The sequence below is a fragment of the Schistocerca piceifrons genome, chromosome 4 (assembly GCF_021461385.2).
Source record: "Schistocerca piceifrons isolate TAMUIC-IGC-003096 chromosome 4, iqSchPice1.1, whole genome shotgun sequence".
Classification (NCBI taxonomy): domain Eukaryota; kingdom Metazoa; phylum Arthropoda; class Insecta; order Orthoptera; family Acrididae; genus Schistocerca; species Schistocerca piceifrons.
In genome coordinates, this window is record NC_060141.1 from 258,001,600 (window position 1) to 258,578,315 (window position 576,716).

Consider the following 576,716-nt stretch of genomic DNA (forward strand, 5'->3'; position numbering starts at 1 on the left):
GGGGGGGGGGGGGGGGAACGTACGCCGCTGGTGGTCATGGAAGTCGCCGTAACGGCTGTACGTTACATGAATACCATCCTCAGACCGATAATGCAACCATATCGGTAGCATATTGGCGAGGCTTTCGTCTTCATGGACGACAATTCGCGGCCCCGCCGTGCGTATCTTGTGAATGACTTTCTTCAGGACAACGACATCGCTCGACTAGAGTGGCCACCATGTTCTCCAGACATGAACCCTATCGAACATGCCTGGGATAGATTGAAAAGGACTGTTTATGGACGACCTGACCCACCAACCACTCTAAGGGATCTACGCCGAATCACTGTTGAGGAGTGGGACAATCTGGAGCAACAGTGCCTTGATGAACTTGTAGATAGTATGCCACGACGAATATAGACATGCATCAATGCAAAAGGACCTGCTAGTGGGTATTAGAGGTACTGGTGTGTACAGCAATCTGGATCACCACCTCTGAAGGTCTAGCTGTATTGTGGTATAACATGCAATGTGTGGTTTTAACGAGCTATAAAAAGGACGGAAATGTGTTTATATTGATCTGTATTCCAATTTTCTGTAGGGGTCACGGAACTCTCGGAACTGAGGTGACCCAAAACTTTTTTTGGTGTGTACTTCATACAATGGTGAAATCACGCCACATAGCTATGCACACCATATTTCATTATTGGTCTAAGTAAAGATGAAGGTTAGCATTGTTACTAGATAAATACTTTTTAAAATGAAAATTCATTCTTACTCTTTTAAACGTTCCCTATTTAAATTCCGCGTTGTGGTTAAAGCAGAAAACAACACAAACATGATTATGGAAGAAAATACATTGACGGAAAAAAAAATCGCAGCACCAAAAAGCAATTGTGCAACATGAACGAAAGTTGGTAGGAGTGTTTCTACATCTGAAAGATAACGTCTATGCAGATTTCGCGCCAGTTGCATAGGAGGGCGCTAGTAACGCCACTATGAGGATGCGAATCAGGTTTGCTTTAAATACACACTGTGTAGCATCCTACTGCGATGTTGCAGAAACCTTGGCAGGATTTTAACCACTAAACATGATTGTTTGCAGCCGTAGTCAGCCTGCCGCTGTGACGGAGCGGTTCTAGGCGCTTCAGTCTGGAACCGCGCGACCGCGACGGTCGCTGGTTCGAATCCTGCCTCGGTCATGGATGTGTGTGATGTCCTTAAGGTCGCTAGGTTTAAGTAGTTCTAAGTTCTAGGGGACTGATGACCTCAGATGTTAAGGGAACCACAACCCGCCATGTTAATTTAAGCAAGTATTTGACCCATTTCTGAAAAAAAACTATTTGATGCAGGACCTTAATATTTTTACTGTATATTACATGATGCTAATAGAGTCAACTGTACTAAAATCTACTTTATCCATTTTATAGTTTTTAAGAAATATTTTTTTAAATTTATTAACAAAAAATATTAAGTTTTTTTCTCCAGAAAATATTTTTTTCTGAACTTCCTAATGGGAGAATATTAATGAATGTAGTACCGGAGGTGGCTTTTTATGTTATGCAGAGTCTCTGAAAATTTCATTCATTTATTTATGATCGTTTCTGATATAATGGGGCATATATACTGAAAATTTTAGTTTGTGGGAAATTGACTTTAAAGAAAAACTTTTGAAATTTGTTACTTACAGTTAATTAAAACTGTTCTGCTGCGTATGATGGCCCTTCTTTGGCCTCTAGCAGGTCTTCCAGCTTCTTTTTCACCTTCCCGGATGTTTGTCTTTCTTTCTTGGCCATATTAGATGCACACCTGTCTGCATCGGCTATCCTCATTTTATCGCAGTGTTGCAGCCCATTCACCAGGATTAACTCCCAGCTTTTTCAGTACCCAACACTTTCCAATATTACCACAATTGAAAATAATAACAGCATCATGAACTCCTAGTTTCATTGTATGCATATCTACAAATACAGTTTTAGGATGGCGGTTCCAAATTATGCTGTTGAAACGTTCATTTGGGTTCTATGTCTGCCCATGCAGACATTTCCTTAGAAGGTCAGGATGAGCCAAGTCTTTGAAAATAGGTTTAATTGCTGTAATAACAGCAGCAGGAAGAGAATGGTGGTGAGAATCAGATTCTCCAGTTGCCTCAACCCTATTGTATTTGCACCACGAATCCATGACATGGCTTATAATCAGTAGAGGACTTACGGAAGAATATGGCATAAACATCTCTCTTCATTGCCTCCAGATTTTCTTTATTTCTCCTAATTGCGTGCCCTTAGTACACATGCAAATTTTCTATTTCAGTTTTAGTTAACCCTCCCTGTCTGGTCAACAATTTTCCATCTTCTAATTTTGTTCCTCTCATATAAACAGTTAGTTTACTCAGCCTTGTTCCCAAACGTTTTTGAACGTGATCTACACATTGTATTTTGCTAATAATGGGATCTCCATATGGCTTAGAGTTTACCACATTGTTGTATGTCTTACTGTCACCATCGCCCAAATATTTGGTGTACCGTACGCCTCTTGTCTCTAAGGAGCGATGAAATATTTGTTGTACTCCATGAAATTCCATACCACCGCTTGTTCCTCTAAAATTAGCCAAACAGTTGTGTTCTTTATATTCATTGACTTTACAACATTTGCAGTTGTCTACACTCGTGGCAGTCACTACTCCATTCAGAGAAGTATGTCCTCTTTTTTGCCGACTTCCACCAAGTGCATCTGCAATATCCGAACATCCATCCATCATTTTATTCCGCTGCTTTTCCAGCAGCCTGTTTCATGCTTTTCTCACTGACCTCACATAGAGCTTTCTCTGATATTGCAGTCAGTTTTTCAAATTTATTTGGTGGTTGATGTAAGTTCATCACTGAACAAAATGTTCTCCCTGCAGCCATGCCCTTGCCAATGGATCGTAAGGCATAAACCAATCTAGTATTGATTTCATAAGGGCCACTTGCATCTGGTTTTGAAGAACTCAAAAATGGTTCAAATGGCTCTGAGTACTATGGGACTTAACATCTGAGATCATCAGTCGCCTAGAACTTAGAACTGCTTAAACGTAACTAAACTAAGAACATCACATATATCCATGCCCAAAGCAGGATTCGAACCTGCGACTGTAGCAGTCATGTGGTTCTAGACTGAAGCGCCTAGAACCGCTCGGCCACTCCGGCCTGCGAAGAACTCATAAATGAAATCACAGCTGAGCATTTAGTGTAAATTAAATCCAAAGCAATTGCTAGGCCTTTTCTCCCACTGGTACTCTCACAAATTTTCACGCTCTGCGACTCATCACACTGTCTACATTGCACAATTCAAAATTACATATGATAATATTCTTAAGTTAATAATAATGATACTGCACCCCTTGTCACTTACAGTAAATTCTTTGTAACTCTCTTGAAATGGTGAGAGCTTCTTTGATGATGCACCTGTTGAAGAATTACAATTAGATACATCGTTGCCAGGCGACATAACGTCTTGTAGAGAAAACTTTCTAAACTTGTTTCCTCTAAATTGTCGTTTCTTGAAAATGCCTTTACGTTTCGTCATTTTCAATAAACACAAAAAAAGACACGTAAACAAGCACTGCAAACGTAAGTATAACAACTACTCCCAATCACACTTGAACAAAACTAACCGCGTGTTTGAAAGCGTGTTATTTACAAACAGCTGTAACAAAAGAATACCGACCCTTGCATTCCAAGGATAGCCAACACACTCGGGAGTAAAGAAAAAATCCCTAACGTGCAATGTAGGGGATATGAAGATCTAAAATACATGCAGAAAAGTGGGTGACAGAAAAGTGGGCGTGGCACATAAACACACGTGGTAGGAAAATGCTCTTTAAATGCTCGAAAAAAAATTGTTTTCAGCAAAATCCTTTTCAGAGAACTTAAATAAAACCTTAATATATCGAAATATGATGAAAACCAAAAATCGAGTTTTTTCGACCTGAACCACGGTGTGGTCCACTTAAGTCCCATAGTGCTCAGAGCCATTCAGAGCTAGCCGGAGTCACTGGAATGTACAGCCGCAAGACCAGGCTCTAGAAGGCTACCAACGGGAAAGACCATCGTGTTCGGCTTATGGCTCTGTTGCATCGTACTTCATCTGCAGCAGCAGTTGACCCCACTGTGACGTAATAAACATTTGCAAATTGGTTACGTCAAGAACAGCTCCGAACCAAACGCCCTGTAGCATGCATTCCACTGGTCCCGAACCAGCACCATTTGCGATTCCAGTGATAGTCAAGTAAGACCTCATTGAAGGGCAGCGTGGATGTTTTTTGTGTTTTCTGATGCAAGTTGGTTCTGCCTCGGTGCCAATGATGGTCGTGTGTTGATTAGAAGGAGGCCAGTTGAGGGCAACCGACCTGTAGGTATACTAGTCACACTGGACCAACACCAGGAGTTGTGGTCTGGGGTGAGATTTCGTGTGACAACAGGAGCACTCTCAAGGTTATCTCACACACCGTGACAGCAGATTTGTACGTTAATCTGGCGATTCTTCCTGTTGCGCTGCTATGCATAAACAGCATTTCTGGGAGTTTTACAACAGGTTATCGCTCGCCCACGTACCGCCGTTGTAACCCACCATGCTGCGTAGAGTGTTGACGTGTTACCAGATCAGTCTCCAGCGAACGCATATGGGACATCATCGAACGACTTCTCTGGCGTCATCCACAAACAGCATAACCGTCCGTCTTCTGACGCATCAAGTGCAACGGGCATGGAGATCCATACTAAAAAGTGACAGCCGGCACCTGCACAACACAATGCTTGCACGTTTGTATGCGTGCAGTCAACATTCAGGCGGTTACCCCGGTTATTAGGTTACTAACGTACCAGCATTACCTTAATCCGTGATCTTGCAATGTTAATCACTTAAATATGTTACCTGGGAAAATGTATTCCCGAAACTTCATTACTCTACATTAATTATTTTTTGGTGTTGCGGCTTTTTCCGTCAATGTAGAAGCATGGAACTGGACAATGGACAAGGCAAATTCACTAAGAAGTTCAAAGTTCACACATCTCAGAACACGATCTAGAATCGCGCTCTGAAAGCGATGGAAATGTTTATCCTGATAACATTTCATGTGAAGCTGATGCTGGACTAGATAGTCCTTTACTGATGTAGCTATTCAGTACTTCATATGAAGTAAATGATTCAATGGACGATACTTCACATGATCGAATGTTCAAGTGTATGATAAGCCAATGATCCAATTACACTATTGTTACAAAATTTTATATACTTCACATGAATCGAATATGCAAATGTGTTAAGCCAATGGTCCAATTACATTGTTGTTACAAACTTTTAAACCAGTGGAAAATAACATGCCGGCGCAATTACACAGAATATTGGGAAATTCCAGCTATAAACTTCTAGGACTTGTAGAAGGAAGTGAGCAGATAACATTTTGATCAGGAACCCATACACGGAAACGTTATCCAAGACGTTACATACCGTCAAAGTTACAGGCGCCGGAGCCTGTAAATGTATGTACATACAGGCTGGTTCCGTGATGATGTTACGAACTTTCAAGGGTAGTGGAGAAGGATAAGTACATCAATTTGGGATGCAGATCCCTAGTTCGAAATGTACGACTCGAAATTTGCAAGCGAAAATTATTCCGATACCTCTGACAGTGGAACACATGTACCGATGCATGGAGAGTATGCAGCTTTCAGAGATGGTAATATGGACAAAAACAAGAAAAAATGTCTAGAGGAGATGCGAGCGCATGTTCATCTGCTATGAGCACATGTTCATCTTTGCTTGTGTAATACACATCTCCTGTATTGAACATGTGCTCATAGCTCTTAAGGCATTCATTTTAAGACTCGCATTCACTAGTCACGGCATTACAATAGGAACTGTCTGTGGCTTGGGGCAGGATTCCAGGTATCACGTCATCTGTTAATAAAGTAGGTGATGGTCACGGCAATTCTTCTGCGTATCACGCGGTGTACGGTAACGGAACGAATACCGGTGATATATCACCAAGCTATATACCACACGAAATTGGGGTAATTACTACACTGTCTTCAGTACTGCTAGAAGAAAATTTGATTGGACACATACAGTTCAAGGCCTTTATGCCAGAATGGCGTACCCAAGTAGTAATGCAAGGTCCCAATCCAGACCGGCCGGACCGCTGTCACACTAACCACGTGACGTCATCTCTGACGTCACCCGGGCGTAGCATACGGTTATGCTAACCGATGCCCGCCAAACCGGAAGAAGAAAAATAGAAGAAAGTTCAGTAATCGGTATCATTCTGGATATCAATGTAATGGGAGCAAACAATTCTAAAGATTTAGCAACAATGGTTACTGGAATCCGTGCAAGCGAGTCAGGTCCAAACAAATACAAACATTACATAAAAAATAATCAGATGCCCTATGATCCAGCTTACTCTGGCCAACAGAATCAGCGCCGGTCGGTAAATATCATTGAAGTGACCAATGGGCAACAACCGACAGACCATAACGAAGCTTCGTCAAACTAATTCCGACCTCGTTAAGCACTCCAATGATGGTCGTTTCACAGAATGTGAGCAATCAAGGCAATCACGTTAAACTGTTAACATGTAATGCATGTGTCTGTATAAGAGATGAACTGAGTATAGATCAACACATTTGTTCTAATAAACCGCAGAGGTTAGTTGAAGCTTCAGTTGATGCCATAGTTCTGAAGAATTCCTACCTTAATTACTTTAGACACCGATGCGTCTGTTTCCTTTTTATAGTAGAAATGTTTTAATAAAATTAAAATGATAAACGTAGAGCTAACTTACCTTGTACCGAACTGCCATATAAATGGAGCTTTAGGTGTAAAGTCACAATCTGTCAAGTGGCAGGCAGAAGTAGATGTCGTAACTGAACTATAATTATGTCATGCCCGTTGTTAATTTTGAAGAGTCTCGTAGTTAAATGCTTGCTTGGCAAGGGGTTTTGCCTAGAAAAGGATGTAAATTAGACTTTCCCTCGGGTAAATGGTATTTGTGCACCAAAGGCAAGGATACTGTAGTTGGTTTATTCCAAACCCACGTAGCATATGGCAAATGTTACGAGGGTGTTGAGGTAAAATTCCTAAACACGAAGAGTGTATCTGTGAGTAATTCTTCAAGTCCTTATAGTAAGAATGAGGATAGCATAGTCAATGTCCATGACAAAGTATCGGAATCCATCTATCTCAGTTCGGAACAACAACAAAAATTAAGGAACATACTTACGAAGTATTTACATGTATTTGACGATAAACCAATTGTAATAGGGTGGTTTGATAAATCCGGTAAATTTCCATGAAAGAATGGATTTTTTTTTTTTTTTTTTGAGAATTCATGCTTGGTAAAATTATTATCACAAGGATCATTTAAAGAACTTCAAACACATAAAACATTCAGTTGATTGTTGATAGCCGTCTGAATTGTTCACTGTGTCGACTGCAGTTGAAAATGCAGAAAACAGAGTTTCGTGCTGTGCTTAAACATTTTCGTTTGAAGTGTTGAACTGCCGTATAGATCAAAACAGAACTGGATTAAGTTCACGCGGATTCTGCGCCATCACTGAAGACCGTTTAGTTTGGATTAATGAATTTAAGTGTGGTCGGAAAAGTATCGAAGACAAAACGCGCTCCTGTCGTCCGACTGAGGTCACCACAAAGTAAACCACCGACAAAATCCATGATATAGTAATGCAAGACTACCGAATAAAACTTACTGTGATTTCTGAGACAAGGCATCTCAACTGAGCAAATGCATAACTGCGGGATGGGTGCCGCAATTGCTAAGAGTCGACCAAACGCTCAACCCACACAACAATTTCAACGCAATGTCTGACGATGTTTAATTGCAAACCGCGAGACTTTTTGCAACGATTTGTGACTGTTGATGTAACCTGGATCCATCATGATACACTACAGTCAAAACGGTTGTCAAAACTATGAACAAAGGCTGATGAAATTGCACCGAAGAAGCGGAAGACCATTTTGCCAGCTGGTAAGGAAATGGTCGTTGATTTTTGAGGTTTCCAACGAATAATCCCCATAGATTACTGGACCCTCTTATGCTTCATAAATGTGTCGTTTGAATTTTGCACTGGCGGGAAAAGACCAATGTCGGCACTCAAAAATGTGCTCTTTCGCCAAGACCATGCCCCGTATCACACATCAGCGATAACAATGGCGGAAGTGCAACTGGGCTTTGAATTGGTTCCTCATCCAATCTATTCACAGACTTAGCCCCAACTGACTTCTTCCTGTTCTCTAAATTGAAATTTTGGCTTGCTGGGAAGAAATTTTCATCAAATGAGGAGTTTCCTAAAACCTATTTTCCGATGGGATGAAAAAACTGGAGGATCGATCGACCCTGTGTATATCTCTCAAAGGGAACCATAATGAAAAATAACAAGAAACAAACATGTTTTCTTGCCTTTTTGCCAGAGTTGTCAAACCCTCCTCATACATATGTGTACCATATGAACGTGATGCCACAAGACACATTTTGCGAAAATCCTAGTCCATCCCGTCGGTGAGACAGGCTGTTGCTGGAGAAATAAACTGAATGCTTTGTTGGAATGTCATTGAACCATTTCACCATCTGTACCATAATCCGCTATTAGCAGCAGATAAACAACCAGGCTTTTTATTAAGCTGCAAGTTACTTCATGATCGAACAGCAAGAGGGACAGCCTACTTTATGATTATAGTTCTGCGATAACATACATAAAAGTTAACGATAATGTAATAGTTGATGCCTTGTCATGCCTACCACAAGGTTTGACTGATCTTGCCGACTTATCTGAACGAATTACTTTCAATGAAAGGCACACATTACAGGCAATACTATTTAGACATGTGTATCAACATGGCCACATTACAAGGTGTAGATCCCCAATGGTACAAACTCAAGACATTGCTCACGTAAAATCCATCTGAAGCGCTTACACAACACTACAAAATGCAAAACAATAAGTTGTTTTACAGAAGTAACACTCAGAATAATAAATGGTTTTGTGTGTGTGTGTGTGTGTGTGTGTGTGTGTGTGTGTGTGTCTGAAACTTGCAGAAACACTTTAGTTTGGCATACGCACTATGTTTGGGGACATTGCGGTTCATCAGAATGTCTGATAATGATGAATCTTTATTGTTATTTTACTCATACGCAAAGATAGGTAAAGTAGTTGCTGAAAACTTGTCAAATCTGTCAGAGAACAAAATCCACATCAAAGTGCTGCTTCACAGAACCTCGCCCTATTTTACCAATGCTGCTTTGATTGAGATGCCGACGCACCTCACCAGAGCCCCCCAAAACCAGATACATAGCGCTGCCGAGGCAGCGAAGAATGCGCCCTTCGAGCCAACGCCGTGAACCTCGATAGTGACGATAGTAGACAACGTCGCCTGGATCAAAAGCAGGTGTCTGCCGCTGCACAGGAACCTGATGCGGCGGATGTAGCAAAGACATCAAGGTTCGATGATGACGACCGTGGAGCAACTCAGCCGGCGAGCGACCATCTCGGGGCTGAGAGCGATACGAGGACAAAAAGAGCAATAACGCGTCCTCCCGAGAATGCGACTCTTAACTTCAACATCTGTGACTTGAAATTCCTGACCAATCGTTCAGCGGCACCGTTTGACTGTGGCGAAAACGGCGCGGACGTCAGATGTTAAATACCATTGGCCTTGCAGAATGACTGAAATTCTGCGGACATGAATTGTGGGCCATTGTCGGAAACAATAGTCCGTGGAAGATCTTCAATGCAAAAGATAGCAGATAACGCTTGGATGGTGGCAGATGACGCCGTGGAAGACATCCGGACAACAAAAGGAAAATTACTGAATGAATCTACCACAACCAACCATCGAGCATTCCAGAATAGACCAGCAAAATCGATGTGTAAGCGTTGCCAAGGAGAAGTGGCTTTTGGCCATGCAAAGAATTTCTGCAGTGATGCTGATTGTTGTTCGGCACACACCATGCAAGAAGAGCACAGATTCGTAATCGCGGCATCGATTCCGAACCAAGTACAGTGCTGACGAGCAAGTTGTTTCGTTCTCACTATACCCCAATGTCCTTGGTGGAGAAGCTGTAAGACAGAGGACTGTAACGAACGTGGTACCACGACCCTGGACTGATCATTATCAGAACGCAACAGCAAAACACCACGTCGAACAAAAAGTCTCTCCTTGTGAGCAAAAAATCGGCGAACCAACGGATCTCATCCTCGTCGCCAATATTGTGGGTTGGCAGGAGAGCCAACACAGTGTTCATAGAGGAAGCCGAAAGGCACGCGTTTTAGCTCATGTAGGCTGGCGTGAGGTCTGGAACAGGACAAGGAAATTAGACTTTAGAAAAAACGGACGTAGCTGGTGGAATACTTAACTTTAACCCATTAATGGAGAGCGTCGCTCTTGACAGTACATTATTTACAATATCAATAGTAACTGGTAATGGCGTCTTGCTAGGTCGTAGCAAATGACGTAGCTGAAGGCTATGCTAACTATCGTCTCGGCAAATAACAGCGTATTTTGTCAGTGAACCATCGCTAGCAAAGTCGGTTGTACAACTGGGGCGAGTGCTAGGAAATCTCTTTAGACCTGGCGTGTGGCGGCGCTCGGTCTGCAATCACTGATAGCGGCGACACGCGGGTCCGACGTATACTAAAGGACCGCGGCCGATTTAAAGGCTACCACCTAGCAAGTGTGGTGTCTGGCAGTGACACCACACTTATGTGTGTATATTTTAGTCGTTAAGATGTTTTGTAACATGTCAGTGACTGAAACCAGTAGTTGAAGTTAATATGAACTCTGAAACAGGTCATAAAATATAAATATTTATGATATAATTAATGGTTTGGTATAGCAGTGCTGTTATCCAATGTTTTGTGTTTGTCAAATGAAACTTCATGAGCCTCAATTAGAAAAATTTCTAATTAATTAACTGTAAATAGATAAGTAATGTAGTGAAGCGATGGAGGAATATTTTAGCATGGAAGTTGTGCATGCAGTAAGGTATGATACTCCTGTGATCGAACACAACTTCAGAATTGAAATTGGATTTGCGAGTCTTCGCATACACGCTTGGTAATTATTCTGCTTTGAGCAGATGAGCCACGTTCGAGAATACGTAACGATGTGTTGTCCAAACTTTATGTCATTCTGAGTCCGTATCACGGTAAGTCTATAATCGGAATTGGCTCAGTCCAATGAGTAGTTCACCGCGAAAAAGGGCACTTTATGCAGTGTATATATTTGATAAATAACGAATGAAGAATGCAACGATAGATGTGACTAACACCCTCCATGTAAATGTAATGAAAAGATTTTTTTAGTTTCAATGAGTCTAACAAGATCTTTGGGGACTCATTTGAAGCATATTCATGTAAAATAAATGATAAAACGCTAAATTGAAAACCAGTTTCAAAGCTAAGCCACTGTTCAAAACGTTCGCAAACGTTTGTGACTGGAATAAAAGAGTATGAACTTACTGGTAAGATGTGAGTGAAATCCTGCGTCTCGCGTGTGTTGCATAATGCAGCCGGACAGTTTCGCTGATGCAGATTCTTCACAGGAGTGAAAACTTCACTTACCCGAGTTGAATCCCATGAATCGCTAGTTGCCTGTGGCTTGGCGTGCAGAAGAAGGACGTTCTTGAGCAAGGTAACGAGTAATCCTGTGCAAGAACGCACGCGAACACTGTATCCACTGCACTTTACTGCCTGCTGGCTGCGTGACCTAGCTGCTCTTGTAACTGGTGCCAATCCCACTGTTGCAAGAGAAATTTAATGAGGACGCATATTGTGCCTGTTATGAACCTTAATGAAATGTGAGACTGACTGACTGCACGTTGAGATGCGCATAAACAAGGAACTAGTTAATTCCATTATAAAAAAAAATTTCTTAAAAAGATTAACTCTAAAATGATGTCTCCATAGTAATAATAATAGCGTGCAGATCTCGTAATTATATGTGTATTTTAGTTTATTAACTACGTTTGACTTGTAAAGAAACATTTGTGTTCTTTGTAATAATAGCCTTTACTTCGAAACAACCATTACGAGTTGTGCAAAGGCATTTGTGATTCAAATATATGACTGTTTCATGAAACCTGATCCATGTTATGTCTGTACGACTGACCGCCGGGTTGATTCGCGAAGACGCATCTCAGTCCATCTGTGCAACTCGTCGCTTAGGTGCTATCCTTCTAATTGGCAGCATCTGACAACCATTGCCATCACCTATCACCTGTCCCTAGATCCATTCCGCCGAGAGTTGAAAAAGTTTTAACCAAATTATTTTATGTTCTTTGTAACTGACCAGAGACACCAATCCTTAGCCTTCATCAAGCGACAATCGAACGGTTGCTTACTTGTAACAATTACATAAATACTGCACTCGAAGTGAAAAGTTATGAAATTTATGAACTACGAAAGGAAACTTTTAATTATGTCATGCTAGTAGACAATGAAAAGCAATGAATTACCTACGTAAGGATGTGTGCAGAGTGATGATTTGCTGAATTGAGTCGTCAGGTCGACTAAAAAACAAATGTGGCAACGCCATACAAGGTGGTTATGTAATCCAGATTTATCAAAGAACTGGCCGAGCGGTTCTAGGCCCTTCAGTCTGGAACCGCGAGACCGCTACGATCGCAGGTTCGAATCCTACTCTGGGCATGGATGTGTGTGATGTCCTTAGGTTAGTTAGGTTTAAGTAGTTCTAAGTTCTAGGGGACTGATGACCTCAGATGTTAAGTCCCATAGTGCTCAGAGCCATTTTTAGCAAAGAAACTCCATAGCTTGCCGAGGTCTGAAATGAAGTAGAAATTACAACCCCTGTGAAATACGTTCGCTGTGTCAAAACAAGGGACAGCTCTCGCTGACTTTGTTTCTTACCACTTGCTTCCTGCCGTCACTCCTGTCTGCATGGAAAGCACAAGGTGAAACCATAATTCCATGTACAACTTAGACTAATTACATATAATACAAAGCTTACTTTAGTTTGTTTAATACTACTAACACTTCCAGTCCTAACCTTACTTTTGGGTATATTTTACAGGATTGTAATAGGGCAGCGAAAACGACGATGGCGTTACTAATACGGTGATAATGTTGATCGGCCGCCATTGCTGCAGCATTAAATACATACTGTATGATCAATGTAAAGAACCTATGTTTTTCTAAAATTTGGTTTTCGAAGTTCCATTCATTTAAAGTAACGCTGCTATTCAACGCAAACACTAGCGTTGAAATACTTATATTTCTTTCCACGGCCATGCTTCTTTCTATTAGTAGCGGACTAACAATCATTGATTGTGCCGAGTTTTATAAGTGTGCCAGTCATTAAGACAATCCCATTTCCTCTTCTTGCTAAGCAGATAAAAGAAATAACACTAAATGATTTACGAAAAAGAGGAGGAGCTATGACTGGTCCATGAGTCATTACACTTTTTCCACTAACGTCTCAATTGTGGTACCCCGATCAACGAGCAATAAGCAGCCCGCTTCTCTAGGATTTCCGATTCTTCATAGAAGCTACGGTCTGCCACCTCGTTCTTGATGATTCAGCCTTGTTCGATAACCAAGCAAGCGTCTGCGACACCCAACCAGTGTGTCATATCGCACCCCAGCAAGAAAAATGACGAAAGTCGAAAAACTACAAATCTTATATATGTGAAGTGCAGGAAAAATGTCACATCTCTATCTCAAAATTTGTTCACTCCAGGGTAGTTGTGTCGGTCATGACGTTGCCTATTTCATGATGCACCACGGCAAGAACAGTGTCACAGCAACGTTGCTACTGGCAGGTGTGTGTCGGTCATTCAAGAAGAGCTGCGCATTCAGAATTGGAAATTTTTCATGTGTATGTAATTTTTAATGTCATTGATTATTGGAATGTCTATGTTTGTACAGTGTCTCTATCTTACGAACGCACACTGAGCTGTCGTAAATATTACGAAATTTCGTGCGCTGCAGCGTACAACGAAAAGAAGTAGAAATTCTGTTATAAAGAAGGTTCATATTTAATGCCTTTTCTCGTCAAAAAGTGTTCCTACATAACATAAGCCTATTTACGATCCTATGATTTAGTAAATTGTGTTCCTTAAATCGTACCTAATTGATCTTCATTACTAAACTGTGTTAAGTTCCGTAAATTATAACTTTGCCTTTTGTATTTTTGTAATATAACAGTTTTAACCTTTTTAATTTTTTAACTTAAATACTAATACTGCCTGACAGAGGTTCGAATGTCATATTATACAGCGTGAACATTATTAGCAAAACCTACAAACTACAGGGACGGATTCCTGACTGAAAATGGAGGAAAAAAGGTCCTACGAACATGTGTGCCGTGTGTTCGTTGCGCATTGCAGGTGGTAGGTGATAGGGATAGTAGCAGTTGTCATGCGGGATACACGTAATCGCACTTTGGCTTACACCACGTTACCGGACCACTTGCCTGTAGCATACACTAAGGTGTCCGCCCCGATAGCTGAGTGATGCCGGCACGGTACCTCAGCGTGTTCGGTCAGAGGGTCAGCTGCCCTCTGTAATAAAATAAAAAAAACTGAGTGAATGGATCAATAACGAACTTCAACGGGCGTCAGGGGACGTCGGCCACGAACAATTGTAACGAACTATAAGGGAAAAAAATGAGATTAAAGAAAAGGAGGGGGGGGGGGGCAGCGTCACGGATTGCCGTCCTACGGGCCCGGGTTCGATTCCCGGCTGGGTCGAAGATTTTCTCCTCTCAGGGACTGGAAGTTGTGCTGTCTTCATCATCATTTCATCCCCATCCGGCGTGCAGGTCGCCCAATGTGGCGTCGAATGTAATAAGACCTGCACCAAGGCGGCCGGACCTGCCCCGCAAGGGGCCTCCCGGGGAATGACGCCAAACGCTAATATCCAATATACTAAGGATCTCCAAATCTGGTGTACGCAAAATCCGCCGTGTTCCTGCAACTTCTTCTGTTGGAAATGACCCATGATCACACAAATGCCCCAGAAGGGCTTGAAGTGTTGTGTGATGTGGCTGGTGTCTGTGAAGGTACTTGTTTTGGCAGATCAGTCTGCCTCTTGACCGCCTCCATCTGCTTGGCCGCATACAAACATCATTTCGGCTTGTCCCCGGTATGAATACCGAACCATGCTGGGCCTTACAGTACGTTGCGTCAGTCACGCAGCACATGGTCAGAGGAACCTTCATTCGTTAGGACTATCTACTGTGGCTACGTTTCGCTGCCAGACACTTGTTCATAGCACCTGAATTTCTCTGCTTACAGTCAGAAATTCGCTCCTGCAGTTTGTCAGCTTTGTAACTGTTCACCCTGTATAACAGTAACTAAACAAAAATGTTGTTTGGGGTGGAAAACTGACAAAATATTACATGAAGTGTCACAACAAAAGCAAAATATTCTTTAGAAAACCAAGAAAAGTGACAAAAGTCCAAGAATTAATTAATAATTACCTGATAAAACCGCACATTCGGCGAGAACAGAACCACATGTCCAAAGTACTGTTCTAAAGAGTGTAATGAAACTTACTGGCAAAATTATTTATTTGAAATCTAAAGGACGGTTGTACTATTTCCATGTAAGTTTTACAGAATTTTTAGCTTGATTTTTCTCAAGTACACATTTCTGAGTTGTGTCACTGTTCTCGCCGGGGTGCGATATGGTGGTGCACTTTTGCCGTACACTACCAGCACCACAGCAGGCATTGCCGCAACATTGCTCCTCTTGAAATGCAAAAAACGAATTAATGCACAGTACTCTCTCTTTATCTACAGGCTGCGCCATTTTGCTGTTTTATCGCTGTTTTTTCGTTCCTCTAGCGGCGTGCTAAAGTGCTGTGGCGTGAGGATATCAGCGTGTACCGGGACTGGAGACATGCATTTGCAAAGAAACAATTAATTACGTGCTTCATTCATTTTATTCGACGTGACAATTGAATCCTTATGACCACCTCTTGTCGGTACGTAGGGACTCTCTCACCTTTTTATTCCGCTTTCTCACAGGATATTAGTAATCCGGTTTCAGTTGCACTTTTGTGAAGTGTTTCTATTATTATACACTACTGGCCACTAAATTGCTACACCAAAAAGAAATACAGATGATAAACGGGTATTCATTGGACAAATAAATTATACTAGAACTGACATGTGGTTACATTTTCACGCAATTTGGGTGCATAGATTCTGAGACATCAGTACCCAGAACAGCCACTTCTGGCCGTAATAACGGCCTTGATACGCCTGGACATTGAGTCAAACAGAGCTTGGATGGCGTGTACAGGTACAGCTGCCCATGCAGCTTCAACACGATACCACACTTCATCAAGAGTAGTGACTGACGTATTGTGACGAGCCAGTTGCTCCGCCACCGTTGACCAGACGTTTTCAGTTGGTGAGAGGTCTGGAGAATGTGCTGGCCAGGGCAGCAGTCGAACATTTTCTGTATCCAGAAAGGCCCGTACAGGACCTGCAACATGCAGTCGTGCATTATCCTGCTGAAATGTAGGGTTTCGCAGGGATCGAATGAAGGGTAGAGCCCTGGGTCGTAATACATCTGAAATGTTCGAAGTGCCGTCAACGCGAACAAGAGGTGATCGAGACGTGTAACCAATGGCACCCCATACCGTCACGCCGGGTGATACGCCAGTATGGCGATGACGAATACACGCTTCCAATGTGCGTTCACCGCGATGCCGCCAAACACGGATGCGACCATCATGATGCTGCAAACAGAACCTGGATTCATCCGAAAAAATGACGTTTTGCCATTCGTGCACCCAGGTTCGTCGTTGAGTACACCATCGCAGGCGCTCCTGTCTGTGATGCAACGTCAGGGGTAACCGCAGCTATGGTCTCCGAGCTAATAGTCCATGCTGCTGCAAACGTCGTCGAACTGTTCGTGCAGATGGTTGTTGTCTTGCAAACGTCCCCATCTGTTGACTCAGGGATCGAGACGTGGCTGCATCATCCGTTACAGCCATGCCGATAAGATGCCTGTCATCTCGACTGCTAGTGATTCGAGGCCGTTGAGATCCAGCACGGCGTTCCTTATTATCCTCCTGAACCCACCGATTCCATATTCTGCTAACAGTCATTGCATCTCTACCAGCGCGAGGAGCAATGTCGCGATACGATAAACCGCAGTCGCGATGGGCTACATCCGACCTTTATCGAAGCCGGAGACGTGATGGTACGCATTTCTCCTCCTTACACAAGGTTCAAATGGTTCAAATGGCTCTGAGCACTATGGGACTCAACTGCTGAGGTCATTAGTCCCCTAGAACTTAGAACTAGTTATACCTAACTAACCTAAGGACATCACGAACATCCAAGCCCGAGGCAGGATTCGAACCTGCGACCGTAGCGGTCTTGCGGTTCCAGACTGCAGCGCCTTTAACCGCACGGCCACTTCGGCCGGCCCTTACACAAGGCATCACAACAACGTTTCAGCAGGAACGCCCAACTGCTGTTTGTGTATGAGAAATCGGTTGGAAACTTTCCTTATGTCAGCACGTTGTAGGTGTCGCCACCGGAGCCAACCTTGTGTGAATGCTCTGAAAAGCTAATCATTTGCATATCAAAGCATCTTCTTCCTGTCGGTTAAATTTCGCGTCTGTAACACGTCATCTTCGTGGTGTAGCAATTTTAATGGCCAATAGTGTATTTGTATCTGTTTTGTCCTTAGAAATAATTGCAATATCGTCAGCAAAAGCGAGACATTTCACCTCAAATCTTCCTCTTCCTTGTCCCAGATGTATTATTTCGATGCTTTTCTCTTGCAGATCTTTATCCCACTCTCTCATGAACTTGTCTTAGACCAGATTGAAGAGAGTCGAAGAGAGCCCATCGCCCTACCGAACACCTGTGTTAACTCTGATGGGTTCAGAAACTGCTTCGAAAAATTTAATTTTTGAAGTTGTGTCTGTGAGCGTCTGCTCAATCAATTGTTTGGTGGTTTTGTCGATACCTGCTTCTTCCTGTCTCAGGGATACTATCTGTCTGACTACAGAATCGTATGCTTCAGATATAATAAATAAATAAATATTTAAATGTAAAAAAGGGAGATGCAAGATTTAGTCGTGTGAACAGTAAGGCAATCGCCAGGGAAGCGTCGCAGGCTGCCAGATGGGTTGGTCGCAAGCTGCCTCGTGTGTGTTTGTGTGTGCGTGAGCCGCGCGTCAGTTATCAGCGGTGTGTCAACACGGGCCGCACCCAGTCAACACGCGGCCCGCGCCGTGACGCGGACCCTGGCAAACAGCAGAACCGGCTGCTGGCCGCCTGCCGCCTGCCCCTGCACCTGTACTGGCGTCTGCAGCTTTTTAAGATAAACGCCCAGCCGCCGGCGCACTTCTCCTGAGCAAGTTTTAGCGTACACGTAACCACTCGCTGTCGTCACCGAACAAAACGTTAACAGGCTTGTAATCAGTTTGAGTGCTACTTGCAAAGGACGCTAATGATGGCCATTACACATGTGGATTACAAACATCTAGAGCATACTAAGTGTTCGAGTTTTCGGGGCAGATACTTAGTTGTTTGCATGGGGCAGAGTAATTGTCTGTGCCTACGTTTTTCAGTTCCTTGTAAAACCATATTTATCAATCATTATGCTTTTATCAATAATTATTATTTTAGCCCCTAGACCAACATACACCTTGGCCATCACAACTGTAACAGGGACCGATGGCCTTTGTATTATGGTCCCTTCAACCGCCACAAACCAACCAACAACTGCAACATTCTTGAAGGTGAGAAGCAACAAATGTAAATTTGGCCTAAAGTGTATTTTCATTATGTAGGTGGGAGTAAGACTGTCAAAAGTCTACATACAATATGCAACATCCTATACAAAGTTTTACATGGACGTCCTCTTTTTTTTCGCACATCAAACCATGGCATCCCGATATTCCACTGGGGAACTGGGTTAAGGTCTTTCAGTCTCCAAGCATCGTACAAGAAAAATTCGAGGCCTGTACCGGACGGGATGCACCACCAAGCCTGACAATTGGTAGGATCTACGACAATTTTGTAAGGGCGGAATCCGTTCAAGACGACTGCAAGGGAAACAACGGTAGAAAGAGATGTGTCCGAACCGAACAGAATCCTCGTACAGGGAGCGATGGTAGCCAGGTCAACCAAGTCCTCGTGCAGACTTTCAGACTAACATTCCTCAAAGGTCAGTGGTTAGAACTGTCCACGAAGATTTACACTGAAGAGCCAAAAAAAAAAAAAAAACTGGTACACCTGGCTAATATCATGTAGGGCTCCCCGAGCATGTAGAAGTTCCGCAACACGACGTGGCAGCGACTCGACTAATGTCTGAAGTAGTGTAGAGGCAACTGACACCATGAATCCTCCAAGGCTATCCATCAATCAGTAAGAGTACGAGTGAGTGGAGATTTCTTCTGAACAGCACCTTGCAAGGCATCCCAGATATGCTCAATAATGTTCATGTCTGGGGGGGATTGGTGGCCTGTGGAAGTGTTTAACCTCAGAAGAGTGTTCCTGGAGCCACTCTGTAGCAATTCTGGGCGTGTGGGGTGTCGCATTGTCCTGCTGGAGTTGCCTAAGTCCGTCGGAATGCACAATGGACATGAGTGGAAGCATGTGATCAGACAGGATGCTTAAGCACGTGTAAACTGTCAGAGTCATTTCTAGACCTATCAGAAGTCCCATATCACTCCAGTTGCACACGTCCCACACCATTACAGAGCCTCCACCAGCTTTAACAGACCCCTGCTGACATCCAGGGTCCATGGATTCATGAGGTTGCTTCATACCCATATACGGTCATCCGCTCGATACAATATGAAACGAGACTCGTCCGACCAAGCAACACGTTTCTAGCTATCAACAGTCTGATGTTGGTGTTGACGGATACATCAAAGGTACATGAGTGGGCCTCGGCTCCGAAAGCCCATATCGATGATGCTTCGTTGAATGGTTCACACGCTGACAGTTGTTGATAGCCCAGCACTGAAATCTCGAGGAATTTGCGTAAGGGTTGCAGTTCTGTCACGTGGACTGATTCTCTTCAGTCGTCGTTGGTCCCGTTCTTGCAGGGTCTTTTCCCGGCCGCAGCTATGTCGGAGATTTGATATTTTACGTGTCCGGTAAACGATGGATTGGTAGAGGTGGTCCTGTCCCACGGTACACTTGTGAAATGGTCGTATGGGAAAATCCCCACCTCATCGCTACATCGGAGATGCTGTGTTCCATCGCTAGTGCGCCGACTATAATACCACGTTCAAACTCACACAGTTCTTGATAACCTGCCATTGTCACAGCAGTAACCGATCTAACAACTGCGCCAGACTGTTGTTGTCTTATATAGGTTTTGCTGAACGCAGCGCCCTATTCTGCCTGCTTACATATCGCTGCATCTGAATACGCATGCCTATACCAATTTCTTTGGTGCTTCAGTTTAAGATTGTAGCAACAGCACTTGCAGATTGCGCAGCAGCTCACAAATGCGGAGTGCTGCACGAATTATGTTCGAGATGGTGCATATGGAGCCTGACATTCTGTTCAAGTTTTCCGACGAAGCAATATTTCACATCAGCTGTCGAGTGAACAAACACAACTGTCATTTGGACGACGGAGCACCCCTGGAACTTCGAGAGCATATATGGGATTCCTCAAGTTGAGCGTTTGGTGTGGAGTGAGCAAATTTAGAGTGACTGGACCCTTATTTTTCTAAGAACAGACCATCAGCTGAGAAAATTACCTGCCCATGCACGACATGCCCATGGAGGAGAACGTGTCACTTGCCATCATCCAACGAAGCTACCTTCAGCAAGACGGCGTCCCTGCTCATTACAGTGAAATGGTTCGGGTTTAGCTGAACGACGTGTCCGATAAACGATGGATTGGTAGAGATGGTCCTGTCCCACGGCCAGCACGTCCAAGCAACTTCACGCCATGCGACTTTTGGCTGTGGGGCATGATGGAGGATCATGTCTAAGCCAGCAAACCTAGCAACATGGGCAACCTGAAGCACCACATCAGTAAGGTCATCGCTTCTATCTCTGTCGAAATGGCCCAGTAGGCCTTACAATCAACAACGGACAGACTTATAAGTGCACTGAGCTGAATGGGTGCAAAACTAAAACACTGTAACCAAATCCTTTCCCTGTAATTTCAAGTGATTAAAAGCCCATTTTGCCTTACCCCGTGTAAGGAAACATTACGCATCGGATTTGTTTAAGAAATCGCATTGGAATGTTGTTTGTTTTTCTCACTAAGTATTGTGTTTTTTTTTTACTAATTCTCTATTATACCTCGGGTAAGAAAGTAAAACATGTCGGAATTCGACAGCGGCAGGATCGTAGCCTGTTCAGGCTGTGGTCTATCGTTCCACGACATTGTTACCCACATTTTTCTGGATCTCACAGCTGTCATGTCAATATGGACGCAGTGGTTTTGAAAGGACCATATTCAGTGTTGGGAGGGGCCTCAACGTCCCATGCAACTAGTGCCCGAGAGGACGCCAAACTTGTTCGCTCGACTGAGCGGCATGGGACAGCCACATCACGTACTTTGACCCAGAAAACTGGCTGCTTTATAGCAAGACAATGCGAAGAAGTGAGGACCACCACGGACTGTCAGCAGAGCGACCGTTCTTGTGGATTTCCTCGACACGTCAGCAGACAGAGGCGTGTCGACTGTGATGCATCCAACGAAAGCGCTAAACATTGAAGAAGTGGCACGTGTCATCTTTTCAAATGAGTCCGATTCTGTATATAGCTTTACGACGGACGTATCCACGTGCTGAGGCTGTGAATGGAACTAACGTTGCCAAATTGCATTCGTCAACATCCGTTGGGTGCAATACCTGCCGTAATGGGGTGGGATGCTACTGGGTACACAACACTAGCACTTCTGTTTCCCATAGAAGGTAATTTGGACAGCAGCCATTAGATTTCTGAGATGCTAAGCCGGCGACTGTGCCCTATCTTCTCATTATATTTCAACAAGATTACGGAAGACGGCACATTGCCTATGCTTCACCGACTCACCTTGATACAGAGGTGTTCCCCTAGTGTTCCAATCACCACGTTCTCCAGTTCTGTCCCCAACTGACAACATGTGGTCATGGTTGCCGACAGAACGGCACGCCGTCATCTGCCAGCCCCTACGACTAATGAACTGTCATCGATGTTCGGTTCCACTGTTGTTCAAACGGGTTAGAGTCGTCCTTTCCGACACAGGTGGTAGCTCTGCGCTCTAAATTCACGCCAAGTATAACCCCAAGTTTCCTCCAAATTTAATCCCATAATCTTCCTTCTGTACTTCACACGCACAATAAGTAAAATTTCCTCATTTGTTACCATCCATAGTGTTGCACTTTGGTGGGAGGCAGTGCATATTGTGCTCATATCTAGCTATTTAATGCGATGTTCAGACTCGAACAGTGTCGCCCCTTGTCACCACGCAAAAGCCAGTTATTACGACATATGACTAAAAATTCCCTCTTTTGACTCAGCTTCTTTTCGGGGAGGGAGGAGGAGGTTCTTTGGCACAAAATTCGTCTCAGCCAGAGGTTGGCGATCTGTACTCATCCGCTCAAAACGGTGTCTGTAACGGCAAGAGCTAGCCATAATTAGAGAGCTACCTTTCGTCGTACGTATTAATGGAGCGGTTCTAACTCCCTTCTGTTATCACGGGTCGGATCGCTAGGTAACTCACTGACTCGCTACCTCTATTATATGAAAGTCCAATTCTCGATTTTCACTTTCATTGCTCCCATGTTGTCATTGTATATATCTTAAATTACTCGTCCAAAATCTTACCCAGTGCTTACTCGACGATATGTGATGCGCTTATTTTATTCTTCAGAAGTATAGGAAATACGTTGCCACTTTACTACAGTTTCATATTCAAATACGTAAGTCGAAAAAGTAACCGATTATTTCTGTACTTGATTTCCAAGTTGCTGGTTTTGCAGCTATTTTCCTTCCACAATACATCGGCAACTTCGAAAGTTGTCTTCCAAAATTTTTAACTGTGAATAGGACAGATGTTACAATATGAATAAACCTGTTAAGGCTTGATGAAGGGATTTGTCTCGTGACGTGTTCTTCATCATTTTAACGGTTTCTCATAGTCCTTTGGCTAGTTTTGAATTTGTATGAGACGATTTTATTCGTTGATGGCAAAGAGTCGCTAGGGCGACGTACAGCATGCCTCGAAGGATTCCAAAAACAACGAACTACGAAACATACACTCGACACATGACAAAGACAATTAGGGAATTCGTCGAAATATCGTGGAAGTAAAATGGCAACATTACCTTGGCTACACACTCAAAAACTCAGAAATCTTCAGCTTCGCTGAAAAAACCTAGGAGCTAGTATAATTCTGTTGTCACCCATGCAATGGACATCCTTGTCTGAATTTTGGTAAGCAAACCTATAAAGGTTGAAACCCGTACAGTAGCAGGTTCGAATCCTGCCTAGGGCATGGATGTGTGTGATGTCCTTAGGTTAGTTAGGTTTAATTAGTTCCAACTTCTAAGGGACTAATGACCTCAGCAGTTGAGTCCCATCGTGCTCAGAGCCATTTGAACCATTTTTTGTCATACTTAACGGCTCGGGTTCGATTCCCGGGTCGGTCGGAGATTTTCTCCGCTCAGTGACTGGGTGTTGTGTTGTTCTTCTTACCATCCTTTCATCCCCATCGACACGCAAGTCGCCGAAGTAGCGTCAATTTGCAGCAGGCGAACGGTCTACCCGCCGGGAGGTCCTATCCACACGGCATTTCCATTTCCAATGGATTCACTTACCTCCAACTGCGAACACTTCTGGTAACATATCACTTGTCTCGTTACCTTCACACAGTCAACAACCATGCCAAAAGAGACAACAGAAGAACTAGGATTAATGAAACACCTATGCAGTATTCCGTTATCGTTATCATCATCATTTTCAGCGTCATGATCGCCATCATCATCAACCATCTGATGTACTTGCTACCTATGTTCCAATGACATCCAATAGCCTTCCATTACGCTGTCGTAACGCTCTTTGCTTACTTTTTTGAATCCAGCATAGAACTTCCCGAGACCATCTACCATCCATTACGCTGGCTGCACGTCAAGCGATTCACGCTCACGCTGCGGAGGATGAGTCAGTCTTTGCATCCAGCCCATGCAAAGAAAGAACATGTTATAAATCAGGTCATCTAAAGTCCCATTACTGATTCCAGCATCTGATAAAACTGCGAATCGAGTAAGCGCAATCAGGGGCGATTATATGTAACTACTCCGACAACAGTCTTCGGATATCTTCTGGTAACATATCACTTGTCTCGTTACCTTCACACGTCGTGTCGGACGTTCTTTTGCCCGGCGCAGAGCAAAGCAAGTCTTTGGAAGTTCCCTGCAGAAATACTGAGCCATGTCGCCTCTATAGCTGTCCATAATGGGCGGAAGTGTTGGCGGTGCAGGATTTTGTGGTTGGACTGACCTGTCGATTGTGTCCCATAGATGGTCGATGTATGGCCAAATCATTCACTCGATCTATCCAGGATGTTCTTCAGTTCAGACCAATCGCAAACAACTGTTGACCAGTGGCATGGTGCACTCTCAAAAAAAAAAAAAAAAAGCCAATCATATTTGTGTGGAAACATGGATTCCTTGAATGGCAGCAAATTGTCCATAAGTAGCCGAACATAAACATTTCCAGTCAATGATCAATGATTGGTTCAGTTGGACCAGAGAACCCAATAAATCCCATGTAAACACATTGGACACGGTTGTGGAGCTACCACCAGCTTGCACAGTGCCTTGCTGTCAATTTAGGCTCATGGTTTCGTGGGGTCTGCGCCATACTCGAATCATACTATCAGCTCTTACCAACTGAAATCGGCACTCAGCTAACCAGGCCGCGGTTTTCTAATCATCTAGAGTCCAGTCGACATGGTCACGAGCCCATGAGAGGCGCGGCAGGCGATGAGGTATTGGTAGCAAAGGCACTCGCGTCAGTTGTCTGCTGCATAGCCCTTTAACGCCAGATTTTTCCGCACTGTCCTAACGTGTACGTTCGTTATGCGTGCCACATTGATATCTGCAGTTATTTCCCGCAGTGTTGGTTGTCTTCTTGCACTGACAACTCTACGCAAAGGCCGCTGCTTCCTGTCAAGAGAAGGCCGTCGGCCAAAGCGTTGTCCGTGGAGAGAGGTAATGCCTGAAATCTGATATTCTCGGCACACTCTTGACATCGTGTCGCTAACTGTTTCCGAAACGGAATATCCTGTGCTTCTAGCTTCGGCTACCATTCCGCTTTCAAGACTGTTAATTTGACATCGTACGGCCATAATCACGTCGGAAATCTCTTCACATGAACCACATGAGTACAAATGAGAGGTCCACCAATGCACTCTCCTTTTATACCTTGTGTACGCGATACTACCGCCATCTTTGTAAGCTCATATCGTTATTCCATGACTGTTATCACCACAGTGTATATTAAGCAAATACACAAAATTAACGATCAAATTTTACCAAGGAAATTAAATGTACGCGAAATTCTGAAACTATAAATATGTTGCGGAAGTCTAGGACTATAAGGCAATGAAGTCAGAATGATCATGTGATTACTAGAAGTCAGTTTTATTTGAAATCGCAGCATGGAGTTGGATATCTCTGTTCAAATTTTGTTCGTGATCCACACGATCGCAGAGGGGGACTTTGGTGTCGTCCCGTTGGCGCCACATGGAGAGGAAGGGCCTTAGATCTAAGAAAAATCTCCGCCTCCACCATACAGACTTAACATGGGTGGGCAGTGGAGCCTTTCTTCAGGGACGGCAGTGCCGACTTTACTTTTGGCCACAAAAGCAATAAAACCGCCAGAGTCCCGCGGTCCATCTCAATCATTGCTCATTCGTGTGTCATTCGTCTCTCATTCTTTTACTATGGCTTATTCGACCTCAGTTAATGAGAACATTGGTGGAACAGTCTGCTGCGATGCTAGCTAGCAGCATCCTCTGACCTCTGTTAACTCGAAGTCAGACTTGTACAGTACAGTCTTGCTAGTAATTCAGTCAGGTAACTGGGATATGCTACTGGCGAACGCCAAAGTTGAGGCTGCACATGTCTGGGGTCGACGATTCCAGTTGCCAACCATCTACTTGCTGTTGCTTAGCAGGTAAGCACTATTGTCCAGACCATCCATTGCAACCAATTTCTAGGCTATTTAATAGATCCCATTCTCTCTGTGTGTAGTTTTCGTCAAAGATAATTTGAAATTCGATCCATTTTCCTTGTTCCCCATGCAAGCATGATAGTTATTTTATCTGCTGCTATCCTTTCGTTCGGTTTCTACATACTATGGTTTGGAGTAAGTGAACGTCTTTACCTTTGTAGTACATATGCAGTTCAAGTATTTTCCCATGGCTAGCAAGCCTATTTCCATTCACAGTTCGGCCCTGTATCCTAATGACTACTATAATGGAAAGACTGCCTCGAAGTTCTTTTGCATTGAAGAATAAAGCCAAACCAGGTGACCCGTACAAAGCTTATAATCTTTTATAGTTTTAAATAATAACAGTATCTGGAGTCGTTGGGAAATGGTTAGTTGTGGGAATGAACAGAAAAAATCTTGTAAGTAGGCTGTTTAGGTTTTTATGTTGGTAACGCCACGTAGCGCTCTGTATGAAAATCACTGGCTGTGCTGTGTGCAGTCTGTGGCTGGTTGGCATTGTTGGAATATTCGCTATTGTAGTGTTGGGCAATTGGATGTGAACAGCGCGTAGCGTTGCGCAGTTCGAGGTGAGCCGCCAGCAGTGGTGGATGTGGGGAGAGAAATGGCAGAATTTTGAGAGCGGACGACCTGGACATGTGTCCATCAGAAAGAGTAAATTTGTAATATTGGATATCATGAACTGATATATATATGATGACTTTGGAACATTATTAAGGTAAACACATTGTTTGTTCTCTATCAAAATCTTTAATTTCCTGACTATGCCTATCAGTAGTTAGTGCCTTCAGTAGTTAGCATCTTTTATTTAGCTGGCAGTAGTGGCGCTCGCTGTATTGCAGTAGTTCGAGTAACGAAGATTTTTGTGAGGTAAGTGATTCATGAAAGGTATAGGTTATTGTTAGTCAGGGTCATCCTTTTGTAGGGATTTTTGAAAGTCAGATTGCGTTGCGCTAAATATATTGTGTGTCAGTTTAGTGTTGATCAGAATAGGTAAAGAGCGAAATGTCTGAGTACGTTCAGTTCTGCTCAGCTGTTTGAAAATCAAATAATGTAAGAGGTTTATCAACACAGTCATTCATAAATTTTTCTAAGGAGACGTTTCAATCTTTACAAATACAGCGAATGATGTGAAATAATAAACACGAATTTATGATACATCTTTGTATACATAGTGTATTAAGGAAGATCGTGGTTGGGTTAATCAGTAGAAAAATGTATCTGAAAACAAACTAAATGCATACATACGTCATATATAAACAAAAGAAAAAGAAAATTTCAATTAATAATACGTCCAGTCACCCGCAGCGTTGATAATTGCTTGGCATCTCCGAGGCTTGCTTGAAACCAGGTTTTCCGCGTATTCACGTGGAAGAGACCTCCAAATGCGTCGAATTTGCGTTGACAGCTGATCAGGGAGAGAAGATTTCAACTTCTTTGTCATGTAAGACATTACATTTTCAATAGAATTAGTGTCAGGCGTCTGTGATAACCTATCCAGTACCTGCACTCCTTTCTCCTTATTCCAGTTGTGGCAAAGCCTTCTGCGGTGCGTCGGGTCATTGTCCTCCTGCAGCATCCAGTCTTCATTTTTGTCGATGAACCAACGTTTGGCAGAAAGCATCAAACATCTTTGATTTATTTGTTGTTGTTGTCTTCAGTCCTGAGACTGGTTTGATGCAGCTCTCCATGCTACTCTATCCTGTGCAAGTTTCTTCATCTCCCAGTACTTACTGCAACCTACATCCTTCTGAATCTGCTTAGTGTAGTCATCTCTTGGTCTCCCTGTACAATTTTTACCCTCCACGCTGCCCTCCAATGCTAAATTTGTGATCCCTTGATGCCTCAGAACATGTCCTACCAACCGGTCCCTTCTTCTTGTCAAGTTGTGCCACAAACTCCTCTTCTCCCAATGCTATTCAATACCTCTTCATTAGTTATGTGATCTACCCATCTAATCTTCAGCATTCTTCTGTACCTCCACATTTCGAAAGCATCTATTCTCTACTTGTCCAAACTATTTATCGTCCATGTTTCACTTCTATACATGGCTAAACTCCACACAAATACTTTCAGAAACGACTTCCTGACACTTAAATCTATACTCGATGATAACAAATTTCTCTTCTTCAGAAACGCTTTCCTTGCCATTGTCAGTCTACATTTTATATCATCTCTATATCGACCATCATCAGTTATTTTGCTCCCCAAATAGCAAAACTCCTTTACTGCTTTAAGTGTTTCATTTCCTAATCTAATTCCCTCAGCATCACCCGACTTAATTAGACTACATTCCATTATCCTCGTTTTGCTTTTGTTGATGTTCATCTTATTTCCTCCTTTCAAGACACTGTCCATTCCGTTCAACTGCTCTTCCAGGTCCTTAGCTGCCTCTGACAGAATTACAATGTCATCGGCGAACCTCAAAGTTTTTATTTCTTCTCCATGGACTTTAATATCTACTCCGAATTTTTCTTTTGTTTCCTTTACTGCTTGCTCAATATACAGATTGAATAACATCGGGGACAGGCTACAACCCTGTCTCACTCCCTTCACAACCACTGCTTCCCTCTCATGCCCCTCGACTCTTATAACTGCCATCTGGTTTCTGTACAAATTGTAAGTAGCCTTTTGGTCCCTGTGTTTTACCCCTGCCACCTGTAGAATTTGAAAGAGAGTATTCCAGTCAACATTGTCAAAAGCTTTCTCTAAGTCTACAAATGCTAGAAATGTAGCTTTGCCTTTCCTTAATCTATTTTCTAACATAAGTCGTAGGGTCAGTATTGCCTCACGTGTTCCAAAATTTCTGCGGAATCCAAACTGGTCTTTGCCGAGGTCGGTTTCTACCAGTTTTTCCATTCGTCTGTAAAGAATTCGCATTAGTATTTTGCAGCTGTGACTTATTAAACTGATAGTTCGGTAATTTTCACATCTGTCAACACCTGCTTTCTTTGGGATTGGAATTATTATATTCTTCTTGAAGTCTGAGGGTATTTCGCCTGTCTCATACATCTTGCTCACCAGATGGTAGAGTTTTGTCAGGACTGGCTCTCCCAAGGCCGTCAGTAGTTCCAATGGAATGTTGTCTACTCCCGGGGCCTTGTTTCGACTCAATTGTTTCAGTGCTCTGTCAAACTCTTCACGCAGTATCGTATCCCCCATTTCATCTTCATCTACATCCTCTTCCATTTCCATAATATTGTCCTCAAGTACATCGCCCTTGTATAGACCCTCTATATACTCCTTCCACCTTTCTGCTTTCCTTTCTTTGCTTAGAAATGGGTTTCCATCATCGCTCTTGATATTCATGCAAATGGCTCTGTTTTCTCGAAAGGTCTCTTTGATTTTCCTGTAGGCAGTATCTATCTTACCCCTAGTGAGATAAGCCTCTACATCCTTACATTTGTCCTCTAGCCATCCTTGCTTAGCCATTTTGCACTTCCTGTCGATCTCATTTTTGAGACGGTTGTATTCCCTTTTGCCTGCTTCATTTACTGCGTTTTTATATTTTCTCCTTTCATCAATTAAATTCAATATTTCTTCTGCTACCCAAGGATTTCTAGTAGCCCTTGTCTTTTTACCTACTTGATCCTCTGCTGTCTTCACTTTTTCGTCCCTCAAAGCTACCCATTCTTCTTCTACTGTATTTCTTTCCCCCATTCCTGTCAATTGTTCCCTTATGCTCTCCCTGAAACTCTGTACAACCTCTGGTTTAATCAGTTTATCCAGGTCCCATCTCCTTAAATTCCCACGTTTTTGGAGTTTCTTCAGTTTTAATCTACAGTTCATAACCAATAGATTGTGGTCAGAGTCCACATCTGCCACTGGAAATGTCTTACAATTTAAGACCTGGTTCCTAAATCTCTGTCTTACCATTATGTAGTCTATCTGATACCTTCTAGTATCTCCAGGATTCTTCCATGTATACAACCTTCTTTTATGGTTCTTGAACCAAGTGTTAGCTATGATTAACTTGAAAAAAGAGACAGCATTGGTCGTATATTTTTTACTATTGCAAAATCGATTTTCTGTCACTGAGTGACCATCCTCAGTGCTATATTGTATAACTTAAATTGGGATGCACTGTTGTCACTAAGCTTACGGCAATCACATAGAGTCTATAGCACTGAGGATGGTCACTCAGTGACAGAAAATCGATTTTGCAATAGTAAAAAATATACGACCAATGCTGCCTCTTTTTTCAAGTGTACCTGTTATCTGGTCGTAGTGCACAAGACAACATGGAGTCGCCAATCAAGCTATGATTAAGTTATGCTCTGTGCAAAATTCTACCAGACTGCTTCCTCTTTCATTTCTCTCCCCTAATCCATATTTACCCACTATGTTTCTTTCTCTCCCATTTCCTACTCTCGAATTCCAGTCACCCATTACTATTAAATTTTCGTCTCCCTTCACTACCTGAATAATTTCTTTTATCTCATCATACATTTCATCAATTTCTTCCTTATCTGCAGAGCTAGTTGGCATATAATCTTGTACTACTGTAGTAGGCATGGGCTTCGTGTCTATCTTGGCCACAATAATGCGTTCACTATGCTGTTGGAAGTAGCTTACCCGCACTCCTGTTTTTTTATTCATTATTAAACCTACTCCTGCATTACCCCTATTTGATTTTGTATTTATAACCCTGTATTCACCTGACCAAAAGTCTTGTTCCTCCTGCCACCGAACTTCAGTAATTCCCACTATATCTAACTTTAACCTATCCATTTCCCTTTTTAAATTTTCTAGCCTACCTGCCCGATTAAGGGATCTGACATTCCACGCTCCGATCCGTAGAACGCCAGTTTTCTTTCTCCTGATAACGACGTCCTCTTGAATAGTCCCCGCCCGGAGATCCGAATGGAGGACTATTTTACCTCCGGAATATTTTACCCAAGAGGACGGCATCATCATTTAACCATACAGTAAAGCTGCATGCCCTCGGGAAAAATTACGGCTTTAGTTTCCCCTTGCTTTCAGCCGTTCGCAGTACCAGCACAGCAAGGTCGTTTTGGTTAGTGTTGCAAGGCCAGATCAGTCAATCATCCAGACTGTTGCCCCTGCAATTACTGAAAAGGCTGCTGCCCCTCTTCAGAAACCACACGTTTGTCTGGCCTCCCAACAGATATCCCTCCGTTGTGGTTGTACCTACGGTACGGCCATCTGTATCGCTGAGGCACTCAAGCCTCCACACCAACGGCAAGGTCCATGGTTCATGGGGTTGGGGATTAATTTGTAACATCATCTAAATTGTCGGTAAACTCGTGCAAATTGCTGAAACCCAATTTTGAGAAACACCCCAAATACGCCTTATGGACATTGCATGAAGGACAAATGTTCCCTCTATAGGGGTGTGAAGGAACTAAGGCAATAGCTTTTACCACCTGTGTGTAACGCAGACAACGCTCCTTCCTTTACCATATGTTTGTAATGCCGACCACGCTCTTACATAACAGACTGTACATTTCCAGGCACATAATTTTGAGCAAAATTCTTTGCAGAGCATTACAATACCTCGGTATAAACGATATTTGACGTAAGAATGTAATCTTCGTTTACTTTTTATTTTTCCTTCTTCTTAAGGGATACAAAAATGTTATTAGATTTAGTTACGCTTGAAAAGGCTGTATACAATTGTCCGTGAGTAAACACGGGATTTGGTAACCACTTTTGTCACTGCGACTTGTTTATAGCGGTCGCAAATTAATTTTAATAGACAACGGTCTTGTTAATTGAAAAGGCGTGCTTGGATCAAATGGTGTTAAGTTTATCTGTGGTATTATAACAATTTTCCCGATATCAATCAGCTGAACATTAACTGTAAACAGGGGACCCACGCGAAATTTTCTCATTTTTGCAGTTGTAAGTAACGATAGTATTTGGAATAAGAACAGTCTTTGCTGTATCGGTAGTTGTGGGAATGAAGAGAAAATAGTGAGCCGTGCATTGCTCGCTGTCCCGCAATTTGGTATTTTACACCCTGTTTTAACGTATTTCCAACGTGTAGTTGGACTCACCACCTGTCTCGCCTAAGTGAACGAGGGCAGACCGATCCGCTGGAGACTCCTGAGCGTCGTTCTCTTAATTATCCTTTTGGCAGTCTTAATGTTGTTGTAATTTAACTCTACTTAATATTTTTAATTTGGCAAGTTTAGTTGTAAGGTTAGTTGTGGGCCTTCAGCCCTGGAAACATGTTCTCAGAGTGTCCTTCAAGTCCAAACATTATCGCTTCTGCTTTTGAAAGCTTATTGTAATTTCCTCTGAAAGATTTTACAAGTTATTGAGGGCGTTCCACCGTTGGTGCTGCAAAAAGGAAATTTTAAACATAATGTATTGTTTTACCGATTGTTGCAGTATATATTTCCTTAATTTGCAGAATTTAACCTTGCGGCCTTCAGCCATCTTATTGCGTTTGTTTAACTCTTTCTATGCACCTTGTGGGCCATCAGCCCTGTTATCATCTTAAAACATTGTGGCCTTCTGCCTTCAGTAATCATCATAGTATGTTTGGAGTTTTGAAGATTTAATCCGACGGCCTTTAGCCGCTCCGCATGCTGATCTCATATATGTACACGATTTATCTTATTTGTAAATTTAACTGTGTGTCGCGTCTTTTCAAAATTGAACTTATTCTAAATCTTCTGTTTTGAGGCTTTCAGCCGCGAAGCAAATTTAATTCTTTCAAAAGTGTATTTGTGAACTAAATGATAATAAATTACAATTGTGAAATGAATCCGGCCGCAACTCCCTTGGCCCTTTCCACAATCCTAATTACCTGTTAGCCCTGCGTGATTTAGAGGGCGTTTCAAACAGCTTTAAAAATGTACCAAGAGACGTGAAATAATAATCATCAATTTATGATATATCCTTGTAGACACATTACCACGCACATAATTTTGAAAAAAAAAAAAAAAAGTTCAATTACAGTTAGCATTTTACGCCGTGGTAGCAATAGGTAAATCACAATTCAAGGTGACAATGACAAATTTGTTTGTCGTTTTTCTAAGTATATTCGTTTAGAAAAGTCAACTTTTATGACGGGCAGAAATATTGGACTACCACAGTACGGCCCGGTTATTATCTACGACAATGCTGTAATCAAATTATTCGGTTAAGAAGTACTTTAAAACAAACGAAATGGTATTTGTAATAAGATAATATAAAAAGGAGAGTCTCTTAATGCTGATTAATGAATTAGGTTCGTAAAATGTAGGTACGAAGCTGGGCATCCACTATGCTCTCTGGTCTATGATAGTTAAGTCTCTTTTAAGTTAAAATTTTCCACAAATAGCACGTTTTAGCGCAAAATCGGTATGTAATGTCAGAATCCGATTAAAAAACCTTTGTAAGGATACATCATGCACCCCTGTGTTATTAGTAAGTATTGAGAAAACGGAACGTTGAGTTGAGAAATAATATATATGATTACATTAAAATTCTCCTAATTGCTTCTTGTCTGTAACCGTCCCAGTTGTGCCAGCATATTCATACAACGAGAAACACCTGCAGTAGAATGAGAAATCCGACGCTGTGACCGACATGGTAACAGGAGAAAATAATTGAGGTAAGAAAACGCCAATCTGAGAGTACGGAATAAGGCGACAGTTAGGAAGACTAGTCGCAAGTGTTACAAACGTACACAGAAGCAGCGATTTTCGAGACCCACATCCCTCCAAGTTCTGCAATCATGGTGTAGAGAGCGTTTCAATATGACGAGGGAGGTGATTTCGTAATTATTGAAGGGGAACCAATGCTCCACGGTTGTTGTTGTTGTTGTGGTCTTCAGTCCTGAGACTGGTTTGATGCAGCTATCCATGCTACCCTATCCTGTGCAAGATTCTTCATCTCCCAGTACCTACTGCAACCCACATCCTTCTGAATCTGCTTAGTGTATTGATCTCTTGGTCTCCCTCTACGATTTTTACCCTCCACGCTGCCCTCCAATGCTAAATTTGTGATCCCTTGATGCCTCAAAACATGTCCTACCAACCGATCCCTTCTTCTAGTCAAGTTGTGCCACAAACATCTCTTCTCCCCAATCCTATTCAATACCTCCTCATTAGTTACGTGATCTACCCACCTTATCTTCAGCATTCTTCTGTAGCACCACATTTCAAAAGCTTCTATTCTCTTCTTGTCCATACTAGTTATTGTCCATGTTTCACTCCCATACATGGCTACACTCCATACAAATACTTTCAGAAACGACTTCCTGACACTTAAATCTATACTCGATGTTAACAAATTTCTCTTCCTCAGAAACGATTTCCTTGCCATTGCCAGTCTACATTTTATATCCTCTCTACTACGACCATCATCAGTTATTTTACTCCCTAAATAGCAAAACTCCTTTACTACTTTAAGTGTCTCATTTCCTAATCTAATTCCCTCAGCATCACCCGATTTAATTTGACTACATTCCATTATCCTCGTTTTGCTTTTGTTGATGTTTATCTTATATCCTCCTTTCAAGACACTGTCCATTCCGTTCAACTGCTCTTCGAAGTCCTTTGCTGTCTCTGGCAGAATTACAATGTCATCGGCGAACCTCAAAGTTTTTACTTCTTCTCCATTAATTTTAATACCTACTCCGAATTTTTCTTTTGTTTCCTTTACTGCTTGCTCAATATACAGATTGAATAACATCGGGGAGAGGCTACAACCCTGTCTCACTCCCTTCCCAACCACTGCTTCCCTTTCATGCCCCTCGACTCTTATAACTGCCATCTGGTTTCTGTACAAATTGTAAATAGCCTTTCGCTCCCTGTATTTTACCCCTGCCACCTTTAGAATGTGAAAGAGAGTATTCCAGTCAACATTGCCAAAAGCTTTCTCTAAGTTTACAAATGCTAGAAACGTAGGTTTGCCTTTTCTTAATCTTTCTTCTAAGATAAGTCGTAAGGTTAGTATTGCCTCACGTGTTCCAACATTTCTACGGAATCCAAACTGATCTTCCCCGAGGTCCGCTTCTACCAGTTTTTCCATTCGTCTGTAAAGAATTCGCGTTAGTATTTTGCAGTTGTGACTTATTAATCTGATAGTTCGGTAATTTTCACATCTGTCAACACCTGCTTTCCTTGGGATTGGAATTATTATATTCTTCCTGAAGTCTGAGGGTATTTCGCCTGTCTCATACATCTTGCTCACCAGATGGTAGAGTTTTGTCAGGACTGGCTCTCCCAAGGCCGTCAGTAGTTCTAATGGAATGTTGTCTACTCCCGGGGCCTTGTTTCGACTCAGGTCTTTCAGTGCTCTGTCAAACTCTTCACGCAGTATCGTATCTCCCATTTCATCTTCATCTACATCCTCATCCATTTCCATACTATTGTCCTCAAGTACATCGCCCTTGTATAAACCCTCTATATACTCCTTCCACCTTTCTGCCTTCCCTTCTTTGCTTAGAACTGGGTTGCCATCTGAGCTCTTGATATTCGTACAAGTGGTTCTCTTCTCTCCAAAGGTCTCTTTAATTTTCCTGTAGGCAGTATCTATCTTACCGCTAGTGAGACAAGCCTCTACATCCTTACATTTGCCCTCTAGCCATCCCTGCTTAGCCATTTTGCACTTCCTGTCGATGTCATTTTTGAGACGTTTGTATTCCTTTTTGCCTGCTTCATTTACTGCATTTTTATATTTTCTCCTTTCATCAATTAAATTCAATATTTCTTCTGTTACCCAAGGATTTCTATTAGCCCTCGTCTTTTTACCTACTTGATCGTCTGCTGCTTTCACTACTTCATCCCTCAGAGCTACCGATTCTTCTTCTACTGTATTTCTTTTCCCCATTCCTGTCAATTGTTCCCTTATGCTCTCCCTGAAACTCTCTACAACCTCTCGTTCTTTCAGTTTATCCAGGTCCCATCTCCTTAAATTCCCACCTTTTTGCAGTTTCCACGGTATGGTGCAGAAATAGTAAACACTACGTCATACTTCAAATGAACAAGATACCAAATGGCATTTTAGCAGAATAATACAATACCCTACACTGCAGTTCACACGGTAAACGCATTGGGGAATGTAGGTATTGTCGACTGGTCTGCCTGCTCCCGCGATTTCATACTCACAGAGCACGTATAGGATGTGATGTGAAGACGTATACTTTCATACCAGTCTCCAAATGGTTCAAATGGCTCTGAGCACCATGGGACTTAACATCTGAGGTCATCAGTCCCCTAGAACTTAGAACTACTTAAACCTAACTAACCTAAGGACATCACACACATCCATGCCCGAGGCAGGATTCGAACCTGCGACCGTAGTGGTCGCGCGGTTCCAAGCTGAAGTGCCTAAAACAGCTCTGCCACAGCGACCGGCTACCAGGCTCCTGCGAGTAATTTTCATGAACTGGCGTTAACAACTTAAGAAGCCGCAATGAAGGCACTAAAAGTAACATTTGCCATAGGATTCCCGAAGATTCTTCTGACAGTGACACACAATTTGTATGAAAGGAATTCAGAGATTTCTGTGGCAGGTATGGCGTAGAATAGCTATCTGACTACAGCTCCATTCCACCCTGTTTTCAAATGGCGAAACAAAAAGATTTGTTAGGGCTTTGTAGAAATGCATGAAGAAGGCCAACTGTGTAGGAATTTTTTATATCTGAATTTTTGTACATTTTAATACGATTTCTATGCATATGTGGAATCACCACGACTTTCAGTTTTCTATTTAGTTGTTGCTAATTTACTACGTTCGTGTAGTTACAATATAACTCTACCGAATTCTACTTTGTGGTTTGTCCTAAAATGCATGTATACTCTAAGGCAAAACAAAGTGATTACAACTTCAGAAAAATTGGATAATTTATTCAGGAGAAAGAGCTTCCCAAGTTAAGCAAAGACAGTAATGTGTTGATCCACCTATGGCTCTTATGCAAGCAATTATTCGGCTTGGCATTGACTGCTACAGTTGGTGGATGTCCTCCTAGGGGATATCGTGCCAACTTCTGTGCAATTGGTGCTTTAGATCGTCAAAACGCCGAGCTGGTTGGAGGGCCTGCCCATAATGCTCGATACATTCTCAACTGGGGAGAGATCTGGCGACTGGCCAAGGTAGGGTTTGGGAAGCATGAAGACAAACAGTAGAAACTCTCTCAGACGTTATGTTACCGAAATGTAATCCCAGGATGGCCCCCCATGTAAGGCAACAAGACGGAGCGTGGAATATCGTCGACGTACCGCTGTGCTGTACAGGTACAGCTGATGACAACCAAAGGGGTCCTGCTATGGAAACAAAAGGCACCATAGACCATCACTCCTGGATCTCGGGCAGTGTGGCGAGTGACACACAGGTTGGTATACCATCACTATCAGAGGCGTCTTCAGACACGTCTTCGCTGGTCATCAGGATTCATTTCGAAGCGGGACTCATCGCTGGAGATAATTCTACTCCAGTCAGTGACCGACAACGGGGTACCAAACTGACTGTCGCACACCATACAGCCAGATAATCTGCTTCTCTTAGCAGGACACCTCTGCTTCTCACGGTACCCTTGCAGCACAGCGGTACGACGACAATATTTTATGACCCGTTTTGTTGCTCTTCATTACTAGCCATCTTAGGTTTTCATTTCAGCAGCCTGCACGTGGCTTGTCTTCATACTTGCCAAACTCTACCTTGGTCAGCAAGGCCATCCGACCAGCTCGACATTTTCACAATCTAACTCACCAATTGGACAGAATTTGGTTCGATACCCCTTAAGAGGACATCTAACAAATCTATTAATCAATGCAATGTCGAATAACTCCTTGCATAAGGACTAGAGGTCGACCAACACGTTCTTGATTTGCGCAATTTGTGAAGCTCTTTCTCTTGAATAAATGATCCAGTTTTCCTGAAATGGTCATCATTTGTTTGTCTGTACATGTCACGTGACATCTATCGATTTCCATCCCATTCGTAAAAATGATCTTCGGAGGCTGTTTGTTTCCATGTTACAATAAATGCAGGAGTATATTAGTGACCATGGGGTCGCAACCTCATCCTTACGTTGAATGATGATGATGGACACCAGTTCCGAATGGAATAAAAGTTTAATTATTAATACGCATTGTCCTATGGACTTGTCCACAAGTGTCGTTTAATGTCGGGATGGTGCTTCATGGTGTAATGTTTTCCATATCCATCAGCGTAAATGAGCTGAAGAATGCCGCTGTCAGGTCATCGGGCCACAGGAGAGGAGGCGCTGGTGTGGAAGGCCGTGACGCGACGCCGCCGGTGCACCTCGACGGCCCCTCGCCGGCAATCCCCCTCCCCCCCCCCCCCCCCCACTCCACCACTTCGGCCGCCGCCGCCACCGCCGCTGGTGACCTCGACCTTGCCCTTGGCCTGCTGCTGGCATCTCGGCTGCTGCTGGGGTCTGCAGCCGGCCACACACTCCGCACCGAGCAACGACCTGCGTCAATAGGGGAGCCTGCAGGCGCATAGCTACAACTTGTACTGAAATGTCTCAATTGTCAAATGTTCGGGTATCGGTAGTGTGGTACGTTCAATTCGATAACATTTGTTTTGTATTCAAGGTGTCCCACGGCCTATATGGAGTTGATGACTAACATTAGAACATCGAGAAAAAGCAATTTTAATGTTTGAACAGTGATTACTCGAGTATATAACATACAACACTTTTTATTTCATAATCAAACATCATGTGATCGAATGTGGAAATAGGGTTAAAGACATCCGTTATGTTTCCAGAATTAAGCAATTACCCTAAATGCAGTCAGACGTTGCCCTGTAAGGGGGAAAAGACAGGCAAGCCAAATGAAATGGCTCTGAGCACTATGGGACTTAACATCTATGGTCATCAGTCCCCTAGAACTTAGAACTACTTAAACCTAACTAACCTAAGGACAGCACACAACACCCAGTCATCACGAGGCAGGCAAGCCAAATGAAGCAGACCCGATAATTCCATAATAATAACGACTAACTGAGTTTCTGGTTGGGATATTCAGCAATAGTACTCACACCACGTACATTTAGCTATGGGGCAATTGACTGAAGAGCTTCACAGCACCAGAACGGAGAAACTTCATCAAACTTTGCAGATCCTTATATTTTAGCCAGGAAATTCGAAGGACGTCTAGAATAAAGTTATTGATCACTAGACAAGTAAGGAATTCTGAAGTTCAACGTACCATTACAAGAAGGTATGGGCGGTTCAAACAACTCATCCAATGGTTGGTACTATCAAGGAGTTCTTAAGTTGCCAGTTTGCATTCCTCCGTTGTATGACGGTATGACATCCACGCAGTCATTGGAAAGCTACAATCTGAGTGAACAGTACGCCATCGAGAACAGATACCGTGAGCTGTTAGTGCGACTGTTTTATGTGAGCGGTAGCAATTACAGTGCTACATTGAGAAAGTGTCACTGACTGGAAGGTCTGAGGTGAGGCCCAATGCCATTAAATGATTTAAAGAAGATGATAATGAAATTCGAAAACATGGGTGAGTTGGTGTGGCACCTGGGAGAGGAAGGCCTCTTAACCCAATGGAAGTTCAGAACGAGGGTGGTGCTGCTGTGACTGACCATGCAGCACTTGCCCCGCGTAATGCTAGTGCTCGTGCAGTGTCACCAGACTTGTCCATCCCATGGACAACAGTATGGAACGTTTTGGTATCCGTACAAGTTTCAAACGGTGCAGCAACGTTCTTAACTTCATCTTTGGTTTCTGGTACGGACGAAGTTGACGATATATGGTCGGGCAATATTCTGTGGAGTGACGAGGAGTGGAGTGACCTTTGATCTCCGTTTGTCTCTGAACTGTGCTGCACTTAAAATATCTGGTCAACAGTGCAAATATAGACGGTATGTTTTATTGAAAACAAACTTGTGCACTCACTTGTGGGACTTTCTGTTGACAACAGTAATGCCCATTTCACTCTTTGCCCTCCAGCTTGCATTCACTGCTGCTAGGTTCAGTAATGTGTCTCTTTTTACGGCAGTTGCACATTAACAGCGATACACAGCAGTATGGATATTTTCTTGAGAGTGTAAGACAATCGATGATGCGTCGGTATACACTCTGCCGTGATCATGGTGGTCTACATTTCGAACAATACCTATAAGGGAACAGTTCTGCTTCTGTTCACTGACAGAACAGATTGTAGATACTGTGATACAAGAGTGCGAGGGTTGCTGCTGTAGTGTACCACATTGTACACAACGGTGAGGCGAGGTGGGCTACAAAGGGGTGCAGCAGCTGTTGTCGTAGGCAGCTTGACAGGAGCAGAAATGATTAGCGAACAGTAAACTGAAGTTTTACTTAACTTGTAGCTTTCTTAAAGTGTTGCGAAGAAATTCTACAAAAGAACAAACAGCAGTAAAGTCCAGCCATTACAAGAAGAAAATTGAATAACTTCGTGCAGTGTGAGGCTCCCGGTAGTAATGTATGAGCGAACTGTCGAAGGCTAACCAACACCGAAGGCTGTCGAAGACTGCGACCGAGACTGGCCGTGTAGCTGCCACCGGCCATCCTGTATCGCAGCAGCAGAGTGCACTCGCAGTGGAGCTGCACAAGACTTGGCTCAGCGGGCACACATCATTGGATCCGCCGCTATCGGTGTCTGTCAGAAACGTGCGTTTCTGTTGCCAGCTGTGAAACGCTGGTTGGGGTGGTAGTGATCTGTGATACCACAGATGCATTATCTCTGTTTTGTGTTGCGCATTTTGATGATAAGTATATTACAGTCTTTTTCGTTGTTGTGAAGTTATTTTCACAGAAAGAACGAGAATTCAGACAAGAAACTAATTAAATAATGGCTACATTGTTATTCTGTAATCTGCTTGGATAGCCGCGCGCATTAGCGCGCCGCTTCTGGGGTTTAGAAAGGAGCACTGGCCCCGGATTGAATCTACCCATCAGATTAACAATGAGGGTCAGTTGGTGTGCACACTGGATGTGGTTTTTAGGTGGGTTCTCACAAACGACTAGGTGAATACCGGGCTGGTACCCACGTCTTGCCTCAGTTATGCGATTCGAAAACGTTCTCACACTTTCACATGGATAACGCTAGGCGCAAAAAAGTGCCGGGATGGACTAGCGGTAGGGGAGAGGGAGAGGACGGGATGCTGGCAGGTAGGGTATCCAGACACATTCTATCACTAGCATTGCAAAATACACAATTAAAATGCTGACGCGGTGCAGATACAGGATTAAGGGCAGGAAAAATAAGAAGAAAGACTACGTAATAAGCCATTGGACACTGCGGATTGGTAGTATCAAAATACTCAGAAAAGTCTGTGAGAAAACTACGAAATTATTTCTGTGGTGTTCACTTTATACAACTTCTTAGAGAACTGATGGAGTGGCAACAACATCGTAAGAGCTATATCTGTAACTCTCCCTGCTGCTGCTACGGTCGCAGGTTCTAATCCTGCCCCGGGCATGGATGTGTGTGTTGTCCTTAGGTTAGTTAGGTTTAAGTAGTTCTAAGTCTAGGGGACTGATGACCTCAGATGTTAAGTGCCATAGTGCTTAGAGTCATTTGAATTTTGTAACTTTCCGGCGCGATGTGCGCTGGATAGATTTGCAATGAAACTTCATACATCAGTTTTCATTGTTCCATGTCCATATCAGTTAGACTGACAAGGAATAGCCTGCTGTCTCTCAGAAGATGGTTTCCACCTGAAGTAAACAGGAACAAAGAGAAGCCCAAACTGTGGGATGACCGAGCGCATAGGCACTCCCTTCTACCCAACACAAATCCATTACTTGCCTTCATCTTGATGCAAAGTAACAAACCTTCAGCCTTGTTGCAGTTTATGTAAAGGATTTTTCTACCGCCGACGAAGATTACACACGTCAAGGTTCCGTCGAAATACCTAAAGGAACTTTCTCGGCATTTCAGTTTCTAAGCGTGTCACTTGTAGATTGTTGTGCAAACGGAAGTCTTCTGAAGGTAAACAAGAGAACGTTAGCACGTGAAGTGGCAAACGCATCGAGCGGACGGCCGCTGCGGCTGACGGCTCTAATTAAATTTGCAGCCCGTTGTGCCTGCAAACACAAACACAAACAGCGGCGCTAAGCCGGTGTCAACAGCGCTGCACTGGCCCGGCGTTCCGCGCGCGTCACCTCCCTAGCGGCCCACTCACCTTCTTCCAGGTCGTCACCTATTACAGAACTGCACAGCCTACCACACACCGAGCCGGCAACAGGAAAATATAGCGTAGGCTTGAAAAACACTTAGAAAGGTACGTGAATGGTGACAGGTAGCTCAGTCTTCTACAAACCTACAATCGTCTGAAACTGCACGATATTCACGTGCTATTGCCTTGCAGCGGACGAATATTCACTGCACATGTAGCCATTATCTCTTCCTCTCCTTCCTTACAGAAATCGACTATCGCTGCATGTATACAAGATGATTCAGTTGCCCTTACGAACTAGTTTTAGGCAACCCAAAACGCCTTCAAAAACCACGTGTAAGATTCTCAGTTCTATCCCTCACTACGCGCACCAAGCGAGGTGGCGCAGTGGTTAGCACACTGGACTCGCATTCGGGAGGACGACGGTTCAATCCCGTCTCCAGCCATCCTGATTTAGGTTTTCCGTGATTTCCCTAAATCGTTTCAGGCAAATGCCGGGATGGTTCCTTTGAAAGGGCACGGCCGATTTCCTTCCCAATTCATCCCTAACCCGAGCTTGCGCTCCGTCTCTAATGACCTCGTTGTCGACGGGACGTTAAACACTAACCACCACCACCACTACGCGCAAAGTATTCATCCTACAGAAAAAAGGAATTTGTAGGAATTTTAATGTAGATAAATTTTATTTAGGGATACGTTTTTCCCGTGAGGCTGTAGTTTTCGCGTTACTGAAGAAAACTGTACAAAAGTGACCTTCTTGAATAACTGGAAAACAATACGACTAATAGTGTGCGCATAGCGAACCGAGACAATATGAAACTCTCATGTGTGGTTTTCACAAGTGCTGTGGGTTGGTCGGCCGGGGTGGCCGAACGGTTATAGGCGCTACAGTCTGGAACCGCGCTACCACTACGGTCGCAGGTTCGAATCCTGCCTCGTGCATGGATGTGTGTAATGTCCTTAGGTTGGTTAGGTTTAAGTAGTTCTAAGTTCTAGGGGACTGATCACCTTAGAAGTTATGTCCCATAGTGCTCAGAGCCATTTGAACCATTTTTTGCTGTGGGTTGCATAAAGTCCTTAGGTAGGAGCAGCTTAATCGTGCTGTGCATGAGATGTTAAAACAGCATTTCATATTTTGAGAGGTGATAGTATGGATAAAATAAAGATAATATGTCCGATAACCACGGGCCACGGGTTCTGTTACGGCGTCAAGTCAAGCGCCAGTACGACAGTCCGAAACTAGAGAGCAGAGAGGGCTGTGAAGAAGAGGTCAACCAGCTGCACGCTGACCGACCCCTCTCCAGGACGACAACGCGACGGCAGCACCCCATAAGCGGAGAGGACATAAGCGTAGCGCCGACTGGTCGCTGCCAACTTCTACAGCAGCATCAAGATAAGGCACTTCAAGACCAGAGACTCAGGAATTGTATTGTGGTGTGCGTACTGTAAGACCTTCAGTACACACACCATCAGATTATTTGACTTTTTCGCTCTAACAAAGTAGGCAAGTGTCAGCAATATGTCTCGTGGTCTTATCGTGGCGTGTTTATTTTCTGCCGTTAGGTCAGACGATAGAAATGCACTTGCACGCTTAGAGTATCTGATTGACGGTGACCAACTTTAAACAGAACTTGATTGATTTTCACAAACATTTATTAAAATAATATAGAACATAGACGTTACGTAACTTGATTCTGGATGCTGTTTACAACTGACAATCTGAAGTTCCTTTGGTCTTCGTACGTTAATCTTATTCTCACATATCTCTGATACTTGACAAAGTGTCTATACATTTATCTTCATGGCTATGTACAGGAATATGATAATCTTATTAGGCGCAGACTGAACCTTGACTATAGACTGGTACAGACTAATGCAGACTGGTAATCGGAGGTCTGTACACTCGTTATAATACCTCGCGCGTTCAGGTATCACTGTGCGAGTGCGATCCACGGGGAGGAAAGGTTCTACGTTAGCAGCAATCTCATTGGCTGCGTTACATATTAATACGGGGATCGGCGGAAGCAGAATTTGGTCCGTCTCTAAGACAGCGCCATCTCGTAGTGCGGAGACGGACGAGCGCTGCGCCTGCGCTGTTGTGCTTAGTGGGGCATACTCTAGTGGGAAAGTTGCGTACGCGCCGACTACGAGGAACTATGCACACAACACGTATATACTGAAGATATTTCTTATTTGTATGTCGCCTTTTGCTTGCGAAACTTCTGTGTTCTTGTCGAAGTATTGTCATTGATTCTTTTCATAATAAAACTCTATAATACGATTTGCTTGAATTGTTGTCTAGTGATCCGAGAAGCAGGTTTCCTGGACACCCCATCTTTGACAACTAGGCAGGACCCATCAGGTTCTATAATACATACGTTTAAGAGTTATGAGCAACTGCTCATGTTTGCTGCTGTGGAAAACTTCTCTTCTACCGCAAGCTCTTTGCTTTTAGGAAATAACTGAATGCAGTAAATAAGTGATGAGACATTCCTCTGTCATTTTCCGTGGATACATCATGTAGTAAACATTTGTTAGCGTTGTTACTGAGACGACCGTTGCTTCCATTCGTCAGACCACGACAGAATTTCCCGTGGAACAATACGCACCCATGATGCTGGTAAGTGCAAAGATAAAACTGGAGTGTAAAAGCATTTCAGAGCTCTATCAAACACAGACTGGTTTCGCTAGTACTATGTCCCACACTTGCTCAGAATTACGAATACAGTTTATGTAGCATCAGTAGCAGATGTTTACTGCACGCTGTATCCAAGGAACCACTCCGGCTTGCACCATGAACGATTTAGGGAAATCGCAGAAAACCTTATCAACTTCACCCTGTTCCACAATGAACTACAGTTGTTAACCTTGAGGTTTGGAAACCAACTGGCATAGTTCACAACACTGCCACCAGAGTGCACTGTCAGTCCTACCCAACTCCTCTCCCATGACGTAAATCAGGATGGCGGTCCAGAAAAAAGATGGTAACCAATATTAGACTTGGATCCGGTCACATGATAGGCCGGTCAATAGAATGGCAGCATCTGGTGACATCATCTGAAGGGATATATGGCAGGCTCAGCAGCTCTGTGGCCTCCATCTCACTCAGCCAGCAGCAGCAGCAGCAGCAGCAGAGGAAGAAGAGCAAGAACCATGAAGTGTCAGCAGCAATTGAGATCCAGCACAGCCCTGTAAAACAGGAAGAAACGGAAAAGTAAGTATCCCATATTACATCCTTGTCTGTAGTTAGCTTTATTGTTACTATTATTATCATTATTGGTTGTTCTTGTGTCTTGGTCTGTATGTAAGGCTTCCTCCTCCTGCTTGTCCAGCAGTAGCCTTCCACATGTCGAAGCCTGCAGGGGCGAGCGCGAACATGTCGACCTCTGCCGCGTCCGGGCATGCAGCAACTTCAGCCACTATCTTGTTGAAACCTGTACCGGTTTCTGGACCTGCAGCAGAAAGAACCTCCAGCGTGTCTGAACCTGTAGCGACCACATGGGATCCTCCAACGCACATAGCCCACTTGATGGAACAGGACAAGAAGCTGTTATTGTTTGTCCCACTCATCGATTTGCGCAATGCGGACGCCTGGTCTGTTCCTAACTCTCTGAATGCTGCTGGTGGTGGTCCTAAACAACAGCAAGATGGAGGACAGTACTGGTCACCGACATACGACCCATTGCAGCAGAACATCTCTATCCTAGTGCAGGGACAGAGGGCAGATGCTGTGGATAAGAAGGTATCAAGTGTGCCCATGCTTCTCGATTCTACATACAATTTAACTCCTAGTGGAATGAAACGTGTAAAAGTGGGTATAGAAGGAGGTCATGACTGGAGCTTGCACGTGAGAATATAAACTGAAAATGCATTGAAGGATGTTAAAATGCCTATTTCTGAGTTCGACTGGGACGAAATACGTCGTGCAGAGCGCTACATCAATCAGCAGATGACCACAGAGTATTATCCAACTCATAACCCCCTACTAGTATGACACTATCTATTACAATAATGTATGATGACTCAGCACTATGTGTGAAATCGGGTGACAAGAATGTTTGTCTATGGCATGCCTCAGTTACGAACTCATACGATCTGGATACTGCACTACGCCTTGCATTGGAGAGAGTGAGTGATTGGTTGCGGAGCGTAGACTCCGCATACATTGATATTGCAAACCTTCTACGTGTGCGTAGTGTAGATGTTGATGGTTTGGAACAGTACCTTTGTATGGGCATGAACGCAGAGCCAAAAGAGAAACAGGTTAAATGTGTATGTGAAAAAGTATAGTATTGTGAGGTATCCAACAGTTTGAAGGAGATACACACAGAATTTATTGCATATCAAAAAGCTTTGTTTGGAAAATACTGTACATTTGCGAAGTAGAAGATAAAGAAAGAGTCTGATGATTTTTTTTAAAATTCTGCGTCCGATGTACGATATTTACATAAATAGTATATATATATAATCTCAAACTGTGTTTGTGTTTTATTTCATACCTTTCTCATTACAGTCTAAATATTACACTTATTTATTTAATATCATTATTTTCAATGCTGCACCTATAACCATGCTGCAGCAGAAAAGTGCCTCAAACACCTCCTCACCAGTCATTGTGAAAATGAATGATGAAATTACTCTTCAAGACTAAATATATAGCAGAATTCTCAGTGTAGCCAATATAGCCGGCCGGGGTGGCCGAGCGGTTCTAGGCGCTACAGTCTGGAACCGCGCGACTGCTACGGTCGCAGGTTCGAATCCTGCCTCGGGCATGGATGTGTGTGACGTCCTCAGGTTAGTTAGGTTTAAGTAGTTCTAAGTTCTAGGGGACTGATGCCCTTTAGAAGTTACGTCCCATAGTGCTCAGGGCCATTTGAACCGTTAGCCAATATAGTTCAGTTGATCAAGTGATGGAGCTATAGTAGTTACACATACTATTACCATCCTTACAAGTGTACCTTATCCGACTACTTTTCAGTAACTGACGTAGTCAGTGTTATGACAGGTTGAGTGAACCATCCTAGTCAATATTATGGCAGGTTGGTGAACCATCCTCGTCAAAAGGACTTTGTTGTTGGTGACTCGTCCTGTGAAGGTGTTAAAGAAGACATGGAGAAGAAGAAGAGTGGAATACTCATTCCTGATAATATATGAGCAATTGTTGTAGGCCCATCCAATGATGGTAAGACTAATGTCCTCACGACGCTGCTAACACACATAGATGGAGTCCAATTTGAACATGTTTGTGTATTTTCAAAAACACTGTTTCCGCTCAAGTATCAGCTATTACGGGAGATATTGCGTGGTGTGAAGGAAGTTACATACACGACATTCAGTAAAACTGGTGATATAACCGCTCTGAAAAAGTAAAGCCAAATATTGTGATTAGACAATGTTTCTGTGGAAAACCAACACTAAATTCGAAAATATATGTTTCGGTCATCATATGAGCACTGGTGTATTTTATCTAAGACAAACATATTTCAGTGAGCACTGATGACCACGCTGTTTAGCGCTCGTAAAACTCAAACACACACACACACACACACACAACGTATTTCAGAATCCCGAAACGGTTTGTTAGGTATAATGCACACCTCATTATAGCCTTCAAACAAGACAATCTGAATTTCAAATACCTTTACAAGGACATGTTGGAACTGACATGTCGTTCAATGATTTTGTAAAGATGTGTGCCGATTGCTGGAATCATTCACAATATGGATTTCTCGTTTTTGATAAAACAAGAAAACTGAGCGATGGTAGGTACAGCCGAAACTTCTAAGACTTTTTGTGTATATAGCCCGGTGAGTACATCAATATACGCTGAACCACGGACAAATTCGCGCGCATGTGTAACTCTCAACCCGAGAGAACGGGTGTACACAGAAAGAACATTCGCTTGTACTAGGATGCGAAAATTCAGGCTATCGTGCGTAAAACTGCAGGTATGTGCAGGGAGATAGAGACATATTACCAGACTCTTCCGAGAATGATCAATGCATTAAATGAGTTAATTAGTGAAACCGGTAAAAAAGTAACTGATGTAACTGAAAAGGGCGAGGCTACTGAGGGGAAAATAGATGCAGAGGCCCTTGTTGTTGAGAAGGGAAGCAAGCACATCGTGAGAGGAAGAAGCGCGGATGCATAAAGCCTCACGCTGCAGAGACGTCTGATTAGTGTACACCGAGATGTCAACGAAGCAGAAAGTCATTCAGGCGCGGAAAGCCGTTCGAGAGAAATCACGATTCCTAAGGTTAGGACATATGGATCGACAGAAAACATTAAGAGAGACCTTTAAGCCGGTTACTGAATTTCTCAGGAAGCTCTTAGCAAAAATAAAACCACACGGTAACAATTGTGTTGCCATTGACGAATTTATTATCCGTCACGCCCCTGGGCAGACAGGACATTCGACGTCAGCAAGGGAAGACCATACATGCTGGATACGTAGCATATAAATCTAACTGATGACACAACACACATTGGTTTGAGAGAATACCTGGCTTAATGAATGTTATTTTTCTAAGACCCACGAAAAACCCCATAAATTATTCAGTTAATCATAGGAAAATTTACGGCGAATTACTGCATTTGACTGATGTGCTTAAGACTGCTAAAAGCCTGAGCAACAAGAAATATAAAACCACTATAAGAACAATACTTGATAGTGAAAACAACAACAACAGCAGCAGCAGCAGCGATGGTATTGACATTGAGCATAAAGCACTGAATAATCGAATCCCGCAGTATATGTGGTATTACGACCCCAGCGAGCTAATAAGTCGACTACATCTGCTTATGGCATCAGTTGCTGCAGGTAATACAACTCATTCGAATGAGGCTGTTCCAGTAATCTCTGAGCGTAGAGAGAGAGGTATCATTGAATAAGTATGGAGACATTAGTTCGAGAACTGCACAAACTAGCACGCAAAACATACTCTCGTAGGCATGTTATGATTAAAGCTTTGAATTACTTACGGCAGGTTGATCTTGTAGATATGAGGGAATATTCGCATGAGAATAATCATTTCATATACAGGGAGAGTCACAAACTATTGCCACCTAGAATAACTCCGAAAGTATGCTAGGAGCTGAAATGTTAGCGGGACAAATTTTGCACGGGACAACAGGGGCCATAATATGATGTTGGTTTTTGGTAGTTAGGTGGGGTCGCGTCAGAGATATGAAGGTCAACTTTGTTTTTTTTAAGGAGATGCTATAGTTTGCTGCTTATTTTCTGATAACGCCTATCCAGACGAATCCTTATTTGTGTAACAGTAAGGTCTTTGAAGGTCAACGAAAGTCAAAAAGGTGGCATGAACGTCCATCTACAGAAGGTGTCCGAAGTGATGACCATTGGTAACAGTGCACTGCTGTAACCTTCTTATCATGGATTGAGTGGTATTCCTTATCATTTCGTTAATTATCGAAGCACGTGCTCTGACAATTCTCTCTCGCATAGCTTCAGGTGTAGTTGGAACGTCTTTATAAATAATGTCTTTTACGAATCCCCACAAGAAAAATTCCAGAGGCGTCAATTCTGGCGAATGAGCCAGAACTTCGTTCCTGGTGGTCCATTGTTATTATTCCTTCCTGGCTCTTGTACATATTGCATATTACCCGTCTCTCCCTACAGCTCACCCCAATTTTACTAAGAATTTCGAACAATTAACACAATTTTACATTGTCGAACGCTTTTTAAGGTATAAAAATCCTATGAATGTGTCTTTATTTTTCTTTAGTCTCGCTTCCAATATCAACTTCAATGTCAGAATTGCCTCTTTGGTGCCTTTACCTTCCCTAAAGCCAAACTAATATTCATCTAACACATCCTCAGTTTTATTTTTATTCTTCTTTATGTTATTCTTGTCAGGAACTCGGATGCACGAGCCGTAAAGTTCATTGTGGGATAACTCCCGGACTTGTCGCTCTTGCAGTCTTCGCAGTCGTGTGGATGATATCTTTTCGAAAGTCATATGGTATGTCTACAGACTCATACATTCTACATACCAACTTGAATAGTCGTTTTGTTGCCACCTTCTCCAATGATGTTAGAAATTCTGACGGAATGTTGTATGCACGGAGCCACATGACAGAATGTTATCTATCCGTTCTGCCTTATTTGATCTTAAATCCTCCAAAGCTCTCTTAAAGTCTGATCCTAATACTGGATCCCCCATCTCTTCTAAATCGATTCCCGTTTCTTCTTCTAGTGGTATTCCCACTACACTCTTAATGTTCCCACCCTTGTTTTTAATTTCATCGAAAGTCGTTTTTGACTTTCCCATATGCTGAGTCAGTCCTTCCAACAATAACTCCTTTTTCGATTTCTTCGCATTTCTCATGCATCCAGTTCGTCTTAGCTTCCCCACACCTCCCGTTTATTTCATTCGTCAGCGAGTTGTATTTCTGTATTCCTGAATTTCCCTGAATATTTTTGTATTTCTTTCTTTCGTCGATCAACTGAAGTATTTCTACTCTTACCTGCGGTTTCTTCACAGTTACCTTCTTTGTCAAATGTTTTGTTCGTTCCAGTCTTTGATAACAATATGAAGTCCTTCGACGATGATCGGTTTCAGTCAGTAATGACCATCTTCAGATATACAATAAAGAAAACATATACCTACTGGGCAGTCTATCTTTCAAAACAATACAGCATTTCATATCACGATAGACTCTCATACAAACTGGGAAATGTAGAGGTAATTTGTACCTACGTTTTTCTTTCCAACTTTTGTGATTGCTCTTTTTACATACGTCCATTCCTGTCAACTGTACTACCTACTCAGCAGTTCCCTAGTATAGCCTGAGAGAACTTAGAGCGTATCTCGTCATTCCTTAACAGGCCTACTTCCGTATCCCACTTCTTTTCGTATTGATTCTTCTTGATTAATCTCTTAAATTTCAGCCTACTCTTCATCACTATTAAACTGTGATTGAGTCTATACCTGCTTCTGGGTAAGCCTTACAATCTAGTATCTGATTTCGGAATTTCTGTCTCACCATGATGTAATCTACTGAAATCTTTCCGTATCACCCGGCCTTATCCAAGTATACCTCCTTCTCTTGTGATTTTTGAACAGAGTACTCGCTGTTACCAGCTGAAATTTATTACAGAACTCAATTAGTCTTTCTCCTCTCTCATTCCTTGTCCCAAACTCATGTTTTCCTGTAACCTTTTCTTCCACTTCTTTCCCTATAGCTGCATTCCAGTCCTCTTCACTTCACTGACTCCTGCTGTATCTAGCTTGAGCCTTTGCGTTTTTATTTTCAGATTTTTTATCTTCCCTAGTATGTTCAAGCTTTTGAAATTATGCACCCCGACTCGTAGAGTGTTATACTTTTGTTGGTTATTGAATCTTTCTCTCATGGTCACCTCACCCCAGGAGATCCGAATGGGGGACTATTCCGGAATCTTTTGCCAATGGAGAGATCATTATGACACTTTTTCAATTACAGGCCACATGTCCTGTGGATACACATTACATGTCTTTAATGCAGTAGTTTCCATTGCTTGTTGCATCCTCATGCCGTTGATCTATGCTGATTCTTCCGCTTTTAGGGGCAGTTTCCCACCCCTAGGACAAGAGAGTGTCCTGAACCTCTGTCCGCTCCCCCACCCTCTTTGCAAGGCCGTTGGCAGAAGGAGGGTGACTTCTTATGCCGGAAGTCTTCGGGCGCCAATGCTGATTATTAATCAAACTGTGAGCTACGGCGGGTTTCGAACCCAGGAGCGATAACGTCTTGATGACTAATCAAAGACGCTACCCCAGACCAACGGGCGCATCAGCACTGCTAGATTACCGGAATTACACCCCCTGGATTTTTAGCGCTGGGGACATCTGAAAATCATTGTGAATGCTGAACCAGTTCCTGAGGTGCAGACCCTTCAACAGCATGTTACACGGAGAAAGCCCGAAACGGGCGAAAGGGTGCGGCAATCCATGATGCGTCGTGTGAACGCGTGCATTACATCCCATAGAAGTCCCTTTGTACGTCTGTTGTGACGTGGATGCGATGCAGCTCTGTACTTTATTCCGGGACGATTAGTTGCCATTGCGCAGCCACCGTCCATTTCTAGACGCATGTTCATAGAACCTTTTTTGCTCCATTTCTAGTCAGGAATTCGTCCCTGCAGTTTGTCGGTTTTTATTCATGTTCACCGAACCTTAGGGAAGCACAGTGACAGCCTTCAATATATACTGCTTCCCTAAGGCAGTTGTGCATTCGTGCAGCCATTGATAAGTATGCCATACATTTTATCGATGCAACTCCAACTATAGCAAGAGCAGGTAAGCGCAGGAACTGTCACACAGTCTGTTTAACTATTCCTGTATGCAAGCTGCTGGCAAGAATAATATGGAGAAAAACATAATGTTTTCCTCCATAATGTAAACAGGACTTAGCAAAAAAAAGCCTTGCAGGATTTGTCGACTTACAAACAGCTTGCGACAACGTAAAATTTTGCAAGGTGTTCTAAATTCTGCGAAAAGTAGGAGTAAGCTATACGCAAAGCGGATAGTAAACAATATGTAGAAGAACCCAGAAGAAACAATACGAATTGGAAAAAATTAAGTTCTCGGATTAAAAACGGTGTAAGACATGGATGGAGTCTTTCGCCCCTATTGTTCAATCTATACATCGAAGAAGCAATGACGGAAGTAAAACAAACATTCAAAGATGGGATTGAAACTCGGGGGGAAACGATAACGATTATGAGATTCGCTGATGACATTGCTCTCCAGAGTGAAAGTGAAGGAGGAAGACGTTTTGAAGGGAATGCTATTCGTATAAAGAGTGCAGAATATAGTGTGTCAGTACACCGAAGAATGATGGAAGTAATGAGGAGTAGCAAAGCTGGAAAAGTGACAAACTAAACATTAAAATTGTCGACCACAAATTAGACGACGTTAGGTACTTTGCTGTCCTGGAAGAAAATGGCTCTGAGCACTATGGGACTTAACATCTGTGGTCATCAGTCCTCTAGAACTTAGAACTACTTTAACCTAACTAACCTAAGGACATCACACACATCCATGCTTGAGACAGGATTCGAACCTGCGACCGTAGCGGCCACGCGGCTCCAGACTGAAGCGCCTAGAACCCCACGGCCACCCCGGCCGGCCCTGGAAGAAGAATAGCACATTACGGACGAAGCAAAGAGTGCATTCCCAGCCAAGAGACGATTGCTATGTAGTATCACTCATCGACCATAACTTGAAAACACTTCTGCTAATATCCGTTTGGAGCATAACATCGTGTGCTCATTACCCTGTCTCAAAGTTTTGGATATTGAATTAATAAATGAGACAGTAAAGGCTGCTTGCATTCTATACCTCGCCTGAAGAGCTCAGCGATAAGATGAAAGAAATTAGGCTACTTTTTGATTCGTATGGACATTTTGACACAAGCAGCCACCAAATGCAAAAGGAACAGGGTAAGTGAGAATGCTGCGGTGTACGTTGTATCATATTGTGAATAATGACTAACAGATGTACGTCAGTGCTGAGCATGTAAATGTTTTTAAGAAAAATATATGTCCCACTTTTCGGTTAACCGCAAGAGGGGAAGATGTTCAAATGTGTGTGAATTTCAAAGGGACCAAATTTCTCAGGTCATCGGTCCCTAGACTTACACACTACTTAAAGTAACTTAAACTAACTTATGCTAAGAACAACACACACACACCCACGCCCGAGGGAGGACTCGAACCTCCGGCGGGAGGGGCCACGCAGTCCGCGACATGGCGCCTCAAACCGCGCGGCCACACCTCGCGGCAGGAGGGAAAAAACATTATAAAACTAGAAAGCATAACAGTGTCGTGTCCTAACATAGGCTAGAGGAAGCGTATGAGATCTTACATGAGCTTCCAGTTTCGAGTGGAAAGCACAACAGTGTCGTGTCCTGACCTAGGATGGAGGAAGCATGCAAGATCTTTAAAAAAAAACTGGTTCAAATGGCTCTAAGCACTATGGGACTTAACATCTGAGGTCATCAGTCCTCTAGACTTAGAACTACTTAAACCTAACTAGCCTAAGGACATCACACACATCCATGCCCGAGGCATGATTCGAATCTGCGACCGTAGCAGCAGAGTGGTTCCGGACTGAAGCGCCTAGAACCGCTCGGTCACAGCGGCCGGCTGTAAGAACTTACAGAGGCTTCCGATAACGAGTGGACAGCACAAGACTGTCGCATCCTTCCAGAAAAGAGGAAAGGTTTAAGACCTTACAACGGTTTCTAGTTCCGAGTAGAAAGCATAACAGTATAGTGACCTGGCCTACAATAGAGGAAGCGTTTAAGACCTTACAGCGGCTTCTGGTTCCGAGTGAGTGGAGAGCACAATAGAATCACCTCCTCACCTAGGTAATTGGAAGTACGTAAGATCTTAGAGGGGTTTCCAGATCCGAAAAAAGGACAACAATGTAGCATCCTGGCCAAGGAAACAGGAAGTGTATAATGCTTTACAGGGGCATCCGATTCCCAGTCGAAAACACAACTGTGTCTCGTACTGGCCTAGGATAGAGGAAGAGTCCAAGAACTTATAGGGGCTTCGGGTTCCGAGTGGAAATGGCAACAGTGTTGAGCCCTATCCTAATTACAGGAAGCGTATAAGACCTTACAGATGATTTATATTCTGGATGCAACAGTGTCACGTCCTGGCCTTGGATAGAGGGAGCGTGTTCCGCCGTAAGGTCAAGCGCCGGCGTGACAGGCCAGAACGTTAGAGCAGAGAGTGCCGTGAGACGACGTCAGCCAATAGCAAGCTGACCAACCGCTCTCTAGGACGACAACGAGAAAGAAGTGCCATTTACACGAAGAGGACATAAGCGCCGCGGCCCAGTTGAAGTCCAGCCGCTCTACGAACGCTGCAGCAGCGACTTAGGAAATGCGTACACTGAAGATACTTCTTATTTGACTGTCGCCATGTGCTTACGACCCATCACTGTAAATGCTCAAAGTTAAGTACTGTCATTTATTTTTTATAATAAACTTCATTAATACGATTTGCTTGAATTGTCGCCTAGCGATCCGAGAAAGCAGGTTTCCTAGGCAACCGATATTGGACGAGTGGGCAGGACACAACAAAGCGAGTAAGACCTTATCGGCACTTTCAGTTCTGAGTGGAAAGCACTACAGCTTCGAGTCCTTCCTTAGGATGGAGGAAGTTTAGAGAACCTTACAGAGTCTTCCGGATCCCAGTAGAAACCACAACAGTGTCGTGTCTGGCTTAGTATAGGCCTTCTGGTTCCGAGTGGAAAGCACATCAGTTCGCGTCTGGAATAGGTTAGAGCAAGCGTATAAAACCTTACAATGCATAGAGGCTTTTGGTTTCTAGTGTAAGGCAGAACAATGTCGATTCCTGACGTAGGTGGAAGAAGCATTTAAAACCTTACAGCGGCTCTCAGGCTCCGAATGAAAGTACAGCAGTGTGGAGTCCTGACCTAGGGTAAAGGAAGCAGTAAGACATTATAGGCGAATCTGGTTCCGAGTGAAAAGCACAAAAGTGGTTCTTCCTGGCCTATGGTACAGGAAGCGTGGAAGATATTACAAGGGATTCCAGTTCCAAGTGGAAAGGACTTAACTGTCGCGTCCGTGTCTAGGATAGGGGAAGCATGTAAGATGCTGCAAGGCCTTTCAGTTCCGAGTGGAAATCACTAGAGTGCCGTGTCATGACCGAGGGTAGAGGAAGTGTGTAATTTACAGGCTCTTTTAATCCCGAGTGGAATGCACAACAGTGTCGCGGCATGGCCTAGGATAGAAGAAGCGTAAAGAACTTACGGGGGCTTTCGGTTCCGAATGGAAAGTACAGCAGTGTCACGTCATGGTCTATAATAGGGGAAGTGTGTAAGATCATACAAGTTCTGCCAGATCCTAGTGTCCTAGTCAAGGATAGAGGAAGCGTATAAGACCTTACAGGGGCTTCTAGTTCCAGGTCAAAAGCACAACAGTGTTGTGTCGTGGCCTAGGATAATGGATGCCTGTAAGACCTTACAGCAGGATCTCTCATTTCCGAGTGGAAAGCACGAAAGTGTCGTGTTCCAACCAAGCATAGAGGAAGCATGTAAGATCTTACAGGGGCTCCTGGTTCTGAGTGGACAACTTACAGCCTTTCGTCCTCGCCTAGGCTAGGGGAATCATATAAGACCTTTCAGGGGCTTCCGAGTGGAAAGCACAACATGTCGCATCCTGTCCTACTGTAGAGGAAGCGTATAACACCTTCCAAGGTTCCGGTTTCGAGTGGATAGTGCAACACTGTCATGTTCTGGTCTAGGATAGAGGAAGCATATAAGACTTCACAGGGGTTTCCGGTTCCGAGTAGAAAGTACAACAGTGCCGCATCGTCACCTAGAATGGAGGAAGAGTATAAGAACTTACAGAGGCTTCTAGTTCTGAGTGAAAACAGTGTAGCACTGGAAGAAGCGTATAAGACCTTACAGTGGCTTCCGAATCCGAGTAGCAAAGCACAACAGTATAGTGTTCTGGCGTAGGATAGAGTAAGTGTAGAAGACCTTACAGCGGCTTCCGATTACGAGTGGAAAGCACGACAGTGTTCTGGCCTTGGATAGAAGAAGCGAATAAGATCATAGAGAGGTTTTCGTTTTCCAGTGGGAAGCACAATAGTGTCGCCTAGGATAGAGAAAGTTTACGAGGCCTTACAGGGGCTTTTTGTTCCCAGTGGAAAGGAAAACAGTGTCGCGTTCTGGCCTTAGTTAGAGGAAGTGCATAAAAACTTACAGGGACTTCCCGTTCCTAGAAAAAGCACACAAGTTCGCATCCTTGCCTAAGATAAAGGAAGTGCAGAGGAACTTCCAGTGCGTCCGTTTCCGAGCAATCAGCAGAAAGGCAAGTCGTTTGCTTGGCTCAGCGCTAAACACTGTTACAGAGCTCTCACGAGAGGTGTGGGTTTTGAGAGTCGATAGGAATACTTGTAGGAGAATCAAGGAATTCAGCGTTCTGAATAACACAAGTTATTACATCCAGGCTAAGCCACTACAATTACACCTATTTCTTGGCTTTGGAAAAAGCAATGGATTCGACTACTGGCACAACAGGAGTCAATGTCCGAGTCTGAGGGGCGAGAGATAACAGAAGTAGCTAGCACTAGCTGCATCATAAAGTACAAATATTTGAACAGTACTCTGAGTGAGCAAACAGACTTCCATCAGAGCTCAAATGAGACTGGTGTCGAGCAACATGGAGACTGCATCCAAATGTTTGACTTAGATCTGAATAAGAAAATCCAGGGTTTTTAAAGGATTGTGTTTGCGCAGTGTTTTTCCCTATTTGGAGACGGCCACCCAATCCACTGGCACTTTACAGGCATCGACACTTCCATTCTGCCTGTGGCCAACCACTTTCAGATCCTTCCTTCTCTCCCATTCTATAAGTGATGGCAGCTTCTCCAAGCTAAACATCATTGCCCTTTCTAGTTTGTCTAGCAACACAGCGCTACACTTTACTTTACTCCTACCTAAGGATAGAGACTTCTCCCTTTGGAGAGAGGAATACTATTTTAGCAGTTTTACTCATTTCACTCTAACCTGTTTGAATCCACAGATGTTGCTCTTCTCAGAAGCAACGATAATGCTAGAGCATATGTCGAGACCTGTCTGTTTGCCACAAACGTCTACTGAGGCACCTTAACAACAGTGCACTGATGGTGTATGGTTCATATGGCTCTGAGCACTTTGGGACTTAACTTCTGAGGTCATCAGTCCCCTAGAACTTAGAACTACTTAAACGTAATTAACTTAAGGACATCACACACATCCATGCCCGAGGCAGGATTCGAACCTGCGACCGTAGCGGTCACGCGGTTCCAAACTGAAGCGCTTAGAACCGCACGGCCACAACGGCCGGCTACAGATGGTATATGAGGTTAATTCCTTGAACTTAAACTTGTATCTCGGGACAGCTGCCCAGATAGTTTGCAATTAGCGGACTATTCCCGCTACTGTTTGCCTCGTGTAATCTAAATGCTACAGTCTACGCCTGCCATCTGCCTTACACCTTTGGTTTCCGGTCATGGACTGCTCTAGCTGCCTTCCAACAGTTTCAGGCTTCAGCCGTGAGGAAGCCTACCATTCTCACAGGGAAAAATATCTACGTGATCAAATCATCAAAACCAAAAACTAAACGGTCTTACTAGCCAGCAAAAAGCGGCCGGAGGTGGATAGGAGAGCTTCACCGATTCATCGACGAAATGAAACGCCATGAATGAATACTAAGATGTAGTAGGCATTCCACAGAGAAAATTTTGTTGTTGTTGTTGTTACTGTGGTCTCCAGCCCGAAGACTAGTTTGATGCAGCTCTCCATGCTATTCTGTCCTGCGTGACCCTCTTCATCTCTGAATAACCACTGCAACTATATCTTTCTGAACCTGTTTACTGTATTCATCTCCTGGCTACAATTTTTACCCCCACATTTCCCTCCAGTACTAAACTGGTGATCCCTTGATGTATCAGAAAGTGTCCTATCAGCCGATCCCTTCTTTTGGTCACGTTGTGCCACAAATTTCTTGTCTCTCCAATTCTATTCAGTACCTCCTCATTATTTACGAGGTTGGCCTGCCTAATCCTCAGCATTCTTTTGTAGCACTACACTTTGGAAGTTTCTATTCTCTTTTTATCTAAGCTGTTTATCGTTCATGTTCCAGTTCCATGCGTGGCTACACTCCAAACATATATCTTCAGAGAAGGCTTCCTAACACTTAAATCTATATTCGATGATAACAAATTTCTCTTCTTCAGCAATGCTTGCTGGCCTACAATTTACATCCTCTCTGCTTCGGCCATTATAAGTTATTTTGCTGCCTACACAGCAAAACTCATCTACTACTTTAAGTGTCTCGTTTCCTAATCTGATTCCCTTAGCCTTTAATTCAACTACATTCCATTATTCTTGTTTTCCTTTTGTTGATGTCCATCTTACATCCTCCTTTGATAACACTGTCCATTCCGTTCAACTGCTCTTTCAAGTCCTTTGCTGTCTCTGACAAAATTACAGTGTCATCGGCAAACCTCAAAGTTTTTATTTATTCTCCCTGAACTTGAATTCCCACTCCAAATTGTTCTTTAGTTTCCTTTACTGCTTGTTCAGAGTACAGATTGAATAACGTCGGGGATAGGCTGCAAACTTGTCTTACTCCCTTGGCAATCACTGCTTCCCTTTCGTGCTCCACGACTCTTATTACTGCCGTCTGGTTCCTGCGGAATTTGTAAATAGCCTTTCGCTCCCTGTATTTTACTCCTGCTAATTCCAGAATTTCAAAGAGAGTATTCCAGTCAAAATTGTCAAAATCTTTCTCTAAGTCTACAAATGTAGGTCTGCATTTTCTTAACCTGTCTTCTAAGATAAGCCGTAGGGTCAGTATTTACTCGGGTGTTCCTACATTTCTCCGGAATCCCCGAGATCTGCTTCTATCAATTATTCCATTCTTCTGGAAATAATTTGTGTTAGTATATTGCAACCATGACTTATATACTGACAATTCGGTAATTTTCATATCTGTCAGCAACTTCTCTCTTTGAAATTGGAATTACCACATTCTTTGGGAAGTCTGAGGGTATTTCGCCTATCTCACACATCTTGCGCACGAGATGAAGAGTTTTGTCACAGCTGGCTCTCCCAAGCCTATCAGTAATTCTGACCAATGTCGTCTACTGCCGTGGCCTTGTTTCGACTTAGCTCTTTCACAGCTTTGTCAAATTCTTCTCGCAGTATGATATCTCCCATCTCATCTTCATCTATGTCCCCTTTCTATAACATCGCTTTTACGTTCATCTCCCTTGTTCGGACCCTCTGTATACTCCTTCCACCTTTCAGCCTTCCCTTCCTTGCTTAGGAGTGGTTTATCACCTGAGCTCTTGATATTCATACAGCTGCTTCTCTTTTCCCCAAAGGCCTCTTTAATTTTCCTGTAGGTGGTATTTATATTTCCCCTAGTGAAATGTGCTTCTAAATCCTTATGTTTGTCCTATAGCCATTCCTCCTTAGCAACTTTGCATTTTCATGTCAGTCTTATTTTTTAGACGTTCCCTTTCGCCTACTTCATTTGGTGGATTTTTAAATTTTCCCATTTCTTCAGTTAAAATTAATATGTCGTGTATTACCCAAGGATTCCTACTAGACCTTGTCATTTTTACCTATTTGATCCTCTTCTACCTTCACTATTTCATCTCTTAAAGCTACCCATTCGCCTTCTATCTACGGTAAGGCTATCTGTACAGCTAAGGCAAACCACCCCACAGACAGCAAGGCCCATGGTTCATGGGGGGGGGGGGGGGAGGACATAAATGTTTAAAAAAGGTATCCGACTTTAGCAACTCTAGTTCGGAACACGAGGAGGTTGAAGGATGGAACAGTTGTATTACCTCGGAAGCTTCACACACACATGATTCACGCACTGATGTAATATCTCGTAGCTTGAATCAGAACGGATCATCAGAAGCAAAACCAGCCCATATCGTGAATGTACTTGCACGCTGTGCACTTATGTCGGATTGACCTTGTGATTCGTTGACCTTTGGACCCTTCTTGGAGTGTTACAACAGACACACGGCCAAGGGACTGACTCATATGTTACCAGGAATGGATATTCATTTTTCTTTCAAAGTGACTACTATTCTTAGAAAATTGCTAGCGAAACCGGCAATACTTAGAAATTGCTAAATATATTTGGGAGTTGGATATATGTTCTAACCTCCTTCTCACGCTCTCTCATTATCCCTCTCGCTCCCTCCTTTTGTCCCTCTCTTCCTCCTCCCCCTGTCTCTGTCTATCTCCTAGCCCACTCTCTCTATCCATCTCTTCTTCCATCATCTCTCTTCCCACGTCCTTCTTCCACTTCTTTATATCCATTTCTTCCCCACCTATGCTGTTCATCTCCTCGTTCCCCCTTTTATGACATTATTTATTGTTATTACAAACGAAGCCGTGATTCGGAATAGAAGTCAAAATGAAGGTAAATCGGTTGGAATCATTAGTACACAGGGTGTAACTGAGACCTTTTCTGCTGTTGGATCCGTGAGGATAGTAGCTTTAACGGCTGTATTTCGCGTCGTTTTAATCTGCGAACGGGTAGTTAGTCATAAGCACAACTTTCCTGTTTTCCGTTAAAAATGACTGCGAGAAGGAAAAGAAAACCGTGCTTTTTCAAAGCACATCTAGTATGTTCTTTCTCGCAGCTGGTTTGACAGAAAGTGTTTACTGTATAACAAGTCTGGACTCCGTGCCATCGTTACTTCCACGCGTCATGGGCAGTATTTTGAGCAACGAAATAAGACAACGAAGTGAAGGTAAGTGAATGTCTGCAACTCACCGTATTTCCGCGAACTGACTTCATGTGAATCTTTGCTACATACCACAGACATGATCAACACCGATAACTCAGTGAACTGTTGCATTCAGTTGAATTCTTTTGTCGCCAAATATCAGTATTCAATGCGGGATTCGTTGTTATTACGAAAACATGCTGAGCATAACTCTCAAAGCGACGGTCACCTTTCTTTCCCTGACATTTTCATACAAAAATACCAGTCAAATTTACCACTTTTCTGGTGGCTTCTCCGAAAAATTTCGTTCACGCAAACCTTGTCCACACAATTACAAATACAAAAAAAAGAAAACATCAGCGAAATCAGTCGAGCCGTTCTCGAGTGATGATCCTTCATACATGCACGAATTGATTTTTATTTATACAGGAGGAACATTAATAAAACCGACACAGTGCAGGGACAGATTCCTGACTGGAAGTGAAGGAAAAAAGGTCCTCTGAACATGTGTCTGGAAATGCATCGTTGCCACGGTAGATGGCGCTGACGAATGAAAGTTCCTCTGAACACCTGCCGAGTATTCCTTGTGTGTTACAGGCTGCGTGAACGACACAGCGGACTGTAAGCAGCGGAATGGTCCGGTATTCATGTCGGGAACAACCCGAGATGGTGTTTGTGTATGGTCAAGAACATGGGAACTGTCGAAAGGCTGAACCCGATTCTCCAAGTCTGGTGTAAGCACAGTTTGCCGCCTTCCTGCAGTTTCATCTGTTTGAAAGGACGCATGATCACACAAACGCCCAAAATGAGCCTGAAATGTGTGATGTGGTTCGTGTCTATGAGGGTGCTTGTTTTGGTATAGCCGTGCTGCCTCTCGACTGTTTCCATCTGCTTGGTCGTACACAAACAACATCTCGGCCTGTTCCCGATATGAATACCGCACCATTCTGCTGCTCACAGTACACTGCGTCAATCACACGGCCTAAAGCCGTCGGCACACGGACCGTGCATCCGAACGTTGAGCGTTGAGCGTGCCGAGTTTCTGACGTCATAGCGTGGAATAGCACGTTCGGGAGCCTTTCCGAACGTGCAGAGCAATACCTAGCATGTCAAATATTCTGAGCGTGGACCAATTAGATGTCACAACGCCACCTACGTCACACGCACGCCGTGTCCCTTCAGTACAGAGTTATGAGGCGCCATATTGGCATTCATTTCAAGCCTATATGTATACAGGGTGAGTCACCTAACGTTACCGCTGGATATATTTCGTAAACCACATCAAAAACTGACGAACCGATTCCACAGACCGAACGTGAGGAGATGGGCTAGTGTAATTTTTTAATACAAACCATGCAAAAATGCACGGAAGTATGTTTTTTAACACAAACCTACGTTTTTTTAAATGGAGCCACGTTAGCTTTGTTAGCACATCTGAACATATAAACAAATACGTAATCAGTGCCGTTTGTTGCATTGTAAAATGTTAATTTCATCCGGAGATATTGTAACCTAAAGTTGACACTTGAAACCTCCGACGTTCAGTTGCGGGCCACGGTCGGCGAGCAGCATCTGCAGGGACATGTTTAAGATGACGACCGTGTTTACGAGTGTGGCTGTAGTGCACTGTTGTGGTTTGGTCTAGCTGTCGCAGTGTCCGCATGTAGCGCTAGCTGCTATTGTTATTCTGCATTCGTCTCCGCACACAGACCAACTGTAGCACACCGTGTTACCAGACGTCTGTGATAGTGTAGTGTTGTAGGAACTGTGACCATGGTGTATTCGAACTCTGAAAAGGCGGAGATAATACTCATCTATGGCGAGTGTCGACGAAATGCAGCTGAAGCCTGCAGGGTGCATGCAGAACGATACCCGGACAGAGAGCATCCAACGTGCCACACACTGCAAAACATCTACCGTCAACTGTATGAACAGGTATGGTCGTAGCACGCAAACGGGTCCGTAACAGGCCCGTCACAGGAGAAGCGGGTGCAGTTGGTGTGTTAGCTGCTGTTGCCATGAACCCACACATGAGTACACGGGACATTGCGAGAGCCGGTGGACTGAGTCAAAGTAGTGTCATGCGCATACTGCATCGTCACCGCTTTCACCCGTTTCATGTGTCGCTACATCAGCAATTACATGGCGATGACTTTAATCATCGAATGCAATTCTGTCAATGGGCATTAACAGAGAATGCGTTGCAGTTCTACCTGTTTACCGATGAAGCGGGTTTCACAAACCACCGGGCAGTGAATCTACGGAACATGCATTACTGGTCCGTGGACAATCCTCGCTGACTCAGACAGGTAGAACGAAAGCGACCGTGTACTGTAAATGTATGGTGCGGAATCATTGGCGACCACCTCATTGGTCGTCACTTCATTTCAGGGGCCGAAACAGGTGCAACATACATCGCGTTTCTACAGAATGATCTGCCAACGTTGCTCGAAAATGTCCCACTGGAAACGCGTCGACGTACGTGGTATCAGCATGATGGTGCACCTGCGCATTCCGCAATTAACACTAGACTGACCCTTGACAGAATGTTCGACGGGCGTTTCATAGGACGTGGAGGACGCATAAATTGGCCAGCCCGTTCTCCTGATCTTACACCTCTGGACTTCTTTCTGTGGGGATTACGTTAAAGGAGAATGTGTACCGTGATGTGCCTACAACCCCAGAGGATATGAAACAACGTATTGTGGCAGCCTGCGGCGACATTACACCAGATATACTGCGGCGTGTACGACATTCATTACGCCAGAGATTGCAATTGTGTGCAGCAAATGATGGCCACCACATTGAACATCTATTGGCCTGAGATGTCGGGACACACTCTATTCCACTCCGTAATTGTAAACTGAAACCACGTGTGTACGTGTACCTCACCCCTCATGGTAATGTACATGTGCGTCATTGAGAAAGACCAATAAAAAGTTGTTAGCATGTGGACGTAACGTGCTGTTCCACTCTCTTCTGTACCTAAGGTCCATCACCGTTCCCTTTGGATCCCTACGTAATTCGGTGCTCTCCGATACACACGATCGAACAGCGGAGGAGTGGTACTCAAGCGTCAACTTTAGGTTACAATATCTCTGGATGTAATTAACATTTTACAATGCAACAAACGGCACTGATTACGTATTTCTTTATATGTTCAGATGTGCTAACAAAACTAACGGGGTTCCATTTAAAAAAACGTAGGTTTGTATTAAAAAACCTACTTCCGTGCATTTTTGTATGGTTTGTATTAACCAATTACACTAGCCTCTCTCCTCACGTTCGGTCTGTGGAATCGGTTCGTCAGTATTTGATTTGGTTTACGAAATATATCCAGCGGTAATGTTAGGTGACTCACCCTGTATATTCCGTTCATGAGCACCATCAAATTGAGAATCACTGGAAAACCCGTTGTTAACTGTGTAATTCGTTCCAAAAAAATAATGAGAAACATCTCATTCGTGGCAAAAGAATTATTGTAACTTGCGTATTATGAGAGTAGGCTATTTGAAGGCAGCGACACACTGAAGATCCACCCAAAACGCATTGTTCTTGGTGCAATTTGTGACAGTTAAATTTCAATTAATAACATAATTATCTAATTATCTACGATTAACCTTTTTAGCAAGGGTTAATATAATATGTCTACATATATAGCGCGTATAGTTGGATTAGCGCAGGGCTTCCCAACGTGTGGTCCGCGGACCCTTTAGGGGTCCGCCGGCTCTTTCTAGGGGGTCCGCGGCCACCTTTCACCAAACAGGGTAAAATAATGAGTAAAATTATTGAAAAAAATGTGAAAATCAAATTCATCACTATTTTTTTCCTGTGAGAAACATGTGTATAGCACTCGAAAGTTAGCAATAACATTCGAACTTTGGCAATAATATTTCACAGTCGGCAACACAAACCAAAACATAGGTGCGGCTCCCGCTGTCGGAGGTTCGAGTCCTCCCTCGGGCGTGTGTGTGTGGGCGAGTGTGTGTGTGTGTGTGTGTGTGTGTGTGTGTGTGTGTGTGTGTGTTGTCCTTAGCGCAAGTTAAACTTAGACTAGGGACTGATGACCTCAGCAGTTAAGTCCCATAGACTTCACATACATTTGAACATTTTTCTTCGGATTTCACAAAAACCACACACACACACACACACACACACACACACACACACACACACACACACGACTGTTACGAAATATGCATGCTCCTTACACAACAGTTGCCAAACAGTGGAAGTGAACAGACCACAGGCGGCAGCTTGTCAACAGTGAACAGTTTGGAGGTGACGTTGATCGCTCTTGGAGGAAGGCAGCTCCAAGGTTTGAAATGTCAATTACCAAGTAATACTATTCAGGCTATAGTGTGTTGAACAAAGGGAGTAAATCCACTAGTAAGTGTCTGGATACAGTGGGAATTCAAACTGGATCGTTAATTTCAAGTTGTTTTCTTTCACCTCTAAACCAGACTATTGACGCTTCGTGGGGGGGGGGGGGGGGGGGGGAGGAAGGGTCATTGGGAACATGGCACTTGCATTAAGAAGCTTTCAGTTCCCATGGGTTTTGCTCTGAAATTCGAAGTTACTGTGCTCTTGACTGACTAGGGGTCCGCCATGAATTTTCGACTGAAGAAGGGGTTCGCCAGCTGAAAAGGTTGGGAGGCCCTGGATTAGCGTAATGTGTAGCGTCACTGTTCACTACTCACTTCGTCCTTGGGCGGAAATTCGCGTCCAAACACTGCCAATTTTTTTTTCCTAACATTCGCGTTTTTATTAGGTTCTCATACTTTCTTATTAGTGTAATATAAGTGCATGCTATAATATTTGATGTTATGTAAATATAAGTTCACCTTTTTTGAGGGTGACTTTGTTTGATTGGCTTAATTTACAGGACAGCTTGCGCTACTTGTATAAAGATATTTTGCTCCTTTTTCTTTTACGCTTCGTAATTCACATGTTGCAAAGATTCTGCTACTGGGTGGGAACAGTGATAAAGTAAGACTGACCTTGGGGTTTTACTAAAATGTCGGAATGATGAAATAATGTTTATCTTATGAGGAGAAGTATTCCAAATTTGTACCGCACTGTTTGTAATGGAACTTTTATAAGCCTGTGTCCTTATTGATTGGACATGGTACTTTCCTTTTCGTGAAAGATGGAGGAAATGTGCGTTTTAATAGAGCTAACGTTAGAATTTTACACGTTCCCGTTGAGTAAACAGTGTGATTTACAAACTAAAACCATCCCTCAACTGCCGTTGGAGTGCGTTGCGATCGCGTATACCACGTTGGGGTCCACGTACCGTATGCACGAGTCGCATCGTACCTGAGCGTTCAGCAGCACGTCGAACTTGGCACGCTCAACGATTAACGTTCGACAGCACGGTCCGTGTGCCGACGGCTTAAGGAACACCCGGCACGCGGTCAGAGGGACTGTCATTCGTTAGCGCCGGCAAGCATACAAACGGTGTATTTCCACACACATGTTCATAGGACCTGCAGTTTGTCGGTTTCATTAATGTTCACCCTTCATAGATTTAATCAAACGTTGCGTTGGTTGAAGAAACTGTAACGCCTGTCAACGAGCAGCTCAACACTGAATGGCCGCCAAAGATTTAAAGGTTAAAACTTGACGAATAGTGGGGAACAGAAGATATTGTGATGGAAATTTTTAGATAAGAACAGTATTACATTCACAGGCACGCCGACCTTCGGGTAGTGAGGTTGAAGACCGCGTCGCACTCCGGGTAATCGCAGTAGATTGCCTGGTGCTATTTATTCCGTGATGCGCTCCTATTCCGGGAGCGGCAAGGATGACGCACTCGGCGCGGCCTGAATGCAGGCACACACACACACACACACACACACACACACACATAAGAGCGTAGCCGCGTGATGAAAGCAAGCGTTATTGGCGGTGCCGGTCGCGACCTCTCGTTTATTTTCCTCATAAATCTCGAGTCGGTAGTCGACACGCAAAGTCTGGAGGTAGTTTCACGCCTGCGCTAACTGTCCCCCACAGTTCGGACAGCCTAGCCGGCGGTTTCTTTCTGTGGAGACAGATAGTGCCGCCTAAAGCGTATCGATTACATAATGCTTCTGTTTACGACAGCAACCCGACGTCTTTATTGTGAGGGGGAACTTGGTTTCGTAGTAGACGTTACAATCTACAAAATACTGAAGTGTTTATATCCTCCGCTATTTGCGTTGTGGGAGAAAGCGCAGTAAGGTTTCAGAACCAAGAAGAATGAGTCCCTATAAACAAAGTCGACCAGGGAGGGGGAGGATAATGGTTATCCGACGGCATCGAAGGATCGATAGTTCTTCAGAAACGTGCTATGCTCTGGTGCAGAGGCGTTCAAAATGGTTGAAATGGCTCTGAGCACTATGGAACTTTACATCCGAGGTTATCAGTCCCCTAGACTTAGAACTACGTAAACCTAACTAACCTAAGGACATCACACATATCCATGCCCGAGGCAGGATTCGAACCTGCGACCGCAGCAGCTGCGCGGCTCCGCACTGAAGCGCCTAGAACCGCTCGGCCACAGCCGCAGAGAGGAGAAAGATCAGACAGCGACAGAAAGAAACCCTAGGAATATTCCGTTTTACCACGGCAGACATCGAGGTTCTGAACGAGCAACAATTTTGTGTAGGTAATGCACAGGAGCTAAGACAAAATTTATTAATTTGACCAAACCACGCCTGTTGTTGCATGAATGCAGTCTGTTACGTAAGATCGTGGTTATGTTAATTAGTGAGAAAACGTATTTGACAAGAACTAAAATATATACTTACATCATATATGAACAAAAGAAAAACATGCCCAGTCACCTGCACCGTCGATAATTGCTTGGCATCTCCGACACGTGTTTGAAACCTAGTTTCTCGCGTATCCACGTGGAAGAGACCTCCAAATGCGTTGAATTCACGTTGACAATTATTTCAAAGTGAATATTAAGAATGGGTTTCCCTAAAAACGGTTAATAATCATTTTTTGCACTTTTCGAGTCACTTTATCGACTGAGTCGAGTTCTTCAAAGTCATCCACGTTTTTAACCAATTTACAGCACATATCCAGCACATTTCCCCATATATTTAGACGCCACTTCATGACTCATTTTCGTACCTTTGGTGTGGCTACAGAGAAACACGACCTCAAAGCGCGACGTGTAAGCTGCACTCCTGTTTCTTCATGTGTATCTCAGTCAAGAATTCAAAGTAAACTAATGGGTTATGGACATTACTGTATTGGGCTAAGAAAAAACTAAGGCGATATCTTTTATTCTTTGTGTGTAATACCTACCACGCTCTTACAGATTGTATCTTTCTCACCACAAGCGAAGCAACTATTTCACACAGTAGATGTTTCATTGTGTTGGATCACCAAGTCTCGAGGTATACAGTATAGCAGAGCATTCGAGACTTGTGTACTGGTGCATTTACAAAACGAGATTTGTTGTGATAAGTACTGGCTGAATACTTGTGAACGATCGAAAACGGTCGTGATGGCTAATGTGTTTATCCGTCTGTGATTTACTCAAAGTAATAATAACGATTGTGAACTCTCTGTGCCCTATACCTGAGAAAATAATAAAAATCATCGACGCAAACAGCCGGTGAGTCTACTGCCGAACTGAGAACTACGAGGATATTTTTTATTCCTTTGCTTAACAGTCAACTTACGCTGCTGGAACTAGAGAGCCAGTGCCCTGAAAGGAACTATTGGTATCACAACTACTCAACAACGGAGTAAAACAAAGAATAAAAAAGAGCAAAGAGTAAAAATTCGCACGCCATACAGGAATCGCGCTACTTTATTTTGGTGTGCTTTGTTGGTTTTTACAATATACGAAATCTGAAAAAAATTCTGAGAATAACAACGCACAGACAAATATTAAGTTGTACGTGACTACAGCAGCATAAAATTTTATTTCTGGATGTGCTGACTACGTATTCACCGAAAACAAACAAATAAGAAGTCGGAAGTATCACGGATGTGGTTTTATGGGATTTGTTTTGAAGAAGCCGGAGTCGATGGTGGTATTTATGAAACCAATAACGAAGAATAACGGCAGTCTGTAAAATAATCATGTTATTTATTGATATAAAATACTTCTACCTTATGTGATTAACGGTTACAAGATATAATGGAAATTCATGTACTGAAAATACAAACAAATAAAGCCTAGTTAACTGTTAACTTGGAGTAACAAACAACATTAAGCATTGAAACCCGAGGGGACGAAATTAAACGAGAAGTCTTATAGAGCAATAATAGGATAAGACAACTTGTCACTCTTTTTTTTTTTTTTTTTTTGCTATAAGCTTCTACGTATCCCATTTTCGATTTTTTGTCTATAATTTTTCTGAGTTGCCTGTTGCTTGGTTTATTGTAGTGTGACTGACAAGGAGGATGTAACATTCTTCATATTTAGAAACGTGCGACTGTTTTAAATGTCGGCTGAGCGGTTCTAGGCGCTTCAGTCCGGAACCGCACTGCTACTACTGTCGCAAAAAAATGGCTCTGAGCACTATGGGACTCAACTTCTGAGGTCATTAGTCCCATAAAACTTAGAACTAGTTAAACCTAACTAACCTAAGGACATCACACACATCCATGCCCGAGGCAGGATTCGAACCTGCGACCGTAGCGGTCTCGCGGTTCCAGACTGCAGCGCCTAGAACCGCACGGCCACTTCGGCCGGCACTACTGTCGCAGTTTCGAATCCTTTCTCGAGCATGGATGTGTGTGGCAATTGTGCCAGCGAGGTACTGTGCAAGCTGATGGTGTTCCACAATGGTGTGGGCTGTGGTTACTTGAAATAGACTGTGTTCTCTGGTCCAACTGAACCGATCATTGTCTGGAAATGGTTATATTCGGCTACTTGGAGACCATTTGCAGCCATTCATGTACTACACGTTCTCAAACTACAATGTCATGTCACCAGGCTACGACTGTTAGCGATTCGTTTGAATACCATTCTGGATAATTCGAGTGAATGGTTTGGCAATCCAGATCGCCCGACTTCAGTCCCATCCATAGTTTCATGGAGTCTGCGCCACACTCGAACCCTACCATCAGATCCTGCCAACTTACAACGGGACTTACACGACCAGGCCACCGTTTCTGAGTCGCCTAAGGTCCAATCGATATGGTCACGAGCCCAGGAGAGGAGCTGCAGGCGATGTTGTACTGTTAGCAAAGGCACGCGCGTCAGTCGTCTGTTGTCATAGCCTATTACGGCCAGATTTTGCCGTACTGTCGTAAGGGATACGTCCGTCGTACGTCCCACACTGATTTCTGCAGTTCTTTCTCGCAGTGTTGCTTGTCTGTTAACATTTAAAACTCTAAGCAAAGGTCACTGCTCTTGATCGTTAAGTGAAGGCCGTCGATCACTGCGTTGACCGTGGTGAGAGTTAAAGCCTGAAATATAGTATTTCGGCACGCTCTTGAGACTGTGGATCTCGGAATACTGCATTCCAGAACTATTTCCGAAATGCATTGTCCCATGCGTCCAGCTCCAGCTACCATTCCGCGTTCAAAGTCTTTTAATTCCAGCCGTACGGCCATAATGACGTCAGAAACCTTTTCACATGGATCACCTGTGTACAAATGACAGCTCCGCCTGTGTACTGCCTTTAATGCCTTGTGTACGGAATACTTTCGCTATCTGTACATGTGCATATCGCTATCCCATGACTTTCACCTCAGTGTACACAGTGCACAGACATGCTCGGGGGAGGGGGTGTTTATTTGCTACAAAGTGCATTAATACTTCATTGATTACAGATATGAGTTATTAATAATATTAGGCGTAAGATACGCTTATGGACACAATCGGCGTAAATCTCTGTGCACGGTTGTACACTGCTAAAGTAGAAATTAATTCTTAGCCATCATTCACGGCAGCTGCAGCGTTCTACCGGGAAAGGGAATTTCCTCTACCACGAGCGTTGCTCACTTTTCATTTCACAGGCAGTTATACCTCCCCAGCATTGCCTGTCCAGTTCTCTTAAGTGAAAAGACAAAATAACTTCACTGAGGTCGTGTTTATATAGTGGAATTATTCTAAAAAAAATGGCTCTGAGCACTATGGGACTTAACTTCTGAGGTCATCAGTCCCCTAGAACTTAGAACTACTTAAACCTAACTAACCTAAGGACATCACACACATCCATGCCCAAGGCAGGATTCGAACCTGCGACCGTAGTGGTCGCGTGGTTCCAGACTGTACCGCCTAGAACCACTCGGCCACCTCGGCCGGCAATTATTCTCATTTGTTAAATGAATATCGTGGTTGTTAAGTAACTTTTTATGTAAAATACGTTCCTATGCCATGTCCAATTACTGAGAAGTGAATAATTTGGAAGTGTGATGCTGTTAGTGAGCTTTTGTACTGCTGGTGCGCGCAAGGGAAGGTAGATCGACAGATTGTAGTCACACAGTTCCCTCATTCATAGGTCTGAAAACTGAAGAGCGAGCAGGTGATTCCCCAAATGTCGCACATTGCTACTTTCTATCGTTGACAGCGTAATGTAAAGCCGTGCATACGTGTTGTAATCACTTGCTGGTGAATTGACGCATAACCAGAAAGTTACTGCACTTCTCGCAGCATTAATTGTTTTGCTGGTAGACTTTATAAATCTCTTCCATTCAGGAGTTGCTGACACTTGCTTGCCGGCCGGTGTGGCCGAGCGGTTCTAGGCGCTTCAGTCCGGAACCGCGCGACCGCCACGGTCGCAGGTTCGAATCCTGCCTCGGGCATGGCTGTGTGAGATGTCCTTAGGTTAGTTAGGTTTAAGTAGTTCTAAGTTCTAGGGGAGCGATGATCTCAGATGTTAAATCCCATTGTGCTCAGAGCCATTTGAACCATTTCGCTGGCACTTGTAGACTGGGCTGCACCGAGTGGAGCCGCTTATCACACATCCACATTATACCTTCCAAGGTGGGGTGAAAGTGTCTCCCTCCTGCCGGGGGTTCGAGTCCTCCCTCGAGCATGGGTGTGTGTGTTGTTCTTAGCATAAGTTAGTTTAGGTAGTGTGTAAGCCCGATGACCTCAGCAGTTTGGTCCCTTAGGAATTCACACACATTTGAACGTGTATGATGGAACGGATGATCACGTCGAATTCATATTTTGACATAAAGTCACACTTTGGACAGGATCTTGAGTGTGGTAGACAGCTGACTGCTCCAGTCGTTGAACATTTTCACATAGCAGTTCACTTAACAACTGCAAATAAGTACTCATTCAATAAAACTCCACTACGTAAACAGGAGATTACTGAAGCCTCCTCACATAAGAGAACTGGACAGGAAATGCTGGGGAAGTATAGTCTGTTTCAAAAACGAAAATCGAGCTGAGGTCGTGATGGAGGAAGTTTCCTTTCTCGGAAGAATGCTACAGCTACCATGTTGAATAAAATTATTTGTCAATAAACTAAAAAGCGTACAAGACAAGCAGGCAATGGTGAACATGTACCTAAATCGTAATAAGATCTGAGGGAAATAGTGCAGAGGTTCAGACACTGTATTCCCATGAGGTAGTAGCAAAGTACAAGTTCCCTCGGCCATCAAGACGTAGCTTTCTCGTGGTTCCAGTATAAAGCTTCAGGCGAATGTTGGGACGATTCCTTGGTCAAGAAGACGGACAAATTCCTCATCACTCTTGCACAAGTAAGTTTTTACGCCATCACTAATTACTCCTTTGTCGACTAGATGTGAAACTGAAGTTCTATTTTCAGAAGAGTATCTTATGTAGTGACCAAGAAACACACCTACCGTGTCTTTGCATTTGTGCACGGACATGAAGAAAATGTTGTTGTAGCTTGATGTAGTGTTACAAAACTCGCATTTTCTTCTGATAATGATGTGATGTACTACAAGGAAAATATAAATTTTGAAAGGGTACAGTACAGCCCGACATTCAAAATAGGTACAACATACTTCATTATTCTTGTCAGACCAACATATTTTTTATAAAAATAACTCAATTTCAATTAATACAGTGCAGCCGGATACCAGTGTGGGAAAGAATAACAATTTATTTAATTAACTGATCACATGTGCACTCCCACAAAATAAATCCCTACATCCAGTTTGGTGAGATCTGTGAAATGAATGAATGTATGGTCGTCTGCTAACCGCAGATAGTGAATGTGAATATATGATCATCTTTGAGACGATCCTTTGGCCACCTTTGGTGGAACCAAAGACATGGAATTTACCGGAGCTTTGAGCGTCTGAAATGTGGCTGACCAATACAGTAGCAAGGTGCTCCCCCACTTCGGCAGAGGTGCGAGAGGACCTGAAGAACGGCCATGTTTCGGCACTCTGCCGCTGGATCTAGTGTTGGTAAGACCTGTCTTAGGTGTGCTCCATAAAGACAAAAGAGTGGAGACATGGTATGCATGTGAAATACTTAAGAGTAGCTTGGAATAATAATTTCTCTATTTCAGGAACTTTTGTGGGGAGAATTAAATGTCAGGCAGATAATATTAAGGGGATCGTAGTAATCTTCGGAAGTGACCAACGGTCACAATGAAACCACATGTAGCAATAAGTTGAAATACTTCCGAGTGCTTAAGTTAAGCTGAATTACTAGCGTGTGTACTATAAGTTGGAAATATTTAAGAAATGGCGTGTGCAGGACTTGAAATTAGAGATGAGTACTTCCACGTGGTGAGTACGGTGTGAGTCTCAATCTGTGTATGAGACAAAGGATAAAGAGAAGTACTCGTCCATGGTATCAGTTGAGGACTCGCGTGTGTGATGAATATGTTCTTAATATTACTTTGGGTGTTATGTTTCCGTGTGACGCTTGATTCAAACTATAATACTCTGAGAGAGAAGCAAGGTGAGTCAGCCGTCTATCCAGCAATGCCACTTGGCTTGCATTGCACAGGAAGACGTGCATATATCCTCCGGAGTTCGTAGTAGGAGAGAAAAGTTACGAAGTGGGGCAGTGTCGTGTGAAACAGGGATGAATACTAGTTGAAGTGGGAAAGCTGAAAGTGATGTGATTATAATGTGACTATTCCTTGTGTCGTATTCCATGTTGCAGTGTGGTGTATGTCATGTAATTTAAGTAAGTATGGTTTGCATGGGAGAGTAGCAAGGTAGTTTCAGAGGTAGTGGGTTATGCATGTTCCTTTTGTACCGCTCGGTCTGGAAGAAAGTTTCGTGATGATGGTTGTGAGAGTCGAAGTATGATATATATAGAAAAAAAAAAGATCCACCATCCTATCCAGAAAGTGCAGTGTAGCGTTAAATAATTACGAGACCATAATATAGAGAATCACCTATGTAAAGCCATACCCACTGGGCGGAATTTCTCATGTGTTATTGTTGTAGGTTATAGAATTTGTGTGTTAGGTTATAGAATTTATTGGAATGAATAAGATAGTGAAAAGAAAAAGATTGGTGGCCTTTTCCTTCGAATAGTATGTTGTCATGATACCCAGAATTTATAATGTGTGCGCCATTCATATTCAGGGCGATGGCCACGTGTTGATCAAACCCGTTAAATGAGAAAGAAAATGTGGTATTGCCAGTGCGTAGTGAACAGTCAGAGTTGTGTAATTACTAACAGTAAGATGTGCGTTATCCGTTGCGTAATATTCGAACGGGAGAATAATTTGTAACTTAATTGTGAGTACCAGAGCTCAGGCTACTAGATAAATAAGAATGAATCCACTCGCTTGGCAGACCACTCATCTTGCAGGCCTGACTGCTTGATGCCACAGTATGAGCAAGGCATGTGGGTGCCTCTCAATTTTTGTACGTACCATAATTAGTCTCGACTTAGTCGGAAATTAGCAAATATGAATTTGATTCGTGAAGACACAGTGTACGTCAATAAATGGACACTGAAGAAACGGTTTAACTTGGAGGAACTCAGATTCTGTATTGTGACCTGTGTATTCCGTTTCTAAACAGAATTCGCAGTGAAATTCACAGAGATGGCGAGCTGCTTCTCGACTCACTTTGAGATACCCAGCAAAATCCAGAACCTTTAGTGAGAAGAGTCGCAGGGCACTACATCAATGAGCAGTGAGTGAAAAAAACGATAAGTTGACGAGAGATATAATGTCATTTAAATAAAACGAAGTCTCGTACAGAACTTGTTATATGTTGGTTGTATTTTTCAGATTATTTTTTTGGTAGCTTGAAAATGGTTCAAATGGCTGTGAGCACTATGGGACTTACCTTCTATGGTCATCAGTCCCCTAGAACTTAGAACTACTTAAACCTAACTAACCTAAGGACATCACACACATCCATGCCCTAGGCAAGATTCGAACCAGCGAGCGTAGTGGTATCGCGGTTCCAGACTGTAGCGCCTAAAACCGCTCGGCTACCCCCGCCGGCAATGGTAGCTCAGTTAGTAGATCACTTGCCCGTGAAAGGCAAAGGTCCCGAGTTCGAGTCTCGGTCCGGCACACAGTTTTAATCTGCCAGGAAGTTTTATATCAGCGGACACTCCGCTGCAGAGTGAAAATCTCATTCTGGAAACATCCCCCAGGCTGTGGCTAAGCCATGTTTCCGCAATACGCTTTCTTTCAGGAGTGCTAATTCTGCAGGGATCGCAGGAGAGCTTCTGTACAGTTTGGAAGGTAGGAGACGAGATACTGGCAGAAATAAAGCTGTGAGGACTGGGCGTGAGCCGTGCTTGGGTAGCTCAGTTGGTAGAGCACATGCCCGCGAGAAGCAAAGGTTCCGTGTTCGAGTCTCGGTCCGGCACACAGTTTTAATCTGCCAGGAAGTTTCATGGAAATGTAACCAGTGAGGCTGAAGTGAATGCGAGCAAAACAGTGTAATGCTGTCTTCACGCGCTTCACTAACATTAAATGTGATTTCTTTTCAAGACATTACATGTTTTAAATTGGTCGATCGTATGATAAGCAGTTTATTTTATGTACGGGGTCGAGTCGGAAAGTGCACGTATAAAGAAGTAATTGTAAGGAAACGTGGAACTGATGCTACGTGGGTCACATGAGAATCGCAAGGAGAACTGGATTTCGATGCAGTATTGTACGGGAGAAGTTATCCGTCCGCAAACGAGGAATTGCTGTCAAGCTGTTGCGGCACTGTGAGCGATGTTCACTGGTTCTGGCGGCGAAAGGACTCTGACGAGTGTGACGTACACATTGCATCGGCGACATGTTTCACAGACTGTGAGGTCAGGGGATAAACTGCAGCTGCCAAAGCTCACAAAAGAGTCGAACAGTCTTGGTGGCGTGTCAGCGGTTTCCTCATTCGAAAGGAGAATCATCCTCTTGAAGATGGAGCGTTAGCTCGGCTGGAAAAGTAGAGAAAGGGAATGACAACAGCCTTTATGAAGAAATTGCTCTAACATTCGCGTGGAGTGATAAGGAAATCTAACCACGCAGCTCTCAACACAGCTTGTTGAGAGCTGCGTGGTTAGTTTTCCTTATCACACCACATGTACAGATAGCAAAAGTATTGCTCTCAACAAGCTGTGTTAATCACAGCACTACCCTGCCAAGGACTGTGATTAGACTAGTTCTGCTGGCTTCCTAATGCCTTCATGGTGGTACGGAAATGTTCAGTTCATATTTCACATGATTTTTTAATTCCTACTGGTTCGCAGTGTGCACTGACGGAAAAAATCGCAACAAAAAAATGATTAGAGTAATATAACTTCGGGAATACATTTGTCTAGCTAACGTGTTTAAGTGAGTAACGTTGCAAGATCGCAGGTTAGTACAAGAGCGAGATAACCAGGCAAATGTGAAATGTTGGTACATTAATACCCGATGTAGCCGCGATAACGTTGACTAAAAGCAGCCAAATGTGCATACATTGTGGCATACAGGTGCTGGACGTCAGTTTGTAGGTGGGATGGATTTCCACGCCTGTTGCATTTGGTCGGTCAGTAGAAGGATGGTTAATGTTGGTTATGGATGACGCTGGAGTTGTCGTCCGATGATGTCCCATATGTGCTCCATAGGTGACAGATCTGGTGATAAGGCATGCCAAAGCAACATGTCGACACTCTGCAGAGCATATTAGGGTACATCAACGGTATGTGGGCGAGCGTTGTTGTTGTTGTTGTGGTCTTCAGTCCTGAGACTGGTTTGATGCAGCTCTCCATGCTACTCTATCCTGTGCAAGCTTCTTCATCTCCCAGTACTTACTGCAACCTACATCCTTCTGAATCTGCTTAGTGTATCCATCTCTTAACCTCTCTCTACGAGTTTTACCCTCCACACTGCCCTCCAATGCTAAACTTGTGATCCCTTGATGCCTCAGAACATGTCCTACCAACGGGTCCCTTCTTCTTGTCAAGTCGTGCCACGAACTCCTTCCCAATTCTATTCAATATCTCCTCATTAGTTATGTGATCTACCCATCTAATCTTCAGCATTCTTCTGTAGCACCACATTTCGAAAGCTTCTATTCTCTTCTTGTCCAAACTATTTATCGTCCAAGTTTCATTTCCATACATGGCTACACTCCATACAAATACTTTCAGAAATGACTTCCTGACACTTAAATCTATACTCGATGTTAACAAATTCCTCTTCTTCAGAAACGCTTTCCTTGCCATTGCCAGTCTACATTTTATATCCTCTCTACTTCGACCATCATTAGTTATTTTGCTCCCCAAATAGCAAAACTCCTTTACTACTTTAAGTGTCTCATTTCCTAATCTAATTCCCTCAGCATCGCCCGACTTAATTCGACTACATTCCATTATCCTCGTTTTGCTTTTGTTGATGTTCATCTTATATTATCCTTTCAAGGCACTGTCCATTCCGTTCAACTGCTCTTCCAAGTCCTTCGCTGTCTCTGACAGAATTACAATGTCATCAGCGAACCTCAACGTTTTTATTTCTTCTCCATGGATTTTAATACCTACTCCGAATTTTTCTTTTGTTTCCTTTACTGCTTGCTCAGTATACAGATTGAATAACATCGGTGAGAGGCTACAACCCTGTCTCACTCCCTTCCCAACCACTGCTTCCCTTTCATGCCCCTCGACTCTTATAACTGCCATCTGGTTTCTGTACAAATTGCAAATACCCTTTCGCTGCCTGTATTTTACCCCTGCCACCTGTAGAATTTGAAAGAGAGTATTCCAGTCAACACTGTCAACCGCTTTCTCAAAGTCTACAAATGTGTTATCTTGTTGGAAAACATCTTCTGGAATGCTGATCATGAATGGTAGCTCAGTATGTCGAGTCGCCATACTGACGTACAAATACTCAGTCAGGGTGCGTGGAGTAACCACGAGAGTGCTCCTGCTGTCATACGAAACCGCACCCCAGACCGAAGCTGCAAGTGTAGGTCCAGTGTGTCCAGCATGCAGACATGCTGGATACAGGCTCTCAACTGGCCTGCTACTAACCAACATACGACCATCTCTGCCAGTGAGGCAGACCCTGCTTTCGTCATAAAACACAACAGATCTTCACCCTGCCCTCCCGTGAGCTCTCGCTTGATCACTGAAGTCCCAAATGACGGTGGCTTGAGGCCGGTGGAACGCACGCTACAATGCGTCTGGATCGTAGCCGTCCTTGAAGTAACCGATTTGTAACAGTTCGTCGTGTCACTGTGGTGCCAACGGTTGCTCAGATTGCTGATGCAGATGCAGTAGGACGCGCCAGAGCCGTACGCCGTACATGGTAGTTATCCCTGTCGGTAATGCTACGTGGCCGTCCGGAGACCGGTCATCTTGTAACCGTACATTCTCGTGATGACCACTGACAGAAATCATGTACGGTAACTGCATTCCTGGCAAATCTTCCTGCAATATCGCCGAAGGCATATCCAGCTTCTCGTAGTCCTGTTACACGACCTCATTCAAACTCAGCGAGGTGTTGATAATGACGTCTTTGTCGCCTTAAAGGCATTCTAGACTAACACAACTCGCTAGATCCAACCTCAAAGGTAACTAACGCTCACGACCGTTACAGCGCGTATTTAAAGCAAACCTAACTTGCATGTTCACAATGGCAGTACTACCACTACCTTATGCGACTGGCGCGAATTTCAATGTACATCATTTTCCAGATGTAGAAACACGTCTACCAGCTTTCGTTTGTTTCGCACAACTTCTTCTTGGTGTCGCTTTTTTTTGCGTCAGTGTATTTTGAAGAAAGTATGAGGGTTAAAAAATCTGTTTTCTATACATTTTTGGGGATCAGGGATTTTCTCTGCCTCGTGATGACTGGGTGTTGTGTGATGTCCTTAGGTTAGTTAGGTTTAAGTAGTTCTAAGTTCTAGGGGACTGATGACCATAGATGTAAGTCCCATAGTGCTCAAAGTCATTTTTTTCTATACATTTTTGGGTAATATTTCAGTTTCTTAATAGACTTACATTGTTATAAATGGTGACGAGCATTGTGAAATGATGCAATTCGTGAAGCACGTGCTCTTGAGATACATAATACGTTACATCAGAAAAGTTTCGGTACTTGACGGTAATCGTTTGCTACCAACCATTACCGCGAGTGAAATACAGCTAAGAGTTCAAAAACGTTTTTGAATTGGGTGTGACACGGATATGTCTTCTTTCAAAAGTAAGATGCAGTGATCGCAAGCCGAGGGGTTGGGCGAAGTGCTAAGCACTGAAATACGGAAGAAAGACTTACTGTCTATCGATGCAGCCGGCCCGTTAAACCATTGTGTGGTTTTTAATTATAATCGAACAGAAACTTTATTATATATATATACGGCAGACATACGGCAGACATAAAACGTGAAATGTACTTTGTATTTAATAGTAACACCTGGACAAGAATTAAATGGCTGCTTTTTATAAAGTAAAATATGAGTTACCCTAACATCATACTTTATAAAAAGCAGCCATTTAATTCTTGTCCAGGTGTTACTATTAAATACAAAGTACATTTCACGTTTTATGTCTGCCGTATCTCCAATTCTAAAGATCTGTGCATTGCTTTTGGCAATAAAAGTTGTTTCCAGAACTCAGCCAGAGTTAAGTGAAACTTCATTTCAAACTTGATCTCATTATAAGAAGTTATTAATATTCTTCAGTGTAACTAAAGTGTTACCATTTCCACTTCAGTATTTCGACTAGAATATAAGAAAATGTCTCTTTAGTTTCCTACTGCTACAAACAAATGAAAATAAATGGTCTAAGGGAAGACATTGCATCAACAAGACTGTTAAAAAGATTTCGATTAATGATCGAGTAGTAATGAAATGTCAACCGTACACTAGCATCATTATTCCGAGTTGGTCTCTCGATGGTATTATTGATGGTGAAAGTAGTTTATATGCCCTTATGAGAAGCACTCCAGTTCACTTATCAACGCCTACTATCTCACGATTTAAGGAAAATACTATAGAAATGCTTGTAAAAATGAAAATACTATAGAAATTCTTGTAAAAATGCGCTCGCCAGTACATAAACTGCTGTGCAAATTTGTTCCATAACTAAGAGCACGGAGCCTACATACAGCAATGTCGTTTTCGCTCTTAAACTGCATGTATTGAATCTAAAGTGGACATGAAGTAGCGCAGCAAGACTCGCTGCATTTCCAGATACAAATAAAATATCGTAGAATCCGTATTCGGTGCCTTAAAAACATTTTGAAACAGCACCACACATACTGCACAATCCGTAGTCAACACAGGACTGACCACAAACATGGCTCCCTGAGCTCTCGGCCAATCAGAGGCGCTGTTGTCATTGGCTATTCGTTGTCTATATAAGCTCTCTGCTTGCGTCAAGTCAGAACTGCCGACTTCGTTGTGGTTGGCTAATTCGCAAACAGCTCTACGTTTACAAGTTTCGGCCATAAACACTCCTCGGCAGTAGCATCATAGCTGTTGTACTCTTGCTCCGGAAACAGCTCTGTGTTGAGGTCTTCAGTTGCCAGCAGGAATACGAAAACCTTCACTTCTCGCTCCCACTGAATATCTACGGTTATTCCATATACTCTGCAAACTTCTGCGTGTCCTCCCAAACTTCCAAACCTAGTCCGCTATCGTGCCTCTTCAGACTCGCATCTCATCTCCGTTAGTTCCTTCTTTTCCCGTTCATTTACCAACTAACGATCTGCCTGGACGCAGCACCTAGTGAAATTTATTTTTCAAATAAATATTGGTAACTTCTCGACAGACTTTACTGATTGTGATGTTTTTCTTGTTGTTGTCAATAAAAATCTACATAGATGTTGCGTGGTTTGCCATATTATATTACATGAAAATAACCACTAACTAACTTTTATGTGAACGTCATAGACGAATCGTGTTACTTGATTTTTTGTGTGCTCACACTGAAGCTTTATATGTAGCCCCATGGTTAGTTATTGCAATACGAAACCCGAAAAAGATTCTGGGAATAACAATGCACAGACAAATATTAAACAGTAGTTGGCTACAGCAGTATAAACTTTATTTCTGGATGTGATGGATAAGTATTCAACGAAAACAAACAAATAAGAAGACACAATTAGAGATATCACAGATGTGGTTTTATCGGGTTTGTTTTCCATAAGCCAGAGTCGTTAGCTCTAGTTACGAAACCAATTGCGGAGAATCCCAGCAATCTGTAAAATAATCACGTTATTTATTTAAGTAAAAATAATCCTAATTCTTATGTGATTAACGGTTACAAAATCTAATGGAAATTGATGTTCTTCAGTGTACAAATAAATAGTCACTTTACCTGTTAGATTGACGTAACAAACCGCATTAAGCACTGAAACCCGAGGCTGCGAAATTAAACGAGAGGTCTTGTAGAGCAATCATAGTAAAACTCAACTCGTCAATTTATTTTGCGTTGTTGTTGTTGTGGTCTTCAGTCCTGAGACTGGTTTGATGCAGCTCTCCATGCTACTCTATTCTATGCAAGCTTCTTCATCTCCCAGTACCTACTGCAACCTACATCCTTCTGAATCTGCTTAGTGTATTCATCTCTTGGTCTCCCCCTATGATTTTTACCCTCCACGTTGCCCTCAAATACTAAATTGGTGATCCCTTGATGCCTCAGAACATGTCCTACCAACCGATCCCTTCTTCTGGTCAAGTTGTGCCACAAACTTCTCTTCTCCCCAATCCTATTCAATACTTCCTCATTAGTTATGTGATCTACCGTTCTAATCTTCACCATTCTTCTGTAGCACCACATTTCAAAAGCTTCTATTCTCTTCTTGTCCAAACTATTTACCGTCCATGTTTCACTTCCATACATGGATACACTCCATACAAATACTTTCAGAAGTAACTTCCTGACACTTAAATCTATACTCGATGTTAACAAATTTCTCTTCTTCAGAAACGCTTTCCTTGCCATTGCCAGTCTACATTTTATATCCTCTCTACTTCGTCCATCATCAGTTATTTTGCTCCCCAAATAGCAAAACTCCTTTACTACTTTAAGTGTCTCATTTCCTAATCTAATACCCTCAGCATCACCCGACTTAACTCGACTACATTCCATTATCCTCGTTTTGCTTTTGTTGATGTTCATCTTATATCCTCCCTTCAAGACACCATCCATTCCGTTCAACTGCTCTTCCAAGTCCTTCGCTGTCTCTGACAGAATTACAATGTCATCGGCGAACCTCAAAGTTTTTATTTCTTCTCCATGGATTTTAATACCTACTCCAAATTTTTCTTTTGTTTCCTTTACTGCTTGCTCAATATAGAGATTGAATAACATCGGGGAGAGGCTACAACCCTGTCTTACTCCCTTCCCAACCACTGCTTCCCTTTCATGTCCCTCAACTCTTATAACTGCCATCTGGTTTCTGTACAAGTTGTAAATAGCCTTTCGCTCCCTGTATTTTACCCCTGCCACCTTTAGAATTTGAAAGAGAGTATTCCAGTCAACATTGTCAAAAGCTTTCTCTAAGTCTACAAATGCTAGAAACGTAAGTTTGCCTTTCCTTAATCTTTCTTCTAAGATAAGTCGTAAGGTCAGTATTGCCTCACGTGTTCCAGTATTTCTACGGAATCCAAACTGATCTTCCCCGAGGTCAGCTTCTACTAGTTTTTCCATTCGTCTGTAAAGAATTCGTGTTAGTACTTTGCAGCTGTGGTTTATTAAACTGATTGTTCGGTAATTTTCACATCTGTCAACACCTGCTTTCTTTGGGATTGGAATTATTATATTCTTCTTGAAGTCTGAGGGTATTTCGCCTGTTTCATACATCTTGCTCACCAGATGGTAGAGTTTTGTTAGGACTGGCTCTCCTAAGGCCGTCAGTAGTTCCAATGGAATGTTGTCTACTCCGGGGGCCTTGTTTCGACTCAGGTCCTTCAGTGCTCTGTCAAACTCTTCACGCAGTATCGTATCTCCCATTTCATCTTCATCTACATCCTCTTCCATTTCCATAATATTGTCCTCAAGTGCATCGCCCTTGTATAGACCCTCTATATACTCCTTCCACCTTTCTGCTTTCCCTTCTTTGCTTAGAACTGGGTTTCTATCTGAGCTCTTGATGTTCATACATGTGGTTCTCTTATCTCCAAAGGTCTCTTTAATTTTCCTGCAGGCAGTATCTATCTTACCCCTAGTGAGAGAAGCCTCTACATCCTTACATTTGTCCTCTAGCCATCCCTGCTTAGCCGTTTTGCACTTCCTGTCGATCTCATTTTTGAGACGTTTGTATTCCTTTTTGCCTGCTTCATTTACTGCATTTTTATATTTTCTCCTTTCATCAATTAAATTCAATATTTCTTCTGTTACCCAAGGATTTCTACTAACCCTCTTCTTTTTACCTACTTGATCGTCTGCTGCCTTCACTACTTCATCCCTCAGAGCTACCCATTCTTCTTCTACTGTATTTCTTTCCCCCATTCCTTTCAATTGTTCCCTTATGCGTTAAGCTTCTACATATCTCATTTTCGATATCTTGTTTATAATTTTTCTGTTATGTGTTGCTTGGTTTCTTGTAGTGCGGCTCACGAGTAGGATTTAACATTCTTCATATTCAGCGACATGTGAGTATTTCAAATGTCTTTTTAAGAAGTAGCTGTACCTCTTTCTCCTCAATACCTCCTGAGAGAAATTTTGCAATGCACGCTATTTGCTTTCATTTCACTAGAGGGAGGGCAGCGGACATCCTGATCCGAAAATCGCAGACATTAGCATTAGCATTCCCGGTATTGATCACATCAACTTCAGCATTGCCGGTATTCCCTCCCGTCCCACATTTCCTGGAATTCCCTTCCTCCTCCTCCCCCTCCCTCTCCCCCTGTGATCAAGTGTGTGTGTGTGTGTGTGTGTGTGTGTGTGTGTGTGTGTGTGTCCTACGAAACTATTTTCATTTGCAACCCCGTTCACCAGAAACAACATACACAACTGCAGTTAATAAAGTGTTTCCAACAGAGTTTTGTTGCTGCCATCTGTATCACATTTTAAATTGATAGCTATCTGGTGGGTCTGGTTGCACTACTGGCAAATTGGTAAGATACCAAATCTGGAATTGGTAAAATTGGCTGTAAAGATGGCAGTTTGGTAGGATGCCAAATCTGGAATTTGGTAAACTGGCTGTGTAATTGGTAAATTGTGGGGATGTCAGATCTGAAAATTGGTAAAATTGACTATAAGTTTGGTAGTTTGGTAGGACACCAAATTGGACATTGATAAAATTAGTTGTAAAATTAGCAGTCTGGTAGGATGCCATTCCAGAAATTTATAAATTGGCTGCACAACTGGTAAATTGGTACGAAAGCAGTTTGGTAGGATGCCAGTCCAGAAATTTGTAAATTGGCTGTACGACTGGTAAATTGGTACGATGCCAAATCTGGATATTGGTAGGATATAAAATTGGTAATTGGTACAACTGGATATAAAATTGGCGATTTGGTAGGATGACAAACCGAAAACTGGTACAATAAATCACAATGAAGATGCACCAGCCAAAAAAGAGTATATACATTCTTGTAGGCGTGCATTTACATTGAAAAATATTTTAGTGCTGTGTGTTAATGGTTGCGGAACCGCTTCAATCAATATGCACAGTAGTGAGAGATAAAGTTAATAAAAATGACAAGGTGAGCTACTTTGACACTGCAGTGAGTATTATATCAGAGCTTATTCTGCAAAGTGGTGGTAAATATTAACAAATGATACTCAAACAATATTGTGCATGTAAGAATTCTACAAAGAAAATGTTAGTCCTCTGAACCTAAAAATTGGTAGTCAATATTAGCATAACTAATACCTTGTGTATCTAGTAACAAAGTATTGAACATTTCCTGTAATTGTTCCACAAATATCGACGCTGTGTAACGCATTTAGATTAAATATTCAGGTGCTTTAGTGTGTGTTAGCGTGTATGTATGTCAGAGTATTTCTTCAACGTTATGTCTCTGTTAGGTATGGGCGCTGATAACCTCGCTTTTGAATGCCCTAAACATGCCACCACCACTATCTATTAAGCAACTTGCATTTTTGCTGCCCTAAACCCATGTATATTATAGACTAAGTAGTTTTGTAAGCCCCAGCTTGTCAGGACAAACATTCTGTCTACTGCTGTGTGCAAACCAGCGCCTATTCGACCTTGCCAGTGTTATATTAAAGCAGCAGGAGAAACATATTTTTCTATGTTAGTCTGCAGGTTTTTCACCGCAATACCATCACACAAGTCTTAAGAAAAAATTACCATTGTGTCGAATGCACACGATCACTTACCTGTCTATAGTTTTAATTTTTAATGAGGAAATCGAGACGTTGTGGTATACGAGGTGCTATGTACATGAGTGAACTTAGTAACACGATTCACCAAAGAAGATACAGGAGCACTGTGCTGGCTCTGAATGACGTAAAAGTGGCACGTGATAAATTAATATTACGCTGTTGTTTCAGAAGACTGGAATAACCTGTGTCGTACATCCATGTATGTGACAACACAACACCATACCGCTTATCCACAAATTAACAGAGAGCGATTGCACAGCACGAGGGTGTCAACACAGCCGCTCAGCTCTGTAGCGAATGCATTTTGCGAGGTGCTGTATTTCGTTCATGGTAATGAAACACGCCGGCTTGGCTAATGTGCGTTCTCCAGAGTACCCTGCAAGTGGGAATCAATAAACAGTGAGTTTCTGTTAACCATATGTCTGTATAAATAGCAAACTGACGGCCGTTGCTCATTCAAATCAAAGACTAAGGCCTCACAGCTCTGTGGACAGACACAACATACGCATGCTGCCCAGTCAAATTCCTAATGCAAAATACAGAATACTAGTTTCAAGTATGCTATGGAGGTGGGGCTGCATCAAAATTCACATAAAACACGTAGAATATGTGATATGTGTACAGAATTAACTAGTGTTTCAGTCTGATAGTTGTTCATACCTACGAGTATGTGTATGTAAACAATGAACTGTTCTACAATCTCCACAGTAAAAATAGCCTTCCATCATATTTTCCCATGATAATTATAGCCCACATCTATTAATTCACACTGGCACATGTCCCACGCTAGTAAGCAAATCCTCTGTTTCGCACATAAAATAGCTTGGAAACCTGAAATGTGTTATGCAGGTGATAAATAAGTATATGCTGGAACATGACAGATATTTTATGACTGCATATTGATATGTAATGTGGTGTAACTGCAATACATTTAATCATATAATGTTATCTGTTGTAGCTTTAGAGCACTAACCTGACAGATCGAAAAGCGATGTCATGGTCTTGTTTATTCTTAACACTAGCAAAGAAAATCGTTGGGCAGGTGTTGCTTTTGTCGGGCTAGTAACCACAAATAATTTACAAGTAACATAATTGGTATTGACTCTTTAGCAATATCCAATCCCAGTAATGTAGCTATCGAATCAGTTTCCAGGTACACAAACTTAAAGTTCTATACGAAAATTCCACAACAGATAACCAGACATCAACTCACTCCAGTATTTAAAAGAAATGTTCTGATAAGAAGTAACAGTCTTGTACACAATATACATCCCGTACTTATTTGTTTGTGACAAACAGCCATCCAACAAAACATCATCACATTCAACCAGAGGAATGTCTACAATATAGTACAAAATTTGGAAGTTTATGTAAGCGACAGCTACGTTAAAATAATCAAAACAACAGACATACAGAGCATAGCCTTATAACCAATCATTGGTCCTGATTGCCTCGAATGTATCTGCTTCTATACAAGTCAACTCTCGAGTTGTACGTATTTAATTCTCAGGAGTTGAAAATACATGTACTTCTACACATATCAACCGTCGCCCTCACGTCATATGTATTTAATTCAGAGGAAAGTGTAGCTTTAGAGCCCACATCCATCCATCACAGTATTTTCGTATGTGTAAAACAAATACAGGAAGGCGTTTTAGTGTAGGAATATAATCAGAATGTCAAACATCTTTTTGCTGAAGATGCTTATTTGAATTGGTAGTCAAAACACCTGGGTATAGACCAAGATGGTAATGCCTCTGGTACCAAGCCTTCTAAATGTGGATGTACTTGCAACCTGAGTCCTCTGTTTTGTGTTTGTGTGTGTGTGTGTGTGTGTGTGTGTGTGTGTGTGTGTGTGTGTGTGTGTGTGTGTGTTTGTGTGTGCTCCTGTGTGATATGTGCTGGAAAATAGATGCAAGCCACCTAGGGCCACTCATTCTTCTTACGGTAGCAGTCCACTCTACATTCCATCCAAATGCAAATTACTTGCAGCTTGTATATACTGGAGGTGAATTCACAGCATACGGAATCCAAATAAAGAGTATCTTACAAATGACACTGCACTAATAATAAAACAACTCGAAGTAAGAGGACACAGAGCATGTCATTGAGTTTGTTTCCGCTTGTGTATTCCTTTACATAGAAGTAGCAGTTTAGAAAATGAATGGCCACGTACCAATTTACTCAAAAATAGAATCTTATAGCCGGGAACAGAATGGATTGTGTGTATGACTCTGCACAAAGACCAACAAACAGTATTTACAATGTGCTTTACTGTACTCTGTGTGAGTCACTTCTATGTAGTATCAATTAACGAATAACTTACGGAACAGCTGTTTCATTGTGCTTAACAGTATTCTGCAGTTTGTCTAGTGGTGCAATAAGCCGCTAAGCACAGTTAATGTGTTCTGTATACGAAAAAGAAACCTGGAAATGGATTGCATCGAAGTCAAGAAACGAAAAACTGGATTATATGACGTAGACAGCTGCTGTAAAAGAAGAATATAAACTGTAATTGGAAAAGCAGAAGCTATTGCAAATTTGCAACCAAGGCTTACATATCGCGTTAAACATAGGGTATGGAGAAATCTGGCTACAACTGGGGAACGTAAGATATTAGTATTTACTGTAAACAGCAAGGGTAAAAGAATATTTTACAAGGGAACACTCAACATGAACACTCTACTGAAACCAGTTAAATTGAAACAACTGATAAACACAATTGATACATTCAGCATCAAAATTCTGGTAATAAAGGAAACAGAATTCTCGGATGAGAACCACTTTGGTTCGAAAAACTGCGGAATACACAAGGGGAAAACAGCCATAACCATTCCAGGATGAGAACTCAAATTCTTTGGAACAGAATTTGTAGTAAACAAATCGACACTCGACTTTATGATAGATTTCACTTCAAAATCAGAAGAAATATCAACATTTACGATAAGATCTGGAAACAAAGCGTATACACTAATTAATGTACATGCCCCCACAGATAACTACAGGATGTTTCGAAAAGGACTTTACAACTTTGAAAATTCATATAAATTAATTCATAGTACCTACAGAGATGATTGTAGCGTCTATTTGTAGGAAAATATATCAAGTTTTGTCTCGCGTAGTTCGCTAATGCTGAATCGTACCGTAAGGAACGCTAGCGGCAGTTGCGTTAAAGATGGGTGCCTTCACTGGAACCGAGCGTGCTAGTTGTGTGTTTTGGTTTGAAGAATCGAGGTCGGCGACAACAGCACAGCGTAATTTCCGTACCAAGTACGCTAATGATCCTCCTAGTAGGCCTACAATTTACGACTGGCATATATGTTTTGCAGAAACAGGGTGCTCGGTAAGACACTGGAAATCATGTCGTCAAAGCACATCTGACGACGTCGTTGAGCGAGTTAGACAACGTTTTGTCAACAGCCCTACGAAAATGACCCGGCGTGCAACTCCCGAACTTCAAATTCTACGTATGACTGTTTGGCATGTGTTGAGAAACGGTTTGGATTTGAAACCGCACAGATTGACGACTGTGCAAGCAATGAAAGACACTGATAAAGTTGTTCGCAAGACCTTCTGTGAGGATACGTTAAATCGATTACATAAGGATGAACGTTTCTCGAACAAAATCATATTTTCTGACGAGTCGACTTTTCACTTAAGTGGCAAGGTTAACACACTTAATTGGAGGATTTGGGGCAGTGAAAATCCACATCAAACATTACAACTTGTTCGTGATAGCCCTAAACTGAACGCCTCTTTTTCCCCGTGACAGAACCATCAATGGGATTGGGTACCTGCATACTTTGCAAGACGCTTTGATACCACAAATCGATGAGAATGAACAACAACGAAATGCATTCAAGATGGTGCACTATCCCACTACCTGGCTGACGTCCGGGACTTTCTCAGTGACAGCTTTCCTAGTCAGTGGATGGGCTGTGATGCGTCAACTGCATGGCCTCCACGTTCCTCAGACCCGACACCACTCAGTGATTCATGAAGGATATCGTGTTTGTACCTCCTATACCGGCTTCGCTACCTGAACTTACAGCAAGAATTTACACCGCCACTGAGGAAGTTACACCTGCAACGCTACAGCGAGTTTGGGAAGAAATTGACTCCCGATGGGACATGTGCAGGATAACCAACGAAAGTCACAAATAACATCTTTAATTTAAGGTAAAAAAACTTGATGTGTTTCCCAGCTCTATATCTTCTTTCAATAAATTTACATGAATTTTTAAAGTTGTCCTTTTTGAAACACTCTGTACAACAAGAAAAACCCACAGATGATAGATTTCTGGGAAGATCTGGAAGAAACCAACAACAAAACACACACGAAGCACCTGAAAACGTAATTAGGCAGGGAAAGTGTAGATTTAATGCTCAGTTACGCAGGGAAAGAGGACACACGGTTCTCAAGAGCACAAACAAGAATGGAGAGAATCTGATAAACTTCTCAAGAATTTCGACTTCAAAGTCATTTCACTGCAGTATCAGAAACCATCCATCTTGTAAACTCCCGAGAACGGCCTAGGAAATTTTCAGATAGACCACATCGCGATATCCACGAAAAAGACATATGAATGTAAAAACAAGGAAAAGATTTTTCGGATCCGATCATCACCTACTCCAAATCATCTTACAGAACATTCAGAGAAAATATGACAGGACCGAAATCACCGAGCTTATGGTTCAAAAGACAAGACGGAACGCTGGAGACAAGCCCGAAAAAGAGCTGTGAAATATTTACTCAGTATTTCGGCAAATTACTGAACTGTGACAAACCGATGCAGTCTACAGTTCAGGAAGCCAGAAACTAACCTCGATTGCAGACACCTAACACATGAGGAGATCATGAAAGTGATAAAATCATTGAAAAATAACAGAGCACCTGGAGAAGATGGACTGTTTACGGAAAGCTAGAAATTAGACCACGAAAACGTTAACCCAAAATTCACATCCGGGAAACAGAAAAGATAGCAGAAGAATGACAATTAGCCCTAATGCACCCGCTCCACAAGAACGGCCACAAAACAAACCCGAATAGTTACAGAGGAACTTCACTACTGCCTGCTATCCACAGTCCTGTTAAAACGGCTACAGCCTTAGATACATCCACAGATAGGAGAATATCAAGGATGGTTCAGAAAGGGAATATCATGGAGTGAACAGAGCTGGTGTCTGAGAACAATATTGACACCAAGCGAGTTCAGGAACACCGCAAAAGCATTCGCCGACTTCAAGAAGGCCTACGACTCCATAATTAGAGCAACACTCTTTAACACACTAAAAGAAGTGCAGGTGGATAGCAATACGAGAAAGCTAATCCAGGAAACGTTAACAAATATAACCCAAAGTGAAGTTTATGAGAGAGATCTTGGAACCATTCGAGATGAAGACAGTATTGAGACAGTGAGATGGTTTATCACCCATTCCATTTAAGTGGATTTTGGGGGAAGCAATCAGCATATGGGATAAAAGGCGTCAGCAGGGTAAAGACAAAGAGACGCAAGGATAGAACCGTCGACATAAAACGCCTGGTCTTTGCTGATGATACAGCCACCGTAACAAGTAACAGAATAGAAGCCAAAGAAGCTCTATACGAAATCTCATCCGAAATACAACTACAAATCTCATACGGAAAATCGTAGTTCTTGGACACAAATTCCACAGAGAGACGCTCATGGATAACGAAGTGTTGGAATATAACACAAGTAGAAAGTTTCAAATACATGGGAGAGATTATACGGAAAACAGCACTGAATTCGACATGCAACAAAGAAAGGATCACGAAACTGCAAAATGCATACAGACTTACATGGAACTGTTACAACAAAAGAAGTATTTACATCATCAGGGGTTTATTAGTGATTAGGAGCTCCAATGTTAGGCTGGTGATGGAGCCCCTTAGGGAAATAGCGCCAAGGTCGGGGAAGAAGGCCACTCTGTCTGCTTGCCGGGGGGTCTCATCCGAGATGTGGAGGAGGCCCTGCCGGCGGCGATAGAGAGCACTGGGTGCAGCGGACTGCAAATTATTGCTCATGTCGGCACCAATGACTCCTGTCGTCAGAGGTCATCCTCAGTTCATACAGGTGGTTGGCGGAGCTGGTGAAAGCGGAGAGCCTCGTTCGTGAGGTGGAATCTGAGCTAACTATTTGTAGTGACGTTCCCAGAACCGATCGCGGTCCTCTGGTTTGGAGGCAGAGGCTCAGACGATTTTGCGGAGATCTGGGGTGCAAATTTCTCGACATCCGCTATCGGATGGAGAAATGTAGGGTCCCCCTGAAAAGGTCAGGCGTGCACTACAGGCAGGTTGCGGCTACAAGGGTAGCGGAGTACGTCTGGAGTGCACATGTGGGTCTTTTGGGTTACAGAATTCCCTCCCTAGGCCCGACAAGACGCCTCCTGAGACGCGACAAGGTAGTAGTAGGCAAAACGCAACAGGGAATAACAATATTAATGTGGTAATAGTAAACTGCGGAAGCGTCTATAGAAAGGTCCCAGAACTGCTCTCATTAATAAACGGTCACAATGAACACATAGTACTTGGGACAGAAAGCTGGCTGAAACCAGATGTAAACAGTAATGAAATTCTAAACTCAGATTGGAATGTATACCTCTGGCTGGACAGTGAAGGGGGAGGCTTGTTTATAGCGATAAAAAGTGCAATAGTATGGAAGGAAATTGACGGAGATCCGAAATGTGAAATAATTTGGGTGAAGGTCACGGTTAAAGCGGGCTCAAACATGGTAATTGGATGTCTCTATAGGACCCTGGCTCAGCAGCTGTTGTGGCAGAGCACCTGAAGGAAAATTTGGAAAATATTTCGAGTAGATATCCCGACCATGTTATAGTTCTGGGTGGAGATTTTAATTTGCCAGATGTAGACTGGGAGACTCAAACGTTTATAACGGGTGACAGGGACAAAGAATGCAGTGAAATTTTTTTAATTGCATTATCTGAAAACTACCTTGAGCAGTTAAACAGAGAACCAACTCGTGGCGATAACATATTAGACCTTCTGGTGACAAACAGACTCGAACTATTTGAAACAGTTAATGCAGAACAGGGAATCAGCGATCATAAAGCGGTTACTGTATCGATAATTTCAGCCGTAAATAGAAATAATAAAAAAGGTAGGAAGATTTTTCTGTTTAGAAAAAGTGACAAAAAGCAGGTTTCAGAGTACTTGACGGCTCAACACAAAAGAGAAAATTTATCTCAAGTACAGATAGTGTTGAGGATCAGTGGACAAAGTTCAAAACCATCGTACAATATGCATTACATGAGTATGTGCCAAACAAGGTCGTAAGAGTTGGAAAAGAGCCACCGTGGTACAACAACCGAGTTAGAAAACTGCGTTGGAACCAAAGGGAACTCCACAGCAAACATAAACATAGCCAAAGCCTTGTAGACAAACAAAAATTACACGTAGCAAACTGTAGTGTGAGCAGGGCCATGCGAGAGGCGTTCAATGAATTCGAAAGTAAAGTTCTATGTACTGACTTGGCAGAAAATCCTAAGAAATTCTGGTCTTATGTCAAAGCGGTAGGTGGATCAAAACAAAATGTCCAGAGACTCTGTGACCAAAATAGCACTGAAACAGAGGATGACAGACTAAAGGCCGAAATACTAAATGTCTTTTTCCAAAGCTGTTTCACAGAGGAAGACTTCACTGTAGTTCCTTCTCTAGATCGTCGCACAGATGACAAAATAGTAGATACCGAAATAGATGACAGAGGGATAGAAAAACAATTAAAATCGCTCAAAAGAGGAAAGGCCGCTGGACCTGATCGGATACCAGTTGGATTTTACACAGAGTACGCGAAGGAACTTGCCCCCCTTCTTGCAGCGCTCTAGAAGAGCGTAGCGTTCCAAAGGATTGGAAAAGGACACAGCTCATCCTCGTTTTCAAGAAGGGACATCGATCAGTTGTAAAATTTTGGAACACGTATTATGTTCGAGTATAATGACTTTTCTGGAGATAGAAATCTAGTCTGTAGGAATCAGCATCGGTTTCGAAAAAGACGATAGTGTGAACCCCCGCTTGCGCTATTCGTCCACGAGACTCAGAGGTCTATAGACACGGGTTCCCAGGTAGATGCCGTGTTTCTCGACTTCCGCAAGGCGTTTGATACAGTTCCGATCAAAGTAAGAGCATAAGGACTATCAGACCAATTGTGTGATTGGATTGAAGAGTTCCTAGATAACAGAACACAGCATGTCATTCTCAATGGAGAGAAGTCTTTCCAAGTAAAAGTGATTTCAGGTGTGCCGCAGGGGAGTGTCGTAGGACCGTTGCTAATCACAATATACATAAATGACCTTGTGGATAACATCGGAAGTTCACTGAGGCTTTTTGCGGATGATGCTGTAGTATATCGAGAGGTTGTAACAATGGAAAATTGTACTGAAATGCAGGAGGATCTGCAACGAATTGACGCATGGTGCAGGGAATGGCAACTGAATCTCAATGTAGACAAGTGTAATGTGCTGCGAATACATAGAAATAAAGATAATTTATCATTTAGCTACAATATAGCAGGTCAGCAATTGGAAGAGTTAATTCCATAAAATATCTGGGAGCAGGCATTAGGAGTGATTTAAAATGGAATGACTATATAAAATTAATCTTCGGTAAAGCAGATGCCAGACTGAGATTCATTGGAAGAATCCTAAGGAAATGCAATCCGTAAACAAAGGAAGTATGTTACAGTACACTAGTTCGCCCACTGCTTGAATACCGCTCACCGATGTGGGATCCGTACCAGATAGGGTTGATAGAAGAGATAGAGAAGATCCAACGGAGAGCAGCGCGCTTCGTTACAGGATCAATTAGTAATCGCGAAAGCGTTACGGAGATGATAGATAAACTCCAGTGTAAGTCTCTGCAGGAGAGACGCTCAGTAGCTCGGTACGGGCATTTGTTGAAGTTTCGAGGACATACCTTCACCGAAGAGTCAAGCAGTATATTGCTCCCTCCTATGTATATCTAGCGAAGAGACCATGAGGATAAAATCAGAGAGATTAGAGCCCACACAGAGGCATACCGACCATGTTTTTTTTCCACGAACAGTACGTGACTGGAATAGAAGGGAGAACCGATAGAGGTACTCAAAGTACCCTCCGCCACACACCGTCAAGTATGGATGTAGATGTAGATGTAGAATGCCAAGTTAAGACGCTATAGTACAGTGATCTTATCTGAAGCATTGTATGTTTTAGAAGGAACAGTAATCAAGGAAAGAAATAAAATGAAGGAGATGGAAAATTAAGAGAGGAAAATACTGAGAAATATCTATGGGCCATTTCAGAAAGAGGAGATGTGGATAAAGAGACCGACAAAACAGTAGGACGGGCAGAGGCAATTACAAACAAAGTCAAGAAAACAATGGCAAAGTTGAAACTTCCTGGCAGATTAAAACTGCGTGTCGAATCGAGACTCGAACTCGGGACGATAGAGCACTTGCCCGCGAAAAGCAAAGGACCCGACTTCGAGTCTCAGTCCGGCAAACAGCTTTAATCTGTCAGGAAGTTTCATATCAGCGCACACTCCACTGTAGAGTGAAAATTTCATTCTAGAAACAACCCCCAGGCTGTGGTTAAGCCATGTCTCCGCAATATCCTTTCTTCCAGGAGCGCTAGTTCTGCAAGGTTCGCAGGAGTGCTTCTGCGAAGTTTGGAAGGTAGGAGACGAGGTACTGGCGGATTTAAAGCTGTGAGGACGGGACGTGAGTCGTGCTTGGGCAGCTCGGTTAGATCACTTGCCCGTGAGAGGTAAAAGTCCCGAGCTCGAGTCTCGGTTCGGCACACAGGTTTAATCTGCCAGGAAGTTTCATATCAGCGCACACTCCGCTGTAGAGTGAAAATTTCATTCTAAAGGCAAAGTTCTTCGGGCACATACATAGGATGAAAGAAAACGAGGAAACCTGAGAAGACCAAAATGAACTGAACACCTCCACAGAAGACATGACAGACAGGGAAAATACGGGGAAAACACTCAAGAAACAGAAGTTTCAGCAAACCCCAAAGACAGGAAAACAGGAAAGAAATGGTCTGAAGAGAGGAAGAAGAAACATGGTGAAATATGAGAGGTTTCAGGAAAAAAAAGAAAGGGACAGAAAAAAATGCCATGGGAATGATTGTGTTTTAGCGCTCTCTTTAAGGTGGAATTAACGATAACAATGATAATAAATCGTAAGTAGTGATATGGAGTACTGGTCTAAAATGTCGGAATCACAACCATTTACTGCATTAAGGGACACACGAAATAAAATGTCTTTATAAAGCTTCATTGCATTTACAACTGACGGACCAGATGTTGCACACCGACCAACATAACAGCTGTTTGAACATTTTAAAACGATGGAATAACAGCTCATAATAGTAATTTATTTGTAAAAATTATGTACTACGAAATACCAGCGTACTGCCATACGTATTGCTCTCAACGGTGTGCATACGCGTAAATTTAGGTATTCTAATCTTGCTGTAGTATTCGTACTATTGAGATTTCGCATGTGCGTTCCCACAGAATACGCAGCATTGTACAGAATTGGGCCTGGGATTAGTCGACCATAGGCGTTCGTGACCTCCCCTTCTCTCTTCGCTTTCTTTAACTGATCTTTCCTCTTCTTTCATCCTTCTTCGTACCGCGGCTGTATCCCAGGGTTTTCAATGCAGAAATGTAGTGAGAAGAGGGCACATGTGTGTGGTGGTTCACGATATCGTAGCGCTGTGAGGGAGCGTCACTCACGCCTCTGATTTGAGAAGACTGACGACTGAAGTACGAACATTTCTCAAAGGAAGAGACAGGTATGTGCACTCTTTTCTTTTAAAACTATAAATAGTAGCATAGCTAGTACTATCTATCGTTCTACTAAACTAAATGAGTGCGACACCATTGATGAAGTTTCAACCTCGGAGGAAGTTTATTAATACCAATTAGCTGAAATAAAAAACTCATCCAATCCAGAAGTCACTCACAGTTAGAGCAATTAGTTTATGATGTGTGTGTAGCGGTCATTAATACTTAAAAGATCGTTTCAATAATTCTATCACTGTCCGTTTATGAGTAGCTAAGCAACGAATCAACAAGCTGGCTAAGCAATGGTTAATATTTGTCGTATCCCGATAGCAAATCGCTTCTCGCTTGCTTTAAGCATCAAGACGATTACTACGCCGCTCATATAAGTCGTTGATAGTTATTATCAAGCTAATGTTCGTAAATTACGGTTAATGTTAGTGAATCATACACGCGACGATAACGCCCGATATCCAGTCGCGTATCTTGAACTCCGCGCCGATATTTGAGAATTGGCGAGCGATTTGTTTACACCAAAGTCGGGCCGTGGTTCCCTAAAATAATTTTTAAATCAACTGCGCGTTGTAAATTAACAATTCTATGCCCATTCATGAAAGTTACAACAGATCCGCACTCGACTGCTACTTGATCGCGCATTCGAGCAACACGGAAGGTTTTGTTCTTACAAAGAGAAAACATATCATGCATAACGCAACAAGTTTATTTGCTATGTCGAAACATATTTATATCTATCTCATTAAAACTCATTAGCTATTAAATTCTTTACTTTGTAAATAATCAACAAAATTCAGAAATGAATGATATGTACAAAAAAAAAAAAATCTCAAGTTGATATGACGTCATGGGTCACTACTGGTTTTGACTCCCCTACACTCACGTGACGCAAAGAACAGCCAACTACATAAGACATACTCATGTAATGTTACACGTTCACCCTAAACACATCGCGCGCCGTCGAGCCTGTAAGCACGGAGCAGGGGGCGAGAAAAAGAGTACAATTTCCAGGTGAGATGTGTTCATCAGTTCACATATTAAATGATTGGCATTTTTCCACATACAGTGAGGCCCGCACTGGAATATGGCAGCAGCCTGCTACGGACTGCTATCACTTCCAGTGTCGTACAGCCATGTAAAACTTCGAGTTTGTAAGGCGTCAGGCAAATCCAACACGTTCTATGAAAACCCTGACATGACAGCAAATCCGGCAGTATGTCACATAGCTCCGAATAAATCCTGACATTAAATTAACCAAAGTAATACGATCAACGAGTAAGCAAATGGAATACCACAGACTAACACAACAACGCCTGAATGTATGTCATATTTCCCACCGTGAAACAGACGCAGTTCCGAGGGGAGAAACGAAAACAGAAGCCGAGAGCAGAGTCGTGTAAGCTCGAAGGCCCTACGATAAGGGACGGACACCCACATCGCCGGCCAAACCCCAAGAGCAGCCCCCAGCCCATGTTAAAAGATACAGCCCTCCAGAAGAACAGTATAGATCTAACGATAACACTAAAAGGGCCACACCAGCTGCAAGTTCTAGCGCGAGACTATACGCGTCTCTGTTGCGTTGCAAACAGTAAAAACATTGCCCCACCACAAAAAGTATAACGTTTCTCATTGGATGGACAGAATTTTTGTAGGCGGAGCTTAAGGTTAACATTGAGACCCTGATTGGTCAGTTGAAAACACAGCAAGATACCTTTTTCTTAAACCAACTTCGGTAAATTGTAGTAAAGAGAAATTCGTAAGAGTTGCTTCCGAGATGGCGAGGTGCGTGGAGCTGCGCCGCCCGCCGCCCTCTGACGCTGACTAACCACCGACAAGGTAATGAATATACGTAATGCCGCATAAGAGCGCATAAGGCTTCACTCAGAATTGCAGAAATCTCATCTCTTACATCCCCTTTTTGCGTAGTACTAGTGTCGATCGTCAATTAAAGCTCATGGTATTCACATTTGCTACTTGAAGTTAAAATCTGAAACGCGATGATTTTTCTGTTATGTAATTATTGAGAAGGCACATCAGCCACTGTAATTTACGACAAGTTAAATAAATAATTAAAGATAATTGAGGGTCACTGTAGACCATTTTGATAGTTTTCTCTTTTATGAAAATTAAACCTAGATTATAGATGTGATATGGCATAGGTCATCCGTCTATCCATTGTAGAACTTGGAAACCCATTCAGCGAATATTCGTTCACATTTTTGTTGAACGCAGTTGGTTTTTATCATCCTGTATTAAAATATTTCCTTTTTTTAATAGTGCAATTTATAAACAATGTTTTGTGAGTAGAATAAAAATTCCAATGGCAAACTTAACTGCTTTTTCAACGTTATTTTACCAGCTAACTAAAAATAGGAAAGCCTTGAACCCCTTCCACTAAATTTAGTTAGTATTAAGATTCTTTTACAGGGAGTACAGTGGAGCTGATGCTGAAATCATTAAGTATTTGATTATATCATCGCTAGTCTCACTGAACTCTTCTGAACTCTATATGTCATGTGTGGTCTGGCGTCTCCTTACCAGCAACAGGTCCCAGGTTCAAACTAGTCAATTCCCTAAAAAACACGCTCAGAGCGTCGTTGTGTGAAAGTGGTAGGGAGACACAACTTAGAGCAAACAGACACCACGCAGCATGTGAGAGAATGGCGACCCTGCCAGGATGGTAAAATACCATGATTGAAGGTCGACCACATGCCTAACTAGATCAGAAAAATATCCTGTTGAAAAATTTTCGTAAGGAAAAATTTTTTCTGAAGGGTATAAATAGTCGAAAACGGTAGCTGCAGCGATAGATAGTAAGAAAGTATTCAATAGAAAGCGAGACATTCTAGCAGAGACAATAGCATAATTAAGTTATGGCTACTTATCACTGTTGTTTACATTAAATGCTAGTGTCTTACGTTCCCCAATTGTAGCTAAATTTCTCCAAACAATATGTACACATTGCGTGAACTGTTGCAATAGCTTCTTCTTTTTTCAATTGCAATTTATATTCTCCCTTTAGGGCAGTTGTCTTAGACATACACTCCAGTTCTTCGTTTCCTGCTGTCGACGTCCATTGCCAGTTTCCTTTTTCTTATACATAACACATTAACCGTACTTAGGGGTTTATTACCTTTTTTTTAAAAAAATTCAACACCCAAGATCGCATAAAATACTTTTTTATTTAAGGCAACTGCTTTCAACAGACTGTGTTTTCATCTTAAAATCTTAAAATCTTTTGTTGTAAGACACACACAAGATGTCAAGTGGAGAATAATAGCACATTATAAAAAGTTGACATTCCCTTGAAATATGCTATTTTTATCTACTTGACATCTTGTGCATGAGATCAGTGTAAAATGAACTTATTTTACAGAAAAGATTTTAAGACCTGAAGATGGCAACACAGTTTGATGAAACACGTTGCCGTAAATTTAAAAAAAAAATATTTGATGCGGTCTTGGCTGTTCAATGGTTTTTCGTAATTGAACAAAAATGAGAAAATTCAAGCTTATTACCCCAGTAGACAAACTACAGAACACTGTTGTGCACTGCACTGCAGCTGGGTTGCGAGTTATTCGTCAACTGATACTACGTGGAATTGATTGGCACGTTTTACAATGGAGCCCGTTGTAAATACTGTTTATAGATATTTGCCCAGAATCAAACACGCAATCCATTCTGTTCCCATGTATAAGATTCTATTTTGGCGCAAATTGGTAGGCATCGTCCATTCGTTTACTAAACTGCTACCTTTATGCACAAGAATATGTAGGGAGAAAAAAATCTTGATGATGTTTTCTTACGTCAAGTTGTTTTATCGCTATTAGTTTATATGGATACCAAATGCTGTGGTATCCGCTTCCAATACATACGAGCTGCAAGTAATGTGTATTTGGAATCGTAAAATGTTTGGATACCGTCTAAAGTGGAAAGAGTCTGATACGTCCATTTAACAAAGAATAGTAGTACAAGTATACTAATGTGAATTGAAACAAACGCACAATAAGTCATTTCTTGAAATATAACAATAATACTTCTGGTGGATGAAGGCCTGTTAGTTTGTCACTGAATTCATTAAACTCACACTTTGTGAAAGCCTTGTAGGACATTCAGTGTTAAAGTACAAACTGAACAATGAACTAAGTTTTAGCCCAGCGGGAGCAAAATTGACTAAGGCTGGCATGTAGCCATTTGAAAGTTAAATAGAAATAAATTTACAAGTCCACAAGTCTGCTATTTCGACAGAGTCCCCATCTTCTTCAGCGAGAAGGCCACAAAGACACTAAATCCACGGCTGGCAGCACCCAGGGTTGCGAAGTCAAACATGAATGAGAGCGGCTTCGTGGAATTGGCTCTCAAGTGAGAATCTGGATTAATGGAGTCGTTATAGAATCAGCACCTGGCCCAGGAAAACTCACTCAGAGTACACAGGTCTGGTCTGGCCCTAAGTACAACTTGGCACTTGGATACAGTTGGGCCTATTTTAGATCACATGTCTAGCGGAACAGAATAAGTTCATGTGGTCCACAGCCTCTTGCAGCTCTTCAGTTACCTGCTGTTACACAGTCAGAGCACGGCCGTCTGTCCTCTGGAAGATTGCTACCTGTTTGTTAGGTATCTTCAAAGCACTGATGCCATGTTTACTGCTGGCACTGCAGGCGTTAAGACTCGGTACAACATCCACCCTCCCCACCCCACCCCCACCCCCTACTCCCCTCCCCCGCAGAATGGAAAAGATGGCTATGCTCACCTTGACATTCCTGGGGGAGGCTGCTTCCATGTTGGCGACTGTGGAAGTTGGGGGAATTACATCCACATCCACTGGTGTTGGTCCTGATGCGGTGTGTGGAGTAGTTGTAAGCCCCTCCAGTAAGCTAGCTACCAGCAGTAGTTGACATAGTTCAGCATGTGTCCACAGTAGAGACAGCTGGTGGTTCCATCTCTGGAACAAAAGATAGTGGCATCTTCTCAGTGTCGGAAAACGGACCATGTTGAGGTTATACTAGGTTGCTGTGTTGTCCTGAAGTGGTACTTCACCTAGGGCCCTGCCTAGTAATTTGGAAATTACTGCTGCAAACCAGTTTTAGCATCTCCTAGTAAAAACAAGGGCCCAGAGTGGGTCTTCAAGTCAAAAACGATGAGTGGGTCTTTAAGAGAAAAATTGTGGCAGTTAGATCACCAAGTAGAAGGTGTTAACTGAAGGGCGAAAAACAGAAAGTTCGGACCAATGAGATTGACCATGAAGTTTCTTGGTGGGATATTACGTGTCATCCAGAGTTGACCTGTGGGATGCCAGAGAAAGGATGAGAGACTCGTCCAGATATTTGTGTATTAAAAGTGTGGAGGAAGTGTGGAAGTTATGTGAACTAGGGTGATGCCATTTTTCTCGCAGGAAGTGGACAACTCTCCAGGTGAAAATTGGGGACTTTTGTTCCTGACAATGGTTCAGGAAGTCTTTCAATGGAAACAATGAAACACAAGGTTTGAATAGTGTGATAGTTGATGTGGCAGACATCTGTGAACACACTGACCACATCTATTGTAATGAGCCAAGTGTGACCTAGAAAAGATCCCATGAAATCCAAATCAAGCCTGAGCCAAGGATTGCAAGGGCCTAGCGAAGGGAAGAAATGGCATAGAGGGGCAATCTGCTTTCTCTGGAAGGTAGTGCAGTAGGATACTATCTGAGTAACAGCAGTGTCCAAGCCACACCAATAGACATAGTGGTGCACCAGACGTTCAGTGAGCACCATGCCCCAGGCCTGATGTGGAGAAGCAACAAAAGATGCTGCTGGAGAGATGTAGGGATGACTGCTCCTTGGAGGAGCAGCACATCATTCAGTGGTCAGAAATGGTTCTGACAGTGCCAGTTCTGTTTGCGGTGTGGCAGCCAAGTGCACCATACCATACAGAGGATTCCACAGTATGGTGCATGGTGAGTATGGCGTCCAGTGGTAGGTTGGCCATGGCTTCTTTTGCAGAGATGTCCAGTTGGAACACACATCAGGATCTTCATGGAACAGTGGGTCCTAATTCGGGGTAAGCAGGAAAGGAGATCAACATTTGCATGTTATGTGGTAGAGTGATACTGAATATCATAATTATAACTCGACATGAACAGGGTCCATCACAATGCAGTGAGCAGTAATGGTGGGAATTTCACTGAGCAGTTGTGAGGGTTTTGGACACAAAGCCATTGGACGTTACACCCAATCAATCACGTTGAAGAAGTCTGCCCACACACCATAGTCTTACTCATCCGCTGCCAGGATAAGAGGCCTGGTGGGGTCGTAGGCTGTGAGGCACAAAAGCCGAGAAGGCCTGGTTTTAAGTCTCTGAAATCTTTGTCACACATTGGGTCCACGCCAACAAGCATTTCTCCACAGTAGCTGATCTAGTGGTTCAGCAGTGGGGACTACATAGGGAATGAATTTTCAGTAGTAGTTTAATTGCCCTAATACTGATTTCAACAGGCTGGTATTTTTAGGACCTGGAAGATTTTGTACATACACGGAGGTGTGGGGCAGATGCTGAAAGCACTGAAAATGTGTGCGAGATTTTCGACTTGATGACCAAAGAAACAACACTTGTCCTTGTTATATTTCAAGTGACTTGTTGGAAGACCTTGAATAGAACATCCAAGTTGTTGGCCAGGTCCTTGGGATCTTCGCCTGTGATGAGTGTCGTCTAAGTAATTTTGTATCCCTGGAACATTGCGAGTGAGATGCTCCGGTATCGATGAAATCTCGCTGGGGCGCTGGCTATACCAAAGGTGTAGTACTGGAACAACCTGGAGGGAGTGTTTACGATTATGGTACATGGGGATTCTTCGTCCAGCCGCAGATACGTGTCTCTGAGATCGATTTTTGCAAACACTTTTCTGCCCGTCAGATGTGCCGTGTTGTCCTCTGCCTTAGGTGTTGGGTGCGCATTCATGACTGATTGGACGTTTATGGTCGTCTCGAAATTGCCACAAACGGATAAGGCATTTTTTTTTCAAAATGACAACGCGTATGGCCCCATTGGCTGTTTGGACGCAAGTGCGGATGCACTTATCTTTTAGGCGTTGTAATTACTCCTGAAGCTTATCCCTGAGCGCAAAAGTATCATTTCTAGCCTTTAAAATCTTGGGCATTGCCATTGGAAGGGGGACCACGCGCTTCAAAGTCTTTAATACCCAAAGAGGGTATGAAAATATGGAGCTTGATCTTTAAAAAGTGTTATAGTTATTAGCCGAGCGGTCTAAGGCGCTGCAGTCGTGGACTGTGCGGCTGGTCCCGGCGGAGGTTAGAGTCCTCCCTCGGGCATGGATGTGTGTGTTTGTACTTAGGATAATTTAGGTTAAATAGTGTGTAAGCTTAGGGACTGATGACCTTAGCAGTTAAGTCCCATAAAATTTCACACACATTTGAACGTTTTTTTGTTATAGTTATGTTATTGTACTCAGGGAGTTCTCTGTGGAGCCAGAGTTGTGAATACATAGCGCTGGTGCATTAAAAAGGTCCATGCCTAATAGACAAACAGCTGTCAGGGCATCCATCACCGAAATCCTGACCATCACGTTGTGTGTCCGATACTGCACTTGGACTGTGAATTATCCATCTTCTTTTTATAAGATTGTTGCTATAGCTTTGCAGTGGAGTATAAAATTGTTGGGGTGGAGGAGATCCAATGCTGTAATATAATTCCCAAATGCTCTGATTCTGACACATAATGAGTTACTTTCTGTAGAGCATGGGAACACTGACTGAATATATGTTATACCTGGGTACAGTTAATCCATGTTATCTGCCTCAATGTCTGAGAGACCTGTAGGAATGCTGTCCACTGGAGTTTCAAAGCTGATTCATACACTTTGGACTTATGGCTGGATTTCCCACAAGAGGTGCTCTTTGCTCGCTGTTAATGGCTTGGTGTCGCTGGTGACTGATGTAACACTGAAACACTGACTGCAGCAAGGAAGGTGTTGGAGACAGCGCCAGGGTGCCATATTTTTTTAAGTCCGTCAGAGCAGGTGTCCATAATTGGGTTTCAGAATGGCGCGTTGTCTCACTTGTGGTTACATGTGAGGCGTCTCATAGAGTAGCCGAGGTCTAAAGATATGGTTTGAATGCCCTGATGATTAGGAACACAAGTTTATAGAGATGAGTCTGTGAGATTCAAGTGAGCAGTTCTAAGACCATGCTCCAGGGCATGAACTGAAATCATATCTCTAACCAAGGAAGCAGTATTTGGTTGCTTGCACTTGGGGTTACGACAATGAAAACGACTGTCCTTGGAGTTTATCACAACTAAAAACTTGTGGTGGACTGCCCCATGTCTATTTGAGAGCAAAATGTTCAAGCATACCGGTCTTCAGCTTGCCATAGAAAAGGGCACTGGGTTCTGCTTCCAGATTTAGTTTTTTGTAATTGTTGATAAATGTCCAGGTCTGCGTATGCCAAAATAACCCGCGCAGCTGGTCGTCAAATGAGATGCCACGAGGCAGGAAATTCTGTTCCATGCAGCAACGTAATTTGCTCATGGTTCAATCTTCCTGTCGAATGGATGGAACGCTGGTGGCGCTGACCAGAAACACCTGATCATGAAGCCGATCTCAGAGAGATGGGAGGAGATTTCCAGAGATGAGGACACTCTATCAGGATGTTTGCCCTAAATACCACTCAGCTCTAGGATACAGAAAAGCCTATTTTCGTTCATGTGCTTTGTCTCTAACGGTGCTTGGGTCGCCTTCTGGTGTGCAGTCGGAGGATGGCCGTCTGTCTCCTGGAAAACTGCCCCCTCTTTATTACATACTCTTATTTTCAAATTACTTATGTAATGTTTGTTGACGACAGTTCAGGTGTTAAGCCTTTGTACAACAAATTAAAAAAAAAAACAATTGCTGCACAGGGGTGCGGGGAGGGGTGGATCTACTTTTCAGCACATATGCACACGCACACACACACACACACACACACACATACACACACAAAGAGAGAGAGAGAGAGAGAGAGAGAGAGAGAGGTAGAGAGAGAGAGAGGTAGAGAGAGGGAGAGAACAGTTTAATTGTATTGCAAGTACAAGCTCATTTAGAAAGCATCACAGGAAGAACATGTGACGAGAAGTGTTACCATGTCCACCTACTACTGTATGTTTCTGCTTCTGGTTCAAATAATCATCACCGAAATAAAAAAAAAAAAAAATAGCCATTGTGATTATACTGTTCTAGTAAAACTCCTTCCTGTGTTTTGTCCTACACATATACAAATACGATAGCAAACAGATGTGGGATATAAAACTCCACTTTTCTGAGCATTAAATAAGTACGACTTTTGGGTTGTCTTGTGTAGAAGCACATACATTCCACGTAATCAGCGCCAATGATTGGTTATGATGTTAAGTTCCTTATGGCTGCAGTAAGCAGCTGCTTACATAAACCACTAAAAAACTTCGATACAGACAGTTGCACTGTAGACAGTCTCTTGATACAATTCCATGTTGTTCCGGTGAGTGAATGTCTATTCATTGTAAGCAAACTACAATTGAAGGTAAGCGTCGGATGAGTTGATGACTGGCTATTCATTGTGGAACTTCTGTGTAGAAATTTAAGTCCGTCCACGCGGAAATCGATTCGCTAGCTAATTACTGGGGTCGAAAACTTGCTACAGAGTCAAAACTGGGTAAGATGACAGTACTGGAAAACTTGTTTATATCTGCGTTTACTAAGTCTAGCAAAAGCACCACCTCACCACCGTTTTTCTTAGTAAGTCTTAAGAATAAGGACGAAATCTAGTAAGAGTTATTGTCTCCAAGAAAGTAATTATGGGAATGCAAGGAATAGTTATACAACTTTGCTAACAAAGGAGAGACCCTGATTGTCTTACAGACAAAGACAGAGATACCTAGATGAGTCAGTGTGTGGAGCAGACTTTACGCTTTACCTGTTAAGAGGTTATAAGCTAGTCACAAGACCATGATATCGTTTTTCGATGTGTTAGCCTAATTCTGCAATACTACAAAAAATGGTTCACATGGCTCTCGGCACTATGGCACTTAACTTCTAAGGTAGTCAGTCCCCTAGAACTTAGAGCTAATTAAATCTAACTAACATAACCAAAGGACATCACACACATCCATGCCCGAGGCAGGATTCGAACCTGCGACCGTAGCGATCGCGCGGTTCCAGACTGTAGCACCTAGAACCGCTCGGCCACCCCGGCCGGCTGTAATACTACAACAAGTAACTTTGCATGAGGTTATGCTGAAATGTACCCGCGAATTTTTCATGTGAAAGCTCTCAACGGGTTTTAACTTTAAAAAACTTTATTGGTATTCTACAGCCTTTGTCTTCATGTCTACATACTTGCAGTCCTCTGCCGCTAGAGGGCTCCGAGCTGTCGCGTGTAATATGGCAGTGTGTAACGTAACTATGTCGGTACACGAGAAACAGAGTGCCGTAATCGAGTTTCGAGTTCAAAGAGTTCTTCCACACATAGAGCACCCTCTCCTGCTGAATAACAACACCAGATCACTCACGAGCTCTGTGACACGCACAACAATCCAAAGGCAAATGTTCTACAGTGAAGGTATTAACAAACTAGTCTCTCACTGGGAAGAATGTATTCGCTGCCAGGATGAGTATGTTGAGAAATAAATATGTAGACATGAAGAATAAAGCTGTAGAATGTTAATAACGTTCGTTTCATTAAAAAAAACGCTACAAGAGTTTTCATATAAAAAATTGACAGCCATAACTTTTCAGCACGCCCTCATATGTTCATATCTGCTACAGGTCCACCACGCTACGCTGATGTCATCATGCAGTCGTACAATCCAACGATTACAAGTCATGTCCGATCCTATCTATAATTATTTATCACCTACATAGCACGTTTCGTATTTTCATTGTATGTTTGTGCAAAATACTGAATTTGTTTTTTAGCCCGAGATATTTAGCGGTTGAATTGATAGATGTTTTTTTTTTTTTTTTTTTTTTTTCGTTTTAGTCTTCAGTCTTCCGACTGATTTGATGTGGTGCGTCACGAGTTCCTCACCTGTGCCAACCTTTTCATTTCAGGGTAGCACTTGCTACCTAAATTCTCAATTATTTACTGGATTATTCCAGTCTTAGTCTTTCTCTACAGTTTCTGCCTTCTGCATCTCTCTCTAGTACCATGGAAGTTATTCATTGATGTCTTAACAGAAACGCTTCCATCCTGTCCCTTCTCCTTGTTAATGTTTTCCATACATTCCCTTCCTCGCCGATGGTCCGGAAAACCTCTTCATTCCTCACCTTATTAGTCCACCTAATTTTCAACATTCTTCTGTTGCACCACTTCTGAGCTACTTCTATTCTCCTCTTTTCCGATTTTTCCACAGTTCATTTTTCACTACCATATAAAATTACCACGAGAAAATGTGTTGGTGGTGGTGGTTAGTGTTTAACGTCCCGTCGACAAGGAGGTCATTAGAGACGGAGCGCAAGCTCGGGTTAGGGAAGGATTGGGAAGGAAATCGGCCGTGCCCTTTCAAAGGAACCATCTCGGCATTCGCCTGAAACGATTTAGGGAAATCACGGAAAACCTAAATCAGGATGGCCGGAGACGGGATTGAACCGTCGTCCTCCCGAATGCGAGTCCAGTGTGCTAACCACTGCGCCACCTCGCTCGGTAAATGTGTTGGAAACCTGTTTTTACTGAGGAGGTGGTAAACCAGTGCAGTGTTCAGATATGCTTATGTCCGAACAACTATCACTAAAACACAAACTAATTCTGTACACATGTCGTAGAGTTTCCGAGTATCATGTGGATTTTGATGCGGCATTATCACAACAGCATACTACGAAATACTATTCTACACTTCGTGTTAGGCAGTTGAATAGACAGTAGGCGCGCGACGTCTCTGTGCATGGGGCTGTGATGCCTTGAAATTTGCAACACCAAACTAAATTTCAGACATAAATACAAACCGTTAGAACACAAAGGTTTACATTAACGTCGTAATGAAATGTACACACGGATGCTTCGGTTCTTAATTGTGAAAATAGGCGCACTTCTTACCACGAATGGGAAACAATAGTATGAGTAAGTCCTACGTATTTCTTGGCTTAGAATGCGAATATGCAATTAATCTGTGGATTCCTATTAAATAATACAAAGTTTTAATCTGGGGATTCCTATTAAAGAATACAAAGTTCACTGCGCCCACGCACGAGGGTTGGATAGGTGGTGGGTAGTTGTAGCGAAGACAGGCGTCCGGTTAACTAATATTAACTTTTCACCTAGAACATATTTTTCATACGATGCGCCGTTTCCTAGGTATTTAGTTGCCTCAAAAAAATTCAAATGGCTCTGAGCACTATGGGACTTAACATCTATGGTCATCAGTCCCCTAGAACTCAGAACTACTTAAACCTAACTAACCTAAGGACATCACACAACACCCAGTCATCACGAGGCAGAGAAGATCCCTGACCTTGCCGGGAATCGAAGCCGGGAACCCGGGCGCGGGAAGCGAGAACGCTACCGCACGACCACGAGCTGCGGATTTAGTTTTCTCAAGGTAAAATAAAAACGCTGTATGTGTGGGGATCTGTTCCTTTGGACACGTTGAGAATGTACATAACTTGAGAATTTATATCACGAGGAAAGTGCTTTTAGATTAATTATCACATCTGAAGTAGGCAATAAACTGCCGAAACCGGGTCGTTCAGCTACCTGAAATTGCTGAGATGGTGATGCATTGTTCACATCTGACGGAATGATACATTCTGGCTTGCCTTCATTGCGTTCACTCTAATGATTATACGGCTGTAACTACACCTTCTGTGAGAGAATAGCGCTGGAGCTCTTGACCAATGATGAAAAGAGAGATTTTATTAGAAGACGAAGCCATAGTCGCTGGCTTGCGAGCAAGGGAGTGAGTGCAGTTGGGTAGAGAAAGGCCACGTCAGAGTAACCGGACAAGTTGACTACAGCACAAACAGTCTGTCCCTCTGCACAAATACCAAACATTTGCTCGCCGCTGAGCCCCGGTGCTTTCAGGCTTGCCTCACTGGCGTCGTATTTGCCCAGAGCTGAGAGTGGTCGCTCGTTCCCGCGTTTCTTGTCAGTTATGAAAATGCCTGACGTCACGGTCAATGTTTCTCGAGTTCTGCTCACCTCGACCCGGACGCTCGTTCCTCCATTTTGGGGCAAACTCGTGCCGCCCACGCCACTAACACCTCTTACAGATGGGCCGAAGCACGCAGCTGGGAAAGGCGGCAACCACGTGTGGCGGCAATAGAACCGAGAAGTCCGAGAAGCGGCCCCGGCAGAGACGTCTTGCGTGGGAATCGCCGACAGCGCAGCGCCGACTGCCTACTCCAGCTCATTTGTGTTTTGACTCTCCGCTCTTCAGTCAGCATTTGCTACCTCCGCCGCCCCGCGCGGTCACTTGCCGTTCGGGACAGCCCTGCATCGGGCCTGCTGACTGAGTGCCTTTCATTACATCGTGAGAAAGGAAGCTTGGTCGTTCAATGCGAACCGACAGAGGTCTGTCCACTCTTTGCAGTTCGCTCACGGTACTACGTCCATTAGAAGCGGTAATATTCGAAAGTAACGTCATAGCGAAGTGCTGAACGAGTTTAACAAATTTCCAAATACGAGCGTCGCTTATTAAACGGATCAGAGAAACTTCTCGATGCCACCATACACTCGTCTGTTGTAAAAGTTCCCGTCACGCATTTGATTTGAAGTGTTATCTTCCCTTATTTTTCCTGACATGTTCTGAGGCATCAAGTGGTCACCAATTTAATACTGGAGGGTAGCGTGGAGGGTAAAAATCGTAGAGGGAGACCAAGAGATGAATACACTAAGCAGATTCAGAATCATGTAGGCTGCAGTAGGTACTGGGAGATGAAGAAGCTTGCACAGGATAGCGTAGCATGGAGAGCTGCATCAAACCAGTCTCAGGACTGAAGACCACAACAACAACAACAACAAGAGTATAGAAGCTTTCGAAATGTGGTGCTACAGAAGAATGCCGAAGAGTAGATTGGTAGAGCTTGTAACTAATGAGGAGGTATTGAACAGAATTGGGGAGAAGAGGAGCTTGTGGCACAACTTGACTAGAAGAAGGGATCGGTTGGTAGGACATGTTCTGAGGCATCAAGGGATCACTAATTTAGTATTGGAGGGCAGTGTGGAAGGTAAAAATCGTAGAGCGAGACCAAGATGGCTAATAGTTCAAATGGTTCTGAGCACTATGGGACTTAACATCTGTGGTCATCAGTCCCCTAGAACTTAGAACTACTTAAACCTAACTAACCTAAGGACATCACACACATCCATGCCCGAGGCAGGATTCGAACCTGCGACCGTAGCAGTCGCGCGGCTCCGGACTGAGCGCCTAGAACCGCTAGACCACCGCGGCCGGCCGAGACCAAGAGATGAATACACTAAGCAGATTCAGAAGGATGTAGGCTGCAGTAGGTACTGGGAGAGGAAGAAGAATGCACAGGATAGAGTAGCATGGAGAGCTGCATCAAACCAGTCTCAGGACTGAAGACCACAACGACAACAACAGAAGGATGTAGGCTGCAGTAGGTACTGGGAGATGAAGAAGAATGCACAGGATAGAGTAGCATGGAGAGCTGCATCAAACCAGTCTCGGGACTGAAGACCACAACGACAACATCAACATTTATTTATTTATTTTACTTTATTTACGATTACAAAGGAGAATTCTTACAAAACACTCGTACTTCTTTGAGTATTCTCAAGCTTATGGGACTCATACCAAGAAGTACTAACCAAACCTTATATCCACCTTATGCAGGTTAATACGGGCTCCGTGCTCTGTCGCAGCTTGGAGTTTTTCGCAATAAAAAACCGTTTGCAAAGGTGAAAGAAGCAATAAATGGAAAAAGACCATAGCAAAAATGTGAAATTGAACCCCAGACCTTCACAGCTACCGGATTCTGCAAACACATAGTGTAAGTGGCAGTCAAATGTAAACTGCAGACCTTCAGAGATACCGGATTCTGTAGACACATTGTGTAAGTGGCAGTCAAATGTAAACCGAACGCTCGTCACAACGGGACCATGGAATGGCTTCACTCAAAAGGAATCATCACACACCTTATGGCATTTATCCCACTGGGAGACGAGACGATCAATATTTCTGTTTCGTAGAACGCAGTCAGCCACTGACGCACCCCGCTTTTTCACTGCCTCTTCCGACTGAAACGACGTCCACGCGTGTCTTCCTTGAGGTCGCTAAAGATGTGAAAATCACACACTGAAAGACCACGGATGTACGGAGGATGCTGCAGTGTTTCTGGACAAAATCTGTGAAGCGTAGCATTCGCCCGATTGGCAGTGTGGGGGCGGGCGTTATGGTACAACAGGATGATTCTGTCCGACGGTATTCTCACAGCCCAAAGGCAAACGGCAAAGCCAACAGCGGAAACATTCCACAACTCTCCAGGCAAGGAAATTGAAAGCTGTTCACACAAGTTCCGGTAAGGTCATGATGATCTCCGACTGTGGGGGGTCCTCTGCTGGTCGAGTTGCTCGAGCGAGGAATCACAATCAATGAGTAGCGCTGTGAAGACACTTTGCAGTAACTGCGACATGCCATAAAGTCGAAACTCCCAGGGATGCTGTCGGACGGAATCATCCTTTTGTATCACTACACCCTCCCCCAAACTGCCAGTAAGAGGAAGACTATGCTTCAGTGATTTGGTTGACAACACTGCACAATCCTCTGTACAGCATGGATGATTCTCCGCGTGATTTGACCTGAAGGAAGACATGCAGGAGTTGGTTTCAGTCAGACGAGGAAGTGCAAGAGTGGGTGCGGTTGTGGACCCTTTAGTGATGGTTCAAATGGCTCTAATCACTATGGGACTTAACATCTGAGGTCATCAGTCCCCTAGACTTGCAACTACTTAAACCTAACTAACGTAAGGACATCACACACATCCATGTCCGAGGCAGGATTCGAACCTGCGACCGTAGCAGCAGCGCGGTTCCGGACTAAAGCGCCTAGAACTGCTCGGCCACAGCGGCCGGCCTAGCGATGTTTCATCGTACGTGGTGATTAATTTTGAATGGAACCATTCCACAGTCCTGTTGTGGAGGGGAGTCGGGTTTCATTTCACTGTAGCTCATAATTTATTAATGAGGGTTCCTAAATCTTTGTGTAAAACTTACGTAAATCGCGAGAATGAAGTTGGCAGGTTATCAGTTACGAAGCAAGAAAAGCTACCGGAATTTCAGTAAAAGTTCCACTTGAAGATGCAACATGTTGCTGCTTTTCTTAGTCTGCTAGAATAGTTACTACCATTTAGGATCACCATGCACTGACCGTAGGTTCGTGCACGACCAAAACGCCTTTCTAACGACGCCATGAATGTTAACCATTCAGCAGCTCGGACGCCAGTGTGCCCCAAAGTGCATCCCATGCAGTCATGAGGACGCAGTGTACATCATGTTTTGCACATAAGAGAGACATCTTGCAGGCTCGCTCGTCAGAAAAGCTGCTACTGGAAGAAGTTTTTCTGCACTCACAGGCTCTTTGCTGGATTTACGTTTCATTGGCAGAGTCACGGTCGAGTGCAATAGCACAAAAAGCAGCAGATCCAGCAAGCTGAGAGTGAGTCCATACGACTTAGCTGGAGACTGAAACTGAATCAGACCTGAAGTAACAATTCTACATATTTTCACGATTTTTTTCCAGCGGGAGGCATGTTCGCATACAGAAATGGGGTATAGTAATGCTGCGAAATAAATGGTAAACAATTTGTACAGCATCATAAACTTGTATGAATGATCATAGACAATTTTATTATATTGACGTACGTTTAGATGTACTGTCTTTCTAACTTAGTTAATAGTATACTTACTGACAAGTTATCACAATCAAGAATAGCTGTAATTAACAAACACATTAACATAACATAGCTGGACAGCATACTCATTTCGCTGAGCGGAATAGATATAAAAGCTGTTAAATAACGTGGTCCAGCCACATTAATGTGAATACCACTTACGTCCGACCTCAGCATGCAGTAACCACTCACAGGTGGCAGGAAGCAGCACTGGCAGTTGTAATGTCACTTCCTCGGACGAGAAATGAAAAAAAAAAAAAAAATTAGCTCTAAAATTCCCAAAGATTTCCCCAAAACAAGTTCCAAATTCCATGAAAAATGAACAAGCAAACAAATTTCCAGTTAACAGTATTATTTGGATATTAACCAAAAACTGAATCAGGAATCTAATACTTAGTAATTTATTAACATACGAAAGAAAGATAGGATTCCAGTAAAATCAAACTCAAAATTCAATATCATAGTAAATCGTAAAATCATTATAATTAAAATTCGCAAAGTAGAACCAACGTTCCCAAAGAATACTCCGTGTGAGTACTCTTTGACAATCGTGAGTAATGGCTAAGGCTAATTCAATCCATTTTCACTACGTTACGAGAGTTAGCCGAAGCAGGTCATAATTTTGAATGATCGTATATGTAGGCGCAATTAGATGGTTTTTTCAAAAATGGCTCTGAGCACTGTGGGACTTAACATCTATGGTCATCAGTCCCCTAGAACTTAGAACTACTTAAACCTAACTAACCTAAGGACATTACACAACACCCAGTCATCACGAGGCAGAGAAAATCCCTGACCCCGCCGGGAATCGAACCCGGGAACCCGGGCGGGAGAAGCGAGAACGCTACCGCACAACCACGAGCTGCGGACATATGGGTTTTTCAGAATTGATTATTGCGATCTACTATGGCGCAGTGAATCGATACTTTGACTTCAAATATTACGTTATTTAGAATTCAGATAGAGGACTTCCATGTATTAGACAGAAGTGACTTTTAATTAGATAACCTGAAGTTAACACTATTTAGGAAGTGAACATAGATAGACAATTTCATTCGTAATAAATAATGGACTATGTAACTTGGCGATGGTTACGAAGCATATAATTTAAAATTCCCCCCAACACCTGGGAAAGCTTCTTCCTCACGGCTCTGTTAGGAAGTGACTAATATTGTGTAATAAACCAGCATATCGTGTCAATTCACACATTTATCATTCAAGTTTTGCAATATTATTTATAGAGATAACGTGCTGCGATATTATTTGACTGAAGCGCTCGGCGCTTATATAGAAACTCTTTGACGTTATGAATTAGTAACACTGTTACGACTGATTATAGATTTGAGATTACAACCAGTCTCTAGGGAATTTGGTGTCGCTGGAACTAATTTGAACTTATCATTAATATTCAAATAGCAACTCATAAACCATCGATTATAAACGCTTTAATTACGACATTTGGTGAAGTAAATATCTCGCACAAGTCGCGAGTTCAGTTCATCAATGTTCTTTTTGTAACGTCGATACCGATACATAAGAAATAACAATCTCATTGCTCTGCCGCTGAGTGTTAGCCAAGACCGAAGATCCGAAGGACGTTACACAGTGGAGGGATTACGAAGTGTGTCGGGAGGACGCGGATAACAGTGTAGTCACTGTCGCAATGCGGATACGTAGCGACTTATCTGCCGTCCAGAAAGGCATGATCATTCGCTTTCGGGCCATGGGTGGAAGCATTTCCGAAACGGGTAAGTTTGTAAAATTGTCGCTCGTTGCCGTGGTGACAGTACACGCATGGCAAAATGGCGCTATACAAAACCAGCACCAAGCAACTGCACTGCACGAAGGGCCACAGATGATAGGGGTGAACGACGGCTGCAGAGGTGTGTACGGGCGAATAGACGTGGAGCTGTTGAGCAGCTGACAGCCCAGATGAACCAAGGGGCCACTCAATGACCGTTCAACAAACATAGCTGCGTATGGGCCTTCGTAGCAGGCGCTTGGTTCATGTACCCTTGCTGACTACTGTTCGTCGGTGACGAAGGGTGGAATATGCACCCCAATACCGCAATTAGATGTCTACTGGGTGGCCTGTTCAGACGAATCACGTTTTGTGCTCCATTGGACAGATGGCCGTTGGCGTGTATGGCGTGAGACGTCTGAAAGCAAACGCCATGCATGTTTAATGGTTGGGGAGTGTTTTCGTAACATTTCCTCCATTATCTCATCATTCTGGAAGGCACAATGGGTCAACACAAATATGCGTCTATCCTTGGTAACCGTGGCCACCCCTGCATGCAGTTTGTTTTTCCTCGGAGCGATGGCGTCTACCATCAGGGCGGTACAACATCTCACACAGCTCGCTGTGTGCACCCGTGGTTCAAAGAGCACCAAAATTTTACTGTACTCCCCTGGTCAGCAAATTCCCCGGATTTAAACCCACTCGAGGATCTCCAGGAACACGTCTAAGCCACGGTGTAAGCTTATTTGTCCGTCGCTGACATAGAAGATCGCAAACCTTCTTTCCTTCCCGTCTGGGCAAGCTGTGTAGTCACTAGGGTACATGTAAAGCTTGCTGGGACAAGTTAAATGTTAGCTACAATGAAGTCGACAATTCGATTGTATTACCAGCATTTAATTTTGATGTTTCCCATAATTGACAGAAATTACAAAAATGTGAATTTTCTTTGACCACCCACACACTCCTGAGAATGGCACACAGACTAATTTTCAATTAGCGCCCCAATTACCGGCAGCTAAGTTGATGAATACTCGGCACCTCGCAAGGATAACTACAAGATAAAAAATACTATACAAGTTGTTGGAAGTGGTTAAGCGACGGTGAAAATCTCGCTACTGAGCGCACAAAGAGCTCCAAGCGCAGAAGTCTGCATGGAACGCTCGTTGGTGCAGTGCTGCCATACAGACCGTGTATCTCCCTTCGAAGACGATGGCGTAGGCGCCGTCTCCAAGTCCGTACCGTTCGATGGCTGAAGGCGAAGTCCTCTCTTTCCAAAATTCTCCCGTCTTTCATGCGTACGAAATTGCGGCGGAAGAATACTCAGTTTCGACCAATGTCGAACGCTGTAATATCGCCGAAATCCTACCAACGCCTTTCCTGAGATTCTACCCTATGATCGAGTAGGTCATATCACCCCTAGGCAAACGAAATTCCCGTGTTCGCGACGTGTTGCCCAGCACAGGTGGCTCCGGATGCCGGGCTATCCCCGAAAGCGCCGTATTGTCCCGAGTTTCCGGTGACCTGTATCTGCCGGCCACGGCGGCACGGCGGCCTACGGCCAGTTGCAGACTTCATATTCCACAATTCTCAACTTCGGACACTTTTCACCAACGCTTGAAGTTAGTGACTTAATCATGCAGACATGCAGGGAATACTACTCGAGGGTGCCTCATATTCACTATTATTAATACTAATGTTGGTAAGCTAGCGTGTAAGTGCCCAAATCCTGACACCTTACAACGGTACTCAAGTCGACATGGCTCCACATTCCTGTCGCTGTCTTTTAGAACCTGATTCATGCTCCTTCTGCACGTCTCGCAGCGATCCGCGCTGTAAATGTGCTTAATCTGGCTTTTGACAGGTGTTCACACTAATGTGACTAGACAGTGTATGTGAAATGATAGCTGTAACACGACCTGCTATAGTACCTAGGTAGCGCATCAAAATTCAAGTGTAGCATATAAATAAATAATATCCTAAGTGATCTAATGCGGGTTAGAATGAACCACCCGGCTCGTCCTTAAGGTGCGATTCCTATTGTGCGGCTAGCGGCTGCGGCAGATGATTCTACGCGCCTATTAATTTTTCAGAAGTATCGCACTGCCCGCCGAAAAACTGAGAGGAGGCTTGGTTAAAGAAGTGAAAATGATGCCGTCTCTGATAGTTATCTATCTGCAAAATTGAACAAAATTCTTCAGAATTTTCAGTCAGTATCTTCAGCATATCTAGCTTAATAATGACACAAATTTTTCACGACCAGTTGTGAATTTTGCAAACAACCATGTGACTGATTGCGCATATCATGACAGGGTAATAAACTTCAGTTCGTTGTAAATAGTTTTCATTGTTCCACACAAAACAAATGTTTAATAAGACAATGTAGTCGACAAAGTATTTTAACTTTTCTTACCTTAGTGTTCGGCTAATTTTTCGTCAGGTGCTATTGGATATAAATATGTATTTTATAAGCCCTATTTGAGACATTCTTTGGCCAGATCTAGGACCAGTTAAACTGGACGATATTTCACTTGAATAACCCACGGAAATTTTGGTCATCGTGTAATAAATGACGATTTATAAGTTCACGATAAAGGATGACAGCCAAAAACAGTTGCAGGATAAAAATTTATTGAAATTCTTGACCAAGGTTTCGGTACATATAAATATACCTTCATCAGAAGTAAAAAATCTAAAATTACATCATGCAATAGAGATTAATAAAACAATTGTGCCAAAGCCGTCGTCAATAATTAAGACATCTTTTCCATTTGTACAGCATGACTATGGGCACAGGGTCAAAGCGAACAGTTTAGCACCATTACTTCGCCTTTATCGTGAAGAATTTCAACAGTTGCTGTTGCAGCCATGTTTAAAATCTCGATTTATAAGTATTATAATTTCAAGCCTTGTCCTGAAGATGTATTTTCGCATTTCCATCATCTAAGTATTGTCGTAGAATGTCGTCTTCTTCAACATTCTCTTCCAACAATAAGCATAACAATAAACGGCGATCATCATTCTGAGAAATGTAGTCTACTTCCACTAACTGCTCACGACTGAAGTAGAGAACAACACTTGGCTCCGGGCTACTTGCACGTGGTGCGCTCAAGCAGTGCGCTAGGCTTTAAGAAATCATTTAACTTCTATTTTCTCTATGCTGATCTTAGATATGACTTTCGTTCCAGCTTCAAAAACAGTTTTGCTATGCTACCTACATTTCACACCCGGCAATGTATCACCTAAACTGAACCAAACGTAAAGTAGCCCGTGACCACATTGCTTAATTTCCGAGTATGACAGTAGCCGTGACCAATAGCGGAAAAATAGCTATTTCATCATCAAGCTGTGATGTGAAACTATTATATGCTTACTAAGAAATCAGTTATGTGTGAAAATTAGTTTCCTAAAAATAGAATGAAAAGTATTATACAGGGTGTTTGGAAATTCCCGTTGCAAATTTGTGGGACTTGTAGAGGGAAGTGAGTACATAATATTTTGAATAGGAACCCATGTCCGATGTTCCATACCTCATTACACTCAACCTAACGGCCCAGCATACTTGCTCTTCCTATAAAACGTTTTGGGCCCGTTCGTAGAAGGTATACCACAGCATGTACGGCAGGAAGTGTGATTTCAGGATGATGGTGCACCTCACTTCTCGCGTGTGGCTCGGAGACATCTCAATAGACGATATGGTGAAAGGTCGATAGGCTGAGGTGGTCCAACAGCGTGCCCACCACGATCGCCGCAATTAACTCGGATGGACTCCTAGATGTGCTGGCACGAGTTCTGGCCGCTGCACTAGAAATTGAAGAGACACCAAGTGGGGTGAGGAGTGTGTACCAGAACACGTTTCGTAGGTACAGTGTCTCTAACAACTTTGGTGGCCGCCACATCGAGCCGCTCTTGTAATGCATCAGAGTTGTTCTGTGCGTACTGTGTGCTGGATTCTTTATTGTTTCGGGATAATGTAAATATTTAATGTTTAAGTGTCAATAAAAAATGTGCTTAAGTGATAAATTGACGTTATGTTTCCTTTGGAAGTGTTACCTAATAATTGTACTGCGTCACGCCTAATTCAATTCCTCAAGCAGAAGTGGGTGAGTTCACATCTCAACTGAAACTGTATAACGCCGGAAATGCATATCCTCCTATTTCCATCTATTGTACTATGAATTAAATTTTTGTCCTTATTTTGTTACCTGAAGATATGACATTTCTGTGTCTTTATATATTGTAATTGTTTTACTATTTGTGTATATATATATTGTTCAGAATCATTTAATTCAAGTTCAAAGTTAAATCTCTTATTTCTAAATTGCGTAGATTCAAATAGCTTTTGAAATGATTGTTGAGGTAGCCCAAGACTAACCTTATTTTATTGAATTTAGTAGCGCTTCAGAAACAAAGTTCACTATTAATTTCAGTTACTAAATTAACTTTCAATTTTCAGGTTTACTAATTCTTTTGCTAAATTAAGTCAGAGTGTAGCGAAATTTATTACTTCTGACAAGCATTCAGTTTTCACACAACACGTCTCAACCTTCAGTTGCCATGCTTTTAGTGTTAATTATGTGTGCAATAACCTTTCTTTTTCAGTTATTATAGTAGTTGTCCATAGGACTGGCGACCGTAATTAACACAAATCTCAAATATCTAACTAAAACCAGTTAATTGTTAACGTAACGACCGCTCATTTACATTCTTTATTAACTTTACCATTTTTCAAAATTAATTTCCACCAGTTTCATTTGCATTTTTCCTTTTATTTAGATGTAAGCCTTCCTCCCTCTTTACCGACAGATTAACTTCGGTGACGATTGCTTTTCCCAAACTTCCATTAGGTACACGTGGTTTAATTTTTCACTGTCATTAAGGTCGATTAGTGAGGGGGAGGTTACAACTGTCGTAAAACGAAAACGGTATTTTTCCGGATATGGGTTCGTGTTCAAAATATTGTATACTAAGCCCCCTCTACAAGTTCTAGAAGTTTGTAATGGGAATTTCTGAGCAACCTGAAGAGTGAAGAAAATGTACGAATCCGAAACAAGTGTTTTTCAATCATTATTAAAAAAGGAGAACCCCTTCCGCAAAAATAAATCTAGGAATTGATGTAGTTTTGTGTCATTTATGTACAGTATTTCTTGCAGCGAGGAAATGAGAAAACTGATTTTTCTCGTGGGTTGTTCGTCAGCCGCAAGCCACAGTCGCTTCGTGGCAACCGCTGGTTATGAGCCTGCCACAAGTATCACTCACAGTGCGATGACCGCAACAGCCAGCCGCTCCACAGGAATCGCCACACGTTTATACAGTCAGCGCAACAGTTTCTTATCACTTACCGGTCGGAGTCAGCTCCATTTCTTGTTTGTGGCCTGGCTATATGTGAAACCACACAGATGGCTTTTGCGAGGAGTGTGTACAGTGCGGCTGATCTTGAGGATATTACGTTTACGCGGCACAACATTATCTGAGAGCGTCCATAAAATGTTCAAACGATAGCAGAAACATCACGCATATAAAAACTTAACTTTCCAAATTACAAAAAATTCAGAAATATTGTGAAAACTGACATAGGCATATATCCACGCACTTAGCGTTGCACCTGGCCTTACACTTTACTGGCGGACAAAGCGCAAACCGACATGCACTTGCTAGGAACATCATGTCTGAGCAGTGACTATTAGCCGCTTTTCATCTACATCTACATGGATACTCTGCAAATCACATTTAAGTGCCTGGCGGAGGGTTCATCGAACCACCTTTACAGTTCTCTAACATTCCAATCCCGCATAGCGCGCGGAAAGAATGAACACCTGTATCTTTCCGTACGAGCTCTGATCTCCCTTATTTTATCGTGGTGATCGTTCCTCCCTATGTAGGTCGGTGTCAACAAAATATTTTCGCATTCGGAGGAGAAAGTTGGTGATTGGAATTTCGTGAGAAGGTTCCGTCCCAACGAAAAACGCCTTTCTTTAAATGATGTCCAGTCCAAATCCTGTATCGTTTCTGTGTCACTCTCTCCCATATTTCGCGATAATACAAAACGTGCTGCCCTTCTTTGAATTTTTTCGATGTACTCCGTCAGTCATATCTGATAAGGATCCCACACCGCGCAGCAGTATTCTAAAAGAGGACGGACAAGAGTAGTGTAGGCAGTCTCCTTAGTAGGTCTGTTACATTTTCTAAGTGTCCTGCCAATAAAACACAGTCTTTGGTTAGCCTCCCCACAACATTATCTGTGTGTTCCTTCCAATTAAAGTTGTTCGTCATTGTAGTAACTGGGTATTTAGCTTAATTTACGGCTTTTAGATTAGACTGATTTATCGTGTAACCGAAGTTTAACGAGTTCCTTATAGAACTCATGTGGATGACCTCACACTTTTCGTTATTTATGGTCAACTGCCACTTTTCTCACCATTCAGATATCTTTTCTAAGTCGTTTTGCAGTTTGTTTTGATCTTCTGATGACTTTATTAGTCGATAAACGACAGCGTCATCTGCAAACAACCGAAGACGGCTGCTCAGATTGTCTCCCAAATCGTTTATATAGATAAGAAACAGCAAAAGGCTTATTACACTACTTTGGGGAACGCCAGAAATAACTTCTGTTTTACTCGATGACATTCCGTCACTTACTACGAACTGTGACCTTTCTGACAGGAAATCAGAAATCCAGTCACATAACTGAGACAATATTCCATAAGCACGCAATTTCACTAAAGCCGCTTGTGTGGTACAGTGTCAAAAGCCTTCCGGAAATCCAGAAATACGGAATCGATCTGAAATTCCTTGTCAATAGCACTCAACACTTCATGCGAATAAAGGGCTTTGTGTTTCGCAGGAACGATGTTTTCTAAACCCTGTGCGTTTTCCAAACTTTGAATAATAGTGCATCTACCTAGGAATATGATCCGAAATGACAGTATGTCACTAAAAGCATCGCTGTAAAGATGTCAATCGTTGTGAAATAATATTGGCATATCACTGTGGCGTAATTAATAAAAACATAGAGTTTCCATGACACCTCTGAATATCACTATATAATCATCGGTTTCGTCAACGGTTATCACGAAGTACTGGCGGTTTGGCACCAACATCTGCACCCCTTTCCTGCAGTAGCAGTGTCAGTCGACGATGGTTCAAATGGTTCAAATGGCTCTGAGCACTATGCGACTTAACTTCTGGGATCATCAGTCGCCTAGAACTTGGAACTAATTAAACCTACCTAACCTAAGGATATCACAGACATCCATGCCCGAGGCAGGATACGAACATGCGACCGTAGCGGTCGCTCGGTTCCAGACTGCACCGCCTAGAACCGCACTGCCACTCCGGCCGGCAGTCGACGGTGGTCCTCACGTTTTAAACGACACATCACGTTAGTGCCCGCTTACAGTTAGTCACCCGTCACTCCTTCTAAAGAATAGTCGCACTCGCATTCTTTAATAAAACTTCACCTATTGCGACCAAGCCGCCTTTTTACCAGCTCTGTTAAAATGACCCATAAAATAAAATCGCGAAAAGATTTACGCTTTGTGTGGATGATGTCAGAACCTCTCTACTAGTTTGCTATCTTTAACTGAACTCGCATTTGCTGCGCAATGAGTTGCGTTTGTCTTTTCTTGAGGCAATATCATTGGTGAGCTCTTAACAGGATTACGTTACTACGCTAATGCGTCGATAGCGGAGTCAGTTCTGTAATCTTCCACCTGCTAATGTCCTCTCTGTCCTTTTTATAACCTCTCGAGATTTTCCGTCTCACGGTTACATGATGAATGATTAGCTGTGCCGTTTTTCTACAGGACGTCCATTCTAGTATTACTTATGTCCATTGTAATACTTATGACCTTTCTGACTTGTTCCACACCCACGAGAATCATCTCAACTTTGGGTCAATGGAATGAAAACTGAATCTAATACACTCCTGGAAATGGAAAAAAGAACACATTGACACCGGTGTGTCAGACCCACCATACTTGCTCCGGACACTGCGAGAGGGCTGTACAAGCAATGATCACACGCACGGCACAGCGGACACACCAGGAACCGCGGTGTTGGCCGTCGAATGGCGCTAGCTGCGCAGCATTTGTGCACCGCCGCCGTCAGTGTCAGCCAGTTTGCCGTGGCATACGGAGCTCCATCGCAGTCTTTAACACTGGTAGCATGCCGCGACAGCGTGGACGTGAACCGTATGTGCAGTTGACGGACTTTGAGCGAGGGCGTATAGTGGGCATGCGGGAGGCCGGGTGGACGTACCGCCGAATTGCTCAACACGTGGGGCGTGAGGTCTCCACAGTACATCGATGTTGTCGCCAGTGGTCGGCGGAAGGTGCACGTGCCCGTCGACCTGGGACCGGACCGCAGCGACGCACGGATGCACGCCAAGACCGTAGGATCCTACGCAGTGCCGTAGGGGACCGCACCGCCACTTCCCAGCAAATTAGGGACACTGTTGCTCCTGGGGTATCGGCGAGGACCATTCGCAACCGTCTCCATGAAGCTGGGCTACGGTCCCGCACACCGTTAGGCCGTCTTCCGCTCACGCCCCAACATCGTGCAGCCCGCCTCCAGTGGTGTCGCGACAGGCGTGAATGGAGGGACGAATGGAGACGTGTCGTCTTCAGCGATGAGAGTCGCTTCTGCCTTGGTGCCAATGATGGTCGTATGCGTGTTTGGCGCCGTGCAGGTGAGCGCCACAATCAGGACTGCATACGACCGAGGCACACAGGGCCAACACCCGGCATCATGGTGTGGGGAGCGATCTCCTACACTGGCCGTACACCACTGGTGATCGTCGAGGGGACACTGAATAGTGCACGGTACATCCAAACCGTCATCGAACCCATCGTTCTACCATTCCTAGACCGGCAAGGGAACTTGCTGTTCCAACAGGACAATGCACGTCCGCATGTATCCCGTACCACCCAACGTGCTCTAGAAGGTGTAAGTCAACTACCCTGGCCAGCAAGATCTCCGGATCTGTCCCCCATTGAGCATGTTTGGGACTGGATGAAGCGTCGTCTCACGCGGTCTGCACGTCCAGCACGAACGCTGGTCCAACTGAGGCGCCAGGTGGAAATGGCATGACAAGTCGTTCCACAGGACTACATCCAGCATCTCTACGATCGTCTCCATGGGAGAATAGCAGCCTGCATTGCTGCGAAAGGTGGATATACACTGTACTAGTGCCGACATTGTGCATGCTCTGTTGCCTGTGTCTATGTGCCTGTGGTTCTGTCAGTGTGATCATGTGATGTATCTGACCCCAGGAATGTGTCAATAAAGTTTCCCCTTCCTGGGACAATGAATTCATGGTGTTCTTGTTTCAATTTCCAGGAGTGTATAATCCAGCTCAAGCGACTGAATTAAATTAATTTCTCCGTGATGTAATATAAATAAAAAAAATCACAAAACCTGAATTTCGAAATGTCTTGAGGAAAATAATCAAATGGTTCAAATGGCTCTGAGCATTATGGGACTCAACTGCTGTGGTCATCAGTCCCCTAGAACTTAGAACTACTTAAACCTAACTAACCTAAGGACATCAAACGCACCCATGCCCGAGGCAGGATTCGAACCTGCGACCGTAGCAGCAGCGCGGCTCCGGACTGGAGCGTCTAGAACCGCACGGCCACCACGGCCGGCGGAAAATAATAATCTGCAATGCAAATTTATTACGCGATTAGCCCTAACTGGTAACATAAGCTAACATGACTACAAATTAATTGTTACATCAATGAGACATACACTGTGAGCTTGGCAAATGATAGTTCTCTCGTGAACTTGATATACAAAATGTGGCACCCATGCCCATAATCTACATACACACAGTATAATTTCTAAAACAGACGTAACCGAAAGGAATGTAGTAGTGAAAACATCATGGTCAGGCACATTCAGAGGAGACGAGGTTCTAACACTCGACCTACAATCAAACTACAGAAAAAGCACCCCATCATCAAAATCCAGAATCCTGAAGGAAGGCTTGTGGCTCGGAAATCAGTCCACTTGGGGAAGAATTAGAACAAAAATAGTATACAATAATCATAAAAAATCTCAATATTCCATGTCACTGTCTGAAAAGATATTTGTATGGTTATTCAATGAGTGGGGATTAGTGTTACTGAACACGCTAAAGTAATATCCATTCGATTTTTGGTGCGGTAGAAACATGTGCTTGCAGTTTAAGTGCACGCAAGCAGTTAGATTCAAGACTATCTTCCTATGATACACCAGAATAGGAACAAAGTGGCTACATGCATGTGAAGCGTGCTAACTGGAAATTTCAAATATTCACAGAGAACTACGACAGGAAAATGAATAAGTAAGTGGACTTCATTCACTAATTGCACGGTACTTGAAGTAGCCTGCTCAGCTGTTTAGTATCGAAATATTAACGCGTAGTACTGCAAAATATGTACCGAAACAATGAAATAGGGAAACAGAATCCTGAAATGAAAATTGTTACACAGCAAGCCAGAGTAAATACACTCCTGGAAATTGAAATAAGAACACCGTGAATTCATCGTCCCAGGAAGGGGAAGCTTTATTGACACATTCCTGGGGTCAGATACATCACATGATCACACTGACAGAACCACAGGCACATAGACACAGGCAACAGAGCATGCACAATGTCGGCACTAGTACAGTGTATATCCACCTTTCGCAGCAATGCAGGCTGCTATTCTCCCATGGAGACGATCGTAGAGATGCTGGATGTAGTCCTGTGGAACGGCTTGCCATGCCATTTCCACCTGGCGCCTCAGTTGGACCAGCGTTCGTGCTGGACGTGCAGACCGCGTGAGACGACGCTTCATCCAGTCCCAAACATGCTCAATGGGGGACAGATCCGGAGATCTTGCTGGCCAGGGTAGTTGACTTACACCTTCTAGAGCACGTTGGGGGGCACGGGATACATGCGGACGTGCATTGTCCTGTTGGAACAGCAAGTTCCCTTGCCGGTCTAGGAATGGTAGAACGATGGGTTCGATGACGGTTTGGATGTACCGTGCACTATTCAGTGTCCCCTCGACGATCACCAGTGGTGTACGGCCAGTGTAGGAGATCGCTCCCCACACCATGATGCCGGGTGTTGGCCCTGTGTGCCTCGGTCGTATGCAGTCCTGATTGTGGCGCTCACCTGCACGGCGCCAAACACGCATACGACCATCATTGGCACCAAGGCAGAAGCGACTCTCATCGCTGATGACGACACGTCTCCATTCGTCCCTCCATTCACGCCTGTCGCGACACCACTGGAGGCGGGCTGCACGATGTTGGGGCGTGAGCGGAAGACGGCCTAACGGTGTGCGGGACCGTAGCCCAGCTTCATGGAGATGGTTGCGAATGGTCCTCGCCGATACCCCAGGAGCAACAGTGTCCCTAATTTGCTGGGAAGTGGCGGTGCGGTCCCCTACGACACTGCGTAGGATCCTACGGTCTTGGCGTGCATCCGTGCGTCGCTGCGGTCCGGTCCCAGGTCGACGGGCACGTGCACCTTCCGCCGACCACTGGCGACAACATCGATGTACTGTGGAGACCTCACGCCCCACGTGTTGAGCAATTCGGCGGTACGTCCACCCGGCCTCCCGCATGCCCACTATACGCCCTCGCTCAAAGTCCGTCAACTGCACATACGGTTCACGTCCACGCTGTCGCGGCATGCTACCAGTGTTAAATACTGCGATGGAGCTCCGTATGCCACGGCAAACTGGCTGACACTGACGGCGGCGGTGCACAAATGCTGCGCAGCTAGCGCCATTCGACGGCCAACACCGCGGTTCCTGGTGTGTCCGCTGTGCCGTGCGTGTGATCATTGCTTGTACAGCCCTCTCGCAGTGTCCGGAGCAAGTATGGTGGGTCTGACACACCGGTGTCAATGTGTTCTTTTTTCCATTTCCAGGAGTGTATTTTAAAGCCTGATGCTTAAGACTTATTGAGGGAGAAGTTCTGACCTCAGAGAATGCATGCGATTGCAGTCTTTCTCTGCGTATTCCACTGATGAATTCTTCTCGGGTTATCAGCGGAGTGGTGGCGTCGTCTCGTCGCAACCTTTCAGTGTGTTTCGTACCCATCATCTTCTGGCGAAGTCAGAACATGATGGGTACAGACAAGTGACTGGGCGGAAAGATTAGGTATCTTACGCCACAGGGAGGAAAAATTTGCTTTCTGAGCCCTACTCGCTAGTGGCTAGCCTTGGCAATACTCTACCTCAAAGTTGGTAATATATTCTTAAGAGAATTGCTGCCTCTCGAGCTACGGGAAACAGACTACAACAAGAAACAAACTAGTAAATAAAAGTGGTGAAACAACATACTGCTGTGTTTCACTATTTGAAAACTCTCCGACGTTTGCACAAGGCAAGTGCACCACCACGGCGGCTTTTCCGTACATAAATACATGTGGGTTAGCAAGGTTGCAGCTGTTATTTTGATAAAACGGGATATCAAGTCGTTTACAAAACACATTTCTTTTGAACAGGCCCTCGCAGGTTTATAAACAGTATATCGTTGATTAAACGAGACTACAGCCACATTACCATTGTCTTTTAGTATTCTCTTCCTTTTCTCTTTTGTTCTTCCTAGCATAATCACCAAGTGATGCAGTCGCTGTGTCACTGGCATCTCAAACGCTTTTCGCCGTTGATGCTGGTTATATCAAACAATACGAGTTTACTGCTTTCCCCCATTGCCTTCTAAATCAGGATGAAATTGATTCAGGAATAATAGTACAGAAGTTTGATTTGCTAATTAATTTAACCTACGTACAGAATGTCCTCAGCAGCTGTAAAGTAGCAACTCGACGCAGCATGGACTCAACAAGTCGTTGTAGAAATTTTCAGCCATGCTGTCACTGAAGCTGTCCATAACTGCCAAAATGTTCCGGTGCTGGAGTTTCTGCACGAACTGACCTCATGATTATGTCCTATAAATGTTGGATGGGTGGGCATATCATTGGCTCGAACTGTCCAGAATGTTCTTGAACCAGCCGTGCGGTCTTAGGCGCCTTGTCGCGGTTTGCGCAGCTCCCCTCGTCGGAGGTTCGAGTCCTCCCTCGGGCATGGGTGTGCGTGTTGCCCTTAGCGTAAGTTACTTCAGTTTAGGTTAAGCAGTGCATAAGCCTAGGGACCGATGGCCTAAGCAGTTTGATCCCATAGTCCTTACCACAAATTTCCAAAAAAAATTTTCTTCAACCCAGTCGCAAGCAATTGTGGCCTGGTGACACGGCACTTTGTCATCCATAAAAATTCCATCATTGTTTGCGAACATCAACTGCAAATGGTCTCCAAGTAGCCGAACATAGCCATTTCCAGTCAATGATCGGTTCAGTTGGACCAGAGAACCCAGTAGATTCCATGCAAACACAGTGGCCACCATTATGGAGCCACCATCAGCTTGTACTGTGCCTTGTTGGCAAGTTGGGTCCATGAATTCGTGGGGTTTGCGCCACACTCGAACCCTACCGCCAGCTCCTACTAACTGAAAGCGGGACTCATCTGACCAGGTCATAGTTTTCCAGTCGTGTTGGGTCCAACCAAAAAATGGTTCAAATGGCTCTGAGCACTATGGGACTTAATATCTGAGGTCATCAGTCCCCTAGAACTTAGAACTACTTAAACCTAACTAACCTAAGGACATCACACACATCCACGCCCGAGGCAGGATTCGAACCTGCGACCGTAGCGGTCGCGCGGTACCAGACTGAAGCGCCTAGAATCGCTCGGCCACGTCGGCCGGCCAGGGTCCAACCGATACGGTCACGAGCCCAGGAATGGTACTACAGGCAATGTAGTACTGTTAACAAAGGCACTCGCGTCAGTCGTCTGCTGCCATAGCCCATTAAGGCCAAATTTCGCCACACTGTCCTAATGTAAACGTTCGTTATAGGTCCCACACTGACTTCTATTTTTATTTTCCGCAGTGGTGGTTGTCGTTTAGCACTGACAACTCTACGTAAAGGCCGTCGGCCTCAGTGTTCTCCGTGGTGAGAGGTAATGCCTCAGACATGGTATTCTCAGCACGCTCTTGTCATTGCGTCTCGGAATATTAAATTCGTTAACGTTTTTCGAAACGGAATGTCCTATGCTTCTAGCTCCATCTACCATCTCACGTTCAAAGTCTGTTAATTCCGATCGTAAGATCATAATCATGTCGGACACTTTTTCACATTTAACAAAATTTTCTCGGGCTTTCAGACGCGTCAGGTGGTTAAAATCCCACGAGCTTCCGACCGAGCTCTCCTCAGTCATTGTCAAGTGGTAAGAATGACTGCTGTGTCACGGTGGCCGCGTCGTTATATAGCCGCACTACTGGCCGTGACGTCACTAGTGCTCTCTTCCTCCCCATATATGGCAATGTTTTCATCCCGCATCCGTCGCGCCCGTTTTAACCTTGCGATGTCGAGGTCCCAGGCTGTGCTGAGTTGCAAACCGCCGTCCTTGTTGATGGTGTTTTCAGAAGTTTTTATGTCAATAGCTTCTTTTACGACGCTATCCCAAAATCCCTTCGTCCTCATAACAACAGATGTTTCGTCGAACAGAATTTGGTGCGCATTTTCTAAGGCGTGTTTTGCCACGGCTGATTTTTCTGGCTCGTGTAGGCGTAAGCACCTCTCGTGTTCCGTCCGGCGTTGCTCCACAGTGCTTACTGTCTGGCCGACGCAGTAACAGCCACACTGACATGGTATCTTGTGCACTCCAGGCTTTCTTCAGGTCGTCCTTCACAGGCCTCATGAGCTGTCGAATTTTTGCTGGGGGCCTGAACACCGATTAAATGTTAGATCTCTTCAGCACCCGGCTAATCTTTCCCGACACTGTACCACAGAAAGGCAAAAACACAAGTTTCTTGTTTCTTCTTCGGCGGTGTTCTCTTCTCTGTTGGTGTGTTTCTTGCGTGTCACACCTTTTCACATTTATCACTGGAGTACAAATGACAGCTTTCATACCTTGTGTACGCGATACTACCCCCATCTGTGCATGTGCATCTCGTTACCCCATGACATTTATCACCTCAGTGTATATTAAGCAAGTACATAAAATTAAGGTGCAAATTTTACCAAGAAAATTAAATGCACGCGAATTTCTAAAACTATCAATGTATTGTGAAAGTATAAGACTAACGTGCTGTTAACAATAGCACTAGCGTCGACAGCCTGCTGCCACAGCCCATTAACCCCAGATTTCTCCACCCTGTCCTAATGGATGCGTTTTTCGTACGTCCCACATTGATTTCTGCGGTCATTTCACGCAGCTTCTCAGCACTGGCAACTCTACGCAAACTCCGCTTCTCTCGGTCGTTAATTGAAGGCCGTCGGCCACTGCGTTTTCCATAGTGAGAAACTTGGTATTCTCCGCACACTATTGACACTGTGGATCTCGGAAACTGAATGCCCCAACGGTTTCCGTAACGGCGTGTCCTATGAGTCTAGCTTCAACTATGATTCCTCGTTCAGAGTATGCTAATTCCCGTCGCGCGGCCAAAATCACGTCGGAAACTCTTCGACCTGCATACAAATGACTGCTCCGTCAATGCACTGCCCTTTCATACATTGTGTACGTAATACTACCGCCATCCGTATACGTGCATATCCCTATCCCATGAGTTTTGTCACCTCAGTGTGTATTATCCCATTTTGCAGAAGCTACAAAGAACGGTCACTTCCTCAGTGTGGACAATGGTCGATTTTGCTAACTCTCCTCTCTTTCCGAGCTAAATAGTTCGTTTATGTTCATTGTACATAGCTTTTACGTGGTGGAGGACAAGAGGACAAACGGCTCTATTTGATAAAACTTCCGATCGATAAAAGTCAGTATACAACGCATGTCCAGTTTATTTCTATACGCCAAAGGCAATAAGAGAAAAAAGCATATTGAGAAGTGGACTGAATTTCGAGTTCGTTGCAGGGCGGTACAGTTGGCTGCGCAGAGGAAACCGTGGCGAATGTTCATTAGCGCAGAGCAAGCAGCCGCTAAACGAACGTGGCTCGAGAGGAATGTAAAGAGACACGTTTCGTAAATATTTAGCGGCGCTGCGCTACACCTGGTATGAGATACGCACACGCCTTCGAGCGACGCAGCGGGTGGCAGGCGGCACTCTGCTCTTTAACAAATGCGTGATCGTTCCATCTTTACAATAGAGCTCAGTCGCAGGTGGTGTTTAATGGCTGATGTACGAGGGTCGTACAGAAAGTGGACAATGTGTTGGCAGTATTTAATAAAAAGAGAAGATATCAACACAAAACTTTATTAACACAGTTACAGTACTTTACTCATTTTTCAATGTAGTCGCCAGAGCTGTCTAGGCACGTGGGACCAATTCTTCAGGTTCCATGTTTTACTCTTCTACTGCCAAAAACCTGAGCCAGGATGTCACTGCTTGTTTGAGGTCTTCATATATTGCAACTTGTTCTTCAACGTAAAAATTCCTTTAGTTTCGGGAATAAACCTTGAAGTTCTTTCTGTGTACGTGCTGATGCCGTAATGAACGACGGCTTCCCAAACTGAAATTCGTCGTGTACACTGGTTTTCTTTGTTTGAACACGTTACACCATTTCCTCACTGAAGACCTCTTCCTTGCACTATCATCACAAACGTTCTTTATTTTCCTATAAATTTTTATACACTACTGGCCATTAAAATTGCTACACCAAGAAGAAATGCAGATGATAAACGGGTATTCATTGGACAAATATATTATACTAGAACTGACATGTGTTACATTTTCACGCAAATATTGGTGCACAGATCCTGAGAAATCAGTACCCAGAACAACTCCCTTCTGGCCGTAATAACGGCCTTGATACGCCTGGGCATTGAGTCAAGCAGAGCGTGGATGGCGTGTACGGTTACAGCTGCCCATGCTGCTTCAACACGATACCACACTTCATCAATAGTAGTGACTGGTGTATTGTGACGAGTCATTTGCCCGGCCACCATTGACGAGACGTTTGCAATTGGTGAGAGATCTGAAGAATGTATTGGCCAGGGCAGCAGTCGATCATTTTCTGTATCCAGAAAGGCCCTTACAGGACCTGCAACATGCGGTCGTGCATTATCCTGCTGAAATGTAGGGTTTCGTAGTGACCGAATGAAGGGTAGAGCCACGAGTCGTAACACATCTGAAATGTAAAGTCCACTGTTGAAAGTACCGACAATGTGAACAAGAGGTGACCGAGACGTGTAACCAATGACACCCCATACCATCACGCCGTGTGATACGCCAGTATGGCGATGACGAATACACGCTTCCAATGTGCGTTCACCGCGATGTCGCCAAACACGGATGCGACCATCATGATGCTGTAAACAGAACCTGGATTCATCCGAAAAAATGACATTTTGCCATTCGTGCACCCAGCTTCGTCGTTGAGTACACCATCGCAGGCGCTCCTGTCTGTGATGCAGCGTCAAGGGTAACTGCAGCCATGTTCTCTGAGCTGATAGTTCATGCTGCTGCAAATGTCGTCGAACTGTTCGTGCAGATGGTTGTTGTCTTGCAAACGTCCCCATCTGTTGACTCAGGGATTGAGACGTGGCTACACGATCCGTTACAGCCATGCGGATAAGATGCCTGTCATCTCGACTGCTAGTGATACGATTCCGTTGGGATCCAGCACAGCGTTCCGTATTACCCTCCTGAACCCACCGATTCCATATTCTGCTAACAGTCATTGGATCTCGACCAACGCTAGCAGCGATGTGACGTACGATGAACCGCAATCGCGATAGGCTACAATCCGACCTTTATCAAAGTCGGAAACGCGATGGTACGCACTTCTCCTCCTTACACGAGGCATCACAACAACGTTTCACCAGGCAATGTCGGTCAACTGTTGTTTGTGTTGAGAAATCGGTTGAAAACTTTCCTCATGTCAGCACGTTGTAGGTGTCGCCACCGGCACAAACCTTGTGTGAATGCTCTGAAAAGCTAATCATTTGCATATCACAGCATCTTCTTCCTGTCGGTTAGATTTCGCGTCTGCAGCACGTCATCTTCGTGGTGTAGCAATTTTAATGGCCAGTAGTGTAGGTCGAACATTTTGTGCACTCAGAAAAGAATGACATTACACACTTTGCGAATTTTCGATGAGTGCCGCCGTTTTGGAAGGTTACAAAACAAAGTGGCGTGATGGCCGGAAACAAGACTCGGCTCATACTGAGACGGGGGAAGGAGCTAACTGCCACGCTTTCGATCATGGTGGTGGGGGATCGACGCCGGACGTGGGGCGCAATCCATCTTTACTTTCTGGACGAACCTCGTAGTTCTAAGAAACGTTGACCATGTGAAATCCACATATCGCTGTCGACATGCACGAAGAATAAATCACGTGGAAAATAGTACCATACCGTTCTCCTCTGGTAGCATCAAAGATACGTCATTGGATAGCTTCGTTAGACAGAAGTAGAATCGTGTGAGATCCAAATGGGTATGATGTATTATTTTATCTTTATGTCACCAATTACTTGCAGTACATAGCACTTACTTCGTAGAAGGAGGCTTAGATTTAAGGGAACTAAGAAATGAAAGAATAAATGTATATCTTTGCACATCTAGGAAAATGAAATTCTGCTCCTAGATAATATTCAGCACCGAGTTGCTTCACCTTGTACGCTATTATAATGCTTGTATCCTCCTTACACACAAGACTGTTACTGGGCTGTTCAATGGACTCCCAAACAGCCGTTGAACAAGGTGTCTTACTTGTCTCACTGTTGGGTGTTTGAATGAAGTCTACGTCGCGCCTTTCTGTAATTTCTTCAAAGTGAGAGTACTACTCTCTGCAAGTACCTGGTTACATAAAGATAAAAGATCCCTCCACGTTAATCTCTCGAACAGTCAAATCAATGTGCAATATTCTCTAATACTGTACATTGATTTCATTGTTCAAGAAATTAATACATGCATAGATGGATACAAAGATTCGTTTTATCTTTGTTCCATTCGAGAATCGAAAGGGAAAAATCTTATACAATAATGTACCTTCCAACGTACGATGTACATGTACATGTGTGTGTGTGTGTGTGTGTGTGTGTGTGTGTCGGCGCAACTAACCTTTAGTGTTGTCGTCTTAGATAAAAGTGACGAAACGTGCTTTGTAAATAAGAGGCCACTATTCAATTTTTTTAGCCTTTGCTACTGTCTTTAAGTTCTTTTTCACATTGCGATATACCGCGTAAGCTAAGTTCCCTTCCTCCGCTAAAGATTCGGCTGACATGAGTCCAAACAAATACATCATCACTTCCGCAATCAGGCCCGGCTGTCTATCGAGCCCGTCGCCGACGCCACGTTAAATCTCATGTAAGAGACATGCAAGCTGGTTTTTCAATGCAATGTGTCCATTTTTATGAAAAGAAACAAGAATATGTTAGTTTTCAGAACAGATGTCATACCTGCTGTTAGTTTTCTTTAGTAAATTAAACCTGCACCTTTTGTAGATGGTTCTGAAAATATTCGGAACTGCGTTATGAAAGTCCTTCTCAGTAATATACTTACTCTTTCTGAACTTAAAAATTGATAATCCCTACAAAATATACAATATTTAACCGCAAATGAACGGAGATATAAAGAGTTTCTTTATTTCAACTTTAATTTTCGTCAATGACCAGAGCTAATGTTTGCATTTTGCAGAGTCTATTATGTTCGCGTATAAAGTTTTCCAGTCAGTAACCCCTATAAGAAGTGAAGTACATCTGCCAGTCAAAACTAAAAACAAGTCACTAAATGTAAACGAGTTCTTTTTTGTGAAAAGAGGAACCTTCAGGAGATAAGTTATTCATCAAATAAAACTCTACTCCACCAATTCCACGTTCATAAAGGCTGTGGCTCTGACTACTCTAACATTAGTGAACCTTTTTAATCAAGAAAATCTCTCAGAATTAAAAAAAGGAAAATTAGTGCTACATCGTGACAAATGTGTTGATTATGATGAATGTGGAGAAGGACTATACTACTATACTATGAGTAACACAGATTTGCTCCGTAATATATAGTAGCCTACCCAATTAAATGCCATTGGCCCAAGGAGGATTGTCAGCGCCTTTTTATGCATATATTTTGTCTTTGTTTTTAATGAAATCGATTCTTGTAAGTTTTGCTTACTCAACAGAGACATCACTTGGTTGTTTTATAAGGAGGGTTCAATACAAAATACTTTAATGCTTAATTATGTAAGTATTTATTTTTCTTGTCAGGTTCAACTTTCAAAATCGTTAAATATAAAATATGGAATTGAATTATTCGCATTATATTTGTCAAACGTGCCTGTTTGAAACGAGTGGTTAATTAGTTACTTTGATTAGATATTGTTTAATGCTTCATTGCACTGAGTGGTGTATTTAAATGATTTGGAGTACAGCTGCTTGCACAGTCATGTCTGAGGTGTCATTACCGGATTGCAATGGTTACTAACACAATGTGCAATGAGTCATGTACGGAATATGCATTGCAATGTAGTCTGGATGTGTTGCTACACTTCTGTGAGGGAAGGCATTTCTTTCTTGTCAGTTCGCTGTTATCGGAGTAATGTGATTTATATCCGTCGTGTGATCTCACTGCGTAGCTTCTCAGCGACCTATGGATTAATTATTTGTAGCTATTGCGTTTCATTTCGTGACAAAATGTTTTTTATGTGTTTCTAAATTAATCCACGCATATTTTGGAGAGGAATTATTTCATGATTCATTGTATAGTTACGTAATCTTATCCCTACCCAACAGTCAGATAATCTTGGCAGTAATTTGCCCGATTGCCGTTAAAACTCAATCACAAGCCTAGTTAGTGCTGAGATTAACCTCAGAGTGTGACTCTGCCTAGTAAAATTTATTTTGTATGCGTGCTAGTAGCCAGGACGGCTGGTTGTAGGCCAAACTCAAGTGAGTTTTTCGAGTTTAAGGATCATGTATTACGATCTGAAGGCATTCCGTACTTCTTCTTCTTCTTCTTCGCGGATGGATCACTTAGGACCACGCGTAATCAACATTTGTTGCCCTTCCTTTTCGCCCAGTATTCCTTCATAAACAACGAATGGGCTAGCTTTCGTTGCGTAGACCATGTATGTCGGTTAGTTTTTTTCTCTTCTTCCTCAAAACCCCGTGTGTTTGTGATTTTTCTGATTTCATTTCTATCATGTAGATTTGGAGACCCTAATTCTCTCAGGTCTTTTTCCGTCTGTTTGTACCAGTTCGGTCTTGTAGTTTTGTTTTTTAAAAATGTATGGATTTGTGCGTTAACCTGTTTGAGTCCATTCTTTCTAAGTACCCCATGAATTGGATTCTTCTCATGCGCATTGTGTCTGTTATTTTGGAGATATTTTTATGTATTTCTGCATTGGGTTTTTGATAATGTACCCCATCTTTAGTTCTTGGTCCTAGGATTTTCCTCATTATCTTACGTTCTTTCACTTCTAATTTCTCTTTAGTGTTCTGTGTTGAAGGTTTATTGTCTCAGATGCGTAGAGAGCTTCGGGTCTAATTACTGTTGTGTAGTGTCGTATTTTGCAGTTCCACGAGAGACTCTTTTTGTTGTAAATGTTTTTTGTTAACTGAAACGCCGTCTCCATTTTCTGGACTCTTGATCTGACAGATTTCTTTTCATTACAATTTTCTGCAATCCATTCACCTAAATATTTAAATTATTTTACTCGAGAGATGTAGTTATTACCAATTTTGAGATCAGAAGGTGCATCTTTGACGTCAGTCATAAATTTGGTTTTTTCAAATGAAATTTTTAATCCTATTTTAGCTGCCTGTTCTTGTAATAATTCTAGCTGTTTCTGTGCATCAGTAATGTCTTGTGCGATCAGTGCCATGTCATCAGCAAATGCTAAACAGTGTAATTCTAAGCCCTTATGTCTTGGTCCCAGTCTGTGTGCTGGTGCACCTGCTTTTTTCCATTCTCTAACAACTTTTTCAAGAGCACAATTGAAGAGCACTGGGGACAGTACATCCCCTTGTCGTACTCCTGTGTCTATTTCAAATTCTGTGCTCAATTCTCCCATAAATTTTACTTTGGATTTGGTCTTCGTGAGTGTTTCTTTTATGATGTTTGTTGTCTTTTGATCTAGTCCAGATTCTGCTAATACTTCAAAAAGGAATTCTCGGTCTATACTGTCATATGCTTTTTTAAAGTCGACAAACGTGATGACATAACTTTTGTTTGAAGTACTATGTAAATATTTCACTGAGTTTTTCAAGTTAAGGATTTGTTCTACGCAAGATCGACCTTTTCTGAACCCACCTTGGTATTCGTCTAGTTTTGAATCCAGCTGAGGTTCTGCGCGGTTTAGTAGGGCTCTAGACAGAATTTTGTATGTTATTGACAATAAAGAGATTCCACGATAGTTGTTGGGGTCTGTTTTACTTCCTTTTTTGTACACAAGATGTATGATTGCAGTCTTCCAATCTGTGGGGATTTTTTCAGTTTTCCAGATTTCATGTATAATTTCTTTCAGTTTTGCAATAAGATTTTCTCCTGCATTTTTCCATAATTCTACGATGATTTGGTCTTCTCCTGATGCTTTGTTATTTTTCAGTGACTGAATTATCTCTTTAATCTCTTGTAAACTTGGTGGCTTTGAGTCTGGGTTTCGATGTGTACGATGGAACTCAAATTTTTATGCAGGCTTTTCACAATTCAGTAATTTAGAAAAGTATTTTGCAAGAATTTCACAGTTTTCGGTGTTGGTATGAGCAATTTCCCCATGGTCATTTTTGAACTGGAGTGATGGAGGAGAGTACTTTGTTAATTTTTGTTTGAATACTCTGTAGAAATTTCGGGAATTGTTTTTCTTGAAATCATTTTCTATGCCTTGCAATTTTTTGTCTTCATGTTGTTTACGGACTGTTCGTATTGCTTTTGTGACTGTTTTCCTGGTATCTTTGAGATCTTCCAGGGTCTTTTGATTTTTGTTGCACAACCAATTTTGCCATGCCTGTTGTCTGAGATTTATCAGTTGGTCACACTCATCTGTCCACCATGGGTGTTTACGTGTTCTTGTTTGCGGTGCTACAGTTTCAGCTGCATTTAAAAGTCCTGCTTGCAGTTTTTGCCAATTTTGTGGTTTTAAATTTTGCGTTTCTTCTGTAAATTGTTCATTGCCATTTATCTTTTGTACATCATATTTACGGTGTGGAGATTTCTTAGTGAATTTTCTTTTTTCTGGAATGACATCTAGGGAGAATTTTTGTTGGGTAATGGTCGGAATCTAGGTCTAGTCCATTAAGGACTTTAAGTTTCATGATTTCTACTGTATTTACGCGGGAGATCATTACATGATCCAACTGATATTCACCTAGTAATGGATTAGGTGAGAGCCAAGTTTTCGTTTTCGAGGCTCTTTTCTTGAAAAATGTTGATTTGAAAAATAGGTCATGGTTTTTGCAGATTTCAATGAGTCGCATGCCATTCCGGTTGGTCTGTGTATGCCCTGACCATTTACCTACCCAATATCGATATTTCTTTTCTTTACCGATTTGTGCATTGAATGTATTAACTATGCATAAATTTACATAATCGTTTCGCTACAACCGTAGCTTTTCTAGAAAAAGATTTGATTTTGACTTGGACTTTGATTAGCATGGCCGGCCGGAGTGGCCGAGCGATTCTAGACGCCACAGTCTGGAGCCGCGCGACCGCTACGGTAGCAGGTTCGAATCCTGCCTCGGGCATGGATGTGTGTGATGTCCTTAGGTTAGTTAGGATTAAGTAGTTCTAAGTTCTAGGGGACTGATGACATCAGAAGTTAATCCCATAGTGCTCAGAGCCATTTGAACCATTTTTTTGATTAGCATAATACGTTGTTTAGCGCAACAAGGCTACCGTATAATAGCTACGTTTCTTCAGATATCGCTATCGAAATGCTTCTTTTGCACAATGAAAAGAAAAAGGGAGTCATTATTGTTAGGCATCATCGATTGCTTTCCGGGTTCGTAAGCAATCTACTCAAGCAGTTTCCTCACTTTTCGAGGGAGATGTCGGCGTCGGGAAAGTGTGAAATGGTTTTTTCTTATACTTAATACATGACAATTGAGTCAAACTAGAATTGTGTATGCAGTGTGCTGTTCACCATGATGGCCAATGCAGCCCATGCGGTTCATTTACGAGAGCCATATTGGGGTCCTGCCTTAATGAACCGCTGGAGCGTACCTTCAGGTCCAACTGCTCCGTTGCGCCAAACTGCTTCTGCTGTCCTGTGGCCAGGTAGTGCTCTCGCAGAAACAGTGAGCGCGTTAGAATAAACCTGACATTTTATTAACGCACGATGACATGGCATACTATACACCTTTCTTTACTCACGTGTAGAATTATTTTACATACACACGAGGCAGTAAGCTGTAGCATCTGGAGATATTGGTTTTAGATCATTCAGAAATCGATATCAATACGTCTTATGAATATAGTAGTATTAAATTCTAGTTACCACTAGACATGCAAAATTATTATAATACATACATATTATAAAAATGTATTATGTATGTGTGTGTATTTTATCTCTCCTTCTAAACCACTGGATCGATTTCAACCCAAAGTGGTACACATTTCTCTTATATATATATATATATATATTGGCTGACTGCTTAGCACGCTGACGCGTGGTGAAAGGGTTCCGAACGCCATCCATCCCGTTTGATCGAGGCTTCCCAAGATTTTCATAGATCGATTAAAGTGAATACCAGGATGGTATCTTTGGACTGGCCACAGTCGATATCTTACCGCATCCTTCCACCAGGTGAACTCATGCTCCCTTTTTAATTACATCATTTTCGGTAGCACAGTAAGCCATGGTTTTCGTCCATAAAAGAATGTGTTGTCATTTTGACATTTCCTCCATATTTATCTGGTTGTTAGGTTTTCGGTTCGTATTTAATGGGTCTATCATGACTTTTTAGCATTTGTGACTGGTCAAAAGGCGATGTTTTCATTTTGTTGTCGCCACGGTAGTTTTGTCGTCTTAACCTAATGGTGTAGTAGCGGAAATTTACGATGAATATTCATCGTTACTTATTCTAATGTTACTTATATGTGTGTCTGTGTTCGGTATGTGGTAGAGTACCAGTGCAGAAGCAAAAAACTGTATCCACACTTCGAGCGGCAAAGAACACAGTTACATCCGCGGGGAAGGCAGCATCAGTTCGAGCGGTAAAGACTCTGCGACAGCAGTAACCGGGCCAGAGATGAAGAGTCGACCGCCATCTGAAATAATGGCTTAATTGTTGGAAGTAATATACGTTTGTTTGGGTAAATGATTCCTAAATAGTTTACCATAGATCTTAAGGGCAGCTGTAAAGAACAAGTTGTAACGAGCAATTGTCCAGAGGCAGTTGCCCTGAGGAATGGTGCAGCGTCAGTTGTCGTTGAAGTTGCCGGAAGAAGTTGAACGGGACAGTTAAGTTCACACGGGGCATTCTCAGCGTCGTTGGCGTGCTGACCTTCGCAATTAGCTGTGGTACGGATAGTCTCCAACATGTAGCCGAATTTGCCGTGGTAAGATTTTGATGGTTTAACTAATTAAAGGTCTGAGTAATTTCCGCTTCGACATAATTGACTATGCGAATTTACACCAGTGAAATACTTGTTGGTGTTTTCGCACTGTGAATCGTCGAAAGTCTAGTTAGGGGATCAGGCTATACAATGGCAAATAGTGGCTTCGTTAGTTTATTGCATGATTCAAGAATTTCCTAGTGAGAAATGTACTGAGAACTAGTGTTACTTTTTATATGTGACTGGACTTATGACCAGATGCTGATCTGGAGCATTCTCTACTTTGAAGCTCGTGTTCCTGTTCAACAGCTCAGAGGTGACTCAATATTGTTGTAATTTTGGTTGTATGGTTAGCGCAATCTGAGAGAGTCGAATGTTACACTGACGGAAAAAAAAATCGCAACACGTGTTAGCATGTGGCGTGGCCTATTAGATGGTTCTTACAGTGTGCAAGAGTCGCCCCACATGATCTACTTCCCAAACTGGTGGGCGCGCCCCCCTGGGGATGCGTGATGATGTTGCAAGGGGGGCGCGGGTGGAGTTAGCGGTATAAACCTAATATTTCTTTTTAATATCGATATTTTAATAAAAATGAATGTGCAGGTATTAATGATAGATTATGGTGCTAAATACAATCGTTTGGCGTCCCACTTCCCGCAATCCTATCTCAATAACCTATCCTAGAACATGTCACGTTAGGATGTCACACACAGAAACTCTCAAAATCACGAAGGCGATATGCGTTAATTCTAATATATCAGATTTGTAAACAACTTGCTTCTGACAACTGAAAAACGGAAAAGTCAGGTATTAACTATTCCGTGCATTTGTACACATGAACTGAACTTAATCATGTTATAACTTTTAACCGTAGTAGGCTATGTTCATCAGAGTAATAATCACTTATACAGCGTAACTGAAAAAATGCCGTTTTATTACCCATTCAACATAGGGACATGTGATGCGATTACAGTGACTTTAACAGACTGTATACGCTTAAAATGAACTGGCGGGATCGTAATTTGTACGCCAGGGTTATGCCCTTTATCACCAGAAAAATGTGCACGACGTGAATGCGAAACTAGTACAAGTGTTCGTTCTGAGCAGAGTACTTCGCGCCGTTCTGGAAACATTGTCGTGACTGCTAACAATGAAACATAGCCCAGCTAGGTAGACAATGAAGTCCATTAGTGAGGCTATTTTTTTCGAACGGTCAGTACTACAGCTCTTTCATTCGGATTACTTATCTGACGAAACAGTTATTTTTCTTCTGCCTTTTTGAAATACGGCACAATTTCGTTTGAAATTAGTGTACGTTCTTTGCTGCGACAATGGCTTCTTTTGGTACGAGTACAGAGATAACTGCTTGGCACTGTGCACAGATTCCAGCGATGTGTGAGGTGTATCCATGACCTTACTTAATTACTGTGAAATTTGAGAACCAATTCATTGACGTTATCTCAAAACTTATAACGTTTCGTTTACAAGTAACGAAAGATAGGGGCACGAAAACGATTTTCTCATAAAACTCCAGCCTGCACTGCTCAGAACAGCACCGCAGAACAGGTAGCAAATTCTTAGGGTGCCTGTGGGCTGTTCCCGCCCTAATCCGGCAAAAGCCCGTTTCTCCCAGCAACAGCCCTGCTCGTCCACCAGGTCGCAGACAGACAGTGCACTGACTACCTGCGCTGCGGCTGGGCTTCCCCGTTCTTCGCCCCACTCCTCACAGGCAGTCATCTGAGGTGCTGACAGAGGACAGACAGTAGCTTTCCTTTATTTCAGTTGGTTGCTTGCAGTTGTTGACACATCTGATGTATTGGGTTTTGCTGAAATTGCGTTGAATCTTTCACAGTTGTGCCTCAGTAAAATCAATGTTAGTGCGAAATTATACTGTTAACTTCTTGTTTTCTTTTTACTTCACCATGAGTGTCGTGAAAAAACGTAACTATAATGATGATTATATCAAATACGGTTTTGCTTCCATACAAAAAAAATGGTGTTGACCAGCCGCAATGTGTTATTTGCTATGAGGTATTAAGCAATGATTCCATGAGACCTTCTTTCTGGAACGCTATTTGTGGGCAAAGCATGGTGCATTGAAAGAGAAGCCGAATGAATTTTTTGCTGCAAAATGTGGTAATTTGAAACGGATAAAGTTGGACACTGCTCGATCCTTCGCTCAGACATCAGAAAAGGTACTGGAAGCCTCGTATGAGTTATCGCTACTTATTTCAAGGACCAATAAAAGTCATATTATCGGAGAGACACTAGTCAAACCCTGTTTGTTGAAAGCTGCCGATATTGTTCTTGGGTCAGAAAGTAAACAAAAACTTTCACAAGTACCTCTTTCTGGCAATACTGTGAAACGTCGGATTGATGATATGGCCGAAGACATACAAAATCAATTACTTACGGCCATCAAACAATCGCAGTTTTTCGCAATACAGTTAGACGAGAGTACCGACGTTGCGAATTGTTGCCAACTGCTAGCTTTCGTTCGCTATATAGAAAATGAAGCAATTAAAGAAGAGTTGCTGTTTTCTAGAGAACTAAAGACAACTTCAAAAGCAATTCATATAAAGGCAGCCGTCTCTGAATTCTTTTGTAAAAATGAGTTATCATGGCAGAAACTGATAGGCGTATGCACAGACGGCGCCCCATCAATGCTTGGATGTCCCTCAGGATTCGTCCAGGTGGTCAGAGATAAAAACCCTAGTTTTACTGCTATCCACTGTGTAATACACCGTCAAGCATTGGCAGCTAAGACACTTCCAAAGGAACTCAATGATGTCTCGAAATTGTGCATCAAAATCGTGAATCATATTAAGAAGAGTGCGTTAAATTCCAGGTTATTTACGGCTCTTTGTGAAGACTTGGGAGCAGAGTATAAAACACTTTTATTTCATACAGAAGTACGCTGGCTCTCTAAAGGAAATATGCTAGGAAGATTACTTGAACTTCGAGACGAAGTGATGCAGTTTTTGGAAATTACAAACAAACTGAAGTGTATGTGGAATTTAGAAAGCCCGGTGTTCATGTTGCATTGGCTTATCTGTCAGATATTTTCGTATCTTTAAATACATTGAATTTGAAATTACAAGCTGGAGAGTCAAACATAATTTTTCATTGGGATGCCATCAAAACGTAAAACGTAAAATTTTAGCCTGCAATTATTCCTGCTCTCCCAGATTGTTTGGAATCCTGGAAGAAGCCCGATTTCACAACGATTTTAAGGATACTGATACTAAGAGTAAAATATCGAACCATTTGCAGCACCTCATTGATGAATTCGAACGATTCTTCCCTAGCAGTTGTGATGATAAAATTTATTATAGGTTAGCGACAGATCCATTTCACGTTGACGTGGATGTGTTGCCAGACAGACAACAAGAGGAAGTCTTAGAAATAAAAAATGATTCTGCAGCGAAGTATGACTTTGAGAAGATGGATAAGCCTTTATTTTGGGGTGAAATATCTCACTGTGTATCCCAGCACAGCAGAAGAACACTGAAACTGTATTTACCATTTTCAAGCACTTATTTGTGCGAAAGAGCATTTTCAGCGGTAGTGGTGATAAAAAAAAGCTTAGAAGCAAACTCAGTATTGCCAATTATTTACGTTGCGCAGTTTCTACTATTCAGCCAAGAATTCAAAATCTTGTTAAAAAAATATGCAAGATCATCCTTCACATTGATTTATTTTTTTGTTTCTTGCGATATGTGTGTGGAAATAATATTTTTATAATAAATACGTCACATTATAAGAGAACTTGTTATTTTTCTCCTAACTATCCTTACATGTAGGTAATACCGTAAAATTATAAAAAAACTATTTCTAAGAAATAATATAAAATAAACATAGTGAATCTGATTTAAATATAAATCCTGCATTTGATCCCTATGGATTCTGATGTTACGTGTGGTATGTTATTTCAACTAATAATAGTATTTCTTCTGGATGAAGGCACAGCGAAAGTTTATCCTAGATATATATACTGGTGAAGAAATGGTGTGCAGCAAGGGAATGTAATCAAGGTAAGGAAGTTGTTTTACTCATATTTTTTAAAGTTCTGTGTAGTCCGCAAAATTATTTAGTAAAACTTATTTTGTATTTTTTGTCTGGTTCTGAGAACTGAGCGTTTGTCGGCGTTCGATAACTGTCATCGTTGACATAAATGCCAACATATGCGCAATGACAATGGGGAGCGCTATACGCGTACAAATCAGGGATGTTCGTTAACACCGTGACTGAGTGACTATTTTTGACAATGAGTGAAAGTAATAAGCTAAACTCAACTTAAAATAATGACCCGCATCCACTAATCTGCAAAGGTCGCAAATATTTTTCCTTGTTTACCAAGGACTTTCTTTACTTTAGGAGTGGCTTATAATCACTAGACTAGACTGATGACGTAATGACTGCGACTCGATGCATTAACAGCCCACCATGTTACATGACGTCACCATCACAAATTTTTCAATAGTTTCTTGATAATTAATAAAAATCTCTATTTTTTTAGAGGGGTGGGGCACGGAAGTTTTCTTTTCGGCAGAAGGGGGGCGTGACAAACAAAAGTTTGGGAACCTCTGATCTACGTGGTAGTTTTTCATTGTCGTCGTCGGACATCAGTTGTGTTACAGAATGGCACCATCGCTAGTCTGGAAGTATTTTATGAAGTGTAGTATCAGTGAAGTATAACGCTCAATTTGCTTTAAAAGAATAAAAACGGGAGCAGCCACAACAAACTTGTGAGTTAATATAACGAGAAAACTTTAAACTTAACAGTTTATGCACAGTTAGAAAAAAATAGAATGCATTTTATCTGCTACCTGCATCTACATAACACGCCTCAGCTTGTAACCCTTGGAAACAGACAAATTAACACGAAAAATAGTTCTCGAACCTCAGTTTTACCCTTTAGTACTTACTATCCGTAACGTCCTGACAGTGGTATTATTCCAGATTACAACATCATTTTTCAGCAGAGATTAAAAAAATTAGAATCAGCAGGAGGATACTTGTGATTTTTTGTAGTAGTCAGCCACCTTATCACTTTTCGTGAAAAGCAGCGAATCGTGGACCGACTTAGCTTTCCTTTACTTGCCTATTTAATTTAATATTTTAATTCTGCACATTTTGAAAGTGAGAGAGTCAAAATTTTTCAGTCTTTATTCGATTTCTGCGTTTACTACAAGAAGTGACAGGAATAAAAAACTGAAAATCAGTTATTTCAGAAACTGGTTATTTTGAGCGCTTTTAACAGTCCTTAAACTGGGGTTGAAAAAGAAAAAAGAATGATAATACCCAAAGCTGACCGTTTCAGCGATAGCCGCCATCCCTAGCCTGCAACGAACCTATCTGCGTGCTAGACACATTGAATCTATGCCTGGAGTTATAGCCTGAAATGCGATTTCGTATGTCAGCAAGAACACTGTCGTGGTTATTCCGCGCACCATGACTGCAAATTTGTTCGTCAGTCGCGTGATTCGATCTGTTGTGCTGCCATTCATGAGCAGCATTCGAGGGGATGTCTTTCAACAGGATAACGCTCACCCACATACGGCTATTGTAACCCAACTTGCTCTACTGAGTGTCGACAAGTTGCTTTGGGCTGCTCGATCACCAGATCTGTCCCCAACCGAGTACATACGGCACATAATCGGACACCAGCGTTATCCACAGACAGCAATAACAGCCCCTGTATTGACCGACCAAGGGCAACAGGCACGGAACTGCAGCCCACAAAGCCGGCCGAAGTGGCCGAGCGGTTCTAGGCGCTGCAGTCTGGAACCGCGCGACTGCTACGGTCGCAGGTTCGAATCCTGCCTAGGGCATGGCTGTGTGTGATGTCCTTAGGTTAGTTGGGTTTAAGTAGTTCTCAGTTCTAGGGGACTGATGACGCCAGATGTTAAGTCCTATAGTGCTCAGAGCCCTTGAACCATTTTTTTCCGTCCCACAAACTGACATCCAACACCTGTACAACACAGTGCATGCGCGTTTGCGTGCTTGCTTTCGACAGTCTGGCGGCTACACCGCTTATTAATGTGACTGCATTTCACATTTGCAATGGCTTAGCTCCCGCTTCTATTAACCCGATTACCCACTTAAATATTGTACCTAGGCAAATGTATTCCCAAAATTTCATCCCCGTACATTAATTTTTTGTGTTGCAATTTTTTCTCCGTGAGTGTATTTGGTGTTTTGTGCACAGTGAAAGGATTGCGTGTTGCGCTATTGATGTGGTAAATGGATTTTTAGTTGCACTGAACGACTGCGACTCAATTGGCACGAGGCACGAGGGCATTTCGGAACGAAGCTGAATGTTGGTCGTACCGTGTTAATCACCCATAACTTGCCAAGATCTTTCCCTCGACTATAAAAATAGCAATACTGGAACCATCCCTGCAAGCTTGTGACAGATTTGAAGCTGCGAGTGACGAATTAGGTAAAAATTAGTGGGCTGCTATTTGTTAACACGTCAAGAAGCTTAAATGTTAGAATTGCATAATTCCAGGGCCCAAAGTAGTGGTAGCACGTGAGATTTGTGTCTGCATTTTTTGTGAATCTTCTGTCGCTATACTCGGGAATAGAGAATTGTTGGTTCTCGTTCACTACCGTCGACTTCTGATGTACTGGATAAGTTAAAATAAAGCCTCCGTATGTAAAAATAAAAAATGGTTCCTGAATGTTATTTACAGAAAACTAAAGTTTCCCCCACACAATTTGAGTTCTTTAATGAAAAGTTTATTGAAATTAATTTAAAGAGGCGAGACTTTAAGAAGTTTGTATAAAAAGGTATTTTAAATGCAGAGATATCATTTATTTGTTAGTTGCTAGCATGGAGTATAATAAGGGGTCTTGGCACTACAGACTTAGGCTGTGCGTTGTTTTAAAGCCGGAACCGCCGTATTAAATGCATGAGAACATTTGCAGACTACTGTTTAAGATTGCTTATTGTTCTTAATTTCTATCATATCCACACAATAGTGCAAACCATCGCTTGCTTTAATCATAAATGCATGTCCGAGTGATGCTAAATGTTATTATCTTTACGTAAAGAAAAGTACTATCTTCTCAATAACCTTCAAATTGTGAGCTACACCCTTAATTTTTATATACGAAATTAGTGAGTTTACCCATGGCGCTTTTGTTGCCTATGTCTGCGATCACTTGCAGAAGTTGAATTAATATTTTGGGAAAAAATTTTGTCTATGGAGTGTGTGATTGATTACTTTGCAAAAATTTTTTTGTTTATTTATAGGCGCAATCACATGTTTATGACACAGTCGTAACCGGTTTCGGCCATACAATGACCATCTTCAGTTTTTAATGTTGTAACAGTTTCCCTCATTAAACCTTCAAGGTTGCCAGAAAGAAAGAAAAAAGTTTAGAGATGCACCAACTTAACTTTACACTGACTTGATGACAATATTTCGCACCTAAGTGAAAACAGCTAGAGAAGGGAAGGTTATCATTATCGATGGCTGATATCTAATGAAATACTTCAGAGGAAACCTTAAGAAAAAAAAAAGACATTGAAGAGGAAATAAAATATTTATTTTACACTGAAACGAAACAGATATGAACAGTGTCGATTAGAACTGTGTCGCTCACTTTGTAGTTAGTTATCTCTCTGGTTCATAATTGTCGATATACGCACAATTTTATGAGCAACATGGTGTTTAAATTAATTAACTGTGGGTAGTGGGTAGGTATAGGATTTGAAATTAATTAACATACGTTTGTGACGCGTAAGGCAACGATTTTCTGAAGGATAAACTGCACATATAGACGCACGTTCTTACAATTTGGACTCATAAGATCAATACTAAAAAGTAACTTATCAGTTAATTTATTGAGATAACTCAATGCTGATAGGCAAGCACAGATATTATTCATGAGAAATAAGGTCAACTAATAGTCTGCACTGATGCATAGACAACAGAGCATTCTTCATCGTATTACAAATATACAGAGTACTTGACACCAGTTATTTCTATATAGAATATGGACTGAAAGGCATAATAGTGCTTGATTCAAATTTCAACATTTACTTGCAACTCATTTACGATACCTATCATTCATGGTTATTAGGCAGGTCAAATACGCTTGTGCAAACTGTAACCTCCCCACAAAATTCTTTCTCATTTAGTGTAACCTCAAAACAGAAAAATTCTTTAACCTCTCAACGGTAAAAATTATAATTATGTCGTTTACATTCAGTGTAACGTCCCAACAAAAAATAAATTCAGTAACCTGGTAATAATACAATGTAACTGACCTCTCAATTAAATTGTCGCTCACTTATAACTTTTCGATAATTGACTGTGAATTTAACCTGGTAAATTTTGGATGTCAGCAGTGCTGTGTCATGGCTCTGAAAGATCATTCTGAATAAAAAAAGAACAATTCTTACCTCAACGAAGTCGCCGGATAACGCATATATATCCGCTCTTACAATAAATTTTTCTGGCACAGCCCTGTGCAATGCTGGCCGATAGATTTGTCATTTATGAAAGGAAACAGCTGATTTTTCTTTTGCAGTAATCGGGATGATAATGGTGGGAGAAATTAGTAAATTCTTTAAATTGAAATGAATGGTTGCTAAAAGTTACTTTTTATGAGAAAGATTATTATTAGGACATTTTTAAAACATTTACATGGGACTTGAGATAACAATACTACTTATGCGCGAGGCTGCTTTTTTACCTTATACAATAATGCTCAGGCTCTGGCACGATACACCAGACCAGACCAGACTGCTAGCAACTTACTGCTACTGCTACACAGTTCCTACTGCAGTCAACACTGCTCTCTTGTCTGAGATTCTCTTATACCTTGCATATCGCAGGCAGCGTGTGAGCAATACATCGAAATTACATCTGCTCGGACCTCTTACATAACCCTCCACTGTAGGGGGGGGGGGGGGGGGCAAAAATTTGGCAGCGATGGTGAGTCAATTGAACTTGCCATGAGCAACAAATTTTTCTAAAATCTATTTAGTTAACTAAGTCTACAGTCACAGAGTATATGCATTATTGATAAGTGCAGAACATATGAAGTAATGAAATAGAGTGCACACGCAGTGAGTACAGAATATATCAAAAAATGACAAAAAGTATACGAAATGAGTACAAAAGACATTAACAAATGACAAAGTGCACACGCACTGTATAAGTCCTTAGGATTTTTACATAACATATCATGAAGTGAAATAAAGTGCACACGCACTGCATACAAAATATATTAACAAATGACATAAAGTGCACGCGCACTGTATAAGTCTTTAGTATTTTTAGGACAACTGATCTTATTAACAAATGAAATAAAGTGCACACACACTGTAAAAATCTTTAGCATATTTCAAGAACTAGGAAAGGAATGGGAAGGATTGCATCATGGTTGTAGCACAGTAGGTTGCATGTAGTTGCACCGAAAGTCCATATCTTTCTACGGAAGCACAACACCAAGTGAGACAATCTGAAGTTCTCTTCCCTGAAGTATTTATCAGTGTACCCAAGACACTGAAATGTTGTATTAATATTGTATGTTATCATTTTGGTTGTACATTAGGTACACCAAACAGTTGGACCATAATAACATCTCCATCGTTCAGGGTGGTAGACAGCTTGATGTGTGAACACCACATTCTTGCAGAATCCATACTCTTACAGCAACATAGAATTAGTGCAAAAACCAAATATAGTGCTCCATGATCATGAGGATGGACAGGACAAACGGATATTGCAGTAATTTCTGGTAATTAGGTCAGAAGATGAAGGACATTAAGTCTTATGCTAGTCATCATTGAGCATTACACTAGTCTATCAACCGATTTGAGTAATTGTTGGCACTCATTGCCTAGTTACTAAACATTTCTGTACTATGTATGGAGTATTACAGAACATTATTCATAAGTCATCTGATTATAGTAAATATTGGCACTCATTGGCCAGTTACAAAGCATTGTTTTATGCATTATTCAGAAGTCATCATTCAAAATGAGTTAATTATTGGCATAGCATTTATAGAGTATAATAAAAATATTATTTATAGAAATTATTGGCATAGCATTTATGCATTATTACAAAACGTTATTCAGTATTACTCAGAACTCATCATCCAAGTGACATAGGACATATTTAAAATGTAACACACTGTAACTATTACTCAAGGTCTGTGGTCGACTAATACATAGATATAATGGATTCAATACATCTGAGAAATTTGCATTATATTTAGAACTAGAAATATATCTTAAACTGGTAGCATTATTTGGTTGTATTCTGGTAATAGTTGGGACTGGTAATAATTTTTTTTTTGCTAACAATGCATTGCATTGGGATCGATAATTAATTGCTGGGGCATGAATATATTTGCTTTTGACTTATTGCTGGAAATAAGGATTAATAACGTCATTCGTCATGAGTCAGCTGTAGCAAGGTTATGAAACAAGTAGAGTATATGTGATCACATTCATGAATGATACACACAAATGGGTAAAAAAAATGCAAGTACTAGAACAGGTTTAATGACTAACTGCTTATAGCACATTAATTTCATGAATAGCTTCTCCTGGAAAAAATACAAAATGGATTATTGACCTGAAAGAAGAAATGCATATTATGCTGAAAAGTGGTGAACTTAGAATTAACGTATACTCAATATGTATGTACTCTAGCCGTCCTTTCCAAAACATTCAGTCATTATACCATGCGACATAAAACATACTGTCAAAAAGGAACTGCAACAAATACTTAAATAACTACATAGCATCTTTTAACTAATAGTAAATATATAAACTTCATCATTATTCTCATATGCAAAGAAAAACTTCATTGTTCATATTACCATAACTTCATCACTACCATCACCTGCAAAGAAAAACCTCATTATTCATATTAGCATATTCTTCACATAATTATTCATCATCATTTATTATCATCTGCAAAAAAGGACACTTCATTATTCATTATTCATATTACCATTTACTTCATACAACTATTCATACTATAGAGTTTCTTATTTCTAGCATATTTCATCACTAAAATTAACATGTGTAGTTCTGTCTGACAGTTTGCTCAATCCTTCGTATTCTGAAAGAAAAATAATTAGTCAAGACTGCTATCATACGATGTGTATAGCATATTCTGGTTAATACTTGTTAATTCTGATCCATTTACTCTTCATGACAAGATATTGCATTTTCTTTCGTTCATTCCGAAGGTAAAATTTCCATTTCATAGTAAACCACTGTAGTTTGTTTAATTTATTTCTTGAACACGTTATTGCTTTCTGAAAATGATGAATAAGGATTAATATCTTGCATTTAAATCATATACCAATTAAATAAATGTAATTAAGCATACAGCATAGCATGACAGAAAACGTATTAGGTCAAAAACATAGACAGTTTTCAAGTGCAAAAGATGTACACAGAGTATCATAATGTAGTGGCAAAAAGTGTAGAATAGTCAAGATATTGAGATATCATAAGACAAAATGTCAAAGTCAACTGGTGTTTGTTATATCTTAAAGATTACATAGTGCATACAGACAAAAATTCTACTTTCGATAGGAAAACAATCATACATACACAAAAAATGGAAAATGTGCACGGTCTGATATATAACGACAAGAAAAGTGACCTGCTAACCTTACCTTGTCGGGCACTTGCCAAGAAAAAAATATGATAATCGTCAGTAAGTAGTCACATAGATAGAATTGCATAAGTGGTCATAAAATATGTAAGTTTATCTGGAAAAATGTGCACGGTCTGGTGTGTAACGACAAGAAAAGCGATCTGCTAACCTTACCTTGCCAGGCACTTGCCAAGAAAAAATATGATAATCATCAGTAAGTGTTCATATAAATATAATTGCATTATAATTGCATAAGTGGTCATATAAAATTCAGGAAATGTGTACGCCTAAAGCGGTGTTAGAACTGTCGGTGGCAATGGAAAAATTTCTAGTAAGATCTGGGTGTGATAAAAGAGGTGCATTCAACAAGGCATGTTTCAAATTAACAAATTCAGAATGTGCTTGGCTATCCCATGACCAAATAGCGTTTTTACCCGTCAATTGGCATAATCTAGGGTGTCTAAAGCAGAGTAATGAATAAATTACTCTAATTAATCCCAAAGAGCTGCGTAATTGTTTCTTCGTCGTCGGTACAGTAATGTCACGTAAAGCTTGAAGTTTTTCCGGGTCAGGCGCAATACCTTCTGCTGAAATTACATGTCCAAGAAATTTTATAGAGGTTTTGCCAAAGTGTGATTTGCTAAGATTAACTGTGAGTCCTTGTGCACGAAAAGTTTGCAACAGTTGTTCCAGAATCAGATTATGTTCAGACCAGTTAGCTTCTGCAATAAGAATGTCGTCTACATACGTTGTGATTCGATCTTTAAGTTCTGTCGGAAGTATACTATTCAAACCGCAAATAAATGCTGCTGAAGAAATAGTTAAACCGAACGGTAATTTGCAGAATCGATAACAGTCACCAAAACAGAGAAAAGCTGTGTACTTTCTGCAGTTCGGATGGTGCTGAATTTGCCAAAGTCCCGATTAAAAATCTAATGTGGAATAAACAGCAGTACCAAGAAATTTCTGTAGTTCTTCTAGTGTCTGTGAGCGATCTGTTTCATTAATAATAATGTCATTGATGTGACGCGAATCAAGTACGAGGCGAAGTGAACCATCCTTTTTCTTAACAATATGGAGTGGGTTTGTGTACGAACTAACTGCCGGTTCAATAATTCCTTGGTCAAGCATAGCTTGCAATTCTTTCTTAACTTGTTCTCTGTGAATGTAAGGAATGGGATAATGTTTGGCTTTAAATGTGTCGTTCTGTTTAACTTGAAATTCATACATAAAACCGGACATAGTACCAGGGTGTTGTCTAAAACTGGAGCTTGCTGTAAAAGAATATTGCGTAGTTGAGTACGTTCGTCGTCTGTAATTGCACTGCTCTGTTTAACTTTATCAGAAATCATTTGCATAATGTCATAGTCAGCTTCGTCTGGTGTATTACAGTTGCGTACGTACGTATCTGTGAACAATGTCAAATGACAGTCTATGTAACGCGATGTAGAAATGACCTCTGTTCGATTAATTGTTTGTTCTTCTGCAGATAAAGAGTGCTGAAATTCTAATGCCAATTGTACATTTTCATCCTTTAACATTAAATAGGAATTTTGAAAGTCAATAATTGCGTCATGTTGTACCAGAAAATTCGTACCTAAAATAACGTCTGTTGTCGATAAGGGAACAATCCAAAAATTTGAGTGAAACGTATGACCTGCAATACAAAATGATAAGTGTGTAACTTTACTTCTACTCCTTTACCAGATACTGCTCCTTTTACTTTAGTTTTGCCTAATGGTAACGTAGGATAGGTATTCTCTTTGTTACATTCGTTGAAGGTTTCTTCTTTTATAACTGACATGGGTGATCCAGAATCGATTACTGCTGAAAATTTGGATGATTCAATCTTTACTTCAATGATAGGGTGGGAAATGGTTTTTTGAATAACAGGTTTTTCATGCAAAAGAGTGTCTCGGATGTCGTCAAAAGTAATAACATTTTCGTTAACATGATTCTCTGTGTCAAAAGTATTGCTTGTGTTGTTGGAAGATGCTCATTACTTTTACGTCTGTCATGATAATCATTGCTATACGGCTTGTTGCGATAGGAATTGAAATGATGGGTTTTCTGTACATACTGATTTCCTTGTTGCTGTGGATTACTATTTGGTGGAGCCGACGCTATACGTCTAGGCAGCGAAACATTAAAGCTTGGTTGACCTTGCTGACTACATTGTTGGTTAGGTATGTTAACCGGCTGGTTTTGATGCTGTTGTGGGGAAAAGCCTCTATTGTTGCCAAAATGCGTCTGCGATAGCTGAAAATTTTGTACATACTGATGATTACACTTCTGTCTTTCATTAAAATTATGCTGGTAGTTCTGAAGTGTCTAATGAAAATTGTCACTTTCGGTAAAACTTGTCACATCAGGTTTTCTTCACTTATTCTTAATCCTAGATAGACCGAAAGTTGAAGAGCTGTTTTGATAGATATAAAGGATAGTAAAAGAGAAGGCAGCAGTGCAGAAAACTAAAGATGAAATAGCACTACTACGGCTCGGGGCCCTGTGCACACTGCGGCACATATTCATCGAAGTGTAATGAATCCCCTGAGGTTCCTTACGCGCTGCAAATAAATTTTAGTTTCTGCGTTACAGGCAATGCCGGTGAAAATTCAAAAACAAATTGTGGTATCCAGTCCAATTCTAGTTTCTGCATTACAGGCCAAGCTAATGAAAATACAAAAGCAAATTGTCGTATCCAGTCCAAAGGATGTATTTGTGTTCTGTCATTTTTAAATACCTTAGATTTTTTTAAGGATAAAAATTGCTTATAATCAACGTTATCGTCTCTGATTGTGTGAACTGGTTCAGGATTGTATGATAATCTGTTTATCTGCGACTGTTAGGAATCTAACTCACGTACTCTCTGTAAATTACCTAAATTATACTGGCTGTGTGAGTCTGACAAATGTTCGGAAAGTGGCGTATGCTGTGATGTGTTAAAGGCTGAAATATTTTTCATCTCCGTCAATTCGTGCAGTAAAGATGACAATTTTCTACGTAATGTATTATTGGACGAACCTATCTCACTGATCGTCTGCTGTAAATTTTGGAATTCGGGTGTTTGGTTAAGCGAAACTGGTGACGTATCGTCTGATTTGGTGTCAATTTTATTTTCAATAACATCAATACGACTGGCCAATTCATCATATTTTTCAGTCAGTGCTTTTACCTGATCATCGTTTTTAGTATCACAAGCGTTAATTTGTTTTTGTATTTTACGTGTGGTTTTGTTCAATTTTTTAACGTCTCCTTTGATGGCATCGGGATCCTGTATTACTTCCAACTTTTCAAGTCTGTTGGTCGTTGTCTGAAAGTCTAATGTGTGTGTGTCTGTTTTTGTTTTAAGATCGGAGATTTCATCATGCAATTCGGTGTTCAACTGTTTGATTTCGTCTGATACTGTAGCAATATTGTTTTCTACGTATGTTTTTGCTTTCGTAAACAATTTACGCTTATCTTCCTGTCTCTGTGCAGTAATTGTTTCCATGACTTGTTGCTTTGCTTTATTCTGTTTCTGTATAAACTTACGGTAACGCGTTTCACTGTTTTGTAGGTGGTGATTAAAACGTTCGTCAATTTGGCTCTTTTGTTGTTCAAATTTCGTATCTACTTTCGCATCCAGTGTGCGTGAAAGTTCTGATGACATTAATTTAAACTCGTCGCGTAACTGTGTTGCGTTTTCAGAGCATTGTTTAGCGACTACACTAATTTCATCTCTAAGTAATTTCGTTGTGGCTGCATATGTATTACTTAATTCTTGTGCAACAGATCTAATTTCTTCACTACTGTTCCTAGCACAAGCCTTAATTTCCTCACGTAATTGTTCTTTAGTATCATGACATTGCACGGCAACGGCTGTAATCTGTTCACTAAGTTGTTTGAAATTGTTGTCTTGTTTATCATTCGATTGTTTGGAATTGCTGTCTAGTTTTTCATTAAGTTGTTGTTTGAGATTTTCATTATTTTCATTAATTTGTAGCAATAATGCCATAACTTGATCCAAGCCAAAATTAGCGACTCTATTCTCTGTACTGTGTGATGGTGTATCTGCATTAGTCACGTTTTGTGTAACCATTTGGTCATTCTCTGATTCACAAAAAGGTTTGCCAATCGGATGTGCACTGCTGGTCGCTACATCGGAATCAAATAAATCTGACATATTTTGACTACACTGTTCATTTTCGTTAGAAACATTTATCTGTTCGTTACGTAAATTTTGCAAATCGGGTGTGTCAAGCTGGGCAGCGTTCGTTCTAATGGAATGTGCCTCGTCATCATTTGCCATTAAATTAAGTGTGGACATAAATGAATTTGTTTGCTCATCATCTGGAATAAAATCATTACTAGTGATCGGCACGCACTGATTGTCTGTAAATGGAGGACTATCATTAAGACACTGAGTGTCGCTGGTATTATCGGTCAAATTATTCGAGTCGGCTTTTTCACTCATTGCACATCGCGATGTACTGTTAACAGTTTTTCGCGGCATTTTTCACAAATCAAAATTAAGCACAAAATGAAACAAAGATGAAGCAAAAATGGAACAAACACAATTACAACAAAGAGCAAAATTGCCGATGATCTGTGAAAGAAAGAGTGACAAATTAGTAAATGCGTTGCGCCAGACGCAAACTACATTTAAGTAAATAAGAGCAGATATATAACTGACTACTACTCATAAATTCACAAAAATACGAAGCTGGACGGTTGTCGACAAGTGTAACCTCCCTACAAAATTCATTCACATTTAGTGTAACCTTAAAACAGAAAAATTCCTAAACTTCTCAACAGTAAAAATTATAATTACGTCGTTCACATTCAGTATAACGTCCCAACAAAAAAATAAATTCAGTAACCTGGTGATAATACAATGTAACTAATCTCTCAATTAAATTGTCGCTCACTTATAACTTTTCAATAATTGACTGTGAATTTAACCTGGCAAATTTTGGTCGTCAGCAGTGCTGCGTCATGGCCCTGAAAGATCATTCTGAATAAAAGAAGAACAATTATTACCTCAATGAAGTCGCCGGATAACGCATATATACCTGCTCTTACAATAAATTTTTGTGGCACAGCCCTGTGCAATGCTGGCCGATAGTTTTGTCATTCATGAAAGGAAACAACTGATTTTTTTTTGCAATAATTGGGATGATCATGGATTGGAGAAATTAGTAAATTCTTTAAATTGAAATGAATGGTTGTTAAAAGTTATTTTTTTATGAGAAAGATTATTATTAGGACATTTTTAAAACATTTACATGGGACTTGAGATAACAATATTACTTAATGCGCGAGGCTGCTTTTTACCTTATAGAATAATGCTCAGGCTCCGGCATCGCTGCACCACGACCGGCCCAGCCAACACGATACACCAGACCAGACCAGACTGCTCGCTAGCAACCACTTACTGCTACAGCTACACAGTTCCTACTGCAGTCAACACTGCTCTCTGGTTTGAGATTCTCTTATACATTACATATCGCAGGCAGCGCATGAGCAATACATCGAAATTACATCTGCTCGGACCTCTTACAAAACATTTGCTTATACGAAGTCTCAAACTGAAATAAAAATAGACGTGTGAACGGCGAAGTATCAATACATAAACAGGGTGCGACAAAGCAGGTTTGGCCCCAATCATCCTACTTTCTCTTTAAATCGGGCGTTGGGGTGGGGGGTCATGAGTTGGTGTTGATGGAAGCTCCCCTTCCGTTACCTCAGCTCAGCTGCAAGGCAGGACTTGGTTGTAAAATGCACAATGGCTGGTACCTCCCACAGCTGGCCTAGCTGGCCTAGCTGGCCTGGCATACCGATTTTCGTGGAGACAACACCAGTGACTCCTCACCTGCCGGTCTTTTTTTTTTTTTTTTTGCATTCTCTCCCATGCCTGTACCAAATCCAGCATGCTTCTCATTTTCGCACACTCACAGAAAGCACAGATAAAACAAGGAGGACCTACACCATGTTAAATGTAATGATATGAACTCAGTAATCCAATTTATTTTTAGAAGATATTGCTATCGTATTCAGTACCATTATTACCCTTTTAGTACTGATTCATCTTCAGATTAAATGAGAAAGGGCATTTGAAATGACTTAGCATTTTTCATCGCACCCCATAGGCCATAAAAATTTTGTGTAGGAGATGACCTGAAGATGTGTAGTGGACAGCAATAGGCAAAATCTTGCTACACACAATCTGCCCGATTTTCATGAGAACGTCTGGTTTTCCCAAGTGACAGCCAGCATTAGTAACTGAGAACAGCGTAGAAGACGCAACCGTGCCAACCACAATATGTAAATAACAACCAAACCACACACAGATACAACTGCTTACTCCCTCCATGAAACCATACGCCAGCCACCTCTTCCTACCGCAGCCAAACTGCCAGTAACGCAGGTAGCTAACGCTGGATTGCTACCTGCTGCGCTCCGACCAGCCTGCGGTTTTCGCGGGCTTTCCGACGGGTTTCCGACAGTCGCTGACTCGGAAATTCTGCCGTTTGCTGACGAGCCAACTGCCCAGAGACCAGATCAGCCATACCTCCCTCCTCAGTCATCATAACAAGACGTGTGTGCACAGCGGCCTCCATCTTTAAAGTCTTAGCATTTCGTCACATTTTGCTATTACTTGACAAACCGCATTAGAATCGTGAACACAATCTTATAGAAAATGATTAAGAAACAGATGAATTTGGGATGGGGTATATGATACTGTCAGAAGAGCTTGATAGAACACAGAAAGATCGCAGTTTAAATAAGACCACTACAGTAGACACCTTTCACTCTGAGTTATTACTGTCCTTGGAAGAACATACCAAATACTATTATTCTGTCTGGTATGAAATATATATGAGACAGGCGAAAACCCTCATACTTCAAGAAAACTGTAATATTTCAGTTCCAAAGAAGACAGGTTCTGTCAGATGTGAATGATGCCGAACCATCAGTTTAATAAGTCATGGATGCAAAATACTGACCCAAGTTGTCTACAGAAGAACGAGATAACTGGTAAAAGAAGAGCTGGGTTCTGGAGAAAAACGCGAGGCAGTACTGGCCTTACGTCTTGCCTTTGAAAACATACCGATGAAAGATAAACGCACGTGTATAACATTTGTAAATTTAGAGAAAGCTTTTGAAAATGGTGACCGGAATGCACTCTTTGAGAATATAAAGGCAGCAGGGATAAAATACAGAGAGCGCAAGGTTGTCTGAAAATTGTAAAGAAACCACAGTGAAGTTATAAGAGCCAAAGGATCTGAAAGTGAAACGCTAGTTGCGAAGGGAGTGAGACAGGGTTGTTGCCTGTTCCTGATGTTACTCAGCCTGTACACCGAGTAAGCTGCGAATAAAAGGAGGAAGAGTTTGTAACTACGATGATATATGCGACAGTAAAAGTAGTAGATGAGCTTTTTATTTGGACAGCAAAATAAGATACGACGGCAGAAATCATTTCTGAAAAAGAGAAGTTTGTTAGTATCGAACTGATTTGTACGCTAGGAAGTCTTGTACAGGAGTGAAACGCGCTCTGTAAATAGGTCACACAAGAACAGAATAGAAGGTTTTGAAATATGATGGCAAAGAAAATTGCATAATGAAAAAGTACTGATTCTAAATAGGGTTGAAAGAAATTTTGGAGCGCAATTTGACAAAAAGAAAAGCTCGGTTGACTGGACACGCCCTTGAGCATCAACGCAATGTTGGTTTTGTATGGAGGGATGTACATCATGGGCGGGGGGGGGGGGGGGGGGGGGGAGTGAAGTGGTTGGTAAAAGTTGTAGTGGAGGTAGACTAAACTTGATCAGCACTTGTAATGAAATGGGTGTATGATAGTTATACAGGTTAGACTACTATGGAGAGCTGCACCAAACCAGTCTTAGTCCTCAAGCTGAAGATCACGACAACAACATACAACATGTCTTGTTTGGTGGACAGGTATGTGGGTACCTCTAATGAACTTCTGAGTATGAATAACACAGAATTACACTGTAGTTACACTAACATAAAATTAAAAGCAACTGATGTAAAAGGTGAATGACACAAATACTTGGCACTGACCAGTGACACTGAAGTTGACATAATGAATTGTACATCAAGATTTCTCCTATTGTTCGCTACCAAGATTAACGAAATTAATAAGCGTGGTCAAAGGAATGCTGTCTCATTGAATAACAATTGTCATTCAAGATAACGACATATTTATTTCCGAAAGATATGCATAATATGGGACACATCTATTACATTTGTGCTTCTGTTTAATAAAATGAAGCATGTATTGACGCACTGTTGACGAAGTTGGAAAGAAGGTGAAAAATTGACTCTAATTCCGATTTTAATCATGGAAAATGCAATATGACTGTCACTAATTCATCTGGCAGTAATTGTGAACTGCTATTCAGGAAGCTCGCACAATATGCTTAAATTGGATAGTGACTACTGCTGTTGTAAAACCACCCAGCACTTTGGGAAATTCGCCTTAAAGATTCCTAATGCCGATGCTGTGACATGCTCACGACATGAATGTAGATGTCTAGAATGTGGTGGTCTGTGCAACTCTGCTTTCTTTCGTCTGGATCCATATTTGTGCTCAAGAGTCTAAATCTATCTCCTTGTCACGTCCACTGCCCGAATTTATCTCTGATATACTTCTCTCTTGCACGGCCACCACGCAAATTCAGCTTCTTCCCACCCCACTCAAATCCGTAAAACATTCCACTTGGATATACGCACCAGAAAGCTAAAGATCACCAGCAGAAAATAGCAGCACTCTCATGTGCCAATAGCACATCTCTCCGCATACCTACAGCCTTCCCCCGAGCAAAATCCGTTCCTCCAATCCTAATAGTTGGCGTCGCAATCAAAATAATTTTATTTTGCGCTCACAGGAAGAAGCATGGCTTGGGTGCCTACGTGACCCCAAAAAAAGCAACAGCGATCCTGGCGGCATGGTATTGGGCATCCTGCAGTGCCGGTTCATTTCATCTACTGAGACGAAATATTTTCACAAACCTTACAGATACTGATCTCGCTGGAAGGTACACGGGACACATCGTAAGTGAAACTGCAGAATCAGAGGAATGCTCTGTCCTCAGTTGAGAACGTTTCCTCGGTGCGTCACAAGTTGGTGAAAGCAGTCGTAAAATGTTCTGCCACTGGCCCCTGAGACAATGCACCATAGCTTGCTTCGAGCTCTCCTCTGCCTGTGGTTATTAGACCCCCTGCAGCTACAGCCATGTCCTACACCGTGCCTTCTGTTGCGTGAAAGTGTTTACCAAAGCCTCCAGTGGCTCAGCTGATATACCTCCTCCAGCACCCGTCCTGGTTCTCCGAACTGGCACCACTAATGCGCATCAGCAGCAGCTGTGACTGTCTGACAAAACATGCATTCGGTTCCACCACCTCTACTTCCTTCATGCAAGTAACTGTCATTAAATTCAGGGTGTCAGCCACTGTCACCCAATATAAACTGTTTCACATGATGTTTATAACTATGGAATCGTTAATAATCAGGAGAACTGCTCGTTACAAAAGATGCTAGAAATATCCACCACTTCAATAACCAGTGTGCATACCGAAACGGTTCTGCCTGAAGTTTGGTAGCAAGAGCGTTTTCATTGTTTTGTTGTAGCACTTTCAGTCTGTAAGGATTATTTATGAGTATCTAACCAATTAATTTGCCCTGTAGCTAAACATCATAGGAGGAAAGTGCATGTGATCTTGAAGGAGAAAATGTTTTACTGTTTTAACTGAAAATTCTGTCCTCATTGAACAATTGATGAAATTGTTGCAGTGTGTATCTGTGTTACTGACCCTTATTGGTGTAAATAGCCACATTGCGTAGACTTTCCTCAATCCCCAGTTATTGTAGTCACCCCTTATTTCCTTCCAAGATACTCATTCAGTGACTTGTTACCAAAATGCATGTCAGCACAACAAATTTAGAAACTTCTTCAGAAATAAGAGTGGATGAGACAATGACTTATATAGCAACACCAACATAAACTCATTACTTAAGACCAGAAACTCAAGAATTTCACAGATGAATTAAATAAACTAAAATTTTAGTAGTGGGGATCCAAAAAATGAGAAACACAATGGAGTGCCCATTCGAATCACAAGGATATAGAATTTATTATGGGAGACCATGACAGAGGGTTATGAAACAATGTCACCAGTTTGCAAGAGGACTTATAATGAACATAAAAATAATACATGCAGTAACTGATTTTCAAACAACATCAACATCAACTAGCTCTGACATTAAACAATGAACAAAATGTATGCAATTATACATGCTCATACCCCTACAAATGAAAACAATTTTCTAAGGAAAACAGAGGAAGAGGTAAATAAATTTTGGGACCTTATTAAACAAATTGTGAACAGGATAAATGAAACACATGTAAAAAACTTCTTGTGAGAGATCAACGCCCATCTGGGAAAAGAAAGGAAATATAAAGATACAACTGGAAAATGGAGTCCACATAACTTTGCAAACAAGGATGGTCAAAGACTGGTAGAACTCTGCAGAGAACACAACCTTATATCTAAATCAACATACTTCAAGAGGAAGCCAAATCAGTTTAAAACATGGAAGCACCCAGACTGGAGGAAGGGAGAGTGGCAGCTAGACTATATCTGTATAGACAAAAATTTTTGTAAGGAGACATAGAATTTTAAAGTATTGAGAGGAGCAGACACAAGCTTAGACCACTATTTAATTAAAATTAAAATCAAATTCACTCCTTTAAAGCAAAATAATGAAAAATTAATCAAACACGGAGATACTATCTATACCATCTACTTAAAAGTGACGAATACCAACAAATAAAAAACCATCAAAGCAACAGATAGTCTAGAAGAACTGGTGCCAACTCTCAGGAAACAAGCTGAGAATCTAGCTCCCTTGAACCCACAAAGGAAACATGAGTGGTGGACTCTGTAATGTGACAAATTCAATGAAGAAAGACATTAAGAATGGCTAAAGTTTCAAACACATAAAACATATGAAAATACTATCAACCTCAAAAATGAAAGGAAAAAATTCACAAAACATTAGGAGAATTAAGAGAGGATTCAATAAAGATGTAATAAACTCTATTCCAGGAACTACCATAAAATCTGTGGGAAATAACTAAAACAGTATGAGCCCCTAACACTAACACTGAAAGTTTAAGAAGAAAGAAATGCACACAATAGCAAAGAAAATGCTGAAGTCGTGACAAAACCATTTAATAAACTTTTGAATTGTGAAGAACCTGAAGAACTCTTAAGACATCTATGTAAATACTCTAATTAAAGCCAAACCTAACAAATTAGACTCCTCTGCTTTCCAAGAAGTAGAAAGAGTCCTCAAAGGACAAAAAATAAATAAAAGGCATGTGGAGAAGATCAGGTTTTAGTTGAAATGTGGAAATATTCAAGTGACACGGTTAAGACCTCCTTACACAAAGTGCTAACAAAACTTTGGATAACAGAACAATTTCCTGAACATTGGATACAGCTGCCATACACCCACTACACAAAGAGAGGGATAAGAGCAATCCACACAACTACAGAGGAATCTTTCTCCTAGACTGGACATACATGATTTTATCCTAGATCCTATTTGGAAGAATCAAGAACAACTAGAACAGGAGTTAGGGGATGTCAAGAAGGTTTCAGACCATGCTGAAGCTGTGCAGAGCAGATCATTAGTTTAAAATTGACCATGGCATACTACATAAAACAGAACAAACACCTACCAATAACATTTTTAGATTTTAAGAAAGCATTTGACTGCTTCCACAGACCTTCAGTACGAAACTAATTAAATTAACAGGACTTACTCTAACCAACACAAAATCGAAGGTTAAGTTTAGAGGAGTAATTTCTGAACCATTGCTTATAAAAACACGTTTAAGACAAGGAGAGAATGGTACAAGGAGAACCCAAGGAACATAAGAACTGGAGTGCTAATATTTATGTAAGTTTTATTTGCGTCGGATCTGCTGATGATCTTGCTTCCCTAGCCAACAGCATTCAAGAAACCAGGCAACAAGTTAAATCACTACAAGAAACAGCACAGAAAATTGCCTTCAGAATATCATTTGAAGAAAGATTGTGCTAACTGACCCACTACCTGCAAACAAAATTACAACAGTAGAACAAGAAATCAAAACTGTTGTTACCTTTAAATATTTAAGTGAAATCTTATCAAACTATGTGAATGAGGAAGCATCATGGCAAAACAGAATTAAAAAACTGAACAAAGCAAATTAAATTACCCAAACCACATACAGTAAAAAAGGCCTATCTGCAGATGCAAAATTAAAACATTATAAAAAAAAAACAGAAATACCTTACTCTGTTGAAACCATCTTCAAAACAATTAATACAGCAGAAATTGACAAAATACTAAAGATAGAAAGAAGAATAACTAGGACATACATAAACAAACAACAGCTTCAAATGAAATAATGTACAAGAAGATAGAAACAATAACGATTACGATCAGGAAGAAGCTTATCTCATTCTTTGGACATCTGATGAGGACACCAAAAATTAGAATTAGTAAGGGAATAATAGAATACAAGTGGAATAGTAAGAGTAACATTAAATGGATCACAGAAATAAAGGATTATAAAAGAGAACTCCATATTACAGTAGACGACTTAAAAAAACAGAGAGAAGTAGAATACTGTAAGACACACAAACCAAGTTACGTACGAAGATCAATAAAAGGGCTACAGGAAGAGCGATTTCAGAAGAAGAAAGAAAATAGATGAAAGGATGAAGATGCATTGGGCAGAACAGAAGAGCAAAAGACCCTTCATATAATAATAAATTATAAACTCCTCTTATAAATACTGCACTACTCAATTTCTTATTGAATTATTGTTGAACTGTATTATACCACTGAATAACAACAACCTGTATAAACCTTTGTATAACTGATAAGAGTGATGGAATGAAGGCCATAAAATAAAAACAAATAAACAAACAGCAGCGTCTTCACATTTTGTGTTTCCATTCGTTGTGGTTTATGAAAATCTAACTGTTCCTCTTGTTTTCACTTTTAGTTTGTGCACCAAAGGCGAAAAATGTCCTGTGATATAATGTTGAGAGAATGCAATGCAAGCGCCAGGACGAAGCTGAACCAGTCGTCTCCCTTTCTGTGAGAAGGCAGCACACCTTTGTCACATCAAATCTGCTCTCAAAACTTCGATCGTCGCACCCTCGAAAAACACACTCCATGGAGGAAAGTAATCCCATCTTTTACCACAGTGACCCACGAGAATCTCCCAAAACTCGTATAAATGCAGGGGAACCCTACCGAAATTTCTCATCCATAGCTTACAGTATCAACTTAGCAAGCAAAGGTCGGCACTGGTTGATAGCAGAGCTCCATTCACCGATCGTGTCCTCCCTGCCACAGTGCAGAGGCGAACCAACTTACTTGATTGTATGATAAACCTCGAATGCTAGACATCGAATTCTCTCTCGGTGTGTGGCAAAGCTGCGGCGGTGCGCTCTTACCTCTGCCTGTAGGAAGGTGGCTTTAGTGATGCTCAATGAATGTCTGGGGACCCGCGGTAGCTTAGCAAATGCTGCAAAGGCGAACGCCGTCTGCGTCGACAAAAGCATACGCCTGGCCTGGCCTCGCCAACTTCTGCAAACCGCAGTCCCTAGGGAAGCTGTTTCCCATTCACAAAGAGCATTACAACCTACTACCAAAAGCAGAAACACACACCTGGATATGCTCTCTTTGTTGTAACTGCGCTTTTATTTTGGTACAAAAGTAGAAATACCGATTCTGAATTATCATCGCGTGTCATGAAAGTGTCTTTAATAAGTCTTTATAAAATTAATATTGAACTAAGAAGTGTCAAAAAGACTAACAATGACAATGTCTAAAGAACATGAAGATGTCACTTGTGTACAATTTTTTAGTATATATACTGATGTAGACATTGTTTCAGCCCTTCTTGCTTCTTGTCCCTTGTCTGTGGTGTCTTCTATTTTGTGTTTATGTATCTGGTGTCTCGTCTGAGTTTGAAAAAGAAAATACAACACTTTTGAAATCAAGTGACTTCAAGATGTGAAAGGCAAAGATATCAGGTATTTCAGTATAATAATAAAGGGGAAAGAATTCTTAAGTCCAATGAGATTTTCCTAACTAGATAAACGGAGCACAGTCTTTTAAATGCGATTCACTATGAATTGTCTTAATATTGTGGGATGAAAAGTATTTGAAAGACCTTGTAGCGGCATGTTTCTCAACTGTCAGAGCTAACTCCTTCCACAAATAATAACTGATACCTTTGGATTTCATTTGTAAGCCAGTCAGCAATTATTAAGATAAAACTTCAGATTACGCTATTTCATTTAAATGAAAGAAATTTTCATGTATATGGAAATAACCATTGTAGCCAAAATATGTAAACTAAAAGAAAAAACATTCAAAGATAGTGTTAGATGGTTGTGAACCTTCTGTCCATTGAACTGTTCTGCGTTACACCATGAAGTCATGCAGGTTATGGGACTTTGTCATCCTTCTATAGCTTTATTTTGAGAGATTATTTGTAGAAGACTGTACCTTCTTGTACCATTCTCCTTTTTACCTAACAATGTGCGACTATTAAGAAAACAATAAAAAAATAGTCAAAAAGAATTGGCGTCACAGCTTCACCCATACATGAAGAAAAGGATACAGTACACCATCAAGACAATAAGAAGCATTATTCATGAGCTAAGGAGCCGTGTACTCTCATCCAGCTTAGTTGAAAAATAAATAAATGGAAAATAATAAATCAGTGCATAGCAAGACTTACCATCACGGTGTGGTAAAAGTCGGAAATTTCTTATTATATGCATAGATTTCTAACTTTTACCACATTCGTAAATCTTGGGATGTACCCATACCCACTGATAAAACCCTATTCATTAAAAAAATCAGCTTAGCAATTTATTGAAATAGTTTGTATTTTTGTAAGTTTATGTATTTCGAATATTCTTGCATTTCAATGTGATAATAATGAGCAGTATTCCATATTAGTGAAAAATGTTACCTTGTGAATAATATGGAAGACGATTTACTCCAGCATTTTTTAGTTGAGCTCTTTTTTAAGTAACTGCACTTTTTTTAACCCTTTTCCTCCAACAAAAGATTGTTTGGTAACCACTTCCCGTAGACTAACTTCTTCTCTTGCTGCTTCTACAACGTTGATAAAATTTTCCTTGCACAATGTAAATTGGTTCCTAGTGTTCAATGACTTCAGTTTAACAGCTTTGGTAAGAAGTTGGTAAAATTCGTCATCCTGAATATTTATCACTATTGCTATTATACATTTTGCATCAATTTTTGCCCTGTCTACAGCCGGTGCTTTAATTCTCACATTCTGTCCAACTGAAGGTTTTAGAAGTTTGTTAAATGAGGCTGCTTTCATTTTCTTTGCTGCAATTAAAGACCTTCTTTCGCAACTTCTCGCATCTGTTTCACTTTATTAACACTATTGGAAGTTGTCAGCACCTCGTCACAATTATCATCTGATGCTGGTGTCTCGTTGTTAACTGTCATCAGATCTTGTGTCTCTGGTGCTTCCTCACCTGTTCCATCCGCACTTTCTACCTCTATTCTTTCTGTTCCAGTACTTGATTCACTGGCGTCTATTCCTTGGCTGTCATTTTCAATTTCCTGTGAGTTATTAGAAGAGGTGTTTAACATTGTTTCCAAGTCTCCTTCAGAATTTATATTTTTTATTCAGTCACATAGAGCAACTGAGGCCACAATGCCCATTTCCGTTGGAACCCCAAACATGGTTTCATATGGTGAACATATTATCCTTTCATGATGAGCCCTATTTTTCTTTGCTTGCACAAACCTCAGCCCTTCAGACCATTTTGAAGATTCATTTGTTTCCATCCAAGTTGGTAACATATTTTCGATATCTTGATTTGCTCTTTCGACTGATCCCTGAGACTGACTGTGCCTTGGCTTCCTGTGGACTATCTTTATATCACTACGATTTGTTGTCTGGGTTTGCCTGCATGTCGATTAAGTCAATTTGGAATCTTGAATTCATTTCAATGTGTATGATAGGTTTCACTACAACACCCCTTCCTAATGTTTTTTTTCCTTTTTTTGACATGATTCACATAAACTCAAATAAGTAACGAATGAGTCAACAGTCACATTCTTATAAATATGATTCTGTTCCACAGTCATCTGTGTTCGTCTGCTATGTCCTATAGCAATGTGGGTCTCACAGAAGACAGTTTGTCAAAATGAATGTAATAACTAATTTCTTCTTTTCCAGTGGACACCAGTGCTATGAGTTTCTCTTCATCTCTAATGCTGAGAACTTCATACCGCTTCAAATGTCTGTAGTGAACAGATTTTAGGATATGTCACTTCACTTAACACAATATTATATTGCCTAGCAGTTGCATAAAAATTATTGTCCTTTTACTTTTTATTTATTCACTTAAAAGTTCGTAAAAACTCATGCATAACATCACTCATTCTGATGACGACTTGCAGAAGAAATATCACTAAAACATGTCACAAAGATGAGCGTAGTTCCGGCCATTGTCTTTCAAATGGATTCACAGTATAAAAGAGTTGTGAAATTAGTCTTTTGTTTAGTCATTTCACTCTCTAGAGTAATGAAGAAGATGTATGACATGCTACTATTTGAAGCTAAGGGTAATTCCAACAATATCTGTATGGAGTTCAACAAACAGTGCCTCAAGCTACAAGTAACCCTAAAATTTGTTTATGTTATATTAAACTGGTAGCACCTGTAGTTAACGAAGTGAAATTATGTGGATGAAATACGATATTGGAGACACATTGAATACAAGAAATAACTCAACTCCTAATCATATCAACACACATTCAGCTAGCTAAAACTTGTCCCCAGTGCAATGTGACTTAATAACCAGATTAGTTACATTCATGCACATGTTGTGAATAAGAAAGATAGAGAAAAGCATATAAAGAAAAATTTCGTAATTGACAATCAAACGAAAAGAACTCACAAAGACCACATACTAATCAATAACTTCAAATTTTTCAAACACATAGAAAATACGTCAGATAAACAGTTCACAAAAACAGAGCAGTATCCCTTGAATAACAGATTAAAATTTAATCCATATTCCTAGCTACAGAGTAATATGACTAAAAATCTTACAATTAACTCAAAAACAGCACCAAGCATGTTGAATCTCCCACTGTAGATCAAAACACAGTAATTTCTGAAATTTTCAAAATAATTTCAGAACAAATGAAGTATGACAATGGCAACTAGGAACTAATACATATAACTATGAAGTATTAAGTTTAAATGATACAATTGGTATATACTATGACAATGGCAACATGTTAGTTATAATTCAATTTGATTTAAATAAAATTTTTGATATTTTGGAAAGATTAATACAGTTAAACTACAACATAACCCTATGATCAAATCAGGGAAGCCCTGTGTTACATTTACAAGCAAACCTCCATACTGACTTAATGTTAATAGTATTGACAGCCCCTCATGTATTTTCTGCAAAAAAGTCAATTAGTTACTCAACAACGTCTATACATTCGAGCAGAAACACACAATAAGGAACACACAAGAGTCAATTGACCAGTTCAAAAATACTAGCACTCCTAAAACAGTAAACTGTTTTCTTTCGATGCTACTAATCTTTATAAAAATATTACCATTAAAGAAATCACAGAGACAATTAAAAAGGTAAGTGCAAGAACTAATGTGTCTGTGAAATCTGTAAGCTTATTCAACTGTTGCAATTTATTCTTTCTTATAACTAAGAATGACATATACTCACAGCCAGACAATTTTCCATGGGGAATTGTATGCAGGAACTGTGCCTGACATATTCATTAACCACAATGACAGAATATTTTTTTGAGAAATTTAGTTAGGTAGTTCATAAAATTATCTATTACACAGACTAAGTCGATGTCACCTTAGTCCTATTGGATGGTACATATGAAGATATTGCTAGTACTCATTCATAACTCAACAATATGCACAATAAGATCAAAGTCACCAGTGAAGTCAAAGTTACAACAAAGAATGCAAAAAGTGAGTATTTCTAAGAAACCAACAACTACATACACATTACTCAGAATTGGATCATGTCACCCAGAAATCCATAAGAAAGCTTACCTTCATGCAGTGTTAAGGAGAATTACATATCTTCAACTTGATTAAGGTGAGTTGAACAAAGAAATACCAGTCACTGAAAATTTAGGCAAAGTGAACGATTTTGACCCCCACATGATTAGAGGAATGCACAAATAAAAATTGAAAATTAAGTAGACGTCAGCCACTAACCACATTACTTTAGAGAGAGAAATGACTAAACAAAAGACTGAATTTACACTTCACCCATACAAGGTAACATTTCAACAATAGACCTAAATCTTTAATACATTAAAAAACGGATTTCACGAAAAATACAATTTGATCTATTAGGAGGCAGACCACTGATAGAACAGAACCATTAAATAGATCAAAAATACTGACATATAAAATTGAATGAACTGACTGTGACATGATGTACATTAGGAAAACTGGAAGGAATTTTCAGATTCGACTGGAAGAACAAACAAAATCCGTCAAAAGTAATCCAAGTATGTTCTTGAGACATTGTGTACGAAACAAACACATGTTCTGAAACATTTATGATAATCTCTAAATCCTATATTGTCTAAATGAAAAGAAGGAAATTGGTAATTTAGAAATATCGAAATTATTGTCACTTTAAAAATCAATTAGAAATATTCATCAATGAATAACTTGAAATAGAAAACAAAAGGTATCTAAACAGTTTTACTGGTATTTTCTTACAGCTAATAAAATCCAAAATGTCAGTTCCATTCATAGTGTCCACACTAACAGATGGAATCAATCATTCACAGTTTTCACACAAATAGATAAGATTGTTAACTCTAAGTTAAATTATAAATGTTCTACCAGCCTCTTTTCTTTGTGTAAACACACCTTTCCCAGTTTACATGCACAGACTAATTGTCAAAACATCTGGGACAGTTAAATTTGTGTAAACCATAATGAATGGAAACAAAATATGAAGATGCTACAATTTTCAGATGTATAACAATTTTTTTTCTTTATCTCTCTATTAACTTACTTTCATACCACTGTGTTTCCTATCTTGTAGACATAACATAGTGTGCTTTCTGTGCAGATAATCACTGGAAAACAGGTTAAAAGGCTGAAAACGGTTGTGAAATGGAAGAAAAGTTCAAATAAATAACGGACTCAGTTGGAAAAAAAATCCTCATTTATACAATTGTTTCCTTGCATCACATTCTAATATGCTTGTCCCTGTCTCCTTGTTTTCTCAATGTATGTTTTTGCAGCTATTGGACTCAAGTTTGATTGCTGTACTGGGAGAACAGACAATGTAATGAAATAAATGTGACAATATGAACACTTGTCTCTTATACTTCTCGAACATTAAAACCATTCAGCTGAAAACGAAAATGGCACATTCAAATAATAACAGTGCAAGTCACATTACTTTGTTTTTTATTATTGTGTTTAGCACATAAAACATTTAACTATATTCATACTGAAGTAATAACTGCGTTTTCGTATTTATTAAACAAGTAATAACTGATAATGGAAGCGTTTTCACATATGTTCTACTATCAACATGTTCCTCCACGAAAGCTACTATTTAACAGATGCATTACTGCTACAACCACAAATCTCATAACTAATCCTGGTCTCCTTTGTGCAGAATAACTAAATCACTCTACACTTTTCCCCTATGAAATGACGTAACACTTTCAACTCTCAAATATAGTTTCTATAAAATGTTACACACTACTCATCCACGATATGGCTGCATGCGACTACTCCATGATAAAGCTCAACAATGACTCCCAAACACACCAAGATGATTCATGACCAGTACTGTTAGAGCGTTGTTGAAGTTATACAGCAAGACAAAGCTCCCTTCAGAGAAAAGGCACATTTTGCTTAGAAAATTCCAGAAGCTGACAATAACATAGGAGTACAATATCGTTGCATCATAATATATCAAAGATAGCAGCACTCCTTACACCCCTCCAGTAGAATCCTTTCAAATATCACGAAAAAAAAGTTTTTTCGAAAACACAAAAAAGAAAACAGAAACTCCTCAGAAATTATGACCCAGCAACAAGACCCTCCAAAAGCAAATAACAGTGAACAATCCAGTACCGATTTCCTCCAGGTTATACTGTAATACATTGAAAATATCAGCTACACTTCACACTCTCTCGTCCCTAATCAATAATTTACGACTGGTTACATTTTGATAATATATGTGACAAGTGGACAACTAACACACATAGAAGTGAAATTGATTGATCAAAAAAATAATAGAATTCCTTTGTGCATTAATTAATTCTCTATGGCATACAGCTCATTGTAGTCATTAATTTTTCTCATCAATAAAATCATAAAATAACTGTGATAATGGCACATTCACAAAGATCTGTAGAAGTTTTGTGCACAGATTGTTCGAAAAACAGTGATATTACGATATCATTAATTATCAAACAATTTAAAACATTGTCTACTTTTCTTTTTCTCTGGCTCAGCGTCACTGAAAATATTTTTTGACTGTAATCATGTATGTCTTTTCACTTCCTTCAGTCATATTTCAATAAACGAGCACTTATGGTACCTCAACTTTCCCTTGTTTACAAATATTGATCAGCCTACGCAAAAGGAATATTATTATGTATATAAATGCTGATAGGTACATAGAAGAAGTCATGAAGATCGAACCTAATTAGTTACGAACTAGTTACCTAATGTGGTACAGGATCTTATAATTCTACATCAAACGGAGCATCATTCTCATGTGGCATTCAACAATATGACCTCAAGTTGAGGCATATTAACTAACATCAAGTAAAGAATTAGATAAACACAAAGAAATACAAGTTTATGGATACTCAGCTGAAAAAAAAATCACTTGCAAACACATACATAATCGACGTTTTACTTTTCTGCACAGAATTCTAGCGGATAGACACAGTAGCTGATTTTGATACTTAATCTCTTATTGAGGAGAGCAGTTCGTAGGTTGTGTTCCAAAAGTGAACAGCATAGAGACAGAAATGATGATACTTTCTGCAGGACCTGACCATCTTTTTGCAGGAGATCGCTCAAGCACGTACAGTGCAAGCTGTTACTGGTTTGTTTGACTGAAGGGGCTGCTAAGTGATACATCACCTACTGTACTCCCCTGACTTAAACCCTCGTGAGTTCAACTCGATTTCTAAACTGAAGGAAACACTTTACGGCATTCGCTTCAGAACTGCTACAAATTCGTCGGGCAATAGACCGCGCCGCTCGAACTGTCAACGCAACTGCCAATGCTAAGAGTATCCTACGACTTCCACATCACTGGCAACGGGTTATACACAGTGTTGGTGACTACTTTAAAGGCCAGTAAAACTTTGAAACACGCATCTATTTTGTACTAGCTGTAAATAAGTAGTTGCCACTATTAAAGTTCCAACCCTCGTATGAGGCGTGCCAATCAAATTTAAACTCTCATCTCCAGTGTTTTTACACCGGTGTCTTTCTGGGAACATCTTCACAACCTCTTCATGTGACAAGTTTCCTTGTTTTTGCTTCAAAGTTTCTTCTCACGATCTAAATCTTGTTTTCGTTTTGTACGTCTGGTTCAGCTTCTCTGTAATGATAATCTTTGCATTGAATTCTCTTCTGCTTTTACTGCTGATTGGATAATGGTTTTGAGTTTTTGAATTGGAAATGTTTTCTGACTTTCAACTGTAAAGAATAAGTGGAAGTTTTACGGCCGGCTGCTGAACGGACGCCATTAAACAAATCTGAAATAAACTTTCTAGGAAATTTTCTTTTCAGTTGGAAACTGTGCCTCTTCTTTCTGCTGCGATGGTCGTCTTGAATGCTGCCGTAGAAGTTGCTAACTGTTGACCGTGTCGCCTAATAAAAGAAACTCATATTTCGATGTGGTGAGATGAACTGTTTGTCAAATATGTAGACAGGCATTGTATTTCACTTGACGTTATTTATACTAACCCAAAATCCGATATTGTTAACAAAAGTGTTGCAATAGGAGGAGCGATAAAATTTAGCGTCCTGTCTTCATCAAGACACACCACAGACTCTTCTCATTCTGCCGACGTAAAAAAAATGTGACAGTCACATTTTTCACACCTAACAGCATGTCTGCTGCAGCGCACTGCTTTCTTTTTTATCTTACATATACCTCTTTGAAAACATCTAGCAAGCGCCATTATAACTTCCTCTGCTTGAACCTTCCGTTTCAGTCCAGATTCATCATCCAATGATACTAAATCTGAGTCCGTACCACGAATGTGTGCATCCGGTTCAGTACTTTCACTGTCAGGGAATTTTTCACACTTTTCATCATCTGAGATCGCATTAAGACGCTTTCTGCTTGATATGTTAAGTTCGGAACAACATATCTGAATTAACACGGTTGCGTCTGATGTTACTTCCAGTTCTGGCTCCAATATCGAACATTTTGGACGAAGAGTAGGTGTGTTTTGTATTCCTTTGCATACATCTGTGTGTTTCTCTTCGTGTCTCTTTTCAAATTTCTTCACGATCTTCTCTCGACACTTCATAAATATCTTCGACCTTTCCGCATCATTCTCTATAAACACAGATTTTATTGCTTTAATCAGCACAATAGTTACGTCATCAGAACCAGATTCTTTGAATCCTGCTCTTTCGCCTTCTTCCTCTTTGATTGAATCGAGCTTCCACTACACTGTCTACTGGGATTTCCTCTTTTACAAACGACATTACTACACTTAAAAGTCAAAACTACGAAGCACAAACCTAACTAACTACCTACACCCAAAATTTGTCATACACCTAACGATTCAAAAGTTTCGCCTATTAGCAGCAATTCCAAACCGCGCGTAATTGACATTATTGCAACACTCTAGTTTGTTACGGCGACTGTTAATTGTTCTGTTGTGGTGTGGTGCTGCAAACTGGGCTACTCCCTTCTGTCACTGAGGTGGTCGTCTCACATCTCTGCCATCCAAGATGTTGAAGATTCTTTTTGTCTTGAATCAGTGCTATCCAAGATGCTGTACGTTTCCGTTTCGCGGTAAGAGTTTGTCGGCTATGACGCACTATTATTAGACTCTCCACACACTGACTTGTCACTCTGTTGTTCAATACTCATTATCGCATAACACCTTCCTGTTCTTCAGCGAAAAGGCAATCGTCCGCGCCAGTACGCTGAGGGTAATATTACTCCTGTGTTAATACAGTTATGAAATGTAAACCGTGTCCTGTAGCGGAGACAAGTGTAATATACCCAACCCTGTCTCTTCAGTTTGTTAACGTATGTTTTTACGGCTATTTACTGAGAGGACGGGCTTCGTTACGAAATGAAACTGGCTATGTGCCTAATACGAACACGGGTCTCTTATATTTTTGTAGTATTAGAATTTTTCAGTTGGAAACCGGAAAATATCACTTTGAAATAATAAATGAACATGTCAAATTACTTATTGGGCCGTTTGGCTCGGCACACACTTCCCTTACAATGCGTAAATTTAGCCAGTCTTGTGTTAAGGGCTAAGCTCGTTTCACGTTCATGCTGCAGTAACCTTTGCTACGTTGCCTTTTCACATCAATTAAACAGGTAATCACTGATCACGGAAGCCTTTTCATTTACTTTCTACTACCAACAGATTCCTCCACAAATGTTACTAATTAACAAACACAGTATACCTTCAGCCATGAATCTCAAAACTAATCTCGTGCGGCTTTACGTGAGATAACTGAATTACTCAGTACTCAAATATAACTCAATACTACTCAATAATACTCAATGTAACTCTCACTTATACTTACCAGAAAATGTTTAGTACTATTTATACGCCGACGCTACTGTGCGAGAGCGCTCCTCATTGGAGCCAAAGAACGGAAACAACGGATCCTACGCACAATGCCGATCCTCCACAAAATGCGCCGTCACCTTTGAAAATTCCGGAAAACAACGAGTAGAATATCGATACGTCATAGCCTCAAATATAGGTGCACTCCTTACAACAACATGCGCTTTGTGCTTGTAACACGTTGAATATTTCCTCAAGATACGAATTATCTTACAAGATTATGTTCTGTTTTTAGTTTTTTATCGTAATTTATACAGATTCTGAAATATTTTGAATCAAGACTCAGTGTCCTGCTTTTAAGTTTCTTCTCAACAGGCCATACTTGTCACTAAGGATATCCGGTATTTTTGATGGAATGTGATGAAATATGTACGTTTAATACGCCTCATGCAGTGTGTACATTTTTGATGTAAGTAGGGAGTAATCCACTGAATTACAGATCCATTTCACTGTAGTCGATTTGCAATAGAATTTTGAACATATACTGCGTTCTAATATTATGGGTCAACACGGAGAAAACGATTTACTGACAAACAACCAACACGAATACAGAAAATATTGTTCTTGTGTAAATCACCTAGCTCTTTATTCTCACGAAGTAAAGAGAGGTATCGACTGCGGATGTCAAATTGATTCCATATTTTTAGATTTCCAGAAGGCTTTTGCCACTGTTCCTCACGAGCAACTTATAATGAAATTGCGCGCCTATGGTGTATCTTCTCAGTTGTACGAACGGCTTCGTGATTTCCCGTCACAAATGTCGAGTTCTTAGTAACTGACGGAAGGCCATCATTGAAAACAGAATTAATATATGGTGTTCCCCAATCAAGAGTTTTAAGCACTCTGCTGTTCCTGATCTACATAAACGATTTAGAAGTGAACCTAGGCAGCTTGAAGGTGGTTGGATAAACCCTCTGCTAGGCATTTAATTGTGAATCGCTGAGTAATCATGCAGATATAGATGTACATGTACTGTATGATTACACAATATTTTTTACCGCTTTGGATTACGTTCTGTGTGATGTCAGTTACGGATTTAGTTCTGTATTCTTCTTTCATGTCAATGAAGATGGGTGTAATGTTCAATACTAATTAGCCAAGACTAAATAAATATCCACATTATGCTTCGGATGTATTATTACGTCAAAAATGAACTCCATTCAATATATTCAAGCTGCTCTACACAATTGTACATAAATACGTTAAAAATTATGTGGTCAAAGTATGTTATGAAACTGCACTGAAGAACAAGACGAGGCGAGAAGTTTACAAAAAGTTGCTAAGAGATGAAGTAACCGGTTAGCAAGACATTTGTTACGATGTCCAGAAAATAGTTAATTCGACGTTTAAAGGAGAAGTAGAGGAGCAAACTTTTAGAGGCAGAAAGAGACAGGAATTTGCAAAACATGATACAGAGAATGTTCGTTGTAACTGTTACACAGAGGTGAAAAGATCAGTGTCAAACAGATGACTCAGATAAGGCAAATACTCTTACGAATTAGAGAAGTGTTATACTAAGTACTGAGTGATATCTACCAAATTCACCGAAGTTGTCACTACGCAGTCTGACACAATTACTGTGTTTTTATTTATCTAGAATAACGCGTAAGTCAGCATTATGAAATTAATGAATATGCTTTCACAACCTCAAAAGGCAACACACTCCCGTCCATCAGCAGGTGTAGCCGAAATGTGGTGTAATATGCGTGTTTGTAATAAACCCATTAATATGCAAATTTCCACATTTTAATTAGGAATTCCGCTGTTTCCACCCAGAAGCAACTCAAAGGTTCATTAATGAAACGTAAACAAATCTGTAGTCTGACCCGCGGGCGCAATCCTTTATTGGATTTTACTAAATGAAAACACATCAGGGACACCTGTAGCGCGAACTGTAAGCGCACCTGGCCTGGGAAACGCAACGAACACTACCCTCCCTGCTGATGATCTGTACGACGCGGTCCCTCACTGAATCTCCGAAGATGAATCACTGCGTCACAGCAACTATCACATAAATGGAGAATCACGTGGAAGTCCAAAGAAAGACCCATTTTCTGCTAACAATGATGTATTTATTGTTTTACATAACCAAGCAGTGTAATCGACGAACGATTACTATGTAGCTTTTTACAGCGCTTTCAACTAATCCAAAGCGCAAAATAAAAATATATCCATTAACCGACATTATGAGTCTTCCATAGGAGTGGTGATTCTCCTCATCGGGGAAGTTGGCTGGTATAGATAAATGTCTCTTTTCCGTGTTAAAATCCTTCTCTCTGGGACCTTTCATAGTTGATTGCAGACACCCAGCTTCATTGTGAACTTTACCAGTGCTAATCGGCCCGTACTCCACTAGTGCTCCTTTTTTACTTATTGTATGTACTGTCAAGTAGCATCAGCGTCGTTTGGAAAGATCTCCTTCAAGCAAAAGGCGGCAGACAGACACTGTGAGGTCTAAATCGATAATCAGAATGTTACTTTGACCCTAATATAAATATTTCACATTTCTTCGTTGTCAGCAGAGACAGAAACAAAGAATATTCAAATAATAGTTCCATAGTTCATCACGGGCTTGTATGGTTGTACATGAACCTCGCAGAAAGGCTCAAGAAACTCCCAACTACGACAATGTTGTCCACCACGAAAGGCCCCATTTTCTAGATTCAGAGAGGCCAGCTTCCAATACATTTCTCTTATAAAAGACATGAGGAGAAAATTACGGAAACTCAAGGTGGCGCCGTAAACTTTCTTCCTGTGTGCCGTTCATGCTTGCATTAGGACAGCGATTTCAGGTTAGGTTTTTCGGCAAAAATTTTAGGGAATTGGAAACTTCGGGGAAATTATTGAATGAAAAAATTTCAGTACTAAGGAAGTTGGAGAAGTAGTTTACCTGCCTAGCCTTACTTTTAATTCTGTCTCTAATATTTTATCTCACACAACACATACTTAGTTTTCTAGGCATACACTAGATGTCACTCTCTCTTCATATCAATCGATACACCTTTCCTTTTGTGGCAGACGTTAGGCTCGCTGCAGTGATAGCTGTCCGTGTCGTCACTATGATGTGTACATGCACAGTTTGGGCCGTTTGGGATATCTGTTGACTTTCGTGATCGTATCGAATTTTGAGGAGACGACATGTTTGATTTCGTCGTTTTAGCTGAGGCTTATACTTTATGGATTTTATATTCTAAAGTATGTCCTATGAATATACAGGGTGGTCCATTGATAGTGACCGGGCTAAATATCTCACGAAATAAGCATCAAACGAAAAAACTACAAACAACGAAACTCGTGTGGCTTCAAGGGGGAAACCAGATGGCGCTATGGTTTGCCCGACAGATGGTGCTGCCATAGGTCAAACGGATATCAACTGCGTTTTTTTTAAACAGGAACCCCCATTTTTTTATTACACATTCGTGTAGTGCGTAAGGAAATATTAATGTTTTAGTTGGAACATATTTTTCGCTTTGTGACAGATGGCGCTATGATAGTCACAAACATATAAGTAGATTAGATTAGATTAGATTAGATTAGATTAATACTTGTTCCATAGATCATGAATACGACACTTAGTAATGATGTGGAACGTGTCAGGTTAATAAAAGATGTCTGTACAAGATACTACATTACACAAAATATTGCATGACACTAATGTTTAAGTTGTTTTTTTTTTATTTTTTTATTTTTCTCTCCTTAATTTATATCTAAAAATTCAGCCAATGAGTAGAAGGAGTTGTCATCTAGAAATTCTTTTAATTTATTTTTAAATGTTAGTTAGCTATCTGTCAGGCTTTTGATGCTGTTTGGTAGGTGACCAAAGACTTTTGTGGCAGCGTAATTTACCCCTTTCTGTGTCAAAGTCAGATTTAACCCTGCATAGTGAAAATCGTCCTTTCTCCTGGTGTTATAGCTATGCACACTGCTATTACTTTTGAACTGGGTTGGAAAATGGTTCAAATGGCTCTGAGCACTATGGGACTTAACATCTAAGGTCATCAGTCCCCTAGAACTTAGAACTACTTAAATCTAACTAACCTAAGGACATCACACACATCCATGCCCGAGGCAGGATTCGAACCTGCGGCCATAGTAGTCGCGGGGTTCCGGACTGACGCGCCTAGAACCGCACGGCCACCGCGGCCGGCACTGGGTTGGATTATTAACAACAAATTTCATAAGTGAATATATATATTGTGAGGTTACTGTGAGGATCCCTAGATCCTTTAATAGATGTCTGCAGGATCACCGTGGGTGGGCTCCAGCAATTATTCTGATTACACGTTTTTGAGCAATGAATATTTTTCTACTCAACGATGAATTACCCCAGAATATGATGCCATACGAAAGCAGTGAATGAAAGTAGGCATAGTAAGCTAATTTACTGAGATTCTTATCACCAAAATTTGCAATAACCCTAATAGCATACGTAGCCGAACTCAGACGTTTCAGCAGACCATCAATGTGTTGCTTCCAGTTTAACCTCTCATCAATGGACACACCTAAAAATTTTGAAAGTACGTGGTATTACGCAACATTCCACCAGTGCGGACGGTAATTGCTTCGTGATACATTTCCCGTGTTAAAATGGACCGTTTACCAATTGCGGAAAAGGTCGATATCGTGGTCATGTATGGTTATTGTGATCAAAATGCCAAACGGGCGTGTGCTATGTACGCTGTTCGGTATCCTGGACGACATCATTCAAGTGCCCGGACCGTTCGCCGGATAGTTAGTTATTTAAGGAAACAGGAAGTGTTCAGCCACGTGGAAAATGTCAACCACGACCTGCAACAAATGATGATGCCCAAGTAGGTGTTTTAGCTGCTGTCGCGGCTAATCCGCACATCAGTAACAGACAAATTGCGCGAGAATCGGGAATCACAAAAACGTCGGTGTTGAGAATGCTACATTAACATCGATTGCACCCGTACCATATTTCTATGCACCAGGAATTGCATGGCGACGACTTTCAACGTCGTGTACAGTTCTGCCACTGGGCACAAGAGACATTACGGGACGATGACAGATTTTTTTGCACGCGTTCTATTTAGCGACGAAGCGTCATTCACCATCTGCGGTAACGTAAACCGGCATAATATGCACTATTGGGCAACGGAAAATCCACGATTTCTGCGATAAGTGGAACATCAGCGACCTTGGCGGGTTAATGTATGGTGCGGCATTGTGGGAGGAAGGATAATTGACCCCCATTTTATCAATGGCAATCTAAATGGTGCAATGTATGTTGATTTCCTACGTAATGTTCTACTGATGTTACTACAAGATCTTTCACTGCATGGCAAAATGGGGATGTACTTCCAACATGATGGATGTCCGGCACATAGCTCGCGCACGGTTGAAGCGGTATTGAATAGCATATTTCATGACAGGTGGATTGGTCGTCGAAGCACCATACCATGGCCCTCGTGTTCACCGGATCTGACGTCCCCGGATTTCTTTCTGTGGGGAAAGTTGAAGAATATTTGCTATCGTGATCCACCGACAACGCCTGACAACATGCGTCAGCGCATTGTCAATGCATGTGCGAACATTACGGAAGGCGAACTACTCGCTGTTGAGAGGAATGTCGTTACACGTATTGCCAAATGCATTGAGGTTCACGGACATTATTTTGAGCATTTATTGCATTAATGTGATATTTACAGGTAATCACGCTGTAACAGCATTCGTTCTCAGAAATGATACGTTCACAAATGTACATGTATCACATTGAAACAACCAAAATAAAATGTTCAAACGTACCTCCGTTCTGTAGTTTAATTTAAAAAATCTACCTGTTACCAACTGTTCGTGTAAAATTGTGAGCCATATGTTTGTGACTATTACAGCGCCATCCATCACAAAGCGAAAAATGTGGTCCAACTGAAACATTATGTTTCTTTACGTACTACACGAATATGTAATAAAAAATGGGGGTGCCTATTTAAAAAAAAAAAAGCTGTTGATATCCGTTTGACCTATGGCAGCGCCATCTGGCGGGCCAACCATAGCGCCATGTGGTTTCCCTCTTCAAGCTAGACAAGTTTCGTTCTTTGTAGTTTTTTCGTTTGACGCTTATTTCGTGAGATATTTGGCCCGGTCACGATCAATGGACCACCCTGTATGCTACTTCCAAGTCCCTTGATAATGCTTCGGTATTGGAATGATTTGTTGCAATTAAATGTGAGGTAATGACAGATCGGTGGTTAAGAGACTTGAGGAGAAGTAAGGAAAAAAACACGACCACGGATTTTATGTGTTGACGGTATCGTAGTGGATAGAGATCTCGAGTTGCGAAATGAGATATAGACGGTCCGCTAATTGTAAATCAGTAGAGCAATTTAAAAAAGCGCGAAGAGAGTAAATGTGGCGCCCCTAGAACATATTTTTGTTTTTCTGGTCAAGTTGTTATCTTTATTTACAAATTAAAAGATTTAGTTTATGTACTATAATTTTTTGATACGCACGGGAATTTTCCGGCCCTGAACACGTAATTCCACCTCTTCAAGCTGCCAACACAGAAAACAAATGAGAGTTTAGAGAGGTTTAAGATATTTAAAGAAAAGTTGCCGAAATGATATCATTTGAGGAAATTTTTGTGTCCTGCGGGGTAATTTTGAAAACTCAGTCTGGAACCGCTGTCTGGAAGAGCGCAGAAAATGATTCTGGTACACTACGACGTGCAGTGATAAAATTTTAATTGTCGTCTTGAAAAAAGTAAGTTAGATAATTAATTAATTTTTGTTTGTCTGCACTTACATGTCTGCAGTCATGGTACACACTGAAATGCCTATGTTACAGTGCCTTAGCACATCGCTTGGCACAGCCCATTGATGAAGTGGTGTATCGTGTGACAATTCGTTTTCTACATTTGAAATGGAACAAAACTGCAACAGTCCATGTTGCGGAGGCGCGTCCAGCGCGGTCAGATTTGTGTGACGAGGGCTGATCACCTACCCATGATGAACTGGGAATCGAAACATAAGTGGATGCGCTGATGAGCGAAGACCGGCGTATCACGACAGAAACGAAAATAGGAAAATCAGTCATTAGTTTTCTAAATCTTGCATGACATTTTGAAAATGACGTTGCCATCCATTGGGTTCGTGAATGCTCACACACAGAACTACAATGTGGTGGCCTATAGCCTTTTGATTACAAGAATAGTAATCGTAAATAAATGGAATATATTAATTTTACATAAGTCGACTGAACTGTTTAAAAATATTTAAATTTTATAATTAACAGTTTAACATCGCGAGGAATAAAATAAAAAAGAGCTGGTAACAGAGAGAACTGAGCCACAGTTGACGAACTGCTTGGCCATACGTTACACGACCTGGCTACGACGCCGTTACGATAACGGCTTCTCAAAAATTCCTCATACTCTACACGTAAATCTTTGGAGAGCGTTTTACATTTTCCTATAGCCTATTGAGGCCAAATATTCTAGGAACTCTAAAGAAGCATCAACCTGCTTATACTCACATAGTTTTATTTTATTTATAGTTTCTTTCAGCGGAATCAGTGGCCTTTAGGAAATTTGAATTCAGTAACTGTGGCAAATGATTGATTTCAGATTACATATTTGTTCAGAGCTTGATCTGCCCTTCCAAAAACCAACTAAATTACCCTCCAGTGTTCTTTCTGCTCTAGTTAGTATAATATTGGAAAATATGTTATATGCAGCTGGTTGCAAGGAAATTCCTCTACACTTGTTATCATTTTATTTGTTGCCTTCTTCTGTAGACGATGTATCAAGGCCGCCTTCCTCTCTCCTGGGAGTTTTTCTATTTTTTAGGCTTTCTCAGAGATTAATTTTAGCTCTTTTTTTTAATTTTCTGTAGATACCACTGCAAAAACTGCTTTAATAAATTCTTTACCACTAACTCGATAAGTTTTTAATCACTCCTTCAATGTCTTACATAGATGGGGTAAATCTTCTTCTAGATTTCCATGGACGTTGGAGTATGCAAGTCAATGGATTGCTTTTGGACAACTAAGAAGCTCATCAAAATATTTTGCAAGTATTTCGAAATTTTCAGTATTAGCCAAATCTGTGTGCCTCGTCCCACGCTCCTCTGTTGTTAGATTTACGTTTGAAATACATCCACCTACTTATTTAAATCTCACTTTCGCCTCCAAAGATCCACTGAAAAAGGGCCTCTTTAGCAGATCACCTGCATATAATTTGCAGAAACCACTTTTAAACCAAATTTCCTCATATACTCGCTTTAGACACTACCATGTAACCTCTAGTCTTTGACTTACAAGGGTAGTAATCATCTAATCATCACTAAATTTTATATATATATATATATATATATATATATATATATATATATATATATATATTTAAAAATTATATTAAATTTTATATCCAACAGTTTTACATTTGAAGGGATAAAATAAAATGAAAAAGCAGTTCCGAACAGCAGGTGCCAGACTCGAGTCGACAAACTGCCAGTTAACTAGACCACTCACAAGGGAATGGTCCAATCCGACATGTCGAAACAAGCCCTGAAATTTTGTTACACTGGAAGAACTTACCAAAAGTCATTCTCAGCATGTCCCGTCGTTGTCAGGCCTGTATTGCTGCCAGAGGCGGTCACACCCCATACTGAGCACATTAACCAGTTGTCAGAGTGTGAGTGCAGATCTGTTAAGTTGGAAAATACCTATCAAAATCTGAAAAAAACAGGAAACAATAATTTTTTTATCATTTCATTCGAAACTGATTCTATCCAGTTACAAAAATTAATTCATTGCTTTTGTTAGACTCTTGGCCTAGACATAACGGTACCCCTGTCTTTCATGAGTTCGACGAAAAGGCGTTGCACTTGGAAGAGCCAGTGTGACTCCCAATAAAGATTTTTTTCGACTGTGGAAAGTATTTTTAAGGAAATTGTCGAACGATGTAATTTACGATAGCTCTGTGTCACTTCAAGTTTATTAGGAGAACAGTATTCTTAAATTTCATTCATTCGTGTATTATCAGTTTGCATCAGCACAGTTTACCATTTCTTACACCACAGCAGTTCTTTCTGCATGAAATAAGCAATAACTATGACGTGCCTGAAATCAATTTTTCTTTGTCAGGTGTACTTGTTGTAAGGAAAATGTTTATTTTCGTCGTTCAAATGATACTTCGCTTTACCGTGACAATTATGGGAAATAAACAAGAAATTGTTTCATATTGTTCTAAAGTTAACATAATAATTGTGCTAAGAAATTATTATAAAATGATGTATTTGCAAGAAGTATTACATTTCAACAAATTAAAGTTGTCGAGAAAGTAAGAATGTTGCAACCGTGTACGAAATACAGAGGGCATCACACGTTAACCGCGTGATGATCCACGCACAAGACACAGGCCAGGATCATCATATCTTGTAGCAGTAGCGTTGAGTGCAAACGAAGCCAAATGAATATTACCCTCCAGTACTACTGGGGAGCCTCGGCTAAAGTGGAATTCATATTGAGCTTAGAGAATGTCAAGGTAGGACATCGTAGTTAGAGACTTGTATATAGAGAGACATGCCACAGGTACTTCCATGTAATGGAATCACATCAGTAATTTTCCACTTCTGCCCTTCTCCTTGAGCAGAAATATGGAGTTTCAGTCAAAGCTTGCTTTTCAGCTGAGGTCTGCGAATCAGCAGGTGACCCACCACCAGTTAACCTCAGCGAATTCCACTACACAAGGTAAGCTCTTCTGTTGGACTTACAGCAGTTATACGACAGCGGCCAGGCGTGGGGCGTACTTTCTTGAGTGATGAAATAGGAGACTCTGAGAACAGGAATAGGTAGTGGGAGTAGGGATTTCAGTAGAATTCAGCCCTGATCCAAGTCTGAATGCACAACTTGATGAATAGAGGGTATCTCAATGCACTGCAGCCTCTGTAAGCGTGAGAATAACCGCCCCAGAATGTGTTGCACCAAATCGCAACCGCCATGAGCGCAAGGTTCACCGTCCCGGAAGGTACTTTACTGCACCGTCGCTGCCGTGAGTGCGAGGCTCACCGTCCCAGAAGGCGTTGCACCGCACAGCAGCTGCTGTGAGCACAGAGCTCACCGTCCCGGAGGACGTAGCACCGCAATGCAGCCGCCATGGGCGCGAGGCTCACCATATCCGAGGACGCCACAATGCGCTGCCTCTGCCGTAAGCACAAGGCTCATCGTAACAGAGGGTGTAGAGGGTAATGCAACGCACACCGCACCCATGGGTATGAGGCTCATTACACCTAAGGACGTCACAATGCACCACTGCTGCTCTGAGCACAAAGCCACCACAAAGGACATCGCACCCCCCCCCCCCCAGCCCCCGGGGCCCGGGCGGGGGGGGGGGGGGGGGGCGCAAAACTCATCTCAGCTGCTGCACATCTAAAGGCTCGCAAAGTCAGCAAGATCAGTACACGTGGGGTCCGATGCTGAGTCATGCAATGCGCCAACTTCAGGCGGAAATAGGGAGTACCCTAGCTACGTTTTTAATCTGTTTTACGTAAACGATCCACAAACTAAAGTTTTATAAATTGAATCATTATAAAGAGCTAAAAATTTATATTCAGTCATTTTCAGAATAGATCATTTATCTCAGTCAGTATCGTATTATTTTTCATTGAACCCAGTAACCATAAGATTTAACTATTGTTGAGTTTTTTCAATTTTTTTTAATAGTGACATTGAATTTTGCATCAGTAACTTCAATAAAAAACAACAAATGAATAACAACCCAAATAATTATCGACAATAGATCAGAGTGAGTGTAAGTAGGCTGTTTATGTTTTCTTATTGGCAACGTTACGTAGCGCTCAATATGAAAATCACTGGCTGTGCTGTGGGCAGTCTGTGTCTGCTTTGCATTGTTGTAATACTCGCCATTGTAGTGTTGGGCAGCGGCAGCTGGCTGTGAACAGCGCGTAGCGTTGCGCAGTTGGAGGTGAGCCGCCAGCAGTGGTGGATGTGGGGAGAGAGATGGCGGAGTTTTGAAATTTGTCATGAACTGCTATATTTATATATAATGATATCAAGGTAAATACATTGTTTGTTCTCTATTAATATCTTTCATTTGCTAACTATCCCTATCAGTAGTTAGTGCCTTCCGTAGTTTGAATCTTTTATTTAGCTGGCAGTAGTGGCACTCGCTGTATTGCAGTAGCTTGAGCAGCGAAGATTTTTGTGAGGTAAGTGATTTGTGAAAGGTATAATTTAATGTTAGTCAGGGCCATTCTTTTGCAGGGAATTTTGAAAGTCAGATTGCGTTGCGCTAACAAAATATTGTGTGTCAGGTTAAGCACAGTCATGCATAAATTGTTCAAAAGGGAAGTTTCATATGTCGACCCTTAGCCTAGGATACCTCACTGGAATCTTCTGATTTTTTCTTGTAGTTTGTGTATTTAGTGTAGCTTTTGTTTATTGCTAGCGCGTAATTGTAGAGAGAATCTCCTTTGTAGTTGCAATCTTTCATTGTTGTACTGTAAAACAGTTGTAGCATGCATGCAGTTTTACACCAAGTATTTCTCAGCAGTGCGTGCAATTAACTAGATATTTTTTCAGTGTTATGTTAATGTGTTCTCTTATTTTTGCTCTTCAAATTGTGCTTTTCTGTGTTGTCGTGTGAAATATTGTGACAATAATGGCGTGTGAAAAACGTAATACTAGGCTCCAAAGTAAACTGAGAAATGACAGTGAAGATGAAAGCAGTGTGTTAGCGCCGCAGAGTAATGAATTAACAGACATTCAAAGTAGTAATTTGGTAATTGTGCATAGGGAAATGGAGCGGGCGGCAAACAATGGCGTGGACAGTGAAACAATTAGTGAAGAGGGAAGCATTATCGATCGATCGGTCGGCAACAGCTCGCCTCAGGAATCCGAAATGACAGGACACAATTTCGCAAATACTGTAGATTCAGGTTTTGGTTCCTCACCGTTTTCTCAAATAAGTCAAGACACATTTTCTGCTTGTCAAAATGTGAATGTTGCCGGTGCAAATTCACTGCCGAAAAGCACTGAGGAACATGTTCCAGACACCAGTGCATTGTTATTACAATTAATACAGCAAATGGGACAAACACAGCAAAAGCTTCAAAAGTTAGACACAATGGAACAAAATCTTCGAAAGTTAGACACAGTGGAACAAAATCTCAAAAAGTTAGACACAGTGGAACAAAATCTTAAAAAGTTAGACTCATTGGAACAAACTGTTGAACAAACACGTGAAGACTTAACTACTGAGTTACATAACATTGAATCGAAATGTCAAAAAGTCTGTAATGACGTAAAAACACAAATTTGTGAGCATTTTCAACCTATTTTTTCGTGGCATGAAAATGCATTACAGAATCACGAAGCAGCCATAAAAGAACTGCAAATTATTGTTCATGAAAATCATGAGACCTTGCAAGCTAAATTTGACTCAGTTGCATCTACCGATTCGGTTACGCAACTTGCAAAAACTCAGGATAACTTAAAGGACACAGTAGATTCGATTTCAACACAAATGGACACTCTGAAACTTGGTTCAGAAAAACACACTGAGGAAATGTGTTCATTATCAGAGAAAGTAGTTCAACTTTCGGATCAGCTAAATAATTTATCTACGAAGGTAGATGATAATCTGAATGACGCAAAACCGGTAGTCTTTAATGACACAGAACAGAGCGAACAAATTAGGAAACTGAAACAAAATCTGAATCAAATTGATACGCAACACCAAAGAGAAATCCGGGAAGTACAAGATCAGCTGACACAGGTAATACAAGAATTACGTATTTCAGAAGACACTCGCGCTCCAACACGGGAAGAGGAACTTAGAAATACGCAAAAGCCACAAAATAATAACACAGGGCATTTCGGTAATTATGAAAGAAATTGGCAAGGTACACCGAATTTTGAGATGGAACCGCCGACACGACGTAACTATGACCGAGATGCTACTCGCAGACACGATGATTTTGACTATAAGCTGTTCATTACTACACGTAAATTCAAAACGTTTAAGAATTCTGCCAACGACATTCATCCACAAGCGTGGCTCCATCAATTCTCTCATTGTTTCCCTCCCAACTGGTCATTGGAGCACAGGTTAGAATTTATGTGTGGCTACTTAGAGAATGAACCAGCTGTAAGAATGCGATCGGTCATTCACGATTGTCACAGTGAAGGAGATTTTTATCATGCCTTCCTCTCAGCGTATTGGTCTCAAGCTACACAAGACCGTGTAAAACATAGCATCATGATGATGAAACACTTTGAACAATCTGAATTTTCCAGTCTTGTCAAATATTTTGAAGACATGTTGCATAAGAATCAATATCTATCAAACCCATACAGCCCCTCAGAACTCATCCGTATTTGCTTACTCAAATTGCCTGAACATTTACGACATATTATTTTAGCAGGACGCTGCAAAGATGACATTGAAGCATTTCAGGGTCTGTTACAAGAACTGGAAATTGACACTGACAATCGGGGAACGCGGAAACAGGAGCACAACAATTACAGGTCACATCTGTCACAATTCCACGATGAAAGAAATAATAACTGGACACGACAAGGCTATTCTCACAACACATATCGTGACCAAAACAGACACCACCCGTATGACAACCGTTGGCAGAGTAGTAATAATTACAGGGAAAGATCACCTCTCCGCAGTAATGACTATCACAGAGACAATCAGAGAAACAGACAATATGGGAACCAAAATAATTATTATCAAGGGAGACAGAATAACTTCAGACGCAACGGTCCAGCGCGCAGTTACGATTCAGGGAGAAATTCTCCACCACGTGACCGACAAGAAAGATACTATCAAATCTACCGACATGACGACAGACGATATGATCGTAACGACAGACCTGAATTGCATCAGAACTGGCGGGATTTAAACAGGGCAGGGCCCTCTCGAGGAGGTGAATTTGTAGAAGTTAGGTCTCCAAATCCCAATAACGACGCGCGCCAACAAAGAGACAATAGGCAATGACTCACACCGCTGGCAGCCACAAAACATACTTATGAAACTGACGACGCAGCTGCCGTAGCTAGTAATTACGTAAAAATGGAAGACATTAGGGACATCTTACTCCAGGAACACGACATAAAACATAACAACATTGCATATCCTGTGATTCACATTACAGTAAACGACATAAAATTTACGGCAGTACTTGACTCTGGCAGTCCCATTTCAGTAATCAGTGAAACAGCCTTTAGCAAATGCAACAAATCGAACGATTGCCCCACACTTCCGTTACGTAAGATTAAATTACAAGGTGCAATCTATGGAAAAAGTGTAGATGTACGCCAACAAACCAACTTAGAATTCTTTTGTCAAAGCCACAGCTTCTCTATGAACTTTCTTATTGTTCCATTATTGTCGACGGAAATTATACTGGGAGTAGACTTTTTAAATGAATACAAAGCAATCTTAAGCTTTCACGATGCTGAAATAAGTTTAGAAAAAGAAGGTAAGTCAGTAGCTTTGAAATTTGAAGACTGGCTCTCAAGCCATGACGAGGAAATTAATCGGCTTTACCTTCTGTTAGACAACAGTTCGGAATTTTCGACGGAACTTGACACTAACAATAACTCTGCAAGTACTGACAGGGATGACATCGACGGCATATTTGAAATTAATGAGTTAATTCAGAATAAAATTCAAGCAATTGAGAATTGTAATGACACTGATAGGCAGGACCTTTTTGAAATTTTACAATCACATTCCACAGTTTTTACTCACAAAACAGGAACAATCAAGGGATTTCAATACCAATTTCGTGTTCGTGAGCATACTAAATTTTGTGTTAGACCATACGTAATTCCAGCACATTATAGGGACCGTGTTAGAACAGAAATACAATCTATGCTTGACGAGGGCATTATTGAGCCTGCAGTAAGCTCATACAACAATCCGTTACATGTTGTTGAGAAGAAAAATGGATCGATCAGACTTGTCTTAGATTCGAGACAAATCAATACTATCATTATTCCTGAAACAGACAGGCCGCAGACGATGGAAGAACTTCTTCAAAATTTTAATGGTGTAAAAGTGTTGTCTTCCATTGATCTCAGATCCAGCTTTTATCAGATCGAACTTCATCCAGAATGCAGAAAATACACAGCTTTCCTTTGTTTCGGCGTTTGTTATCAGTTTCGGAAACTTCCCTTTGGTTTGAACATTTCTTCGGCAGCATTCATTCGTGGGTTAAATTCCATATTACCTGAGTTCTTAAAACGTCACATCACCTTATATGTGGACGATATTCTGATAGCAGAAGCTTCATGGGAACAACATAATCGCATTCTCAACAGTTTGTTACATATTTTTGGAGAATCTGGAATTACAGTTAACTTGGAAAAGTCTGAATTCGGTAGGACAAAAGTGAAGTTTTTGGGACATATTATTTCTTCTGAAGGCATTCAGCCGGATCCTGAAAAGTTAGAAGGAATCAGAGTCATTCCAGTTCCATCTACAAAAAGACAAGTCCGCAGTTTTCTAGGTCTCGTAAATTTTTACCGTCGTTTTCTGAATATGCAAATTCTTGTTACACCAAAACTTTGTTCTCTCACTGGAAAAAATACTATTTGGAACTGGGACGAACAAGCACAATTGGAATTCAATTCTTTGAAAGAAGCGTTACTTCACGCGCCAATCTTAGCTCATCCAGATCTGTCACAAGATTTCTGCCTTAGCACGGATTCTTCTAAAGTCGGTCTTGGTGCCCATTTATTTCAAGAAGCCATAGAAAATGACACTACCGTTCAGAAAACCATTGCTTTTGCTAGCCGAGTGCTAACAAAATCTGAAAAAAATTATTCCGTTACTGAATTAGAAGCTTTAGCTATCGTTTGGGCATTTAACAAATTCCGTTTCTTTCTTTCTGGTAAGCACGTAAAAGTATACAGTGATCATCGTGCATTACAATTTCTTATGTCCTCAAAATTAAATCATGACAGGTTAAAACGTTGGGCATTGTTTCTGCAAGAATTCCGCTTCACAATAGTCTACATTCCCGGCAAGGAGAACATTGTTGCGGACGCACTGTCACGCGCACCGGCTGGGCTTGAGAAAAGTAACACAGAAGGCAACCTCGAGAAAAATTTCAGTATTCTTTACATTCAGAAAGTCGCCTTTGAAAACTTCATCACCACATCTTTAAAGGACATTGCTCATGAACAAGATAAAGATCCGATTTGGAAAGACATCAAGAGCAAATGGCATGAAAAGACACACACACAGATTCGGCATTATTATCTGGTTAGAAACAACATACTGTTCAAACGCTGCACTGTTGATGACAAGCTATGGGTACTTTGCATTCCTGACGATTTTGTTAATAAGCTCATTTGGTACATTCATTTCAGCTACGCACATTTTGGTCCACGAAAATGTTATCATATTCTTCGAACGACTTGTTATTTTAACAATATGGAAAAAAGAATTCGAAGAGTCTTGTCTATTTGTAAACTTTGTCAAAAGGCGAAACCATCTACTGTCTCACATCGTGCTCCGTTGTTTCCTATCATTCCTTCTAAATTAAAAGAATTTGCTGCTGTTGATCTCTTGGGACCGCTTGTCAGAACATCTAATGGATTTTCGTACGTTCTAGTCGCTGTTGAACTTACTTCAAAATTTGTTTCTTTCACACCGTTACGTAAAGCCACTGGACGGTCTGTATCCAACGCCTTTGTTAAAAATTTCTTACGTGAAGTTGGACACGTTAGTAAAGTCATTTCAGATAACGGACCGCAATTCAGATCTGCTGTTTGGTCACGCATGCTTCGCAACCATAAAATCAAACCTGTTTTTATTTCATTGTACTCACCACATTGTAACCCGTCTGAACGGATTATGAAAGAAATCAATAAGCTTTGCAGACTTTATTGTCACAGAAAGCATCAGCATTGGGACAGATATTTACACTTATTTCAAAACGTGCTGAATGAAATGCCTCACGACTCCACTGCTTTACCACCTACTCTTGTACTGAAGAATGAAGAACCACCGAACAGAATCAGAGAGCTTGTACCTTTCCCGAATACACGTAAACTTCGACACAAAGACATAATTGATTTGGCTCTTAAAAATATAAAATCTGCAGCAGACAAAAGGAGAAAACTACACGGTAAAGCAAATACAAAGAAATTGTATATTGGTCAGAAAGTTCTCATTAAAGCTCATTCATTGTCACATAAGAAGAAACACTTGAGTCACAAATTCTTTCTAGTTTACAATGGACCTTACAGAATCCGACGTATACCACATGATAATTGTGTTGAAGTTGAAACTCTGCGTACTAGGAAGAGTAAAGGTTTACACCACATTTCACATGTAAAACCATTTATTGACAGATAATCTGCCTTTTAACTTTGTCTTTGCCATAAAACGTTTCACTTCACGTTACTAGTATGCTTTAGAAACTGTTACCATGCAACAATGTTTGAAGTTAAATATCCCGCCAAGAACCAAGAGAAATTATTTAAACAGAAATTACGAATGCATTGTTATTGCGAACAGACGACACAGTGTAATTGTGTGTGTACATTCTTGCTTGTTAGTTGCACGATTATGGAACGACTATAAGGCTTACATACTTAGAACATTTACCAGTACTGCTAATGAGATTTTAATGCAACATTTTGGTTTACTTGAAAATATATTCTGGATTTAAAGTACTTTCAGTGAGCCCTGTCCTTTCCTATTGGTGTTATCCCACTATGTGTTTGTGTACCCTTGAGTATTTGTTTTCTTCCTGTCTCTGTGTACTGTTTCATAGAATTTTTTTTCTTCTAATACTAAGCTATATTCACTATGAGGAGGAATACTGTTATCCTCAAATATAAGTTGCATTAATAATATGTTATTTTCTTTGTAAAGTTGTTTACAATTCTGTTCTGTTTCAATGTTCATGTGTGAAATTAATGTTTCGAAAACTATTCTCATTATTTTATGTATGTACTTATGTCACTATTTTTGTAACACTGATGTATATGTTTATTTCTATTCTTTTGTAAAGCCTGTACTACAAATGTTATCTGTATTATTATGTTTTTAATGATGTATTTTGTACCTTTGTAATTGTATTCTTATGTTATAAAATTGTAATTGTCACCAGTTCATGACATTATTAACTTGTTAGTTACATTTCACTGCACACGTTTCTGTTGGTCATAGTATGTGGACAATATGTGAGAAGTAGGGACTGTTAGTGTTTGCACGTGTGTTAATAACTCAGCAAGGGACTGGATAACAGCATTGCTGGTTCTAAGGACAATTTCAAAAACTTTGTGAGTGCACAAGTGGTGGTTTATGGACTTGCTATATTATCCGCAAGACTCTTCAATGGTGATTGTGCACCTGCACAGTCACAACAGATGGCTGCTGGCCATCTCTTCAAGGACTACAGTGGGTCTACATCTTTGATGATCCATCAATACCATTATTTCTACAAGGACTGCAGTGGGTCTGCACCTCTGGTGGCCCACCAATACCGTAATCTCTACCAGGACTACAGTGGGTCTGCTCTGTGATGACTTACCTACCAATACTCTTCAAAACTTCGAATGACTCTGCTGTGGGTTTGCTCCATTGTGGCCCATTACCTGTCAGCATGTCAAGAGCCAGCACTGTCTTTCCGTTGGAAGGACAACACTACTTCTTCAAGACTGCGTGGAAATCCACTACTTCTGTGTGCAATTTCTTTTACTAATGAGACTTTGTGAAAAAAAACCTGTGATTACCGTAATGAATGATCAGGACTGTCTTTATAAACTGTGAGAAAATTTTAGCTTTTGACCAACATTGTATCAATAAGTGTGTGCATTTGATTTCTTTGTTATTGTAATTATGAAAAATTTTATCAAATCATTATTGGCCACTGCCCAAAAAAAATTTTGTAAAATTTTTTGTGAGGAGCATGGGGGCTATGTAAGTAGGCTGTTTATGTTTTCTTATTGGCAACGTTACGTAGCGCTCAATATGAAAATCACTGGCTGTGCTGTGGGCAGTCTGTGTCTGCTTTGCATTGTTGTAATACTCGCCATTGTAGTGTTGGGCAGCGGCAGCTGGCTGTGAACAGCGCGTAGCGTTGCGCAGTTGGAGGTGAGCCGCCAGCAGTGGTGGATGTGGGGAGAGAGATGGCGGAGTTTTGAAATTTGTCATGAACTGCTATATTTATATATAATGATATCAAGGTAAATACATTGTTTGTTCTCTATTAATATCTTTCATTTGCTAACTATCCCTATCAGTAGTTAGTGCCTTCCGTAGTTTGAATCTTTTATTTAGCTGGCAGTAGTGGCACTCGCTGTATTGCAGTAGCTTGAGCAGCGAAGATTTTTGTGAGGTAAGTGATTTGTGAAAGGTATAATTTAATGTTAGTCAGGGCCATTCTTTTGCAGGGAATTTTGAAAGTCAGATTGCGTTGCGCTAACAAAATATTGTGTGTCAGGTTAAGCACAGTCATGCATAAATTGTTCAAAGGGGAAGTTTCATGAGTATATTCAGACATGCAGTCAGATGACGTTTTCCAGAGGCGACCCAGTAAAATAAAAGGTAAGGAAAATATATATGTATGTTGTCAGGTTCACTGCATAGAAAACCAGTATTAAGGACCACGCTTATGTCTTGACGTCGAAATAATCTTCTTTTGATCAGTCACAGTAATTTTTACTATTAAAAACAGTTACTGTTTTTAATAGTAAATATTTATAAGACATTGATCACTGATTTTCCCGTAATGCATTCAAAAGTCACAGTAATATTGTTACCAATAAAGGCAAAAGGCGTACAAAATTGTGTACGCTAAAGACTAAAAGCAAGTCCAGACGGGATAGCTGCAACGCACAATAAGTTCAATTTTCTTTCTTTCTTTCATTAGACGGAAAGTAAGTTAAATTATTTAAATTATTTTTTTCGACTGGAAGGTTTCAAGTTGGAGATCATACTGAAACCTGGTCTGCCATAAGATCAGTTCTATTAGAGAATCATGAGAACTAGCGGTGTCTTGATTCTTACGCTTGTTCTATGTTCGGAAGTCGGCAAGGAGAGGAAGAAAATGCGGTTCAGTGGGACTCTCACGTAGACACTATGCGGTATTACTTTGAAGAGAGCACGAGGGGAGTCATGGACGAAGACGCAATTTTCGCTAGTAACGCGTTAATAGATAAGTTAGTAAGAGCTGTGTTTATTCAGGGATTATACGATGAACGCATCAAGACGAGCTCAGGTTAAGAAATTAACACTGTCAGAGGTAATTGATTTAGCCACGACCGAAGAATGTTCATTTACGTCTGAGAAAGAGAAGTACGCGGTGGTGACTGTGCCCCGACAAGGATGAACACTGATTCCAAATGCTTAATTGTAACGGGGGCCATTTAACGCGAGAGTGTAGACGGAAGTATACCGTCTGCAAAGCCGGCCGCGGTGGCCGAGCGGTTCTATGCGCTTCAGTCCGGAACTGTGCAACTGCTACGGTCGCAGGTTCGAATCCTGCCTCGGGCATGGATGTGTGTGACGTTCTTAGGTTAGTTAGGTTTAAGTAGTTCTAAGTTCTAGGGGACTGATGACCTCAGATGTTAAGTCCCATAGTGCTCAAAACCATTTGAGCCATAGCGTCTGCAAAGACGAGACTGTCAACGCAATTGCACCTAAACGCGAACGTACACGACTGCCTATCGAGGAAGCAGATGTTCAAGAATTTCGGGGAAATGCTTCACTGTCCCAACGTTCTGCACCCGTAAGATGCACGCAGTGCAATTTGACAGGACGCACTCCTCTATGCACTAAGGCGAAACCCGCCACTTCCTTCACGTGTAAGTATCCCGGGAGTGCCAAGAGGGTAGATGGGCCAACATATGCAAGAAAAACGCAGCGGGATACGATCGACAGGCGTAATGCCGCAGTCCCATAATGCTGTGTTAGGTATTATAAGGGTCGCCTACTGTAGCGGAACGAATGGTTACGTATTGTTACGGAGTATAAATGTAGAAGAAATAGAGATCAAGTTGTTAATTGATAGCGACTCTCACGTTAGTTTAATTAAGGCCACAGTACTGGAGAATCCGGAGACGTAGGATACCAGAAAGGCAGTGACGATCAAACGCATAGCTAATGAAGAGATACGGACAGTCGGACAGATAGTAGTACGGTTGGAACCAAGAGACGGCTCCGACTGGGTTACTAAATTGCATGTCGTGGATGCCTGTATTGACTTACCCTTTGGCGGATTGCTGAGCAGAGTGTCCCTTAAGTACAGGGTGATTCAAAAAGAATACCACAACTTTAGGAATTTAAAACTCTGTAACGACAAAAGGCAGAGCTAAGCACTATCTGTCGGCGAATTAAGGGAGCTATAAAGTTTCATTTAATTGTACATTTGTTCGCTTGAGGCGCTGTTGACTAGGCGTCAGCGTCAGTTGATGCTAAGATGGCGACCGCTCAACAGAAAGCTTTTTGTGTTATTGAGTACGGCAGAAGTGAATCGACGACAGTTGTTCAGCGTGCATTTCGAACGAAGTATGGTGTTAAACCTCCTGATAGGTGGTGTATTAAACGTTGGTATAAACAGTTTACAGAGAATGGGTGTTTGTGCAAAGGGAAAAGTTCTGGACAGCCGAGAACGAGTGATGAAAATGTAGCACGCATCCAGCAAGCATTTGTTCACAGCCCAGGAAAATCGACTCGCAGAGCTAGCAGAGAGCTGCAAATTCCACAATTAACTGTGTGGAGAGTCCTACGAAAAAGGTTAGTTATGAAACCTGAACGTCAACTACCCGAGGCGATGGATCGGCCGCCAGGCAGCCTGTGACAGAGCACTTCATTACTGGCCTCCAAGAAGCCCTGATCTTACCCCCTGCGATTTTTTCTTATGGGGGTATGTTAAGGATATGGCGTTTCGGCCACTTCTCCCAGCCACCATTGATGATTTGAAACGAGAAATAACAGCAGCTATCCAAACTGTTACGCCTGATATGCTACAGAGAGTGTGGAACGAGTTGGAGTATCGGGTTGATATTGCTCGAGTGTCTGGAGGGGGCCATATTGAACATCTCCGAACTTGTTTTTGAGTGAAAAAAAAAACCTTTTTAAATACTCTTTGTAATGATGTATAACAGAAGGTTAAATTATGTTTCTTTCATTAAATACACATTTTTAAAGTTGTGGTATTCTTTTTGAATCACCCTGTATAATAAAATCATTCTGAATTACGAACGCAGAGGACTGTGGATAAGGGGTGAGTGGTTTAAATTACAGGACGCACGAGAGGATGTGGACATAGCATAGCGAGTGGTTAGAAGTAATAAACAACAGAAGGCTAAGCAAGCTAGTTACGCTTTCGAGAAGTACAGCAGCACTCGGAGTACAGTATCCAGTAGGTCGAGCGTTGCCCAACTCGAAGGACAAATAGGCTGGTAGGTTACAGCAGCCCAAGGGCTCGACAATGACGACTCGCCCCGAGAGTTATATAAGGGTACGCAAGCTGTGGCAGTAACCGGCCGGACACCGCAAGTGCCGTCACAGGCCTGTTTAGCCAGTCCCAGAACAGATATGCAAAAGGGAGAAAAACAGCCGAATGGAGCCGATAAACCGAAGGGATGGAGATTTTCTTCCACAAGAACACCCGGTAACAGAGCAGAAGCAGCGACTGGCCCACGGGAAGTACGAATTTTAAAAGTTGGAGTGACGCGCACGCTATGAACTGAAATGTTTATTCCGAAGCACAAAGTTAGACAAGGGTGTGTATGCCGAAAGCAATTATGACTGTATGATACGGAGAATGTATCACGAGCATACTGAATACTAGGAACCAGGACGTCAAATTCCCAACACCGGGGGTATTTGCGGAGGAGATACCCCCTCCTACTAGTTAGAGAGTCAGACATGGCCCTACGGGAAGACAGTAACAGAAGAGTGGCGTCAGAGAACATTAAAAGAAAATATGTAGACGATTTATTTGAACCGAGAAGAGAAAGCAGCAATTGAGGAGCTATGCTTCGCATAAAATGATGCATTCCTTTTACCAGGGTACATGCTCTCTCATACTACACTGGCAATGCATCAAATTTCGCTGGTACCAAAGACCGTAATAGACCGCAACTAGAAGCTTTACAAGCTGAAGTAGACGGGATACTAGCCGATGGCATAATTTCATCAAGTACCAGCCCCTGGAATGTTCTCCTCCTCAAGTTCCCAAAGGAATTAGATGCCACGGTGAGGCAAAAATGGCGAGCAGTAGCAGAGTGCTGTAAATTGAATGAAGTGTCTTTACATGTGGAGTAGCCTTCGTCCAAGACTGATGAGACAGTCTGGGGATGGCGAAGTATTTCTCCACACTGCACCTTGCTAAAGGTTACTATCAAGTTCTGATTGCTGAGAAGGACCGCGAAAAGATGGATTTAAATACCAACAGGCCACTATGGCTATAATAAAATGGCGATGGGTCTACAAACTTGTCCATCTACTTTCCAGCTGTGCTAACCAGGATACAGGGGGACAAAGTCTTTGCATATTTGGACGATACTGTTCTAGCAGGTACCTTGATGGATGAGCACAATGCACGTCTAGAAGAAGTATTCAATCGGCTGCGTCGAGGGAACTTGAAGTTGTAAGTAGGAAGACACATATTGACCTATTTGGGATTAAAACCCAACCCTTCTGAGTTCGAAGCCACAGAGAAATACACACAGTCAAGAAATACCGCAGAATTAAACCGTTTCTGTGGTTTGTTGGATACAATCGGTGATTCTAGAGCAATTTCAGTAAAATTGTGAACCCGCTGCATGGCCTGATGAGAAAGTAGGTTCTCTATGAGTGGGCGCATCGCAGGAGGAAACCTTCCGGCAGCTGAAAAAACAGCTGATCAGTCCTCCCATATCACAGTATCCGGACATCACTAAGGAATTTTTAGATGCGAACAATCATGCGATCGCGGCATGCTTAAGCTAAGGGCAGATGGGGAAAGACCTGCCAGTCGCATACATTTCGATGACCCTTAACAAAGCCAGACAGAACTACAACACGGTAGAACGTGAAATCTTAGCCATACCGTGGGCTGTGAAAAAATTCCGGTAGTACGCGTTCGGTAGAAAGTTTAAGATTATCATGGACCAAAAATCCCTGGCGTGGATAGGTAGCATTTCTGATCCGTGTACTAGGTTCACAAAGTTCCGATTAAAACTGGAAGAATGCGATTATCAAATACTTTACAAGGAAGGCAACCAAAATCACGAGGACGAAGCGTTGTCGCGTATTAGATGTATACACGGTGCAGATACAGTGCCCGAACACAGTGTGAATGAGCCAGTCGAGGGCGCGAGTGTTTGTGGTGATAAGGCGGTCGAGGCCGGGACGTTGGACACACGTGCGGAGGCTGGCGAAACGATAGCAACAATCGCTGAGCCAGCAGAGCAGTCAGCTGGCGACGAGCAGGCTGAGACACCGTCGCTAAGCGTAGAGACCGCATAAGTCCAGGAGCCAAGCTGGCTACATTATCTCAAGTGCACGTATCCCCTCCCTACACGTGGACGTCAAGGGATGGGGGGAACTTATGAGCGGATAAAACAGTATTGTATGAAGGTTGAAATAGAGAAGGTTGAAATAGAGAAATTGATTAAGACTTGTGACAGCCAAAAAAAAATCAAGTAAAATAACGATGACAAAGACGAAGCAACCATAAGAATTGGCACCTACGCCAGAATTCGTGTTTGAAAGGTGCAATATTGACATCGTAGGACCGTTACGTGTACGCATTATTGTGGCCAAGACAGACACAAAGCCCACGCCTACTACAGCAGTACAAGTTAATATGCCAACTAGCTCTGCAGATAATGAAGAAATTGATGAAATGTATGATGAGATAAAAGAAATTATTCAGGTAGTGAAGGGAGACGAAAATTTAATAGTCATGGGTGACTGGAATTCGGTAGTAGGAAAAGGGAGAGAAGGAAACATAGTAGGTGAATATGGACTGGGGGTAAGAAATGAAAGAGGAAGCCGCCTGGTAGAATTTTGCACAGAGCATAACTTAATCATAGCTAACATTTGGTTCAAGAATCATGAAAGAAGGTTGTATACATGGAAGAAGCCTGGAGATACTAGAAGGTATCAGATAGATCATATAATGGTAAGACAGTGATTCAGAAACCAGTTTTAAATTGTAAGACAATTCCAGGGGCAGATGTGGTCTCTGACCACACTCTATTGCTTATGAACTGTAGATCAAAACTGAAGAAACTGCAAAAAGATGGGAATTTAAGGAGATGGGACCTGGATAAACTGACAGAACCAGAGGTTATAGAGAGTTTCAGGGAGAGCATAAGGGAACAATTGACAGGAATGGGGGAAAGAAATACAGTAGAAGAAGAGTGGGTAGCTTTGAGGGATGAAATAGTGAAAGCAGCAGAGGATCAAGTAGGTAAAAAGACGAGAGTTAGTAGAAACCCTTGGGTAACAGAAGAAATATTGAGTTTAAATGATGAAAGAAGAAAATATAAAAATGCAGTAAATGAAGCAGGCAAAAAAGAATACGAACATCTCAAAAATGAGATCGACAGAAGTGTAAAATGGCTAAGCAGGGATGGCTAGAGGACAAATGTAAGGATGTAGAGGCTTAATTCATTAGGGGTAAGATAGATACTGCCTACAGGAAAATTAAAGAGACTTTTAGAGAAAAGAGAGCCACTTGTATGAATATCAAGAGCTCAGATGGAAACCCAGTTCTAAGCAAAGAAGGGAAAGCAGAAAGGTGGAATGCGTATATAGAGGGTCTATACAAGGGCGATGTACTTGAGGACAATATTATGAAAATGGAAGAGGATGTAGATGAAGATGAAATGGGGGTTATGATACTGCGTAAAGAGTTTGACAGAGCACTGAAAGACTTAAGTCGAAACAAAGCCCTAGAAGTAGACAACATTCCATTAGAACTACTGACAGCCTTGGGAGAGCCAGCCCTGACAAAACTCTACCATCTGGTGAGCAAGATGTATGAGACAGGCGACATACGTTCAGACTTCAAGAAGAATATAACAATTCCAATTTCAAAGAAAGCAGGTGTTGACAGATGTGAAAATTACCGAATTATCAGTTTAATAAATCACGGCTGCGAAAATACTAACGCGAATTCTTTACAGATGAATCAGTTTGGATTCCGTAGAAATATTGGAACAAGTGAGGCAATATTGATCCTACGATTTATCTTAGAAGATAGAGTAAGGAAAGAGAAACCTACGTTTCTAGCATTTGTAGACTTAGAGAAAGCTTTTGAAAATATTGACTGGAATACTCTCTTTCAAATTCTGAAGGTGACAGGGGTAAAATACAGGGAGTAAAAGACTATTTACAATTTGTACAGAAACCAAATGGCAGTTATAAGAGTCGAGGGGCATGCAAGGGAAGCAGTGGTTGGGAAGGGAGTGAGACAGAGTTGTAGCCTATCCCCGATGTCATTCAATCTGTATACTGAGCAAGCAGTAAAGGAAACAAAAGAAAAATTCTGAGTAGGTATTAAAATCCATGGACAAGAAATAATGACATTGTAATTCTGTCAGAGACAGCAAAGGACTTGGAAGAGCAGTTTAACGGAATGGACAGTGTCTTGAAAGGATAATATAAGATGAACATCAACAAAAGCAAAACGAGGATAATTGAATGTAGTCGAATTAAGTCGGGTGATGCTGAGGGAATTAGATTAGGAAATGAGACACTTAAAGTAGTAAAGGAGTTTTGCTATTTGGGGAGCAAAATAACTGATAATGGTCGAAGTAGAGATGATATAAAATGTAGACTGGCAATGGCAAGGAACGCGTTTGAAGAGAAATTTGTTAACATCGGGTATAGATTTAAGTGTCAGGAAGTCGTTTCTGAAAGTATTTGTATGGAGTGTAGCCATGTATGGAAGTGAAACATGGACGATAAATAGTTTGGACAAGAAGAGAATAGAAGCTTTCGAAATGTGGTGCTACAGAAGAATGCTAAAGGTTATATGGGTAGATCACATAACTAATGAGGAGGTATTGAATAGAATTGGGGAGAAGAGAAATTTGTGGCACAACTTGACTAGAAGAAGGGATCGGTTGGTAGGACATGTTCTGAGGCATCAAGGGATCACTGATTTAGTGTTGGAGAGCAGCGTGGAGGGTAAAAATCGTAGAGGGAGACCAAGAGATGAACACACTAAGGAGATTCAGAAGGTTGCACAAGGTACTGGGAGATGAAGAAGCTTGCACAGGATAGAGTAGCATGGAGAGCTGCATCAAACCAGTCCATGGACTGAAGACCACAACAACAACAACAGGACGGTTACCGCAAACACATGCTAGTAACCATTACATTCTGACATTTCACGACTCACGGCCGGCCGGAGTGGCCGAGCGGTTAAAGGCGCTACAGTCTGGAACCGCACGACCGCTAAGGTCGCAGGTTCGAATCCTGCCTCGGGCGTGGATGTGTGTGATGTCCTTAGGTTAGTTAGGTTTAAGTAGTTCTAAGTTCTAGGGGACTTATGACCACAGCAGTTGAGTCCCATAGTGCTCAGAGCCATTTGAACCATTTGAATCACGACTCACTAACCACATTTATTTTAGCCTAATCAGTTGATCGACAAGACGCTGACACGGATACGTGAAAACTAGTTGAGAATGCAACTCCAAAGTTTGGGATACCAGCGTCACTATTGAGTGTCCTGGGTAGTAATTTTATGAGTGATACCATGAGGTGGGTATGTGAGCTGTTTAAAGATAGAAAACGTGCAGTCCACGAGCTACCATTCGCAGACCAATGCAGCCCTGGTATGCAACCATCGCATGCAAATGGAGATGTGTCTACACTATAGTAGACGTGATCAATCAGATTGCGACCATTAGGTAGTGTGTGCCATGTTTGCATATAACACAACATCTCAGAGTACCACGGGGTACACATCTTATTAATTACTTTTCGGTAGGAAATGCAACCTGCCAGGTTGGCTCCAAAAGAATCTGGCATATGTGACTTATTATCACGATGACTATGCGACCGAAATACGGCAAAGGATGCAAATGCTGGATAGGGATCCTCAAGTAGCGACAAAAGAGCACAAAGGAAAGAATAAGTTAAATTATGACAAAACGCAGAATCCGGAAGTGTTCCAGAAGCTTGAAAGCGTATTGCCTTATGATGAAACTGGATGAATAGGGCGCAGTAAGAAATTAGGTAGTCAGTGGCGAGGGCCGTATGCCGTAGTGGATGTGAAAGAGCCAGATATGATTATTGGAATACGGGGTACGAAACGTATAAAAGTGCATACAAATCGATTAAAAGAATTTTTCTGAGATGAGAGTACGACGAGCGGGCAGTCTGTTACAGATTCCAGGGAGACAGGCACTCTGGATAGAGCACTTAAGGAAACCATGTCGGCTACCTGCATCGCGGAAAGAGAGATGAAGTCACAAGATGTAAGGATACAACAGCTACAGCCGGCACTGGGAATATATTATAATAATGGTATGGTCAGTCCGTTCAATACAACTTAGAATTGTTAGCTATTTCGACGAGAAGTTTGAGGAAACACAGCGAATGTCCAACCGAGATGTAACGCAATGCCTTACGCACTTGCAGCGAGTTAAGGTAAGCACAGGAGAGTGCGAAAGCTCACAGCAGACAATTACAAGGCATGTGGAAAAATTACGGAAGCAAAAGAGTTAATTGGGCAGTTAGATAGGCACAAGAACAAAAGAGTTAATTGGACAGTTAGATAGACACAGGAACACCAGGGTAAAACGAGGAATACTAAATGTTATTGGCGATACTAGTAAGATATTGTTTGGTACATCACGTGAAGACAAGGCATCCTCCATTAAGGCGAAAATTGATGTGTTAGAAGAACAATAGGGAGAGCTGTTGCGACTATGTAAAGAGCAAGTGGCTATAGTGAGAGCATCACTAACAGGAATAAATCGAACGATAAAAGCGGTGGCCAATAATGACCAGGTTATTAATGCAGGGATCAGAGAGCAGAGTGCACATGTAGAAGAATAAAGAACAGTACAATTTATAAGGTACGATATCCCATGATCCCAGTAACATAACAGACCAACTAGTGCAACTTACGGCCATGTTTAATGAATTGGAACGGAAATGTGATGACCCGTGGCGGTTCCAATTCATTTTATCTTTGTCTTCCCGGTGCCTTCTTTGACTGGTGCCCCGATAGGAAGCGTGAATTTAACTCGCTGCTTTGGTAGATGATCGCTGTCTCAGAGAGCTTGAAATAGTCCGTCCGGTAGTGGGTTGTTCGGTGAAAAGAGGAAGGAAGGGCGTGGCGTAAGGGTATTTTCGCGCGCAACGGTTCCTTCGGCCGATGGTTATGTTTGTGCCGAGATTGACCTGTCATTCCTTTGAATAGCGGCAATCACGCTGCTGTATTGACACTGTCCTCCCACAGGCATCAGTGGATTTGCGCTTGCCTATTTGTCCATGTTGTGCGGACCTGAACGCCTGCAGTTTGCCTTCGTCGTTTGCGCGTATGCAACGACCATTAATGGAAAGTTTTGCAGTCAGTATTGCTCGCGCTGTGAAATCTGTGCCTCTTCTGTTGGTGCCTCATGGATCATTGGAATATTTTAATTTATTTTGATTAATCTTGGCCGCTACCTTGGTGTACTTTTACATTTATTTCATTAGTGAAGTTCTGGGTGTAAATTAATGACTGCCTCTGTTTCGGCGATGAAGTGTACCACTAAGACCTTTACTTACTGTGGATTACCAAGGCCATAAGTCATGCAGCACTTTCAGATTCAGTGGTTCACTAATGAAACTTGACTTTCGCCTCGGATGTCTGGCAGTTTGCTGTCTCAGCTTTAGTGTTTGACGGAGTTATTTACTCAGTTTTATTAACTTGGTTACGACCGTGAGGCGTAATTCCCGTTCACTGAGTTCGAGATTTTTTTACGTTTTGTAACGTTTGTAATTTTACCTTTTAATTATGTGGCCCATCGGGACCATCCGACCGCCGTGTCATCCCCAGAGGAGGATGCGGATAGGAGGGGCGGGGGCTCAGCACACCGCTCTCCCGGTCGTAATGATGGTATTCTCGACCGAAGCCGCTACTATTCGGTCGAGTAGCTCCTCAATTGGCATCACGAGGCTGAGTGCACCCCGAAAAATGGAAACAGTGGATAGTCACCCACCCAAGTGGCGACCACGCCCGACAGCGCTTAACTTCAATGATTTCACGGGAACCGGTGTATCCACTGCTGCAAGGCCGTTGCCCATACCTTTTAATTATACTAAGGGGAATTCCCTGTATTAATATGTGTGTGTTGAAACTAGGTTCTAGATGGCTGTCAAGGGTGAGGACTGATTCAGCGAGCCGGTCGCTGTGGCCAAGCGGTTCTAGGCGCTTCAGTCCGGAACCGCGCTGCTGCTACGGTCGCGGGTTCTAATCCTGCCTCGGGCATGGAAGTGTGTGGTATCCTTAGGTTAGTTAGGTTTCAGTAGTTTTATGTCTAGGGGACTGATGACCTCAGATCTTAAGTCCGATAGTGCTTAGAGCCATTTGAACCATTTTTGATTCAGGGAGACACTATTTCTACTGCCTAGTCACTAAGTATTCTCTTGGAGGGGTAGGCTTAATCATTTATTTGTTCTTTCTGTTTGCTTCAAGTAGGTACCTGGTACTGCAATTTTGATGTTAAGTTTACCAAAATTATTCGGGGAGATGTTGAAAGGTCGCTGTTGGATTCCTTTCATGTTAATTTCTTAAATCTGTTGTCATTTACGGCATAAATTCCTCTTCTAAATTTACTGTGGTGTTTCTGACTATCTGGGAGGAGACCGAGCAGTGGAACGTGTTACTTTTACATATAAACAAGAACGATCTGTCACACTACTACACTTTAAAACACAGTTTATATGTAATTCATGTCACACAGTCTCATACAGAACCTACATCCGTTTTCTTTTATATACTGTATATGATAAGATACTGTCATCCCCCTTCCCTTCTGTGTGAGAGGACGAATGAGCAAATATATTTTTAGTTGCAAGCTTGATGGTAGCAGACAAGCCTGTCTGCTAGAGAACAGTAGGACCAACGTCGGAACAGGTAGCTACGCTTTCTAGAAGCAAAGAGGTTTCTATTCTTAGTATGGTCCTGTCCGTCCCTTGTCATGTTGGTATAGGGAGCTGCCTCTCTGGTCACTTTCGTTTGTATTTATGAAGCACGCTCGGTAGGAGCCCAGGTCAGTCTGTCCGTGGCGAGCGTCTGAAGTGGTAAGATCTCTGGCTAAGCGCGTCTCTGCTAAGTCCGTAGGACAATGGATTTCTTAAGTTCAGCCTAACTGAAAATTTAATCAACTTTATTTCAAGTTTGGATCTAAAATATCTAATGTGTATTTCGAGTGTGAAGTTCAGAATATCTTCCGGTAGTTGCTTTGTCACTACTCTGTGAGTAAAGTGGAACCACGTGTTGATCAGTAACTCTAAGATCATCAATCTTAAATGCGAATGTGCGTGAGATTATAACGTCTCGTCTTGACAATATTTTTCAATATAGCAACTTTTCTTTATGTTCAACCCACGTGGGGTGTCCTTTGTGAGACCAGTACCACATGCTTATACAATTGTTGACCCATCAGGTTAATAGTAAGACGATAGTAAATTGCTTTTCGATCTAATTTGTTTTAATTATCAAAATTACTGTGGAGTTACACTCTTTGTGTAAATCGAGTTGACCACGTGAAGCATGTGGTGTAATCATCAAAGTAGCCCTCGGCTATTCTTTTCGGGAAAATTTCACAGAGAGTTAGTATGAATTTAGTATACCAGTGTGTGGTAATTACATGACGGACAGGATTCCGCTACGAACGTAACTTCTTTGGGTGAAAATTGAATCGGTTGGTTGTGGTTAATTTCCTCTTGCATATGTTTCAACGTTCTTCGTGTGTTATTTTATGAATGCAATGTTGTATGCAGTCTCCCAATCTTGGCTCCATATTTGATGTGTTCCGTAAGATTACAAACTCACATTTTCACAATCCTAAATAAGGCACCAGTTTAGTTATGAATCAAATTTGATGCTGAAATTTTAACGGAACAACGATCAATGTTAAAATAAATGTCCAAATATAAACTGATTTATTTCTTTTTATTTAAATTGTCTTATCACCGGTTATCGTAAGATGAGTGCTAAAAGATCAAAATTAATGTTTGTCTGGTTGGGAATTTGGTAAGCTAGACTGGATACCTGGTGAAACAGTTGCGCAGTAATGCAAGGTTAACTTCCTCAGATAGCTCACAGCTTTTAACCCACTTTTATGGTCTTGAATATCAGCACCGCTTACACCACAAATTAATGCAAAAATATTACAATGTTAATTAATACATATTTGTATTATATTATGTATTATATTATATTTATATTAATACATATTTGTACTCCATTGCCAGAGATTTAAGATCTATTTCCTTTAAGCAGTTTTTTTTAGTATTTTATGATGGATTTTTGGGCTTACAGCATTGTTCTCTTAAGAAGGTGGCGATTATTTACATAGTTGATATTTATGTAGCCTATATTCCACCTATGTGGTGTTTATTAGCAGCGCCTCTTAGCCTTCTGAAGCGCGAGCCCCACATTTCGGCGACTGCCGGCCGCGAGGGCTGTCGCTGTTGTGACCCAGCACTTGCCTTCCGCCTGCTTTTGAGACGGGTCCCCTGTTCTATAGTGCAGTGGTTCCCAATCTCGGGGTAATTCTGCCTGCTTGATCTGCTTGGGAAGGTTCTGGAGAGACTGCTGGCTGACAGACTGGCTGCGCACCGAGTGCTGTGCGGGATGAGCAGCAGACAATTCGGCTTCAGGCCTGGGCGATCAGCATCTGATGCAATCGCCCTGGCGGCTGAGGTCTGTGGCTCTACCCCGTACAAGTACGTTGTTGGCATCATGGTGGACATAAGTGGCGCCTTCGACAACCTGTGGTGGCCTTCGCTCTTCTCCTGTTTACGGGAGAAGGAGTGTCCAGGGCTGCTATATGGGTGTCTGAGGAGCTATTGTGAGGATCAGGAGGTCTGGCTATCATCCCCTAGCACAAGGGTAACAAAAATAATAACCAAGGGATGTCCCCAGGGCTCCGTACTAGGTCCCCTGTTTTGGGACATCCACATGGAACCTCTATTAGACACACTACAGCAAAGTGATGACGTGCTAGAGGTGATAGCCTACGCCGATGACCTCCTCCTACTGGTTGGCGGCCGAAGCCGAGAAGACATAGAACCTAAAATAGAACGTGCAATAGGAACACTACAACTTTGGTGCCGAAAAACTAAGATGACAATTTCACCAACTAAGTCAACATATCTCCTTCTAAAGGGACAGCTAGTCAGGAATCCAACAGTTAGGATAGAGGGCTCACCAGTTCTCAGGCGACGTGAGACTCGATACCTGGGCATCATCATTGATGAGAGGTGGTCATTTGGCAGACACATTGAAACCGTAACACAAAGAGCCTTACAAGTACTCAATAACCTCATCTCCATTGGACATAAACGTTTCCACCTCCCACCACATCTTATCAAACTATATCATAACAGCATACTCACCTCCATAGTGGGTTACGGTTCTGGAGTCTGGGCACATAGGCTCACGAGGGTGGTGCCCGCCATGACAGTGAGAAGAATACAAAGAAACATGATTATGAGATCAACGGGGGCTTACAGGACCACACTGGGAGGGGCCCTATTAGTCATAATGGGACTCTGCCCCTTAGATATCAAAATTCGAGAGCAGGCTGCTTGGTACTGGGCAAAAAAGGGGAACGTGGATAAAATAGAAGAAATTTTAGGGAGTAGGACTGAAAATAAAGTTGAGATCAGGTTAAGAGGGGATCAGCTGTGGCAACATTCATGGGAAAACGAAGAAACAGGGCGAAGAACCTTCAACTTCTTACCAGACGTCAGGGAAAGAATGGAAATGAAGTATTTCGAACCAACTAGGGGACTGATTCACCTTCTCACTGGCCATGGACCCTATCCGACATACTTATGTCGATTTGGAAGAAAGGCGACACCCGCGTGTGACTGTGGTGTTCTGGAGGGTACTCCTGACCATGTAGTCTACGAGTGCCCCCTTTTCAATGATGTGGCCTCTGTGTTACGAGACCAACTACCCCACAATGACACATTCAGACTGTTGAGACAACGTGACACTTTTCAGACTATCAACGAACTGGCAAACGCGGTATCACAGAAAGTCTTAAGGGACTATCTGCGAGAACCGAACTAGCACCTTACTAAGACACCTTAAATACCGATGAAGTCTAGTACCCTATTCCCAAACCGCCTGAGCGCGGAAAGGCCGACTTCTTCAGTCGAGAATCCGCTGCGCTCGGGATTAGGGGGAGTGGGGTGCACTTATAAACTGAATTAGACAACGCACCCAAACTTGACCCTAGGATAAGTTTAGTTGTAGAACCTAGTTTATAGACTTTAATTATAGGAACCTGCAGCGACTAACACCATGGCCTGCCCAGTGTCAGGGGCACGCTCATTGGGGTTAGCTCAATGAGCAAGGCCTTATAGTAGGTTTATATTTCCAGCTGACACATTTGTAACGCTGCAGGCTATAGTGACTAGTCCATAGTTAGTAGGATACCACTTAGTACTTAAGATCATATTACTATGCCCATTGTAGTTTTCATATAGAGCACAACTAACTAGTTACTATGTTATATGTAGAATAGCTGCAATAAGATGAATAAATGTACATGTATTACGGCCCACTAATCACATAAGGTAGTGGGCTACATTGTATGATTAATATGTATTTGGAAATAAAGAATTTTTCTTTTTTAAAAAAAAAAAAATCTCGGGGTAATTACACCCTGAGGGGTAAAATGAAAATTTCTGAGAGATAAAAACTAAACGATTTGATTCTTTTTCAGTCACAAAACTAAATTATTTTCAAAAGATCATTACTATTATCACAATTTTGTAAGACTTTAATGCTGATTTTATTAAGTTATCAATAATTACTTTTTCTCAGTTAGTAGCATAAGTGTCGTGAAGGTTACAGCTTCCTCACATAGTCCACCCACTACCACGTATGTTGTGCTTTGTCCCGTACTTTGCTGCTGATATAAGTAAGACACATACATAACAAATGCGAAATATGTGAAACACATGTTTTCTCCAATTTGAAGATAGTACCTTCAGTCGCCCAAAAATTGTTTCATTACTCGCGTCGAAATAGGTAAATAAATTAATTGACAGGATAACACAGCAGTAACTACATAAGGCTGTACACATTATTATTATTATTGTCATTATTATTAGACTGGTTAGTCAAAAAGCATTAAAACCTGAAGTATTATTTTTGCGAGTTCAGAAGTAAGCAGTCCAACAATCATGTGATTCACAAACAGTAAGTACATTGATTTTAATGGGGTTGCAGTGTGCAGGTGAAGCAGTTGCCGCAATGGACAGTAGTAATGCAGGGGAAGTATGATTTGTTGCAAGTTAGCTTTCTTATCCGAGAAGAAGTTGTTGGTAGTATTTGCTACGCACCACGAATTCCTTCGTCATTCATTCCAACAGCCCGCCCTCCCCAACACACACACACACACACATCACACACACACACACACACACACACACACAGAGAGAGAGAGAGAGAGAGAGAGAGAGAGAGAGAGAGATAGACGGACTCAAAAAACTAAATATCATTAATTTTTCATCATTTTAAAAATAAAAGTGTTCCAAGAAAAGTCTTTCATTCTATAGTTTATTTAGATGCTAAAGCTTGTTATAACGTGAGGGAGGGTAACAGATGGCAGGGAGGGGGAGGGGGAGGAGGGAGGGTACTATCTAATGTCTGGTTTCAGTCAGGGGTAATGGTCTAAGAAAGGTTGAGGACCAGGGCTGTAGTGGACCCGTTCACCTTGGCAGTTTGCCTTCTTGAGTTGACTTTCGCCTTTCCCTTCTTAAGGCTCTGTTGTACCTGCTTTAACTTCTAAATATTCTGCCTAAAGAACTATATGCGAGCGATGTTGTTCAAATATTTACGTATATACTTCGTTGCTGTGAAAAATTTTAATGTAATTTACGTTCTGACTGACATGTTTTTAGATTTCTATTTTTAATTATAGCTCACTATTTTTCGCTTGAGCTTAATTTGTCATTGTATCCGTTCTATGGATGTAAGAAAATTTGTCATGACTGCCGTGCTTGTGTGTTTATTCTAAATTACCAGTTCTTAACTTAATAACTGTGACTGTATAAGAAGATTGTGTAAGAGTTATCTTTCACTTACTTGTTGTTTAAGAGAGGTTTTTCATGATTTATTTATTTGTTGCTGGCACTAATTGCTTGGGGTAGCAAGAACTGAAAGTTTTTGGTTAAAATTAAAAAGGCATATTTTCGTTGAACAACCTCTTACGTTCAGAGATGTTTTGTGATTAATGTATTTTATTTGCTGATGACATGTGCATTGCAAATAAATGTGATCATTCAAAGGACAAATGATGCAAGAATTGTGGACCCACACTTCCACGCGATTCTTTTCCTGTCCCAACTTGTATCTTGATGTTTCATATGACTTACCGATTTCTGCTCTAGTGAATGGACAAAAGGATCTACTTTAGCCACTCTTGATAAATCCCACAGAGGTAGTCAAGTACCTTGAGCTGATTTGAGGAGGATTTGAAAGGCAAGGGATTTTCTTTTGAACTCACAGAATGCCATGGGTATCAGTTGCTGCGTGTAATAGATTCAGACGCATTTTTAGCAGGTACTACGTTATAGGTTGAATGTACCCTTAGTCGACAGCCTTGTATATATTCTATATAAGGTTAGGACTTCATCTGCTAAATTTGGTAATACGAAGCAATTATTCACTTATAACGCACCCAAAAACGAATTCCCGGTCACAGACGAAGTCAAACAACAGCATGCGCAGCTGTCCAGTGACCCAACTCCTAAGCAAAACACCCTAAAAAGTCAGATATGTAAGTAGCATTTCGTGCTGATGTCCTCGTACGATCACGAACGGTGCGAAGCTTGTATGCTTCAGCTCGTAAGAGAAATGCCAAAAAATTGCAGTCTTAAATACACGGTTTTAAGCGACAGTATCTGGAGGCAGATACAGGACAACGAATGGTTGTATGTCGCCTCAAAGGACAGAGGTTTGACTATACTGTGTAACGACCTATTTCCTACTGACTTCATCGTGCGAGGCATGGGCGGAGATAAGCTTTCAAACGGTTCAAATGACTCTGAGCACTATGGGACTCAACATCTGAGGTCTAGGAACTTAGAATTACTTAAACCTAACAAATCTAAGGACATCCCACCCATCCATGACCGAGGCAGGATTCGAACCTGCGACCGTAGCGGTCGCGTGGTTCCAGACTGAAGCGCCTATAACCGCTTGGTCACAGCGGCCGGCAGATAAACTTTCTAAGAACATATAAGGACTATGATGCACAGATAATGTTAAATGTAGATACAGCTTGTGTCCCAGATTCCTATAATACTACCATCAGAGCAGGTAGTTAAGCATTTAGACGGCCTTAAGGTCGCTGGAAATAGATCTAAAAAATGAAATCGACGACCAACATCGCATGACGTCCCCCATGTGAGGGTACGCTGGTTCGATATTACTCTGTTTCTTAGTTATGACTTGTTGCCTGTGTATCTATTGTAAGTGCTGGCGGGGAGTGGACGACAATTTTGCAACTTTGGAGGAAGATGTACTAAGGTGTGTGTAACTAATACAGTAGTGACCCGTAACACTCCTAAGGACGTAGTAACGTAAACACATTCTCCCCAAATGGCACGCTTTGATGAAGAGGAGGACTTAGTCGAATGCGACGCTAGAGCAATCCAGCGTACTGTCCTGCATGATCGAGTATTGTAATGATCGAGTATTGTAACGATCGAGCCGGCCGGAGTGGCCGTGCGGTTAAAGGCGCTGCAGTCTGGAACCGCAAGACCGCTACGGTCGCAGGTTCGAATCCTGCCTCGGGCATGGATGTTTGTGATGTCCTTAGGTTAGTTAGGTTTAACTAGTTCTAAGTTCTAGGGGACTAATGACCTCAGCAGTTGAGTCCCATAGTGCTCAGAGCCATTTTTTTGTAATGATCGAGTATTGTAATGATGTGTAATGGTGTAGTGTAAGGTTTACACTCATCAAAAAAATAGAATTCTGTTGTTGTATGAGACTATATTGTGAGAAAACGTATCGTATACACCGAAGCGGCAAAGAAATTGGTATAGGCAGGCGTATTCAGATACAGAGATATGTAAACAGGCAGAATACGGCGTTGCAGTCGAAAACCCCTATATAAGACAAGTGTCCGGCGCAGTTTTTAGATCGATTACTGCTGCTACAATGGCAGGTTGTCAAAATTTAAGTGATTTTGCTATAGTCGGCGCACGAGCGATGCGACAGAGCATCTTCGAGGTGCCGGTTAAGTGGGGATTTTCCCGTACGACGATTTGACGGGTGTGTCGTGAATATCAGGCATCCGGTAAAATATTAAATCTCCGACATCGCTGCGGCCGGAAGAAGATCCTGCAAGAACTGGACCAACGACGACTGAAGAGAAGCGTTCATCGATATGGGCTTTCAGAGAAGGCCCACTCGTGTACCCTTCATGACTGCACGGCACAAGACTTTACGCGTAGCGTTCCAAAAGATTGAAAAAGGACACAGGTCATTCCCGTCATCATAAATGACCTTGTGGATGACATCGGAAGTTCACTGAGGCTTTTTGCGGATGATGCTGTGGTATATTGAGAGGTTGTAACAATGGAAAATTGTACTGAAATGCAGGAGGATCTGCAGCGAATTGACGCATTGAATCTCAATGTAGACAAGTGTAATGTGCTGCGAATACATAGAAAGAAAGATCCCTTATCATTTAGCTACAATATAGCAGGTCAGCAACTGGAAGCAGTTAATTTCATAAATTATCTGGGAGTACGCATTAGGAGTGATTTAAAATGGAATGATCATATAAAGTTGATCGTCGGTAAAGCAGATGCCAGACTGAGATTCATTGGAAGAATCCTAAGGAAATGCAATCCGAAAACGAAGGAAGTAGGTTACAGTATGCTTGAATACTGCTCAGCAGTGTGGGTTCCGTACCAGATAGGGTTGATAGAAGAGATAGAGAAGATCCAACGGATAGCAGCGCGCTTCGTTACAGGATCATTTAGTAATCGCGAAAGATGATAGATAAACACCAGTGGAAGACTCTGCAGGAGAGACGCCCAGTAGCTCAGTACGGGCTTTTGTTGAAGTTTCGAGAACATACCTTCACCGAGGAGTCAAGCAGTATATTTCTCCCTCCTACGTATATCTCGCGAAGAGACCATGAGGATAAAATCAGAGAGATTAGAGCCGACACAGAGGCATACCGACAATCTTTCCACGAACAATACGAGACTGGAATAGAAGGGAGAACCGATAGAGGTACTCAAGGTACCCTCCGCCACACACCGTCAGGTGGCTTGCGGAGCATGGATGTAAATGTAGATGTAGATGTAGAACCTCTGCACCGTTTGGCTCCGGTGGTGTCGTCATCGTCGGTGCCGACTCTCCGATTGAGCTTGCAGCGGCTGCAGGTGGTATCAGGTTTTATCATCCGTCACATCATGTCGTGCCACCTCCACATACGTTAGTGGGAGAGAGGCCGTCGCGGATCGTTGGGGAAGTTTATTGCGGAGCACCTGAACGAGGCGGCGCTGCAGCGACTCAGTTCTAACATGGCCCTCCTGGCCGCAGCCCAAGCAGGTCCTCGGTTGACCATCATATATAACAATTGCGCAGCGGCCGCCAACGAAAACATGCTTCTTCCGTTCTATGCGCACTTGTCATACCCCGTTAAGGACAGGGTACGTTTTGAATATATTCCATTTCTGCTCTGTGTGGCTCAGAACTGTGCCATATGGGCGCAACACATCAATGACAAGGGTGGCGGGAACTTCGAATGGTAGTTCAAAGATACGCATGATATGCACCCCCATAACAGCACGGTCAACTGCTACCACATTCACATTACTGTCTGTGTGGCAGAAGTGAAAGTTGTTTGCAGATCGTTGGAGGAGTCTGTCGCAAACCGCTTCCTCAATCAGTTTGAGGTACACTGTGCAAGATACAATAGACAAATGAATGTCTTTCAATTCTTACGGTTCTATGTGGATGATGTCTCGAAGAAACTGTTCAATTTCATGGTCATTCGGTCTCATGTACGATGCGCTGAACGTTAGTTTGATTGTTGCTTGTCGATATGAGAACGCCATGACAGGTCGGTATTGGTACAATAAGGCAATACAACGATGCAACCGCGCGCTAGTGGGTTAACAAACAACGCCTGCGGAGCGCTGCTCGGCGCGCCTTGCCCGTCCGCACGGTATCACGGCTGAAAGCCGACTGTCACAAACTGGATAGTGCCGGGGACCATGACGCCTTCTCGCTCGGAAAGCAGTGCGTTAGACCGCACGGGGACCATTTGAGCTACGCAAGCACGACTTAGGCCCCCTCCTCACAGCTTTAATTCCGCCAGTACCTCACCTCTTTCACAGAAGCTCTCCCGTGAACCTTGCAGAACTAGCACTCCTGGAAGAAATGATATTGCGGAGACATGAGTTGCCACAGCCTGGTGATGTTTCCAAATTGAAATTTTCACTGTGCAGGTGAGTGTGCGCTGATATGAAACTTCCTGGCAAATTAAAACTGTATGCCGGAGCAACACTCGAACTCAGGAGCTTTGCCTTTTGTGGGCAAGTGCTCTACCATCTGAGCTACCCACGCGTAACTTACGCCCCATCCTCACAGCTTTAATTCTGCCAGTACCTCGTCTCCTACCTTCCTAACTTCACAGAAGCTCTCCTGCGAACCGTGCAGGACTGAGTCGTGCTTGGGTAGCTCAGATGGTAAAGCACTTGCCAGCGAAAGGCCAAGGTTTCGAGTTCGAGTCAAAGTCCGGCACACAGTTTTAATCTGCCAGGAAGTTTCAACAATGGACAGGTTTTCTTTTAAAAGTGACTCTGCGGGAAAGAAAATACTGTGTTACATTATGCTGTGAAAATATGCAGTGTCGTTTCCTTTTTCGAAGTCGGTTTTTAACTATGATAGCAGGGCGTTTACCTTTAGACAAATTGTTTCTGTCTTGTATGTTGTTTCTCAGTATATACATTTTTAAACACAAAATAAATTTATATTTGTGGCATAGCTGCATATGATTAGAGAACTACTGTGCAATCTGCATCATTCGAAATTTGGCACTACTGGCCGCTTGTTGATTAAAATTTGCGAAATAGCTTTATTTAAACAACTGTCCCTACCGATTCACTCAATTTAACCTGTCGTCAGTAAAACTGACGGAGACAAAGAAAGCGAAACCGCAAATTTTCACAGCACGGCACACCATTTTCTGTCTCGCAGTTGATTTTAACCAAAAACATGTACATTGTTTCCAAAAATATATTGCCTTTATCTATGTAGACGTTTATTAGAGGGCATCCTATGAAAATTTGAATTAAATCGGTCAAGAACTTTTCGTTTCCTCTTTTATATTAGAATAGATTGCTATAAATGTATTTTTAGCCATCTCCTTGTTGCGTGTCAGTTATAAGCACAAGGGGACAGCCAACAAACGCGCTTTTGCAGGGTGGCTCCGTGTTTATGTAACAAACTTTCAGGCTTGTTGGCGATAAGGGATCCTGGTCCAGAAACGGACGAGTCGAAAGTCATATGCGAAATTCGTACAGAAATCTCAAACAGTGGAACACATACACCAGTACTGTTGTTGCAAAGATGTAGGGTAGGCAATATCCAGAGGTGATAATAAGAACCATAACAAGAAAAAAAATGCCTAATAAACATGGCCTCTAAAATGCAAGTAAGGTAGCAAGGATAGTTGAAGTTCAGATAACAATCTTATCTCAGGGCACTGATAAGGACTTCTGGTACCAGGTTATGCGTTTGGAAGACTTATATTCATATTCAACCCTTCATCGCTTCCCCTGGGGATCCACCGGGTATTGGTCAGTATCTCCCAGGGGAACACCCATCACCTTCCTCCCCATCTCTCCAGCCCCATCCATCCCTTCCTCTTGGATCAATGAGAAGGAAGTGTATCATCCCATCCTCATCTTTTAGAACTGAGGGAGTGTTTGCCTAGGCTATGGCTATTTGTTAATAACAATTGAATATTAATTTATTTGAGTCACCAGCATTGGCCACCCCTAGGCAGATATGTAACTATTTCTTCTACGATGGAGCAAATGTTTCAACCTTTTTTTGTATTCGTCCACATTTTTCTGCATTTTCCACACTTGTACATATTTCTCCATACTTTTCTTATCTTTCCAAAATTTTACGTACTTTTCTGAATGACATGAGCTTCACCCCACTGCACTTGACGTCATGTCAACATAGTGTCAATATAATGGTGCTCCCAGCCAATGACAATGCTGCATAGGTCCGAATTATTTAACATTGCTAAGTCACCACTTCATTACTAGCATGTGTGATGTCGTATTGTTTATATTTGAAATGAACACTTAGGAAGGAATAATGGCATTACATCCTTAATAATGTCACAGCAAATTCCTAAAGCGCCGCTGTTTTATCAGTTTCCAACCAAAGGTACTATATAAATAAGAAATACCACTCTTTGACATACAAACCACCTGTTGAAACACTAGCACATTATTCAGTTGTTATGATGTCATAGCAAATTTCTGAGTGTTACCGATTTCCAAGCAAAGATACTGTATGTTTAGAACAGTGCTACAAAATACGGATGTATAGATAGAACTGTGCAGTATCTAGTAGCCATCCCAACGAAAAGTATGTTCCCTATTGGGACAGACATTGCTCCAACTCAGCAATGGTCGAGAAAGTTGCATTATTATAGGTGCAATCCTCTCCAATGTGGTTCCTGGCACAAAAGGCCCTATTGCTAAATTTGTTCTGGCTCAGAAACCTCCAACCCATGGCAATAATTACAAACAGATCCCAACATATGGGTGGAAATATCAAAGACTACTACAAATACACACCTAGATCACGCGTAACTCCCCTCTAGATTCGCCAGATGAAGCAGGTCAAGCAAAACAAGTGCAATGCCGATAGAGTATGGAAATTCTCAAGCGACAAAAACCGCCACTGAATCCCTAGCCGTCGATGAAAGAACTCCACATGTCATCTGAACACTATACCAGACCATCTCCAAGGAATGGTAGAGATATTCCAACAACTTGTATATGCCTCTGATGTGACCAAACTGGTGGTGACACAAAATGCATTACTACGAAATCTAACATTCAGGGAGGGTGCATCCCACCACAGCAAACCAGTTGGCCACTTGCCGTCCACTTGTTCACCAGTGCCAATCTGCAGATGCCTTTGGTCATAAGCTTTGCTAACAAGTGCTAAGCACCCATCTCCTCTGCCTCTTCTCTCTCTGTGGATCAGTCAGTATGACACTAGCGATTATGGATGAGTGATGTCAGTCCCAGTCGGCCAGAGCTCCCAAGTGGAATTAAGACATCTGACACAACGTAAAACATTTCATAATTATTACAGAGTTTGTGACATTGCTAGAAGACACACAAAAAATTCGAATAGGAGGACCACTAATCATTCTGTGACAGTCCCACTGCTAAGATTAGTCTAGAGTTTCCTTCAAATGTGGACAGGAACGATGCAGCTGCTATAGTCCATACCTAATAACATCCATGAACATAGCACATTGTCTATCCACCATTAGCAGTGTACCACACCTAACACAGGGGAGTCAACCTCTGGTTGCAACTCCGAACCCACCTTGGACGTTGCCACCACTGCCAACCACCTCTAACCCACTGGCCCACCTCCACCCATGCCCCCATTTCTGCCTCTCTGGCTTTGTTCGGGGGGGGGGGGGGGGGAGGGGAGGGAGAGAGGGAGGGATTCGAGAGTACCTGTGTGTGTTTACAACAGAACAATGTCAACACTCTAACCCCACAGCAATCCATGTATGTTTGTATATGTTTTAGCATTTCCTTTGGCACTTAGTGTTCAGATTTTGAAGAGGGAGTATGACCTGTAGATTCCGTAGTTGGGTTGGGACTCTCAATCACAATGGGATGGTAAAATAGTAGCAAGCCACACATGGTGGCGTAAGCAATGAGAGCGTATATACTCTTGAGCATTTACTCCTACATAGGGCATTCAGGACAATATGGAAAATATGGAAAAATATCGAAAAACACGGAAAAAAGGTTAAAAAATTCAAAAATTCGGATACGGCATGGTCATACAGGATATTTGTATTTATAGGTAGTAAGCGGCCCAAATTTTTTATGACATAAGTACATAAGACCAAAGTATATCGAGATCTCTTGGACACTGTCCTAGAAAACTACACAGAAGAGAGAACCATTAGAGTCACAGTACCATCCGTTGTCAAACTGACTGAGTGATTTGCTCTAAAGGTAGAGAGCTCACTCGCAGGTCCCTTGGAAACAAATATATGGATTTTGTTATTTACACAGAGGGAGGGAGAGACGTGACATTACACATACACTTAGAAATTTAAAAAAAAATATACAGATAGGTTAATCGGTAGAGAGGGGATGTAATGAGAAGATATGACAGAGGGTATGACACCAATTCTGCTTGAATAGTGAAAAGACGATGCGTTCGCGAGTGAGAAAGAGACAAAGAGAGAGAGAGAGAGGGAGAGAGAGAAAGAGAGAGAGAGAAAGAGAGAGAGAAGAGGTGGAAGAGACATGGCGGCACAAGACGACATTGTCATACTCCCACTAATTCTCTGTGCATGAGGAAACGGCAATGTTATTTTATTAAGAATTTTGTGGTATTCTCCCCACAATGCTTGTGAATTAAAAGTCATATGTCTTTGTAATAGTAAAAATATTTCTATGCAGTGCAATGCTATACTTGTGAATCGTATATTGAGTTTACTAGAGATGAAATCTCGGAAGTTTGATGGCAGAAGATAGAAGGGTCTTTGTGCACAATATGGAAAACAGAATTTTATCCACGTGACTTAGATTAGCACCTAATACTATTGCTCCTCGTTCGTTTCATTTTTAAAACCATTAATCTTACATATCACCGTTTTTCGGTTGTTCTACCTGGCAGTATCAGTTGTGGGAAATTTACTGCTTTCAACTTATATAAAACTGAGTGTTTTGGAGGAGAGTGAATGCTTGTTGGTGAGGGAGATACGGTCGAAGAATCAGTAAGCGCAGATTTTCGTATCTGACAGGCACGTTGTCGTAGGTTACCTCTCTCATGCAGCTGAATCGCCCAGTGTCGTCGATATCCCTATCGGCCAGCCAATCACCTACTGTCTCCATCCTTTAACATTTTACAGTCATACGCTATTATTTAAATAAGCAATTACCCTCTTGCTGTTAAGTGGCCTGGATTTTATTAAAGTGAATTTCCTCCATTAGTATGCATTTTGGGAAAAGCCATACATACAGAAGAAAGTCATAGCCATCCTACCCCTGGCCTTAGGATATCCACGCCGCAGCACACACGTAAGAGAGTGTAATTACATCTACACTCAAAGGGTATGACCAAAAGTGCTGCCATCTTGAGTGCATGTTGCTTGTCGTTGCTAGACTCGTGCACCACCCCAAACGGCCTTGGGGCGTCCACTTGCAGCACACTCAAAAAATAGTGTAACTGGATTGCGACTACAACCACATTTAGAAGGTGTGACAGAAGATGGCTTGAGTGGTAGTATCGTCATCATGACCTTTGGCTCAAACGGCTCTAAGCACTATGGGACTCAACATCTGAGGTCATCAATCCCCTAGACTCAGAAGTACTTAAAACTAACTAACCTAAGGACAGCACACACATCCATGCCCGAGGCAGGATTCGAACCTGCTACCGTAGCAGCAGCGCGGTTTCGGAATGAGGCGCCTAGAACCGCTCGGCCACAGCGGCCGGCATCATCATGACTTTGCCTGAGGGTTTTTTTGCCACTAGTACGAATTTTCATCATTAGAAAACAAGCATCTGCTCTTTTTGGTCATTCTAATCATTTTGTCACACTAAAGCACACAAGTGTGGCAGTTTGTGGTAACTTCCTATGGGACCAAACTGCTGAGGTTATCGGTCCCTAGGCTTACACACTACTTAATCTAACTTAAACTAACTTACACTAAGGACAACACACACACACACCCATGCCCGAGGGAGGACTCGAACCTCCGACGGGGGGCGCCGGGCGAACCGTGGCAAGGCGCCCTAAACCACGCGGCTACCCCGCGCGGCTAAGGCGCACATTTACCAATACTAAGGTAAACTAACATGGTTTGTAAACCACCATCTTTCGGAGAATTATACTAAATACTGTCGACTTACGAAAATTTTCATACATTACAGGTAATCAGGACCGATAATTGGTTATAAAACTATGCTTTGTACATCTATAGTTTTAATTTTTCTAACCTGGAAATCAAGTACATGAACTGCGAAACAGCGATGCTGGCAGGTCTGCTGTGGACTGTCTCTAGATGAATGGCTGTCTATTCGTCGTAAGAAGATCAGTATGAGACACAATACCTACCCAGAGACTTTTTTTTCTGCTTGTCTTGAGAACGTGGAAAATGCAAGCGACAGTAAATCTGAGAATGCAAAAAACACTTTTACATCTCTTAGAGGGCCTGACTGTCTTGCTAGCACAGATAAAAAATAAATTGTAACTTCGGGATACACAATGGAGGCAATGTGTGGCGAGCACACTCAGACCATTACCTATTGAAATTCCAGTATATGCAGTCCTAAGGCCGTGCTGCAGTTTTGTCTATTGGGACGCAATACTAACTTACCACACTTGTTGATCGCGTAATCTTGCCGTCTTTTCTCTTCATGACCCCTAAAATTTGAAGGTGTAGATGTTATATTTTCTGCTGCAAGTGTACACGTTGTGGAAGACTATGATTTTAAAGGATTCTTCGATGATGGCAGAACACAATACCATACCTCGATACACTCGTGTACTTAAAAAAAAAGACAGTCAGGACCTGTAACGGTTTACGAAACTGTGCTCTGTATGCCTATAGATATAACGTGAAAATTAATTGCACAATACAGCGATACTGGCATCTGTTTTGTAGATGACCTACTGATGGAATTCAAAGTTACTTTGCAGAGGACTGAATTCATTTCTTCTGCCCCGTTACTTTCAATAGAACCAAGACTGGGAAACACGCTTTATTATGCATTTACAGCCATGTATGCAAAAACAGCATCCCCAGATGTGTTACGGATCCGCCATGCACCACCAATGTCATGTTGGGTCAGTAGATGTGGGCTCTTATTATTATGAGAAGCCTATATTACTGTCACTCCACTGTTTATACACTATGTGATCAAAACTATCCGGACACCTGGCTGATAATGACTTACCTGTTCGTGGCACTCTCTATCCGTAATGCTGGAATTCAATATGGTGTTGGCCACCCTTAGTCTTGATGACAGCTTCCACTCTCACAGACATGCGTTCAATCAGGTGCTGGAAGGTTTCTTCGGGAATGACAGGCAATTCTTCACGGAGTGCTGCACTGAGGAGAGGTATCGATGTCGGTCGGTGAGGCCTGGCTCGAAGTCGGCGTTCCAAAACATCCCATAGGTGTTGTATAGGATTCAGGTCAGGACTCAGTGCAGGCCAGTCCATTACAGGGATATTACTGTCGTGTAACCGCTCCGCCACAGGCCGTACTTTATGAACAGGTGCTCGATGGCGCTGAAAGATGCAATCGCCTTCCGCGACTTGCTCTTAAGCAGTGGGAAGCAAGAAGGCCCTTAAAACATCAATGTAGGCCCGCGCTGTGATTACGCCACGCGAAACAACAAGGGGTGCAAGCCCCCTCAATGAAAAACACGACCGCGCCATAACGCCACCGCCTCCGAATTTTACTGTTGGCACTACACACGCTGGCAGATGATGTTCACCGGGAATTCGCTGTACCCAATCCCTGCCATCGGATCGCCACATTGTGTACCGTGATTTGTCACTCCACGCATCGTTTTTCCACTGGTCACTCGTCCAATGTTTAAGCTCCTTACACCAAGCGAGGCGTCGTTTGGGCATTTACTGGCGTCATGTGTGACTTATGAGCAGCCCCTCGACCATGAAATCCAAGTTTTTTCAACTCCTACCTAACTGTCATAGTACTTGCAGTGGATCCTAAAGCAGGTTGGAATTCCTATGTGATGTTCTGGATAGATGTCTGCCTATTACACATTACGATCACCTGCCGGCGGTCTCTGTCAGTCAACAGACGAGGTCGGCCTGTACGCTTTTGTGCTCTATGTGTCCCTTCACGTTTACACTTCACTATCACATCGGAAACAGTGGACCTAGGGATGTTGAGGAGTGTGGAAAATTCGCGTACAGACGTACGACACAAGTGACACCCAATCACCTGACCACGTTCGAAGTCCGTGAGTTCCGCGGAGCACCTCATTCTACATCTACATCTACATCTATACTCCGCGAGCCACCTTACGGTGTGTGGCGGAGGGTACTTATTGTACCACTATCTGATCCACCCTTCCCTGTTCCATTCACGAATTGTGCGTGGGAAGAACGACTGCTTGTAAGTCTCCGTATTTGCTCTAATTTCTCGGATCTTTTCGTTGTGATCATTACGCGAGATATATGTGGGCGGTAGTAATATGTTGCCCATCTCTTCCCGGAATGTGCTCTCTCGTAATTTCGATAATAGACCTCTCCGTATTGCGTAACGCCTTTCTTGAAGTGTCCGCCACTGGAGCTTGTTCAGCATCTCCGTAACGCTCTCGCGCTGACTAAATGTCCCCATGACGAATCGCGCTGCTTTTCGCTGGATCATGTCTATCTCTTCTATTAATCCAACCTGGTAAGGGTCCCATACTGATGAGCAATACTCAAGAATCGGACGAACAAGCGTTTTGTAAGCTACTTCTTTCGTCGATGAGTCACATTTTCTTAGAATTCTTCCTATGAATCTCAACCTGGCGCCTGCTTTTCCCACTATTTGTTTTATGTGATCATTCCACTTCAGATCGCTCCGGATAGTAACTCCTAAGTATTTTACGGTCGTTACCGCTTCCAATGATTTACCACCTATGGCATAATCGTACTGGAATGGATTTCTGCCCCTATGTATGCGCATTATATTACATTTATCTACGTTTAGGGAAAGCTGCCAGCTGTCGCACCATGCATTAATCCTCTGCAGGTCTTCCTGGAGTACGTACGAGTCTTCTGATGTTGCTACTTTCTTGTAGACAACCGTGTCATCTGCAAATAGCCTCACGGAGCTACCGATGTTGTCAACTAAGTCATTTATGTATATTGTAAACAATAAAGGTCCTATCACGCTTCCTTGCGGTACTCCCGAAATTACCTCTACATCTGCAAATTTTGAACCGTTAAGAATGACATGTTGTGTTCTTTCTTCTAGGAAATCCTGAATCCAATCACAAACCTGGTCCGATATTCCGTAAGCTCGTATTTTTTTCACTAAACGTAAGTGCGGAACCGTATCAAATGTCTTCCTGAAGTCCAGGAATACGGCATCAATCTGCTCGCCAGTGTCTACGGCACTGTGAATTTCTTGGGCAAATAGGGCGAGCTGAGTTTCACATGATCTCTGTTTGCGGAATCCATGTTGGTTATGATGAAGGAGATTTGTATTATCTAAGAACGTCATAATACGAGAACACAAAACATGTTCCATTATTCTACAACAGATTGACGTAAGCGAAATAGGCCTATAATTATTCGCATCTGATTTATGACCCTTCTTGAAAATGGGAACGACCTGCGCTTTCTTCCAGTCGCTAGGTACTTTACGTTCTTCCAGCGATCTACGATAAATTGCTGATAGAAAGGGGGCAAGTTCTTTAGCATAATCACTGTAGAATCTTAAGGGTATCTCGTCTGGTCCGGATGCTTTTCCGCTACTAAGTGATAGCAGTTGTTTTTCAATTCCGATATCGTTTATTTCAATATTTTCCATTTTGGCGTCCGTGCGACGGCTGAAGTCAGGGACCGTGTTACGATTTTCCGCAGTGAAACAGTTTCGGAACACTGAATTCAGTATTTCTGCCTTTCTTCGGTCGTCCTCTGTTTCGGTGCCATCGTGGTCAACGAGTGACTGAATAGGGGATTTAGATCCGCTTACCGATTTTACATATGACCAAAACTTTTTAGGGTTCTTGTTTAGATTGTTTGCCAATGTTTTATGTTCGAATTCGTTGAATGCTTCTCTCATTGTTCTCTTTACGCTCTTTTTCGCTTCGTTCAGCTTTTCCTTATCAGCTATGATTCGACTACTCTTAAACCTATGATGAAGCTTTCTTTGTTTCCGTAGTACCTTTCGTACATGATTGTTATACCACGGTGGATCTTTCCCCTCGCTTTGGACCTTAGTCGGTACGAACTTATCTAAGGCGTACTGGACGATGTTTCTGAATTTTTTCCATTTTTGTTCCACATCCTCTTCCTCAGAAATGAACGTTTGATGGTGGTCACTCAGATATTCTGCGATTTGTGCCCTATCACTCTTGTTAAGCAAATATATTTTCCTTCCTTTCTTGGCATTTCTTATTACACTTGTAGTCATTGATGCAACCACTGACTTATGATCACTGATACCCTCTTCTACATTCACGGAGTCGAAAAGTTCCGGTCTATTTGTTGCTATGAGGTCTAAAACGTTAGCTTCACGAGTTGGTTCTCTAACTATCTGCTCAAAGTAATTCTCGGACAAGGCAGTCAGGATAATGTCACAAGAGTCTCTGTCCCTGTCTCCAGTTCTGATTGTGTGACTATCCCATTCTATACCTGGTAGATTGAAGTCTCCCCCTATTACAATAGTATGATCACGAAACTTCTTCACGACGTTCTGCAGGTTCTCTCTGAGGCGCTCAACTACTACGGTTGCTGATGCAGGTGGTCTATAGAAGCATCCGACTATCATATCTGACCCACCTTTGATACTTAACTTAACCCAGATTATTTCACATTCGCATTCGCTAATAACTTCACTGGATATTATTGAATTCTTTACTGCTATAAATACTCCTCCACCATTGGCGTTTACCCTATCCTTGCGGTATATATTCCATTCTGTGTCTAGGATTTCGTTACTGTTCACTTCCGGTTTTAACCAACTTTCCGTTCCTAATACTATATGCGCACTATTTCCTTCAATAAGAGATACTAATTCAGGAACCTTGCCCTGGATACTCCTGCAGTTTACCAATATTACGTTGACTTTTCCTGTTTTTGGTCTCTGAGGACGGACGTTCTTTATCAACGATGATAATGTCCTCTCTGGTAAGCCGTCAGGTATTTTATCGTTTCGCCCAAGGGGGGGTCCCTCTAACCTAAAAACCCCCGTGTGCACGCCACACGTACTCTGCTACCCTAGTATCTGCTTCCGGTGTGTAGTGCACGCCTGACCTGTCTAGGGGGGCCCTACAGTTCTCCACCCAATAACGGAGGTCGATGAATTTGCAACCATTATAGTCGCAGAGTCGTCTGAGCCTCTGGTTTAGACCCTCCACACGGCTCCAAACCAGAGGACCGCGATCGACTCTGGGCACTATGCTGCAGATATTAAGCTCAGCTTGCACTCCGCGTGCGATGCTGGTTGTCTTCACCAAATCAGCCAGCCGCCGGAAGGAACCAAGGATGGCCTCAGAACCCAAGCGGCAGGCGTCATTCGTTCCGACATGTGCTACTATCTGCAGCCGGTCACACCCAGTGCGTTCAATAGCTGCCGGAAGGGCCTCCTCCACATTACGGACGAGACCCCCCGGCAAGCACACCGAGTGCACACTGGCATTCTTCCCCGACCTACCCGCTATTTTCATAAGGGGCTCCATAACCCGCCTAACGTTGGAGCTCCCTATAACTAATAGGCCCGCCCTCTGTGACTGTCGGGACCTTGCCGGAGAATCGGCCACTGGCCCAACAGGCGAGGCATCCTGTGGTGGCTCGGAAACGATGTCATCACCACTAGGAAGCACCCCGTACCTGTTGGAAAGGGGTAAGGCAGCTGCCACGCGGCCAGATCTCTCGCGATGTCTAATGACTACTGAGGTCGCTGATATGGAGTACGTGGCAGTAGGTGGCAGCAAAACGCACCTAATACGAAAAACGTATGTTTTTGGGGGTGTCCGGATACTTTTTATCACCTAGTGTATATGTATATTTCCGAACAAATATCAGACATGCGCTTGTGCACCGATTCAGAGTGTTTTTTTTTCAATGCTTGCCTGACCTCTAGGTCACTTATTGCGTATACAACCATCAGGCGAACATGATGTCTCTTCCTAATTTTTTTTAGAATACACACAAAAATGTTCCATATACTACCTTGTGCTACGCACAAGACCGGATCTAGAGAGGAAGCGTCTACCTGTACGAGTCATAATTTCTCTACGTTACATTGGCTGCGAATGTCAGTTGTCAACAGAGTTTCCAAGAAAAGAGGGTGTTGAGAATCTACAGGTAATAAGTCGAGCATTATGCTATTGGTATTGAGAGAAGTCTTCTACTCACTAAGGGGTGTGTTACAGCATATCCGCAAGCAACCAAAGATTCACTTCTACGATCTCTTCGTAGAAAACAATGTGTGGGCCTGTCTTCTGATACACTGATCGTTGCCACTGTCTGTCCGTGGGTACTGCTCCGCTTCTGTTTGATTTACCGATCGTCGAACGACCTCGCCGTTTGCCCTATGCGTTGTGATCGCTGGCAGGGAAAGGCTCTTCTTGACCGCTAACGGTAGCGACACACACACAGAGTCGGGATTCTCTGACGCATAGGATGATTTCCCGTCGTTACCTGGAGCCAATAAGATGGTGGTGCCCCCCCCCCCCCCCTCTGGAGTAGCGGCCGCATATATGCAATATGCAAAGGTGTTGGTAGGTCGCGGTTGGCCAGTATTCCCAGAGCTGGCTATGCTGGAGTAGCCTGCTCGCGGCCCACGGGGTTTACTGCTGTGGCGGGGGTGTCGCGGAAGCTCTTGAAGAGAGACGCGCAGCGCCTCGTCCAAAATATACTCGAAACCTTATCGATAGACAGCATGCGAATGCTACAGCTGCAGCAGAATTTTATCGTATAGCGGCAGAAATGTCACGACCTCTTTGAGTCGACTACTTGGTAAATGGAAACAGTTTATCTTTTGCTGCACTCTGACCATTGCTCAGTCTCATTTGGATATGGAGGTCAGGGAGCATATACTCCGTATCTATTTGTGAATTTTATAGTGACGCAGCACACAAATACTGCGAGAGTTACATGCCTTTTTATTCTGCCCGAGTCCTGGCTGGTCTCCCACAGTCGCTGATTTTTTCCTAATATTCTCAGTGTGACTCTCTTGTATAGGTGGAGAATATAGGAGTTGCACCAGTCTTCCCATATCTGAAGGGAATCCCAGACTAACCTCACCAATGGGATGCTCACAAAAGGACTGGTGGCTCTCCTACTCGAATTTTGTACATGTTTTATAGCAATTCAGACATCCTCTAATACTTATACAATAGTTTATACCGTGTTACGTGTCTTCACCTCACCTGGGAGCTCTGCATAACTGCCACTGACACAGCCCATATATAATTGCTAGTTTACAAAGTTTCATTCCTGTTGATCCAACGAGGAGGGGGAGGGGGGAGGGGCAGGGCAACGCTTATCACCAAAGGCGTCCACAGATTTACACTGGTGAACTCAGAGGCGTTACGATTGGTTTGCTGTGTTGGGATGCTCCATCCCTGAATACGAGATTTCATTGCTGAGACTTTCTTGGCAGCCACCAGGTCGATCGCATTGGACACGGTTACACAAACAAATTGCTTACACAACGCAAATTTCTCTACCATTCTTGGGGAGATGGTCTGTCATAGTGTTGGGCAGAAATGTTGTTCTTTCGTTCGTGGCCGGGCATTCGGAGGCAGACGCGGTCGCTTGAGGAGTTCCATACCCCACAGGTATCTCACTTGACTGGTTCGATTTGCATTATCCGGCCAATTCATGGGAGGAGGGACTTACTCGTAATCTTGGTGTGTATTTTTAGTAGTCTCTGACATTTCCACCTAAATGTTGTATCTGTTTGCCATTATTACCATGGGTGAAAGGTATCTCAAGCAGAGCTGATATAGCAGCATTGTCTTTTATGCCAGTAACTAGGTCGGAGAAGATTGCACCTACAATACAGTAATTAATTTACTCGACCATTGCTGGGTTGGAGCAGTGTCGCTGGGGAAGTGGCAGATACTGGTCAGCTATCTCTCCCTAGCTGCGTATTTTTTGTAGCACTATGATACATACACAATATCTTTGGTTGGAAACATCAGAATTTTGCTATGATGTCACATAATGTAGTAAGGTGGTGGTTGCTTAGCAGGGGGGTTTATCTATTGTGTTCTGATATTTCTTATAGATACAGTATCTTTGGCTGGAAATCAATAAAGCTGAAGCGCTTATAGAATTTGCTATGACGTCATTAATAGGATACGATGTCATTATTCCTACCAACGTGTTCCTTTCCAACACATGCAACATTACATCACATGCGGTAGTAATGACGTGTGGCCTTAGTAAAGATAAATAATTCGGACCATGCTGCACTGTGGTTGGCTTAGAGCATCATGACGTCTTTGCGATGTTGATGTGATGTCCAGTGCAGTGAGATGAAACTCATGTAAATTGATAACATATTTACAATTTTGGAAGAATGCAAAAAATGTGGAGAAATATGTTAAACTGGGGAAAATACGGAAAATATGGAAAAATACTTAAAAAATAGGTGAAACATTCCTATAACAATAAATATATGAGTGAAGATAAATGCCATTATCTTTACATAAAGAAAAATAATATTTATCTTGACAATAAGACTCACATGAGCCTTCAATATGAATTAGTGAATTTACTCATGGCACGTTTGTTGCTCTATGCATATAATCACTTTCAGAAGCCAAGTTAATAATCAAATTAACTAATTTAATAATGCTGAACGTTAAATTGCTGGTGTATCCATGTACCACCGCAATAAAATAAAAACAGTGAATAGAAGAGGGAGTATGGATGAGAACAGTGACAGTTTCCTACTGTATTTAGAAAATAATGATAAGTTTTATGAAATCTTCAGTAATACAACTTTCTACTGCTGAATCTTACACAAATATGACAAACACTAATCCTTTAAAGAATGTTGTTTGATAGGCAAAGCGTACATTGGGGTGTAAACCATACAGATTCTCCCATAAATTAATGCCTTTAACAACGCAATCCGACTTTGTTTACACGAATCCACTGTGAGGCCCGATTCTGTTCAAGTGAAATCCACTATGACCAAGTACATCACGAACTATGGTTCGCCGGAGAACAGGGAGCTCTGAATATCATTTAACAAGCTTACGCCGGTGCAGTAATACTTTACCCTTTCACCGTGATGCGGGTGACAGCAGACGACGGGGCACTGTGGCTCAGGAGCAGCGCACTGCGGCAGCTGGAATGTTCTGACGCGTCTACGAAAATTTGGAAACTACGCGAACTGGCGTCTTGATTATTAGAACGTGGGAAACTTCCCTATCAGAGCCCTGAAATCCCGGGAGATTTCACTGTTAGATGCATCCGTTTGCTGGTCTGGCAAGACCAATTTGACTCACAGGCACAACGGACGCGTGCTGGAATTGTCAGATGGCCGACTCATGACGAATAAGTTAACCCTCGTGACACACGATATGTCCGAGATGATATGCAGTTCCACTGTCGGTACAGTTGGAAACTGCCACTGGCTCCTAGTCCACCGCAAGAAACAGATCACAAGACTCACCCACTAGAGAAAGACCTCAACTTCTGCACCAGGAGAGGACTAGACGGCGAACTCCCCCAGAAGAATCGCAACCACTTTCCATCAAGTCTCGATACAGGAGCCAAATTAGCAAAACGAAACCCCCTCCACATTGCACAAACAAATCGAACTTTGCTCTGCCCAGTGAATTTCCCCTGTTGACTGTCCTGTTGGCCTAGTACCCAATCCAGACAAAGCATCGGGTTTCGTACACTGGGAGGCAAGCCTCTCCTTTTTGTATACTGAGAGGAGCCAATCAGCCCTTCCAAATCTCTCTCGTATGAAAAAAGAAGACTTTAGAGTAGAGAAGCGTCGTTCTCACAGTAAGCACGACCAGCTGAAACATAGCTGTTAAGTTCCCAGACAGTCTTGCACATGAAATATAAGTTTCTGCCGCTCACTAAAAGAACCTGGCGACTTCCTGGAGTCAGGGGGGGTTACAGTCCTACCTCCACTACACACGTACGCCAGCATCTGTGTCTTTATTGTCCCAGCTTCTAACGTGAAAACGACCGGAGATTTATGATCTCACCACCATTTGCACTAAACCTCGGGTTACAGCTGTCTCTCTTAAATGGCTTCCTCCAACCACTTTCAGCCATCAGGCCATCTTCTGTGATGGACTGCCGGCCGCGGTGGTTCTAGGCGCTCATTCCGGAGCCGCGCGACTGCTACGGTCGCAGGTTCGAATCCTGCCTCGGGCATGGATGTGTGTGATGTCCTTAGGTTAGTTAGGCTTAAGTAGTTCTAAGTTCTAGGGGACTGATGACCATAGATGTTAAGTCCCATAGTGCTCAGAGCCATTTCAACCATTTTCTGTGATGGACTAACGCATGTATCAGGTAAAATGTTTTGCAAACTGGCGTCCTTCCGTCTGATCTTAAGCAGGAGGAGAGAAACTTCAGCCAGAAGTCTTTCTTCTGGTAAGAAACACTGAACACTGTTTCCCGGAATCACTCGCATGACTAGGTCACTGTGCCCAGAATTTATGGCTCCCAATTCATCTCGTTGCCTGTTCTTGGTCGCCTCCACTACAGCCTCCCGTGTACAAGCTCTCTACAGGTTAACACATGCAGTTACAAGAACATTCTGCCAAAAATTTTCTCATGTAGAAAAAAGCAAATGTAGTACTGTGGAACACCGGATTCATGGCCTAAAATATGGATGTTAATCTGACTGACAATATTGTTCAAGTGAGAGAGTGGTATGCCACTTCTAAGCATGCATAAAATTATGGATGAATGAGAGTACTTACATATAGGTCTGGGGGTGGCCTCTGCTGGTGCCTCAAATATGAAATTGCTATTAACAAAAAGTTCTGCATCCTCATATCATTGATCATTGCTGATTCTTCCACCTTTTAGGGGTAGATTCCCACCTCAAGGGCAAGAGAGGATCCTGAACCTCTGTCCGCTCCTCCCCTGCCTTTGACAAGGTCGTTGTCGGAATGAAGGTGGTTTCTTACATCGGAAGTCTTTGGCCGCTATTGCTAATGATTTTTATTCGTAATTTCAGCTAGCTTCGAACACGGGACCCAGGAGGTTTGGTCACTAGTAGAAGACGTTACCCTTAGGACACACGCGCTGGTGTGGTAATACTACCCTAAACTCTTAGGAACAACAGTACTAGTATGTGTATTCCACAGTCTCAGGAATCAGAACTATTTTTGCTTAAAACTTACGACTCGGTCGTTTCTGACCAGGGCCCATACTTGCAAGTGATGTACTTACCATTCTCCCTCATCCCTCAAAGTTTGTAACATCATCACTGAACCACCCTGTATACTCACCCAACCGATTTTGCCATCAAAACAGTGGTGTTTTATAAACTTCTGAATCAATTAGTGCCTCCTAACGATGGCTTAAGAGCTATAACTGGGTAAATTTCACTGCTTTTTTCTTTCAATAACAACTTCAATAAAAAATTCTGGCTAAAACTATTGAGTCTACAGCTTACATGTACAACACCTTTGGTGATTGTTAGACGTTGTGAGTAGTGCAGGCAAACAGAGCCTGAGGTGAAAGTGCGCGGTGTCATTTGAAACAAAACTGTGTATATTGTATTTAAATAACGAAGTGAATAGTGCTCCCAGACGCACAAGTGAACCTCTGAACAACCCATTAAATCGTCTCAAAGTGTTTATCCATCTTATTTATGCAACTTTCATTCTTTTTGCGCTCTTTCCACCAGTAGGGGAGGCCAGGAAACGTTAACCCATCGGGCACGTTTACGCAAAGCACTTTCTCAGGAACCATTCTTGCTATAGTACTACCGATAAAAGAAGATTAGTACTCCCATCTACTGAGGGTTCTCACAGACTTCACGGTACCAGCTGAATGAACGCCTTAGCACGCGAACATATTTGCGTTTCTGAGCACGGAGGGAATTTTGTTACTTAAATTTCGAAGCCCCTAGGAGCATACCTTTTAGAACAGAGACTAGATAAACACGTGTGTGTTTACAGAAGAGTATTCTGCATTGTAAGTTATATCCGTATAATTCGAAAGCCTGAAAGTTACTACTAAGATTTCGACATTAATTCAAACATGGCGATGGGGCTCGTTTACTTATTTCTAGGATACGTTTACGCACTGTTTTGCAATGCCATCCTAACTGATATCCCAGTCAATGAAACTTTAAGACACAGCAGTTGGAAACCCAGTCTAAAAGAAACCAAGATATACGACAATAAAGGTACAAATTGCTAAAAAAGATATTTGAACACAAGGAATCTCAAACAGAAAGAATTAATTTTGTGATAGCAAGGACGTTTGAGGGTACGATATTGCTAAAAGCAACAATAAGGGTAGGCCTACTGCTTATCTCATCGTTAGTGTTCCGTCAAAAGGCAGGTCTTCACATGGTTACTCTCAATGCTCTCCTGTCTTCTGTCATCCTGTTCAGGTCCTCATATTTTCGCTTTCCTTTACGTCGTCTATCATCTTTTTATCTCCTCCTTCTTCTCAATCTCCTCTCACAAAAGTAAGCCTTCCGAAGCGTCTGTTAGCATTCGTCTAACATCTTGTATATCATCTTGTATCTCCTCCTTCCTCTCAATCTCCTCTCACAAATTAATCCTTCCAAAGCGTCTGTTAGCATTTGCTTTCGTCTCAACGAATGTCCCATCCAGTTTTTCTTCATTGCCCTTACAGCTTGCAGCAGTCTAGTAAAGAGGACAAAATTTACCTTTGTATTTACTGCTTTAAACGATACAACCAATGAAAAATAAAACAAGATGGTAATAGTGGCTTACATGTAAAAGGTAGGCTCACTACGGTTGTGCCACAGGAAACACATTTTTTTTTTTTGTGTGTGTGCAGAAATTGCAACTTCGACAGCGGTGATGAACTGACCACTAATTAACATTCAAACTTCTATATAGGCCATATTATGTTAACAGGTGGAACTTCGCCAAAAAATTGTTTTCTCCCAGTAAAATTGTTGTGTTTTACTATGTTAATTGGTGTAAGTAAGACTGTAATTTTGTTTACTGGCAACAAATCATATTTTAAAAAGTTAAGTACTGTGTTCTACTCATTATTGTGTTCCATGATACGCATAAACATGCCGCCACAACTGCGTAAACCTGCCCCGTACCCGAGGCACTCCATCTCAGCCTATGTAAAATTATTTTGCACTCTTGGAAGAAATGTTGAGTTAGAAGTGTATACACCAAGTTATACTTTAATAACCATGTTATAGGACTAAACAATTTTTGACATGATAAATCCTACAAAGAAATTAAGAAGTTCCGAAAAGGAATCAGCGTACATGTGCTCCGCTCGTTGAATGGGATGACAATATGGACTATTTTTTGTGAGTGATGTGGAGCAAATCCTACAGGGACGTGCTGCTGAGCACCACACGTGCAGATTACAGATGTGTGTGAGCACTACCTGGAGAACGAGACAAAATGTCAGTAATGGTGGATTATAATTAACGTCGGTAGTTGCCGTCAAAAAGAGGAGACATTACAATTTCACCGGCTGTAGCCATTAGTCTGTTTACACGTTGCGTCGTAGTGTATTGAGTTACATAACGGCAGTAATGCATTAATCAGTAAAACGTTCGATTCGCTGTAGCTATCAGGCAGCATTTGTCAGATCGACCTCATTAATATGCAATTGGCGGACTCGCAGCAGAATACAGATAAATCGGCGTTGTAAGGTTATCCCTTGATCGTCCTCTTCTGTAAACGATGTTACATTAATGCGACGTGTGTCATAGAGCTGCAGTGGACGCACACCGCAGTAGGTTTACTAGTGCACTCTACTCCTTGTGACTGCAATATTTTTCTACAATCGCAAAGGATTGCGGTAGCAATTAATCGGTTCCGCAGGTGAATCACTGCGTTCTCTACAATTTCTTGAAGTGCGTAACTTGTGGTCACCAGTACACAACGTTTCTGAAATGTTCGTAAGTGGTTAGAGTAGAAATTTGTTTTGTTTCGTTGTAGACGACTCATTCAGATATGAATCTGCGTTAGCATAATATGGCCGGCCGCTGCGACCGAGCGGTTCTAGGCGCTTCAGTCTGGAACCGCGCGACAGCTACGGTCGCAGGTTCGAATCCTGCCTCGGGCATGGGTGTGTGTGATGTCCTTAGATTAGCTATGTTTAAGTAGTTCTAAGTTCTAGGGGACTGATGACCTCAGATGTTAAGTCCCATAGCGCTCAGAGCCATTTGAACCGTAATATGGATACTGTCGCTCATTACGTATCTCAGGAAAGTAACACGAGTTCTTCAGCGAGAATACTGTTTGCTGCTGTCATTTTCAGCCTAATTAGTCATTACGTCTTAGGGGATATTACTAGTCGTACTTTTCATGTACCACGTGCAGGCTCTTTCCACGTTTTTTTCATTCCATTCTTTTTCATAGTTCCACAAGAAGTTGTTTAATCTCTTTTGGGTTGCTAGTTCTACTTGTAAAGTAACATCATTACTCTCACCTGTACTGATCCACATGGGATTTGCAGTTTCTATAGACACTGTTTTTCTCTCAAATCTGATGTAATTCGTACATCAGGTAAATCATAAATCGCAAACATACAGTAAACTTACGAAAAACTCTGAAAATGTTCATATATTTTTAACCTGGACGTTAAATTGTCCAGGTAATAGTCCTGTACCTTCGTAAGCTCATTACCGTCTATTCGAGTACCTATCACTGTAAAACTTGTTGTATAGGAGAAATGCTATTACACCATATTTGCTTTCTGGCTTGGACAAGATACGTTGCACAGAGTAACAGATTCCGACCAACCCCTCACTGTCTGAAAAATGCACCATGCCTCAGTGGTAAGGCTTGTGTGCCTCAATTATACACATGGTCATACCATAGGTGCAATCACATCAAAGGGGTATCTGTAGATAAATCAGATTAACATACAGTTCTAAAGAGGGGCAGCAAACTTCAGGTACAAAATAATGGATATTCCTCTGAAATGGTCTTGTAACACTAGTCAACCAGGCCTTGCTATGTTGGTACTCCAAACGCTTGCAAGTAAGGAGAACTATAGTCATTGTATTTCTCGAAATGAAGATCTGCTCACATAGTTTAGTGATGATACTAGTAGTGGGGCATGTGGGGTATCACCTCACATTGTGGGTTACATACATTCAGGGGCAGGAATAAATTCAGGGGCGAACCTATTGTTCTTCTTTGATTGGTAAGTTCTTCTTAACCTGTTGTTCTGCTAAGTGGATTATGACCCCCTGGGGATAACCTATTCCTCTGAGAAATCCCCCTTCCTCTCCCTCTCCTTCTCACCCTCCACTTTCCCCACCTCTCTGGGAACTCCCCTCGCTCATACTACCACACTTTTGATATCAATTTGATTGACAACTTAATTAAGCCGATCGATTAATTAACCACTTTGCCTCTGGGAACCAGAGGAGTCTGGTCTGGTTACACTTGTCTCTGAACACTCGAACAAAGAAGACATCACGTGATTCTCTGACGTTACGGAACTTTCTCTAGATACATTGCTCTGTGTCCATCTTGTTCGAACCGGTCTGTAGAGACTCCTATAAACCCCGCCCCCCCCCCCCACCAACACCACAAAGGATGTCTTGTGATTCTGTGACGTCATCGAACTTCCTGAGAACGGAGCAATCCTCCCCTCCCCCTACAAATTGGCGGGAAAAACTCAGTTGATTGGCCACTTTGCGGGAAATCGATTGCAGTGTATGGAATATAGTTTAAACAGACACTAGTAGAAAAAGAAATATGTGGAATATTGTTTGCCGGCCGCGGTGGTCTAGCGGTTCTAGGCGCGCAGTCCGACACCGCGCGATTGCTACGGCCGCAGGTTCGAATCCTGCCTCGGGCATGGATGTGTGTGATGTCCTTAGGTTAGTTAGGTTTAAGTAGTTCTAAGTTCTAGAGGACTGATGACCACAGATGTTAAGTCCCATAGTGCTCAGAGCCATTTGAACCATTTTGAATATTGTTTATTTAAACAATTTATTTGATACAAGGCAGTTTATAGAATATCATTTATTTATTTATTTACAGAATTTGGCGGGAAATCGATTGCATTGTATGGAATATTGTTTAAAGAATTTCTGGTAGACAAGACAATGTGTGGAATATTGTTTATTTAAATAGTTTATGGGATAGAAGGTGGTGTTTGCAATATTGGTTGCTTATTTATTTAAAGAATTTGTCGGGAAATTCACTGCAGTGTATGAAATACTGATTATTTAAGCGCTTTGTGGGTGACAAGGCATATGGAATATTTAAACAATTCCGAAGCATTTTATTTCTATTGCGCATGGAAACGATTAGTGGCCTTAGTTTATGTTTGCCGCCGCAGTCAGGGATGCTAAGGCTAATATTTTTTTAAATATTTTTCCCCACTTTCGAAGCACATTGGTGTCCAAGCATAGACAGGAAAATCAGAACAATTACGTATCTAAAAGTTCATGATATATTTCCAATCCCACAACAGATCGTGAGAAAAGAAAACACATACAGAATTCGAAGCACTGTCCTATAGAAGAGAAAAATGGCTGGAATTTTTGGTGAATTTTCGATATCGTACGAATGCCGGAATGAAGATGCTCTAAAGCCACAGTGGTGGTTGGAGGTACAGTATTTCAGCTGTCCGAACCAGAGGAGGCTGGTCTGCTTGGATTTTTCTCCGAACACTCGAACAAAGAAGACATCATGTGATTCTCTGGTGTCACGGAACTTCCTGTAGATACATTGCTCTGTCTCCATCTTGTTCGAACGGGTCTGTGGAGACTCCTATAACCTCCCGCTCCCCTACCCCCGTCCCCACCACCACCACCAGCGCCACCACAAAGGTGAATGGAGAATTCTGATTAGTTCTTACTGAATTTACCCGCCAAGTTGCTGCTCCTCGTGTGGGAGCACTGTCCGCCACTTTTGCAGACGCACAAATAACGAGAATTTCAGCAGCAAACTATTTAGTATAGATCGAGAAACATAGAGCAGTCATATTCCACTGACAGTTAACCTCTGCAAAAATGGTCTGCAGATCATAAATGGAATCAAGTGCGGTAAATTAGCCAGCTTTTGGGGTCTCTGACACGTGTGGTATTGTCAGGGCGACGCCACGAAAGTCAAAACCATGCAATGTCCTAATTATAGACCACGTTGCTAATTGCCACCGACCACGGACTAGATATCAGCCACCTTTGATCTCGTAGCCTCCAAACAAAGCATCAATCGGCGGCATTCTGTTGATTAGAAAGTTCACCAAACTCGCTCCCTGCCTCTGTCTCTCTAAAGAGGACACTCCTCTGTGTGTCTGTGTGGACCAACGTCTCGAAACACGCAGACGGAGGTTTTCGTCTCTCTGTTCCTATTGGCTAATGCTGGAGACAAATGGAGGGCTGACGCAATTTAGATATCGAAAATACAGAGAAATAATCTATTTGCACTACCCTATCAAATTAATTGAAACAATTAAAGGAGTCAAGTTGATCGCTTAAAACACTCACCTCCTCCTTATGATGTCTCTTCTTCGCAATAAAACATATTTTCAGCGTTTGAGTATCACATGCAAAAGCTATGTAAATCAATTTCCGCCAAAAACAGATCGTAGCGCTAAATATATCTGAGGTCTTGCATGCACTCACGTTTCAGAACAAAATACCCTCCTCCCACGCAACGTTTCCACTAAACATACCAGGTGAAAAAGTCCAACCGATCGCATAAAGTTGCGATCGCGTAGTCCGCCGACTGCCAGGAACCGCACTCGTGCCATCCATCGCCAGCAGGGACATCGCAGCGTCTCGCGAGCGCTGGTGAGAAGAGAGCTGCAACACATATCGGGTACGCCGGCAGCTGCAATCCCATCACCCTGCTCCCATACACCCACTGCACCGAATGCTCAGAGGTGAGACGGAGACTGTCACCAAGCAGTCAACCGATCAATAAGCATAGGTGGAATAATAGTCCAGAGCAAACAGCCATCATTTGGAATCTTATCACGCCACTCACTCGTCAGCTTCTACACTCCTGGAAATTGAAATAAGAACACCGTGAATTCATTGTCCCAGGAAGGGGAAACTTTATTGACACATTCCTGGGGTCAGATACATCACATGATCACACTGACAGAACCACAGGCACATAGACACAGGCAACAGAGCATGCCCAATGTCGGCACTAGTACAGTGTATATCCACCTTTCGCAGCAATGCAGGCTGCTATTCTCCCATGGAGACGATCGTAGAGATGCTGGATGTAGTCCTGTGGAACGGCTTGCCATGCCATTTCCACCTGGCGCCTCAGTTGGACCAGCGTTCGTGCTGGACGTGCAGACCGCGTGAGACGACGCTTCATCCAGTCCCAAACATGCTCAATGGGGGACAGATCCGGAGATCTTGCTGGCCAGGGTAGTTGACTTACACCTTCTAGAGCACGTTGGGTGGCACGGGATACATGCGGACGTGCATTGTCCTGTTCGAACAGCAAGTTCCCTTGCCGGTCTAGGAATGGTAGAACGATGGGTTCGATGACGGTTTGGATGTACCGTGCACTATTCTGTGTCCCCTCGACGATCACCAGTGGTGTACGGCCAGTGTAGGAGATCGCTCCCCACACCATGATGCCGGGTGTTGGCCCTGTGTGCCTCGGTCGTATGCAGTCCTGATTGTGGTGCTCACCTGCACGGCGCCAAACACGCATACGACCATCACTGGCACCAAGGCAGACGCGACTCTCATCGCTGAAGACGACACGTCTCCATTCGTCCCTCCATTCACGCCTGTCGCGACACCACTGGAGGCGGGCTACACGATGTTGGGGCGTGAGCGGAAGACGGCCTAACGGTGTGCGGGACCGTAGCCCAGCTTCATGGAGACGGTTGCGAATGGTCCTCGCCGATACCCCAGGAGCAACAGTGTCCCTAATTTGCTGGGAAGTGGCGGTGCGGTCCCCTACGGCACTGCGTAGGATCCTACGGTCTTGGCGTGCATCCGTGCGTCGCTGCGGTCCGGTCCCATGTCGACGGGCACGTGCACCTTCCGCCGACCACTGGCGACAACATCGATGTACTGTGGAGACCTCACGCCCCACGTGTTGAGCAATTCGGCGGTACGTCCACCCGGCCTCCCGCATGCCCACTATACGCCCTCGCTCAAAGTCCGTCAACTGCACATACGGTTCACGTCCACGCTGTCGCGGCATGCTACCAGTGTTAAAGACTGCGATGGAGCTCCGTATGCCACGGCAAACTGGCTGACACTGACGGCGGCGGTGCACAAATGCTGCGCAGCTAGCGCCATTCGACGGCCAACACCGCGGTTCCTGGTGTGTCCGCTGTGCCGTGCGTGTGATCATTGCTTGTACAGCCCTCTCGCAGTGTCCGGAGCAAGTATGGTGGGTCTGACACACCGGTGTCAATGTGTTCTTTTTTACATTTCCAGGAGTGTATTTTCTCTCACCCAGCAGGCAAGAGCAGACAGGTCGGGGCATTCTTTGTACCTAATCACCCGTTACGGGCTGACCTAATCCATTACTTTTAGTCGCCGAATCCTCGTGACCACGCCAGCCGCGGTGCACTGCGAAACAAATAACTGTGGGTTGGTGTGCATTTTCAACTTCTCGCGGCGTAATGAATAATCCACTAAATTTCGGGCATGCGGCCGCGCAAATAAAATTTCCCCGGCCATCTTCAGAGCGAGTCACAAACTCGCTCTGAAGATGGCCGGACGATACGGGGCCGAAATATCAGTAGAGGAAATTTTATTTGCGCGGCTGCATGCCCGAAATTTAGTGGATTAACTGTGGCTTGGATTTATATAGTACTTCTAATCAGTTTCATCCCAACATAAACTCCCCAATTAAAAAAAAAAAAAAAACTTTACCCAATTTTCGAAGACAGATGACATCGGGGCATACACGTGTTTCCACATTGCTAAAGCGTCGCTACTTGTTGTGAAAACACTGTAACAGTATCGCATAAGCTACATTTTCTCTAAGTATTCTTTCACCAGGTAGAAAAAAATCTGTTCTAATCAGCTTAATTTCTGTTACGTCATTGTATGGCTTTGTATTGTATTGTATGTTAACCGCGGACCTAGAAACGACGGAGAGGCTCCGTCCCTGGCGCAGCCGCAGTGGTCCACAACCCCACGACGACTACCGCAGTCCACTTCACCCCTCCGCCACCCCACACGGAACCCAGGGTTACTGTGCGTCTGTGCGGTTCGACCCCCGGTGGACACCTCAAGGAACGTCTCACACCAGACGAGTGTAACCCCTATGTTGGCATTGTAGAGTAATGGTGGTGTACGTGTACGTGAAGAACTCGTTTGCACAGCAATCGCCGACACAGTGTAGCTGAGGCGGAATAAGGGGAACCAGCCCGCATTCGCCGAGACAGATGGAAAACCACCTAAAAACCATCCACAGACTGGCCGGTTCACCGTACCTCGACACAAATTTCCCACGAAATGGCGAATCAACTGAGTTTTTTCCTGTCAGTTTCTAGGTGGGGGAGGAGAGGTGCGGGGGAGGGCGTGGGTTTTCCAGAGGGGGAGGAGTTAAGTATTTGATCGATTTAATTAATTAGTCAATGAAATTGATATCAAAAGTGTACGTGTATCGGTAAGTGGTGTTCCCAGAGGGGTGGGGAGGGGTAGGGGTAGGGGGGGTTTCTCGGAAAGAAGGATATCCCCAGGGAGTCATACTCCACTTAGTATAACAAAGGGAACAATAGGTTTGTCCCTGTATGTATGCTTGACTCTGAATGTATGCAAACCACAATGTGCGGCGATACCCCTCTTTTCCCTGGTACTAACATCCCCCTCGGTGAAATATTCGGTAGATTTCTGCAGAGAGCACAGTTCAATAATTGCTCACTGCTGATTGTATACGTGGAAGATACATGGAGACACCTGAAAGTTTCGGATATATCGTACAAATAATGATAAGACAGAGCTTTTGAAATAATATTCTAAGCTGCAATACATTTTCAGGATTAGAAGGTACTTTGCCAATAATTAATTGGTTATGAATTGCAGATTAAAACTGAAGAATGTGCGGAATGGTAGCTACTAAAGGTAGGATATATAATTATTTACTGAAGCACGGGGGAAAACATAATAGAATCTTTGAGAAATCGCGTAGTGAAGGAACCAGATAATAATGATGAGCTTATGGGATTGGTGGCCGCTAGATCCCTCGCGGGGTGGTTCGGCCGCCGCTCCACAGGTTCTTTAACGCCATTATGGCGACTTGCGAGTGAATGAGGATGAAATGATGATGTAATACACACAACACCCCGTCATCTCGAGGCAGAGGAAATCCCTGACCCCGCCGGGAATCGAACCCGGGACCCCATGCGCAGGAAGCGAGAACGCTACCGCAAGACCACGAGCCGCGGACAAGGAAGCAGATAAAAACACCTAACAAGTAGACAATTCCTGGTAGAAATTCTTGGATAGGACAAGAAAATTTATGAAAGGAAAAAGTAAAAACACAGAGCAAGTGAAGCAGGGAAAAGGAAATGTAGACGTATAAAAACGAAGGTGCAAGAGATTCAAAACGGCAAGGCAAAGATGACTATACCTGAAGCATAAAGATGTAGAGGCATGCATGATTATAGGAAAGACAGAAACAGGGTATTGCTAAATTGATGCGTTTTTGGGAGGAAAAGGAAACGGTTTTATGAATATCATAAGCTGAGATTGCATGCCAATACTTAACAAAGAAGGAATGGCATAAAAGTGGGGTGTTAAGAAACGCAATCAAAAGGAAAAGGACTTCAAGACAATATTACCGAAAGAGAACAGGAGGTAGATGAAGATAAGAAGGGAGATGTATACTGTGAGAAGAACTTAACAAAGCACAGAAAAATCTAATTCATAATTAGGCACTTGGAGTAAAGGACTTTCCCGCAGAATTATTGAAATTCTTTGGGGAACATAAAGTGACAGAACAGTTCTACCCGATATTACAAATATAAAACAGGCGACATAACTTAAGACTTCAAGAATAATGCAGTGACTATAACTCTAAAGGGGACAAGTCCTGACAGGTGTGAATAAGCCATCAGTTTAATAAGTTATGGTTGCAAAATATTGACACTAATTATTTATAGAAGAAGGGAAAGAAGAAGAAAAGTTGGCATAAGGAACACGATAGACAATATTTACTCTGCGCCATACCTTATAAGATAAACTTAAGGAAGGCAAAACTTACGTTAATAACATTTGCAGGTTTAGAGAAAACCCTTGAAACAGTGGGCTGGACTATAATCATTGAAATTTCGAAAGAAGCAGGCAACCCAAGAAAAGAAAACAAGAAAGAAAGAAAGAAAAAAGAGACGGAAAGATTTCAGCCAGAAGTTTCGAAGGACATGAAAAAGAAGCAAGAGTTGAGAAGGGAAGGGGACAGAGTTGTAGATTATATTTCATGTTATTCATTGAGCAAGCATTAAACGCAAATAAGAAGAAATTTGGAGTGGCAATCAAGGTTCAGGGAGCAGAAATTAAAACTTTGAAATTTGTCGATGACACTGGAATTGAATCAGAGATGGCAAAGATCAGCGGAACGAAATAAATAGTGTCTTGAAAAAAGGCTATAAGATGATTGTCAATAAATGTAAAACAATGGTAGTGAAATACAATTTAACCAAAAAAGGTGATTGTGATGGAATTGGGTCAGGAAATGAGATACTAAAAGTAGCAGATGCATCTTGGTATTTTGGTAGCACATAACTCATCGGAGTAAAGAGAACATAAAAGGTGGACTAGCAATATCAACAAAAGAGTTTCGAGAGAGAAATTTTTGAACATTGAATATAAATTTGTCAGGATGTCTTGTTTGAGGAAACTTGTCTGGAGTGCAGGCTTGAGCAAAAGTGAAACATAGGCGTTAAACTGTATGGATAAGAGTCGAATATTTTTTGTAACATGGTTCCACAGAAGAATGCCGAAGATTTCATGGCTAAGCTGGATTATAAAGTTGCTGAATCAAATAAGGAAAGAAATTTATGGCATATCTTTAGTTAAAGACGGAAACAGTTGATAAGACACATCAGGAGGTCCCAAAGAATAGTCGATTAGGTAATGGAAATATGTCTGTGGATGGGGGGTGGGGGGGGGGGAGATAAAAATTCTAGAGGGAGACCAAAGGTTGAATACAGTAAGCAGTTTCAAGTGGATGTTGAGTGCAGTAGTGATGCAGAGGCTTGCACAGGAAAGATTAGCATGGTGTGATGCATTTAAGCAGTTTTTAAACATAAGGTGAGAACATCTACAACTGCAAATACAACAAAAACACTAAACACTACTTTATTATTTCAGACAACACTCGACCAACCCAATCGATAACCATCTGAAAAAAAATCTAGTGCATTAATAACGAGACACTAGGCTAATTTCTTTACGTCGAGTGCAGTGCGAGGGGGGTCCACGGAAAGGAATGAGACATCATAAGCTCACAGTTGTGTCTGATCAAATAGGTTAATAGGTAGCTGCTCTGAATGGCTGCTGTAAAAAACACAGTGACGGTTTGTATGACCACTGGGCTTATCCCGAGGCTGACTTTCAACTCCAAGCATTGGCTAGGTGTCGCAGGGGACTTTCCTCCTCCCGCAACGGGTTTCCTTTCTGGGCTGACGTCGGTTCCCTCCGCTCCGGGCCTCCCTGACAAAGGAGCGTGCTGATTGGATTAAGTGCCGCGGCGGTGTAATTCGGGAAGAGGCACGGTATATAGGGGTTTGACGGGAGGGGTTGGAGGTGGGGACTAATAGAATAGCCCGGCTGCAGGGCGGTGCCCGTGCGATAAGGAGCGCCCCAGGACGGCTGCCTGCGGCGCTGGCTGTGCTGTTAAGGCGGCCAGGCCAGCTGGGTGCGCCTCCCCAGGGGAACCTGTCCCAGCGTGGAAGCGATGTGTGTCTGTCTGAAACCCGTGCACATCAGTTCTTGCAGTCTGCTAAGCTGCTACGATGTACATCTACATCTACATTTATACTCCGCAAGCCACCCAACGGTGTGTGGCGGAGGGCACTTTACGTGCCACTGTCATTACTTCCCTTTCCCGTTCCAGTCGCGTATGCTTCACGGGAAGAACGACTGCCGGAAAGCCTCCGTGCGAGCTCGAATCTCTATAATTTTACATTCGTGATCTCCTCGGGAGGTATAAGTAGGTTGTTTGTTGTTGTTGTTTGTTGTGGTCTTCAGTCCTGAGACTGGTTTGATGCAGCTCTCCATGCTACTCTATCCTGTGCAAGCTTTTTCATCTCCCAGTACCTACTGCAACCTACATCCTTCTGAATCTGCTTAGTGTATTCATCTCTTGGTCTCCCTCTACGATTTTTACCCTCCACGTTGCCCTCCAATACTAAATTGGTGATCCCTTGATGCCTCAGAACATGTCCTACCAACCGATCCCTTCTTCTGGTCAAGTTGTGCCACAAACTTCTCTTCTCCCCAATCCTATTCAATACTTCCTCATTAGTTATGTGATCTACCCATCTAATCTTCAGCATTCTTCTGTAGCATCACATTTCGAAAGCTTCTATTCTCTTCTTGTCCAAACTATTTATCGTCCTTGTTTCACTTCCATACATGGCTACACTCCATACGAATACTTTCAGAAATGACTTCCTGACACTTAAATCAATACTGGATGTTAACAAATTTCTCTTCTTCAGAAACGCTTTCCTTGCCATTGCCAGCCTACATTTTATATCCTCTCTACTTCGACCATCATCAGTTATTTTGCTCCCCAAATAGCAAAACTCCTTTACTACTTTAAGTGCCTCATTTCCTAATCTAATTCCCTCAGCATCACCCGACTTAATTAGACTACATTCCATTATCCTTGTTTTGCTTTTGTTGATGTTCATCTTATATCCTCCTTTCAAGACACTGTCCATTCCATTCAACTGCTCTTCCAAGTCCTTTGCTGTCTCTGACAGAATTACAATGTCATCGACGAACCTCAAAGTTTTTATTTCTTCTCCATGAATTTTAATACCTACTCCGAATTTTTCTTTTGTTTCCTTTACTGCTTGCTCAATATACAGATTGAACAACATCGGGGACAGGCTACAACCCTGTCTTACTCCCTTCCCAACCACTGCTTCCCTTTCATGCCCCTCGACTCTTATAACTGCCATCTGGTTTCTGTACAAATTGTAAATAGCCTTTCGCTCCCTGTATTTTACCCCTGCCACCTATAGAATTTGAAAGAGAGTATTCCAGTCAACATTGTCAAAAGCTTTCTCTAAGTCTACAAATGCTAGAAACGTAGGTTTGCCTTTCCTTAATCTTTCTTCTAAGATAAGTCGTAAGGTCAGTATTGCCTCACGTGTTCCAGTGTTTCTACGGAATCCAAACTGATCTTCCCCGAGGTTGGCTTCTACTAGTTTTTCCATTCGTCTGTAAAGAATTCGTGTTAGTATTTTGCAGCTGTGACTTATTAAGCTGATAGTTCGGTAATTTTCACATCTGTCAACACCTGCTTTCTTTGGGATTGGAATTATTATATTCTTCTTGAAGTCTGAGGGTATTTCGCCTGTTTCATACATCTTGCTCACCAGATGGTAGAGTTTTGTCAGGACTGGCTCTCCCACGGCCGTCAGTAGTTCCAATGGAATATTGTCTACTCCGGGGGCCTTGTTTCGACTCAGGTCTTTCAGTGCTCTGTCAAACTCTTCACGCAGTATCATATCTCCCATTTCATCTTCATCTACATCCTCTTCCATTTCCATAATATTGTCCTCAAGTACATCGCCCTTGTACAGACCCTCTATATACTCCTTCCACCTTTCTGCTTTCCCTTCTTTGCTTAGAACTGGGTTTCCATCTGAGCTCTTGATATTCATACAAGTCGTTCTCTTATCTCCAAAGGTCTCTTTAATTTTCCTGTAGGCGGTATCTATCTTACCCCTAGTGAGATAGGCCTCTACATCCTTACATTTGTCCTCTAGCCATCCCTGCTTAGCCATTTTGCACTTCCTGTCGATCTCATTTTTGAGACGTTTGTATTCCTTTTTGCCTGTACACTTACTGCATTTTTATATTTTCTCTATAAGTAGGTGGAAGCAATATATTCGATACCCCATCCAGAAACACACTCTCTCGAAACCTGGACAGCAAGATACACGATGCAGAGCGCCTCTCTTGCAGAGTCTGCCACTTGAGTTTGCTAAACATCTCCGTAACGCTATCACGCTTACCAAATAACTCTGTGACGAAACGCCCCGCTCTTCGTTGGCTCTTCTCCATTTCCTCTGTCAACCCGATCTGGTACGGATTCCCACACTGATGAGCAATACTCAAGTATAGGTCGAACGAGTGTTTTGTAAGCCACCTCCTTTGTTGATGGACTACATTTTCTAAGGACTCTCCCAATGAATCTGAACCTGGCACTCGCCTTACCAACAAGTAATTTTATATGATCATTTCACTTCAAATCGTTCCGTACGCATACTCCCAGATACTTTACAGAAGTAACTGCTACCAGTGTTTGTTCCGCTATCCTATAATCATACAATAAAGGATCCTTCTTTCTATGTATTCACAGTACATTACATTTGTCTATGTTAAGGGTCAGTTGCCACTCCCTGCACCAAGTGCCTATCCGCTGCAGATCTTCCTACATTTCGCTGCAATTTTCAAATGCTGCAACTCTTCTTTATACTACAGCATCATCCGCGAAAAGCCGCATGGAACTTCCGACACTATCTACTACGTCATTTGTATATATTGTGAAAAGCAATGGTCCCATAACACTCCCCTGTGGCACGCCAGAGGTTATTATAACGTCTGTAGACGTCTCTCCATTGAGAACAATATCCTGTGTTCTGTTTGCTAAAAACTGGGAGATAAGTTCAGCTGAGTTAACAAAACTTGGATGCTAGAAATGGAATACGTTTCTTCTCCAGAATTCAGTGCGAACATTGGTTTGCAGTAGATTTTCTTCTCCGTTACTGCGTCATTCTTTTCAGTTCTGTGTAACACAAACATCGTAGTTCTCCATCAAGCGCATTTTATACGAACGAGTTTCTGGTCAAGGTTGGCTCTGATACTCACTGCTTGCGCGTAAGTCACAGTGAGTGGATCAATTATGTCAATGATCCCTCACTGTGTCGAATATGAGGCTCTAAACTCATACGTATCCTGCACAAAAATAGAGAGATTTTGGTTTTGTCTGCTGGAGTTTGTGTCTTTTTAATTTTTTACTTTATTTCGTGATGCATTGCGAGTTTGACTAGAACTGCACGAAGAAAAAGCCTACACTATGCGTAAGTTTGAAAGTAAATGTGAAACGCGGGAAGCATTTTTTATGCCACTTTCAACAAAAAATCAGAATCTATTTATCATTCTGACAATAGGAATGATTGGTATTAAAATGTTATTGATATCACAAACGACGCCGACTGGCATTGGGGTGTGCTGTGTAATTAGTATGTCTCGGTTTATTAGCTCGGTGAGAGTTTTTAATGGAGTAGGAATGTTTCTGGGGCATGTGCGAATGTGCATGGATTGGACGCTTTGAGCAAGCAGATCGGTGACTGGTGGATGGGGCTGCGGCCTGGGTGGCGGAAGATTCTTGAAAGTGAGTTAGGCCCAGGACGCACAGGGACAGCCAAGCATTGTCCTCCCGCATGGCTGCATGTAGCTTATGTCGAGCTGGAGATCAGTACCGAGCCGTTGCATGGGAATAAGGGGCGCTTTTCCATGTTTTCTGACTTCTTTTGAAGGTATTTTTATTAAAAATGAAACTCCTCCAGGTGTACTTAAGATTTCATATTTATTTGGCTACTAGTTAAGACGTTGCGTCAACGCCATCTTCAGGCCTGTACACTTTGATGATATCAATTGCGTCTGGCAGAGTACTAGAAGTCCGCGATGAGACCAATACATGCTCCACATGGGTCAAGGTAGATGAAGTTAAGAAATTCTGCTATCAAGACAACAAAATAATCCACGATAGACGAAACAAGGAAAACGTGAAAATCATACTAGCAACGGCAAAAAGGGCAGTCTAGGCAAGAGGAGTCTACTGGTATCAAACATATGTCTTAATTTGGGAAAGAAATTTCTGAGATATGTTTGGAGCACAGCATTATATGATAGTGAGACATGGACTGTGAGAAACCCGGAACAGAAGAGAATCTAAGAATCTGAAAAGACATATAGTTAAATTAGGTGGCCTGATAAATCCTGAAAACAAGAAGGAACAGGATGGTAGGACATCTATTAAGACGTCACGGAATAACGTCCACTGTATTAGAGGGAGCTGTAGAGGGCAAAACCTGAAGAGGAAGACAGAGATTGGAATACATCCAGCAAATAATTGAGGACATAGGTGGCAACTGCTACTCTGAGATGAATTTTATTTATTTATCTGATGGCAATACATGTATAAAGATTACAGAACTACTACACGTCAACATTTAAGCACAGCTCTCCAGCATAAAATAACGCAAATAACAACAGCTGTATCAAGGTCTTCTGTATATTTTGTAACATCATTCGTCGTTACGAGGAAATCTTCGAAAGGGTCCTTGTAGGCACGTGCGGGACATGTCGATACAACATGAGCAACTGTCTGTTCTTCCACACCACAGTCACATGATGGTGAAGAAGATCTGCCCCACTTGTAGAGAGTGTCTGTACATCGTCTATGACACAATTCGGATGCGGTTCAAGATAGTCCAAATTGCCCGAGGCTAATCGAATCCAGGGGTTTCTTCTGCATGCAAGGCAGCTTTAGGGATTGTGGGGAACAGTTTTGTGGCCAGCAGCGTTTCCATTCATCGATGGTATTGAATTCAGTTTCCATGAGAGCCCTGGCTGTGATGAAAGTTCGATGTCTTGATCTTAGTCTTTTTCGCCCCGCAGGTATTGCGTTGTCCATTATTGGTGTTTTTAGGAATCATCTGGTATTCAAGCAGTTGCGCGCACTTCCGTCTGATATCAGGAGGTGCACTGTGGCTCAAGGTAGTTAGACAGTATGTGTGAGTAGATCGTAATGAGCCACTAACAATGCGCATGGCCTCATTAAGTTGTTCATCTATGTCTTTTACGTGTGGACTGTTATGCCAGACAGGCGCACAGTACTCTGCTGCTGACTATACCAAACAGAGTGCTGATACCCGGAGAGTGTCTGATGATTATCCCCAATGATAGCCGCAGAGTTTACGGAGAATGTTGTTTCTGGCTTTGGGCTTAGCAGATGTTCGTGTCACGTGCTCCTTAAAAGAAAGTGTCCTATCTAACGTGATTCCAAGGTATTTTGCATGCATATTAAGACGAAATTTGTCTCCTGCAAAATAGACATCGAGAGCTAGCTCTGTGTGGCAGTCTACTGGACAGATGAAAGAATGACATTTCTGTTTCATTGGACTCTGGTTGTAACCTAGATTTGCAGCAATAGTGGCTACCTGTAGATCAGAAGTTAGGATTTCTTCAGTTCTTTCAAAACTTTTGTGTTCGGTAGCTGTTGTCCAGACGCCGGCATAGCCAAACTTTCTGGACTGTGTTGGAGGGATATCATACATACTGTATATAAATAAAACAAGAAAGGAGCAAGGCGGATCCGTGTGGTGAGCCATTATTCATTACTTTAGGGCAGCTAGTGTCTTTTTCTGTAGTTACAGTAAATAAAAAAAGAAATTATTCAGGTAGTGAAGGGAGACGAAAATTTAATAGTCATGGGTGACTGGAATTCGAGAGTAGGAAAAGGGAGAGAAGGAAACATAGTGGGTGAATATGGATTGGGGGAGAGAAATGAAAGAGGAAGCCGTCTGGTAGAATTTTGCACAGAGCATAACTTAATCATAGCTAACACTTGGTTCAAAAATCATAAAAGAAGACTGTATACATGGAAGAATCCTGGAGATACTAGAAGGTATCAGATAGATTATATAATGGTAAGACAGAGATTTAGGAACCAGATTTTAAATTGTAAGACATTTCCAGGGGCATATGTGGACTCTGACCACAATCTATTGGTTATGAACTGTAGATTAAAACTGAAGAAACTGCAAAAAGTGGGAATTTAAGGAGATGGGATCTGGATAAACTGACTAAACCAGAGGTTGTACAGAGTTTCAGGGAGAGCATAAGGGAACAATTGACAGGAATGGGGGAAAGAAGTATAGTAGAGGAAGAATGGGTAGCTCTGAGGGATGAAGTAGTGAAGGCAGCAGAGGATCAAGTATGTAAAAAGACGAGGGCTAGCAGAAATCCTTGGGTAACAGAAGAAATATTGAATTTAATTGATGAAAGGAGAAAATATAAATGTGCAGTAAATGAAGCAGGGAAAAAGGAATACAAACGTCTCAAAAATGAGATCGACAGGAAGTGCAAAATGGCTAAGCAGGGATGGCTAGAGGACACATGTAGGGACGTAGAGGCTTATCTCACTAGGGGTAAGATAGATACTGCCTACAGGAAAATTAAAGAGACCTTTGGAGAAAAGAGAACCGCTTGTATGAATATCAAGAGCTCAGATGGAAACCCAGTTCTAAGCAGAAAGGTGGAAGGAGTATATAGAGAGTCTATACGAAGGCGATGTACTTGAGGACAATATTATGGAAATGGAAGAGGATGTAGTTGAAGATGGTATGGGAGATACGATACTGCGTGAAGAGTTTGACAGAGCACTGAAACACCTGAGTCGAAACAAGGCCCCGGGAGTAGACAACATTCCATTGGAACTACTGACGGCCTTGGGAGAGCCAGTCCTGACAAAACTCTACCATCTGGTGAGCAAGATGTATGAGACAGGCGAAATATCCTCAGACTTCAAGAAGAATATAATAATTCCAATCCCAAAGAAAGCAGGTGTTGACAGATGTGAAAATTACCGAACTATCAGTTTAATAAGTCACAGCTGCAAAATACTAACGCGAATTCTTTACAGACGAATGGAAAAACTGGTAGAAGCCGACGTCGGGGAAGATCAGTTTGGATTCCGCAGAAATATTGGAACACGTGGGGCAATACTGACCCTACGACTTATCTTAGAAAATAGATTAAGGAAAGGCAAACCTACATTTCTAGCATTTGTAGACTAAGAGAAAGCTTTTGACAATGTTGACTGGAATACACTCTTTCAAATTCTAAAGGTGGCAGAGGTAAAATACAGGGAGCGAAAGGCTGTTTACAATTTGTACAGAAACCAGATGGCAGTTATAAGAGTCGAGGGGCATGAGAGGGAAGCAGTGGTTGGGAAGGGAGTGAGACAGGGTTGTAGCCTCTCCCCGATGTTATTCAATCTGTATATTGAGCAAGCAGTAAAGGAAACAAAAGAAAAATTCGGAGTAGGTATTAAAGTCCATGGAGAAGAAATAAAAACATTGAGGTTCGCCGATGACATTTTAATTCTGTCAGAGACAGCAAAGGATTTGGAAGAGGAGTTGAACGGAATGGACAGTGTCTTGAAAGGAGGATATAAGATGAACATCAACAAAAGCAATACGAGGATAATTGAATATAGTCGAATTAAGTCTGGTGATGCTGAGGGAATTAGATTAGGAAGTGAGACACTTAAAGTAGTAAAGGTGTTTTGCTATTTGGGGACCAAAATAACTGATGATGGTCGAAGTAGAGAGGATATAAAATGTAGAATGGCAATGGCAAGGCAAGCGTTTCTGAAGAAGAGAAATTTGTTAACATCAAGTATAGATTTAAGTGTCAGGAAGTCGTTTCTGAAAGTATTTGTATGGAGTGTAGCCATGTATGGAAGTGAAACATGGACGATAAATAGTTTGGACAAGAAGAGAATAGAAGCTTTCGAAATGTGGTGCTACAGAAGAATGCTGAAGATTAGATGGGTAGATCACATAACTAATGAGGAGGTATTGAATAGAATTAGGCAGAAGAGAAGTTTGTGGCACAACTTGACAAGAAGAAGGGATCGGTTGGTAGGACATGTTCTGAGGCATCAAGGGATCACAAATTTAGCATTGGAGGGCAGTGTGGAGGGTAAAAATCGTAGAGGGAGACCAAGAGATGAATACACTAAGCAGATTCAGAACGATGTAGGTTGCAGTAAGTACTGGGAGATGAAGAAGCTTGCACAGGATAGAGTAGCATGGAGAGCTGCATCAAACCAGTCTCAGAACTGAAGTCAACAACAACAACAACAACAGTAAATGTCTTTCCAGTTAACATATGTCAATTGGTTCCATTGCCCGTTCGTATGGGACAAGCTGCAGTAATTAATAATGCAGTCCATGCTTCCAAACTGTGTCATATACTGGATCAACGAGAGAAACTGATGTTTTCTGCTTCATCTGGTATCCTGCTTAAATGTTTTTAAAGATGAGGCTTGATCAGCGCAGTTACGTTCTGGTCGGTATGCAGCTTGCTCAATAGGAAGGTTCTGAAAGAATACTTCTTCAAGGAACTTATAAATAATGCTCAGCAGTGCGATTGGGCGATGTTCCTAGGCTGGTCTGGTGCCTTGCTTGGCTTGAATATTGCTATGATTTTTGATTGCTTGATTTCTTGTGGAGCTAAACCAGACATCACAATGTCAAAGAAGAAATCCGCCAGCCATCTTTTTGCGTAGTTCCCACTATACAGAAGAAAGTATGGGTGGACTTCATCACTTCCCGGGGCCTTTCCGGGCTTTTGAGTTTTAAGAGAAACAGAAACTTCATGTATAGAAAAAGTTATTGAGAAGTCAGATTGTTCATTCGTGTTCTTTTTGAGCAATGTAAGTTTGCATCTGATGTATCTGATGAGTTTTATACCTCGATGCTCTTGATGCGGACAATAAGTGTAACATAATCCTATTAGCTGGTATATGAGTGTTGCTCCTTACTTTAACTTTGTTTCCATCAACCTTCCTCAGTAATGACCATGTTTTTCTATTTGGCGTTTGAAAACTGAGTGACTCAACTGTCTCTGTCCACCTAATTCGTACGGCTGTATTGGTATTATGATATGGGTTATCCGCTATTTCCGCGTCCCCGCTTTTTAGAAATTCATCAGTAGTTTCATTGCAAGCTGCAATATACTGCTTCCGGTAGCCCTTATGGATTGCTTTCTTTGCAGCACTGTTTTTGCTTTTTTAGGAATCCAACCAAGACATTTGTCCAGGTTTTTGGCGTATACATCCCACTTTCCATTTCTGAAGTTCCATCTGGGTCACGGAAAGGATGAAATGAGTGCGATATTTGTCCCTATTTCAACTAAGATTGGACGGTTATGGCTGTGTGAGAGGTACTGTAATATGAACTGCGAACTTTGGAGAGGTAATTTATTTTCATTAGTTGTTACAAAGCATAGATCGGGATTATACTCCTGTCTCCAACCTGCTGATACGAACGTTCCTTTATCCTTTGCATCAAACACCAACTAAAAGCTATTGTCTTCTACCCAATTTACGACAGCTTCACCTTTTCCATCACTTTTCTTATACTTCCAATGAGTATGGTGGCTGTTAAAATTTTCGAAGTATAAGGCGGGCTGTTGTGATACCCGTACAACTTGAGGAGGCCGACAGATAGCTGGGGGTTTATGTACATTTATTAACTTCAGTTCTCCTATTTTGTACAGTAACTTTGTGGATGTCATTGAAATCAGATGCAGGGAATAGCTGTGCATTCTTGATTGACCATCGCACTTATGTTACCACTCTTACGCACAGTGGTACGTTGCTCCTAGTAACTCAAAACCAAGAATTTCTCCTCTGGTTCATTTGCTATCCATTTTCAGTATGCGTTTCCTGAACAACAACAACATCGATGTTATATTTTGATAAAATCTTCTGTAAGACTTGGTATTTTGATTTACTTTTGCCTCAAATGTTGATGTGACGTATCTTGACGACAGATTCAAAGTTTACAGCAGGACAGTCCTGGGGAAAACCCTGTGACTCCGTGTCTTGTGACAAATTCATTTTAACCAGGAGATCTTTGAGATTATCTGGCTGTCTCTGCTTCTTGGCTTTAGATATTTGCTTTGAAGTGACTGTTCTTTACCACCAACTAGAGGACACGCGTGGCTTACGGTATTCACGGACGCGAACAGTCGCTGTCCCCCTCTGAGAAGGAAAGGTTGGCAGCGGAGAGAAATTCGTAGCGGGCCACACCAAACCAGTCAGAAGACTCAAAAAAAGAAAAAAAGAACTGAAGGTAAGCATCTGCCCCCAACGGGGAAAATTCGGCCACTGTGGTGCATGTATTTTGAGTTGACGCCACGTTCCCTGATCTGCGAGGAGATGGTGATGAAATGATGATGAGGACAACACAGCACCCAGATCAGTAGTGAGAAAATCGCCGACTAGATCGGGAATCGAACCCGGGCCCACTGCATGGTAGATAGATGCGGTGCTCACTTTTCTTTTTTATCTCTTTGTTCGTTAAAGGTCGTTGCATGTGTTCGAGGCGGACGTCGCATGACACCTGTTCATCGTTGATCCAGTTACTCAGTGTTTTTATTACAGAGGGCAGTTAGCCCTCTGGCTGAGCACGGTGAGCCACCGTACCGGCGAACCACTCAGAAAAGATGGCGAACGGTGGCTCCAGAAAGCAAGGGACACAGGAAACAAGCTCTAGTCTCGTCGCGGTCCTGTAAATGTTTTGAACCCAGTTGGGAGGCTATGGTCATTGGCAGGAGAACTTGCAGTTGGCATAAACATGTTTGGCGTAAAATCGCAGCGCTGGTAGTAGAGAAGAGTTTAACGTTGTTATTGGAGGCTGAAAAAGACGCGCTAGTTTTGGCAGGACTTCCGGTCGGAGGGAATTTGTTTTGGAGGATTCAGGGAAAGTCTACACTGTGGGGTTTCGCAAATGGAGATTCATTTTTAATCAAAACTGTTTCAGCGTTGAAAAGGTCAGATCTGTTTAATTCCCTATTTTCTATCTTCTAAATATTGTTTGATTTATCTGTAACTACATATTTTCTGGAACATATAAAACAGATGTTTCTCTATTCATTTTCTTTTCGATAATGTAGACAATTTACCGTACGACCTTTGTCAAGAACTTAAAGTTTTAAACATGGCTGCGTACTCAGCGACCGTTTACAAATTAAAGTTAAAGCAATTACAGCCCTCGGTGACAAAATTTATGTCTTTTGACCTGGTTTCGACACTTCTATGAGTCCAGAAATTAAATATTCAAATTGGCCTATAACGTAAGTACAAAATTATGGGAAAATTTTTATATGAAAGTGTAAGTACTGACTAATAGTACAAGAAAGAAACAGTACTTACACGTCACGTAGAAGACAAATATCAAGCGTTAAAGCTTTAGTCACAAAAATTTAAAAAAAGAATACATGGAAGTCGAGCCACTATGGGCTGCTCATACATCTAGAGCCACAGGTAGCAACAGACTGAGGCGCCCGTGTTAGCAACTGCGGGCAGGTGAACATTACACCAGGAGTACCATCTAGTAGCCGTAAATATAAGTAGGCTACTTAACATTTAAAATATAGACAGATGAATGTTAAGATTCATGTTCATGCATCCATGTTACTGATAAAAAGTTATGTGCAGAATAAAGAAAAGGAAAGCAGAGGATCTGTTCGCTGTCGATCAGAGTGGCTTCAGGAAAGATGAAGGCTCCGGAGAGTCAATTCCGACGTTTGAGTTGATAAAGAAAGCAAGATTAAAAAACAATTAAGAACGTTCATACGATCTGTCGATCGAGAGAAAGCATTCGACAATGTTAAATGGGGCAAAAATTCGAAATTCTAAGAAAAATAGGGGTAAGCTGTAGGCAAAGACGGCTAATATACAAAATGTACAAGAACCAAGAGGAAATAATAAGACTGGAAGACGAAAAACGAAGTGCTCGGATTAAAAAGGGAGAAAGACAGGGACGTAGTCTTTTGCCCCTACTGTTAAATCTGTACATCGAAAAAGCAATGACGGAAATAAAAGAAAAGTTCAAGAGTGATATTAAAATTCAAGGTGAAAGGATATAAGTGATACCATTCGCTGGTGACGTGGCTATCCTGACTGAGAGTGAAGAGGAATTATACGTTCTGCTGAATGGAATGAACAGTCTAACAGAATACGGTTTTCGAGTAAATCGAAAAAAGACGAAAGTAATGAGAAGCAGCAGAAATTAGAACAGCGAGAAACTTAACGTTAGAATTGGGGATCACGGAAGAAGTTCATGAATTCTGCTACCTAGGCAGCAAAATAATCCACGACGGACGGAGCAAGAACAACGTAAAAATCATAACAGCATTGAATAAAGGGCATTCTAGGTGAAAAATAGTCTACTGCTATTAAACATAGGCCTTTCGTCCTTGTTGTGATTTAGCAGAGGACGTTTTTCTTCTATCTCTGTACGCGGTATAAAACTTCGATACGTTGTCTCTTGAAAACCCTAACACTTCAGATAACTTGGTTAAGAAATCACCCACCATACGAGCACCAACAATTTGCCTACTTTCGACTTCCCTTAGCTCCGACGTAATGCACTCACAACTGCATAAAACACTGTTCTGACAATGACTGGTACTTTCAACGCATAGAAGACATTTCACAGGTGTCCTTCATGGTAAAATACAGCTGCCCGACCTGCGGGCTTGCACAGGAATCTACATTTCTGGTCGTGTTCTCACATTTTTTTTTTCTTTTTTTTTCCAATGTCTATAACTGACCTAGAGGACAGTGTCGGAAGATCCACGAAGCTGACCACCTATGATGCTGTCGTCTTAGAGAAGCCATAACGCTAGAAAATGCCAGCAAGATTTACAGAGCATCAACACTTGATGCAGGGATTGGTAGTTAACTCTTGGCATGTACAACTGTAACGCATTGCTTAAAAGTAGGTGGAAATACTCATTATTGTATGAATACAATAAAACAGTCACATTCATGAAATATCTTGTAGTATGAGCTCGGAACGATTTAGAGTCGAACTACCACGTTAAACTAATGGTAGGAAAGGCATATACCGAATAAAACACATTAGAAGAAGGTTTGAGGAATGCGGTCCACCCACGAAGGAGGTAGCTGACGCCGGTCGGGATGGCCGAGAGGTTCTAGGAGCTACAGTCTGGAACCGCGCGACTGCTACGGTCGCAGGTTCGAATCCTGCCTCGGGCATGGATGTGTGTGATGTCCTTAGGTTAGTGAGGTTTAAGTAGTTCTAAGTTTTAGGGGACTGATGACCTCAGAAGTTAAGTCCCATAGTGCTCTGTGCCATTTTTGAGGTAGCTGACAGAACCCTCGCCCGACAGAAAGGTGACTACTTAGTCCAAGATCCTTAACAGGTTAGATTCGTAGAGAGAGAATAGAAGAGATCCGATGAAAAACAGGACACTTTGTCACTGGCGTACTTACTAAGCTCATAAGTGTCACTGGAATGTTATGCTAATTACAATGGTACACAGCCGTTGTGCATCACGAAGAATCAACCAACATATTGCTCTCCCTACATGTTTCTGGACAAAAGACCATGAATGAAAATTTAGTTCAAAAATGGTTCAAATGGCTCTGAGCACTATGGGACTTAACTGCTGAGGTCATCAGTCCCCTAGAACTTAGAACTACTTAAACCTAACTAACCTAAGGACATCACACACATCCATGCCCGAGGCAGGATTCGAACCTGCGACCGTAGCGGTAGCGCGGTTCCAGACTGTAGCGACTAGAACCTCTTGGCCACCCCGGCCGGCGAAAATTTAGTAATTTGAGCTTATACGATGGCTTGCTAGCAATCATTCTGCCCGCGCACCATTTGCGACTGGAAAGGATTAGGTAAGTGGCACTTGTACACCAGGTACCCTTCATTACACATTGTAATGTTACCTGTATATTGAGGTGAGAGAAGTCGTGGGATACCTCCTAATATCGCGCCGGGCCTTTTTTTTTTTTTTGCCGGCGTAGTGCAGCAATTCGACGGTACATGGACGCAAAGAGTCGTTGGAAGTCCCCATCAGAAATATTGAGCCATGCTGTCTCTATAGCCGTAAACACAGCCCACATCATTATGGAGCCACCACCAGCTTGTATCGTGCCTTGTTGACAACTTGCGCCAAACTTAGTTCTGTCTGCGCTATACTCGAACCCTACCAACTGAAGTCGGGACTCATCTTACCAGGCCATGGTGCTCCAGTAGTCTAGGATCCAACCGATATGATCACGAGACCAAGAGAGACGCTACAGGCGATGTCGTGCTGTTAGCAAAGGCAGTCGCATCGGTCCACTGCTGCCTTAGCCCATTAAAGCAAAATTTCGTCATACTGTCCTAACGAATATGTTCGTCTTGCGTCCAACACTGATTTCAGAGGTTATTTCACTCCATTGGCCACGGTGTAGTCCGTGGTGAGAGGCAACGCCTGAAATTCGGTATTCTCGGCACATTCTTGACACTGTGGATCGCGAAATAGTTAATTCCCTAACCAAATAGAATGTCCCATTCGTCTATTTCCAACTACCATTCCGCGTTCAAATCTATTAATTCCCGTCGTGCGGCCATAATCACGCCAGAAGCCTTTTCACGTGAATCACGTGGGTACAAATGACAACTTCGCCAATGCAACTGCCCTTTTATATCTTGTGTACGCATTACTACCGCCCTCTGTGTATATGTGCATATCGCTATTCTATGACTTTTGTCACCTCAGAGTATATGTAATGAATGCCCAGATGTATGTAAAGCTTGATAGTAATTTTCTTTTGCCGAGAACGGAGTGCATTTCAGTCAACCATTACGTTACCGGAAACTGCTTTACTCCAAACTTCCTGGAAGATTAAAACTATGTGCCGGACCGAGACTCGGACTCGGGTAAAACTGTGAGGACGGGGCGTGAGTCGTGCTTGGGTAGCTCAGTTGGTAGAGCACTTGCCCGCGAAAGGCAAAGGTCCCGAGTTCGAGTCTCGGTCCGGCACAGAGTTTTAATCTGCCAGGAAGTTTCGTATCAGCGCACACTCCGCTGCAGAGTGAAAATCTCACTCTACTTTACTCGGTTGGTCGTCCGCAGCAACGTAATTACGCAGTCATCCGTGTCGTCCTCACTATTGCTGCTGACTAGTTCATCGGCCTTTCCTTCGACACGGGTCGGCAGTCCATCAGGGAGCAGCGCTGCTCTGCGTTTCCATTAAAAATAAATAAATAAATTTAAAAAAAAAACTGCCGCATCCTGCGTCCTCGCCTTCGGCTTATTGCCGCCTCGTCGTCCTGTGAACAGAGACGTGCCCTGACACATCGTCTTCGTTATGCTGAAATTACAGCTTATACGCTCTAACAACGTGCACATTACGTGACCTTCTGCAAAAGCATTTCGATTTTCTTGTCCCGCTTTCGTGCAAATGATGTCCGACTCTTTCGAGCTGTCCAGAGCATAATAGATTACAGCCTTGTGCGAGATGTCCTTCAGCAGGTGTCTCTTCTTCGGCTTACTCTGCGCAGAATCCTTATTCAGCAGCTTACGTACATGGACCTTGCACGCCACTTTCAAAAAGCTATTGTACAGCCGTCTCCTCTGCTGTTGCCTACTTTGAATATTTCTTGAATTTCTATGTTTGTTATAATTTCCAAGAAACCGCTTGAAGTTTTTACTTTCTCTTTTGTGTTCACGTCTGAATCATGATTATGTAATTTTATTACGAAATACTTTGATAGTTGTATCAAATCTCGGAAATCGCCGACTGACTGATAGCGGTAAAGTCTTTTTAATCTGTAGGAAAGTCCCAAGACTAACCTGACGTATTTATAATGAAGAAGCTGAGAGAGAAAAAGCCTCTTGTTAAGACCAACATGATACCACATCTTGATGAGAGAACCTACATTCCAAAATTTGAATGGGTGTTTGTGTTGTCCTCATCATTTCATCATCATTCATGAAAGTGGCGCGTTAGGACTGAGCAAAGGTTGGGAATTTGTTCTGGCGCTGATAACCGCGCAGTTGAGCGCCCCACAAACCAAACATCACCATCACCAACATCCAAAATTTGAAAGTGTTTTCTTTCCACTGTTGTTTGACAGTGACGTTCAAGGGCAATGCAAGCAGCTGAATATGGACTTTCCCAGTTTAATCCGAAGAAGAAACACCGGATGAAGTACATCTCGTACAAGGCTCTAATCTATTCCACTTTGTGCGACGAATTGAGTATTGGGAAAGCTGCCTGGAGAGATACAAGGCCTAAGCAGTAAATACAGCACTGGAATTCCGATACCGAAATCGTTTTGTGCTTACTGTTCAGTATAAGAACTCATGTCCGGAAATGTACTACTTTTCCGCTAAACCAAAATACCACAACACACCTTGTCGTCTGATTTCACTTAAAAGTAGGGCCCAATGTGACGACCACCAACGTCAACACACATACGGTACCTTTTCTACATTCTGGTACACACGGTCACCAATCTCTGGTCCTCCAGCATCCACTTCAGCCGTAAAACCCTCCAGTATGTCCTCCTAGGGTGCCACAGGAGTCTCGTAAATCGAGGAGTTCATGTGACCCCACACTTAGTAGTTCAGCGGCTTCAAGTAAGGAGAACATGCAGGCCAAGCAATCGGACCACCACGACCTATCCACTGTTGGCCATATCGGTAGTCCAGATGATCTGGAACAGCAGGTGAAAAATGAAGTAATGCGCCATCGTGCTAAACCACACGTTTTTATGCACATACAGTGGCACATATTCCAAGAGCCCATGCACTGCGAAGACAAGAAATCTCAAGTATGTGGCACTCTTTATATAGGCTGAAAGAAGGTATGGCCAGTCACAGGATCCATGCAGAAACCCTGCCAAAATATTTAGACCTATTCCTGGAGGCGAGCAGCATGCGATTTTTCATCAGCCCACACATGACAGTTGTGCGAACTGAGAACCTCTTCCCTGGTGAACTACGCTCCATCCCGTAAAGGATGCTGTGGGAAATCCGGCTCTTCCACACAGTGGTGAAAGAACCACCTGCAGAATTCGTCTCGTGACGCTAAATATTATACTGCATTCCCCGTACCTTCTGGGGGAAGTACGCGTGTAGCTGCTGCCCAAGGAGAACAAGCCACACAATTTGGTGATCCACAGTCAGTCTACTTGCTATGTTTCTGGTACTGGCCGTCGCGTCCTCTTCCACTGTATGGAGCACAGACTCTTCAAATTCCGGTGTGCGATGCAGCCTTGTAGCACCGCATCCTGCCCCTCTGGTCGAGGGTGTACCCGTCTCCGAGACCTGCTGGTACACCGTAGCAAAGAGGGAGTGCGGAGGTGTCTGGCGCTGTGGAAAATGCTCTGCATACAACTCAAAAGCAGCCCTCTCATTGCACAGAGCTTCACCGAGCAATAAAATCATGTCGGCATATTCCGCAAAACTGTGTCATGACCAACAGCAAAACACAAAAACTGAAATGTACGTAAAGCTTACATACTGTACTGTAGTGAGTTGGGTTGTTTTGGGGGAGGAGACCAGACAGCGAGGTCATCGGTCTCATTGGATTAGGGAAGAATGGGGAGAGAAGTCGGCTGTGCCCTTTCAAAGGAATCATCCCGGCATTTGCCTGGAGCGATTTAGGGAAATCACGGAAAACCTAAATCAGGATAGCCGGACGCGGGATTGAACCGTCGCCCTCCCGAATGCGAGTCCAGTGTGCGTGTACTGTAGTGAATGACTATTACTGCACAGTACTACAGTACGAAAAGACAAATACCACAACAGCACGTAGAAACCTCTCTGAGCAAATCACTAACTCAACTGATTGGAATGTAAACAAACCGACAGTGAGCACGAGACATCAGGTGATCGTTGAATGTCGTACGTCGTACCCTAGTCAGTGGCGGACGAAATGCTGGAGATTTGAACGTCTGTTTTGGTATTTTGAGTCTAGCGGGAAAATGGTACGTTTCCAAACATGAGCTCCTACACTAAACTTAATCGTTTTAACCCCTAATACAAGTCCTCAACGTCTGTAAACGGAATTTAGTTACAGTCTGTATACAAATGACGCATAAATTAACTGTCACGAGCATTACAGCTAAGGCTGACCACTACCTTCGTCACCAGAATGAGATTTTCACTCTGCAGCGGAGTGTGCGCTGATATGAAACTTCCTGGCAGATTAAAACTGTGTACCGGACCGAGACTCGAACTCGGGACGTTTGCCTTTCGCGGGCAAGTGCTCTACCCGTGAAAGGCAAAGGTCCCGAGATCGATCCTCGGTCCGGTACACAGTTTTAATCTGCCAGTAAGTTACCTTCGTCATCATCGCCACCACTCAACGATTGAATTTGCCTGCAATGCGGTCTGGTGAGCAGCGTATTCGTATATGTTAAAGCACTCCAGTGCCTACCAAGTTCTCATAACCAGCACTCTCCGTCAACGAATGACACACTTGGAATAATATTGCTTCTGATTGTAGATATGTTCCAAATTTAAAGTGAGACATAATGTCAATCGCCCCTCGAAAAGGTTACCTAGTTTTGCACTGACTGTAAGGTGACCTCTAATGCAGTACTTTCAATTTTATCTATTTGCTAGCTGCCCGGTAATCATTTTGCCAATTTTCTGTAAGAAACGAAAAAAATAAAACGTTTTTGTAGTTTAATATCGGAAAAATTTCATTTCCATGTATTCTTGAATAGACCTATGAAATTATGAAAAGCCGTACAAAGAAGTACGCGTAATGTAGAAATGTTTAAGTACTGCTGCTTCGCCTATCTACAATGCGATTTTGAAAACGTGTCTGTGGCAACGTCTCTTCATAGCTCTATAGACGGTTATTGTTTTAGCCGACAGCCGTTTGCAGTTGAATGCTATCAACAGCGCTGCCGGGTCTCAACGATTTCCTTATGATGATCCGATTGTAGAAGTGTCTCAGCAGTAAAGAATAAATTTATCAAAATTCCACGCTTGTTGCGCCTTTCTTTCAGGCATGTCAGTGTTTATGTCGTTATATCTCACGAACTATGTGTCGTACAATGATGTATTTATGTAGATACATCCAGCGGCATATGTGGATACTGTCCGCGAAGTGTGTTGCGAGTAGCGTTAGTAGGAAAGAAGTAATAAACTTCAGCCTCATGCATGGTTGAAATGGCTCTAAGCACTATGGCACTTAACATCTGCGGTAATCAGTCTCCTAGACATAGAACTACTTAAACCTAACTAATCTAAGGACATCACACACACCCGTGCCCGAGGCAGGATTCGAACCTGCGACCGTAGCAGCAGCACGGTTCCGAACTGAAGCGCCTAGAACCGCTCGGTTACAGAGCCGGCTCAGCCTCATGTATGATACGGCAGTTTTTCACACATCTCATTGTTTATGACGTCCTACCTCCTGAACTATGATTATTAGGTGGTTCTTACTCCCATTGCGACTGTTACATGACAGTAAGGGATAAGTGTAACAATTTTGGTTGAAATTGTTTCAGTGGCTTAGGAGGAGATGTGAAGCGTACATACACACACACACACACACACACACACACACACACACACACAACACACACACACACACACACATACATACATACATTTTTATAATATGTATGCATTCATGAGGAATGCCAAAGAATCTTCATTTGACTTTGTCACATTAACCGTCCCTTTTTCCCTTTTCTTGTTTCTTAGGCTCGTAGACCTGTTTCCGTGTCACACAATATTTAATCAGCTCCTGTAGCAGAGTCACTTTCTTTTGTAACAAGAAGATATGAATGTCCACCGAGCATGCAATAGTAATAATATACCATTAGGTCTCTGAAAATGGTTGAAAATGTGCCAGGGGCGAAAGAGAAATAGAACCAACAGCTGTCTGGCAGTGGCGAGGACCGAGGCCTCCGCGGAGACTGCCGCCAGCTCTTCACGAACAGGGATACAGGCCAGCCGCGTAGCGGTGTAGTCGCCTGCTCTTTTCAGCTGATACGCTGGCACTCACGCGAGGCCGGTCTCTGTTTCTACTCCGCCGATGATGGCTGGCGAGGTACCACGGTGGCGGCGAGGCGTCTCCAGATACCGTTAGTGGGCTGTGGTGGCGTAGCGAACTGCCAGTGTGGCGTTTACTCACATACATTATAAACTACTACGACGTCTCCACCCCGATAGTACAACTATTATAATCAAACTGTTTGTTGTCGAATTGCAGCAAGCGGTCTATTTTGGAAAATATATTTTTATTGACAAGTAGAATTAAAGATAAAAGATAGGCTTGACAAAAGTCATTGGATATCTTCTAATATCTTGCCGGACCTCCTTTTTTCCAGGCGTGGTGAAACAACTCGACGTGCCGTGGACTCAACAAGTCTTTGGAAGTCTCGAGCCATGCAGCCTCTATAACCGTCCGTATATGTGAAAGTGTTGCCGGTGAAGGATTTTGTGCAAGAACTGACTTCTCGATTATATCCCATAAATATTGGGTGGGATTCATGTCAGGCGACCTGGGTGGCCTCGCACTGTCCAGACTGTTCTTCAAACCAATCGCGAACAGTTGTGGCCCGGTAAAAGTAGCCACTGTCGTCCATAAAGATTCAACTGTTGTTCGGGAACATGAAGTCGATGAATGAGTCCAAATGGTCTCCAACTAGCTGAATATAACCATTTCCAGTCAATGATAGGTTCAGTTGGACCAGAGGACCCAGTCCATACATGCAAACAAAGCCCACACCGTTAAGTAGCTAGCAGCAGGTTGCACAGTGCCTTATTGACAACTTGGTTCCAGGGATTTCTGGGGTCTACACCACAGTTGAACCCTACCATCAGTTGTTACCACCTGAAATCAGGACTCTTCTGACCACGCCACGGTTTTCCAGTCGCCTAGGGTCCAATAGAAATGTTCGCGAACCCAGGAGAGGAAATGCATGGGACGTGCTGTTAGCAAAGGCACTCGCATCGGTTGTCTGCTGCCATAGGCCATCAATGCCAAATTTCGCCGCACTATCCTAACAGATACATTCGTCGAACGTCCCACATTGATTTCTTCTGTTATCTCACGCAGTGTTGCATGTCTGTTAGCACTGGCAACTCGCAGCAGACGCCGCTGCTCTCGGTCGCTAAATGAAGCCCGTTGGCCACAGCGTGGACCGCCGTGGGAGATAATGCCTGAAATTTGGTATTGTCGACACATTCTTCACGCTGTGGATCACGGAATAATCAATTACGAAAAGATTTCCGAAATGGACTGTTCCATCCGTCTAGCCCCAGCTACCATCCGTGCCGAAAGTCTGTTAATTCCCTTCGTGCTGCCATAGTCACGTCGGACACCTTTTTTCACACGGATCACCTGAGTACAAATGACAGCTCCACCAGTGCACCGCCCTTTTATACATTGTGTACGCGACAGTACCGCCATCTCTACATGTCCATATCGCTATCGCCTGACTTTTGTAACCTCTGTGTAAATACTTTGCCCGTTAAAAAAGGTAAGGCGCCCAGAAGGGGAAGAGGAAACGAAATGTAACTTCACGTATCAAGAGGGTATGTAATGTTATATCAGTGTTAGACTATTGAGTCAAATTTACAAAAGAACTTAGCAGCATGAGCCCACTTTTTAGTACGACGTTGCACCTCCTCTAGGGCAGGCTGTTCCAACCGAGCCCCAGGGAGCCGGAGCGCTCCGGAGCGCTCACTGTGTCAGCTCGGAGCCAGCGTGGAGGGGGAAAACGAACTCACTGCCCCCTGGCCGCATGCAGCCGCAACTGACGCAATAATCCGTATTCAATGACAGCTATGACTAGCCGCCGGAGCCCTGTACCTCTATTGGAGGATACCTCTCTATTCATTGAGAGGGATGGCCGTCCGCAGTGTCTTGTATGTCATAAAGTATTTAATTCTGCGAAGAGGTACAATATACAACGACATTATACATGTCTTCACGCAGTGCACTACTATCACGTAGAAGGCGTTGCACGCAGAGAACTGGTGGCCAGGCTTAAGAACGACATACCAGGAGACGTCCGCAACAGGACGTGACATTTTTGAAGCTGTTTGTGATTCAGTGGATAAGCTCCATTCTGTATCGACAGACGGTGCACCACAAATGATCGGGCGTCACCAAGGTTTTGCTTCTCGTTTGAAAAATAAACTCAGGGACGAATTCGGGAAAGGCATTTTGACTCTTCATTGTTTTATTCACCAAGAGGCACTGTGTGCTGAAACAGTAGAGCTGGGTGGCGTAATGAAAGATGTCGTGAAGTGAGTGAATTTTGTGCGGCGTCACGGTATGAATCATCGCCAATTCAAAGGATTCCTGAAAGATATGGAAGCGGAGTATGGGGATATACCTTACCACAGTACAGTTCGTTGGCTGAGTCGGGGAAAAGTTCTTGATGTTTTCTTTGCCATTCATGAGGAAATATCCCTTTCTCTCGAAATGAAAGGGGAAGAAATGCGTTGTAAGGAACGATCGTTTCTTCAGGATGCAACAATGAATGCCATCTCCGCTGCGAACACTTTGACGCCTGATATCTCCGATCTTGTAATGAAAAGAAAGTGTCAAGCTACAGAGGCCCAATAAATTTAGTATGCAATTTCTTGTAAAACAATTGATTCTTATTTGTTTCCTGAACTTGGTATTTCCTGGTGTAGCATGTCACCACATCTTAGCAGCTAAGAGTGTGAGGTTGTCGATCTTGTAAGACGCAGCTGGCACATCAAAACGCTTGCCTTGCCGCCTGCCTCAGCCAGCCGTGTCACCTGCGGGCGAGCCGGCCCACTTGAATGGTCACAGCGAGCGACGCGGCTCCATGGAGCAGGGAGAGCTCCACGGCTCACAACGGAGCCGACGAGCTGCAACAGCCTGCTCTAGGGGAGGAATGCACTAATTGGGCTGTTTTATTCTCACCTCAGGCAAGGTGGCCCACATCTATTCTAACGGACTTTGACATTCTGGATATTGGTACTGAGAGAAAGTTGCCATCCGATGTGGTCCCATACATATTCTATCAAGGATAGATCTGGGGTGTTCGCTGGTCACGGAAGTACCTCAACAGTCCACAGACTCTTCACAGAGATACGTGCTATTTGTGCACGAGCATTATCACGCGGAAAAAATGTACGACGGTAATGTCGCATGAGAGGTAACACATGTGGATTCATCGGCGAATACAATGTACGTGTTTCTCGATCATGGCAAAGCTTCAAACGCAGTCACTTGCGGTGTGGTGTCAAGGGCATCATGGTACGGTAATTTCTTAGTCTGGTCGCTGCTAGTCACTGAACAATAGTGCGGGATGACACGGGATGTCGCAGGGAGATGACTACCTGTTCTCGGATGGCAGGTGCACATGCGAAGGCGTTGCGATTGTGCCGTTTCCTGGCGTATTTTTCTTCCTGTGAATGTACTTGAAAGAATGACTTAGTATTTTTCTGAAATACGAGAAAAACATTGACGTTTTTTCATGTGAAGTGCATCGAGTAAAAGCCCATATTAAGAGTTTTGTAATATGTGTAATAATTGTTAATTTACCTAAATCGTTCTTCAGAATACAAACTGTTGTTTGTTACTATTGAAACCATCTTTCATTTATATAAGAATTTGTAGTTTCCTGCAGTTATGAAAAGCTTTATTAGTTCGATCTTATCCTATTGTTGCCCGCCATCACGGTCGGTACAACTAATTTTGGTAATTATGGTTCTTCTAGTCCACATATTATTAAGATAATTTATTCAGATGATGCATATACGGAAGTATTAAAGTACCTCAGTCGTTATATTTATTTTATGATGCAAATTTTGCCGCACTGGACCACAAATGTCCAGTACGTTATTTTTCACTTACGCGCCATTACAAAGAAATTCGTAACTAAATATAGTTCGTGCAATTAAAATTAACAAACTAGTGTGCTACTAATAAATATGCTTATATACGAACCCTAAACTTTCAACCCCTGAGGCCAAAGAGATCATATGTTGTTTTTGCTTTGGTGGGTGATAACGTATCTGCAGGATCACGTAACTTCACTCAAAAATAAAGCACTCCGTCTTCAGGCCACGAGTGACCTACCGGGACCATCCGACCGCCGTGTCCTCCTCAGTGGAGGATGCGGATAGGAGGGGCGTGGGGTCAGCACACCGCTCTCCCGGTCGTTATGATGGTATTCTTGACCGAAACCGCTACTATTCGGTCGAGTAGGTCCTCAATTGGCATCTTGAGGCTGAGTGAACACCGAAAAATGGCAACAGCGCATGGCGGGCTGGATGATCACCCATCCAAGTGCCGACCATGCCCGTCAGCGCTTAACTTTGATGATCTCACGGCAACCGGTGTATCCACTGCGGCAAGGCCGTTGCCCTAACGTAACTTCAACAAAAGGAAATCATTATAATCAATTATTTAGCACACTGAACGGGGTGACCGAGCGGTTCCAGGCGCTACAGTCTGGAACCGTGTGACCGCTTCGGTCGCCGGTTCGAATCCTGTCTAGGGCATGGATGTATGTGAAGTCCTTAGGTTAGTTATGTTTAAGTAGTTCTAAGTTCTGGGGGACTGATGACCTCAGAAGTTAAGTCCCATAGTGCTCAGAGCCATTTGAACCATTTTTTGAGCCACACCGAACTGTTGGGTGTAACAAATCTGTGTTAACATTCTTACAGTTTAAAAGATTGTAAGGAAGTCTGTGATAAAAAGTAATTGACAATTACCTGTTTAAAAGAAGATTTCATTCACATTTATTGGTCACAATATGGCGATCCTCACTTGCGATCGGCCGTATCTTGATGTCGAGCATGCCTGCCCTCAGGTTTCCATGCAGTTCTACGTCGAGCCATTGTCAGATCCGGTTTTTTATTAGTTTTTCTCCTTTCTTCTCTTCGCCAGGAATGCCCTTTTCGCCAGTGCTAATCTCCACATCCGTATGTCCCACATATCTGGCTAGTGCACGATTCGACCAGTAGGCCATATGGAGAGCGACAATGAGAACCCTTTCAAACTCTGTCAGATGCTGATAATGCTGTCTCACATCTTCATGTATTTCGCAGTGATCACTCTGCATCTGACTAGGTTCGCGCCCCTTATACACTATGTGATCAAACGTATCCGGACACCTGGCTGAAAATGACTTACAAGTTCGTGGCGCCCTCCATCGGTAATGCTGGAATTCAGTATGGTATTGACCCACCACATAGCCTTGATGAAAGCTTCCACTCTCGTAGGCATACGTTCAGTCAGGTGCTGGAAGGTTTCTTGGGGAATGGCAACCGGTTCTTCACGGAGTGCTGCACTGAGGGGAGGTATCGATGTCGGTCGGTGAGGCCTGGCACGAAGTCGGCTTTCCAAAACATCCCAAATGTGTTCTATAGGATTCAGGTCAGGACTCTGTACAGACCATTCTATTACAGGGCTGTTATCGTCGTGTAACCACTCCGCCACAGGCCGTGCATTACGAACAGGTGCACGATCGTATTGAGAGATGCAATCGCCATCCCTGAATTATTCTTCAACTTTGAGAAGTAAGAAGGTGCTTAAATTATCAATGTAGACCCTTGCTGTGGTAGTCTCACGCAAAACAACAAGGGGTGCAACTCCCCCTCCATGAAAAACCCGACCACAGAGTAACACCACAGCCGTCACTATATATGAAGATACCATCTCTAAATATAGTTAAGGCTAACCGGCCATTGACCTTCTTCTGCTGAGCGGATGCACTCTTACGGGACTCGGTCAGATTGTCTGCCGCGACTAATGAGGGTAATGGGCAGGGGCACTACGAATGTAGTGTGTGGACATTACGTTGGGAATGTGGGTCTCACGGGGAGCGTGCAAGGGATAAATCCCTGCAGTCGCACTATCCTCTGTGCCTTCGCTGGCTCGGATTGGTAGAGCGTCCTCCATGTAAGCAGGAGATCCTGGGTTCGAGTTCCGGTCGGGGCACACATTTTCAACTGTCCCCGTTGTTGTATATTAATACCTGTCGACAGCTTAGGGTCTTGATTTCATTATCATTTCATTCTAGATAGCTGCATGGTCACATGTCCGAAAGAACAGATACCATCTGCATATATAGACAAAATTGTTTTCCGGTGTGCTAATAAAATTAACATTAGTGTTAATTTAGTATCCAAGAATTCAAACTCACGTATGTTTCACCGTTCCTTTTTTAAAGGAGATAGCCGGCCGGAGTGGCCGAGTGGTTCTAGGCGCTATAGTCTGGAACCGCGCGACCGCTACGGTCGCAGGTTCGAATCCTGCCTTGGGCATGGATGTGTGTGGTGTCCTTAGGTTAGTTAGTTTTAAGTAGTTCTAAGTTATAGGGGACTGATGACCTCAGAAGTTGAGTCCCATAGTGCTCAGAGCCATTTGAACCATTTTTAAAGGAGATAAATAAATATCAACCAATGACGGCGCAGCTGTGATAAAACGTGACTGGGCAAGAAAAAACCTACACTTTTATTAGAATCAAATTTGTCTGCGAGTACAGCAACAATCCAGTATGACTGCAGCAGCACGAACTTCCTCCTCATCTCAGAGGCAAGAATAACTGAAGTAAGCCGCGAAGGGTAGCTGCGCGATCTGAGACGTCTTGTAGCGGTCCGGGCGGCTCCCCACGTCGGAGGGTCGAATCCTCCCTCGGGCATGGGTCTGTGCGTTGTCCTTAGCGTAAGTTAGTTTAAGTTAGATTAAGTTGTGCGTAAGCTTAGGGACCGATGACCTCAGCAGTTTGGTCCCATAAGACCTTCCCACAAACTTTCAATTTTCCAACTGAAGTAAGCTTACACTGCTCCACTGCAGAGTCTTCTATAAACCACCACCTGGGTCACTAAGACTCGTTTCACTACAGTTGGTTGAAATCCTTGCATCACGAGGTTCTTCATGTCGTCTTAGCTGTCTCTGGTGCCATCGTTTCTTGAAGAACTCCTATTGTGTTTCTGGCTATTAGCTTCTGCAGAGCAGTGTCGAAATTATCCAAAGTGTTTTGTTTACTAGCCCAGGGCAATCCGAGGCCGAAGCTGGAATTTGTACCCACGTGTGACCGGTGGCAGGTGGCAGGAAAGGGAACTTGACTGGTGGCGTGAGGAGACCAGAGGCAGCTTACTTGCAACGCTTGCTAGCTGTTCCTCCCATTGAAGTCTGAATCGTCTTTGTGTCGTTTCGCCAGTAGCTGAGTTCTAAATGTCTTGATATGAAGGCTGTTTTCAATGGTAAGAACTCTCATCGTGTAGCGGAACAAGTTTCGTGGACGATTCTCTTGGTTGCTAGGCATACCTCGTCTAGTGACTTGGCAAGTGGGAGAACTTGCTACGTGATTTTTTTGCACGTCAGACAAGGCGGAGTAGTATTTTGTGGTTTTGCTAAAACGCATTTACTACAATTCTGACCTAACAGTGAATAGCATGGGGTTTTACATTTATAGTATTTTTACGGTTCGTTTATGGCGAAGTCATGTAAGCTGCAACACTACCAGTCAGGCTATTCACATCGTATTTTCATCCTAACCACAACCTCATGAGTCACATGCTCCCACAGAACATGGTCTTACGATCCCAACTGCTACCATAGAGAGTTGTTCTTGGAGTTTCAATTACTTCCCTGTTCCGTTAATATATCAGCGGGAAAGGAATCCCTGAATAATATGAAGACTATTAATTTCACTCACGCGCTTGACTACCGAATTAAAGTTCAGACATACCTGAGCAGTCAGAAATAGAGCCAAGATCATATTTTATGACACTGAAATCTTTGTTGAAGCTTCATTATCTCCAGTGGATTTCTCCTCTGCTTTTCCTTTATTGATGACACTTCAGCAGGAGAAGTTGACGAGTGGTTCGAAATTGAAAGACATTTAGCTATCGAAGACGAGCCCACTGATGATGAGATGTTACAAAGTGTTTTCAACCCACAAGAGGCACCAGAAACTGAGAGAGACAAGGCAGGAGCGCCTACAGCTCCCATCTCTTGGGCTGAGGCTTGAGAAGCCAAAAACACTTTCGCGAAATTCGCTTAGTGTAACGAACAGTTATGAATCTGCACGTCATAAAAATAATTTTAGTCACAAAAGACCTCAATCCAAGAAACGAGTTAGCATTCTGCAATGTTCCACAGGGCTCAGAACTAAATTTCAGCTAAACCATCAATGTTAGATACCAATACGACATATTTCACGCCCTCGACAATGTTTAATATCTGTGCTATTCCTAAAAACGGTGATTCCAATTGCACTGCACCAGATTCTTGGTAACACTCTTTATTAATTAGTTGTTTCTTGATCTTTTCAAGGCAATGGTGCTTATTTTATTTCGCAACTGAGCTATAAAAATTATTCATATATAATGAGCTTTTCTAAAACTTTGAGAGTTTCAACTTATTTAGTAGTGCAGTTCAGTATTCGAAGTAATTAAATTTTGCTTTTGCAGAATAGTAACAAATATTTTTAAATTTTTATATTGTAATCTCGCCTGCTATGTTCCATAAATGGGAGTTAGTTGTTTTTGTACGTCAAAACTATGGGTTTTAATTATATCCGTTTTTCTTAAACCCGGTTTTTAAAAATGACGCTATTGATCCGGCAAATCTGATAATCCGGTATTGACAGATCCCCGTGCTTGCCGGATTATCGAGGTTCCGCTGTATTTAGGTAAGACCCAGCGGTAACATGTTTCTTTTACAGCCTTATGGAAAACATTTGTTTTTGCTTGACAGAAGACTAATGCTTCATAAATACAAATACTGTCAATTAGTGTGCAGTTGTATAAGTCGCCGCTTTCAGTAACTGTAAGAACGGTAACAACAACGACGTCGTAAGAATTACAATCTGAGGAACGACTGAAGTCATTTGAGAGACTACCTTATCACTGACTTTTTTCATTAATTCTAGCACCTTCTCAGTTTGTTTGGCAAGAGTGAATGACTAATCCAGAATGAAGCAACCGAGGAATGACCAAAAGGCCTCTTAGTATTTTAATGGAGGTCCCTTTCATTTTTATCTGTACACTACAGTCTAAATACAATGGGTCCCAACCTTTCTGAGACCATTATCCATGTGTGTAATCTGATATTAGCTAGTACCCCCTTCCTTCCACCCATAAGCACCAACATTAACATTTAACTAAACTTCGTTTTTTGCGCTCTAAAACAAAACAAAACAAACAAAACTAAACTTTAGAAAGAACGAAGTTTCCTTGAACACCTCTATTTTAAAATGTCGAAAGATGAATGATATTTAGTTTTTGTAGGTGTTTTGTTAAACCACGAAATAATGAATCAATGGGTCAGTTGGTACTGCTTATTTTTAACAACCTTTTTTTTTATAAAATTATGAATCAATTCTAAGTGCATCACGCGTGCTGCACACAATTCCTCAGAAAAGAACACTGATTATTGACACTGAGAGTAACTCTTCTCTCAAAACACGCCTCCTCTGCAACACTACTCTCCCTAGCGACACTTGCTTCACCCACACTCCTTTCAAATCAACCAAAGTAAAATTTGTGGATTATACTTAGGCAGAATGTTTGTAAATCATTTGATTGCTGAACTCATTACTTCGGAAGTGGCAGAAATTGGAGTTCAGCCTGCCAGTGCTTTGTCTCACCATTGTCACTAACAACAACAATAATAATATCAGCAATACTATGTAGACCCTGCAGCAGTGTTGCAGTCATTTCGCAGTTACTATTGTGGCGTGCTGTCATTTGGTTAGTATATTTTTGTGAAGTAAATAACGAAGTAATTTCAGGTCTATTGCGGAACTCCTTACAACTTGGAGAAGGGTTTCTCATGAGATATTTAAGTATAGGTGAAGCGTATGTCTCGCTTTTCCTGTCATAAGTAAATGGTACAAAGTATGTGTATAGCGCATGGACCATGTGAGGAACATGCCGTTCAAACATTCATTTTACAAGCTGTGGCTTCCGCCATGTCGTGTGACGCACTAGGCTGACAGGTTATTAAAAAAAATGTTTTCGTAACTTACGTAATAAGTGTTACGCTCTCACAAAATATTGGTAGATTATAGTGAATTTTTAAATGTAATTTTGTTTTGTAGCCGAACTACAGCTGAACTCTTTCGTTTCTAACAATCAGGCGGTAATTTCTGTACCCCCCAAGTTGGGAACGACGGCTCTTGCCTATTCTTCTATACGTCTGTAATGAGCAGTTGCAACCAAGTTTCCTGTTCTTGCATCTTCTCAGAATTGCGTCAGTTCTGTGTAGTCCTTTGCTTAATTATTCCCTGCACGAAATACTTCTTCAGTTGTCATCAACTCTGTCTATTTGTACTCTTCGGAACCTGTTAACGGTGCCTCTTCTTATATATAGTCACAATCGTACACCCCCCCCCCCCCATCAGCAACCACATTGTGGTACGGTAAGCCTCTGTTAATTGCTGGAGGATTCCCTCCTGCACTCTAAGAACGAACCTCACTGGCTTCTCTTGACTTGGATAGCACGGAATGAAATTACTGCTCCCAAGTTCGCCCAGTGAAACAGTCGTACTTGTCGAAAGGTAGATACATACAGATGTGTCGGTGCTGGTGATCTAAGACATAGGACAAGCATCACAGTCAACCGTTTATCAAGGTGGACATTTGAATACGAAAAACTTGGTTAAAATATTTCGGTTTCTGAAGGGCCAAGCCGTTTAGTCGAACTGAAACAGTTCCTTTTTTTCCCGTTTGTTACGTTTGATCACGTTAGCACTTATCACTGAAGTGCACTTGGTGAACCAAAGTGGTAGCCTTGTTAAAATTTGTTCTTACAACTCTTTTATCTAGAACGTGCTGTGATAAAACAGTTGTAAGAGGGATTTATTTAGGTTTAAATTTTCCGTTTACTGCAGTACCGCTGGGTATCCATCGTCGCTTTACAAAGGAACTCAAGAAACAGAACTCTAATTTGCGTCTCAGATTACATCATCAAATCTCTTTTCAGTTCTTGACTGGATACCTCCATTTCACCATTTCACAGTGCCGTGGCTTATCGCCGCAGCGTATTTTCCACCTGACCGTCGTACTCCATCGCAAATTGAATAATAAACGATCGTCTTACTGTTTCTAAGAAGGAGAAGTTTCAGACTAATTCCCATTGCTGCAGCGTGTTACATCGCATGAATCGTTACATGATCCATGAATCCCGAGGCATGGGGTCTTTCGCATGCGTAAAAAAATGAAGGATGCACAATCTTGTTTCAGTGTAATACAAAGACGTAATATAATTTCATGAAGTTAAGTATCAATACAGTACTAGTAGAAGAGCTTTCCTAAAAGCAAGTTCTGTAACTCAGTCTTTAATCCCCGTTACCTCTGGCTCAGGCAGGTCGTTGAATACCTTGTGTCTGACTTCTTTCTAATTAATTTAAATTCCTGAAATCTTTGTAGATGTTGTTTTTCGTCCTAACGTTATATTCATGCTTTATACTACTTTTGAGAAAGACGAGTCTTGAGAAAGACATAGGACATTAATGAACATATATATATATATATTAGAAAACAGTTGTTAAAAAATCAAAACTAATAAGCAAGCCTTTTGAAGAGGTCCCAGTATGATATTCTAGAACTCAAACCGTCGACGCGGTTATGTGTTCTGAAATCCCTGTAAATTTAGTTTCCCAAAAAGCGATTCCTTTACTCATTAGTGAATGAAAATATGATGTTGTTGTTGTGGTCTTCAGTCCAGAGACTGGTTTGATGCAGCTCTCCGTGGTACTTTATCCTATGCAAGGCTTTTCATCTCGAGCAAGTACTGCAACGTACATCCTTCTGAATCTGCTTACTGTATTCATCTCCTGGTCCCTCACTGCGGTTTTTACCCTCCACACTTTCCTCCAATGCTAAATTAGTGAACCCTTGATGCCTCAGAACATGTCCTGCTAACCGATCCCTTCTTCTAGTCGAGCTGTGCCACAAATTCTTCTTCTCTCCAATTCTGTTCAGTAACTCCTCATTGGTTACGTGATCTACCCATCCAATCTTCAGCCTTCTTCTGTAGCACATTTCGAAGCTTCTATTCTCCTTTTCTAAAAATATGTATATCTGAAAACATGTAAAAGAGACAAATTTCTTTATTTTAAATCATATGTAGGTGCAAGTATACGCCCTGCAGTTGTACCTGAATTTCACGTGCTTCATTGATTCTAAGATGTGGGTTTTCCAGTTAAGGTCATGATCTATCTGTAGCCTCAAAAACAGACCAATGTCTCCTTCTTCTGTTCCTAGTGAATAGGCTATTTTGATACCTTGTGAAGTTCTACGAGAAGTCGGTAAGGAGGAGTCTTGTCGAGGTATAATTAATCTGTTTGCCTTGAACCACAGTCCCTACTTCGCTCCATCCGATTTTCGTCTGTTTCTAAAACTTCAAGAATATCTTCTAGGACTTCATTTTGAAAGTGATGAAGTGGTTCAAGCAGAGATGTGGTTCTGGCTCTGTCAAAAGTGTCAACATTCTACACTGGAGCTATGAACAAAATGGTCTGTCGGTGAAAGAAATGTGTTCGTTGCCAGGTTGACTATGTTGAGAAATAAAAGTATAGACATGAAGAATAAATATGCAGAATGTTAATAAAGTTTTACTTAAAGAAACTTTAGGAGTTTTCGCAAAAAAATTAGGAGGCATTCCTTTTCAGCACGCCCTCGTATTTGTATCTTCTAACAATGTAAAAGGAAGATTATTTATGTTTATCAGCAACATCAGAATACCCAAAATAGCACCTCGTGCTACACACACGTGTAAGCTTGAGATTCCGAGAGCCTACTACTAAGCAATTCGATAAGTCATTGTTTTCTGTCATTCAGGTAGAGTAAAACACATGTGCCTGTTATGTACCACGGATGAAGCTGTCGAGAGAGTTCCGTGCTACGAACATGCACCAATCGAGGTTGCGGCGATATGGCGCGATCGGGTGAGGCAATATCAGGTGCGGTGAATCACTGCCTACAGGCCGTTAGAGGTTCTTACATCTACATCTACATTTATACTCCACAAGCCACTCAACGGTGTGTGGCGGAGGGCACTTTACGTGTCATTGCATTACCTCCCTTTCCTGTTGAAGTCGCGCATGGTTCGCGGGAAGAACGACTGCCGGAAAGCTTCCGTGCGCGCTCGAATCTCTCTAATTTTCATTCGTGATCTCCTCGGGAGGTATAAGTAGGGGGAAGCAATATATTCGATACCTCATCCAGAAACACACCCTCTCGAAACCTGGACAGCAAGCTACACCGCGATCCAGAGCGCCTCTCTTGCAGAGTCTGCCACTTGAGTTTGCTAAACATCTCCGTATCGCTATCACGCTTACCAAATAACCCTGTGACGAAACGCGCCGCTCTTCTTTGGATCTTCTCTATCTCCTCTGTCAACCCGACCTGGTACCTGATGAGCAATACTCAAGTATACGTCGAACGAGTGTTTTGTAAGCCACCTTATTTGTTGATGGACTACATTTTCTAAGGGCTCTCACAATGAATCTCAACCCGGCACCAGCCTTACTAACAATTAATTTGCAACTGCAGCTGCAAGCCTTCTCACTGGGTGTTCATCGAGCTCTCCATCTGCCACACTCTCATACTCGTCTCTGAGATGTTGACATGCGTTCCTAGACCACATACGGACCGTATACCTGAGGCCACATATCGATTTATGAGAGGCGTTCACTATGTAATGCAACGCATTTTCCTAGAAGCAGGCTGGTTTTGTTCAGGATTTCAGTACACCATATTATTCCCCACTCTTCTGACTACAACAACCCTGTTTCTCAACATAATCTCAGTCCAATGCGACGGCCTTAACCTCCTTACTAGGAGGGCCTGTATGTCCACCCTACTGGTCGACGTCCGAACCAGCGCCTTGTTGCATCAAGAACTTACCCATCAACCAGATACTGTTTTCCTTGGAGTGCATCCTTCATTGGGCCAAACAGATGGAAATTGGAAGTGAGAGTGGGATTCGAGCTGTAGCTTGGATGAGTTTCGTGAGCTCCTCTAGGGTGCCAAACTTGTGTGAGACTTTAGCACTCTCCTGGAGATGGAGTTCTTTTTTTTTTCGGACGACCACGGTGGAGTCGTTTCTTCAGTTTCCTGAGGATAGCACAGTACCCTTCATAGTTGAGCGTTGCACCGTGAGGAAGGATATCAAACTCAATAACCCCCTCATAATCCCATTTCCATGACTTTTCCGGCTGAAGGTGAGGCTTTGAACTTTTTCTTCGGAGGAGATGTGGTGTGGCGTCATTCCATGCACGAGGGTCGGAACTTAAATAGTGGCAACTACACTACTGGCCATTAAAATTGCTACACCAAGTAGAAATGCAGATGATAAACGGGTATTCATTGGAAAAACATATTACACTAGAACTGACATGTGATTACATTTTCACGCAATTTGGTTGCATAGATCCTGAGAAATCAGTACCCAGAACAACCACCTCTGGCCGTAATAACGGCCTTGATACGCCTGGGCATTGAGTCAAACAGAGCTTGGATGGCGTGTACAGGTACAGCTGCCCATGCAGCTTCAACACGATACCACAGTTCATCAAGAGTAATGACTGGCGTATTGTGACGAGCTAGTTGCTCGGCCACCATTGACCAGACGTTTTCAATTGGTGAGAGATCTGGAGAATGTACTGGCCATGGCAGCAGTCGAACATTTTCTGTATCCAGAAAGGGCCGTACAGGACCTGCAACGCACAGTAGTGCATTATCCTACTGAAATGTAGGGTTTCGCAGGGATCGAATGAAGGGTAGAGCCACGGGTCGTAGCACATCTGAAATGTAACGTCCACTGTTCAAAGTGCCGTCAATGCGAACAAGAGGTGACCGAGACGTGTAACCAAATGCACCCCATACAATCACGCCGGGTGAACGCCAGTATGGCGATGACTAATACACGCTTCCAATTTGCGTTCACCGCGATGTCGCCAAACACGGATGCGACCATCCTAATGCTGTAAACAGAAACTAGATTCATCCGAAAAAATTGCCGTTTTCCCATTCGTGCACCCAGGTTCGTCGTTGAGTACACCATCGCAGGCGCTCCTGTCTGTGATGCAACGCCAAGGGTAACCGCAGCCATGGTCTCCGAGTTGATAGTCCATGCTGCTGCAAACGTCGTCGAACTGTTCGTGCAGATGGTTGTTGTCTTGCAGACGTCCCCATCTGTTTACTCAGGGATCGAGACGTGGCTGCGCGATCCGTTACAGCCATGCGGGTAAGATGCCTGTCATCTCGACTGCTAGTGATACGAGGTCGTTGGGATCCAGCACGGCGTTCCGTATTACCCTCCTGAACCCACCAATTCCATATTCTGCTAACAGCCATTGTATCTCGACCACCGCGAGCAGCAATGTCGCAATACGATAAACCAAAATGGCGATAGGCTACAATCAGACCTTTATCAAAGTCGGAAGCGTGATGGTACGCATCTCTGCTCCTTACACGAGGCATCACAACAAAGTTTCACAGGCAACGCCGGTCAACTGCTGTTTGTGTATGAGAAATCGGTTGTCTTTAATGTCAGCATGATGTAGGTGTCGCCACCGGCGCCAGACTTGTGTGTATGCTCTGAAAAGCTAATCATTTGCATATCACAGCATCTTCTTCCCGTCGGTTAAATTTCGCGTCTGTAGCACATCATCTTAGTAGTGTAGCAATTTTAACGGCCAGGAGTGTAAATAAGTAAATCAATGCGAAAGATGTTTACGCATAGCAGAAATAGCGACGATGATGGAAACGTCAGAACTGATCCCTAGCACAGTGGGTATATTTCGTAGTAGCCATAAGGTGCTTCGGAAGACATGCCGAGGCACCGACGCACGGTTATGCTCATTGTTGGCGCCTCCTGAGATCGGCGACCTCCGCCGCTCGCGGAGTATTACGTGTTCAATTAACGACACCACGTTTATCTCGCAGGACGCTTTACGACTTGTCTGCTACCGAGCATATGTCGCTCCTTGGAGTAGAGCCAGTACCTGCCTGCTGAAAATACATACCACTTTATGCGGCGTGCCACATTTTTATGGCGCTTTCCTATTTACATACTCACTGGTCTGCCCAAGCCGGAATCATACCAGTCGCGTATTTGCAAGTCAATTTACTTTATTTGTAAGTACGTACTGTGCACACTAGACTCTGCATTGCAGCGCTGCTGTAATAGCTGCTGAGAAACAAAACGGTTGCGCAAGTGCAGAGATAGCGAGACGATTTATAAATACGCGCCGTCAAATCTATCGTGTGAGACTGTAGCAGTCAAGCAAGTTCTGTTTCTGTTGCCGAACCGACCTGATCTTACATACGGTATTCTACTGCGTCTAGCCGAAACCGGTAAGTCACTAATTTCAAATTTGAGTGGCACCACTGCCCTTAGAGATTCGAGTTCAGACTTCTTGGAGAAAAGGCCTTGTAATCTCGAAGTATGATGGACGGGTTAGGAGTCATCCGTCGGTGCCTCACCTTCCCCAAATCCCAGTTGACGCTGCTTCACTCATTTAGCTATTTTTTCCGTCCCGATCAGTAGCTGATCGATAGTGCGTCTGACCTATTTTTCAGCAGTCTTCTGTAGTATCACAACTCAGTCGCTTCTATTCACTACCATGCAATGCTGTGGACCAAACGTATATTCCCACAAATTTCTCCCTCAAATTGATGTCTGTGTTTGGTACTAGTAGACTTTCTACGACTACGTTAATCTGCTTTATATGTCCTCCCTGCTTCGTCCATCAGTGTTATTTTCCTTCGAAGGAAGAAGAATTCCTTCATTTTGTCTACTTCGTACTCACCAATTTCGACATTAAGTTTATCGATAATCTTCTTTCTGCTGCTCTTCGTTACTTTCGTCTTTCTTCGGTTTACTCTCAATCCATATTTTGTACTCATTATACCGCTTCTTCGAAGTAGAGATTGAACAGCAGAGGCGAAAAACTTCATCCCTGTCTCATTCCATTTTTAGTCCGAGTATTTAGTCCTCGGTCACCAATTCTTATTGTTCCCTCTTGGTTCTTGCACATATTGTATGAGGACTATTCGGACAGCAAGGAACGATTTATCGCGAAATGGAAACCACAGGGAAAATCAAAACTGGTTTATTTGCAGCAGTCAGCTACAACTTCTCTACATAGTCGCGCTCCGACTTAGACATCTGTCGTAGAGCTGTACCAACTTTCCAGTACCCTCGTCATAGAAGGCAGCCTCCTGTGCTCTCCGACAACTTTCTGCGCTGAACTGCATATCGTTGTCACTGTCAAAATGCATGCTGTCTTCATAGCAAGCGGTTCATCTGAAATGCGATGAAAAACAGAGAGCCAATCCCGGGCTGTATGATGAGTGATCAAACACTTACCATCGAAAATGCTTCATGGGTATCCTCATTGCCTCATTGCCCCTGCTGTGTGCGGCCGAGAACTGTCACGATGAAGAAAATGCATGATAGATAGGTTATGTGGGGTTGCATGAAATCAGGCGAAATCTCTCGCAAGTGCCCATACTTGGCGGGAGACACTATTTTCTAGGCATCTTCATGCGCTCACTGTGCGCACAGAACTCACCAGAACGACGTGACGCTATCTACGTGCGTACGAGTACTAGAGACGCTGCCCAACACTTCTGTGCTAAGCTTCGTCGGATTTTGGCTGTGGTCTCCATTTCGCGACAGATCGTTCCTTACTTTCCGAACGGCCGTCGTACATTACCAGTCTTTTATAGCTTACAACCATTTTTCTGAGAATTTCGAACGTCTTGTACTATTTTACAATACAGAACCTATTCCTAGGTCGACAGACCTTTTAATGTCGCTAGATATTTGTTGAGTCCTGCTTTCATAATAAAAAAAGTGTCAGAATTGCTTCTCTCGTGTCTTTATCTTTCCTAAAACCCAAACTAATCGCCATCTAACAGATCCCCAATTATCTTTTCCATTTATGTTGCATATTATTTATGTCATTAACTTGAAAGCATGAGCTTTTAAAGCTTATTCTACCATACTTCTCGCATTTAAGTGCCCTTGCTGCCTTCTAAATTGTGTAGATGGTACACACATCAAAAAAAGTTTTGCATTACCTTGGTTCCGAGAGTTCCGGAACCTGCTCAGAAAATTGGAATAGATATCAACATAAATATCATTTCCGCCCTTTTTATTGCTCATGAAAACCACACATTGCATCTTGTACCACCAAACAGCGAGACCTTCAGAGATGGTGGTCCAGATTGCTGTACACATCGGTACCTCTTGCACTGATGCATGCCTGTATTCGTTGTGGCATACTATCCACAAGTTCATCAAGCCACTGCTGGTCCAGATTGTCCCACTCCTCAACGACCATTCGGTATAGTTCCCTCAGAGTGGTTGGTGGGTCACGTCGTCCATATACAGCCTTCTTCAATCTTTCCCAGGCATGTTCGATAGGGTTCACATCTGAAGAACATGCTGGCAACTCTAGTCGAGCGATGTCGTTATCCTGAAGGAAGTCATTCACAAGACGTGCACGATGGAGGCGCGAATTGTCGTCCATCAAGACGAATGCCACGCCAATATGCTGCTGATATGGTTGCACTGTTCGTCGGAGGATGGCATTCATTTATTGTACAGCTGTTACGTCGCCTTCCATTATCACCAACGCCGTACGTCGGTCACACATAATGCCACCCCAAAAACAGCAGGGAACCACCACCTTGCTGCACTAGCCAGACAGTGTGTCTAAGGCGTTCAGCCTGACCGGGTTGCCTCCAAACACGTCTCCAACGATTATCTGATTGAAGGCATATGCCACACTTATCGACAAACAGAAAGTGATACCAAACCTGAGGGGTCCATTTGGCATGTTCTTGGGCCCATCTGCACAGCGGTGCATGGTGTTGTGGTTGCAATGATGCACTTCAATATGGACGTCGTGAGTGAAGTTGCGCGTCATGCAGCCCATTGCGCAGAGTTTGAGTCGTAACACGACGTCCTGTGGCTGCACGAAAAGCATTATTCAACATTGTGGCATTGTTGTCAATGTTCCTCCGAGCCATAATACGTAGGTAGGCGGCCATCCACTGCAGTAGTAGCCCTTGGGAGGCCTGAGCGAGGCATGCCATTGACAGTTCCTGTCTCTGTGTATCTCCTCCATGTCCGAACAACATCACCTTGGTCCACTCCGAGATGCATGGACTCTTACCTTGTTGAGAGTAGTTTCTGGCACAAAGTAGCAATGCGGACGCGATCTAACAGCGGTATTGACCGTCTAGACATGGTTGAACTACAGACATCGTGAGTCGTGTACCTCCCTCCTGGTGGGATGACTGTAACTAAATGGTTCAAATAGCTCTGAGCACTATGGGACTTAACATTTGAGGTCATCAGTCCCCTAGAATTTAGAACTACTTAAACCTAACTAACCTAAGGACATCACACACATCCATTCCTGAGGCAGGACTCGAACGCGCGACCGCAGCAGTCGCGCGGCTCCGGACTGAAGCGCCCAGAACCGCTCGGTCACCACGGCTGGCTGACTGTAACTGATAGGCGCTGCTCACGCATGGTTTTTTACATCTTTAGGCGGGTTTAGTGACATCTCTGAACAGTCACAGGGACTGTGTTGTCAGTAGGCTGTTTAGGTTTTCTTATTGGTAACGCCTCGTATGTCTGTATGAAAATCACTGGCTGTGCTGTGTGCAGTCTGTGGCTGGTTTGCATTGTTGTTGGCCATTGTAGTGTTGGGCAGTTGGCTGTTAACAGCGCGTAGCGTTGTGCAGTTGGAGGTGAGCCGCCAGAAGTGATGGATTTGGGGAGAGAAATGGCGGAGTTTTGAAATTTGTAAGACTGGATGTCATGAACTGCTATAAATATTATGACTTTTGAACACTATTAAGGTAAATACATTGTTTGTTCTCCATCAAAATCTCTCATTTGCTAACTATGCCTATCAGTAGTTAGTGCCTTCAGTAGTCTGAATCTTTTATTTAGCTGGCAGTAGTGGTGCTCGCTGTATTGCAGTAGTTCGAGTAACGAAGATTTTGGTGAGGTAAGTGATTTGTGAAAGGTATAGGTTAATGATAGTCAGAGCCATTCTTTTGTAGGGATTTTTGAAAGTCAGATTGCGTTGCGCTAAAAATATTGTGTGTCAGTTAAGTGTTGATCAGAATGTTTTACATCTGCACAGTTTTTCTGTATTATTCTGGAAAGTAAAACATGTTTTAGTAGTAACTTTTGTGGTATAGCTACAATGAGACGGCCTTTTTCGTAGCATAACAATACGTTACATTGTAGTACTTTCTTGATCACGGTAAGGTACGTAATAACTAAGATATCTATACGCAAAGCATTTCACTTTTGTTTATCATGAGGTAAGTACATTGACTTCTGCAGAACTTAGCTTACAGAGGACGATAACTACGACACTTCCACAGAATTATCTTACAGCAAGACGCACATTTAGCGCTACAGGACATGCATTTGAGTGATTAATTTTGTACTTAAACCATTTATTTTTGAAGATTTTTGAATTACAAAGAAAGTTTTCCGTGATACATTTCATTCCATTGCTGTAATCTGTAACACCTGAGGGTATAATTACATTAATCCTCTGGGGGGTACACGCTTACTTTGTGTACCATGTGTGTGGCAAGCACAAGAAGCCCTAGCTAATATGGTATTTGCTTATACAACTTTACACATCGGTACCATATTTCTCTAACACAGAATTACACAGCTATTTGATTATTTAACTGAGAGAGACAAACATTTATTTTACTACATCTGTGACAGATGTTTACATAATTACGCAGTTGGATAACTTCACACTTATGAAATTGTATTTTGTCTGTACTTTGTGAACTCTTCGTATTTTTTCAGAATCATATGATACTATGAGAGCTTTGAATGATGTATTTGGTATGGGATCATGATTTTTAAAGTACGTCTGAGGTAGATGACACTATTGAAATGAGCAGAGAATTTTTTTTTAGGTTTTCAAATTATTGGAGGAAGCTACGATGATTTTGAGATTTGATGTTATTATTACAACAACGATGTGTATTATGCTGTTGAGGTATGTTTATGATCAATAAGCTGATGCTATATGAGGAATCTGATTGTACTACGTATTTATTATGATGAAATATTGAAGTGTCGATGCAAGATTGACGTGTAGACAAATATGTATATGTGTAATAAGGTAAGGACTAATGACTCTGATTTGTGAAAAAGGATCTTGGAAACCAAGAATTGTACTTTAAGAGTTATGAAATGTGTGTATATGAGTATTGTATCACAATGCCGACGAAAATGTTTTGGACACTGTTATATTTATTAGATTTTGTTTCTACACATTTCTAACGCAAATTCTCAACCTGTGAAATTTTTTTATATGAGACTGCCACTGTAGCGGAAATTGCTGTCATAAATACTTCGGTAAGAAAGGTAAGTGACCTTGATGTAATGCGTTTTGGGCGCCCAGCTGAGAGTAAGTCGTCTGACAAAAGAGAGCCATTAGGTGGAGAAAAAAAGAGGCCATTATCCTCGCTATTGACATTCCTTTGTAGAAAGCAACGCAAATACGACACGCTCAAACTTGAAAACATATGCTTACACTGTGGAGCTCTTAATTTATGGTATTTACTAAAATGCCTAATGAAATGATTAGAAACATTTTACATCTATTGTCTTTCTAGTTGAGGGATTACTCATTTTGTTTAATATCTAGTTTCTAGCTGCACTGCAGCATTGGTTAAAATAAAATTTAATAGATGTACTAATATATATTTTTCATGCCTACAGATCCAGTAAATAACCATTTTATGATCTACTTCCAAAAAACGAGGGAGCACAAGAAGACATTTCCCTTCACAGGAATTGCATACATAATTTTTATCAATGACTGGGTAACTTGTTTCGTAGATAAATCAAGGTGATGCATCACTCTAGTGTTAAGATGTGACATAGGTATTAAACATAGCCTTTTTACTGTAATATTTTTTCTGCTTGAGCATTGTCATGTTTAGATATAAGTTATTGCATTTGCTGCTGCTGCTTGCCAGGCATAGTGCTATTAAATTTCACTTTGTATTACTCTGTTAAGCCAGTTTTACTACTGATTTATTTTTCTTGTTGCTGTACATTGGCTCATTTTAGTTGTAATGTTGCATTTGCTCTGCTAATTTAGATTTGCTGCTGCTTGCTTTGACAATTTCCATTTTTTTCATTGCTGTTTGTATTAATTGTTTTGTGCTGCTGCATTGCCTCGTTCCTTAGTTTAGCATTTGAGCTCAGTAGATTGAAGTTAGCTTAAGAGGGGGTAGATTATAAAGAGAATGAGTTGCGATGAACTGGAAGAAATGCATTGAGAAGTTATACGAAAAAAGTACAGAAAGCTAGTATAGATAGGACTTTTTGGAAATAATGAAGAACGAAGGGAGATCTCCGAGAAGTAAAGAAAGTTTTGTTTGCAAAAGACTGCAGTACCAAATGTTACACTGAAAACAAACCCTGCCCTTTCCTCTTGTGATTTTCTGCTATGTGTTTGTGTACCCTTGTGTATTTGTGTTTTCCTGTCTTTATGTGTTTAGCTGATGAGAGTTATGTTGTAGAATTTTTCTAATACTATGTTATCTACTTTGCAAAGATGTTTAGACATTATTTATCTGTTCTGTTTTGTTGTTCATATGTGAAGTTGATGTTTCAAAAGTTATTCTGATCTTTATGCATGTACTTATGTCATAATTCTTGTAACACTGATGTGCATGTTTATTTCTATTCTTTTGTAAAGCCTGATTTACTACAAATGTTATCTGTATTGTTATGTTCTTTAATGTTGTATTTTGTACCTTTGTTATTGTATTCTTATGTTATAAAATTGTAATTGGCACCAGTTCATCAGATTAAGTAACTTGTAAGTTACATATCACTGCACTCATTTCTGTTGGTCATAATATATGCACAGTATGTGAGAAGTTGGGACTTTTAGGCTTGCACGTGTGTTGATAATTCAGCAAGGGACTGATTAACAGCATTGCTGGTTCTAAGGACTTTTGAAAAAAATTTTTTTGAGTGCACAAGTCGTGGTTTATGGACTTGCTATATTGCCTGCAAGACTCTTCAATGGTGATTGTGCACCTGCACAGTCGCAACAGATGGTTGCTGGCCATCTCTACAGGGATTACAGTGGTCTGCATCTTTGATGGCCACCAATACCATTATTTCTACAAGGACTGCAGTGGGTCTGCACCTCTCATGGCCCACCAATACCATAATCTCTACTATGACTGCAGTGGGTCTGCTCTGTGATGACCTACCTACCAATATTCTTCAAAACTTCGACTGACTCTGCCGTGGGTTTGCTCTGTTGTGGCCCATTACATGCCTGCATGTCAAGAGTCAGCACTGTCTTTCCGTTAGAAGGAACACACTACTTCTTCAAGACTGCATGGAAATCCACTACTACCGTGTGCATTTTCTTTTACTGCTCAGACTCTGAGAAAAACACTGCTATTTTACTGTTATGAACGATCAGGACTGTCTTTATGGACTGTGAGAAAATTTTAGCTTTTGACCAACATTGTATCAATAAGTGTGTGCATTTGATTTCTTTGTTATTGTAATTGTGAAAAAAATTTAACAAATATGTATTGACCAGTGCCCAAAACAATTTGTAAATTTTTTTGTGGGGAGCATGGGGGCTATGTAAGTAGGCTGTTTAGGTTTTCTTATTGGTAACGCCACGTATGTCTGTATGAAAATCACTGGCTGTGCTGTGTGCAGTCTGTGGCTGGTTTACATTGTTGTTGGCCATTGTAGTGTTGGGCAGTTGGCTGTTAACAGCGCGTAGAGTTGTGCAGTTGGAGGTGAGCCGCCAGAAGTGATGGATTTGGGGAGAGAAATGGCGGAGTTTTGAAATTTGTAAGACTGGATGTCATGAACTGCTATATATATTACGACTTTTGAACACTATTAAGGAGCCGGCCACTGTGGTCTCGCGGTTAAGGCGCTCAGTCCGGAACCGCGCAACTGCTACGGTCGCAGGTTCGAATCCTGCCTCGGGCATGGATGTGTGTGATGTCCTTAGGTTAGTTAGGTTTAAGTAGTTCTAAGTTCTAGGGGACTGATGACCACAGAAGTTAAGTCCCATAGTGCTCAGAGCCATTTGAACCATTTGAACACTATTAAGGTAAATACATTGTTTATTCTCTATCAAAATCTTTCATTTGCTAACTATGCCTATCAGTAGTTAGTGCCTTCAGTAGTTTGAATCTTTTATTTAGCTGGCAGTAGTGGCGCTCGCTGTATTGCAGTACTTCGAGTAACGAGGATTTTGGTGAGGTAAGTGATTTGTGAAAGGTATAGGTTAATGTTAGTCAGGCCCATTCTTTTGTAGGGATTTTTGAAAGCCAGATTGCGTTGCACTAAAAATATTGTGTGTCAGTTTAGTGTTGATCAGAATAGGTAAAGAGCGAAATGTCTGAGTGTGTTCAGTTCTGCTCAGCTGTTTGAAAATCAAATATTGTAAGAGGTTTATCAGCACAGGAATTAATTAATTTTTCTAAGGGGACGTTTGAGTGTCTGTGATACAATATCCACAGTCAACGTCTATATTCAGTTCTGGGAACTGGGATAATGGAAAACCTTTTTTGATGTGTGTATTTCCTGAAGATCTGATTGTATGACACAAGTGTCTTACATTCTACACATCAACCTGAAAAATCTTTTTGTTGCCACTGTCATAATTATTTTAGAAAATCAAAAGAATCTTATCTATACCTCCTCTCTTATTTGTTAGTGTCGTAGCGGCGCCTTATCAGTTAGGGGGCCCGCACAACAGACAAGCAAAGTGGGCTGCAAATTTCCCTTCATGAGCTCAGATTGAAACATCGCCCGTGGATGTAAACAATAACAGGCTTTCCACTTAAACACGGAACTACTTCGCGAATAGCCATGTGACAGTGATCCACCAATTGGAACTTATGTGACTACATGTAACACTTCGCCGAATAGGCGTTATAAGCACGCCGGGAGCGTCAGACCAGAAGTCTGCACCTACAGATAGCATAGCACTGGCTTTAGCGTAGTAGACACCCGCCGTAGCATTCAGTAGAACGTTGTATCTTTGTAATTAGTAGAGTAGTATTTTGTTCATTATTTTCTTTTCATTGTCTTGTACTCTTATCTGGTTTTGCCACCACAGGAATTGTTGTGTTTTTTGTTATTCTTGCATTTGGAAATTAGTGCTTGCCAAGAAGGCATTTTTTTATTATAATAAAGTGTGTTCAAACTTGATTGTTAGTTGTTTCCTGCTGACCGCAGGTTGAAACGTCCCCTTAGAAAATTTATGAATGACTGTGCTGATAAACCCCTTACGTTATTTGATTTTTAAACAGCTGAGCAGAACTGAACGTACTCAGACATTTCGCTCTTTACTTATTCTAATCAAGACTAAACTGACACACAATTTCTTTAGCGCAACGCGATCTGACTTTGAATAATCCCTACAAAAGAATGGCCCTGACTAACAATAACCTATACCTTTCATGAATCACTTACCTCACAAAAATCTTCGTTACTCGAACTACTGCAAAACAGCGAGCGCCAATACTGCCAGCGAAATAAAAGATTCAAACTACTGAAGGCACTAACTACTGATAGGCATACTAAGCAAATGAAAGATTTTGATGGGGAACAAACAATGTATTTACCTTAATAGTGTTCAAAAGTCATAACATATATATTCCAGTTCGTGATATCCGGTATTACAAATTTACTCCTTCTGGCGGACACACGTCCAGATCGTCCGCTCTTCAAATTGTAAGATCTCTCTCCCCACATCCACCACTGCTGGCGGCTCACCTCCAACTGCGCAACGCTACGCGCTGTTCACATCCAACTGCCCAACACTACAATAGAGAATATTTCAACAATGCCAACCAGCCACAAACTGCACACAGCACAGCCAGTGATTTTCATACTGAGCGCTACGTGGCGTTACCAACATAAAAACCTAAACAGCCTACTTACAAGGTCACTACTGTTACTGGCGACGAGGATGGGATTTTAATTTTCGAACGAAATGGCCTCCTCAGAGGACCTTCTTCAGTCCTTGGTGGAAACTCTACAGCAGATTCAGGCAGCGCTCACAAGGTCAGAACTTCGCCCTCACCCACCAGCGTTGCAAGACGTAGCTCACAGAGTTCATTCCATCGCGGGTAAATTGAACATTTTGCACTTGGCTCCATCGACGTTTCCTGCTTTTGATAGGTCTGTCGAACCATGTTCAAATTATATTGAAAGTTCGAAACAACATTTACTGGCACATGGGATCCACGACGAAAATCAAAGTCGGGCTTTTTTTCTTTTTTTAGCAACAGTCATTCCACAGGTGTATCGTTTAATTCAACAACTGAACCCTGAGCAGTCCCCTCGCGATCTCTCATTTACCCATATTAAGGGCTGCCTGTTTGAGTACCTTGACACACAAATACGCGTCACCTATGCCTGTCAGACTTTCTTTTGTCGTCAAAAGTCCGCAGGTCAGACATATCGGGAATGGATTACGACACTCCAGGGTCTCTCCCGCGATTGCAAATTCCGGTGCGCCAACGTTGCCTATAAGCAGTCTTATGCCCCTCTGTTGATTCGCGGTACGGTGATGTTTCCGCACCAGACGAGGCTGATAGTTTGAAGTTACAGGACCCGTCCCTCGACACCTGTCTGCCGATCATTCGTGCATTAGAACAGTCTCACCGGCTACAAACGCCGTGTCTTGATCCGTCTGTTTTCGCGGCTCGAAAGTTGCCTAGCACCGAGCGGGAGTCTCGTCGATCCGTTGGTCCATCCCGTGACAGGAAGTCTTTCGACTGTTTTCCATCCTGTCCGGACTATTTCTGGACTCACCAACGCTCAGAGTGCCCACGCCAGTGAGCAAGGTGCACGGATTACATCCGAGTGGGCCGTATCGCCGCGGTGTGGCAGGCTTCGCAGAAACATCACATAGACGCCACGATTCCTGCCGAGGCACAGGCACGTCACGAATCGTCACCTCAGGACCTTGAAGCCTCGCATTCTATTGACGAACAAGTATTCAGCATCATTCCCCAGTCGGGAGACCGTTTTCTCCTTACCTTGGAGGTCGCGCATATTCTGGTGGTCTTCCAAATTGAAACGGCATCATTTGTTTCTATTATGGATGACGTCACATATCTTTGCCGCAGTGGATACACCAGTTCCCGTGAGATCACCGAAGTTAAGCAATGTCGGGCGTGGTCGGCGCTTGGATGGGTGACCATCCAGGCCGCCACACGCCGTTGGCATTTTTCGGGGTGCACTCAGCCTCGTGATGCCAATTGAGGAGCTACTCGACCGAATAGTAGCGGCTTCGGTCAAGAATACCATCATACCATCATTACGACCGGGAGAGCGGTGTGCTGATCTCACGCAACTCTTATCCGCATCCTCCACTGAGGATGACACGGCGGTCGGATGGTCCCGGTAGGCCAATCGTGGCCTGACCACGGAGTGCCACATACCAACGCCGGGGTCGCCAGCTTTCTCGCCATACACTCGCTCCTTGCGCAGTTTCAGTAATCATTCTACATCAGTGGACGGCGTTTTTTCCACACAAATCTCCTAAAACGGTCGTTCCTTCATCGCTCAGTTTTTGGCTGTCGGCTCTCTCGGCGCTACTAACCTTCTGGGTGTGGTAATTTTGGACGTCTGGGTTTGTCAATGCAGGACGAGGTACAGGCAGTTTCGATCCCCTTAAAATGGCTCTGAGCACTATGGGACTTAACATCTGAGGTCATCAGTCCCCTAGAACTTAGAACTACTTAAACCTAACTAACCTAAGGACATCACACACATCCATGCCCGAGGCAGGATTCGAACCTGCGACCGTAGCGGTCGTGCGGTTCCAGACTGTAGCGCCTAGAACCGCTCTGCCACACCGGCCGGTTTCGATCCCCTCTCGGATTCCTTCCTCGCCCCATTGCTCAGCAAATACGAAACGTTGTTCTCATCCTCCACACCAGGGGTGAAGGGTTTCACCGCGCATGTTCAGCTTCTTCCCTCTGTTGTCCTTCGTTTTTTTTAAGGCCCGCACGGTTCCCTCTGCTTTTCGAGACAGGCTCCAGCTGGAACTTCGCCGCTTACAAGACGAAGACAGCCTTTCTCCCGCCGCACGCAGTCGCTGGGCGACGCCTATCCTGATAGTCGAGAAGCCGAATGGTGCTTTACGGATCTGTGGCGATTTTAAGGCCACGATAAATTCTCAGTCCGTCATCCATGCATATCCTGTCCCATCGGTTCATGACATAGTCACACGTCTTGCGGGCTCAACCGTTTTCGCCAAAATTGATTTGCGTGATGCTTATTTGTAACTGCCGTTGGACGAGGAATCGCAGCAGATCCTAGTCATCAATACCCCGTGTGGCCTTTTCCGGTACAACCGCCTTCCGTTTCGCATTGCCAGCGGCCCCGCCATTTTGGAACGCCTCACAAGAAAGGAGCCCGGCGCGGCCAATTATGTGGACGATGTCATTGTCGGTGGTACGTCCGCGGTGGATTGGTTGGTTGGTTGGTTGGTTTGAGGAAGGAGACCAGACAGCGTGGTCATCGGTCTCATCGGATTAGGGAAGGATGGGGAAGGATGGCGGCCGTGCCCTTTCAGAGGAACCATCCCGGCATTTGCCTGGAGTGATTTAGGGAAATCACGGAAAACCTAAATCAGGACGGCCGGACGCGGGATTGAACCGTCGTCCTCCCGAATGCGAGTCCAGTGTCTAACCACTGCGCCACCACGCTCGGTCCGCGGTGGACCCGCCGTTTCACGTTTTTTTTTTCTGAGGCTAATCTGCACTCTCGGAAAGAAAAGCGTGACTTTTTTGCTCTAGAGGTCAGTTACCTCGGGTTCACGCTTGATGCCCGCGGCCTACACGCCTCTAAGGAGTCTCTCAAGGTGATTCACAACCTACCTCCTCCTACCAACGTGAAGCACCTGCAATGCGCCCTCGGGCAAATCAACTATTACCGGCGCTTTAGACCCCACGCCACCGAGATTTCGCTGCTCCTGACCGGGTTATTGCGCAATGGTGCGCGTTGGGCTTGGGAAACAGCGTGTGAGCAGGCTTTCGCACGTCTGAAGTCAGCTCTCCACCGCCCTTCTTATCTAACCGCTTACGGTCCTTCCCTGCCCCTCATCGTCACCACTGATACCTCGGACTATGACCTGGGTGCGGTCCTCTCGCAAGTGGTCGACGGTGTTGAGAGGTCGGTGGCTTTTCCATCCAAAAAATTGACCGACGCTCAAACAAAATATAGTCAGATTGAAAAGAAAGCTCTGGCTCTGATTCTCGCTCTGTCGAAATTATACGATTTTTTGTATGGTCGTCATACTCTGCAGACCGACCAAAAACCTTTGGTTTCTTTCTTTCACCCGGATACCGCAGTGCCCACCCGGAAACGCGCCGCCTCCAGCGTTGGGCGCTCTACCTGGCGACGTTCGACTTTGATATTGTCTATCGCACCTCTGAATAGCACGCAAACGCTGATTTTCTATCCCTGCTGCCTACCAGGTCGGACCATGAGTTTGAAGCCTCCCCATTGGTTTGTTTCCATGCGAAAATGGACGTGAACGCAGCTCTGGACGAGCTCCCGTTGGATGCCAATGCGGTCCGGCAGGCCACCGCTCAGGATCAGACAATTCAAGCTCTCCACCGCCAAATCTTTATGGTTGGCCGACTAGCCAGCGTAGCGTCCGCAATGCAGAGGTCCAGCATTTTTGGGATCATCAGCACAGTCTCTTCTTCTGCAGTGGCGTCATCCTTTTGCATAGTGATTCAGACGTTCCCCAGGTGTGCACACAGCATGCATTGAGCCGCCGTGTCCTCGACCTCCTCCACACTGGCCATTGGAGCATCGTCCCCACCAAGCAGCTGGCCCGCCGACTCCTTCATTGGCGCGGTTTGGATGAAGACATTTCCTCCCTCGTGTCAGCCTGTAGCATGTACCAAAGACGTCAGGCAGCAACCCCACTCCAGTATTTTTCGTGGTCAGATGCAGCTGCTCCATGAGAACGTCTCCATATGGATTTTGCAGGGCCGTTTCATGGTTTCCAGTGGCTCAAACTGATAGACTCCGGGTGGCGATACCCTTATGTCTATCACATGATGAACGCCACTTCTCCTGAGACTATCAAAATTCTCCAGCGCCTCTTTGCTGTCGAAGGACTCCCCAAAACTTTCGTTACGCATAACGGTTCACAGTTTACTTCGACCAAGTTTAAGCAATTACGTTCTGCCAACGGAATTTCCCTCATCCATACTGCCCCATTTCATCCTACGTCAAACGGCCGGGCAGAACGTTTTGGGTGAACATCCAAGACCCAGCTCGATAAACTGCTGCCATCACCCGCTGGAGGAGGCTGTGCATTTTTTTTATTTATTTATTTTTTTTTATTTTATTTTTTTTTTTTTTTTGCTACATACCACGCCAATCTCCGACGCCGGTAAAAGTCTAGCGGAAATACTTCCCGGTCGACCATTCTGCTCTCCCTTATCTGTACTTATTCCTGAGGCTTCTCACCCTCCCGCCCGCACTCCGGTGCACTCCTTCCACGTCAGGCAGGAGGTCTAGGCTCGGATCTTCTCTCATCCACGGGCGCGCTGGCTTCCTGCAGTCATCACCAAACTCTGCGGCCGGGCGATGGCGTCTCTCCGGTGGGCCGATGGTTCCGCCGCCCTCAGGCACCTCGACTAGCTCCACCCCCGTCTGGTGGACCACGACGCCCCGGAGGAGTTGCCAGTGCCTATCGCCGGCCACACTGTGAAGGAAACTCCGCTTCCGGCTCCTTCTCAGCCGCTGTCTCCACCGCCAGCTGCCCCTGCGTCGCTGCCTCCCGCTCCTGCCAGCCCCGAATCCTGCCGACCTCCCTTCAGATCGAAACATCGCCAATGTTTGAAACAACAACATGCTTTCCGTATAAACACCGAACTACTTCGCGAAAAGCCATGTGGCAGTGATCCACCAAAAAACGGCTCTGAGCACTATGGGACTTAACATCTGAGGTCATAAGTCACCTAGACTTAGAACTACTTCTATCTAACTTAAGGACATCATATACATCCATGCCCGAGGCAGGATTCGAACCTGCGACCGTAGCAGCAGCGCGGTTCCGGATTGAAATGCCTAGAACCGCTCGGCCACAACGGCTGGCAGTGATCCACCAATTGGAACTCATGTGACTATGTCTAGCACTCCGCCGAATCGGCGTTATAAGCACGCCATGAGAGTCAGATCGGCAGTGTGTACCTACAGATACGACAGCTCCAGTCAATACTTACGCCAGCTCTAGCATAGTAGACATTCGCCATAGCATTTAGTATCTTTGCAATTCGTAGAGTAGTATTTTGATCTTTATGCTCCTTTCATTGTCTTGTACTCTCATCTGGTTTTGCTACCACAAGAATTGTTGCGTTTCTTGCTGTTCTTGCGTTTGGAAATTAGTGCATGCCAAGGAGGCGTTTTTTTTATTATAATAAAGTGTGTTCAAACTTAATTGTTAGTTCTTTCCTGCCGACCGCAGGACACTACAGGTAGCAAGCCTTCCAATGAAGGCCTACTGTAAGAACGATAAGCGGCAAGGATGGTCAGAGTACCAAGCGATATATTCCACGATAATAATGCTAGGCCCCCCACTATAGTTCACACCACATACGCCTTGCGAAATGTATGGACCCTTGACTGGCCTTCTGCGTCCTCTGATCTCTCACTTATAGAGTACATCTGGGATGCGATGGGGAGATGTACACTTCCATACCGGCCGACAGTCAGCAGTCTTCTTGGTCTGACACAGTATATGCTTCAGGCATGTCCAGAAATTCTTCAACATGACATTGGCCGGTTGTTTGCTTCCAACGAACACAAGCGAGCCTCTCTTGACCGTGACCGCACGTCCATGGATTATCACTAGCATAGCCTGCCCTTTCTACTGACCTACTTTCACGCAGACGTCACTCCATATTCTTCCTAAACGTAACGGCTTTCAACTACCTGTGTCTGTGCAGGGGGGGAGGGGGGGGGACGGGGGGGAGGTCACACCTCATACTGATGATGACAAGTTCCGACTTTAATGAAGGTTTAATCATTTCGTACCCATAATGTGACGAAAATGTCTACGAAGCTTGATAACTATCAGACTTCCCATTTCAGTTTGTGTGTAAATCGGCGGCCACGCGAACACAGAAATACAAAAGGTGTTAAGGAGAACGTTAACAAATTTTGCATCAATTGATCGAATGTTCGTCGTTCTGTGTTTCGTCTTTCTTTTCTTTTGCTAACTACCGTTTTTCTCTAAACGATGACTACGTATTAAATTTTATAAAAGTCTATTTCTGTTCACAAAATAAGTGGCGTACTTGAGGAGGACAAAAAAATATCACACGCCTTGGATCTCTCTGTTAACAATTTATAGTACAACTACTCTTGCTCATCATATTTTCTGGTATACCTATTATTTAAGATTCAGAGCGATGACAAAAATACTCTCTATAACAATTACAGATCTTCGCAATATTCTTGCAACAGGTGAAATATTACAAAGAATAAATAGTATACAATCAAAGCGAGTATCAGTTTACATGGAGTGCTTGATTTTATATACATAAAGTAAATTCCAGTAATGTGTTTTATGTAATAAAAATGAAAAAGAAATATACAGGGTGACTCTGTGATGATGTTACAGTCTTTCCTGGATGATGACGGAGAATAACTGTATCACCTTGAGGTAAGGGACATTGGTCCGGAAAAGACCGAGTCGAAAGTTATAAGCGAAAATCGTTCTGGTAGTGCACCTCTTCTACTGTAAGTTCTTTAACCTTCATATTTTGTGAGGAGGTAGTCTGTACCAAAACAAGAAAAGAGTCCAGTAAATGTGGGCTCTAGAACGTGTACCTTAAGTGCTTCTTCAGTAGAAGAGATATGTTTCTTAGTAGCAAAAAGATGAACAACCGCTAATAACTATTAAGGTATGCACCATAGAGCCCATGTTTACTGGGCATTTTTTTCCTACCTCCCAAAATACTGAAGGCAAAGAGCTTGCAGTAGAAGGTGGCCCCTGTCAAGGTATGAGAATGATTTTCGCTTATAAATTGCGACTCAGTCGTTGCCAGACAAGGGTCCCTTACCTCAGACTGATGCATTTATGCTTCTACATGATCCCTGGAAGTTTGTAACATCAACACGGAATCACTTTAAATATGAGTACAAAAGCTACAGGCAGAGGCGCCACGCGTCCAAATGTCCAGCTTCGCAATATTTCAACTGGAGTCGCAATCGGGAGAACGCCGGTTCAGAACGACGTCCGGCCATTTGGACTTTGCTTTACCGTCGTTTTCCTGGATCAATTAAGGCAATCTACTCTTCTTTCTATTTTCAAAAAGTTTTGATAACTTTTCAACAAGCTTCGAGGTACCTTTACGGTACCCAGTACATACAGCTCTTCTAGTCGTCGAACGAAATACAAACGAAGTGGAAAGCTTTATACGCCCGGTTAAATTCATCTCTACATAAAGTACACCTGGGGTTTCAATATCTACCAATATTTCTCACGCAGAGCATGGCGGACATAATGCAGACAAGGACTGCATTGTTTCCATAATCGCCAGCTAGAAAATCTCACACAGGCGATGAATCGTAACTTTTTCATTTGGTAATAACTGTTGGTGGCGGCTTAATTCCATTCATACTGTTCAATAATGAAGCTATTTACATGCACAACAGCAACATAAACATCCGTAGCTTCTATCAATGGAGCGACGACAGCCTACGTACTATAATATACGCAGACTTTCAACGTCGGAAATATGTGGTGTACTTTGATCGACAATCTACTAATTGGGCTTGTAGTCTTACCAATACATCTTCACATTCAAACATTTTTAGCTCTGCAGCTACTGAAAATCGAACTCTCATCGTGAAATATTTACCGTATTTTCTCTAACACCTTAGAACGCCTTAATGGTAGTGGCAACACCTACGATGCTGTTATCGCAGCTATCGCTGACGTCACAGAAGAGTCGAGCGTCATCGGTGCCCACTACTCTGTGACGGCCGCCACTGGTCCAATTTGTTAATGGCTCGTGATTACCATCCTGTACTGTCCGGGGAAATTAAACGTTTCCGCATCACCCCTATCAGATGCATTTCGTGATCGTTTCCGGAAACCGTTCCAGATATTACCTCTGCGTTCCGCATGTACATACGTATGTCACGCTTCTATCCATATCTGATGGAAGATAAAGCCCTTGGGACGTGTCATTTCTTGTTGGTCCGGAAAGTTAACAAGCAAGACTAACGGACAGTTCTGGTTGCAGGTATATCTTCGTGGGGCCGAGTCAATTACGACGTGCTCTTTTGTCGTCCTTCCCGCGGAACAACGTCCGTAATAGCTCATTTGCATTCTTAGCAGCTTTGTGACTCTCCTGTTCCTACAAAGGGAGTGGGGGAGAGGGAGAGATGTCCGGTTCTTACGAGGGGGGATGGTGGGGAGAGGGGGTGGGTGATATGGAAAACAGGCATTGCGCCTCAGTGGTCTCACCATACTTCTACGTACTTGTGGGGGGTGTCGGAAGTAGCTCGTATTCGTAAGCGAATATACAGGCTACCACGTTTTCGTTAACGAAAAAATAGAGGACAAGACCGCATATAAATAGTTTCTGAGAAATCTAAGTACTAGTGATTTCGCTCTACAGTGAAGATACCGTGTCTGGAGAAATACATCGTCTTTAAGCGTCGGAAGCGAAGTATAATTATAGGTTCTGCTGAATGGAACGGTCTGATGAGTACAGAATATAAATTGAGAGAAAATCTAAGGAATGAGAAGTAACAGAAATGAGAACAGCGAGAAGCTTAACATCAGAATTGGTGACCACGAAGTAGAAGAAGTCAAGGAATTCTGCTAAGCAGCAAAATAACCCAGGACGGACGGAGCAAGGACATGAAAAGCAGACTGGCACTGGCAAAAAGGGCATTCCTGGCCAAGAGAATTCTCTTACTATCAAAGGTAGGCCTTGACCTGAGGAAGAAGTCCTGAGAATGTACTTTTGGAGCACAGCCCTGTATGGCAGTGAAACTTGGATTGTGGGAAAACTGGAGCAGAAGAGAATCGAAGCATTTGAGATGTGGTTGCTACAGAACAATGTTGAAAATTAGGTGGCCTGGTAAGGTAAGGAATGAGGAGGTTTTGTGCAGGAACGGCGAGGAAAGGAATAGCACCGGAAAGAAGAACGGACAGGATGATTGACACCTGTTAAGACTTCAGAGAATAACTTCCGTATTAGAGGAGGAGTAGAGGGTAGAAACTGTAGAGGAAGACAGAGATTGGACTACATGGAGCAAATAATTGAGGACGTACTTTAAATTGCTACTCTGAGATGAAATGGTTATCGCAGGAGAGGAATACGTGGCGGGCCGCACCACACCAGCCAGAACATTGATGATGACATTTAAAAAAAAAAAAAAAAAAAAAGTGGACGCTGGTACAATAGTCACCTTAGAGTTCTGTGAGCACATTGTATGAGTTTTGCTTGTTTCACAATAATGTTGCAAGAAGTAAGCCGCCTCAGATATGTAAAAACGTGGGTATTATATGAACAAAACACAGCAGATTAACAACTACCATTTACAAATTGTACCTCGGAACCCTAGAGATAATACATATATTATACTACCAGATTCATAACTATTCGTGATTCCACGTTTATAGACGAAAACAGCCAGCCAACTGGAACGATGAGTTTTACCCCCGGCCAACAGTGAAATATTTCTTTCTGTCGGAAAATGAATAACATTATTAAGAAGTTGCAGAACTGTCACACACTTCTTGAAACACAGCGAGAACTGCATCATCGAACTATCTCCATAAATGTTCATAAGTCTGAATATAATCTGTTGTATGCCCCAGCATTTCATGTAATTTAATCCTCTGCGTGCTACGTGTCGATATTAACTGCGGAAGGAAATGGCTTCATGAACGTCAACTAAGTTTGCTTCATAATGAAATTTGTACAAGAAACTTACACTTGCAGTAATGTGGCATTTATTAAATATTGTGAAGAGAAGTTCTCTGGTTTCTTCTCATCTACGATAGATACCATTCAGCCTAATGTGAAAGCGAACCACGATAAGAAGGAAATACGAGTAAGTGAATCTGTGAGAAACAGAAAGAGAGAGACAGATACGAGAACTAGTGCTGCATCTTTTGATCGCTTTTTTAATGTTTCCTGATAGAACAACGCACTTTAATGAGAAAGAGAAGAAGGGAAGCCACGCACATACACACACACACACACACACACACACACACATACATACATACATACATACAAACACACACACGAGGATCTACAGACCGGACCGACAATAAAAATGATTGTCAATATAAACTCTTGGCGGGAATGATAATCATGGACGCTTAGATTTCTCGGAACTAGCTTGCGTAAGTAAAATTTATTTTTGAATATTCTGTCATTTCCGCTTGATTCGAAATAGTTTCTCGGGTATGAAGTCGAACCTCGATTTTTTCGAACACGAAAGAGTAATAACCTAAACTGTTTCAGCCGAGTGACTTTGTAGTTATCCTTTCTAATAAGTTGAAGCTCGCTGAAATCAGTAGAAAGCAGTGTCAGGCCCCCTGTCCTAAGTCGATTTCATCTTTCGTTTTGCACTTTCTACTGAAGAGTTCATCAGATTCCACGTACAATTTTTGTGTTTATTTTGAATTCTTTAGATATTGTGTGCTCTTTTTACTTTTTTGTTTGTCATTCCTGCTGTTTCCATTAATCCGCTGCACTGATTAGGGTAATTTTTTGTCGGGAGATACTGAAGTTTTTTCAAAGGTTTCCGTATACGACTTATATTTCACGCTCATTAACCACAGTCCTTAGACGACCTTCCTTCGTCCGTCTTGCTAGTGGGTTCTGTACCCTCTTCCCTCTTTGACACTGAGCTCTCTGTAGAAAGGATCCCATTCCTTGTTTACCACTGTTAGTTAGTCCGAGCCTATGTGTTGTTGTCTACAGAAATGACATTTCTCTCTTTATGGCGACAAACGAATCTGTATCGAAGAGACAGATGTGACTGATACCTGAGCACCTGTGTTGTTACGATGAGTATGAAATTAAATGAAGAGAGAAATTGAAACTTAGTGCCCACATACAGCATGATTATTACGAATTAGAAAAACGGGGCCGCTAGATTAAGATACGTCGTCCTTGTGATAGCTCGTGTGATTTATTGCTCTTTTCGGCGATATTTTACTCTGATGATCTGTTATTTTAGCTCAGGTGCTAGTGACAGCGTTGTCGTGATCCCCAAATCAAAACAACAAGGACAACGATTACGGAACCCACCACGCAACTTACGTAGTAGATGCATTTCTTTTTCAAGCTTAATACCCTCCTGCTATGTTGATACTTCCAGATATATCTGTGATGACCAAGCGACGGTTCTTTCTTATTGAATTAACGATGTTATATTTCGTTACGTTCAATTTCGTTACGTTCACTGGAAGATGCCAGGCTGCCCAGTAATGTAAAATGTTGCTGGGGTTAAACCGGGTACGGTTGCAATTTTCTTCGGATAAGTCAAGTTACTATTCAAGTGACTCATTTCCGAATCGTTCGCTGCGAATTCATTAATAGGTTTCACATCAAGATTGCGCTGAAGAAGCTTTTACTCGAATTCTTAACCAATCAGTATTAGCCGCGTAAGAAGGAACGAGTGATAGTACATGGAGACTATTTTCTTCCGAAAAATTCTCCGATAAGTTATAGTTACGCTGGAGGTAGTTCAGCTGTTTACAGTTTAAGGCGACGGCACCGCGTCTAATTGACTTGCAGACTTGTTGCCGGTTAGGCTGGTTCTGAGAGCTATTATTATCATATCTACAACGTTCATGTCTGGAGTGGTACAGCAGTTAATAATGGCAGTACATCGCTGGTTTCTTGTAAAAAGGAACATGTAGACAGTTATTTCGTTGTTGTCTGTTTCAGTTGCTCTGTCATCAGAGACTGTCTCGGCCCTAATTTCTGACCATTACACTCTTAACACACTCCTCGTACATTAAAAAAAAATGGTTCAAATGGCTCTGAGCACTATGCGACTTAACTTCTGAGGTCATCAGTCGCCTAGAACTTAGAACTAATTAAACCTAACTAACCTAAGGACATCACACACATCCATGCCCGAGGCAGGATTCGAACCTGCTCGGCTCCAGACTGTAGTGCCTGGAACCGCACAGCCACTCCGGCCGGCCCTCTTACATCACGCTTTGCTTACATCAGCACACGTTTTGTGGAAGCGACAGCAAGAGGCAAACCGTAAACCACATATTGAACAAGTTAAAGTGGCGGCAACGTTATCTTAAAAAAACTGGTGTCTACTTTTATTCAAATCTGTGGCTAGCTTTGACATGTGACTCGCCTCCGTCACGATCTACGTCTCAATGCTGCTTACGTGTCTCGTTTCCTTCCCTTGCTGTTCGCTTCTCTCTCATTTCTTGTTAGATGTGGCAGCTTGTACCATCTGGTCTTTAGATGTTGCTTCACCAGTTCTGCTCCACTCGTATTGTCCCTTTTGGCCTGTTCCTTTTTATTGCCCCCTACCAGCATGCGACACTCGTTGTAGTCGCTCCATAGCGTGACTCATTTTACCTGCTGCTCGACAGGATGTTGCCCTTCGTAACCGCCTCGTATGGCCACACCACTCCCGTCTTGCCTCTCCTGTCGTCAAGTTGTCTGTTACGTCCACGTAACAATACCTCCGCTCGTGGTTTCTTTTTTTCTTAAAAAATCCCTTAATACGATTTACCAAACTCACGTGTAGCTACAGGACGATTTTTGGCGCTATGACAGATGTAATTAGGATGCACGCTGCTCTTTAGAAAATAAATTAAAATCTATTGAACTATAGAATGTTAAATTATTACCGACGAGACCGTATTATAATTTTACAAGGCTTCAGTAATACAAAAAATTCTTATGAAAGGTGTGATGTCCAAAGTTTTTAAAATCAAAATTACGCTAATGGAAGAGTATCCGAAACCGAGTGCCTAGATGTGAGGAACAAAGGATCGCACACTAGCGTTACTTTTCATTTACTTACGCCTTACAACAAGAGCTCAAGTTCCCAGCCACTGTTGAAGATGACGGCTACTAGTCTCAAAGCATGCATCACGACGGGGCTTAAAATTTAGCTGTACTGCCTTAAATATGTCTGTTACATGTTATTCAATTTGTAGCAAGGTGTGAAGGAAACGAAGAAGAAATTTGGTAAAAGGAATTAATTTTCAGGGAGAAGAAATTAAAACTTCGAGGTCTGCCGATGGCATTATGCATCCGTCGGCTACGAAAAACAATTCGGAAGAGTAGTTAAAAAATACCAACAACTTCTTGAGAGAAGGTGATTAGACCAACATCAACGAACGTAACACAAAGGTTGTTGTTGTTGTCTTCAGTCCGAAGACTGGTTTGATGCAGCTCTTCATACTACTCTATCCTGTGCAAGCTTCTTCATCTCCCAGTACCCACTGCAACCTACATCCTTCTGAATCTGCTTGGTGTATTCATCTCTTGGTCTCCCTCTACGATTTTTACCCTCCACGCTGCCCTCCAATGCTAAATTGGTGATCCCTTGATGCCTCAGAACATGTCCTATCAATCTATCCCTTCTTCTAGTCAAGTTGTGCCACAAACTTCTCTTCTCCCCAATCCTATTCAATATCTCCTCATTAGTTATGTGATCCACCCATCTAATCTTCAGCATTCTTCTGTAGCACCACATTTCGAAAGCTTCTATTCTCTTCTTGTCCAAACTATTTATCGTCCATGTTTCACTTCCATACATGGCTACACTCCATACACATACTTTCAGAAATGACTTCCTGACACTTAAATCTATACTCGATGTTAACAAATTTCTCTTCTTCAGAAACTCTTTCCTTTCCATTGCCAGTCTAAATTTTATATCTTCTCTACTTCGACCATCATCAGTTATTTTGCCCCCCAAATAGCAAAACTCCTTTACTACTTTAAGTGTGTCATTTCCTAATCTAATACCCTCAGCATCTCCCGACTTAATTCGACTACATTCCATTATCCTCGTTTTGCTTTTGTTGATGTTCATCTTATATCCTCCTTTCAAGTCGCTATCCATTCCGCTCACCTGCTCTTCCGAGTCCTTTGCTGTCTCTGACAGAATTACAATGTCATTGGCGAACCTCAAGGTTTTTATTTCTTCTCCATGGATTTTAATACCTACTCCGAATTTTTCTTTTGTTTCATTCACTGCTTGCTCAATATACAGATTGAATAACATCGGGGAGAGGCTACAACCCTGTCTCACTCCCGTCCCAACCACTGCTTCCCTTTCATGCCCCTCAACTCTTATAACTGCCATTTGGTTTCTGTACAAATTGTAAATAGCCTTTCGTTCCCTGTATTTTGCCCCTGCCACCTTCAGAATCTGAAAGGGAATAGAATGTAATTGAATTAAATCTGGCAGTACTGGGGAAACCGGATTAGGAAATGAAACACTAGAGCAGTAGATGATTTTTACTATTTGGAAGCAAAAGAGGTGACGATGGCTGGAGTAGAGAGGATTTAAAATGAAGACTGACAATAGCAAAAAGGATTTTCTGAAGGCCGGCCGCTGTGGCCGAGCGGTTCTAGGCACTTCAGTCCGGAACCGCGCTGCTGCTACGGTCGCAGGTTCGAATCCTGCCTCCGGCATGGATGTGTGTTATGTCCTTAGGTTAGTTAGGTTTAAGTAGTTCTTAGTCTAGGGGGACTGATGACCTCAGATGTTAAGTCGCATAGTGCTTAGAGCCGCCGATGAGTGTTGCATACGCCTCTGACCAGACAATCGTCGGAGACGTGTTTGGAGGCAATCCGTCCAGGCTGAACGTCTTAGGCACACAGTCCAGCGAGTGCAGCATGGTGCAAGTTCCCTGTTGTTTTGGGGTGGCATTATGTGCGGCCGATGTAAGTTGGTGCTGGTCATGGAAGGCGCCGTAACGGCTGTACGATACGTGAATACCATCCTCCGACCGACAGTGCAACCATGTCAGGAGAATATTGGCGAGGCATTCGTCTTCATGGACGACAATTCACGCCCCCATTGTGCACATCTTGTCAATGACTTCCTTCAGGGTAACGACATCTCTCGACTAGAGTGGCCAGCATGTTCTCCAGACACGAAGCCTATCGAACATGCCTGGAATAGACTGAAGAGGGCTGTTTATGGACGACGTGACCCACCAACCACTCTGAGAGATCCACGGCGAATCGCCTTTGAGAAGTAGGGCAATCTGGACCAACAGTGCCTTGATGATACGACGAATATAAGCATGCATCATCGCAAGAGGTACCAGTATGTACAGCAAACTGGACCTCCACCTCTTAAGGTCTCGCTGTTTGGTGGTATAACATGCAATGTGTGGTTTTCATGAGCTATAAAAAGGGCGCAAATGATATTTATGTTCCGATTTTCTGTATAGGTTCCAGACCTCTAGGAACCCAAGTGATGCAAAATTTTTTTTGATGTGTTTAAATTGCTCACACTGCAGAGGATAGGGTCTAGACTAGCCCTTTTTTCCCCTTTTATTGCTTGTCTTACTTTGTACCCCGGCGTAAAAGATAGGTGGGCCGTGAAAAACGCGAAGTTCTAATAATGACTGTTGAATTTCAAACAGTTTTACGAAGAAGGTTCGTTTTTTCCGATAAATCCTTTGTCCTATATCGGATTTCGAGAGAAACTGTTAACCGAAACATTCCTTAGTGATCGTATTTACGGATTAATGCGAGGAAGGCACTATGGCAAGTTGGTATAACTTTCAGTTAACACTGGGATTTTCCGAGACGGAGTACAATCGAAGAAAAATGCAGAAGGAAGTCATGTTGTAGGACCTATCCAGAATTTGCTAGAAACCCAGACACAGCATCATGTTAAGTACAACATTAGACGGCTACGTCAACGAAGATGCAGAACGTGGCGTCATCTTGTCACACGAGTATTTACTTTTACGACTCGCTGTCTGAGTCTTCCATATTCTCCGTCCCTGACTCCGCGGTCTGTTTATTCATCGCTCACGACCCGTAGCTGACTTAGACACGACCTCAGAGTCTTCTAGGCTGTTCAGCATTGCCTCAGCGCCGTCGCTAGAGCTAACGGGACGCGGAACTCAATGTCCCCAAACGACCGTCAGTGAAAATGCATATTTTACGGTTCTTAAGTTTAATATCTTTGGAACGAAAGATATTCTGTCCCTAGCCGGCTTAAAGCTCTTTCTGGCTGCTATCTGATCGCGACAGAAGGGACTTGTCTCTGAGCTACTTCTAACTCCTGAATAAAGTCGTAAATCATGACATTCCACTATTGTCACTGGGGCACGAGGTACATTACGTCGCTCCAGATCGGCGCACTTATCTCGGAAGGGCCTAAATTTCAATGTTTTCATGGATACGGAGCACAGTGAAATGTCCTGTGCACACGGCTTCTGAGTGACAAAATAATAGTCCGAGTAGGATGCATTTTACATGCAATGGTAGACTTCTAACTAGAAGTGAACAGTGATTCCAGTAGCATCCGACAACAGTTAGCCTCAAGTTAAAATTATAACAACCAGTCTTATGGAAGAGGTGAAAAAGATTGTTAGAACAAAAAGTTTTTTAAAGCACAGATCATTCCCGTTTTCAAGAGGGATCGTTGAAAAGTTGCACATATAGTTCTATATCGCTGTAACCAGTCTGTTGTAGAATTACGGAACACTGTGTTCAAGTATTATGGCGTGTATGGAGAACGAAAACTTCCTGTTTCGAAACCAACATGGATTCCGTAACCAGAGACATTGCGAAACACAGCTCCCTGTGTTCGTCCATGGAGTCCAGAGTGCCGTAGACAAAGATGTTGCTTGGGTTGTAACACCATAGCTCTAATGTTGTACTGATTTATTTCGCCTTTGTTTCATTTAATGTTACATCTCTGAGCTTCTGTAGATGTGTGTGATTGAATCAATAACATAAAACTGTATATTTCTTTCTTTGCACAAACTTTGATGTCATGGTTTGGTTCTATGCAGTCGTTTAAATGCTTTGTCCCATTTGGAGGGAACAAAACTTACTGTATATAATTGTAATTTTGTGTGAATAATTTTTTGTAGAAATGTCTATATGTGCAAATGTTCTGTTTGTTTAAAATGATTGTTTACTGTTACGTAAACTGCTGATCCTCACTTAGGGTTCCTAGTTAGTTTGTATGTAAAAGGTGTAGTGGTTCCCCTCGGGAACGGAACTGTGTAGCGCGCGCAAATTGTGGTTGGCCTAGGTGGAAAAGGTGGAACTGATAGTCAGTCGGGGACGAGCCAGCAATCGGAGACGAGCTACGAGTCTGTGCACTGCCATGTAAAAGATGCATATTGTTCTGCTTCCGAAAGGGCTTTTTCTGCTACTTTCCAATGCCTCGGATGGATGGATAAATAGCTGGAACGATTCTGGATTTGGTATTCATCATCGCCACCAAGAAGGGCCACAGTCCAGCAATTCTGTCTGCGAATCCACCTACCAACATGCAGTTGCCACCACGTTGCGCAATCGCTGTAACGTAATACTATAATGATGTACAGCGAAGGATCAGCTTAATGGATGTGCTAATGTGCTGAAATATAAGGTAATTTATATCTGAATTTATGTACCTACCTTGATTTTTCTCCTCATCATAAAACCTCTCAGGGTCCTCTCTGTTTGAACTAAAGTGATTACCGAGTGCCCTTACTGAAAGTACATTAAAACCCAGTTTTCTAATTAATGCCCCTTGAACATAGTAAAGAGAAAGTTAAAGTTAATGTGGCAAGAGGGTGAGTTAAAGTTAATGATGCTTACTGAAATAATTTTCCTAGTAAAACTGCTTATTAATGTATTGTTGCCAACTTCAAATTAAAATTTCTTAAGACTGAGACTTATAAAGCATATGATCACATAGTTGTCTGTAGTAAATTATAAAAGGTGAGGCAGTTTCTTGCAATTTTGTCAACATTGTGTTTCGATGTAGTAAAAGTGAGAAAGCTGCAGTTGTGAAACGTTATATACTCGTGTTTACTAAGTGTTTGTCTCTCTGGTGTATTAGAAGTGCATATTAATAGTAATGTTATAAAGACCATTCACTTTGTGTAAGCCCTGAAAGTAATAGTGTGTTTCGGTAGCTGTTATAATTTTGCAAATTGTTTCTGCTGCTCTGTTAGTTCCAATCTTACCGTAAACATATGTATGTGTAATAGTTCACTGCACTCGCGTGTGACAAAGTATAGGTTGTGTGGATCCGTTATAGCTACTGATAACTATTTTCTTAAACGAGAATGTTAATCATTCTCTTGCCTAGTTAGGACGGCGACCGTTTTCTTTCTCAGTTGAACAGTACAGATAGACGAAATTTTGTTCGTACTGTTCAAATATTTACGTAATTCTGACTTTCATTTTCGATAAGCCATTCCCGTTAGGTACAGCACGGTCAACCTACCAAAATTCCTCTCAGAGGGTAACACTGCTCTGTTGCTATATACCATAATTGCTTTAACAAAATAGTTTTATTTCATAAGCTGTTTCCAGTTTTAAGGTTATGGTACAGTAGTAGCAGACAAGAGTGTTATAGGGTCACAACCATACTTTAACAAATTATCCCCCATATCAAGAGAAATAATTACTAAATGACAGCTTCTAGTATGCTGAAGTGAAACAATATTTAATTTTATTACTTAAAACATCTATGTAAGGCAGCGATGCTGAACCATGTAATTAGTACTGAGATAAAAACTGCACAAAGTTAACACTGTTGGAACATTGTACAAGTGCATTACAAGTGTGAAAACTTATCTTGTTCTTTAGCTCTCTGTTGCGCTTTTGTTCTATTACGATTGGGTCTAGCTGGGGATTAGGTCCTCGTTCACCGCTGTGGCTAAGCTGTATTACTAAATGTGAGTTGTGTTTATGTGTGTAGACTGAATGCTCTTAAAGCATAAAAAATAAACTGCTTATTACTACTATGTTATTTGAAGAGCCTCTTTCATTTTGAATAAAAAGAAAAAAACTGATTTCATTCATACAAAGTGAGGAAATTAAATGCGGAAGCTTTTCGTTCGGTTCGCGGTTACTTCAAAAACAATTTTTTAAATTATTATTTGTATATTACATTCTTTATGACCTGCAGTCATTTATTTTTCTCGAAGTCCGATAATTTCTCCGTGTGCGATTATTACGAAAGTAAACTTCATTTCTTTTCACGGTCAGTAAAATGCCAATCAGATTGTTTCCAAGCTCTGCGTCATAGCTATTTCGAAGTTTTAAAGTAAGTGAAAGTTAACAGTATTATTATAATTCATGATTTTCACGATCATGAGTGAGATTAAACCAAAGATAAAAATAGGCCCCAGTTTTCTTACAACTTTACAACCAAAGACAAGTTCCGATAAATAACTTCACGAAATATTAAATACTCTAGATTGCCAGATTCAGAATATAAAGTAAATTTCACGTAACTACAAGCGGTGATGTTATAAAGGCGCCCACGTTGATACCGCTTTTCTTGACTTCTGGAAGAGTTCAAAACATTCTAATAAATAGAACTCAGTACATTATTCTTGTCGGATGATATAAACAGATGTAAAGGTAATTTATGGGGGACCCTAAAGGACTGTTGTATATATAGGGTGTAACAAAACTGTAGGCACACATTGCTACATTCCTCACACATAGATGAAGAAATTATGTTACGTGGACATGTGCCTGGAAACGCTTTGATTTCATGCTACAACTCATTTTCTCCGACTCATTCATTAATCATGGCAAACACACAAGAACAGAACGGTAGAAGCATGGGAGCTTGCACTGTTAGTGACTTACGGTTACGTCGTGCACTGCCAGTGTTTTGTTTTAAATGTCCCTGTTACCACGCGACATACGTCATTATTCGTTTACTGGTAAAATCAACTGTTCCAGCGATCAGTACGACCGTTGCAAGCACACAGGTTACATCGTAGGGTTAGTCACAGATTTGGCTTGTGCAATGGCAGTGTACCCAAATGCAGAGGTGGCAGATGGCCACTTGATGAATGGGTTAGCTGACGACAATGGCGTTCACGCTCAGCGTTTCTACCGGCAGAGATTTCCAGGACGAAGGTGCCCTGACAGGAAAACATTTGAAGAAATTGATTGTCACCTTAGGGAACATGGGGCATTCAAGCCTGATACTCGCGACTGCGGGAAGCTTAGAAGGACGAGGATATCGCAACGGGAGGAATTAATTCTTCATGCAATTGATGAGAGGAGCAGGACAAGGGCAGCACCACCCCAGGTTGTGTTGTTGCCAGATTTATTCAAGATGGCAATGACATCATGGAGGGAAGTTCAAATTTTGGAGGGAAGATACGTCAATTGGACTACCTCCACTAACCCTACCTCCTCCCCACCCCTCCCATCCCCTCCCCTCAGCCCCCCTCCACACCCTCAGAAAATAGCGGGTAGTTCAAATGTTGGCAGAAAAAAGGTCAATTCTGCGACCTCCACTAACTCAAGAAACGGTGTGAAAATAGGTCACTTGGGCTACCTACACTAACCTAACTCATCCGAAAACCACCTCATCCTTGGACTTTGAGGTAAAATGACTCATCATGTGTCCAGTTGCTCGAGAGGATGGATTTAAGTCTTTATTTTGCAGGCAGTCTATATTTAAACAATTTGAAGCAGTAGCTCCGTCCAGTGTGTTCACCATGAGTTCTGGAGTCCAACATACAGCACTACCACCAGAGGGAGATGTCGTCCCATGGCAGCCTGGGGTAAAAATGGCAGGAAAAGGACTGAGTTGTGTCGAGCTAATTCAGAGAGGAAGGAGTGTACTTTATTTATTTTGGAACAATTTATTTAGGGAGAGATTTCACATACTTTATTTATACACTGATACAAAACACTCACATTGGCATGCTTGGGGTCACTCTACATAGCCTACAGACCTGCAAACTACTCGTAAATTATTGAAATAATGCAGTACACTGATGTACAGACATGCAAACGACTCGTGAACTGCCAAATAATGCATGTAAAATGCTCTGCAAACACACTTGCTAATTGTCAGCTGTCCAAATTTTGCATTGCACAGCCTGCACACCTATTCACAAAATAATGCAACTGACATGAAAACAACTCGTAAATTGTCAAAAAATAATGCGTGTGTAATGCTATGCAAACATGGTCACAACACTTAAACAGCCAAAAGTAATGCAGTGTACAAACTCTCATTGCATGGAAAAAACAATTACAAATATCATCATCTGCAACGTATCAGTGTCCTCTTCCCTATAAAGGCCCCAGGACATGCACGCTGGAAAGTGTACTCACACCGGTCCCATACGCGTGCACATGTGTTTACCGTTGCTGGTGCAATGCCTCTCTACCTGCGGTCCAGCGAAGACCTAACTGCCGAGCAACTCACCATTCTAGGTGCAGATAAAAGGTTGTCAGTGTTATACTGTCATCACTGGTATATGTAAATAACAGCCAAGTCTCTCTCTCTCTCTCTCAAAAAATGCTATAGAAATCTGTTGCAATGCATCCCAGAATAGCACAGGGTGCATTGTTCTTAGCGATCCTAACAGAACATGTGAGATACATCTAGCCATGCACATCTTTACCTGCCCAGCATGGCTGATGCATCACTGTGAAATGTTTGCGTAGTGACTCACCATCGTAGGCGCAGCTAAAAGGTTCTAAGTGTTCTGCTGATGTCACATGGCTGTGTGAATATGAGCAAAGTCGACCTCTAGGAAATCATGAAGTGCCCCAGAAAAAGTTAACAGTCGTTTTTCTAGGAGCTTTCTAAATGTCTCAGCTTGTCTGAATCGAAATGTATGTCCTAACAGAACCTGTTTGCAAAAATAGCACAGAATAACACCAAACCCATTCCTCCTGATGGTCCTAACGTGGCACCTCATCCATCATGTGTTACCCTTACTCGAAATGGTTAAGTCCTGCTTTCAACAAGCATCTCTGAAACGTTCACACCACTGTGTGTAGAGACTCCTATGTCCCAGCACAAAGGATTTCTTGCGAATGAAAGGAGCATTCTTATCAGCTCTTACTGAATTTACCCTCCAAATTACAGGTACTTCCGGGGTGGAAGCACTGTCCGCCCTTTTCTATTCGCAGACAAGCTTTTCAGCAGCAAAACTACTTTGCACAAGATCGCCATATTGCACTAACAGTTAAACCCTGCAAAGGTGGCCTACAGATCGTCAAATATATTGAGAGGCACCCACATGCCTTGCTCATACTGTGGCATCAAGCAGTCAGGCCTGCAAGATGAGTGGTCTGCCAAGCGCGTGGATTCATTCTTATTTATCGAGTAACATGAACTCTCTTACTCACAACTAAGTTACAAATTATCCTCCTATATGAATAATACGCAACGGAAACACGCATCTGACTATCAGCAATTTACAGAACTCTGACTGTTCACTACGCACTGGCAATACCACATTTTTTTTTTTTATTTAACGGCTTTATCAACACGTGGCCATCGCACTGAATATGAGTAGCGCACACATTATAATTTCTGGATATTTTGACAACATACAATTCGAAGGAAAAGGTCACCAATCTTTTTCTTTTCACTATCTTATTTATTCCGATAAATTCTATAACCTAAACACACAAATTCTATAACCTACAACAATAACACATGAGAAATTCCGCCCAGTGGGCATGGCTTTACATTGGTGAATCTCTATCTTATGGTCTTGTAATTATTTAACGCTACAGTGCACTTTCTGGATAGGATGGTGGATCTTTTATTATTTCTCGCACTTCGACTCTCACAATCATCATCACGAAACTTTTCTCCAGACCGAGCAGTACAAAAGGAATACGCGTAACCCACTACCTCTGAAACTACCTTGCTACTCTCCCATGCAAACCACACATACTTAAATTACATGACATACACCACACGACAACATGAAATACTACACAGGGAATAGTCACAACATTATCACTTTCAGCTTTCCCACTTCAATTAATATTTATCCCAGTTTCACATGACACTGCCCCACTTCGTAATTCAACTTTCCTACTATGAACTCTGGAGATATATGCACGTCTTCCTGTGCAATGCAAGCCAAGTGGCGTTGCTGGATAGACGGCTGACTCACCTTGTTTCTCTCTCAGAGTGTTATAGTTTGAATCAAGCGTCACACGGAAACATATCTCGCAAAGTAATATTAAGAACATATTCATCACACACACGAGTCCTCAACTGATACCATGGACGAGTACTTCTCTTTATCCTTTGTCTCATACACAGATTGAGACTCACACAGTACTCACCACGTGGAAGTACTCGCCTCTAATTTCAAGTCCTGCAGACGCCATTTCTTAAATATTTCAACTTATAGTACACACGGTAGTAATTCAGCTTAACTTAAGCACACAGAAGTAATTCAACTTATTGCTACACGTGGTTTCATTGTGACCGTTGGTCACTTCAGAAGATTACTATGGTCCCATTAATATTACCTGCCTGACATTTAATTCTCCCCACAAAAGTTATTGAAATAGAGAAATTATTATTTCAAACTACTCTTAAATATTCTACATGCATACCATGTCTCCACTCTTTTGTCTTTACGGAGCACAACTAAGACAGGTCTTAACAGCACAAGATCCAGCGGCAGAGTGCTGAAACATGGACGTTCTTCAGGTCATCTCGCACCTCTGTCGAGGTGGGGGAAGACCATGCTACCATATTGGTCAGCCACATTTCAGGCACTCAAAGCTCCGGTAAATTTTATCTCTTTGGTTCTACCAAAGGCGACCAAAGGGTCGTCTCAAAGGTGATCATACATTCACATTCACTATCTGCGGTTAGCAGACGACCATACATTCATTCATTTCACAGATCTCACCAAACTGGATGTAGGGATTTATTTTGTGGGAGTGCACATGTGATCAATTAAATAAATAAATTGTCATTCTTTCCCACACTGGTATCCGGCTTTGCTGTATTAATTGAAATTGAGTTATTTTTACAAAAAATGTGTTTTTCTGACAAGAATAATGAAGTATGTTGTACCTATTTTCAATGTCGGGCGGTACTGTACCCTCTCAATATAAAGATTCTTGCTCGATTACACTGCTCTGCAACAGAGTATGGAAGCTTGAATATTTCGACTTATACCAGTCTCCATGTACCATATCGATGTAGTAAACACACAATTTGTATCCTGCGCCATACAAAATCGCCCTTTTGCATCATGCATATAGATATCGACCGCCAAGCACTCTTACATATACTCCAAAGACAGATAGCATAAGCACATCCATTCTATATACTCCTTGCAGCACCAGATATTTCCCTCGAGGTCAGGCAGTCATCCACCACAGCCGAAGATCACAAGTCATCCGCTCCCCGACACGTAACCAGAGCGCCCTCAGCGGACTGAGGTCACTATCTGAACTGTTGTACAAAGTCGGGCTTGATTCCCCATGGCACAAAGGCGTTACAGTTCCTGGCCCCGACCTGCATGCTTGCTTCCTTTCTAGACCCATCTCCAGACTCTGGGATTACAAGAACATAAGCATTTTCACATGGTTTGCCAGAATGTGGTACCATTTACGTGATACTTCTCGATATCAGGCACACAGCAATATTGCTTGCATAGCACTATCGCTCGCACAGTATAAATCTGAAGTTGTAGACTGGAAATTATTTCTCTAGAAAGACTTAACTTTAGCGAGGTGGAGCGTGCTGTAAAAAACTAAGTAACTTAAGACTTATCCCATCTGCGAAAACTTTTACGTGAAAACTCAGAGATCCAGAACCGATTGTGATAGTAATATAATCGTGTTTTTGACGTCTGGCGGATTGTAAGGCGATTAGTCATCTCTTTCTGTGACACAGTGGTTCCACTCTCAGTATAAAGTTACGAGAAATCTCCACCCATGGCTGATTTTTGGTCATTATTTTTCGTATCGTAGGCAATCAGTTATTGGCGAAGTATTATACTTAGTAGTAGGGGATGTGTGATAGGTTCGCTTTTAACACAGGCTAAAGTATGGGTTTGTGTACTGACATGTGTGAAGGAAATGACTATGTCAAGTCGTAAGGAACTTACGGATTTGACATGGTATACTGTGATAGTAAAGTCATAGGAATGGTACAGAAATTTCTACTTACAGAGCCACAGCCGTTAGTAGGGTGCTTTTCCGATAATTTCTTCATTGTTTTTTAATGTCGTTCGATTGAGACAACAATCGTAACATTTAATTGTAAGTACAGCAATCAGATATGTGTGTGGCCACTTTCCTAGCACGATTCTGTCTAGGGGTGTGTGGCGTGCCAGTGGTAGCCTGTGGCAATAATGATTCACGTTTCCTATTAACAGCAGGAGCCGTCCAAATGAAGTGGCCTGTTATGATGTAGGAATGTAGCTGACTTAACAGTGTCGTCATCTAGATGGCCAAATAGCGAACTGATACTTAGTGGGTGCTGGATAGCTTTCGTGATCGCTTGGAAATTTGAGAAGATTCAATATGGATGTGTGTTTGTGCTGGACCACTATTCCCACCCACATGTAAATTGTCTGCTTGACTGCTTCTGCACACTTCACGCCTTTGTTTAGTTGAGGGGACACCGATTGTGGTGTGTGCATCTAGTAGGTGAAAGAAGGGTGGAAGACACCTTTGGTGGTTCTCTAGTGATGGGAAACATTTTAATTGACTTTGTAAATTATAAGAATGATTTGAAATCTGTTACATTGATATTTGCGAGTGGAAATATCAGTTTGCTCTATTTTGTTTGAGTTTTCACGTAAAAGTTTTCGCAAGATGGGATAAGTTTCTAGTTACTTAGTTTTTTACAGCACGCTCCACCTCGCTAAAGTTTATTCTTTCTAGAGAAATAATTTCCAGTCTACAACTTCAGAATTACACTGTGCGAGCGATAGTGCTATGCAAGCAATATTGCTGTGTGCCTGATATCGAGAAGTATCACGTAAATGGTACCACATTCTGGCAAACCATGTGAAAATGCTTATGTTCTTGTAATCCCAGAGTCTGGAGATGGGTCTAGAAAGGAAGCAAGCATGCAGGTCGGGGCCAGGAACTGTAACGCCTTTGTGCCATGGGGAATCAAGTCCGACTTTGTACAACAGATAGTGACCTCAGTCCGCTGAGGGCGCTCTGGTTACGTGTCGGGAGCGGATGACTTGTGATCTTCGGCTGTGGTGGATGACTGCCTGACCTCGAGGGAAATATCTGGTGCTGCGAGGAGTATATACAGTGAATATGCTTATGCTGTCTGTCTTCGGGATATATGTACGAGTGCTTGGCAGTCGATAGCTATATGCATGATGCAAAAGGGGCGATTTTTTATATCGCAGGTTACGAACTGTGCGTTTCCTAAATCGATATGGTACATTCAGAGTGGTATAAGTTGAAATATTCAAGCTTCCATACTCAGTTGCAGAGCAGTGTAATTGAACAAGGGTCTTTCCGTTTTTGGCAATCTGTAGGCCACTTTCGCAGGATTTAAATTGCAGTGCAATATGGCATTCTGTACAAAATTTGGAAGACTAGTCCGCAGAAAGGAAAGCGCGAACAGTGCTACCACACTGTCAGCATCAGTAATTTGAGGGGTAAATTCAGTAAGAATCGATCAGAATGCTACATTCATTTGCAAGACATCCTTCGTGCTCGGGCATAGGAGCCTCTACAGAGCGGTGATTCCATTCATGTTTCGGAGACGTTTTTTGAAAGCAGGACGTAGCGATTTCGAGTTGGTAACGTGATGGATGGGGTGCTAGGTTAGGACCATCAGGAGGAATGCATTCGCCGTTATTCTGGGCTATTTTCGTTAACAGGTTCTGTCAGGGCAAGAATTTTCAAGCAGACAAGCTCCTAAAAAAGCGACTGTTAACTATTTTTGCGGCACTTTACCATTTCCAAGAGGTAGACTTGGCTCTTATTTACATAGCCATGTGACGTCAGTGGAATATTGAGAACCTTTTAGCTGCACCTGCGATGGTGAGTCACTACACGAACATTTCATGGCAATACATCAGCCATCTGGGTAGGTAAACATGTGCATGTTCCATTGGGATCGCTGGGAACAATGTAGCGTGTGCTATTCTGGGAAGCATTGCAACGGATTTCTCTAGCGCGTTCAGAGAGAGAGAGACTTGGCTATTATTTACATAGACCAGTGACGTCAGTATAACACTCACAACCTTTTATCTGTGCCTACGATGGCGAGTCTCTCGGCAGTTAGGTCTTTGCTGGACGCAGGTAGAGAGGCATTGCACCAGCAACGGTAAACATATGTGCACGGCCCAGAGGTGTCTCTCGTATGGGACCAGCGTGAGTGCACAGTCCAGTCTGCGGGCCTTGGGACCTTTGTAGGCAAGAGTTCTCTGATACGTTGGTGATGATGATAGCTTTTAAGCGTTTTTTTCGTGCAGTGAGTGTTTGTGGACGGCATTATTTTCAGCTGTTTAAGCGTTGCGAGCGTGTTTGCATACCATTACACATGGATTTTCTTTTGACAATTTACGAGTTGTTTTCGTGTCTGTTGCATTGTTTTGTGAGTCGGTGTGCAGGCTGTGCACTGCATAATTTCGACTGTTGACAATTATCAAACGTATTTGCAGAGCCTTTTACTTGCTGTATTTTGACAATTTACAAGTTGTTTGCTTGTCTGCACATCAGTGTACTGCAGTATTTCGGTGATTTACGAGTAGTTTACAGGTCTGTAGCCTATTTATTGTGACCCAAGCACGCCAGGGTGTGAGTTTTGTATCACTGTAATAAATAAACTATGTGAAAAACCATCCCTAAACAAATTGCATGCATTACTTTGATACTATACAAATAGTGAGCGTGCCTACAATAGCGTTTTACACGCAGTACTTTGGCAATTTATGGGTACATCAGGGTGTGTCTCCTTACTAGAATAGTCATTCTTCGCGAAAGTCGACCATAGATGTTCAATCTCATATTTTAAATAAACAGGTTCACAAATTTTCGTACACCCTGTCTACCACGGTTTTTATTACACCTTTTTTGTCTAGGGTGGTGGTTTGAAACTTTATGCAAATAACGATCAGTATGTGTGTCCGTTCTATACACCTTTTGGCCTAACGTTCCGTCCAGGCGTTTAAAAACAGACACATCCAGGGAATTCAATAGTCTACATCTCCATAGTAAATTGGATTTTCGGATTAATGGTGTTTAGATGTATCAGGAAGGCATACAACTCCTCTGCTCCGTGTTTCCATGCTACGAAAGTGTCATCGACATAGCGATACCATCTGGCTGGCTCTGCAACTCCCGTTGTTCAAAGGTCTCCGTAAATAAGTTAGCCACAGCAGGACTAAGAGGACTGCCCATAGCCACCTCGTCAATCTGTTCGTAAAAGTCACTATTGTATTGAAAGTAGGTTGTGGTGAGGCAGTGTCGGAATAATGCCACAATATCAGTAGGAAAAATATCCGCTATGCATGAGATAGCTTCGTTTACCGGAATCATGGTAAATAACGACACAATATGAAAATTGACTGCAATATCATCTGAGTCCATGCTCTTTTCCTTTAATTTGTCAATGAAATGAGCTGAATTTTTAATATGACTGTCAGTCCTATCAACAGACGGTTGCAGCAGTGAGGCAAGGTGCCTAGCCAACCCTGGGTGAGACCGCCTATAGCGCTGACAATTGGACTCAACGGAACCTCAGGTTTATGCACTTTGGGTAATACATGAAGTCTAGGTGGGTACGCTTCTGTTTTACAAAGCAGCTTGTTATCGTCGGAGGAGAATGAAGACGCTTTTACCACTCGATTGGTCATTTTCAAAATCTTCATAGTCGGATCGTTCTGGAGGTTTTTGGAATTGGAGAGAACGAAAATATCATTGATCTTTCCATGATAGTCCTCACTCTTCAACGTGCTGTTCAGAAGAGATCTCCACACCCTCGTACGAATTTATCGAGAGCTCTGCAGGATTCATGGTGCCAATGCTCTCCTACTCTACTTCATACATTAGTTAAGCCGATGCCATGACGTGCTGTGGTACTTCTTCGTGCTCGCGAGGGTCCTACACGATATTAGCAGGTGTACCAGTTTCTTTGGCTCCTCAGTGTATTTGTCCAACATCAGACATACAACCACCCAGCAAGTTTCCTACCCCAATCACTGTAGTGAAAAACTTTAAAATGATAAAACTACTTCCTTCTACACTATTCTGGTGTCCTAGGATTGAATCGTCAGTGTATAACCACCACTCAAGCAACTTGTAAACCAACTAGAATGAAGTCCAGAGACTGCTGTTCCACCCCTTAGGAAATGGATTTTATACATATTTTTAAGTCGGAAACGTACATAGCCTGTCAGACTTCCCGCATCAGACATGCTTATAAATAGTAGTAGTATCAGTTTTGATGAATGCGGCTATGTCTCACTAGGAAATACAGCGAAGAAAAACTGACACGAATATTTTCGGTAGCTGATATATTGAGGTACCACCCACACCGCGCTGCACGAAAATGCACAGGAGGAAGCAGTACGATCAGTAGCCAGAGGAGATGCAACAGTCTTATTGCTGTTTACAGTAGCATCACCACAGCTCTGGTAGCATTCCCCTTGCACAAAGAAGTCTTGGTCTGATGTTAGGTAGTTTTGCTCATGTGTAGGATTATATAGCAACTTCGTCCTAACACCATATTCCCCGAGTACACCCCCGCCCCCCCTAACACTGTTAAAGGTGATACATGTGGCAGCAGTCCACTCTCCTACAGAACACTCCAGATAATGGCTTACGTCTGATAAACGCATTGATTCTCTTCCTTAATACTCAAGGAATAACAATGTTTGTGAGAGCCATCCGTAATTCGGTAATACCTATATTTGACTGCATGTGTGAGAACACAGTTATGGATTGGGAAAAATATGTTTTGCCTGATTTAATATTGGCGCCTCTGTGTAATATTCATGTCTTCTTTGTTGAAGCATGTGTTACGAAACCAACGTAGTTTACAGGGGGAGGGGAAGGGGGAGGGTTAAGACTGAATGCAGCTAGAGCATAATTTTTAAGCTTTTCTCGGTACTGAGTGTCTGGGTACTCTTAACCCACTTCAGTTCCCCCCCCCCCCCCCCCCCATATTTGGTGATACGTCTTCTCTTATTTTATGTATACTCAGTCAATTTACGTAATTTTACAAGTTTTTTCGAGCTTTCATATATTTCATCTTATGTCCCTCAAGTTTACGTATTTTCCATCATTGTCGTAATTATACCAGGTTTTCCTCGATCTCTATCGATTTTATGTCATTTTTCATATTCTTTTGATATTTTTCTGTATCTATATGGCCATACTGCTGGCATAACTATGCGTTGTTTGATTTTATACGAGGATATTTGCATGTCCTTTACACCAGCCTACTAAGAAATTCTAAGAATTCCCCTCTTCCTGATGATCAACATGCTACATGCATAGGGAGATGATGAAAAGTATAGTAACACTCTCCTCATACCTAGATGAGGCTCAACGGGTGGTGCAGACTGGAAACTCGTTGTCTATAAACATAGCCGTGTACTGCTATGGCACAACAAAGAGTTTGTCTGCAGATTCCTGTAACAATGCACTTGATGCAAACTCAAAGTCTGGCACAGTTCTACACGTTCATATGACTTCCACTCTGCCATGTAGAGATCTGAAACAGGGAGTTAACAAGTGTACAGAATTGATTTCTGCTGCTGCTCTGATATTTTTTCCGATAAATACATGCTCTTATTGCTTACCAGATGAGCTTCGCTACTTTTGTTTATGCTTTCCAACTCTGATACGCCCCCACAACCATGTCAGGACATCTATAAACTGTAGATTTCGGGTAATTTTTTAATCTTAATAATAAGATATTCGTTAGTTAACAGTGTGTCGACAGCATTTAGCATCCTGGAAGGTGAGAGTTTCCCTTCCCCGTACCCACAGAACGCACAGCCCAGGATAGGTAAGCTATAGATGAACGGTTAGCAAGTTGTGCATTAGAACTGCAACCATCCGCCACTGACAGCTCTACACACGCATGCATAGTACCAATCGTGGAGTCTCGATTTCAACCATTTATACGCTATTTTCACAGTGCTACAGACCCGTAAAGGGCAAAAAACTCGTTATAAGACGGTTCTATATCGGATGTAAGCACATTTAAATTCATCCTGCTAAAGAGCATAACATCTTCGATGCAAATGATATACCAATACTTCCAAACAATACTGTCTGGATTCTCCAGTAACAACAACAAACCATGACATCATACTGTGCTTGTCACACCTCCTTTTATACTCTGAAATATCCACGATTATGGGACATCATCATCCCAATTAATCTCTTTTGTATGATAGATGTCATCGGAAGGATGGAGACAGTCCTTCGTGAGAATTATTCTTATGCACGGTACACAACAACACGTTCTCCAGAATTTAGTTGTTCCAGAGGCGACCAGTCTCCCAGAGAAATACGTTTAACAGATTGCAAGAGGCGTTCTCTTCTTGCCTTTTCTCTATCTGTGGCTGATTTCCACAGACTCGAGACAGTATATCAATGCCACCAGAAGGATCTCTTTGTGGACCACAAGCGGGAAGACAGAAGAGGCCTCTATCCCTATGGTGAGGAGAGAGAGGAAGGGGTGAGGGTTGGAATGGGGGGGGGGGAAGAGTATCTCCAGATTGGTTAATTCATGAGCGCCCATCGAGGAGGACACAGATGCAACTGCTCTCCCTTTGCAATCTTCTGGAGTCGGTTTTCGTGGTTGTTGTGTTATTACGATGATTTTTTCCCACTCCCCAGTAGATGTGTTGCATTATGACCCATTCGTTACGAGTGCAGTATTTTACATGACAATTTCGATGTGTAATTAGAACAGTGATACATTTTCCATCTGTTGCGGTAGTGTGTACGGGCTTTGATTACTTGGGCTGCGCCGGCCTTTGTGGCCGAGCGGTTCTAGGCGCTACAGTCCGGCACCGCGCCGCTGCTACGGTCGCAGGTTCGAATCCTGCTTCGGGCGTGTATGTGTGTGATGTCCTTAGATTAGTTAGGTTTAGGCAGTTCTAAGTCAAAGGGACTGATGGCCTCAGATGTTAAGTCCCATAGTGCTCAGAGCCATCTGAACCATTTGAACCTGGGCTGCAAGGTGATTGTCAATCAAAAAATGGTTCAAATGGCTCTGAGCACTATGGGACTCAACTGCTGTGGTCATAAGTCCCCTAGAACTTAGAACTACTTAAACCTAACTAACCTAAGGACAGCACACAACACCCAGCCATCACGAGGCAGAGAAAATCCCTGACCCGATTGTCAATCAGGCGTCTGTAGCGAACTCTGGAGTCAAACAGCAACAGATACAGTCCTCAGCTATATGCTTACAGGTCATATGCCAAAAAAAGAAAAAGATACTACCTTACACCCCAGTCTTTTTCTTGCCAGCTTGCAGATTATGGGTAGAGCTTGAGTGCGTCTGCCACTAGTTTCGAGTGGTACTGTGAAATTTTTTCCCGTCAGGATAACACCAGTGTATGGCATTGTCAATTTTTGAGCTGCATTGCGATTTTAGGTAGTCCTTGTGTAGCGCTATGCGTGTAATTATGTAATTAGGCCTGATCTTTATGACTTATTACGTAATTAAGAACGATATTTTCTACACTTTCCCAACCAAATCGAATAAGGTACACTAACCTACCTTCCTCTCCCGCATCTGGGCTGTTTCCATGTGTTAGGGTGTGGACTTGGGCTTTCCATCGAGAAGAACCAGGGTTCAAGTCCTGGAACGAGCACAGCCGTTTTTAATTTCCCTCCAATTCCAAGCACCTCTGTTGGTATAATTGTGTTAGGGGGAAGCACTTGGGCCTTCTGTTTAGGGGGACTAGGGTTCGAGTCCCGGAAAAGGCATTTTTAATTTTTCGCATTTCCCGGATGGGGGATCGAGTGGGAAGTCAGCACAGCCCTGGGACAAAGAAATTACTGCCCAAATTCGAAATTCCCTCCAAAATTCTAAATTCCTGCCAACATTCGAATTTCACGCTAAAACTCGAAATTCCCATCGATAGGGTAGGTGGGGGAGGAGATGGGTGGGGAATGAGGACGGGGCTGGAACCAACATGCAGTCTGAGAAAAACACTTGGCGTCATTCGGAGGTGTGGGTGGATTAGGTTGCGGGAGGGAGTAATTAATTGATGAATTTAATTAATTTGCACGTCAATTTGGTAGGAAAATTGGGTTAATGCCGCCAGTACCCTGCTACTTCCTCGCATGTAGACGAAGAAATTATCTCAAACTGCAGGGACTGGCAGCTGAGCCTGAGAGTAAATAAATCTAACCTACTGCGCGTAAACGGACGAAATTCATTTCTGTTCGATTACATTGTTGGAGACAATTCTCTGGAAACAGTAACTACCAAAAATTATCTAAGAGGAACCATCCGTAACGACCTAAAATGGAATGACCACTTGAAACTAAGTGTAGGGAAAGTAAATGATAGGCAAACATCCATTAGAAGAATCTTGCCGAAGTGTAATTCATCCACGAAAGACGAGGCTTACAAAACATATGTTCGACCGATTCCTGAGTACTGTTTATCAGTCTAGGATCTTTAGCAAAAAGAAATAAGAGAAGAGATAGATAAGATCCAACGAGAGCGGCACGCTCGTCACGATATCGTTTAATAAGAAAGAGAGCGTTACAGGGACTCTCAAGAAACTTCACAGACAGACGCTACAAGCGAAGCGTTGTGTATCAGGAATATGTTACTGTGGAAATTGCGTTAAGAGTTGAGCAACATATTCCTTCCTGCCACGCGTGCCTCGAGAAATTAGCACGACGAAAAAAGCAGATAAATTAGAGCTCATACAAAAGTTTATCGACGTTTGTGCTTCCCACGCACCACTAGCGAATGGAACAGAGAAGGTGGAAAATGATAAATGAGACCAGCCATACTTCCCGCCCAACACATCTACATCTACATACATACTCCGCAAACCACCGTACGTTGCATGGAGGAGAGTGCCCTATACTACAACTAGTCATTCCTTTTCCTGTTCCACTCGCAGACAGAGCGAGGGAAAAACGACTATCCTTATGAGCGGTAATTTCTCCTTGGTCCCTAGGTAAAATGTATGCTGGCGGCAGTAGGATCGTTCTTCAGTCGACTTAAAATAACGGTTCGCCAAACTTTCTCGGTAGTGTTCTTCGAAATGAACGTCTTCATCCCTCCAGGGATTCCCTTGAGCTCCCAAAGCATATCAGTAACATCTGCTTGCTGAACGAACCTACCAATAACAAGTCTAGCAGCTTGCCTCTCAGTTGCTTTGACGTCTTCTTTCAACCCGACATGGTGCGGATCCCAGCCATTCGAGCAGTACTCAAGAGTAGGTCGCACTAGCGTCCTGTATGCGGTCTCCTTTACATGTGAACCACACTTTCCTAAAATTCTACCAATAAACCGAAGTCGACCATTCGTCTTCTCCACCACAATCCTCACTCGCTCGTTCCGATTCACATCGCTTTGCAACGTTACGCCCAGATATTTAAACGACGTGACTGCGTCAAGCAGGAAACTACGAGCCTCAGAGTTTGTTTTTACTATTCATTCGCATTAACTTACATTTTTCTACATTAAGAGCCAGCTGCCATTTATCACACCAACTAGAAATTTTGTCTAGGTCATCTTGTATCGACCTGCAGTCACTTATCTTCGACGTCTTCCTGTACACCACAATATCATCAGCGCACAATCGCTGATTGCTGCCCACACTGTCAGCCAGATCATTTATGTATATAGAAACTAGCAACAGTCCAATCACCCTTCCCTGGGGCACTGCTGATGTTATCCCTGTCTCCGATGAACACTCGCCGTCGGGGACAACATACTGGCTTCTGTTACTTAAGAACTCTTCGAGCCAGTCACATATCTGGGAGCCTATTCCGTATCCATATACCTTCCGCCACACACTTTCTGAGTATGCAGGGCGTAACAAAAACGGATGGCCAAACTTTCAGGAAACGCCCCTCACACATAGAGGAATAAAATGTTTTACACAGACATGAATCCGAAACGCTTTATCTCCATGTAAGAGTTCATTTTCCACTTCTCTTCGTAATCACATCAATCATGGGAAACACATAGAAACAAACCAGACATGCATTACACGAAATGTGTTCCTTACATTTGGTTAGAATGTACAGTATATTGTAATTCTTAGCTCCTCTGCCAGGGTTCATTGTTCAAATGGAAAAAGGTAATCTTCAACGCTGTAGGGTGGGCAGCTACGATGGATGTTGTGGGTGATTTGGTGATGCCTTCAGCTGCCACTCTTTTCATTTGATGTACGATTTTACTGTTTCGGCGTTAGGCTATTTTCAAATATTCTATGGACGATTTCTTAATAGTACATTATGCCATATATTTCCTTGCTCCTATGAGGTAATGTGCTCCTAAAGTAGCGAGAAACTGTTATTATTGGTTTTGAGTCTTGAGATTTCTGCAATTTAATTTCTCTTTCATTTATAAAGCATCTTCCGTGGCTATTGGAGTTTCTTTACGTATTCTCCAAACCACTGCTTCTTCCCTCCTTGCTAGCAGCTCATTGAAAGACGTCGTTTCATGTATGCACTTGGCAGTTTTTGCCACTTTCAGTAATTCTTGCGCTTCATTTGGGTTATCTACACCTCAAATTACAGTATTACAGACATAAACATTGTAATACTCTGCAGGATTATAAACATACACAAATTCAGTTCAATTTACAAAGATGAAGTGTAGATAACTCACATTCAGCGCAAGAAATACTGCAGAATGGCAAAAACTGCCAAGTTCATATGTGAAAGAAAGTTTTTCGACGTCAGACGCTGCTATCAAGGAGAGAAGAAGCAGTGGTTTGGAGAACATGCAAAGAAACAGCAATAACCACGGAAGATGCTTCATAAATAAAAGCGAAACGCTTCTGGTGTGCATCTCTTTAATTAAACTGCACTAAGCTCAAGACCGAACACAATAACAACGGATTTTAGCAACTGCTGCGGAAGATGCTCATGTAAACAAACTTAATAGCGAAAAACTGTTTCTAATTGATTTTGTAATTGTTACAGGCAGTGACAGGAGCAACGACGCACTTGGTATACTATACTATTAAGGAATAGTCCATAAAATACTTGAAAATGGCCTAAGGCCGAACCTGTATAATTGTAAATCAAATAAAGAGAATGGTAATGTTAGCATGCGACTCACTTCATTGGCTATGTTGACGTGGTCTGACTTTGACTTCGTAGCTCTGCTAGCATCAGGCACGTGGCATCAACTGTTCATCAAGGACTTGGTAGTGGTGGCAAGGCTTTATGGGACCAAACTGCTGAGGTCCCTAAGTTTGCACACTACCTAATCTAACTTACGCTAAGGACAACACACACAGTCATGCCCAAAGGAGGACTCGAACCTCTGACTGGGGGGGGGGGGGGGGGAGGGAGCCGGGAGCCGCGCGATCCGTACAAGGCGCCTAAGACCGCACGGCTACCCCGCGCAGCTCACGGACTTGGCTTCCGGCACAGCAGAGGTACTGAAATGCGGAGTTGGTAGATGCCCATTTCCTGTACGGATTTGCAATAATGACCGTAGCGCTCAACGTTTGTATCCATAAAGACAGTGCCCGACAAGAGAACATTGCGTCAGGGTAAGACAATTAGCTGCAACAAGTAATGTTGAGAACATGACTGTCTGGAGAGTACTGTGTGAGAACCCATTGTATCCGTACCACGTACAGTGCGTGCAGGCCATATCAGCAGCTTATTTACGTGCACGGATACGTTTCTGTGAATGGCTCATTCAACAATGTGTCAACCCTCACATTACTGCAAATGTCTTGTTTGCGGATGAGTTTTCGTTTCAGTATGGTCAGATTGTAAATCTCCGCAATCATCACGTATGTGCTGTCGAGAGTTTTCACGAAATCGAGCCAACACGTCATCAACAATGATTTTCTATTAGCTTTTGTGTCGGCATTGTGGTTGACTGCTCGTTAAGTATCTCACGGTCTTCCACCCAGGCTCAGCAGAGAACCTTGTCATGCTTAGAGAATATCCTACTTGTTCCACTATAATCTGTGTCTTTATGAGTACGACAAAATGGCTCAAATGGTTCAAACGGCTCTGAGCACTATGGGACTTAACTTCTGAGGTCATCAGTCTCCTAGAACTTAGAACTACTTAATCCTAACTAACGTAAGGACATCACACACATGCAGACTGTAGCGTTAATGTTTGTAGGTTTCTAAATATACACTCCTGGAAATGGAAAAAAGAACACATTGACACCGGTGTGTCAGACCCACCATACTTGCTCCGGACACTGCGAGAGGGCTGTACAAGCAATGATCACACGCACGGCACAGCGGACACACCAGGAACCGCGGTGTTGGCCGTCGAATGGCGCTAGCTGCACAGCATTTGTGCACCGCTGCCGTCAGTGTCAGCCAGTTTGCCGTGGCATACGGAGCTCCATCGCAGTCTTTAACACTGGTAGCATGCCGCGACAGCGTGGACGTGAACCGTATGTGCAGTTGACGGACTTTGAGCGAGGGCGTATAGTGCGCATGCGGGAGGCCGGGTGGACGTACCGCCGAATTGCGCAACACGTGGGGCGTGAGGTCTCCACAGTACATCGATGTTGTCGCCAGTGGTCGGCGGAAGGTGCACGTGCCCGTCGACCTGGGACCGGACCGCAGCGACGCACGGATGCACGCCAAGACCGTAGGATCCTACGCAGTGCCGTAGGGGACCGCACCGCCACTTCCCAGCAAATTAGGGACACTGTTGCTCCTGGGGTATCGGCGAGGACCATTCGCAACCGTCTCCATGAAGCTGGGCTACGGTCCCGCACACCGTTAGGCCGTCTTCCGCTCACACCCCAACATCGTGCAGCCCGCCTCCAGTGGTGTCGCGACAGGCGTGAATGGAGGGACGAATGGAGACGTGTCGTCTTCAGCGATGAGAGTCGCTTCTGCCTTGGTGCCAATGATGGTCGTATGCGTGTTTGGCGCCGTGCAGGTGAGCGCCACAATCAGGACTGCATACGACCGAGGCACACAGGGCCAACACCCGGCATCATGGTGTGGAGAGCGATCTCCTACACTGGCCGTACACCACTGGTGATCGTCGAGGGGACACTGAATAGTGCACGGTACATCCAAACCGTCATCGAACCCATCGTTCTACCATTCCTAGACCGGCAAGGGAACTTGCTGTTCCAACAGGACAATGCACGTCCGCATGTATCCCGTGCCACCCAACGTGCTCTAGAAGGTGTAAGTCAACTACCCTGGCCAGCAAGATCTCCGGATCTGTCCCCCACTGAGCATGTTTGGGAGTGGATGAAGCGTCGTCTCACGCGGTCTGCACGTCCAGCACGAACGCTGGTCCAACTGAGGCGCCAGGTGGAAATGGCATGGCAAGCCGTTCCACAGAACTACATCCAGCATCTCTACGATCGTCTCCATGGGAGAATAGCAGCCTGCATTGCTGCGAAAGGTGGATATACACTGTACTAGTGCCGACATTGTGCATGCTCTGTTGCCTGTGTCTATGTGCCTGTGGTTCTGTCAGTGTGATCATGTGATGTATCTGACCCCAGGAATGTGTCAATAAAGTTTCCCCTTCCTGGGACAATGAATTCATGGTGTTCTTATTTCAATTTCCAGGAGTGTAGTAACAGAGATGGATGGTTGGAGCTGGACAAATTCCTTGGCCTCAACGGTATCCAGGCCTAAGCCTACCAGGATTTTATTTATGGGAACATTTGAAAGCTCATGTGCATGGAACCGCAGTACAAGACGTATAGGGTCTTCGTGTCCGTTTTGTGCAAAACTGTGACACAACACTACGCTGTTCTCCAGGAATACATCTGTGCATCCGGGAATCAATGTGATGACTGGTTGAATGCTTTATCCTTGCTATCAGAGAGCATTTTGAAAATTTCATTTGGTGAAAAGTTTGGTACTGTGCTGATGCCATCTTTTTCTGTGTGCTCTTCATGACTAATGTCTTATAGAGCTGTAGAAATTCGACTCTAAAATGGAAAAAAAAGATTCCGGATCCATTCCATATGACATATTTTCTTCCTCTACATGTAAGGAATGTTTCCTGAAAGTACGGCCATACCTATTTGTTACACCCTACAGACATGTGAATATCTACAACAAATGTTTTATTAGCTGTCAGTTTAAGTGGTGTGAACTGTGTGATGCTAACGAGAGAAGAGCTAGAGATTGGTTAGCGTGAGGGGGGTGGGGGAGGGGGGGGGCAGCCGACGTAGACTCTGCAAAAGTCATTGCCGTGATTGTGTGTGTGGGTGGGTTTTTGTTTGTGTCCGCGGGTGCATGTTGACTGTGCAGCGTGAGTGTTGCGGAGTGGTACGTGTACACAGCGCTTTAGCCACCGGCTCTCAGCACGAGCACTGGCCTGGAACGTAAAGCCGCTACGTGACTGCGTCGACACAACTGAAGGCTGCCCCTCTCTCCCAGAATTTCGCCCTGCAAACAGACGTTACGCCGTGCCACACACCGTTAAGTGCAGCGTCCGTTACAGAGGACACGACCTGTGTCGCACTGCATCATGGAGCTCCAAGTTATGAGGGCCTAGTAACGGTCTGAGAGCATGTAAGCACACTTGCAGTTTCTGCAGGTACGAACTAATGGGTACCCGAGGAGGTACGTTCAAGGCGGCGTAAGAAGTACCCTGACAGCTCGCAGTACTATTGCCAGCTTTCAGCTATGAAGTGCTAACAGCTACAGGTGGACCGAGTGGGGTAGCGCAATGATTAGCAGACTAGATTCTCATTTGAGAGGACGACGGTTCAGACCCGCGTCCGGCCATACTGATCAGGTTCTCCGTGATTTCCCTAAATCGCTTAAGGCAAATGCCGCGATGGTTCCTCCGATGGGGCACGACCGCCGTCATTCTCCATCCTTCCCTAACCCGAGTTTGTGCTTTCTGTGATGATTTCGTTGTCAAAAAAATGGCTCTGGGCACTATGGGACTTAACTTCTAAGGTCATCAGTCCCCTAGAACTTAGAACTACTTAAACCTAACCAACCTAAGGACAGCACACACATCCATGCCCGAGGCAGGATTCGAACCTGCGACCGCTGCGGTCGCCAACTTCCTTGTCGAACGGACGTTAAACACTAATCTCTTCCTCCCTTCCTCCCACTATTTCCCCAAAGTATGACATTATGAGAGCTGCAGGGGAAAACGGTAGCTGTATACAGAGCTGTGACAACACTGAGGCCTTGCCATAGACACGTTTACAAAACAGCTGTTGGTTACTTAGGCCCGCGAAGCTGCCGCGCCTAGCCCACTGAAACTGTCAGGGATCAGCTTAGGCCGACACAACTACGTATAGCCAGTCGAGAAAGTAATTATACACTGCTTGACAGTTGCTAAGGAACATAGGCATTGTTGGACAGGAACAATCGCAGGCAAAGATGAACGACTTGAAACACACAGTACGTATGTTATATAGGTTGGGTGGTACATTAATAACGAAAAATTGTGCAGATTTCATCACATGGAAAGGCAGGGTAACAGACAGAAATAATGTTCATGTTTGACACAGGTCAGACCGCAAACATAATGGACGATATCGGGTCTCTCAGAAAGGAATATGTCCTTCTGCGGCAGTAATGCTAGTTTGCACCTGTTATATATGCTGGCTACCACACTGTGGAAGAGTCCTTTGGGGTTATTGCCCCATTCCTCTTTCAGGGAGGTTTGGAGTTCTTACATGGTTCGGAAAGGTGTTTTTCGCTGAGAGACTCGTCTGCAAAGAGCATCCGAGGCATCCTGTGTGGGGAATAGGTCCGGCGAATACCCAGGCCACCACATACGTTCAGTATCTTCACTTTCCAGAGTGTCGACATCTCAGCGATCCTGTGTGAGCGGGCGTTCTCGTCTATAAACAGAAAGTCGAGACCTACTTCACCCCTAAAGAAAAGAACATGATCCAGAATTATCTCCCTGCAATACCACTGCGGTGTAACTGCGTTCGGCCATTGTGCATAATGTCTCCCCACACTATGCCGATGACGTTCATAAACATTCTGTGGTGTCTAACGAGTTCCTCTCTCTCCCTCCACACAAACTGGTCGCCAGGATCACTTGCCACAGAGAAGCCGGACTCGTCGAATAACATCAATTTGGACGTTTGTTGCTGGCCGCGACCAACGTGCTCCCTACATCAACGAACCCTTCCGCGAAAATGGCGTGGTTGAACTGGGATGCATTTAACAGCCTACTGAGCATGCAAACTAGCCTGATTTGATCGCCGCGAAATGGTTAGCCAGAGGCAGATGTACCGGCAGCGATTGCAAAACCCGTTGTATCCTCTCCCTGCAACGTCTCCAGAGTTCCGCCTAGCAGTAAGACATCTGTTCCTTTTCGGCACTAGGGCTACGTGTAGATCCTCTTGCGGTGTGGTGGCCTGTCTAAGACACCGTCATGCTTCGCATAGCATTTTTACGTTCAGCCGCTTTTTTGATCGCCAGATGACTCGTTTGGACACACCCACCACTGTTGTCACAGCAGTGACATGTTGACCACTTCGAGCCGTCCAGCTGCTCGTTCACGAACGAAAGCATTCAAATGATGTCTTGTAGATGTTTTCCCGTACAGTATGGAATGTTTTGAAAACCCTCGTCGCCAGTTTGTAAACCCTGGTTCCCAGTTTCGTAAAGACCTCGTCGCCACTGCTGTGGAGGCCGAGTTCCCACTGTCGTTATGGTAGGCCGAGTTTGTGAGTTCGTGGAACGGCTTCTGGCGGAGTACACCGCTAAGACAATTTCTCCCCGCCACTATTACACATTTACACCCCAGAGTCAGATAACGGGATAAGAGAATGAAGATTCTGCAACATTCCAAAAAGTTACTAACAAAGTCAAAGAAATGAGCTACAATGTTTACTTATCTTTGTGACTGTGTAACACTGCATGTAATGGAACGCAAAAAAGGCCCTCAATGGCCAAGTGCAAATAATCGTAGGTAAACCTCACAGTAGATAGCAAGCGAAATTTACAACAGCTGTCTGTTTACTGAACAACGTTCCCTGTGTAAGTCAGCCCTGGACGATGATCTGTATCCAAGTGGGCCAGAGCTGCTCTTCTGTCTTCCGAATAGGCTTCTGTCCATTGGCGTCCGATCATTGGCGGACAACACTCATCCGAAAATTGGCCGAGGCGAGGTCGATATTTTCATCCTCAGCGCCGCCCGTGGAGATGGAAAAACTCGCGCAAGTGGCGAGTGTCTAAGGCACTGGCACCAGCTCACATCCTGGCGCCTGTGGTGCTTTTGCCCTGGCTGTGTCTTGTTCGGACGACACAGTAGAATGTCGTGGTAATCGGTTCCACAGCAACTTTCGTCGCACACTGTACTGCAAGCACTGTCGAATGTATGCAGAGCATTCGTGCACAGGTTTTGGTGGAGTTAACACGCCCACGTTTCCTTTTACTATCACTGGTCGGACGTTCCGCAGCAGTTGTCGGCTGTTCCGTAGCAACTGAAAGTGTTCTTTAGTGTCAGCTGTTCCTTAGCAACTGTCAAGAAGGATATTAGCCAAGAACTCTTCTGATAGAAGCCCCCACATTACCACATTAGTTCCTTTGATGTTTGATTGTTGCCGGGCCGGAAACGAAGTGGAAGAACTGTGCTGAATGTGGGCCATAAATATTCCAATAATTTTAAAATGATTTACTAAACATTGAAATCCATACACGATATGTTTTCATTATGCAACGCTGCCTTATTTATCCAAGTAAAGAAAACAGCATTTAAACAAATCAAAATGCATAACCAAGACACCGTACCCCTTACAAGGTAACGAACAACGACACTAAAAACACTGTAAACACAAAAGTGACTTGGCAGAATATAAAATACAAAGTATAAAATAATGACGCTGGCTTATTAAAAAACACTTGCCTTTCGTGACAACAAAGAACCTTAACACAAGGTCACCTACACTGAAGAGCCAAAGAAACTGGTACACCTGACTAATATCGTGTAGGGCCCCCGCGAACACGGAGAAGTGCCGCAATACGACGTGGCATGGACTCGACTAATGTCTGAAGTAGTGCTGGAGGGAAATGACACCATGAATCCTGCAGGGGTGTCCATAAATCCGTAAGAGTTCGACGGGATGGAGATCTCTTCTAAACAGCACGTCGAAAGGCATCCCAAACATGTTCAATAAAATTCATGTCTGGGGAGTTTAGTGGCCAGCCGAAGTGTTTAAACTCAGAAGAGTGCTCCTGGAGTTACTCTGTAGCAATTCTAGACGTGAGGGATGTCACATTGTCCTGCTGGAATCGCCCAAGTCCGTCGGAATTCACAATGGACATGAATGGATGCAGATGGTTCAAATGGCTCTGAGCACTATGGGACTTAACTTCTGAGGTCATCAGCCCCCTAAAACTTAGAACTACTTACACCTACCTAACCTAAGGACAGCACACACATCCATGCCCGAAGCAGGATTCGAACCTGCGACCGTAGCGGTCTCGCGGCTCCAGAGTGTAGCGCCTAGAACCGCTCGGCCACGCCGGCCGGCTGGATGCAGATGATCAGACAGGATGTAACACCTGTCAGTGTCGTATCTAGATGTATCAGGGGTCACATGTCACTCTAACTGCACACGCCCCAACCATTACGGAGGTCAATGGATTCAAGAAATTGTCTCCATGTCCGTACACCTCCATCCACTCGATACAATTTGAAATGACACTCGTCCGACCAGGCAAAAAAAGTCAAAAGTCCAACATAGGTGTTGACGGGCCCAGGCGGGGCGTAAAAGCCGGTCGTTGTGACCGAGCGGTTCTAGGCTCTTCATTCCGCAACAGCACTGCTGCTACGGCAGCAGTTTCGAATCCTGCCTCGGGCATAGATGTGTGTGATATCCTTAGGTTAGTTAGGTTTAAGTAGTTCTACGTTCTAGGGGACTGATGACCTCAGATGTCAAGTCCCATAGTGCTTAGAGCCATTTCAACCATTCCGGGGCGTAAAGCTTTGTGTCGCGCAGCCGTCAAGGGTACACGAGTGGGCCTTCGGCTCCGAAAGTCCATATCGATGACGTTTCGTTGAATAATTCGCAAGCTGACACTTGTTGACGGCCCAGCATTGAAACCTGCACCAATTTGCGGAAGGGTTGCACTTCTGTCACGTTGAAAGATTCTCTTCAGTCGTCGTTGGTCCCGTTCTTGCAGGATCTTTCTCCGGCCACAGCGATGTAGTAGATTTAATGTTTTACCTGATTCTTGATATTCACGGAACACACGTGAAATGGTGGTACGGGTAAATCCCCGCTACCTCGGAGATGCTGTGTCCCATCGCTCGGGCGGTGACTATAATCCTACGTTCAAACTCACTTAAATCTTGATAACCTGCCTTTGTAGCAGCAGTAACCGATCTAACAACTCCTCCAAACACTTCTTGTCTTATATAGGTGTTGCCGACCGCAGTGTCTTATTCTGCCCTTTTGCTTATCTCTGTATTTGAATACGCATGCCGTTACCTGTTTCTTTGGTGCTTCAGTGTAGGAGAACAGCTTAATTACAGATGTTATAAAAAATATCGGCAAGAACATGAAAAAGACTCCACCAATAGAGTATTATAGCAAGGAGCAACTACTTATGGCTGCACTGTAATTGACGGCAAAGACTCACCGTGGTATAACGACGTATTTCGGAAAATGTCGAGGAAGCAAAAGCTGTTCCGGTCTCTGTTCAAAAGAGATCGCGCAAATGACAACAGGCAAAAATTAGTAGAGATACATGCGTCTGTGAAAAGATCTATGCGCGAAGCTTCCAACAACTGTCACCGTCATACCATAGCAAAAAGGTGGCCGAAAACCCGAGAAAATTCTGGTCCTATCTAAAACCGCTAAGCGGATCGAAGACTTCCATCCAGTCACTCATTGAACAGTCTGGCGTCCCAATTCAAGATAGCAAAACAAAAGGCGAGGTTTTAAATTCCGATTTAAGAAATTGTTCACGCAGGAGAATCGAACAAATTTACCGTCGTTTGACCATCGCAAAGAGTCCCGTATGGAGGACATAGAACTAAGTATCCCTGGCGTAGAGAAGAAACTGAGAGAGTTGAAAACAAATAAGTCGCCAGGTCCAGATGGAATCTCAGTTCGGTTTTACAAGGAGTACTTTACGGCACTGACTTGTATTTAACGCCAATCTCTCGCCCATTCCATGTCCCGAATGACGAAAACAGTGCAGGAGACTCCAGTATATAATATGGGTAAAAGAACGGTTTCGCAAAATTATAGAACAGTACCTCTAACAGCGGTTTGCTGCAGAATCCTTGAACATATACTCAGTTAGGATATAATAAATTTCCTAGAGACCGAAAAGCTTATATTCACGAATGAGCACCGTGTTAGAAAGCATCGCTATTGTGAAACTCAGCTCGCTCTTTTCTCACATGATATAATGCGAACTATGGATGAAGGGCAACGGGCAGCTACCGTATTCCTCCATTTCCGTAAAGCATTTGACGCGATACCCCTTTTCTGGCTTCTAACGAAGTTACAAGCATACGGTATAGGTTCGCGGATATGTGAGTGGCTCGAAGACTTCTTAAGTTGTACAGCCCAGTATGTTGTCCTCGATGGTGTGTGTTCATAAGAGACAAGGGTATCGTCAAGAGCGCACCAAGAAAATGTGATGGGACCACTATTTTACAATACAGGTAATTCACTTGGTGGACAGCGTGAGCAACAATCTTCAGTTGTTTGCTGATGATTTTGTGGTGCAGGGTAGGCATCGCAGATCAGTAACTGTAGGGTGATACAAGATGACTTAGATAAAATTTTAGTTGGTGTGTTGAATGGGAGCTAGTTCCGAATGCAGAAAAATGTAAGTTAAAGCGGATGAGTAAGAAAAACGAACATGTAATGTTCGGATACAGCATTAGTACTGTCCTACAGTCACGGCGTTTAAATATCTGGGCGTAGCGTTGCAAAGCGATATAAAATGAAGTTAAAATCTTCTGGGTTATTAGGCCGCGTCATGTTTCTTCTAAAATGTTCGACGTTTAGACCCCTCTGCTGGGATCTTTTGGTGTCCACTACTGATAGAACACAGAGACCAGTGTCGCGTCCACTTATAAAGGGGGAGTTTCCTGGCGCTCGTGCTGGAGAAGTGATAGTATTGGTTAAAGTTCATATGGCTACTATTGGTGGGCCATAGTCACAGGCTAATATTCCCGCTCTGATGCAGAAGAAGGGGAGTTGGTAGCTCATCTCCTCTGGATACCATTGGCGGGCCATCGTCATTGGATAGAAAGGCACTATTCCACACTTATGCTGGAGAAGGGTTATTGGTTGAAATGCCTGCTACCGCTATTGGTTGGTCGTCATCAGTCGCTAGATTCGAAACGGACAGAGCAAGAGAGGGGGAAGTTTACCCAAAATATTTTTGTCCGCCGAGGTGACTTGCAGCGCGTTTTTTATGCCGCTCACACACCGCGGCCTCGTATTTGTTTCCTTGATGGCGGGGAGCCACGATGCCGGAAGCCTATTGAAATCAGATGCTTTCTTAGAAATTTCAACCGCTTCTCGGACCTTTCTTCTATAAATGTTTGTTTCTTTAGCCAGTACACGCACGTTATTAAAGCCGATATCAGAGCCACAGTTCTCGTGATGTTCCGCTACTGCCGATTTTGCACTTTCTTTTAGCCGCATGTGCCGTTCGTGTTCCTTAATGCGTTCTTTAACAGTTCTTCCCGTTTCACCGATATACACTTTGCCGCAGCCACATGACGCTTGATAGATGCCTGCATTGTGGAGGAAATCAGGTGCATCCGTTTTCCGTCGGAAAAAGTCTTTTATTTTGTTTTGACTAAAGAAAGAAGTCTGAACACCATTTTTCTTAAAATTCTGCTTATGCGGTCAGTGACCCCATAAACGAACGGTAACCTGACGGAGTGAGAAGGCGGTTCCTCGTCATTCTTATTAGCGGTATAAATATTCCGCCTAAAAGCCTTGTCGACTGAGTAACCATCATACCCATTTGCCTTTAATGTCCTCTGTAAAAAATTCAACTCTGATTCCAAGTTGTCGTCAACACTGATACGATATAAAGTGAAACGAGCATTTGAGGATTGTAACACGGAAGCCGAATGTTCGATTTCGTTTTACTGGTAGATTTTGAGGAAAGTAAAGGAGACCGCATATAGGAAGCCAGTGCGACCTGTTCTTGAATGCTGCTCGAGTGTTTGGGATCCGCGTCAGGTCGGATTAAAGGAAGACGTCGAAGAAATTCAGGGGCAGACTGCTAGATTTATTACCTCTAGGTTCGAGCAACACGCAAGTGTTATGGAGATGAATCGGGAAGTTAAATTCTGATCCCTGGGGAGAAGGCGACGTTCTTTTTGCCGAACGCTATTGAGAACATTTAGAGATCCAGCGTTTGAAGCTGACTGCACAATGATCCCACTGCCGCCAACATACATTTCGCATAAGGACCACGAATATAAAATATGAGAATTTAGTGCTCATATGGAGGCATACAGGTAGTCGTTTTTTCCCTCGTTCTGTCTGCGAGTGGAACAGGAACGAGTAGAAGTGGTACACAGTACCCTCTGCCACACACCGTACAGTGCTTGCGGCAAATGTATGTAGATGTAGTGAAAGGTATGTGCTAATGTCTGATCACGGTAGATCCAGAAAATAAAGTCGATAGTTGCCAACAGCAAGGTGGAATGAGTATAGTATCTTTGAGTATGAGAATCTTTGATGGTTAAGAGAGCTGGGCGCGCGCAATAAAAGAACAGAGTAGTCGCAGCTAGGCGTCCGAAGGAAGCAGACGTGTAGTGCCAGCCTTAAGGTGGGATTCGCGCTACACAGTTTATCTGCACTGAGTAAACTTTAGCGCGTTAATGGAAGAAGCTATACAATGATTTCAAAATGGTTTTTGTTAGATAATGTTCAGAGTTAGGATTGGTAAGCCTAAGCGTTTTGTAAAATTTTTTGTAAGAGTGACTCGTGCTACAAAAATGTTGGAAATGGTAGTTCTTGTGTATGACATAAAATTTTAACAATATATATATATATATATATATATATATATATGTATGTATATCAATACTGTGTTTGAATCTAACCCCCTGAATCATAATTCACATCCTTTGCTTGTATTGAATATGACAATGAGTAGTAAAGTAAAGTTACCCACCAATTAAAGAACGTAATGAAAATCAGGCCTCTATGCAATATATATGTGCAGTTCATGGTTTGAAATCGAGTTTGGTATAACTAAAGTTATCAGAGCAAAGTTATTTCAAATAACTAATTTTATGCCATTGCACAACTGGCATTATTCGAGTCAAGATATAATTTCATTAAGTAAACATCAGGGGCGAAAGTAAATTTTTCAGTACCATCTTAATGCCGTTGTACAGACGGCATTATTCTCTTAAACTTGATTGCAGAGTCAAATACATTTTTCATTACTGGCAAAATGGAGGAGTGCATGAAACAAGTTCACAGACGCAGTCAGATGCAGGTTTGTTCAGTAATTAATTTGGAACAAAGTTATATTTGATACTTTCACTAATTAAATAGGAAACAGTTTTGGGTTAGATACTATCGCTTCTAAAGACAATTTTATCAATGACACTTTCAGTAGATATAGATGTAGAATTGTTTTGACGCAACGGAAGTGACTCAGTCAATCAAATGGTTTCTAACAACAACCAAATCAGAATGCATGAAACTGTCACAGGAGGATACCATCGTCAACACATCAAAGTCCACAGCTCCAACTCGGTGAGTGCTCGTCGCACCCTGCGTGGACGCACCGGCCTACTGGTTGCTGTCTAGTCGAACTCCCACCGATGGCTCTCCGCAGGTGGCGCCTGTCAGTCTACCTCGACAAGGCGACGACAACAGCGCCCTCTGTATCGCCCAGTGGCCGCAGGGAGAGCCAAGTTGAATTCAACGGCGCCGTACACATCACAGCGTACAAACATTATATCCATATCAAGAACGTTTCTTGTCCCTTTTAACGGGATGGCAATGAAGCCATCCAATAGCCGAAAATTTTCTCAGTTTGTGACTTTCGATAGGAAAAATGAAAAAGGAATAGCTTAATTTACATTATTACTGAGGTTACCAAAAACACAGACCTCTTCAAATGATATTGAAATCCTTTTCTGAAGAGTAATAAAAATTGAAAGGCTACACCCTATCGCCAGAAGCAACCACAATAAAGATCTGCTGCAACAGCTCTAATTATTGCGCTACACATTCCAAAAATCACAGCCGTAACTGCAGTCTTTTTGCAGCTATTTCACAATATTTCAGCGTAGAAGATAAAGTACAGTTAAAAAACAAAGCTGATGGGATAGGCCAGACTAAGAACTCGACGCGATAAAAAGACACCTGGTATGGTTTTCGGCTAGGTTTAGAACATGCAAATGGTTGTAGAGCCATTTCTACCGTTTACATTTTCTGAGATAAAAATACAGTCTTCGTTGCGAAGGTTTTTATTTTCAAATTTCAATGACGCGTTTCGCTTGTGGTAGGCATCTTGAGATTATAGAAACTGGCTACGGTGCATGCCGTCCATAAAAATGATTACACGGTGCGAATACAAAGGGAAAATGTGATTAGGATATCAAAAGGCATTTTGCCGATGTATTCGCATCGTGCAGGAATTTTTATAGACGGCGTCTGCCGTACCAGTTTCCATAATCTGAAGATGTCTACCTCAGGCGAAATGCCTCACTGAAATTTGAAAATACAAACCCCCGCCACCAACCCGTGTTTCTATCTCAAATCTTACATCCGCAACAACTGACTCGAAGAAAGTTCACCTCTTCCTTGTTCTACCCGTTCAACAGCTGAATGAAGAGTTTGGGGTTCTCCGAACCACAATATCCATATCAGTCCAAATTTATGAAGAGTATTCTGAGCGGTCGCTTGCAGTATTTTTTCTGTCTTCCCGTACAGTTTTTATCCTCTACAGCTCCCTTTAGCACCACGAAAGCGATTCCCTGATGTCTTAACAGGTGTCCTATCATCCTGTCCCTCCTACTTTCCGATGTTTTGCATATTTATTTCTTTGCCGATTCTGCGGAGAAACTCTCATTCCTTACCTTATCAGTCCACTTAACTTTACATTCTTCTGTAGCAACCATATCTCTAATGCTTCCGTTCTCTTTTGTTCAAATTTTCCCACAGTCCATGTACCATACAATACTGTGCTCCTGTTCGCCATTTCTAGTCTGATTTTATGTTCTCCCTGCTACGTCATGAGTTATTTTGCCGCCCAGATACCAGAATTCCTTGACTTCTTCTGCTTCGTGGTCCCCAGTTCTGATGTTAAGCTTCACGCTGTTCTCATTTCTGCTACTTATCATTACTTCCATCTTTCTTCTATTTAGGCCGGCCGCGGTGATCTATCGGTTCTAGGCGCGCAGTCCGGAACCGCGCGACTGCTACGGTCGCAGGTTCGAATCCTGCCTCGGGCATGGATGTGTGTGATGTCCTTAGGTTAGTTGGGTTTAAGTAGTTCTAAGTTCTAGGGGACTGATGACCAAAGTAGTTAAGTCCCATAGTGCTCAGAGCCATTTCTTCTATTTACTTTCAATCTATATTTTGTACTCATTACATTCAACAGATTCTGTAGTTCTTTTCCATTCTTCTGCATATTATTCTTGTCAGAAACTTGCTCGCATGAACTGTTAAACTGATTGTGCGACAATTCTCGCACTTCTCAGCTGTTGCAAAGTTCGATATTGTGTGGATGACGTTTTTCCGAGAGTCTGATGGTACATACCCAGTCTCATACATTCTACACGCCATCGTTAATAGTCGTTTTGTTGTCACTGCCCCCAATATTTTTAGAAATTTTGATGGAATGTTATCTATCCCTTCTTCCTTATTTGATTTTAGTTCTTCCAGAGCCCTTCTAAATTCTGATTCTAATACTTGATCTTCTATAGATTCCTGTTTCTTCTTCTATTCCGTCATCAGAAAAGCCTTCCCCATCATTGAGGCCCCTAATGTCCTCTTTCCACCAATAAGTTCTCTCCTCTGTATTTAACAGTGGAATTCCATTGCACTCTTAATGTTACCGCCCTTGTTTTTAATGTCACAAGATTATTTTGACTTTCCTGGATACTGATTCAGTCCTTTCAACAATCATTTCTTTTCCATTTTCTTCACATTTTTAATTCAACTATTTCGCCTTAGCTCTCCCGCACTTTCTATTTATTTCATTCATGGTTTCTTTGCAGTTACCTTCCTTGTACCTATGTTTTCCTTTCCAGCTTCTGTGATTACGATTTTTAGAGAAGTCCATTCCTCTTCAACTGAACTTTCTGCTGAGCAATTCATTATCGCAGAATCTTTAGTCTCAGAGAATTTCAAGCTTACCTCTTCGTTCCTTAGTATTTCTGTCTCCCACGTCATTCCACATTGTTTCTTCCTGACTACTCTCTTCAACTTCAGCTAACTCATCATCACTTTTAAATTGTCATCTGAGTCTATACCTGACCTGGGTTCACCTTACAATCCAATATCCGATTTCGGAATCTCCGTCTGACCTATTGTAATCCAACTGGAATCTTTCTGTATCTCTTGGCCTTTTACAAGTATACCGCCTCCTCCTGTGGTTCTTGATCTGAGTATTCGCTATTAGTAGCTGAAACTGAGTGGAGAACTCAATTCGTCTATCTCCTCACTCATTCCTACTACCAAGCCCATATTCTCAGTAAACATTTCTTCTGCTCCTTTCCTTACAACCGCATTCCAATCCCCCACGACTATTATGTTTTCATCTCCCTTTACGTACTGAACTACCCTTTCAATATCCTCATATATTTTGTCTATCTCTTCATCTTCTGCTTCCGACTTCGGCATGTCTACCTGAACTACTGCCGGCCGGAGTGGCCGAGCGGTTCGAGGCGCTACAGTCTGGAACCGCGCGACCGCTACGCCCGCAGGTTCGAATCCTGCCTCGACCATGGATGTGTGTGATGTCCTTAGGTTAGTTAGGTTTAAGTAGTTCTAAGTTCTAGGGGACTGATGACCTCAGAAGTTAAGTCCCATAGTGCTCAGAGCCATTTGAACCATTTGAACATCAACTATTATTGTCGGCGTTGGTTTGCTGTCGATTCTGATGAGAACAACGCTATCACTGAACTGTTCACAGTAGCTCACTCTCTGCCGTATCTTTCTATTCATAACAAATCCTACTCCCGTTATACTATTTTCTGCTTCTGTTGATATTATGCTATATTCATCTGAACAGAAATTCTTGTTTTCTTTCAATTTCACTTCTACCACATTCAAACTTCTGACATTCCACGTCCCGACCCCTAGAACGTTATCCTTTCTTTGGCTTCTTTTTCCCACGACCACCTTCCCCTTCTAGCCCCCTGCCGGATATCCAAATGGGAGACTATTTCGGAATTTTTTGCCAATGGAGGGATCATTATGACACATCATGAGGCATTATGTGACTTTAATGCGGTGGTTTCCATTGTCTTCTGCATCCCACGCGGCTGATAACTGCTGATTCTTCCTCCTTTTTAGGCGCATATTCCCACCCCAAGGACAAGAGAGTGCCCTGAACCTCTGTCCGCTCCTCCGCCCTCGTTGACAGGGCCGTTGGCAGAATGAAGAGGACATCTTATGCTAGAAGTCTTTGGCAGCCACTGCTGACCAGGTATGCTGGTAAGAGATCGCTAGTGGTGCGTCGGCGGCAAACAGGAGTACTGAACGAGACAAGCACGCCTCTGTCACAGTCGTGAGCGATTTGACTGAGAACTTAGTTCTGTAGACGTGTAATCGGCTACTTGTCCCATAGATGACAAGAACAGTCAAATTTTGTTGCCATGTCCAAAGATAAAGTGCTAATTCATCAGGTTTCATTCCTTGAACACAAAAACTGCTACAGTTTCACGAAGTTTCGATAGATAGTGGCGCTATTTAGCTTTCAAAGTGGCATCTGTAACGCAGGTGCGTTTCATGCAGAGAGCTGTCCGAATTTCATTTGGCGGAAAACCAGAGATCTGTAGGTATGCATAGGAGCTTGCAGAATGTCTACGGAGACCTGGCAGTCAACAAAAGCACGGTGAGTCGTTAGGCGAGGCGACTGTCTTCATCGCAAGAAGGTCGCACAAACGTCTTCGATCTCCCGCGTGTCGATGAGCCTGTAGCTGAAGAATGCTGTAATGACATGATGGCTGTTGGATATGTCCAATGTAACTGGAACTTCTCAGTAGGAAGTCACGACACAGCATGCCCAAAGACGTGCACGTGCAGTACATAACCATCTTTGGAACTATGAAAACGGCCTGATTACTGGTATGAGGACGTGGGACTACACTAGGATAGATCTCACGAACAGTTGACTGTAGTGCAATAGCACTGAACCGTGAATTTATTTTCAAAGAATATTCTTAAGAATTTATTTTATTTACTAGCAATTCATCAAGAACATTAACACATTTAACCATACTATGTAAGCGTGGAAGTAGTTGCCAGGGAGTAACTGATGAAATCATAATAAAATTCCTTTTTAACCAATGGTAATTTATCACTTTAATAGTGCCTAAAGCATTTTTTAAAAGAAACAATTTAAAATTATGATCAGAAAGCACCCTCTAAATATCAAGTTACAATTTATTCAGAGGCCGAAAGAAACAAATTTTTGACTGTATGAGCTTTCGGGCTGAGAACCTTGCCGCTCCCTTTTGACATGGCCGTAGTTAAGACCGCTCACAACAGCCTCTGAAAGACTACACTGGTGCAAATCTGCAACACACCAGATTACTTTAAACTAAAACTTATAACAATTCACACAAGCACACAAACTATGCACCCCGTAGGAGGGATGGAAATGGTACGAAACACTAAAATTAAAATATAACTTTGCGACCGAAGGTGCAACTTGATTTTAACTTCGAAGAAAAGTCTTACGGTGGAAGAGTGGCAACTTTATACACTAAAACGACCATTTAAATAAAAGCCCATGGAATGCAATCTTATATAAAATTATATAAAGTTGGCCAAACAAGTTAACATACTCTACAGTACACAGATACCGCCTCTCGAGATGATAGGCAAGATCAAAATATATTTCAGGAATTAGGCAGTTACACTCCAAGCAATAAATTCGTTAACACACCGAATCCGACGAACATGACAGAGGCAGCTACTAACGACAGACAGACACTAAATGCCTAACAAATGCGGACGAGAGACACACGAGCAAGCTGGGGACGAGAGACTGACCAAGAAAACAAGTAGAATTTAACAAGAGTAAACCACACAACATATCACCAATCACTTAACTTCTAATAACTGCGACTTCTCGAGAAGACCTGGCGCAGCACCCCCAAATCGCTCTCCCGAACCGTCCGCTGCCAGCCGCTTCAACGGACGCAGGAAGGCGCGCCGATCTCCCGTCTTTCCTGGTCCGCACCAACCGACCGATGCCCGCTGCTCCGTCCGCGACTGCTGCTCCGTCGCGACTGCACTGCTGGTGCGTCTCCCACTCACTTCCAGACACACGACGGCGGAAATACTGGCTCGGACCCAACCATGCAGAGGAAACACGCCCACTGGCAAAACGACATCCCTGCGCCGAGCCAAGCTCCACAAGATGGTAACTGAAGGGGCCCAGAAGCTCTCGGAGAACCAGTTACACCACGGCGTCGCAGCTCGCACCGGCCAGACTAATGTCGTGGGTTGATTCCTGTTGCTCTCCTGTCGACCGCGGAGTCACTACCCCTAGCTGTATGGCGCAGCCCACTGGACTCCCGTGGCGACCTCACATGCGTCGACGATCAAGACGGACAATTCATCTTGTGTCTCAGTGCGCGATCGACCAATCGATCGATCCAACAGCCAATGACCATTGCCTAAACAAACTCGAGCAGACTGGCGGGCTAACGCGCAGACTCAGGTGCAAGAACTAAGCCCCGACCGGGCGACCACTCGCTGAGTTCTCTTACTGGCGGAATGGAAAGACTCTCATTCTGCCGGCTTTAAAGGTTGATCCGAACGACAGACATACTGGCACTCCGAACGGCAGACAGACACTAACTGCCTCACAAATTCGGACGAGAGACAGACTAGCAAGCTGACGCAGACTGACCCCAGACTGACCCCAGACTGACTCTACACTCACCCCGACTGACCCACTGGCGAGCTCATAGCTCCCCTTAAAGGCACGTGAACAGACAACCTTTCCCCTTTCCCACCAGAGGGAGACACCAAAGCTGCGATTGCCACAGCGGCGCCACCGCCAAAAACGGAGGGCGACTACTTCACACTACGCGCTGCGGCGCGCTCTTCAAAACAGGACAGCAGCGTAGAAAGGAGGATTGCAGCACGATAAGATAGTATGATTGTTTGACTGGGTCTCACTGACAGTCGGATGACAACTTTTGAAATCCGGACAGAGGTTACCGGCGGAGGATCACGACGAATCGTCGGTACCAGATTACTGGAATCTGGGTTTAGGTCTCGAGTTGCCATGCATCGCTTACTACTGACACTACACCTCAAACAACAGACATCTATGGTGAAACGCCGGCCGCTGTGACCGAGCGGTTCTAGGCGCTTCAGTCCGGAACCGCGCGACGCTATGGTCGCAGGTTCGAATCCTGCCTCGGGCATGGATGTGTGCAATGTCCTTAGGTTAGTTAGGTTTAAGTAGTTCTATGTTCTAGGAGACTTATGACCTCAGATGGTAAGTCCCATAGTGCTCAGAGCCATTTGAACCATATGGTGAAACCAGGGTCAACTGGGATTTTGAGTGGTGTTCCGTGGTGTTCTTAAATGAGTCTCCTTTCAGGCGGTCTGTCAATATTAGGTGTGCACGTACGTTCTGTTGAAAGATGCAAGAATCGGCGATTCTCAACTCATAATTCTCCAACTCCTGTAAAAAGGTGTGGATATGACAACAGGACTGATATTGTGATTGCTGAAGGGAGGTTGAATGCTGGTCAGTATGTGGCAAATAAGGGCAGTGCACGTTGTCACATTCTACATGATCAGGCTGCCAAATAGCATATTTCAGCAGAATAATGCAAGACTCCACGAAGACTACAACTGCGAGACAGCTCAGTCATAACAAGCACCGAATACCGGGTAGTACCAGTGCTCACGGTTACCTGTCGGTAAGAAACCGGCATGCGAAGGGATATGACTTTTAAGTCCTTGCTGCAAAGTGAGTTCTGCCGGAGAAGGCTCTGTCGCAGAGGATTCTCATAGCTTTCCTGCCGACTGGACTGGCCTTGAACCAAGTCACCTGCACGAATCCTAATGGCAGTTTCTGCATATACGAGGGCTATTCGGAAAGTAAGTTTCGACAGGTCGCGAAGTGGAAACGACAATGAAAATCCGATGATGCTTTGCAGAGATGTGTTGTGCAGTGTCTCCAGTATGCCTGCCGGTCGCTTCACGTCGTTCTTTCAATTCTGAGCACATAATGAGCACCTAAAGATGCCTAGAACAATAATGTCTCCGCCAAATACGGGTGCCCGCTGCGATGTTTAACCTGATATCATGCAACTCCACATAACGTACCTATCATGCACTTCCTTCTTCATGACAGTTCTCGGCCGCACACTGCAGGGGTAATGACGGAGCGGCGATGATGTAGAGAAGTAGTTGAAAGGTGTGGCTGTTGCGAAGAAAACAACCTTACTTTCCGAAAAGTACTCGTACATCTACACTCCGCAAACCTTCTTGTTGTGTTTGGCGGAAAATACTTTGTGTACCACTGTCACTTCGCGGTTCCTGTTCCAATAGCGCCGGCCGGTGTGGCCGAACGGTTCTAGGCGCTTCAGTCTGAAACCGCGCGACCGCTACGGTCGCAGGTTCAAATCCTGCCTCGAGCATGGATGTGTGTGATGTCCTTAGGTTAGTTAGCTTTAAGTAGTTCTAAGTTCTAGGGGACTGATGACCTCAGATGTTAAGTCCCATAGTGCTCAGAGCCATTTTCGCGTATGGTCTGAGCGAGAACGATTGTTGGTAAGCCCTCATAAAAGCTCCAATCTCTCTAGTTTTACCTAAACTGAAGCGCCTAGAACCACACGGCCACACCGGCCGGCACAGCCATTGTGGCTTGGTTCAAATGGCTCTGAGCACTATGGGACTCAACTGCTGTGGTCATAAGTCCCCTAGAACTTAGAACTACTTAAACCTAACTAACCTAAGGACAGCACACAACACCCAGCCATCACGAGGCAGAGAAAATCCCTGACCCCGCCGGGAATCGAATCCGGGAACCCGGGCGTGGGAAGCGAGAACGCTACCGCACGACCACGAGATGCGGGCGAAGAGCCATTGTGGGTCGATTACACTTCCTGAGGATACTTGCAATGAATCTGTCTGGCATATGCCTTACCTAAGACCATTTTTATGTTGTTTCAGTTTGAACTGTCCCGCACGCGTATTCCTGGACACTTAATGGACGTGACTGCTTCCTGTGACTGTTGGACTACAGTGTAGTTATACAATAACGGGTTTTTCTAGGTATTCATCGCTATTCGTTACATTTTTGTTTGTTGAGGATCAACTGCCAATCCCTGCTCCAAGTGTCGATCTTCTTCGTAGTGATTGGCAAAAGCCGCAAGTCGCTTGACTACTGCTTAAGAGTGCGCATCAGGCACTTACTGGCAGTTTCGTAGCTGTAACTCTTCTCCTCTTCTGGCGAGATGGACACATTTACTGCTGCAGACTATCGCACATTTAGTAGAACAGGGCAGTAATAACTGTGCAGAACGCTTTCCTCCATCAAGTGTCCATTCATACATCAGACATCTGGGAAACAATCTACCAGTTTTCCGTCAATATAGATGGCAGCAAACATGACTTCTACTAACTCTTTTTTTTTTTATTTACAAGGTACAAATAAATTCAGTGGTATACGGCATCAACTGGATTTACACAGTAATACGAAATTCATATATTAAACAATTAGTCTGTGAAAGTCTACAATTTTTTGGGCATAACTAACTGAACCCGGTAATTGCGCCGAAGTCGGCGCCAGCAAATGCTACTAAGTGGATAGATGGACCCTGGGTATTTTCAAACATCATTCATCATTAAAAGGCGCAACACCTATATTTCACACTCTGAACTTAAAATCAGTGACAATAACCATTTTAGACTTTAACAAAGTTAAAAAATTTATTTTTTCTTTGCTGTCCAAGAAAACTGTCAATGGACCTACATTTTAGCAGGTTGAAACGACATGAACGATCTTTTAACTGTCCAAGTGAGCAGTTGATGGCCTCAAGTTAATAAGAATTCGAAATTACATAAAACAATATCTGCGCCAAAGATAAAGCCGCAATAAAATAAATTAACACTATCACACAAACAAAACACTATTCCACGGGGAAAAACAGTCTTTAAGATACAAACAAATGAAAGAACCACAGAAACAGTCATAAAAATGCAAGAGTTTTAAAATTCGAAAAACGCTCAACTCCTTCTTTGGTCGCGACAACAGAGCAGTCCAAAAAATACGAGTCTGTAGAATACACGCAACCCAAGCTGCCTGGAATGTTGGCTGAGCCTTCTAATACATTTACTACCTCCACCCGAACTTTAAGGTACTGGTATAAACTTGTCGATAGCATGGAACACCACCGGCCGTGACTCCGGGACGCAATCCAGTGCTGAGATAGGCCAAAACACAACATCACAATTTTTATGAAGCCTCTAAATAGCAAATGTATCCCCAGGCGCACTTGTAGTACAGACAAAAGACTATTAATTAAAATACACTGAAACGCCTTAAGCTAGTATAGGTATGTTTATTGCAATACAGAGATATGTAGCCGGCCGCGGTGGTCTCGTGGTTCTAGGCGCGCAGTCCGGAACCGCGCGTCTGCTACGGTCGCAGGTTCGAATCCTGCCTCGGGCATGGATGTGTGTGATGTCCTTAGGTTAGTTAGGTTTAAGTAGTTCTAAGTTCTAGGGGACTGATGACCACAGCTGTTAAGTCCCATAGTGCTCAGAGCCATTTGAACCATTTTTGAACAGAGATATGTAAACATGCAGAATACGGCGCTGCCGTCGGCGACGCCTGTGTAAGACAACAAATGTCTGACGCAGTTGTTAGATCGGTTACTGCTGCTACAATGGCAGGTTATCAAGACTTAAGTGAGTTTGAACGTGTTATTATAGACGGCGCAACTGCGATGGGACACAGCATCTCCGAGGTGGCGATGAAGTCGGGATTTTCCCGTACGACCATTTCACGAGTGTACCGTGAATATCAGGAATCCGGTAAAACGTCAAATCTTCGACATCGCTGCGGCCGGAAAAAATTCCTACATGAACGGGACCAACGACGAGTGAAGAGAATCTTTCAACGTGACAGAAGTGCAACCCTTCCGCGAATTGCTTCAGATTTCAATGCTGGGCCATCAATAAGTGTCAGCGTCTGAACCACCAACGAAACATCTTGGATATGGGCTTTCGAAGCCGAAGGTCCACTCGTGTACAATTAATGACTGCACGACAGAAAGCTTTAGGCCTCGCCTGGGCCCGTTATTGCCGGCACGGGACTGTTGATGACTGGAAAAATATTGCCTGGACGGACGAGTCTGACTTCAAATTTCATCGAGCGGATGGACGTGTACGACTATGGAGACAACCTCATGAATCCATGGACCCTGCATGTCAGCAGGGGACTGTTCAGACTGGTGGAGGCTCTCTAATGGTGTGGGGCGTGCGCAGTTGTAGTTACATGGGATCCCTCATACGTCTAGATACGACTCTGACAGGTGGCACGTACATAAGCATCTTGTCTGATCACCTGCATCCATTCATGTCCATTGTACATTCCGATGGATTTGGGCAATTCCAGCAGGACAATGTGACACCCCACACTTCCATAATTGCTACAGAGTGACTCCAGGAACACTCTTCTGAATTTAAACACTTACGCTGCCCACCAAACTCCCCAGACATGAACGTTTTTGAGCATATCTGGTATGGTTTGCAGCGTGTTGTTCAGAAGAGATCTCCTCCCCGTGGTACTCTTACGGTTTATGGATCGCCAGGCAGGATTCATGGTGTTAGTTCCCTCCAGCACTACTTCAGACATTAGTCGAGTCCATACCACGTCGTGTTGCGGCACTTCTGCGTGTTCGAGGGGGTTCCACACGATATTAGGAAGGTGTACCTGTTTCTTTCGCTCTTCAGCGTATAATAACTAATCAGTACCAGACTCGATAAGAAATAGACAGATTTCAAGAATGTCAATTAAAGCAGTCTACAAATAATGGAAATATAGCAACTTAAAAATTTACTCCCTAGCTTCGATCACCTTTATAGTCGAATGAAGAGAAAATGTGTCAATTAGGGTTGGCCTAAGTAAAAACGGGACCCTGAATCAGCTATTAATTACACTTATCAGCAGATAATGTACATAACAGTAGTTCACTTTAAAAATTTGCTGCTTTAGCGACATAATGAACCATTGAGAGCGATTTCATATAATAGAAAATTATGCACCCTGAGACAGCTTGCTAATCAAAAAGCAGGTACTAGAAACAAACACCCCAAAAATATTAGCGCTAGAATTAACATTAGCCTCCAGAGGAGCTCAAATATCGAAACTGAAATAAGCGAATTTAAATTGACAAAAGCACATAGAGGCGCGCTACTTTAAATACCAAAATTGCTTACAATTTTCAACTTGCTTTCCTTCACCCAGTACACGGGCGGGTACAAACAAACACAGCCCAAAGCGGCAGACAGTGCAACCTGATTGTGCTTCAGTACGCAACGACTCTTAGTGGCGCTCCAAGGAAACCGACTAAAACGCATTATAGTTTTGATGTTAGCAAAAAAGGAAAATAGTAGCACGCAGTTTACTCTCAGTGTCATAGAAAGGGCTCTTTTCTTATTAAGCTTATGCCACGTCAACAGGCAGCTTAAATAACATTCACAAGAAAATCAGGTGGATTTTTTTTCCTGTCTCTCTTTTTTAAGGAAAAGGACGTAACACACAATACACCAGTCTCGAATTTCGTATAACAGTTTAAAAGGCATTACGGTATCACACAATGAACATCGTCCAAAGTACAAGTAGAAGCAACTTCAAAATATAGAATGAGAGATTGTTGTTGTTGTTGTGGGCTTCAGTCTGGCGTCTGGTTTGATGCATCTTTCCACGCTACACTATCCTGTGCGAGCTTGTTCATCTCTGAATAACTACAGAAACCTACGTTGTTCTGAATCTGTTCACTGTATTCATCTCTTGGTCTTCCACGATAATTTTTACCCCCACACTTCCCTCCAATACTAAACTGGTGATTCCTCGATGTCTCAGAATGTGTCCTGTCAACCTATTCCTTCCTTTGCTCAAGTTGTGCCCCAGATTTGTCTCCCCAATTCTGTTCAGGACCTCCTCATTAGTTACGTGATCTACCCATCTAATCTTCAACATTCATCTGTAGCCCCACATTTCTAAAGATTCAATTCTCTTTTTGTCTAAACTGTTTATCGTTCATGTTTCACTTCCATACATGGCTACACTCCCGACTTTCAGAAAAGACTTCCTAACTCTTAAATCTATATTCGATGTTAACAATTTTCTCTTCTTCAGAAAAGTTATTCTTGACAATGCCAGTCTACATTTTATGTCGTCTCTGCTTCGGCCATCATCAGTTATTTTGCTGCTCGTCTAGCAAAAATCATCTACTACTTCAAGTGCCTCGTTCCTTAATTTGATTTCTTTAACATCACTTGACTTAATTCGTATACAGTCCATTATCCTCATTTTGCTTTTATAGATGTTCATCTTACATCCTCCTTTCAAGACAATGTCCATTCCGCTCAAATGTTCTTCCAAGTTCTTTGCTGTCTCTAACAGAATTACAATGTCATCGGCAAATCTCGATGTTTCTATTTCGTTTCCCTGAACTTTATTTCCTACTCCTGATTTTTCTTTAGTTTCCTTTACTCCTTGCTCAGTGTACAGATTTAATAACATCGGAATAGGCTACAACCCCGTCTATCTTCTCAACCACTGCTTCTTTTCATACCCCTCGACTCCATTTGGTTTCTGTATGAGCTGTAAATAGCCTTTCGATCCATGCATTTACCCATGCCACCTTGAGAATTTCAAAGAGAGTATTCCAGTCAACATTGCCAAAAGCGTTCTGTAAACCTACAAATCAAATAAACGAAGGTTTGCCTTTCCTTAACTTATCTTCTAATATAAGTCATAAGGTTAGTACTGTTGCTGCGTAAAGTTAGCGCCGGAACGCCAGTGGCGGACGAGAGAGAGCAGACAGGTCTGTGAAGAAGACGCCAGCCAATCGCACACTGAACGACCCCTCTCCAGGACGACAACGGGACAGCAACGGACTCTATGCGAAGAGGACATAAGCGCCGCGCCGACAGCAGCATCAAGATTAGGCACTTCAAGTGCAGTGACTTAGGGATTGTATATACTGAAGAACATTGTTTATTTTGTATGTCATTCTTTGCTTGCGACACATCTGTTTAACACCAAGTTAAGTATTGTCATGTAATTTCGTAATAAAACTCATTAACATGATGTGCTTGAGTAGTTGTCTAGCGATTCGAGAAGCAGGTTCCCTAGACACCCCATCTTTGACACCTAGGTAGGATTCAACAAGTATTGCCTCTCGTGTTCTTTCATTTCTCCGGAATCCAAAATGATCTTCCCCGAGATCGATTCCTATCAGTGTTTCCGTTCTTCTGTATAGTACATGTGTTAGTATTTTGCAACTATGATAGTTGGGTAATTTTCACACCTGTCAGCAACTTCTTTCTGTGGAACTGGAATTATTACGTTCTTCTTGAAGTCTGAGGGTATTCCGCCTGTCTCGTACATCTTGCACATCAGGTGGTAGATTTTTGACAAGGCTGCCTTTCCCAATGCCATCAGTAGTTCTGACAAAATATCGTCTACTCCCAGGGCCTTGATTCGACTTAGATCTTTCAGAGTTTTGTCAGATTCTTCTCGCAGTATCATATCTTCCATCTCAGCTTCATCTACGTCCACTTCCCTTTGTATTAAATTGCTTTCAATGTTATCTCCCTTGTGTAGAAGCTCTGTGTACCCCTTCCACCTCTCAGCTTTCCTTTCTTTGCTTAGGACTGGATTACTATCTGAGCTCTTGATATTCATACAGTTGTTTCTCTTTTCCCCAAAGGCATCTTCAATTTTCCTGTAGGTGGCCTATCTTCCTCCTAGTGAAACATGCTCCTCAATCCTTACATGTGTCCTCCAGCCATTCCTGCTTCGCACTTCCTGTCATTCTCATTTTTTAAATGTTTGTATTCCCTTTCGCCTCTTTCATATGCTGCATTTCTATATTTTCCTCTTTTTATCAATTAAATTCAGTACCTCTTGTGTTAGCCAGGGATTACTGCTGGGCATTTTCTTTTTACCTGTTTTAGCCTCTGCTTCCTTTACTGTTTCGTCTCTGAAAGCTACCCATTCGTTTTCTACTGTGTTCTTGTCCTCTGTTCTAGTCAACCGTTGCCTAATGCTCCCTCTGAAACTCCCAGCAACCTCTAGTTCTTTCAGTTTATCGAGGTCCCATCTCCTCAATTTTCTACCTTCTTCGAATTTCTTCAGTTTAAATCAACAGTTCATCAGCGGTAAGTTGTGGTCAGAGTCCACTTCTGCCCCTGGAACTGTTTTACGATTTAAAACCTGATTCCTAAATCCCTGTCTTACCTTTATATAGTCAATCTGAAACCTTCCGGTGTCTCCAGATCTCTTCCACGTATACAACCTGCTTTTATGATACTTAAACCAAGTCTCATCGATGATTAAATTAAGCTCTGTGCGAAACCACCAGGCGGCTTTCTCTTTCATCCCTTTCCCCAAGTCCATATTCATCTACTACTGTTCCTTCTCTTCCTTTTCGTAGTAAAGAATTCCAGTCCCATATCGCTATTAAGTTTTTGTCTATCTGAATAATTTCTTGTATCTCGTCATATGTTTCTTCAACTTTCTCATCATCTGTGGAGCTAACTGGCATATAAACTTGTACTACTGTGGTGGGTGAGGGCTTCGTATCCGTCTTGGCTACAATAATGCGTTCACTAAGCTGTTCCTAAATCCGCATTCCTATTTTCTTTTTTTTTTTTGTCATCAGTCTACTGACTGGTTTGATGAGGCCCGCCACGAATTCCTTTCCTGTGCTAACCTCTTCATCTCAGAGCAGCACTTGCAACCTACGTCCTCAATTATTTGCTTGACGTATTCCAATCTCTGTCTTCCTCTACAGTTTTTGCCCTCTACCGCTCCCTCTAGTACCGTGGAAGTCATTCCCTCATGTCTTGGCAGATGACCTATCATCCTGTCCCTTCTCCTTATCAGTGTTTTCCACATATTCCTTCCCTCTCCGATTCTGCGTAGAACCTCCTCATTCCTTACCTTATCAGTCCACCTAATTTTCAACATTCGTCTATAGCACCACATCTCAAATGCTTCGATTCTCTTCTGTTCCGGTTTTCCCACAGTCCATGTTTCACTACCATACAATGCTGTACTCCAGACGTACATCCTCAAAAATTTCTTCCTCAAATTAAGGCCGATATTTGATATTAGTAGACTTCTCTTGGCCAGAAATGCCTTTTTTGCCATAGTGAGTCTGCTTTTGATGTCCTCCTTGCTCCGTCCGTCATTGGTTATTTTACTGCCTAGGTAGCAGAATTCCTTAACTTAATTGACTTCGTGACCATCAATCCTAATGTTACGTTTCTCGCTGTTCTCATTTCTACTACTTCTCATTACCTTCGTCTTTCTCCGATTTACTCTCAAACCATACTGTGTACTCATTAGACTGTTCATTCCGTTCAGCAGATCATTTAATTCTTCTTCACTTTCACTCAGGATAGCAATGTCATCAGCGAATTGTATCATTGATATCCTTTCACCTTGTATTTTAATTCCACTCCTGAACCTTTCTTTTATTTCCATCATTGCTTCCTCGATGTACAGATTGAAGAGTAGGGGCGAAAGGCTACAGCCTTGTCTTACACCCTTCTTAATACGAGCACTTCGTTCTTCATCGTCCACTCTTATTATTCCCTCTTGGTTGTTGTACATATTGTATATGACCCGTCTCTCCCTATAGCTTGCTCCTACTTTTTTCAGAATCTCGAACAGCTTGCACCATTTTATATTGTCGAACGCTTTTTCCAGGTCGACAAATCCTATGAAAGTGTCTTGATTTTTCTTTAGCCTTGCTTCCATCATTAGCCGTAACGTCAGAATTGCCTCTCTCGTCCCTTTACTTTTCCTAAAGCCAAACTGATCGTCACCTAGCGCATTCTCAATTTTCTTTTCCATTCTTCTGTATATTATTCTTGTAAGCAGCTTCGATGCATGAGCTGTTAAGCTGATTGTGCGATAATTCTCGCACTTGTCAGCTCTTGCCGTCTTCGGAATTGTGTGGATGATGCTTTTTCTAAAGTCAGATGGTATATCGCCAGACTCATATATTCTACACACCAACGTGAATAGTCGTTTTGTTGCCACTTCCCCCAATGATTTTAGAAATTCTGATGGAATGTTATCTATCCCTTCTGCCTTATTTGACCGTAAGTCCTCCAAAGCTCTTTTAAATTCCGATTCTAATACTGGATCCCCCATCTCTTCTAAATCGACTCCTGTTTCTTCTTCTATCACATCAGACAAATCTTCACCCTCATAGAGGCTTTCAATGTATTCTTTCCACCTATCTGCTCTCTCCTCTGCATTTAACAGTGGAATTCACGTTGCACTCTTAATGTTACCACCGTTGCTTTTAATGTCACCAAAGGTTGTTTTGACTTTCCTGTATGCTGAGTCTGTCCTTCCGACAATCATATCTTTTTCGATGTCTTCACATTTTTCCTGCAGCCATTTCGTCTTATCTTCCCTGCACTTCCTATTTATTTCATTCCTCAGCGACTTGTATTTCTGTATTCCTGATTTTCCCGGAATATGTTTGTACTTCCTCCTTTCATCAATCAACTGAAGTATTTCTTCTGTTACCCATGGTTTCTTCGCAGCTACCTTCTTTGTACCTATGTTTTCCTTCCCAACTTCTGTGATGGCCCTTTTTTAGAGGTGTCGATTCGTCTTCAACTCTATTGCCTGCTGCGCTATTCCTTATTGCTGTATCTATAGCGTTAGAGAACTTCAAACGTATCTCGTCATTCCTTAGTACTTCCGTATCCCACTTCTTTGCGTATTGATTCTTCCTGACTAATGTCTTGAACTTCAGCCTACTCTTCATCACTACTATATTGTGATCTGAGTCTATATCTGCTCGTGGGTACGGCTTACAATCCAGTATCTGATTTCGGAATCTCTGTCTGACCATGATGTAATCTAATTGAAATCTTCCCGTGTCTCCCGGCCTTTTCCAAGTATACCTCCTCCTCTTGTGATTCTTGAATAGGGTAATCGCTATTACTAGCTGAAACTTGTTACAGAACTCAATTAGTCTTTCTCCTCTTTCATTCCTTGTCCCAAGCCCATATTCTCCTGTAACCTTTTCTTCTACTCCTTCCCCTACAACTGCATTCTAGTTGCCCATGACTATTAGATTTTTGTCCCCCTTTACATACTGCATTACTCTTTCAATATCCTGATACACTTTCTCTATCTGTTCATCTTCAGCTTGCGACGTCGGCATGTATACCTAAACTATCGTTGTCGGTGTTGGTCTGCTGTCGATTCTGAGTATAACAACCCGGTCACTGAACTGTTCACAGTAACACACCCTCTGCCCTACCTTCCTATTCATAACGAATCCTACACCTGTTATACCATTTTCTGCTGCTGTTGATATTACCCGATACTCATCTGACCAGAAATCCTTGTCTTCCTTCCACTTCACTTCACTGACCCCTACTATATCTACATTGAGCTTTTGCATTTCCCTTTTCAGATTTTCTAGTTTCCCTACCACGTTCAAGCTTCTGACATTCGACGCCCCGACTCGTAGAACGTTATCCTTTCGTTGATTATTCAATCTTTTTCTCGTTGTAACCTCCCCCTTGGCAGTCCTCTCCCGGAGATCCGAATGGGGGACTATTCCGGAATCTTTTGCCAATAGAGAGATCATCATGACACTTCTTCAATTACAGGCCACATCTCCTGTGGATACACGTTACGTGTCTTTAATGCAGTGGTTTCCATTGCCTTCTGCATCCTCATGTCGTTGATCATTGCTGATTCTTCCGCCTTTAGGGGCAATTTCCCACCCCTAGGACAAGAGAGTGCCCTGAACCTCTATCCGCTCCTCCGCCCTCTTTGACAAGGCCGTTGCCAGAATGAGGCTGACTTCTTATGCCGAAAGTCTTCGGCCGCCAATGCTGGTTATTTATCAACCCGACGCCGACCGGAGTGGCCGAGCAGTTCTAGGCGCTACAGTCTGGAACCGCGCGACCACTACGGTCACAGGTTCGAATCCTGCCTCGGGCATGGATGTGTGTGATGTCCGTAGGTTAGTTAGGTTTAAGTAGTTCTAAGTTCTAGGGGATTGATGACCTCAGTTGTTAAGTCCCATAGTCCTCAGAGCCATTTTAACCATTAAACCTACTCCTACATTAACCGTACTTGATTTTGTATTTATAACTCTGTATTCACCTGACCAGAAGTCGTGTTCCTCCTGCCACCGGACTTCACTAATGCCCACCATATCTTACTTCAACCTATACATTTCCCTTTTTAAACTATCTTACCTACGTGCCTGATTAAGGAATCTTACATTCCACACTCCGATCCATGGAATGCAAGTTTTGTTTCTCCTGATGACTACATTCTCCTGAGTAGCCCCCACCCGGAGGTCAAAATGGGTGACTTTTTTACCTCCGGAATATTTTACCCAGAAGGACGCCATCATTATTTAACCATACCGTAGAGCTGCAGTCCCTCAGGAAAAATCCCTCAGGAAAAATCAGAGCTATAGTTTCCCCTTGCTTTTACCTGTTCACAGTACCAGTACAGGAAGGCCGTTTTGGTTGATGTTATAAGGCTAAATCAGTCAATCATCCAGACTATTGCCCTGAAACTACTGAAAAGGCGAGCCACACGTTTGTCTGGCCTCTCAACAGATACCCCCCCCCCCCGTTTTGGTTGCACCTACGGTACGGCTACCTGTATCGCTGAGGCACGCAAGCCTGCCCACCGACGGCAAGGTCAGTGTTTAATGGGGTAGTGAGAGATTACCCACATATAATCCATCAACTTCCCACGACGAAACACTTGAATTTCCAGCTAGCCAAGAAGTAAATCACTGAGCAAGGCGAAGGCAGAACCAAGCCATCTTCCACCACATGTCAGTGCTCAAGAAGAGCTAGGGTAAGACCGCTACCAGCCCGGGCACATCAGACTAAGGGCAAGCAAATGTCAAATCCAACTGCCCGACTCTACTACGGAGTAGCACTCCGTGTCTCTACCCGCTTCGCGTCCATTCTCTCATTAGCCGCCCATAGTTACCACAACGTTCCTGCCGCCGCTGACGCCGGTGCCGCGCAGCACTAGCCGACTCGAACAGCCGGAAACCAAAAGGCCGGACTCCTATCGAAAATGGAATCGATACGAGCCACCACGGTTCACTGTTTTTGATAAGGAAACACATATTATAAATATATCCACGTATTTTGTACAAATTGTCAAAATAGAACTGAGATCTAAGCAGGAAAGTAATCGGGATGGAAACTAATTAAAAATTCTGTGGTGACACGGGATTCAGTCCACAATAGTTGTACGTGCGCGTAGCTACTTCCAGTAGGGGAAGTTAAGTGCGTTTGATACAACTTCATGGAACACTACTAAGCACAACGGAAATAGTGAAGATGAAATGCAACTGGCGGTGATTACAATGGCGATTGGCTGGTATCCCGCACGTCGAGGAAAACGTGTCTGCAGCCCTCTTCTCATTCGAGGGATCCTCTTGCTTCAACTTCCAAGACGTAAAGACATCACTCCTTACCACATCTTATCTTACTCTTAGGCCATACTCTCTAGAAACCGAAAATATCCAATCACGCCCTGCCTTCCTGAAATCTACATTGCGGTCTAACAATTAAGCGTTTGCTTGCTCTTTCGTTGGGTGTAGGTAGGCGAAGCGCTAAATCACGAGACGCCAGGCGGCGTACACATGGGACAAACCTGATTTCGTTTCGTTGCCCGTCAAGCTGAGATAATGTCAAATAATGTTCATTGTACACGTCGTAAATTTTTATGCCGGCCGATGTGGCCGAGCGGTTCTAGGCGATTCAGTCTGGAACAGCGCGACAGCCATGATCGCAGGTTCGAATCCTGTCTCGGACATGGATGTGTGTGATGTCCTTAGGTTAGTTAGGTTTAAGTAGTTCTAAGTTCTAGGGGACTGATGATCTCAGATGTTAAGTCCCATAGTGCTCAGAGCCATTTGAACCATAAATTTCTATCTCCAAACATAATACACATCGAGTTTTTTCTAATGGTCTGTTGCTTCTAGATGGACACATAGATCCTCTCACACGCTTCTTTATGAGAACTCTGCTGAACTAAGCCATGACCATTCCACTGGATTTGCGAGACTGTCGTCTACAACACTTTATTTACGCACTGTTTTGGGTAGTTCCAAATTCGGATGCCCCCATTATGCTCCTGGGATCTACTATTAGTCATGAAGCTTTTTCTCACGTTCCCAAGACTACATTTTGTACAAACGAGAGTGCTATTGGCTCACTGTCATAATATGGCTACCCAACCAATCCACACTCCAAGTTCGAAAGATCCTGAACACGATAAAATTGGCAAACATTGCAATATTTCGTACTAATCTTCACCTGTATCTCAGTTCTGTTACAGTAAAACACAAACATGCAAGAAAAATGCTTACTCAGGTTTCCATGACGTGTACAGGGCAATACAGCACTGTTGACTCCTTGATCACGTCGTTTAGTTTCCTCCATAAGTATGCGCCTCCTTTCTCCTTCGTCGTGTTATCATTATAAAGACCTCGGCGCTGTAAAACCAAAAACTTTTTGAAAGTCCTGCACGGAACCTTTGGCAGGAGAGACGTGGGTATGGTAAATTTTACGAGATAGTATGTTAAGAAATGCTATGTTTAGTTTAAGAACCATTGCAGTTTCTTTGTCTAGGGAAGGGGCACACTTATTATGGCACTAGACCTGTATTCGAAAGAAGTGGGTGTCTGAATCCCATCTATTCACCCTAACTCATTTCAAAAAGAATATTGGAATGATTGTTTTCATAATGCCACTACCGACTTCTTTCTGATTCCTTTTCCGATCGAGGCGACTTTGTTGTCATTGACAAATTAAACCAGAGTCTGTGTTCATTTCCTCACACGATCATTCACTTTCCGGTATAACGGTACCATTTTGGGCACACTGAATTGCGCAGCCACGTCATCCAAAAAAAAAATGGTTCAAATGGCTCTGAGCACTATGCGACTTAACTTCTGAGGTCATCAGTCTCCTAGAACTTAGAACTAATTAAACCTAACTAACCTAAGGACACCACACACATCCATGCCCGAGGCAGGATTCGAACCTGCGACCGTAGCGGTCGCTCGGCTCCAGACTGTAGCGCCTAGAACCGCACGGCCACTCCGGCCGGCCCACGTCATCCAAAACCACAAGTATATAAGACTACACTGGGGTGTCAAAAGTCATTGAATAGCTATACACGCACATACAAATGTCGGCAGTATCGCGCACACAAGACATAAAACGGCAATGCATTGGATGGCTGTCATTTGTAGTCACGTGATTCACGTGAAAAGGTTTCCGATGTGATTATGACCGCACGACAGGAATTAACAGACTTTGAACGCGGAGTGCCGCGTGGGATTAGCCGAGCGGTCTCAGGCGCTACAGTCATGGACTGTGCTGCTGGTCCCAGCGGAGGTTCGAGTCCTCCCTCGGGCATGGGTGTGTGTGTTTGTCCTTACGATAATTTAGGTTAAGTAGTGTGTAAGCTTAGAGACTGATGATCTTAGCAGTTAAGTCCCATAAGATTTCACACACATTCGAACATTTTTTGAACGCGGTGTGATAAAAGGAGCTAGACTCTTGGGACATGCCATTTCGGAAATCATTAGGGAATTCAGTATTCCGAGATCCACGGTGACATGAGTGAAACTACACTGCAGCCATTACATCTAACCACGGACAACTCAGTGGCTGACAGTCTTTACTTAACGACCGAGAACAGCGGCGTTTGGGTAGGGTTGTCAGTGGTAACAAACAAGCAACACTGTGTGAAATAACTGCAGAAATCAATGTGGGAAGTACGACAAACGTATCCATTAGGACAGCGCGATGGAACCTGCCATTAATGGGCTTTGGCAGCAGACGACCGACGCTAGTGCCTATGGTAACAGGACGACATCGTCTGCAGCGTCTGTCCTGGACTGGTGACCATATTGGTTGGACCCTCGACTGTAAAACCGTGGCCTGGCCAGATGGATCCCGATTTCAGTTAATAAGAACTGATGGCAGGGTTCGAGTGTGGCGCAGACCCCACGAAGCCATGAACCCAAGTCGTCAGCAAAGCACTGTGCAAGCTGGTGGTGGCTCCATGATGGTGTGGGCTGTATTTATATGAAATTGACTGGGTCTTATGGTCCATTGGAAATGATCATTGACTAGAAATGGTTATGTTCGGCTAGTTGGAGAGCGCTTGCAGCCATATATGGACTTCCTTTTTCCAGGTAACGAGGTCATGTCACCTGACCACAGTTGTTCGCCATTGGTTTTAAGACCACTCTGGACAATTCGAAAGAATGATTTGGCTATCCAGATCGACTGACATGAATCTCAATGGACATTAATGGGACATATTCAGATCAGTTAGCGCACAAAATCCTCGACCAGCAACACTTTCGCAGTTATGGATAGCTATAGTGGAATTATCGCTCAGAATTTCTGTATGAGACTTCCAGCAACTTGTTGAGTCCATGACACGTCGAGTTGGTGCACTAAGCTGGGCAAATCATGTGTAAATCATCATTGTGTAAATCATGGAATTCTTTTAGATAAGCTAAATCATTATGGTCTGAGGGGGGAGTGCACAAATGGTTTAATTCGTACTTAATTGGAAGAATGCAGAAAGTTGAAATAAGTGGTTCATGTAATGTTAAAACAACAGCTGATTCCTCAAACTGGGGGGGGGGGGGGGCTATCAAGTACGGGGTTCCACAGGGTTCGGTCTTAGGTCCTTTATTGTTCTTGATATACATTAATGACCTACCATTCCACATTGATGAAGATGCAAAGTTAGTTCTTTTTGCTGATGATACAAGTATAGTAATAACATCCAAAAACCAAGAACTAAGTGATGTAATTGTAAATGATGTTTTTCACAAAATTATTAACTGGTTCTCAGCAAACGGACTCTCTTTAAATTTTGATAAAACACAGTATATGCAGTTCCATACGGTAAATGGCACAACTCCAGTAATAAATATAGACTTTGAACAGAATCTGTAGCTAAGGTAGAATTTTCAAAATTTTTAAGTGTGTCCATTGATGAGAGGTTAAACTGGAAGCAACACATTGATGGTCTGCTGAAACGTCTGAGTTCAGCTACGTATGGTATTAGGGTTCTTGCAAATTTTGGTGATAAGAATCTCAGTAAATTAGCTTACTATGCCTACTTTATTTCACTGCTTTCGTATGGCATCATATTCTGGGGTAATTCGTCGTTGAGTAGAAAAGAATTCATTGCTCAAAAACGTGTAATCAGAATAATTGCTGGAGCCCACCCACGGTCATCCTGCAGACATCTATTTAAGGATCTAGGGATCCTCACAGTAACCTCACAGAATATATATATTCACTTATGAAGTTTGTTGTTAATAATCCAACCCAGTTCAAAAGTAATAGCAGTGTGCATAGCTATAACACCAGGAGAAAGGATGATCTTCACTATGCCGGGTTAAATCTGACTTTGGCACAGAAAGGGGTAAATTATGCTGCCACAAAAGTCTTTGATCACCTACCAAACAGCATCAAAAGCCTGACAGATAGCCAACTAACATTTAAAAATAAATTAAAGGAATTTCTAGATGACAACTCCTTCTACTCATTGGCTGAATTTTTAGATACAAATTAAGGGAAAAAAACAACTTAAACATTAGTGTCATGCAATATTTTGTGTAATGTAATATCGTGTACAGACATCTTTTATTAACCTGTCACGTTCCACATAATTACGAAGTGTCGTATTCATGATCTATGGAACAAGTATCAATCTAATCTAATCTAATCTAAAAAGGAAGTGCGACACGATATTAGGAGATATCCCATGACTTTTGTCACCTCAGTGTGTAGTGAATGATATTTTGCATGCCTACTTTCTCGTTTTACCAGCTGTGATTGCTGGTGTTTGTCTTACTCACAGGACGGACTGTGAAAGTGAGAATGAAATCCAGTGGATGCTCCCGGCGGAGAGTCGGGCCTGCGGCAGGCAGGAGGACGCCTGAGGACAGCACCTGGCCGCTTTGACCCTTGACTTCGACGGACCGTCTCGACCGGAGCGATCCGGAACCGCTGCTGGCGCCTGGAAAAAGGAAGGCGGCGACCTTTAATACCAAACAGGTTCCGCCGCCCCTTCTCCCTCCAGAGTATCTCGTGCCGGGCGCGCAGGAATTTATGAATGTGGCCCCACGAGAAGCCGACAGTAATTACAAGTGGGGCGCCAAAGGAAAAAAGAGAAAGTACGCGCTGCCTCCAAGGTTTTGCTCCACACGTCGCCGGTCGGGTCCTCTGCCGAGACGCAGAAGGCTGGCTGGCTCGATCAGGTGGCGGCGAGTCGTTAAGAGGTGAAGTTACTGGCCCACTCCCCGCTGCCACGCAGGTGGGAAGCGTCCTAGTGCGCGCTATGCGATCTTCCCTTATCAGTCAGACCATCTGCTCCGTACCAGGCTACAACGGCCAAGCATGTTGATGACATCATTTAACTCTTCACTGCAGCAATATGCTCACGAGCAGGTGCTCGTCTGCATTCCCTTCTCTCTATCTCTCTCCCTCTCTCTCTCTCTCTCTCTCTCTCTCTCTCTCTCTCACACACACACACACACACACACACACACACAGACGCGCATACATACACACATACACGAGTGCTGCCACAGTGACGTTGAAGATGTGCAGGAGGAGAAACTTGTAACGCTCACACAAGGAATTCCAGTCTGTGAGTTTCTCAGAAAAAGAGTATAATGGTCTACACACAGGGGTTTGGAAATACCAGCTATACTGCAATTTTCCATTAAACTCAGTAATGAAATTTGTAACTTATTTTCGTTTTTGCAGTAATTAAAATAAAGTTAGGCTGCCCGTGTCGCACGCGAGAATGGGAGGTGGGAGGTGGGGGTGCAGGAGGGGGGGGGGGGGGGGGGGGGAAGGCAGACCCCGATAGAAACCAAGCGCCTGATTCGGCGGATTGACGACCTGTCGGTCTAGTACACGGCCAACCTGATCGCGGATTTTCCGCGCTCGTTTAGGCAAATGCTGGAATATTCCTCAATCTCTGCTTCACAGTTACAGAAACAGACTACGATAACGCCCAAAATAATGTTTACGGCTGTCTTCCCTCAGGTTAGCTGGTGACTGTGGTGACAGGATGGTCATCCAGCTGCAACGTTACATAAAATAAATTTTCAAAATTATGAAAACATCAGAAACTCGAAGACGGGATAAAATCTAGGAACAAAGGGTAATAAAAATAAATTTAATATACCACCAATTACAGTTTATAACGCACCTATTACAATTTATGTGTCCCTCTGAAAGTCAGATCTGGAAGCTGGAGAGATCTGGAGAGACTGAATTAGAGTCTCTGATTGTTCTTTCCACCAACCTGTCGTCTTCTAAAGTCGTGTCCCCAGCGCAGAAGACAGCTCGTCGGTCGTGGGATCTTCTTCGGAGGTGGCTGCTACGCTGTCAGTTCGAACGAGTAATTGTGCTTTATCCGGGATTACACTTTCCCCGGTTAGTCTCTGTATCTACAGAGGGTCAGATCTGTAGTACTAACAATGATGGTAGGCGACACTTCTCATTAATGTACCCTGTTTGGTTATTATTTAAATATTCACACGTTTCACTGTCTTTTACAACACTCGTCATAGCTTTCTTAATTGTATGGTAACTTTTCCATCTAACCGAAATATGATACACATGCTATCCGGTACACACACTAGACAGAGTGAGTTTTACATATTCACAACTAAGTTACGCCCGATACAGAGTACAACATGTCCGGCTCTGAAGAACACCCGAAACACAGTGACTATTACATATTCATATTTAAGTAATGCACGATACTGAGACACGTGTCCGACACTCCAGAACGTCTGAAACAGGGTGGCTAGCGCAGCCGAAGTACTTCGTCTCCCAGGCGCGCCAAAGCGACCCGAAGGTATACGAAGCACTGTACATCGGTTATAGAATATGAGTCATGTGGTAAGAATATATTACCGGTGCAAGTAAATGTCATGAATAGTGGGAGAATGCGAGATGCGCGTAGATCCCTCACAGAAACGAAAACAACAAATAAACGGGTGTGAACTATGTTACAACAAAGGAATTCAAGAGCCAAAATTTCCAAAACGGAAAGCAAGAGTCACAACAATGGTACTCGTGTAGGAGAAATAGGAGGCACGTACGTCTTGATGTCCCTTCCTTACACCTCGCACTTTCCTTACACAAACGGGCGGTCCACCATGACACAGATACAAATCTGAATACAGCGAACAGACATGTCACTTAGCGGACGGACAGTTCATAATTTTGTGAAAATAAAAATACGGGAACACGAGGGAGATTTAAACACGGATCACCTGCTTTATAGTTCAGCACCGTGACCACATAACCACGACTCATTGGTCCATGCAATTCGCTCTACGCCTAACATCGGAACCACACAGCCACTACAACCACGACGCTCTGGCTATTCAAATACGCTCACTGCGACACGTCTTCAGTTTGGACCGTTTACTGTTTCTACTAGGTCTACAACTATGCTTCCGCCGTTTTTACTCGAAGTTCGGGGCTTTACTGTGAAAAACTTACCGAAAAAATATGATTCATAGCATTGCCCATCGCTGGCCACTACATTCTCCCATCTTTTGGATAGCATACGAATCCCGTGTCCGAAGAACTGGGCGTCTTTTGTGGGGATCCATGAATCGATTCAATTTTGCACTTGTTCATATGATTGGAAGTGCTGGTCAGCCAGACTGTATGCCACTGATCGGAAAAAGTGGTAGTCAGAGAGAGAGCAACGTATGCAGAATACGGCGAAGGCATAGGACTTCTCATTTCAACGTTTCCATGTATATTTTGACGGGTTTTGCGACATGGGGTCGAGCACTGACCTTTTGCAAAATTACCTTTACCTGTCTATAGCTGTATTGTGGCCGTTTGTGTTTCAGTGCTGGGCTCGAACGTATCAATTGCTTTCGACAATGATGTCCTGTAATTGTCTTCTTCTGTTTCAGTAGCTACGAAAACGTTCTGTCTTCCGCCGCCATGCCTGTTTTCGACACCAAAACCACCGTTCTTAAGGCGTTGAAAACATTCTCCGCACGTTCTTCAACTAATAGTTCCCTCTCCATTGGTCTTACCCAGCATTTTAAGAGCCACAGCTGCAAATTTCTTCGTGTTAAAGTAGAAAATTAAAACTTCCCGCAAATGGCGAGAAATGGGTACTTTAGTTGTCGTACTTAATCGAGAATAACCTTATGATGCAATCACAAACCGACTAATATTTTTAAGGCATTATGTTTGCAGCTGCCTAAGCTTATTATATTACACCTATGACCATCCACCCGAACCCCACCTGCCGCAACTGCCGTCTATTGCAAAACGGCGGAAGCGAAGTTGTAGATCTAATATTTTGCTTCTTTCTTCACAGTTCAGTACGCCTTCTTCCTGTTTTCATGCTTGATGTGTGTTCAGCTCTTGACGGTCTATCCATTGCGCCATCCTACCACTAACTCTGGGGGTGGGTGGGGGGGGGGGTGGGGGAGTGCGAAGGGGAGTTTCCCTTGTTAGCTGTAATTTTGAATGCCGGAATATGGTTTGAATTAATTTAGACTGCAGAATAAAACGGTCGCCAGTTCTAAAAACGAGCAAAATTTACTTTAGTAAATGACTGTAATGGCTTTGAAATCAAGAGAATATCGCGTGGTAAAGTTGCAACTTGACAAAATGCATAAGCATTAGCTCGCACGAAGAAACACGTGTACCATGAACTCAAAAGACTTTAAGATACAAATGGATTTAAGATATTAGCTGCGAATGGGCACTGAGTTATATCAATGGAAAGAGCCGAAGATTTGTACCAGACTGGGATTCGAACCCGGGTCTCATGCGCTGACCGCTACTGCATCCGGACACAGTAATCAGCACAACCGCACGAACTACCCTAGCAAGCCCCCTGTCAGACCGAAATTCTCAACTTATACCACAAGCAAATGAGGTAGTGTCGCCCCCCCCCCCCTCCCCCCTCAATAGCCATATTACTCGCGGCATCTCGAAGATGAGGCCTTGGGTTGTTCATAATTACTCGCTGAGAAATTGAGAGGCAATCTAAGTTTTACTACGTACCATTTTAATCGTTTAAGTTGGCGCAACAGAAAAAGATGACAGTTGCTGTTTAGCATCTTACTTTGTTTAATTTTTTTGTTATGGGTATGTTAAAAGCGTTTATCCTAAAAATAAGCACCTCTTCGCAATGAAGATACACTCCCAGTAGAAAATCTTTCTGCCTCCGACGGTGTCACAACAGCTACAGAGATATTTAGCTGAAATTAACATATATTGTCCCTAGATTTTGCTACATACATCGAATTTGGGGCATCCCTTTTCAAGTATATTCAGAATTTCTGGATTCTTTGAGCTACTACCTACTTTTAGCCTTTACTCTGCTGGTGGCACAGTGTTCAGCACACTTCATTTGAGAGGATGGAGGTTCCAATCTCCGTCCGGCCATTGGCATTTATCTTTTACATGGATTCCATAAATCGTTCAAAGCAAATGGAGTACTTCCTTTCTATAGTACATGGCCGATACCCATGCCTGCCCTCCCATTAGCCGAGCTTTTTCTCCGTCTCTAGTTTCGTCGTCGACGGGACATTAAAACCTAACCATTTTTTGGTCAAAGCTTTTTCCTTGTCTGCGTTTGTTTCCTAATATAGATGCAATATGGATGGAATGGTACTCCGTTCTCAATTCTAAAAGAATTATCAGAACGCACGCACACACACACACACACACACACACACACACGCACACACACACACACACACACACACACACACACAACCTAATGCCACTGCAAAATTCAAAATTCTCGTCCAGAACACCCAAAACAAGATGGCGGAACAAATGATGGTTCAAATGGCACTGAGCACTATGGGACTTAACATCTATGGTCATCAGTCCACTAGAACTTAGAACTACTTAAACCTAACTAACCTAAGGACATCGCACAACACCGAGTCATCACGAGGCAGAGAAAATGGAACAAATGACCATGACACAAAAAATTAAACAGAGTGTGGTTAGTAAGCTCTACGCAAACACCCTGTAGAAACACGAAAACGCGAGATGTACAAAAAGTAAGTACTCACATTTATAGATGTAGTCTGCTCCCTCTCCCCAAAAAACATTTCACAAAGCTTAACCACAATCAGCCTACATGTCAGCACGTTTTTCCAAAGATATTACTGTAACCTGAAAAATGCTAGTGAAAGAGTAAAACAGGGAATAGTTGTTTACAAAACAACATGTTATAATCACAGTAGGGCTATAGAAAGAAACAAAAAACAGATAATGTAATATTAGGCCTAAAATTTGAGAACTTAAACAAAAAACATTGATAAATGCTTATTATTTGCATATGGCATACAGAAAGGCATTAGTTATAGCTGTGCTGCAAACACCAAACAGAACTGAGAACTCTAATATTTAATAATAAAGTGTATATACTTATATATGTTAAGATTTCCATCAGTACTTGTAGTCATGCAAATATTACAATCTCAAAAACTGGTAAATATATTATGCATAAATTCCTTGCATATTGTTCAACAGGTAATAAATAAAACCCACCAAAGAGGGAGAAACTACTCTGAAAAATGTATGGGTAGTAAAACAAGAAACATTGTGTTTGCTCAAGGCAGCACCACATTTCCTTATTACATAAACCCTAACCGTCCTTTCTTGCACTATTCTGTCTCTTCATCTCTTGGTAATTTAAATTACGTCTGAAAGCGTATTTGTATGTAAGTGACTCTTAAAGACATCGTTACAACAAAGAGATGTGCATCTGACATGCTGTTACTTCTACACTAATTCATATTTTTGTCTAAAATAGTGTAAGTTTCTTGTGATGCCCACATGTAAAAAGTTTCTCTTTCAGATAGCAGATTAAGATGGTCTCCTGTCTTGCACTAACTTCAAGTGCTGAATTGACAACCCCATGTGCTGAATTCCTGTCATTGCACCTGATAAATATCCCTTGCTAGGTGGTCCTATAGAGGAGAACAGTTAGAGTCAGTTTCACTGCCATACGGCAATACGACGGGCACTTGCTGAAGAAAATCTATAAAGTCATTGTCTTCAAGGCCTTTGCCACTAAGTATATAAGGAACTGTGAAAAAGATTTAAATGAAAGAAAAAAATGTAAAAGCACTGGAATTTAAAGCCATTTTGTCCATTTTTTCGGCCGTGACTGTCTCAAAAATATGTAAAGGTTTTTAATTATTCTATCAGTCACAGAATTTGGTAACTAATGTATTATTTATTTACTGTTTGACACGTTTTAAGGGTATACCTCATCATCAGACCATATGGCGTTACAAAAAGAATTTCACAATAGGATCATACAGATGTTAAACAGTCTTTTCATAAATGCTGTGGTTATCCTGTGGAAGAAGAGAAAACTTAGTAAGAGGCGCTGTCACTTTGTAATCTGAACTGATGTTTGCATGAAAATGTTTTGTAACAGTCACTCATTTTGTTCTTATGGCGTGGCAGTCTCATTGTGATGAGCTCAGGTGTTTCCATTTCTGTGGCTCTCTTGGCTTTCTTGATCACTGTTCACAAATTTTCACAAACGTAGCAGTAATTTGGAAACACGATCACAAACACAGTTCTGCAGCGCAGTGGGCAAGATGGCGGTCAAAATACAGCTGGTTACAGTGTAAACATCTGACACTACATAGATCGACAGGCCGGCCGGGGTGGCCGAGCGGTTCTAGGCGCTACAGTCTGGAACTGCGCGACCGCTACGGTTGCAGGTTCGAATCCTGCCTCGGGCATGGATGTGTGTAATGTCCTTAGGTTAGTTAGGTTTAAGTAGTTCCAAGTTCTAGAGGACTGATGACCTCAGATGTTAAGTCCCATAGTGCTCAGAGCCATTTGAACCATTTTTAGATCGACAGATCGATAGTCAAATCGAAACGAGCTATATTTTGACTGCCATCTTGTCCACTGCACTATAGAATTGTCTTTGTGATCGTGTTTCCAAGTAACTATACGTTTGTGAAAATTTGTGAACAGTGATCAAGAAAGCCAAGAGAGCCACAGAAATGGAAACACCTCAGCTGATCACAACGGGACTGCCACGCAATAAGAACAAAGTGAGTGACTGTTACAAAATATTTACATGTAAACATCAGTCCAGCTTAGGGCCTACAAAGTGACAGCGCCTCTTAGTAATTTTTCTCTTCTTCCACTGGATAATCACAGCATTTATGAAAAGACTGTTTAACATCTGCATGACCCTATTGTGAAATTGTTTTTGTAACGCCATGTAGCCTCATGATGCGGTATACACTCGAAACATGTCGCACAATAAATAAATAATACATTAATTAACAAATTTTGTGACTGGTAGCGGCAATTAAAAACCTTTACATAAAGCACGAGATTTTGGAAGTTCAAGTTATTCTAAAATTCGTATTTTACTGATAGGAGGGCAGTTTAACACAGACTGCCACGTTATTTCACTCTTTCTGACATACCAGAATACATAACACCATCAGACTGGACAATTACACGGTCCAGTCATATTGATGTGACTATTGCTTATTTTAGACGCCTCGCAGACGGCAGGTGGCAGCACTAGCAGCGAAGGGCGCATAAAACATGTCAGGAGGACGCGGAAAACATTGAGGTCGTCGTCGCAGTGCGAGAATGGAGCGATTTATCTGACGGCCAAAAGGGCATAATCATTGGCTCTTTTGGACCAATGGTGGAAGTATTTCCGAAACGGCGAAGTTTGTAGACTCGTCGCCTGCCGCCGTTGTTCAAGTATACAGTGCATGGCAAATCTGAGCTATTCGACGGTACTGTGGTGCGTCACGGATTGTAGACGACACGGGTGAATGATTTGTACGGGCGCATAGACGCGCAGCTGTTGAGCAACTGACCTCCCAGATGAACGAATGGGCTACGAACAGTGTCTTCTCAACGACCGTTCAGCAGTTGTTGCAGCAGGCGGCTGGTTCATGCACCCATGTTGACTGCCGTTCATCGGCGACAAAGGCTGGATTTGCACGCCACAACTGGATGTCCACTGAGAAGCGGCAGGTGGCCTTTCCAGACGAATCACTTTTATGCTCCATCGGCATAATACGTCTGAAATCAAACATTCCGCAGCAATCGTCAGAATGGTCCAGGCCAGAGGAGGGAGGGATATGGTCTTGGGAATGTTTCCTTGGAATTCCCTGGGTAATCTCAGTAATAGGGCATAGTTCGTTATGGTGCACTTTTGATATATTTATATGCAAATCAATTAAACTGTGACAACTGATTGATTTATGACTATATCCTGTTGTGCTGCTAAGTGGTTTATGATCCCCTGGGGATAATCCGTCCTTCTGATGAACCCCTCAGCCCATTGCCCTCCACCCCCTCCCCTCCGACCATCTGGAAATTGGTGGGAAAAAGACCCAGTTTGTACTGGAGAGGAAGGATCCCACAACACGAAGTTAAAATCATTGTCAATAATGTACTGCTGCATGTTCTTTATTTAATGAGTTTGCAGGAGAAAAGGTTCCTCCCTGGTGAGAAATAACTCAACTGTGGCACCTTCACTTTTACATAACCCCTCATCCTAATGGCGCATACCGGTGCAGTTAGGTCAAAATCTTTATTGTATCGATCCCACAATTCGGCAGTTCCTAGGAAATATTGATCGCTTCTATATTTCACAGGAAATAGCATTTTATTGATCGACTGTGCGGAATATTGCAATTTGTGGGAAAACACTCTTGTATACATCAATGCGTGATTATACAAGCACCCTCCTCCACCACCACAACCCATATCCAGTGCAAAAAATCTTCCAATCATGTCTTCGCACTGACTGCAGGTAAGGTGTGTCGCGAGCCGCAGTCGTGTTGGCTGCCTCGCGTATTCTTGTGCGCACAGATCAGGAGAGAGTCCCACACGCAGGAATTGCTCGTGTGACTTTCAGACCAGAAGTCACGCTAATCCCCAAACAAAGCATCAGGAGAAGGCAACCCTTTGTGAAGTTGTGGCGACAGGTAAGAGGTAGTAGGAAGCACTAGCTGTTCGATGCTAGAGACATCGGATGTGACGTCCTGCTTTGATGACACTGCAACAGATTGGAAGTGAGGATAACATATACCAAAAAGCATCGATAAAAAGACCTAAACTTTCCACAAAGGTCACGAAAAAAAACTTCTAACACGTATACCGCTAATAGACACTATAAAACATTTTCTCACCAACACCTCCAACCAGATGTATGGCGCTAGAAAAATAACTACCATACTGCTCTCCGCTGGAACTGTCGCGAGAACACGTCTGCTATCCATGGTGTCCAGAAACCTTGTGCCTAGGCCGGTGAGCAACTAGCGAACGATCCCCGGGTCCCAAGCGACATCGGTGGGATCTACTGACTGCTGATCACATCGCAAAGCGTAATGTGGTCTGTCCCCATATGTACAGATAGACGATAGCAAATGAAGTGGTTAAATTTCTAAAACACTTACCATGTAGCAGGGGTGTTGTATGCAGAGACGTTTGGGTACACAGGCACCCTCCTCGACACATTGCCCATAACCCATGTGATTACGAATGCAGTCAAACACATATTGAGCAGTACTTCGTTATTCAGCCATCCTGAGGGCGCCTCAATCGCCGCCACATGGACAATCCAGCAGCTGTGGATCAGAAGTCGGCATCCTTTGGTATTTCGTACCTGGGAAACCTACTTCCTGTTTGTACGTGAACCATCGTGTCCAAACACACAGAGGTTTTCATCCCTTCTCAGAATACTGTGTTCCTATCGGCCAATGCCAAATCAGTGAAGGTATATAGCATACCTCCTCCACTCTTGTCCTCATTCTACTACCGTCAAAGGTTGCGTTAGTTTCATCTTCAGTTTTCGTGTTTCCGTGTTAGCTTGCTTGCAAGATGAAGTGTTTTTCAAGCAGAAGCACTGGTGGCAGTGCCAAACGCCTAATGCAAGGTGCGTTACCAGGTAATTACATACTTAATTTCATAGCCTTTGTATCTATATTTTCGTAAAAATGTTTCCTAGTATCAGGTCACTGTGTGTTCAAATTTAGGAGAATATTTACGTGAAAAGGTTTCATAGTATGAAATCACTGTGTGTTCAGATTTCTAAGTATATTTTCGTAAAAAATGTTTCGTAGTATAAAATCAATGTGTGGTTGAATTTAATAGGTTTCCTAGCATTTGTTCAGATTTTATAGCAACTGTTCAGATTTCAGTGCTAATTTTTTTCCTTGTTGTTTCAACATACATCCACCAAATCGTGGATCACCTTGAAGCTGAAAGGGAACAGCTGCAGCATCGACATGATAAGTACATATATTTTCTTCTTATTAGTACTGTGTGTAAATAATATGTTGTTGTTAAACATATTCTTTTCAAAAAATTTCATTGTATACGTAATATGATGTCTGAGGCACATTCTTTGCTATTGTTGTAGATCATTTCGAGGACTTGGAACAAGGATGGACAGAGATCCCATCGCAGCTATCGTGTAAGTACATATTCGTTTGTTAAATGTTTCTCTTAGTTTTGTTGGTGTATACTTTTTCTTAATAAATCAATATGTTGCTTTTGTAGATCATTTCGGAGATATCGATCGTCGGATCCAAGGTGATTCAGGCGAGATGCCTGAGTGGGTGGAGAAGAAGGGATGGAAGCTGTGTCGCCATGAGGAGATGTCAGATGACGTGAGGGATATCGCATGGAGCCAGAGCAAGAGAGGTACTACATACGCACTCTGCTTGTAAATAAACGATGTTCTTTCTCTCGTAGCAGCAGCAGGCGATGTCTGGAACAATGTACTCATTTCTCGTTATTCTTCTGCCAGCACTCGCGCCTCTGAGACAATGGTATTCCCCACAGTACACCGTGGCATGGGTACCAGAGTAGGTGAAGAAACACCTGTGTAGACGTGGTCCTGTATGGCATGCTCTGCCGTGTAAGACAGGCCTCATCACTGTGTGGGAGGCCACCGGCGCGCAAGCAGCTGCAGCCTCCGCCACCCCAACCCCATCCCAGCTGCCCCCATTCCAGCTCTACTCTGGTGTCCAGCCTCCCTCCAGCAACTGGCTCAGAGTTGTGGCAATAACCATTTCCACAGCTGCAGCCACAGCAAGGCTGCTCGCGCTGGGGCAACGCACCATCTCGTCCTCCCCACGTTTTCGCACAAACTGGAAGGTATGTGCACCGACCTGCTCCTTCTCACAGGCAGCAGCAGAAGCATGGCTGTCAACTAATTGCAGTTATAGTAATAGTAGTAATCCTGCGGCTAGCGACAGCTCCCTCTCCCCATCCTTTATTGAAGAACATCAGATTAGTAACACCTTACCGCAATTAGAATACTCGGCGATTCAATACGCCTTTTAAGAGCGAATTTCGTTCACCAGGATCGAGAATCTAGCAGGAGGGTACCGTGATACTGTAGAGTATCCTACCATTAAATACAGCAGTGTGCTGTTCATTGATCTGTCGCACTCCCCTCCACCCTCCCCCCAAACATAAAGGCCTCTGACATTGAATAGATAAACCTGCACTAACTTTGGAAGGAAAATTGTGTGATATCGAGGAGCACATCAGTCGCCAGGTGGTTTCGTGAGAACACATTGAGTGCTATACTGGACCAGTTTCCTGAGAAGGAAGTTAGAGGGTCCACTAATGCACTCAGCCAGATATACCTCAACATCCATATGCATGTCTGTGATCCAGTAAATGGAGGGTCCAGCTATAGCAAGCTTTCTAAGGATATAGCTGAAAAGAAGGCATGTATTAATGTCATGAAGTAAAATTGACCAGGCTGGCTTTGCATGGTCAATCCTGGTTTGCGAAATAAATTACATCAAAACCCACAGCATAATACAGCATAGGTATTGACGTTCACAAGTGTAATAACTTTGATGATATCGATTTCCTCATCAAGATCCAGGACATACCTAAATTTGAGGCGCAGAATACTGGAATATCGGTTCGTGTTTATGGCCTGGAGGAACGGAAGTCAGTTGAACAGAACAAGCGTACAGTTGCCAGACACATCAATTTCTTGAAATCGACCAGTGAGCATAACGTGCATGTGAACATGCTGCTGTTTTCAAATGAGTAAAATAAGAAGAAAGACAATTATGGCCGGCCGGTGTGGCCGAGCGGTTCTAGGCGCTTCAGTCTGGAACCGTGCGACCGCTACGGTCGCAGGTTCAAATCCTGCCTCGGGCATGGATGTGTGTGATGTCCTTAGGTTAGTTAGGTTTAAGTAGTTCTAAGTTCTAGGGGACTGATGACCTCAGATATTAAGTCCCATAGTGCTCAGAGCCAGGCCAAGCCAAAGACAATTATCATTACTGCTGGATCAGAGTCGTGTCCCAACTCATTTCACTAAACTGACAAAAAATCATCACGTAAAGCATATTTGTTGAAAGTACCTCAATGCCTTTTCCTCAGACAAGTTATTAGCAAACCATCTAGAAGATTGCTCTTCCAAGGGCCCAATATGTGTTATTACGCCTACTGAGGAAAACAGATTCATAAAGTTTAAGAATGTTCACCATCAGGAGCGATGTTTGTGATGTATGCCGGTTTTGAATGCCTCCTCACTTCTGTGACCCACTGTGAAGGTGACCCTACGGGCCTCCCATAATACCTTCACAGAGAAACATGTACCGTATGTGGCAGCGTACCAAGTTGCATCACGCTATGATTCGAGTCTTAATCTATAAAAATCTTGTATTGGAGATAATCCTGCGGTTTGGCTTCTCACTGAGCTTGAACAACTTTCATGGGAGGTTGATAAGGTTTACAGCGTCATCGTTCCCGTGATCAAATCGAAGGAGAATGAAGATTTGTGCAGTAACGCGATTGGCAGCTAATTTGGGGCTTACCGTTAGAGAGAAGAGCGGGAACTCCACGTAGGGCCACTGTCATCATATGGGGCAATTTCGTAACGCCGCCCATAACACATGCAACTTGAAGTATCAACTGCCGCGACACATACTCGTTTTCTTTTATAATTTAAGCAGATATAACGCTCACTTTCTTGTTGAGCACTTGGCTGATTTCGATTGGGAGAAAAACCGTGTTAGTGTCCTGCCTGTGAGTGTTGAGAAACATATTTCATTCTCCAAACGAATAACGCCTAGAATTACACTCCACTTCCTTGATTTGCTCCGTTTTATGCAAGCTCTACTCCATAAAATGTTCAAATGTGTGTGAATTTCTAAGGGACCAAGCTGCTGAGGTCATCGGTCCCTAGACTTACACACTAGTTAAACTAACTTATGCTAAGAACAGCACCGACACCCATGCCCGAGGCAGGACTCGAACCTCCGGCAGGAGGGGCCTCGCAATCAGTAACATGGCGCCTCTAACCACACAGCCACTCCACACGGCACTCCAGAAAGTTGTTGAAACTCTGACGCTGAGGGATATGCTCATCACTAGTGACTAGGAAGCGTATATTTCCATACAAGTATATGGATACTATGGCAAAACTCAACAAAACCATGTTACCTGACATAACTGCATTCTCCATCAACCTTAGGGGCGATGCGATAACAGAAGCAGAGTAGAGCATGCTATGAATGTCTGGCATGAATTCAATATCTCCACTTAGGAGAGTATGCACGTCTTTTCATGGACATAGAGGTGCGATTGCTCGTTGATGTTTTTGAGAAATTCCCCAGTAAATGCATGACCATATATTCTCTGGATCCCACCTTTTATTATTGCATCTGGGTTGTCTTGTGCGCTATACTAAAGAAAATGAAACCCAGCGCTAAGCTATTGACCAATGCTGAAGTGCTTTTTTTGTTTGAGTGATGTATCTGCTGGGGTTTTTGTCAGTGTGTCCATACGCACACCAAGGCAAATAACCCACGTATGGGTTCTGCATGTCCCTTAATTTGAGTTACATTATGTATTTTGATGTCAGTAACCTATATAGGAACACCATGCAACAATCACTGCTGAATGGCGAGTTTCGATGGGGGCCTGAAGAAAAATGCAAGAGACTGGGTGGAAAAATCCAGGGTATGGTGGCTGATTCTGATGTGTGGTATGTGGTGAGGGCAGAACTCACAAACGCTATAAGTAGGCATGATGTGCACACCGATTTGCCTCTGTGTATAGAGCAACAGTACTTAAGAAGGGCGATAACCTGTAATGTAACATCTACCGAGGAATCCCCCTGCTTAACGTCTGCTGTAAGATCCTGTCCAACTGCCTCATACATAGAATTCAGCCAGTAGCAGAATCGGTGACTGGGGAGTACCAGGGAGGTTTCCGGCCAGGGCAGTCAACAGTAGAACACATCTTCAATCTCCGGCAGCTCACTGAGAAACTGGGTGAATATGGTCAATGCTTTAATCATAACATGCCCAAGAGAGTATGTTTTGTGTGCTGGTTTGGCACTTCTCAAACTACCATCTCCATTCTTATTCTCTCAGCTCTGAAGTTACTGAGACAACATCATTTCAATGACTGGTACTGCCTGCAGCAGTTGATGCTGTGAGCAATCATCCTCAATCTTTTAGTTCATTGGGGTCGTTCTGGTATATATACTCCTACTGAGGGGCTGATGGTTGACTTTCTTTTATACTGAATGTCAACACCTTCCCCACTGCTGCACCGACTGTCTAATAATGATGGTTTTATAATGCCTCTGTATTTCACACTGTGTTGGTTTTCAGCTTTCGTCTGTACACTGGTCAATTGTAGTAGTTCGCCATACATCTTCAGGTCTTTGGGTAAAAATTTTACTGCTGTGGAATGTTTTAGAAAAATGTGGTTCAGTAGACAGTATGTTCTTTGAAATTCCCTATCACCTATCTATACTGTTTTTCCATTTAAACTTACAGGCTGCATGCCCAGCATGTATAGTTTTTCATCCATGACATTGAATGTTTTGTCTTTCCTAGCATCACTGAGATGATTAACGTAACTGGTAATAGCATTACCGTCATTGTTGTGTGATTCACGTAGAGTTCATCGAAAGATGCAGTAACTGGTTTAAAGGTTTCTCTCAGTGTATGCTCTCGATCTAAATGTCCTAACCTTAGCAGCCACAGTTCCCTTAAACAGCAATGACCTTATGCTTAATTGACACCTTGTTATATATGAGAAACGGTGCTTCATTCAACATTTACAGTGAAGTCATGTATTTTTTTTCAATTCCATCAACCTTTACAGCTAAGTGATTTACTTTCTTTCTCAGAATGATGTGGGTCTACATCTCTAGTTCCATAATCCTAATTCGTTGATCAGTCTCAGAAGGGTCACGGCATAATCACTGAGTGACATATTGGTTCTTACAAGCACCTGGTAAATATGTTTTAAATTGAAACTGATTTGTTTGAGAGCTACAATGAAATTCACATTATCCATCACCAACTGGTCAGGATTCTGGAATATGTCTGATTCAAATAAAACACATCAATACCCATATGATGACCAAAACAGAGATATCACAGAATTTGATCCTGGTTTTCCACAGCAACACCATAAAATATGAGCACTGCGTTTTACTTTACTTTTTCTGATGGGAGAATTTGACAGCTTTGACAGAATGTTGTGTATGTTACAGCATCTACGTCCTGCAGTACCTTTTGCAATAGTTGGTACTTGCACTGAAATAGCGTTTTGGAAAATACACGTACATGCTCAAAGCGGACTCCATCCAAGTGTGATAGTAGTGACTTGAGAACATTTGTCTTGCCACAACTGAATGGACTGACAATTATTGCTTATATATTATTAGGTAGGAGTTTCCTATTCTTCTTCTTCTTCTTCTTCTTCCCCCTTCTTCTACATGCTCAAAGCGGACTCCATCCAAGTGTGTTAGTAGTGACTTGAGAACATTTGTCTTGCGACAACTGAATGGACTAACAAATTATTGCTTGTATATTATTAGGAAGGAGTATCCTATTCTTCTTCTTCTTCCCCCTTCTTCTTCTTCTTCTTCTTCTTCCAGACTTCTTCCACACCATCACAGGACCAGTCCTGATGCTTCACCCACCCTGCCATGATACTGACTACATCAGAGGTACAGGAATTGGTCTGCAATGGGTTTTTATAGAAAAATGAATATTTGTATTAATAATAATAATAATAATAATAATAATGTGTAGCCACTATAGGGCAGTCATCTTACTGACTGAGCTACAATGAGTACACCTTACATTATATGATAATGGGGTAGATAAATAAGGAAAACAACAAAGGTTTGTAATAATGTCTTTTTTTTATTTACACATCAGCAATGGCATACATCAGTAATAATTCACTGGTTCAATCCTCACAACACTACAGTATACAGTATTTGCAAATAATGGTTTCTTCTATGCGCAGAATTTAGTGTGTATTTGTCTCAAACTGATGGATGTTCCTTTAGCTTTTTCTTTTGACATCGTATAGATGCAGTGTTCTAAATCATCTGCATGCACACTATACATAAGAAGATAGTTGACAGCGTCTTCACACACAGTTCTTCCACACAGCAGCCCATGGTTCAGTCTTTCAAAAACAAGGGATAACAGTATCCATAGGCAAAACAAGTTTGAAATTGTGGAGTGTTTCAGACCTCACCATGAGTGTCAGGCAAGCACACTAAACATCCAGAGATGGAGAATGCTCAGAAGTCATCTGTTGACTCTGCACGACACAGTTAAATTCTGTAAACCCCACTTTAACACCTCTGGATGGATTTTCAATCTCTACAACAGCACACTAGGCACTCTACACTGATGCTTCTATACCAATATTTAAGCACTTTGAACCACTAGCTGTTAAATTGTAAATTGAAGTGAAACGCAGTCAAGCACTGGGAGGAATCAGCAGCTTCTTATCTACCACATCAACATTCTGCCCCTTCAATAACGCTAGAATGTCCTGGGATGGTGTGTATGTCGGAGACCAGTACTGATCTGCACTGTTCAAAAATGGTTCAAATGGCTTTAAGCACTATGGGACTTAACATCTGAGGTCATCAGTCCCCTAGACTTAGAACTAATTAAACCTAACTAACCTAAGGACATCACACACATCCATGCCCGAGTCAGGACTCGAACCTGCGACCCTAGCAGCAGTGCGGTGATCTGCACTGTGTGATCTGGCACGCCCAATGTAATTCTTCTATGAGTCAGTGACTGGCTGGGTGTCTTCATTACACAAATCGAGGAGTGCAATGGATAGCTGCAGCTCGCTATCCTGCTCCAACGCACTGGTCATGTGCATTACAGGATCCTACTGTGCTGCTGCCACTATTGGCCTTGAGAGGCTGGAGTTCACTGCAAGTCCCAACAAGCCTGCAGTAGTTGGTGGAGTTCGCTGCAGGTCCACACACACTGGGTATTGCTGTCAGTCTGGACATCCCAGTGGCCGCTGAACAAAGAAATGATAAGCATCCACATCAAAGACATGAAGTAGAGCAAAGAAATTGAAATTTAGAAAGAAGAGGAAGAACCACTAGGTGCGGTAATAGTAGTAAAGACATGTAATGAGTACTTACTTTCATGCTTCTTCGGCGATGCAGAGCTAGATGAGGATGCCAGTTGCTCTTGAAGCTTCATGGTTCCTCCACTGATTAAATGCGACTGGGCATGCATCCATTATCGCCCAACATCACAATCACTTGACTGGATTAGTGCTCTCACATTCCTATTGGCACCCATCAATTTTCGGGTTGGGGATAGAATATGCAAGGCAGCCAGCACAGCTGTGGCTTTTGGCACGTCTCCCCTGCATATAGTGTGAAGATGTGATCAGAAGATTTTTTATTTTGCCGGATATGGGTTGTAATGGTGCAGGAGGGTGCTTGTGTAGCACATCAGTGCTTACAAGACATATAATGAGTACTTATATGACGGGTGTTTTTCCAACAAATTGGAATATTCCACAGAGTCAATCAGTTTAATGAGATATTTCTCAATAAATATGCCCTCAGTCAGTCAAAAGTGCCTCAATATTTCCAGGACACCTATGGGCTGTGGGACAGATGCAGCAAGAATTTTGACCTAGCCACACCAGTATCCACCAAAAGGACGTGGAGTGACATCATAAGAGTAGATGTACTGCAACTGAGTTATTTCCCAAGAGGGAGAAGCCTTGCCACATGCAAACTGATTGAGTAAAGAATATGCAGCAATACATTATTGACATTGATCTGTATTTTGTGTCATGAGATCCTTCCTCTCCAGCACAGACTGAGTCTTTTTCCTGCCAATTTACAGATGGTGGCAGTGGGGGAGGGGGATAGGGTGGTGGATTTCTCAAAAAGACAGATTATCCTCAGGGACTCATAAACCAGGTAGCAGAACAAAAGGGTAAAGGAACCTCTGGGTTGGGGAGGTGAATCAACCAGCTGTCACGACTGAATTAATTTACATCTCAATATGATATCGAAAATGCGTTAGAAAGAACTTTGCCCTACTACTCTCGTCGTTCTGGAAGACACAATGAATCAACACAGGTATGCATCTATCCTTGGGGACCATCTAACCCATACATGCAGTGTTTCATCAGCACGATGGCAACTACCAGCAGTTCAATGCAATGTGTCACACAGCTGACACAGTACACACGTGGTTTGAAGAGCACAGTGGTGAGAAGTGGTATTCCCCTGGCACCAAACACCTAGGATTTAAATCCAATTGAGAATCTGTGGGACCACCTCGATCGGGCTGTTTGGGCCATGGATCCTCAACCGATAAACATAGGCACTTGGCCACAGCACTGCAAGTGCGCTGTTGGTATCTTCCAGAACTTCACTGACTCTCCTTCTGTCAGAGTGTCGCTTCTACAGCTGCGTGGACTCCTTTGGGTCGTAGTATTTCCCTGGAGTTTTCCTGAAAGGTTCACAGACGTCAGTTATCATTAGTTCGCACTTCACGACGACACTGTACCTTTGGGATTGTTGAAAATTGAGATTCGACTGGTTTATGGTGACGAGGTCCGTCGTATGAGCAGTAATACGGGCGCAGAAAAAACGTATAGGTCACCATAAAAACAGCAGAGTGTTATGATGAAGATTCGGTCCGAAGTGCAGAGTAGGTGTAATTTTGGGTAAAGTGAAGATAATGGTATTGGGAAGAGACGTGTGAGAACTTTGGATCATTGCCTTCGGCATTTGTATCGCATTTCCACGGCACAATTCCCCACAGAACATGATCAGCGAGACGGTAGCTGGGCATACAAATCGAGCAGCAGTATCAACGGTGACGGTGCCAAATGATGACAAAATACTCGAAAATAGGTGCAGCAGCTGTTTAGCGGTTTGCATAAAAATGTATTATATCAAAGATGTGGAACACAATTTAAACAAGACTTTGAAGGAGGTATGTGAAAGTCTGTTGCAGTTTATAATTTGTTTAGGTGTAACAATGAAAATTAACAATGAAATGAAAATGCGTTTTCCTACCTGGGAATTTCTATTATTGCTTCATTCTTAATGTGCAGTAACGTAGAATATAACCAAACGCAGTGAGTGATGTTATCCGAAAGGCAAAGGCATAATAGGCAAACATTCCTTTTCCTCTCTCTTTTTTTTACGCGAAGATGTTCCCTTCAGCTTCTACTCTTTTAACTTCTACTGAAGTGATAATGATAAATTGCAGACTGCTTCGGAACTCGTAGAGCGATAAGGTGCAGATGCGGTATTCATCACTTCGACTTATCAGCTGCAGTGCTCTTTAAGGGAACAAAGTTTGCGTTTGACACTAACACACTTGAAGCCTGCTGTAAACACGAAAAGAGTACTGTGCTGAAACTAGTCTTTGGACATGAAACTTTATTTTCATTGGAGCTTTTCACATAATATTAGGAATGGCAGTTAATTGAAAATGCCTCATTCGATGATTTACAGTTAATTTCTGTGACTCAATACCGCGCGTATTTTAATATCTAAATGGATCCTGCCATTTAGTTTTGTATGCTGTTCGAATGCCGTTTGTATGCCGTTTGAATTTCATCCCGAGCCTCATATGCCCGAATCAGAATAACAAAGATAGCGAAAGGTAGTTGTTTACAGGACAGCTAGCATAGCAACGATCAATTAGACACGAGTCGGGTTACATCTGTCTTATTTGTTTTGTTTCCTGATGGGGTGTGACTCTTTTACGGAATGTGTGAAGCTAACTGTGAAACTGTTTGTTGCTGTTGTGATCTTCAGTCCAGAGACTGGTTTGATGCAGCTCTCCATGCCACCCTATCCTCTGCAAGCTTCTTCGTTTCCAAGTACCTACTGCAACCTACATCCTTCTGAATCTGCTTAGTGTATTCATCTCTTGGTCTCCCTCTACGGCTTTTACCCTACACGCTGCCCTCTAACACCAAGTTGGTGATCCCTTGATGCCTCAGAACATGTCCTACCAACCGATCCCTTCTTCTAGTCAAGTTGAGCACGAATTCCTCTTCTCCCCAATTCTATTCAGTACCTCCTCATTAGTTACGTGATCTATCCATCTAATCTTCAGAAGTCTTCTGTAGCACCACATTTCGGAAGCCTCTATTCTCTTCTTGTCTAAACTGTTTATCGTCCATGTTTCACTTCCATATATGGCTACACTCCATACAAATACTTTCAGGAAAGACTTCCTGACACTTAAATCTATACTCCATGTTAACAAACGTCTCTTAATCAGAAACGCTTTCTTTGACATTGCCACTCTACACTTTATATCCTCTCTACTCCGACCATCATCAGTTATTTTGATCCAAAAACAGCAAAACTCATCTACCATTTTAAATGTCTCATTTCCTAATCTAATTCCGTTAGCATCACCTGATTTAGTTCGACTACTGTCCATTATCCTCGTTTGGCTTTTGCTGATGTTAATCTTATATCCTCTTTTCAGGACACAGTCCATTTCGTTCATCTTCTCTTCCAGGTCCTTTGTTGTCCCTGACAGAATTACAATATCATCGGCAAACCTGAAAGTTTTTTTTTTTCTTCTCCATGGATTTTAATTCCTACTCCAAATTTTTGTTTCGTTTCCTTTACTACTTGCTCAGTATACAGATTGAATAACATTGGGGGTAGGCTACAACCCTGTCTCACTCCCTTCCCAACTACTGCTTGCGTTTCATGCCCCTCGACTCTTATAACTGCCATCTGGTTTCTGTACAAATTGTAAATAGCCTTTCGTTCCTTGTATGTGACTCCTACCACATTCAGAATTAGAGAACATTGCAGTCAACATTGTCAAAAGCTTTCTCTAAGTCTACAAACGCTAGAAACTTAGGTTTGCCTTTCCTCAATGCCGGCCGCAGTGGCCGAGCGGTTCTAGGCGCTACAGTCTGGAACCGCGCGACCGCTACGGTCGCAGGTTCGAATCCTGCCTCGGGCATGGATGTGTGTGACGTCCTTAGGTTAGTTACGTTTAAGTAGTTCTAAGTTCTAGGGGACTGATGACTTCAGAAGTTAAGTCCCATAGTGCTCAGAGCCATTTGAACCATTTGAACCTTTCCTTAATCTATTTACTAAGATAAGTCGTAGGATCAGTATTGCTCACATGTTCCAGCATTTCAACGGAATCCATAGTGATTTTCCCCAAAGACAGCTTCTACCAGCTTCTCCATTCGTCTGTAAAGAATTCGTGTTAGTATTTCGCAGCCGTTACTTATTAAACTAAAGGTTGGGTGATTTTCACACCTGGCAACAACTGCTTTGTTTGGAATTATTATATTCTTCTTGAAGTCTGAGGGTATTTCGCATGTTTCATACATCTTGCTCACCAAATGGTAGAGTTTTGTCATGGCTGGTTCTCACAAGACTATCAGTAGTTCTAATGGAATGTTGTCTACTCCTGAGGCCTTATTTCGACTCAGGTCTTTCAGTGCTCTGTCAAACTCTTCACGCAGTATTATATCTACAATTTCATCTTCATCTGCGTCCTCTTCCATTTCCATAATACTGCCCTCCAGTACATCGCCCTTGTATAGACCTTCTATATACTCCTACCACCTTCATGGTGTCCCTTCTTTGCTTGGAACTGGTTTCCCATCTGAGCTCTTGATATTCATACAAGTGGTTCTCTTTTCTCCAAAGGTCTCTTTAATTTCCCTATAGGCAGTATCCATCTTACCCCAGTGACATATTCCTCTACTTTCTTACATTTATCCTCTAGCCATCCCTGCTTTACCATTTTGCACTTTCTGTCGATCTCATTTTTGAGACGCTTTTGTTCCTTTTTGCCTGCTTCATTTACTGCATTTTTATATTTTCTCCTTTTATCAATTAAAATCAACATCTCTTGTGTTACCCAAGGACTTCTACTAGCCCTTGTCTTTTTACCTACTTGACCCTCTGCTGCCTTCACTATTTCATCCCTCAAAGCTACCCATTCTTCTTCTATTGTATTTCTTTCCCTCATTCTTGTCAATCGTTCCCTAATGCTCTCTCTGAAACTCTCTACAACCTCTGATTCTTTCAGTTTATCCAGGTCCCATCTCCTTAAATTCCTGCCTTTTCGCAGTTCCTTCAGTTTTAGTCTACATTTCATAAGCATTAAATTGTGGTCAGAGTCCACATCTGCCCCTGGACATGTCTTAAATTTAAAACCTGGTTCCTAAATCTCTGTCTTACCATTCTATAATCTATCTGAAACCTTCCAGTGTCTCCAGGCCTTTTCCACGTATACAACCTTCTTTCATGTTTCTTAAACCAAGTGTTAGCTATGATTAAGTTATGCTCTGTGCAGAATTCTACCAGGCGGCTTCCTCTTTCATTCCTTACCCCCATTCCATATTTAGCTACTACTTTTTTTCTCTTCCTTTTCTTACTGTCGAATTCCAGTCCCCAATGACTATTAAATTTTCGTCTCCCCTGACTAACTGAATGATTTCTTTTATCTGATCACACAATTATTCAATCTCTTCGTCATCTGCGCAGTTAGTTGGCATTTAAACTTGTAATACTGGGGTAGGAGTGGGCTTCGTGTCTATCTTTGCTACAATAATGCCTTCACTATGCTGTTCGTAGTAGCTTACCCGATCTCCTATTTTCTATTCATTATTAAACCTACTCCTACGTTATCCCTACTTAATTTTGTATTTATAACCCTGTATTCACCTGAGCAGAAGTCCTCTTCCTCCTGCCACCGAACTTCACTAATTCCCACTATATCTAACTTCAATCTATAAATTTCCCTTTTTAAATTTTCTAACCTACCTGTTCGATTAAGGGATCTAACATTCCACGCTCCGATCCGTAGACCGGGAGTTTTTTTTTTTTTTTTTCATAACGACGTCCTCCTGAGTAGTCCCCGCCGGAGATCCGAATGGGGGACTGTTTTACCTCCGGAATATCTTACCCAAGAGGACGCCATCATCATTTAACCATATATTAAAGCTGCATGCCATCAAGAAAAATTACGGCTGTAGTTTGCCCTTGCTTTCAGCCGTTCGCAGTACCAGAACAACAAGGCCATTTTGAAAAATAAACAATTTTTCAGCCTTCAGTTGCAAGGTAGTTTTTACTCGTTTACCTAGGTTTCGATTCCAGTAATGGAATCTTCTTCAGAACAAAAAATTAAATTATTTTGAGAACCAAACACTGGCCATGTCACAGATTAAAAATTAAAACAATAACGACGCATAATCATAAGATTATGTCTGTCAAAATTAAAACCATTAAGGCGAACGTACACGAAGCTACACCGGGCAGAAATAAAGACCAGCCAGTGTTTGGCTCTCAAAATAATTTCATTTTTTGTTCTGAAGAAGATTCCATTACTGGAATCGAAACCTAGGTAAACGAGTAAAAATTACCTTGCAACTGAAGGCTGAAAAACTGTTTATTTTCTATACATATACGGTAGCTAACGCGCTGCATTATGTTAAAGATTTGTAAAAAGGCCATTTTGGTTAGTGTTACAAGTCCAGATCAGTCAATCGTCCAGACTGTAGCCCCTGCAACAACTGGCGAGGCTGCTGCTGGCCTCTCAACAGATACCCCTCTGTTGTGGTTGCTGAGCTATCTGTATCGTTGAGGTACGCAAGCCTCCCCACCAACAGAAAGGTCTATGATTCATTGGGGGGGAGGGGGGGAGGGTTGGAACTGCTGAATGTACTCAGTACGGAAGTGCATAGCTGCTGCTGCCGGATCCATTTTGCCGTAGCGCTTGACGGTAAGCCGACTAACTCTCTCTCCCTTTCCCAAGCTTACCTGTGAGTCACTTTGTTATTGTAAACCGGCCGGGGTGGCCGAGCGGTTCTAGGCGCTACAGTCTGGAACCGCGCGACCGCTACGGTCGCAATTTCGAATCCTGCCTCTGGCATGGATATGTGTGACGTCCTTAGGTTAGTTAGGTTTAAGTAGTTCTAAGTCCTAGGGGACTGATGACCACAGATGTTAAGTCCCATAGTGCTCAGAGCCATTTGAACCATTTGTTATTCTAATCGAGGTGTAGTAGCATATTGCTCACGTTTCAATATAAACAATTCAAATCGCTCCTATAGATTATCTGTTACTAGTCGCTGGTTGATTATAAAAATCTGGACGTGTAATGCATGCCAAAAGCGCGCTAAGATAGAACGTGTTAAAACAATGTAATACCAATAACCCTTGTAAGACATTTAATAGATACATGTTTCCCCTGTCAAGATAACGATCCATCAGTCAATCAGGATCTACTTCTCATGCTGTCTTGTACTAACAACGCTTCTGGTGAGTGTAATTCTTCCCACTCATTTTTTTTTATTTCGATTATTTCTGCTTTCAGATAGTTTCACTAGCACGAAATACTGATTTAATTATTTTTTTTAAAAAATTTGAGTGAGATATTGAGATCGCTTCACTTGAAGCCACTGGTACAAATGCAGATGTGGAAACATCATAATAAATAACATATGTTTCTTTAACAATACGGTGTGGGTGTCTTTTCATCATTAGGTACTCGCTAAATGATATTTCATTCAGCTTGAAGTTTAAACACATCAGGAGTATTACTTCTCCTTCTCACTGCTACCAGCCATTCCCTTTTCTCTGTCACACGCAGCCTTTACGCTAATGGAACATCTCAGTCAACAATATAATCATTATAAGTACTTGACGCATTCGAATAATAAGTGAGAGATGGCTCAGAAACACATTCAGCTGTGGATTCTTCCCTTGTCACTATCAATTATGTCTTGCACTTTTTCAGTGGTAATTTTAGTGGAACGGTTATAGAACCGCCTTCCTAGAGAGGCATGCAAACCAAAGCATAACACCTTCAATAGTAATTAACGCCTCACCTTTTATCTGCCTCGTGATGACTGGGTGTTGTGTGATGTCCTTAGGTTAGTTAGGTTTAAGTAGTTCTAAGCTCTAGGGGACTGATGACCATAGACGTTAAGTCCCATAGTGCTCAGAGCCATTTGAACCATTTTTTTGAACGCCTCACCAGGAACCAGCAATGGTTGTGCCCGAGAAGCAGTAATCGTGAAGGACTGGCCAAGATGGTGTAATTCAACATCAGTTACCATGACATTTTATTATCACAGTGATTGTACATCGATATAACTATGGTGAACATTCACGTGCAGTACAATTGTTTTAACAATGAAAAGTATTAAAGAGATAAAAAAACAACTAGGCAATAGTTTAAAGTAAAACAAATCAATACAATGATCAGAAACTAGATAACCGTTTCCTGTTGACCGGAGCCATTTTTACCTACAGGACAAGATCATAGATCAAAGTGGAAACATAAAATTGAGCACCCGCCGTGCATCAAAACAACGAAATTACAGCAGCAGTTAATATTCAAGGGAAACCTTAAGGCTACAATAAGAAAGAAATACAACTGAATAACCTCACTTAATGAGACTGCACTTAACGGTGAGTCCACAAGCGCTCATTCATTGGCCAACCCCGCACAGACGAGGGCCGCACCGTCCGGTTAACCCCGTATCACACCCACGCAACGGATTTGCCGGTGCGGGACAACGGACAGCCCAATTAGGACCTATACACAAACGCCGAGCCAGAACAGCCACGATCCATATTAGAGTTGAACTCTGTAACATACACACCTCACCAGTTAGTTTATATGCGGATGATAATAAGGACGATTCACCGCACAGATGAAGGCACAACCAAGTGACTCACCATAATCTATATATACATAACGGGGGTAGCCTATAAGAATTTACTAGCAATATAGCAGCTTGCAAATATATACAAATGTATACGTATATAAGTCCGCAAATAAGGATAAGCCAGCCGGAGTGGCCGAGCGGTTCTAGGCGCTTCAGTCCGGAACCGCGCGACTTCTACGGTCGCAGGTTCGAATCCTGCCTCGGGCATGGATGAGTGTGATGTCCATAGGTTAGTTAAGTTTAAGTAGTTCTAAGTTCTAGGGGACTGACGACCTCAGATGTTAAGTCCCATAGTGCTCAGAGCCAGTCAAATAAGGATAAAAATATTTTGAGCTACTGTGCTTGTAAGTAAATGATAACTTGTTTACACTTATTTTAAAACTGACAGTGAGAATAACAATAATTATGGACAAGTAACTTTTAGACAGTACAGACTACTTAAAGTTGCTTGGAGAAAGTGAGGGAAAACAACCATAGGGCTCAGTGATTTAAACGTATTTCTGATCACAGTTCAACTAAAAAATAGGCTAGCCTATAACATAAAATATTCCCTTTAAGTAAGTCAGGATACACACCACGATTTGATAACATATAACAGCTTGGAACTCAAACTTTACAAAAGTGGCTTAGCATTAACACTGAGAGGTTGAGCCAGTACCGGATCACCAAAACGACAAGCCTGACGCAAAAGAGATAACTAGGGGGCTTAATTGCTAATTCATTTCAAACAGTCAGATCTGCCAAAGACGGCCGTGAGCAGCAACACAATACCAGCGAGCTGTTGTGACGGGAAACACTTAGTCAACATCCCGAGTTACAGCTTTACGTCCGCGGCTGATAACAGCAGAATACTTCGGGCTGAGTTAGCAATCCCCGCTGATTAGTGCAGAACTGCCCGTACTCCGGCATGAGTCGGCCAACGAACGCTACACAGCCACCCGCCAACTCGGTCCTGCTCACCCCTTCCCTCGCCGGTTTCACAACCAAAACCGGCCCAGGAGGCAATACCGTGAAGACAGGACAACACCAAAGATACCAAAATAATAATCAAACGCAACATGCGAGCAGCACCGGCTCAAGTAGATTAACAGCCTTCATCTGTAATCTCCACAAAACAGTTAACCAGACATATCACAGTGTAACAGATACTCTAGAATCTGTTGGTCTTATAATGCAGATATCTGGAAGTCATATGACTAATTACTTTAGAAACGTAGCGTTTCTTACGGTATATACACTCTCTCCCAGTGTGACCGTTTGTTATCTGGAAAAAATTACACCCTACCACACGACCTACTTTGCTCAGTAAATTAATCGATACAAATTTTTGTCTCTTAATATGTCCACACTATTACCATACTTTACAAAATAAGTTAAATGGTAACTAACCTTCAAATTATTATTTATTTCAAGCGTGGCTCACCCCCTTGCAGCTGCATCACACTTTCGTTGTCCGTACTTGCTACATTGAGGTGCAGATGTTTGCACCCTGTTTCCTCAATGGTCCGACTGTGTACTGCGTGCACAAAGGCCAACGGTAGCACATTAGAGCAGTTCTTGCGAACACCATTGCTGTAATTAGCATGCTACACGCCCTTCTGTGTAAATCGTCTCTAGCATCAGAAATTGCCGTCAGGAACCGCGTGTACCATAAACAAATATATTTTTTTCGATGTTCTCTCCGTTCTGTATTAATTTGAACGGATAGTTTCGGAACACTCCATAGATGAAGCGAACATTCGATGCATCCAACTGTTGGCGCCATTTGATGATCCAACAAATACACAAGCGTGTTACAGTGCTATTTGAACCACCGGTCATTCTTAGATATCGTGCAAGCACTAAGGAAAAGTGGTGGTTTCATGTCGGCTCTGTGGGCTAAGTATTTCTGGATGACTGTTTCTCTGGCACACGATTTCACTTTTGCCGCAGTTTTGATGCATAAATGTTTTAACATAGTTCTCATTTATTGTTCAGTCTTAGTTACACATTTTTAATTAGGTTACATGTTTCGAACACTCAGGATCATCTTCAGATCAAAGCAGTCGTATCTGCAACACGTCTTGTTAGAGTACTGTGAGAAGTGATTCCCAGTGGACCAGACGGGCTGCAGACGCAACTACTTAGATCTGAAGATGATGGTGAGTGAAAGAAACACGTAATCTAATTAAAAATGTGCAACTGAGACTGAACAATAAATGAGAATTATCTTAAATATTGTCACGTAGAAGAAGGTGTGACTAGATGAATGACGAACACTAACTTCACTTGTCGTTGTTGTGGTCTTCAGTCCAGAGACTGGTGTGATGCAGCTCTCCATGTTACTCTGTCCCGTGCAAGCTTCTTCATCTCCCAGTACCTACTGCAACCTACATCTTTCTGAATCTGTGTATTCATCTCTTGGTCTCCCTCTACGATTTTTACCCTCCACGCTGCCCTCCAGTACTAAATTTGTGATCCCTTGATACCTCAGAATATGTCCTACCAACCTATCCCTTCTTCTAGTCAAGGTGTGCCACAAATTTCTCTTCTCCCCAATTCTATTCAACACCTCCTCATTAGTTATGTGATCTACCCATCTAATCTTCAGCATTCTTCTGTAGCACCACATTTCGAAAGCTTCTATTCTCTTCTTGTCTAAACTATTTATCGTCCATGTCTCACTTCCATACATGGCTACACTCCACACAAATACTTTCAGAAACGACTTCCTGACACTTAAATCTATACTCGATGTTAACAAATTTCTCTTCTTCAGAAACGCTTTCTTTGCCATTGCCAGTATACGTTTTATGTCCTCTCTACTTCGACCATCATCAGTTATTTTGCTCCCCAAATAGCAAAACTCATTTACTACTTTAAGCGTCTCATGTCCTAATCTAATTCCCTCAGCATCACCCGATTTAATGCAACCTACATCTTTCTGAATCTGTGTTTTCATGATCCTCATTTGGCTTTTGTTGATATTCATCTTACATCCTCCCTCACTTAACGAAGGTTTATTCAGCACTTACATATACAAGAGTGCGGAGCGAACTGCCTCCAGCCAGAACACATACAGTATATATACAGATACAGAAGATTCCAGTACAATGCTTCTTGACATTTGTGGATACTTCTACAATGTACTCGAACCGAATATAGAGTATCATAACCACTAGACCACGGTCCTACTCAGCTTCTGCTGCGACAATATCAATACAGTTGCTGACTCTCAAGAGAGAAATATGTTGGCTATAGGGCATACAAGATTATTCACTAACAACCGTGTGAATGAAATGCATAAAAATTATCTCAGGTTTTCTTTTTTTTAATTCACGTACGGTGTTATATCAACTGCAAACGACCGTAAACGAGAGATAACGCGAGTGCACTTTATTTTCCTTAAAGGCAAGGCTAAGACTCTGTGGCTCCGACTCAGATGTTCTCTGAAGCCTATTTCCAGTCTAGGGTGCTTTGAAATCTTCTCACATGTGAGGTGATTCGCGGTGGACGGTTCTTAGGTAGAGGCAGTAGTGGGAGGAATGCCGTCGATGCGCTGAACGTCGCATTGAGATACGTAGCGCTGTCGGCTGTCCATGTTTAGGCTTCTCATTGTTTTTTTAAACTATTAGAGCAAATTTCTGGATGGATGGTTGAAAAGGACGTACCTAATTAATTTCGCTATATTTCTCTATTTTGGGCTTATGCTGCTTCTCTGGTGTCTTCTTCTCACATCGATGGGACGTTAAGCACTAAACTTCTGTCCGATCGATCCGGCAGTGGCCGTCATAACGACGTGTCTGGAGACACACTTGAGGCTAATGAACGGTGCTTGAGTTAAGTCGCATTACCGTAACAATACTTTTGCAAATATAATACTGTGAAAGCGAGCAACCTGCAACATCCTGCGTTGGTAGTATTTCTTACTGTTGCATCTAGGACACCCAGGCACTGCTGTTATTCGCAGAGCTGCAGATGAGTCGCGAGAACAGCTGGACAATGACTTTTGGAGCTGAGGATGCAGAATGCGTGTGTGTAACCTTTCGAAAATGAAACAGTATAATTGGAATGTACGCAGTACTTAAGATGTAAGAGCATGTGTTACGTTAAAAGTGCTAAGGAGATGTCTGTTTCCTAAGTGAGGTAAGAATTTCAGTGCGAGTAAGGAGTTCGAAATACTAATTGGGAGACCTTGACGCGAACTTCCACCAGATATCCGGTATCTGACTTTAATAGGTGAACTACGACGATTAAAATACGATTTGCAGTGGCAATATGAATATTCGATTCAGTGCATAAAATATTACCCGCGAGCATAATAGCAAAAAATGGTAGATTCACGACGAGAATGTCAAATGTATTAGTAATACACGCAGAAAAGACACACCTCGAAGGAATTATCTGAATGGGACGAAAATCAGAAGATGTGATGCACATGTACAGACAAACTACTGATTACAATATCAAAAAAAACTGGATGATTTATTCAAGAGAAGAGCTTCAGAAATTGAGCAAGTCAATAACCTCTGGCCCTTATGTAGGCAGTTATTCGCAGTTATTCGGCCTGGCATTGACATAGTTCATGGATGTTCTCCTGAACGATATCGTGGCAGATTCTGTCAAACTGGTGGGTTAGATCGTCAGAATTCCGAGTTTGTTGGAGGACACTGCCCATGATGCTCCAAACGTTCTCATTTGGGGAGAGAGATGGCAAACTTGATGGTCAAGGTAGAGTTTGGCAAGCGCGAATAAGTAATACAAACTCTCGCCATGTGCAGATGGGTATTATCTTGCTGAAGTGTAAGTCGAGCCTGGCTTGCCATGAGAGGCAACAAAATGGGTCATAGAGAATCGTTGATATATTAGTGTTCTGTAAGGGTGCTGCGGATGACGATCAGAGGGGTCCTGCTATGAACTGAAATAGCACACCAGACCATCACTCCCCGTTGTAGGGCCATATGGCGGGCAACACTCAGGCTGGCATCCCAGTGCTGTCTGGGACTCTCCAGACACGTTTTTGCTGATCACCAGCGCTCAGTTCGATGCGGGACTCATCATTGAAGACAGTTCTGCTCCAGTCAATCAGATTCAACTCCGACTTAGCCCGATAGCTCTGCAAACGGGCTTTTGCTGTGCAGAGATCAGATGGCTCCAAGGACTATGAGACTTAACATCTGAGGTCATCAGTCCCCTAAAACTACTTAAACCTAATTAACCTAAGGACATCACACACATCCATGCCCGAGGCAGGATTCGAACCTGCGACCGTAGCAGCAGCGCGGTTCCGGACTGAAGCGCCTAGAACCGCTCGGCCACAACAGCCGGCTGCAGAGATCAATAGTAGTCGGGGCAAGGGGCTCCGTGAGCTCAACCCCCTTTCTGTAAACCGGCTATTAATGGTCCTTGTATTTACTGAAGCTCCAGTTACACGTCGAATCTATGATAACAATGAATCCGGTGCTCTGAGTGCCTCTCTGTGGACTGACCGGTTCTCAAATTGTGTCTTCTGTCTAGGTCGACCGCTTCCTTGGTGACGCTGTGTTCCGCCATGACTCACCCATTCCTACCAACATCGCAGAATAGTAGCGTCGCTCCTATTCAAATGTCGAGTGATTCGCCGATTACTCCAACCGGCTTCTTTGAGCCAAACTACGCATCCTCTCTCAAATGCTGACATCTGCACATATTGTTCATTCATCTGTCTGTGTTGCCATCGAGGAATATCGCACCGTCTGTGACTAGTGACTAGACACTGCACACCACACAGTCACCCGTTTCTCGATGGCGAAATGTGGGTTCTCAGTCCCTTACCTGCGCCAATTTTGCTTATTGACGAACCCACCCAAATGAAGGTGAGCTTCGTCGCTAAGCCAAACCACACAGCGCATACTACTTCCAGTCACGCCCCGCGGCCAATCGTGCAGTTTGAACGTTCTAACGCAAACCGTTAGAAGTTATGACCATCTCATTTCATATAGTTCAATAATTGTCGCCCGCTTTGACGCTTCAACACAGTTTCACTGCACAGCTAGCAAGGATAGTAAACAGTGGATATGTCGATACCACGACATAAAGTATTTTCGAATTTCATTCTGTGCACTCAGTTGGACAATAACTACATCTCACAGACAGATGAATGAACAATATGTGCAGATGTCAGCATTTGAGAGAGGATGCGTAGTTTGGCTCAAAGAAGCCGGTTGGAGTAATCGGCGAATCACTCGACATTTGAATAGGAGCGACGGGAAGATGATTTCATCCCCAACATCCAGAGTGACCCTGTTTTCGACAAGACGTGGTTCATGCAAGACGGAGCTCAGCCCCATCGAAGCAGGAGAGTGTTTTATGTCCTGGAGGAGCACTTTGGGGGCCGCATTCTGGGTCTGTGGACACAGAGGCCACTAGCATGGGCCTCGATTGGCCGCCATGTTCTCTGGATCAGAACATACGCAAACTCTTTTCGTGGGGCTATATTAAAGACAAGATGTACAGCAATGACCCCAAACCACTGCTGAGCTGAAAAAAACTATTCAGGAAGTCATCGACAGCATCATGTTCTGATACTTCAGCGAGTCATGCAAAATTTCGCTGTTCGTTTGCGCCACATCATAGCCAATGATGGCAGGCATATCGAACATGTGATAACCTAAATTCGAATATCTCTAGTGACGTTTACATGTTGAATAAAGTGTGTAAACGCCGTAGTTTGTAACTAATTTACGTTCTTTTCATGTAGTTCAATAATTCTCAAGCTGTTCGTTCGTCCGTCAGCCGCCGAAGTTTATAGTTTTGCCTTTTCTGTCGATATCTATATGAATATCAGTTTGTGAGCAATTTGCATAACACGGCTGCCCCTGTCGGAGGTTCGGTGTGTGTCGTCCTTAGTTTAAGTTAGATTAAATAGTGTGTAAGCTTAGGGACGGATAACCTCAGCAGTTTGATCCCATAAGATCTAACCACAAATTTCCAATATTTTGCACAGCTCCTCCGTGGTGCGTCCGTCTTCATATCAGCTCCTACATCCATACTCTGCAAACTGTGGAGAAATCCAGGCCAGACCGTACTTCCCGTTGTACCGTGTGTTAAGGTTTCTTCCAGTTTCAATCGGATATGGAAGGCGGGAAAATGGTTGCTTAAACGTCTCTGTGCACGACGTAATTATTCAAATCTTGTTTTCGCAGCCTCTGCAGAAGCAATATTTCTACTTGCACCCCTAAAGGTGGTGACCGAAACTTTGTAAGTAGGCTTTCACAGAACAGCCGCCGCTTGCCTTCAAGGGTCGATCAGTTTGGATGTCTCACCCTTTCCGAGACACTTTTCTGGCGTCAACAAACGCTTCTTCATACAGTTTCAGTATCTCTTTTGGTGTTATTTCGTATGCATCCCATACACTTGTGTAATATTCTATGATGGGCTGCACGAGTGCTGTGTAGAGTGACTCCTTTTCCTCAGTGTCTTAGCGATAACCTAAATTCTACGTAATCACTCCATTTCAACTCCTGCAGATCGTTGCACGCAGTTACCAGTTATATGTACGGATGGCCTGATCGTAACTACGAATAACTGATGTTGTAGTGAAAGTGAGTGATTCCTACTCTGATTTCAGTTAACACATTCTACTCACTGTTTAAGATGAGAGCGTGCTTATTTACTCTGAGTAAGTGTCAATTAATTTAGAAGTAAATGAAATATTAATTCAATTAAAATTGAGTGTAACTGTTGCAAAGTTATCTATTTGATTAACAGTTGATCTAATTCAAAATAAAGATTCTCGTCTTAAAGGCATAAAAAAAGATACTGAAAAAAAATAGTTATTGAGGATGCTGATAAGCAGATGGCTTTCAAAAAGCCAGACTGGATCATTGAGTGTACTGCACGAAATAGCTTCAGGACCACAATTAAGGAACCATTGAACATGTATTTACTGATTAAGTTACATAGATGATATGAAATGAACATCATAATCGCAAGGGTATGCTGGTGCTCGGTATTCATTACACAACATATTATGCACGTCATACATCGCACCTCCACACATGGGCAGAATACAAGATCAGTAAAACGAAGGATTCGTCAAAGCACACGCGCACGCTCATTCTCACTAACAATTCATACAGAAAGAAGAATAGAACCTATAAGGATAATTTCGTACACCAAACTTTCACGCATTGGGCAAAAATGGTTCAAATGGCTCTGAGCACTATGGGACTCAACTGCTGTGGTCATAAGTCCCCTAGAACTTAGAAATACTTAAACCTAACTAACCTAAGGACATCACACACATCCATGCCCGAGGCAGGATTCGAACCTGCGACCGTAGCGGTCGTGCGGTTCCAGACTGTAGCGCCTTTAACCGCTCGGCCACTCTGGCCGGCGCATTGGGCCACAGAGTAACCAGTTTTACCGGTCAACTGCGTGGTCAGTGACTTGCGTAGAAATTCTCAACTTCGGAAATACGAAAAATATGGAAATATTTGGGAAAAAAGAAATCTGGCACATAATATGAAATTTAGTTTGAAAGCCGAACATAAATAAACGATTATGTTGGACTGAGAGCTAATCCCCTGTCTAGAGCGCCGTTGGTCTGACTCAGATTACAAACAACGTAAAACACAGAACTCGCGAAATACATTCGTGTTAAAATTACACTCACACGGAAAATTATTAAAAGTAAGAGCTGAAGCCTCAGTACACCACATGAGAAGCACGCTACCAGTAACACGAACCTCGCGAAATGGAATACAATCGAGCAACAGACAAAGAAATTGCAGCACAAGAACATTAAAAACACAAAAAAAAGTGGCTCTGAGCACTATGGGACTCAACTGCTGTGGTCATAAGTCCCCTAGAACTTAGAACTACTTAAACCTAACTAACCTAAAGACAGCACACAACACCCAGCCATCACGAGGCAGAGAAAATCCCTGACCCCGCCGGGAATCGAACCCGGGAACCCGGGCGTGGGAAGCGAGAACGCTACCGCACGACCACGAGATGCGGGCTAAAAAACACACAAAACTTTCACACATATGAGACACACAGTAGCTGAACTGAGATACGGTTTGATTACGGCACTCTCCCATCGCTAAGTTGCCGTAGCACGAAGACTCGAGTTAAAGAAACGGAATATTAATAAACGTGATAGCATTCCTAACCGAAATCAATTCTACGGAATGTTCCAAATAGTTACACCTGAAAGAAACGCATTAGAACCTGGAACTAAACTAAGTCTTACACATTCCAGCTTCCTGACTTGCATTGATAGGGATTACCTCCAACGACACTCTCACTTAGCGAAACCCCAGAGGGGGCTGTAGGCTGGAACACTCGCACGGTAAGGTAAGAAATCTGCCAGGTCAGCACAGTTGCTGGGGCGCGCTTTCACCATAGCAGCGGGTGACCATGTACCATTTCATGGTGGCTCATTGACGCGTTTTGTGGCAAAATTATTTTTAAGACTGTTGTGTTAATGAGAACTGACAATGAAATTCAACATCTCTTTTAATATTTTGATGATGCAAAGAACGAGGAGCGGCTAAGTAAGAAACATGGTATACCTTACGACTGTTGTAGCCTTATGATGACTACCGTTTTAGGACGAAATTTAAACTGACAAATTTATACACTGCGTTACCATTTTAGTTCAACGTTAAATACAAAAACAAGGAACGTCAATGAATATTATTGACTCTGCTTTTCACTAAAGTATTAATGTCTGGTACCACTTTTTGAGTAATGCTAACTCGAAGACAAGCCTGTAAGTCTGCCGGTGAGCTTCCGCGGGTGGACTTCGTTCTCTTCATTGTGTACAAAGCAGCATGTACATGTAAGTCTAAACATCGACATAATCGTAGCTGCAGACTTGTAAAAAAAAAAAAAAAAAAAAAAAAAAAAAAAAAAAGAAAGCACTCCGTCTTCAGGCCACAACTGGCCCATCGGGACCATCCGACCGCCGTGTCATCCTCATTGGAGGATGCGGATAGGAGGGGCGTGTGGTCAGCACACCGCTCTCCCGGTCGTTATGATGGTTTTCTTTGACCGGAGCCGCTACTGTTCGGTCGAGCAGCTCCTCAATTGGCATCACGAGGCTGAGTGCACCCCGAAAAATGGCAACAGCACATGGTGGCTGGATGGTCACCCAACCAAGTGCCGGCCACGGCCGATAGCGCTTAACTTCGGTGATCTCGCGGGAACCGGTGTATCCACTGCGGCAAGGCCGTTGCGCAGACTTATAAAGTCGTGAAAATTTACATTGAGGAAGTAGAAGCTTACGATACTAATTTTACTGTTAAACTAATCACGTAAACGTCACACTGTAGGTGTATATGTTATAGCTGTGGCCTAGTTCCGACACTGTCAACATAACCCGAAAATCAGTGAAACTGCGTAACCCTTTGCAAGCTGGAAAGTGGTATAGTAACTTGCTCCAAGTGCAGAATCATTCCTGAAAGCAAAAATGTATTTTCATAGTGAAACTGTTTTGAAAATTATCGAGACGTTTATTTCTCTGCTCGCATATGGTGAATACTTCTTTCAGTCATTCGCGCTGTTCGCCTTCCAACTGTCCGTAATCTTTTGTGTGGAATCTATTGTAATGTTGTTGCAAACTGAATTTTTTCGTTGTGTTCAAAGTTTTGAAGCGCATTAACAGAACTCTAAGCGAATCCAGGCACCATCGAATACAATAAACATATAGTCTAGGCATCCAGCACTGATACTTTGATGTTGATATATCTGACTGCTTTGAACTTCATAACCCAATCATCACGGCCGGCCGAAGTGGCCGTGCGGTTAAAGGCGCTGCAGTCTGGAACCGCAAGACCGCTACGGTCGCAGGTTCGAATCCTGCCTCGGGCATGGATGTTTGTGATGTCCTTAGGTTAGTTAGGTTTAACTAGTTCTAAGTTCTAGGGGACTAATGACCTCAGCAGTTGAGTCCCATAGTGCTCAGAGCCATTTGAACCATTTGAACCCAATCATCACGCTACTTTTCATTCCTTTAAAAGCAGCTACTCTCCAGTATCTTGTGAACGCCCTATAAAACCTGGCATGTGAAAATTGTGATGTGAGAACCAAAAGATTGTTTTTCAAGATTACCGTCAAAATCACATTAAAAATTCAAAACTCGAAAACTAATGAAGTTATGGTCTTCAAAACATGGACATTACTATACTTGATTTCCAAATTTGATTGCTCTCGGCAGAGTAGAAGAAAAGTTAAATTTTTGAGTGGAGTCTCCCCTTAAGCACTGCAGTGTACATACCGTATGTTTGTATCTAAGGCTACGTCGAACCTAATTATGCTCATTCCTCCTGTTTCCACTTCTGCGCTACCAGTGGGCCGTGCTGCGCTACGTAACGACGTCTGACCGTCTCTTTGTAGAGCGCTCACAACCCAGGCGGCGAGTGAGCGTGAATACTCTTGGTCGCCTAGACGCACCCTCAACAGGTCTGCTGTAGTCTATGACACGTATTACTACAAATTAGTTTTAACAAATGTGTAAAGGTTGCAAAACTTCGAACAGCCTTTTTTATGACAATTTATTTTGTCTTTACCACTTTCATGCTGGTTTGCTCATCTTCTAACGGAGGGAGAGAGTATGGAGTACGTAATTTGTCTTCGTTTCCGCTGCAGATGTTTTGTATTCGATGTCTACCCCTACAGATTTTGATTCTAAGAACCTCTCAAGGCGAATGCTGAGTTTATTCCCTAGAAAATGCTTGGCCTTTGAGATAGTCTTGTCAGTCTTCATTAGGGAATATTTTACAAATTTCAAGAGACATTTAGCCGATTTCGTGTCGTTTCTAGGGAACGCCGCCAGTAGGTAGTCTCTTTTCATCCTCCGTTAAATTTATTTACAATTTTTACAAGATTGCCAATAATTACATTAAACTATTTTGCAGTATTTACAAAATTTTCAATGATTCTGGCGTTTACTTCACATTGTAACTTCTGTGCGTAGGCCACACAAGTCACAAATGATTTTAAGTTTCCATAAGTTTGGAGTTTCCTTAAAGTCTTTGCAATCGTTTCGTCATTCTTTATTGCTGACTTTTTTCTTCTTTCCCATCGAAGTTCAAAATTATTCGGTCAAACTGGTGGCCGTGGTACTCTGCGTCTCTAAAATTTTTCACTAATGAGTAAACGTTCGGAAGAATTTTTGATATCAATGTATTTATTCTTCGGTTCCATCCTTCTGAGACGTTATTAGTGCGGTGGCATCTTCCACTACTGTTCCACATCTCTCTTGGCATATGTTTGTTAACGAGCCACTGATCCACAAAATAGTCATAAAAGTCGTGAAGCTATTGGTTTTCAGGCTTGCTCTCCTGAATACACAGCCAATCATCGCCCAGCATTTCCAAGGCAAGATACGCTAGAGCAGAACACATTCTAATGTGGCTGCGTATTTCCTCGTTTTCCTTATAGGATCGAACGAGGCAGCAACAGTGTACTTATTTCCACAAACATTGATTAAAATGATAATTGCAACCAGTAATCTCTGTTCCAGGAAACAAGCTGTTAGCTGTTTGGACGACGATGGCAATTCCTAAGTCCTCACAAGAGATGCAAGATTTCATCCAGACACGTTAGTTTTAATATCTTTAAAAATGTTCACATATTTCTAGCTTTTTATTTGGCAGCAAAGCATAAATGGCTGAAATGGCATCTGTTTCCTCCCAAGAACTATCAAGGTCGGCGTGGAGTAAAACAACCCCAAATTGCTCGCTCGAAGTCTCGAACGTTCCATCCACAAAGAATGATTCGCAGTTTGATAAGCACCCGTTTCCCTTTTCACTGGAAAACGCCACTATTCTGCCATTCGGTTCCCTGTTATCATAGCAAGTAAAAAATTGCCACCATCATTCATCAGTAAATTATTTCCTTGGAAGGATATTCCTCCAGAATCGGTGGGATCTTGTGTAGTTCCCATATATTTACGCCTAATGCCATGTAACGGTTGTTTCGAACGTCTGTGTGATGGTAACGATGTTACTAAGTCGTAACTTCGATTGAAGAGCTGCCCTATTTCTTCAACGTAAACTGATGGAACTGTAGCTTCTGTTTCTTTTTCCCTCTTCTTTGCACTGGCAAAATGCTTTCACACTTCATTTGCTGCTTCATCTGGAATACGGATATGGCTATCTTCCCCTAAAACTGTTATTGTTGTGGATGGTCATCCTTTGCATTTACACTTTGTAAAGTTTACACAACGCCAGCAAGTGACTTCTTGTTTGTTTGTACAGTCAGCTATATATTGATGCCCGTTGTAAATCAGTAAAAGCTTTCCTTTGGTGATCTTCGTGTCCTCAATTATCTCAGCACTAAAACGCGGAACACTAGTTTGAATCAGAGGTATTTTGCAGCACTGAACTCTGGGAGAAAGCCACGCACAGTAGAAACAGGTGCGGGGACAGGGAACTTTGTGCACGAAATGGGCTTTGGCGTTTCCCAGAATACGTCGTAAGTAGCGGCGAACAGTACAGTGCATGCCGCTCCACGTTATCTGACCGAGATCCACAGGTAGTAGCGGAAATGGCTAGAGAAAATACGCTCCAGCTACCTGTATCAACCATACAATAGTTGTCCAATAATTTCTCTTTCACCCAGCAGAACCCTACTTAAAATCTATAAAAAAAACTGGTTAAACTGCCCTACCATTCAACGAATCTGTGCTTATAAACCAAAGTATATGAAAACATCACACAGTTTCTCTAGCACATAATATAAGAAGTGGAAAAAGGACCACGTAAATATAGCATGGGACACAGAGGTATACCATAGACACATAATAAACTTCCTGATAAAAGTACATATGAAGTCAATAGACATATAGGTGCGAGCAACATAAAATATAAACTGAAAAATCACAACTTTTCCAAGCTGTCTAATCAAGCACGCTGCTGCCCCATTTTAAAGCACAGATGGACCGACGATTAGAGATGCATTGACTATGAGACAGCTGAAGTCATCTCAGGGAAACCAATGGAATGGCTCAAATAGAGACATTTCATCAACTTACCTTTTTCAGACAAAAAATGAGAAGGAATGACCTGGCAATGGAAGGGCACTTACAAACGTTTTTTAATTAAGATATACAAGAAAAACTAAAAGAAAAATGCAAAGAAAAAGGAGAAATATGTGATCAGAAAACAAAAATCTACACCAGTCATTTCATAAAAAAAGTTTACAATAAATTAACATCTTTCATCTGTACTCTTTATTGAACTGTGGTGCTCAGTGAACTATTCAATACAGAACTCTTACAGTCCAGTAAATTCATGGTCGCAGTTGGAAGATTTTAATATCATTTGATGGATGCTACCCTGATGGGTTTCATTATATCCAGAATGCAAGACAAAATTAAAGCAGAACACAAATCAATGAATTGAAAAAAAAGTGCCACTTAATAATAAGTCGAGACAAACAATATATACAAAATTACAAGACAAAACAATAGAGAAAAGACACTAATGTATAAAATACGACATAATCTGGAGTAAAAGTCGCACACAAAGATACATATGTCTTTATCACGCCTGGGAATGATTAATGTCAAAGTCTCATCGCAATACATTATTTAGAAAACGTATTTAATTAAATCATCCATCTCAAGGACCCAAGAAAACTCAAAATAATTTAACTTTTGTTAAAATCCAACCAATAGAACAAACATGTAAACAAAATTGTAGTGAAAACAATCACAGACAATGAGCTATCAGTAGTGCTAGAAGAGAAACACACACAGACTTTCTTTCATATTGAAGCACTTTGCACTACACTTGTCACATGCGCAAACACTGAAAGCAATGTGACATGATGGAGGACCTTTATGAAGGATACTAGGGTAATGGGAGGGCAGGATGTTGCAGTTATCAGTGACTGAAGACCATCCTGCCTCCGAAGAACCTTGACGTGGCTCACAAGGACCCCTATATATTGTACACTCACTGTACTTCTGGACTTGTGGTGCGAATGGGTACCAGTGACTCGGCTGCAACATCAGGTACAGGATGTTTCCACCTCGTAACTAGCATGTGCGTAATAGTGGCACCCACTAATTCTCTGTTGCACCCCTCTGGAATGCAGCAGACATCTTCTTCATCTCTTGTGACAGCAAGCTAAGTGTCACTCTGAAACAGTCAGTTGGATTGATGTCAGCACATTGACTCACCCCACTGACATCTCGTTGTGGCTTGGCTTTATCATCTAGTGTGATACTGACAAATACTGTGGATGGAACATCCCACAGCTTCACCGCTCTTCATATTCATCCATCGACTGCATCCTTGACAGCACGACACTCACTGGTTGTGAGTCATACATGCCTCTTGACAGGACTGCGTGGGTGAGCCACGCCTCTTGTCGTAATGTGGTATAATCATGGCGTCGGATAAAGACAACTACTTCGGATGGTACACCCTCTAGACATACCAATATTCATATTCTCCCACTGATTTCGTCTCTGACAACACCGCAACACACGACCCAGTGGTGCAGAGTCATGCACGCCTTCTGACAGTGGTGGGAGGTGGATCTTGTGTGTATGCTCTGCCTGCAATGTCTAACAACTGCTCGCAGTGGGCAGGTCATGCTTATGCACTGCCCACAACGTACCACAGCTACTCTCAGTGCCTTCAGTGGGTCAGTGCGTGGGGTACTGTCTAGCTTCCTTGTGTACATTGTGGGATTTGCCTAGCTGCAGCTGGGTCCAAGTAGCAGATGCCATGACGTCAGAGGAGGATGGGGACCAGAAAGCTCCCTCTAAATTGGCCTCTGGCAGGACACCAAGCTGGCACAGTGAATGGGCCAATAACACCCCACGTTATTCCGTTGCTAATTAGCCTGACCTACAGTTCCTGTGTGAACGGCAGTGATCATGGCAGTGTGCATTTCTCACTGTCAAAAATACACACAGAAAATTCATAAATGACATGACATTCAAATAATAAAACACAAAGTTCATTATTTTCCCCAATAAAAGCTTTACAGTATGGGGCCTTTCATCCTAACCTAAGATTAAACCTACTATTAATTAGTGAAATACATAAATTTCTTGCCCCAAACACTGAGCTTTACAGCATGGGTTGAGTAATATCTTTCAAATTAAACATTAATTATGCTTTATAAGTTAAACAAGAAGAAAAGAGAATGAAATGATAGCAAATTAAGCAGTAAGCAATCTTTCTTCATACGAAGTAATGACACTCCTTCACACAACATCATGGAATTCATTTTCACAGGGCTTATGTGGTGTTAGTTTCAACTAGACACATATATCATTTACAATTCTAATTACATCTCAAATACCGTTATATGACTATACTACCCTTCCTACTATCTCTCTATTACTGCCAATGATAAATGTATATTACACGAAACACATATCTTTACTCACGTAGTGAGAAAAACAATTTTATTAGGACTATATGATATATTTGGCCTATTCCTCTTTCTCAGCTCATGCCTTTCACGTTACTGCATGATTTACTCTCATTTCACAGCTCCTTCTTGTGACCGCACACCTGTCATAAAATATACAGTCCATATTGAAAACATAGGACCACCTATCGGCGAAATCAGATTACAACACACATCAATAAAATTAAACACACTGCTGAAAATCATAAAGATAATTTATTATATAAACATAGTATTTGAGTCATAATATTTTCATTACTTGTCCTAACTTTTCATTAATAAAGAAACTAAAGGAGTGGAATGATATAATTGGCTTCCTTGTGCTGTCATCTCCTGCTGTCGGCGTCTTGCTTACTTCATTGGCTTTACATTAGAGACATCATGCAGCCCCCTTTATTTGTACATTCAGATAGTCTCCACCTCCAGCACATTTGGGTTCAGAATCCGGCATGCTCAGTACAGCCCACTGAAAATACTAAAAAACTTTTTATGTGGTCCTGTTCACTTACTTGACAGTTTGAAAGATCAGACAATTACCTTTTGCTCAATAAAATTCAATCTTCCTCGCGTCTTCTGGTAGGCTTTCTTCCTTATTTTGGTTGCAAATTTTATATTGCTCAATGTCATTTCAAGTATGGAACTTTGTTGCAATCTCGGTTCCTCTGACTAGGGCACAATCTCTCTCACTCTAACATGTGTGAGACTGGTTCTGATCTATCTTCCTAACACAGTTGCACAAGGACGCTCTGTGAATGTTTTATTAATTTGGTGTTGAACCTACACCCTGCAAGGTAGGAAGATACCATCTCATACATGGAGAGTTCAGAAGAGTGCAGCAGTACAGACAGTGATGTAATCAGACAATGATCTCAATGTTGGTCCCATTACTCTCCCTGTAAAGGAAACATTATCGCTAACAGAAATAGTTTACGGGGTCAGGCATAACTGTATGTTAGAAAAAATGAAAATCTTAGGTTTTCGTTATTAAGGTTTATTTTTACTCTAAGTATGACTTCATGACATAGCAAAGTTAGCAAAATTACGTACAGGATGGTAAAATGTTGATATTGGGTGTTCACAACTGTGAAGCGAATTTCTAACTATCACAAGGTTCTTCAAAGGTAATATCATTGATGACCACGTCTGTGGACCAATAAAAATACAAACAAATTAAAAACAGTTTGGGCCAGAGATATCAACTACGCTAAAATGCGCAATTAAAAGGACCAAAATTTAATGGGTATCGGTAAAGACCAATCAAAAAGAAGTACACAGTTAAAACAATTTCGTAACTTAAGAGTATAAAGCACTCTACAGTGGCTGACCAGTTCTTTCCATTAAATTGAATATCTCGCGTTTCTGCTTCAATTAAGCCTAACAAAGGTGAATATTTTAACTACAGGAGAGACGGAGACGACAGCAGTTCTGAGAGTCAATTAAATATCACTTGCTGGTGTAGTGCGAGGGCACATGTTTACCTTGCGTCCGTGGCGGCAGTGGCGGCTGTCGGCGCGAGCTGTGAACCTGAGAATGTATTCTAAATCTCTCACGACTGTTAAACACCAGTCTGATACATTTCCTGCTTCTTTGGTGAGGCCGAGATTCCTAGTTATTCCCCAGCTAAGTTAACTGGCATGGTACACGCTATTTGGCTGGAATATCATGTACGCCATTGGCCTCAAATCGCTCACAACATTAACTGTCTGTCGGTGCTCGGTGCAATTCTCCATGCCAGGAGACTTTGCAGTCTAGCTCCTTACGAGTTAAGACCAACCTGTGAACAAGTGTTCACATAATGACTGTCGCAATCGTCTCAATGCTGAGCGAGTCGCCTAGCTCGAACACTCAACGATTTTCTGCAAGAGAAGAAGCAAATTATTCTGTCTGCAATTTGCCTATACCAAAGCTGGTGGCCACACGTTTTCTTTATTGCCAGTAAGAGCATTTGTACTTGTTATAACTCCACTCACTAGAGTTTTTGTAGCCTATTACAGCCATCGTTTCTCTCGTGAGGCAGAGTTTAACTTCTCCTATTTAAAACTGAGATGAACAACTTTTTCTTTTGTGTGAGTTTCAACACAGGTGACTACAGTGAGTCACCAATGTTTTGAGTTGGGTTTCTCCGAACGTTGATCCAGCATCTCTATCCATATTCCTGTAGAAATGCTTTCTGAAAGGTCATCGTCAAAAGTAGGGACAAGGCCTACTTTTGCCGGTGGCCTACGCAGTGGCTCCAGCCTTTTATTGTGTCTGCTAGGTGTCCCACTGTGAAACTTTCAGCCAAATATGGACCAGGCATACTGTCACAAAAATTCTCCTTCCCTCAGAATTGCGTCTCATAGCTCGGGTCAGAAATTACTTGCGTGCAATTACTTGTGTATGTGTTAGTGGTTTATATTCACAAAATGTCGGTTTGTTTATTCGCTTTGCCTATCAAAAAAATTTATACGTTTTCACCTAACTTTGCCATGTGACATATCTAATTAAATGGAATTCAAATGGTTCAAATGGCTCTGAGCACTATGGGACTTAACATCTGAGATCATCAGTCCCATAGAACTTAGAACTACTTAAAACTAACTAACCTATGGACATCACACACATCCATGCCCGAGGCAGGATTCGAACCTGCAACCGTAGCGGTCGCGCGGTTCCAGACTGAAATCAAAATGGCTCTGAGCACTATGGGACTGAACATCTGTGGTCATCAGTCCCCTAGAACTTAGAACTACTTAAACCTAACTAACCTAAGGACATCACACACATCCATGCCCGAGGCAGGATTCGAACCTGCGACCGTAGCAGTCGCGCGGTTCCGGACTGAGCGCCTTAACCGCGAGACCACCGCGGCCGGCTCCAGACTGAAGCGCCTAGAACCGCTCGGCCACAACGGCTGGCTAACTGGAATTGTTCCAGGAATTCAATGTATGGTGTTGTTTGACACCTTACAGAGGTTCCTCATTTTTCCACACCAAAATGGAAGGCAACATTGATGACGCACTCAAAAACTCACAAAGAATTTCGTGGAATGCCTTAAGGTACACACCCCATGTATTGTGCATGTGATAATAATACAGTCTGCATAATTAACCCAACTTTCATTAAGCAATCTGAGCGGCAACCTGGAGCATGGTGCAGCAAATTAAGGTCGGCTACATCTTCCTCCTTCTCAGCATCCTCAGACAGGAATTGTTGTCCAACATCAGATATAACCTGTTTCACTGGCCCTACTTCATGCAGGAAGTTACTTGAAAATGCTGCAGCAACCGTCTTCTGTGTTGCCCTCCTAGCTGGAGTGAAACACACAAACTTCAAAGTCAGGCCGGCCGCGGTGGCCGTGCGGTTCTACGCGCTCCAGTCCGGAGCCGCGCTGCAGCTACGGTCGCAGGTTCGAATTCTGCCACGGGCATGGGTGTGTGTGATGTCCTTAGGTTAGTTAGGTTTAAGTAGTTCTAAGTTCTAGGGGACTGATGACCACAGCAGTTGAGTCCCATAGTGCTCAGAGCCATTTTTTTTCAAAGTCAGTTCCACCGCTAAAAAAACATAAGAAAATCTGATCCATCGTGTTCTTAAAAGCCAAACAAGTCATCTGTGGCAATATCACGCAACTTACTAGGAACAACTGGGTAGATCGGTGCAGCAAACAACACAGTGGTTGGAGTAGCTTTCTGACAAGGTTTGCACACTTTGATATCGTACTGTATTCTCTTCAATGTGTGACTGAAGTAGCAGATCTGATGCGATTTTTGAAAGCTTCCTCACCCCAAACTGATCATAATTCAGGTGGATACACACTAGCATCCGATAGTTCGGGTATGCATGCCGACTTCGCAAGCTGAAGATGAAGAGATAGAGAAAGTATATGATGATATTGAAAAGGTAATACAATACGTAAGGAGAGATGAAAATCTAATCATGGGGGACTGCAATGCAGTTGTAGGGGATGGAGTAGAAGAAAACGTTACATGAGAATACGGGCTTGGGACAGGGAATGAGAGAGGAGAAAAACTAATTGAGTTCTGCAATAAATTTCAACTAGTAATAGCATCAAGAATCACAAGAGGAGGAAGTACACTTGGTTAGTCGATATAGGAACATTTCAGTAAGACTACATCATGATCAGACAGAGATAACGAAATCAGATACTAGACTGTAAGGCGTACCCAGGAGCAGACATAGACTCAGGTCACAATATAGTAGTGATGAAGAATGGGCTGAAGTTCAAGAGATTAGTCAGTAAAATCAACATGCAAAGAAGTGAGATTGGAAGGGCTAACAAATGATAGATACGCTTGAAGTTCGCTCAGGCTATAGATATGGCAATAAGGAACAGCTCACTCGGAAGTACAGTTCAAGAGGAATGTACATCTTTAAAAAGGGCAATCACGGAAGTCGGAAAGAAAAACATAGGTACACAGAAGGTAACTGTGAAGAAACCATGGGTAACTGAAGAAATACTTCGGGCGATCGGTGAAAGAGCACTCCGTCTTCAGGCCACGAGTGGCCTACCAGGACCATCCGACCGCCGTGTCATCCTCGGGGGACGATGCGGGTAGGGGGGGCGTGGGGTCAGCACACCGCTCTCCCGGCCGTTATGGTGGTATTCTTAACTGAAGCCGCTACTATTCAGTCGTGTAGCTCCTCACTTGGCATCACGAGGCAGAATGCTCCCCGAAAAATGGCAACAGCGCATGGCGGCTGGATGGTCACCCATCCAAGGTCCGGCCACGCCCAACAGCGCTTAACTTCGGTGATCCCACGGAAACCAGTGCATCCACTGCGGTAAAGCCGTTGCCGATCAGTGAAAGAAGCACGTACAAAAATGCTCAGGGATATTCAGGAATACAGAAATACCAGTCGCTGAGGAATGAAATAAATAGGAAGTGCAGAGATGCTAAGATTAAATGGCTGCATGAAGAACGTGAAGCAATCGAAAAAGAAATGATTATTGGAAGGACTGACTCAGCACGTAGGAAAGTCAAAACAATCTCCGGCGAAATCAAAAGCAAAGGTGGTAACATTAAGAGCGTAACGGTAATTCCATTTCTAAATGCAGACGAGAGAGTGGAAAGAGTACACTGTAGATCTGTGTGAGTCTGGCGACATGCCATCTGAATTTCGGAAAAATAGCATCCACACAATTCCGTAGACTGCAACAGCTGAAAAGTGTGAGAACTATCGCACATTATCAGCTTAACAGCACATGCATCCAAGACGCTACAAGAATAATATACAGAAGAATGGAGAAGAAAATTGAGGCGGTGTTAGATGACGATCAGTTTGGCTTTAGGAAAGGTAAAGGCACCAGAAAGGTAATTCTGACGTTGAGGCTCATAATGGAAGCAAGACTAAAGAAAAATCAAGACACATTTATAGACTTTGTTGGACTGGAAAAAGCGTTCGACAATGTAAAATGGGGCAAAATGTTCGAAATTGTGAGACAAATGGTGGTAAACTATAGGGAGAGACGGTAATAGACAATAAGTACAAGAGCCGAGAGGGAATAATAAGACTGGACTACCACGAACGAAGTACTCGAATTAAAAATAGGGATGCAGTCTTTTGCCTCTAATGTTCAGTCTGCACATCGAAACAGCAATGATGTAAATAAAAGAAAGGTTCAGGAGTGGAATTAAAATTCGAGGTAAAAAATTATCAGTGATCCAATTCACTGATGACATTGTTATCCTAAGTGAAAGTGAAGAGCCGGCCTTTCCTCAATGCCGGCCGCAGTGGCCGAGCGGTTCTAGGCTCTACAGTCTGGAACCGCGTGAGTGCTACGGCTGCAGGTTCGAATCCTGCCACGGGCAGGGATGTGTGTGATGTCCTTAGGTTAGTTAGGTTTAAGTAGTTCTAAGTTCTAGGGGGCTGATGACCTCAGAAGTTAAGTTCCATAGTGCTCAGAGCCTTTTGAACAATTTTTTTTGAAAGTGAAGAATTACATGATCTGATGAATGGAGTGAACATCCTAATGAGTACAGAATATGGATTGAGAGGAAATCGAAGGAAGACGACAGGAATGAGAAGCAGCAGAAATGAGAACGGCGAGAAAACATGAGGACTGATGGTCACGAAGTAGATGAATTTAACCAGTGACGGACGGAGCAAGGAGGACATCAAAAGCAGCACTGACAAAAAGGCCATTCCCGGCCAGGGAAGTCTACTTGTACAAAAACAGAGGCCTTAAATCGAGGAAGAAATTTCTGAGAATGTATTTCTGGAGTACAGCACTGTATGGTAGTGAAACATGGATTGCGGGAAAACCGGAACAGAAAAGAACCGAAGGTGTGGTGCTACAGACGAATGTTGAAAATTAGGTTGACTGATAAGGTAAGAAATGAGTAGGTTCTGCGTAGAATCGGAGGGGAAGGACAAGGATGACAGGACATCTGTTAAGACACCAGGACTTCCATGGTGCTAGAGGGAACAATAGAGGACAAAAACTGTTCAGAATGGTTCAAATGGCTCTGAGCACTATGGGACTTAACTTCTAAGGTCATCAGTCCCCTAAAACTTAAAACTACTTAAACTTAACTAACCTAAGGACATCACAAACATCCACGCCCGAGGCAGGATTCGAACCTGCGACCGCAGCGGTCGCGCGGTTCCAGACTGTAGCGCCTAGAACCGCTCGGCCACCCTGGCCGGCCCAAAAACTGTAGAAGAAGACAGAGATTGGAATGCATCCAGCAGATAATTGAGGACGTAGGCTGCAAGTGCCTCTGAGATGAAGAGGCTAGCACAGGAGAGGACTTCGTGGTGGGCCGCATCAAATCAGTCAGAAGGCTGATGACTAAAAAAAAGGATACACTACTTTTTTCACAAATTCTTCTGGGATAACCAGTAATCACCTCGGGTCCTCAAGATCTCGCTGTCTGAATAGAAGGTTACTTTTAACCAAATAATATTGTCGTATGCCCGCTGGGTTCCTTTTCCTTCTTTATCTTTTACCTCCTACTTCCCTCAGCACTGCATCTTTCTCTACCTCTTGAGCAATATTTTACAGAGATATGGCAATAAGATTCTTGAAAATGATGTTCCTTCGACAGAGAATGCTGAAGTTATTCTGTCCCAGGTTTCCAACTCTGTATGTCAATCCTGTAGGATCATGTGATAAAGTGCCCACAGCTATATCTATTTCCTCAGAATGTATTAATTCGTGAACTGATATTCCTGCAGATATAAAGACCTATCTCCCATGTATCAGCTTCGCTGACGTCACGAACTTCTGTGCATGATGATGCATGAACACATTAGCAGACATCATAATAAGGAATGCCTGAACCCTGTCACTGTCTAGTTCCTTTGTAAGTAGGCTGTTTAGGTTTTTATGTTGGTGACGCCACGCAGCGCTCTGTATGAAAATCACTGATTGTGCTGTGTGAAGGCTGTGGTTGGTCTGCATTGTTGGAGTATATGCTATTGTAGTGTTGGGCAGTTGGCTGTTAACAGCATGTAGCGTTGCGCAGTTGGAGGTGAGCCGACAGCAGTGGTGGATGTAGGGAGAGAAATGGCGGAGTTCTGAGAGCGGATGTTCTGGACGTGTGTCCATCAGAGACAGTAAATTTGTAAGACTGGATGTCATGAACTGCTATATATATTATGACTTTTGAACAATATTAAGGTAAATACATTGTTTGTTCTCTATCAAAATCTTTCATTTGCTAACTATGCCTATCAGTAGTTAGTGCCTTCAGTAGTTTGAATCTTCTATTTAGCTGGCAGTAGTGGCGCTCGCTGTATTGCAGTAGTTCGAGTAACGAAGATTTTTGTGAGGTAAGTGATTTGTGAAAGGTATAGGTTAATGTTATTCAGGGCCATTTTTTTGTAGACATTATTGAAAGTCAGATTACGTTGCGCTAGAAATATTGTGTGTCAGTATAGTGTTGATGAGAATAGGTAAAGTGCGAAATGTCTGAGTACGTTCAATTCTGCTCAGATGTTTGAAAATCAAATAATGTACGAGGTTTATCAGCACAGTAATTCATTAATTTTTCCAAGGGGACGTTTCACCTTTCACTCCGAGACAAAACATGCCTTACAAATGGTACGGTTTTTCATGTGGAAGTTCGCTTCCGTCTTCTCCTTGGAATAAAACTGCACCCAGTCCATTTAGAGAACTGTCCATCATCAAGTAGGACTCCTGTAATTTGGATGTGTAACAATGGGCACATTTATTACATCAGAAAAGACACGAAATTACCTTGTAGTGTGGCATAAGGGTGTCAATGAAACCACCTCTTTCCTTGAGTCATTGTTTCCTACACATCTCTCTGTCAAAAACGACGTTTCACGGTGTGATGGGCAACAAGAGGACATGCCTGACAACCTTTGACATTCCTGGAATTGCTCGAATGGTTCAGCTATTCCCTAAGTTGCTGTGGTCTAGCAGCTAGCGTTGCTGCCTCTGGATCTTGGAGTCCCTGGTTCGATTACCAGCCCGGGTTGGGGATTTTCTCTGCCTGTGGTCTCGGTGTTTATGTCGTCCATATCATTTCATCATCATCATCATCATCATCATCATCATTCGTGACAATGGCTACATTGGACTGTGTAAAAAGATTGGACTCTGTAAAAATTGGGACTTTGTACGGGCAGCGACGACCGCGCAGTTGAACGTCCCACATACTAAACCTCAAACTTAGTTGCTAGCAACTGCACTCGCTGGGATCGCACGCTTTTGTAATCTAATTGCTTAGATTGCAATTTTTGCTCTGGTGTACAAAATGGAACCAATATGGACCGTTCAAACCTATTCGACGAAAACTGATCGTGATCTGAAGCAACAAAGAGCGCTTATACTTTTCCAACGCTCTTATTTCCGCCCTCCTGTGGCGTGATAATAGAGGGATGCGACATTGACAGCTCGCTTGTATAGAATGTTAAAGGGTCGTAAGACCCCACAGTTTGGCAACACCACCCTCCCTGTCAGACACGCACCTTTGTTGCACACCTAAAAAATGTACCTTTATAGACAGAATCCGTGATTAGAGCCCTAGGTGCTTGTAGACAGGTTATTCTACTGCTTTTTTACTGCTGGTAGCCCATCCAGAATGGGGAGGTATCGGAGGGACTGGTCTGCAGCTCGTGGTCTAGTGGCTAGCGTTGCTCCCACTGGACCACGGAGTCCCGGGTTCGATTCCCGGCCGGATTGGGGATTTTTCTCTGCCCGAGGATTTGGTGTTTGTGTCGTTTTATTCATTTCATCATCATTCGTGGTACAGGGTGGATTGGACTGTGCAAAAATTGGACTGTGTAAAAAGTAGGACTTTGTACGGGCGCTGATGACCGCGCATTTGAGCGCCCCACAAACCAAACATCATCATCATCAAAAAATGCCTCTGAGCATATGGGACTTAACATCTCAAGTATCAGTCCCCTAGAACTTAGAACTACTTAAGCTAACTAAGGACTTCACGCACATCCATGCCCGAGGCAGGATTCGAATCTGTGACGGTAGCAGTCACGCGGTTCCGGACTGAAGCGCCTAGAGCCGCTCGGCCACCGCGGCCGGCTCATCATCATCATCATCATCATCGAAGGGTCTGTGTCTGCAAGTGCCAAGAACTTGATCACAGGTTAGTTCAGTTCACGTACATTTTTAAAGTGCTCAACAAAGATAGTTGCGAGTGGAACCGAAAAGGAAATGATTAGCAGTGGTACAAGATACTCCCCACCACACACTGTATGGTGGCTTGTGAAGTACGTATTTATATTTAGGCTAGAAAGAGAGAATATCAGGACAGTTTCGAATACGAGGTTAAATTAGAAAAAGACATTTTTTTTTTCATTAGACACTCAGACCAAAATAGGTATACCAAATAACTCTACGTCATTTCAAAATACTGGAACGTGGCGCAAAGAAGCGAAAAGTTGCTGGAGTAAAGTGGAATGCGTTTGTAAACTTGTAGCGCGCCGTCGGCTGCGCTGTTGGCGCTCACTGGCCGGAGAGTGTGGCGAGAGCAGCTTGTGGGGCAGAGATCAGAGCGGAGAGCAGCGCGGGCCAATTATTGAGTAGGCGCGGCGGCGCGGCGCGCTGCGCCAGGCACTTAGCGGCCGCTGTTTACACGGCCGCCGCTACACGCCGCTCCTGTAATGGGACACCTCGTCCGCGCGTGTTTGTCCGCGCCCAGCCGCTGCCGCTGCATCTGTCTAGTCTCGCTAAGCAGCGCCCACTGCCCGCTGCCCACTGCATCCGCCTCCGTCCGGGGCTGAATCCCGCCCGTTTTTCGAATTAACGATTTCAGAAGCACAACTACTCGTAAAATCTGGGACAGATGACGGCTGGGTAACTGAAGCCCCTTCCTGCACCTGTCTTACTAGGATCATACAGTAAATAATGTAACACCTTTTTTTTCTCGGCCAATTTCGGTTGAAAAAAATGTGGAATTTGTCGTGGGACATCGTGGAATATTGTCGCTATACTTTCGTGAAGTTCTGACAGGTGGCGGCACAGTACATAGCCCGCAAAATGGCATCTCTGACAGAGATGCACTCCAAGCATTGAGTTTCATTTGGTGGACAGCCAGAGCATTGCGGATATTCGTAGGCGCTTACAGAACTTTTACAGAGACTTGGCAATGAGCATAAGCATGGTGTGTCATTGGCTGAGGCGTCTGTTATCTCCACACAAGATCGCGCAAACCTGTCTGATCTCCCATATGCTGGCCTGCCGTACACAGCTGTGACTCCTGCAGTGTTGGAAGGTGTGCACTGTCTTATTCAAGACTATCGACGGATCACACTCAAACACCTCGCTGCTCAACTGGTAGTGCTCTATTGGCAGTGCTGACACACTCATCCACCAGTTGAGGTACTCAAAGGAGTATCCCACTGGGTTTCCCACTGCCTGCCAGTAGACCATTAAGAGCAACGAAGAATTTGTGTACTCAGTTGCTTGCATGTTGTGAGGCTGATCGTGACAACTTTTGGAGAACATCATCACAGGCAATGAAACATGGGTTCATCACTTCAAACCAAAAACAACATGGCAGTCCACTGAGTTGTGCCACATCACTTCTCTCCTGAAGAGAAAGTTTAAAGTCGCGCACTCAGCCGGTAAAATCATGGCGGCGGTCTTCTGTGACTCTGAAGGGGGTATTCTGTTTGATTTTCTCCTAACTCCAGTGTGTTCATCACCACAATAATGCAAACGAAGTTCTTCTTCTCTGTGAGAACGCAAGGCCTCAGACAAGTCTGCACACTCGAGAGGAGCTCAAAAAACTTCATTTGACTCATCCACCCTGCAGCCCGGATTTCGCACTTTTCAGTTTATCTACTTGGCCCAATGGAGGATGCACTCCACGGAAGCAGTACGTGGATGATGGGGAGGCATCAAGATGTTGGCTCTGACATCGACTAGTAGAATGGTACCATGCAGGCATACAAGCCCTTCCAGTTAGGTGTAAGGCCATCATGTTGAACAGGTATTATGGTGAAAGATGGGGTTTTGTAGCCAAAAGAGGGGGAATTATAAGATGTATTCGAATCGTGAATAAGATCAACCTGTTTTCAGAAAAAAAGTGTTGCGCTACTTATTGAACATGCCTCGTACACTACCTCATCGGGATAAAAAATCATTTATCCGATGTGTACGAGAAAATTGCAACTTCAAGTGCATTCTGGTGGCTTGTGGCGTGATGGAACGTTTGAAAATCTTACGTACTGCACTGTCTGATCAAACGTATCTGGACACCTAATACTGGACGTCAATACGAGGTGTGTCAGCCCTCCCCTTTATGACTGCCAGGGACACTTTCAGTGAGGTGTCTGCGATGTCTGTGGAGGAATGGAAACCCATTTATCCCCAATAGCCGAAGGTTGAACGCTGGGATCTGGAGCGAAGCTGTCTTTCTTACTCGTCCCAGAGGTCAGTTCAGGACGGGACTCCGCGCAGGCCAGTCCATTTGAGGAATTTTATTTTCCACAGACCACTGGCTTACAGACGCTGTAAATGCTGATACAATGTCGCCTCCTGTTGCTCTTCTGTTTTCAGTACGCAATGCTGTAAAGTGTGATCACATTCACCATTTTGATTTGCAGCTCCTTGTGTTGGCCGTGTTTGCAGTTAAAACTGTTGGATGTGAGGTCCGCTAGTTATGCAAAATACCGTTTTTTCTTAGTACCCAAGCATGTTTCGCCAGCACTGTGCCATGATCAGTGGGTTTTCGTTTTTATTTATTCTGCAATGTCGACATTTTTGTTAAATGATTATAAAATTATGTGCATCTTTAGTTCAAACAACAGATCGTTTCTTTTTGTAAACACCTTCACATTTGGTGTGCATGAATTTTCTGGATCACTTGTGTGTTAATTACTACATGTAGCTTGTCATCTGCAACCAAACAATGTAGATGAGAAAGTTTTTTGCTGGGAGTTTGTAACACTACGCTACTGCGCACGATACTTATTAAAGCCTGTACTATAGTAAGTTGACGGGCTTCACCTTATAAGAAAGGATTTTGGTATATATGTTGACCGCGTGTACCTGAATGGAGGCAAAATCAGACTTTCACCCACTCAGTAACAACAATGATACGTCAAGCAAGTCTGAAGTGCAACTACACGTTAGGACAGACAAGAAACAACACAGCAGATGCTACCAAATTGTTAATAATACGGTCACCAGCCTAATTAGGCATTAACTGAGCTTCTTCCCAGTACAAGTTGATGTACGTTCATACCAAACAACACGTAACAACACTGCATACTATGGCAAATTTTAGAACCAGGAAATCTACTGAACTAATAATTTCACTTTCTGTACTAATATGGACCAGCCAAAAATACATAACAATACACTATAATGTTTACTACGAACTTCGTACTGTCTATTGACCTGATTAAAATCGAGCATAGGTTACCCTAGAAATAGCACTTTCAAAACACACATACAATGTCAATTTTGAAAAAGGTAAAACACTGATAAATTTTGGTTTTATATTGACTTTAACTTTGCTGGTCAAATCAATTCAGTACACTTCTGAATTTAAATGAATAGAAAAGAAAAAAAAGGGGGGGGGGGGACCCTGAAACTGTTATGATCACTGTACTGAAATTTTTGATTATCGAAATCGTTAAGCACTCAAGATTTCCAATATATGAGTTACAACTCTTTTTGCCTTATTTCTTGCTCATTTAACTATCATTAATTTTGTCTCAAATTAATTAAACTTTATTACTAAACCAATTTCAACATTATCTTCCGACTTTGTCAGACCTATATTATTTGCCTATATATTCATTAACAACAAAGTTCTTTAAACATCATTTTAACATAGATAGGTCTGCAGGTAATTATTATTAACATAAACTTTAAATCTTCATCTCGGGACCCTCAGATTGCACAACATGTGGAAAGGACCCTGTCTAGGTTAGTGATTAGGATAATTAAATGATAGGGCTGTTCTGGTAAAAGTTAAGTTGTTATTGAACAGTAAGGAACAAAAGTAACACTGGTCCACACGAATACAGTACTAAAAGATTCAACCTGTTCGTATCGATGCGGTGGTTGGCGAGGCGCAGAGCACACATACAATCACAGCTATGGTTCTTGATGTATCGGCACTTTACTTCTTCATAGCGTCGCAAGATTTTTCCATTTAGTGCCAATGGAATTTTGCCATGCTGTATAGTCGTCGGAAACGGCACATCCGAGGCTCAATGAAACTACGTCTTCGAGGAGAGCCTCCTCGATCCAGAACGTGTTACTCAGACCGATGCCCAACTCCGACTACTACTGCTGCTGAGCCCGTTATGCCGTGCCGCGTCCGTGTGCATTTTCCCGCGCTCGCCTGCCATCCACCTTTCACCGCTCCCCTACAGACAGGGTATTCACCAGAGGTTTTGCATTGCAAGGGCAACAGTCTGGATGATTGACTGATCTGGCCTTGTAACAATAACCAAAACGGCCTTTCTGTGCTGGTACTGCGAACGGCTGAAAGCAAGGGGAAACTACAGCCGTAATTTTTCCCGAGGGCATGCAGCTTTACTGTATGATTACATGATGATGGCGTCCTCTTGGGTAAAATATTCCGGAGGTAAAATAGTCCCCCATTCGGATCTCCGGGCGGGGACTACTCAAGAGGATGTCGTTATCAGGAGAAAGAAAACTGGCGTTCTACGGATCGGAGCGTGGAATGTCAGATCCCTTAATCGGGCAGGTAGGTTAGAAAATTTAAAAAGGGAAATGGATAGGTTGAAGTTAGATATAGTGGGAATTAGTGAAGTTCGGTGGCAGGAGGAACAAGACTTCTGGTCAGGTGACTACAGGGTTATAAACACAAAATCAAATAGGGGTAATGCAGGAGTAGGTTTAATAATGAATAGGAAAATAGGAATGCGGGTAAGCTACTACAAACAGCATAGTGAACGCATTATTGTGGCCAAGATAGATACGAAGCCCACGCCTACTACAGTAGTACAAGTTTATATGCCAACTAGCTCTGCAGATGACGAAGAAATTGAAGAAATGTATGATGAAATAAAAGAAATTATTCAGATTGTGAAGGGAGACGAAAATTTAATAGTCATGGGTGACTGGAATTCGAGTGTAGGAAAAGGGAGAGAAGGAAACATAGTAGGTGAATATGGATTGGGGGACAGAAATGAAAGAGGAAGCCGCCTGGTCGAATTTTGCACAGAGCACAACATAATCATAACTAACACTTGGTTTAAGAATCATGAAAGAAGGTTGTATACATGGAAGAACCCTGGAGATACTAAAAGGTATCAGATAGATTATATAATGGTAAGACAGAGATTTAGGAACCAGGTTTTAAATTGTAAGACATTTCCAGGGGCAGATGTGGACTCTGACCACAATCTATTGGTTATGACCTGTAGATTAAAACTGAAGAAGCTGCAAAAAGGTGGGAATTTAAGGAGATGGGACCTGGATAAACTAAAAGAACCAGAGGTTGTACAGAGATTCAGGGAGAGCATAAGGGAGCAATTGACAGGAATGGGGGAAATAAATACAGTAGAAGAAGAATGGGTAGCTTTGAGGGATGAAGTAGTGAAGGCAGCAGAGGATCAAGTAGGTAAAAAGACGAGGGCTAGTAGAAATCCTTGGGTAACAGAAGAAATATTGAATTTAATTGATGAAAGGAGAAAATATAAAAATGCAGTAACTGAAACAGGCAAAAAGGAATACAAACGTCTCAAAAATGAGATCGTCAGGAAGTGCAAAATGGCTAAGCAGGGATGGCTAGAGGACAAATGTAAGGATGTAGAGGCCTATCTCACTAGGGGTAAGATAGATAAAGCCTACAGGAAAATTAAAGAGACCTTTGGAGATAAGAGAACGACTTGTATGAATATCAAGAGCTCAGATGGAAACCCAGTTCTAAGCAAAGAAGGGAAAGCAGAAAGGTGCAAGGAGTATATAGAGGGTCTATACAAGGGCGATGTACCGGAGGACAATATTATGGAAATGGAAGAGGATGTAGATGAAGATGAAATGGGAGATATGATACTGCGTGAAGAGTTTGACAGAGCACTGAAAGACCTGAGTCGAAACAAGGCCCCCGGAGTAGACAATATTCCATTGGAACTACTGACGGCCGTGGGAGAGCCAGTAATGACAAAACTCTACCATCTGGTGAGCAAGATGTATGAAACAGGCGAAATACCCTCAGACTTCAAGAAGAATATAATAATTCCAATCCCAAAGAAAGCAGGTGTTGACAGATGTGAAAATTACCGAACTATCAGCTTAATAAGTCACAGCTGCAAAATACTAACACGAATTCTTTACAGACGAATGGAAAAACTAGTAGAAGCCAACCTCGGGGAAGATCAGTTTGGATTCCGTAGAAACACTGGAACACGTGAGGCAATACTGACCTTACGACTTATCTTAGAAGAAAGATTAAGGAAAGGCAAACCTACGTTTCTAGCATTTGTAGACTTAGAGAAAGCTTTTGACAATGTTGACTGGAATACTCTCTTTCAAATTCTAAAGGTGGCAGGGGTAAAATATAGGGAGCGAAAAGCTATTTACAATCTGTACAGGAACCAGATGGCAGTTATGAGAGTCGAGGGACATGAAAGGGAAGCAGTGGTTGGGAAGGGAGTAAGACAGGGTTGTAGCCTCTCCCCGATGTTGTTCAATCTGTATATTGAGCAAGCAGTAAAGGAAACAAAAGAAAAATTCGGAGTAGGTATTAAAATTCATGGAGAAGAAATAAAAACTTTGAGGTTCGCCGATGACATTGTAATTCTGTCAGAGACAGCAAAGGACTTGGAAGAGCAGTTGAATGGAATGGACAGTGTCTTGAAAGGAGGATATAAGATGAACATCAACAAAAGCAAAACAAGGATAATGGAATGTAGTCTAATTAAGTCGGGTGATGCTGAGGGAATTAGATTAGGAAATAAGGCACTTAAAGTAGTAAAGGAGTTTTGCTATTTGGGGAGCAAAATAACTGATGATGGTCGAAGTAGAGAGGATATAAAATGTAGGCTGGCAATGGCAAGGAAAGCGTTTCTGAAGAAGAGAAATTTGTTAACATCCAGTATTAATTTAAGTGTCAGGAAGACATTTCTGAAAGTATTCGTATGGAGTGTAGCCATGTATGGAAGTGAAACATGGACGATAAATAGTTTGGACAAGAAGAGAATAGAAGCTTTCGAAATGTGGTGCTACAGAAGAATGCTGAAGATTAGATGGGTAGATCACATAACTAATGAGGAAGTATTGAATAGGATTGGGGAGAAGAGAAGTTTGTGGCACAACTTGACCAGAAGAAGGGATCGGTTGGTAGGACATGTTCTGAGGCATCAAGGGATCACCAATTTAGTATTGGAGGGCAGCGTGGAGGGTAAAAATCGTAGAGGGAGACCAAGAGATGAATACACTAAGCAGATTCAGAAGGATGTAGGTTGCAGTAGGTACTGGGAGATGAAAAAGCTTGCACAGGATAGAGTAGCATGGAGAGCTGCATCAAACCAGTCTCAGGACTGAAGACCACAACAACAACAACAACATATCCTAATACATTGCCTACGTATGGACCAGGCGCATAATTACAACTTTAACATCTTACAACAGTTTCAACATTTCTTACATTTCATTTTGTTATAATATTGCTTGCAATTTGACATAAACATTAATATTCACATCGAAAATTGTTTACAGTTTCTTTAACATAATGACATGAAAAGAGAAAAGAAATGAAATCAAAACATCGCTTACACTAATTTATCGAAAATCAGAAGAAAAAATTGTTATATGTACAATAGTATAACCTTGTTGTTGTTACAAGTTAACCTATCTTCTAGAATGTAATGTAGTTTGTCGCGATGTTTTCGCGCCTATATTCGTTTTTACTTAAGTTTTCGTATGGCAGGCACTTCCATTCTCCGCATCATGCTGAGGTGTTGTGATGCACGCGTAACTATAACAAGTATTTTCCACAAATAACGTAGTAAAACACTTATCACTTCAACAAAACACAGTGTGATTGTGGTTTGTTGTGTGTCCCAGCACAGTCAGTGTTCATTTGTTCAGCAGAGAGTTCGGCGCAAAATCTGAATTTTGTTTGCATTTTATCTTTGCGTGCGTGTGCGTGTGCGCGCCTATCTGTGTGTGTATGTGCGTGTGCTTGTGTTTGTGTTTTCTATGCGCTTCTTAGCTGTGTGTGTTGTCTTTTATATGGTATTCCTTTTGTGTGTAAATGGTGCATCTTTGCAGATTGTAGTGTCTCTAATTCAATTTTGGCGCCGAACTCTCTGGTGAACGAATGAACACTGACTGTGCTGGGACACACAACAAACCGTAATCACACTGTGGTTTGGCGAAGTAAAAAGTGTTTTACTACGTTATTTGTGGAAAATACCTGTTCTAGTTACGTGTGCCTCACAACACCTCAGCATGATGCGGAGAATGGAAGTGCCTGCCATACGAAAACTTAAGTAAAAACGAATATAGGCGCGAAAATATCGCGACAAACTACATTACATTCTAGAAGATAGGTTAACTCCCAGCAAAAAACTTTCTCATCTACATTGTTTGGTTGCAGATGACAAGCTACGTGTAATAATTAACACACAAGTGATCCAGAAAATGCGTGCACACCAAATGGAAAGGTATTTACAAAAAGAAACGCTCTGTTGTTTGAACTAAAGATACACATAATTTTATAGTCATTTAACAAAAATGTCCGCATTGCAGAATAAATAAAAATGAAAACCCACTGATGATGGCACAGTGATGCCGAAACAAGTTTGGGTACTGAGAAAAAACGGTGTTTTGCATAACTGGAGGACCTCACATCGAACAATGTGATTACATTCTTCCGCATTTAGCGTTTTCTTAAGCTCAATAAGGGATCACATCCAAACCACAGAAAAACATGCCCATTTCATAATACCATCTCCGACGTATTTCGCTATTGTCACTACACATGATGGCAGGCAGTGTTCTCCAGACATCTGCCACACCCAAACCCTTCTATTGGATTGCCGAAGGGAATGGCGTGTTCCATCACTGCAAATCATTCGTTTCCAGTCGACCTCTCCTTATACTACCTTAAGCGTCGCTTAGCACTGACTTCAATAATACATGCTGATGAGGCGATCCGCTACCACTGTGCCCTGTTCTTTTTAACCTACTACCCACAGTCATTCCGCTATTTGGACTGCTGGTAGTCCTTTAGAACTCATGAGTGATTCTTTCCACTGATTTCATGCGATTTTTTAAACCACCCTTCGCAATGCTTAATGGTCCCCGTTCGACAGTATCCCTGTCCGTCAGTACACGTCTGGTTTTGGTTTACCTGCGGTTGTTCCTTTGCGTTTCCTTCCACTCCACAGTAATATAACCAACAGTCGAATTGGGCAGCTTTTCAAGGGCTGAAACGTCCCTGATGGATTTGTTACTAAGCTGATACGGAGTGACTGGTCCATGTCCGAAGTCACTCAGATCCCCTGACCCACCCATTCTACTGTTCCTGCTTCTCTACTCACAACACTCCCCAGATCCTTTTATACAGGCTGGGGCGCCTTTTCTGAATTCCGCATTTCATAAGGGCGCCCAGATACTTTTGATCAGATAGTTAGGAAACCTCTCGTCACACACAAAATCAAAGATTGCTTGTCATTTTCGTTCTCTACCACGCCTTTCAGTAGGAAAACCACCATAATAAGATGGATATTGATATTTTCACATCACGGAATAAATTTTTGGCGTGGGCGTGTGTCGCCTACGTGACAGTAACGTAGTAAGTAGTCCACACAGTCCAATGGCCATCTGTTTCTTCATGGAGTGTTTCGAAAGACAGGCCAAACCCAAGGTGTAGTACAGGTACGGTGATGACACTTTCGTTGTGTGGAGCCGTGGTGAGGAACAGTTCGGTACATTTCCATGACACGCGGACAGTCCCCACGTCGACATAAAATTTACTATGGAGTTAGGAATAGACCAAGGCTATCCTTTCCAGACGTAATAGTTACGAGGAATATTGAGAACCTGGAAAACAACATATATCGAAAAACGATATACATGGACTGATACCTTCACAAACTTTGAAATCATTACCAAAGCCAGAAAAGAGAATGATTAACACGCTCGTAATCCGTGAAAGACGAATATGTCAGCCGCAGTATCTCGAACCCGAGATGCAACGCCTGCTATGCGTCCTGAGGGGCAAGGGATACGCCACCACGCCTCCAGTTCCATAAGAAGTGTCAAGAAACCTAACACTCAGAGGGAGAAACAAGTCCTTTCTGCCATGTATCCCAAGGGTGACAGACAGGATCGATCGTATATTACACAAACACGGCGTAAAAACTACACTCCTGGAAACTGAAATAAGAACACCGTGAATTCATTGTCCCAGGAAGGGGAAACTTTATTGACACTTTCCTGGGGTCAGATACATCACATGATCACACTGACAGAACCACAGGCACATAGACACAGGCAACAGAGCATGCACAATGTCGGCACTAGTACAGTGTATATCCACCTTTCGCAGCAATGCAGGCTGCTATTCTCCCATGGAGACGATCGTAGAGATGCTGGATGTAGTCCTGTGGAACGGCTTGCCATGCCATTTCCACCTGGCGCCTCAGTTGGACCAGCGTTCGTGCTGGACGTGCAGACCGCGTGAGACGACGCTTCATCCAGTCCCAAACATGCTCAGTGGGGGACAGATCCGGAGATCTTGCTGGCCAGGGTAGTTGACTTACACCTTCTAGAGCACGTTGGGTGGCACGGGATACATGCGGACGTGCATTGTCCTGTTGGAACAGCAAGTTCCCTTGCCAGTCTAGGAATGGTAGAACGATGGGTTCGATGACGGTTTGGATGTACCGTGCACTATTCAGTGTCCCCTCGACGATCACCAGTGGTGTACGGCCAGTGTAGGAGATCGCTCCCCACACCATGATGCCGGGTGTTGGCCCTGTGTGCCTCGGTCGTATGCAGTCCTGATTGTGGCGCTCACCTGCACGGCGCCAAACACGCATACGACCATGATTGGCACCAAGGCAGAAGCGACTCTCATCGCTGAAGACGACACGTCTCCATTCGTCCCTCCATTCACGCCTGTCGCGACACCACTGGAGGCGGGCTGCACGATGTTGGGGCGTGAGCGGAAGACGGCCTAACGGTGTGCGGGACCGTAGCCCAGCTTCATGGAGACGGTTGCGAATGGTCCTCGCCGATACCCCAGGAGCAACAGTGTCCCTAATTTGCTGGGAAGTGGCGGTGCGGTCCCCTACGGCACTGCGTAGGATCCTACGGTCTTGGCGTGCATCCGTGCGTCGCTGCGGTCCGGTCCCAGGTCGACGGGCACGTGCACCTTCCGCCGACCACTGGCGACAACATCGATGTACTGTGGAGACCTCACGCCCCACGTGTTGAGCAATTCGGCGGTACGTCCACCCGGCCTCCGGCATGCCCACTATACGCCCTCGCTCAAAGTCCGTCAACTGCACATACGGTTCACGTCCACGCTGTCGCGGCATGCTACCAGTGTTAAAGGCTGCGATGGAGCTCCGTATGCCACGGCAAACTGGCTGACACTGACGGCGGCGGTGCACAAATGCTGCGCAGCTAGCGCCATTCGACGGCCAACACCGCGGTTCCTGGTGTGTCCGCTATGCCGTGCGTGTGATCATTGCTTGTACAGCCCTCTCGCAGTGTCCGGAGCAAGTATGGTGGGTCTGACACACCGGTGTCAATGTGTTCTTTTTTCCATTTCCAGGAGTGTATTTACAAACCGGCCAAGGGGGTTAATGAATGTCTCAGTTCAAGGGACAAAAGGGTCCCACCTGCAGTGTCAGGAATATACTGGATACCTTGTTAATGTGGAAATGTTGGAATGACTGAGTGATCTCTCAGTACAAGAATCACGAAACATAAACGGTACTGGAGAAATCGGCCGCGGCATGATACGCGTTGTGTGACACTGAACGCATAATATAATTCGCCTCTAACATTCTGCGTGGTTTCTGTTTGTTCTAAGTCGTGTCTCCCTACCACTTTCGCGCAACGACGCTCTGAGCGTGTTTTTTAGGGAATGGAATAGTTTGAACCTGGGACCAGTTGCTGGTAAGGAGACGCCAGACCTCACATGACATGTAAGATTTCAGAAGAGTTCAGTGAGACTAGCGATGATATAATCAAATACTTAATGATTTCAGCGTCAGCTCCACTGCACTCCCTGTAAACGAATCTTAATACTAACTAAATTTAGTGGAAGGGGTTCAAGGCTTTCCTATTTTTAGTTAGCTGGTAAAATAACGTCGAAAAAGCAAGTATGTTTACCATTGGAATTTTTATTCTACTCACAAAACATTGTTTATAAATTGCGCTATTGATGAAAGGAAATATTTTAATACAGGATGATAAAAACCAACTACATTCAACAAAAATGTGAACGAATATTCCCTGAATGGGTTTCCAAGTTCTATAATGGATCGAAGGATGACCTATGCCATATCACATCTATAATCTAGGTTTAAATTAAGTTTCATAAAAGAGAAAACTACCAAAGATGGTCTACAGTGACCCACAATTATCTTTAATTACTTATTTAACTTGCCGTAAATTACAGTGGCTGATGTGACTTCTCAATAATTATATAATGGAAAAATCATCGCGTTTCAGATTTTAACTTCAAGCAGCAAATGTGAATACCATGAGCTTTAATTGACGATCGACACTAGTATTACGCAAAAAGGGGATGTAACAGATCAGACTTCTGCAGTTCTGAGTGAAGCCTATGCGTCAAGGTCGGCGGGCGGCGCAACTCCACACTCCTCGCCGTCTCAGATGCCACTCTCTCTAACCTCTCCTTACTACCATTTACCGAAGTTAGTTTAAGAAAAGGTATCTGGCTGTGTTTTAAACTGACCATTCAGGGTCTCAATGTTAACCTTAAGCTCCGCCTACAAAAATTTTGGCTACCCAATGAGAAACGTTGTACTTTTCGTGGTGGGGGAATGTTTTTAATGTTTGCTACGTAACAGAGACGCGTATAGTCTCACGCTAAAACTTGCAGCTGGTGTGGCCGTTTTAGTGTTATCGTAAGATCTATACTGTTCTTCTGGAGGGCTCTATCTTTTAACATGGGCTGGGGGCTGCTCTTGGCGATGTGGAAGTCCGTCCCTTATCGTAGGGCCTTCTGGCTTACACGGTTCTTCTCTCGGCTTCTGTTCTCGTTTCTCCCCTCGGAACTGCGTCTGTTTCACGGTGGGAAGGTATGACATGCATTTAGGTGTTCTTGTGTTAGTCTGTGGTATTCCATTTTCTCACTCACTGATCGTGTTACTTTGGTTAATTTAATGTCGGGATTTATTCGGAGCTATGTGACATACTGCCGGATTTGTTATCATGTCAGGGTTTTGCCTGACACCTTACACGCCGACACGGAGGTTCTCGCTGTGGAGAAGAGCCACCATGCCCCTTTGTTCACAGAATCCATGTAATAGTTTCAACGAGGAAAAAGAAAGCCTGAAAGTAAACGGGTCCTGGATTCCCACGCTGCAGCTAACGACTGTTGGAGGTAGCAAACAGAGAACCACAGCGATAAGCGAAACTTCCCCTTTGAAAAATTGTACAAGACTGTGCTTAAACTGACACACAATATTTTTGGCGCAACGCAATCTGACTTTCAGTAATCCCTACAAAAGAATGGCCCTGACTAACATTAACCTATACGTTTCACAAATCACTTACCTCACAAAAATCTTCGTTACCCGAACTACTGCAAAACAGCGAGCGCCACTACTGTCAGCTAAATAAAAGATTCAAACTACGGAAGGCACTAACTACTGATAGGCATAGTTAGCAAATGAAAGATTTTAACAGAGACCAAAAAATGTATTTAACTTAATAGACATAATATGTATAGCAGTTCATGACATCCATTCTTACAAATCTCCTGTTTCTGATGGACACACATCCAGATTATCCATTCTCAAAAATCCCCCATCTCACTTCCCCACGTCCACCACTGCTGGCGGCCCGCCTCCAACTGCACAACGCTATGCGCTGTTAACATCCAGCTGCCCAACACTACAATGGCCAACAACAATGCAAACCAGCCACAGACTGCACACAGCACAGCCAGTGATTTTCATACAGAGCGCTACGTGGCGTTACCAATATAAAAACCTAAACAGCCTACTTACATAAGAACTAGGGAAAAGCCCTCGAAAGAATCACACAATCACCAGGCGCGCTCTCGACTTCCATCTGCCAATAGCAATCGATGGTGAACCTTTGAAATGACAGCTACTCGTGCCGACAAAAGTCAGGCAAACCGTTGAAGAAGCCTCTGCCTAAGAACCCAAGACGGAAGCAAACAGACAACATGCTAACAAGTGGCAGCGAAAGCCTCAGTAATCTGAAGGGCAGACGGTAATCTGAGGCAGATCAGACGACAGAGTACAGTGCTCGTCCAAGCTGAAGTGTTCTGAAGCATAACGTTCAGCGCACTTTGCTGAACATGAGGCTCCATTGCAGACAGACCAAACTCTTTCCCATGTTGACCCAACGACATCGGCAATTACGATTTTAGTCGGCGTGGTATAATTGAGATTGGACCTTAGATCAATGGAAACGTGTTGCCTGGACCGATGAATCATGTCTCTTGTTACACCATGTTGACGGTTGTGTCCGGATACGCCATCACCCAGGCTAACGGTTGCTCGAAACATGCACTGTGCCACAGGCGCCCGCGTTCGGGGTAGTAGCAGGTGCAGAAGTATCAAACCGGAATTTGGTTGCAATAATTACACATGTGTTGTTTGAAACTGATAAACAATATTTTATTCAAAATAATCTCCATTGCTATTTCTGTATTTCTCCCACCTCTCTGGCAGGCCATGAATGCCACGCCAAAAAAAAAAAGTTCTTCTTTCGAAGGGAACCAGTCAGCGAGATATTTTCGTATATTTCTATACGAATTGAAGCATTGTTCAGCGAGATCGTGTCCCAGTGATGCAAACAGATGATAATGGGACGGAGCTAAGTCTGGAGAATAAGCCGCATGCCCTAGTATTTCCCAACTGAACGCCTTGATCGTTCCCTTACCAGTTTTGCTGTGTTTGATGGGGCGTTATCATGGAGCAATATAACTTTGTGTTGTCTTTTTCCATATTCTGGTCGTTTCTAAAATAATGCTCGATTTAAATCGATCATTTGCTGTTGGTAGCGACCAGTGTTAACGGCTTCACCAGGTTTTAGCAGCTCATAATAGATGACACCCTTCTTATCCCACCAAATACAGAGCATTGTCTTCTGTCCAAAGCGATTTGGCCTTACAGTGGATGTCGATGGTTTGCCTGGATTCACCCTTGATTTACGGCGCTTACGATTCTCAAAATATATTCATTTTTCATCACCTGCCACTATTCGATGGAGAAACGATTTTCTTTCGCACCTGGCGAGCAGCATTTCACATGTGGTCTTTGATTTGCTTGCTGTCTTTCTTTCAGTTCATGTGGAACCCATTCTCCCACTTTCTGCGCCCTTCCTATAGTTTTCAACCGAAGAGAAACGGCTTTCTGCGTCACATTCAGTTGTTCCGCGAGTTCCTGTTGAGTTTGAGTATCATCTTCATCCAATAAGCCCTGCAATTTGTTGTCTTTGAACTTATTCGATGGTTTCCCACTCTCTTCGTTTCTCACGTCAAAATCACCACTTTTGAATCATATGAACCACTCGAAACATTGTGATTTCCCAAGAGCATGCCGAAATCTTCGACAAGCATTCGATGTGACTCTGCAGCAGTTTATTCAAATGATAACAGAAAACTAATGCTGCCCACAAATCGTAGCTCGTAGGCACAAAACCCGACATGGCTAAATGGTTCAAATGGCTTTGAGCACTATGGGACTCAACTGCTGAGGTCATTAGTCCCCTAGAACTTAGAACTAATTAAACCTAACTAACCTAAGGACATCACAAACATCCATGCCCGAGGCAGGATTCGAACCTGCGACCGTAGCGGTCTTGCGGTTCCAGACTGCAGCGCCTTTAACCGCACGGCCACTTCGGCCGGCAAAACCCGACATGTTTATGGGTTTTAAACAGATACCGATGTATGGAACTTAGGTTACTGTGTGTTGGCATTCGATGCCAGCCGTTACAGGAAGCAGATGGCGCTGCAGACGCCGTCTCACGGGACCTACACTGACGGCTAGCACCATCTATAGGGAAATCACGATTTCGTACTTCTACACCTGGTATTATGCTACTGGGGACAGTCACCAGGGCTTCCATGGCGCTTATGGCAGTAATCGAATGCATCATGACGACTGTGGACTATATTACCATTATTGCGAACGAGCTGCTTCCATTTATTCTCAAATGGTGATGGCATCTTCAAGCATTGTGCTACAGTGGATGTCTTTACTACCAAATTTGTCCGATCTGCATCCAACGGAACACATCTGAGACGCTATAGGGCGCAAGCTCCGTATCAAGTGAACACCGTCCCGCAATCTGTGGGAATTGTGTAACTTACGCGTGGCATCTGGTGCCTACAGAAATGTACCAAGGGCGAGTCGACTCCGCGTCACGCAGAATCGCTACCATACTGAGTTCCGATGTTGGCCCAACACGCTATTATGCAAACGGTCATAGCGTTTCTTTACATCAGTGTAAAAGTAGTTATAGAGAAAGCAGAAGCAAGGAAGACCGCTAAGGAAATAATTCATCTAAAGACTCTCATCCGACCGATTCTTCAGTATTTTTCACGAGTCCGAATTCCTTACCAGGTACTAGTAATGGGTGACAAAGAGAAGTCCCAAAGTGGCGCAGCTTGCTTCCTCACATGTTCGTTTAGTAATGTCGAGACTCTCATAAATTCTGGTGCCAGAATTTACCAGAGAGTTAGTCCATCATAGAGAAGTTTCAATTTAAAGTTCTGAGAGCGCGCGTTTCAAGAAGTCAGGCATGCGAAGTGACCATGATGTGATAGAGAAATTACATTGTGAATCTTTCAGTGTACCATTTGTGAATAGCACAAGAATGGGGGGGGGGGGGGGGGGAAGACTACAGCTTACGTAGTGTAGTTGGGATGAAATCACAATTCTCGTGCTCAGTTTAGAACTGCGAAACAGGAACTGTAATTTTGCACGACCTACAACCTTCCGCGCGGAGCAAATGACTGGATGATACGCAACACGCACTGCATATGAATACTGAAGAGAGCATGCGCCCTGCCACTTCTCAGAGGCTTAACCAGTCTCCCAGAAGTATCAGCGAACATTTTGTCTGTAACAAAGTTTGTTCCCCAAGACGTGATATATCACCGATGGACGTTTGTCGAAAAGACTTTGAAACACCCCATATATGTCGGTAGCTGCGTACGTACCACCTGACATGAATCGTACGATCTAGGCTGCAAGAATCATCCAGGCTTGACATTGCTCTGCAGCGCGCACTGTTGGCCTGACGCAATACTGTCAGCACTACGACGGCGTTTTACGACACTCGTGTTTGTGTCCTCTCCAAACGCTCCGACATTATGTGACTTTCTGGCTGAGGTCAGTTTTTTCTAAAGCCAGATAATCTTGTTTGTCTCTGAGTCACGGAGCGGAAGAAATACGTCCTTCTTGCTCGCTTCTTCTGTATATCTGAGGTGGTAGGGAATGCAGTCTACAAAGGCACACGAGAAACCAAATGGCTAGCATTTGCACTTATATTACTATCAAGATGTGACTATCATAAAATATACTTTGATGATGTAATGTTGGGTGGCATATGGATTCTGGGGCTCCATCGTCGAAGGAGTCATACACGCAGAAATTTCAGTAGAAAGGAAGGAATGAAGATTGGGGTTTAATGTCCCGTCGATAACAGAGACGGAGCACAAGCTCGAATCGTGTTCAAGGATGGGGAAGGAAATCAGTCCTCCAGGTTCCAAGGAACCATCCCAAAATTTGCCTGGAGTAGTGTAGGGTAATCGCGGAAAACCTACACGTAAATGACCGGGTACAGATTTCAACCGATGTCCTCCGAAGTGCAAGTCCAATGTGCTAACTACAGCACCACCTCGCTCAGTGATATTTCAGTAAGGACGGCGATAAGTTACTCAGTTCGCTTGGGGTGCAGAAACGGCGTTGGGAAACGGAAGGACAGATAATGTTGTGGATGGTCATCAACGAAGTCATCCCAGCAGGTGGCGTCACCAGCCGAAAGGTAGCATTGTGCACGTGACAACGGCAGAAAAGAACGTGGAACGATCAGTCTAAACTGATCTACGTTCTGCAGATAACAGTCCGAAAACACTTTACGATATCTACTTCTAAATCTATAGTAACATACAGGGTGGTCAGAAAATGTGTGAATTGCTTGTAGGGATGTTACGGGGCAGGTTGTTCTGAGACATAACTGTTAAGAAAGAAATTCGATACGTTGCTCCGTTTCCGAGTAATGTAGAATTTAGCCAATCGGGGCGTCGCGCGCTCGGATTCAAGCGGCCTGCCAGGGGCGGTGTTGCCCAACGAGTACTTTGGCTCGTTAGCTGAAAGTTGAATTTACGCGCGCGACGATCTGATTGGCTAACTTCAGTGCTAAATAACTCGGAAACGGCGCGACGTATCGGGTTTCTTTCTTAACATTTATGTCTCAGTACAATCTGCCCTGTAAGATCCCTACAAGCATTTCACACAGTTTCTGCCCACCCTGTACAATACACATTAGGCTTTAGATATGAAATGTCAAAAGTTGTTTTCCTTCACAGGTGGCAATAAGTGTTGGTTGTAGGGTGCCTACAATAAGGATAACATGTGGCGCACACACAAGAATCTGTCAAAGCTTTCCAAACAATAGAGCACAGAGACAACAGCCTCACACTACATTAACTCCCTTGCGAAGGGGTCCCAGTAATTTAATGCATAGCGAAATTAATTATAATAAAACTAACATTCAAACATAAACATAAATAAGATCTGTTTCCCAACTCCTTATACTCCATAGAAGAAATTCTGGATGTGTAATTCCATTTTCCGACCGCGCGTTTGTGTGTGTGTGTGTGTGTGTGTGTGTGTGTGTGTGTGTACTGTAATAGCCCAGGCAGATAAGTGCGCTCCTGCTGACCAGAATACGAAACGAGATGATGCAGTAGTCGGGACGAAAGATCGTCCTGCATTTCGTTTTCAGCTGTTCCGCGAATTACTTTTGCCGAATGGCAAGACCGAATATTCAGAAATTTGCAGCTACCTTTGTAGTGGGACGAAATTAAGCGTCACCCATCCACCAAAGTCAGCCCAGTTTACAGGTGACTATAAGTTTAATTTAGTTTTGTTTATGTGTTTTCTTATTATTTGTAATAGATGTGAATTATCTAAAAGTTTTGTATTTTTTTTATGTGTTTCATGTACGGAGAGGGCGGCGCAACGAACGGGGACAGCATCTTCGTTGCCGCGACCAGAGAGGAAATTGCTGGCCGCTATACGTCGCGGGTCGACAGCCAAGGAGCAACAGAAGATCCTGGAACCGAGTTGTTGCGTCGTGCTTCTAAAAATTAAAAATGAAGTTTTATACTCTTTTTGTACAACAATGACGTCATATAGAGCTTAATCTTATTGAAATGTCAGTCACTGTCTGTCAACGATCAAGTTCACATCTGTATGTGTAGGAAGCTAATAAAATAGTGTATGCTACTAAAGCTGAAACACGTGTTCTGAGGATTTATTTATGAAGAATTATGTGAACGGATTAATAATATATTCGACAAGATTATTGATTCTGACAGCGTTCATCGAAACTTTGAATCTCAAAAGTTTATTTAATGTGTGATTCTGATATCGATTAGATCAAGATAACGTGTGTCAATATAATTTCTGAGGAGAAACAAACGAAATTTAAATCGAAAAAGTTTATGAAAACCAATTGGCCCAAGTGATGTAATTCTTTGCATACGACTCAACTGATGTTTTACAGTTTCGTTCAAGAACCATTCTATGACAATTTAAAAAGAATATAAATCATATTGAAATGGGTTGTAACTGACGTAGGTGACGAAGTCTGCACATGGTCATATGTCAAACAAAAATTGGTTATAAACAAAAACTTACGTCGTTACACTACACCTTCTTTCCTCCTCATTGTTCAGCTATGTATCTAATGACTTCCGTATCGATTAGGTATTGATCTTTCCCCTCTCTCATTCTTCCTGATGGTATATCATTTTCTCTGTGCCTCATTACTTGGCAGCAGTTTATTGGCTATGTAGCCAAATTGTCACTCTAATTCCTCATAGTAATTGTAACATGTGCTCTTCTGAGAAAAGTACTTGAAATGTTTTGCATTGCCATTGAGATACCCTAATGTTTGTGAAAATTGCAACACCAATAAGGTATGGTATGATAAATTCTAAAATTGGAGTATGTGTAGAGTAGTGGAAGCAACGTAAGTTGCGACATTATTGTCACATATCATCAAGTGATATTGTTTCAATTTCTGCTACTATTTGGTGGTTACTTTATTGACAGTATTGGAAATGTGAGCTCGGGTGAAACGCTTTGCATTTTTCGCAATGGGAAAGTGCACTCTCAGTGTGGTCTCAGATTCTATTGTCAGTAGAAGGTAGAAGGCAGTCAGCGGATCTCACTAGGAGAGGCAAGCCTTCCTCCCCCCCCCTCCCCCCACAATGAGACGGAAAGTTTTTACGAAAGTCAGGCTGTAGCCTGCTTCGTGCTTTTGTAGGCAGAGCCAGTGCCCTCCCTAGCTGAGGGCAAGGGGTGCTGTGGCACATTGCCATCCCCAGAGAATAACTGAGCATGAAATTTTTGCTTCTTCTACACGAAAGTTAAAGGTCGTGAAGTGACGCACTGCCTGGCTAATTTGAGAAGGCAGGTCGCTTTCACTCCAAAATTTTGGTCATCCAGTTGAATCTTAGTCCAGAGAGGCTGACCAACCGAGGAGGCACTGCTATACGTCATGTTTCTTAAAACATATTTTGAAAGGGTACAGTACCGCCCGACAATGAAAATAGGTACAACATTCTTCGTTATTCTTGTCAGAACAACATGTTTTTTGTAATAATAACTCAATTTCACTTAACACACCAAAGCCGGATACCAGTGTAGAAAAGAATGACAATTTATTTATTTAATTGATCACATGTGCACTCCCACAAAATAAATCCCTACATCCAATTTGGTGAGATCTGCGAAATGAATGAATGTATGGTCGTCTGCTAACCGCAGATGGTGAATATGCAATATATGATCATCTTTGAGACGGTCCTTTGGTCACCTTTGGTGGAACCAAAGAGATGAAATTTACCTGAGCTTTGAGCGCCTGAAATGTGGCTGACCAATACGGTAGCAAGGTGCTCCCCCACCTCGACGGAGATGCAAGCTGACCTGAAGAACGGCCATGTTTCAGCGCGCTGGCGCTGGATCTCGTGTTGGTAAGAGCTGTCTTAGGTGTGCTCCGTAAAAACAAAAGAATGGAGAGAATTGTATGCATGTGGAATACTTATTGAAATTAATTGATGTATTTTGATGTCGTGGACAGTAATAATCTTGTTGGTGTGTTGACTGAAGCCACTTATTTGCATTATCACAGTGGTGATATTTCACATTGAAGTGTAACGGAGGCTAGTCGAAATGCAAGTTCTTGTCGTCTAAATATGTAACAACAGAAAAATGAGCAGTAGAGTAAAATACGAGAGTTACTGGTGGATTCAAGCACATATTGCTAACTATTTACTGCGTGAATTGATCAAAGTTGATGGACTGACTAGCTCAGCAGCAGGTATTTGTACTGGTGGACAAGGATAAGGTTAAACTCACAGTCAAGTAGTGGTGGCAATTGCTTAATTGATGATTGTTAATGAGGTATGACATGATGTATGTATGTATGTGTGTATGCGGTATATTTCATTTTTTTTTCTCAGTTTTATTTCTCTGTAGGTTTGATGTACATTTTAGAGTAATGGTATGGAGCCTGACATTCTACACGTAACGAGTATACGCAATTTTTTTTCTTTTGTTGATTTTGTTTTGTATTTAGACAGTGCTGTGTAAAGATTATTATCCCGCAATTTATGAATGTCAGATTATTTGCTCTGTGTTTGGACGGTGAGCTATTTAAAATTTCATGAGTACAATTAGTATTTCTTTTATTTGTTATAGAATTAGTGAAGTTTGGATTACTCCTAAAAATAACGGATATCCCAGTAAATAAGCAAATTTTTATTTTACCATTATTTTTTTATTTGTATGATGTAATGTTTTATTTCTCATTTGGATTGTTGTAAATTTGTATGTGTACGTTACTCCGGATTGTGTAGAGTACAATAATGCAACAACTGTGTCCATAATTTGGTAAAGTAACAGCATTTGGTCGGCTATTTGAAGTTACCAGTGGCTAAGGTCTCCTCCTGGTTATTATGATGACTTGCTACGTTTGTTCGAATACAGCTTTCGGAACTACCCTCGCATTGCAAGAATTGTACCGTGCCATTTTTTTTTCTGCGTGGGTAGCCGGTGGTGAAAGGGTACTGTACCGCCCGACATTAAAAATAGGTACAACATTCTTCGTTATTCTTGTCAGAACAACATATTTTTTGTAATAATAACTCAATTTCACTTAACACACCAATGCCGTTTACCAGTGTAGGAAAGAATGACAATTTATTTATGTAATTGATCACATGTGCACTGCCACAAAATAAATCCCTACATCCAGTTTGGTGGGATCTGCGAAATGAATGAATGTATGGTCGTCTGCTAACCGCAGATAGTGAATGTGCAATATCTGATCATCTTTGAGACAGTCCTTTGGTCACCTTTGGTGGAACCAAAGAGATGAAATTTACCTGAGCTCTGAGCGCCTGAAATGTGGCTGACCAATATGGTAGCAAGGTGCTCCTGTCTTATGTGTGCTCCATAAAGACACAAGAGTCGAGAGAATGGTATGCATGTGGAATATTTAAGAGTAGTTTGGAATAATTATTTCTCTGTTTCAGGAACTTTTAGGGGGAGAATTAAATGATAGGCAGGTAATATTAAGGGGATCGTAGTAATTTTCGGAAGTGACCAACGGTCACAATGAAACCACGTGTAGCAATAAGTTGAAATACTTGCGAGTGCTAGTACTAAGTTGGAATACTTGCGAGTGCTAGTACTAAATTGAAATACTTCCGAGTGCTAAAGTTAAGCTGAATTACTGACGTGTGTACTATAAGTTGGAAATATTTAAGAAATGACGTGTGCAGGACTTGAAATTAGAGACGAGTACTTCCACGTGGTGAGTACTGTGTGAGTCTCAATCTGTGTATGAGACAAAGGATAAAGAGAAGTACTCGTCCATGGTATCAGTTGAGGACTCGCGTGTGTGACGAATATGTTCTTAATATTACTTTGCGTGTTATGTTTCCGTGTGACGCTGGATTCAAACTCTAATACTCTGAGAGAGAAGTAAGGTGAGTCAGCCGTCTATCCAGCAACGCCACTTGGCTTACATTGGACAGGAAGATGTGCATATATCCTCCAGAGTTCGTAGTAGGAAAGAAAAGTTACGAAGTTGGGCAGTGTCGTGTGAAACTGGGATGAATACTAATTGAAGTGGGAAAGCTGAAAGTGAAGTGATTCTAACGTTGTGACTATTGTTTGTGATGTATGTTGCCAGTGTGATGTATTTCACGTAATTGAAGTACGTGTGGTTTGTATGGGAGAGTAGCAAAATAGGTTCAGAGGCAATGGGTTATGCATGTTCCTTTTTGTGTCGCTCGGTCTGGAGGAAATTTTCGTGATGATGGGTGTGAAAGTCGAAGTGTGAGATGTAGCAGAAGATCCACCATCCTATCCAGAAAGTGCACTGTAGTGTTAGACAATTACGAGACCATAAGATAGAGAATCACCAATGTAAAGCCAAGCCCACTGGGCGGAGTTTCTCATGTGTAATTATTGTATATAATGTAATGGTGTGTTTAGGTTAGAGAATTTATCGGAATAAAAAAGATAGTGAAAAGAAAAAGATTGGTGGCCTTTTTCTTCGAATAGTATGTTGTCATGATATCCAGAATTTATAATGTGTGTGCCATTCATATTCAGTGCGATGGCCACGTGTTGATCAAAGCCATTGAATAAGAAAGAAAATGTGGTATTGCCAGAGCGTAGTGAACAATCAGAGTTGTGTAAATTACTAATAGTCAGATTTGCGTTATCCGTTTCCGTTGCGTAATATTCAAACAGGAGAATAATTTGTAGCTTAATTGTGAGTACTAGAGCTCATAATCAGTCATTGATGTTTTGCGATAAATAAGAACATATCCACTCGCTTGGCAGACCACTCATCTTGCAGGCCTGACTGCTTGATGCTACAGTATGAGCAAGGCATGTGGGTGCCTCACAATTTTGTATGGCAAGAGCAGAGAGATTCTATTGAGTTCTTCTATTCTTTTATATGAAATAACTGATTTTTCATTTGCCACAACGGCAACAGCTTTGAGTCACCCTCTCCATGGAGAGCTTTTTCAGGAGGGAGACGCGGAGTTTCATGGCATCGTCTTTCAGCTACCACGCGTTTGGTATCCCGGTCACCGCTTGATGCTGATGGGTGCATGTCGCTGATTTTGGGGAAATGCAAGTTTCACGGTCTGCGTTAGGGCTATCCGTACAGTATAGACTTTCAAAGTGATGAAGACAGTAGAGTGATGGCATGTACGTAGCCCCGGCAGCTTCCTCATTTGTGTGCCAAGGCAGGCCATTGTGAGCCAATGACCATTTTATCACAGAATTGTTCAACAAAGTAGACATGTGCAGGCAAGTGGCAGTATGCCTCATCAATATCAAAGGACCCAATATCAGCATGAGTGAGCTGGAATGGGGCAGAGTGATTGGTCTTCTGAAAACAGGTTTGTTGTAGTGTGGCATTACGGCTTGTTCAGTGTACGCTGCTACGACAGTGATGTGTTTGTGGAACCATGGATAGAAGAGGGTTGTACACAACGATGAATGCGAACTGCACCAGACAATATGACCACAGTGTGAGATGACCACTTCTTTTCTGTAAGTAACAGAACAGCCTCATTGACAGTGCTGATTATAAGGTCGGGTACTGCGAAAGGTGTGAAGGTGTCTCTCTCTACAGTTCGAGCATTTTCTTGGGGACTGGACCGGTGTCACACATGGCCATTGCATCAGATTCCATTGGCCAGAAACCAGCAACGTGTCAAGCTGCTATGAGCTGCTGAAAACCGTGATTGGCGTGCTGAGTGGCTATATGCAGAACTTCGGTCAAGTATCGTTTCATCTGCTCTTATAGAGTGGGCCGCAGACAGGTTAAATGCAGCCATGTTGAAAGCAATGGGATTGACAGCATTGTTGAGCGGCACACCTAATGCGATGATACAAGACACGATTGGCTCCAATACGCGATCTCACCACCTGTGTACTGAGAGGGCCATCGCAACAGCAGCTGCTACGTAAGGACATCTTAGAGCCCAAAGCACTGCCCCTCCTGAAGACAGCTCTCCATGCCGTGTTTGAACGGGATAGTGCCTGGTCACAAGTGATGAATCTGCAAGTCTTCTTCAAAGAACGACGGGTACTACTGCTTCTCTGGCCTGCACCTTCACCTAACACGTCAGGGATATGATTAGTCAGCAGATTGTTCGTTTTGGTCGTCAGAAACTACTGTCGAAACTTTGTGGACGAGCATACAAAAAATGTGGCAGTGTGTTCCCCAGCATCATATGCAACCCCTCTTTCATTCCGTGCTGTGACGTCTAGAGACTCTGATTGCAGCACGTAGCTGGTTCACACTATACTGAATTCTCACGGTCAGGTGAGGATAGTTCTGTAATTCAGATCGTTTATGTATTGTCATATTCCTAATCTGTCGGTTAAATTTCATTGTAATCACATGCCCCTTCTTGGTGTAGCAATTTTCATAAACGTCAGTGTACGTCACATCCACTGTCCAAACACTTTTAAACGGTAGGCAAACCTAGCTTAAGACTCAACTGTTTGGCTGAAATGTTGTCTTGTAGCATGAATCATTACTTTTCACGTGGCTGTTTTCATCACGAATGACCGAGGATTGTAGCAATGTCAATTAGAATACGTGATCAAGACAATATACAGGGTGGTCCAAATATCTCACGAAATAAGCATCAAACGAAAGAACTACAAAACGAAACTCGTCTAGCTTGAAGGGGTAAACCAGATGGCGCTATGGTTGGCCCGCTAGATGGCGCTGCCATACGTCAAACGGATATCAACTGCGTTTTTTAAAATAGGAGCCCATATTTCTTATTACATATTCGTGTAGTACGTATAGGAATGTGAATGTTTTAGTTGGACCACTTTTTTCGCTTTGTGACAGATGACGCTGTAATAGTTTAAATGGTTCAAATGGCTCTGAGCACTATGGGACTTAACATCTGTGGTCATCAGTCCCCTAGAACTTAGAACTACTTAAACCTAACTAACCTAAGGACATCACACACATCCATGCCCGAGGCAGGATTCGAACCTGCGACCGTAGCAGTCCCGCGGTTCCGGACTGAGCGCCTAGAACCGGCTGTAATAGTCACAAACGTATAAGTACGTGGTATCACGTAACATTCCGCCTGTGCGGACGGTATTTGCTTCGTAATACATTACCCGTGTTAAAATGGACCGTTTACCAATTGCGGAAAAGGTCGATATCGTGTTGATGTATGGCTGTTGTGATCAAAATGCCCAACGGGCGTGTGCGATGTATGCTGCTCGGTATCCTGGACGACATCATCCAAGTGTCCGGACCGTTCGCCGAATAGTTAAGTTATTTAAGGAAACAGGAAATGTTCAGCCACATGTGAAACGTCAACCACGACCTGCAACAAATGATGATGCCCAAGCAGGTGTTTTAGCTGCTGTCGCGGCTAATCCGTACATCAGTAGCAGACAAACTGCGCGAGAATCGGGAATCTCAAAAACGTCGGTGTTGAGAATGCTACATCAACATCGATTGCACCCATACCATATTTCTGCGCACCAGGTATTACATGGCGACGACTTTGAACGTCGTGTACAGTTCTGCCCCTGGGTACAAGAGAAATTACGGGACGATGGCAGATTGTTTTGCACGCGTTCTATTCACCGACAGCGGTGACGTAAACCGGCATAATATGCACTATTGGGCAACGGAAAATCCCCGATGGCTGCGACAAGTGGAACATCAGCAACGTTGGCGGGTTAATGTATGGTGCGGCATTATGGGAGGAAGGATAATTGACCCCCATTTTATCGATGGTAATCTAAATGGTGCAATGTATGCTGATTTCCTGCGTAATGATCTACCGATGTTACTACAAGATGTTTCACTGTATGACAGAATGGCGATGTACTTCCAACATGATGGATGTCCGGCACACAGCTCGCGTGCGGTTGAAGCGGTATTGAATGGCATATTTCATGACATGTTCACCGGATCTGACGTCCCCGGATTTCTTTCTGTGGGGAAAGTTATTTGCTATCGTGATCCACCGACAACGCCTGACAACATGCGTCAGCGCATTGTCAATGCATGTGCGAACATTACGGAAGGCGAACTACTCGCTGTTGAAAGGAATGGCATTACTCGTATTGCCAAATGCATTGAGGTTGACGGACATCATTTTGGGCATTTATTGCATTAATGTGGTATTTACAGGTAATCACGAGAATGGTTCAAATGGCTCTGAGCACTATGGGACTTAATATCTATGGTCATCAGTCCCCTAGAACTTAGAACTACTTAAACGTAACTAACCTAAGGACATCACACAACACCCAGTCATCACGAGGCAGGTAATCACGCTGTAACAGCATGCGTTCTCAGAAATGATAAGTTCACAAAGGTACATGTATCACATTGGAACAACCGAAATAAAATGTTACCTACGTTATGTATTTTAATTTAAAAAAAACTACGTGTTACCAACTGTTCGTTTAAAACTGTGAGCCATGCGTTTGTGACTATTACAGCGCCATCTATCACAAAGCGAAAAATGTGGTCCAACCAAAACATTCATATTTCTTTACGTACTACACGAATACGTAGTAAAAAGTGGGGGTTCCTATTTTTTTAAAAACGCAGTTGATATCCGTTTGACCTATGGCAGCGCCATCTAGCGGGCCGACCATAGCGCCATCTGGTTTCCCCCTTCGAGCTAGACAAGTTTCGTTCTTTGTAGTTTTTTCGTTTGACGCTTATTTCGTGAGAAATTTGGCAGTCACGATCAGTGGACCACCCTGTATACAAACTCAAACTTCCGTCACTATTACGCAAGCCCATTAGAAACCCGCCATTTTAACCGTAGACACGGTGATACGGTTGTCAGAGAGCCGTGAGACCACGTACACGTGCTGGTGGCTGGCTCCGTCTTCGACTTCGGCATGTGGTGGGAGGTTAGCAGCTCCTCGACGCGCTCGACCTGCTGCCGGCTGGCGCGGAACTTCACGGATGCCGGCAGCTCGCCGCAGACACGACCGCGGGTTTCTTGCGCACTTCTTCTTGCCTTTTGCAACTGAAACGGCTGCTGCGAGCGCCTGCCGAGTGCCAATTACCGGCTCCTCGCTTCCTTGCCCTGCGGCGCGCCCGTCCTTGACGCGGAACCAATGGCAGCTACGGAGTGGGAAAACGTAGAAACGTGACTTCAGTCGTGCATAAATCGGGGCGCAGTGCGCATTTTCACAGTTCTGAACAGCTTTTAACGTCTGGTACATATTACTGGCGTAAAATGGCTGGTAGTTGAAGGACCGGACTAAATAAGGATTGAATATAATTCTTATTAAGATTTTTATTTACGCTAATCAGGAAAAATAAATTTTCCAATCAGGTCAACAGAACCTCGACATATTGAGACAAAACTGTACTCAAATTTAAGAGCGATTACTGATAATCGATCAACAATTTTATCGAATGTTTCAATGGTATCAAATGACAAAGAGTTTGTGTTAGTTCAAATACTTGCTCTCAACGCCCAAAAAGTCATTCATGGGAACATGAAGCGAGAAAGTTTAAATATACAACAAATGTTATTCTCTTTCCAAAAATGTACAAATTTTGAGTGCCACTGGTTACTATTCTCGAAATATTTACAGCGAATACTAATAAGAGAAGGAAGATAGTATATCACAAGTTACATAACGATCTCTTGAAAGGTTTTAAGAAAACAGTCCTCAAAACGTATTTTTAGAATGTGTTTAACTAAAATACTACTAACAGTTCAGGTTTATCTGGAAAGGACTTCATTAAAAGGAAACAAAAAAGTTAAAGCTGCTCGATTTGAGTCCACCACACGTCGGGCAATGTGGTCCAGACGAACGGACCCGAAATTACTTAGGGCGGGCACAGTACGCTGCTCACCATACTCCTCCTTTTTATGCAACCAGAGGGGACACTCTCCAAGGCACAAACGTACAGCAGTATCGTGATGAAAAGAGAAGTAACTTTTCAGTAAAACAAGTAAAGCTTAAGTCATCATACTACAGGCTGGCAGCGAAAACAAAACATTTGTTAAAAAAGGTAATAAGGCAACCACCCCCACCTACAACTGATAGAAGTTCAGCGGCCAACCGAGATTCAGCTTAATATCACGCCACGAGGCGGCACCGGTAAATACATACATCAAAAAAAGTTTTGCAACACCTCGGTTCCGAGAGTTCCGGAACCTGTACAGGAAATTGGAATAGAGATCAACATAAACATCATTTCCGCTCTTGTTATTGCTCATGAAAACGACACATTGCATGTTGTACCACCATATAGCGAGACCTTCAGAGGTGGTGGTCCAGATTGCTGATGGATGCCTGCATTCGTCGTGGCATACTATTCACAAGTTCATCAAGCCACTGTTGGTGCACATTGTCCAACTCCTCAAAGGCGATTCGGCGTAGATTCTTCAGAGTGATTGGTGGGTCACGTCGTCCATAAACAGCCCTCTTCCATCTATCCCAGGCATGCTCGATAGCGTTGATGTCTGGAGAACATGTTGGCCACTCTAGTCCTGAAGGAAATCATTCACAAGATGTTCACGATTGGGGGGGGGGGGGGGGGTGCGAATTGACGTCCATGAAGACGAATGTGTCGCCAATATGCTGCCAATACGGTTGCACTATCGGTCAGAGGATGGCATTCACATATCGTACAGCCGTTACAGCGCCTTCCATGATCATCAGTGGCGTACGTCGACCCCACATATTGCCACCCCAAAACAGCAGGGAACCTCCAACTTGCTACACTCGCTGGACAGTGTGTCTAAGGCGTTCAACCTGACCGGGTTGCCTCCAAACTCGTCTCCGACGACTGTCTGGTTGAAGGCATATGCGACACTCATCGGTGAAGAGAACGTGATGACAATCCTGAGTGGTCCATTCGGTATGTTGTTGAGCCCATCTGTACCGCGCTGCATGGTGTCGTGGTTGCGAAGAAGGACCTCGCCATGGACGTCGGGACTGAAGTTGCGCATCATGCAGCCTATTGCGCAGAGTTTGAATCGTAACACGACGTCCTGTAGCTGCACGAAAAGCATTATTCAACATGGTGGCGTTGCTGTCAGGGTTCCTCCTAGCCATAACCCATAGGTAGCGATGATCCACGGCAGCAGTACCCGAGGCATGTCATCGACAGTTCCTGTCTCTCTGTATCTCCTCCATGTCCGAACAACATCGCTTTGGTCCACTCCAAGACGCCTGGACACTTTGTAAACTTATTTGTCCGTCGCTGACAAAGAAGACCGCAAACCTTCTTTCTTTCCCGTCTGGGCAAGCTGTGCATTGACTAGACTGCATGCAAAGCTTACTGGGACAGGGTAAATGTTAGCTACAGTGAAGTCGATAATTCGATTGTACTACTGGCATTTTAATTTGTTATCCCCCACAACTCACAAAATGTACAAAAAAGTGTGAATTTCTTTGTCCACCCACACACACCTGAGAATGGCACATTAACAATTTGCAGTTTCGCGCCCCTATTACCGGCAGCTTCGTTGATAAATACTCGGCACCTCGCAAGGATAACTAACAGATCAAGAATATTAGGTAAGTTGTTGGAAGTGGTTAAGCGTTGGTAAAAATCTCGCTTCTGAGCGCACATAGAGCTCTAACCGCAAACTGTGCGCGGAACACGCGTTGGTGCAATACTGCGATACAGACCGTATATCTCCCTTCGAAGACGACAGCCAAGACGCCGTCTGCAAGTCCGTACCTCTAGATGGCTGAAAGCGAAGTCCACTCTCTCCAAAATTCTCCTGTCTCCCACGCGTACGAAAACGCGGCGGAAGAATACTCTGTTTCGGCCAATGTCGAACGCTCTATGATCGCCGAAATCCTCCAACGGCATTTCTGAGATCTACCCAGTGATCGAGTAGGTCATAACGCCCCTAGGCAAACGAAATTCCCGTCTTCGCCACGTGTCCCCCAGCACAGGTGGCTCCGGATGCCGGGCTATCCCCAAAAGCACCGTATTGTCCCGCGTTTCCGGTAACCGCTACCTGCCGCCCACGGCGGCCCGGCGAGCTACGGCCATCTGCAGACCTTACATTCCACAATTCTCAACTTCCGACGCTTTTCACCAACGCTTTAAGTTAGTGGCTCAGTCATGCATACAAGCAGGGATTATTGCTCGAGAGTGCATCATATATGTCATAATACAATAGAGTCATGATCTGATGCCCTTTCCAGTCCCTTTATTATTAATACTAATGTTGGTAAGCTAACGTGTAAGTACCCATGTCCTGGCACCTTACAACGTCCCTTGTTCAGAGCCTTCCTGGCACAAAGTAACAATGCAGACGCGGTCGAACCGCGGTATTGACCGTCTAGGCATGGTTGAACTACAGACAACACGAGCCGTGTGTCTCCTTCCTGGTGGACTGACTGGAACTGATCGGCTGTCGGACCCCTTCCGTCTAATAGGCGCTGCTCATGCATGATCGTTTACATCTTTCGGGGGGTTTAGTGACATCTCTGAACAGTCAAAGGGACTGTGTCTGTGATACAATATCCACAAACGTCTGTCTTTAGGAGTTCTGGGAACCGGGGAGATGCAAAACTTTTTTTGATGTGTATATTTCACCATCGGCAACGGCCTTGCTGCTGTGGATACACCGGTTCCCGTGAGATCACCGAAGTTAAGCGCTGTCGGGTGTGGTCGGCACTTGGATGGGCAACCATCCAGGCTGCCATGCTCTGTTGCCATTTTTCGGCGTGCACTCAGCCTCGTGATGCCAATTGAGGAGCTACTCGACCGAATAGTAGCGGCTTCGGTCAAGACTACCATCACAACGACCGGGAGAGCGGTGTACTGACCCCATCCCCCTCCTATCCGCATCTTCCACTGAGGATGACACGGCGGTCGGATGGTCCCGGTAATCCACTCGTGACCTGAAGACGGAGTATTTAACCATCGTGCGGGATGAAAAACATAGGTGTAAGGAAGACGGGAACAGTTGGCTGATGAACCTCAGCTATGTAAGTATAAACCGCCAAAATACAAGCAACAATATTCGCCCCACTGAGGCCCCCAAGCTTGCGGTCTCCAAATAATTAAAGAAAGCGACCTGGCGATTAAGTACACAAGATAGGAGGCACTAGGCAAAAAAAATGTTTTATACGTCATGATTAATGACATTGAACATGAAAGAAACTTACAAAATCCCAATAATATAAAATACACAACTGAATTATAAATATATAGCAGTCTTTTTTTCCAGTCTTCTGACTGGTTTGATGCGGCCCGCCAGGAATTCCTCTCCTGTGCCAACCTCTTCATCTCAGAGTAGCACTTGCAACCTAAGTCCTCAACTATTTGTTGGGTGTATTCCAACCTCTGCCTTCCTCCACAGTTTTTACCCTCTACAGTTCCCTCTAATATCATGGAAGTAATTCCCTGATGTCTTAACAGATGTCCTACCGTCCTGTCCATTTTTCTTGTCAGCATCTTCCCCATATTCCTTTCCTCTCAGATTCTGCGCCCAACCGCCTCATTCCCTACCTTATCTGTCCATCTAATTTTCAACATTCGTCTGTAGCACCACTTCTCAAATGCTTCGATTATCTGCTGTTCCGGTTTCCCCACAGTCCATGTTGCACTACCATACAATGCTGTATTCCAGAAGTACATTCTCAGAAATTTCTTCCTCAAATTAAGGCCGATATTTGATATTAGTATACTTCTCTTGGCTAGGAATGCCCTTTCTGTCATTGCTAGTCTGCTTTCGATGTCCTCCTTGCTCCGTCCGTCATTGGTTGTTTTACCGCCTACTTAGCAGAATTCCTTTTGATCTACTTCGTGACCATCAATCCTGATGGTAAGCTCCTCGCTGTTCTCATTTATGCTACTTCAAACATTACGTTTGTTTTTCTTCGATTTACTCAATGGTATGTCGCCAGACTCATGCATTCCACACATCAACGTGATTAGTCGTTTGTTGCCACTTTCCCCAATGATTTTAATGATTCTGACGGAATGTTATCTGTCCCTTCTGCCTTATTTGATTTTAAGTCTTCCAAAGCACTTTTACATTCTGATTCTAATACTGGATATCCCATCTCTTATAAATCGACTTCTACTTCTTCTTTTATCACTTCAGACAAATCTTCCCCCTCATGGAGGATTTTTACTGTTTCCACCTATCCGATCTCTCGTCTGCATTTAACAGTGGAATTCTCGTTGCACTCTTGATGTTACAACGCTTGCTTTTAATTTCACCGAAGTTTGTTTTGACTTTCCTATATGCTGACTCAGTCCTTCCGACAATCATTTCTTTTTGGATTTCTTCACATTTTTCATGCAACTATTTCTTCATAGCTTCCCGGCACTTCCTACTTATTTCATTCCTCAGTGACTGGTATTTCTGTATTCCTGAATTTCCCGGAACATTATTGTACTTCCTTCTTTCATCGATTAACTGAAGTATTTCTTTTGTTACCCATTGTTTCCTCGCAGTTACCTTCTGTGTACCTATGTTTCTCTTTCCAACTTCCGCGACTGTCCTTTGTAGATTTGTCCATTCCTCTTCAACTGTACTGCCCACTGAACTATCCCTTATTGCTGTATCTATATCTTAGAGAACTTCAAGCGTATCTCTTCATTCCTTAGTGTTCCTGCATCTCACTTCTTTGCGTATTGATTCTTCCTGACCAATCTCTTAAACTTTAGCCTACTGCTCATCTCTGCTCCTGAGTACGTCTTACAACCCAGTATCGATTTCGGAATCTCTGTCTGACCATGATGTAATCTAACTGTAATATTCTCGTATCACCCCACCTTTTCGAATTATACCTTCTCCTCTTGTGGTTCTTGAACAGAGTGTTCGCTATTACTAGATGAAATTTATTACAGAACTCAATTAGTCTTTAACCTCTCTCATTCCTTGTCCCAAGCCTATACTCTTCTCTAACAATTTCTTCTGCTCCTTTCCCTATAACTGCACTCCAGTCCCCCACTATTAGATTTTCATCTCCCTTTACGTGCCGTATTACCTTTCCAGTATCTTCATGCACTTTTTCTGTCTCTTCATCTTCAGATTGCGACGTCGGCATCTATACCATAGCTGTCGTTGTCGGTGTTGGTTTGCTGTCGATTACTGTACTGTTCACAGTAACATACACTGTGCCCTACCTTCTATTCATAACGAATCCTACTCCCGTTGTATCATTTTCTGCTGCTGTTGATATTACCCTATATTCATCTGACTAGAAATTCTTGTCTTCTTTCCATTTCACTTCACTGACCCCTACTATATTTAGACTGAGCCTTTGCATTTCTGTTTTCAGATTTTCTACTTTCTCTACCATGTTCTAGCTTCTGACATTCCACGCCCCGACTCGTAGAACGTCATCCTTTCGTTGCTTGTTCAACTTTTTACTCATGATCTCCTCCACTTCGACAGTCCCCTCCCGGAAATCCGAATGGGGGACTATTCTGGAATCTTTTTCCAATGGAGAGATCATCATGAAACCTTTTCAGTTACAGGCCACATGTCCTGTGGATGCACGTCATGTCTCTTTAACACAGTGGTTCCATTGGCTTCTGCATCCTCATGCCGTCGATCATTTCAGATTCTTGCGCCTGTAGGGACAGTGTCCTATCCCAAGTACAAAAAGTGCCCTGACCCTCTGTCCGCTCCTCCATCCTCTTGACAAGACCAATGGCAGAATGAGGGTGACTTCTCATGGCGGAAGCCTTCGGCCAATTTCGATTATTAATCAAAATTTAAGCAGTGGCGGGTTTCGACCCCGGGACCGAGGGCTTTTTCATTGCTAATCAAAGACACTACCACTTTTTCTTTCGGCAAATATGGTTACAAGACAGTCGTCTTTTTCAATAGGTGTTGAATTCATGAGCAGTCATTAAGGACCACTTACATTTGCTTCGCACGAGTGATTTAGCCAGCACTATCTGTCCTAGAGCACGGGTGCTTATAACAGAACCAAATGGAAATTATTATGTTTTCTTACCTGCGACACACTCCTGAGATCCCCAGACCAGGCTCAGGAACAGGGAATAACGACAACTGGAGGCTGAACCGAGTCTGATATAGAAGCAGCAGGGCACAAACACGCACGGGAAGCGAACCAGTCACAATTATCACTCTCACAGTGGGGACGAAGATCAGTCTTTACGAATGCCGCCTATTCTTGGCACCGAAGCAACGAAATAGAAGTAACTCACCTAGCATATAAAGCCGCGCGGGATTAGCCGAGCTGTCTCAGGCGCTGCAGTCATGGACTGTGCGGCTGGTCCCGGCGGAGGTTCTAGTCCTCCCTCGGGCATGGGTGTGTGTGTTTGTCCTTAGGATAATTTAGGTTAAGTAGTGTGTAAGCTTAGGGACTGATGACCTAAGCAGTTAAGTCCCATAAGATTTCACATACATTTAAACATTTTGAGCATACAAAGCTGCCGTGCGTTGACAAGCAGGGGAAAAACTTGGACCCACAAGGAGATGTGTGGATGAGGACGACCCACCGTTCGCCCCCAGACATGGTCGGCCAAAGGAATAATGTGTCGTTTGCCGTGCAGGCCGCTTGTGTGCGGAAGATGCTCAGCCAAGTTGCAAGTCACACGAGCGGCAAAACAAAGAGGCGGCCCTTGTTCGCAGACCGGCACTGTCGGTGCTGCTTCACTGACTGCCTACCTCCGGAAACGGCCTCAACGGCAATCACAGCGAACGTGCCATGCCCCCTTTGCGCCAAACATTGTGTTCCAGGAGACATGGAGCGAGCAGTCGATACCGGCAACGGTTCAACGTCCTCCTTACGAGGCGTAATAGTGAGCAAACACACATCAGGAATGAAACGAAGATACAAGGGGCGTTCAGCAAGTATAGCAACACATTTTTTTGTTTTTTGTTTTCGTAAATGCAGGCTGGTTTTATTTGGGGTTCCAATACACCATATTATTCCCCTCTATTTTGGTTGCAAAACTCTATTTTCCTACGCAATCTCTGTTCAATGCGACAGTCTTACGGTGCCTTACTGGCAGGGCCTGTATGCCCACATGGAACCACTCCACAGGTAGACGTCAGAGCCAACATCCCCACCATCCACGTAACGCGAAAGAAATTCCGCACAGAAATTCCGCAAGAAATTCCTCTTTATGGTCTTCTGCTAGGCGTGAGACACCTAGCAGGCACACACCTTCGAGTACCGCAGCTGTGTACGGGTTTGCAGCACTACCAACAGAGACGTCCAGTCGTCCAGCGAGATGTTTGACTGTGATTCGTCGTTCACTTCAAATGAGAGTGTGCGCACATTCCGACGTTCCAGGAGTCGCAGCTGTGTGCGGCCGACTGGCGCCCGCGAGATCGGATAGGTTTGCGGGACCTTGTTGAGATGATGACAGACGCTTCGCCCAACGACTCACCGTACTTTTGTTCACCGTCAGGCTCCGTAGACGTTCTTGAAACGCCTATGAATATCTGCGAAGCTCTGGTCTTCCGCCAAAAGTAACTCAATGACGGCTCTATGCTTGGAACGCACCTCCACTACAGACGCCATTTTCGAGACTGCGTATAGCGTCGTCACCTATCGGAACTTCATGAAACTACAGGTGCTGAAGCGGGAATATTCCACGATGTTCCACAAAAAACGCCACATTTTTTCCAACAGAAATTGGTCAGTGCCTCTCGTATAACATACAGGGTCCCTCATTTACCCTAAACACGCCAAATAACATTTTGTCCACAATAAAAATAAAACAAGTAGCAAGTAAATATTTTCAGCTACTAGGGGGACATTAACCAGCATGATTGCCTTTCTCAAAACTTTGTTCATAGCGAAGACATGACCAGCAGTGAGTCTTTTTTTAAATTATACCACATACGTTTTATTTGGTAATCCGCTTTCTATTCCCAAGACCTGTTCAAAGCTGTATCGGAGTGTGACATTCAGAAAAAAATCACTATATTAACAGACAGTGCGGTACTCAGGGTACTGTAATTCGTCCGCCTGCTGGAGCTGAGAGTAAACAAATGGAAACACAATGAAAAGGCATACTGGTCACCCATTCAACTTTAGCGTAGGTATCTGCCATGTGTACTAGAAAAAGAGAAACGAAGTCCATTTTGTGTTTCGTTTGGGTCCTTTCATCTTGTAGACTTTTTTCATTGTGGTTAACTTCTTTTTGTAACACAGATACAAATTTTTAGTCTCGTTGCCTCTGTCTGGGGTAAGGCAGATATCGACCAGATTCGTCGTAACGTCTTTGACTGTTGGAAGTCCCAATGCGGCTAGAAAATCTTTGGTCGCATGTTTCCCGGAACGCCAAACCGTCCAAGTATTCTAGTCTGTTTGCTGCATCCGGCAAGATCGAGAGCTGAGATGTGGAGCTCCATCGACTTAGCTAGCATCCAGCACAATCACCCCGTTCCATTACATGTCGCAAGATTCTTGCTGTTTCCAAACATTGTATTCAGTTGGATTGTTTCAAAGAAGAAACATTTTCCAAAGTTTTATTGAAAACAAAGGCTATTGTGACTTTCTTTCATAACTGTACACTAGCCAGTGACGAACTACGCAATGTTCAAAAAAGAGCAAACAAAAAAGAACTGAGACTGATACAAGAGGTGCCGATCCGATGGAGCAGCTCATCCCACATGCTCAAAAGAATTTTGGAAATACAAAGTGAGCTTGAGATTGCGATAATGAAAGTTCAAAAGCACTGCCTACCCTCACAGAAAAAAATTACTTCGCTATACAAGAGACAATAATTCTTCTTGAACCTTTTGAAGTGGCAACAACAACAATTTCTACTGTCTACCCTCAAAGCAGAAAATTACTTCGCTATACAAGAGAAAATAAATCTTCTTGAACCTTTTGAAGTGGCAACAACAACAATCTCTGGGGAGTCGTACATCACCGCTTCCTTAATTATACCACTTATCCGCGTTACTGCTGCAAAATTTTCAGTCTTGGAAAGCACCTTAACAACTAATGAAGGATGAAGTGTCCTTGATTAAATCAGTTAATGAAAGAGTGAAACCATTTAACACATTGACTGTTAATATGCTTGTGACATTATTAGATCCTAGGTTTAAAAAACGTGTTTCAGGACATTTTAAGAGGCAGAGAAGGCTGCACAAGTTCTTCAGAAAGAGTATGTTGCTATCATCGAGTCAACTAGAAGAATAATACCTGAAACAGAAGCACCCGTGAACTGTGCTAATACGTCTCACGATACGTCTGCCAGTTTGAAATCGGATGATCTACGTTTTTTGCCCAATTAGCAACAGCGTAACGTCGATGTCATTACACCAGTCAGTGAGTCTATAATTGGCCTCAATCTATCGTTCGAAGAACCTGTTACAGACAAGCATGCTTGTGTATTAGAGTATTGCGCAAAATCTAATAGTATGTTGCGTGTAATGGTCATTAAATTGATGTGATTGTCCAGCGACTTCAGTTCTTGCAGAGAGGGTTTTCTCCACGGCAGAATACATAATTACTGAAAAAGACAACAGACTAAAGGAGAAGAATTTAACTATCTTACTTGTATCTTTTAATGTTGTATTTTAAACAGCAGACTAAAAGACAAGAATTTAAATACCTCAAGAATTTAAATACCTCACTTTTTATAAAACAAAATTTGCGTATCATGTATTATTGTATTTTAAGTAACAAGAATTCTTAGAAAGCTATTTTTCATTTGTAATACCTGCACAAACAATCGATAGTTAATCGATACATAGTTTTTAAAAATGCTGTCGATAATATCGGATATTCCAAGTATCGATGTTTAAGTAACACTATATTTCGCTCATACAAACATTATTTTACAAAAACTGAAGGGCAGTGTAACCTATCGTGGGTTGATAGAAATTTACCTATACAGGAACTGAATGTTACTATTTACTACGACTATGAAATTCTTACTTTACCTTTCTAGCAATGACAAAACTATGGATTGTGGCCCCCTTAACGCATATATTCTATTATTCAAATTTTCCATCTGATAATTTATAACTAGGAGTCCTTAAGTCAGTTTTCAAATATTATACAATTTTAATCGTACGTAAACGCAACAATCGCTAGAGCTTTTAGTTTAGTAAACATATTTTCTTTAGTCACAGTCGGAAATATTGTATAGTACTTTTCTCATGCACATATTAAATGGTAAGAAAACGCTATAAGTTCAGTTACTTGAAACATTACTACGTCTGATGATACAGAAGCTAGTCGATTAATCGCATCATTTTCATCAATTTGAAGAAGAGTTTAAACACCTTAATCCGGTCTGGAGTGAACCGCAGAAGCTTGCCACCTGGGTGCTCTTTTCTGCTGCTGCTGTTCGCCCTTCGGTGCCTTTATTGATGTGTTGAGTATTATTCGGATAAAGGTTCTGGTCTTACCATACACTGTGATGACCTCTTGAGGAATAGCTGGAAACTTTCCAGCCGCACAGGGCAGCCGCGCGGTCCTGGCGTCCTGTCACGGTTCGCGCGGCTCCTTCCGTCGGATGTTCGAGTCCTCCCTCGAGCATGGGTGTGTATGTGTTGTCCGTAGCGTAAGTGAGTTTAAGTTAGATTAAGTAGTGTGTAAGCTTAGGGACCGATGACCTAAGCAGTTTGGTATCATTACATCTTACAACAAATTTCCAAAAAACTTTCTAATTAAAAGTTTCGTAAGGTTTCTGATCACATTGGCGTCTTTACACAGACTGCTGCCATGAAAATTTAAAAATAGCATCTCTTACTGCTTAACAATTTCAAACCACTCATCTGAAGGGACGATTAGGCTACCACGAGAGAGTTTCTCAATCCACCCAGAAGTTGTAGCTTCTTCTGACACTTCCATTATCTTGCCGCTAGGATGGCCAAGTGATTTGTATACGGAGGCGCATCTAGAAGAAATATATCCAGTGACTTAGCACAGACATTTTAGGGAACACTCTGAAGTTTCTATCAACGGTTAACAATTAAATCACCTAGTGTATTGTATTGTCTGTTATTTGTTGCTCACCTTCTATCATTGACAACACTTCCTCAATGCCCAGCACAAGTCCTGTAAACAACTTGGAAGTCAGATAGTTTGTACCGATTTCCGCTATGACTGGTGAAGAATTACGTAACTGAATGTCAGCAATACTTTTGTTCATAATTAACATATGCAAACGGCGTTTGAACTCCACTGGGAAGGGATTATCATAGGCCCTGCTAATTGATCTTATCTTGGAAAATAAGATTTCCAGGCAGTCTTGGTTGAACCTTGCAGCCAATACATGCTTCAAATCATAGCTATGTTTCAAATTAGACAAACTGAGAGCCACCCACATGCCTTGCTCATACTGTGGCATCAAGCAGTCAGGCCTGCAAGATGAGTGGTCTGCCAAGCGAGTGGATTCATTCTTATTTGTCGAGTAACATGAACTCTAATACTCACAATTAAGTTACAAATTATTCTCCTGTATGAATATTACGCAACGGAAACGCACATCTGACTATTAGTAATTTACACTACTCTGACTGTTCACTACGCACTGGCAATACCACATTTTCTTATTTTTTTTTATTTAACGGCTTTTATCAACACGTGGCCATCGCACTGAATATGAATGGCGCACACATTATAAATTCTGGATATCATGACAACATAAAATTCGAAGGAAAACGCCATCAATCTTTTTCTTTTCACTATCTTATTTATTCCGATAAATTCTATAACCTAAACACACAAATTCTATGACCTACAACAATAACACATGAGAAATTCCGCCCAGTGGGCATGGCTTTACATTCGTGATTCTCTATCTTATGGTCTTGTAATTATTTAATGCTACAGTGCACTTTCTGGATAGGATGGTGGATCCTTTTTTTTATTATATCTCACACTTCGACTCTCACAACCATCATCACGAAACTTTCCTCCAGACCGAGCGGTAAAAAGGAACATGCATAACCCACTACCTATGAAACTACCTTGCTACTCTACCATGCAAAACACACATACTTAAATTACATGACATACACCACACTGCAACATGGAATACAACACAAGGAACAGTCACAACATTATCACTTTCAGCTTTCCCACTTCAATTCGTATTCATCCCAGTTTCACACGACACTGCCCCACTTCGTAACTTTTCTTTCCTACTACGAACTCTGGAGGATATATGAACGTCTTCCTGTGCAATGCAAGCCAAGTGGCGTTGCTGGATAGACGGCTGACTCACCTTGCTTCTCTCTCAGAGTATTATAGTTTGAATCAAGCGTCACACGGAAACATAACACGCAAAGTAATATTAAGAACATATTCATCACACACGCGAGTCCTCAACTGATACCATGAACGAGTACTTCTCTTTATCCTTTGTCTCATACACAGATTGAGACTCACACAGTACTCACCACGTGGAAGTACTCGTCTCTAATTTCAAATCCTGCTCACGCCATTTCTTAAATATTTCCAACTTATAGTACACACGCTAGTAATTCAGCTTAACTTAAGCACTCAGAAGTATTTCAACTTATTGCTACATGTGGTTTCATTGTGACCATTGGTCACTTCCGAAGATTACTATGATCCCCTTAATATTACCTGCCTGACATTTAATTCTCCCCACAAAAGTTCCTGAAATAGAGAAATTATTATTCCAAACTACTCTTAAGTATTTCACATGCATACCATGTCTCCACTCTTTTGTCCTTATGGAGCACGCCTAAGACAGGTCTTACCAACACTAGATCCAGCGGCAGAGTGCCGAAACATGGCCGTTCTTCAAGTCCTCTCGCACCTCTGATGAAGTGGGGGAGCACCTTGCTACCGTATTGGTCAGCCACATTTCAGGCGCTCAAAGCTCCGGTAAATTTTATCTCTTTGGTTCTACCAAAGGGTCGTCTCAAAGGTGATCGATCATACATTCACATTCACTATCTGTGGTTAGCAAACGACCACACATTCATTCATTTCACAGATCTCACCAAACTGGATGTAGGGATTTATTTTGTGGGAGTGAACATGTGATCAATTAAATAAATAAATTGCCATTCTTTCCCACACTGGTATCCGGCTTCGCTGTATTAATTGAAATTGAGTTTTTTTACAAAAAATGTGTTGTTCTGACAAGAATAATGAAGTATGTTGTACCTATTTTCAATGTCGGGCGGTACTGTACCCTTTCACCACCGGCTATCCATGCAGAAAAAAATGGCACGGTACTATCCTTGCAATGCGAGGGTATTTCCGAACATTTTTTTAAGAAAGCTGTATTAGAACAAACGTAGCAAGTCATCATAATAACCAGGAGGAGACCTTAGCCCCTGGTGACCTCAAATAGACGACCAAATGCTGTTAATTTACCAAATTATTGATCCAGTTATTGGATTATTGTCTTCTACACAATCTAGAGTAACGTACACATACAAATTTAAAACAATCCACATGACAAATAAAACATTACATCATACAAATAAAAAATAATGTTGAGATAAAAATTTGCTTAGTTACTGGGATCTTCGTTATTTTTATGAGTAACCCAAGTGTCCCTAATTCTATAACAAATTTAAAAAATACTAATTGTACTCATGAAATTTTAAATAGCTCACCGTCCAAACACAGAGCAAGTAATCTGACATTCATAAATTGCGGGGTAAAAACCTTTACACAGCAAAGTCTAAATACAAAACAAAATCAACAAAAGAAAATCATTGCGTACACTAGTTACATGTAGAATGTCAGGCTCCATACCATTACTCTAAAATATACATCAAACCTACAGAGAAATAAAACTGAGAAGAAAAACAATGAAATATACCACAAGTTACATACTGGTTACGTAATATAGTCTGTCTAAGATATCATGTCATACCTCATTAACTATCATCATTTAAGCAACTGGCACCAATACCCGACTGTGAGGTTAACCTTATCCTTGTCCACCAGTACAAATACCTACTGCTGAGCTAGTCAGTCCATCAACTTTGATCAATACACAGAGTAAATAGTTCGAAATAAGTGCTTGAATCCACCAGTAGCTCTCATATCTTACTCTACTGCTCATTTCTCTGTTGTTACACATTTAGATGACAAGAACTTTCTTTTCGACTAGCCTTCGTTACACTTTAATGTGAAATATCACCATTGTGATAATGCAAATAAGTGGCTTCAGTCAACACACCAACAAGATCATTCATTGCTGTCCACGACATCAAAATGCATCAGTTAATTCCGATATTTGTTGTGCAATGCAAACCCTTGTCCCCTGTGACAACCATACTGGCCAATGCAGCAAGAGCCGCTACGTTAGTATTACGCCACTGGCTAATAATTAAAGCATCATTGTACCAAATATTCTAATAAACATGCCACGTGAACTTGATAAACAGGTACAACCAAAAAAAAACACACTAACTATTCTAAACACATACGTTAATAAAATACAATTACACTTGCTGTCCCTTCAGGAATAAAACATATAAAAAAATGTACACTGTTACAAATACAAATACATTATTCCCTGTCTTGCGAGTCACACGGAATCATTTCATTCTGTGATTTTCTTGGGGGTCATAAAGTTGCTGATTGTTTTCCTAGAAACACTGTCTCGATGTCAAAGCTCTCCCATGGTTACCCAGACGAAAGTCTGTAGGTAACTCAAATCGGCATTTTGAACACGCACTGAACAGTAAACTGTATCTCACATGAAACACAAGTGTCATAGTCACTCTCAGATTACCATCCACACGAATCTGTTCGTCCAGAAATGGCCCTACAACTAATGTTACCCACGGTTCTGTCCTTTCAGTTCATGGTGTAATTAAAAGTCGTAAGTTCCAACAAACAGCACTTATTCCCGCACCAATTAAAGAAATGTCTCCTACTACAAATGTAAATGTCAATGTCCCACTTTAGTTTCTTGCATTCATATAATAATTAGTCACCAAACGACAACTGTCCTCTTTAAGTATACCAAGCGCTCCACATCCAATTTACAAAGCACACTTAACAAGTCACTGCCAAAATTTTATGGATCCCACCGTTCAGTGGTCAAGACAAAACAAAACAATCGTACTGTCTGCTAAAGACAAAATCTTTTCCACCATTCACAATGTGGAAACACCAGTCCTTCACTTTCCACCTTATTGCGACATACGAGCAGTCATCTTGTTTCACGGCTCCACAGACCAGTACTAGTTAATAGTTGCTGTAAAAAAATGCCCGCCGGACTCTGCCGCGCGTCGTTCATTCGGCCGTCGCTCCGCCGCCGCGCGAGCCGAGCCGTTGAGTAGAAAAAACCACCTACTGCTGCCTCCGCGGGATACTGTCTCCTCTCCAGTCGTAAGGGTGGCGGAACTTGGGAATGGCCAGTGGTACGTGCGTGTCGCCCCAGGTCGTTGACCTGCTGTAGTGGGCGCGTGGAGTGTACCCCACCGACAGCTCCACAGCTCTGTCGCCTCTCCCATGGCGACGTCAGCTTGACCTCCCGCTAGCGGTATGGGCACGTTCTGCGTAGCATCTCAGCGCTACGACACCCAATCAGCCAGACCCTTCCGTGCATCTCGCAACATTACAGACAAAAGGATATTCTTACAGTATTTAAATACTCATTGATTACATGTATGATCTATTAGATACATTGGTAATAAAAGAATCTTTGTTCTAAAAAACATAAAATCATACACCCTAGTTTTCTATACATACAACATCAACATTTATCCGTTTTCTATATACAGCCCACACTTGAGCTATTGATTGTACCTGTCGTCCCTCATACAAAACATGAAAGTGTCAAAAAGAAAAAACAAAGGAATAAGAAACAATCTATACAGCCCACAATTACAGTATCAAATAGTAGACTACTTTAACATCCTAACACAATAAACATTTTACAAACTGATGACTCTAAATCTACAACATACAATGCACCTTTGTGCTTGTGACAGACTGAAATTAATATCTCTTTATATATTTTACCTTTTATTATATGTAACAATATTTCTAGGACATATATGTACCATTCACATGATGTCAGATCCTGACCTGCCATCGAGGTTCATCCAAATCAAACAATAAAGCACAATAATGTTTTAGTTATGTATCGGTAGCATCCCCTTTACAGGACTGTGCGCATTGATCACACTACTCTACGACTCTCACTCACCAGACATCACATTTTCCTTCTCATTCAATCCATTAATACACTAACAGAATAGGTCTAGAAGTCAGCTAACCTTAACACCACCACACTCACGACAAAATACCATACATTTGCTCCCTTATATTCCTAACACCACCACACTCACGACAACATACCATACCTTTGCTCCCTTATACTCAACCACGTAACACATGAAGTTGTTTCGGAGATAGCATTCCAGTCTCTAAATTCGTCCTTTCACTTTGGCACCTCTCTCCATCGGTTTACCTCTGCATTCACTTTACCGATTATTCATCCTGCTAAATATCAACTTAGAATTGCGACATTTCATCTAAGAACAAAAAATACACAAATTACTCATCCTGCAAAATAACTGTACACATTCTTAGTACCGTTTTGATTAGTTATACTGGTACCAGGCTTCAACAACAACAAAATTTTTTTTCGTATTGTAAATGTTATGGTAAGAATTAGATTTACACTTATATTACATCTTACGTCAGTATTCCACAACGTTCACCATCTGGATCTCATACTCCGTTTATGTCCTTTCACGTTGTGCAGTTGTCCTCATCTCGTCATTCGTATTTCGGCTCTCCGTTTGCCCACTACTTCATCATTTCCTGGTCTTCCTTCGCCATTGGCATCAATCTCTATTGCTGCATACACAGGCCTCTCTGTAACATACATCTAAGACATCTCCACATTATTAATTCTACTCACCTTTATTTACCACTGTTTCATCACGTCGAATCTCTCTTTATTAATCACACTGCTTGACGTCGCTTCTCTCATTAAATATCACCTTTATCAACTACTATTTATCACGCCGCTTCTCTCACTATCTACCATCTTTATCCTCTCATTACTCATCACGTCGTTTCTGCTTGATCCTTATTCATATAACAAAAAATACGTACATACACCACTCTGTCGACTCCTGTTCATGACTCATTCGACCAGTCTATTCCGTCATACTTCCTGACATCCCGCCTGAAAATTATTATGTTCGATCAGACCCTGCGCAACGTTACACACCACAAATAAATACACTGACTATCTACCACAAATTGCCTACTTTCGATCTATCCTTAACTTTTCCATAATTTGATGTTAGAAATGTGCTGAAGCCCACGCGATTGTTTTCCCTTGATCATCTCAATCAGTACAGCATTTTCATGGACAATACGCCTCACTCTGAATGGTCCACTGTACACAGTAAAGAATTTGCTAGTTAGGAATCTGTGCTTACATGAAAATCAATGTGTGCAGAGAATATACAAGCTGGGAGAAATGGGACAGCCCAAGTGTTAGAAACTTTATTGCTAGTGGCCTCTTTCCCTAACACCAGATTCCGAACAACCATACGCAGCACCTCATAACTGTCACTATGACAATGACATACTACCGATCAGATGGCAGCTAATCTAAAAACTTCGGTCACAATGTTGACTTTTTACATTATGTGTTAAGTACCTGCAATAGTCAAATCACACTAATTAAACTGGACTCATTGGCATTATTACATAACATTTTTAGCAACTGTTTTTTTTTTGAGGAAACAGTCCTTTTACTTCAGTGTTCCAAATCAAAATTTTCAAATTTTGCTCTGAGAGACCAGCCTAACAGATTCCATTACTGGTGTTTTATTCTGTGATCAGAAGTATGGTATTTGCACTCCTACTTATCAGTAGAGTATGTCTGCTACATAGACAATTTTCAGTGCCGGTGGCAAGTGTTTTAAGGCAATATGCTAAGGGCTGATATGTTGACATGTTAGATCCATCAATCTACTACGAAAAGAAAGAAATGCCAGGATTCCATGCTCTCCTGTCATTCTGATAGTTTCTGATGTTCTTATCCTCGACTCTGTCTGACCTATGAGTCGTATCTCCATTTACGATGTTGTTCTCATTACCAAGTTCCTGTAACAAGTGCTGAAATGACGAAGAATCGTCTAAGACTCTGCCTGCTATCACTATATCTCTGCGCAATCTCACTGGCAACTTCGTTATACAGATCCTAATGAGCTCCCCAGTTTCATATGGCACACCCAAATACCTATTTCGTCTCAGCATTTCCTGATAGCACGCCACTGGACCTCTTATACCACCTTCGTTACAATTTGGCATCATCAATATGAAACTTCCTGGCAGGTTAAAACTGTGTGCCCGACCGAGACTCGAACTCGGGACCTTTGCCTTTCGCGGGCAAGTGCTCTACCATCTGAGCTACCGAAGTGCCTCCTACATTCTTCTTCCTCATTTATGTTCTCTGACCTTGGATTATACCCAGTTGGGTTTGCCACCTGTTTTATCCGACACAACCGTTCTCCTAACTCTCTGAGTTTGTCTTCCTCTTTCTGCCTATTTTCGTTTTTTGAATTTATCTCGCTCGCCCTCTGCTATCTACCTGGTGGTGTTTCACCTTCGCTACTGCACGCTAATTGCAACTGTGCTAGTTCTTCCCTATGTTTCCTATTTATTTCTAATTGTGCCTCTTTAAACTGTAATAATGATTGTATCTCCTCCTGGTCAGCATAAACCTCTCCCTGCGTACTGTCTGAGCCTGTTTCGCCTCTTATACTGATCTTTTCTATATCTGCGCTAATCGTATTCATTCTGACCACTACCTCCGCAACTTCATCCCTGTATTTATTTAGCGCCACTTCCTGCCGGGTGACTTGAGTTTCCACGCTGTCTAATGCCCTTGTTTATCTGCAAGTAAGTCCTCCACTATCTCTTTGATTCGCTCATCCGGCAACACGTCCCTACATTCTGTAATATCACTCCCTAGTGCACTTATTCGTACCTCTAAATTATTGGCTTTTTCTTTCACGGCATCACATACTTGCTTCAACGCATCCAGATTCTTCTCCCCCTCATCTAACCGATTATTAACTGCGGACAGACACTCATCGATAACTGTGTGTAGCTTCCTCATTGCCTCTTTATTTCCCTTATCCATTGCCCCCAATCTTTCCTTATTTGCTTCCAATCTTTCCTTAGTCTCCCTATCTCTCTCCTTATTATCTCTATCCATCGCTGCCAATCTTTCCTTATTATCTCTATCCATCCTCTGTAAAAACCGCAGTAGCACATCGTCGTTTGCTACTTTTGGTGCGCTCACCTCGTTCGCCTGAGAAACTGTAGCTTCCCTAAGGGTAACTACACGTTCACTGCATACCTGACCTAGTCCCGGCTCGCCCGCGTCGTCGGGAAAAGCCCCTGATTGTGGACAAAGCCCGCCCCTTAAAGGATCACCTAGCCGCGGTCCGCTGACCAATTCAGCCCCTTCCGAGTGTTTGCTGTTCTCGCTCAATAACCCAAGGTCGACACCTACTTCTTCCTGCACTGCTACGCTCACCCCAGAATCACTATTCTCCATGGTGACTACACTTTTCGACTGTGACCTAGTTACTACGGACATTACGCAAAAAAAAATTATGCAACGATCTTCCAGACTTGTATGATATAGCAATTAATAACATAAAAAAATAAAAGATCCTCACCAATCCAGAAAGAAATTGCAAACAAAAAAATTTTACTTCTTAGCGCTATCACAATATATTCCATCAAAAAAATCTTAACAGCAAACCCTAACAGCAGAATCCTGGCAGGGTCGAAATTATGAGAGGCACCCACATGCCTTGCTCATACTGTGGTATCAAGCAGTCAGGCCTGCAAGATGAGTGGTCTGCCAAGCGAGTGGATTCATTCTTATTTGTCGAGTAACATGAACTCTAGTACTCACAATTAAGTTACAAATTATTCTCCTGTATGAATATTATGCAACGGAAACGCACATCTGACTATTAATAATTTACACTACTCTGACTGTTCACTATGCACTGGCAATACCACATTTTCTTTTTTTTGTATTTAACGGCTTTTATCAACACGTGGCCATCGCACTGAATATGTATGGCGCACACATTATAAATTCTGGATATCATGACAACATAAAATTCGAAGGAAAAGGCCACCAATCTTTTTCTTTTCACTATCTTATTTATTCCGATAAATTCTATAACCTAAACACACAAATTCTATAACCTACAACAATAACACATGAGAAATTCCGCCCAGTGGGCATGACTTTACATTCGTGATTCTCTACCTTATGGTCTCGTAATTATTTAATGCTACAGTGCACTTTCTGGATAGGATGGTGGATCCTTTTTTTTTAATTACATCTCACACTTTGACTCTCACAACCATCATCACGAAACTTTCCTCCAGACCGAGTGGTAAAAAGGAACATGCATAACCCACTACCTATGAAACTACCTTGCTACTCTCCCATGCAAACCACACATACTTAAATTGCATGACATACACCACACTGCAACATGGAATACAACATAAGGAATAGTCACAACATTATCACTTTCAGCTTTCCCACTTCAATTCGTATTCATCCCAGTTTCACACGACACTGCCCCACTTCGTAACTTTTCTTTCCTACTACGAACTCTGGAGGATATATGAACGTCTTCCTGTGCAATGCAAGCCAAGTGGCGTTGCTGGATAGACGGCTGATTCACCTTGCTTCTCTCTCAGAGTATTATAGTTTGAATCAAGCATCACACGGAAACATAACACGCAAAGTAATATTAAGAACATATTCATCACACATGCGAGTCCTCAACTGATACCATGGACGAGTACTTCTCTTTATCCTTTGTCTCATACACAGATTGAGACTCACACAGTACTCACCACGTGGAAGTACTACTCTTAAGTATTTCACATGCATACCATGTCTCCACTCTTTTGTCCTTATGGAGCACGCCTAAGACAGGTCTTACCAACACTACATCCAGCGGCAGAGTGCCGAAACATGGCCGTTCTTCAAGTCCTCTCGCACCTCTGCCGAAGTGGGGGAGCACCTTGCTACCGTATTGGTCAGCCACATTTCAGGCGCTCAAAGCTCCGGTAATTTTTGTCTCTTTGGTTCTACCAAAGGTGACCAAAGGGTCGTCTCAAAGGTGATCATACATTCACATTCACTATCTGCGGTTAGCAGACGACCATACATTAATTTATTTCACAGATCTCACCAAACTGGATGTAGGGATTTATTTTGTGGGAGTGCACATGTGATCAATTAAATAAATAAATTGTCATTCTTTCCCACACTGGTATCCGGCTTCGCTGTATTAATTGAAATTGAGTTATTTTTACAAAAAATGTGTTGTTCTGACAAGAATAATGAAGTATGTTGTACCTATTTCCATGTCGGGCGGTACTGTACCCTTTCAATACAACCTAATCGTGGACGTATCGAACTGAGTAACCCGTTTTAGAAAGGAAGTAAAATTTTATGATTTCCTACTCTCAGTGTTTCGCAGATGGAGTAGAATCTGCGAAGAACTTCCTCTTGTGCCTCCCTACACATTCCAAAAGCACTTGAAATTGGTCGCTTGCCAACAGGTACTCTCGAACTCGTGACGTCAAATGTATCGTTTACCAAGTTAAAAAATTCAGGAGTATATTTTTCTTCAGGCATTACGAAAGAAATTGTCTCTCACACAGTGTTGGAAAAGAGCTTCCAGGAAAGATGAACACGCTGTCGATCCTTTCCGGAAACTGTCAGTTGATGAGTAGTAAGTTTAGCGCACAGTTTTAACTCGCCTATTACCTTTCAACAACAGTTGCGCGATTACGCGTTTTGTCATCGTTTTTCCATCCCAATCGCGTTTTGTTTCATCGATAGCGTTGATGAAGCACAGGTTTGTATAGTCGATGTAGAATTCCTACCACACTTCCCCAATTTTACCTCCCAAATCAGATACAATACCAAGTGCAGCAAATCCCACTTTCTGCGTCTCATTGATGATATTGATGATACTGACCAGCAAATCCCGATTGATCTTAGTATCACAATTATAGTACACAGGCTGATTCCTGGTTCCACATAAACCACGTGCCATATGTAGCCCATATATGGTGCCGGTTTCTTGGTCGTAGCGTATGGGAGTGTCCCCATTTATTTCATCAAAACTCAACAAGTACAGCCTCTCTGCTTCACTTAAGCTTGTTGCTTGCTTACTCATTAAGTACAACACATCTGGCAAAATGCCTGGAAGGCAGCGAAAAGAATTAGAAATGCATCTTTTTAACGTAGAAAATCCCGGTAATGATATACCCATTACGTACCTCAAATAAATGTAGTATATTCTGGATGGAGGGTGCAGAATCAAGACTTCGCTTACATCCTTCTGACTCCAACGTGTACTCTCCTTGGACTTCATGAGACGTTTAGTCTGCGTGTCCGTAAATACTTTTTGTAAAATATGCTGTACTTTAGTTACCACTTGAGCACTTTGTCGACACTGAAGGCTTTGGCAATGCTTCCTCTGTCTGCTTAATGCATGAGACAGTAATTTGCTTTTCGTCCTCACCGTATTGTTTTCAGCTATTAAGCGCTGGTTGTTTCCTCTCAGTAGTGATAATTCTTTTTCAAGTCTCTTCATTTCATCCTAGATACGGCCTTTTTCTATTTCTGTGCTTTGATCTGCTTTCTTTTTCTTCGGTGACAAAGAGGCTAGCGTGTTAAGTGCACGTGTGCGTGTTTCACAATACTTTCTTCTGTCGCTTCTCTGTTCGACAGAGGATGAAGCAGCAGCAAAAGTGGCTTTAGTTAGATGCAATGAAGGAACTGCAGTCGCCGTTAAGATCTTCTTTGGCTGAAGTTTCAAGAATTCTGCTTGGAGATCACGTAAATAATCGTCTTCTTTGAAACGTATGCTGCAGATAGCAGCATTATAATGTTAATACTGTCACTTCTTCTACAGAGCTAAACCCACCGAGAACATGTTTCAGGATCTCTGGGGAACTTATGATAGGCAACACTACTACTACATTTAGTCTTTTGATTGTAGTTTCGACACACCGCCACAGCACAGTACAGCATTGTTAACGTCAAACAGAAAGAATAAACTCGATAGAACACGAAAATAAACAACAACACAAAACTTACTCGCTTCAACACATGAGAGGGCGCACGAACTGAGCAGAATTTCTCAACGCTGACGTATTGTGCAGAACGATGAAAAATCTCTGTTCTGCGCAGGCAGTGCGCCCCCCCCCCCCCCCCCCCCCATCCTTCCTCCGCCTGGAGTGTCGCTGCCCGATTTGGATTACGTGTCTCTGGAAGTTGACGAGTGTCTCTTCCAAATCTTCTGGCACACTATGTGCTAGTTAAGTACTTCTTCGGATGGCTAGGCCACTTCTGCAAATAAACGTACAGCATCAGCTGCTGCTCCCATGGAACTCTCCGGTACTTTTAAGGTATTTGCAACTTCCAAGGCCTCTGTCTTCTATCTCGTACAAAAGAAAAAGAATCCTAGATGCAAATTCACGTTACACTGCAACTTTCGACCCACTCTAGGATTTCCTTGATAACTCGAAATTTGCAGCTTCTTCCCCAACGTGATACAATGCCGCACAATATTGTAGATTCGGTCAAACCATTCCTTTTGCCAAGATATACTCTTCCTCTAACGGATAATTGAGAATTTGAAATTTGCATCGGAACTGTGCCAAATTCCAGTGTTTGTTGATGATGTTCTTTCCACGTTTACACACATTGTTGAAGACTGAATTTTATTCTGTAGTTAAGGAAAAACGGTGCCTGTCCGGTAGCATAAAATAACACAATTGTGAATACGATAACAGTCACTACCTACACGTGACGTCAACAGTCGAAGAAGATTGCTTTGTTACCTTATATACAGTACAACGATTAATTTCCAGATACTTGTATTACTGTTACTCCTTTTAGGCCTAAGGATGGTCGGGGAGATAAAGAGGGTCCAAAATCTTCGAGACCGAGCTTTGGGGAAAATGTGCTGTTTATATTGGGATGGGAACGTGCTACTGTCGTATTCTCTTTCTGAGTCCTTATAAGTGTAAGCCGCTGGTGAAGTATCAGTGCAGCAGCAGGGCAGTAGCGAGTCGCATATTTAGCTTTCATATTTGTTTTGTAGTTTGATTCTTAATTTATTTCCGAGTGTTTGTGCACTTGCATATGTAATTACATTAAATCCTTGCTTATTCTGGTATTTGAGAGGAGTAATACTGCTTATTGATAGCTGTAGAGTATAAATTCGCGGAGTCGTTAGATACTAGCAGTAGGATGGATAGGGTGTGTGCGTGCTGTGTGCGGGTGCAGGAGGAACTGGCCGCGGTTCGGGAGCAGCTTAGAGTGCTGTTGGCCACGGTCAACCGCCTTCAGGCTGCTGCCTCGAGGTGCAGCGACGGCGGAGGGTCTGGCGCGTCGTTTGAGATACTCCAGGTGCCGCTTGCTGCGTCCGCTGACTTAGCCGCCGAGGCACCTTCTAGTGTACCCGGCACGTCCGCCAGTCACCTCAGGGTGAGTGGCGGACTGCAACGCGTTCGCGTCGCTAGAGGCGGAGGGTCAATGTGGAGGCTAGCCGGCTGGCCGGCTGGCCTCGCCCGTTCATCCTGCCAATGGGCAGGTGGCCGCTCCTTCAGCAGGGCCCGAGCAGGCACACAGGGCCAAAGGCTTGCTGGTTATTGGGAGCTCCAACGTTAGGCGGGTGATGGAGCCCCTTAGGGAAAGAGCGTACAGGGCTGGAAATAAATCCAACGTGCACTCGGTTTGTCTGCCGGGAGGCCTCATCCAAGATGTGGAGGCGGCCTTGCTGCGGCTATCGAGCGTACGGGGTGCAGTCGTCAGCAAGTAGTTGCTCACGTCAGCACCAGTGATGCCTGTCGCTTGGGTTATGAGGCGATCCTCAGTTCGTACAGGCGGCTGGCGGATTTGGTGAAGACCGCTGGCCTCGCACGCAGGGTGCAAGCAGAGCTCTCTATTTGCAGCATCGTTCCCAGAGTGGATTGGGGTCCTTTGGTTTGGAGCCGAGTGTAGGGTCTCACCCAGAGGCTTCGTCGACTCTGTGATGGTCTTGGCTGCAGATTTCTAGACTTGCGCTATTGGGTGGGGAATTGTAGGACTCCCCTAGATATGTCAGGGGTGCACTACACAAAGGAAGCTGCTACTCGGGTAGCAGAGTACCTGTGGCGTGCACATGGGTTTTTTTTAGGCTAGGCAGTAGGCGAGGTGTCCTGATGAACACTCACCAGTCGACGTGCAGACAGGGAAATCAGGACGCGCTCAGTGTAAAGACACTTCAGCTATTAGCAGTAAATTTTCAGTGTTCGGAATAAATTTCCTGAATTTACTGCCCTCCAGGAAGCGTGTGGCGGGCAAATTATTCTCGTGACTGAGACCTGGCTGAACCCTGATATAGGAAGTTCTAAAATATTTAGTGAGGGTTGGAACGTGTATCGGAAAGACAGATTAGACACCGCAGGAGGTATTGTCTTCATTGCACGTTATCTGGACACGTTTAACAGGGCTAGGGGAAATAAAGTTAATTGTGGGGTGTTATTACCAGCCACCAGGTTCCACCGTGACAGTTCTAGAATCATTCAAAGGGAGTCTTCATTCTGTATCGCAGAAGTACCCGGATCATGCTATATTAGTCGGAGGCGACTTCAACCTACCTAGTATAGACTGGGATGTCTATGGATTCATTACAGGTGGTACAGACCAACCGTCGCGTGAATTACTTTTGAATGCATTATCCGAAAACTGTCTTGAACTGCTAAATCGACAGCCAACGCGTAATGGAAATATTTTAGATCTGGTAGCCACGAACAGACCAGACCTCATCGACGGTGTCAGTATTGAGACAGGGATTAGTGATCATGATGTTGCCATTACGACTATGGTTACGAATGTTAAAAAGTCGATCAAGAAGGCTAGGAGAGTATTCTTACTAGAAAGAGCAGATAAGCAGTTGTTGGCATCCCACTTAGTAAATGAATCGACTTCATTTACTTCCGGTACGATGGACGTGGAAGAACTATGGGCACATTTTAAACACATTGTAAATCACGCATTGGACAAATATGTGCCGAAAAAGTGGGTTACGGACGGAAAAGACCCACCGTGGTTTAACAGCGCAATTCGGAGAATGCTCAGGAAGCAAAGGCAGTTGCACTCGTGGTACAAGAAAGATCGGGAGAATGAGGACAGGCAAAAGTTAGTAGAGGTTCGTGCTGCTGTAAAAAGAGCGATGCGCGAAGCATTCAACCACTACCACCGTCATACCTTAGCAAAAGATCTTGCTGATAATCCAAGGAAATTCTCGTCTTACGTAAAATCGGTAAGCGGGTCGAAGGCTTCCATCCAGTCACTCACTGATCAGTCTGGCCTGGCAACGGAAGACAGCAAAACGAAAGCTGAAATTTTAAATTTAGCATTTGAGAAATCTTTCACGCAGGAGGATCGTACAAACATACCGCCGTTTGAGTCTCGTGCAGATTCCCGTAGGGAGGACATAGTGATAGACATCCCTGGGGTTGTGAAGCAGCTGAATGGGTTGAAAATAAATAAATCGCCAGGTCCTGATGGGATTCCAATTCGGTTTTACAGAGAGTACTCTATTGCATTGGCTTCTTACTTAGCTTGCATTTATCGCGAATCTCTTGCCCAACGTAAAGTCCCGAACATCGGTTTGTTGCAGGATTCTCGAACATATTCTCAGTTCGAATATAATGAATTTCCTTGAGACAGAGAAGTTGCTGTCCATGCATCAGCACGGCTTTGAAAAGCATCGCTCCTGCGAAACGCAACTCGCCCTTTTTTCACATGATATCTTGCGAACCATTGATGAAGGGTATCAGAAGGATGCCATATTCCTTGACTTCCGGAAAGCGTTTGACTCGGTGCCCCACTTCAGACTCCTAACTAAGGTACGAGCATATGGGATTGGTTCCCAAGTATGTGAGTGGCTCGAAGTAATAGAACCCAGTACGTTGTCCTCGATGGTGAGTGTTCATCGGAGGTGAGGGTATCAAATGGAGTGCCCCAGGGAAGTGTGGTAGGTCCGCTGGTGTTTTCTATCTACATAAATGATCTTTTGGATAGGGTGGATAGCAATGTGCGGCTGTTTGTTGATGATGCTGTGGTGTACGGGAAGGTGTCGTCGTTGAGTGGCTGTAGGAGGATACAAGATGGCTTGGACAGGATTTGTGATTGGTGTAAAGAATGGCAGCTAACTTTAAATATAGATAAATGTAAATTAATGCAGATGAATAGGAAAAAGAATCCTGTATTGTTTGAATACTCCATTAGTAGTGTAGCGCTTGACACAGTCACGTCGATTAAATATTCGGGCGTAATATTGCAGAGCGATATGAAGTGGGACAAGCATGTAATGGCAGTTGTGGGGAAGGCGGATAGTCGTCTTCGGTTCATTGGTAGAATTTTGGGAAGATGTGGTTCATCTGTAAAGGAGACCCCTTATAAGACCTATTCTTGAGTACTGTTCAAGCGTTTGGGATCCCTATCAGGTCGGATTGAGGGAGGACATAGAGGTAATTCAGAGGCGGGCTGCTAGATTTGTTACTGGTAGGTTTGATCATGACGCGAGTGTTAACGGTAATGCTTCAGGAACTCGGGTGGGAGTCTCTAGAGGAAAGGAGGCGTTCTCTTCGTGAATCGCTACTGAGGAAATTTAGAGAACGAGCATTTTAGGCTGACTGCAGTACAATTTTACTGCCGCCAACTTACATTTCGCGGAAAGACCACAAAGGTAAGATAAGAGAGATTAGGGCTCGTACAGAGGCATATAGGCAGTCATTTTTCCCTCTTTCTGTTTGGGAGTGGAACAGGGAGAGAAGATGCTAGTTGTGGAACGAAGTACCCTCCGCCACGCACCGTATGGTGGATTGCGGAGAGTGTAGTGGATATAGATGTAGATGTGTTTGTTTCTTTCCATGAAACGAAGTGGCATGCGCCCCGATAGTCCAGTCAAAGTAGCCTGAGATGCTCCGAGTGCGTTGTAGCTCGTAGGCCCCGTGCGTCTACTTACTAGTACACAAAACTATTTTATGCGACCGCATTCTGATTTCTTATAGACAAATTCCCTTCTGAAGCGCCTCCAGGTGTTTTCGCAAAATGATGAATTACGCCCGATGATTTGCTATCCGGAGCGTCACAAGAAAAATATTACATTTCATTCGTGTTACCGTTGTTTGTCCACTAGCGTCTTAACAAAGAGATACAAACTCAGGAACTGTTCAGATGCCACTGGCTTGGTTGTGATACTGAGTGTTCGTTTGGTAATTTTCGGTTTCCCAGCCATCAGCTTTCTGTGCACTGTTCGTTGCCTTTGAGCTCTTTAAACGTGAGACGAAAGACTTTAGGTAACAACGGCACCTGCATCAGACGTCGCTAGTGGCTGCAGGCAACTGTTCTCTAGTGTTGAGACAGCAGGAATGTTGTAGACGCTCTTTCTTCTGATAGTACTTTTGTGACACTTCATATACGGCGCCAGAATATTGCATTGCGCAGGCTTCTTAATTTGTAATAAGATTTCAGATGGATGCATGAAACGTACAGAAGTTCCCAGTTTTCTTTATCTTTTTCTTTTTTTTCAGCACTGTTCATCATTGTACAGAAGAAATCATATTTCTGTTGTTTTGCAATCATACATGCAACCATACGTGAGTTTGCTTCACACCATTTCCAGTAATACTGTTAAGCATGTGTGCCGGGAGGGTGTGGGGGAGGAGCGGTGAATGGCGGATATGAAAGCCTCAAACGCGAAGCACACAGGTTGACTCTTTTCGTTCACCGACGAAGATAAGCAAATGTACATCACGGTACTAGATCGTTAAAACGATGGGACTGAAAACAAGTTATTGTCTGTTTTTCAAAAAGGTATGTGACGTTGAATTATATTGATTAGATATTTAAGCTGCTGATTTTGGCTTTCAACATAATGACGTCAAGCGCCCGAGAGTAAAAACTAGGGGGACAACGTACGAAGAAAGAAGAATTTAATGTCAAAGTGATCTTCTCGTTAACATTTATCTACTTACAAAGTGGGCCGTTCATCAGTTCCTATGTATGACAGTCAATTGGTAGACATCTGTGTACGGATGATTTAACTGAAAAGTTAATGGAGGAAACTGCAACCTTCGAGATCGTCTAACCTTTTACAGAAGACTGCTGACGGCCAGCCATAACAAGACGATCCTTTCCCGGCACGTGTCAGCCATGCGAACAGGTTATGTAGATGCCCAGCTCTGACATACAGAAGCAGTCGAAGGCGGTCTGAACCCGCTGTAGTCTCCGCTGTGCCGGCATTTAGCACTGCACGCATGTCTCTCCAAAATGTTTGGGGCTCGTGGAATAGCAAGCCATGGGTAAGGTTCTTGGAGGCCCTATTTTAATGTTCTAATCCTTGTGATGTAGAGAGTTCGACCTCGTTGAAAATTTATTGAAAGTAGTGGCCTGTGAGATCTCAGACGGTGTTCTAATAATTTCCGGGTATGCAGCCGGATCCCGTCGACATTCTGCCACAATGGCAGAATGTCGACCGGATCCGGCTGCATACCCGGAAATTATTAGAAGAAGAAATACGCCGGGAAAATTTCAGAAGTCACCTCAGACGGTGTGTTTGAAACTCTGGGCATGCCAGCTACCCCTGAGTGCTAACTTGCTACGCCAAGTTTGGTTTGAAGCATAATATAATGGTGCAAACCGATAACCAAGTCTACCATACACTATGCTGTCGGGGGTTTAGAGTAATGTCGACGTATCAGCAAAATTCGCCTTTTTGACATGTCTGCTCCATCAATGTCTTCGTGTAAAACGGGGAAACAGGTGAATGAATGTAAACCCTCTCTAAGTACTATGAGGTATCTAGATTATCAGCAACTTGGACCTACCTGGTAACCGTGAGAGTGTTTCCATAGTTGCAAAAATTATTTCCCCTTTATGCCTAAACACGCATTTTGTAGATAGACCGTTTTCAGTCTAAAGCTCCGATGTGATCATGGTGTCCAGATTGGCTGTTAGATCAGAACATGCACTAAGGAACCCTGTTCCAATTTTGAATTTTCCACCAACCTGGTGAAATTTAACGGAGGCTGTAGCTGTAATGTACATTGAATTAATAACCTTTTTATGAACGACTGTTACTACATATTCTCTCGAAACTGAGTCAAAAGTTTTCTAAGGATATAGGTAGATTAGCCAAAACATAATGACCACATGTTTAATAGTGTATTGGTCGAATATGGCAGCGACTCTGCTTGACATGGATTCGATAAGTACTTGGCAGGTTTCTAGAGGTATGTAACAGCAGATATCTACGCACAGGCCGTGCAATTCCCCGTAAACAACGGGCCGGAAGTTTATAGGCCCGGACCTGGCGCCCTATAGTGCACTACATCTGTTCCATCGTGGGTAGATCACTGGAATTTGGCGGTCAAAACGTCAAAGTAAGTTCACTGTCATGCTTCTCAAACCTCTATAGCGCAATTCTTGCTTTGTGGCAAGGACAGTTATTCTGCTAGAAGATCCCATCGCTGTCGGGGAAGATATCAAACAAGAAAGGATGCACATCGTCCGCAATAACGTTCACGTAGTCCACAAGTGTCGTGGTGCCTTCGATGTTACCCAGGTCCATTGAAGACCAAGTGATTGGTCCCCACAGCGTAGTACTGCCACCATTGTCCTGAGTCAGTGGCATAGTGTACGTTTCAGCAGCCTTTTTTCTGGATGACAACATGTGTGAACACTAACATCGACTTGGTGTAATAAGAAACGTGATTCATCCGACTAGGTGACACGTTTCCATTGATCCACGGTCCAATCTCGATGACCCCATGCCCACTCCAATTGTAACTGACGGCATCGTCGTATCAGTGTGGGAACTGCACTGAGCAGTGTGACCCAAATCATTTGTTCCTGCACCGATATTGTACCCTGCCAACAGATCTTCCACAGATTGCCGTCCATCCTGCTTTACAGAGTGGACAAGCCTCCGAACTCCGAACGTGATGAGGCGTGGACGCCCAACTACTTATCTGTTCTCGTGGTTTCGCCGCCCAACCACTACCCATAGAAGCTCACGACAGTAGCACGCCAGCGGCCGACCAGTCTCGCGGCTCCGAGATGTTCTTTCCCAGGCTCCGAGCCATAACAATCTGTCCGTTGTCCAAGTAATTTATGCCAGCGGATTTTCCAATTTATGTCCCATATAATCTCTAGATTGATCCGCATTTGTCTCTGCTCTACTTATACAGGCTGTAGGGGTATAAGTGCAGATACTGTGATAATTGGTATCCTAATGTGTGCACACTTAAGTGGGTTGGTTATTTTTTCTCTGTGTCTAGCAGTCTTCCCATAAACGCGTACATAATTTACTATCTGATGTTTCTTGCATGGTAGTTACTGCACCGCTAAATGGACTACACCCATCAGCATAGACTGTTTTGTGTTCACGTGTCCACACTTCAACACCTGAGCTGCTGCCCAGCGGAAAATAAGCATTTATTGCTTGCTCTTACCACGGATACTTGCAGATACTACCCAGCCTAAAAGTATACGACTCTATAATCATTAGTCTGCAGATGAAGTAAATGCTGAGGTAATGTTATTTAGTACAGCTCAGCCACCAATAAAAATACGTGCACTTATACCCCTGTCGTTGTGGTCTTCGGACTGAAGATGTGTTTGTGGGAAGACTGTTAAACACAGATAAAAAATAGCTAACGTACTTAAGTTGGTACATACTAAGACACCAATAATCACAGTATCAGCACTTATACCCCTAACACCCTGTGTACTTGACTTACAGGGTTGTGTGCCCACACCACCAGATGCCATTCAGTTTCTCCATGAACTGTGGACATAACGTTTTGGCTCACCAGTGTTTTTGGCTCATTAGCGTATGAATTTCGGACAGAGTAGTAACTAACAGTAATTTCTTCATTTTGTAAGTTCAGTTAGGATTTGCATATGGCCCGTTGTGCTACATACATATCTATAGCCAGGTTATTTCTTTTCTTGATTTAAACAGAAAATGTATGTTTTTTTAAGTGGTTGGTAACCTGCTTCCTTTCTTATGAGGGGTAGCAATTGCTGGCTGAAAGTACTCTGTAAGGGCTGTAGTTGAGTCGTGGCTGGGTAACTCAACTGGTAAGAGTACTGGCCACGAATGGTAAGATACTAAGTTCAAGCCCCAGTCCGGCATACAGTTTGAATCCTCCAGGAAGGTATGTATTAGTGAAACATTCAATCTAGTAATGTTACACTGTTCCAACTGTAGAGATCCATCTTTCTTCACAGCTCTTCTTGTACTTCTTTTCCTTTGCTTTTCATAATTTCAGTTGAAACACCATATAATTCACATCAATTCATTTCTTTTCTCATACCACGGATTGCATGATAGTACTCATCTGGAATTATTTCCATTGTGTGTAAATTTCTAAAATTGGGATGGTTGACCGAAATATGCTTGATGTTAGTCTTTCATCAACGATGGCTCTACAAATATATGTTAGCAGACCTTGAGAATATTGTTCGTCTAACTGAACTGTAAGATAATTACGATTAAAGTAATAACGCCAGAATTCATTTTCTTTTCTACATGGCAGCTTAGACTGTTAAATTTGTGAGATTCAGACTGAAGGAGTGAGAGTGACGTTAGCACTGGAAGGGAACTGTAGCAGACTTACAAGGATCCGAGTGGCGTTTTCGTGGCGGCGCTCACGTAGTGGGAGGAAGAGCAGGGCAGGTCTTGCGTTTAGAGCTTACGCACATTTGGAACACAGCTTTTACAACCAGTAAGATATGTCTGGCATACATGAGAATCAGTTTTTGCTCAGTATCTTGTCCGAAGTGAAACATAGATTTTGGTGGATGCATCAGCGTGAATGTATTTTCAGACTGTTTGTTCTCTCTTTATAAACGGCCACTTCTTTAACACAGTTGTTACATCTGAACTTGAATAGGTATATTGTGTTCTGGGAGTGATTTTTCTCGATGGTATCAAACTGTCGGAACTTTGCTGTTGATCACTAGCGGAATATGCTTCTGCTGAACAAACTGTACACTATACAGTAAATTAACGTTGATATTCTCCTTAATCTACCTGCATTTCTATCAAAAACTTTTGAAAAATGTTTATTACTTCTTGTGAAATCAAATATGCTACCAGACTTTAATATGCTAATGTAAGATTGTGGCGTTTATGCCACGTTGCGCGTCGATGTAATTTCAGTGCTATGGCTATGCGCGTCAGACGGCTTAGGAGGTTACATACTTTGCTGTGACGGATGTGAACATACTTTTACCTGGAGTGCGCGAGAGATAAACAAATGAATCAAATTACTACGACGAATGTCTGCCGGAAATTGCCGTGCGTGAGCGAAACTGTTAAGTATGGTCATCAGGTAGGTGCTCGGTGATGTTATAAGGAACTCGTTATCTGACGAACAAGTTATATTTTTGTAATTAAGAATGGCTCGGTGAACTTCTGATGCGATATTAAATGACACTCGTGGAAAGACAATGATATCAGATATAATAGTTGCGGCGCTCGACATTATAATTAGACATCGCGAGCTTCACACTGACTTACGTCCGCCCCTCGTAGCTGAGTGGTCAGCACGACGGAATGTCACACCTAATGGCCTGGGTTCGATTCCCGGCTGGGTCGGAGATTTTCTCCGCTTCAGCGACTGGGTGTTGTGTTGTCCTTATCATCGTCATTTCATCCCCATCGACACGCATGTCGCCGAAGTGGCGTCAACTCGAAAGACTTGCACTAGGCGAACGGTCTACCCGACGGGAGGCCCTAGCCACACGGCGTTCCCATTTTACACTGACTTACGAAGCAGAAAGTAAAAACGAGGTTATTAGTAGCGGAGCACAAGTTCGATATGGGGAAGAACGAGGAAGGAAAGTGCTCGTACCTTTTCAAGGGAACCATCCCAGCATTCGCCTTAATGGACTTAGGGAATTCAGGATAAACCTAAAACCTGGATGGCTGGCCGGAGGATTTGAACCGTCGTCCTCCCGAATGCCCGTCCAGTGTCCTAACCCCTGCTTCCGCCACTCCGCTCACCGACAGACCCTTTTACTGTCTCTCATACGGCACTGATGATACCGTATCGCGAGATATGTTTTTCCTTAACACATTTGTACAAATAAATAAGGTGGAATATGTTTTTCTTAAATCAAAGACTTTGAACATCACTGTAGCGAGAATTTTAGCGGTTCCAGTGACCCACTTTCACTGTTCAAAAAAGCTACAGGGGCTGGAGAAAAACATGGAAACATCAAAAATAAATTACTATGCCTTATAAAATGTAGGTAAACCGTTAGCATTCGAAACAACATCCAGTTTCCTAAGAATGGAAATATACAGGGTGATCAAAAAGTCAGTATATATTTGAAAACTTAGTAAACCACGGAATAATGTAGATAGAGAGGTAAAAATTGACACGCATGCTTGGAATGACATGGGGTTTTATTAGAACCAACAAAAAAAAAACAACAAAGTTCACAAAATGTCCGACAGATGGCGCTGGACAGCAAAACGTCAGTAACTGCTACCGTGACGGATGAGAGGTACGCCGATATGTTACAGAATCGCATCATCCCCGGCCTGGCTGATAAACACCTGCTCGAATGTACGATGTTTATGCAGGATGGCGCTCCACCCCATATTGCGCGCGTCGTTTGGTGATGATCGTGTGCTCAGCCGCCACTTTCGTCATGCTTGGCCTCCCAGGTCCCCAGACCTCAGTCCGTGCGATTATTGGCTTTGGGGTTACCTGAAGTCGCAAGTGTATCGTGATCGACCGACATCTCTAGGGATGCTGAAAGACAACATCCGACGCCAATGCCTCATCATAACTCCAGGCATGCTTTACAGTGCTGTTCACAACATTATTCCTTGACCACAGCTATTGTTGAGGAATGATGGTGAACATATTGAGCATTTCCTGTAAAGAACATCATCTTTGCTTTGTCTTACATTGTTATGCTAATTATTGCTATTCTGATCAGATGAAACGCCATCTGTTGGACACTTTTGAACTTTTGTATTTTTTTGGTTCTAATACAAACCCATGTCATTCCAAACATGTGTGTCAATTTGTGCCTCTCTATCTACATTATTCCGTGATTTATTCAGTTTTCAAATTTATACTGACTTTTTGATCACCCGGTACATTTCCTGTGCCGTTTTTGAGGGAATCTTATACCTCTCTTCCTGAAAAATATTGGCAACTTACGTAACGATAACGGTGGTAGATACCGATCACGCGCCTTTCTCTTCAAAGTACACGACAAAGGCTCAATAATATTGAGATTTGCTAACTGTGGTATCCGGGGGAGATGCGAAAATTCACCCTCGTGCTCAAAAAGCCAGTCTTGGATGGTATGGAACTGATCAGCCAAAACAGTCAGTACCGCGACCTTGAGGAGTAACAAAAGGCCCCATTGAATACCACGATATGGCTGCCTCAATCTTCAACGAATCCCCATCATATTTCACTCCTGGGACGTAAAATCGGCGAGAAGTTGGGAACGGCGTGAAACAACACTCATTCGACCACATGGGTGTCTTCCACTGGCCCATAGTCCAGGTTTTACGGCTCTGACACCACGTTTTACTGTTATGGGCATTCGCATCACTGATGTACGGTTTTGGAATTTCAGCTCGCCCTATATTTCCCAACTATGAAGCACCCTCCGTGTTGTTTTGGTGCTGACAATGTTCGCGAATGCGGTATTCAGTTCGGCAGTGACTTTTGGAGCTATCGTCCTCTTAGTTTTCGTCACAGTCCTCTTCTATGACCGTCCGTTACGATCACTCAACACACGTTTTCGTCAGCGTTGTGATTTAGTGGATGATGTTTCTCCGCTTTCCCTTCATGCGGTATAAATCATCGATACGTTGCCTCTTGAAACAGCAAAAATTTTGGCTCCCTTGGCTACGAAAGCACCCACCATACGAGTCTCAACAATTTGCCTACGTCAGAACTCATTTAGTTCAGACATAATGTACTCACGACTATGCAGAACACTATTCGGACCACTGTATTAAGGATATTTCACAGGTGCCGTTCGTGGTCAAATGAAGCAGCGAAAACTGCAGGCTTGGCTACCATCTGCATTTACGTTCAACCACGCATTTTTTGCGGTGTGTTCGTATTTTTGACCATCCTCTGTATGTTAGAGGCCGCGACCTACTGCGACATCTACAGAAGACATGAGGTAAGGAAGCTTCTCTTCCAACAATCAGCGAACCACCAAGTGCAGGCTGTCAGGATTTATTCTCGTAGTCTGTCCAACGCAGCCCTTCAAATGGAACTTCATGTAGGGAACAACTGACTGAATTCCGTAGTCATATACGGTAATGTGTCGTGGTAGGATTGTTTCTTTTTACGAGTCCGTGAATCGGTACATCATCTCACAGAAAAGTTTCTGAACAGTCAGGAGGGACTACACGACACGATCATAAATCGAATGAGATAGAGGCGACAATAATGTAGCAATTTGGTGCTGCAGATAATAGATGTGCCATTCTGCAGGAACTATAGAAATATGTATTTTACTGTTCGACATCGATGATCCTAATTTGACAATTAATGGGTAAAATCTCACATCAGGTGTTAGTAACGATTCTTCGTGCCATAACGGTTCTATAAAAGCAGTAACATCTTTTGGGGGCGGGGGAGGTAAATTCAACACATAGTTACATTATTTTTATGTCTGCTACAAGAAAAGTGTTCCATCTTTTTGTGCTACATTGTTTGAATACTGTGCTGCTGAAGGAGAACTTAGAAAGCGACGATGCGAAACAAGTTTGGGAAAAGCTTGTGCATCCGCGGTGTGTGTCCTCCTTACTAGAGTAACAGACGTTATAAGGTGTCAGGCAAACCCAACACCTTCCATGAAAACCCTGACATGATAAGCAAATCCGGCAGTATGTCACATAGCTCCGAATAAATCCTGACATTAAATTAACCAGAGTAATACGATCAACGAGTGAGCAATTGGAATACCACAGACTAACACAAGAATGCCTAAATGCATGTCATACCTCCCCACCGTGAGACAGATGCAGTTCCGAGGGGAGAAACGAGAGCAGAAGCCGAGAGCGGAACGGTGTTAAGCTAGAAGGCCCTACGATAAGGGACGGACACCCACGTCGCCAGCTAACCACCAGGACCACCCCCCATCCCATGTTAAAAGCTAGAGCTCTCCAGAAGAACAGTATAGATCTTACGATAACACAAAAAGGGCCACACCAGCCGCAAGCTTTAGCGTGAGACTTTTTCGCGTCTCTATTACGTTGCAAACGTTAAAAACATAGCCCCACCACGAAAAGTAACCGCCAGGACTACCCCCGAGCCCATGTTAAAAGATAGAGCCCTCCAGAAGAACAGTATAGATCTTACGATAACACTAAAAGGGCCACACCAGCCGCAAGTTTTAGCGTGAGACTTTTTCGCGTCTCTGTTACGTTGCAAACTTTAAAAACATTGCCCCACCACGAAAAGTATAACGTTTCTCATTGGATAGACAGAATTTTTGTAGGTGGAGCTTAAGGTTAACATTGAGACCCTGATTGGTCAGATGAAAACAAAGCCAGATAGTTTTTTTTAAAATCAACTTCGGTAAATTGTAGTAAGGAGAAGTTAGGAAGGAGTTGTTTCCGAGATGGCGAGATGCATGGAGCTGCGCCGGCCGCCGCCCCCTAACGAACACCGACAAGGTAATCAACGCACGCGATGCCGCATTTTTGAGCGCATAAGGCTTCACTCAGAACTGCAGAAGTCTCATCTGTTACATCCCCTTTTTACGTAATACTAGTGTCGATCGTCTTTTGAAGCTCATGGTATTCACATTTGCTACGTAAGTTAAAATCTGAAACGCGATGATTTTTCTGTTATATAGTTATTGAGAAGCCACATCAGCCACTGTAATTTACGACAAGTTAGATAAGTAATTAAAGATAATTGAGGGTCACTGTAGACCATTTTGATAGCTTTCTCTTTTGTGAAACTTAATTTAAACTTAGATTATAGATGTGATATGGCTTAGGTCATCATTCGATCCATTGTAGAACTTGGAAACCCATTCAGGGAATATTCGTTCACATTTTTGTTGAACGCATTTGGTTTTTACCATCCTGTATTAAAACATTTCCTGTTATCAATAGTGCAATTTATAAACGATGTTTTGTGAGTAGAATAAAATTTCCAATGGTAAACTTAACTGCTTTTTCGACGTTATTTTACCAGCTAACTAAAAATAGGAAAGCCTTGAACCCCTTCCACTAAATTTAGTTAGTATTAAGATTCTTTTACAGGGAGTGCAGTGGAGCTGACGCTGAAATCATGAAGTATTTGGTTATATCATCGCTAGTCTCACTGAAGTCTTCTGAACTCTACATGTCATGTGTGTTCTGGCGTCTCATTACCAGCAACAGGTCCCAGGTTCAAAGTAGCCAATTCCCTAAAAAAAAAAAAAAACGCTCAGAGCGTCGTTGCGTGAACGCGGTAGGGAGACACGACTTAGAACAAACAGACACCACGCGTCACCACGCTTTAAGAATGTCATCTCCTAGCGTAATGAGCATGAGTACAACATACCGAAAATCAAAAGAGCACTCTTGAAAGATACATGTAGTTCAATTACATAAATCTTATCGCTCTTTTAGTCTCCCATCGCGCAGTATATTGCAGTACATTAGTCAGCGACGCACATCGCGTGTGAATGTGAAAGTGGAACGATCAGACACACGCTTGTGAGTAAAGTAGGAAGCTAGCTTCTGTCCATTGATGATACAGAACCAAAGCACGAAACGTCCATGACAACCCCACAGAAAATATAACAATTATCTTGTGAAACGCAATAGCATGAGTAAGGAAGAAAGTGACATCATGCGCCTCCTTTGTTTGGCAAGCGGAGCAGTGTGCGTTATTCTGAATAGATAGTCATCCACAGAAGCCACAGTAATTTTTGGTAAATCGTAGAGAGTTACAGGGCCATTAATTATCATTAATGCATTAATGACTTAGTGGATGTTTTAATGACAAACACAAACTTTTCATAGATCGCAAAATTGCCTGCGAGGATGTGCTACCCAAGAAAAAGTGCTAATGCTCGGCCGCATGTTGACAGAATGTGGAGTGGAATCACCAGCGCAATAATGACTTAATACGCGTAGATGTAAACTTGTGCACTTCAATAAATATAAAAACGTATTAGTCTTTGAACACGGGATCGACTCATTGGTAGAACCAGCTACTTAAAAAACTTGGAGTAAAAATGTATGGGGAAATAAAGTAAAAAACTCTCACATAATCCCAGCTGTAGGGAAACTAGAAAGAGACAGCGTACCAAACAGCTGTAAGACATATATCAGATCACCGTTCAGGCGTTTAGTACATATCTCAACCCGGACTAACAAGCGACAATATGGGTTCATAAAAAAGGCAACGTGAAGGTCGCAGCCTTCGACGAAACGTGAAAGAGTATAATAGGGACACTGCATAGTATGAATTGGCAGCGCTTAAGAAAATATACCCAATAACGTACGAAAAACTACTCAGGTATTTCAATAGCTGCTTTCCAGGGCGGAATCTACGAAAATTCTAAAGTTTGCGACACATGGCTTCCGTAGTGACTCTGAAATTAGACTAATAGCAAGCTCTAGATGAAGGAGACTTCATTTTAAGCTATAGAGTAAGAGAATCGTTCGATTAAAACTAGTGCCAGAGACAGGATTTGTGTGGACTAGTCCTGAATTTTTTTTCTAAGAATACTTTGAGCAGTCAGTTAGAAAATCAACAAGTGAAGGATACGTCTTACAACTCCTACTAACCAACAGACCACAGCCTTTCTGGTCAGTGACGTAGAGTAGGGTATCAGTAACCATAAGCCTGTAACAGTATTGATGAGTACAGGTCTTACGATAAATGTAAAGAAAGGTACGAAACTATTTGTGGTCAGCATGAATGAGGGGAAACAAATTGCAGAGTATCTGACCATTCAACATCAAATATTCAGCTCTGGGATCTGAGATATGAAGCACAAATGGATAAAATTAACTAGTATTGTACGATACGCCTTAGAACAGTATGTGCCAAGCAGTGTTGTGAGGAATGGGAAAGCAGTGTTAGAAAGCTGCTACGAAAGTTACATCTCAGGCTTTAGATACATCAAGCCTCGAACTAGAGAAAGCCGAACTGAAATTGAGGAAAACAATGGTACAAATGTTCAGTGAATTCAAAGGTAAAATTTTACCAGCTAATTTCATCCAAAATCGTAAAAAGAGGAAATGCGTATGTGTGACGTCAGGAAGAAGGTTGAAATTATCTATTGAATAGTTCGATACCCCCTACTGGAACCGGAACGGAAGATGATGCAGCGTTGCAAAATTCTCTCATTGCAATGAGTTCTACCATCGAGTGGCCTCACGAACACCAAAATAGCAGATACTGATGTAAGTCTACAGTCTGGAACCGCGCGACCGCTACGGCCGCGGGTTCGAATCCTGCCTCGGGCATAGCTGTGTGTGATGTCCTTAGGTTAGTTAGGTTTAAGTAGTTCTAAGTTTTAGGGGACTGATGACCTCAGAAGTTAAGTCCCATAGTGCTCAGGGCCATTTGAACCATTTTTTACGTAAGTGATCCAAGAACAGTGAAGCAACTAACTCTGATTAGATATCTTTAAGACTTTACAGAGAATGTGCGAAAGAACTTGCTCCTGTTCTAGCAGTGCTTTATCTACGTCTCTGGAGCATCAAAGGATACCCAGTGGTTGGAAAAAAAGATTAATCCCACTTCCAAGAAGGACCACATGGTAAATGAGTGTTATTATACGGCTATACTGCTCACATCCATCTATTGTAGAACGCTGGAACATCTTTTATGCTGGAAAATTATGATGTTTTTGGAGAATGAAAATCTCCTCCACAAAAATCAACATGGATCACTCAGGGATTTTGCGAAATTCAGCTCACCTTGTTTGTGCATGAAATCCAGAGCCGCTTAGAGAAGGTATGGCTAAAATACAAGATTACTGAACATCGGTCTAGGTCTGTGACGGATTCACGACATCCACAACAGACAGAATTCTACATGTCGTTCATAAAGGGACGAAATATAAGAATGCAAGGTGATTCCAGGGGTATCACAAGTGAGTGTTACACTGTGTCACTGCATGCAGTATTTATTTATTTATTCCATTGTAGCCTGATACCTATTATTCAAAAGCATGCTGTATTGTTTATTACAAAGACCCTTACGCAAATTATGCATTATACATTATTCTATCCTACACAATACTACCTTCCATCACCATGACTATTTCTATTATTAATAATAATCAGGATTAGAAAAAAAAATTATGTCTACTCTGAATAAAGACTGTACCTAGTATCAGATCCAACTATGCCTACGACTGTTACGGTATAATAACGTCAGTTTTTGACTGTTACATGATTTCATAACGCACTACACCGCTTCCCAGTCAATAGTCACGCCCTGCCGGTTCATTAGATGCTGTGGAGGACGTTATGGCTGTTTTTGCCTCTTCCATTGTTTTTTGGCTCCCTGGTTGCAGCGGACGACAAAGAGATTCCGTACTGTTCGATTACACTATTAGCGGTAATCAGTGGAAACAGCGAAAGTTGTTAAATACCTAGGGATAACGGCGTGAAGCGACATAAAGTGAGATCATCAAATAAAAGTTGTTGCAGGAAAAGTAAATGCCAGGCTGAGAAAATGGTTCTAAGTACTATGGGAGTTAACATCTGAGGTCATCAGTCCTCTAGACTTAGAATTACTTAAACCTAACTAACCTAAGGCCATCACACACATCCATGCCCGAGGCGGGATTCGAGCCTGCGATCATAGCAGCAGCGCGGTTCCCGACTGAAGCGCCTAGAACCGCTCGGCCACAGCGGCCGGCCCAGCCGGAGATTCACTGTGAAAATCTTAAGGAAATGTAATTCATTCACGAATGAAATGGCTTACTAAACACTCGTCCGACCGAATCTTGAGTACTGCTCATTAGTTTGGGACCTTTGCCAGGTTGGATTAACAGAAGAGAGAGAGAGAGAGAGAGAGAAGATTCAAGGAAGAGCAGCGCGTTCGGTCACGAGATCGTTTAGTTGGAGCGAGACCATTACAGAGATCCCAGCAAACTCTAGACGCACACATTACGAGCGAGGCATTCGACGAGGGTACGTCAATAATTGACTACAATTTATTTTTATAATTGGCTACAAGAAGAGTACATTATTTTATTGATATCGTTTTTCAACGTAGTCACCTGCTTTTCAATGCGCTAGGTCAACCTTTGCAAGAGCTTTCCTATACCCACTGAAAAAAGGTGTTTTTTGTTGCTCACCTTCCTTCACCAGTTGATCGGAAGTGAACTGATAGTTCAGTGGACCGAACAGATGAGCCGACATCGGGGCTATGGAGGATGCTCCAACACCTCGAAACGTAGCACAAAAAGAGATTGACCAGTCTTGGCGGCGACGATGTGGACACGCATTGTCATGCAACAAGAGAACGCCTTCTGACGATCGACCTACGCGTTTATTGTCAATTGCAGGCTTCAGCTTGTTTAATAGCATATCACTGAAACGTTCACTGTTTACTGTCGACCCGTTTTCGTGGTAATGTTCCGGGATTGGCCCTTGTGAGTCCCAAACAACGGTAAACATCATTTTTCCTGCAGAAGATCGACTCTTGAATTTCGTTTTGACTGAAGATACGGGGTGCTTGCCACTTTTCGTGGTAATGTTCCGGGATTGGCCCTTGTGAGTCCCAAACAACGGTAAACATCATTTTACCTGCAGAAGATCGACTCTTGAATTTCGTTTTGACTGAAGATACGGGGTGCTTGCATCCAGTACCCGGCGTTTCCTTCCTGGTTCGGAATTGTTGATATTTTTAAAAATATCTGTAATCCTCTAAACATTCTGCGTGGTGTCTGTTCTATATCGATTCTCCCTACCACTTTCGCGCAACGACGCTCTGAGCGTGTTTTTTAGGGAATTGACTAGTTTGAACCTGGGACCTGTTGCTGGTAAGGAGACGTCACACCACACATGACATGTAGAATTCAGAAGAGTTCAGTGAGACTAGCGATGATATAACCAAATACTTAATGATTTCAACGTCAGCTCCACTGCACTCTCGGTAAAAGAATCTTAATACTAACTAAATTTAGTGGAAGAGGTTCAAGGCTTTCCTATTTTTAGTTAGCTGGTAAAATAACGTCGAAAAAGCAGTTAAGTTTACCATTGGAAATTTTATTCTACTCACAAAACATCGTTTATAAATTGCACTATTGATAAAAGGAAATGTTTTAATGCAGGATGGTAAAAAACCAACTGCGTTCAACAAAAATGTGAACGAATATTCCCTGAATGGGTTTCCAAGTTCTACAATGGATCAAAGGATGACCTATGCCATATCACATCTATAATCTAGGTTTAAATTAAGTTTCACAAAAGAGAAGACTATCAAAATGGTCTACAGTGACCCTCAATTATCTTTAATTACTTATCTAACTTGTCGTAAATTACAGTGGCTGATGTGGCTTCTCAACAACTATATAACAGAAAAATCATCGCGTTTCAGATTTTTACTTCAAGTGGCAAATGTGAACACCATGAGCTTTAATTGACGATCGACACTAGTATTACGCAAAAAGGGGGTGTAACAGATGAGACTTCTGCAGTTCTGAGTGAAGCCTTATGCGCTCAAGAACGCGGCATCGCGTGCGTTCATTACCTTGTCGGTGTTCGTTAGGGGGCGGCGGCTGGCGCAGCTCCGTCCAGCTCGCCCTCTCGGAAGCAACTCTTCTCTAACTTCTCCTTACTACAATTTACCGAAGTTGGTTTAAAAAAAACTATCTGGCTGGGTTTTCATCTGACCAATCAGGGTCTCAATGTTAACCTTAAGCTCCACCTACAAAAATTCTGTCTATCCAATGAGAAACATTATGCTTTTCGTGGTGGGACAATGTTTTTAAAGTTTGCAACGTAACAGAGACGTGAAAAAGTCTCACGCTAAAACTTGCAGCTGGTGTGGTCCTTATAGCGTTATCGTAAGATCTATACTGTTCTTCTGGAGGGCTCTATTAGCTCTTTTAGCGTGAGACTTTTTCGCGTCTCTGTTACGTTAGGACCACCCCCCAGCCCATGTTAAAAGCTAGAGCCCTCCAGAAGAACAGTATAGATCGTTAACGTGGGCTGGGGGGGGGGGGGGGTGGTCCTAAAGCAACAGAGATGCGAAAAAGTCTCACGCTAAAACTTGCCGGTGGTGTAGCCCTTTTTGTGTTATCGTAAGATCTATACTGTTCTTCTGGAGGGCTCTAGCTTTTTACATGGGCTGGGGGGTGGTCCTAACGTAACAGAGACGCGAAAAAGTCTCACGCTAAAAACTTGCGGGTGGTGTGGTCCTAGCAGTTAGCTGGCGACGTGGGTGTCCGTCCCTTATCGTAGGGCCTTCTCGCTTAACACGGTTCTGCTCTCGGCTTCTGCTCTCGTTTCTCCCCTCGGAAGGTATGACATGCATTTAGGCATTCTTGTGTTAGTCTGTGGTATTCCATTTGCTCACTCGTTACTCGTATTACTTTGGTTAATTTAATGTCACGATTTATTCGGAGCTATGTGACATACTACTGGATTTGCTTATCATGTCAGGGTTTTCATGGAAGGTCTTGGATTTGCCTGACACCTTACAATCCGATATGTCGATATTGAAAAGAATATCAGTATCGGTCCTTCATACATCTAGACAAGTATCGATGTATCGATAAATTGACGAAAGAAATATCGACATACCGTCCTATAAAAATATCGCCTGGACACTGTAAATATAGTGCCAGTTTTTGAGCTGTATATTTAAACATTGTTTTATTATTAGATATTTTGTATATCAACAAACTAGCACCCTGCTTATCCCTCTTAGAGCAAGAATTGAAAGGAAAAAGATGCACGTTCATCCTTGGCGATAACCACTTTACTAACAATGGTAACTGCATGTAAGTGGCTCTGTAAAAGGTGTCCTGCCGGCCGCGGCGGTCCCGCGGTTCTAGGCGCTCAGTCCGGAACCGCGCGACTGCTGCGGTCGCAGGTTCGAATCCTGCCTCGGGCATGGATGTGTGTGGTGTCCTTAGGTTAGTTAGGTTTAAGTAGTTCTAAGTTCTAGGGGACTGATGACCACAGATGTTAACTCCCATAGTGCTCAGAGCCAGTAAAATGTGTCCGCAGGGTCCGACATTCGTTTTCGTCACGTATCGAATTTGTCCGGAACACTTCAAGTCGACACCCTGGTTTTCATTTCTGAAAACGCCAGCCAGTTAGCAGCTGTAGTGTCAAAATTGCGTGAAGACGTTAAACATTTCAATTGCTGCTGATATAGCTGAACGCCGATATCATCAAAAAAATGGTTCAAATGGCTCTGAGCACTATGGGACTCAACTGCTGTGGTCGTAAGTCCCCTAGAACTTAGAACTACTTAAACCGAACTAACCTAAGGACAGCACACAACACCCAGCCATCACGAGGCAGAGAAAATCCCTGACCCCCGATACCATCAGCATTTCCCCTAACACATCTCCGCAGAGACCAGTCTTGTCATGTAAATTTTTGTTCATCACTTTCAGCAACTGTTTTTGAACAATGCCGATGTGAAGAAACAGCACTCTAGTTGCATTAAAATTGTTTCTCAACACAACTGGTGTGCTGTTTTTTCACATCGGAAATGTTATTCCATTCACACCGCCACCGCTCAGTGCAATCAGACTTCTTTGTGCCACCTACACATGCTTCACACAGTCAAAGAGAAAGACTAGACCTGATGAAAGCTCAAAAAGTAGTAGGACTCCTCCACATAATGAAAATAAAACTATGTTGATCTACAATTTCAATAGAACAGTTTGAAACATTTACCGAAAATTGTGAGAAAACTGTGACTTAAAATAAAAATATCGGCACTCGATATGTTATTTCTATATCGGTATATCGATATGTCACTTCGAGAAATGCCGATGTACATTGATAATCTTTGTAAAAAAAAAAAAATACCGATATATCGTATTTCCACCAGCAGCCCTAGTTCGAATTGGTGACTGCCGTTTTCACCTCCAGTGACACATCGTTTGAGAAAAGCCTCACTTTTGTTAGGATAACGGTCCAGAAAGTGGTGACAGATTGTCACACAGTTACGCTTGGCTGTTCATCGAGTTGTTTTGGAACTCATGTCGCACGTACTTTGTGAAAATTGAACCTATTATGTCTGATTTTACATGCAGAATCATGCCCAATGTCCATATGTTTGCCACATCATCAGCAAGCAGTCACTCGCCTGTTATTCAGAATCAAGACACGAACAATGTTAGCATCAGTTGCGGCTGTTTCTGCACACCACGCTCTTTCCTCATCTCGTTTGGCCACTTCTGAACTGTTCAATCCACTGGTAAACACTTCGCTCCGACAAAACATAGTCCCCGCTTTGTGCTGGGAGTATTCTATGAATCGCCGCTACTGGTGCGCCTCCAGACCACAAAAACTGGATTACGGAACGCTATTCCTTAATGGCGCAAACGAGGAGTAGTGGGAATCCTTAGGTCGCAACAACGCAAAGCAGACTAGTAGGATAAGGTTGCAACCTGCCACAGGCGGAGGTAACTGTGCCATCTAGCGGCTGGTGAGCACACAAAGCCGTTGGCCCAACCTACCGACGATGACCGAAAAATTGCAGACATTTATTGACTTTCACTCGTACATCAAGGAGAAGTTTGCTGTTCCAAGACGAAACATTCAGTATGTTACTTCTCCCCACATCCGTGTCATAAAATGCCCAAATTAGTTGCTTTTCGACAGTCTATGTTACAATCAACTATTTACGAATGATCCGCCATTGGTAAGTGAATGGTTAGCTGGCACGATAGCTCAGCGTGTTCGCTCAGAGGGTTTAACTATCCTCTGCAATAAAAAAAAACTGAGTGGACGGATCAACGAACAACCTGACCGGGTGTCATCGTACGTCCGCCACGAACAAATTTAACGAACACTATACGACAAAACGAGATAAAAAAATTTAAAAAAATGGACGGAATGTCGTACCTAACGGCCTGGGTTCGTTTCCCGGCTGGATCGAAGATTTTCGTCGCTCAGGGGCTGGGTGTTGTGTTGTTCTTATCATCACCATTTTATCCCCATCGACACGCAAGTCGCCACAGTGGCGAACGGTCTACCCGGCGGGAGGCCCTAGCCACACGGCTTTTCCAATTTTCCATTGGCGAATGGAACCGCGAAGGGCGAACTGTTTGTGGTACCAAACATTCCCTCTGCCACGCTTCGTAAAGCCGCTTGTAGGGTATAAATGTAGCTGTAAATCCTTCTCACGCCAATCCATCAAGAGAATTATGAAATCCCCGCCGTGGAAATTGGAAAGGAGTAAGGAGCGTCCTACGGTTTGTGACAGTCGGGATGGGAAAAACTGACTGGTGAAGACCGATATCGGTATCTTAATTCTGAATAACCGGAATTTTTCGGTATTTCTTTCACCTCGGTTATAACAATTCTTTTCTTACTTTTTACTAGTAACTGAGCGAAAAAACTAAATATCATTTAGCCGCAGCAGCAGTGCTAAAATTTTTTGTCTCCAAATAAACCGTTTTTTTTAGAAAAAGTGGTAATTTTTATTTGTAAAATTTGCGTTGGTTCGAAATATTGCGTTGGTTGGTTGGTTTGATAGATAAAGGGACCAAACTACAGGGTCATCAGTCCCTGAAATATTGTGTTATTATAGAAATTGGGAGAAGCGATCAGGGCTATTTTAATAATAATGGCGACAGAAACGAGCAACAAACACGTGGCATAACAACTGGAACAGCACTGCTGAGGGAATAACGTCCCTGTTGCGCCTATCGTGGTTTAAGGTACGCATGTACGTGCAGTGTGCAAGACTTAGACTGCCCTCAGCTTGTCTACACGGTAGTTTCTCGTTTTCGTCGCAGGATATGCATTGTATTGCAGAACAGCACCAACCTAGTCTGGAAATATTCTTAGGAAGTGACGTAACAATGAACTACAATGCTCCATTTGCTTTAAAATATTTGACTGCTATTTTTATGAAATAATAAGAGGAAGGAAATCATGATAAAAGCAATAAATCAAAAACTTTACAACAGCTCATTCATAGTATACAATAAAAATAGAAAGTAGCTGGTCTGCCGCCTGGGTGTACATAAGGTGCCTTTATCTGCTTGTAGCCCTTGAAGACGTACAGATTAACATGACAAACAGAGTTCTTCAACCTCCGTCCCGGGTTCCCGGGTTCGATCCCTGGAGGGGTCAGGGATTTTCTCTGCCTCGTGATGGCTGGGTGTTGTGTGATGTCCTTAGGTTAGTTAGGTTTAAGTAGTTCTAAGTTCTAGGGGACTGATGACCATAGATGTTAAGTCCCATGGTGCTCAGAACCATATGGTATGGGTCTTCAACCTCAGTTTTCACCTTTTAGCACCAACTATTCGCAATGCCCAAACAGTGGAATGATCGGTAATTACATGATTCTTGAGCAGAGTTTCCAAAACTTAGAATCAATAGGAGAATACTGGTGATTATTCTAATTTATCTTGAAATTAAGAGAGTAAAAATCTTTCAATCTCTCTTCGATCTGCGCAGGAAGGAACAAAGTGAATAAAAAACGAAAATTAGTTATTTCAGAAACCGGTGAAAAAAACGACGATATAACCGAGAACCGGTTGTTTCAGCCCAGTCCCTGGTCTCGAGAAAGACGTACGCCGGTGCTATCCGCCCTGTTAACACGGTTAGCTGCGGTCCGAAATTCTATTGCCAGTGTCCACATGCTTACCGGGGAGCTGCCGTTAAGCGAGGAAGAACTGTTAACCGAGTGAAAACCTCCTTACGCGAGAGCGCCGGCAATTCAGCAAATCCTCGAAAGTTCTAATGAGACTTGCTTAATGGCTCGTGTTCTCGAAAACGAGTTCTCTTTCTCTCTCTCGTTCTCTCCGTCTCTCCCTCTCCATCTCTCTCTCTCTCTCTTCCTCTCTTTCGTATCCAATGGAGAATTCTTTTTATTACGCCGGCCTTTGGTTTTGTCTTTCATACGTCGGCGGGTACAGATAGAGGCATCGACTGTGACGGGGCAATTTCTATATGGTGTTATGTTCTAAGACAGTGTAGTAATCATTCTCGCAGTGACTTTCAATCTCCTACGAGTAATTACAGCACGTATCCATTTATTCCTCTTCTTCCTGATATGATCAAAGAACCTCTCAACTTCTCATCTAGACTGCTTACTACACCTCCACTTGTTTTTGCTTTCTCACTGCTGAATATAACTTCTGATTTATTTCTTTTGCTACACGTTGTTTTGGGTATACCTTCATGAATTGTGTAATTTCAGTTCTTGGCATATTACAGGTATGTACGCTTCATTCGTTTTCTTCTGTATTTGTTGAAGTGCTGGTGTCTCATGCCACATTAATGATTTCACCTTGAAAAATTACAGACCGTTTAATTGAGATAGTTGCCAGCATTGTTTATAATTACACTTATTCTCATATGCCATTTTCCATGTTACCAGACATCACAACACTGTATACGGATGGTCCTTTCGTTGCTTCAATATCAACAGATATCTTGCTTTCCTTTGAATTCAGCTAATTTCCACCATTCGTAAGATGGGAATCGTTCATGAAATAACTCTCAGAAAGGATCATCAGAAAAGATAGAGGAATTTCGGTTATATTTTTCCACCCTTTTACTGCAAACTGTAGCGTATGCTTATAGCGAGTCAAAACTGTATGGTGTACTGAGACGCGAAACGGAATTCCACTCTTCGGCGCGTTGCGCATAATCAGATGTGTTCTTCATCTTCTCACTAGTTGCTCGCCGTAACATACCTTGGGAAGATCCTGTTCAGAAACTGTCTTTGTTATTTTCTTGTTTCTGCGGCGTCTTAATCGCGCAGTGTTGCCACCATCTGAAATCACCACTATATGTTATCCTAAGTGGCTCCATACGACGTCTCGAAAAGCAGCTAACGTACTACGCCTTCATAGCGTGCTGACCCAGTTGTTGTTCTCAGGTCAAACAGCAATATTTCGTCATAACAGCACTGAATGAGACGATTAGATACAGTGCGCCTTGCCTTGCAGAAATTTCTTCACGTCCGAGGTACCTAACGAGAACAAACTTGGATGATCTATACGCACTAACGAATTAAAATTACAGATACGTTGCGTAAGAAGCAGTACAATGCCGATGCTGGCTCATAAGAAGCTAACGCCTCCCCTTTCCTTTTAAATAATCCGGTCACGATGTCCTCCGTCCACCTCAATACTGTTTTTCCAGATTTATGAAAGAAAATTAAGATGAGGCAAATAGCTCATCTGCACTTAGTCGAAATAGTGGGGAAGAATTCAAGATAGCATAACTGCTTCTTTGTCTTGGGCTGAAAAAACAGAGAGTGAAAACAGCACTGCTGTCCTCTTCACCCCCTGATTTCTGGTCTGAGCTTTAGACCATCGCACGCCTGTTTCTAGTCGGAGCCCTGTTGTCAGTATTTTATCACAATTTTGCTAAATTCATACTTTCTGCGGTTTTTACACTTTGCAAATATTACACAAGTCGATGAAATAGTATCTGCGTTTTATCTTAGTTATACCTCAGACGTTCGAGCCACAAGGCAACAAGCTTTAACAAATTCTGCTAATTTCAACATCCTCATATTTTACAAACATTGTAAAATCGCCTTTACTACAAGCTTCAAGAATGTCGTGTTTTCGCCGGCCGAAGTGGCCGTGCGGTTAAAGGCGCTGCAGGCTGGAACCGCAAGACCGCTACGGTCGCAGGTTCGAATCCTGCCTCGGGCATGGATGTTTGTGATGTCCTTAGGTTAGTTAGGTTTAACTAGTTCTAAGTTCTAGGGGACTAATGACCTCAGCAGTTGCGTCCCATAGTGCTCAGAGCCATTTGAACCATTTTTTTTTTTTTTGTCGTGTTTTCATTAAACTGCGTGAGACTGGTTCAGGGAGCAGCTCTCGTATTTCATCTGAACACGCAAATGAACAGCGTGCGGATGAAGTTGAAGACATTCAGTAAGAATATGACGTAAATTACGTATGCCCACTCTCTATCCTTATAATTTACAGTGGGGTTCAACTTCTTCGAGAACGAGATGAAGGTAGACGATTCGAATTTTGTCGCTGTTTGATTGCAGGTCTCCGAATAATCACATTTTTACTTTTTACTGATAAAGTCACTTTCACTTGTGATGGTGTCAGTAACACTTGTAACTCACCAGTGGTCCGACGAAAATCCGTATGCCTCTTTGGAGACACGTTTTGAGGAACACTTCACTGTAAATTTGTGATGTGGTGTTCTAACATTCTTCGTGGTGTATGTTTGTTCTATATCGTGTCTCCCTACCACTTTCGCGCAACGACGCTCTGAGCGTGTTTTTTAGGGTATTGACTAGTTTGAACCTGGGACCTGTTGCTGGCAATGGGACGTCAGACCACACATGATATGTAGAATTCAGAAGAGTTCAGTGAGACTAGCGATGATATAACCAAATACTTAATGATTTCAGCGTCAGCTCCACTGCACTCCCTGTAAAAGAATCTTGATACTAACTAAATTTAGTGGAAGGGGTTCAAGGCTTTCCTATTTTTAGTTCGCTGGTAAAATAACGTCGAAAAAGCAGTTAAGTTTACCATTGGAAATTTTATTCTACTCACAAAACATTGTTTATAAATTGGACTATTGATAAAAGAAAATGTTTTCATGCAGGATGATAAAAACCAACTGCGTTCAACAAAAATGTGAACGAATATTCCCTGAATGGGTTTCCAAGTTCTACAATGGATCGAAGGATGACCTATGCCATATCACATCTATAATCTAGGTTTAAATTAAGTTTCACAAAAGAGAAAGCTATCAAAATGGTCTACAGTGACCCCTCAATTATCTTTAATTACTTATCTAACTTGTCGTGAATTACAGTGGCTGATGTGGCTTCTCAATAATTATATAACAGAAAAATCATTGCATTACAGATTTTAACTTACGTAGCAAATGTGAATACCATGAGCTTCAATTGACGATCGACACTAGTATTACGTAAAAAGGGGATGTAACAGATGAGACTTCCGCAGTTCTGAGTGTCAGCCTCATGCGCTCAAAAATGCGGCATCGCGTGCGTTAATTCCCTTGTCGGTGTTCGTTAGGGGGCGGCGACCGGCGCAGCTCCATGCATCTCGCCGTCTCGGAAACAACTCCTTCCTAACTTCTCCTTACTACAATTTACCGAAGTTGGTTTAAAAAAACTATCTGGCTGTGTTTTCATCTGATCAATCAGGGTCTCAATGTTAACCTTAAGCTCCACCTACAAAAATTCTGTCTATCCAATGAGAAACGTTATACTTTTCGTGGTGGGGCAATGTTTTTAAAGTTTGGAACGTAACAGAGACGCGAAAGTGTCTCACGCTAAAACTTGCAGCTGGTGTGATCCTTTTAGCGTTATCGCAAGATCTATACTGTTCTTCTGGAGGGCTCTAGCTTTTAACGTGGGCTGGTGGTCCTAGCTGTTAGCTGGCGACGTGGGTGTCCGTCCCTTATCGTAGGGCCTTCCAGCTTAACACGGTTCTCCTCTCGACTTCTGTTCTCGTTTCTCCCCTCGGAACTGCGTCTGTCTCACGTTGGGAAGGTATGACATGCATTTAGGCATTCTTGTGTTAGTCTGTGGTATTCCATTTACTCACTCGTTACTCGTATTACTTTGGTTAATTTAATGTCACGATTTATTCGGAGCTATGTGACATACTACTGGATTTGCTTATCATGTCAGGGTTTTCATGGAAGGTGTTGGATTTGCCTGACACCTTACAGTGTAATTGGACCTGTTGTGCTAGCGAATCGCTTTACACGGCCTCTTTATTTTGTTTCTTTGGCTACAAGAATAGGTATGTATGATCTTCCAGCATAACGACATTTTCTAATTGCCGTCATGCCCATAAAAATCAGTTCCTTTCCAAATGTTCAATTTCAACTCCCGTACAGCACCATGTGCCTCTATGGAAACTTGCCTCACGAGCTTCATTGCCGACGTTCTTTACAGAAATGAGCTTAAAAAGACGTAGCGCCGTTCCTCTCATTCAGAGACGTCATTGAATTTCTATTTTGTGGTACGACTATCAGCATCGTATTTATACTCATTTCTGTTTCTTCTGCTGTCCTAATTATTGGCTTTGCACTCTGTTTTGTTCGTTTAGGTATTTATCGTGAAGAAACAATATGTCTACATAGTGCACTGAGTGACAGCTCTTTTTGAATGTAGATAAATGCTGGGTACACCGGATAGTATCCGATTTTAAGTGGTTAACTCCTTCAACTGGTTTCAACGTTTAAGTATCTGAGTGCAGTACTACAAAGCAGTATGACATGCGACGGTCTCGTCAAATCAGTACTACGGGAAATCTGTAAATAAGTTTAGAATGTGCGGATAGTTCTATGGTAGTGCTTTGCAGATAATAAAGGAAAGCACACACATAATGATGGAACGACTGTTTCTTGAGTAGTGCTTCACCTTTAGCGTCTTAATCAGAGGGCGCGATAACAGTTACAGAAGAAATTCAGATATGCGCTGTTAGGAGCGTAAAGTGGCAGTACAGCCTCAACGGAAATAAATCAGAAGTACCCACGGAATTTAAACGGGAAACTTTGGAAGGAAGGTAACGTTTTTCTAGCAAAAACCTCTTGGGTAAATTTAGATATCCTTTATTCGAGGGAAGACCGTGCAATAGTTAGACTGCACCATTGTGCATCTCTTGTAGGAATCATGACAATGAGACGAAAGAAAATAGATTATAGGCTGCGTGCAGAGGCTGCAACTTGTTCCTGTCCTGAATGCGCGAAACTTGTGGAGCACATACGTATATGTGTATGCGGATGCGGAATTAGCCACTTTTTGTTTCTCATAGTTCATTCTTCAATAAATATGTTCACCAAAGGTGCTAATATCTGCCACCATAAATCATGCTTTATTTATTTTTTTGTTTGCTCACATCGATTAACACCTATTTGTATATATCTGACTCTTACCCGTTTAATGTGCATATCGGTCTCTTGTTTTTCCAGCCGTTGCCATATACAATGAAACATCCAGTTACAAATCGCCACGTAATTGCTTTTCCGTATCAGTAACAGTTAATTTCCATTTCTTTGCTTTAAATTCCCCTTGCATGTACGTGTTTTCTCCTACATCGTGTGAGGTATGAGAGCAAATTTTTGTGTGCGTGTTACGTTTCACGGCATTTTCGTTATGGAACAAGGTAATTGTTTTATTCCTACTGATAACTTCAGAGAATTCTTTTTTTTTTCAACAGTGTACACTGATATAATGAGTTTACAATCACTGCATTTTTTCAGAAATTAACAACTGACAAGTTCTCGTTAACGTTGCGCAAATTTACTTTATGTGAATGTACTTCGCTGTTATGTAGGCCTATATTTATGTCTTTTACGTTTCATTATAACAAGATTCTGTGCGCTCCTTTTTAATGTTCACATGCTTCTCCATTGGCAGTTAGTCTGTTATCTCGTTTATCTTTCAGTATTGTTTATAATTTTACGCTTTTCCACTGTTGACTACCTCATGAAATGAGGTAAGCTCTATGAATCCTGTGCGTCGTTGCTCTTTCTATGATCTGTTGATAGCGATAAAGCTGAAAGCGGTAATTTGTTTAAATAAATCAATACATGAAGAAGCCTATAAATCATAAAATTTGTTATGATTTTAGAGCCTCTAAAATTTATTCGTCCTATTTTCTTCAATTATTCAAAAAAATATGTAGGTTTTCTCGTGTTCCTGCTGCCACTTTGTTCTCTTTTCCAGGTCAATCCCGTCTTTCTAGCCTAACACTCTTCTTTAGTGAATATCCGTTTATTCCAGTTCTGGCTTGCCTAGCCTCTAACACGGAATACTGAACATTTCTTTATTTTGCATTGTTCTCACTAAGTCAGAAATTCGTTTACTATTTCATCGAAATCCATTGTGTTCCTTCTTTTGAATCTGTTACTTATACTCTGTCTCAATGTCTAATATATTATGTGTCGCTCTCTGAGCCTTCATTGCTCATTAGATACATCATAGAACGCAGAAATAAACGCCTTTCCTCTACAGTTGTCTAATACCTGCTAAGATCAACTGTGCCGACCTCCGCCTTGCCAATCCTCATATGGATTCCAAGGCCATCGTTCATATGAAACTCAGCTGGTGGTTTTCTTACATCCTGGAAGCCACTGATAAAGGGGACAAGGGGGATGCGGTATTCTTGACTGCCAAAAAGCACTTGACTTGGTACTGCGGCAACGCTAATTAACAGAAATTCGATCAAGTTGGAAATCAAATAATACGTGTATCTGAACTGAGTATTTCTTGGTGGGGAGGACGCAGTACTGTCTGAAAAAATCTGTGCAATTTTCTAGACAAATCTTGACAAGATTTCCAGATGGAGCAAAGATTCGTCACTTGCTTTAAGTGTACAGAAACTTAAAAGTGCAGACTTTGCAAAACACAGTTGAGTACCGCACTGTGACTACATATCGGTGAGTGACACTCAGAATCAGTCAACTCATACAAATAGCCGAATGTAATATTTGTATGAAATGGAAATGGAGTGATGACATAGGTTGAGTCGTGGGTAAGGCTGGTGGCAGACTTCCGCTCATTAGCAGGAAACTGAGAAAACGTCACCAGGCTGGACAGGCGACGGCTTATTAACAGTCGTGCTTTCTATCTTAGAATATTGGTCACTGGTTGGTACTTACAGCAAATACGATTAAGGGAAGACTCTGCCCAAAAATTTTGCTTTTGTTTTACTTTACCGATTTCAACCTAATTTTAAGGTCATGCCTATCACCTAAGGATGTAGCAACATCCAAACTTTAAAGTCCAGAACTTTATTGGTTTTTGAGTTTTGGATTTTTAATATGACTTTAATGGTATTCTTGGAAACCAGCTTTTGGTACGCAGACTTCAGTTTTCACATTTCAGATTTTTTGAGTACATTCACAAGACACTGTTCATTTTATTAGAAATGTTGTTAATTTACTTTCAGTACTTTTTTCAAGTTTCAAGTTTCTTTAAATATCGGTATATAAATGTGACAATAAAATATACAAACTACATTTTCTACAGTATTAATGTATAGAAGTAAGCAAATACCTAAAGACCACTTTCTGCAAAAATATCATTGGGACTGCTTAAATATGTAGGATAAAAAAGTTCGCAGTGAACAAGACCCATACCCATTAAAATTCACCATCACCATACTATTCCCCTTCTTGCTCCTGTAAGGCATTCTTGAATTTTTCCCTCTCAAGGCAGCATTTTGTGGACTGCTTAATCTGTCGTTGATCTCTAGATTAACGTATCTTACTCTCGGAGGGTGATAAAGGAGTGACGAAACTCCTGCTTTCTTCAGTCTTCAAATGTCCCATACTGAACTGAGAAACAGCTTCTACAAGACCCTAAAGGATTTTTTTTGTCGGGAGGGGGGAGGGGGGGGGGAGGCTGATGGAGGGGGAGTGTACGCTTGGACGAAATTACACGGTACAAACTTTCATTTTGCATTTTGTGTTTTGCCATCAGTACATCTTTGTATTTTGCCGGTGGTCCATCAGAGGTAGGTCCCTGATAAACAGTTACTATTTCGACCACTTTGGCACCTGTCAGTGTGCCACCGTCCCTTGCTCAGTCAATATTTCAAATATTTTTCAGACGTACTTGTAAGTCGAATACAACCAAATCGTTTTGGAATCTAAGAGTAAACATCCGAAAGATGTGAAAAACCCTTAAAATTTTTTGAAAAAAATTTAAGACAGGGTGAGATCTTCTCTTAACAGGAAGTTTTTATTATTCACGGGAGAGTATCATTGAAATGCTGAAAAACTTGGGTCGGCAGACGTCTGAAGATAGATGCCAAGTGTCCCACGATATCCTAATTATGCTACAAAGTTTTGAAGAACCACTGACAACTGAACAATCTAGAAATTTACTAGAACCCCCTGCGCATTGCTCCGGTAGGGACCACCAAGACGAGACTGGACTAACTGCAGCGCGTACAGAGGCATTATAGCAGCCATTCACCTGTCAAGCCACACATGATTGGAACGGGAAGAAATCCTGACATGTGGTAGAGTGCAATGCTGCCATGCACTTCACAATGATTCGCAGACAATATATCTACATCTACATCCATACTCCGCAAGCCACCTGATGGTGTGTGACGGAGGGTACCATGAGTACCTCTACCAGTTCTCCCTTCTATTCCAGTCTCGTATTGTTCGTGGAAAGAAGGATTGTCGGTATGCTTCTGTGTGGGCTCTAATCTCTCTGATTTTATCCTCATGGTCTCTTCGCGAGATATACGTAGGAGGGAGCAATATACTGCTTGACTCTTCGGTGAAAGTATGTTCTCGAAACTTTAACAAAAGCCCGTACTGAGCTACTGAGCGTCTCTCCTGCAGAGTCTTCCACTGGAGTTTATCTATCATCTCCGTAACGCTTTCGCGATTACTAAATGATCCTGTAACGAAGCGCGCTGCTCTCCGTTGGATCCTCTCTATCTCCTCTGTCAACCCTATCTGGTACGGATCCCACACTGCTAAGCAGTATTCAAGCAGTGGGCGAACAAGCGTACTGTAACCTACTTCCTTTGTTTTCGGATTGCATTTCCTTAGGATTCTTCCAATGAATCTCAGTCTGGCATCTGCTTTTCCGACGATCAACTTTATATGATCATTCCATTTTAAATCACTCCTAATGCGTACTCCCAGATAATTTATGGAATTAACTGCTTCCAGTTGCTCACCTGCTATTTTGTAGCTAAATGATAAGGGATCTATATTTCTATGTATTCGCAGCGCATTACACTTGTGTACATTGAGATTCAATTGCCATTCCCTGAACCATGCGTCAATTCGCTGCAGATCCTCCTGCATTTCAGTACAATTTTCCATTGTTAAAACCTCTCGATACACCACAGCATCATCTGCAAAAAGCCTCAGTGAACTTCCGATGTCATCCACCAGGTCATTTATGTATATCGTGAATAGCAACGGTCCTATGACACTCCCCTGCGGCACACCTGAAATCACTCTTACTTCGGAAGACTTCTCTCCATTGAGAATGACATGCTGCGTTCTGTTATCTAGGAACTCCTCAATCTAATCACACAATTGGTCTGATAGTCCATATGCTCTTACTTTGTTCATTAAACGACTGTGGGGAACTGTATCGAACGCCTTGCGGAAGTCAAGAAACACGGCATCTACCTGTGAACCCATGTCTATGGCCCTCTGAGTCTCGTGGACGAATAGCGCGAGCTGGGTTTCATACGACCGTCTTTTTCGAAACCCATGCTGATTCCTACAGAGTAGATTTCTAGTCTCCAGAAAAGTCATTATACTTGAACATAATACGTGTTCCAAAATTCTACAACAATATACAGAAAGTTAAGTATCGAGCTCATAGTAAACGGTGGTACGGTGGTGTAGGGGTAAGACATGTATTCTAGTGTGCGTGTGTGTGTGTGTGTGGGGGGGGGGGGGGGGTTAATTCATAAGAGACCAAACTGCTGAGGTTATCGGTCCCCAGCCTTACACATTACTTAAACTAACTTATGCTAGGAGGAACACACACACCCATGTCCGAGGAGGGACATCACATTCAATTCAGCGATGAGTCAACCTTCCCCGCTTGTGGAAGGATTAACCGACGCATCTGCATCATTTGGGCTGGCACTCCACCAGTGGAGCATCTGAAATTCCAGCAAGACTCTCCAAAATTTAATGTGTGGATGAGAATGTTCTTTGACAAAATATATGGCTCATTCATCTTCGCCGAAAACTCAATTAGTGGTGCAATGTACCTGCATGTGTTGCGCCAGTTTATTCTACCACAGCAGGACGTACGTGTGCGTAATGTTTACTTCCAACGGAACGGAGGGCCACTGCTTTAGGTCATAGATGCGTGTACGTTTTAGAATGATGTGTTTCCTGCAAAATGGATTGGGCGCGCAGGATCCACGATCTGGACGGTACGTTCTGTCGACTTCACATCCATGGGCTTCTCCGACTGGGGACTTATCAAGAAATGTATGTTCCGTCGTTACCATATCGAGCCACCAGTGGAGCTCTGAAACCGAATTAGACAAGCTGCTGCAGTTGTAATGCTACAAATGCTCCGGAATGTTCTTAGCCCCACAGCCGACAGATGAAAGTTGTGTCGGAATATGAATGGTGCTCATGTTGAAGAAAACATGTGATAAAAATATACCACTAGAAATAATAAGAATGCAGTAATTATTTCAACAAAATCGATACGTAATTTCTAGCCACCCAGTATTATGTACACATACACACATCAAAGAAAGTTTTGCATCACCCCAATTAACAGAACTCCTGAAGATAAACGTTGACTGAGCATATTGTATCACACACACAGTCCCTTTGACTGTTCAGAGATGTCACTAAACCCGTCCAAAAATGTAAACAACCGAAGATGAGCAGCGCGTATTAGACGGAGGGGGTCCGACAGTCGATCAGTTCCAGGACAATACCGCGGTTCGATCGTGTCCGCATTGTTATTTTGTGCCAGGAAGGACTCAGCATGGGAAGTGTCTAGGCGTTTCGGAGTGAGCCGAAGCGATGTTGTTCGGACATGGAGGAGGTACAGAAAAACAGGAACTGTCGATGGCATGCCTCGCTCAGGCTGCCCAACGGCTACTACTGCAGTGAATGACGTCTACCTACGGATTATGGCTCGGAAGAACCCTGACAGCGACGCCACCATGCTGAATAATGCTTTTTGTGCAGCCACAGGACGTCGTGTTACGACTCAAACAGCACGCAGTAGGCTACATGATCCGCAACTTCACTCACTACGTCCATGTCGGGGTCCATGTCTACAAACACGACACCATACAGCGTGGCACAGGTGGGCCCAACAACATGCCGAATGGACCGTCAGGATTGGCATCACGTTCTCTTCACCGATGAGTGTCGCATATGCCTTCAACCAGACAATCGTCGGAGACATGTTTGGAGGCAACCCGGTCAAGCGGAACTCCGTAGACACACTGTCCAGCGAGTGCAGCAAGGTGGAGGTTCCTGCTCTTTTGGGGTGGCATTATGTGGCGCCGACGTACGCCGCTGGTGGTCATGGAAGGCGCCGTTACAACTGTGCGATACGTGAATGCCATCCTCCGACCGATAGTCCAACCATATTGGCAGCATATTGGCGAGGCATTCGTCTTTATTGACGACAATTCGCGCTCCCATCGTTCACTTCTTGTGAATGACGTCCTTCAGGGTAACGACATCGGTCGACTAGAGTGGCCACCATGCTCTTCAGACACTAATCCTATCGAACTTGAACGACGTGACCCACCAACCACTCTGAGGGATCTGTGCCGAATCGCGGCTGAGGAGGGGACAATCTGGACCAACAGTGCGTTGATGAACTTGTGGATAGTATGCCACGACGAATACAGGCATGCATCAGTGGAAGAGGACGTGCTACTGGGTATTAGAGATACCGGTGTGTACAGCAACATGGACCGACACTTCTGAGGGTCTCGCTGTACGGTGGTACAACACGCAATGTGTGGTTTTCATGAGCAATAAAAAGGGCGGAAATGATGTTTATGTTGATCTTTATTACAATTTTCTGTACGGTTTTCGGAACTATCGGAATCGAGGTGATGCAAAACTTTTTTTGACGTGTGTAGCTGATACTGTGGTCATGATTCATAATCACGTTATCTTTGTGAGAGTTACCTTTGTAAAACTTCCATTTCAGTCGTACATTGATTCTATCTGCTCATTGGATCAGCTTAAAGGTCGAAAGTCCACAATAAGAACTTTGCTCGTTGGTTTCTGTCGTTTCCACCGCCGGAAGTTTTTCATTGGCAGCGTGCCATTTTATCGTGTTACTGGCCACTTACATTTACCATCACCGCAATTCCCAGTCGTGTGGCTCAGTCATCCCGGCAGGGAATTTCTTAATATTGTAGCAAAAACAAGTCTTGATTGACGCATGCGCAAAATGACAACCGCACAACAGGAACGTATTTCCCAGCTGAACATGTTTGCGAGTTTCCGGGAACAGTTCCATCCTGTAGTCGCTCCAGATATGGAGAACGGACGCGAGGCAGCCTTTCTTCTGCTGACTGTCCGCGGATTCCGTCTGCTAACAGCAGTTCCCCCCCTCCCGCGAGGCTCGGCAGTTTCTCTTCGCTGCTTGCTGACAAGACAGTGGCGACGCATGACGGTCTCCCATGGGCAGTGGCGACACCTGTAGCACCCAACAGTCCTCACAAAAAGCAGTCTTGTGTCATGGTTAATATTCGAAAGCTCTTCCTCAGTTGCTGCTTCAGATTTGTTTATCGTACAGATTAGAAAAAATCTTTTAGTTTACAGCAACCTACGATAAGTCTGGCGTCGGTTGCCTAAAATTGGCCATACTTCAGATCAGGTCCCGCCAGGGGGTGCCAAACATCACGCGCGCATCGAGTGCGGGCGATGGCTCAGGGTGTCTCGGGTTTGCTCGCTCCTTCTTGGAAGTACCCGGTGCGGCGGCACATTTGATTTAGTACTGTGGTGTGGCAGTTTCCGGTCGGCATAACTCTTTTCAGTTCGGCAAAATCGTGGTGTCATCGTTGTTTACCATTCACTATTTGTTCTTCGTGTGAAGGACATTCAAAGGTTCAGTGGACGTTTGCAAAAAAAGAGACAGGCTAGCAACCTATCATCACATGGGTTTAAAAATGAATGGGAATGGCAGAAGAGAGGGATGAGAATTCTCGGCATCCATTATGCAGGTGCATGAACGACCGGCACTGCGAATTTGCTTTGAAACGATATTACAATAACATACAGGAAGAATTTAATGATTTAGTTGGACATGACAGAGCAAAAAATTACAACGATCGACAGATGGGATTCATTGTTCAGTACGACACGAAGCACTTTGTGCTAATTTTGCAGGCATACAGTGAAGAAATTGGAGGTATGTATAGCAAAATTTCTGCGTGCATTATTCCACTGTCAGTTGAAATAGTTTGCGATGGAACTGAACGAAGAGTATGGAGACTTTACGTATTACTCGCTACTGTTGAATTTATGAAAGAAGAAGGACTGCAGGAAAGAAAATTAGACTGTAAATGGACTGCAGACCTCGCATTCTAAGTGTACTTGACTGCACAATGCCCATTGTAAGACATAGGAATGTGAAAAACAACTTCTTTCTGATTTGATAGGGATGCATTAAAAAAACCTATGTTATAGAAGGGACACATTCTAACAAACACAATGCAGTTCCCTAAACTCAGTGCCATCAAAGAAAACTCGAGATTTAAAGAATTCATTGTGACCTAGAAAGAATTTCAAGGATAGCCTCCTAAATGTTTTGAGGACACTGTCTTCCTCATATGTGTTTTCGAGCTGTTTGCGAGACTGTTTGCCATTCTGGCTGAAAGCACCCTGTGCATGTGCAGATATATCTGAGTGACCTGCAAGGTAATTCCTGTATTAATGACAAACCCTTTTAAGTTAAAACTGTCCAGGACATGTACATTACCTTCCTGAAGTACAGTTTCCACGTCTCCATAATGAGGTTGCAGAAGTGCTACAATACTTCTAGCGACATATTTGTGTGAAAGACCATTTTTTGATTGTGAAACTAAATATGTCACGATTATGAGGCAATATGAGTGCGAAAACTGTGGAATTTTCTGCTTCTGTCCATATGCCAACAGCTTGCATCAGATGAAAATTATTTAATGCACTGAGCATTAAAAATAATTAAATAGTACTGAATTTTTTCGTCAGCTGTGTTGCTGAGAAATGTGAAATATAAAACCAAGTCGTATGCAGTGCTTCTGTACTGCCATTTAAATCGGCACGTTCGCAGTTTCCTGCCTTCCCCCTCCATGCCGTAAGCCAGTGTGGAGTGGTGGTTGGGGAAATGTGCCCCTAGGTTAATCGCCATGGTATTTGTGCCTCGGCATGGCCCGCGAGCCGGAATCTTGGCCGCCCATTCTTTAGCTACATGTTTGACGTTTGCGAAACGGGGAGGGAAAAAAGCTAAATTAATTGTTAATACCATATAAGAGATTCATACGTCACCAATATAACAAGGCAAAGTGATTAATGTGGGCATCGCATCAGTCGTTCTATGAAAAGTAAAACGTTACATAATTTTGCAAGTGCTTCTTCTTTCTTAATATAAGAAAAAGTCGACTTCGTATCGTTACTACAAAGGAAAAGACAGCACAACAGAAGAAGAATACGTCGAAGCAACAGAGTAAGGATAAACGTATAAAATGATGAAACTTCCTGGCAGATTAATACTGTGTGCCCGACCGAGACTCGAACTCGGGACCTTTGCCTTTCGCGGGCAAGTGCTCTACCAACTGAGCTACCGAAGCACGACTCACGCCCGGTACTCGCAGCTTTACTTCTGCAAGGTTCGCAGGAGAGCTTCTGTAAAGTTTGGAAGGTAGGAGACGAGGTACTGGCAGAAGTAAAGCTGTGAGTACCGGGCGTGAGTCGTGCTTCGGTAGCTCAGTTGGTAGAGCACTTGCCCGCGAAAGGCAAAGGTCCCGAGTTCGAGTCTCGGTCGGGCACACAGTTTTAATCTGCCAGGAAGTTTCATACCAGCGCACACTCCGCTGCAGAGTGAAAATCTCATTCTGGTATAAAATGATAATTAATCGAAACCCTCAGCTGCCAACAGCTGTGCGAATGCGCATACTTTGCCCGAACTCTTACGGGAATCGTCACGTTAGTTGGCGCGAGTAATGAGTGAATGGACAAATATCCTTTAGGAACATTACGAATGTAAGTTGTGAACAGTTGGGAATGTGGGTCTCACAAGAAGCGTGCAAGGGATTAGTCCCTGCAGTCGCACTCTCCTCCGTGCCCTCGGTGGCTCAGATGGATGGAGCGTCTGCCATGTAAGCAGGAGATTCCGGCTTCGAGACCCGGTCGGGGCACACATTTTCAGCCGTCCTCATTGAGGTATATCAACAACACCTGTTGGCGGTTGAGGGTTTCGATTAATCATCATTTCCTTCTAGAGAAGCTGCATGGTCATCATTGGTATCTGTTCTTTCGGAACAGTTACTATCTTCATAAACATATCATATTGAGCCTCTAATTATGAAAATGGAATTTGAATACAAGTGCAGCCTGCCACCTGAGCTCTTGTATACGTCTGGTGGAAAAATTAAATATAATTTTTCCTAAATTATAAAGCATCATTATGATTAGAGCTCATTTATAAATAAGGAGTACAACAGACTGCTTCAATTACAGAGCGATAAGCGTAAGTTACTTGTAAGGCCAGTCCTTGAGAAGGAAGTGAGGCAGGGTTGAGGCTGTCAACAACGTTATTCAGTCTGAACGTTGAGGAAGCTGTCAAAGACACTGAAGAGAGAATTGGAATGGAAGTTACAGTTCAGGAAGAAAAAATATAAACTTTGAGGTTTGCCTTTGACATTGAAATTCTAACAGAGATGGGAAAGGACTTCGAAGAGCAGTTGAATGCAGTGGATAGTGTCTTGAAAAGAAGTTATGAAACGAAAATCTACTAAAGCAAATCAATGGTAATACAATTATGTGATGCAACGGGAATGAGATTAGCGTCTGAGACATTAAATCACGTGATGCTGAGGGACTTAGATGAGGAAATGAGACATTAACAGCAGTACATGAGTTTTATTTGCTGTTGGGCAGAAAACTGATGACAGTCGAAGAAGAGAAGATATAAAACACAGACTGTCAATAGCAAGAAAAGCACTTCTGAAAAAGAGGATTTGGTTGACATGGAACATAAATTTAAATGTTAAGACTTTTCCGAAGGTGTTTGCCTGGAGTACAGAAATGGAACGTGGACAATAAACACGTGAGACAAGAAAAGAACTGTAGCTTTTGAAAGGTGGTGCTACAGAATAATGTCGAAAATTAGATGGGTAGATGGAATAACTAATGACAAGGTACTTAATCGGATTGGTAAAAAGAAATTTATCTCAAAATCTGACTGAAGGGAAGGACTGGTTGATAGGACACATCCCGAGGCTTCAATGAATCATCTGTTTCGTAACGGAAGGAAGTGTGACAGGGTGGAATACAAGACAGGTTCAAATGGATATAGACTGCAACAGTTCTGTACAGATGAAGAGACTTCGCAGTATAGAAAAGCGTGAGGAACGAAATAATCTTCGAACTGAAGGCTGGGACAAAAAGAAACCTAAATTCACATACGGCAATAATACTTTTACTCACAAAGACAAATAGAATAAAATACGAAGTAGAGCTAGGGCTTCTAAAGTATCAAGGGGGCAAAGAAACGATCACTTCGCTTAAGAGCTTGCTAGAGAGAAAATTGGAATTAGAGATAGTCAGACAGCCTTTATTGGGCTAGAAAAGGCGTTTGGCAACGTTAACAGAAAGAAAGTCATCATGATCTTAAAAGATACGCACTTACACGTGAAAGAACAATATTAAACATGTACAAAAATCGAAGTCTGATGATGGAAATCAATGGAGAGCAATGTAATAGTAATGGGATGAGACAAGTTTACTCTTTATCATCACACTCAGACGTGTTGTAAGTAGGCTGTTTATGTTTACTTATTGGTAACGCCACGTAGCACTCTGTATGAAAATCGCTGGCTGTGCCGTGTGCAATCTGTGGCTGCTTTGCATTGTTGTAATACTCGCCATTGTAGTGTCGGGCAGCTGGATGTTAACAGCGCGTAGCGTTGTGCAGTTGGAGGTGAGCCGCCAGCAGTGGTGGATGTGGGGAGTGAGATGGCGGAGTTTTGGACAGAGACAGTAAATTTGTAAGACTGGATGCCATGAACTGATATATATATATATATATTTCTTTGCTAACTGTGCCTATCAGCAGTTAGTGCCTTCAGTAGTTTGAATCTTTTATTTAGCTGGCAGTAGTGGCGCTCGCTGTATTGCAGTAGTTCGAGTAACGAAGATTTTTGTGAGGTAAGTGATTTTTGAAACATATAGGTTAATGTTAATCAGGGCCATTCTTTTGTAGGGTTTTTTAAAGTCAGATTGCGTTGCGCTAAAAGTATTGTGTGTCAGTTTAAGCACAGTCTTATATAATTGTTCAAAGGGGACGTTTCAGTGTGTTCCATTGTTATCGGAGTTAGACAGCTCCCAGTCGCTACATCACTGCATCATGTCACGTCTGAGCTTAAAAATTTAAGCGCATGCGATGAATCGTTTGTACCAAGTAACTGATAACTGTACAGATTTAAATTTCTTCATGTAATTCGGGAATTGAAAGTACAAGGTGAGAAAATGTCAGTTGGTGTAGACGCAGCAAATTCTTTTAAAGATGGTTTTAAAAAAGACCTGGATGAAAATGACTACGACTGGAAGTTTGTTCATATCGCTGACGAAACCAGATGAAATTCGAAATATTTACCATCGAACTCTTTAGCTTCTCGACTAGAAGTTAGTAAAGAGCGATTAACGAAATTAGTTTGCACACACACTGCCAGGCCCCACAAAATGTCTATGCTCCTCGCCGAAAAATCGAACAACCCAGAAAAATATAGGATTACCTCAATTTATGAAAACCATAAAAACGTATGGATGAAAACAGAAATATTCATTGATTGATATGACACACTTTTATCCCTGAACTAAAAAGATTTCAGAATGAAACTGGTAAACAAGGAAAAGTCCTACTATTAATGGATAATGCGCCAACCCATCCTTTGGCTGAACTGTTAGAGAAAGTGGAGTGATTACAGTAAATTTTTTGCTTCTAAATGTGATATCTTTGACGCAACCAATCGATCATAGTGTTATTGAAACAGGGAAATAAATTTATACAAAACATTTTCTACAAAGATTGTTATCTTTTGATGAAGAGAACGTGGAAGTCGTTTTGTCATTGTTCAAGCAAATTATATTAAAAGAGTGTTGTTACATGGTTGTAGATGCTTGGGATTTGACTGAGAGGAAGACCTTGAACAAAGCATGTTGAAAATATATTTGCTGGGAAATGAACAGTAGTATATACAAGAAGATGAAACAGGAGAAAACGTAGAGCCAGAACATGATGCAGGACCAACTCATGCCGAGGCTTTTCAGGAAACAGCTTTCAAATGTTTCGAAAAACAGACAAGAGTGCGATACGTTCACTTCACTACAGTTAAAACGAATTCGTTTGTAGCAGCAATGAAGAGCAGAATTATTTACGTTCCAACGACATTTACCAAATATTTTAAATAAAATTAAACTACAGTGACAATCCTATGCGACTTTATTTAGGTTTTTCATCATTAACTCTGCAATATTTTAGTATTTTTAAGAAAATATGACGCTCTGAACGAAGATATGTTTCCAATCTCTTAATAAACGTTGACTTTTGTTGATTTTATTACGTTTAATTTATTTTTGTTGTTTTGCATAAATACCTAACATTATGTATTAATCCTAGAAAGAAATCCTATGGCAAGTTGAAAAACAAAGTGTGAGAGAGAAAGGGAGATATAGCCTTGCGTATGATAAACCTCTTCTCTCCTTTATACTTTCTCCGTGTTACCACAGATGACGTGTCACTGATCTCATTTGTACTCAGATTGCAGTACACGCGAGGTGCCTATTTGCTTCCACCGCCCTGAGTGGAATGCATAAGTTCTAGTAAACGTTCACCAACCTGCAGTCTTCTATAGCTGTTGTCCCCTGCGCAGAAAACAGCACGTAGGCCGTGAATCCATTATCTCGAGGCTGTAATAAACTCTTAGCGAGGAACAAATATTTTAGAAATAATTAAATTTCCAATTTGTTTGTACGAGATGGCACTCGCTTTTTATTAGCAGAATACGAGAAGCTGCACAATTACATTCAGCTGTAGAGACAAATAATTTCCATTCGTTGACAAAATAATGAACTACGTATTTCCGTAATTACTATCACACCGTTCTCAACTATATTTTCAAGTAACCTGAGTGTGCTAATGACGTCTTAATACCGACTGCGGCAGACGACATGACTGTCCTCTGTGGCTACCCAACCAGCTCTCAGATTTACAAACTAGAGATTGCTAATAAAGTTTTAACTGATACCGACGCCGGCAGAAAACATGTCCGTCCTCCGAGACTGCCGACCAGCTTTGGTCTCACAGCCGAACGCCGAATCACTTCGCCAGTCATCCAAGTTAGGCGCAATCCGAAGATCTCCGAAGTGCTTCGTCTGCCTTTTCGTTTAGCGGTTGTTTATTATTCTGTTCGTTATTAATACATGTGACATAATGGAATGGTAGCACGCTACTGACAGATGCTTTAGTTTGAGGTAAATACGCTGTTTAGTTTGTCTAATTTTAATAACAGAAGATTATAATTTTGGCGCCCAACTACCGAACGCAGCAGCCAATCGCGGAGAAGGACCACAATTTAGGCGGTCTTTCTCACGATACTCGTCTGTCTGTCCATCACTACCTTACACCGTGTTACGTCGTCTTCCCACTGCTGCCTTCTCAACTGCTCTAAGAAGAGCTTCTTGTACCTGAATATGACGGCTGTAAAGACAGAAATATTACAAACCATGTGAAAACATACCTAAAAGATAACCACAAGCGGGCGATGCAGCTCATCTTTCTAGAGCTAATAGTACAAAAAACGCTTTTCGTCACACATCCGGATTTTCGATTATCCAAATGATTTACGGCAACACTCAAATATAATTTTAATGAAGGAAGAAGACTATTAGTGGAAAAGTTGCTTAATGTAGAAAGGTTAACAGTTTGTCAGGATGTGTCTGATTCTATAAGAGCATGATAACTGGGTACTATTGCAGACAGACAGAAAACTCTTGGATGCAATGGAAATGAGACACTGGAGAAGACTAATGAGAACCAGCTGGAAAATAAAAAAAGTCAGATGAAGATTATTTGAAAGATATTCTGGGGAAAGAAACACCATAGCAACTACTGATAAAAGGAAAACGAAACTTTTAGGACATTTACTTCATGTAGAAACAGTAAGCTTTTATCAAATATAATGAAATAAAAATTTTATAAAAGATACGTCTGCAGAAAGATACGCCTGTAGCATCTTCTATTGCAGAAGTACAGAGCTTTTTCAAGCCCCAGACGACTCTGAAACGACGATATGCTGTACTCTGTATTCTCGCTGCCTTATTATTTGCTGAAAAACATGCTTTTATAGCTGCGTTCAAGAGCCATCTGCTGAAGTGTTCCCAAATCCGGCAGTATGACTGAGACCTTAATGCCGCTTCAACCCGTTAAGCTGTCGTCATCGTCACCCTGCCACAAGTTTAACGTCTATGTTGGTGAGGAGCGTGTAAAAACGTTGGCTCTACCACAGTCTACCAACGTACCATTCAAGAGAGGAAAAATGAATTCTTTCGCTCATACACTAAAGAGCCAAAGGGCTGGTACACCTGTCTAATATCGTATAGGCTCCCCGCGAGCACGCAGAGATGCCGCAACATGACATCGCATGGACTCAACTAATGTCTGAAGAAGTGCTGGAGGGAACTGACACCATGAATCCTGCAGGACTACCCATAAATCCGTAAGAGTACGAGGGGTGGAGATCTCTTCTAAACAGCACGTTGCAAGGCATCCAAGACATGCTCAGTAATGTTCATGATTGGGGAGTTGGTGGCCAGCGGAAGTGTTTAAACTCAGAAGAGTGTTCCTGGAGCCGTTGTGTAGCAATTCTGGACGTGTGGGGTGTCGCGTTGCCCTGCTGGAATTACCCAAGTCCGTCAGATAGCACAATGAACATGAATAGATTCAGGTGGTCAGACAGGATGCTTACGTCCGTGTCACTTGTCAGCATCGTACCTAGACGTATCAGGGGTCCCATATCATTCCAGCGGCATACGCCCCACACCATTACAGAGCCTCCACCAGCTTGAATAGTCCGCTGCTGACATCCAATGTCCATGAATTCATGAGGTTGTCTCCATACCCTTACATGTCCATCCGCTCCATACAATTTGGAACGAGATTCGTCTGACCAGGGAATATGTTTCCAGTCATCGACAGTCAAATGCCGGTGTTTACGGGCCCGGCTTTGTGTCGCGCAGACATCAAAGGTACACGAGTGGTCCTTCGGATCCAAAATCCCATATCGATGATGTTTCGTTGAAAGGTTCGCACGCTGACACTTGTCGATGCCGCAGCACTGAAATATGCAGCAATTTTCGGAAGGGTTGCACTTCTGTCACATCGGACGGTTCTCTTCAGTCGTCGTTGGTCCAATTCTTGCAGGACCTTTTCCCGACCGCAGCGATGTCAGAATCGTGATATTCACGATACACTTATGAAATTGTCGTATGCGAAAATCCCCACTTCATCGCTACCTCGGAGGTACTGTGTCGCATCGCTCGTGTGCCGAGTATAACACCACGTTCAAATTCACTTAAATCATGATTACCTGCCATTGTAGCAGCAGTAACCGATATAACAACTGCACAGGACACTTGTCTTACATAGGCGCTGCCGATCGCAGCGCCGTATTCTGGCTGTTTACATATCTCTGTAGATGAATACCATGCCTATACCAGTTTCCTTTGACGCTTCAGTGTATAAGCAAGCCCCCCTTGCGTGTGCAGTTAGACGACAGCAAAAAACCCCTAGCTATAGTCATATTCCTCCGCTCCTCGGTGCCTCCACCTCTCTCTCTCTCTCTCTCTCTCTCTCTCACTCGATCCCTCCGTCCCCCCGTCCCCCCCCCCCCTCTCTCACTCTCTCTCTCTCTATCCCCATCACTGAAGTCGAGTTGTTTATCGGTTCTGTGGAGCTGGACGACGTCTTCTCTCAACTGCAGCTCCTCTCCCGGCTAAGAAATGAGGAAGACCCGACACTGAAATAAATCATGCAGACGACGGGCTCTGTCAGGAGAGCTTCCGCGTGCACCTGTGAACTCGCTGCCAAGCTGTTGCGATCGTCAGGCTATGTTCTCACCTCAACTGCCAACACGTTACACGTGTTGCGCGGCTGGGTAAATCTGCCACCTCAAGACTTTGCAATGTCATTCGTAACTGTAGTCTAGAGCTCGGGTTATAAGCAAAGTACATCATTCGTAACTAGAGGTCTCTTCAGTAGACATAAAATAATTTAAGCTAAGTCGCATCATCAATGACGCAGAATAAATAAGTAAAAATCGTTAAAGATCGTCGTGGAGGTGTCGACGACCATGTAAACAACAGAGAAACACGCAAACTTTCCGGAGATTGCAGACATACTCCTCACATAAGCAGTGCCCGATAACGAAACGACTTAGAGACATGTAAGCAGAGGGGATGAATGTGTTAACGGCCCTCAGTTCATTTGAAAGAATTCGTTACGGAAGCATATTAAGAGCCAAGTGCTGATTTCACAGAAATGTTTAAAAACAACGAAAGCACTGGAAGAAGTATGTGTTCCTCTCAATATTTCTTAATTTAATTGAAAAACTCCAGACTTCCGGATTTGAGCCAACTAGATGTTCAATTGGCGTCGAGTTAAGGGGGATGGAGCACTGCATTAGATGCACCTGATGTAATGGGCTAGGTAAGTACCAAAATATGGAGGAGTATAGCGAATGTGTCATAGATGACATTGGTACCCGTTTAGTCTGTCGCGCAACTAAGATTCGTCTTGAAACAAGCCTTTCTCTAAAACCTACCATACAAGCTTCAGAACGGCTCAACCAACCTGGACGCTTTTTTTAAAAATATAGTTTCTGATGATGAAATTCAAAGTAATCGTAACTTTCGCTTTTTATCATTTCGCCATACCTATCATATGTACCATTAAATTCACATGCCATATACTCTTTCAACAATTTTCGGGTCTGCAGCCGGATTCCATCAACATTCTGCCACGATATTTCGACCCAGAGACGTCCGGCCATCCTCAGGTGAGCAGACGAAGTACTGAAGAGACCTGATGCAGTCATGGTGTTTATAGCAAATTCCACGCATGCGTATCGTACTGGCGGTTTACGGCGCATGCGTTAGGAGCTGATATGAGCGAGGCAGCCAAGTAATAAACATGATGGAGATTGAGAAAGATGGGCCTTAACCATTTTTAGACGTGTTAGTACGCCGTACGAATGATGGGTCTTTGGGACATACGGTGTACAGAAAACCCCCACGAACAGATCTATATCTTCAGATGTCCAGCTGCCATCACCACGCACAAACCGCCCGTGTTCTCGGTACTTTAATTCATCGGGCGCATGTAACATCGGATGCTGATAGCCTTCACGAAAGTTTAGTGCATCTGGAGAAGGTTTTCGCGTCAAATACGGAAGGCCATGCACAATTATAATAACAAGAAGCAACGCTCTGAAGAGAGTGATGACTATAAATCAACAGCGTTCCTTCCATATGCCGGGAACGAATCTTCTAAAATAGGCAGACTGCTTGAAGAATAATATCAATGTCATCTTCCGTCCACCAGCAAAGAGCAGGACCTTAGTCGGATCCGTTAAAGACGATTTACGGTTGACGAGGGCGGGTGCTTATAAAAGTCCCTGTGAGTGTGGCGCGGCTTATATAGGTCAGACGACACGAACGGTCCAGGAACGCTGTGTAGAACACGAAAGACACACCCGTCTGCGGCAACCTTTAAAATCAGCAGTAGCAGAACATTTCATTTCCATGGGACATTCATTGGAATACAATAACACCAAAAAATTTTAGCCCCGGTTTCCAGCTTTTGGGACTCTGTCATTAAAGAATCCGTGGAAATACGTCTAGCTGATAATTTAATGAATCGTGCTAACGGCTTTCAGCTGGGTAAAAATTGGAATCCAATTATTAAAATTATGCGGTTACAGCGGAATCGACATACTCAGTCGATACTCAGCCATTAGACTGTTCTTATTTCACCACTGAGGGCAGCACACACCACTTGGCTTCCTCGCATGCGCCGTAAACCGCAAGTACGACTCGCATGCGCGGAATTTGTTATACATACCGTCACTGCATCAGGTCTCTTCGTCCCACCCCGCATTACTCTATCCTGCACGACGATCTCCCCTTCCCTGACAACCTCAGTAAGGCTAACCATTTTGCTTCCCACCTCTCCGAGGTCTTCTCCCATTCCTGACGATCCCCATTTAGATAACTCCCTCCTTACCACCATCCTTAACCGCACTGATAACTCTGTCCCACCGCTAGCTCCTAGCTTCTGGTTCTTGGATCAGTTACCCTCCTCAGATATCAACACTCCCGTCTCCGCACACGACATCACACTCGTCCTCTGCTCCAAACCCAACACCGCCCCTGGTCATGATGGCGTCACCTACCGCCATATCAAGGAATCCCCCCTGTCCTTCCTGGCTGTCCTTGCTACAATGTACAATGTCCTCCTTTACACTGGCTTTTACCCCGACCTGTGAAGACTTCCCATGTCCTGCTGTTCCCTAAACCCAACAATGCCCCTCTGATACCTCTTCCTATCGTCCCATCTGCCTTACCTCCATGTTCAGTAAGGTCTTCGAGACACTCCTCTCCAGCCGTATTCACTGCCACCTTAACCAGCACCACCTCCTTCCACTTACCCAGCGTGGCTTCTGGCCTTCCTTCTCAGCTGACGACCAGCTCCTTGTTGTTGTTGTCCTGAGACTGGTTTGATGCAGCTCTCCAACAGCTCCTTAACCTTACCTATCTTCTTACCCCCCAACTTAACTACCATCGCTCCGATATCTTTGTTTCTTTTGACCCCCAGAACGCCTATGACCATGTTTGGTGTCCCAGACTCCTCTTCAAACTCCAGACCTATGCTCTCCCTATCAATATCGTCCATCTCGTTACTTCCTTCCTCGCCCGTCGTCCCTCCTATGTCACTACCAACAATTCCAACTCCTGTACCTTCTATCCCTCCGCCGGCGTGCCCCAAGGCTCCGTCCTTTCCCCTCTACCTCCTGTACACTGCTAATATACCCAAACACTCCCCACCTGTTCATCTCCTCCAGTTTGCTGATGACACCGTCTTCCTAGCCCTTTATCCTAACCTTCAACGGTCCCAACATACCCTTCAAACTCACTTTGGCCAGTTCACTACTTGGTGCAACTAAAGGTTCCTTTGTATCAATCCCTCCAAGATCCAGGCAGTCATCATAGGCCACACCACCCACTCCTTCCATGATTTCTACCTAACCATTTGTGGCCATCGTATCTACCTCACTCCTACCCTAAAATGCCTTGGCCTTGCCCTCAAACACCACCTTACCTGAACTCCCCATCTCCTTAAAATACAACACAAAGCCCACAACAGACTCTGCCTTCTGAAACTCCTGTTTGGCCGAACATGGGGACTGCATCCTTCCACCATCCTTTACACCTACAAAATCCTTGATCCACCCAATCCTTTGTTATGACAGCATTGCTTACATGCCCCTCCCAGGTCCTATAAAGCCCTTCAAACCCTCGAGTACCATGCACTCCAAAGCACTCTGCCTCGCCTTCCGTAATCACCTTCCATCCCCCACATGGCTGGCTGGAGTGGCCGAGCGGTTCTAGGCGCTTCAGTCTGGAACCGCGTGGCCACTGCGTTCTCAGGTTCGAATCCTGCCTTGGGCATGAATGTATGTGATGTCCTTAGGTTAGTTAGGCTTAAGTAGCTCTAAGTTCTAGGGGACTGATGACCTCAGATGTTAAGTCCCATAGTGCTTAGAGCCATTTGAACCATCCCCCATATGCATCCTCTACCACCTCTTCTCCTTCCCCCACCTTCTCCATTTCCTTGAACACATCTGTACCCTGTATATTGCCCACCGACTCGATCCACCCCCCCACCCCCTGGTGTCCCCCTTCCTCTCCACCTCCAACCTGTTGCCACACCTTTACTATTGTGTCCCACCCTTTCTCCATCTCCACAGCCTCCATCTCCTTTCTCAACAGAATTTCCAGCACCTACCCCTCCTGGATGATGAACTTTACCCTGACGTCTACCCCTCCTACCAACTCTAACCCCACCTTCCTCCTGCCTCATCCTCACAGCTCCGTCTCCTCCCCCTTCCTTCGCCTGAGTGGCTTTCCCCCTCCTACAACCCCTCCCTCTCCCGCACTACCCTTCAGTGTCTCTGCACTCCCTCCTGCCTTGTGTTTCCTCTTCATCTCCTTCCCTGCCCGTCTCCTGCCCCTTGGTGCGCCTCCTGTCCCCCTTTTCCTCTCCCTTCCACCCCCCAAGCCCCCCCCCCCATCCTCCCATCATTTTCCCTCCTCTCCAGCCTCCAGTCCCTCAGCAGATCCCTATCAGCGGTCTTTTAATCTTCATGAGAGCTCTGTCGTTTCCAGTGGTTTTTTAAGTACCATGCTCTGTGTGATTTTTTATCCTATGGCCGACTTTTAACTTGTTCACATACAGTGTTTTTTTAAGTGGACTTTTATTTACCAACTGTGTTCTTTTAACTTTATGTCGACTTTGTAACTGTCCCCCAGTGCATGTCCCCGTCTTATTGTATATTTTATTCCCATCATCTCCATTTACTGTGTTTTTATGTCCCCGTTTTTATCCCCCTTTTTATGTAATCACCCTTCTGTATTTTTGCAAAGCCAATTGGCTGAAGAGCGGTGGACTGTGCTGCTGCCAGCCCTCCCCTGCCCATATGGGGCAGGGGAATGAAATTACAATAAAGGAAAAGAAGAAACAGGTCTCTTCAGTACTTTGTCTACTCACCAGGGCCGAAATATCGTGGCAGAATGTGGGTGGAATCTGGCTGCAAACACGAAAATTACTGGAAGAAGAAATACGCCGAGAAAATTTCAGAAGTCACATGCCATTTACTCTTTGCCACATTATTGGTACATTATTTGAAGAATAAGCGGACGAGCTAAACGTCGTTTTCTTGGCACCAAATAGTTCTCAAGCTGCTACGAATTATCTGTCACAAAAACCACAAAGTATCTTCTGTGCTAACGCGTGTTTCTTGAATCGTGTGTCTAAGGCACAGAAGTGAAACCTACCATGTGGATTTCATCTATCAACTGAAGACATAAAGTCTATAAATGAGACTGCAATCATGTTATGGCACCACATTTGTAAAGGACCATCTTGATCACATAAAACGTAAAATTCACAATTACTGATTTCTGCCATTGTCATCTTCAGATCTGTTACAAACAGAAAAACAGGCGTGTAACCAACGAAGTTCGATTAACTGAAGCAAACTCAACAAAAGGTTCAAAATGGCTCTGAGCACTATGAGACTCAATTTCTGAGGTCATAAGTCCCCTAGAACTTAGAACTACTTAAACCTAACTAACCTAAGGACATCACACACAACCAAGCCCGGGGCAGGATTCGAACCTGCGACCGTAGCGGTCGCGCGGTTCCAGACTGCAGCGCCTAGAACCGCTCGGCCACCCCGGCCGGCTCAACAAAAGGTCTAAACATAAAAATGTTAACATGATTGCCATCCATGCATGCCAGCCATACATACCATAAATATATTTTGATGTAAGTATCAACGTCAAAATCTATATACATCTAGGTAAATAGGAAGGCTGGCGATGACCTGGATACGTGCAGTGTTTATGCAAATAGCTTAAGCCAGCAGAGGGCTCTAATGTTAAGGTCATGAGTAACCAGTGATGTAAATGCAGTATGCGTGGATATTAATTGAAATTACTTCATATGACAAACTGAGAGTCAGACAATAAAAAGTTAATTAACATAAAATATGTAAAAATAGAAACCGTATTAAAAACCCACATTACTTGCGTAAAGAGCAGAAAGCTGCTTGCATGGCAAAGTAAATAACACATATTTGTTTAAAAGTCATAATACTAATATCACTGTTAGATTTTAAGTATGTATTTTATTTCCAAATTTTTATGTCAGCTGATGTTTTATTGTCAGGTGCTCCTTTTACTATATGAAGTAATTTTAATCAATGACCATGCACACTGCATTTTAGCTATTGAATTTACACTACTGGTTACTCATTTACCTAGGTACCCAGGTCATCGCCAGCCTTCCTATGTATCTAGATACATACGTTTTGATGTCGATACACACATTAGAAACTATTTCTGGTCTGTATGGATGGTATGCATGGCTGTCAATCGTGTTAACATTTTTTTGTCTACGCCTTTTGTAGAGTTTGCTTCCGCCAACTGAACCTAGATGGTTACACCACTGTTTTTCTATGCGTAACAGATTTGAAGATGGTAATGGCAGAAGCCAGTAACTGTGAATTTTATGTTTATGTGATCAAGACGGACTTTTAGAAATAAAAAGGGTCTCTTCCACATCAGTGGAAATATGCACGATTAATAACGTTACCGAAATAATTATTCAAATTTTTCAATTTCAAATTGAAAAATCAAGTTGAAATCAGAATATTGGAACTAAAGAATACCCAAATGCGAACACAGAGTTAGGCCAGAACCTAGTAGTGATGGACAACTGAGTGAAATTCAAGAATATAATGAAAAAGGGGTACACAATAAAATAGAATACTGCAGTTTAGGATAGACCAAGCTGACACAGAAAGTCTCTGAAGCAGTGATAATGGACTAGGTAAAAGCACTGACTGTGGTTCAGTAGAAGTAGACTAGAAATAATAAATAAATTATTAAATAACGCAGTATATGGTATATATATCGATATCACAAGCGAAGATGTCATGCATGATTCAGGAAATACTGCAGCTTGTGGACAGAGGACGAGAATACGAATCTTAAGGACAAGTCCCTAGGAATGAAATTTGAAAGACATTTCAAACAGGCTGAATCAGAGTGGATGAGTGAAAATATACATAGACATTGAGAAATACAAGGTACAGGGTGATTCAGCTGCCCCCACAGTTTCTTTTTATGTAATCCTTACTCTGTATCAGGAACGACATCCAGGCTGGCGACAGCCACGTAATAGATATATATTCCCTCTCAGAGCTTCGGGTGAAAGTTAGCAAGCGGAATCATACTGTAAAAAGTACAAGTGCGGATTGGCCATGAGTTACACGGCATTTTTGAACCAAGATATACCTTACTTCTGCCATATTCATCCAAGAGTCTTCAATATTTCTTTGTGTAATTAGCGGTGTAGCCCTACAGGTTTTGGATTTCTGTGTAAGTCCATTCCGTTCATAGTATTTAATCTTTCGTACTTTCGTAAACCATACAGGAACTTTGGCATATATAGTGTGTTTCACTATCGGAACCAAAGAAATTAACAGGAGATATAAAAGCGAGAGGCGTGGAAGTAACAACTTTCCGCTATACAACCTTTGAAACACTTACGAAACATTAACTGCTATAAACGGAATAAGCTTATAGAGATATACGAAACATGTATGGCTACGCCACTAATTACATAAAGAAAGATTGGAGACTCTTGGAAGAGTATGACAAAAGTAAGGCACATCTCGGTACGAAAATGCCGTGTAACTCATGGCCAATCCTCAGTTGATTCCGTTTGGTAGCGGTCGCTCAAGGCTCTGAGAGGGAACTTGTATCGATTACGTGATTATCGCCTGTCTGGATACCGTTCTGATGCAGATGTAGCACAAATTGGATAAAACGAGTCGGTCGGGGTAGCTGAGTCTCAGTAGAGAAAAAATCGACACCGTATACGAGAAGCTTAACGTAATGTCAGAGAAGTTGAATTTAAACCTGTTTATCTAGGAATTGCAGTTGGAAAACCTCTATTAAATTCAAAAAAAAGGGCAGTCATGTGGCCGGAGCACATAATGCGCATGTACAATGAAAAGGAACTGTCCGAAAACTGGAGGTAGTTGATGCAGCAGAAATAGGTAATCCAATAGAGAGGTTAAAGTACGACAAGGACTGAGTGATCTGAGGTCAAGAACGTCAACAATAATTGCTGCTGTGCCTTCACAGTGCCTTAAATACAGGGTGGCAATTATTGAACAATATGAAAAAAGCGTAAATTAGTTACAAAAACATCACTACAGAGATTTGGATTTAGGTTATGATATGTTCGATATGCCTGCCATCATTGGTGATTACGTGGCGCAGACGAATAGCGAAATTCCGCGTGACCCGCTGAAGTGTCGGAACATCGATGCTGACGATGACCTCCTGAAAGGCTGTTTTCAGTTCAGCAATGGTTTTTGGCTTATTGCTTTACACCTTGACTTTAATACAGCCCCACAAAAAGCAGTCGCATGTGGTCAGATCCGGAGAATATGACGGTCCACGCCATTGGCCTCTGGGTACCCCAGAGCCAGAATGCGGTCGCCAGAGTGCTCCAAAAGGGCATCAAACACTCTCCTCCCCCGACGGGATCGAGCTCCGTCTTGCATGAAATTGTCGAAATCAGGGTCAATCTGGATAATGAGGATGAAGCCATTATCCATAATCTTCACGTACTATTTGGTACTCACTGCGCCATCAAGGAATATCGCACCGATTTTTCTGTGACTAGGCATTACACACCACACAGTCATCCGTTGAGGGTGAAGAGACTTCTCGATTGCCAAATGCGAATTCTCAGCTCCCCAAACACAGCAGTTTTGCTTATTAACGAAACCCATCCAAATTAAATTGAGCTTCGTCGTTAAACGAAACCATTTCCACATCAAAGTCCTGTTCGTCGATTCTGTGGACAATAGTGTTGGCGAAACACAACCACTGTTCCATGGCCCTGGGGCTTAGTGGCTGATTGTTTTGAATTTGTATGGGAAGAAATGCAGTTCTTCAAGAACAATTTGTCGCAGTGTCTTCCGCTTGATTTACACCTGTTGTGCTGCTCGTCTGATCGATTTTCTGGGGCTGCTTTGAAACACAACACGTGTCTTCTCTACGTTTTCAGGTGTTTCACGAATTTTGGACGACCGACATTGCCAACGCTGTCATCACGAACACTACCCGTTCTCTCAGACTTGCGAATCAAATTCTCAATTGTTAGTGCACTTGGACCTATCGTCCTCATCTTGAACTCGGTCGTAAACTTCCTATCAGCCGCAGTTGGGCTGATATTACTCGCATAGTAGGCCTTCCTATACGCTCATGTGTTTACTAATTCCTATCATACCCCTAAGCCAACCGTGTGATTTGAACGTTCTAACGCAAACCGCTCAGAAGTTATGACGATTTTATTTCATGTAGTTCAATAACTGTCACCCTGTATATCGACAGCATTGAACTAGAATGTTATTTGAGACTGTGTCAAAAATCTGTGAAACGTTGGGCTTACCACAAAATTTCTAGAAAAACATTAACATCACGTGACCACTGAAGGCATGTGCACGTAAATGTTTAATGTATTAGACATCAACCCTATATTTTATGTTTATAAACTACAGGCGGTAATAGGCCTATTATGCAGAAGAATACGAAGAAAAATTTAACATGTATTAGACAAAGATCAACTTGGTTTCAGAAGGGGAAAAGGTATTGTGGAACTAACTTCGACATTACGCTTAGTAATGGCAGGCAATTTTAAAGAAGTTAGATTAAAGTTTAACTTCTCGTTAACATCAAGGTCATTAGAGACGGAGAACAAGCCTGAATTGTTTCACGGATGGGAAAGGAATTCGGCCCTGCCCTTTCAAAGTAGCCATCCCACCAGATGCCTGAAGCGATTTAGGGAAAGCACGGAAAATCGAAATATGGATGGCCGAAAGTGGATTTGAACCGTCGTCCTCCCGAGGCAGAGTGAAAGAAAATCAGGATACTTTTCTAGTAAGGGTACTTTACTAGTATTTGTAGACGTAGATAAAGGCTTGGATAACATAGAGTGTAGCTAGATTTTCACGATCCTTAGAAAATTGGATATTCTAATTAGAAACAATTACTATACAACATCTGCAAGATGCAAGTGGGCGTGAAGAAGTGGAAAATGAGCTGTTGTTGAAAGTATGTAAGCCACTAAACTATGAAGGACGTGTTGGAAAATTGTGGAAGACGAATAAAAGTGCCACGAGAATAGATAACTGAATTACGGTTCTCAGGCAACTCGGTCGTTCGGACCAGAAATAAGAAAGACCAAGGCTTGTTCAAAATGAACGAATTTAAAACGAAGGCGAGGAAGAGTAGTAGAGAGGAGAATAACTACTTGCTTTATATCAGACTTTGGAATGAAGGAGTGAAAAAATTCACCTACGTGGTAAGGAGGATAAACGAACTAAAGAAAATGTCAGAGGTAGGTTGGCACAGGACAAGAAAACTTTTCAGTAGTACATATTCATCGTATACTGATATGAGGAAGGAATTACTGAAATCATACTTCAGGAGCACAGCGTAGTATGGAAGATAACCGTGGAGTATTGATAATCCAGAGAAAAAAAGAAATTAAAAGCGTTTGAAATGAGTGCTGTCGAAGAACGCTAAACTTAGTATCTGAAGAAATATTAAAGGGGATACTTCAAAAAGAAAAAAGAAAAAGAGAAGCTAAGGGAAACCTTTACTACAGAACAAGTCAGCTGGACGTCTGCTACGGGTCCCAGGAATAGTTAATTCTGCCCTGGAAGGAACAGTAGAAGAGAAAATAGTAGGAGCATAGAGAAGCTAGAATGTACAAACTCATGATAAAGCTGCAGCAGTTACGCAGAGATGAAAAGCTAGGCGCAGTATACGATGAAGACAGAAGACTTGTTATTGTTGTTGTGGTCTTCAGTCTGAAGACTGGTTTGATGCAGCTCTCCTTGCTATCGTAAGCTGCAATTATGCATATTATTCCCTCCTCAGACTAGTTGTCCAACAGTTGCATGTTTAGCCACACATGCATTTTGTGGTTATATGATGTTAATGCTTCTCTGGAAATTCCCAATGTCCTTCGTCTCTGCACAACTATAGTAACTTACACTCATTTGGATTTGCTTATTGCAAACCTTGATCTCCCTTTACACTTTGACGATTCCTTGATGCCTGAAGATCACTTCTTTTAGCCAAATTGTCTCAAAAACTTTCGATCCAGTACTTCTCCGTTAGTTATTGAATCTACACATCTTTCAACATTCCTCTGTACGATCACATTTCAAAAGCTTTTGTTCTCTTCCACAGTTAAAAAAATTAATTTTGCTCCCGAAACCATTGTAGCAAATGGTTCAAATGGCTCTGAACACTATGGGACTCAACTGCTGTGGTCATAAGTCCCCTAGAACTTAGAACTACTTAAACCTAACTAACCTAAGGACATCACACACATCCATGCCCGAGGCAGGATTCGAACCTGCGACCGTGGCGGTCGTGCGGTTCCAGACTGTAGCGCCTTTAACCGCTCGGCCACTCCGGCTGGCAAACCATTGTAGCACAGCGAGTGCGTAAGTTCAAGTGACCGACCTCAGAAATACTACGGACAGATGAGAAGCCAAAATTTTAACATCGTCCAGTATCGATTGGTATGATAAAGGACACCCCGCTCAACCAGCAGATCATTTCTTCAACACTTGCTTAAAGACGGCAGCAAGTTTTGTTGCAGAATGTTTGCGAGAAACCAACGCGTCAACCTGGCAGTAACCCTGAGAATAATTTTATCTCTAAATTCACCGGGAAAATCTGCGAGCTCGTACTACGTCCAAAGCTACTTTGATGAGTGACAGGAACTAACAAAATGGACGGACGTAAAAGGCTAGCTGGCCGTCGGACATTCGAAAAGCCGACAGTTTAGAAAGGAAGTGAAAAATGACTCATCGAACCATATTCCTTTTGTTCTCATCTCGCCATTGTGTTGAATCGTCACCATCTGCGTCATTTTGTGGAGGCCAAAAGTTAGTAAACCGCCACACCGCTGCGCCGCCCAGTGTGAGAGAGAGATTGATTGCTCACCGCTTGAGCGCGACCCCTGTTGACAGAGTACAGCCGCACTCCCCACAGTATGAGGGCGCCTGGTGAGTAAGCAGGGCGGCGCAAATCCACGACCCACAGTGTTAGGAACGCCAGCCTCATACAGCTGCATAAGATGACAACTGTCACATACATACACACCTATGTACGAAAACTGTACACCAAGGAGTAATAATCTAAATACAAGGTGATTCTAAAGTCACTATACATTTCAGTGATATAGTAAGTCACTATACATTTCAGTGATATAGTAAGTCACTGTACGTTTCAGTGATGTAGTAACGGAGTATTTGTTTCTTGCAGGTACTACGGCAGAATGCTAACCAAAGAAGAACGAATCGCTGTTGTTTCCGCTCGTCTTCGTGGAATGATGTATGAACAGGCGCGGACAGACTTAGCCCGTCGCTTCCGGAAAACAAGCCCCACCAGGCTTGCTATAAAGACCCTAGTCCATGAATTCCAGCGTACTGGTAGTGTTGTAGATGAAGAAGTTCCAGGGAGGCCGTCCATAGCGCCAGACACCGTGCAAAGTGCGCAGGACGCGATCACACGTAGCCCTTCCGCATCTACCAGGAGACTTAGTAGGGAGCTTGGTATTCCTCAAACCACTGTATGTGGAGTTCTTCGTTACAAGTTGCACAAACGTGCGTACCATATCCAGGTTGTACATAAGCTTGAAGTGGCGGACTACGAAGCCAGACAAGCTATGTGTCATGACCTTATACAAGCTGTGCAAAATGATAATTTGATGCCAAATGTCTTGTTCAGTGATGAAGCTACATTTTATACATGTGGACATGTGAACAGACACAACTGCAGGATCAGGGCAGACCAAGTGTGCTGCAGCAGTGGCAACGGGACACAGCAAAAGTATATGTGTGGTTAGGCATAACGAGGTCAGCTATGTACGGGCCCTTCTTCTTCTGAGAACAAACCGTTACTGGAACGACATATCTAAATATGTCGGAACAGTTTTCGGAGCCCCAGTTGATATCTGATGGGATTACGGATACTGTTGTTTTTCAACAGGATGGTGCACCAGCCCATTTTGCCCTCGTTGTTCGGGATTATCTGAATCAAGCTTTTCCCGGCAGACGGATTGGTCGTGCCTCTCCACGAATGTGGGCAGCTCGCTCTCCTGACTTGACACCCTTAGACTTTTTTGCATGGGCGTTTATCAAGTCTAAGGTATACCAGGTGAAGATCCGCAGCACTGAACACTTTACACAGCGGATTCGAGCCGCAGCTGCTGAGATTACACCAGATATGCTTGGGCAGGTTTTTCGGTCTGCAGTGGAGCGCTGGGGGGTGTGCCTAGACATGCGAGGTGGTCACACTGAAATGTACTGAACATATGTCCTATTGTAACACAAATTACAGTGCCATTACATATTGGTTAATAAAATTTGTTTATGTACAAAGTGTATAGCGCCTTTAGAATCACCCTGTATATCCAAGCTCTAGGGGTGCATAGAACAGTGCACGAGCAACACGTGGCAGGAGAAATATAGCGCACATGTACATCTAAAAATGTCCTCTCATGCCGGCCGAGGTGGTCGAGCGGTTCTAGACGCTACAGTCTGGAACCGCGCTACTGTTACGGTCGCAGGTTCGAATCCTGCCTCGGGCATGGATGTGTGTTATGTCCTTAGGTTAGTTAGGTTTAAGTAGTTCTAAGTTCTAGGGAACTGATGACCTTAGAAGTTAAGTCCCATACTGCTCACAGCCATTTGAACCATTTTTTTTTTTTTTTTTTTTTGTCCTCTCATGGACGACCAGGAAGCAGGGTGTTACACCAAGCCCACACTACAGGAATCCTCAAACGAAGAGGTAATGCGAAATCAAGTGACTGCGTCTCCGACGTTAAATGGTGCATCATAAACATTACATGTGAGTCAGTTTTAATGGGACAGCATCCTACTATCACGCGATGAGTGTACGCTGAGACCATCGGTTAATGAAAAGAAATTAAAAAAACGTCGAATCAAAACACATTCAGCCGTCTAAATTTCCAGTAGTTATTTTATTTGTGCAAACAGTTTCAGCACTACATTATGCCATCCTCAGGCCCCCTGATCGAGGTGTAGGAAGAATCCCATCTCTAGTCATCTCAAAAGGTGGGATTCTTCCTACAGATCGTAATGTAGTGCCGAAATTGGTTGCACAAATGAAACAACTACTGGAAATTTAGACGGCTGAAGGTGTTTTGCCTAGACATTTTATATTGAGCCGCCGAGGTCCTGCAACCGCCTGTATAAAAATGGACTTACAGATACTGTCGGGTACTGGGTCATGCGATGCGACCATAGCCTAGGATAACCGTCATGTTCACACCATGACCATAATGGAGCTTACAAGTTCGATCGCATTGTTGGATCGACGCTGGAGCACTGAAATGGCTAATGATCTATTCGTGTCAACAGTTACGCACCATTTGGATTGATGATACACGTGGTTTCCATTTTCGACAAACTACAAACGCCTCAGACTGCAAGAGCCATGTAAACGCTATCGCTGGCGTGCTGTCTGAGAAAATGAAGCCCCACTTTTAACTATACTACAGACAAGGGCATATGAGTGTTACAGGGTACCGTACTCAATCTGGCAGTTTGCGTTGTTGAGCGGCGCAGAAATCAGTTGCAAGTGTGACTGATCAGGGTGCCATTGATAAAACGTGTGGTATCGACTCCTACGTATTGACAACAGCCTGAACAGTTATGACAATACTTGGGAGGAATTCGTGCCTTGTTTCAGCAACTGCTCATGGCACAATTTCGTAGGACAATACCCAGCCATATGTGACAACTAATTTGCGAACCTTTTCCACAAAACAATTGGGTACCAAGTGTTTAACTGACATGCACTTTGGCCTCACTTTGTCACCCTACGAATATGTCTGGGTTATTATGGTCTATGGCAATAGTCGTCAAACTTTATTGGTGAAGAACCAATATTGACAGTTTAGGACGACACCTTGGGCTGCATAAAAATGGAGGAGGGGGGGGCGGGGGGCGAGGGGAAGCGGTCACTCAAAGAGAAATTCAGTTTTCATTAAATCGTGGTTATTGACAGCTTGCCCCTTACACATTTTGAATTTACATATTTTAAGGCATCACATATTTTCAAGTAAAAAATAAAATTATGTATTGGAGCTATATGCATTCTTCTGAAGGCTTCCATAGGGTCCAGTTTTCCAAACCTTTGCGGGCGCTGTAGCCAGTGCCACCGCAGTGGTGTCCCGTGTTTGTTGTTCTCATTTCCCGACACATATTCTAGGCATCTTGACGCCCCTGTATCTGAAACGACACCTAGTGGCAGGACAAGACTGCTTTTGTACTACACCAAGTACAACGACACAACGCCAGTTATAAGTAATACAACTTAATCAAATGTTCAAATGCGTGTGCATTCCTGAGGGACCGAACTGCTGAGGTCATCGGTACCTAGACTTACACACTACTTAAACTAACTTATGCTAAGAACAACACACACACCCATGCCCTCCGGCAGGAGGGGCTGTGCAATCGTGACACGGTGCCTCTAACTGAGCGGCCACTACGCGCGGCATAACTTAATCAATTCAAAATCGTCATAAGGGGACAGGTAAGCGGATGATAGGTTTCTACAATATATAAAAGGATTTAGAAGTCAGTTCTATCTTCTGCACTATTTTTTTTATAAGTAACTAACTCTTCTAGGGGTGAACACTTTGTCCAGTTTTCCAGACGAGTAGTAAGCCCACTTTTCCCGATTGGAAGCCATTTTGACATTAATGCTCCACAGAATAAACTAGCAAACTGAAATAAATAACAAGGAACCCCACCTGCAGGCCAAAAGACGGTGTTTAAACATTGATGCTGTAAAAACTTATCGCTGTGCATATAGGTGAGGTAACAAGATTAGTATAAAAGATTTATCTTATGTCAGACCATTCAAAAACAAAAAATTAGCAAAAAACAACAGAACAAGCTTCTTCTGTCGGTTTCACTGACAACTGGCGAAGTATATTATTGTTCAGGGCCAAAAATACGCAGTGGTCACTTTTCTTGTCATGGCCACTTTACCACATCTTCCCCTGTCGATCTACCTGTTAATTGGTGACGTACATAACTTAGTGTTATATTAATTATTAACAGCAATTCCAATAAGAGACGCAGTCACAAATGTTTACTAATTTTTTTGAAATTCATTTTCCATTTGCTCATCGTATTGTATTACTATTTTCCATTTGCTCATCGTATTGTATTAGAACAGCTTTAATTTGATTTCATGTTACTTGCTACAAGCATATACTACATTTGAATATGGCAGTCTCTATACGAATCCACGAGTTACTTCCGTTTGACTGCTACATCGTAGCAGCTGATCGGCGCTAGTTGAGCACGCTCGTGAGTTTTCAGCATTGGAAGACAAACAGTAAAGCTTTGCCCCTATCACTTGTATTAACTCCGCAATGGCCACGCTACGTACCATTCCGCCCATGGCCTAAGTGACAAGCATTCCTCATCTCACAGCCGAATTCACCAACGTCATTTCAAATTAAGCACATCTTAAGATATTACTGTGTCTGTAACTAGTTTTGTTTATTGCTCATCAAGAAAAATCCACTCTTAAGAAGCTCTGAAAGTTAGTTGACGTTTTTGGATTCTGCTGTTCGCTGCGAGAAGCATGATTATAAAATACGACTCAGAACCGGGGTCCGCAGGAACATTTGATTCGGGCCATGGCCATGGCCATGGCGAGCGCTAGTCTAGCAGCTGCTTGTTCGTTACAGTCTTCCAACTACCAAACTCGCATAGAACTGACATGGAGCAAGTTTCCACAGGAACACAAGGACCTCAGCATCTAAACGTTCAGACTGTAGTACGTGGAAGTTTCATATCTTAATGAATAATGAACTGGACGAAATAGACAAATACAAGGGTAATTTCTCGTGTATCCCAAGGGATGCTGTTGTCTATAGAATTGTTGCAACGGCAGAAGACCGACCATAGCAAAGCATAGGAAGACACGCAGAGGGTGGTACTTGGTGCAGGGACTGGCAGTTGACATTGATGGGTAATGTATTGTTCATAAACAGTCGAAGAGGTCCGTTACTTTACGATTAGGGTATTTCCGATAAATCACTGGAAACAGTAACAACCGCTAAATACGTAAGAGCAACAGTCCAGAGTGAACCAAACAGGAATGATCACGTAAAACTGGTTAGAGGAAAAGAAGATGCCAGGCTGAGATTCATTGGAAGATTCGTAAGCAAACATAATTCTATCACAAAAGAAGTGTTTTACAAAACAGTTGCAAGATCGAATCGTGAGTCTTGCTCATAAGTCAGGAAATATAAAAATGTTGAATTAACAAATAAGATACAACGGAGAGAGATGTGCTTCTTCACCAAATCGTTTACTAGGCACGGAAGCGTTACAGAGATTCTCAGCAAACTGCAATTGCAGACGCTACAAGCGGGTAACATATTACTTCCTCCCACATATCTCTCGCGAAATGCTCACGATCCAAAAAAACAAAAAAATATATCAGAGAAATTAGAGCTAACAGTGAAGGTTTACCAATAGTTAGTTGTTCTTCCCACGCACAATTCGCAAATGGAACAACAGGGAAAGAAGGAAATTATGAAAGTCTCGCATCACGCAGATATACAGGATGTTACAAAAAGGTACGGCCAAACTTTCAGGAAACATTCCTCACACACAAATAAAGAAAATATGTTACGTGGACATGTGTCCGGAAACGCTTAATTTCCATGTTAGAGCTCATTTTAGTTTCGTCAGTATGTACTGTACTTCCTCGGTTCACCGCCAGTTGGCACAATTGAAGGAAGGTAATGTTGACTTCGGCGCTTGTGTTGACATGCGACTCATTCCTATACAGTACTAGCATCAAGCACATCAGTACGTAGCATCAACAGGTTATTGTTCATCACGAACGTGGTTTTGCAGTCAGTGCAATGTTTACAAATGCGGAGTTGGCAGATGCCCATTTGATGTATGGATTAGCACGGGGCAATAGCCGTGGCGCGGTACGTTTGTATCGAGACAAATTTCCAGAACGAAGGTGTCCCGACAGAAAGACGTTCGAAGCAATTGATCGGCGTCTTAGGGTGCCTTAGGGTGTCTTAGGGTGCCTATGACTCGCGACTGGGGAAGACCTAGAACGACGAGGACACCTGCAATGGACGAGGCAATTCTTCGTGCAGTTGACGATAACCCTAATGTCAGCGTCAGAGAAGTTGCTGCTGTACAAGGTAACGTTGACCACGTCACTGTATGGAGAGTGCTACGGGAGAACCAGTTGTTTCCGTAACGTGTACAGCGTGTGCAGGCACTATCAGCAGCTGATTGGCCTCCACGGGTACACTTCTTCGAATGGTTCATCCAACAATGTGTCAATCCTCATTTCAGTGCAAATGTTCTCTTTACGGATGAGGCTTCATTCCAACGTGATCAAATTGCAAATTTTCACAGTCAACATATGTGGGCTGACGAGAATCCGCACGCAATTGTGCAATCACGTCATCAACACAGATTTTCTGTGAACGTTTGGGCAGGCATTGTTGGTGATGTCTTGATTGGGCCCCATGTTCTTCTACCTACGCTCAATGGAGCACGTTATCATGATTTCACAGCCGGCCGCGATGGCCGTGCGGTTCTATGCGCAGCAGTCCGGAACCGCGGGACTGCTACGGTCGCAGGTTCGAATCCTGCCTCGGGCATGAGTGTGTGTGATGTCCTTTGGTTAGTTAGGTTTAAGTAGTTCTAAGTTCTAGGGGACTTATGACCTTAGATGTTGAGTCCCATAGTGCTCAGAGCCATGATTTCATACGGGATACTCTACCTGTGCTGCTAGAACATGTGCCTTTCAAGTACGACACAACATGTGGTTCATGCACGATGGAGTTCCTGCACATTTCAGTCGAAGTGTTCGTAGGCTTCTCAACAACAGATTCGGTGACCGATGGATTGGTAGAGGCGGACCAATTCCATGGCCTCCACGCTCTCCTGACCTCAACTCTCTTGACTTTCATTTATGGGGGCATTTGAAAGCTCTTGTCTACGCAACCCCGGTACCAAATGTAGAGACTCTTCGTGCTCGTATTGTGGACGGCTGTGATACAATACGCCATTCTCCAGGGCTCCATCAGCGCATCAGGGATTCCATGCGACGGAGGGTGGATGCATGTATCCTCGCTAACGGAGGACATTTTGAACATTTCCTGTAACAAAGTGTTTGAAGTCACGCTGGTACGTTCTGTTGCTGTGTGTTTCCATTCCATGATTAATGTGATTTGAAGAGAAGTAATAAAATGAGCTCTAACATGGAAAGTAAGCGTTTCCGGACACATGTCCACATAACATATTTTCTTTCTTTGTGTGTGAGGAATGTTTCCTTAAAGTTTGGCCGTACCTTTTTGTAGCACCCTTTATAATGTTGTGCACCTAATATATGATGCTGATGCTGAGCAAGTGTTTAAGGACACCGAACAGCTAAGGTCATCAGTCTTATATTTACCCCCCCCCCCCCCCCCCCCCATTCCAACACCCAGGGCAGAAACATTATACCCAATCTACCTGCATTTACGGTATACTCTGTGTGATACCGTGTTCTAAACGTTTGCGTACCATCCCGGTATTCGCCTAGTGTGACGTGGGAAACAGCCTAAAAGCCACACCCAAGCTGGCCGGCACACCAACCGCTCATCGTTAATCCATTGGGCCATTGCGATTCGGTGCCGGAATACCTCAGCTGCCGGGGTCTGTCCAATAAACGATAAAAGTGTCATAGGTGGCCCACATATCCTTATTTCGCTTCTTGTTTTCACAACGATACTGGTAAACAGGTCAAGCATTAGCAACGTTCTGGACGGCTAATACGCATTCTAAAATTCCAGTTCTTGTCACACATACTTTTAGTTGAATATTTTTTTGTGTTGCATATGGTATGCTGTAATGAAATTCTTAGAAATTACAGCCGTAGATGTAAGACAATTTCGACATATTACAAATGAAAGAGAAGAACGAATAGTTCAGCAACGCTAACTATTACTATAATTAGTCACTGAATAGTATTATAGCACCATTACTGTTTACAGTGTGCGTAAATGATCTAATGAATAGCGTAGGAAATTCCATGAGGCTATTAGTGAATGACGCCGTTAATAGCCACAGTGCTTTAAAATTGTAGCTATGAGACTTGCAGAGGAGCATCGATTGGTAGTTGACCCGTAATAAAAACAAACGCGTTGCGCGTGAACAGGCGGAAACACTCGTCACTGAATACACAATCGCTGAACAGTTACTGGAAACACGACCATAAAAGTTTTGGGAGTATGCGTTCGGAACGGTTCGAAGAGAAAGAGCAGCACCATAAAACTAATCGTAAGGATGGAAACTCATTCAAACAATCCTCCTCAATTTGAGTTCTTCCACGAAGGAAATGGTGGTCTACTCTAAGGATTCCGAGAGTGTACGTTCCTAGAAAAGTCGATCAGAGTATTGCTTCCTCCTACATATATTTCAGGACAAGCCTATGAAGGCAAAATCAGAAAGATTAGATCTGACACGGGTGTTTTTTGTGTTCTTCCTGCGCACCATCGCGACGGGAACAGGAAATAGAGAAGTGTCAGTAGTACAAAAAGTACCCTCCGCTACACACCATAAGACGTCTCGCGGAGTATAAATGTAGATGCAGAAACTACTAGTGAACCCACTAATGACGCCACAGGAGTGGAGAAACAAGTTCATCACAAATTATTTTATATTCTAGGCATCATAGCGAGCGAAAGGTAACAAGACGTGTTCCATTCTTTAAAATATGCCTGCATCTAAAAAGCTAAAAGAAAAATGTTTTATAGTGAGCGCACGCAAAAAGTTTGTAAAAGGCACCGGATTGGCGATAAAAAATCGTCACTGCTAACATAATTAGTCGCGGTACTGTGCAAATTACTATGCGGAATGTGGCAGGTGGAAAAATCTTACCGATATGACGGCAGGGCAACTCGGTACTGTCCAAAGCAAAAGCAGCCCGTACGAACGACAAAGGGAGACTAGCTGGCTGGCGGAACGGAAGCTATCCACGTGGACAGTGTGACGTCATATGACTAGGAGCGCTGGGTCGTACCTTACAAGAAAGAATAATACAAAATTTTATTCCGTACTAATTTATAACCTTTGAAACAATTTGAATTAAACACCATTGCATTCTGGGGGCGCAGAAGTGTTGTGACCGTCATTTTGTGCAACTCATCAATTTACGGGGCAAAAATTATTTACTTATTATTTGAGGCGTGTACTTTTCTTCGTTATGGGGGAACTTTCATATCCACAATTTTGAAGATGTTGTTGTTGTTGTTGTGATCTGCAGTCACAGCAATGAAATTTTGAACCATGCTTTACATGAAATTAACACATTTGTGTTAAGTTCCTTGTATTATATAAATTTAACTTTTTATGGAATTTACAAAACCTTTTTCTCAGAGACTATTCAAGAGCTTTATACAAAATTTTCTCTGTTTAATCTTTTCGCATATAATAAGCTTCTCTCATGAAGTTTTTTGAATTGTACGGTAGGCATGAGGTTTTGATTTTTGGAAGTTATCGACGTGCACGTTATGCTACTGTTAAACAATCTTTTGACTTGTTGTGGTACAATCTTTGCCTCTGAGCAGTCTGATGCATTCTCAGTTCAAGTGTGGTAGATGATGGACTTACAAGTATTCAGTAATTCTGTGATTCTATGTGTTAGAACAAGCAGGATGAATATGATGTATATCACAGCTAGTTTGTCGGAATGATTATTGTCAGCTAGAGAGAAAGACTACCTCACTTTTCAGAGCCATGCATTAAGATATCAACTGATAAAGCTGTTTGGTTTTTATAGAAATTCTCTGTTATCGCACCGTATGATATGCAACAGTTTGAAAATTGTTTAAATTTTGCTGAAAAATGGAAGTCTAGGTTAACCGCTGTTTGCTTGCTGTTTGCTGTTGTGCTTCCGAGAAATCTGCAATAATGTTGTCAAGAAGCGAGGCAGTCGGAAATTTTGATTAGGGTCTGGTAATTACTTTATTTCAGTTGCGCGTTTTAATATGAAGACAAGTTGTATTGAGATCACTTAAATTTCAGTTTAAATTAGTTTCTGTTTAGTGAAAAGTTAGCACACAAGTTTAAGTTGGATAACAGTCTGTGGATACATAGTTTTGATAATACGTAAATTTTTTGTTGAGTGGAAGGTAAGTTTCATACAGAAACATATAGTGGGGGAACGCACATACGTTGACCTTTTCTGCCAGGATAGTTCGTTGGTTCTTTTCGTAATACGTAGTGAGTTAGTGTTGGATTTCTCGAAAGCAAACAATATCGCTGCCCTAATTTTACTAATGTTGTACTTCATTTTCAGCCAATTCATTTAAAATTTTGTGTTCAGTTTGTGCAATGGTGGGTCGTGTGATGATTATCGATTACTTTATTGCGAAAATAGTTGGCATAATAGTAAAGATTCTGTGTGGATTTCGTTCGTTGTTGAGTATTTGCGTGTATGATAGTAAGATTTTTGTTTTTGTTCGTTTGGTCCTTGCAGCAATTGTAGTAGTTCAAGAAATAGTATTTCATCATATTTGGTACAACGAAAAACAATATAAAAATGCGTCGTGGCGCAAGACAACAGAGGGTGTTACAAAATAATGAGTCCGTACTGGACTTAGTAGCTACCTATAGTTTACGTGAGACTTCAGGAAACTGCGCGGATCCAGAGTTATTAACCAATTTGGCGAACAATAATGAAGCAGAACAAATGACGAGTGATGAACGAGCAAATTCTGAAATTGAGTCGGTCGGTGATAAGTCTCCACAGTCTGGCAAAAGCTTACAAAAGTCGCCCCAGTCGTATGAAATTTTACAACTTGTAACAAACATCAGAATCAGGTATTGCGTCAATGTGTTTTGAACAAACATAAGCCACATCACCTTCAGTGATCAATTATACAGAACCACACTGCGCGAATCCGACAAATTTTCTAGAATCAATTCGTCAGATGCTTAAAGAAACACAAGATGAAAAGAGTAAGTAAATCGACGAGACACAATATGAAAAGAGAAAGAAAATCAGCAAATCAAAGGAACAAAATAGAAAACCACAGGAAGAAAATAGCAAATCACTTAGGGAAGAAATAAAAAAAATCACAGAATGAAAATAGAGAAATCAGAGGAAGAAATGAAACTGAAAATACAAAATTTATCAGTTGAGATTAGGGAGGAAATTAAAAATGACCTTCAACCAACAATTAGCAATTGTGCAACTAGATCACGTGACCTTGAAATAGAACACGAAAACAAACCAGCTTCATAACAACGACGAATTGTTATCTAAAGTCAACACTGTAGTTCCGAGGGCGATGGTTACACAGATAAAAGAACAGAACGAACAGCTTAACACAACGGTAAGAAGAATTAGCGAACAAATATTGATATTAAATTCTGCAAAACAAAAAGAAAAGTCAAGCGCAATTACAGAAAAAGTTGATGATGTGACAGTCAAAATGGCAAATTCATCAACTAGTGCAGACAGAGATTGAAATGACACAATGCCAGTACAATTTTCGGACTATGCACATCTCAGCAATGCTCACTTTGGTCCGGGAAAATGCTTTCACAAACTTTGTACAGCTCGTTACCTTAATAATCTGCACAAAAGAATACAGGAAGTTTTAGCAAAACGAAAATTGTGTCAGGAAACCAAACCATCAACTATTACATATCGAGCACCATTCCTTCCTATAATTCCTTCTACACTAAAAGAGTTGGCTGCAGTAGACCTGTTAGGATCTCATATCAGAACATTCAGTGGATTCTCATCGCTTGTTGCTATTGAACTGACTGCAAACCTCATTTCATTCACTCCTTTAGGTAAAGCTACTGCCAAGACCGTACCCAAAGCGTTTGTCAATAATTGTCTACGAGAAGTTGGTTACGTTGATAAAGTCATTTTCGACAACGGCTCACAATCTCGTTCAAATATTTAGCTACGTACTTTACGAGGTCACAAAATTAGACCTGTTTTTATTTCACTGTTTTGGCCTGAGTCCAATCCTTTAGGATGCATTATGCGAGAAATTTACAAGCTGTGCAGAATATATTGCCACCGACAACACCAGACTTGCGACAAACACATGCACACATGCCAAGAGATTCTCAATGAGATACTACACGATTCTATCATCAGCTCCGTTATCGGGGAGTTAACACCTTTTCCAGCTTAAAAAAATATTAGTCATAAGGAAGTAGTAGATACAACGCTAAACAATATCAAGAAGGCTGCAGAAAAAAGAAAGAAATTTGAGCAAGGACAAATAAGTATCACAAAACAACGGTTTGGACAGAAAATTCTGGTTAAAGCTCATCCTTTACCTTGTAGATGCAAGAATCTTAGTAAAAAATTCTTTCTTGTGTATAAAATATCTTACAGGATTCGTAGAAATGTACACGACAGTGTTGTGGAAACTGAAATTATTCGGTCACACAAGAGCAAGGAACTTCATCATACTTCGCTTACCAAACCATATGTAAAATAATTCTATTTACTAAAGTTGTGCCCAGATGATAGAACTCACCTATTTCGAAAATATTTCTTGCATTACAGTGCACAGCGTCAGTTTGCGTTAAACAATGCTAGTGTATCACATGCCAGAGTGACTCCCATCGCAGGACAGGCAATTTTTGACAAGAATCGGGCGACTTTCATCGCACAACAAACTGCATTTATCCAACAAACTTTACTTATCGTACAACAAATTGAGCGATTTGCTGCCACGACACGTACGCTAAACAAACTGCTACAAATTTCGAAATTTCGTCTAGAATCCAAAGAACAACTAATAACGCGTAATAAAATGAAAATTTACAGTATTTTTTAAACCAGTCCCGAGAGGATACACAATGGCAATGTGTTGTTCATTTGAGAAATACTTTTGGCTATACACAGTGATGATAACAGAGAGTCACATAACATTTTCTATTTCTTTTGATGAGATGTACAGGCTGTTAGGACGGTAATTGTGGTGTCTGGAAAGAAGAGTAATAGGTATTTCGATAAGAAGTTTTTCAGGCTCTATTGTGAGGTAGTGAAGTTGTGTTTACTAAAGTGAAATATTTACAATAATAGTTATGAGGTGCTGAGTGTGTGGAAATAAGTGGGCGAAATCATAGCAGAGAATTGTTCTTTGAAACATATATTTTGACGAAGACAGCGAATATGAATAATGTTGTAATAGGATAATGAGATTGACGTTGGCTATTTGCGTGAGATGATATTTATGATACATACTGTAATAGAATGAGGCAATGATTATGGTGATTAATGTAGACAATTTTTAAGTGACTAATGGTTAGGGCGTAGGGACACTGTTTCTTGTTATAGTCAATTTCTATGCCATTTGGATGCATTTCGCGTTTATAAGCGTTAAATGATGTTTCTGAAAAGATGTGGCTAGGCGACAATAGTGAATGGAGGTAACGTGACTTGAGACAACACAATTATTTCCGCAGTTGGCGTCCGTTCACAAACACCATCTACCATCATGGTGTAGGTCTGAAGATGGTCTAAAACAGACCAAAACCGGTAACCTCATATAAAAAAGAAGTTTATTTCGGCTATGACTGTTCATATTCATTTTTAAGTAATAAATAACCAGCTGTACTCCAGGAAGACATATTCTCAAAAATTACTAATTATTTCCTTGATGTGGAGTTTATGTGATGCAAATTGTTCAATGTTTTACTAAACGTTTTCGTCGGAACAACACCAACATACAACAGTAATCCAAATTTTACAGTAATTTGAGAATTGCAGTTTTTGTCTCCATTTGTGCGCGAAAAATGTTTTACAAAGATGTGACTCAGCACTGGTTGATACTTTGAACTTTGACGCACTCTTTTAGCATATGGTACCTCTCTAACATTTTGTGATTTGTCTTTGCGGTAGGGTCTATGTTCTTGTTTACATTGATCAATGATATTTTTTCTGATTTGTATATAGTTATATGCATACAAACTAAAGCTTGTCTTTTCTTTGTGTAATAGATAAACTTTACATATGCATGAAACGTAGTAATAACAATATTGTCCATCAGTCTAAGTGTTGGAGACATTTCCGAAGTGAAGATAAAATTCATGATTCGCGAGGAGTGACATAGGCAGTCAATACAGCACAGAGCCCTGAGGAAGGCCACTTGCAAGAATGACCAAAACGTAGGATGATTTTACAACTTTTTTGACAATATACTTAGAATAAAAGTAGCAATAACAGAAAAGAGGTGCAAGAAATATGTGGGATACTATTGACGATTTTTTTTTTTTTTTTGCTTTTCAACTGTATTCCTTTGCAATGGCATAGGATAAGATTCTTTTATATATATACGTATTTTTCTATTGACATGTGTAAAATTGCAGGCTAACTGTCTTCTTGCATTTACGTATAATGTAACATAATAACGTGCATTGCTTCAGAGTAACGAATTTTCAGGCTGAATTTCCCTCTTACACTTGCCATTATTTACGACTTTCTTTATAATGCACACTATCTGTATAAATTGTTACTGCAGACGCGGCACCGTTAGTATAACAAATATGTTAAGTGTAATACTGTAATGAGTTCTCATAAATCATGAAAGATGTGTAAGAAATTATGAAAGATGTGTAAGGGGGAAGCAAAGAGGAAAAGGTGAGAAAGGATATTGTACAACTTATGTATGAGCAAAACAATGATTACAAAGATGAAATTGAGATAAACAGGTTAGGTACGTTAAATATCAGATGAAATATGGTTAGGTAGGGCAAATATAACAAATGGTTAGGTAGGGAACTGGAGCTAAATAATATGAACTTATAAGAAGTATGAAATACCTGACACAGAGAAGCAAAGAGATGAAGGAAACAGTTGTATTTGTTGGAAGTTTGATGAAATTTTGGGTAAAATGATTGAGAGATGTGCAAAGTAAAGGATGAAATATAACTAGGTAGCATGCTGATAACTGAACATATTAGCTATAATAACAGACTGTCGTTTGACTGACTGCATAAAGTATACTTTGATGTGAAACTTGGTCACTCCCTAATTCTTTGATGGAACCTTGGTCGCGTCCCCAATTCATGTTTTTCCTAATTATATATTAGTGCCTTCATCTGTCTGTGTGTGTGTGTGTGTGTGAGAGAGAGAGAGAGAGAGAGAGAGAGAGAGAGACCGCTATCCTCATGTGTCTGTTTCTTGTATGTGATCACTATCCATATGTGTCTCTCTCTACCTTACTCTCAACACTTTTGTGCATTTTACTGAGTTTATACATACATATTTAATTGAATAGATTTAGAATTTTCTTTAGGTTATTCTGTACACATATAATAATTCTCTCTTGTCATGCCTATTACCGTCCTCTGTTTCACATCTACATCTACATGGATAATCTGCAAATCACATCTAAGTGGCTGGCAGAAGGTTCATCGAACCACCTTCACAATGCACTGTTATTCCAATCTCGTATAGCGCGCGGAAAGAACGAACACCTATATCTTTCCATACAAGCTCTGATTTCCCTTACTTCATCGCGGTGATCGTTTCTCCCTATAGAGGGCGGTGTCAACAAAATATTTTCGCATTCGGAGGAGAAAGTTGGTGATTAGAATTTCGTGAAAAGATCCCGTCGCAACAGAAAACGCCTTTCTTTTAATGATGTCCAACTCATATCCTGTATCATTTCAGTTACACTCTCTCCCATATTTCGCAATAATACAAAACGCGCCGCCTTTCTTTGAACTTTTTCGATGTACTGCGTCACTCCTATCTGGTAAGGTTCCACATTGCGCAAAAGTATTCTAAGAGGACGGACAAGTATAGTGTAGGCAGTCTCCTGAGCAGATCCGTTACATTTTCTAAGTAACCTGCCAATAAAACACAGTCTTTGGTTAGCCTTCCCCACACCATTTTCTATGTGTTCTTTCCAATTTAAGTTGTTCGTATTTGTAATTCCTAGATATTTAGTTGAATTTACAGCCTTTAGATTTGACTAATTTATCGTGTAACCGAAGTTTAACGGATTCGTTTTAGCACTCATATGGATGACCTCGTTATTTACAGTCAATTGCCAATTTTCGCACCATACAGATATCTTTTCTAAATCGTTTTACAGTTTGTTTTGATCTTCTGATGACTTTATTACTTTCACTCGATGACTTTCCGTCAATTACTACGAACTGTGACCTCTCTGACATGAAATCACAAATTCTGTCATATAACTGAGACGATATTCCATAAGCACGCAATTTCAGAGTGCCAAAAGCCTTCCGGCAATCCATAAATATGGAATCGATCTGAAATCCCTTGTCAATAGCACTCAACACTTAATGCGAGCAAAGAACTAGTTGTGTTTCACAAGAACGATGTTCTCTAAACCCATGTTGACTATGTGTCAATATACCATTTTCTTCTAGGTAATTCATAATGTTCAAACACAACATATGTTCCAAAATCCTGCTGCATATCGACGTTAATGATATGGGTCTGTGATTAAGTGGATTATTGCTATTAAATTTCTTGAATATTGGTGTGACCTGTGCAACTTTCCAGTCTTTGGGTACGGATCTTTCGTCGAGCGAACGGTTGTATATGATTGTTAAGTATATAGGTAATGCATCAGCATACTCTGAAAGGAACCTAACTGTATACAGTCTGGATCAGAAGACTTGCTTTTATTAAGTGGTTTGAGTTGCTTCACTACTCCGAGGATATTTGCTTCTACGTTACTTATGTTGGCAGCTGTTCTTGATTCGAATTCTGGAATATTTACTTCGTCTTCTTTTGTGAAGACGTTTCGGAAGGCTGTGTTTTGTAATTCTGCTTTAGCAGCACTGTCTTCGATGGTATCTCCATTGCTATCGCGCAGAGAAGGCATTGATTGTGTCCTGCCGCTAGCATACTTCACATACTTCCAGAATCTCTTCGGAATTTTTTCCAGGTTTGGAGACAAAGTTGCGTTGTGGAAACTGTTATAAGCATTTCGAATTGAAGTCTGCGCTAAACTTCGAGCTTCTGTAAAAGATCGAAATCTTGGGGATTTTCGTCTGTTTAAATTTGGCATGTTTGTTTCGTTGTTTCTGCAACAGTGTTCTGACCCGTTTTGTGTAGCAAGGAGGATCAGCACCGTCGTTTGTTACTTTATTTAGTATAAATCTCTCACTTACTGCCAATACTATTTCTCTGAATTCAAGCCACATGTGGTTTACACTTGCATGATTAATTTGAAAGGAGTGGAGATTGTGTCTCAGGAAAGCTTCAAGTGAATTTTTATCTGCCTTTTCGAGTAGGTATATTTTTCTTTCATTTTTGGAGGACTTGGGGGTTACAATATTCAGTCTCGCTACGACAACCCCGTATTCTCTAATCCCTGTATCCGTTTTGATGCTCGTTATTAACCCAGGATTATTTGTTGCTAAGAGGTCAAGTGTGTTTTCACAACCGTTTACTATTCGTGTGCGCTCATGAACTAATTGCTCGAAATAATTTTCCAAGAATGCGTTTACCACAATTTCGTATGATGTTTTATGTGCACCTCCGGAATTATACATGCATTTTCGCCAACATACCGAGGGTAAGTTAAAGTCACCACCAACTATAGTCATATGAGTCGGGTACGTGTTTGAAATCAAATTCAAGTTTTCTTTGCACCTTTCAGCAACTGTCTCATCTGAATTGGGAGGTCAGCAAAGGGATTCAGTTATTATTTTATTCCGGTTGCTAACAATAAACTCTGCCCATACTAACTCACAGGAACTGTCTACTTCAATTTCGAGTCAAGTTAAACTACTTCTAACAGCAACAAACACGCCATCGCCTACCATGTTTAGCTTATTCTTTCGGAACACCGTTAGGTTCTTCGCAAAAAATTTCCGCTGAGCTATCTCAGACTTTAGCCAGCTATCGGTGCCTATAACGATTTGAGCATCTGTGCTTTCTATTAGCGCTTGGAACTCTGTTACTTTCCCAAAACAGCTACGACAATTTAGAACTGTTATATCGATTGGGTTCTGTATGTACGTTCTTCCTCTTTTCGGCCTACACCCTTTGTGACCGAAGCTCTTCTTGTGTTTTCCCGAGACCTTCCAACCTAAAAAAAACCGCCCAGTCCAAGCCAAACACCCTCCTGCGTATAGTGGACACCTGACCTATACAGCGGAACACGAAACCGAACCATATTTTGACGCAAGTCGAGGAATCTGCAGCCTACACGGTCGCAGAACCTCTGATTCAGACCCTCCACCCGGCTCTGTACCAGAGGTCCGCAGTCGGTTTTGTCGACTAAGCTGCAAATAGTCAGCTCTGCTTTCATCTTGCAAGCAAGACTGGCAGCAAGATTGTTAACCGCTCAAAACCAGAGAGAATCCTTTCTGATCCATAGTGACACACGTCACAGGTACCGACGTGAGCAACCACCTGCAATTGGCTGCACCCTGTGCTCTTCATGGCATCCATGAGGACCCGTTCCACATCTGGAATGACTCCATCCAGTATCCACAGGGAGCCATGTCCCTAAAGGGCCCCATAACGCGTGTAACGTTGGAGCTCCTAACTATCAATAATCCAATCCTCCGTGATTGTCCGGATCTTGAAGGCTGAGAGGTTTCCTCTGAAACAGGACAGAGGACAGCATCTGGCTCAGCGACAGTGTCAGCCACTGACAGCACCTGGAACCTGTTTGTCAGACAAACCGGGGAGGCCTTACGTGCTGCCGCCTGGGAAGTCTTCCGTCGCCTGCTATGCCCCGGGGCGACCTCCCACTCGACCACAGGTGAAGGGTCAACCTCAATGCGAGTGGGCTGGCCATTGGTGAGGACCGATCGGAGGACTCGGACGTGCTGGACGTCCCTTGGATACCCACTGCCGGCCCGTAGCAGTGGTGCCCGTCCATTTCAGTCTCAAGCTTTGTAACAGAAGCCATCACAGCCTGAAGGTGAGAGCGAAGTGACTGCAACTCGGCTCGCATTCGCACACAACAGTCATAGTCCCTGTCCATACTAAAGACCGTGGAAAACTAAACTATGCAGATAAACGGACTATCGGCATCTGCTGTGCAACTCTACTGTAGACCCTGACGAAAACGCAGGAACTGTGTATTAAATTAGATTTGTACTCAAAGATTACAAAAATCTAACTACCGAAGCACTCAGGTGAAACAAAATAATTCGCCCAGATTTTTTTTTTTTTTTTTTTTTTTTTTTTTTTTTTTTTTTTTTTTTTTTTTTAGTCGTCAGTCTACTGACTGGTTTGATGCGGCCCGCCACGAATTCCTTTCCTGTGCTAACCTCTTCATCTCAGAGTAGCACTTGCAACCTACGTCCACAATTATTTGCTTGACGTATTCCAATCTCTCAATCTCTGTCTTCCTCTACAGTTTTTGCCCTCTACAGCTCCCTCTAGTACCACGGAAGTCATTTCCTCATGTCTTAGCAGATGTCCTATCACCCTGTCCCTTCTCCTTATCAGTGTTTTCCACATATTCCTTTCCTCTCCGATTCTGCGTAGAACCTCCTCATTCCTTACCTTATCAGTCCACCTAATTTTCAACATTCGTCTATAGCACCACATCTCAAATGCTTCGATTCTCTTCTGTTCCGGTTTTCCCACAGTCCATGTTTCACTACCATACAATGCTGTACTCCAGACGCACATCGCCGGCCAGTGTGGCCACGCGGTTAAAGGCGCTTCAGTCTGGAACCGCGCGACCGCTACGGTCGCAGGTTCGAATCCCGCCTCGGGCATGGATGTGTGTGATGTCCTTAGGTTAGTTAGGTTTAAGTAGTTCTAAGTTCTAGGGGACTGATGACCTTAGAAGTTAACTCCCATAGTGCTCAGAGCCATTTGAACCAGACGTACATCCTCAGAAATTTCTTCCTCAAATTAAGGCCGGTATTTGATATTAGTAGACTTCTCCTGGCCAGAAATGCCTTTTTTGCCATAGCGAGTCTGCTTTTGATGTCCTCCTTGCTCCGTCCGTCATTGGTTATTTTACTGCCTAGGTAGCAGAATTCCTTAACTTCATTGACTTCGTGACCATCGAACCTGATGTTAAGTTTCTCGCTGTTCTCATTTCTACTACTTCTCATTACCTTCGTCTTTCTCCGATTTACTCTCAAACCATACTGTGTACTCATTAGACTGTTCATTCCGTTCAGCAGATCATTTAATTCTTCTTCACTTTCACTCAGGATAGCAATGTCATCAGCGAATCGTATCATTGATATCCTTTCACCTTGTATTTTAATTCCACTCCTGAACCTTTCTTTTATTTCCATCATTGCTTCCTCGATGTACAGATTGAAGAGTAGGGGCGAAAGGCTACAGCCTTGTCTTACACCCTTCTTAATACGAGCACTTCGTTCTTGATCGTCCACTCTTATTATTCCCTCTTGGTTCTTGTACATATTGTATATGACCCGTCTCTCCCTATAGCTTACCCCTACTTCTTTCAGAATCTCGAACAGCTTGCACCATTTTATATTGTCGAACGCTTTTTCCAGGTCGACAAATCCTATGAAGGTGTCTTGATTTTTCTTTAGCCTTGCTTCCATTATTAGCCGTAACGTCAGAATTGCCTCTCTCGTCCCTTTACTTTTCCTAAAGCCAAACTGATCGTCACCTAGCGCAGTCTCAATTTTCTTTTCCATTCTTCTGTATATTATTCTTGTAAGCAGCTTTTTTGCTTGAGCTGTTAAGCTGATTGTGCGATAATTCTCGCACTTGTCAGCTCTTGCCGTCTTCGGAATTGTGTGGATGATGCTTTTCCGAAAGTCAGATGGTATGTCACCAGACTCATATATTCTACACACCAACGTGAATAGTCGTTTTTTTTGCCACTTCCCTCAATGATTTTAGAAATTCTGATGGAATGTTATCTATCCCTTCTGCCTTATTTGACCGTAAGTCCTCCAAAGCTCTTTTAAATTCCGATTCTAATACTGGATCCCCTATCTCTTCTAAATCGACTCCTGTTTCTTCTTCTATCACATCGGACAAATCTTCACCCTCATAGAGGCTTTCAATGTATTCTTTCCACCTATCCGCTCTCTCCTCTACATTTAACAGTGGAATCCCCGCTGCACTCTTAATGTTACCGCCGTTGCTTTTAATGTCACCAAAGGTTGTTTTGACTTTCCTGTATGCTGAGTCTGTCCTTCCGACAATCATATCTTTTTCGATGTCTTCACATTTTTCCTGCAGCCATTTCGTCTTAGCTTCCCTGCACTTCCTATTTGCTTCATTCCTCAGCGACTTGTATTTCTGTATACCTGATTTTCCCGGAACATGTTTGTACTCGCTCCTTTCATCAATCAACTGAAGTATTTCTTCTGTTCCCCATGGTTTCTTCGCAGCTACCTTCTTTGTACCTATGTTTTCCTTCCCAACTTCTGTGATGGCCCTTTTTAGAGATGTCCATTCCCCTCCAACTGTACTGCCTACTGCGCTATTCCTTAATGCTGTATCTATAGCGTTAGAGAACTTCAAACGTATCTCGTCATTCCTTAGTACTTCCGTATCCCACTTCTTTGTGTATTGATTCTTCCTGACTAATGTCTTGAACTTCAGCCTACTCTTCATCACTACTATATTGTGATTTGAGTCTATATCTGCTCCTGGGTACGCCTTACAATCCAGTATCTGATTTCGGAATCTCTGTCTGACCGTGATGTAATCTAATTGAAATCTTCCCGTATCTCCCGGCCTTTTCCAAGTATACCTCCTCCTCTTGTGATTCTTGAACAGGGTATTCGCTATTCCTAACTGAAACTTGTTACAGAACTCAATTAGTCTTTCTCCTCTTTCATTCCTTGTCCCTAGCCCATATTCTCCTGTAACCTTTTCTTCTACTCCTTCCCCTACAACTGCATTCCAGTCGCCCATGACTATTAGATTTTCGTCCCCCTTTACATACTGCATTACCCTTTCAATATCCTCATACACTTCCTCTATCTGTTCATCTTCAGCTTGCGACGTCGGCATGTATACCTGAACTATCGATGTCGGTGTTGGTCTGCTGTCGATTCTGACTAGAACAACCCGGTCACTGAACTGTTCACAGTAACACACCCTCTGCCCTACCTTCCTATTCATAACGAATCCTACACCTGTTATACCATTTTCTGCTGCTGTTGATATTACCCGATACTCATCTGACCAGAAATCCTTGTCTTCCTTCCACTTCACCTCACTGACCGCTACTATATATAGATTGAGCCTTTGCATTTCCCTTTTCAGATTTTCTAGTTTCCCTACCACGTTCAAGCTTCTGACATTCCACGCCCCGACTCGTAGAACGTTATCCTTTCGTTGATTATTCAATCTTTTTCTCGTGGTAACCTCCCCTTTGGCAGTCCCCTCCCGGAGATCCAAATGGGGGCTATTCCGGAATCTTTTGTCAATGGAGAGATCATGAAACCTTTTCAATCACAGGCCACATGTCCTGTGGATACAAGTTACGTGTCTTTAATGCAGTGGTTTCCATTGCCTTCTGCATCCTCATGTCGTTGATCATTGCTGATTCTTCCGCCTTTAGGGGCAATTTCCCACCCCTAGGACAAGAGAGTGCCCTGAACCTCTATCCGCTCCTCCGCCCTCTTTCACAAGGCCGTTGGCAGAATGAGGCTAACTTCTTATGCTGGAAGTCTTCGGCCGCCAGTGCTGATCATTTATCAAAATTTAGGCAGTGGCGGGGATCGAACCCGGGACCGAAGACGTTTTGATTATGAATCAAAGACGCTGATTATCCACTGATTAGGAACTTGTAATATGTCACAAACTAGGTTTACTTTCCGACGCAAACGAAAACGCGAGAACTGTGGCTATTAGATATTAAATTAACACGCAGAAACTCAAGAAAATAAACTATTAAAGCACACAGATATTATAAGATTCGCTCCTGGTTAGATAACGTAAAAGTCACAAAATCGGTTAGTTCCATGTTGCTGCTTGTGTCTCGGCAGGTTACTGCTGTCTGATGTTTCTGTGAATCATTACTGTAAAACCATGACGATATTTTTTCGTAATATTTTTTACAGGCGTAGGAATCTGTTGTTATCATTACACTACATGTGCAGCCCGTATGTTCAACGATGTAAAATCTTATTACGCCTATCCTAATGTATTGTAAATGTAACGAATTGTAAGTGATTGGCCACAAATGACTGAGACTTGCCAGGGCAGAAGAAATATGTCTACTGATTATATACTGAAATATCCTTTGCCAAATGTTGGAATACCTCCGGATACAAGCTGCAACTGACTCTCATAAGGAACTCTTCGATACTACAAGATGACTTTGGGGTCATCAGTGGATCTACAGACTGCTTCAAGCGGATACTACTATGCATTTTACTGTTTGTGAATGTGAGAGGTTGTCAGCTGAGAACTGTGCTTAGTCTCACTGAGTCTGCTTCCACATAACTTCCCACAACAGTGACATTACTGCAACAAGCTAAAGAAAATTTTATCGTTTGTGACAAAGACACTCTCCTACCTACTTTCATCAAGTTACTACTTCCATATGTGACAGTGCTTCAGAAATGTGGGGGTTGTGTGATACAGACACTCTAACCTACTTCCTTTGTGCAACACGAACGATGTAGATTACCAATACTATTTACTACAATGCAAAATGTGACATAAACTTTCAGAGTACCCCTGTGTAGTACGTTCCCATGAGCATCGTGCACCATGGTAACCTATCCACAGGGAATCCTGTTGATTAATTCATTCACATGTTCTTGAATTTTGTAAATATATTTTACTTATAGTTCTTTAATGCATATTCTTGTAAACCTATTTTTCTCTTTGTATTTCTAACATGTTCCTACCCATAACGTTTAGAATTTTGTTCTCGTCCCGTTCCTATCTGAAATGTCCCTCGTACAAAATTCTACTTGGGGAAGGTAGTAGATATTTAAGGTGGGCATGTCATTTCGGATTTTGTAAGTTATCCATGTGCACGTCAGAGAGAGAGCAAGTTATGTTACTGTTAAATAATCTTTCGTTTTGTTGTGGCACGATCTTTGCCTCTGTGACGTCCGATACATACTTAGTTGAAGCGTGGTAGATGATGGACATATTCAGCAGTGCTGTGTTGACTTGTCACTGTATCTGTTTGATGATGAAAGATTTATTGTAAAGGACAGCAAGGATGAATGTGATGTACATACTGTAAGGTGAAATGAAAATAAACTTTGAATAATGTTAATGCTTTTGAAGAGAAGAAGTTTGAGGTAAGACTGCAGCACTGTGCAGCTGGTTTGTCGGAATGACTATACAGCTAGTTAACCTTGTTCACTTGCTCAGAGCTGAGAGAAAGACCATCCCCCTTCCCTGGGCCTTGCATTATCAACTGATTAAGCTGTTTGGTTTTTATAAAAATTCACAGTTAACATTGTACCCTTTTCAAATCATTGTTCACTCTGTTAAGCATGCTATTGTTCAGACTAATGTTGTCTGTGAAGATGACGCGAAATTTTACTCTATCTTTTTGAATACACACTTCACTCAAAAATCGTTTTCTTGGGATATCACTTCATAGGAATTGTTTCTCTCCCATTCCCCAGGCTTTAAGAAGATTTATCATTACGCATTACCACATTGCACTATATGTATGTAACAGTTTGAAAATTGATTGGAAATTTTATTTAAAAAAAGAAATCTAGCTTAGCCGGAGCCTGCCTGCTGTTTGCTCTTCTGCTTGCAACAAATCTACAACAATGTTGTCAAGATAAGTAGAAATTTTTATTAGGGCCAAATAACTGTTCAGTTGCGCATTTAATATAAAGACAAGCTGTATTCAGACCAATTACAGTTAAACTCAGATTAGGTTAGCATATGAGTTTAAGTTGGATAACGGGTTGCGGGTAATACGTAGAATTTATAGAGTGGAAGGTAAATTTGGGCTAATTTTCATACAGAAAAATACATATATAGTAGGGGGAGTAGAGAATATGCTGAGTAGGACGATTTTAATAATTTTTTATTATAATTCCACATGTATAACATAAAATTCACGGAAAATACCGAGCACTTTGCCCTGTACTTCAGCTTACAATTTCAAAATTCACTCTTGAGACAGCATTTATTAGATCTATGGAAAAAAAATGTACAAAATTTCATAACTGCAGCCTTCATAGATTCTGAGGAAAGGGTACATAAATTTCGAAAAACATAATTTTCAGGAAATGCAATTCGAAGTTCCACATAACGTTTTTTGTCATCAACTCTTCAGAAGGCCCCAGATTTGTGCTCGTGGTCCTCTTTCCATTCAAGTCTCATCTTCTAGTTTATTCTTTCGCCACCATGGGCGTTAAGTACTCAGTGGACTGCCATGTCTCCGTCCAACACCAATAGCGGCCATGCAGGATCTGGCGGCCCCAATGGAGCAGCCCTGCTGGGACACACCTCTAGCAAAAAAATGGTTCAAATGGCTCTGAGCACTATGGGACTTAACAGCTATGGTCATCAGTCCCCTAGAACTTAGAACTACTTAAACCTAACTAACCTAAGGACAGCACACAACACCCAGTCATCACGAGGTCACCTCTAGCAAGTCGGTACCTCAAGAGCCCTCTGTCTGGCAGCCGGGGCAGTTCATCCGCACTCGCAGCCACTTAGCGATGACTCCATAGTTCGTGCTAGTACAGCGAGCCTCATCCCAGTTCCAGTGTGATAGCTGGACTCTGCTTGTTGTTGCACCATTTGCAATGGGTCCTTCATATGTTTGGAGATTCGACAAACCCACTAAAGAGACAGCCTACAGTACACAATCTACTGTTTGCTGTATTACTTGTTCATTTATCATTTCTGCTCATATTCATCTTGCCTACTGTTGGCAACACTTGCCACAGCACTCTGTAGCCCACCTCTCCTTACCACTGTGTACGATTTTCCACTCAACATTTTTCTTACGAGGTCATCCAACTGACTTTTCAGCTGCTCTATTTTCGTCAAGATATCTTGAGTGAAATTTCCTGTCTTAAAAGTCCTTCCACTCTAAGAAAGAAGAAAATGACTTATTGCTACATAACCAACACGGATTCAGAAAATATCGCTCTTGTGCAACACAGCTAGCCCTTTATTCCCATGAAGTAATGAGCGATATCAGGTCGATTCCATATTCCTAGATTTCCAGAAGGCTTTTGGTACCGTTCCTCACAAGCGACTATTAATCAAATTGCGTGCATATGGAGTATCGTCTCAGTTGTGTGACAGGATTCGTGATTTCCTCTCAGAGAGGTCACAGTTCCTAATGATAGACGGTAAATCATCGAGTAGAACAGAAGTGATATCTGGCATTCCGTAAGGTAGTGTCATAGGTCCTCTGCTGTTCCTGATTTACATAAATGGTCTAGGTGATAATCTTAGCAGCCCCCTTAGATTGTTTGCCGATGACGCTGTAATTTATTATCCAGTAAAATCATCAGACGATCAATTCCAATTACAACATGTTCTAGAGAGAATCTCTGTACGGAGCGACAAGTGACAATTGGCACTAAACATAGAAAAGTGCGAGGTCATTCACATGGGTACTAAAAGAAATCTGATAATTTTTGGGTATACGATAAATCGCCCAAATCTAAGGGCTGTCACTTCGACTAAATACCTAGGAATTACAACTACGAGCAACTTAAATTGGAAAGACCACATAGATAATATTGTGGGGAAGGCGAAAGAAAGACTGCGCTTTGTTGGCAGAACACTTAGAAGATTCGACAAACCCAAGCCCACTAAAGAGACAGCGTACATTACACTTGTCCGTCCTCTGCTGGAATATTGCTGGGCGGTGTGGGATCCTTACCAGGTAGAATTGATGGAGGACACCGAAAAAGTGCAAAGAAGGGCAGCTCGTTTCGTGTTATCGCGCAAGAGGGGTGAGAATGTCACTGATATGATACGCGAGTTGGGGTGGTAGTCACTGAAACAAAGGCGGTTTTCCTTGCGGCGAGATCTATTTACGAAATTTAAATCACCAACTTTCTCTTCCGAATGCGAAAATATCTTGTTGACACCCACCTACGTAGGGAGGAATGATCATCATAATAAAATAAGAGAAATCGGAGCTCGTATGGAAAGATTTAGGTGTTCCTTTTTCCCACGCGCCACTCGAGAGTGGAATGGTAGAGAAGTAGTATGAAAATAGTTCGATGAACCCTCTGCCAGGCACTTAAGTGTGAATTGCCGAGTAACAATGTAGATGTAGATGTCTAACACCTTCACCGTCCCTATGTTCCCATCATTAGATATAAGAACTGCATCATAAGTTGCAATTCTGACAACCATCGTGGAGGAAAGCATGGTTTTAGGGCATCGATTCAATATGAGTGAATTTAGAGTCTCATATGGATTCAGGGTTTTGCCGCAAATACATGTTTTTAGGTATTCAGGATCGGCCAGAAATCTGTAAGAGGGCTTGACAATACCCAAGATACAATATGGAAACCTCTCCTTGCGAATGTTTGGGTTGTTATCCCTCTGGGCCTGCAGATATTTACAAAAAAATGGTTCAAATGGCTCTGAACACTATGCGACTTAACTTCTGAGGTCATCAGTCGCCTAGAACTTAGAACTAATTAAACCTAACTAACCTAAGGACATCACACACATCCATGCCCGAGGCAGGATTCGAACCTGCGACCGTAGCGGTCACGCGGTTCCAGACTGAAGCGCCTAGAACCGCACGGCCACACCGGCCGGCAGATATTTACACCGGATAATTTGGGACAAATGATGAAGAACATATTAATCTGTATTTTTAAGGCGCTTCGTACGCGAATTTTTCGTTGAAACTTTGGGAACTTATTGTGCATGAGTTCTACTGATAAATAAAAAATAAATTGAAAATTGGTCAGTTTCATGAACGTCCCTACTTAAGAAAGCTGTGCAGGAAAAAATTTTTTGCAGGGAAAAAAAAGCCGGCGGCGATCGCGGTTACTCTGCCCAGCCGGCCGGCCCCGCCCACTGCTAAACCAGAATTGCATAACGCCGCGTCCTGCAGCCGGCAGCTCCGCTTGGCTAAGCACTTCGATCGCTAAGTGACGAATGAATAATGACCGCCCGCACCGAGACGCTCGGCAAATTGTAGACCTCACTGATGGATGGATACTTTCCAGAACGCAATGAGTATCGGAATTTGTTCTCGTCTTCATTTATCGCCTTACAAGTAGGTCCTCGTAGACTTGCATCACTTAATAAGCTCACCGGACATATAAAGCTGCTGTTACACTGTACACCTGCCTTATACAAGTCTGCACTAGCGCCCCAAGCGTACAAATCTGGAACTGCTGACTTTTTTGCTCGCCGTTATAACACGATATACCTAAGGCTGCGATCGCAGTAGCATCGATATCGGAGGATTCCGCCGACGACTGACATCGGTCAAAGACGACCGATGTTTTCAAATCATTACGACACTTCGATTGCGATCACACTGTAGCCGATCGCACTGCCCGAGCGTAATGACTTCTGACGACAGTCGGGGAAATTCAGATCAGTTCCTTTTCTTTGGTCAAATCGACTGACGTTCCGCACACGAAATATTGAGTGTGAGAAGCTGATAAGCTTAGTTCAAGAAAGGGTGAGTTTTTGATAATCCGAGGATAAAAAAATTACAATCGGAATATAGTTAGGAATATATGGGCTGTAATTCCAGGTGTATTAGAAAAAAAAAAAAACAAATAGCCAAATCTTTATTGGAAATTTTAAGCATAAATTATAACCTCAAAAAATAACTTTTCTGGTGAGAAAGGTGGCGTATCATATGTTTATAGTTACTGTAATAGAGCTTTTGAGGGTTTCCAATGTAGTGTGCAGAATGTACTCCACTTTTCAGTGCTTTAGATGTTCAGGGTATCTTATGCCAAATTTTATGCTTGTCTCTGACACATATGATGAATGACATTCATTGAAGGTTAACTGACTTATGTCTACACAGATTTAAATAAATACATGGAACATATGCTGTAATTTTCAGGCGTGCGGGATTAGCCGAGCGGTCTCAGGCGTTGCAGTCATGGACTGTGCGGCTGGTCCCGACGGAGGTTCGAGTCCTCCCTCGGGCATGGGTGTATGTGTTTGTCCTTAGGATAATTTAGGTTAAGTTGTGTGTAAGCTTAGGGACTGATGACCTTAGCAGTTAAATCCCGTAAGATTTCACACATTTGAAATTTTTTTTTTTTTTGTAATTTTCATTTTTAGGTTCAAAAAATGGTTCAAATGGCTCTGAGCACTATGGGACTTAACTTCTCAGGTCATCAGTCCCCCAGAACTTAGAACTACTTAAACCTAACTAACCTAAGGACATCACACATCCATGCCCGAGGCAGGATTCGAACCTGCGACCGTAGCGGTCTCGCGGTTCTGGACTGTAGCGCATAGAACCCCTCGGCCACTTCGGCCGGCTCATTTTTAGGGTCACCGGTATTGTCTCGAGAAACAGAACATTTTTCCCATCATCTCACATATTCGTTAAACTTTTCTGGTTATTCCGATAACTGAGGACAGAGTGTTCAGTACTAGCCACGTTCTTTTCGAGGCATACAGCTGCGTCAGGCCTGTGTCTTTTAGCCGCTCTCCTTGTTCGCTGTCCGTCTTCGTCCCTTCACCACATGTGTTCCTGTTTCTATGCATTTGGGCGCTGATGACCACGCTGTTTAGCGCCCGAAAACCTCAAACCACACACACACACACTCATTCACATGTATTCAGCATCTTTTTAACAGCAAAATCTGCAAAGCAGTGCTCGCTTCCAAGCAAAAAGGCTTCGTGCTATCCATCCCACTCCAGGAGATTAGAACTTAACCTACTTCACAGATAGAATAGATTTCAGCCTAACGTAACCTCCTTCACTCCGCCGACGAAGGACATCAGACATAATGCATCCACGCTGTCGGCCGATGTTATCGGGCGACGCCTGGCGACAGCGTCTGACGACCGTTGTCGGCGCCACTGTGAACGCAGTCTAACTTGTACAAGTTCTAACCAGCGACGCAGGACTGCATATCCTGAACTGTACGCTCGTTAACGTTGTTGAGTGGGAAAGACGATCTTTTTGTAAAGCTGCTATTTACACATATTAAATCTTCTGAGAGGTCTAGGTTCGTAATTATTAAGCAGTTATTGTTGTCTTGCGCCAACGGCCTTGCCGCAGTGGATACACCGGTTCCCGTGAGATCACCGAAGTTGAGCGCTGTCGGGGGTGATCGGCACTTGGATGGGTGACCATCCAGCCCGCCATGCGCTGTTGCCATTTTTCGGGGTGCACTCCGCCTCGTGATGCCAATTGAGGAGCTACTCGACCGAATAGTAGCGGCTTCGGTCAAGAATACCATCATAACGACCGGGAGAGCGGTGTGCTGACCCCACGCCCCTCCTATCCGCATCCTCAACTGAGGATAACACGGCGGTCGGGTGGTCCTAATGGTCCTGTTGTGGCCTGAAGATGGAGTGCTTTATTGTTCTCTTATTACCTTATGATTACACAGAATTATGAACTAAAGTGTTCGTTTTATGTCAAGCTGATAGGAGCAAATGATTATGTTTCACAGTACTTTGGATATGGACGATGCAATAATCTACGCAGCATTTATCGCGACATTGGCTGCCGTAATCGTCAGGAGAAGGGCAGAACGCCGGCGTATTGTCAGGAGTAGGAATTGGGTTCGTCCATAGCTACGAAGGAGGCGTGAAGCGAGCGACGTATGACAAGTTCATTGAAGCTGCTGTATATTGTACAATATTCGAGCAATTGACACAGTAACGAGGGAAGCTATGTCATGTAGCCGGCACAAGATGCAAAACGGTTTCTCAGTCTTTACTGGTAGCGTTCGACACAACTGCTATGCTTCTTGTCGCTGCTCTCTCAACACTATCCTTCTTCGTATTCTGAAACAATACAAAAGATGCAATCAAAGTAAACTGAGGTGATACGTAGACACATAGAAAGTAAAATTACATGCCTATTTGCATAAAACATATAAACTCAGAGTTAAAAATGCGTAGACAGACCTTCATTGTGGTACACGGTATGTAGAGGATCACATACACATTTGCTTCCTGTATGCCTCAATAAATACGCTTATACTTTCTACGTTCCAATCCATTTCTACAACAAGAAGCTGTCATCAGATTTACACCTTTCCTCAAAGGCAATACAAAAGAAAAATCTCATACGTTTTATTATTGTATTTACAAAAAAAAATACTCATTGAAAAGTTTGTAAAATATCTCGTACAGTAGCCAAAAGTGTCCGTAAAAGCTCACTTATACTCGTCTGCTGACAGAGGTGGAAACAGAACTAGAAAGGCCACTCAGAATCCTGTGTTCTGCGCATGCACGCAAACGGCTCCTCTAACGTACGTGCACGGATTCACGGTCGAATTTAACGATTCAAGTTTTCCCCGAGCGGATAAATCGTCTGCTGAAGTCGTCGTTTCACATGTTCTGCTGATAGGTGACAGGCCGTCTACACCGAACTTTTATACGTTAGGCGTATCGTGTAACAACGGCTTCAGTCACTCCCGTAAGAGAGGACACCAGTAGCTTTAGACTGAATTCTGTAGGTGGTGTAGAACTGGCACCCGTACCAGGAAGTCGTTGAACCTCCACAGGTGGCATAATTCATGGCAGCGAAGGTGTGAATGTGTCAACCGGTTACATGCAATCAGCACAGTAAGATGAACCGACAGACAAAAGTGACAGAATAGCAGAATGAGGTGTCAGGTTTCGACCTTACCACGACCACATTGTGAATGAAGTAGCCCGATTTCTGTACCAATGAGGATTGTCCATCGTGTCTACGAGGAATGTTGCACCACTCGCAGCTGTGTAACACTGGGTAAGAACAGTGGTTTTAAAAATATTCTCACCGAATGCAACGAGAGTCACCCCTTGTCAATGATAATTTGAAACATGTGACATGAGGAAGGCAGGAAAAGGTGTGGACGGGGCCTTACTCAGTTACCGTTGGTTGCTCAGTTGTTTTATTTATTTATTTTTTTAACCACGTACACTTTATTTGGAGCCAATTGCAAGTGAGGTTGACAATAAGAAGCAATTATCAAATTTGACTTTTAAGACAAAATTTCGAATAAAAAATTCTTAAACAGGTTGCACTCACGGCTGAAGGCCTTATTGACCAGAAATTCAAATTATTTGTCGGCTGGAGGCCCCAATAGTAATAACTCAAAAGCAAGTTGGCGGCTAAAGGCCTGGATAGGAAATTCTTAACAACAGTTAAACTTCTCGGAGAGATACTAAAATACTTTTCTTAAAAAAACACAATCGTCAAAATTTCACTATTAAGAGACAATACCTAATTAAAAATTCTTTACACAGATTGCATTCACGGCTGAAGGTCTTATTGACCAGAAATTCAAATTATTTGCTGGCTGAAGGCCCCAATAGTAATAACTCAAAAACAATTTAACGGCTGAAGGCCTGGATAGCAAATTCTTAATAACAGCTAAATTTCTCCAAGAAATACTAAACTACTATTTTTTTTTAAATAAAATCATCGAAGTTTCACTATTAAGAGACAATATCTAATTAAACATTCTGAAGAGCTGCATTCACGGCTGAAGGCCATATTGACAAGAAATTCAAATTACTAGTCGGCTGAAGGTCCCAATAGTAATAACTCAAAATTAAAATATTTAAAAAAAAAAAAAAACAATCATAATCTGATAAACCAAGAGAGAAGTGGGCCTCAAACAGTGCTCCAAGCATCGGCCTAGGAAAGTTGTTCAACTTCGTAATCGATGAGACAGGGAGTCAAGTGTTAGTATTCACTTAACCGGGTGGCAACTCAAACTAGTGACAGTTTAAACGCAGACCAACACTCTTGCAAAATCTACCTAACGTCTGATAACCAACACAACGATGGAATAACCCAGGCAAGGCGGAACTGGTGGACGGTACTGCGTCTTCAGAATCCGGCGTTTAGAACATCCAGAAGCAGAAGGAACCACTATGACCAAAGCAGTCCAACAGAAACAACATATCCAAACCACAGTCAAGGAGACTGTCTAACTACACGCCTTACCGGACAGCAGCAGCAAGGTGAGGAAAGGTACACTGCTGCAAAAATACGCTAACCTCCAGGGCAGCTAAGTGGAGCGTTAGTGGCCACTGGGAAGGAAAATACCGCTGGTTGAACTTCACCAATTACACAAGGAATTCAATGATTAATAATAAGAAGCGGAGGATAGTTGGCTAATCTCGCCACATCCAAACACTCCACTCATTGCTCTTTGTCTCAGCGACCCTGCGAGCAGCAACGCACGAACAAACGGCGTGATCTCAAAATAGTGGAGGTTTCACTACTGGGTTAATGTTCACTCAACTCAAACGTCCTGGGTATGGTGGCCCTCGCAACTGCAGCGCCGGCCAGTGTGGCCGTGCGGTTCTAGGCGCTTCAGTCTGGAACCGCGTGACCGCTACGGTCGCAGGTTCGAATCCTGCCTCGGGCATGAATGTGTGTGATGTCGTTAGATGAGTTCTAGGGGACTGATGACCTCAGATGTTAAGTCCCACAGTGCTTAGAGCCATTTGAACCTTTTGAACGGCAGCCCCTCGTTCTGGGAGAGCCTGCGCGCCGTCAGACCTCACAGCTGCTCCTTTCCATCGGAATTCCACGACACACTCCGACCCGGAAAACACTTGACGTCCTTCCAAAGATAGTACCACGGTACTAGATATCGATAACCGCTGCTGCTGCCACTCGCGGACAGAGAACGCTAACAACGAAGTGGCGCCAATAAACACAAGAAGAAAACGAAACGTCACTATCCCTATTACACGACGCCAAACTACCAACGGCACCAACACGAGATGCAACATGGCCCAGTTTTCTTGAAACCCAACAAAAATTGCTGATATCGATGAATGCAGCTCCAGTTCCACCAGATTCTGAGTGAACGATGCGAAAGAAACGGCATACAATGGATAGCTGGATTTGCAGTTAACTACTTTGCAAAAGACCATCACTTTCAGTATCACAAGAATCTGCATTTTTTCAATGGGCCAGACAGCACAAGCACTGAATAGTACCTGAGTGGAGGCGTGTGGTGTGTTTTGATGTGCCTCGACTCTGCCTCTATTCAAATTATGCAGGTTTTGAGCACAACGACGAGGAGCTTAATACGTGACTTGTCGAGGGAACAGTCCACACCAGAGGTGCTGCTGTGATGTTTTGCTAGTGTTTTTCGTGCATAATTCGGGCTAACTATTTCTGGTTAGCGTAGGCACGAACTGGAGTGTATATTTCAGAATCCTCGGTGGTCAAGGGTTGCCCTTTCTTCATGATGGCTATGCTGTGGACACTCTCATCTTCCAACAAGTCGACACCGGCGTTCACAGTACTGCACACATATGTTTCTAGTGAACTAAAGCAGCCTGTCACATATCGATGGGCCTGTTAAGTCAGCCTGTGCTGGCATAAGCTATCGCTAGCACACCGGTCGGCAAAGATGTAGCGCGAAGATCGATATCAGGCGCTGGATCAAGCACACATATCAAGAGAAAGGCCAGAGACACACTGACAGGAAACACTGCCAACGCCCTCTCGACAACAGGTATTTAGGTCGCCGCCGCTGCTGACCGGAGGGCCTCACTGATTCCCTCATCGAGTTGGCGTTTGTCATTCACTCGCAGTGCGGGCTCAGTCCACATTTCAGGTGACCTGATTAGTGCCTAAAGCGGGACTAGCAGTGAAACTAAATTTTGTAATAGCAAGATTACCGATAATGTCTGAAAGAGGACTATTACGGATGAGCTTGTACCACAAAACATGGACTCTATTTCAGTCAAGTAAATGTTCATGTAAATAAAGAACCGTGTTTATCCACGTGCGCATTTGTGCTGTAGAAAGAAGATACCGGCCACCCATAACATACTCTTCCTTGCTTCCTTGATAAAAGACTCTACAGTGGCGACGAGCAGCCTACAGTGGTGATGAGGATGGGATACTACACAGCCGATCTCAGATTCGTAGTAAATATCTGAAACTACTTGCAACAGCGGGTGAAATGTAGCAAATAACATCCTGGCAATTTGGTGGCTCTCTGGGCTCTAGTCGTTGAATGTCTTTATCTGGATGTGACATACCTGAATAAACCTGTGGCTTCTCTCCCTCGCCAAACTGAGGTCATTATCAACGCTGGACGTTGTGTTCCATGACATTTGCGTCATGTCTCCAGGGGATGACTAGTTTTGTATCCTGTGTGTTTATTACATGTCCATGAAGCTTAGCCATCTCTTTCTCTGAAGATACTGAAACGTTCGCATTACTATTAAACCACAACTGCTGGTACTGTTAAGAACTTTTGTTCACCACTCAGTCTTTCAACAAATTACTGAAATATTTTGTATTGTAGACAGTGCCAGAAAGAAAATAAACTATGTGATCAAAAGTATCCGGACACCTGGCTGAAAATTACAAGTTTTTTGGGACCCTCCATCGGTTAAGCTGGAATTCAGCATGTTGTTGGCCCACCCTTAGCCTAGATGACAACTTCCACTCTCTCAGGCATACGTTCAATCAGGTGCTGTAAGGTTTCTTGGGGAATGGCAGCCCATTCTTCACGGAGTGCTCCACTGAGGTGAGGCATCGATGTCACTCGGTGAAACGTGGCACGAAGTCGGCGTTCGAAAACATCGCAAAGGTATTCTATAGCATTCTGATCAGGACTCCGTGCAGGCCAGTCCATTACAGGGATGTTAATGTCGCTTAACCAATCCGCCACAGGCCGTGCATTAATGAACAGGTGCTCGATCGTGTTGAAAGATGCAGTCGCCATCCCCCAATTGCTCTTCAGCAGTGGGAAACAAGAAGGTGCTTAAAACATCAATGCAGGCCTGTTCTGTGATAGTGTCACGCAAAACAACAAGGGGTGCAAGCTCCCTCCATGAAAAACACGACCACACCATAACACCACCGCCTCCGAACTTTGCTGCTGGCACTACACACGCTGGCAGATGACGTTCATCGGGCATTCGCCATACCAACACCCTGCCATCGCATCGCCACATTGTGTACCGTGATTCCTCACTCCACACAACGTTTTTCCACTGTTCAACCGTCCAATGCTTAAGCTCCTCACGCCAAGCGAGGCGTCGTTTGGCATTTACCGGCGTGATATGTGGCTTATGAGCAGCCGCTCGATCATGAAATTCAGGCTTTCTGACCCCCCGCCAAACTGTCATAGTACTTGCACTGGATCCTTGATGCAGTTTGGAATTTCTGTGTCACGGCCTGGATAGATGTCTGCCTATTACACATTAAGACCCTCTTCAACTGTTAGCGGTCTCTATCAGGCAATAGACGAGGTCGGCCAGTACGCTTTTATGATGTACTTGTCGCTTCACGTTTCCACTTGACTATCATATCGTTAACAGTGGACCTTGGGTGGAAATCTCGCGGACAGACGTATGACACAAGTGACACCCAATCACCGGACCACTTTCGAAGTTCGTGTGTCCCGCGAAGCGCTCCATTCTGCTACCTCACGATGTCTAGTGATTACTGAGGTCGACGATACGGAATACCTGGCAGTAGGTGTAAGCACAATACACTTAATATGAAAAACGTATGTTTTTGGAGAGCATAGCTTGGTGTCCCAAGCTATACTCAAGAGTCCGCCTGCAGCATACCATCAACTGAGGAAGTCGCTCAAGATTGTCTGACACGGTAACATCTTGCTTCACAAGCTACATGCATGTTGGGAGGTATGTCTTCATCTGAGTCCACCGCGTTTCGGAAAATGGCACTCTTCTGTGAGTCTAGTAAGCACAATCCAGTGGATTAACTAGTAAGAGATAAAGCGCCAGCATATTTGGTTTCCCACATCTATTACCATTTATAATACCTCAAATTTTTATATCATTTCCAAACATCCTACATTACACACACAAACCATTATAAACTAGTATTTATGGCGTTGGTAAGAATAACTACTCCTCTGTTTCGCATCACATACGTTAGAATAAATATTACTATGGTTTGCAGGTTAATTTTAGTTTCGTGCTATAATACTTGTTTTGATTTGTTCAGTGGGTGCACAAGACATAAAATTACTATATACCACATTAACATAGACAGATCATCCGATAGAAACATTGATGAAATGATGATGTAGCATAAAAAGAAACAGAACCTAGAGCGGGAAATAAATTCAAAGTTGATTAGAAAATTAGGGAAATAAGTCATTTGCTTTCTAACAAAACAGAAAACTCGTTAAAATAAACAGAAAGATAACAGAGATATGCCAACAACAAAACCAATAAAGGAAACAATAAAGAAATGTAAGTTCAGACCGAAGTACACAGAGAATAAACAGTTCTCGTATTTCCAGCAGCGCCAAGTGAATAAAATTCACGTGTTTTCGGCCAAGTTCTCCTTGGCCATTGTCAAGTGGTATGACTGCCAGTGGGCTGCTAGTACTCCTCTTATAGACACGTGCTACAGCCTGTGACTGGATGTTCGTGGCCTCGCCATATGTGAGTGTACGTTGACTCGGCGTTGGATGTGGCCGCTTCAACCGCCCGATCACTGGATCCCACTCCGTGCTGAGCTGCAGGCCGCCGTCTCTATTTAGGGTTTTATCTGTGATTTTTATTTAAACGGTTTCTTTAACCCTCCTGTGGGCGCATGGGAGCACTCCGTGCTGCCACGTTGATTTCTATGTGATGAGTGGTAGTGAAGGTGTTTGAATCATGCTCAAGAACCAAATATACACTCCTGGAAATGGAAAAAAGAACACATTGACACCGGTGTGTCAGACCCACCATACTTGCTCCGGACACTGCGAGAGGGCTGTACAAGCAATGATCACACGCACGGCACAGCGGACACACCAGGAACCGCGGTGTTGGCCGTCGAATGGCGCTAGCTGCGCAGCATTTGTGCACCGCCGCCGTCAGTGTCAGCCAGTTTGCCGTGGCATACGGAGCTCCATCGCAGTCTTTAACACTGGTAGCATGCCGCGACAGCGTGGACGTGAACCGTATGTGCAGTTGACGGACTTTGAGCGAGGGCGTATAGTGGGCATGCGGGAGGCCGGGTGGACGTACCGCCGAATTGCGCAACACGTGGGGCGTGAGGTCTCCACAGTACATCGATGTTGTCGCCAGTGGTCGGCGGAAGGTGCACGTGCCCGTCGACCTGGGACCGGACCGCAGCGACGCACGGATGCACGCCAAGACCGTAGGATCCTACGCAGTGCCGTAGGGGACCGCACCGCCACTTCCCAGCAAATTAGGGACACTGTTGCTCCTGGGGTATCGGCGAGGACCATTCGCAACCGTCTCCATGAAGCTGGGCTACGGTCCCGCACACCGTTAGGCCGTCTTCCGCTCACGCCCCAACATCGTGCAGCCCGCCTCCAGTGGTGTCGCGACAGGCGTGAATGGAGGGACGAATGGAGACGTGTCGTCTTCAGCGATGAGAGTCGCTTCTGCCTTGGTGCCAATGATGGTCGTATGCGTGTTTGGCGCCGTGCAGGTGAGCGCCACAATCACGACTGCATACGACCGAGGCACACAGGGCCAACACCCGGCATTATGGTGTGGGGAGCGATCTCCTACACTGGCCGTACACCACTGGTGATCGTCGAGGGGACACTGAATAGTGCACGGTACATCCAAACCGTCATCGAACCCATCGTTCTACCATTCCTAGACCGGCAAGGGAACTTGCTGTTCCAACAGGACAATGCACGTCCGCATGTATCCCGTGCCACCCAACGTGCTCTAGAAGGTGTAAGTCAACTACCCTGGCCAGCAAGATCTCCGGATCTGTCCCCCATTGAGCATGTTTGGGACTGGATGAAGCGTCGTCTCACGCGGTCTGCACGTCCAGCACGAACGCTGGTCCAACTGAGGCGCCAGGTGGAAATGGCATGGCAAGCCGTTCCACAGGACTACATCCAGCATCTCTACGATCGTCTCCATGGGAGAATAGCAGCCTGCATTGCTGCGAAAGGTGGATATACATTGTACTAGTGCCGACATTGTGCATGCTCTGTTGCCTGTGTCTATGTGCCTGTGGTTCTGTCAGTGTGATCATGTGCTGTATCTGACCCCAGGAATGTGTCAATAAAGTTTCCCCTTCCTGGGACAATGAATTCACGGTGTTCTTATTTCAATTTCCAGGAGTGTATAATTCCGTTCGATGTCGCGATTTGTTTCTAATGATTATCTCTACATTACATCGAAAACAGGGCAGCTACATGAGCGGAGAAGCCAATTTTCTGGAGGCAGCAGTCAGCGTTTCACGCGCTCGTTCGTGCGAGTTTCACAGGTGCGCCCACCGGAAGGTTAATTACTCAATGTAGTGCGAACAACGATGGACGTTTCGTCAGATTTTATCTGGTGTCCGTTATCTAAAGCATGCTCAGCTAAAGCAGATTTCTCGGATTATCGCAGCAGATAAAACTCTTATATTCCTTCCTGTGTTGTTCCACAGTGCGTACTGCTTGTCCGGCGTAAAAGTGGCCACACTCTCCCGAAGTATCTTGTAGATCCCAGGTGTTCTGAGACTTGCTTTGTCTTTCACTGGTCTCAGTAATTGGCAGATATTTATCGGAGACCTGAAGATCGATTTGATCTTATATCTTTTCAGCAAACAGCTTATCTTGCCCGTCATGGAGCCACAGAACGCTAAGAAAGCAAGACTTTGTTCCTCGTCTTATTGTGACTCTTGCTTGAAATCACTTGATTTATTTAATGAACCTTATGGCCGTTGATCCTAAAAACGTCGCGTAAATAGTTCCATCATGGGGCAGGTTATCAGCGTCCAACACCATTCTTGGACGATGCACAATGTTTGTAAGATAGTGCGCTTCTGCGCCGGATGATGATGGCTGATAGCGTGCAAGTACAGATCGGTGTGGGTGGGTTTAATTCAGGGTGTTCAGAAATTCTCGTTACAACCTTCTAGGACTTGTAGAGGGGCGTGAGTATATAATGTTTTGAATAGGAACCCATGCCCGGAAACGTAGCATTTCCGTTCTACGACAGTTTCAATTCAGATTTTTAACTCTTCCACATCTGCTTGAGGAACTGAATTAGGCGTGACGCAGTACAGTTATTAGGCAACAATTATGAAGTTAACATAACGAAATACCCCTTTATCACTTACGCACATTTGCTTGTAATAACACTTAAACGTTACGTGCTTGCTTTATTCCAAAGTAAAAAAGAATCCAACATACTGTAATACAGGACAGTAATGATGCATTACAACATCAAGTGACATCTGAGGTATTACACGTCGTCCTGTCTATCCTATTGCATACCAGGACAAGCTACTCTGACACGTTTCTCTTTTCCTCAGCAGACGTAGACGCGTTAGACATCTGAATTGAAACCGTTGAAGAACGGAAACGGTACATAGGTTTCTATTCCGTACAAGGGTTCCTATTCAAAATATTATGTACTCACTCCCATCTACAAGGAGTTTGTAAAGGGAATTTCCGGACACCCTATATAGACACTGCGGTCAAGGCATCCAGTTCGTTTGCGGCGAGCGAAGACATCGGGGAAGGGCAATGTATTGTCTTTTTCTACACCCATAGTGAACTGGACATAACCGTTAATGCTGTTGATGTGTTCCGTGAACTCGTCAACCTCCTCGCGTCTGTGGGGCCAAATGACGAACGTGTCGTCAACGTATCGAAACTAATAACTAGGATTTATGTCGTCGTGTCGAAGACAATATCCTCAAAATTCCACGTGAAGATGTTTGCAACATCTGGAGCTAACGGGCTACATGCCATCCGTGTAACACCGGCCGTTGTACAGAAAATAAGAAGACGTAAGAGTATGTCTGAATAGCTCAAGCTTGACCACGTCACTTACAAACAAAGTTCCAAAGAGTCTTTGATAGGCACATTTATAAACAGCGTCACCACATCAAACCTGACCGTAAAGTTATCCTGATTAAGTCGAAGACGGTTCAGTTTGCTGATAAAATCTGCCAAATATTTAATATGATGTTCGCAGTTTCCCACATGTAGAGTGAGGAGACTGACCAAGTACTTCGTCATCTTGTATACTGGCGAACCAATGGCGGGTAAGACGAGTCAGAATGGCGCCTCATCCTTGAGGGTCTCCGGTAAAGCATAAGCAGTAGGTGGCCTAGCAGCCTGTGGGAGAACATTCTTGACCACACAATCCTCCATCAAAGAGCACTTGAGAGAGAATTCAGATGTCTTCCTCATTATTCTCGGTGTTGTGTCACGGGCAGTTAAAGTACACTACTGGCCATTAAAATAGCTACACCAAGAAGAAATGCAGATGATAAACGGGTATTCATTGGACAAATATATTAGATTAAAACTGACATGTGATTACATTTTCACGCACTTTGCGTGGTTGCATAGATCCTGAGAAATCAGTACCCAGAACAACTACCTCTGGCCGTAATAACGGCCTTGATACGCCTGGGCATTGAGTGAAACAGAGCTTGGATGGAGTGTACAGGTACAGCTGCCTATGCAGCTTCAACACGATACCACCACGGCCACCATTGACCAGACGTTTGCAGTTGGTGAGAGATCTGGAGAATGTGCTGGCCAGGGCAGCAGTCGAACATTTTCTGTATCCAGATAGGCCCGTACAGGACCTGCAACATGCGGTCGTTCATTATACTGCTGAAATGTAGGGTTTCGCAGGGATCGAATGAAGGGTAGAGCCACCGGTCATAACACATATGAAATGTAACGTCCACTGTTCAAAGTGCCGTCAATGCCAACAAGAGGTGACCGAGACGTGTAACCAATGGCACCCCATACCATCACGCCGGGTGATACGCCAGTATGGCGATGAGGAATACGCGCTTCCAATGTGGGTTCTCCGCGATGTCGCCAAACACGGATGCGACCATCATGATGCTGTAAACAGAACCTGGATTCATCCGAAAAAATGACGTTTTGCCATTCGTGAACCCAGGTTCGTCGTTGAGTACACCATAAGAGGCGCTCCTGTCTGTGATGCAGCATCAAGGGTAACCGCAGCCATGGCCTCCGAGCTGATAGTCCATGCTGTTGCAAACGTCGTCGAACTGCTCGTGCAGATGGTTGTTGTCTTGCACACGTCCCCATCTGTTGACTCAGGGATCGAGACGTGGCTGCACGATCCGTTACAGCCATGCGGATAAGATGCCTGTCATCTCGACTGCTAGTGATACGAGGCCGTTGGGATCCAGCACGGCGTTCCGTACTACCCTTCTGAACCCACCGATTCCATATTCTGCTAACAGTCACTGGATCTCGATCAACGCGCAGCAATGTCGCGATACGATAAACCGCAATCGCGATAGACTACAATCCGACCTTTATCAAAGTCGGAAACGTGATGGTACGCATTTCTCCTCCTTACACGAGGCATCACAATAACGATTCACCAGGCAACGCCGGTCAACTGCTGTTTGTGTATGAGAAATCGGTTGGAAACTTTCCTCATGTCAGCACGTTGTTGGTACCGCCACCGGTGCCAACCTTGTGTGAATGCTCTGAAATGCTGATCATTTGCATATCACAGCATCTTCTTCCTGTGGGTTAAATTTCGCGTCTGTAGCACGTCATCTTCGTGGTGCAGCAGCTTTAATGGCCAGTAGTGTAGATATCTTCGTCCAGTAGCGCGCTTTCTCACAAAGTAGACAGAACTGCTGTGCTCGTGGAAAAGGAAACAGGAAAACATGATTAACAAAAAAATAGCAATCGAGAATTAAATTTAAACCCAACAAATAGATCCTAAATGAGATTGAAAAACCCACGAAATATTTAGAAGACTTATTCACAAAAACCGGAAAAAATGCTAAAACAAAGAAATCAAGGTATAGGGAAAAATGGGTAATATACAATACATAGAAGATCCGAGATGGAAAAATAAGACTGGAATACTGAGAACGAAGTGTTCTGATTAAAATGGTTGTAAGACAGGAATGCAGATTTTTGCCACCACTGTTCACTCTGTACATAGAAGAAGCAATGACTGAAATAAAAGAAACATTCAAAAAAGGGATTAAAGTCATGCTGAAAGTATATCGAGGATAAGATTCGTTGACGTGATTGTTCAGTGAAAGTAAAGAAGAATTACGGGACCTATTGAGTGGAATGAACAGTCTAATGAGTATGGATTGGGCATAAAGCGAAGAAATACGAAAATAATGAGGAGCAGCAGATGTGAGATTAGTTATACGCTAAAATTGGAGACCAATATTTTGATGAACTGAAGGAATTCTGCTACCGTGGAAGAGAAATGACATACACCAGATAAGGCAAGCAAAACATAAAAAAACAGACTAGCACAGGTGAAGATGGCATTCCTGGCAGAAAGAATGTCCACAGCTCGTGATATAGTGGACAGCATTGCTGCTTCTAGAGTGTGGTGTCCCGGTTTCGATTCCTGGTTGGCTCGGTGATTTTCTTCGCGCAGGGAATGGATGTTTGTGTTGTCCTGATGTTTGCCTTGTCCCCATCTCCAAAGACGCACTAGTCGTGTAACGGCGTGAAACATCTGAGGAAGAAATTTCCGTGAATGTACATTTGGAGCTCAACATTGTATGTACGTGAATCATGGACTGTGAGAAAATCAGAAAGAAGAGAATCGAAGCATTTGAGATGAGGTGATGTGGAAGGATGTTGAAAATTAGGACTGGTAAAATAAGAAATGGAAGACGCTGACAGGAATAAAGGACACGATGGTAGGACATTCGTTAAGACATCATGGGATATCTTCCATGGTTCTAGAGGGAGCTGTAGAGGGTAAAGCTGTAGAGGAAGATCGAGACTGGAATGTATTCAACAAGTAATTGAGGACTTTGGGTGCAAGTGCTACTCTGAAATCAAGAGGCTGGCGCAGGATGGGATATCGTGATGGCCCGCAAGACTGATAACCACGGAAAAAGGTTAGGACAGCACGACATGCTGCGCCGTGAGCGTTATACGTCGTGGTCACTAGCTTGTATCGATAGTAGCCACCCACGGCGAATGCTCTGACCAGTTACTGGGCAATGAAGGACGCCTCCCCGCCAGGTGGCAGGCAGGCAGCACCGAGCGGCAATACATAGACGTATCCGGCGTACTCAGGTCTTGCTTCTTGAAGGAACTGTGTATAGTTCGGTGTGCACTGTTGCTGCGGACGCGTTGACATCTCTGTGGGCTGAAAATTGCTTGAAGTCGGCAGCCTGGCTTGGGTACGTGTTGCTAGGATATACAGAAGAACTGGATACAACTCGCCGGCTTTGACCAATTTCGTCATATTTTAGTTATCGATATTAATTTATTTCCCAGCTATAAATAATAAATCTGTTATCTTCTGTGACGAAGCGTCATAATCGTAAATAGAAATAAATGAATAAGTTATTAAGAGATAAATATTGTGCACGCCTTTTGTCGCTTATGGTAATTGTAAATCGCCTACGTACACATTTTGGATTATACGTTTGTCTGATAGCGTGTCGTTCGAATTTATGAGGTACTCATTTTCATTCTTAGTCGTTTTGATGTATTTTGGAAGAATTATTTTTCATTCTGGACAATTTGTACTTTTTATTGTTCCTTTGTAGGTACCGGACGAACAAGGACGAACTGAATTGGGCGTTAGGTGTAGATATGTTGTTTACCATTCGTTTCTTGCAATTGTGTGGACTAACAGCTGATTATGTTCGTTGTCGTGAGTAAGGCGAACATGTGCGCTTGATTAGTGTTCCAGTGCGTCGTACCCAAGACTCATACATCTGGTGGTGTAGCAAAGATAAAATATGACGTTCGATTCGAAGTGTAACCTAGTCTGGGAATTCGAAACTGGCCCTGAGGGATATAAAATATTTGATGAGGTGAACATCAGCAACTGAGGAACATATTTATAGAATAAAAATCTGCTTTAGTTGCCAATAATTTTGTAAAATCATTCCACGACCGGTTTCGAAACATAAAGCTCATCTTCATGTACCACCAAATAACTATGAATATATATGTGTGGCAGTTTAAAATGAAATTCGCCGGCAGCCGTGCCATTGAGATGTTATTTTATTTTATTTTCACTACCAGTTTCGGCATTCCATCATACCTTCTTCAGGATCCATATGCGTGTCTCAAAAGAAGAAAAAACAAAAAACCATAGCTATCAAGTGTTCGAAGGATTGCAATCAAGTCTTCGAAGGACACACTTAGGATACGGTTTAGAAAGATGCCATAAAGGAATGCCGAAACAGGTAGTGAAAATAAAATAAAATAACATCTCAATTGCACGGTTGTTGCCGAATTTCATGGCCAGCCGCTGTCCCATGTCCACAATGGATCAACAGATACTATGTGTATGGCGGTCGGCCGGTCAGGCATGGGGGATAAGACGCACGTCAAAGAAACGGAGGACCAGCAGCCAGAGACGCTGCCGTGTAGTGCTGCCCAGGTGGGCACTGTGGTTGCTGGTCCTACGTTCGTTCGACGTGGGTGTGATCCCCCACGTCTGGTTGGCCCGTCCACTACACATTCATGTTCTCATAATTACTTGGTGCACCTGAAGATGAAGCTTTAAGCTTCGACACCTGCTGTGGAATAAAGAAAGTTACCGGCAGCGGAAGCGGAATTTTTATTGAATAAAAACTTGAGAGATATCATGAAGATCACATATTGGTGGTGTCGGAGATGTCCTGTTTGTCGTGTGAGGTAGTGTACCAGTCTTGATTGGTAGTCTTTTTGTCAGGAAGTCTGTGTGGAATAGATAAAGTAAAAGAGATCCTTGTGAGGGGATGGGCGATGCGGAGGAGGCGAGTGTGATTGGAAAAACTGATGAGTCTGCTTTTGGAAAAACGAAGTATAAAAGG